Genomic DNA, 533,402 nt, shown 5'->3' with positions numbered 1-533,402 from the left:
CGGGCGTGGCGGCGCGCGCCTGTGGTCCCAGCTACTCCGGAGGCTGAGGCAGGAGGATCGCTTGAACCCGGGAGGTCAAGGCTGCAGTGAGCCTAGATCGCGCCACTGCCCTCCAGCCTCGGCGACAGAGCGAGGCTGAAAAAGATGCTGTCTAAAAAAAGATGCTGGAAGTGCGTGCTGCTGCCACGTTAAGCGCGACGTGGAGACCGCGAAGTTGGCCGGCAGCTCTCAGCGCTGGACAGGCATGGAACTCGCCCGCGCGGCCCCGTCAAGGGGGCGGGACCGTCGCAGGTCCGGGCGGAGACGCGAGTGGGCGGAGCCGGGGACACTCCGGGCTTGCGGCTGGTCGGCCCGCGGCGGGCGGGGCCTCGTGGCGCGGTGTAGGGGCGGGGCCCCCTTGGCTGCTTTCGGCGTCGGCCTAGGTGCGCTGCGAGCGCGCGCGGACCGCGCACAGGCGGCGGAGCCGGTATGGGCCCGCCTGACCCTGGGCGCCGCGCCGCACGAGCACCAGCCTAGAGCCAGGTAGGCGGCACTGGGCCGGGGCTGGGGGCGGAGACGGAAGCGGGGGTCTCCGGGCGGCCGTGCGAGCCAGGGCAGGTGCTGGGGCCGTCGAGCTGGCGTGGTCCCCCTCACCTGGCGGCTCTCCGCCGTTCGGGGCCGGGAGTGTCGCCGAGGGTCGGGGAGACGTCCTGGTCCTACGTTCCTACTTCCCGCTCTCCCGGCTGCGCCCCGGGCCTGCATTTTGGGGCGGGAACCCAGAGACTGCTCTTTCTCTCCGGGCCCCGGGTCTGGCCCGTCCGGCCGGGCGGGGAGGGCCGGGCATCCCAGCCCGCAGTCCTGAGGAGGCGACGGGCCCTTCTTGGTCACCGGATCTGTTTACACGTCACCCTCGATGCCCGGCCGTCCCTCCACGCCCAGTAACTTGGGCTCTCAGGTGCCTGCCCGGGGCCTTGGTGCTGGAGTGGGGGCTGTGGGGGCAGCACAGGTACTCTGATTTTGGGGCCACGAGGGCCAAATCCGCGCCTGCACGTAGGAGGTGCGCAGTGGACACGTGCGAGGTGGACGAGGGAAGGACCCTGGCTCCTACTGCATTCGAGCGATAGGTCTGGCACCCTAGCTTCCTTCGGAACCACTCCTGAGTGACCTTGGGCAGGCCACCTCGTCTCCCCGAGCCTTAGTTTTCCCCGGCGGAGGGGGGCGGACAGTCCCTGCTTTAGAGGTCATTGCCAGGGTTGTTGAGGCAACAGATGTTTCGAGGGCGGTGGATGAGGGTTGGGTTAAAGTCTCACAGTGGGCCGGGTGCGGTGGCTCACGCCTGTAATCCCAGTGCTTTGGGAGGCTGAGGCGGGCGGATCACGAGGTCAGGAGATCGAGATCATCTTGGCCAACATGGTGAAACCCTGTCTCTACTAAAAATGCAAAAATTAACTAGGCGTGGTGGTGCGCGCCTGTAGTCCCAGCTACTTGGGAGGCTGAAGCAAGAGAACCGCTTGAACGGGGGTGGATGTTGCAGTGAGCCAAGATGGTGCCACTGCACTCCAGCCTGGCAACAGTGCGCAGAGCGAGACGCCGTCTCAAAACAAAAGTCTCACAGTGGCCCAGCCTCCTTTCCTGCCATCCCTGGAGTTGTGGTCTGTTTGAGGTTTGGTTTTCAGGACTGAAGCTTCAAGATGGCTGACCAGGACCCTGCGGGCATCAGCCCCCTCCAGCAAATGGTGGCCTCAGGCACCGGGGCTGTGGTTACCTCTCTCTTCAGTAAGACCTAGGGGAGGTGGGGTGGGGGCGGGTGGGGATGGGGCAGACCGGAGATTGGAGGCTGTGTGGTCCTGGGGGAGGAGTCCTAGGGGTGGGGTCCTGAAAGGAGCCTTCAGACCCGCTTCCTCCCCCAGTGACACCCCTGGACGTGGTGAAGGTTCGCCTGCAGTCTCAGCGGCCCTCCATGGCCAGCGGTGAGTACCTGACCTGGAACTAGTGAGGGGTGGTGCCTGGGCAAAAGAAAGATCTCCCAGAGGCTGGCCGTGGTTTCTCATACCTGTAATCCCAGCGCTTTGGGAGGCTGAGGTGGGTGGATCACCTGAGATCAGGAGTTCAAGGCCAGCCTGGCCAACGTGGTGAAACTCTCTCACTACTAAAACTACAAAAATTAGCCGGGCTTGGTGGCATGCGCCTGTAGTCCCAGCTACCTGGGAGGCTGAGGCAGGAGAATCGCTTGAACCGGGAAGGTGGAGGTTGCAGTGAGCTGAGATTGTGCCACTATGCTCCAGGGTGGGCGACAGAGCAAGACTCCATCTCAAAAAATAAAATAAAAAGATCTCCCAGAGATGGGGTCCCTAGGGCGGGTGGGGGCTCTCCTGACTTGAGGGGCTGCCTTGTATTTTAGAGCTGATGCCTTCCTCCAGACTGTGGAGCCTCTCCTATACCAAATGTGAGTGCCCCAAGCCACAGGGAGCATGGGAGGGTGCAAGGGGGAGACAGTCCTTGTCCCTGTCCCCAGGGCACCAGTGGGCTCCACAGCCATGGACTAGCATATACTCCCAGGTCCTGCCAGCCAGTCCTGTGACCTGCACCAGAACATCCACACAGGGACCTGGCCTTTACTGGCCTTCCAGGGATAGGGGCCCACTGCCTCCCTGCAAGGTTCTAGGATCCTGTCATTATAATGCCCCCTGCCTTTCCCCAGTGCCCTCCTCTCTCCAATCCACAGGGAAGTGCCTCCTGTATTGCAATGGTGTCCTGGAGCCTCTGTACCTGTGCCCAAATGGTGCCCGCTGTGCCACCTGGTTTCAAGACCCTACCCGCTTCACTGGCACCATGGTGAGGAGCAGCTGGGTCCGTAGGGATTCGTCGGTGTCCGTGAGGAGTTCGGTCTGGCTGGGCAGCAGACCCAGGAGTAAAGGGATTGGGCAAGGCACGCAGAGGTAGCCGGTTCCGTCAGGAAGTGCTTCCGGAGAAGGCAGTACCTCCATGGGGTGTTTGTTTTCTTTTAGACAGAGTCTCGCTCTGTCACCCAGGCTGGAGTGCGGTGGTGTGATCTCAGCTCACTGCAACCTCTGTCTCCTGGGTTCAAGTGGTTCTCCTGTCTCAGCCTCCGAAGTAGCTGGGATTACAAGCGTGCACCACCACCTGCCGCTAATTTTTGTATTTTTAGTAGAGACAGGGTTTTGCCGTGTTGGCCAGGCTGGTCTCGAACTCCTGCCTCAAGTGATTTATCCGCCTTGGCCTCCCAAAGTGCTGGCTGGGATTACATATGTGAGCCACCGTGCCTGGCCTCCATAAGGTTTTTGAAGGGTGACCAGGTGTCCGCCTGGACCCAGCTGCTGGGGTACTGCATGTGTAGAGGCAGGGAGGCCTGAGGGCTGTGGGCAGAGGCTGAGGGCGTCAGGCAAAGGCCTAGCCTGGGCCAGCCCCATCACAGACATCACTTGTGTCCCTCCTCTTCCCCTGGGCTGGTGCCTGCTTGGCCAGGATGCCTTCGTGAAGATCGTGAGGCACGAGGGCACCAGGACCCTCTGGAGCGGCCTCCCCGCCACCCTGTGAGTAGCCGGGTCCTGCACCACTCTCCTCTGGTACTTCCTGACCCTTTGCTCCCTGTTGAATGGCTAGGTGGGGCAGGTGATGCTTTAAAAGTTTGGGTCCTTTTGGGAGTCCCAGCTAACCTCTCTCTGTATCCCCAGGGTGATGACTGTGCCAGCTACCGCCATCTACTTCACTGCCTATGACCAACTGAAGGCCTTCCTGTGTGGTCGAGCCCTGACCTCTGACCTCTACGCACCCATGGTGGCTGGCGCGCTGGCCCGCCGTGAGCATAGTCTTGGGCCTTTGACCTCCCTCTGTCCCCACCTCGGCCCAAACCCAGTCAGTCCCAGCTCCCAGCCCCAACCTCTGCCAGCCTAGGGATAGGGGGGTGTTCTAGGTCCCCAGACCTGGGACAGCAGGTAGGTGATGCCATGTAAGACCTGTGATCTCACTTCTCCCCATTGTCACCCCCAATCCCCACACAGTGGGCACCGTGACTGTGATCAGCCCCCTGGAGCTTATGCGGACAAAGCTGCAGGCTCAGCATGTGTCGTACCGGGAGCTGGGTGCCTGTGTTCGAACTGCAGTGGCTCAGGGTGGCTGGCGCTCACTGTGGCTGGGCTGGGGCCCCACTGCCCTTCGAGATGTGCCCTTCTCAGGTAGGCACCCAAGCTGCAGGGGGTGGGTGAGGGAACCCTGGGGTGATGCACAAAGGGTCTACAGCCAAGTCCCAGCTTTGTGACTAGTGACCATGAAGTTACTTAGCTTTTCTGAGCCATGGGTTTCTCATCTGTGAAGTGGGCCTAGCAGGTAGAGTATTTGCCCAGGCGGTCAGGAGATTAATTCCTACAGAGTGCCTGCTTCTGAGCCTGCATGTAGCAGACAAGACTCACAGCTGGGAGGGAGTGGTGGCAGTGAAAGGTGGACGGTCTGGGGCCACTTCCTTGCCCTTCCCGTCTCTAATCAGTGCATCCCCCACCCCAAGCCCTGTACTGGTTCAACTATGAGCTGGTGAAGAGCTGGCTCAATGGGTTCAGGCCGAAGGACCAGACTTCTGTGGGCATGAGCTTTGTGGCTGGTGGCATCTCAGGGACGGTGAGTGGACTGGGCTGGAGGTGAGGCCAGCGGAGGTCTCCCTGCGGGGGGCCTGAGGATTTTTGGAGATGCCCAGAAGCAGACCCCATGAGGCCTTTGTCCCTCCCAGCCGCAAGAGCCATCTGGGAGGTAGGGGTGGGGGTCCAGGAAGTGGAGCTGAGCCCTCTCCCCGCCCACCCCACCAGGTGGCTGCAGTGCTGACTCTACCCTTTGACGTGGTAAAGACCCAACGCCAGGTCGCTCTGGGAGCGATGGAGGCTGTGAGAGGTGAGGGCCCAGATTGCCGTGGCAGGGGACAGGTGGGGTCCTGAATGGGGTCTCACTGAGCCGGCCTCGCGTTTGCAGTGAACCCCCTGCATGTGGACTCCACCTGGCTGCTGCTGCGGAGGATCCGGGCCGAGTCGGGCACCAAGGGACTCTTTGCAGGTCAGTGTGTGGGTGTCGGGGGTGGGGGCATGGCGGACCTGCGACCTGACCCCTGACACGGGCCTCCTTTCCACTGCAGGCTTCCTTCCTCGGATCATCAAGGCTGCCCCCTCCTGTGCCATCATGATCAGCACCTATGAGTTCGGCAAAAGCTTCTTCCAGAGGCTGAACCAGGACCGGCTTCTGGGCGGCTGAAAGGGGCAAGGAGGCAAGGACCCCGTCTCTCCCACGGATGGGGAGAGGGCAGGAGGAGACCCAGCCAAGTGCCTTTTCCTCAGCACTGAGGGAGGGGGCTTGTTTCCCTTCCCTCCCGGCGACAAGCTCCAGGGCAGGGCTGTCCCTCTGGGCGGCCCAGCACTTCCTCAGACACAACTTCTTCCTGCTGCTCCAGTCGTGGGGATCATCACTTACCCACCCCCCAAGTTCAAGACCAAATCTTCCAGCTGCCCCCTTCGTGTTTCCCTGTGTTTGCTGTAGCTGGGCATGTCTCCAGGAACCAAGAAGCCCTCAGCCTGGTGTAGTCTCCCTGACCCTTGTTAATTCCTTAAGTCTAAAGATGATGAACTTCTGCCTGGTGCCTGTCCCTCTGGGGCCTGGGGTGGCTGGGAGGGAGGCTTGGGAGGGACCCTGGTGCTGGTTTGGCTGCCCAGAGTGGCACCTATGAAGAGGACCTCTCCAGTTTGGCGAGAGTCGGGGTGAGGACCTAGAGTGTAAGGGACCACAAGTAGACATTCTGGTGGTGAGGTCCCTTTGGGGACCTCCCCCCCATGTTAGGGTTAGAATTGGGGGTGGTAGGGGCTGGGCACGGTGGCTCACGCCTGTAATCCCAGCACTTTGGGAGGCCGAGGCAGGTGGATCACAAGGGCAGGAGATTGAGACCATCCTAGCCAACACGGTGAAACCTCGTCTCTACTAAGAATACAAAAATTAGCTGGGCATGCTGGTGGGCGCCTGTAGTCCCAGCTACTCGGGAGGCTGAGGCAGGAGAATCCCTTGAACCTGGGAAGCGGAGTTTGCAGTGAGCTGAAATAGTGCCACTGCCCTCCAGCCTGGCAACAGAGCGAGGCTCCATCTCAAAAAAAAAGAATGGGGGATGGTAACACCTCTCCTTAAGGGCACACTTAAGCGACAGCAGAGGAGTGAGGGTTGCTTAACTGCCAGGCTCTGGCCTAACAGAGGGGTCTGCAACTTTGGGCCAAAGCACCATTGCTGAGGCCAGCACAGGGCACTGGCCCTACAGGGTGTGCCTCCATCCTGCCCCTGGCGTGCTCGGCCGCCTCAGCCTGGTTTTGAGCAAGTTCTTAAAGGCTGTTGGGTTGGGGGGCAGTTGCATGTCTTGGGCCTGCCCTAGGCAGACCTAATATTTTGGACACAGAAGCTACCCCCTCCCTGAGTGCTGGCCTGCCTGTCCCCACAGGGCACATGCTAGTGCTGCCTGACCTTGGTCTTCGGTCAGGCACTGACTCCACTTCCTTCAGACCTCAGGACGGGGCCCTTCCCCAGCCCCCCACATACAAGGCTGCCCTCAGTCCTCTGGTTTTTATTTGAGCTCTCTTGCCCTGGGGGCTGAGGAAGGAGTGACTCCAGGCCATACACAGACAGATGGAGAGGCTAGAGACTGGGAGGTGGGGGTGTGGAAGCTGGGCCACCAGTTCCTGAGGGGGCAGGGGAGATGAGTGAAGGAGCGCCAAGGTCACCAGAAGAATGGAGCAGGCTTCCCCAGGGGCTCCCTGTGGCTTGGGCACCCCTGCCTCCTGGCCCAGCGTGCTTTCTTCCGCAGCCCGTGCTGCCAAGGCAGAAAGCTAAGGTGAGCAGACGAGATCTTCCCCGAGAGAACCCTGGCTGGGTGGGTAGCGTTCTCTGGAAGGGTAGCCTGGATTGGGGGACTCTTGTTGAAGAAAGGTGGCAGGTGTCCATGGCCCCTGGCAGGTGGGGCTGGCACTGCCCATGCTGTTCCTCAGCTGGGGCTCAGTGCTGGGCTGCCCTCGGGACTGTCGCTCACCAGGCACTCGTTGGATTTGAAGCTCGCCAGGGACTTGCAGCTGGGAATGGAGGCCAGGGAGCCGCAGAGGCCCAGCATGGAGGGCGTGGGGTCCTTCCCTGGGGAGAGAGGGCAGGTGAGGCCAAGCGACCAGTCTACATGTGTGGGAGTTGGTAGAGGGGTGGGCAGTGAAGGGGCAGCCCTCAAGTCACCCCCCAGGAGACCTTGGCATATTCCACAGCATTTGCCATTTTCAGTTAAACTTTGGTTAAGCACCTGCCTGTGCCAGGCACCGTGCTGGGGACACTGTATTGTAATCGTCAGTTGATGTCTCTGTCTCCCCGTGAGGGTCATCCTCTCTCTTTGTCCATTTATTAAATACACAGTGAGCACTCGCTCTGTTCCAAGCACTGGGGATACAGAGAACGGACAAGACACGGTCCCTGCCCTCATGGAGCTCACAGTCTGGTGGGGGAGACAGACACACAGACAATCACAAACACAGTGTGATGGGGCTACATGGCCACAGCCTGCCTTGTCTCAAAGAAGATCTAGGGTCATCCAATACAGTGTGGTTGCTTATAAAAAAGAAAAGACAGGATATTCAGGCATAGGGAGAACTAGGATGGGAAAAACCAAGGTGAAGCCAGGGATGAGGTCAACACAAAGTGCATGCGTTGAAGTCCTGGGCATTCGCTCGAAGGGAGCCACTAATTTGGCTCTGAGCTTCCTGGCAGCCAAAGAGAAGGGGGAAACAATGGTCAGGCAAGTAGTTCACAGTGTGCATGAGATAAGAGCAAATTAGTCTAAGGAGTTCCCCGAGAGTTTGTGAGCCCCCGAGGATGTCATGACACTAAAAAACCACTGAGCCCTCACCATGTGACAACATTGGTGATTATCAACATCCCCATTTACAAAGAATAGACTCATGGAGGTAAAGTGATTGACCAAGCTCACATGGTCAGAGGAGGCACAGCCAGATTTATGCTGGGTTCTGCATATGCTGTGTTCTGCCACCTCAAAGTAAGCTCTCGATTGCTGTGCTAAACCCTCAAGAAAGGCTGAGAGAGGCCGGGCACAGTGGCTCACACCTGTAATCCCAGCACTTTGGGAGGCCAAGGTGGGTGAATCACTTGAGGTCAGGAGTTCGAGACCAGCCTGGCGAAACTCCGTCTCTACTAAAAATACACAAATTAGCCGCGCGTCTCTACTAAAAATACACAAATTAGCTGCGCGTGGTGGCAGGCGCTTTTAATCCCAGCTACTCGGGAGGCTGAGGCAAGGGAATCCCTTGAACCCGGGAGGCAGAGGTTGCAATGAGCTGAGATTGCGCCACTGCACTCCAACTTGGATGACAGAGTGAGACTCCGTCTCAAAAAAAAAAAAAAAAAAAAGACTAAGAGAATGAATGAGGACATGCCTTGAGGCCTCAGGGCCTTGCCTCAGCCCTTTCTGGAGGGGTACTGGGTGTTGGGTTGGGGGAGCTCACCGATGGGACCCCAGGGCTCCTCGTCCCGCGTGCCCTCTCCCAGGCGCTGGGAGTCCGAGCTCAGACTGGCTTCAGCTGACAGCGGCTCCGTGCTCATGAAGCTGTGTCTGCGGCAGAGCGAGAGCTGGTGCGCCGGTAGAGGAAGCCCTTCTTCCCCAGGACGACCCGCTCTCAGGCCCAAGCCCCACCTGGCTGGGGCTTACCTCCGGTAGAGCTTGGAGTTGCTGGCGCCCTCGGCCCCATTAAGCGTTCCCAGTGAGGGCCATTGATTGACCAGGGGTGTAGTGAGCTCCTTGGAACCCTGGGCCAGAGGGGCGTGGTCACTGGGGATCAGACCTGTCCTGGGAGGGGGAGGAGGAGTCAGGCCTGGCTGGAAGTAGGAGAAGTGAGGAAGGGAGATTCAGCAAGGGGATGAGGGAGGGGTCAGGAATGAAATCTGAGCGGCAAAAATGGGGATACGGTGTTGGGGTCAGTGGGCCAGATCCCGGGAGGAAGTGGAGGTGGTACTGGGGTGGAGGGGTGACAGGGATTCGTGCACAAATATTGGGAGTTGGAGGGAATGGTGCAGTGTTGTTGGGGTCAGCTGGGGTGATGGGGACGTCAGTGGAGGATAGTGTGGGAATCCCTGAAGTGTAAGATCGTCTTGGGGATCTTGCCGCAAGATCAGGGTGGTGGAAAGGCGTAGAGAAGAAGTGTTACAGGGATCGGCAGGGGTGAGGTCGGGGGTCACGGCGGATGATGACGGTCAGTGAGCCTGTGGTGCAGGTGAGTGAGGCGATGAATGCAATCGTGTTGAAGGTTGCAGAGCAACACCGCAGGTCCTTGTGAGTGACGTGGGGTCCCTGCAGTAAGGTTGGATGGCCACTCTAGCGGAAGATAACTGAAGGTGAAGGGTGGGCTCTGGCTGTTGGAAGTCACTGGATCTTATGCTGGGGGCAATGTTAGAAGATCATTGTGGGCATCTCGGGGTGGGGCTGGCTGGATCAGAGGGTTGATGCTGGAGAGGTGGGTGCTCGTGTCGGGTGATGTTAGAGTCGATGGAAGTGAAGATGGGGTTCACCCGGTGATGTGGTCGGGGCGGCGGGGGTCAGGGGTTAGGGCAGGCCGTGCGCTCACAGCTGCTCCTGCAGCTCCAGGATCACGCCTTCCAGCTCCCGTTTCTCGCGCTGGTTCTGCGCCGCCGCCTCCTCCAGCTGCAGCTGAAGCCGCCGGTTCTCCGCCTCCAGGTCCTTCAGCTGCGACTCGCGCAGACGCACCAGCTCCTCCAGGTAGCCCTGCGGGGCGCCGGCTCAGCCCGGGCGGCTGGGAGGACGTCCCGGCCGCGGCCCCCATCCCCGCCCCGCCCCGGGATGCCCGGATCCCCCGCCCGGCCCGCCCGCCCCCCGGGCCCGCCGGCGTCGCGCACCTTCTGCGCGTAGACGATGCGGAACTTCTGCTCCATCTTGTGCCACTTGCTGTACCAGCTGTCCTCATCGGTGACGAGCGGGAGGTACGGGTGCTCGGGCGAGTTGTCCTCGCTCGTGCTGCTCTCGGCGCTGTGCCGCTCCTCCTCGTCCGTCAGGTAGTCGTAGCTTGGGAGAGGGAGCAGTGGGCACGGCCGGTCCCGCCCCTCCCCCCGCGCGTCTGCGCTGGCCGCTGAGGGCGGTGGGACCAGGACGTCCCCAGGATGTCCCGAGGCCCCGTCCCCCGCCCCGCCGCAGTCATGGAGCCGCTCACCTCTGCGTGAACTTTAGGTAGGGCGTGTAATCGATGACCACGGGGGTCTTCCCGTCCAGGACTTCCCCCTTTAGACAGAAGCTGAGGCAGAGGAGCCACAGGGTTGGAGGTGGGTGTGAGGGGTTGGGGTAGGACATTTATGGGGGAAACAGCCCCCTCCACCACTGCCGTCAGGCAGACCCCACCTGAAGTCGATGGCGCTCAGTCCGATCAGCATTCCGGTGAGGATGGTGGCTTCATCCCGCAGCATGATGGCTCCAGAGTCATAGAACCGTCTGTGGGGAGGCAGAGGGCCAGAGGATGCAGCAGGCCCCTGGAGCGCCCCCCCCCCCCCCAGAGCTGCTATTGTTGGCTTACTGCCACCCCATCCTGAAGGAAGGCCAATTCTCCTTCCTGATCTGCACGCAGGCCTGGAGCCTCTCTCCCCCTTCAGCCTGGGGCTCGCACCTGTGGCCCCATCACCTAGAATGGGTGTTCCCTGAGCCGACTCCTCCCTCTGAGCTACCCCTTCCTCATCAAGTACTGGGTTACCCAGATCCTTCATATCAGGAAGCAAGTCTTAATCATTAGTGCTTGGTATACAGTAGGTGCGCAAAAAACGTGTTAACTTGAAACGTGTAGACTGAGGAATGGAATTCAGTAAAAACATCAGGCTGGGTATGGCCAATTGGGATGGGGAGGTATATGCCCCCCGCCACACCCAGACAGCTTCAGATGCACCTGCCCACACAGGCACACTCCTCCTTGTAACCCCTTGCCTCAGGCACCCAACCTCCCTGTGAACCCACAGTGCAGGGATTGAACTCCCCATATAAGGACTCTGTGTCCGTGAATAGCAAGTACAGAACTGCTTTCGTTGTTTGGAGAGACAGAAGGGCTGTGTTGTAGATCATGGAGCAAGCCAACACTTGAGATGGTGCATGGCTGAGGCTCATCCAGAGGTGTGCAAGGGTGGAGCGTGCTGGGCATTGATGGCAAATAATGGGCATTAGATTTGACTTGCAAGTGGTGGTGGTGGTGGTGGTAAAAGTTTGTCCTGGGGCCAGGAGCGGTGGCTCATGCCTGTAATCCCAGCACTTTGGGAGGCCAAGGCGGGAGGATCACCTGAGGTTGGGAGTTTGAGACCAGCCTGACCAACATGGAGAAACTAAAAATACAAAATTAGCTGGGCATGGTGGCGTATGCCTGTAATCCCAGCTACTCAGGAGGCTGAGGCAGGAGAATCGCTTGAACCCAGGAGGCGGAGGTTGCAGTGAGCCGAGATCGCGCCATCGCACTCCAGCCTGGGCAACAAGAGCGAAACTCCTTCTCAAAAAAAAAAAAAAAAAAAAGAGTTCGTCCTGGGACTGCAGGCCAGGCTGGAAGAGGGAAATCAGCCATGTGTGCTGGTGCTGGGACTTGTAGTCCAGGAACTGAAGGATGCTGCAGGAACTTAAGGATCAGCTGTGTTTGGGCAATGCAGGTGCACTCTGAGACCTGTGGTCTGAGTTGCCTGGGAAGTCTGACCTGGTGGTCCGGGTGTCACGCAGAGCCGTGGTGATGTATTCTGACATGCGCTTCTCCATCAGTGCCACCCGGATCCATGCCCGGCCCTGGAAATCATGTTCACCTTTACTTGCTGCCCCAGAGGGACTCATGTGTCCAGCATCAGGTGTGGGCCCTTCTCCCCTGGGCTGTGCACAGGGGGCAAAAACCAAGAAACAGGCAGGCCCCCTGTGTCCAGAGCAGAGAGCAGTTGCTTGCTTCAGGCCCCTCACCTTGGCCCGGGCTGTGCTGATGTTCTCCATGTTCTCGATGCTGCTCACACAGTTGTTGGGCACTTTGCTGCAGGCCAGCCGGATATAGTCCCAAAAGCCCCGCTGCCCGTCTGAGCTGAACCAGCTCACTGGACCTGCTGGGGCACAGGCTGAGCCAGGGCAGGGAGGGGGCTCAGCAAGACCAGGGAGTTTGGAGAGGGTCCATGTAGTGAGGCACTCACATGCATAAGCATAAGCAGCCTCCTCCCACAAAGATCTGTGCACACACATGCACGTGTGCAGTGGGCACCCCAGCATATCGCTTGCCCATGATGGGGATTGTAGGCCAAAGGCCTCTCCCTCTTCCCAGATCTGTACACAAGCTTCTGTGCATGGCCCAGAATGGGGGCCAGGGTCAATGAGGGGGTTCAGAGTCCATGGAGTATATCAGAAAGAGGTGGCTGGGAGCTAAAGGTTGGGAGTTGGGGAGGGACCGCTGGGGGAGGGGCGCTGGGGGAGGGACCACTGGGGGAGGGGCGCTGGGGGAGGGACCGCTGGGGGAGGGGCGCTGGGCCCACCTTTGAAGCGGTGGCTGAGGATCTGCTCTAAAATGGCTGCAAAATTGACAAACTCCTCCGATGAGTCATCGATGGGCTCCGCTGTGTACTTCTCCAGCAGCGTTTTCACAGAGAACCTGGGCGGCGAGGTGGGGAGATGGGGCAGTGGGGTGTCAGGTGAGGAAACAGGTGATGGAGGGAGAGACAGGGAGCAACCGGCAGAGAAGAAAGGTCAGGAAGGGCATGGATGTGGTGGGGGGCAGAGCGAGTGGGGAGACAGGCAAGACTACAGTGACCATAGAGGTACCGTGTCATGTGGAGTGAGAGGGTGGCAGATGGGGAGGAAGGGTGACAGGTGGGAGACTGATTGACAAAGTGGGTGACAGGAGAGGTGACAGCCAGAGAAAGGAAGCTTCGGGAGCAAGGGGTGAGAGGGACTGAAAAAATAGGAAGATGAGGCACAAGCCGGGGGCGGTCCAGGAGCCCCTTCCCCATAGACCACCCTTCAGGGTCTGTGTGTGCGAGGCCTGGGTCAACTAGGTGTTAGAAGCCAGTGTGTGCCCCACCTGAGCTGTCTTCTGTGATTGCTGGAGCAACCTTCAGTCCCTTTTGGGGATGGGGGTCACCTGTACCAGGGCATGTGAGTTGGCACTGTGCACATGGAGTGTGGGCATGCGCAGGTGGCCAGGTGGGCTCCCAGTACACAGATACCCCCTTCCCCCCTTTCCTTCCCGGCTTGGCCTCCCACACACCAGCTGCCCAGAACCAGGCAGTGCAGAGCTGGGCGGGGGTGGGGTGGGGAGGTGCGGGGTATGGGCCTGACACAGACACTGGGCAGGAGGGGGCATTGGCAGCAGATCCCTGGAAGGGGCTTGGGGGCCTGGCTTCTTTGGGAGGAAGGGACTAAGGGAAGCCTGTGGGGCTGAAGGACTGAAGCCATGCAGTGCCCCCTCTCCAGTCCTGTCTAAGCCTCAGGCTCCCTCTGCAGTCACTACCCCTGCAATCTCCCCCTGCCATCCCTGCAATGGAGTAGGGCAGGGATGAGGACACAGTTCCTAACATCCCATGATTTCCCTGCTGTGGGTGGCAGAGCAGGGGCGGGGTGTCCAGGGAAATGGGAGCTGCTTGGAAATGTCCTTTTCTTCTTATATTTATCAAGCCCTATAATGTGGCAAGCACAGTACTTTGCATGCATTCCCTTACCCATGCTCAGCCCTGAAAGGTAGGTCCTCTTAGTATTACTCTCATCCCCATTTTACAGGTAAAGAAATTGATGGTCCAAGAGGTTGACTGATCTGTTCGGAGTCACATGGCTTATGAGTAGTCAAGCAGGTATGTCTGATTCTGATTCTGAAGCTTCTGCTCTTTCTGCTACATCTGTGGCCTCCTGGCAGCTGTTGTGATGACCAAGGCCTGGAGCAGCCCCTGCTCCACCGCCCTTTGTCCTCTACTCTGCAAGTCTCCAGCCTTGGACCACTGACCTCTGAGGCTCTCAGGCCAATTGCACAGCTGAGCCCTCGTCCCCCTTCCTTTTGAACTTGGAGTTGAACTGCCTTGAGATCAGAGCCAGGTCAGTCTTGGGGTTGCACTAGAGGGAGGCAGCCTGCTGGATTCAAATCCTGTTTCCCTGTGGCACTCACGTGGCCTTGGGCCCCTCTGTGAGTCCCTTCTTGTCAAATGCAAATGGGAACAATCGTACCTGCCTCATTACATTTTGGTTGAGAGCCCAGGCAGGGTTGGGAGAAGGTAGGTGCCTAGGGCCGCTGGGCAGGGATGGTGAGGAGCGGGGTCGTGGCTGGGAAGGCTGGCCCTGCTGAGAGCCAGCCTGTGTTTGGGGCATTATTCCAGCTTCACTATGCGCACCCTCCTGCCAGCTTGATTTCCCCTGGTCATCTGGGTCAGACCATGATGGGGCCTGGACTGGGTTCAGCATGGCAGCCATATGGTATCTGTCCTCAGGGGTGCCGCAGAGGTGGTCATTGCCCCCGGGAGCCCTGTGGTGTGCTCCCTGATAGGAGATGCAGTGGCTGCTGCAGGTTACCATGGAGACAGGGAGGCCAGGGCCCAGGGGAGCCCATGGCCTGCTAAAGGGAGCTGTTCTGGGAGCTGGAGGCAAACCATGTGACAGTGATGAGGCAGTAGGGGCCTGGGGGTTACTGAGCCTTTGTTATGTCCCTGACCCCCCAAAACTCTATCCTTCCCTCCCAGCTCTAAACCACCTTCAGCCCTTCAACTTCTCCTTCTCTGGCCTATGTCAAGGAGAGTTCCCTCATTCCCCCCATGTACTCAAGAGGCTCAGCTACCTTGGCAGGCAAGAGAAAAAGAGGAACCTAGCAGGTAGACAGCAGAGAGGGACAGGAAGAGCGTCATTAGGACAGGGCTCTTTCTGTGTGCCAGACACTGAGCTAGGCTCCTACATGGATGGTGCCATTTTCATTCTTTGGTGTGGCTGTGACATCTAAAATGGGGATGATGGGGCACCCAAGGCCCAGAGTGGTTAAGAGACCTCCCCAAGGTGGCGCAGCTAAAGCTGATGGAGTAAGAGCTTGAACCTAGGACCTTCTGGCCCCAAGGACAGAAATCTTTGTTTTATAACACACTGGCAGGGGTTGGGGGAAATGAGGGTAAAGGCAGTGCCCTGCACTGTGGGCTGGGCCATTGCTACACTCTCTCCTTCCTTAAAGTTCCAGGCATTTCTGCAGAGGTCTGATGTGCACAGCACTGTGCTGGGCACTAGTGCTGGGAGACAGATGCAGTGTGGTGGAGTGCGTGCCCAGGAACCGGGAAGGAGCTATGGGAGCCAGGAGCCAGGGCATCAGGTGGGCACTAGTGGGCCTCAGGGCATCAGGTGGGCTTCAGCAGAGCTGAGGCCTATGTGGCAGGCAGGTGGGGCTGGCGAGGGAAGAGTGAGCCCTGCCCCCAGGAGCACCCTGCACTGAGGGGGCAACACCTGATAGGCATGGGGGCCAGGGGAGGTTGCAGCTGACAGGGGATCCCAGCACCAGAGGAGAGTGCAGGTGTGGGCTGCAGGGGGAGTGGCTGAGCAGCTGGCCATGCCCTGGTTTTGGGACAGGGCAGGGCAGGGAGGGTGAGTCACTGCAGGTTGAAGTGAACAGGATCACTTCCTGGGCCCCGCAATCACGGAGAATCTTCCCAACCCTGCAACCGTTCCACCCTCAGAGACCAGTGGCCCTGTCCTCCCGATCTTCTCCCCTTGAACCTGGAACCCAGGCTCTTGGTCCTTCCCACGTCTTGGGTGGTGCCCCTCACCCTTCCCTGGAAGGATTCATGGGCTCTGACCCCATGCCCAATTGACCCTGCCCATCCCTGCTCCAGAATCTGAGCATTGGAGAACCCCACCCCAGAGAGGTCAGTTTGACATGGGTGTCAATGAGGGTATGCTTGGAGGGCATTCATCCCCCCACGGGGTCCCCTCTGTCCATCCTGCCCCATTCCCAGCAAGGGAGCCAGCCATCCCCACCCCCTTCCCCCTCACACAGTGTCACTTCCTGGTTCTCACAGGAAGCTACAGTACCAATTAAACACCCCTCACCCCCCAGGCCCAGGCCCGGGCATAGGCTTGGCTTGGCCTAGAAGGGTAGGGACCAGACTGCAGCCTCCCTCTGGGTTCTGGGCCTGGGAGGGACAGTGGACGCATTATTCTCGACCCTTTTCTCCCCTCCCTTTTCTCCGCGGCAGCGCTCAGTCCGGGTTTCCGCAGTCCACCCCAACCCCTCTCCCTCACCACCCCAGCCCCCGCCCACTAGCGGTGCCCACCTGCACACGGTGATCAGGTTCTTACGCTCCACAGCCACGTTGCGAGAGGACGCTTTCTTGGAGGACAGCCCCAGAGCCATGGTGGTCTGGACAAAGCTCGCTTCCATCCAGATGTGCGGCCACTGCTGCCGCCGCCCGCTGCCCCCCCACCCCTCCCGGAGCCCCAAACCCGTCGCTGGATCACGGCTGGGCCCTCTGTCCGACGGGGCCCCTCAACCCTTCCATGGCCATCCCCCTGCCTTTGCGCCCGGTGCCCGGCCCCCTCGCTCCCTCCCCCGGCGGCGATGCCAGAGCAAAACAAGGCCGGGGAGGGAGCTCTCCGAGGTGCTGAGCCGGGGCCCCGTCACCCCCTCCTCCAGCCGCCCGCCCCCCTCGGCCAGTGACGTCAGGGCCCTCGGGCCCCGCCCCCCAGCAGGCCGAGGACCAATCCGCAGAGGGTGCAGGGTCTGAGGGGAGGGGCAGAGCCCGGGCCCCACGGAGGGCGGAGGGGGTACCCGGGAGAAGCAGAGATTGGAAGGAGGAGCAGGGGGCCTGCCCTCCACCCCCACACTCTGGGCCCGAGACTCCTCGCTCCTCCTCGCCTCGCCTCGCCTCGAGTCTCTGGCTCCGACCTCTCTACTCCCTTGTTTCTGACCTGTGCTCCGTGGTGTCTCTGATCTCCCCCTGCCGCCAGGGGAAAGGAGGTCTTCACCTCCGGGACCCCCACCCCCCACCCCCGTCCCCTCCCTGCCCCCTATCCGTTCAGCCTCGGCTTTCTCGGCGAGAAAGCGCAGATGGCTCCCGGCTGCTAACCCAGGAGGCTAAGGAGCAGCCCTAGAGACTGCGCATCTGCATGTCTGTGCCTGGGCTGGACCCGCCTGCACCAGCCAGGCCGAGCCAACCTCTCCTGGGGTGGAGGATGGGAATCCAGACGAAGCCTAAGGGCTCAGCGCCTGGAACCACTTGGGACAGAGAGTGGGGAGCAGACTGGCAACGAAGGGCCTTGGGCTCTGCGGAGGTTCCCAGCAGCAGAGCAGGCGCCTACAATGGTGCCAAGGCAACCGGAGGGGGTGGCGGCCCACCCCCTCGCACCACCCCAGAGCCAGCTGGCCTAAGGTTAACCCCTTGGCTGCCGGCATTGCCGCGTTGTGCCATCAACCCTCTCTGAATGGGGTCATTGATCTCGGGCAAGGCCAGGAGTGTCCTGTAAAACTGGTTGCAGCTTCTCCCCGGGGGTGGGGGGAAATGAAGGCATAGTCTGGTTTCCCACCGCCCTTGGCCTCCTATTCCTCTCACGTCCCTGCTCCCACCTGCTCCGTTCCTCTATTCAACCTGTTCCAGGATTTTCGGGGCGGGGTGGGGGGAGGGTTCCCCTTCACCTGCTGGAATCCGCAACTCCTACATAAAGCCTTTCTGTGTTTATTAAAGGGCCTCTACCCAATTTCTCCATCTGCCCTTAGGAACATCCCTCCCAGGACTCACTCACACCTATTCTCCAACTCTGCCTACCTGCTCAATTCACCTGATGCTCTGCCAGTGGATTGCTGATGTCTCTACATTGATTCAGATTTGCACCCACATCTGAAAATGGTCAGCAGGCAGGGACCCTCTGTCACCACAGGTGGAGGAAGAGGAGATGAAAGAGCCTTGTCTGACACCCTGGAGACTGGTGAGAGATCCTGACTCCTAGCATGGGATCTTACATTTACGCAGCCTCAGCCTCAATTCTTGGCTTCTGGGACCTCAACCTTGGTCTTTTTATTTTTTACTTTTTTTTTTCAATTATTTTTTGTGTGTCATCCTTGCACAGTGGCCATGCTAATCTTCTCTGTATCTTTCCAATTTTTTAGCATATTAACACATTCCGATGTTAGTATAACCTTGGTCTTTTCAGTCCCTCCTCCATCATCTTGCTCTTGCCTCACGTGTAGAAGTCCCTCTTACCATTCTCCTGCCTCCAGTTTGCCAGGGGCAGTCATGATGGGTTTTTTTGCTCTTTCTCCAAATGAGGGCACATGATGTTCTTTTGGGGTTTATTTTGTTGTTGTTGTTGTTGTTGTTGTTGTTTTTGAGACAGAGTCTCACTCTGTCGTCCAGGCCAGAGTGATCTCGGCTCACTACAACCTCCACCTGTCGGGTTCAAGTGATTCTCCTGCCTCAGCCTCCCAAGTAGCTGGGATTACAGGCATGCACCACCACGCCTGGTTAATTTTTGTATTTTTACTAAAGACAGGGTTTCACCATGTCAGTCAGGCTGGTCTCAAACTCCCGACCTCAGGTGATCCACCTGCCTTGGCCTCCCAAAGTGCTGGGATTACAGGCGTGAGCCACCACGCCCGGCCTATCTTAACCATTCTTAAGTGTACAATGGAGTAGTACTAAGTACATTCATAGTTTTTTGCAGTCATCACCACCGTCCAACTTCTTAACTCTTCATCTTGAAAAACTGAAACTATCCATTAAACAATAATTCCCCATTCCCCACTCCCCTCACCCCTGGCAACTACTAGTCTACTTTCTGGTTCTATGATTTTGACTACTCTAAGTACTTCATATAAGTGGAATCATATAGTGCTTATTTTTTATGTGACTGGCTTATTTTGCTTAGCCTAAAGTCCTTAAAGTTCATCTATGTTGCTGGCCACAGTGGCTCACGCCTGTAATCCCAGCACTTTGGGAGGCTGAGGTGGGCGGATCACCCGAGGTCAGGAGTTCAAGACCAGCCTGGCCAAAGTGGTGAAACCCCGTCTCTACTAACAATACAAAAATTCGCCAGGCATGGTGGCACACGCTTGTAATCCCAGCTACTCAGGAGGCTGAGGCGGGAGAATCGCTTGAACCCAGGAGGCGGAGGTTGCAGTGAAGTGAGATTGTGCCATTGCACTGAAGCCTGGGCAAGAGTGAAACTCTGTCTCAAAAAAAAAAAAAAAATAGAAAGAAAAGAAAAAAGCTCATCCATATTGTAACACATTGCAGAATTTCTCTCCTTTTAAAGGCAGACTAATATTCTTTTGTAGGAATATGCAACATTTTGCTTATTGCTATGGCTTGAATGTGTCCCCCGAAGTTCATGTGTTGGAAACTTTTTTTCTTTTTTTTGGTGGGGGGGGACAAAGTCTTGCTCTGTTGCCCAGGCTGGAGTGCAGTGGCATGATCTTGGCTCACTGCAGCCTCTGCCTCCCAGGTTGAAGTGATTCTTGTGCCTCAGCATCACGAGTAGCTGGGATTAGAGGTGCACACCACCATGCATGGCTAAATTTTGTATTTTTAGTAGAGATGGAGTTTTGCTATGTTGGCCAGGCTGGTCTTGAACTCCTGGCCTCAAGCAGTCCACCTGCCTTGGCCTCCCAAAATGCTGCGATTACAGGCGTAAGTCTTCATGCCCAGCCTTCTTTCTTACTTTTTGAGACAAGATCTCACTCTCTTGCCCACGCTAGAGAGCAGTGGTGCAATCATAGCTCACTGCACCTTCAACCTCCTAGGCTCAAGTGATCCTCCCACCTCAACCTCCTAAGCAGCTGGAACTACAGGCACTTGCTACCATGTCTGGCTAATTTTTATTTTTATTAGTTTATTATTTATTAATTTATTTTGTAGAGATGAAGTCTCACTATGTTGCCCAGGCTGGCCTTGAATTCCTGGGCACAAGTGATCCTTCCTCCTCAGCCTCCCAAAGTGTTGGGATTACAGATATGAGCTACCACACGTGGCCATGTATAAGAAACTTAGTCCCCAATTCACTGGTGTTGAAAGGTGGGACCTTCAAGAAATGATTAGATCACAAGAGCTCTGCCCTCATGAATGGATTAATGCTGTTGTTTTGATAGTGGGTTCCTGATAAGAGGTTGAGGATCAGGCCCCTTTCTCTCTCCCTCATGCTCTCTTGCCTTTCCACCTACCACCATTGGATGATGCAGCAAGAAGGCCCTTGCCAGATGTGGGCCCCTCCATCTTGGACTTCCCAGCTAGCCTCCAGAACTGTAAGAGACAAATCTCTGTTCTTCATAAATTACCCAGTCTCACATATTCTGTTAGAGCAGCACAAAGCAACTAAGACACTTATCCATTCATCCATCCATGGACACTTGTATTGTTTACACATGTTACCAATTATGAGTAATGCTGCTATGCACATGGGTGTACAAATATCTCTTTGAGACCTTGTTTTCAATTCTTTGGGGTATATACCCAGAAGTGGAATTGCTGGATTACATGGCAATTTTGTTTTTAATTTTTTGAGAAGCTGCCATCCTGTTTTCCATATGGCTGCACCCTTTTACATTCCTGCCAACAGTGCACAAGGGTCCAATTTCTCTTTTTTTTTTTTTTTTTTTGAGACGGAGTCTCGCTGTCTCCCAGGCTGCAGTGCAGTGGCGCGATCTCAGCTCACTGCAAGCTCCGCCTCCCGGGTTCACACCATTCTCCTGCCTCAGCCTCCTGAGTAGCTGGGACTAGAGGCACCCGCCACCATGCCTGGCTATTTTCTTGTATTTTTAGTAGAGACAGGGTTTCACTGTGTTAGCCAGGATGGTCTCGATCTCCTGACCTCGTGATCTGCCCAGCTCGACCTCCCAAAGTGCTGGGATTACAGGCGTGAGCCACCACGCCCGGCCACAAGGGTGTAATTTCTCTACATCCTTGCCAACACTTGTTATTTCCTGTTTGCTTGTTTGATGGTAACCATCCCAACAAGTGTGAACAAGTGTGAGGTGGTATCTCATTGTAGTTTTCTTTTCTTTTTTCTTTTTTTCAGGGAAACTACCCAGACTGTGTCCTCTCCCTCTTACTCTCCTAAAGGAAGACAAGGAAGACAATGACAAATGGCGTTTGCAGCAAAGCAACACCAACAGCCAACTTGATGCTCAAGAGAGAACGCTATGCCTCTTCCTCATGGTTTCCAGTGCTCTACACATTCTGAGAAACTTTTCTGGTAATAAACTATAGAAACAATGAGACTGTGCCCATGGGAGAGACCCCATCTCTACAAAAAATACAAAAATTAGCCAGGCGTAGTGGTGTGCACCTGGATTCCCCAGCTACTTGGAAGGCTGAGATGGGAAGATCACTTGAGCCCCGGAGGTTGAGACTGCAGTGCGCCATGATCACGCCACTGTACTTCAGCCTCAGTGACAAAGCGAAAGCCTGTTTCAAAAAAAAAAAAAAGACAGAGAGAAACGGGCTGGGGACGGTGGTTCACACCTGTAATCCCCGCACTTTGGAAGGCCGAGGCAGGTGGATCACTTGAGATCAGGAGTTCGAGACCAGCCTGGCCAACATGGTGAAACCCCGTCTCTACTAAAAATACAAAAATGAGCAAGGCATGGTGGTGGATGCCTATAATCCCAGCTACTCAGAAGGCCGAGGTGGGAGAATCACTTGAATCCCAGGAGACAGAGGTTGCAGTGAGCCGAGATCGCGCCACTGCACTCCAGTTTGGGCAACAGAATGAGGCTCCATCTCAAGAAACAGAAAAAGGGAAATGATCCCTGAAAGTACACTCTTTTGTTGTAGTTTTTATTTGCATTTTGCTAACGATTAGTGATGTTGAGCACCTTTTCATGTGTTTACTGGCTATTTGTTTTCTTTTTTTTTTTTTTTTTTTGGAGCGATACCTATTCAAGTCCTTTGTTCATTTTTGGGTTGCTTGGTTTTTGTTGTTGGTGTTGAGTTTTTTAGGAGCTGCCTCTATATCCTGGATATCAATTCCTTATCAGATATATAACTTGCAAATATTTTCTCCCATTCTGCCAATTACCTTTTGAATTTGTTGATATTGGTTTTTTGATGCACAAAGTTCTTAAGTTTTCATCAAAGCTAATTTGTCTATTTTGTTGTTATTGTTGCCCCCATCTTTGGTGTCAGATCCAAAAAAATTATTGCCAAATCCAGTGTTGGGAAGCTTTTGCCATATGTTTTCTTCTAAGAGTTTTAAAAGTTTAGGTCTTACATTTAGGTATTTGATCCATTTTGAGTTAATTTTTGTCGATAGTGTTAGGTAAGAGTCCAACTTTATTCTCTTACATGTGGATATCCGTTTTTTCCAGCACTATTTGTTTAAAAAACAAAAATCAAACAAACAAAAACCTGTCCTTTCCCCATTAAATGGTCTTGGCATTCTTGTCAAAAATCAGGCTGGAGTGCAGTGGCATGATCTCGGCTCATTGCAACCTCCACCTTCCAGATTCTCTTGCCTCAGCCTCCCAAGTAGCTGAGATTACAGGTGTGCACCACCACGCCCGGCTAACTTTTTTATTTTTAACAGAGACGGGGTTTCACCATGTTGGCCAGGCTGGTCTCGAACTCCTGACCTCAGGTGATCCACCCGCCTCAGCCTCCCAATGTGCTGGGATTACAGGCATGAGCCACCGCACCTGGTCTGATCAAGTTTAAGACTGCATTGCACCACAGCACTGCAGCCTAGACAACAGAGCAAGACCCTATGTCAAAAAAAAAAAAAATCATTTGATCATAGGCCAGGTGTGATGGTACATACTTATAATCCGAGCTACTCAGGAGGGTGAGGTGGGAAGATCACTTGAGCCCAGGAATTCGAGTCCATCCTGGGTAACATAGCAAGACCATATCTCTAAAAAAATTAGATAAATAAAAAAAATAAGAAATCACTTGCAGACCAGGCACAGTGGTTCACGCCTGTAATCCAGCACTTTGAGAGGCCTAAGTGGGCGGATCACTTGAACTCAGGAGTTCGAGACCAGCCTGGGCAACGTGGTGAAACCCCATCTCTACCCAAAATACAAAAAAATTAGGCAGGCATGGTGGCTTACACCTGTGGTCCCAGCTACTCAGGAAGCTGAGGTGGGAGGATCGCTTGAGTCCAGGAGGCAGAGATTGGAGTGAGCTGAAATTGTATCACTTCACTCCAGCCTGGGTGACAGAGCGAGACCCCGTCTCAAAAAAAAAAAGAAAAGAAATCACTTGCTCATGTGTGTAAGAGTTTACATGAGGGCCTCTGTTCTATTTCATTGGTCTATACGTCTGTCTCTATGCCAATACCACTCTATTTTGATGAATGTAGCTTTGCAGTGAGTTTTAAAATCAGGAAGTATAAGTCCTCCAGCTTTATTCCTTGTTCATATTTCAACTTTTGTGATAATCATTTCCTTGCTTTTCTTTATATTTTTATCACCCATGTGTGCACCGCCTACAAGCAGAACCTAACAGGACAGTAATGGAGGCTAGGGAACTGGTTTGCAGAGTCCCAGCCCCCTTCCAACATCAGAGAGCAGAGAAAATAAGAATGAATTTGAAGCTGAAAGTCAATAAGCAAATAACTGGCATTATCTACCCCTTTTTTCTATGCAGTAGTTACACATCTATCCATCATATTTGAATAATAACAGCTTCATCCCTTTGCCTAATAGATGCAACTGTCCTTTGCTCAAATGAAGATGCTCTGGGGCCCTCCCCCAAAAGCAGAGACGCAAAGTCTCTACAGCAATGGGATCCCTTTCCGTGTGATGTGAATTCTCCTAGTTCAGCCACATGTCCTCTAGAGTATTCTGCAACCTAAATTATGAAGGTCATCACCAACAACAATCCTCATAAAAAATAAGAGAAAAGAAGGAGAGGAAAGTTAACCAATATTTAAAGAGTGTATATAACAAAACAAGCAAGAGAAAACATGCCCATGGCTTCTACAATCCTTGCTTCTATATCTGGTCAGAAGCTGATATTATAACTTTCCTCTTCCATTACCCTTGAAGGGTTCAAGGGATTCTCGTGCCTCAGCCTCCAGAGTAGCTGGGAATACGGGTGCCCACCAACCACCACACCTGGCTAATTTTTGTATTTTTTTTAGTAGAGACAGGGTTTCACCATTTTGGCCAGACTGGTCTCGAACTCCTGACCTCAAGTGATCCCCACCCACCTTGCCTCCCAAAGTGCTGGGATTACAGGCGTGAGCCACCGTGCCTGGCCCCAAATCTGTATTCTTTATTTTTATTATTGTTATTATTATTATTGTTGTTTTTTTTTTTGAGACGGAGTCTCGCTCTGTCACCCAGGCTGGAGTGCAGTGGCGCGATCTCAGCTCAATGCAACCTCCGTCTCCCGGGTTCAAGCAATTCTCCTGCCTCAGCCTCCTGAGTAGCTGGATTTACAGGCGCCCACGACCATGCCCGGCTAATTTTTGTATTTTTAGTAGAGAGAAGGTTGCACCATATTGGCCAGGCTGGTCTCTTGGCCAGGCTGGTCTCAAACCCCTGACCTGGTGATCCGCCCATCTTGGCCTCCCAAAATGCTGGGATTACAGGCATGAGCCACCACGCCCGGCCCCCAAACCTTTATTCTTAAAATAAAGGTTTCAAGAATAAACCTTTATTCTTGAAATTAGCATTCTACAAATTGGAATCCTCAGAACTGTATTGCTCTTTTTTTTTTAACTTTTACTATTGGACACGGAAATAGGACATGGCACACCAGGGAGTCCCCTGGGTTCCAGACATAGTCCTCCCTGCCTTTCTTTTGGAGTTAGAACCCAGCTTACCCTTGGCATTTGGGATCAGTCATCCCAGAAGGTAACCCCTTTTTTGCCCTGAGCTCAGGTGAGAGCCTTATCTTCCAGGTAGTGGAACCATTGCAGTATCTCCTCGTGAAAGGATTCCTCCCTTAGTGTGGCAGATGCTGGCAGTGCCCTCCCATGTTCCTGAAGCTCTTGGGTTCACTGGATGAACTTCCAGCTGCCAGAACCTGCAGCTCTTTATCTAAGGACTCTCTCTGGCCACTGGAGCCTGCTGAGCAGGCTGAAAGTTCTGGGGAATTATACTCCCAGCCACAGCAACCTTCAGCCAATCACCGATGGGGATCGGTGCGTAAATAGCCAGCTTCCTCATCCCTCAGGTCCTGCAGCAAACATTATGACTGGCTCCCTGAGTTCCTTCTTAGGATTAAGCTCTGGTTGTCCACGTGTTTTGTTTGTTTGTTTGTTTGTTTTGTTGTTGTTGTTTTGTTTGTTTTTGAGACAGAGTCTCACTCTTGTTGCCCAGGCTGGAGTGCAATGGTGCAATCTTGGCTCACTGCAACCTCCGCCTCCTGGGTTCAAGCAATTCCCCTGCCTCAGCCTCCCAAGTAGCTGGGATTATAGCCATGTGCCACCACGCTCGGCTAATTTTGTATTTTTAGTAGAAACGGGGTTTCTCTATGTCGGTTAGGCTGGTCTCGAACTCCCGACCTCAGGTGATCCACCTGCCTTGGCCTCCCAAAGTGCTGGGATTACAGGTGTGAGCCACCGCACCCGGCCGGTTGTCCATGTTTTTAACTTGCTTGATAACACACCCTTTATGAGCCTCCTTTCTTTCCAATGTCAGTCTCCCACTGGCTTGCTTGGTATTCCTAGCATCGCTTTTCAAATAAACACTTGTGTTTCTCAAATAAATACTTTCCTTTGAATCCTTGACTCAGGTTCTACTTCTGGAGGGAACCCAAACCAACACATTTGATATCCAAAGTTGTCCTAGGAAGTAGACCCCCAGGATAAGATTCTGGTTTTGGATCACTCATCATCCAGATGGCCCAAAGATTCCATTGCTGAGGTAAGTGGGGTACTAATACCCACTGGAGAACTGGACTGATCGTCAGACTGTCACCCTGGTGAAATGGGATGCAGACAGGGATGCACTGCCTATGCAATAGCTCTAGTATTTGAGGTGTAAGAGGAAAATGGTAATTATAAGGACTGTGGAGACTGGGCTCAGTGGTTCATGCCTGTAATCCCAGCAGTTTGGGAGGCCAAGGCGGGTGAATGACTTGAGGTCAGGAGTTCGTGACCAGCCTGGCCAACATGGCAAACCCTGTCTCTACTAAAAATACAAAAATTAGCTGGGTGTGGTGGCAGGCACCTGTAATCTCAGCTACTAGGGAAGCTGAGGCACGAGAATCACTTGAAGCCACAAGGCAGAGGCTGCAGTGAGCTGAGATTGCGCCACTGCACTCCTGCCTGGATGACAGAGTCTCACTCTGTCATCAAAAAAAAAAAAAAAAGGAGTTGTTTGGTTGCTGTTAATGCCATCAAAGGGTTAAAAGAATAAAAGACAGACTCACATCAGCCAGCTATCAATTTATGATATAGTTAAAAGCTAGAAGAAGCCGGGCTCACACCTGTAATCCCAGCACTTTGGGAGGATCACTTGAGCCCAGGAGTTCGAGACAAGCCCCAGCAACATAGGAATACCCTGTCTCTACAAAAAATAAATTATCTGGGTATGGTGGTGAGCACCTGTGTTCCCAGCTATTCAGAAGGCTGAGGTGGGAGGATCACTTGAGCCCAGGAGGTTGAGGCTGCAGTGAGCCATGATTGTGCCATTGCATTCCAGCCTGGGCGACAGAGCAAGACCCTATCTTAAAACAAAACAAAAACCAGAAGACCTCTATGGCAGCATGTAAGGAAACCCTCACCTCCTGTGCAGGGCAGACTGTGATGAAAATCAGTCCTATAATCTGATTGCAAGAGTAGCAGGGTTTTATATTTAAAGCCCCAGCAGGTCAGGGCCCTGGGAGGGAAGGAGTGGGATCCTGAGGCCTGGTATGGGAACATCTGTTCTAAAACCCCCTTATTATGCTGAGTTATTTGGGCTGGCAGAATTGGCCTCTCCCCCTGGGTGGAAGAGAGCAGCCTCCCCTTGCCTAGATAACATGCAGATTCCTCACCTGAGGCAGACGCCTCACAAGATGATACTTGCCCTCTTCAAAGCCTGATGTTGACTCCCCTCCATGACTCTAGACCAATAACAATGGTCAAGTCTCATCAGGGACCAAGTGGGGAAGCACTGTCCCATCTATGGAAAGAAAAGGATGATTCACCAAAAGACCTGCAGGAGCTGGTGAACATTTACCAGAAGAATTTGGCAGAACATGTTTGGGAACATATCTTGAGGGTGTTAGACTGGGGTCAGGGGGTGGAATATAAGGCTGAGTAAGGCCGGGTCGGGTGGCTCATTCCTGTAATCCCAGCACTTTGGGAGACTGAGGCGGGAGGATCACCTGAGGTCAGGAATTCGAGAACAGCATGGCCAACATGGTGAAACCCCATCTCTACTAAAAATACAAAAAAATTAGCTGGGCCTGGTGGCGTGTGCCTGTACTCCCAGCTACTCAGGAGGCTGAGGCACAAAAGTCCCTTGAACCCGGGCAGTGGAGGTTGGCAGTGAGTCTAGATCGCACCACTGCACTCCAGCCTGGGTAACAGAGTAAGACTCCGTCTCAGAAAAAAAAAAAAAATGCTGAATAAGGGTACGTTTATTGATATGGAATGCCCTACCTGGTAAGGATTTAACATTTTATTTTATTTTATTTATTATTTATTTATTTATTTATTTATTTATTTATTTATTATTTATTTTGAGATGAGTCTTGCTCTGTAACCCAGGCTGGAGTGCAATGGTGCGATCTAGGCTCACTGCAACCTCCGCCTCCTGAGTTCAAGCAATTCTCCTGCCTCAGCCTCCCGAGTAGCTGGGATTACAGGTGCACACCACCATACCGGGCTAATTTTTGTATTTTTAGTAGAGACGGGTTTTCACCATGTTGACCAGTCTGGTCTCAAACTCATGACCTCAAGTGATCCATCTGCCTTGGCCTCCCAAAGTGCTGAGATTACAGGAGTGAGCCATCACGCCTGGCCTGGGATTTAACATTTTAAAGCTTGGCAAGGACACCAGAAGCCTGTTGCAATATGCCCCCGGGATAGATCTTCAAAGTGTGGAAAAACTATGAGTTCCAGCAAATGAGGTAGAGATGTTGGAACTTCCTTGACAGAATACTTGGAAGAATAAAGGCTCAGAAAAGTGGGCATGCCAGAATAAAATGACTATTATATAAGACTATAGAACCCTCCAGCCTACTGTGTTCTTCATGAGGGCCCAGAAATACTCAATAAATAAAGTGATACAAAAGGTGCTAGTTGGAACAGGGCCACTGGCATTTGCAGGTCAGTGGTAGCTGTCCTCAGCAGGCCAGAGCAATGGTAGCGGGAGCTGCTATGGGACTAGCCTTTCTAGAGTCAGTGGGTATAACAGGAGTCCAGAACGAGGTCAGGCGACAGCACGTGGTCATGAGAGGCTAAGTGGACATAATTACCGTAATAGGCAGAAAGACCAGAAATGTAAGCAGGGATCTATTGTGATGACCAAGAGACCATGGTGTTCCCAGATAGGAGGATGGTGAAGGAGGGTATCTCTTGCTTATAAAAACAAGCAAGAATGAGACAGCAGAAGGCTGAAGTTAGCCACTGCAAAGGAAAATCCCCATCCCATACCCAGTTTCCAGGCCCAAACCAGTTTTCAGATATAGAGCCCTTTGTCTTTTTTTTTTTTTTTTTTTTTTTTGAGATGGAGTCTTGCTCTGTCACCCAGGCTGGAGTGCAGTGGTGCAATCTTGGCTCACTGTAACCTCCACCTCCCAGGTTCAAGCGGTTCTCCTGCCTCAGCCTCCCAAGTAGCTGGGATTACAGGTGCTCGCCACCACACCTAGCTAATTTTTTGTATTTTTAGTAGAGACGGGGTTTCACCATGTTGGCCAGGCTGGTCTCGAACTCCTCACCTCAAGTGATGTGCCACCTCGGCCTCCCAAAGTGCTGGGATTACACATGTGAGCCACCAAACGTGGCCAAATATAGAGCCCTTTCATTGAAGTGGGGGCCAGTTCCCTTCAGGAAGAATCCTACAATGCCATGGCAAGTTTATATCATGGTAATTATCCTATTCTTCCCCCAAAGGTACTTACAGCTGCTTATCAGAGCAACTGCATCCTGGGGAAAGGGAAATACTCAGATCTTTCAAGGCTTTTGGATACAGAGTTGGAACTGACACTAATATTAAGGAACCAAAATGCCATCATGGGCATGTATTAGTGTGGGGCATATGGAGGCCAGGTGATGAAAGGAGATCTGGCCCATCAGTCTGCTTGATGGTTATTTCCCTGGCCCCTGAATACATAGTGGAATAGAGGTACTTAGTAGATAGCAGATCTCTCGCGTTGGTTTCCTGAAATAAGAGCCATTACCACACCTGTAATCCCAAGTGTGGAGGCCAAGGTGGGAGGATCACTTGAGCCCAGGAGTTTGAGAGCAGCCTGGGCAAAATAGTGAAACCTCATCTCTACAAAAAAATTTTTTTAAATTAGCTGGGTATCGTGGCACACTCCTGTAGTCCCAGCTACTCAGGACACTGAGGTGGGAGGATTGGTTAAGCCAGGGAGGTCAAGATTGCAGTGAGCTGAGATTGTACCACTGCACTCCACCCTGTGTGACATAATGAAACCATCTCCAAAAAAAAAAAGAATGAAATAAGAGTCATTAGGGTAGGAAAGGCCAATTAGAAATTGCTTCCTCATCTCCCTCCCAAGAGAGTTAATCAGAAGCAATGCCCCAGCCCAGGTGGAATGGCAGTGGTTGGAGTCACTCACAAAGGATATAAAAGTGGTGGTTCCCAGGATATCCCCATTTAATTCATCAATCTGGCTCTTGCAAAAACCAGATGGATCATTGTAGATGAGGGTGCACATAACCAAGTGGCGCCCTGATTGAGTGCTGTGCCAGATGTGTTAGCTTTCTTAGAACAGATCAACAGAGTCCCTGCCATTTAGTCCATGACTGTTAATTTGTTGAAGGAAGTAAGATTAGAAGCAGATTCCTGCCAGGCTCGGTGGCTCACGCCTGTAATACCAGCACTTTGGGAGGCCAAGGCAGGCAGATCACTTGAAGTCAGGAGTTTGAGACCAGCCTGACCAAGATGGTGAAACCCTGTCTCTACTAAAAATACAGGAATTAGCCAGACGTGGTGGTGGGTACCTGTAATCCCAGCTACTCAGGAGACTGAGGCACGAGAATCACTTGAACCCGGGAGAGGGAGGTTGCAGTGAGCCGAGATCGAGCCACTGTACTCTAGCGGGGGCAACATAGCGAGACTCAGTCTCAAAAAAAAAAGCCGATTCCTTTCCCTGAGGACAGACAAAAGTCCACATCCACAGTCTTACCCCAGGGCTATGTTAACTGTCCTGCTTTCTGTCATAATAGAGCAGAAACCTTGATCATCTTGGCATTCCACACAACATCACACAATCCATTGTACCGACGACATTGAGCTAATGGAACCTGGTGAACAGAAAGTGGCAAGGCACGTGCTTGCCAGAGGTTGGAGGATAAATCCTACAAAGACTCAAGGATCTTTGCAAAATTTGTCAGAGTCCAGTGAACTGGCACCACCATGTGTCTCCTATCCCTAGGAAAGATGCACAAAGCCTGGCAAGCCCCTTCAGATATGGGAGATGGCACATGCCACACTTGGAAATACTGCTCCAACTAATTTTCAGGGAACTCCGAAGGCTGCTGGTTTTGAGTGGGGCCCACAACAAGAGAGGTTTTTTTCAGTCCAGGCCAAAATGCAAAGTTCCCTGCCACTTGGGCTCATATAGCCTAGCAGATGCCATCTATCTATGATTCATAGGATGCTTTGGGGAGTCTCTGGCAAGCCCAGAAGGTTCTGGAGCAAGGCCATGCCATCTACAGCAGAGGACTGTTCCGGTTTTAAAAAATAATCTTCTGGCCGGGTGCATCGGCTCACACCTGTAATGCCAGCACTTTGGGAGGTCAAGGGATCACCTGAGGTCAGGAGTTCGAGACCAGCCTGGCCAACATGGTGAAACCCTGTCTACTAAAAATACAAAAATTAGTCAGGTGTGGTGGTGCACGCTTGTAGTCCCAGCTACTCGGGAGGCTGAGGCACGAGAATGGCGTGAACCCAGGAAGTGGAGGTTGCAGTGAGCCGAGATTGTGCCACTGCACTCCAGCCTGGGTAAGAGAACAAGTCTCTGTCTCAAAAAAAGAAGTCTTCGGTTGTGCTGCAGAGACCTGACCATTGGACAGGTATGGTGATGTGATCAGAGCTGCCCATTGCGAAGCGGGAACTGTCAGATACACCAAGTGACACAGTTGAGCAGGTGCAGCAATAATCCATCCTACCATGGAAATGGTGCATTCCAGATGAGGACTACTCAGCCTAAAGCGCACAAGTAAGTTACATGAACAGGCAGCCAGACCCCCAGGGCACGTATCCCTGTTGCAGCTATGTCTCTCCCTCAACTCACACCTTTGGCCTCATGGGGAGTTCTTTATCACCAGTTGACAGAGGAGGAAAAAAAGCCCCAGATCTAATTTACAGATAAAATGGCTTCCTAGGTTGGTGTGGACTGAAAATGAACTTCAGCCACATCACAGCCACAGTCAAGGGTGGCCCTGAAAGGCAGTGGTGAGGGGAAACCCCCTTGATGACAGAGCTGCTGACATTAGCACCTGGTCAGCAACATAAGGTGGAAGGAAAAGGGCTTTGAGCTAAGGATATACACAGATTACTAGGTAGAGGCCAGAGTCTTGTCTGATAGGTCAGAGACCTAGAAGGAGCAAGGCTGGAAGATCTGAGACGGGTTTTTGTGAGGGGAGGACAAATGGATGGATTTGCTGGAGTGAGCACAAAGTTTGCACTATGTCTCTATTGGTACCCCACGGTGAGCATCCTTTGCAGAAGGGGTACTAAGCAACCGGGCGGACAAGATAGCCTGGTCAGTAGATGTCCTTCAGCTTCTTTTTATTTTTATTTATTTATTTATTTTTGAGACAGGACCTCGCTCTGTTGCCCAGGAGTGCAATGGAGTGATCATGGTTCACTGCAGCCTTGACCTCCCTGGGCTCAGATGATCCTCCCACCTCAGCCTCCCAACTAGCTGGGACAACAGGCACACACCACCGTGTCTGGCTAATTGTGTGTGTGTGTGTGTGTGTGTGTGTGTGTGTGTGTGTGTGCAGAGACAGGGTTTTGCTATGTTGCCCAGGCTGGTCTCGAACTCCTGGGCTCAAGCGAGCTTCCTGCCTTGGCCTCCCAAAGTGCTGGGATTATAGGTATGAGCCACCGCACCCGGGAGACAGAGCTTGCAGTGACCTGAGATTGCGCCATTGCACTCCAGCCTGGGTGGCAGAGCAAGATTCTGTCTCAAAAAAAAAAAGCTACAGTATCTACTTGGAACTAATGGTCATTATATGGTGCTGTGTCTGCTATAGCTAGAATACATGGTTCCAGGAACCTAGGAATAGAAGTTGGAGTGATCCCCCTCACCATCCTTCCCAGGAACCCACTGGGAAATATATGTTTCTCACCCACACTACTTTTTTTTTTTTTTTTTAATTTTGTAGAGACAAGGTCTCACTATGGTGCACAGGCTGGTTTTAAACTCCTGGTATCAAACAATCCTCCTCCCTTGGCCTCCCAAAGTGCTGGGATCATAGGCATGAGCCACTGAGCCCTGCCTTTTAAAAAAAAAAAAATAGAGAGGGACAGCTGCTTGCTGTGTTGCCCAGGCTGAACTGCAGTGGCTATTTACCAGCAGGATTATCACACAAAACAGTCTTGAACTCCTGGGCTCAAGTGATCCTCCTGTCTCAGCCTCCGGAGTAGCTGGGACTACAGGTGTGCACCACGGTGTCCAGCTTTACCTCCTGCCACTTTATACTTTGGTAGACTAGTGATCATGATTGGTGATCCTGATTCCCAAGGGTAGGTGAAGGGAATGCTTCTACCAGGCCACTCAGTAAGGATTCCACTAAAACTGAAGCTATGGCTGCCTTATGATCGTTTTGAGCTCCTCGGGCCAGTAGATCAGCAGACAAAATAAAAAGAAGCTACTCTCCTGGCAGGGTAATCAACCCTGATTATCATGAGGAGACAGGGTTGCTGCTATATAATGGGTGCAGAAAGAATAAATCTAGACCTCAGGGGATTGACTGGTCACCTCGTGTTGACTCCATGAGTGATGATAACTGAATGGGCAACTGCAGCAAAACCATGATCTGAATGGATATGGAAACCAGGGGCTCAGACCCATCAGGAATACCCCCTGAAGCAGCATCATTCACCATAGCCAAAAAGTGGAGACAACCCAAAAGTCCATCAGCTGATGAATGGACCAACAAAATGTATTATATGCATACAATGGAATATTATTCAGCAATAAAAAGGAATGAAATACTGATACATGCTACAACATGGATGACCTTGAAAATATCATGGTTAGTGAAAGAAGCCAGCCACCAAAAAACCTATATTGTATGATTTTTTTTTTTTTTTTTGAGATGGAGTTTTGTTCTTGTTGCCCAGGCTGGAGTGCAGTGGCACAGTCTCTGCTCACTGTAATGTCCGCCTCCCAGGTTCAAGCGATTCTCCTGCCTCAGCCTCCCAAGTAGCTGGAAGTACAGGCTCCTATCACTATGCCCAGCTAATTTTTGTATTTTTAGTAGAGACGGGTTTCACCATGTTGGCCAGCCTGGTCTCGAACTCCTGACCGCAGGTGATCTGCTCACCTCAGCCTCCCAAAGTGCTGGGATTACAGGCATGACCCACAGCGCCCAGCCTATATTGTATGATTTTATTTACATGAAATGTCTAGAATAGGCAAATCTATAGAGACAGAAACAATATTAATGGTTGCCTAGGGCTGGAGGGAGGAATGAGGAGTGATGGCTGATGGGCATGGAATTTCTTTTTGGAGTGATGGAAATACTCTAAACTTAGAATGTAGTGGTTGTAGAACTCGGGGAGTAATAAAAGCCACTGAATTGTGCACTTTAAATGGGTGAATTTTATGGCATGTGAATTATACTTCAATAAAGATGTTACAAAGGAAACTTATAACAGTATACTTCCATTTCTTCTGTCCCTGACTTTGAATATTGTTGTTAGACATTTTACTGTAGTTGGTATATTCATGCATATTAATGAGATTGGCTATTTTTTCAGATGCTTATTGAGCCAGGTGAGGTGATGTGAGCCTATAGTCCCAGCTACTTGGGAGGCTGAAGCAGGAGGATTGCTTGAGGCCCGTCCTGGACTGTAGTGCGCTATGCAGATCGGGTGTCCACACTAAGTTCAGCATCGATATAGTGACCTCCCAGGAGTGGGGGACCAACAGGTTGCCTAAGGTGGAGTGAACCAGCCCAGGGTGGAAAGGGAGGAGGTCAAACCTCCCATGCTGATCAGTAGTGGGATCACGCCTGTGAATAGCCACTGCACTCCAGCCTGGGCAACATAGAAAGACCCCGTCTCAGCCAGGTGCGGTGGCTCACGCCTGTAATCCCAGCACTTTGGAAGGCCAAGGCAGGCGGATCACGAGGTCAGGAGATTGAGACCATCCTGGCTAACACGGTGAAACCCCGTCTCTACTAAAAATACAAAAAATTAGCCAGGCGTGGTAGTGGTAGGTGCCTGTAGTCCCAGCTACTCGGGAGGCTGAGGCAGGAGAATGGCATGAACTTGGGAGGCAGAGTTTGCATCGAGCCGAGATCGTGCCACTGCACTCCAGCCTAGGCGACAGTGCGAGGCTCCGTCTCAAAAAAAAAAAAAAGAAAGACCCTGTCTCTAAAAAAATAATAAAATTAATCAAATTCTTATTGGTCAGTTGGATTTTCTCTACTGTGAAGTTCCTCTTCAAAGTATTTTCGTCATTTTCTATTGAACTGTTTTTTGTTTTGTTTTGTTTTTTAATTGTTTTGTAGTAGTTCTTTATATGCTCTTTGTATATTCCAGATATTAATTTTTTTCGAGACGATCTCCCTCTGTCACCCAGGCTGGAGTGCAGTGGCACCATCACAGCTCACCGCAGCCTTGATTTCCTGGGCTCAAGCGATTCTCCCACCTAACCCTCCCAAATAGCTGGGACTACAGGCAAGCACCACCACATCCTGCTAATTTTTAGATTTTTTTGTAGAGATGGAGTCTTGCTGTGTTGCCTAGGCTGGTCTCAAGGGATCCTCCTGCCTTGGCCTTCCAAAGTTGTTGGGATTACGGGTGTGAGCCACCACACTGGTCCAGATATTAATTTTTTGTCACTTATATGTGTTATAAGTATCTTCTAACATTCTGTGGCTTACCAACACTTTAGTTATTTTTCTTTCTCTTTCTTCCTCTTTCTTTCTTTCCTTTTCTTTTCTTTTCTTCTTTTCTTTAAGTGATAGAGTCTCATTCTATTGCCCAGGCTGGTCTTCAAGTTTTGGGCTCAAGCTGTCTTCCCACCTCATCCTCCTGAGTAGCTGGAATTACAGGCATAAGCCACCATGCCCAGCCCAATAAGATATTTTGAGAGAGAGAGACCACATTCATATAACTTTTAATACAGTGTAATTGTTCCAGCTTATTATTAGTTGTTGTAATCTCTTACTGTGCCTAATTTATAAATTAAACTTTATCATAGGTATGTGTACATATGAAAAAACAGTATAGGCCAGGCGCAGTGGCTCATGCCTGTAATCCCAGCACTTTGGAGGCCAAGGCAGAGTTCACCTGAGGTCAGGAGTTCAAGACCAGCCTGGCCAACATGATGAAACCCTGTCTTAGCCAGGCATGGTGTCATGTGCCTGTAATCCCAGCTACTGGGGATGGGGGACTGAAGCAGGAGGATCGCTTGAACCCGGGAGGCGGAGGTTGCAGTGAGCTGAGATCGTGCCACTGCACTCCAGCCTGGGCAACAAAGTGAGACTCTGTCTCAAAAAAAAAAAAAAAAAAAAAAACATAATATATATAGGGTTCCTTACTCTCCACATACAGGGTTCCATACTATCCACAGTTTCAGGCAACTACTGGGGGTCTTGGAACATATTCTCTGAAGATAAGGGGGAACTACTGTAGTGTTATTTTACTTTAAATTCTATAATTGTTCTACCTTTAGCCATTGTGAACTGCATCGTATATATTTTTGTCATCTTCTTACCATTACCTTTTAGCATACACATTCAACAAACATTTGAGGCTGGGCATGGTGGTTCACGCCCGTAATCCCAGCACTTTGGGAGGCCGAGACAGGTGGATCACCTGAGGCCAGGAGTTCGAGACGTGGCCAACATGTGAAACCCCAACTCTACTAAAAATACCAAATTTAGCCGGGCATGGTGGCGTGTGCCTGTAATCCCAGCTACTCTGGGGTCTGAGGCAGGAGAATTGCTTGAACCCAGGAGGTGGAGGTTGCAGTGAGCTGAGATCGCGCCACTGCACTCCAGCCTGGGTGACAAGAGTGAAACTCCGTCTCAAACAAAAAAAATATTTGAGAACCTACTGTGTGCCCTGGGCTAATAGTGGAACAGACTAAAGAAGAGGAATGAAACGGGAAGCTAGACAGAAGAATTTGAATATCAGCATATGAACGTTAGTAGGAAGTGGCAAGCTCCCGCTTGGGCTTGAGAAGGTCATCCAGTTACAGGGAAGCCAATGGTTGGCCCTTTGGTGATTGGCCAGATAAGGCGGAAGTTTTGCAGTCACTCCTTGGTTTCTGGCGTGAGCAATGGCTGGAAGGGGCATAACTGGCTGAGATAGGCCACCCTGGAGGAGGGCCAGGTTGTGACAGTGCACTATGAAAGTGCAGAGTGGAGGGAGAAGATAGCTCAGGAGGGATGGATTTGGGGGAGAACCGACGTGGGGGGAGGTGATAGGAGGAAGACTAGCTAGCCAGGAAGATAAAGAAGAAACCACCAAAGAGATAGGAGAGGACCTGGGGTGCAGATATTTCCAAGAAGGGACAGGCTCCGTGTGTCAAATGCTGCAGAGAAATCCAGCTGGGAGCCGGGCACAGTGGCTCATGCCCGTACTCCCAGCACTTTGGAAGGCAGAAGTGGGAGGATCATTTGAGCCCAGGAGTTCAAGACCAGCAACATAATGAGATCTCATCTCTACCAAAAATTTAAAAAAAAGAAAAAATGAGACAGGAGGATTGCTTGAGCCCAGGAGGTCGAGGCTGCAATGAGCTGTTGATTGTGCCACTGCACTCCCACCTGGATGACAGAGTGAGACCCTGTCTAAAAAAAAAAAAAAATCCAGCCAGGGATCTGGGGTCACCCATTAGACGTGGCCATTAATAGGTTCTTCATGGAAAGGGGAGATGGGGGAGAGGCTTGGCGGAGGAAGAGGAGAGTGTCACTCTGAGTTGAGCTGTGAAGGGGAGGAGAGCCATAGGGCCATGGCTCTAGGTAAAGGAGGATTGTCCGGTGGGTTTAACAGGACAGACTCGGGCTTTGGGGGAGGCATGAGTAGAGGGAGAGTGGGCTTCTTGGAGAGCGGTCGACTGAGGGAGGGAGACCAGAGGCCTGGGTATGTGTCGGTAGCTGACGGAGGACTCAGGGTGGCAGGGAGTGGTATTGAACAGCCTGAGCCCCCAGTGGATGGGTGGAGCTGGGGGAGGGAAGGTGATTTATTAAATTCTTCAAGATCCAAGGACGTTTACTGAATGGAGAGAAAACCTCACTCTTGCCAAAACTTGGTTTCATGTGCAGTTTATTAAGCTAATGGGTTTATCAAATAATCGATATCTCTTTAAACAATCAACATCTCTTTAATATTCACCTAAGCAAAAGTTAACACTTAGGAGTTCGACAAATTAAATTTTTCCTAACATATTAAACATGAATTACCTAGACCGGCCACAGTGCTTCACACCTGTAATCCTAGCACTTTGGGAGGCTGAGGCGGGCAGATCACTTGAGGTCAGGAGTTTGAGACCAGCCTGGCCAACATGGTGAAACCCTGTCTCTACTAAGAATACAAAAATTAACCAGGTGTGGTGGTGCACACCTGTAATCCCAGCTACTCAGGAGGCTGAGGCATGAGAATCACTTGAACCCGGGAGGTAGACGTTGCAGTGAGCTGAGATTGTGCCACTGCACTCCAGCTTGGGTGACAGACTGAGACTTTGTCTCAAAAAATAATAATAAATAAAAGTACTCATGTTTATATTTAAAAAACATGAATTACCTAAACAATGAAAATTAAAATACTATCGTGCATTTACTATGCATCAAGCACTGTTTGAAGTGCTTTGAACGTATTCTTCATTTAATTCTCACAACAGCCCCATGAAGGACATTCAATTATTATCATCTGGTTCCCACTTTGCAGCTGAGGAAACTGAAGCCCTGAGAGGTGAAGTGACTTGCCCAAGGTCACACAGCTGGTGAATGTTAGCATTGGGATTTTTAACTCGGTCCCATGGGCCCTGGAGACTCTGCTTCAATTACACACCGTAATGAAATTATGGATGATTTATCTGAACACTTTAAACGCCTTAAACAGTTTTTTTTTTTTTCTGAGACGGAGTCTCAATCTGTTGCCCAGGCTGGAGTGCAGTGGTATGATCTCGGCTCACTGCAACCTCTGCCTCCCAGGTTAAAGCGATTCTCCTGCCTCAGCCTCCCGAGCATCTGGGATTACCTGCATGTGCCACCATGCCCGGCTAATTTTTGTATTCTTAGTAGAGACGGGGGTTTCACCATGTTGGCCAGGCTGGTCTTGAACTCTTGACCTTGTAATGTGCCCACCTCAGCTTCCCAAAATGCTGAGATTACAGGCATGAGCCACCATGCCCGGTTTTTTGTTTGTTTGTTTGTTTGTTTGAGACAGGGTCTCACTCTATCGCCCAGGCCAGAGTGCAGTGGTGCGATCTCGGCTCACTGCAACCTCTGCCTCTAGGGTTCAAGCGATTCTTCTGCCTGTAATCTTGTAATCCCAGCTACTCAGGAGGCTGAGGCATGAGTAGCTGGGATTACAGGCACCTGCCACCACACCCAGCTAATTTTTGTATTTTTAGTAGAGATGGGGTTCCACCATGTTGGCCAGGTTGGTCTCGAACCCCTGACCTCAGGCGATCCACCCACCTCGGCCTCCCAAAGTGCTGGGATTACAGGCGTGAGCCACTGCACCCGCCCAACAATTTTTTTTTTTTTTTTTTTGGGGACAGGGCCTCACTCTGTCACCCAGGTGGGAGTGCAGTGGCACAATCATGGCTCACTGCAGCCTCGACCTCCCCAGGCTCAAGCAATTCTCCCACCTCAGCTTCCCTGGTAGCTGGGACCACAGGTGCATGCCACCATGCCAAGCTAATATTTTGTATTTTTTGTAGAGATGGGGTTTTGCCATGTTGGCCAGGCTGGTCTCAAATTCCTGGGCTCAAGTGATCCTCCCGTCTCGGCCTCCCAAAGTGTTGGGATTACAGGCATAAGCCACAGCACCTGGCCACCCTAAACAATTGACAAAGCATACACCAATCAAATTATTTGAAACATACTAAATCTGGTTATCTGGCAAACTGAGGGTTTCTTTGTGATGGTAAACTTCCAAACTCTCTTTATTTTTGATTTAATTTAATTTTATTTTGAGACAGGATCTCCCTCTGTCGCCAGGCTGGAGTGCAGTGGTGCGATCTAGACTCACTGCAATCTCCGCCTCCTGGGTTCAAGCGATTCTCCTGCCTCAGCCTCCCGAATATCTGGGACTACAGATACAAGCCACCACAGCCAGCTAATTTTTGTATTTCTAGTACAGACGCGGTTTCACTTGTTGGCCAGGATGGTCTCAATTGCTTGACCTCATGATCTGCCTGCCTCAGCCTCCCAAAGTGCTGGGATTACAGGCGTGAGCCACCATGCCGGGACACACCAGCTTATTTTTATATTTTTCAGAGATGGGTTTTCGCTGTGTTGGCCAGGCTGTTCTCGAACCCCTGACCTCAAGTGATTCGCCCACCTTGGCCTCTCAAAGTGCTGGGATTACAGGCGTGAGACACTGTACCTGGACCCAAACTCTCTTTAAAGTAGAGGTGTCTCTTCTGTCCTTGCTTGCTTTTTGCCTTCATCTCATGCCCCATCCCCCCATCCCGCTGATCCCGCAGAGGCCTGTCCATGATTACAAGCATGTTTTGACCCTCGAGCCCTCCTGTCTGTGTAGCCCTGATGCTTTCCTGGTTTATCTCAGGTTAGCCTAATTCTCTGTCTTGCTGATGCTCAGACTACCAGCAATGGGCTTCTCAGCACTGCCTCTGACATCCTTGAAAGTTTTCTTGCTTCCTGGGATCAACCAGATTTTCAAGTCACATGCTGATTTTCTGTTTTTTGTCTTGAGACAGGGTCTCACTCTGTTGCCCAGGCTGGAGTGCACTGGCGCAATCACGGCTCACTTCAGCCTCAACCTCCCAGGCTCAAGAGATCCTCTGCTCTCTGCCTTCCAAGTAGCTGAGACTACAGCCACACACCATCATGCCCAGCTAATTTTTTTTTTTTGGAGACAAAGTCTTGCTCTATCGCCAGGCTGGAGTGCAGTGGTGTGATCTCAGCTCACTGCAACCTCCACCTCCCAGGTTCAAGTGATTCTCCTGCCTCAGCCTCCCGAGTAGCTGGGACTACAGGTGCGTGCCACCACGCCCAGCTAATTTTTGTATTTTTAGTAGAGACGGGGTTTCACCACGTTGGCCAAGATGGTCTTGATCTCTTGACCTCGTGATCCCCCCACCTCGGCCTCCCAGAGTACTGAAATTATAGGCTTGAGCCACTGCGCCCGGCCAAGCCCAGCTGATTTTTAAATTTTTTGTAGAGACAGTGTCTCACTATGTTGCTCAGCTGGTCTCGACCTCCTAGGCTCAAGCAGTCCTCCCACCTCAGCCTCCCAAAGTGCTGGGATTATAGGCATGAGTCACTGCACCAGGACCTGACTTTCTTTTTCACACCCCAAGACAGAGAATCCATTATCATCCTAAGAATCTTATTTCCTTTGAGTGGAAAAGTATTAGAGATTAAAATCTGGATGTGGGGCCACATTTAGTGTGGTCAGTGGCCTCCAGTGGCGAAGAGTCCTGGTGTGAGCAAACACCCCCATGGTGAGGTCCTGCAAATCCAGGGCCTGCTGGGCAGATGAGGCAGAAGACAGAGGTATTTATACGTCACAGCTACTGGCAGTCCTTCATGGCATCTACCCTCCAGGCCTTCCTGACTGAGATGAAGAAGGAATGGCAGGAGCCACCAAACCGCCGGCTCATTTCATCATTGACACACCTGCTACAGGCTTCCAGCATGTTTACCTCTCTGCTAAATCACAGGAGGAAATCCATACTAATTCCTGGGGTTTGCTGGCCAAAATGATGTGTAACTTGGTGCATGAATGGCTCCTACAGGCTCTGGGCTGCTGCTTCTCTCTGCACAGACCCAGGATTAGGTGTGTTTACTCTCCCCTAGGCTTGGAGGCTTCCAGGTCCCTCAGCTTTGGTTTCAAACTTCTGTATCCCAGGTGCCTAGCACAGTGCCTGACACATGGGTGGTGCAGAGTGGGTTCAAAATAAATGTTTGTAGATTGACTACCTGAATGAATAAATGAACCAACTTCCCCCATCTTCTCAAAGTGGAGGCTAGGAAACTCCATTCTTCCTATTTCCAAAGAATAAACTGAGGCACAGACTGGAAACCGCGCCCCACCCCACGGCTGATATCGGAACCAGTATGTTTCCTCCAAAGCAAGATGGGTTAATGTTGGCCCCTCCCAAGTCTCTCAGCTGACAGCGCTGGGTTCTGAGATAGAAGCCTGGGCCCCATAGACACCAGTCTCTACTCCCCACCCAACCCCACCCAGGGCCCCTTCAACACCACGGGCCCAGAGCCAGTTGAAATTAACCAGTGCAGGGACAGGCCTGTGGCTCTGGGTCCTGACTGGCTGCTCCACAGTCTGTTCAAAAAGAAACAAGAGGTGGCAGGGCGCGGGGGCTCACACCTGTAATTCCAGCACTTTGGGAAGCCTAAGCAGGTGGATCACTTGAGGTCAGGAGTTCGAGACCAGCCGGGACAACATGGCAAAAACCCTTCTCTACCAAACATACAAAAAATTAGCCAGGCATCATGGCACATGCCTGTAATCCAAGCTACTTGGGAGGTTGAGGCAGGAGAATCACTTGAGCCCAGGAGGCAGAGGTTGCAGTGAGCGAGAACGTACCACTGCACTCCAGCCTGGGTGACAGAGTGAGACTCCGTCTCAAAAAAAAAAAAAAAAAACCTAAAAAAAACAAGAGGAGCTGGGGAGTGGTGGCTCACTCTTGTAATCCCAGCACTTTGGGAGGCCAAAGTGAGAGGATCACTTGAGTCCATGAGTTTCAGACCAGCTGATGCAATATTGGGAGACCCGGTCTCAACAACAACAATTAGCCCAGCATGGTGGTGTGTGGCTGTAGTCCCAGCTACTTGGCAGGCTGAGATGGGAGGATCGCTTGAGCCCAGGAGTTCGAGGCCGCAGTGAGCTGTGATCGCACCACTGCACTCCAGCCTGGGTGACAGAGCCAGACCCTGTCACTAAAAACAAAAAGAAAGAAACAAGGAGCCAGAGGAGGGGGAGCTTGGACTTGGGGGCTCCCTGTCCTTCTCCAGGCTCTCAGAGGGACAGCTGAGTCTGAGTGGAGTCATCTAGGGTCCGCTTGACTTCCCACCACACAGGGAGACTGAGGCACAGAGGAGGAATAGACATTTCTGGGGTTTTCCCTGTGAGGTCTCCCCAGAGCTCAACCTTCCTGCTGGGATTAGGGGTGGGCTTCTCAAGTCCCCTACTTGGGAAAGTCCACAAAGGAGGAGAAGCCAGGGCCAGGGGTTTGGGGCCCAGAGAGTTTTTGCTCCATCAGCCAGGCCTTTGGGCATCTAACGCCCTGCCTGGAGCATTCTGAAGGTGGCAGAGGCCCCTGGTCTCAGGGCCCAGCACAGGGAAGACTCCCACAGCAGCCCCCATGCCCACTGGGGTTTTCTCCTAAAAGTGATCGCTACTATTTATCAAACTCAACTGTGTGCATGGAGCTGTGCTAAGGGCTGCCTGTGCAACGTCTTCCTATCAGCACAACCTCTCTAGGAGGCTGGGTGTTAAAGATGAAGAACTGTTTTTTTTTTTTTTTGAGACGGAGTCTCTCTCTGTCGCCCAGGCTGGAGTGCAGTTGCGAGATCTCAGCTCATTGCAACCTCTGCCTCCCAGGTTCAAGCGATTCTCCTGCCTCAATCTCTCAAGTAGCTAGGTTTACAGGCAGCTGCCACCACACCCAGCTAATTTTTTGTATTTTTAGTAGAGATGGGGTTTCACCATGTTGGCCAGGCTGGTCTCGAACTCCTGACCTCAGGTGATCCACCCACCTTGGTCTCCCAAAGTGCTGGGATTACAGGCGTGAGCCACTATGCCTGGCCATAAGGATGAAGAACTTGACTTTAGAGACCTCTGGGAACTTATTCAAGGTCGCACAACTAGTAAGACACCAGACCCTCTCAAAGCCATTGGCTTAACTGCTCCCCTACCTGCCCTGCCAAACACACACAGTGGGGGACACACCCATAGCCCTGGCCCTGTGACAGACCCTGCCATCAGCTGTCAGGTGGAGGCCCCAAACATCTGGCTTAGCAGATAGGACAGACCAAGAAGGGCTGGAGCTGCTCCCCAAGGGAGGCTTGGCCCTTTTCTGGGGGAACTATCTGTTCCCTCCTCCAGGACTAACACAGACAGAGTTTTTCCAGCAAGGAAGGGGCCCTCATGGGCTTGGATGGGAGGCCAGGACTGAGAAGAGGAGCTACCTGCCCTGAGGAAGGTTGGGTCAGCCATCGAGAGGCACCAGGAACCAGGGGATTTGTAGGGGAAAAAAGACAGGGGCAAGCCAGAGGGAAGATGGGAGCTGATCGCCCACAATGCCATCCTCACCCCCTTGGGTACACCAGCCGCTGCCTTGTCATACAGACATACCCTAGGACACGCAGGCATATTGGGCACAGATGCAAGAGAGACTTTCCCTTTACCTCCACCCACCCCCCTGCTCCCCCTTCCATTGTCCAGCCCAGGCCTAGCCAGGAGTATGGGTGGTCCAGTTACTTGCTGCTGTTTTGGGTTAATGTGGATTCACAGCTGCAGTGATTCTTTTTATTTATTTATTTATTTATTTATTTATTTATTTTCAGACGGACTCTTGCTCTGCCGCCCAGGCTGGAGTGCAGTGGTGCCATCTCAGCTCACTGTAATTTCCGCCTCCTGGGTTTAAGCAATTCTCCTGCCTCAGCCTCCAGAGTAGCTGGGATTACAGGTGTGTGCCACCACGCCCGGCTAATTTTTTTGTATTTTTAGTAAAGACTGGGTTTCACCATGTTGGCCAGGCTGGTTTCGAACTCCCGACTTCAAGTGACCTGCCCACCTCAGCCTCCCAAAGTGCTAGGATTACAGGTGTGAGCCACTGCAACTGGCCCGTGATTCATATTTTAACAGTGTTTGGTTGGCTTTAAATAAAGTGCATAGCAGGGGTGGGGGAACCCCTCCTTAATGCTGGGGTTCCTTTCACACAGCCAGTGTTGTCCAGGGGAGCCCAAGTGCACCCTTCTAGACACAGCGCCTCCCTACCCTGGCTCCAAGCATCAGGGGCCCTCTGATGGCACCTGGGATGCTGCCTGGGGCTGACCCTCGACCTCTACCTTTACCCCACAGCAGAGGAGGTTGTTCTGTGGTTCCGGGTATTTCAAAGGGTCACGCCTTGGTCGGGGCTGGGGCAGTGCAGAGGCAGCTTCCCCAGCAGTGACCACAGGCAGTCAGCCTCCATCACCCTTTGTTCTGAGCCACTGTGTGCCTGCTGCCCTGAAAGCAGAGGGTGACTGAGTCACAGGTGGGTCCTCAGGACCTAGCAGAAGGGGAGGCATGCATGGCGGAGGTCCGACGGGCTTCAGGAGAGAGGAGAGGAAGGCCAGTCGTCCACGCCAGGTCCAAGTCGAAGAAGGAGTGGAAGCTGGACTGCAGAGAGGCCTGAGCTCAATTTTAAAGTGAATGAAGCTAAGGGAGTGCGCAGAGACAGGACCAGTAGGGCAGGCTGGGGACGGAGAGCAAGTTCACAGCAGGGGCCAGGTCAGAAGGAGGAACTTGAACTTTATCCTGAGGCCACATGGAACAGCTGGAAGGGTCAGAAGTGGGAGGGAGCCAGGAGTGCAGGGTCAGGGGAAGGAAGAGGGGGCCGCCGGCCATAGGTCCTCCTCCACAGGGCTCCCCAGCATAGATTCCCCCCAGACATAGGATAGGTACTCTCCCTACGCGGGTCTCACGCCCTGCAGGTTCTCTGCACCTGCATGCAGGCCCTTCCAGGCGCCCCCCTACGCCAGGCCTGCGTCCCGGCCACCTAAGCCTGAGTAGACAGAGCTGAGGTCTTCAGCCACCGACTTCAATGACGTAGTGAATCAGGGCTGGGAACCAAGGCCGTCCCCGCCCTACCCAGCCAGCCCTACAGGCCAAGGTCAGTCTTAGTCGGCTGTGGTTTCCGGTCTGCTGCTGCCCCGCCAGAGCCTGGCTCCCTCCAGCTGGTTTGACCTCAAAATCTCACCGACTGAGAAGAGCCATTTCCTGGAGAGTTTCCCCTCCCTACCCCCATCCCAAGTTTCAGTGTGTGAATCCCCAGTCCCAATCCAGCTCTGCTGCTTATGAGCTGTGTGACCTCGGGGAATTTACTTCACCTCTCTGTACCCTACTTTCTTCAAGTTTTAGGAAGATTGAGTACAGGCTGACAGTAAAGACAGCACCCCTTATTGAGGATGGTCTTTGTGATGTGTGATTAAGTCTTTTGTATGGATGAGGAAGTTGAGGGTCAGATGTTGCTAGTTGGGGAGAGCCCAGATTTCAGCCTCTCATCCTGGGCTGGGGCTTTTTCCAAGACTAAACTCTCCTTATTTATTTTTTATTTTATTTTTATTTTTTTGAGATGGAGTTTCACTCTCATCGCCCAGGCTGCAGTGCAATGGTGCAACCTTGGCTCACCGCAACCTCTGCCTCCCAGGTTTAAGCGATTCTCCTGCCTCAGTCTCCCGAGTAGCTGGGATTGCAGGTGCCTGCCACCGAGCCTAGCTAATTTTTGTATTTTAGTAGAGACAGGATTTTGCGATGTTAGCCATGCTGGTCTCAAGCTCCTGACCTCAGGTGATCCACTCGCCTTAGCCTCCAAAAATGCTGGGATTACAGGCATGAGTCACTGCGTCTAGCCTCCTTTTTTTTATTTTAATTTTTGTGGGTACATAGTAATTGTATATATTTATGGGGTACATGTAAGGGGTACATGAGGTGTTTTGACACAGGCATGCAATGTGAAATAAGCACATCATGGAGAATGGGGTATCCATCCCCTCAAGCATCTAAACACTCTTTGATGACCCTTGTGTGAGCTGGTGTTTTTGTTTTTGTTTTGAGACAAGGTCTTGCTCTGTCACCCAGGCCAGAGTGCAGTGGCATGATCATGGCTCACTGCACCCTAGACCTCCTGGGCCCAGGCGATCCTCCTGCCTCAGCCTCCTTAGTAGCTGGGACTACAGGCATGCACCACCCCACCTGGCTAATTTTTATATTTTTTTGTAGAAATGGGGTTTCACCATGTTGCCCAATCTGGTCTTAAACTCCTGGGCTCAAGCAATCCACCCGCCGGGGCCTCCCAAAGTGCTGGGCTGGGATTACAGGCATGAGCCACCATGCCCGACCGTGTGAGCAGGTGTTGAACGAATAAAGGAATAGTAACTGCTGGTTGACTTGGTCATTTTGAACCCCTGGGTCTCTGGAAACTTGTGAGCCATCTGAGGGCAGCTCTATCCACCCGTGGGCTGATTTTCACCCCTGGGGACAGAGACTAGACAGTGGGATTAGTAATGGTTAGAGGGTACCTAAAAGGATGGGAAGATGCAGGCCAGGATGGGAATTAGAGGTGACCTGGGAGGTCAGCACTACAGGGTACAGGAATGACGCTGTCAAATTTTCTCCATCAGAGGGTTCCACCCATCCTTCAAGGTGTCTCTTCCTTGAAGCCTTCCCTGACCACTTCATTCTCTTGTTTAATAATTCCTGGGACATGAGAAGCTACAGCTCAGCCCCTGTGAGCTGACTGTACCCTGTGACTGCATGTGACACAGTCTGACCATTATGCAGCATCAAATCATTTCTGGAGAGCTTGCCAATACATTAGCTCACTTAACCCTCTTAACAGCCCTGGGACGGAGGAGTTACGTGTTTATCACCTCGGTTCTAAGGTCCAGAGAAGTTTGAATGTCTTGCTCACAGGAGCATTGGCTGAGACTCAAGTTTAGGCTCCCTGGTTCCAAATCACATACATTCTGTTCATTACAGCACTTTACCTGAGGTTGAGGCTGCCTCTGCGTTCTGGGTGCTTACTTAAAACTCGAAGTTTCCTAGCAGCCAAGGTAAAAAGGGAAACCTGATGACTTAGATGGCCCTTCTCTGTCTGAAATAAAGAAACCTATCAGTTCATCTGGAGTTTCAGACAGTATCCGGTACTTACTTCCAGCAGGATTGATTTCATGGATTCTGTGTGACATCCTCACCCATTGATTTGCAGGAAGGTATTATGTTGATCCCATTAGAGGCTATAGGAATGATATTAGTGAGAACTTGGGGTGGAATTTCCCGGGGAAATTGCACTAAGAGATTCCAGGTGATTGCCTCCTGCCTTCTTTTCTTTTCTTTTTTTTTTTTTTTTAATAGAGATGGGGGTCTCCCTATGTTGTCCAGGTTGGTCTCGAACTCCTGAGCTCAAGGAATCCTGCTGCCTCAGCCTCCCAAAGTGCTGGGAATTACAGGCATGAGCCACCGCACCCAGCCATGTTTCCTGGCATCTAACTTGATCCAGGGTGCAGCTGAGACATCAGGGGAGCCAGCATGTGAAGTGGAAAGAGTTGAAAGAGTGCTGGAGCCACAGAGAGCAAGGTTCAAATCTTGGCCCTACTGCCAACTGTCCTTAGGCAAGTTATTTAATTTCTCTGAGTCTCATTTTCCCCACTTGTTAAGATGGGAACGAGAATGCATTCTCAAATCATTATTGTGGGGAGTCGTTCAATCATTCATTCAGTAAAAATGTAGAGCCCGCCTTTGCCAGGCTCTGTGCCTAGGCACTGGCGACATGACTACAGACAAGGATGGCAAAGGACCTGCCCCCATGAAGCTTATGTTCTAGAGGCAGCAATAGATCATAATAAACAAATAATTAAATAAGAAACTGTCAGCCGGGCACGGTGGCTCATGCCTGTAATCCTAGCACTTTGGGAGGCCGAGGCAGGTGGATCACAAGATCAGGAGTTCGAGACCAGCCTGGCTAATATGGTGAAACCCCGTCTCTACTAAAAATACAAAAATTAGCCAGGTGTGGTGGGGGCTGCCTGTAGTCCCAGCTACTCAGGAGGCTGAGGCAGGAGAATCACTTGAACCTGGGAGATGAAGGTTGCAGTGAGCCGAGATTGTGCCACTGCACTCCAGCCTGGGTGACAGAACAAGACTCTGTCTCAAAAAAAAAAAAGAAAGAAAGAAAGAAAGAAAGAAAGAAAGAAAGAAAGAAAGAAAGAAAGAAAGAAAGAAAGAAAGAAAGAAAGAAGGAAAGAAAGAAAAAGAAAAGAAAAGAAAGCATCAGCTGATAGGGAAAAGATAATTTAGTAGGTGATATGATGATATGATTCTGGCTGAGATTGCTAGGGGCCTTCTAATTTCCATTCTCCTCTTCTTCCAGTGTAATAGAACACAGGACTTCCCAGAATAAAAGCTACATTTCCTAGGCTCCCTTGAAGCTAAATGTAGCCATGGAACTGAGTCTGGGCCAATGGGATGTAAGCAGAAGCAACCTCTGGGAAATACCCTTAAAGAAAGGGGACACAGGCTGGGTGCAGTGGCTCACGCCTGTAATCCCAGCACTTTGGGAGGTCGAGGTGGGCAGAACACCTGAGGTCGGGAGTTCGAGACCAGCCTGACCAACATGGAGAAACCCCACCTCTACTAAAAATATAAAATTAGGCTGGGTGCAGTGGCTCACGCCTGTAATCCCAGCACTTTGGGAGGCCGAGGCAGGTGGATCATGGGGTCAGGAGTTGGAGACCAGCCTGGCCAACACGGTGAAACCCCGTCTCTACTAAAAATACAAAAATTAGCCAGGCACGGTGGTGTGTAGCCTGTGGTTCCAGCTACTTAGGAAGCTGAGGCAGGAGAATCGCTTGAACCCAGGAGGCAGAGGTTGCAGTGAGCTGATATCATGCCACTGCACTCCAGCCTGGGCAACAGAGCGAGACTCCGTCTCAAAAAAAAAAAAAAAAATACAAAATTAGCTGGGCATGGAGGCGCATGGCTGTAGTCCCAGCTACTTGGGAGGCTGAGGCAGGAGAATCGTTTGAATTGGGAGGCAGAGGTTGCAGTGAGCCAAGATGGCGCCATTGCACTCCAGCCTGGGCAACAAGAGCAAAACTCCATCTCAAAAAATAATAAAATAAAGAAAGGGGACACATTCCTCTTTACCCCTTCCTCCTACCTGCAGAGCAAGACTCTGTCTCAAAAAAAACAACAAAAAAAATAGAGACAGGGTCTTGCTATGTTGCCCAAGCTGGTCTCAAACTCCTGACCTCAAGTGATCCGCCTGCCTTGGCCTCCCAAAGTGCTGGGATTGCAGGTGTGAGCCACCGCGCCCAGCCAAGAAATAAACTTCTATCTTGCTTAAGCCACTAAAATTTTGAGTTTTCTCTCGCACACAGTCTGTCTTGATTTTCTTTGCCACAGCGAGAGTGGCTGGGGTTTTTGTCCAATTGGGTGATGAAAGAAGGCCTTAGAAGGCCTTTTGCAGGGGTAATATTTGACCTGAGACTTGCCTGGTGAGAAGGAGCCAGCCATGGGGAGATCAGGGAGGAGCATCCCGACAGGATGGCACTCGTGCTTTCGAGGAACAGAGGAGGTGAGCAGAGGGCAGGAGTTGCCCGGAGTAGGGAATGGGTGTGGGGAAGTCACAAAGGATTTTACACTCAGGATGATATCCTCTGATTTATGTTTCTAAAAGGTCACTCTGACTGCTGTGTGGCAACCGCATTGTAGGGGGCCTAAGTGAAGCCAGGAGGCCAGGTGAGAGACTCCTGGGGTGACGGAGGAGCATGATGAGGGGCCCGGCGGGTGGGCAGTGGAGATGGGGAGAAGAGGATAGAAGCATGAAGCTAGATCCAGTAGAATGAGCTGTTATTGGAAGTGGGGATTGGGAGTGAGGGAAAATTAAGAGTCAAGGAAGCAACTGGGTTTGGGGATTTGAGGAACCAAGTGGATGGAGAGGACTGGAGGAGGCTCAGGGTTTGTTTCTTTGCTTGCTTGTGTTTAGGGAAAGGATTCGAATAAAATAAGACTGTTAATGTATCACTTGTTTGACCTTTCTCAAATATTAGTTTTCTTTTCTTTTTGAGGCATGGTCTTGCCCTGTCACCCAGGCTGGAGGGCAGTGGCACTATCTTGGTTCACTGCAACCTCCACCGCTCAGGTTCAAGCAATTCTCGTGCCTCAGCTTCTCGAGTAGCTGGGATTACAGATGTGTGCCACCATGCCTGGCTAATTTTTGTATTTTTAGTGGAGATAGGGTTTCACCATGTTGACTATGCTGGTCTCGAACTCCTGACCTCAAGTGATCTGCCCGCCTTGACCTCCCAAAGTGCGGGGATTATAGGCATGAGCCACTGCATCCAGCCCAAATATTAGTTTTTTCACCTATACTTTTGGCAGTGGGGTAAGGGACAGAATTTTTTTTAATAGAGACAGGGTTTCACTGTGTTGCCCAGGTTGGTCTCAAACTCTCGGTCTCAAGTGATCCTCCTGCCTCAGCCTCCCAAAGTGCTGGAATTACAGGCATGTGCCACTGCACCCGGCAAAGGGACGGATTTTTGTATTGATTTCATTCAAGTCAACAAACTCATATAAACTATCAACTACCGGCAGAGCCCTGGTCAGGTTTAAGGACCTGAGTGAGGGTCCTTGTCCTTGGGAACATGATCTGTGGAGGAGACACACAGGACCATGGACCATCTCAGTAGGGAGCAGAGAGGCAATGACACAGGTAGGTGCTGGGCTGGGACCTGTCAATCTCCAGGGGTTGGAAGGTTGGCGGGAGAGAAGGAATTCACAGAGCTGGGAATGCAAACAATGAACCTTGAAGGTCAAAGCTTTGGTCCAGCAAGTTTGGAAAGGAAAGGCATCTCAGGACAAGGGAACAGTGCATGGAAAGATCCAGAAGCCAAGAGAACAGAGAACATTCAGAGAAAGGTGAGTGTCAAGACTCAGAGAGCTCACAGCCTGCCTTGAGCCCCTCAAGCAGATCCTCCTCCCAGGACACCCCCGCACACTGAACTCTCTGCAGAGCCAAGCTGACCCCACAGCTCTCCAAACCTGCCCTTGTTTTTGTTTTTTAAATTATTGAATTTATTTATTATTATTTTTTGAGATAGGGTCTTCCTCTGTTTTACAGGCTGGAGTGCGTGGTAGGATCTCAGCTCACTGCAACCTGGGCTCCGCCTCCTGGGCTCAAGTGATTGTCATGCCTCAGCCCTCTGAGGAGTTGGGATTACAGGCATGCGCCACCACACTCAGCAAATGTTTGTGTTTTTAGTAGAAACAGGGTTTCACCTTGTTGGCCAGGCTGCTCTCGATCTCCTGACCTCAAGTGATCTGCTTGCCTCAGCCTCCCAAAGTGCTGAGATTACAGGTGTGAGCCACCAAAATAGTTATTTATTTTCTTTATTAGAGACAGGGTCTCACTCACTCAGGCAGGAGTGCAGTGGTGCCATCATAGCTCACTGCAGTCTTGAACTCCTGGACTCAAGCGATCTTCCCATCTCAGCCTCCCAGGTAGCTAGGGCTACAGGCCTGTGTCACCACACTTGGCTAAAAAGGTAACTTTTTTTTTTTTTACTTTTTGTAGAGATGGTGTCTTGCTATGTTGCTCAGGCTGGTCTTGAGAACTCCTGGCTTCAAGGAATTCTCCCACCTTGGCCTCCCAAAGTGCCGATTACAGGCCTGAGCCATCACACTGGCCCAAACCTGCCCTTTGACCTCCCTCCTCCTCCCATTTGGAGAAACCGCCCCCATCCTTCAAAGTCCTGCTGGAACTCCCACTTCCCCTCTTCCTCCTCCTCAGCTCTCAGGGGACCCTGCAGAACTCCCAGCGTGTATCTCTGGAAGGATGCTCAGGGTGAGTTATTTTTGCACAGATCTGGCCTGGCTGCCCCTAGACAGTAGAAACCGCCTTCCTCCCAGGACTCCCCAGGGCCCAGCCGAGGGTGCTGGTGATGAGGGTCACGGGGCACAGGGTTCTGAGGGTAGGGGGACTGGACTGGCTCAGCTCTGAGAGCCTTTCCAGTTCCAGCCCCATCCCCCAGCTCTCCCGCCTGATTCCCCGCACCTCCCCACTCCCTCACCAGGTGATAATGATGACTGGTCCATTCCTAACGTGTGTGCACCCTGCCCCACTTCCATCCACCCCCAGACTGCTCAGGGCTGCACCTCACAACTCTGGGCCCTCCACCAGCATGGTCTCCCTGGGGACCTCACACTTCCCGCATTACTTGTCCCTCCGGGCCCATCCCTTGTTTACATCCCTTATCCTCCCTCTGAGGTTTGTATACACTCCCTGCTGGACATGAACTCCTATCGCTGCGTGGTCCCTGCCCTGCTGCCTTGGCTCAGGCTGCCTGATACACGAGCCCCGTGGCTCCTTCTCCCGTTCACTACTCAGCCCCTTGCCTGCATCTAGAGAAGACTATTTTCAAGCTCTTTCCCACCTGTCATCCCATGTGGTCACAACAGTCCAGAGAGGAAAAGGAAGTCCAGAGAGAGGGTGTGGTCAGCTCAAGATCACACAGGGCTTCCAACCCGAGGAGGTCCTCTACAGCCCACATGTCCCAGCCGTGGGACACTTCCCTTTAATGCAAAATCCCAGGGGTCTGAGTCCCTAGTCTATGAGGGCACAGAAAGCCGTATCTTCACCGAGCAATGTACATAGGTCCCTCCAGGCCACCTTGGCCAGACCACGTCCCCTCCTCCAGCCTCCTGGCTCCAGCCACCACACCTCCCTTCAGGTGCTCCCCCGTGCCATCTGGATGTCCACTCACCTTAGCTGCCACCGCAAACCATGGCCTGCTCTGCCCCAAACATGGTCTCAGACCCTCCCCTCCATCCGCATGGGGTAACAGAGGCAGGTGATCCAGTCCAGCAAGCTTTGCTGAGGACTTCAGGATAGCAGCTGAGAATTACCGGCTGAGCATGGAAGAAAAGATGTAAGGGTCTGCTCACATGGAATGGGTCTGCCCTCAGCAGTCACAGGCCAAGCTGACACCTCATTGCCAATCCCATTGCAAGAGACAGTTCCCTTAACCATCATCGAACCCCCGTCCTACCTAGTCTCAGCTTCTACTCCTTAGAGTAAGATAGAGAAAGCAGCTGGCCCTTCTAAGGCCACTACCCAGTCCTCACTTCTCACTTGAGGGCTGACTGCATCCAGGATGATTGAAAATGAGAAAGTAAGGCCAGGTGCAGTGGCTCACACCTGATATCCCAGCACTTTGGGAGGCCGAGGTGGGAAGATCACTTGAGGCCAGGAGTTTGAGACCAGCCTGGGCAACATAACAAGACCCTGTCTACAAAAAATACGAAACTCGCTGGGTGTAGTGGTGTGCGCCTGTAGTCCCCGCTACTCAGGAGGCTGAGGTAGGAGGATTACTTGAGCCGGGGAGGTGGAGGTTGCAGTGAGCCGAGATCACGCCACTGCACTTCAGCCTGGGTGACAGAGTGCGATTCTGTATCAAAAAAAAAAAAAAAAGAAAGAAAGAAAGAAAGAAAGAAAGAAAGAAAGAAAAAGGAAAAAGAAAATGAGAAAGTCTTGTCCTTTCAGAAGAACTCCACCCTCTGCCCACAGAGTCTCCCTCTGGGACAACCCATCCCAACCCGTGATCTGAGCTGTATGCTCTGAAATAACATCATACGGGGTTCGCCCTCAGCTCACTTCATTCCTGCTGACATCTGCCTGGGCTCCCGGCTTTCTCCCAAAGGAGTATAAATTTGAACGAGGACACATATGGACCTTGGGGAGGGGAATCTGAGGGCTCCTCCCTTAGTGCTCTAGGAAGTGGTAGAGCAGTAGTGACAAGAGGGACTCCAAGGAAAGAGCAGGATGGGCTGTGAGTGTGTGAAGGGCCACTCAGGGCACAGCTCAAGGCATCTTGGGGCTCTGCTCAAGCCCTCCAGGTGCCAATCTTTCTGACCACGACCATCTCTGTCCAGCCCGGGGCATAGTCAAAGGGAGGTAAGACTCCCTCGTGCCTTGCTTCCCCAGAGGGCAGCCTAGTGCCAGGCGCATGGAGGCCTTCAGATGAATCAAACTGACCCAAGTCCAAATTGGAATAAAATGAGTGAGGGTTGCCCTCACCTCTTCCTGGAAAAGCATAAACAAGAGTAAATGTGGGCCAGGCAAGGTGGCTCACACCTGTAATCCCAGCACTTTGGGAGGCCGAAGTGGGCAGATTACTTGAAGTCGGGAGTTTGAGACCAGCCTGGCCAACATGGTGAAACTCTACTAAAAATACAAAAATTAGCTGGGTGTGGTGTTGGGCGTCTGTAATCCCAGCTACTCAAGAGGCTAAGGCAGGAGAATCACTTGAACCCGGGCGGTGGAGGTTGCAGTGAGCTGAAATTGAGCCACTGCATTCCAGCCTGGGCGACAGAGTGAGACTCCATTTCAAAAAAAAACAAAAAACAAAAGAGGCCTGACACAGTGGCTTATACCTGTAATCCCAGCATTCTGGGAGGCAGACGAATCATCTGAGGTCAGGAGTTCAAGACCAGCCTGGCCAACATGGTGAAATCCCATCTCTACTAAAAATACAAAAAGTAGCCCGGCATGGTGGTGGGCGCCTATAATCCCAGCTACTTGGGAGGCTGAGGCAGGAGAATCGCTTAAACCCAGGAGGCGGAGGTTGCAGTGAGCCGAGATTGCGCCATTGCACTCTAGCCTGGTCAACAAGAGCGAAACACCGCCTCAAAAAAAAAAAAAAAAAAAAAAAAAAAAAGATTAAATGTGACATTGGGCAGAGTTAGAAAAGAAACATCTACATTCAGCCAGGGCAACAAGAATGATCTAGAACATGTGGTGTGAGTGGAAAGAACCAGCGTCCAAGCTGCTGTGCCTCTGCCTGGCTGTCTGGTGGGGCTGCCAGGGGGTGGTGCCTGCAGAACAGCCAAACAGCTGGCCAGATTTTCCCCCTAAGCCAGATGATGCCATTTGTTGTTCCACCCCCAGCCAGCTGTCAGTCCTTCCCGGGCCCCAGGAGAGGTGCCCCATTGCTGCCCCCTGCACTCAGCTGTCTCTGACTCCTAGGGCAGGCAGAGGGGCAAGGGGACTGGGCACACTGGCTGGGTCAAGGAGTCAAAGGTCTTCACTTGGCACTCACTGCCACAGGCCATAGGAAGCCAACCCAGTGTGGGCCCAGGGTTTGGGACAGATCCCACCAGCTGGAGCAGGAGAAGGCACCTCCAGCCCCCTTTAGCCAGGGCCTCTCTCTGTTCCTGACCGGCACCAAGGCCTGGGTGGTGGGAGGGGCTCAGATCTGGCAGAACACCAGCTGTCCAGGCAGATTAGCAGGTCGGAGTGCCCACGCTGGCTTCACCAGCCCAGAGGACTTGGGCAAGTCACTGCTCTCCTTTTGCTGCCCTTTCTCTGTGAGAGGTGAATAAACATCGTAAACAGTGTTGTCCTCAGATGGGCTTAGAGAGCTTGGCAAGCTAGAGCGTGTGAAGTCCAGGCATGGTGCACTGCACGGGGCAGGTGCTGGTCCGTTGGGCATTCTTTTTCCTGGGAAAGCCTCTCTGTGGCTTTGTTTCCTCCTCTGTGAAGTGGGGGGTTTGTAGGAATCCAGCGTGACCACAAGATGAAGGCCTCAGCATAATTCCTGGAACCGAGGTCCTCCATAAACAGGATTCTGCCTCAGGACCCGTGTCCCTCCCCTTTTCTCTCTCCACAGGACTCAGCCCCTGGCAGGCTTGTGGTGCAGATAGTGAATGGTCTTGCAGTGGCGGGATTTGTCCACCTGTGTGTCCCTGTGTTTGAGTTTCTTCTGCTTGAGTCTGAACTTCAGGCTGGTGGCCACATAACCCAACACTCTCACTTTACGGATGAGAAAACAGAAGCCCAGAGAGGGCCAGGGACTTGTCCAGGTTCCTTCAGCCAGTCCATGCCGGAGCTGTACTAGGACACCCTCCTCTCTGTGCCCAGAGCGATGGCCACAACACCCCTTTCTGTCTGCTTGAAAACCCCTCTTCATTCTTGCTGATCTGTACTCATCTTTCAGTCTCTGCCTCTTTAGCAACCAGAGCCTACGAAGAGGTGACCAGGCTCTGGTCACCCCCCAGAGCAGAGAAACTGGGGGTGTAGGGGTGGGAACTGAAGGGGAGGGGCATGGCAGGGGCTGAGAATGCGGCTGTTCTGGCCTGGGGGCCTGAGCCAGGCTGCCTACAGAGGAGCCAGTATGCCCAGACATTAGAGCTTTGTGAGTTGAAGAGCTTGGTGTGGGGATGGTTGTTTTGTTGAGCTGACATTGTTTCAGGTTGACTGAATGTCAGTGTCTTAGTGTCCAGGAGCCAGCTCTTTAGAACCAGCCAGGGTCTTGGGGAGAATGTGGCTGGGGCATCCTAGTCTGGATCAAGGAGGGGAGGGGGCTGTCCGTGCCCCGTGAGTGCTGAGCAGTTCCCTGTGGAGAAAACTGCAGAGGAGGAGTGAGTCCTAGCGTGGATACCAAGAGAGACGAGAGGAGCAGGCGCCCTTGCACCTTGGGGCCAGAGCAGAAGGGCCTGGCCAGAGTGGAGGATGGACAGAGGCAGGACAGGGACCTCTGGAGGCTGGTGCCTTCCTGCCAGGGCACTGGGAGCCCTGAGGACAGAGCGATCAAACCTTCATCCACAAAGGAAGAGTCAGGAGAACCATGGGGACCAGGAGGGCCCCGAGAGGCCTTGGGGGCTGGCCAGGCGGGTGGGGTGGGCCAGACTCACAGCTGTCCAGATGTGGGTAAGAGATAACTCTGTTTACTGGGCACCCAGTGGGAGCGGGGTGGGGGGTGTGGGAAGGGGCTCCCAGGGCCAGTGGGGCGGGCAGATTAGGAGGCGGGGGCATGAGTCAGGGGTTTGCGAGCTGCCCCTGGGGCGCTGGTGCTGTCAGAACGAGTGGGAACGTAGCTGGTCGCAGAGGGCACCAGCGGCTGCAGGACTTCACCAAGGGACCCTGAGGCTCGTGAGCAGGTGGGCAGGGCAGGGAGGGGCTGGGGATGGTCCTTCGGTGCCTGCCCTGAGGGCTTCTACAGGTGCCCAGCCTGAATCTATGCCCAGGTGGGCCAGGCTCCTGACCTCCAAGGGGGTGCAGGTGGGTGGGGTGAGAATGTTACCATGCATATGTTGCCCCTAAGGGAACAGGCCCATTGGCACCTGAAAAGAGGAGGGTGGCAGGTGGTCAATGGCAGCAGAGGTATGTGTGGCTCCGGTGCGTGTGTTGCGGGGGGTATCTGATCCCCTCCAGGTATGGGCCCTTGTCAGCTTGTTGGATCCCACAGGGTCAGGTCTTGTCCACCCCAGACTCCTTCCTTCCTAATGGGGTCCTCAGACCACCCCCTCTCCCACCTAGGAGGCAGGATGTCAGCTGACACAGTATCCCCTTTGGGACACTTCCAGGGGTCTACCTGGGGCACCTGGCTCCACGCCCAGCGTGGTCAGTATTGGAGGGAACTGCAGAGCCTCCTACCACATGAGAATCTCAAAACACTTAGCTCAGGCTAATTCCATGGGAACTGAGGGCAAATCAGAGGGGAAATGAAGATGGCAAGTCTGACTGTAACCCCAGCAGCAAGGGATAATGACAGCAAACATTTTCATAGCGCTCCTTATATGCTAGGCACTGTTCTAAGCCCCTTACAAATGTAAATTTCCTTAATGCTTACAACAGGTCTATGAGATGGGCATCATTATCATCACCCCCATTTTACAGATGAGAAAACTGAGGCACAGAGAGTTGAAGTCACACGCCGTTAGTAAATGGCAGGGCTGGGCTTTGAATCCAGGCAGTCCGACTGCAGAGTCCGTGATCTTAACAACTAACTCTAAACCAGCTAACAGTTGTTTTGTTGGAGGCAACTTAGCATAGTGCTTAGGGATGTGGCTGGAGTCAGGTAGTCCAGGCTGTAACCTGGCTCTGATACCTACCTGCTGGGTGGCTGAAGCAGGTAAATGTCTCTGAACCTCAGCTTTCGCATCTGTAGAATGGATTAATGACATTACTCTTCTTCCTCTTAGAATCCCCAAACCACTTCACAGAATGCTTTGGGGATTCTAAGAGTTAAGGCAGTACAGTTCTTTGTGCAGTTCGGGCTGATTACACAAAGGTGGTGCCATACCACTAGGAAGTTGTCCCTGTCATCTGGTCAATCCCCTCTCCCGCCGTGTCTTCCCAGCTGTGCTATACCTTCTAGGCTCAGATGTCCCGCTCACCCTTATCTGGCCTGGCCCTGGCCAGCTGGCTAGCTGGCCAGGTGTTTGGTGCACTTCCAAAACTTGGGGCAGCGATCTGGGTCCAGGCCCTTATCAGTGCTAGGCAGCACAAGGCCTGCAGCTGGGGGGCGGCCTGGCTGGCGGGTGGCAATCTGGGTCATGGGTGCGCCCTGTAAGTCTCCAACTGAGCTCAAGGCACCTCTGTTTTCCCCTCTTCTCTCTCACTGATGTCTCAGAACCCTGGCAGGAAGGCACTCCCATTGTACAGATGGGGTGACTGAGGCCTACAGGCTGGAAGCTGCCCAAGGCCCTTCAGCCAGTCAGTGGCAGAGAGGCAGCCTGGACCTCTGGATTCTGCAGCTCTGAGGGCCCCTCTGACCATTCCACTCCTCAGATAGGCAACCAAGGCCACAGTCCCAGCCCCATGGGTGGGACTTTTAGTACCTAAGGCTTAGACACCCTGGAGGCCTTAGCATCTGAGGCCTAAGAAAGTGCATGGGCAAGTCCAGAGAAGGAAGAAAGTGAATAAAGATGGAAGAGAAAGAGGAACTTTGGGAGAAGCAGAGAGGGAGGAGGAAAAAGAGAGAGAAGAGGTGGGTCATCAGGGTCCTCAGGAGCAAAGCCAAGCCCTGCAGTAGGGACTACCTCGTCCTCAGGTCCAGGACCCCTCCCCCGCACCCCATCACTTGCCCCACCTGCCAAGGCAGGGGTCTCTCCCATTCTCCAGTCTGGTGAGATCCAGTAATCCCCTCCCTACCCCCAGGACTGCAGGGTCACCCATTCCTCAGAAAGAAGGCTGTTTGCACATCCCTTTCTTTCTTTTTTTTTTTTTTTTGAGACGGAGTCTCGCTCTGTTGCCCAGGCTGGAGTGCAGTGGCGCAATCTCGGTTCACTGCAACCTCTGCCCCCTGGTTCAAGGGATTCTCCTGCCTCAGCTTCCTGAGTAGCTGGGATTACAGGCATGCGCCACCACGCCTGGCTAATTTTTGTATTTTCAGTAGAGATGGGGTTTCACCATGTTGGCCAGGCTCCCTGCCCCATGCCCTCACGTGGCATTTTCCCACCTTGCTCAGCCCACCTGTTCAGCTCCACCCAGGCATGCCTCACATCTGGACTCCCAGCCCTTCACATCTCACCAGTGCTTGGCTGGGCACGGTGGCTCACACCTGTAATCCCAGCACTTTGGGAGGCCGAGGTGGGTGGATCACGAGGTCAGGAGATTGAGACCATCCTGGCTAACACAGTGAAACCCCGTCTCTACTAAAAAAATACAAAAAATTAGCTGGGCGTGGTGGCGGGCGCCTGTAGTCCCAGCTACTCGGGAGGCTGAGGCAGGAGAATGGCGTGAACCCAGGAGGCGGAGCTTGCAGTGAGCCAAGATCGCGCCACTGCACTCCAGACTGGGAGAGAGAGCAAGACTGTGTCTCAAAAACAAGAAAAACTCACCTGTGTTTTTAGGCTAGCGCCAGTGACCCCTCCTCCGGTGACTCCACCCCCGAGTGCTGCAAACGCGTCCTGCTCTTCTTCCTGCCATACAGATCCTTGGCACTCAGCACTTTCGGCCCCTGGGGTCCATGTCACCTCGGAAGCACTGAGGCTGCCCTGTGTTCCCAGTTTGCCTCCCTGTCGCGGCTAGGAGCTTCCCCAGAGTAGAGACGGGCCTTGTTCAGCTCAGCACCCCCTCCCACCAGCCCCCAGTGCTCAGCACCCCCTCCCACCAGCCCCCAGTGATCAGCAGCCCCTCCCCACAGCCCCCAGTGCTCGGCACCCCCTCCCACAGCCCCCAGTGCTCAGCACCCCCTCCCCACAGCCCCCAGTGCTCGGCACCCCCTCCCCACAGCCTCCAGTGCTCAACACAATGCCAGGCACAGAGTGGGAACCTTTGTTGAACCGACCCAATTGCCTGTCACCTCAATGCCCTGTGCTGTAGTGGGCGAGGAGGGAAAAGAGGCACCTCCACACCCAGTCTGGGGCCACCTTAGGTGACCCCTGTCCTCCCCTTGGACCTGCCCTCACATTCCTGGGGAAGGCACACCTTCCTCTCTGCTAGGGACACAACTGAGAAAACTGAGACCCCGAGCTCAGAGGCCTCTTGGCTGGGGCCTAGTCATCCTGGCTCCCCAGTCTCAGAGCCCCAACCCCGCAATAGGGAGCCATTCTTACAATCATTCAGTAAATGTTTATTGAGCACCTACTACGTGACAGCCACTCTGCTAGGAGTAGTGAATTTCGTGGGGATGGGACATACAGGGTCTTCGCACTCAGGTAGTTTCCCTTCCAAAAGCATTGTCAGATAATATGAACACAAATCAATCAAGAAACCACGTATTGGTTTTTTTGTTTTGTTTTGTTTTCCTTCTAAAGAGTCTCACTCTGTCACCCAGGCTGGAGTGCAGTGGTGCCATCTTGGCTCACTGCAACCTCTGCCTCCCAGGCTTAGGCAATCCTCCCACCTCAGCCTCTCAAGTAGCTGGGACTACAGGTATACGTCACCACACCCAGCTAATTTTTGTATTTTTGTAGACATGTGGTTTCACTATGTTGCCCAGTTGGTCTCGGACTCCTGAGCTCAAGCAATCTGCCTGCCTCAGCCTCCCAAAATGTTAGGATTACAGGTGTGAGCCACCACGCCCAACCAAGAAACCATTTAAAAATTAGTCAGGCATGGTGGTGTGTGCTAGCTACTCTGGAGGCTGAGGTGGGAGGTTCACTTAAGTCTAGGAGTTTGAGACTGATGTGAGCTGTAATCATGCCACTGCATTCTAGCCTGGATAACAGAGGGAGACCCGCTCTCAAAAAAATAAAAAAGAAGAAAGAAATCAGCAGCCCACACTGAGATAGTGAGACCCTGTTTCTACACACAGATTTTTTTTTTTTTAATTACCTGGGCACTGTGGCATGCCTATAATTCCAGTTACTCAGGAGGCTGGGCCAGGAGGATCCCTGGGGCCCAGGAGTTCAAGGCTGCAGTGAACTATGATCATGCCACTGCACTCTAAGCCTGGGTGACAGAGTGAGACTCTGTCTCAAAAAGGAAGAGAGAGAGAGAGGAAGGAAGGAAGGAAGCAGGGATGGAGGAAGGAAGGAAGGAAGGAAGGAAGGAAGGAGGGAAGGGAGGGAAGGAGGGAGGGAAAAGAAACCAGAACATGACAGATTGGGTCAAGGTGGTGGCCAGGGAGGGCCTCTGAAGAGGAGACATTTGGGCCGAGATGTGAGAAGGTCTGAGGTATTGGGGGGAGGGTGTCCGGGATATGGACAGCTGGATGTGCAAAGGCCCTGGGACAGGAAAGGGCTTAGTGAGTTCTAGGAACCACAGGAGGCCAATAGGCTAGGTGGGGAGAGAGCGAGAGAGACGGAGTGCAAGATGGGGTCAGGGAGAGAAGTAGGACCACATCGTCCAGACCTGCGGACCACTCCCAAGGATGCTGCAGCCCATGCCCGGTGGGCAGCAGCTATTTCTGAGAGAAGAGCATGTGTTTAGAGCCCCTCAGGGGAGCTAAGCCCCCCTGAAGAAGAGACCAGCAGGTCCCCTGGTATTAGCTGAGTCCCAGGGATGGGCAAGAAAAGAAGCCAGGTGAAGACTAGAGAATGAAGGAGGGAGATGGACCTGAGGGTGACCTGCCCATCTTCCCCAAACATCCTTCGCTGGTGCCAGCCAGACTTACCTCTTCCCTGCACTGCCCCTCTCTCCCAGCCCCTGCTCACCTACCCTCACACCTGCAAATCCAGCTCGTTCTCCCTTTCCCTCCACACTTCCTTCCTCTGGCCCTACCACCTCCAACACGTGGATCCCCTCCACTGACATGTGGCCCCCTCTGGAGGAGGACCAGGAGACCCTGGGATGCCCTGTGCCCCACTCAGCCTGTGCCCTCTGCTGCAGGGACCCGCGGTGCGGGTTATGCTGGGGGCTCAGATCACCGTAGACAACTGGACACTCAGGACCACGCCATGGAGGAGCTGCAGGTGGGTGTTCCCTGGCATCAGCAGTGCTCCCACCTGGAGGCTCTGGGGACCTGGTCCTAGACTCCTATCTTCGTTGGGGGTGGAAGAGCCCCTCACAGCCCAGCCTCAGCGGCCACTTCCCACAGGATGATTATGAAGACATGATGGAGGAGAATCTGGAGCAGGAGGAATATGAAGACCCAGACATCCCCGAGTCCCAGATGGAGGAGCCGGCAGGTGAGCCCCTCTCCCTCCCTCAGCTGGGATGAGCTGCTGAGCCCTAGACAGGGACAGGAGGGGCACTTGTCCTCTCCCCTTCTCCACAGTCCTCCTCCCAAGCACCACGGGCCGTTCTCCCCTCAATTCTGGCTGATTGAAGGATAAACAGAGCTTTGTTTGAAATGATCACAGGAGGTGGCTGGGAGAGCAGGGGCAGTCACCCATCCAGTGCCCCTGCAATGTGAGAAGGGCGGGCAGCCAGTTTGGGACAAGGGCGTGAGCCCACATGCCATCTGTGCCCATCCAATGCCAGCTTCCAGGCCAGAAAATGGGCTTGTTCTTGGGGAAAGAGGTCCTGAGAAATGAGGGGCTTGTGGGGACCCTCCTAGATAGAAAGACACCAGGAACCACCCTGCCTTCCCTGGCCTGTCCAAGGTCTTAGGTGGGGAGCCCCAGGCAGGACCTGTTTACTGTCAACAGGACTTAAGTGCTGGAGATTGGGATTAAAGTTAAGAGGCCCCTCTTGGAAATGAGGGCTGGGGGTGGGAGGGGTGGGAATATAAGGGGCTGACCCACCCTGGTGCCTCAGCTCAGTGAGACACTGTGCTGACGGGCTCATTGAGGCAGGTGGGAGGAGAGAAGGGAGTCTGGTCTCAGAGGTGGCAGGGGAGGGAGGAGGTCCTAGGAGGATCCTGAAAATTGCCACTCAGGGCTCTGCCGTCACCTTGGAGAGGTCCCTTCACTTCATCACTGCGGAGGGGCTAGGCCTCCCTGGCTGAATCCCGGGTGTCCTCGACAAGGCTCAGATAGGGAGCCCAAGGCTAGGCCCAGCACACAAGTGTGGGGAGCCTCATTCTGCTGAGTGGCCAGTGTGGGATGCGGCACCAGAGACCCAGCCCAGGGCACTGGGAAGGAGGGGCATCTGCCCATGCCTGGGTCTCTGAGGCTCACAGTGGATGGTGAAGAGCCTCAGGTGGGGGACGGTCAGGTCAATACTAACCGACCTCTGGTTTTCAGCTCACGACACCGAGGCAACAGCCACAGACTACCACACCACATCACACCCGGGTACCCACAAGGTGAGGACCCCAGCCTCCTCCGTTCTTTCCCATGCTGCCTTTGGGACCCACCATTTGATCAGGGAAGAGAGGAGCAAGGGGATAGAGGCAGCTTCAGGCTGGGGGAGACCCTGCAGCAGATAGAGGAGTGAGGATCCCAGGAAACAGGTGGGAGGGACGCCCCACTGATGGGGAGGCCTGGGCCCCTTTCCAGGAGCACCCTGGGCAGAGATAACCTGATTGACAAGGGCTGAGTCCCCAGGCCCTCAGGCCCTGGCTGGGCTGTCGGGCGTCACTGGGGAAGCACAGAATTAAAGACTTGTTCTCCTCTGCCCAGGCCCCTCAGGTCCCCACTGGGCACTGAACTGTCTAAGTGGTTAGAAATTTGGGGTGGCCCTCAGCTATGGCCCTTGGAGCAACCACCTGGCCTCAGGGACATGCTAAAGCACATCCACGAACAATCTTAGAGGCTGGAGACTGACCCAATGACTCCAAAGTCCCCTTTAGCTTCGGCCCGCCAGGCCTCTGCTTCCCACTCCTTTCCCTCCCCAGTGGCCTCTCCAGCATCCCTTTGGGTCAGGGTTCTCCAAATGCCTTCTGCAATGGGGTAAAGGCCTGGCCAGGAAGTTGGGAGATAAGGGAGTGGTGTGAGCCGTATCTACGGACCCTTGAGCACAGGGATCCAAGCCTCACAAGCACAAGCCTCTCTCGAGAGTGGCTGAGCACCCACTATGCCCTGGACTATGCCTGATGAACTAACTCAGGCGCATGGGGCCACAGGTCTATGTGGAGCTGCAGGAGCTGGTGATGGACGAAAAGAACCAGGAGCTGAGATGGATGGAGGCGGCGCGCTGGGTGCAACTGGAGGAGAACCTGGGGGAGAATGGGGCCTGGGGCCGCCCGCACCTCTCTCACCTCACCTTCTGGAGCCTCCTAGAGCTGCGTAGAGTCTTCACCAAGGGTGAGCCTCCTGGGCCCTTCTGGACCCCCTGCAGATGAGGATTGTTGTGGGGTGCTGTGGCCCAGCCTACCAGCTCACTCCTCCACTGCCTGCAGGTACTGTCCTCCTAGACCTGCAAGAGACCTCCCTGGCTGGAGTGGCCAACCAACTGCTAGACAGGTTTATCTTTGAAGACCAGATCCGGCCTCAGGACCGAGAGGAGCTGCTCCGGGCCCTGCTGCTTAAACACAGGTGCCCCTGCCTGCCAGGGCCTGGATTCCATATCCAGTGGGCCCACTTCCCCAGCCCACTTGCCCCAAGTTCTCCCCCGGGATCCAGGTGGCCCTACCCTCACCAGGCAGGGGCCCACTTTCCTCCACTATGGCTCCCATCTCTGACACCTTGAAAGGGGTGGCCATGTCCTATGCTCAGAGTTGGGGGCTGTTGGTCCCCAGGAGGGCAGACCTGCAAGGCCCTTTTCTGTAGCCACTCTTGATCCCGCCTCGTCATTCCAGAGGCCACCCACTTACATCTACAACGTCCTTGGAGAGGAGGCTCTGATTCTCCTTCCATCCCAGGGTCTCTCTGGTCTGGTCTGGGAAGTCCCAGATGTCTACCCTTGATGTCTACCCCAGTCCCTTGATGTTCGCCCTTGATCCCTCCCACCACTGATAGCTCAGCCTGAACAGCTTACTCAGCCCATGTCCCCTGTACGTCCTGCAGCCACGCTGGAGAGCTGGAGGCCCTGGGGGGTGTGAAGCCTGCAGTCCTGACACGCTCTGGGGATCCTTCACAGCCTCTGCTCCCCCAACACTCCTCACTGGAGACACAGCTCTTCTGTGAGCAGGTGAGTCAGTTACAGGGTCAGGGTCAGGGTCAGGGTGGGGCAAGGAGAGAGCTTTCTCAAACGCCAGCAGGGGTCCTGAAAAACCGACCACAAGCAGGGGACCAGAAGCACTCCTGTGCCCGGGGGGTGCCAGGAGAGTTGGGAAGCGAGAATGGGAAGGGGAGGATGCTCAGGTCTCCCAGGTCAGACTGGCCCGAGGACTCCCGTCACCACCCTCCTTCCCACAGGGAGATGGGGGCACAGAAGGGCACTCACCATCTGGAATTCTGGAAAAGATTCCCCCGGATTCAGAGGCCACGTTGGTGCTAGTGGGTAAGAACAGGCATCTCTACCCTCAGCCCTCCACACCCCTCGTGTCTTGGCTCAGCCTGTCTTTCCCTCAGCCTGGACCCCCGCAGCCCCATCTCTTCAGCACACCCACCCTGGGCTCCTCGGCCTGGCCTGATCTTCTCATCCCCTAACAGGCCGCGCCGACTTCCTGGAGCAGCCGGTGCTGGGCTTCGTGAGGCTGCAGGAGGCAGCGGAGCTGGAGGCGGTGGAGCTGCCGGTGCCTATACGCTTCCTCTTTGTGTTGCTGGGACCTGAGGCCCCCCACATCGATTACACCCAGCTTGGCCGGGCTGCTGCCACCCTCATGTCAGAGAGGGTAAGGAAGGGCCGGAGAGGGCTGGGCTGGGGAAGCTTGGGACCTGCATGGTGGCTGAGGCCTGCTCTCCAACCTGGCCTGGGTTACTTTAGGTTCACTGGTTTGACCCATTCAGCCTAATCCAGCTGCTGCTATCCTACCTGGCGGGGGCAGTCGGGGCGTGCAGTCTGGCCCTGCTCTGGCCTGGTCTCGTCTGGTTGGCTTTGGCCTGGCTTAGTCTAGTCCAGCTCACTATGACCTGGTTCCACCTGGTCAGGTCAGGCTTGGTCGGGCCTAGTCAGCTCTAGTTTCATCTAGTCTGCTTAACCCACCAGGTTAGCTTTAGTTCCTTCTCCTTTCCCCACCCAGGGCCCCCGTCTGTCTCCCCAGAGCTCTTTCTTAGTGGGGAGAGTAGGGGTGGGAGCGGGCAGGAAAAGCAGTTCCTGGCAATGGGAGCTGCTGCCTGAGGGGGTTCTGGTTCCTGGAGGCCCTGGCTGTGGACTCCTGGGTCCTTTCCCTCCGCAGGTCCGGGCAGCTCTGACCCTGTCTCCTGCCCCTAGGTGTTCCGCATAGATGCCTACATGGCTCAGAGCCGAGGGGAGCTGCTGCACTCCCTAGAGGGCTTCCTGGACTGCAGCCTAGTGCTGCCTCCCACCGATGCCCCCTCCGAGCAGGCACTGCTCAGTCTGGTGCCTGTGCAGAGGGAGCTACTTCGAAGGCGCTATCAGTCCAGCCCTGCCAAGCCAGACTCCAGCTTCTACAAGGGCCTAGGTACCTGCCCTTCCCAGCTGAGGCTTTCTGAGCCCCCACCGACCCCCAGACACCTCAGCGTAGCCTCTGTCTCCCATCACATGTTCCCCTCTCATCGCTCCCTTTGCCCACATCTTCCAGACTTCTTCGCCGCCCCATTCCCATCAGACAATCTCCCCTACACCCTCCAGTCCCCTTTCCCCTCACCTCCTCCAGCTACTCCCTCTGACCATGCTCTTATCCTCCACCACAGACTTAAATGGGGGCCCAGATGACCCTCTGCAGCAGACAGGCCAGCTCTTCGGGGGCCTGGTGCGTGATATCCGGCGCCGCTACCCCTATTACCTGAGTGACATCACAGATGCATTCAGCCCCCAGGTCCTGGCTGCCGTCATCTTCATCTACTTTGCTGCACTGTCACCCGCCATCACCTTCGGCGGCCTCCTGGGTCAGTGCCAATACCTGTCTCCCTAACTCTTGCCTCTGACCCTCTGGCCTCTGTCTCAGCCCCAACTTCTGACTCTGTCTGACCCTCCAGACCCCTGCATCAGCCTGACCATGACTTGCTCTATGGGCTCCTGGAAATGATCTCCTGACCTTGATCCCACTGTGACCTCTACCCACAGGAGAAAAGACCCGGAACCAGATGGGAGTGTCGGAGCTGCTGATCTCCACTGCAGTGCAGGGCATTCTCTTCGCCCTGCTGGGGGCTCAGCCCCTGCTTGTGGTCGGCTTCTCAGGACCCCTGCTGGTGTTTGAGGAAGCCTTCTTCTCGGTAGTTCTGTCCTTGCCCCACTGACCCTGTCATGTCCCCCGCACCACCTGCCTGATGCATGGTGCCTTGCCCCAAGACCCTTTGACTGACCGGCTTCTTCTGACCACCCTGCAGTTCTGCGAGACCAACGGTCTAGAGTACATCGTGGGCCGCGTGTGGATCGGCTTCTGGCTCATCCTGCTGGTGGTGTTGGTGGTGGCCTTCGAGGGTAGCTTCCTGGTCCGCTTCATCTCCCGCTATACCCAGGAGATCTTCTCCTTCCTCATTTCCCTCATCTTCATCTATGAGACTTTCTCCAAGCTGATCAAGGTGGGGGCCTATGGGGATGTTAATGCACACGGGAGGTTGTGTATAAGACTGAGACAGTGGCCGGGTGCGAGGGCTCAGGCCTGTAATCTCAGAACTTTGGGAGGCCGAGGCAGGTGGATCACCCGAGATCAGGAGTTCAAGACCAGCCTGACCAACATTGTGAAACTCCATCTCTATTAAAAATACAAAAATCAGCCAGATGTGGTGGCATGCATCTGTAATCCCAGCTACTCAGGAGGCTGAGGCAGGAGAACTGCTTGAACCCGGGAGGTGGAGGTTGCAGTGAGCCGAGATTGTGCCACTACACTCCAGCCTGGGCAACAGAGCAAGAATCCGTCTCAAAAAAAAAAAAAAAAGACTGAGCCATTGTGTCCTCGCACATGTGTCTGTGCAGCATTTGTGTGTCTTTGCTTTCACCTGTGTACATAACCATGTGACTGTGCACATGACTGTGACAACATATGTGTCTGTGTCAACATATGTGTCTATGTCTGTGTAGTCACACATCTGCACACAGGACTGTGCAGCTGTGTTGACTGTGACCACATATGTGTTGGCACCTGCTGCCTGTGGCCAGCACTCTTGCTGAGGCATGAGAGGGTGCCTCTGTGTGCACATGTCCAGTTCATGACCACACATGACGTGAGCAATGGGTAGGTATGGGCATGACACTGAGCATGTGAAAGTACATGCACAGTGAGAGCTGGGGGGACTCTGGAGCCTCTGAAGTCCCCCACTCCCTCCCCTGTGCTTGTCCTCAAGAGCTGCAGGGCTTGTGGATGGAGTGCCCAGCCACCTTGGCTTGGCTCCCATCATCTTAAGCTCTGCTTGCCTTTGTACCTGCATTTTATATGGGAGAAGGGTGAGCCCTATGTGTTGTCCCCTGATTCTGTTGGATGGAGGGTCTTTCTGTGTCCAGGTCTTTTAACCCCTTGTTAGAAACTTCCCTGACCCTTGTTTCCTGACCTCCAGCCTTCTCATGTCTCCCAGGTCCTGGGTGTACATGTGTGCTCGCACACACACCCATTGCCTTCCATGGCCCTCCCTGCCTAAACCTAGGCTGTCTTCATTCCTGAAAACCAAGCTGTAGAATCCCATTTATCCTCTGTTTCCATGTCAATTGAGGAAGAAGATAGATGGATGGATGGATGAATAGATGGATAATGGATGGACGGATGGATGGATGGATGGATGGTTGGATGGATGGATGATTGATGAATGAGTGGGTGGATGATGGACGGATGAATGGATGGATAAATGGGTTGATAGATGATAGGTAGGTGGATGGATGGGTAGATGGATAATGAATGGATGGATGAATAATCAATGGATGATCAATGGATAATGGATAGATGAATGATGGATGGGTGGATAAATGGATGGATGATGAATTAATAGATGACTGGATGAATGGATAGTAGTGCTGGGTAGAGTTAGCTGGTGGTATTTTCCAGCCCAAGCCAAAGCTGGGAGAGAACAGAATGCCTTGGTTTTCTGCTGCAGATCTTCCAGGACCACCCACTACAGAAGACTTATAACTACAACGTGTTGATGGTGCCCAAACCTCAGGGCCCCCTGCCCAACACAGCCCTCCTCTCCCTTGTGCTCATGGCCGGTACCTTCTTCTTTGCCATGATGCTGCGCAAGTTCAAGAACAGCTCCTATTTCCCTGGCAAGGTCAGCATACCCTCCTCGCCTGTCCTTGCCAACACTGCCCTATCCCAGCCCAAAGCCCCCCCGCTCCAAATTCCTCAGTGCCCTTAGCTTCCCTTCTTTTTCAGATTCCCATTCCCAATTCCAACCTCCCCTGGCCCTATCCTTACCTAGGGTTTCACTCTATGGGCAAGCCCCTCCCACTTTCATGGCATGCCCAGCCTGAGAACTGCTGGGGGAAGAAGAAAGGAGGCAGACATAGCTGAGGTGCAGGACAGGGCATTAGATGCTGATGGATCCCCTGGAAGAGCAGGGCCCCGTGGGTGAATATAGGGCAGGAGGAAGGCAGGAGGTGGGGAGTGACTGGGCACTGACCACTGGTCCTTTCACCTGCCCCCAGCTGCGTCGGGTCATCGGGGACTTCGGGGTCCCCATCTCCATCCTGATCATGGTCCTGGTGGATTTCTTCATTCAGGATACCTACACCCAGGTGACCCCTCCTCCCAGCCCTCAGACCATGATACCCCCCAGGTCCTCATTTCCACCCCCCAGCATGCCCCTTCCCTAGAATAGCTTTCCCCAACCTGAAGCCAGCTGGGACTACCTCTACCCCATCCCTGCCTCCTCTGGGAGTCCCATGTGCTTCTCACAGCCCCAGAGGACCCCTGTGGCCAAAGCAAGGTGCTGGGCCAGGTTGCCACCTTCATTCCTTAACCCAGAGCAGTAGGAAGAAGTATTCTTTGGAGCCAGGCAGATCTAGGCATGAATCCCAGCTCTGCCATCAAATAGCTGTGTGATGTGGGGCAAGCTACATAACCTCTCTGATTCTCTTTCCTCATCTTTAAAGTGGGGAACGAGCAGATGGATGTAAAGGGATTAGTGTAATGATTAGGTACAGAGCAAGTGCTCAATATAAGTAAGTTCCCAAGTGCCTCCAACCTAACTGCCCGACCCCTAGGACCCTGGCTCCTCCTGCTCCCACCCTTCCCCATCCTCCTGCCCTTGGCATTCTTACCTGCTACCCCCTCCCACAGAAACTCTCGGTGCCTGATGGCTTCAAGGTGTCCAACTCCTCAGCCCGGGGCTGGGTCATCCACCCACTGGGCTTGCGTTCCGAGTTTCCCATCTGGATGATGTTTGCCTCCGCCCTGCCTGCTCTGCTGGTCTTCATCCTCATATTCCTGGAGTCTCAGATCACCACGTGAGAGACAGGGTGGGGGCTGGGCCTGGGAGGGTGGGAGGCAGGGACCTTTCCCTGGCATTCTCCCAGGCAGGCAAGAGACCCAGGACTGCAAGCTAGTCCCTGCGGGTGTGTGGCCCTCCCGACTAGCAGGAATAGTGAAAAGCCAGGGGCAGTTCCAGGTTTTGTGGGACCAGAAGTTGTATAATTTGGAGAGCTCTTTTTAAGAAAAAAAAAACGTGGCCGGGCGCGGTGGCTCACGCCCGTAATCCCAACAGTTTGAGAGGCCGAGGCGGGCAGATCACCTGAGGTCAGGAGTTCGAGACCAGCTTGGCTAACATGGTGAAGCCCTGTTTCTACTAAAAATACAAAAAATTAGGCGGGCATGGTGGCACGAGCCTGTAATCTCAGCTACTTGGGAGGCTGAGGCAGGAGAATCGCTTGAACCCGGGAGGCGGAGGTTGCAGTGAGCCGAGATCTCGCCATTGCACTCCAACTTGGGCAACGAGAGTGAAACTCCATCTCAAAAAAAAAAAAAAAAAAAAAGCGCCAGGTGAGGTGGCTCACATCTGTAATCCTAGCACTTTGGGAAGCCAAGACGGGGGGATCACGAGGTCAGTAGTTTGAGACCAGCCTGACTAATATGGTGAAACCCCGTTTCTACTAAAAATACAAAAATTAACCGAGTGTGGTGGCATGTGCCCGTAGTCCCAGCTACTTGGGAGGCTGAAGCAGGAAAATCACTTGAACCCGGGAGGCAGAGGTTGCAGTGAGCCAAAATCGCACCACTGCACTCCAGCCTGGGCGACAGAGCAAGACTCTAGGAAAAAAAAGAAAAAGAAAAAAAAATGCAAAATGACAACTATAAAATTAGGTGCTGGATCTTGGAGGGGCCTGTACAAGCAAAGCTCCCTGAAGCTGAAGCTTCGTTGCCTGCGAATCAGCCTTGAATGTTGTGAAGACATTTCTGCTCTTAAGAGTTTGGATTCTCAAGATGGGGCGGGAGGGAGGGGAGCAAGGAACTCAAAGAGCGAGGGGCACAGAAGACAAAACTGAGCTACAAGGACACCAAGTATGGAGAAGGAAGGAGGGGGTGGAGGAGGCAGGGGAGAACCCTGCTTACCCCTCACCTTCCCCTACCGTAGGCTGATTGTCAGCAAACCTGAGCGCAAGATGGTCAAGGGCTCCGGCTTCCACCTGGACCTGCTGCTGGTAGTAGGCATGGGTGGGGTGGCCGCCCTCTTTGGGATGCCCTGGCTCAGTGCCACCACCGTGCGTTCCGTCACCCATGCCAACGCCCTCACTGTCATGGGCAAAGCCAGCACCCCAGGGGCTGCAGCCCAGATCCAGGAGGTCAAAGAGCAGCGGATCAGTGGACTCCTGGTCGCTGTGCTTGTGGGTGAGTGAAAGCTGGGTCGCGTCTTCACCATCCTCCTGCCCCTCACCCCCGGCCCCTTCCCCTTCCCCTTTCTGTTCGGACCCAGCACCTCCTCCAGCCTCCCCCATCCTGCACCACTTCCCCACATCTCCCCAGCATCCCCTACTCACACGAGGGGATCCTGGAGGAAAGGCCAAGGCACTGGGCTGGGCGTCTGAGCAGGGAGGAAGGGGGCTCCACTCCGAGGCCTTCTCCAGACCAGACCCCACCTTCTGACTTACCCAACAGAAGTCCAGTGAACTGTGGGTTCTAGCCCTGCCCTGCTGCTAACCCAGTATCCCTCCTTGTCTCTGGGTCTCAGTTTCCCTGTCTGCACAGTTGGAGGGTTCAACAGATGTCCCCCAGTTCTCTTCCAGCTCAGCTGCTCCATGACTGATACAAGGGGCGGTGCTCTAGCCATAGTCCAGGGATGTGGGGGAGAAGAAAGAAGGGTCACTGGGGTTGATTTCAGTTCTGGAGCAGCCAAGAGTCGAGCTGGGTTCGGTGTGGGCAGTGCCATGGTTGCAGATGGAGAGGTCAGGGAAAATTCTTAAAGGAGGCAGTTGATGGCATTCTGGGCTGGGGTGAGGAGAAAGGTGTGTGTGTTTGACCTCTGTGACCCTCATTAGGTTAAGGGAGTGGGCTTAAGTCAGGCAGGCAGGGCTTTGACTCCTTGCCAGCTGTGTGGCCTTAGGCAGGTTGTTTACCTCTCTGAGCCTGTTTCCTCATCTGTAAAATTGGGGTAATACCTATAAAAAGGACCGATAGAGGCCGGGGGTTGTGGCTCACGCCTGTAATCCCAGCACTTTGGGAGACTGAGGCAGGTGGGTCACCCTGTCCAACATGGTGAAACCACGTCTCTACTAAAATTACAAAATCAGCTGGGCGTGGTGTCGCACGCCTATAATCCCAGCTACTTGGGAGGCTGAGGCAGGAGAATTGCTTGAACCCAGGAGGCGGAGGTTGAAGTGAGCTGAGATTGCACCACTGCACTCCAGCCTGGGCAACAGAGTGAGACTCCGCCTCAAAAAAAAAAAAAAAAAAAAAAAAAAGACCCATAGGAATAGCTCCAGGCCAGGCGTGGGATCTCAACACTTTGGGAGGCCAAGGCAGGAGAATCACTTGAGCCCAGGAGTTCAAGACTAGCCTGGGCAACATAGTGAGACCTTGTCTCTACTAAAAATTAAAAAAAAAAAAAATGATCCAGGTGTGGTTGTATGTGCCTGTAGTTCCAGCAACTAGGGACACTGAAGCGGGAGGATCACTTGGGATCAGGAGGTTAAGTCTGTTGTGAGCCGAGATCACACTACTGCACTCTGGCTTGGGTGACAGAGCGAGATCCTGTCTCAAAAAAAAAAACAAAAAAAAAAAAAAAAAAAGAAAAGAAAAGGAAAAAAGAAATGGCTCCATATGGTGCCTGTGTTTTATTCCCAGCCCCAGATAGGGGCCTGACCCCCCACTGGTGCCAGGCCTCGGGCAACCTGGGCTGAGAGTGTGCGGCTCCCCCACAGGCCTGTCCATCCTCATGGAGCCCATCCTGTCCCGCATCCCCCTGGCTGTACTGTTTGGCATCTTCCTCTACATGGGGGTCACGTCGCTCAGCGGCATCCAGCTCTTTGACCGCATCTTGCTTCTGTTCAAGCCACCCAAGTATCACCCAGATGTGCCCTACGTCAAGCGGGTACAGGACCCTTTTCTGGCTGCCCAGCCTGGGGTGGTAGAGGGTGCTGGGGTGTGATAGGCACTGACCCCAGCCTCCGCCTGCAGGTGAAGACCTGGCGCATGCACTTATTCACGGGCATCCAGATCATCTGCCTGGCAGTGCTGTGGGTGGTGAAGTCCACGCCGGCCTCCCTGGCCCTGCCCTTCGTCCTCATCCTCACTGTGCCGCTGCGGCGCGTCCTGCTGCCGCTCATCTTCAGGAACGTGGAGCTTCAGTGTGTGAGTGGCTGCCTGGGCCTGGGGCACAAGAGCTGGGAGCATGCGAGGGGCGCGTCTCAGAACTAGGGCAGGCAGGACAGAGTCATGGGTAAAGTCTGGGGCTAGGGCTGGTGTCCAGGTTCTGGCCTGCTGTGTCCTAGCATATGATCTGGAGCACGGGGCCTTGTTTCTCTGTGTCTTCATTTTGCTCACCTGTAAAGGGGGAAATGATGGCACGACTGGGGAGAGCGTCAAGAGGCAGACAGGGTGTGCTGTGAGTGAGCTGGACCCCTAAGCAGCAAGTCCTGCCGTCTTCCGAGTCATTTGGGACAGAGTCACTCCTCTAATAGGATTCTTCCACAGGGTGACTCAGGTCACTGTGGGGCCGCCTTGGTGAAAAGGTCCCCTGCTCACCCTCTGCAGGCCCTCCCCTGCCAGGGTCCACATCCCCGGGGTTGCCTCTCACTTTGACAACGACTCATTTAGGCCAGTCCTAGCTGCTGGGGAGATAAAACAGGACTGGTCCAAGGTTCAAGACAGCCAGACCCTCTCCTAACTCCAGAGGTGCCTTTCGTGCCCGGGGAGGGCTCTTCTGGCCCCAGGGTCTCTCACCCTGTCTCTCTCCTGTCCCTCCCCTCCAGCTGGATGCTGATGATGCCAAGGCAACCTTTGATGAGGAGGAAGGTCGGGATGAATACGACGAAGTGGCCATGCCTGTGTGAGGGGCGGGCCCAGGCCCTAGACCCTCCCCCACCATTCCACATCCCCACCTTCCAAGGAAAAGCAGAAGTTCATGGGCACCTCATGGACTCCAGGATCCTCCTGGAGCAGCAGCTGAGGCCCCAGGGCTGTGGGTGGGGAAGGAAGGCGTGTCCAGGAGACCTTCCACAAAGGGTAGCCTGGCTTTTCTGGCTGGGGATGGCCGATGGGGCCCACATTAGGGGGTTTGTTGCACAGTCCCTCCTGTTGCCACACTTTCACTGGGGATCCCGTGCTGGAAGACTTAGATCTGAGCCCTCCCTCTTCCCAGCACAGGCAGGGGTAGAAGCAAAGGCAGGAGGTGGGTGAGCGGGTGGGGTGCTTGCTGTGTGACCTTGGGCAAGTCCCTTGACCTTTCCAGCCTATATTTCCTCTTCTGTAAAATGGGTATATTGATGATAATACCCACATTACAGGATGGTTACTGAGGACCAAAGATACATGTAAAATAGGGCTTTGTAAACTCCACAGGGACTGTTCTATAGCAGTCATCATTTGTCTTTGAACGTACCCAAGGTCACATAGCTGGGATTTGAACTGAGCCGTGCAGCTGGGATTTGAACCAGGCCTTCTGATTTCAAGGTCCGAGCTCTGTCCTCTGTCAGTCATGCGTCCACTTTCCCTTCCCCTGTGACTCCTCCCTTCCCCACTCTGCTCCCAGCCCCTACCTTGAGACCCTCTTCTCTGGGCCCAGAGAGAGGCGTCCTGGTGAGGACAAGGTACAGGCAAGGATGATCCAGGGATTGGGCCTGGGACTCAGGCCTCCTAAGTGTTTGGTTCCTCCCTCCAAACACTCATTAGTTCACTCATTCATTCATTCCACAAACATTTACTGAGGGCCCCGGAATCAGTGGACTCCGAGGGGACTGAGACAAGCCCTGCCCTGGGGTGGGGGTGGGGGGCAAGGTACAGTTGATTCTACATTTGGATAGGGAGTGGGGGAGGGTGGGAAGGTAGGGGCGGGAGAGTGAGGGGGTTTGTAATTTATTAATTGCGTATTTTCTAAGAGTTTTCAACATAGTTTGGCTTCACACACAACTTCAGGCCCCTCATTTGAGAGCCATTATCCTCAACTCCATCTAAACTGAATCTTGGGGAGAACCCAGATCTGACCAATTGGGGTAGGAGACAGCAGGCTCTCCAAGAACATGGGCAAATTTATTTTTTTATAAAACAAAAAGATAAAAAGAGTTGAAAGACGTGAAAGTGGTGAGAGATGGAGGAAACAGAATCAGGAAGTGGTAGAAAAGAGAGGAGGTGGCTGGGCGCAGTGGCTCACGTTTGTAATCCCAGCACTTTGGGAGGCCAAGTTGGGCGGATCATTTGAGGTCAGGAGTTTGAGACCAGCCTGGCCAACATGGTGAAACCCCGTTACTACTAAAAATACAAAAATTAGCTGGGTGTCTCGTGGCAGGCACCTGTAATCCCAGCTACTTAGAAGGCTGAGGCAAGAGAATCACCTGAACCCAGGAGGTGGAGGTTGCAGTGAGCCAAGATTGCACCACTGCACTCCAGCCTGGGCAACAGAGCGAGACCCTGTCTCAAAAAAAAAAAAAAAAAAAAAAAAAAAACGGAAGGAAACATCAGCCTTGGGGGCCACAGACTCAACATGTGTGTGTGGTGGGGTTCCAGCCCAACATAGAGTAACATTATTTGTACCTCCCAGGCTAGCTCAGTCCATGGGAGGCTCTCCTGTCCCTGAAAGCTGACACCCACCTTTCACCACTTCGCCCATGCTACAGTTCAGTTTCCTCGTCTGTAAAATGGGGATGATAATGGTACCTACCTTGCAGTGTTGTTATAAGGATTAAAGGAGACAGTGCAAGAAAAGGCCTTGGTTGGTGAAGAGCCCAACCTCGGAGGGGAGCTGCTGGGATCCTCCTTATCTTGACTGGGATGTCCCTGTCTCCCCCTCCCCTTGCTCCTTGAACATGGCCAAGGAAAGTGAAAAACAAAAATTATTCACTCTGCTAGCACCCTTCCCCTTGATGCCTGGGAATAGGTTTTGCCAATAAACGTATCTGTGTTGGAGTGGCTGCCTTGCCTGAATTCCCGTTCCCAGAGTCGGGGGTCCCGGGGGTCTTGGCTGAACTAGGTGGGCATGGTGTGTGTGGCACGGGCCTGGCACAGGGCTGCATCTATGCAGCAAGGGGAGCCAGGCTGAGGTGTGACCCTGAGCCCTAGGGTGGGAGGCCAGCACCCAGAGAGTGGGTAGGGAGCAAGAGATGAGATTATGCTCTGAGACTCCTTCCTCTCCTGAATAAGCAAGACCTGTGGGGGTGGGAGGAGGGACTGTAAGGGGACCTTGCCCCCTGCTCCTTATACTTGTGAGCCCCCAATTCCCTTTAGATCAGTGGACCCCTTACCGGGAAGCTGGACAGCACCTTTGACAGAGATGACCAGAGAAGAAAACAGAGGCCCAGAGAGGGCACATGGCCACACAGGCACAGCGTCTCCTGGCCAGCTTTCTGCTTACCCTCATCCTGGTCCCCTTTGGAGGCTCTGTCCCCTACCCCCAACCACTTCCAGCAATTCTAGGGTGTTGCTGGGCTAGGTGTCCCCCACCCCGGGAGAGGAGGGTTCCAGGACTGGACATCTGCCCTCCCTAGACTTCCAACGAGAGGTCAGTGCAGGGCTGGGCCGCCTGGCTTCCTGCCCTAGATCTATATTTACTGCCTATCCCCAGCTGACCCCTCCCAGGCTAGCCAGGGCAGCTGCCAAAGGGTCAGAGAGCTAACTCTGCCAGGGGAGAGCCGTCCCAGCGTCCACCTCCCACACACAGCAGCTGCAGATCCCCACAGCCCTGGCCCTGTCCCCAGGGCTTGCCAGACCCTCCATTCCCCACGTCCATGTACCCAGAAGTCAGGCTATGAGACAAGCCTGAAGAGAGCTCAGGCCACCGGCATCCCCAGGCCTCTTCCACAGGCTGGCTGTGCAACCTGGGAAAAGCCAGTCCCCTCTCTGGGTCTCCGTTTTCTACTGGGCTAATTCTTCCTGGTAGATCCTTTCCATCGCCTGGAAAAGGATCCTTTCCATCCTTTTCCAGCTCATCATATCTGGACTTAGGGGAATAAATGCTGCCTCAATTTGGGGGACCACTTCCTGCCCCTGCCAAGGGTTAAGCCCCTCTCCATGTTTTTAATTGCAATTCTGAAACACTACCTGGAGCTTGGGCAGCAGGGGAGGCTGGGACCCTGGCCAGAATCCCTAGGGCATTGCTACACAGTGGGGCTCTGGGACCAGCAGCAGTGCCATTTCTAGGGAGCTTGCCAGTAATCTAGGAGCTCAGGCCCTGCCCCAGAGTTGAGAAATAAGAATCTGCATTTTAACCAGATCCCCAGGTGATGTCCAGCACGGGAAGCTGGGCCTTAAGAACAGAGAGCCAGGGAGCAGAGCGAGGGTGTGCAGACTTCAGGTTTCTGCTCATCCATCCCACTCCTCCCACCCTTAGAGAAGATTCGGAGGCCTTCTTGAGGGAGTAGAGGGGGCCTGGGGTAGGGGCGGGGTATCAGGGCAAAGAGAGAGTGGCTGGACCACAGCCTGCCTAATTCCCCTTGTTGCACCTCAGACCCCAAACAGCTTGGGCCAGGAAGGCATTAGGGAAATGTGGGGGACACAGGAATCCCCCCAGACTGACTTCCTGCCTGGCCGGAGGCCTCACACTACCCCAACTTCCTGTACCTCACATGATCCCCCATCCCCCAACACACAGACACACAGACACACACACACACACACACACACACACACACACACAGTCTCTGGGTTTTTTGGGGAGTTTTCTTTTTTTTTTTTTTTTTTTTGAGACGGTGTTTCACTCTTGTGGCCCAGGCTGGAGTGCAGCGGCACGATCTCAGCTCACTGCAACCTCCACCTCCTGGGTTCAAGAGATTCTCCTGCCTCAGCCTCCCGAGTAGCTGGGATTACAGGCTCAAGCCACCACCGTGGTTAATTTTTGTACTTTTATTAGAGACGGGGTTTCACCATGTTGGCCAGGCTGGTCCGGAACTCCTGACCTCACGTGATCCATCCGCCTGGGCCTCCCACGGTGCTGGGATTACAGGCGTGAGGCACCGCACCTGGCCAGTCTCTGGGTTTTAACTCCTGCTTGTCCATTCAACTCTTTTGTGAAAACCATGTCAACGAGAATGAACTACTGTAATGAGGTCAACATTTGTGTGTGAACACAAAGGAACCCCACCCTGATAAGGAAGTAATTCAACAGACTCAAAAAGCTCTGGGCCTGAAGATAATTTAGAGGACTATCTATGTGAGCAGAAAGCTAGAAAGAGCCCAAATACTCAGAAATAGGACAGCAGTTAGTAAATTACAGTAAATTACCCTCCATCAATAGAATGGACCACTAGGCAGACCTTAATAATTATGAGGAAGCTATTGGATCAACTTAATGGCATCACATGACCCTGGGCCTTTGAGGCCAAGGTGTTTGGAATACCAGCTTTGTGATTTGTTTTTTCATTTTGTTTTGTATAGATGAGGTCTCATTATGTTGCCTAGGCTGGTTTTGAATTCCTGGCCTCAAGCAATCATCCCACCTTGGCCTCCCAAAGTGCCAGCTTTGTGATTTATTAGTAGTAGGAGTTGGCTGAATAGCCTGATCTCTGAGGTTAAAGGCATCTGTAAAATAGAGATAATGATACTCACCTCACAATGTTGTTAAGAGGATAAAATGATATCATATATCCAGAAGTCCCGGCCCAGTGCTGCATTTTCGCAGGCAAAAATTCATAGTGATGTGTTCCTCATGGTGACAGCCACATAGAAACATACAGTAGGGTGCACAGGAGTGAGGGTTCGAGGCTTAGACAGAAAGTTAAAATGCCACCATGGTAGAGTTATAGGAGATATCATTTTATTTTTCTCCTTCTTGTGGACTTTAGGTGCAGAGGGTTAAATTAGTCATCCTCCTGAGGTCAGGGCAGGTTATCATCAACTGTTCTTGTTTCCGTTCCTTCTTTTCTCATTTCTTCTTTTCTTCATCCTTTTTTTTTTTTTTTTTTTGAGACGGAGTCTCGCTCTGCTGCCCAGGCTGGAGTGCAGTGGCACGGTCTCAGCTCACTGCAAGCTCCACTTCCCAGATTCATGCCATTCTCCTGCCTCAGCCTCCTGAGTAGCTGGGACTACAGGCACCCGCACCCACACCCGGCTAATTTTTTGTATTTTTAGTAGAGACGGGGTTTTACCGTGTTAGCCAGATGGTCTTGATCTCCTGACCTCGTGATCTGCCCACCTCGGCCTCCCAAAGTGCTGGGATTACAGGCATGAGCCACCGTGCCCAGCCCTCTTTCTTTTTTTTTTTTTTTTTTTTTTTTGAGACAGAGTCTTGCTCTATCACCCAGGCTGGAGTGCAGTGGCATGATCTTGGCTCACTGCAACCTCTGCCTCCTGGGTTTAAGTGATTCTCCTGCCTCAGCCTCCTGAGAAACTGGGATCACAGGCGCCTGCCACCATGCCGGGCTAATTTTTGCATTTTTTAGTACAGATGGGTTTTCACCATGTTGCCTAGGCTGGTCTCGAACTCCTGACTTACCTCAAGTGATCCTCCTGCCTCGTTCTCCCAAAGTGCCTGGATTACAGGAGTGAGCCACCACACCCGGCCTGCTCCTTCTCTTTTGTCTTCATTCCCTACTCCTATGTTCTTCCCCCTCCACAGCAACCATTCTAACTTGTTTAATTTGTTTCTTTTTATATGAATGGGTTCTTGAAAATATGTGTCACTGTTGTTGTTTTAAATTTTATTATGAAAATTTTTATACACAAAAGTAGAGAATGAATCCCAATATACTCATTTGTCAAATTCAGAAATTATCAGCTGGGCATGGTGGCTAATGTCTGTAATCCCAGCACTGTGGGAGGTTGAGGGGGGAGGATCGCTTGAGCCCAGGAGTTCAAGGCTAAGATCATGCCACTGCATGCCAGCCTGGACAACAGAGCCAAACTTATTCTCTTAAAAAATAATACTAAAATAGGTCGGGCGCGGTGGCTCACACTGTAATCCCAGCACTTTGGGAGGCTGAGGCGGGAGGATCACTTGAGGTCAGGAATTCAAGACCAGCCTGGCCAAACTGGCAAAACCCCGTCTCTACTAAAAAACACAAAAATTAGGCGGGGCACGGTGGCTCACGCCTGTAATCCCAGCACTTTGGGAGGCCGAGGCAGGCGGATCACAAGGTCAAGAGATCAAGACCATCTGGCCAGCATGGTGAAACCCCACCTCTACTAAAAATACAAAAATTAGCTGGGTGTGGTGGCACGTGCCTGTAGTCCCAGCTACTCGGGAGGCTGAGGCAGGAGAATCGCTTGAACCCGGGAGTCAGAGGTTGCAGTGAGCCGAGATCGTGCCATTGCACTCTGGCCTGGGCGACAGAGCAAGACTCTGTCTCAAAAAAAAAAAAAAAAAATTAGTTGGGTGTGGTTGCATGTGCCCGTAATCCCAGCTACTCGGGAGGCTGAGGCAGGAGAATCCCTTGAACCCAGGAGGCAAGTGAGCCAAGATGGCACCACTGCACTCCATCCTGGGCGACAGAGTGAGACTCTGTCAAAAATAATAATAATAATAATAATGATAAAATAAAAACAAAAATTATCAAAATTACGCCTTGAAATCTTGCTTAAATCTTTGCCGAAAATAATACATTTGCTTTATCTTCCTCTTTTTATCCTTTGCTGAAATACTTTAAATCCCATACTTGATGCCATTTCACCCCTATATTGTTTTTTTTTTTTTTTTTTTTTTTTTTTGGAGACAGTCTCGCTCTGTTGCCCAGGCTGGAGTACAGTGGCATGATCTTGGCTCACTGCAAGCTCTGCCTCCCAGGTTCACACCATTCTCCTGCCTCAGCCTCCCGAGTAGCTGGGACTACAGGCGCTCACCACCACGCCCAGCTAATTTTTTGTATTTTTAGTAGAGACAGGGTTTCACCGTGTTAGCCAGGATGGTCTCGATCTCCTGACCTTGTGATCCACCCACCTCGGCCTCCCGAAGGGCTGGATTACAGGCATTAGCCACCGCACCCGGCCTCACCCCTATATTCTTTAGCTATGCATGCCCCCATCATTGAACCTAACCACAATGCTATCACACCCAACAAAATTAGCAGTAATACCTTCATATCATCTCATATCTAATCCATAACCAACATATCTAAATTGTCTCAAAATGTACCTTTACACTTGGTTTGTCACGTGTGTGTATTTCTATACATAATCAGCATTATGTTCTAGATCTTGATCTGTTGGTTCCTCTTTTTTTTTTTCGTTTCTTTTTCTTTTCTTTTTTTTTTTTTTTTTTTTTTTTTTTTTTGAGATGGGATCTCACTCTCACCCAGGCTGGAGTACAGTGGCACAATCACAGCTCATCGCAGCCTTCACCTCCCAGGCTCAAGGGATCCTCCCGCCTCAGCCTCCCTGGTAGCTGGGACCACAGGCACGTGCCACCATGCCCAACTAAAATTTTTTTGTAAAGATAGGGTCTTGCCATGTTGCCCAGGCTGCTCTCCAACTCCTTGGCTCAAGCGATCCTCCCACCTTGGCCTCCCAAAGTGCTGGGGATTACAGGCATGAGCCACCACGCCTGGCCTTTCTTTTTTGACAAAGCCACCAGTTCCCCTCCCATGATAACTCACTAATCCATTAATCCATTAATTCATTAATCCATGAATGGATCAGTCCATTCATGAAGGCAGAGCCTTCATGACCCAATCATCTCTTAAGAGCCCTACCTCTTGGCTGGGGCAATGGCTCATGCCTGTAATCCAGAACTTTGGGAGGCCGAGGTGGGCAGATCACCTGAGGTCGGAAGTTCAAGACCAGCCTGACCGACATGGAGAAACCCCGTATCTACTAAAAATACAAAATTAGGCCAGGCGCAGTGGCTCACGCCTGTAATCCCAGCACTTTGGGAGGCCAAGGCAGGCGGATCACGACGTCAGGAGATTGAGACCATCCTGGCTAACACGGTGAAACCCCGTCTCTACTAAAAATACAAAAAATTAGCGGGGCGTGGTGGTAGGGGGCGTGGTGGCAGGCGCCTGTAGTCCCAGCTACTCGGGAGGCTGAGGCAAGAGAATGGCGTGAACCCAGGAGGCAGAGCTTTCAGTGAGCCGAGATCGTGCCACTGCACTACAGCCTGGGTGACAGAGCGAGACTCTGTCTCAAAACAAACAAACAAACAGACAAACAAAATATATATATATAATTAGCTGGGCGTGGTGGTGCATGCCTGTAATCCCAGTTATTCGGGAGGCTGAGGCAGGAGAATCGCTTGAACCGGGGAGGCGGAGGTTGCGGTGAGCCAAGATAGCGCCACTGCACTCCAGCCTGGGCAACAAGAGCGAAACTCCCTCCCCCACCAAAAAAAAAAAAAAAAAAAAAAAAGCCCTACATCTCTCCGGTCGCGGTGGCTCACGCCTGTAATTCCACCACTTTGGGAGGCCGAGGCGGGCGGATCACGAGGTCAGGAACTCGAGACCAGCCTGGTCAATATGGTGAAACCCCGTCTCTACTAAAAATACAAAAATTAGCTGGGTGTGATGGCGGGCACCTGTAGTCCCAGCTACTCAGGAGGCTGAGGCAGGAGAATCACTTGAACCCGGGAGGCAGAGGTTGCAGTGAGCCAAGATCACACCATTGCACTCCAGCCTGGGCAACAAGAGCAAAACTCCTTCTCAAAAAAAAAAAGATCTCATATATGGAGTCCTGTCTCTGTCTTCTCCATTGTGTTTCTTCAGACTATTTCACGGCTCTTTATTATTAAAGTTTTAGAGAATGCCTTAATATCTGGTAGACCAAGTCCTCCTTGTATTAGGATAGAGTAGATTATCTTGTGGCAATAACCCCAAATCTCAGTGGCTTAATCCATGAATCTTTATCTCCCACTTACACAAGATCCACTGCATTTCTCCGTGGCAGCTTCCTTCATGCGGGGTTCATGAATCCAAGCTGATTATATCTGTGGCGAAACTGAAATATATGACTTCCAGGTCACTTTGGCAGAAGAAGAAAGGGCTGGAGGATTCACACAAGCTCTTAAATGCCTGAGCTGGGCAATGACAAAGTCACTGTGCTTACAGCCCATTGACCAGAACTAGTCATGTGGCCCTGCCTAACTTCAAAGAGGCCCCAAAACGGGAAGAAGCCAGGGATATTCAAAGCAGACTAAAATGTCTCCAACCAAACGCCTCTCTTTTTCATAAAGATAATTTAGCTATAATGAGGGCCTTATTCTTACGCTTATTGTAGTCTTCCAAAAAATTCAATTGGAAATTTAATTGAGATTGCTTGAATGTTTTTAATGTTGTTGGCACATCTTTTTTTTTTTTTTTTTTTAACAGTTTCGCTCTGTCGCCCAGACTGGAGTGCAGAGGTGCGATCTCAGCTCACTGCAACCTCCATTTCCCAGGTTCAAGCAATTCTCATGCTTCAGCCTCCCAAGTAGCTGGGACTACAGGCGACCGCCACCATACCCGGCTAATTTTTGTATTTTTTTTTAGTAGAGACAGGCTTTCACCATGTTGGCCAGGCTGGTCACGAACACCTGACCTCAAGTGATCCACCCACCCTGGCCTCCCAAAGTGCTGGGATTACAGGCATGAGCCACCGTGCCTGGTCTTATTTTAATGAGAAAGACCATCTACCCTAACAAGTCCAAAGGCTGAGGCTGGAATGCTACCTCTTCCTTTATCCTTTATGTCCATGAGGGCTCCCACTACTGGTCTCCCAAGCCCTAGGTTTATATTTATTCTTTTTTTTTGAAAGTATCTCACTCTGTCGCTCTCTTGCCCAGGCCGGAATGCAATGGTGTGATCTCGGCTCATTGCAACCTCTACCTCCCACGCTAAAGGGATCCTCCCACTTCAGCCTCCTGAGTAGCTGGGACTATAGGCACACACCACCACGCCTGGCTAAATTTTGTATTTTTTATAGAGATGGAGTCTCACCATGTTGCCCAGGCAGATCTCAAACTCCTGAGCTCAAGCGATCCTCCTACCTCAGCCTCCCAAAGTTCTGGAACTACAGGAGTGAGCCACCAGGCAGGCCTATATTTATTCTTAAAGTTGTGCAGCACTGTCTATTTTCATTTTTGTTGCTTATGCACGTCTAATCTCTCCCAGCTGAGTGGAAGATCCCAGAAGCAGAGACTTTAGGTTGAGCATTTCTTTCCTCCTCCCACCTACACCCGACCCCCCTGTTCCTAGCAGTTTATGGGAAGACTGCACCCTAAGTCCAATGTTGAGGCCAGGGTGGGGTTGGAAACTTGGGAGAGGTCTTGAAGAGTAAGAACCAGGGATAGGAACCCCACTCCTCTTTGTTGGAGAGAGGCAGAGCCTGGAACTTGGAAACTCTCTGTGGTGCCCTGTGGCCATGCAGGGCATCACATCACATGGTCAGGGGACTGCGCTTGCTAACATGCTAATTCAGGTTTATCTTCTTATAAAGCTATCAGTTCCCCTCTAACCATTAATTATGAATGAATTAATCCATTCATGAGGGCGGCCCTCAAGATCCCTATCATCTCTCGCTCTGTCGCCCAGGCTGGAGTGCAGTGGCGCTATCTCAGCTCACTGCAATCTCCGCCTCCTGGGTTCAAGCAATTCTCCTGCTTCAGCCTCCTGAGTAGCTGGGACTACAGGTGCCCACCACCACGCCCAGCTAATTTTTGTATTTTTAGTAGAGACGGGGTTTCACCATATTGGCCAGGCTGGCCTGGAACTCCTGACCTTGTGATCCGCCTGCCTCGGCCTCCCAAAGTGCTGGGATTATAGCCGTGAGCCACCACACCCGGCTCCTATCATCTCTTTTTATTTATTTATTTATTTATTTATTTATTTATTTTTTATTGATCATTCTTGGGTGTTTCTCGCAGAGGGGGATTTGGCAGGGTCATAGGACAATAGTGGAGGGAAGGTCAGCAGATAAACAAGTGAACAAAGGTCTCTGGTTTTCCTAGGCAGAGTGTGTGTGTCCCTGGGTACTTGAGATTAGGGAGTGGTGATGACTCTTAACGAGCATGCTGCCTTCAAGCATCTGTTTAACAAAGCACATCTTGCACCGCCCTTAATCCATTTAACCCTGAGTGGACACAGCACATGTTTCAGAGAGCACAGGGTTGGGGGTAAGGTCATAGATCAACAGGATCCCAAGGCAGAAGAATTTTTCTTAGTACAGAACAAAATGAAAAGTCTCCCATGTCTACTTCTTTCTACACAGACACAGCAACTATCCGATTTCTCAATCTTTTCCCCACCTTTCCCCCTTTTCTATTCCACAAAACCGCCATTGTCATCATGGCCCGTTCTCAATGAGCTGTTGGGTACACCTCCCAGACGGGGTGGTGGCCGGGCAGAGGGGCTCCTCACTTCCCAGTAGGGGCGGCCGGGCAGAGGCGCCCCTCACCTCCCGGACGGGGCGGCTGGCCGGGCAGGGGGCTGACCCCCCACCTCCCTCCCGGACGAGGCGTCTCGCCTGGCGGGGGGCTGACCCCCCCACCTCCCTCCCAGACGGGGCGGCTGGCCGGGCGGGGGGCTGACCCCCCCACCTCCCTCCCGGACGGGGTGGCTGGCCGGGCGGGGGGCTGACCCCCCCACCTCCCTCCCGGACGGGGCGGCTGGCCAGGCGGGGGGGCTGACCCCCCCCCACCTCCCTCCCGGACGTGGCGGCTGGCCGGGCAGAGGGGCTCCTCACTTCCCAGTAGGGGCGGCCGGGCAGAGGCGCCCCTCACCTCCCAGACAGGGCGGCTGGCTGGGCGGGGGGCTGATCCCCTCACCTCCCTCCCGGACGGGGCGGCTGGCCGGGCAGAGGGGCTCCTCGCTTCCCAGTAGGGGCGGCCGGGCAGAGGCGCCCCTCACCTCCCGGACGGGGCGGCTGGCTGGGCGGGGGGCTGACCCCCCCACCTCCCTCCCGGACGGGGCGGCTGGCCGGGCGGGGGGCTGACCCCCCCACCTCCCTCCCGGACGGGGCGGCTGGCCGGGCGGGGGGCTGACTCCCCCACCTCCCTCCCGGATGGGGCGGCTGGCCGAGCAGAGGGGCTCCTCACTTCCCAGTAGGGGCGGCCGGGCAGAGGCGCCCTCACCTCCCGGACGGGGTGGCTGGCCGGGTGGGGGGCTGACCCCCCACCTCCCTCCCGGACGGGGCGGCTGGCCTGGCGGGGGCTGACCCCCACCTCCCTTCCGGACGGGGTGGCTGCCGGGCGGAGACGCTCCTCACTTCCCAGACGGGGTGGCAGCCGGGCGGAGGAGCTCCTCACTTCTCAGATGGGGCAGTTGCCAGGTGGAGGGTCTCCTCACTTCTCAGACGGGGTGGCCGGGCAGAGACGCTCCTCACCTCCCAGACGGGGTCGCGGCCGGGCCGAGGTGCTCCTCACATCCCAGACGGGGCGGCGGGGCAGAGGCGCTCCCCACATCTCAGAGGATGGGCGGCCGGGCAGAGACGCTCCTCACTTCCTAGATGGGATGGTGGCCGGGAAGAGACTCTCCTCACTTTCCAGACTGGGCAGCCAGGCAGAGGGGCTCCTCACATCCCAGACTATGCGCGGCCAGGCAGAGACGCTCCTCACTTCCCAGACGGGGTAGCGGCCGGGCAGAGGCTGCAATCTCGGCACTTTGGGGGGCCAAGGCAGGCGGCTGGGAGGTGGAGGTTGTAGCCGAGATCACGCCACTGCACTCCAGCCTGGGCACCGTTGAGCACTGAGTTAACGAGACTCCGTCTGCAATCCCGGCACCTCGGGAGGCCGAGGCTGGCGGATCACTCGCGGTTAGGAGCTGGAGACCAGCCCGGCCAACACAGCGAAACCCCGTCTCCACCAAAAAAATACGAAAACCCGTCAGGCGTGGCGGCGCGCGCCTGCGATCGCAGGCACTCGGCAGGCTGAGGCAGGAGAATCAGGCAGGGAGGTTGCAGTGAGCCGAGATGGCAGCAGCACAGTCCAGCTTCGGCTCGGCATGAGAGGGAGACCGTGGAAAGAGAGGGAGAGGGAGAGGAGGGAGAGGGAGAGGGAGAGGGAGAGGGGCTCCTATCATCTCTTAAAGGTCTCACCTTTCTCGTTTTTTTTGTTTTTTTTTTTGAGATGGAGTTTGGCTCTTGTCACCCAGGCTGGAGTGCAACAGCATGGTGGCAGGGTCTCGGCTCACCGCAACCTCCACCTTCCGGGTTCAAGCGATTCTCCTACCTCAGCCTCCCAAGTAGCTGGGAATACAGGCGCCCGCCACCATGCCAGTTTAATTCTCGTATTTTTAGTAGAGATACAGTTTCACCATGTTGGCCAGGCTGGCAAACTCCTGACCTCAGGTGATCTGCCCGCCTGGACCTCCCAAAGTGCTGGGATTACAGGCATGAGCCACTGTGCCTGGCCAGCCTCACCTTTCTCTTTTGCTCTCAGTCTTCTAGGCCCCTTCCCTCTTTGGGCCCTATCAAGTTGTTGAGAGTTGTTGGGTGGGGGATGGTGTCACTCCGGGACTGGGTAATAAACCCTTTTCTCCTCTGATCACTGCTAACAAGGTGTGTCATATTTGAGAGGTTTGTTTCTGTCTCTTTGTATATGAGGGGTCTGGGTTCTCAGTTTTGCTGACCATATGGAACAGTTCTAGGGCTGTGTGACAGGATGTGACCCAGGGCTGGCAGGCTGCAGGGACATGAGCTGTGGAAATTGAGAGGGCAGAGAGCAGAATGGGCTGAAGAAGTAGCTTTCAGTATTTATTGAGCACATACTATGTGCTAGGCACAGTTCCAGGTGCTTTCCGTGTTCTTACTCTTTTCCTCCTCACAATAACCCTGTGAGGTCGGCTTTAGCCCCATCTTACTGATAAGGAAACTGAAGCACAGAGAAGATAAGGAACTCACCCTAGCTCATACGGCTTCTAAGAGGCAGGGTAGGATTCAGATGCACGGCTGTTTGACCAAGAGCCTGGTGTCCTTCTACACCTCTATGCCATCAAGCTTATGAAGTCCAGAGACAGAATGCTTGTGGAGAAGAGGAACTAGACTTTGGACACTGGATAGAATTCAAGTTGGGGGCATGCACGGTGGCTCACATCTGTAATCCCAGCACTTTGGGAGGCTGAGGTGGGCGGATCACCTGAGGTCAGGAGTTTGAGACCAGTCTGGCCAACATGGTGAAACCCTGTCTCTACTAAATATACAAAAAATAGCCGGGTGTGGGGGCGTGCACCTGTAATCCCAGCTACTTGGGAGGCTGAGGCAGGACAATTGCTTGAACCCGGGAGGTGGAGGTTGCAGTGAGCCGAGATGAGATGGTGCCAGTGCGCTCCAGCCTGGGCGACAAGAGCAAAACTCCGTCTCAAAAAGAAAGGAATTCAATTTGTTCTCAAGGGTCAGGGAGAATGGAGGGTGGGGTACCTTCCAGGTAGGTAGGGGAGTGGTTTGGCCAAGGGCAGGGAGGTGGGAATGGTGTATCGACAGCACAGGGAAGTCTTGACTGCAGAGGTGAGTCCTTCTAGAAGAGGTTCATATAAGATGGAAAAAGCAAGGTCAAGTTTGAAGAACCCTAACTGCCCAGAAGGGTTTGGACTTGATTCAGGAGGCATTAGGGAGTCTTGCAGGTTCTTGGGCTGGGAAGTGACATGATTAAAGTGATTCACCTGGAAGTGAATTCATACAGGAGGAATTCGCTGTAAGGAGGCAAACTGGGAATCTGTGCATGTCAGTGAGTCAGTAGCAGAGGCGGGCTGACATAGCCCATGCTATCATAGGACCTGCAGTCAGCATGGGGCCCGACGTTCAGCAAGAGTGAGCACTGGCTGGCCATGGTGCTCACGCCTGTAATCCCAGCACCTTGGGAGGGGCTGAGGTGGGCAGATGCCTTGAGCCCAGGAGTTTGAGACCAGCCTGGGCAATGTGGCAAAACCCTGTCTCAAAAAAAAAAAAAAATTGTGGCCAGGCGTGGTGGCAAGCGCCTATAGTCTCAGTATTCCAGAGGCTGCAGTGGGAGGATCACTTGAGCCCAGGAGGTCAAGGCTTCAGTGAGCCGTGATCGCGCCACTGCACTCCAGCCTGGGTGACAGAGTGAGACCTTGTCTCAAAAACAAAACAAAAGAAAACACTAGTATTGTGCAGGGAGTGGCAGGAGCAGAGGGAGCTGGAGTAAGGCAGGGCTTCTTGGAGGGAGAGACATTTGATCTGACTCCTGAGGGACAAGCAGTAACTGTCCCAGTGATGAGAGAGGTGGAATATCTTGAAGGAATAGAGTCTATGAAATGGAATATATCTGAGAAGTAGCCTGAAGAGAAATGGGTGAAATTTGCTCAGCAAAGTGAAGTGACATCATGGAAAGCCTGCTGGGTTGGCAGACCACATGGTGACCTCAGAAGGTTTTCTTTCCCATGTACCTGGGCCCAGAGCCAGCTGACAGGAGGTAAGGAAGGAAGGGCTGGGTGAGGAAGCAGAAGCAGGAGGTGTGGGTTATGGCCTGAGGGCCCAGCAGGAGTGCTCAGCTGACTTTTTCCCAAGATGGACCAGAAAATGCTTTTCAGGCTGGGGGACACATGCACACTCACACACATCAAATCATCTCTCTACTTCCATTAAAACATATCTTTGTATTTTCAGATTTCAAAAATAATACATGTATAAAACACTTAAATTACAGAATGATTTAACATACAGAATAAAAATCTCCAGTAATTTGGCCAAGTGTGGTGGCGCATGCCTGTAATCCCAGCAGTTTGGGAGGCCGAGGCAGGAGGATCACTTGAGGTCAGGAGTTCAAGACCAGCCTGGGCAACATGGTGAGACTTTGTGTCTACTAAAAATTTAAAAATTAGCCAGGTGTGGTGGTGTTCACCTGTAGTCCCAGCTACTCGAGAGGCTAAGGTGGGAGGATCACTTGAGCCCAGGACTTTGAGGCTGCAGTGAGCTATGATGGTACCACTGCTCTCCAGCAGAGTAAGACAGAGTGGGAGGCTGTTTCTAAAAACACAAAACAAAAAACAAAAAAACCTCCAGTAATGACTGTTAATAATTTAGAGTATATTCCTCCAGATTTATTATATGTGAACACTAATTTACATATATATTTTTCCTTTTTTTTTTTTTTTTTTGAGACAGGGTCTCGCTCTGTCTCCCAGGCTGGAGTGCAGTGGCACGATCTTGGCTCACTGCAACCTCCACCTCCTGGGCTCAAGTGATTTTCCCACCTCAGCCTCCCTAGTAGCTGGGACTACAGGCATGTTTCAGTACATCCAGCTAATTTTTTGTATTTTTGGTAGAGGTAGGGTTTCATCATGTTGCCCAGGCTGGTCTCGAACTCTTGGACTCAAGTGATTTCACCCATCTCAGGCTCCCAAAGTGCTGGGATTACAGGCGTGAGCCACTGCGCCAAGCCTACCTTACATATATTTTAAAATAGAGCATGTCTATATATGTGTGTGCATTTTATTTTTTTTAAATTTTAGACAGCGTCCCGCTCTGTCGCCTAGGCTGGAGTACAGTGGCTCAATCATGGCTCACTGCAGCCTCAACCCCCCAGGCTCCAGTAATCCTCCTACCTCAGCCTCTGGAGTAGCTAGGACGACAGGCACCCACCACCACACCCAGCCAATTAAAAAATAAAATTTTGTAGAGACAAGGTCTTCCTATGTTGCGTAGGCTGGTCTCAAACTCCTGGGCCCAAGCGATCCTCCCACCTCGACCTCCCAGAGTGCTGGGATTATAGGCATGAGTCATTCCATCTGGCCCTTATATAATTTTTTAAACAAAACTTCAAAATACATGAAGTTAAAACTAATGGAACTGAAAGGAGAAACAGATAAATCTACCATTATGGCAGGAACTACCACTACTCTCTCAATAATTGATAGAACTAGTGGACAGAAAATCATGAAGGATATAGAACACCTAAATAGCACCAGCAACCAACTTGACCTAATTTATCTTTAGGGTACACTCCACCCAACTACAGCAGAATACATATTCTTTTCAAATGCCCATGGATCATTCACCTTAAAATAGACAACATTCTGGGCCACAAACACAAACCTTAACAAATTTAAAGGAATGGAAATCACAGAAAACATAGCCTATGTTCATAACATTATTAAATTATAAATCAATAACAGAAAGACATCTAGCAAATCCCTAAATATTTGTTTCTGTTTGTTTTGAGATAGAGTCTCTCTCTGTCGCCCAGGCTGGAGTACAGTGGCGCGATCTCGGCTCACTGCAACCTCCGCCTCCCGGGTTCAAGCAATTCTCCTGCCTCAGCCTCCCAAGTAGCTGGGATTACAGGTGTGTGCCACTATGACCAGCTAATTTTTGTATTTTTAATAGAGACAACGGGGTTTTACCATGTTGGCCAGGCTGCTCTCAAACTCCTGACCTCAAATGATCTGCTCGCCTTGGCCTCCCAAAGTGTTGGGATTACAGGCATGAGCCACAGCGCCAGGCCACAAATCCCTAAGTATTTGGAAAGTAAAACAATGCACTTCTAAATAACCCATAGACCAAAGCTAAAGTCATAAGTGAAATTGAGAAATATTTTGAACTAAAGGAGGATGAAAACATATCAAAATTTGTGAGATGCAATGAAGTAGTGCTTAGGGGGAAACAGAGCATTAAATACCTAGATTAAAAAATAAGAGGCCAGGCGAGCAGGCTCACGCCTGTAATCTCAGCACTTTGGGAGGCTAAGGCAGGCGGATCATTTGAGGTCAACAGAGTGAGACTCCATCTCAAAAAAAAAAAAAAAAAAAGAAAGAAAGAAAGAAAGAAAGAAAAAGAAAATAAGAAATATCTCAAATCAATAACCTAAACTCCTGCTATAAGAAACTAGAAAAAATGAGCAAATTAAACCCAAAGCAGACAAAAGGAAGGAAATAATAAAGATAGAATAGAAATCAATGAAATTGGCCAGGCTTGGTGGCTCAGGTCTGTAATCCCAGCACTTTGGGAGGCCAAGACAGGTGGGTCACTTGAGGTCAGGAGTTCGAGACCAGCCCGGCCAACATGGTGAAACCCCATCTCTAATAAAAATACAAAAATTAGCCGGGCATGGTGGTGCACACCTATCGTCCTGGCTACTCGGGAGGCTGAGATGGCACAGCCGCTTGAACCTGAGAGACAGAGTTTGCAGTGAGCCGAGATAGCACCACTGCACTCCAGCCTGGGTAACTGAGTGAGTCACTCAAAAAAAAAAAAAAAAATCAATGAAATTAAGAACAAACAGTAGAGGAAATCAATGAAACGAAAAGCTAGTTCTCTGAAAAAAAATGAGTAAAATTTATAAACCTTTGGTCAGACTGACCAAGAAAAACAGAGAAGAGACACAAATTATAAATAACAGAAATGGAAGACATCACTACAGACCCTAAAAACATTAAAAGAATAACAAAGGAATACTACAAACATAAATACCCATACATTTGACAACTTAAACGAAATGGTAAAATTCCTATTGGCAGGGCGCGGTGGCTCACTCCTGTAATCCCAGCACTTTGGGAGGCTGAGGCAGGCGGATCGCTTGAGGCCAGGAGTTTGAGACCAGCCTGGCCAACATGGTGAGACCCTGTTTCTACTAAAACTACAAAAATTAGCTGGCCGTGGTGGTGCGCCCAGCTACTTGGGAGGCTGAGGCAGGAGAATTGCTTGAGCCTGGGAGGCAGAGGTTGCAATGAGCTGAGATCGCGCTACTACACTCCAGCCTGGGCAACAAGAGCAAAACTCCACCTCAAAAAATAATAATAATAATTAATTAAATAAATTTAAAAGTAAAATAAAGTTCCTATACGTCAGGATAAAAAAAATCCTATCATCTGTGCTGTGTGGGAATTTTTTTTCTTTTTTCTTTTCTTTTGAGACAGGGTCTCACTCTGTCATCCACGCTGGAGTGCAGTGGAGCAATCATGGCTCACTGCAGCCTCAACCTCCTGGGTTCCAGTGATCCTCCTGCCTCAGCCTCCTGAGTAGCTGGGATCACAGGCATGAGGGCACTATACCCGGCTAATTTTTGTATTTTTTTGTAGAGAGAGGGTCTTGCTATGTTGCCCAGACTGGTCTCAAACTCCTGGGCTCAAGCAATCCCGTTGCTTTGGCCTTCCAAAGTGCTGGGATTATAGGCATGCGCTACCACACCCAACCCATATATAGTTTTTTAAACAGAGTGAAAGACACAAACAGCCAAATTCACTCAAAACGAAATAGAGGATTTCAACTGGGCAAGGTGGCTCACGCCTATAATCCCAACACTTTGGAGTTGGGATTATAAGCCCAGGGGTTCAAGATCAGCCTGGGCAACATAGCAAGACTTCATCTCTTAAAAAAAAAAAAAAAAAAAACAGGAAGAAGAGTTTCCAGTCTAACATGTAAAGAGCTTGGAAATCACCTCTACATTCAAACAAGTAAAAAGCTGAACAAACTGAAAAATCAACCCTTCTTAGATCCATCAGAGAAGTGGGGTCACACAGCAAATTGCTATGCCCTAAATTGGTGAGACAGTCAGATAAAATCACAATTTCTTTTTTTCTTCGACAGGCTCTTGCTCTGTCTGGCGTACAGTGGCAAAATGATAGCTCACTGCAGCCTCAAATACCTGGGCTCAAGCGATTCTTCCATCTCAGCCTCTCTAATAGTTGGGACTACAAGCACGAGCCACCACACCCAGCTAATTTTTCAATTTTTGGTAGAGATGGGGTCTCCCTATGTTGTCCAGGCTGGTCTTGAACTACTGGGCTCAAGCAATACTCCTGCCTCAGCCTCCCAAAGTGCTGGGATTACAGGCATAAGCCACCACGCCCAGCCTGAGAATCACAGTTGATGGGAGCAGAAACTCACAAGCAGTAACCTCCACAGGAACCAGTGCCAGGGTAGAAAAACCTGAAGTGTAATTGACAAATTGCTGTAGGCTCAATGTGAGCAACTCAGAAAGTTAAAAACTGCAGGGGGAGAGGGTCAGGGGTTAGTGAGGCGGGAAGTGAGCGTAATAAAGTTTCTCTAGGGAGGCAGAGCCAGGGGAGAAAGTTGGAGTGGTGACCTAAGCAGGCAGTGGTGTGATCTGGAATCAAATCGGCCTGTGGTGCGGTGCGGAGACTCCATGAGGCCCTGCTTTGCTCTTCCTCTTGGCCCTGCTCTATGTCCGCTGGGACCACTTCCTTCCTGTCCTCACTTTGCTAGCTCCAATCCACAGCTGTTGTAGCAGAGGATGCTAATGGCCCAGGCTCACTTCCATGGGCTATATGGAGGTCCTGCAATCAATGCGTGCCCTCGACTTCAACACCCAACTCAGGTCACGCAGGGAGGCAGGCCATCAGTCTGGTGTGTGATGCTGTGCTGGGTGTGAAGGGGGTGACAAGGAAGAGAAAGCCCTGTAGCTGCCTGCTCAGCTCTATCCTGGGAAGGAGTAACCTGAAATTTGCTGGAATGCCAATCACTCTCACCGTCTCCACCAGCAGCCTCAACCTCATGGCCGCAGACTGCAAACAGGACACAGCTGAGGATGTTGCCTACGTTGCCAAAGACCCTGTGAATCAGAGAGCCTGCCACATTCTGGAGTGTCCCAAAGGCCCTCCCAGGATGTCATTAGCACCATTGGCCAGGCCTTCGAGTTGTGCTTCAAACAATACCTCACGAACCCACCCCAACTGCTCACCCCCAAGACAGGATGGCTGGCTTTGATGGATCAGCTTGGGATGAGGAGGAGGAAGAGCCACCTGACCATTAGTACTATAATGACGTCCCTGGGAAGGAACCTTCTCTTGGGGAGTTGGTAGACATGAGGCTTCGGGAAGGAGCCACTTCAGAGGCTGCTTGACCCACTCCACCCAGTGTCTGGACCCCCAGCCACTTGGGAGCTACACTGCCTGTGGGATAGCCTGCTGGGGGAGATCCAGAAGTCCGCAAACAGATGCCACCTCCACCACCCTGTCCAGCAGGCAGAGAGCTCTTCAATGATCCCTATATCAACGTCCAGAACCTAGACAAGGCCCGGCAAGCAGAAGGTGGTGCTAGGCCCCCCCATCCTGCCATCAATCGCAGTGCACCCTGGGACCTCTTTGACATGAAGCCCTTTAAAGATGCTCTTTGGGTGCCTCCCCCTCCCCAGTGGTTTCCATGGCTGAGCAGCTCCAAGGGGAGCCCTGGTTCCACGGGAAGCTGAGCCAGCGAGAGGCTGAGGCATTGCTGCAGCTCCATGGCGACTTCCTGGTGCGGGAGAGCATGACCAAGGCCAGTATGTGCTTACTGGCTTGCAGAGTGGGCTGCCTAAGCACCTGCTATTGGTGGACCCTGAAGGACTGGTTTGGACAAAGGATCACTGCTTTGAGAGTGTCAATCCCAGCACTTTGGGAGACCAAGCCAGGCAGATCACAAGGTCAGGAGATCGAGACCATCCTGGCTAATACGGTGAAACCCGGTCTCTACTAAAAATACAAAAAATTAGCTGGGCGTGGTGGCAGGCGCCCGTAGTCCCTACTCAGGAGGCTGAGGCAGGAGAATAGTGTGAACCCAGGAGGCGGAGCTTGCAGTGAGCCGAGATCACGCCACTGTACTCCAGCCTGGGCAACAGAGCGAGACTCCGTCTCAAAAAAAAAAAGAGAGTGTCAGTCACCTCATCAGCTACCACATGGACAATCACTGGCCTATCATCTCTGTGGGCAGTGAACTGTATCTACAGCAACCTGTGAAGTGGAAACTGTGATCTGCCCCAGCGCCCTCTTCCAGAAGATTCCACCCTATTCCCTAACTCTCGGGACCTCATTTGGGAGTGTTCTGTGGGTTTGGCCTTGTGTCAGAGCTGAGGGTAGTGTGGACACTGGGTTTAGTATCCAGCTAAGTGAGAGAGTTTGAGTCAGAAGCCTGGGGGAGAATCTTGCTTCTCCCCAAACATTAATCACCCGAAGTATTAATGGACAGAGTGGCCCCTTACCTACGCCTTTCCTGTGCCAACCCGATGTCCCTTCCCCAAGAAGGTGAGTGCTTGTCATGGAAAATGTCCTGTGGTGATAGGCCCAGTGGAGCAGTCACCCTTCTGGGCAAGGGGGAACAAATCACACCTCTGAGCTTCAGGGTACCCCAGACACCTCTCCACAACCCCCACCCCATGTTTAAACTTTGTGCCTTTGACCACCTCCTAGGTCTGAAGATATTTTATGCAAAGAGTTCGTGCCAGATGTGGTGGCTCACACCTGTAATCCCAGCACTTTGGGAGGCCGAGGCGGATGGATCACTTGAGGTCAGGAGTTCAAGACCAGTCTGGCCAACATGGCGAAAACCCGTCTCTACTAAAAGTACAAAATTAGCTGGGTGTAGTGGCATGCACCTATAATCCTAGTTACTAAGGAGGCTGAGGCAGGAGAATCGCTTGAACCCGGGAGGTGGAGGTTGCAGTGAGCCAAGATTGTACCACTACACTCCCGCCTGGACGACAGAGTGAGATTCCATCTCAAAAAAAAAAAAAAAAAGAGTTCATGGGTCCCTGAATTCAATGACAGTGATGCCGACACCTTCTTGGCTTCTGAGACCCTGTTTTCTCCTTGCTCAGCACCCTCTCTGGTTTGGGTTGGGAGAATAGAGACAAGAATGGCATATATCCCCTCTCCCTGGGGATATGCAACCCTTAGAGATTGTCCCAGAGCCCCCCTCCCAGCCAGGGGGAAGATGGACCTGTCCCTTGCTCAGTGCCTCCTGGCCAGAGCCCCTCAATCCATTTCATAAACCCTGCCCTCCCATGATGCATGCCTATTGTACTCTATAGCCAAAATGTAGCCCTTCCTCCTGGAGCCTCTGCCCTGCCTCCCTTTCTGGGAGAGGAGGGGTGGGGGGTGACTGAATTTGGGCTTCGTGTACAGTAAACTCTCCCAGGTGGATTTTGTGGAGGTGGGAAAAGGGGCATTGAGACTCTAAAGCAGTAGACCATCCCTGAATACTATCTGCAGAGTTGGAACTGCATTCTTTTAAAATTTTATATGCATATATTTTAGGGATATAGACTTACTTTCCTAATTTTGTTTTCCATGGCTTATTCTTGAGCACAAAATGATAATCAATTATTAAATTTATACATCACCTTTTTGAATTTTCCAAGACCTTTTGCAGCTCTTGGCATTTTCGTTGCCCAGGCCTGTGAGGTAACTGGGATCAGCAGCATTATTATTTATACCAGAGACCTGAGGCAGATGAAACTGATTTCCACCTAGGACTAGAAAAACTTGGGCCTCTTACCACGAGACTGGGAGGCAGAAGTTTGCCCAAATGCATGTTAGTTTCACAAAGGGGAAATGCAAAACCTGCAGTTCCTGAGTACCTTTTACAGGCGCAGCCCTGCCTAGGCCCGGAGTGGACACACGACAGCAAGCCGGGCTTTCTCTTTAGGCCTTGTGGATAAGAGAGAGTGGGCTGTTTCCATCCTGGCCTCCTTTTGTCGTTGTTGGGATGTTTCCCCGGGTCTCACTTGTAGCAAAAGGAAAACTCTTCATTAAAGTCCGTATTTCTTCTAAACATAAAAAATAAATAAATAAAAAATAAAAATTGCAGGTGGACTAGGTCAGATGGGGCCCTATATTTTTGTGAGTTTTACCTCTAAGAGCTCTACTCAATTGCCCTTTCCTTCATATCCTGCCATCCCCTCACACCATGTACCCCAAATCACCACACTCTATTGTTTTCTTTTTTTTTTTTTTTTTTGAGAAGAGTCTTGCTCTGTCACCCAGGCTAGAGTACAGTGGTGGGATCTCCGCTCACTGCAAGCTCCGCCTCCCAGGTTCAAGTGATTCTCTTGCCTCAGCCTGCCGAGTAACTGAGATTACAGGTGCTTGCCACCACGCCAGGCTAATTTTTGTATTTTTAGTACAGATAGGGTTTCACCATGTTGGCCAGGCTGATCTCGAACTCCTGATCTCAGGTGATCCACCCACCTCGGCCTCCCAAAGTGCTGGGATTACAGGCGTGAACCACCGCGCCAGCCTAGGAAATGTTCTATATCTCTAGTATCCAATAATGTAGCCACTAGACACATAGGGCCATGGATATATGGTAAATGTGACTGAGGAACTGAATTTTCCATTTTATTTAATTTTAATTAATTTGAACTTATGGCCAGGTGCGGTGGCTCACACCTGTAATCCTAGCAGTTTGGGAGATGGAGGCAGCATTTTGGGAGGCCAAGGTAGGTAGATCATTTGAGGTCAGGAGTTCAAGACCAGCCTGGGCAACATGGTGAAACCCAGTCTCTACTAAAAATACAAAAAGGTGGCCAGGAGTAGTGGTGCAGGCCTGTAGTCCCAGCTACTTGGGAGGCTGAGGCACGAGAAGCGCTTGAGCCTGGGAGGCAGAGGTTGCAGTGAGCCGAGTTCACACCACTGTACTCCAGCTTGGGTGACAGAGCAAGACTCTGTCTCAAGAAAAAAACAAGACTGGGCACAGTGGCTCAAGCCTGTAATCCCAGCACTTTGAGAGGCTGAGGTGGGCGGATCACCTGAGGTCGGGAGTTCGAGACCAGCCTGACCAACATGGAGAAACCCCGTCTCTACTAAAAATACAAAATTAGCCAAGTGTGGTGGCTCATGCCTGTAATCCCAGCTACTCGGGAGGCTGAGGCGGAAATCACTTGAACCCGGGAGGCAGAGGTTGCAGTGAGCCGAGATCGTGCCATTACACTCCAGCCTGGGCAACAAGAGTGAAACTCCGTCTCAAAAAAACAAAACAAAAAACAAAAAAAAAAACAGGAGTTCAAGAGTTCAAGACCAGCTAGGGCAACATAGCAAGACTTCACCTTAAAATAAATAAATAAATGTAGAATGGATAAATTGTGGTATATTTATACAATGGAAATACTACAAGAACAGGTAAAACTTGTCTATGGTGATAGAGCTCAGAACCTCAGAACATTGATGATACTTGGAGGGGAATACTGAGTAAACCTGCTAAATGCGCCAGGTGCGGTGGTTCACGCCTGTAATCCCAGCACTTTGGGAGACTGAGGCAGGTGGATCACGAGGTCAGGAGATCGAGACCATCCTGGCTAACACGGTGAAACCCCGTCTCTACTAAAAATTAAAATTAAAAAAAAAATTAGCCGGGCATGGTGGCGGGCACCTGTAGTCCCAGCTACTCAGGAGGCTGAGGCAGGAGAATGACACGAACCCGGGAGGCAGAGCTGGCAGTGAGCCAAGACCGTGTCACTGCACTCCAGCCTAGGTGACAGAGTGAGACTCCACCTCAAAAAAAAAAAAAAAAAAAAAAAACTTGCTAAATGCTAGAAATATTTGATATTTTGATCTGGGTGCTGGTTACATGGTATACACATATGTAATATGATACTAAATATACATACCTAAAAGTTCATCAAGCTGTATACTTATGCTGGGTTGGGTGGCTCCTGCCTGTAATCAGCACTTTAGGAGGCTGACGCAGGCAGATCACCTGAGGTGAGGAGTTCGCGACCAGCCTGGCCAACATGGCGAAACCCCGTCTTTATTGAAAATACAAAAATTAGCTGGGCATTGTCGTGGGCGCTTGTAATCCCAGCTACTCAGGAGGCTGAGGCAGGAGAATCGCCTGAAACCTGGAGGCGGAGGTTGCAGTGAGCTGAAATCGTGCCACTGCACTCCAGCCTGGGCAACAGAGCTAGACTCAATCTCAAAAAATAAATAAATAAAAATACAAAAAAATTAGCTGGTCGTGGTGGCGCATGCCTGTAATCCCAGCTACTCGGGAGGCTGAGGCAGAATTGCTTGAACCAGGGAGGTGGAGGTTGCAGTGAGCCAAGATCGTGCCATTGCACTCCAGTCTGGGTGACAAGAGCAAAGCTCCGTCTCAAAAAAAAAAGTTGTATACTTAAAGTATGTGTACTTTACTATCTCTGACTTACACAGCAATAAAAAAATAACAAGGGACAGGCCGGGCGCAGTGGCTCACGCCTGTAATCTCAGCACTTTGGGAGGCCAAGGTGGGCGGATCACCTGAGGTTGGGAGTTCGAGACCAGCCTGACCAACGTGGAGAAACCCCATCTCTACTAAAATTACAAAATTAGCTGGGCGTGGTGGTGCATGCCTGTAATCCCAGCTACTTGGGAGGCTGAGGCAGGAGAATCGCTTGAACCCAGGAGGTGGAGGTTGCGGTGAGCCAAGATCGCGCCATTGCACTCCAGCCTGGTCAATAAGAGTGAAACTCCGTCCCAAGGAAAAAAAAAAAAAAAGTAACAAGGGACAATAACATTCTTGGCCCAAAAACGTGTGTCTTTATACCATCTTAAATAAAAATTTAAAAACAGAACATTTCCAATATGCATTAAAATACATAAATCTGAAAATATTGGTATACCATCTAAAATTACTCCCTGTAGACTGGTAATTTAAGTACCACACTTTGGTTAACGCATTCCAGGCACTCTGGGGGTTTTATATAAGCTGGTGCTTGGATGCTGGCAACCTGGGGAAATACTGAGGCCAAGTGGAAATTGTGTAGCTAGGATCCCGCTTTGTCACCAGCCTGGGCTGGGGTTATTGAATGCCAGCGCTCTGCTTCAAGGCACATGCCAGAAGGCTGGAGGGTGAGGAGGGAGATGAACTGGGAAATGGGGCAAAGAAAAAGGGCCAAGGGCAGATTCCTCATACTCTGGCCGTTAGCCCAAGTCTTGGACTCCTGACCTCACCACAGACGAAATAGATGTAAAACAAGCCAATTCGTTTCCAAGTGGGAAGGGTGCCAGCCATAGTTTTTGCTGCCCAAGGAATCAATAAATACTCATTCTTATGATTCATGTTCATCCTGTTTTATTCCAAAGCACTTTACCGAAAAGCCCCTTGGCCCAGCCAAAAAGTTCAGGGCCAGGAGCCAGGACACCTGGACTCCAGATCTGCATGTGGAAGATTTGGAACGTTATTGGTGGGGGGGGGTCTCAAGTTCTCTGTAATGTGGCAAGTGCCATCTGTGGAGGACTTTACAATTTTACATACATCATCTCATTTGGCCTTCTGATCCCTGGTGAGAGAAGCAAATTAAACAGGATTGCTATTCTAACTTTACAGATACGAAACTGGGACCAGGGAAGGTTAATAAGGCACTCAGATTCACACACTATTAAGAAGGTGGGGAAGTTGGGACTTTTGATTCCAAACCCTTTGCTCTTTCCTAGTCAAAACAATAAAGTCAGTTCTATGCCTCACTTTTCCTTTTTTTTTTTTTTTTTTTGACATATTATAATAGGGGGTGTGTGTGTTTGTAGAGGCAGCATCTTGCTATGTTGTCTAAGCTGATCTCGAACTCCTGGGCTTAATCACTTAAGACCTCCTGTCTTGGTCTCCCAAAGTGCTGGGATTACAGGTGTGAGCCAGTGCGCCTAGCCCACCATGCCTCACTTTTAGCGCAGTGTGATCCTACACAAATTGCCCTGTGTATATTCCAAGGGACGATCTGGGTTTGTAGGGCCAGAAACACGTGCAGTTCTGGGGTAGCGGGGAGGTGGTCGGTGGCTCTTTTAACAAAAAAATACCAAATGATGAAAACAAAATTAAGTTCAGGGCCTTGGGCAGGTCCTGCAAGTTAGGGGCCTAGAAGCTGAAATTTCATTAACATCTACTAGTGGTAAATCCGCTTCTCCTACATGCCAGTGCCCTCTGGGAAAAAAAAAAAAAAAAAACAGGACACACCAGATCTTGACAGGGCTTCCTCCCTGTTGGTGAAACCTGATAGAAGTGGGATGTGGAAGTCCTGGGAAAGCAATCTCATTTCTCCCAGGAGACAAGAGGAATTACAGCAGCAGCGAGGCAGGCCGAGTGAAGGAGAAGGCTGCGTGCCAGGGGAGAGTCGAAAGGGGCTGGGTGACCCAGCTGGCCGAGATGCGGGCAGTAGAGCGTCGGTGTGGGAGACTGGCAGCCTGAGAGCCAGGAGCAATGGCGCTGCCCCAGGAGCGGTGGCTGGAGGCTGGGCCCGTTGGAAGCAGGCTTCCTTCAGATGGTCTTCTGGCTCCCTGCGTCCTGTCCTGATAACCTTTCCTCTGAAAAGGGGAGGCAAAGACAGTCAACCACGGCCGTGGCAGTGGGAGAGTGGGTGGTGGACCCTGTCCAGGCCTTTCATCCCCGGCCTGCAGGACAGTGAACCAAGGGACGTCTTGTCGGAGGCTGCCCCGCTGCCACCCGGGGCAGCGAGAACCGGGTGCTGGGCTCCCCTCGCGGCTGCCCGCCGCCGCCGGGGGGCAGCGCCTGCGGCCTGCTTTCCTAGGGATGGCCGAGGCTTTTTGACAAGCTGATTGCGTGGCGGGGATTGGCTGGTCCGGGTGTGACGCCGGTAACAACAAAGGTGGAGTTGGAAGAAATTAGATTAAAGGAGAGGAAAAAAATTAAAGGGGGAGCTGGCATAGGACAGGAGGTAGAGACCGAGGGAGAGATGCGCCAAGCGGTGTCTCCCGGTTCCAACTCCCCCCACACCCGCCTCGACCCTAGAAGATCCCTCGCGCAAACCCACTGGGATTTTGCTCTTTCCCCTACCCCGGCCCAGTGACCGACGCCGGGGTAGCTGCTGCTTCTTGAAAAATCCCCGCAACTCCCACCCCGACACCCGTCACTACGACCCAGGGGGAGAACTTTTTGCTCGGACTCCTCGGATCCTAAACCCAGCGAAACGGGACATTGAGAAGCTTGTCCTAAAACCCGGAAGGCCCTTGCGGAGCATGGAGATCGGATAAGGCGGGGTGCTCCCCCGGTTTTCCGATGTGTTGCAAATCTAAGAGCTTCTTTCTCGCTTTTTTTTTCCCTGTAACTACCCCCCCCCCCTTTTGCTTCAGGGTTGCAAAAGCAAAGAGCAATTAAAAAAAAAAAACCGCGCACACACTCAGACACACACCAGTGGCGACAGGGGAGAGTTGGAAAGACGCAGGAGAGAAGCAGGAGGCAGGAGGCAGCGGGGATGGAGCAATGGGAGCGGGAAGCAGGCAGGTTTCCTTGCAAATCCCCCTCCGGCCTCACGCCGTCTCGCCGGCCCCGGCAGGGGAGCGAGGACCCCGGCGAACAGATGGAGGAGTGGAGCTCGCTCTAGGCAGCTGGGCTTGGCCGGAGAATGGAGGAGCCACCAAGCGACCGGCTGATTGGAAGAGAAACGCAGAGCGATGGAGGCGGGGTAGGAGGACGATTTCTCTGCGGGGACTGGCGGCGGCGTACACGCCCGGGTCGGGCGCTGCAGAGCTTGGCTGGCTTTCAACCCGCGCTCGCCGGCTCCAGCCCCGCGCGCCCCCACCCCTAGCCCTCCCGGCGGCTCCGCAGGTGAGTGCGAGCTGGGGGCAGAAATATCCAAAAGTCTCAACATGCCCGCCCTGCAAAAAGAAAAAAAAAAGACGAAAACCATTTTTCTTTAAAAAAAAAAAATTTTTTTTGTGCAACCCCTAGAGCAGTGGGAGGGAAGGGGTGAGGCTGAGCCGCCCGGAGGAGGCGGAGGGGCCAGGCGAGGCCGGGGTGGCCCGGGAGGCGGCGGCGCCGAGGCGGCTCTGACGGGCAAGCGCTCGGAGCGGCGCTGCGCTGCGCCGAGGCGGGCGGGCGGGCGGGCGGAGCGGGGCGGGCGGAGCGCGGCGCGTGGGGCTCGCCATTAGCCGTCGCTCCGCTTCGCCATCTCGGGCTTTGTCTGGCGACTCGCTGCCCCGGCGTCGGCTGCAGCGGAGCTGCGGCTCGACTGTTCGGCCCGCCGTGCTCCCAGGTGCCCCCGGCCTGCGCTCCCATCCACACGCTCGGTAAGTGAGCCCGGGAGCCGCGGATTTCGGGGGAGAGGGGTTGCTACGAGTGGCGGCGGCGCCGATCTTCATGCGCCCGGGCAGGCCTGGAGAACCATGCCGGGCTGGATTGAACCGGCTCCCACAGCGGCCCCTCCGCCGGAGCCCGTCGTTCCCTTGCCGTTTCCGGGGTGTAAAGAGCAACGGGGATTTTTTTTTTTTAATGCAGAGGTTTTAGTTTTCGGGTTTTTTTTTAAGTTTCGTATGTGCCGTTCGGCAAGGAGAGGACCGCGAGGTAGGCACCGAAGCTGGACGCCGCGATCGGCGTGCGTGCGCCCCAAACCAGCGGCCACGCTCCGGGGGATGAGGGTGGGCGCGGACCGCTCGCTCCGGGAGGCGGGAGAGAGCTGGCCTGGAAGCCCTAGTCTGAGCTGGGAGAACTTGGGGGAGAGCTCCGGAGCAGGGCTGTGGGCGCCCCCCGAGCCTCCCCGGACGCCGGGGGCACCTCCGGGCACCCTCTCCGCGGCCGCACCTCGGCCCTCCCTCGCCGGCGAAGCCTGCTAGTTCCCCCGCGGGTCTGGCGAGGTCGCTCTCGGCGCCCGCCCGCCCGCCTAGGCTCCGAGCCCCGCCGCCATCCGGGCGGCTGCGTGTCTCCCTGCCCCGGCCCCCCCCCCCTTCCCCGGCGGCGGCAGCAGCAGCAGCAGCAGCCGCCGCCGCCGCCAGCACCACCACCACCACCCCCCTCCCCTCCTTCCTTCCCTCCGCCTCGGCCGCCCGGGTCCCCCCAGCTCCCGCCCCTCCTCCCAGCTGCCCCCCGCGGAGCCCGCCCGGGCAGGCTGTGGGAGGGAGCGGAGCCGGCGAGGCGGGCGGGCTGGCGCTCGCTCCCCGGGGGTCGGTGTGCGCTCTACGGGGAAGGACGCGCTCGCTGCCCCGCTTCTCCCGCCCCCCCTCCCGCTCCTCCTCCTCCCTTCTCCCTCCTCCTCCCCGCTCCGGCGGCTGAGGCTGCGGCGGCGGCGGGGGGTGTGCGAGCTGAGGCCGGGGCCGGCGGCGGGCGGGCTGCCTGCAGGCGGAGGGCGCTGTGCTTTGTGCTTTTCGCCGCGAGGAGCAGCAGGCAGCAGCCACAGCCGCCGCCGCCGCCGCCGCCGCCACAGCAGCAGCAGCCGCCGCCCCAGCGCCGCCGCCTCGCCCGGAGGAGGAGCCGCTGCCGCCGCGGGAGGGAGCTGCGGCTGTGCCCGGCCGAGCGGGGGAGGGCGCCGCCACTCAGAGCCAGGGAGGGAGCCGCTGGAGCGGGAAGCCCGGAGGCCGCGCTGCGCCGGGTAACCGAGGCGGCTGAGGACGCGCGCTGGGGTCGGGGCCGGACGGCGGGAGCGAACCGCGGGGTGCGGTGGGCGCCCAGCGGGGACCCGAAGCGACCACCGAGCAGGCGACCGGGCGCGAGCAGACCAGGGCACTTGGGAGGACGCCGAGAGCCGGGGGAGGGGAAGGCAGGAAGCGAGGCCTGAGCCGAGCCCCGGCCGCTGGCGGAGGAGCCCGCGCTTCTCGGAGCCGGCAGGCGCAGTTCTCCCCGGCCGCCGGAGGGGGCGGCGGGGCCGGTGAGCGCTGCGCCCCCGCCTCCCGGCCGCCGTCCTCCCGCCCTCTCCTTGGCTCGGCTCCCCGGAGGCCGGGGCGGGGGCGCCGGCGGGGCTGGGCCGCAGGCTCGGGGGAGGAGGCGGCGGTTCCCGCCGCGGTCGCGCCTCTGTGCCGGGCTCCTCCGTGCGCGTCGGGGTGGCTGGGCGGTGGCGGCGCCTCTGGCCGGGGTGGGTGGCTCGGGGGCGGGGGGCAGGCTAGGCCGCTTCTCTCCGGCTGCTTGCCCGCCTGTGCGGGCGGGGACGGCGAAGGGAGCCCGGGAGGGGGGAGCGGCGGGAATCCGGATCCGGTCCCCGGGGGCGGTGCGGCCGCTCCGCTCCGGGGCTGGCGGCGGCTGCGCTGCGTCCGGGTCCCCGCCGGGTTGCGGAGGCGGGGGGAACCGGCCGGGGGGAGGCGGGAGGAGGAGACTGGGGCGCGTGCCCGCTTCCGTGGCCGCGCGCGCCCTTTACCCGCCCTTCCTCTTCCCCCGCCCTCCAGCCTGGGGCCTCCCCGGGGCGGGCGCTCCGAGGAGGAGGAGATTTTTTCTTTTTTTTTTTTTTTGGCTGGGGTTGGGAAGCGGGGCGGAGGGCGGGCGCTCGCTGCACGCGGGAGCTAGGAGCAGGCCCTCGCGTGGCCAGGGGAGGGCGCGCGCCGCGGAGCCGGGCTGCAGGGGCTGGGGGAGGGGGTCACGAGGAAGAGGAGGGGCGCACTCCCATTCCCATAGACCCCTTAAGTCTAATAAGGTCATGGCTGAGTCTCTCAGAGTGTGGACCTGCCCCCTTCTACTCTGGGCGGTTAGAAAGTCGTTAGTCGTTCACCTCTCAGCCTTCCTGAGTGGGAACTGGTATGTCTTCCAAAGGGTGAGGTGGCTTTGACCCCGGGTTGCCCGGCCAGCACGACCGAGGAGGTGGCTGGACAGCTGGAGGATGAACGGAGAAGCCGACTGCCCCACAGACCTGGAAATGGCCGCCCCCAAAGGCCAAGGTAGGGGCATCCACCCCCGGCCCTCTGAAACTTAAACCCTCTTTCCCTCGTGGCTGCGGGGCTCACTCCCTTCTTCAAGGGCTTTTTCAGTCTGCATACACTGAACTGGGGGAGAAAGTGCCTTGAGTATTTATGAATCAAGCATCTCCCACACTTGGGGTTTGGCTGAATCCAAATTATTTGGCCTGGAGTGGCTCACCTCCCCTCTCTCCCTGTCCCTCACCCTCTGTGTTAGAGGAGGCCTGCCTTCTGGGGTTCCCATTCAGCCTGAAGTGTGTCCCAGCCCAGTGTCCTGGAATGGGAGGAAGGATGAGTGTAGAGGAAGGGTCAGGAAGGGGTTGGGGAAGGCTTCTCAGGCTTTTTAGGAAGACCATGAGGCTTTTGTAGAGGCAGGTGGAGAAAAGGGCTGTTTTGGTGGTTTTAGGCCCCAAGCCATGGGATATATGTACTCAACTAGATCTCTGCCTCATTCAGCAGTGATCCAGTCTAGATGGGGATAGAGAGTAGGATGAAGCTGGACAGCTGGCCATGCTTGTGGGACATTGAGGGGAGAGGGGATTATGGGTCCACGTGGCCCATTCTGCAGAATCTCTGGCCCAGGTTACCAGATGCAAATGAAAATGGAGAGCCCTTTTGACTTCTGGCCTTGGGTGGCTATTCTCCCAGCCCATCCACAGTGGCCTAGAGCTCTCTGGGGCTGCATTTCAGTGGCTGAAAAATAACTGTTCCAGACCTGTTCTTGCTTCCCTGGGTAGTTGGGCTGACAAGACAGCTTGTAATTCTGGGGGTTCTCCCTGGAGCAGGGCCCTGAGAGTTTCTGTGCACCTGCCTACCTTGCCTCAGAGCTGCCCTGTATCCTGCTTCTGCTTCTGTTTCCTTTTTCTTATTTGCCAGAAATTCTCCCTTGATCTGCTTTAAGGGGCTAGGGGGTGGTGGGTGTCTCTAACATTGGTTTCCAGCTGTGCAGGAGAGACATCTGCATGGATTTTCCTTACTGTCCACACCCCATTCTCAGTCGTTGCACATTTAGAATATCCACTCAGAACTTGAACTTGGCAGCACATTTAGATATATTGCTTCCCTGCTTCCCTCCTTCTCTGACAAGCTACCTCGTTTCCCACAAAGCCCTGAATCACTGTACCTTCATTTCCACCCCTCTTCCCCTTACAGCAAATAGCTGCCCGTTGCAGCTTGGCACAGTATAAATGATAATAGCCTTGAAGCAAGCCAGACTTGAGTTCGAGCCTGGCTTTCTAGGTATAGCATGGTCTGGACTGGAGTCCCTGCCCTGATCCAATATGGCCACAGTTTCCTTAGGGCTGAGCCATATCTTGTCTGTGCCTTCAGATGGGAAGCAACCAGGGGCTGGGATGCCCTAGGGAGGAAGAGTTGAGCACTCAAGAACTGGGGAACAGATCGGGGGGATAGCATGAGCCAGGCATGATGGCCTCTGTTACTCTTTACCAGACCGTTGGTCCCAGGAAGACATGCTGACTTTGCTGGAATGCATGAAGAACAACCTTCCATCCAATGACAGCTCCAAGTTCAAAACCACCGAATCACACATGGACTGGGAAAAAGTAGCATTTAAAGACTTTTCTGGAGACATGTGCAAGCTCAAATGGGTGGAGATTTCTAATGAGGTAACTGATCCCCCTTTTCTGACATACACACATACCCCCCACTCAGCGTGGTGGGGGAAGTGAAACAGGCTGTAAACAGGAAGGAAAGAGACCAGGAGAGGCATTCATGTGGTCTCCCGTTAGCTCTCTACCTGCCCCTTTGCATTTTGGGAGGTGGCACGGTTGACAGCACTGGCTTAAAGTTATGCCACTTTCTATCTGAGTGGTCTTGAGCCAAACAGCCTGAGCTGTGCTGAGATTGACGGAGGTGCTAGCATGCTGAGATTGACGGAGGTGTTAGCATGGACAACCAGGTTGAGGTCAGTTAGTCCCCTTGTTGCTGGCCTTTGGTGTGTACTGACTGCCTGGGCCTCTGCGGTAGGCATGGGCCAGTGCCTGGGTGTCATGCTGCCTGCTTCATTTGGCTGTTGGCCTCTGCTCTTCTTTGGTAAATTTAGTCTAGTAAAGAGTAGAAGAGACCCGTTATAAGATGGGGGTATACTACTGTGTGGCATTTTCCTTTTCCCAACTTCCCCTTCCTCCCACCCCTCTTCCTCCAGGTGAGGAAGTTCCGTACATTGACAGAATTGATCCTCGATGCTCAGGAACATGTTAAAAATCCTTACAAAGGCAAAAAACTCAAGGTGAGTTACTAGGAGGAGGAGCATGAGGGGTATGGGAGGAAAGGTCCAAAGAAGGGATGTATTTGACCTCCATTGTGTCCTTGTCCCTTCTTCCAGAAACACCCAGACTTCCCAAAGAAGCCCCTGACCCCTTATTTCCGCTTCTTCATGGAGAAGCGGGCCAAGTATGCGAAACTCCACCCTGAGATGAGCAACCTGGACCTAACCAAGATTCTGTCCAAGAAATACAAGGAGCTTCCGGAGAAGAAGAAGGTGGGGGGAGGAGAGTTAAGGTGGGAGGAGGGGAGAGGCTGGGAGCAGCTGGTGTGGTGTGGGTCAGTTGGAGGTAGGCCTTGGAGAAACCTGGCATCAGGGATGAGGGTGAGTCAGCACAGCAGAATAGGTCCTGGGCAGCCACACCTGATTGCCCCTTCCTCGGCCCACACATGGTCAGGCACAGGCACCATCACAGATGTAAACCAGACAGCAGGTGCTCAGACCAACCTTTCCCCCTACAGAAAACCCACAGCATTCTGTTTCAAGCTCTCTCTCCCCCATACACCCATCCTCACTGTTAGGCTCCGCAGCACTTCTTCACCCTCTATGACGTTTCCCGTCATGGTCTCATTTGATACTTGCAATGTCTTTATAAAGGTAACCCTAGGAAAAGGTTATCCCAGTTTTGTGGGCAAGGAACTGAGGTGCAGGAGGGTTAAGTGTCCCGGGTGACACAACTATTGATGCTAGAGCAGGATTTAGTGCCCCAGAGTCCCAGTCCAGTGCTGTTACTGCCACGTCCACCTGTGAAGTGCACTTCTCCACGCACACGTGTTCACTCAAGGACACACATTGTCCCTCCTGGCCTCATACTGTTCCTTGCAGAGGTCGGGCACTGTCCCAGACCATCAAAGCATTAACTCTGGGTGGAGGGTTGCCTAAGCCTCCCAGGCAGGGCTCAGTCACAGAGCTCAGGAGGTCCCTCCCAGAGATAGGCAGCAAAACATTGGAGGAGCCTGCAGATGGGACACGAGGAAGATGGGATGGGGACAGAGGACACAAAGAAGAGACACGGGACAAGGAGACAGAGCCAGGGATAGATGGGGAAGGGCAGCAGGAAAGACAAGAAGCACATCTGCTTGGAGAGGAAACAAAGTCATACACAGCCAGTTCTCAAAAGGGGGCACTGGCCGCTGCCATGCTATGAGTAGCCCTTTTTCCTGGTTGGCATACCCTGGCTGCAGACTCACATGCCCTTGGTGCTGTACCCAAAAAAGCCAGCTGTCTGCAACCACTGCCCAAGCAGAGAGGGGTATGGATTGCTGGAACTGTTGACCCCTTTGATGAGGATGTTGGACAGTTGACTGCACACACCCAAACACTCTCATGGGATGGGAGGGAGAGGCCAAGCTCTAGAGTCAGAGCCAGGGAAGGCCAGAAGAAACTGGTAGAGTGGACAAGGTGCTGTCCTGGGGGACACAAGACTTGGGCCTGTTCTCCTGGCTCTGCCACTGAACCGCTGTGTATGGGGCCTTTGGTAAGTCATTTCACTTCTGTGGGCCTGGTCTTTATGTGAGGTGAGCCAGGTCTGTGTGGTCCCCTTCAGGTCTAAAACTGTTTTGTCTGAGGAGGACTGAGATGGGGGAAGAGGAGGCTGAGCTCTGCTTCTGGTTTTCTGTGGGAACTGTGGGAAAGGAGCACTGCCTTTCTATGCCTGGTGCTTCTATAAGAGGCAGGGGTTGGGCTCAGTTGCCATGAGCTCCTGGCACCTGCCAGTGCCACTCTTGTGAGCCCGCGAGGATGAAAGAAGAGATGGACATTGTGTGGGAGCCAAGAGAGAAGGTCGATGAGGAAGAGAAAGAGACACATTGGAAAGGAGGAACAAGAAGGAGACTATGGAGAAGTGGGGAAAGATGCAGGGAGGGAGTGAGGTGAGAGTGGGGAGGCTAAAAAGGGGGTGATGAAGGGAAGGGAAGCCAAGTGGTGGGAAAGAATGAGTGGGCTGAGGGAGGGAGGGCTGGAGGGGCCAGACAGCCAGGATCCTGGAGAAAGAGAAGAAGGTGATGGTGTGAGAACTGGGCAGGAAGATGCAGGGTAGCTGGCTGAGACTTGTATTGGAAGAACTCGCTCTGGGTTCCCCTCCACACAATCTCCCCTCATGCCTTGGAAACAGGACTCAGCCCAGCCCTGGCCATAGATGTAGAGGCTACGTACAAGGGGACAGACTAATGTCAGCTGCCACAGACAGTGAGAAGAGGGAGTGACAGGAGCAAGGCCTGCACCCGACGCCACTGTGAGAGTTCTATGGTGTTGGAGAAACGAGTGGGGGAGGCTCAGCGCTGCCACTGCGCACTGTGTGACCGTGGGTAATGCCATGGCCCCCTTCTGGGACTCTTGCTCAGAAGGAGAGAATAGGATGTAGGATTCAGTGTCTGGGCGACCCCTGCAGCTCCCACCATCTGTGGTAGAAGCCAGCAGGTCTGCTCTGTGGTGAGTCCCGCCAGGAGGCGGGCAGGGCGCCAGCCTCCACTCCCTGCATCACAGCGTGGGAGGCAGAAGAGCCAGCGAGGAGGGGTCTGGGTGGCCTTCATAGCTCAGGGTGAGATACCCTTGGGTCCTGAGTGACCCCATCCCCTCCTCCCCCCAGATGAAATATATTCAGGACTTCCAGAGAGAGAAACAGGAGTTCGAGCGAAACCTGGCCCGATTCAGGTAAGGCAGTGGAGCCCAGAGGAGGGCCACGGGGCACTGGGGGCAGCAGAATAGGCTAACCCTGGCCAGAGCCTTGAGTTTGCCATCTCTGAGGCATGGAAGAGGATGGGTCACATGTGAGCCCTAGTGTGTCATGCTCAGGGACAGAGACAGGCAGGCAGCCACCGTCCCACTGAGCCCCAGCTGAAAGGCCCAGGAGGCTTGGTGGGTGGGGCAGCTAGCTTGAGTCTGCCCTGGCAGCGTCCCCTGCTGATCCTTGCTCCCCGTGTCCTGGCTAGGGAGGATCACCCCGACCTAATCCAGAATGCCAAGAAATCGGACATCCCAGAGAAGCCCAAAACCCCCCAGCAGCTGTGGTACACCCACGAGAAGAAGGTGTATCTCAAAGTGCGGCCAGATGTGAGTGTCCGGCCAAGGGTTGGGGGTGGAGGATGCACGGCGGTGGCCAGGGGGGAGCCGCGCCAGGTCGGCCGGGCACGGTGCAGGGGAGCAGGAGAGGAGGCCCCTCCCCAGGGGTGGGCTGCATGGACAGGGCCCGGGCCAGCTGGCGTGCAAGCGTGTGCGTGTGTGCGTGCGTGTATGAGCCAGTCCCCTTGCACCCAGGCGGGATCCCCGCCTCTCCGCCTTCCCCTCCTGGCCTGTGGGGGACACTGATGTGACCTCCCATGGCCTGAGGGGGCGGGGGCCTCTGTGCCCCCTTCCCCCTTCCCCCCTCCCCCTGCCCCTGGCTGCCTGTGCGTGTCTGACGGCTTTTGGTTTGCAGGCCACTACGAAGGAGGTGAAGGACTCCCTGGGGAAGCAGTGGTCTCAGCTCTCGGACAAAAAGAGGCTGAAATGGATTCATAAGGCCCTGGAGCAGCGGAAGGAGTACGAGGTTAGGCTTCCGCTGCGCTCCTCCCCGTCCGGCTCTTCACGAGCCTCTGCCCTCCGACTCCGTGGCCACCGCACTCTGCGGGAGGTGTCACTCCCCATCCCTCTGTTGAGGGAGGGGCCTTCTGGGCCCCTCACCTCTGCCCCTACCTTCCCCACCCCCCACCCCCATGAGATCTCAGGCTAGGGCAGGGCAGGGCACCACGTCTCGTGTGACACCACTGACGCGCAGCCACCCCCAGCTTTGCTCCCTGCCTGCCCTCCCCAGCGGCTCTCCCCCTGCCCCTGCCCTAGCTAACTCCACACCCCATTGCCCTCCGTCCCCCCACCTGGCTCTGCAGGAGATCATGAGAGACTATATCCAGAAGCACCCAGAGCTGAACATCAGTGAGGAGGGTATCACCAAGTCCACCCTCACCAAGGCCGAACGCCAGCTCAAGGACAAGTTTGACGGGCGACCCACCAAGCCACCTCCGTGAGCGCTGCCCTGGGATGGGTGGGCGAGTGGGCAGCTGGGAAGTTGGGCTGGGCTCTGCAGGTGAGAAGGCCTGCTGCCCTGCTCGCTTACGGGCTGCACCTCTCTCCCCGCGGCTCTGATAGGAACAGCTACTCGCTGTACTGCGCAGAGCTCATGGCCAACATGAAGGACGTGCCCAGCACAGAGCGCATGGTGCTGTGCAGCCAGCAGTGGAAGCTGCTGTCCCAGAAGGAGAAGGACGCCTATCACAAGAAGTGTGATCAGGTGAGCTGTGGCAGGGGCCACCCTGCCTTGGGGTTTTGAAGCATGAGGTCTGATCCCATCTTGGGCCAGTCAGTCCCTGGTGGCGTGTGCCTTGGGTACCTGCCTCCAATACAGTGTGGGGCTGGGCTGGGCTTAGCAACTGAGCCCGTCCAGGCAGGGAGTCCAGCCCACACCCAGGCTCTGGAGGCCCGCTGAAGGTCACTGTCCTCCGAGTACTGCAGGGTCTGTGGTGACACTGTCTCCAGACTGATCCTGACTCCACTCACTTTCCCAGAAAAAGAAAGATTACGAGGTGGAGCTGCTCCGTTTCCTCGAGGTGAGTGTTCCTCCGGTGGGGCAGTGGGCAGAGAAGACTGGGACTTGGCAGGCAGAGCCCTGGTGAGCCCCTGGAGATAGGGCACCATGCAGTCTGGGTGCCAGGCATGCAGCCCCGTGCTCCTCTTTCCTGTCCAGAGCCTGCCTGAGGAGGAGCAGCAGCGGGTCTTGGGGGAAGAGAAGATGCTGAACATCAACAAGAAGCAGGCCACCAGCCCCGCCTCCAAGAAGCCAGCCCAGGAAGGGGGCAAGGTGGGCAGAGGGTGCGGCCGCGCAGGCGGGGGTGGGCAAGACTGGGCTCCCTGGCAGCACCCACGGACCCCGACCCTCTGCACCTGGACAGGGCGGCTCCGAGAAGCCCAAGCGGCCCGTGTCGGCCATGTTCATCTTCTCGGAGGAGAAACGGCGGCAGCTGCAGGAGGAGCGGCCTGAGCTCTCCGAGAGCGAGCTGACCCGCCTGCTGGCCCGAATGTGGAACGACCTGTCTGAGAAGAAGAAGGTCAGGCTGCCTGGCGGAGCGCTGTGCCCCCAGGGGGGCTGCCAGGGCCCCCTCTTCCCCTTGGCGGGCCGTGCCACCTCGCCCCTGGCCGCCTGAGCCACGCGGTGCCTGGGCTGGGACGTGGGGCCGGCGCCCAGCAGCCGGAAGGCGGGAAGCTGTCAGCTGAGCGCCGCAGACCAGGCGGGGGCGAGCCCCAGGCGGGAGACATCTGCACCAGCCCATGCTTCTGCCCGCCGGCGGGAGCGCCTGGGCTGCTGCGCGGGGAGCGCGCGCCCCCTGGGGGTGGGTGGAAGGCTGACGCCCGGGCCATCCCCGCAGGCCAAGTACAAGGCCCGAGAGGCGGCGCTCAAGGCTCAGTCGGAGAGGAAGCCCGGCGGGGAGCGCGAGGAACGGGGCAAGCTGCCCGAGTCCCCCAAAAGAGCTGAGGAGATCTGGCAACAGAGCGTTATCGGCGACTACCTGGCCCGCTTCAAGGTGACAGGGGTGGGAAAGGGTAGTACTGCAGCCTCTAGCCCCGGGTGACCCCTCCCACGGCTGATACCCTTATTGGTCCCCAGAATGACCGGGTGAAGGCCTTGAAAGCCATGGAAATGACCTGGAATAACATGGAAAAGAAGGAGAAACTGATGTGGATTAAGAAGGCAGCCGAAGACCAAAAGCGATATGAGGTAGGAATGGGGCTGGGGCCACCCCATTCATTGAAAGCTCGGGAACTCCCCTTTGGTTGGGCAGCTCTGAGCAAGAAGTCCCAGCCTTGGTCTGTGACTCTCAGCAAGTCTCAGCTTCCTTCTCTGAACCTCTGTCTCTCATCAGTAAGGTGGGGGTGACATTGCTAACCTCCAGGCTGACTCGGAGGATGCGAGCAGTTGTGAAAGCACTTGTAAACTGTGGTGCCTGCCTCAGACGTGAGCTGTTAGGAAGTTGCTCACTAGCTACCTGTTTCTCCTCCTCCCTGGCACAGAAAAAGACAGCCAGCTAAGGTGCTGATGGCATGAGGCAGAAGGCAGCAGTATTTTGGGGGTGGGACTGGGGGGTGAGCGTGACCTTTCTCCCTCCAGAGAGAGCTGAGTGAGATGCGGGCACCTCCAGCTGCTACAAATTCTTCCAAGAAGATGAAATTCCAGGGAGAACCCAAGAAGCCTCCCATGTGAGCCTGGGGGTTGGAGTCTGCCCTGGAGGTCGGGGAGGGTCAGGGCTGGATGGCTGCTTTGTTGGGGTCCTGACCCTCCTTCTACCAACCCACCTCCCAGGAACGGTTACCAGAAGTTCTCCCAGGAGCTGCTGTCCAATGGGGAGCTGAACCACCTGCCGCTGAAGGAGCGCATGGTGGAGATCGGCAGTCGCTGGCAGCGCATCTCCCAGAGCCAGAAGGAGCACTACAAAAAGCTGGCCGAGGAGCAGCAAAAGCAGTACAAGGTGCACCTGGACCTCTGGGTTAAGGTGAGAGGGCAAGGGACCCTTGGAAGGAACAGAGAGGCATCAGACTAAGCCAGCACCATCCTAGCCTGGCCCATCCACCCACTTGTGCTGGCTGGTCTCATTCATGATTTCATTCCATGCCCTCGCAATCCTTCAGGATAACGGTCACTATCACCCTTTTATTTTTATTTTTTTTTTTATTTTTTGAGACAGTCTTGCTCTCCTGCCCAGGCTGGAGTACAGTGGTGTAGTCTCGGCTCACTGCAACCTCCACCTCCCAGGTTCAAGCGATTCTCCTTCCACAGCCTCCAGAGTAGCTGGGGCTACAGACATGTACCACCACACCTGGCTAATTTTTGTATTTTTAGTAGAGATGGGCAGGCTGGTCTCGAACTCCTGACCTCATGTGATCCGCCCACCTCGGCCTCCCAAAGCACTGGGACTACAGGCTTGAGCCACCGTCCGCAGCCACTATCACCCTTTTAAAAATAAGGAAACCAAGGCTCAGAGAGGTTAAGTAACTTGCCCAAGGTCACACAGTAAGTAGAAGAATCCAAATCAGACTGCCTTTTCCTCCCCCATCTGGGACCACGGGACCTCTCCTAGACTCCTGGCCTTTGTGCTTCCCCTCTGTGCTTTGGTTGAGTAGTCAGATCTGTAAAGTGGAGAGAATCACCTGTGTCCTTCCCACTCACCAAGGCAGGTTGGCCAAGGACCCAGGAAGACTGTGGGGATTTGCTGTTTCAGGAGTTTGGTGAGCCCCACTGCCTCATCGATGGCTCAAGGGTTTGGTGTTGGGGTGTGGTTGATGATGCCAGGCTGACTCATCACGGGGGCACTTCTTTGGAGTGAGGAAGACTCTGATAGGAGCTTCCATTTGCGAAAAGCAACAGGGAAAATGTGAAAACCAATAGTCTTAGTGGTTTAGAGAAGGACTCTGGGTATCAGAAGCAGAAATACTAGGGTTTGGGCCAGCGCAGTGGCTCACGCCTGTAATCCTAGCACTTTGGGAGCCCAAGGTATGAAGGATCACTTGAGGCCAGGAGTTCAAGACCATCCTGGGCAACATAGTGAGATTGCTGTCTCTACAAAAAATTATAAGGTAGCATGGTGTGGTGGCACATGCCTGTAGTCCCAGCTACTCTGGAGGCTGAGTTGGAAGGATCACTTGAGCCTGGGAAGGTCAAGGCTGCAGTGAGCTGAGATTGTGCCACTGCACTCCAGCCTGGGTGACAGAGCAAGACCCTGTTTCAAAAAAAAAAAAAAAAAAAAAAAAAAAATTAGAGCTGTGTTCTCAGATCCCAGGGGCTCTCTGCAGAGACCCAAAATCTAGGGAGCCTGGGAGGGGTAAGATGGGGTGATGATATATAAATGCTCAGCCCACTGCCTAGCACTGGGCCAGCATGCTCAGTCAGCAGTAGTTGGCTATGTTCCAACCCTTGCCGCTTCTGTCTCCCCCAGAGCCTGTCTCCCCAGGACCGTGCAGCATATAAAGAGTACATCTCCAATGTGAGTCTGGGAGCAGAGCAGCAGTGGGGTAGGGGTGGGGGAATTCAGGGGTGTCGAACTCATGGCTGCCACCTTTGTGTCCCCATCCTGCAGAAACGTAAGAGCATGACCAAGCTGCGAGGCCCAAACCCCAAATCCAGCCGGACTACTCTGCAGTCCAAGTCGGTAAGGAGCCCCTCCCAGATGCAGGGGCGTGGGGCGGGGGGCACTGCCTGGAATGGTTGGGCAGAGACCAGAGACCACTGATGTGCCTCCATCCCTCCAAGGAGTCCGAGGAGGATGATGAAGAGGATGAGGATGACGAGGACGAGGATGAAGAAGAGGAAGATGATGAGAATGGGGACTCCTCTGAAGATGGCGGCGACTCCTCTGAGTCCAGCAGCGAGGACGAGAGCGAGGATGGGGATGAGGTGGGGCAGACAGGGCACAGTGGGAGGGGAGGGGAGTCCTGCCAGGAGGGCCACCTGGTGACTCCACATCCTTTCTCACCCCCCAGAATGAAGAGGATGACGAGGACGAAGACGACGACGAGGATGACGATGAGGATGAAGATAATGAGTCCGAGGGCAGCAGCTCCAGCTCCTCCTCCTCAGGGGACTCCTCAGACTCTGACTCCAACTGAGGCTCAGCCCCACCCCAGGGCAGCCAGGGAGAGCCCAGGAGCTCCCCTCCCCAACTGACCACCTTTGTTTCTCCCCCATGTTCTGTCCCTTGCCCCCCTGGCCTCCCCCACTTTCTTTCTTTCTTTAAAAAAAAAAAAAAATACGGTGGGGGTAGGGGGCTGGAGGAGCCCAGGCCAGGACTCTGCAGCCTCAGAGACATCAGCCCTTGGGGGTCCTCCTCCAGGGACAGCAACTATCAGACTAAGCCAGCACCGGACCAGCCTGGCCCACCCCACCCACTTCTGCACTTGCGGTTCCGGCATGGACAATGGACCGGAGAGTGGGGGTGGGGGGTCCCAAAGAGTTTGATGAGGCCCTCCACACCTGCGGCCCAATCCAAGGTGGGGTGGAAGCTTGGGGAAGACCCATTCCTTCCCAGAGGGGCCTGCCACCTGGACCCCTGCATTGGAACTGGAGGCAGGGAACATGGGGAGGAGGAGGGTCGGTGCCTTCAAGAAAACAGGCACTGCCCTGGTGGCCCTCTCCCCTGCCCCCTGCAGGAAGGAGCTGCCTGGACCCGTTCATGGGGGAGGGGGCAGAAGTGTTTTTTATATATGTGTATATATTTTTTTTTAAGCTCTGAGCTGTCAACGAGACGTTTCCTACCGATCTCGGCTGCCGTCTCTGTTGTCATTTCTGGGAGAGGGAGGGTTTAGGGGTAGATTTGGAACCTTTTAAAAATGGTCTTGATGTATGTGGAAGAGAGTATGTGTATGTGTGTTCCTGTACATAGCATGGGTGCAGCTGTGGATGTGTGCAAAAGAGTGTGAGTGTGTGTGTGTGTGTGTAAAGGGGTCTGTCCTAGAGCCCACATCAGTTTGTTGTGAATCTGGAAAAAGGGTCGGTGAGGGCCGGGAGATGTTGACCCTGGTGGGAGCAGGCTGAGGCTGCCCCGTTCTCCACATCCTCTGTTTTGCCCAGTCTCTGATTCCATTAGGGGGAGTGTGCTGAAGCCATTCTCGGATGCTTCCCAGACCAGGCTCCCTCTGCCAGAGTCACATGCATCCGAGCTGCTGGTCTCCATTGTCCAGCAGGAAGGCGGAAAGGCAGGCAAGATGGTGTGAAGCTTAAAGCTTGTATTTGATGGAAAAGGTCTCCCCTGTTCATCTGAGAGGCCAAGCCTGGCCACCCCAGGCTCAGAACCTGGGCTTCAAGAAATGTGCTGGGAGCTCCTAACTTACACATCCCTCCAGCCTTCCTTGAATCCTCCCACCACCCCCTATTTCCTTTAATTTCTCAGGTCTGCTCCCTCCTCCCCCAACCCCACAGCTGGGCAAGAAGTCTGCAAAAGCTGCATCTGCAGCTGTCTCTAACTCTTCCCAGCCATCTCCCGTATTTTTTGGTACCTTGATTCCTTGACTCTTAATAAGCCAAGCCACCTTATCTCTGTAGTTCTTATTTTTTTGTTGACTAAATTTGGGGGGTTCTTTTTTATGGTCATGTCACTGACCTATTAAATTGGGGCTTGGTGCTTTTCCACCTTCCCCCTCTGAATGAAAGCCAAGGAATGGGGGAAGAGCGGGAACTCTGCCGCGGAGGTGGAGCAAGAACGGTGAAGGGCCCTGGTCCCAGAGAGGCTGGTGGGTCCCTCTCCCAAAGGAAGGCAGACAGTCTCTGCTTTGCCTTGGACCTTGGTGCTGGGGGTGGGGAGGCCTGGGGGGGACACTCCCCACTCCCATTCCCCTTCCTTTGTCCTAATCCTGGAATTAAGTACAGGGGTTTATAGGTTCTATTTCTTCCCAAGAGCCCTGCAAAGAACCCCAGTTTCCTATTTGGATGCCCCTACACTGTTGTGTTTCAGTGGAATGTATTTTCATTTAAAAACAACTTTGAATGGGGCACTTTTTCTTTCCTGTTTTAAAAATTGAAAAATTCTTACAGTACAAACAGGACTGTCAGGGTGGGGGTGTTGGTGCTGTAAGAGGTCACTCTTGAGTGCATTTTGGCACTGGGATGGGATGGCTGGGGTGGGAAGACCCCCATCCCCACCCCCAACTTCTTTTCTAATATTTAAGGAGTGTTTTGTAGGATTCAACAACCACCACAACTTGAATTTGTATCATGGGAGGTGGGAGGGAGTGGCTTAGAGGTGTCTGCCTATGCTTAAAGCCAACTGTGGAAGTTTTGTTTTCCCTTTTTTGTATAATAAAGTGAAAAACAAAGGTTTGACTGCTGTCTGGTCACTGGAATCAATGAAGGTTCACAGGGGTGACCCAACAGGTTTGATCTATAAAAATGCTTGAAGCCAATTTGCCTTTTCTTCCTAGAACTATCTTCCTCTTCCCTAAAGATTCCATAGGCAACCTACCTTCACATTGTTCTGTGCTACTGTTCTTGCCCTTTTCTCAATTCCATTTGTTCACCTTGGGTTGTGAGACCACTAAAGATTCTGAGAAGTTGGAGAACAAATGCATTTTCACCCAAAGTACATGGTCTTGGGGAATTGGAGGTGATGAGCTACTAGGGTCAAGGGTTCGCCCTGGGCATGCAAGCCTTCCTAGTGTAGGGCTTATCGTGGGGAGTTGAGGGAGCACGCTCTCACTTTGAGCCTTCAGCTCCATCCCAGGTTAAAGGTTAAGGGTTAAGGATGACTTTCCTAGGACCATCTAGGCCTCTGATGGGAAGCAGGCTGGGCTGGGCTGAGATGACTCACTCTCTGAGATTAAGGGAAGACACCCTTTCCTGCGCAGGCCTTGGCTGGGTTCCTGGAACCTCAAAGGGCTGCAGACCCAGGTCCTGTCGGAGAACTCTCTCCCAGCCCTTGCCCCTATCCTATAGTGGCCAAACTGCTAAAAAGCTTGTTGTGCCTCTTGGCCTCCCACTTACCACCATCCTTTGAGGTTCCTTGCTAAGGTCACCAACATGTTCATTACATCTGGTGAACACTTGTCTTGTCTTTTGCCTTCTTGGTCTACTCTGTTGGTGTCAGCTCTTCCTCATTTTATCCCAGGTGTTCATGTCTCTCCCTTCAACCTCCCATTATCACGCATATGCAACCATTCCGAAAGGTGGTGCCGACAGAGACTGCTCTTCCAAGCTGCAGACCTGTGTAGACACCCTTGCATCCCCTGGGATATCTTGCAGACATCTCATACCTCAAGACCCGAAATGATTACCAAACACTTAGTCGTTCAACCTAGAAAGCAGAGTATTGGCCTTGACTCCTCTCTCCCTTTCACCTCGAGGTTCAATCACCTAGACCTCTCCATTCCACTTCCTAAAGCTGTCTCAAATCTGTCGACCCCTCCCACAGGGTGGCTCCCACAGCTGCCACTCCCATCCTATTTCAGGCCACCATCATTGCTCAACTTCTGCAAAGACCTCCTAAAGCTGGTCTTCCTGCTTCCACTCTCGCCCCCTACAGCCCATTCTTCACATGGCAGCCAAAATTATCTCAGAAATAAATCTGATTATTTCTGTACTGAAAATTTACCATGTCTTACCATGGCCCTACAAGGCTTGGCCCCCGCATTCCTTCTCTTATCTTCTCTCACCCTGCTCTTCCTAACCACTTACAACGATCCAACCAAGTGATCTCTTCTGTTCCTCAAACATGCCTACCTGCGGGGTCTTGGCACCTGTTCTCTCTGCCTAGAATGGCTATTCCTCCAACTCTACACATACCTGATTTTTTTTTTTCATTCTTTAAGCCTCAACTCACATGTCCTCTCACAGAGAAGCCTTTCCCAACCACCTGCTCTAGAGAGGCCTCCTCCATCTTCTTGTTTATGTATTTGTTTATTATCTATCTCCCCAAGTAGAAGACACCTTATCTGCTTGTTCATTACAGTAATCTCAGCACCTGAAACTGCCTGATATACATTTGACAATCAAGAAAGATTTGCTGAGTGGGTGAATAGGTCTGGCCCACAAGGCCCTTGGGGATCTGCTGCCCCCGTTAGCCCTCCCCCGACTCTAGCCACACTGACCATTCATGTCTCGAACATAACATGCTCTCTCCTAGGGCCTATACACATGGTGTTCTCTCTGCCTAGTTAATTCTGGTCTCCACTTAAAAGACCACTTCCTTCCCTGAACTCCTGAGAAAAAAGGTCTCCACACTATACGTTTCTTCAGCAGCCTGAATGCCTTCACACTCAGGCCTTATTTCCTTCACATCAGGCCTTGCTAGGCTGTAAGCTGCGCTAGGACAAGGTTTGTGTGTCTCTCTTGCTTGTTGCTGTAACCCCAGGGCCTCACCCAGAGTCAGGACCAGCTCAGGCCTTAGTGTTTATGAACTGGTGCTAACTGTGGAGACTGGGCACGTGCCCAAAGAGGTCACCACCACAGAGCAGCCCAGGCCAAGCACAGAATGAATAGTACAGTCTAGTTGTAAAGAAGTTTGGTATGAGGATGGCCATGGGTGGGGATATGAGGAAGGATTTAGGTAAACAGGGAGAAGCCAGGAGGATTTTCTGGCCATGGCGCAAATTCCTTAGGGCAGAATGTACTGGGCATATTTAGGTAAGAAACAGATCAGCATCACTGGAGTGAAGAATTCCTGAAAAGGAGGCGGGAGATAAGAGAAAACAAAGGTTGAGGCGATGTTGTTGAAGTTCCTGAAGACCTAGCTTACTTCTCTGTGCCAGACCTGAGTTCAACCACCTTTTGGGTCTCCATCAGCTGATCCCACAGTAACCTCAATATATCCCAGACTGAAGTCATCCTGTGTCCTCCCATGTCCTCCCCTGAGTTCCCCATCCTAGTAAAGGTGTTTTCAAGACCTCCCTCTCCTTTCCTCCACACACCTCAATCAGTAACAAAAACCTACTGCTTTTGCCAGGCCCAGTGGTTTATGCCTGTAATCCCAGCATTTGGGAGGCTGAGGCAGGCGGATCTCCTGAGGTCAGAAGTTCGAGACCAGCCTGGCCAACATGGTGCAACCCTGTCTGTACTAAAAATACAAAACTAAAATTAGCCGAGCGTGGTGGCGTGCGCCAGTAATCCCAGCTATTCAGGAGGCTGAGGCATGAGAATCACTTGAACCCGGGACGCAGAAGTTGCCGTGAGCTGAGATTGCACCTGAGTGACAGAGCAAAATGCTGTCTAAAAAAACAAAACAAAACAAAACAAAAAACCTACTGCTTCTAAATTATTCTCCAGACCATACTCCAGCATGATCCACTAAAAATATAAGTCTGGTGAATGATTCCCCTTGAGGACTCCTCACAGCTTACAGGCTAAAGCCCACAAACTTTTCAACACCTACTTTGCTTTGTCCTGTATTATCCAGCCTGCTCACCTCCTGCTGCTCTGCCACCCACTCCTCTGTTCCAGCTTGATCCATGCTTCTGAAGCTTCCAGTTGGGGATGTCCAATGCCTTCTTGGCCTACCTTCACCTGGTTCATCTCCCTCTATAAGAAGTTTTTCTTTTTCTTCTTTTTTGTTTTGTTTTGAGACGGAGTCTCGCTCAGTTGCCCAGGCTGGAGTGCAGTGGCGCAATCTCAGCTCACTGCAACCTCCGCCTCCCGGGTTCAAGCGATTCTCCTGCCCAAGCCTCCCGAGTAGCTGGATTACTACTATTGCCTAAGCCTCCCGAGTAGCTCCTGGGATTACAGGAGCCCGCCACCACGCCCAGCTAATTTTTGCATTTTTGCAGGCTGGTCTCGAACTCCTGGCCTCCCAAAGTGCTGGGATTACAGGCCTGGGCCACCGCACCCTGCCCAAGAAGCCTTTCTTGACCAACTCTCTTACATCATTTGATGTCTCCTTTTGTCTACCTCTGTTTTCTCTCTGTTGTTTTCCTCACACTGTTTTGCAATTATTATCCTACCTATCTATCCACAAGACAGTGAACTTCTTGAAGAAGCACAACTGTCTTATATCATCTTTTATCCCAGCACCTGGAGCACCGTGAGAATAACAGCTAAGATTTACCAAGCACTTACACAGAGCTAAGAGTTTCACATGCACTGACTTGTTAATCACTACAGCAACGCAAGGAGATAGGACTATCATTATGCCCACTGACAACAGAGGAAACTGAGGCACAGGAAACTCATTTGCTAGGCCCAACGATTTAAATTCAAATCAGACGCCTGATCTGAACTACTCTGGAATATCGCCTCAATAAATGTTTGCTGTTTCTCGGGAGAAATCGGTGAGAAAAAAATAAGTATTTGCTGAAAACTAAAAACCAAAGATGGCTCCAAGTATGTGATTACAGACTATCCTCCTTTTTAATCTTATCTCTTGAGGGGAGAGGGCTGTCACACAACCGTTCCAGGACACCACACACAGAGTAACCGAGATGAAAGCGCCAATCCAGCCATCCACCGCGGCTGGGAAAAGGCCTGTCCCTTCCTAAGGTAAAGAGGGACTGAGAGCGTGAGCACAGGGACACGCTGCACCCAGGGGAACAGCACTGGGTCGGGGGAAGGATCTGGCCAGTGACAAGGAGGCTGTCTGGAGGGGTGGGGGTCCAGCGTGGGTTCCGGAAGCAGGAAAGGCGAGCAGGTGTGGGATCTAAATTAGGACGAGGGGCGGGGAGGGCGCTCCGCGCAGAAGGGCGCAGCTCGGCCTCCGACCTCAGCAGCGGACCCTCATCTCGGCCGCTTGTTGGTCCGCAAGCCTGGAGTGGGCTGAGACCCGCCCAGAAACCGGGAGAACTGAGGCGCGGGCGAGCCCCTTAGGCTCCACAGGCTTTCCGCCCCGAGGTCCTAACTGCGCCCCACTTCAAGTCTGGCCTCTTCACAGAAGTGGCTGCACGCCTCGGGGTAAAGGGGGGAGCGGAGGGTGGCGGGGGAGAGAGCGGGGAGCCCCGAGGGAAGGGCGGGGGAGCCTGGGCCGGAAGGCGTCCCAGGCTCGGCTGGCAGCCGGCGCTCTCTTTCGACGCCACCCGCTGCCCCCGCCCCCGAGCCGGCCGGGACGGCAAAACGTCTCCGCCCCCAGCGCACCGCGCACCTCACCTTGAACGCCGCCCCACCCACCCCCATCTTATTGGTCCTCCCGGGCCGAGGCCTCCCTGCGATTGGTCGGGGAGGTCCGCGAAGGCCCCGCCCATCTCTCCGCCCCCGTCCCCGTCCGCCGGTACTTTGGACGGCGGCGTGGCGCCCCTCCTCCCCTCCCGGTCCCCGCCCCCTGGAGCAAATGCTGCCGAGCTGCGGCCGCGGGGCAGATGCACGCGCTCGGGCCCTTCTAGCAGGCGCGAGCAGTCGCTGGGCGCGCGAAAGCGAAAGAAGGAAGAGGAAGGGAGGGGGAGGGCGGGGTGTTGGGGAGGGGCGGGAGGAGGAAGAGGAGGAGGTTGGAGCGCGCTCGCGCTTGGCCTCGCGCCCGCGCAGAGGGAGGGGGAGAGGGGCGCGCGCGCGCACGCTCGCGTTCACGCTCGCTCCATCCATCCATCCTCCGGTCGCGGCACACGCGCGCGCGCTCCGGGCTCGCGCCGCACCCCCCGCCCGGGAGAGGCGGGCTGGAGTGGGGGGCGGGGGGAGGGGCGCGCGGACGGCGCGCGGACTGCGCGCGGGCGGGGTGAGGTGAGGAGGAGGAGGCGGCGACGGGACAAGAAGGGAGGGGAAGGGGCCATGGCCGCCCGGTGAGGCGGCCAGGCGGGGGGGCGGCCCGACCCCCCGGCCCCGGGCCCTGGGCCCCGGGGAGAGGCGAGGACGGACCGACGGACATGGGGCTCCGGAGCAGCCGCCGCCGTCGCCGCCGCCGGAGGACGCGGCCCTGAGAGGCTGCCGGGCCCCGGCGCGGCCCCCCGGGCGGGGTGAGTACGGGACGGAGACGGGGACGGGGACGGGGGAGGGGCCTGTGGGGGGCGGGGGGCGGGGCCCAAGGCGGGGCTTGGGCCCCCTCCCCCCAGGTCTGGGTCAGCGCCCCTTCCCCTCCCCCCGGGCCGACGCGGAAACGCCCGGCTTCCCCCAGCTTCCCGGCCGGGCCGGGGCCCCTGGCTCTCCCCCGTCTGGGTCCCCCTTGGGCGGGGCAGGGCCGGCCGGGGAGGGGGCGCGGGGCCTTTGTTAGGGAGCCAGGCCCCAGCCCCCGGGACAATAGAGACACCCTCCCGGACTCCTCTCCCCGGCCGGCCGGGGCTGCTGGCGGGCGGGGAAGGAGAGGGGCTGGGACGCGTCCCACTCTCTGGGGGTCGGTCTGTCCCGGCCCGGCGCCGGCCCCGGCGGCTCGGCTGTCCTCCCCCCAGTCGGTATGATGCAGCAGCAGTGCCGCAGGGACGGGGGAAGAGCCGAGGCCCGGCCTCCTACCCTTCCCAGTGCCCCCGGCTCATTCGTCAGTCCCCACCCCACTCTAGGCCGGCAGCTCCTGAAACTCGTACCCACCGTTCCGAGGGGCCCTGGGTTGTGGGTTCTGTGTCTGAATCCTTGGGTGGGGGTTCCTGGACTTTGGGGCTCTTGGAGAGACTTCCGGGCTGGTCCTGAGGGAGGGCGGGTGGTTATTTAAAGGAAGAACAGGTAAGGGGAGTGCCCGCTCCTGGCGTGCCACCCTACCAGGCTCTTCCCCCCCACCCCCCGCCGTTCCTGCTCATGGTGGCTAGAAATGTCCCTTAGCTCTAGGCTCCTGTGGGCTCTGCTCCCCTCGTGGAGTGGCAGGCTGATTTCAAGGGAAGACAGAGTGGGGTGAAGGTTGTAGGGTCCTAGGGCCATTTCTACTTCTGGTAGCAGTACCCCCCCAAGTGGACATCCTGGCTGAAAGCAGAGGTGACTCTGAGGAGAGTCTTTAGGGAAGGCGGGGGGTGTATTTAGGAGTCTGTGCAGTTCTTTGCCACACCCTGTGGGTTTGCTTTGAGGCCTTGGAGTTCCTTCTCCTCCCCCTGCTGCATTGCACCATGGGTATCAAAGAGGGGTTTGAGTTTTGGGGACCTAGGGTGAGCTGCTGCCTCCTATAGACCCAGACTCTGATTGGCAGTGGAGTCCAGGGCCTGAGCTCAGGCCTGGGAAAGACTAGGCCCCCTTTAGGTTTCAGGCCTTGAAGGACCATCCAGACTTAGGGAGCCTGGGCCTTGGGGAGGGAGAGACCCTGATGCCAGGACTGAGCTTTGGGCAGCGAGGTGGGGAGGGAAGGTGGCCGCATTCAGAGGTGCCTTGGACTCACAACAACACCCCCACCCCCGTGTGTGCAGCCGTGTTGCCGCCCGCTGTGCTATGAGCAGTCAGAGCGCCGTCTCCACAAGAGTTTACAAATGAAAATGGAGGAAATGTCTTTGTCTGGCCTGGATAACAGCAAACTAGAGGTGAGGGCTCCCCCACGTGTGCCTCCAGTTCTTTCTCTTGATGTCTCTACGTCGCTGTATCTGGCATCCACACCAAAGAGGAATTTGGGTAGTCAGCCTTGTTCCTTAAAGGGAATAGCCAGCTGAAAAAGCCAAGGATCCAGGAAGAAGAAAGAACACGAAGTCAAGATGGGGAAAATGGCAAAGAAAGCATGATTTTTGGCTGGGGCCAGTTGGCAGCAGATTTGGTTGGTGAGAGTCCAGGGGGCTGTGACTCTTGTGACCGTAGATGTTCTCCCCTGGGGCCCAGGCCATCGCTCAGGAGATATACGCGGACCTGGTCGAGGATTCTTGTTTGGGATTCTGCTTTGAGGTACACCGGGCTGTCAAGTGTGGCTACTTCTTCTTGGACGACACGGACCCTGATAGCATGAAGGATTTTGGTGAGCTTCAGGGTGAAGGAGCAGCAGTCCAGCCCTTCCCTGGGACTGCCTGGAGTTTCCTTCTCTGGAAACTGTGCTAGATGTAGCACCTGGAGCTCCTGTGAGCCGGGGGAGGGATTGAAGAGGCCGTGGGACCCCAGGTGGGAACAAGAGGAGAGGGTCCTGCCCACCCTGATCGCCAGCCTCTCCTGTCCCCAGAGATCGTGGACCAGCCGGGCTTGGACATCTTTGGACAGGTTTTCAACCAGTGGAAGAGCAAGGAGTGTGTTTGCCCCAATTGCAGTCGCAGCATTGCCGCCTCCCGCTTTGCTCCCCATCTGGAGAAGTGCCTGGGAATGGGTCGGAACAGCAGCCGAATCGCCAACCGCCGGTGAGGGAACCAGAGCTGCCCGTTCTCTGCAGCCTGTGCCATGGTGTAGTCCCCCGGGGGCATTGGGAAGGTACAGAGGGTGGGTTTTACTTGGCCCCAGATGCTCCACCTGCTTCTGAAGTTGGGGGCAGAGCGGGGTGACCACCTTGACCCCTTTCTCTTCCTTCCCCTTGGCCCCTTTCTCTTCCCTCCCCTTGGCAGGATTGCCAATAGCAACAATATGAATAAGTCTGAGAGTGACCAAGAAGATAATGATGACATCAATGACAACGACTGGTCCTATGGCTCGGAGAAGAAAGGTGCTTGGGGATCTGGGGAAACCCGGGGGGCATTGGGATGAGGTGGGAAGCAGGAATTGGGTATACAGTGGTCACAAATTGTTGCCTTGAATGATGAAGAGAGAGTGTAGTTACGCGATTTCCTTTTCCTTTTTTTTTTTTTTTTTTTTTTGAGATGGATTCTCGCTCTGTGGCCCAGGCTGGGGTGCAGTGGTGAGATCTCGGCTCACTGCAACCTCCGTCTCCCGGGTTCAAGCGATTCTCCTGTGTCAGCCTCCTGAGTAGCTGGGATTACAGTCGCGTGCTACCATGCCCAGCTAATTTTTGTATTTTTAGTAGAGATGGGGTTTCACCATATTGGCCAGGATGGTCTCGATCTTCTGACCTCGTGATCTGCCCGCCTGGGCCTCCCAAAGTGCTGGGATTACAGGCATGAGCCACCGTGCCCAGCCTGTTGTATGGTTTTCTTGAGATGCTTTTAGATTGAGAACTTAACGGAAACCCTGCTCTTTATGCTTTTGTTTCCCACAGCCAAGAAGAGAAAGTCAGACAAGGTGAGAGCCGGGCCAGGCATTGGGGAAATAATGGGTAAAGGACAGATACCCTCCCCTTTGGGCAGGGAGTCCTCGAGTGTCATGACTCAAGGCTGAGGTCATTGGGGGCTTGAGGGTGTCTTTGGTGGGTCCGGGGCGGGGGAGTGTGGGTGGGGAAGGGGGGTGGGGGAGGGCACATGGGTAGACAGGCCTCCTACTGGGGAGGAAGAGTAGGAATTTGAGGATGCTGCTTTGTCAAATCTTTTTTCCTTCCCTGGGTTCTCGGCTCCCCCTTTTCGTTACCCTTTCCCCAAAGCTATGGTATCTCCCATTCCAGAACCCCAATTCCCCTCGAAGATCCAAGTCATTAAAACACAAAAATGGTAAGTGGAGCCGGAGCAATGGGAATGCTTCTAGCTGTGTCTTCTGGGACTCATTGCCGGGGGGTGGAGGTGGGGCCCGGGGATAGGGGAATTGAGGGAGGGCCTGTGATCCTTCTGTCACCCCCACTTCCTCTCTGGTTATTTTCAGGGTTCTCTGTCTGTACCTCTGCATCAAACACCCTTCCCCTTCTTTTTTCTTCTTCAGGGGAACTTAGCAATTCGGATCCTTTTAAGGTGAGTATGGGCCGCCCCTCATGCTTGCTCTCATTGTCCTGGTTGTGAGGTGGTGGGGATTTGGACAAGTAGGGATCAGAATGCTGACAGCCAGAGGCACTGATGAGCTATTTGGATCTTACATATTTATGTTCTTTCTGAGTCCCACCCCTTATCCATTGGCAGATGGGATGAGAGAAATCACTTGGAAAACGGCAGGGTCGTTCTAAAGCCTCACTTAGAAAGGGACCAGAGGGACTGATTCTCACTTCCACCCCTGTCCTTCTCTTTTCTCTGCCCCATCTCTAACCTGTACCTCTGGTTGTCCTGCAGTATAACAATTCAACTGGGATCAGCTATGAGACCCTGGGGCCGGAGGAGCTTCGCAGCCTGCTAACCACGGTGAGGGAGGACCAGCAAGAGAGAAGGTCCCTGGGAGTGGGCTGGAGCCATAGGCAGTGGTCAAGGCCTGGGAGGAAGCTGGTGACCTAGCAGTCAGGGCCGTATCGTTCTCTCTGTCTGGAATTAGGTTTCCCGGCCCATAGTGTCCTGGGACCATCTGCTCTGGACACCTTTGGGCCATCTCTGCTTGTGCTATCTAGCATTTATACAGAAAGAAACATCTAACATCTAGAGTAGGTTCCTTCCATCCCTCCTTTCAGCTTATATTCCTCTTCCAGCAATGTGGGGTGATTTCTGAACACACCAAGAAGATGTGCACAAGGTGAGCACAGAACCTAGAAAGGGGGCCAGGCGCTTCCTGCACACTCACCATGGGCATGGGTTGGGAGTACCCCTGGACTTGAGCAATGGGGCTCCTGCCCTTCCCCTTCCCTCCTCTAATGATGAGGCCTTTGGCCACAATCTGGGGATGAATCTGCATTCACCCCTTCCCTGTCTGTGCCTGTGGCTCCTGCCTTGCCGAGGGGAGGGGCTTTACCTGAGTTCCTCAGAACCCTCCCTGCCTTGCCTCACCACCAGGTCCCTGCGCTGCCCACAGCACACAGATGAGCAGAGGCGAACCGTACGGATTTATTTTCTCGGGCCCTCGGCGTAAGTGGCCCTACAGGAAGGGTGGGGGGTTGTGACCAGTTAGGGCGATGATCACTATCTCTAAAGCCCTTCTTTGGCTCATCCCCTTTCCAGTGTCCTTCCAGAGGTCGAGAGCTCCCTGGATAATGACAGCTTTGACATGACTGACAGCCAGGCCCTGATCAGCCGGCTTCAGTGGGACGGCTCCTCTGACCTCTCACCCTCTGATTCAGGCTCCTCCAAGACGAGTGAAAATCAGGGATGGGGTCTAGGTACGTGATGCAGTTGGGCCCTAGGGGCTCTGTGCCCAAAGCCATGGGGGTGCCACCTCTCCTGCCATAACCATACTCTCATCCCTTGTGTCTCTTTCTCTACAGGTACCAACAGCTCTGAGTCACGGAAAACCAAGAAAAAGAAATCCCATCTGAGCCTGGTAGGGACTGCCTCCGGCCTAGGTTCCAACAAGAAGAAGAAGCCAAAGCCACCGGCACCCCCGACGCCCAGCATCTATGATGACATCAACTGACTTGGGTGCAAGGGATAGCCTTTGGCTGAGCAGAGCCCTCTCTCCTGACCCCCACCCAGGTGGCATAGCCTGGCAAATGGACGGCTGCTGGGGGTTGGGGCTTGGGAAGCTTGGTGGGCCAGGCAGGCAGAGGATCCGATTATGCGCCCCTGGGGGGTGTCAAAGTCCTCTGCAATGGAGCACGACTCCTCGGCGTGCAGGACTCAGACCTGGACATATTATGCCTTGGACATAAGTTTGGTGGGGAGGCGGTTTTCCTATTTATTCTGTGAGTTACTGGATGTCCAGCTAGGCCAGGGGCCTGACCTGGGCACTGTGCCAGGGCACTGCCTGCCCCCCACCCCAGGAACTGGACTAAGCCCTGCTGAGGGGCAATGTGGCGACCCGGGAGGCTGTGGGTTGGAAGCTGAGCCTGGAGGGGGCCTGCCTCGGCCGCCCTCAGCAATGTGAATGGGTCCGGTGCTTGGAGCTGAGGGGCAAGGCTGGGCATGTCCTGTCTGTGTGCAGAATCTTATCAAATGCCCCCAGTCCCAGGGGTAGGCAGGCACAGAGTGCTGTCTGCTGAGGTGGGCGTCCAGAACTGCCGCCACCTTCCCTGCCCCTCACAGGGGCAGCCCTTTCCCCTCAGTCCCCATGGGCCTCCTTGGCAGCAGGAGCTGTCCTTTTGTTGGGTGCCAGGAAAGGGCCTCCAGCCTCTACAGCTTCAAGGAATGGGAAAGGGAGGGTAGGAAGAGGGAGAAGTGTCAGAATTCCTCCCCCTGCCTCTCCTCCCTGACCCAGGGCTGGTGAGGAGTGGGGCCCCAAGGTGAGAGGGAACGGTGCTGCTTTATTTGAAATGTTTTCTTACCTCATTCCCTGCCCCAGGAAGGGACCCAGCCTCACCCTCCTGGGGTGGCCCCGTGTTCCTCCTGCCCACCCTGCCCCACTGCCCTACCGGGGCAGCCCAGGTTCCCAACTGCTGCTTCCACCCCCTTCACCTTGACTGGCTTCAGTTCCTCTCAGCGCTCCTGCCTCCAAAGCGTGCCCTGTTTCCCTTCCTTAGCGCTTTTAAGTTATTTATTCTGTACTTGTGGTTTGGGGCTCTGAGGAAAATCCTAATCTTGTGCCTCTCCCCCTTTGCTAGGAGTTGGGTGGGAAGAGAGGGTGGCCTCTGTGCCCCAGGTTGTCAGTGGAGGGGAAGGGGTGTCACTGCCCCTCTGTGGGACTGTCATGCCAGTGTGCCCACCTGCCTGGTCTACATCCTAAAGAGATGTACCGTCCCCCCTCCATGCGGGCACCACCACTCCCAGGAGCCAAGCTGGAGGACCGCGACCTGGGCTGGGAGCAGAGCTGACTGACATGGGTGGAGGTGACCCTGAGCCAAGTTCTCTGGCACTTGCTGGACATGTCCCCTACCCTCTTCCCAAGAGGAGCCATCCCACATTTGGGTAGTTAGTACCCAGGACTGGTTGGACTGATCGGGTTAGGGACCCTAGAGGGTTAAGGGAACAACAGAGATGGGGCTGCAATGCCCTGTCTGGAACTCCGCTCTCCCGCTGGGGTGGTTCTGATTGTGGCTCATGCCTGGTTGCAAATTGGTTTTTAACCCACAAATTGTGATTATTTTTTAAAAAGCCAAACAGATTTTGGCAGGAGTTAGAATAAATCCCGGGGCCTGGGCTTCTCTATTCTTGGCCCTCCGTAGTCTCCCTCCGAGAGGAGGCCAGAGGGAGAGGAGGATCTCAGCAGGCCTCTAGCCGCTTCCAGATGCAGTCTGGGGAGTGGGCTGAAGGTGAAGGGAGGAAGGCTGTGGGCCACTCTCCCTTCTGAGAGGCAGCTGCAGCTCAGGCCCTAATACACTCTTTGCCCTGTGGCCTCTCCCTTTTCCCCCCTTCTGGTTGGAGGAGGGAGAAGTGGGAAGTAGCTTGGGAACTGGTTTGTCCACATAAACTTCCCCATTGTTCCTTGGCCCGCCCTCAGGGCAGAGCCCCCTGCCCAGGCTGGGTAAGAGATGGGCTTGGTCCAGCAGGGACCCTGAGGGAACAAACCCTTTTCCTTCTGGGGAGAGAGTGCCCCCCCTACCATGTAGTTGAACAGGGGCTAGGAGCTCCCCACTCCCCTCCCTCTAACAGCAGGCTGTGTGGGTTTCAATTCCCATCCTTCCCACCCCGGCTAGGTGTCGTCCACCCTGTATCCTGTGTCTGAGTGTGTGTGGGGGGGTTCTGTACTAATTTCCATGGCCGGTGGCTTTTCCTTCCATGCATCACTCCCCCCCGCATGCCCAGGGGCCACCCGCCTGGCATTACCGCATGCTGGGGTCATTGGGGGAGGGGGGTGGGGCTCACGCTGTCCTGTGGTCTTGAGATTTTTATTTTTGCATATGTAATCCATTCTGTACAGGTAGCTAACTTTGTAAACGCTGTGTATTCCCTCTGCCCCCATGGCTGCTGGTGTAAATAAACTGCATCTCCCGTTGGTAGCCCCGGCCTACCTACTCTCATTACCATTTTCCTGGGGGCAGCGCAAAGCCATTCTCTGTCACAGAAAGAGGCTGCAGGACCACAAAATGGAACTTTATTCAGTCACAGACACTGACCCTCCAATAGCCCCAGAAGCAAGAGCCTAGGGCCCAGCAATCCATACCCAGTCCTTGGAGTTGGGCAGGGTAGGACGCTGGCCAAGGGCCAGTGCTGTCTCTTGCTTACAGCCTGAGGACTACGGGAGCAGCAGCTGTGGCCTGGCCGCTCCCAATGCTGGGGGCTTGGCTTGGTGCCCCATCCCCTTCCTGACTGAGCTCTATGAAGGACTCTTAAAAAAATAAAATAAAATGCAAGCAAAGTGCTTTGAAAGAAGGGAGGACACCCTATTCCTGCTAAGGGGTAGAGGAAGAAGGTGAAGGCGGCTAGGTGCCCATAAGAGAAGGCTGGCACAATCTTCATTCCCGCCAGTGTGATTTCAGTCTCAAAAGATGAGTATTTGGCTGAGAAATGGAAGGATACTCCAGGCTCCCTACGGAGTTGTGCTGGGGCCATGCTGAGCTGCCCTTGCAGGCAGCCCTGGGTGCTGGGGGCAGACATGCAGGACACTGGGAAGAGTCAGAACCACAGGTGGGAGGGAATCTCAGAGCCCAGGCTCCCCACTGAGCTTGGCCAGCAGCTTTGAACTCCTTCAGAGGACCCTAAAAGTGAAGGAAGATGACATCCTCATTTCTACCTGAGTTGTGCTCGCACGGGAGGGACATCTGTACTCCTGTGGATGAGAAGGGGAGGCCGCATACTTGCCTCCTGTGTCCTATGGAGGAGATTTCCATCACATCCTTTCCACCCCTCCCTCCCCGGCCCTTGGGCCCAGCTCTGGCCAGGAAAAGTGGGGAGGCCGTAAAGGAGAAAGACCATGCCTTTCATTTTCTTCCTATGTCCTTATCGTCCATACATCCCAAATACTAGGAAGCTGAAGAAGACGGTGACTCCCACCAGGGAGACAGTGGCAGGTGCTGTGAAGAATTGGCGGTAATTGATTCGGAAGTACCAGACCACACCCAACAGCACCACAAAGACAGGCACCATGAGGCTGCCCACATTGACACCAAGGCTGGGTGGCTCAGTGGCCGAGGGGGCCAAGGAGGCTGAGGGGCCTGGAACAGCTGACCCTGGGGGTGAGCGGTGGCAGTGAATCACACAGTTGTCGGTAATGTTCAGAGAACGCAGTGTGCGGGCTGGGTCTTGTAGCAGGCGGCCCTGGTAGATCAGTTTCATCTGGCTTTCTTGTCCAGGGAAGTATTTGCTGTAAGGATGAAAGACATGGAAGAAAAGATAGAGGGTGAGGAATGAGAAGGCAAACAGGCCTGGACCAACAAAGCAGGGGAGTGGGGAAAAACTGGAGGGTGGATTTTTTTTTCCCTCATCTTTATCCTTTTTTTTTTTTTTTTTTTTTTGAGACGGAGTCTCACTCTGTTGCCAGGCTGGAGTGCAGTGGCGCGATCTCGGCTCACTGCAACCTCTGCCTCCCGGGTTCAAGCAATTCTCCTGCCTCACCCTCCCGAGTAGCTGGGACTACAGGAGTGCGCCACCATGCCCAGCTAATTTTTGTATTTTTTTTTTTAGTAGAGACAGGGTTTCACCATGCTGGCCAGGATGGTCTTGATATCTTGACCTTGTGATCTGCCCGCCTTGGCCTCCCAAAGTGCTGGGATTACAGGCGTGAGCCACCGCGACAGGCCCCCCTCATCTTTATCCTTAACTAATGAGGGGTGTATTTGTTTGTTTTGTTTTTTTAGATGGAGTCTCACTCTGTCGCCCAGGCTGGAGTGCAGTGGCGCAATCTCGGCTCACTGCAACCTCCACCTCCTGGGTTCAAGCGATTCTCCTGCCTCAGCCTCCTGAGTAGCTGGGATTGCAGGCGTGCGCCACCACGCCCGGCTGATTTTTGTATGTTTAGTAGAGATGGGGTTTCACCATGTTGGTCAGGCTGGTCTCGAACTCCTAACCTCGTGATGCACCCGCCTCGGCCTCCCAAAGTCCCGGGAGCCACTGCACCCGGCCTGAAGGGTGTATTTCTAAGAAAGTATCTACCTGCCCTTGGTAGGGGCTGGATCTTACACTTTGCTGCAGCTCCCATGTCTGCACCAGCCTCCTTAGAGGCAACCAAGGGCTGGGGGATGAGCACAAGCAGCTTCCCACTTCCCAGGCCACTCACCTCTTCAGGGCACCCACGGTATCCTCTGGCCTAGCCACAGCCAGCTCCTCGGTATCATTGAGGAATTTGAGCCGCACAGTGATGAGGCCAGGGCTGGGAGGGAGGCAGGTGCTATCCTCAGATCTCAGGGGGGCCTCTGGACTGCTGCTGCCTGCACCTGCTTGTCTTTTGGGCAGGCCTTGGATGTCAAGGAGATGCTCAAGGCTGGGCTCAACACCACCCCCAGCTCCAGCCTCCCCAGTGGAGTCTCCCCGACCTTCACCCGCCTCTTCAGCCTTCTCATCATTACCCTCTGATGGATGGGGGAGTTCAGTTGGCTCGGGGTTGCCTTGGCCTGCCACCAGGTGGTCCACATGCCCCAGGTGGAGGACGGATGTGTCGCCTGCTGACACAATAGCGCCCAGGAGCTGGTTGCTACCGCTGTCTGCTACGTAGGTAGAGAGCCAAGCTAGGACCAAGGCTAGAATCAGCACCACCACACCTGCCACCACCATCACCTCATTACCCACACCCTCAATGAGGGTGACATCAGAGAGCTCCATGGCCTGGCTGCTGGCAGGGTCCACGCTGCAGGAACAAAGGGGGACAGCATCAGCAGAGCCTGAGGGGTTGCAACCAGGTCTCTAGTTTGTTTAGGTTCTAACTGACCCAGCCCTGAAAAAAAAAAAAAAGGAGTTCAGTGTTGTGTAGAAGGGGGCACAAACCTTCCTAATTCCGGCACCCCAACCTAAACCTAAAGACCTACCCTACCCTTTGCCTCTATTGTGAAACTCTTGCTTTCACGTTCTGTGACCTTCCTCTCTCAAACTCCAACTTCCCAATGAGTGTGGATCAGCAGGAAAAGCCCACAGCCTTGCTGCTGCTGCTACTGTTGTTGCTTTTTTGGTGAATGAGGAAAAATCTTTGCTGAGGCCTGAGTTTCTCTAGGATTTCTATCGCTTGGTCAAGCAAATATGCCTCCTAAGCAGCCTCCAAAGTGGCTTCAGAGAGACCCAAAAGCCTGGAATATTTTACTGTGGGGCCCCCCTGGAAGCACTGTTTAGCCATCCCTGCCAGATTGTCTCATTTGAGCCTATTTCATTCCTGGTCACAGATCCAGGCTGCCAGATGTCAAGAGCCAAAGAAAACTGACCTACCATCAAAAGCAGAGTCAGACAAATCTAAAACGATAACTCTGTAGGGACCGCGGGCAGATACTATGCAGCAGACATTATGTGCCGCCTCTGAAACTTCTGGCAAGCCCTGGGGAGCAACTTGGGACAGACACCAGAAGCACCACCTTCCTGGGTCACCATGGGCCCACTCCTGCAATGACCACTCCCCAAGTGGAGTGATTTGAAAAAGATTCCATAACAGCTCTCACAATCCATATCTCAGTCTCTCTTCTTTCACTGTGAAGGTTCTGCTGCTGCAGTTTCTTAGAAAGGCAGGAAGGGTCCCTGCTTGCTCCTTGGAGTACCTACTATTTCCCTTGGAGAATCTGCTGCTTTCACAGCTGTCCCTGGGCAAATCCAGTCTGGTGATTACCATTATCAGACTATTCTCACAGCACCTATAAAACTTCATTATACTTATGTACCTGTCCATCTTTCTATTAGACTCCTGGTAGACAAGGATCGTATGTATTTCTCTTGGTACTGAAGTGTCCAATATAATGCCCCAGTAGTTGCTCAAAGAATTATCTGTGGAACACATCAACATCCTTATTTAATATACCGGCCCTGGAGTTAGAAAAACAACTAATTATAACCCCAGTCTTGCGTCTTACTAGCTATAACACCTCAGACAACTTTCTCAGAGCCTCAGCTTTCTCATCAGTAAAATGGGGTTAAAAACAGTACCTACCTCATGAGGTTGTTTTGAAGATGACGTGAAATCATCGAAGCAAAATACTTGGCACAGTGCCTGGCACACTGCAAATTGCAATTGCTTAATAACGGTAGTAATTATTTATCACAACCACAACTAACCCCTGATGGTAAGAAGGTTAATGTTATTAACCATGATTTACAGGAAAAGAAACTGCGGCAAAGAAAGACGAAAACGATTGGCACAGACACAGGGAACTCTCGTGGGGAGGGGCCCGGCAGGACCCCAGGTGTCCGGCCTCAGGGGTCTTTGCTCTGTCCCTCAGCCTGTGATCTACCCTGTCCGTACCGTGACCGCACGGTGAGGAGGGGTCCCGCACCCTTTTTCTGAGGCGAAGGTTCCGCTTTTGGATGGTCCTATTCCCTCGGCGTTGGACTGGGGTCCATGGGCCCACCCGAACCGAAGGGCTGCCTGGCCCCAGCCTCCGTGATAAGACCAGTTGTCCCGGCCAGTGAGGAGTAGGGTCGGCTAAGGGGGTCACAAACCGTCCACACCCCTCAAACTTCGGGGCGGGGCTGGGGAACTGGGGGCGGGGCTTCAGGACGCGAGGAGTCATGGGAAATTAAAGGGGGATTGGACCGGCACTGTGCCTGGATGGGGAAGTCCTCACCTGAAAAGACCAGACTAAATGTTTTGACCTCGCCAGGACGGCCCCTGGACTCGTCTTTCCGTAGGGGTCGGGAAAAGGGCTGGCAATCTGCGATTCTGTTCAGGGTCCGGTCTCTTCCGGCTTCTCCCGGAAGCTGTTATACCAGGGACAGGAAGTCCCGCCTCCGCGCCTTGCACTGATGACGCGAAGCTGCGTAAGACGGGCTGACGTAAAAGGTATTCTTTAAATAAAAGGGACAGGTTTCTCAGCGGAAGGAGGGGTGGAGTCATTGTTGGCGGGATTGCGGCCCTCCCAGAGCGGGGCCACGCCTGGTGGGCGGGGCCTTAGGCAATCCAGGGTGAGAGGCGGGGCCAGGGGGGAGGAGTTAGCGCGGAGGTACTTGGGAAAGGGGCGTGGCTTCGCGACTGCGGAAGGTTGCCCGGGCTGGCGCCGCTGGGCAGAGCCGGTGCGACGTTTCCCTTTCCAGCTTTGTTCTTCCGGCCCTGCTGTCTGCCTCCCCGGCTGATTGGATTCGTTACTGCTTTGCAACGCGCACCTAACTCCAGGTTAGCGGGGATTAGTAAGAACTCAGCTCTGGGCCAGTCGGGAAGACAGATAAGGAGACCAGTTAGTCAGCATCCAGTGCTTGAAGAGTGCGGCCCCAGGTAGTGTGGGACCCGGAGAAAGAAGGCGGGAAAGCATTTCAAAGAAGGCACAGATTCGGCGCAGGCTTAGGACACAAAAAGGGGGAAAAGTCCAGCTTTCAAGAACTTATCCAGATTTTTGCAGTTAAAATTTTTTCTTTTTTGAGACGGGAGTTCCGCTCTTGTTGCCCAGGCTGGAGTGCAATGGCGCGATCTCGGCTCACTGCAACCTCCGCCCCCCCGGGTTCAAGCGATTCTTTTGCCTCAGCCTGCCGAGTAGCTGGGATTACAGGCATGCGCCACCACGCCCCGCTAATTTTGTATTTTAGTAGAGACAGGGTTTCTCCATGTTGGTCAGGCTGGTCTCGAACTCCCGACCTCAGGTGATCCGCCCCCGTCTCGGCCTCCCAAAGTGCTGGCATTACAGGCGTGAGCTACCGCGCTCGGCCGCAATTAAAATTTTTTCTAAAAACTTACTGTGGCCGGGGGGAGTGGCTTACTCTTGTAATCCCACCGCTTTGGGAGGCAGAGGTGGGAGGATCGCTTGAGCTCAGGAGTTCGAGGCTGCAGTGAGCTATGATCTGAGCCACTGCATTGCACCCGACAGGGAGGCCTTGTCTCCAAAAAAAAAAAAAAAAGCGCTGGAGTTTGGGGTTTTGGAGAACTACTGATTAAAGGATAAATAATCCAGACAGGGGCAAACATAAGCAAAAAGCTCGGTGGCTTCTACCAACTGAACACTGGCAGAAGTAGCACTTAGATCAAGAAATAGATAATTAGGACTGGCGCGGTGGCTCACGCCTGTAATCCCAACACGTTAGGAGGCTAAGGCAGGCGGATCACAAGGTCAGGAGTTCAAGACCAGCCTGGGTAACATGGTGAAATCCCGTCTCTACTAAAAATACAAAAATTAGCCGGGCGTGGTGGCGCACGCCTGTAATCCTGGCTACTCAGAAGGCTGAGGCAGGAGAATGGCTTGAACCTGGGAGGCGGAGGTTGCAGTGAGCTGAGATGGAGCCACTGCACGCCAGCTGGGGTGACAGAGCGAGACTCTGTCTCAGGAAAAAAAAAAAAAAGAAAGAATTACCCCAGAATCTCCCCCTTCATGTCTTCTTCTAGCCATTAACCTCCAAAGAGTAATCACTATTCTGACGTCTGTCACCATACATTAGTTTTTCCTGTTTTTGTACTTGCTATAAATGGAATCCAACTGTGTATCCTCTTCGGTGTCTAGCTTCTTTTTTGTAAGTCCTTTCATTGTGGTAAAATAAACATAGCTAGGCACAGTGGCATGCACCTGTAGTCCCAGCTACTCTGAAGGCTGACTCAGCAGTGTCACTTGAGCCCAGGAGTTAAAGGCCAGCCTGGGCAACACAGGGAGACCTCTATCTCTAAAGATAAATATATACATATACGTAACATAAAACTTAAAACCATTTTAACTATTTTTAAGTTTGCAATTCAGTGGCATTAAGTACATTCACAAAGCCGGGCACAGTGGCTCATACTTGTAATCCCAGCACTTTGGGAGGCTGAGGCAGGAGGATCCCTTGAGCCAGGAGTTCAAGACCAGCCTGGGCAATATGGTGAGACCCCCATCTCTAAAAAAAAATTAATTAGCTGGGCATGGTGGCGTGTGCCTGTGGTCCCAGCTACTCAGGAGGCTGAAGTGGGATGATTGACCCTAGGAGGTTAAGGCTGCAGTGAGCCATGAGCCAGCTACTCAGGAGGCTGAGGTGGGATGATTGCTTGACCCTAGGGTCAAGATTGCAGAGAGCTGTGATCGCGCCACTATGCTCCAACCTGGGAGACAGAGTGAGACTCCGTCTCAAAATAAAAAAAAATGTAAAGGAAAATAATTGTCTTCAGCTGAGCATGGTGGCTCTAGAGTGTAATTGCAGCACTTGGGGAGGCTAAGGTGGGAGGATCACTTGAGTCCAGGAGTTTGAAACCAGCATGGGCAACATTGCGAGACCCTGTCGCTACAAAAAATTTAAAAATTAGCCAGGCCTGGCGGTGTGTGCCTGTAGTCCCAGCTACTTGGGAGGCTGAGGTGGGAGAATCATTGGAGCCTAGGAGGTCAAGGCTACAGTGAGCTGTGATTGCGTCACTGCACTCCAGCCTGGCATACAGAAAGACCCCGTTTCAATCAATCAATAAAAACCACTCTGGGAGATCTTCCCAAGGCAGTACACATGCTGGTCACTTGGAATCCCTCCCTAGTTCTTTCCTGCCATGGGTAATATGGATTTGTCTAACCACTCCAACATGAGTTGTTGCAAGCAACGCTGAGAGGAATATTCCTGTATGTAGCCTGCCTTTTGTGTAACTGGGAACAGTGTTTAAGGAAGTGGCCAAATTGCCCCCAAAGAGGCGATTTGTCCACCAACAGGATTTGCACACCTGGCCTTGTATCCTGATTTTTTTTTTTTTTTTTTTGGAGACGAGTTTTGCTGTCACCCAGGCTGGAGTGCAGTGGGAGATCTCAGCTCACTGCAACTTCCGCCTCCCAGGTTCAAGTGATTCTCCTGCCTCAACCTACTGAATAGCTGGGAGTATATGTGTGTGCCACCACACCTGGCTAATTTTTGTATTTTTAGTAGGGAAGGGTTTCACCATGTTGGCCAGGCTGGTCTCGAACTCCTGGCCTCAGGTGATCTGCCTGCCTCGGCCTCCGAAAGTGCTGGGATTATAGGCGTGAGCTATCGCGCCTGGCCTACTTTTTGTATTTTTAGTAGAGAAAGGGTTTCACAATGTCAGCCAGGCTGGTCTTGAACTCCTGACCTCAGGCGATCCACCCGCCTCGGCCTCCCCAAGTGCTGGGATTACAGGCGTAAGCCACTGCACCCAGGTATTTTTCTTTTTTAACGGTATCTTTTGTAGTTGTAAATATATCAGAAAAGGCTGAGCTGGCTGTGGTCGGCGTGCTGTAAAGGGGTAGAAAGTTCAGCATTGCCCCTGAGAGTGAGGCTCCCAGCCTCCCTCTCTAGGGAGGAGTTCTTTTTCTTCTGTCAGGCCTTTTGGCTCTGTAAAACTAAAGCACAAATTTTCATCCAGAAAGGGGGTGTTGCATTCTGCATAACAAGGTGAAAAAACTGTCTTTGTGTTGATGAAATGGAATCCCAAAGATATAACTCTCCTGGAGGAGGGAAAGTTGGGCAGCTGCAGCAGGAGGCAGACCCCAGGACTTTGGATCCCTGTCTCCACTGTATAACTCCAACTGGTATTGGGACTGGAGACCCTAGGATCCCTCAGCAAAAAGACTGCTGACTCAGGAGAAGACTGCTGGGAGCTCCTCCCCAGTTCCCTCCTGTGATAGGTACTATAGGTTCTGGGTCTATGAGAGGCTTTGTGTTTCTGTTATTTTTATTCATTTTTTTATTTTTTTTTGAGACGGGGTCTCACTCTGTCGCCCAGGCTGGAGTGCAGTGGCACAATCTCAGCTTGCTGTGACCTCAGCTCTCTGCGACCTCTGCTTGCTGGACTCAAGCGATCCTCCCACCACCTCAGCCTCCTGAGTAGCTGGAACCATCATATGCACCAGCACGCCTGGCTAAGTATTTTGTGTTTTCTTTTTTTTTAATTTCTAGAGACAGGATCTTGTTATGTTGCCCAGGCTGGTCTCAAACTCTAGGACTCAAGTGATCTGCCCCCCTTGGCCTCCCAAAGTGCTGGGATTACAGGCATGAGCCACCGTGCCTGGCCTTTTTTTTTCCCCAGCCTCAGCAACATAGTGAGACCCGTTGTGGTGCATGCCTGTAGTACCACCTACTTGGGAGGAGTATTGCTTGAGTGTGGAAGGTTGAGGCTGCTATGAGCAGTGATCGCGCCACCACACTCCAACCTAGGCAACACAGAGAGCCCCTGTCTCAAAAAAAAATTGTTTTAGGGACAGTGTCTCACTCTTGCCCAGACTGGTCTCAAACTCCTGGGGTCCAGTGATCCTCCTGCCTCAGCCTCCCTTGTAGGTGGGACTACACGGCACCTGGCCCTTGTGTTGTTCTTGTAACAGTTGCTCAATGCAGAAAACTTGGAAACCACAGAACAGCACCAGGGGGTGGGGAATGAACATGGAATGATGGGGACCTCTGTCCCATTTAAGTCAAACAACATCCATACTTTGGTTCCATGGACTAATCATTTATTTGCACTCATAAAAACTGGCTTGCTTTGAAAAGCTTCCTCCAAAAGCTGTATTGTGGTACTTTTGACTCTGGGACAAGAGGAAGAAGTTGGGGAATTCGGGCAGTTGGTGGCTGGGCCCTCAGAGACTGTATGTGGTGACCACTGTTTAAGACACCATTCATCACTTGGGGACGGAGGGAGCACATAGATGGACCCCAGGCTCATGGATGTTCCTCCTTCCGCAGTCATTTACTAAAATACCTGTTCAAGGAATATAGTTCCAGTCTCAGCCTAGTTGAGACAACCACAGGCACTTAAATAAGTACCAAGGAAGCCTCTGCAGAGATAGTGCTATTGGAACTGAGTCCTGAGGGCCAGATCAGCCTTGACCAGGCCAAAAAATGTGGAAGAGTATTCCAAGCGGTAGGAATAACACATGCAAACACCTGAAAGCAAAGAGGAGCAGGTCACATCCAGCAACTGGTGACTTGTTTACTAAGGCTGGAGATGAACCTTGGAAGGAAGAAGGGAAGTCAAGAGGCCAGATAATTTGGCAGAGGCTAGAGGCTCTGTTCTACTGAGTTGTTTTCTCGTTTGTTTTGTTTTGTTTTTTGAGACAGAGTTTTGCTCTTGTCACCCAGGCTGGAATGCAATAGCGTGGTCTTGGCTCACTGCAACCTCCGCCTCCCGGGTTCAAGCAATTCTCCTGCCTCAGCCTCCTAAGTAGCTGGGACTACAGGTATGCGCCACCACGCTTGCTTGGCTTTTTTTTTTTTTTTTTTTTTTTTAACCCTGAGTGGACACAGCACATGTTTCAGAGAGCACAGGGTTGGGGGTAAGGTCACAGATCAACAGGATCCCAAGGCAGAGGAATTTTTCTTAGTGCAGAACAAAATGAAAAGTCTCCCATGTCTACTTCTTTCTACACAGACACGGCAACCATCCGATTTCTCAATCTTTTCCCCACCTTTCCCGCCTTTCTATTCCACAAAGCCGCCATTGTCATCCTGGCCCGTTCTCAATGAGCTGTTGGGCACACCTCCCAGACGGGGTGGTGGCCGGGCAGAGGGGCTCCTCACTTCCCAGTAGGGGCGGCCGGGCAGAGGCGCCCCTCACCTCCCGGACGGGGCGGCTGGCCAGGCAGGGGGGCCGACCCCCCCCCACCTCCCTCCCGGACAGGGCGGCTGGCCGGGCGGGGGGCTGACCCCCCACCTCCCTCCCGGACAGGGCGGCTGGCCGGGCGGGGGGCTGACCCCCCCACCTCCCTCCCGGACAGGGCGGCTGGCCGGGCGGGGGGCTGACCCCCCACCTCCCTCCCGGACAGGGCGGCTGGCCGGGCAGAGGGGCTCCTCACTTCCCAGTAGGGGCGGCTGGGCAGAGGCGCCCCTCACCTCCCAGACGGGGCGGCTGGCCGGGCGGAGGGCTGACCCCCCACACCTCCCTCCCGGACGGGGCGGCTGGCCAGGCGGGGGGCTGACCCCCCTACCTCCCTCCCGGACGGGGCGGCTGGCCGGGTGGGGGGGCTGACCCCCCCATCTCCCTCGCGGACGGGGTGGCTGGCCGGGCTGAGGGGCTCCTCACTTCCCAGTAGGGGCGGCCGGGCAGAGGCGCCCCTCACCTCCCGGACGGGGCGGCTGGCCGGGCGGGGGGCTGACCCCCCCACCTCCCTCCCGGACGGCACGGCTGGCCAGGCGGGGGGCTGACCCCCCCACCTCCCTCCCGGATGGCACGGCTGGCCGGGCGGGGGGGCTGACCCCCCACCTCCCTCCCGGATGGGGCGGCTGGCCGGGCGGGGGGCTGACCCCCCCCCCACCTCCCTCCCGGATGGGGTGGCTGCCCGGCGGAGACGCTCCTCACTTCCCAGATGGGGTGGCTGCCGGGCGGAGAGGCTCCTCACTTCTCAGACGGGGTGGTTGCCAGGCAGAGGGTCTCCTCACTTCTCAGACGGGGCGGCCGTGCAGAGACGCTCCTCACCTCCCAGACGGGGTCTCGGCCGGGCAGAGGCGCTCCTCACATCCCAGATGGGGCGGCGGGGCAGAGGCGCTCCCCACATCTCAGACGATGGGCGGCCGGGCAGAGACGCTCCTCACTTCCTAGATGTGATGGCGGCTGGGAAGAGGCGCTCCTCACTTCCTAGATGGGATGGCGGCCGGGCGGAGACGCTCCTCACTTTCCAGACTGGGCAGCCAGGCAGAGGGGCTCCTCACATCCCAGACGATGGGCGGCCAGGCAGAGACGCTCCTCACTTCCCAGACGGGGTGGCAGCCGGGCAGAGGCTGCAATCTCGGCACTTTGGGAGGCCAAGGCAGGCGGCTGCTCCTTGCCCTCGGGCCCCGCGGGGCCCGTCCGCTCCTCCAGCCGCTGCCTCCCGGGCGGCGCTCGCCGGCGCGGCGGCAAAGACTGAGACAGCTCCGCTGCCCGCTGAACTCCATCCTCCCGGCGGTCGGGCGGCGGCGGCTGCGGTCGGTCGCGGCAGCGGCTCCGCTTCATATCTGCAGCTGGGGCCCGCGGGCGTCAGCGCCGCGACTGTCCCAGTCCGCACTGCCCCGGGCCGCAGCGCAGCCGCGCCAACCACCACCCGCGGCCACCATGGCCAGACGGGCTCCCTAAGCCACCGACCCCAGCCCGCGGTGCCTTCGAGCCTTCTGGGGCCTCCGGCGCCGCGACCTCCTCTGCGCTCCTCACGGAAGACTTTTTTTTTTTTTTTTTTTTAAGACGGAGTCCCGCTCTGTTGCCCAGGCTGGAGTACAGCGGTGCGCGATCTTGGCTCATTGCAACCTCCACCTCCCAGGTTCAAGTGATTCTCCTGCTTCAACCTCCTGAGTAGCTGAGATTACAGGCATCCGCCACTATGCCCGGCTAATTTTTGTATTTTTAGTAGAGACAGGGTTTCACCATGTTGGCCAGGCTGGTCTAGAACTCCTGACCTCGTGATCCGCCCACCTCGGCCTCCCAAAGTGCTGGGATTACAGGCATGAACCACTGCGCCTGGCCTAATTTTTTGTATTTTTAGTAGAGACAGGGTTTTACCATGTTGGTCAGGTTGGTCTCAAACTCCTGACCTCAGGTGATCCTCCCGCCTCAGTCTCCCAAAGTGCTGGGATTACAGGTGTAAGCCACTGCACTCAGCTTGTTTTAAAGAGTTTTGATTTTAGTGTGAGAGGAGCCACTGGAGGGCATGATCAGAGTTTGACTCCCAAAGACCATTCCAGCACCAATTCAGGGCATGGGTCTCAAGATCTCCCTTGGAGTGACAAAGGCAGGGCAGGCAAGCCAGTGCACGCAGAGACAGAGTTTGTCCCTCTTTAGGAGGCTGAACAGGTATAAGGGTGGCAGGAGAGGGAGGTGGTGGGCCACTAGAATCACTGGTTCTTGGCATGGGACCTGGATGGATAGAGGGGCCATCCACTTAAACACAGGAGGAGAAGGGAGGTGAAGGCCGAGTCTGGGAACAGGCCGAGTCTGCAGCCCTTCCTGCTGGAGAGAGGGTCTGAAGCTCAGGTCCGGCTAGAGGTCAGCAGGTGTCTCAAGAAGCCCATGGAGGAGTGAGGTGGACCAGGACAGCACGTGGAGTACAGAAAAGAGGGGCAGGCAACCAGGCGCAGTGGCTCATGCCTGTAATCCCAACACTTTGGGAGGCCAAGGCGGGTGGATCACCTGAGGTCAGTGTGAGACCAGCCTGGCCAACATGGTGAGACCCTGTCTCTACTAAAAATACAAAATCAGCCAGGTGTGGTGACTCATGCCTGTAGTCCCAGCTACTCGGAAGTTTGGGGCACAAGAATCGCTTGAACCTAGGTGGTAGAAGTTGCAGTGAGCCGAGATAGCGCCACTGCACTCCAGCCTGGGCAACAGAGTGAGACTAGGTCTCAAAAAGAAAAGAAAAGAGGGCCAGGAACTGGTCCTCCGCAGTTGGAGGCGGGGACAGGTGGGAGGGGCAGAACACACCATGGGACAGCCTGACATGGGGTTCACTGGATGCACCCCTCCACACGCAGCAGCAGGTAGTCCCTGAGGAGCGGGGGCAGTGGCAGCCGGGTGGCACCCTGCCGGCAGCGGCTTCCCAACCGAGCGCGCACAGCTAGTCGGGCCAGGTGCTGCAGCTGCCTTGGCTGGTTCACCATGCACAGGGCCGAGCTGTAGAAGGCTTCGTGCTCCTAGGCCAGGAGTGAAAGAAGGTCAGATGACCCTTGCCCTACCATCTGGGGGCAACCCAGCGGTGGGGGTCCTGGGATTTTGCAGCATGCACCCACCTGGGTGTTTCATGTGTCTCAAAGGACTCAGATTCAGAACCATAGAGGCCCTGCAGTGATAATGCGGGCTGGGGCTCCACTTCAGGGAAGGGTCTCCACTATGTCTATACCACTCCCACCCCAGAGAGCCTAGCACAGTGCCCACCAAGTTAAGAGATGCCAGATAAATGTCTGTGCTGATGCAAGTGAGGGAGGCAGGAGAGGTGTGTGGAGTTAGGGGTCAGCCTGGGGTACCGGGGGAGGGGGTACCCTGAAACCCAGGGGTGCCACTCTACCCATCCTCTCTACCCAGGGGCCCTCCTGCTGCTCCCTCCATGAGGCTGGTCCTGAAGGAATAGGCCTGTGGCTCGTCCCTCCTCCCCATCTCGGCCCTGAGGCAAACATACCTTCCACAGCTCTGGGAGCACCGCCTCCACCCAGGTCTCACAGGATGGGACACAAGGATAGGCATTAAGCAGGACTTCCAGGGCCCGAGGGAAGTTGGCGCAGTGTTTCAGCATCTAGGGGTCAAAAGAGGGTCTTGGGCACATGCCTCCCCCACCCGAGGGCAGACCCAAGTCTTGCCTCACCCACATGGCCAATCCTAGCCTAATCTGGGGGGCTAAGGTCTGAGTCTCTCTTCCCTTTTTTGTGCCTCTGTCTACCCCACCCTCAAGTATGCTCCAACCTTTTGGCCCCAGTTTTCCTCTGGGGCTCTTCCCTCCCTTGGACTCTCTCTCCCAGAATCCTCTCTCCCCCTCCCAAGCTGGGGACAGCCCCCTGGCCACTGAGGGCAGGCTTTCAGTCTCTTGGACCCTCTGTCTTCCCCAGAAGCGGAGCAGTTCCAGCCGCGGGCTCCCCCACACAGGAGCCTCCTATGTCAGGGCCTCCCAGCGCACCTCAGGGCGCACTGGCTGCGCCCCGTAGTCCAGCAGTGCGGCGAAAAGGACTTCAGGCTCCCAGTTGGGGGAGTCCTGGACGGCCTGCAGCGCACAGTCCATGGGCGTGTGGCCCGCCCCATTGGGGACCTCAGCGCGGGCCCCGTAACGCAGCAGCAGCTCGGCCAGGCCCCCGCAGCCGTTGGCACAAGCGTTGTGCAGCGGCGTGTGGCGCTTGCGCCCGGCCGCCCGGGCATCAGCTCCAGCCTCCAGGAGCCGGCGCGCCGCAGCCTGGTGTCGCCTGCAGCTACCTGGGCCCTCGGCCCCAGCGCACGCCGTGTTCAGCGCAGTCTCGCCCTGGCTGGTGCGCAGGCCCACGTCGGCGCCATGCTCCAGGTACAGAGCCACATGTTGCTCCAGGCCGCGCGCCGCCGCCACGTGCAGGGGCGTCTCCTGGCTCTCGCCTGCTGCCAGGTTCACCGTCGCTCCTGCTTCCAGCAGCAACTTGGCGCACCTGGGGACAAGAGAGCAAGGTCCTGAGGAAAATCCTGAAGGCTTGGGACCCCTTCAGCTTGCTGTGACACTCCCTTGCCTTTCCACCCCTCTCAGCTTGAGGTCCTACCTGGTGTCCTCCATGAGAATCATACAAGCCCCGCTACAGACAACAGAATTGGAAGGTCCTGAGAGCTACCAGAAGCATCTTCAGTTTTCATATGAAAAACTTAAGCCCAGGAGTGATTTGTGCAGCCAAGGACACACAGCAAGTTAGTGGCTGCACCAGAAATAGTACTCACTGCCTCAGACAGTCCCTCCCACAGTCTACTCTGTCTCCACCCCAAGGTCTGGTTCTGAATCATTCAGTTGTCAGTTGTCTCCTTTTTTTTTTTTTTTTTTGGAGACAGGGTCTCTCTCTGTGGCCCAGGCTGAAGTGCAGTGGTGTGATTACAGCTCATGTAGCCTGGACCTCCCAAGCTCAAGCAATCCTCCTGCCTCTGCCTCCCAAGTAGCTGGGACCACAGGTGGGCAGCACCACACCTGGCTAATTTTTTAAATTTTTTTTTATAGAGACAGGGTCTTACCATTTGCCCCAGCTGGTCTCAAACCCCTGGGCTCAAGCAAGCCTCCTGCCTTGGCCTCCCAAAGTGCTGGGATTACAGGTGTGAGCCACCACACCCGGCCTTATCTCCTAACATTTTGATAGCACAAAATTTTGAAAACCCACTTCTGTGTACGTTATGAAGCATAGAAAATTAAACAGTATGCACCAAAAAAAAATAAATACAAGTTATAATATTTTCTTTCTGTCCCCACACTTAAAAGACCACTCTTCTAAACCAGGCCACAATCATTCAAGCAAAGGCAGGCACTTGGGGCCATCCTCCTCCACTTTCCCCTAGGGAAAACAAACAAAACCAAAGGAAAAACAAAAACAAAAACAGGTTTTAAAGAGTGCATGTTTCCCAGTTCCAGGGAAAATTATAGGCCAGAACACTGTTGTGGCAAACATGCATCCTTACATACTGCAGGGTAAACCAAACATGCAACAAACTAAATTAATAATGATGAAACCAAACTAACAGTAACTTATAATTAAAAAGCCAGAACGGCAGCTGCTGGAAACAGGAGCAGATCCACCATCCTCGATGAAACTCTGATAATCAAATACCCTTTCCCAAAATGGCCAAAATCCTTGCTCACATATTCCAGGTAGGTTCTTTGCTCTGTAGCCAAGATGTGAGTAGCAGCCAGTCTTCCATAAGCTACTGAATTATCTCCTTGGTAAATTCTAATTGTGGGGCTAATTTTTGTTTCCAAATACTAATTTTTTTTTTTTTTTTTTTTTTTTTTTTTAGATGGAGTCTCATTCTGTTGCCCAGGCTGGAGTGCAGTGGTGCGATCTCTGCTCACTGCAAGTTCCGCCTCCCGGGTTCCTGCCATTCTCCTGCCTCAGCCTCCCAAGTAGCTGGGACTACAGGCACCCATCACCATGCCCGGCTAATTTTTTTGTATTTTTTTAGTAGAGATGGGGTTTCACCGTGTTAGCCAGGATGGTCTCGATCTCCTGACCTCGTGATCCACCCACCTCGGCCTCCCAAAGTGCTGGGATTACAGGTGTGAGCCACCATGCCCAATCTTTTTTTTTTTTTTTTGAGGCAGAGTCTTGCTCTGTCGCCCAGGCTGGAGTGCAGTAGCTCCATCTTGGCTCACTGCAGTCTCTGCCTCCTGGGTTGAAGCAATTCTTCTGCCTCAGCCTCCTGAGTAGCTGGGACTGCAGGCATGCGCTGCCATGCCTGGCTAATTTTTGTATTTTTAGTAGAGACAGGGTTTCACCATGTTGGCCAGGATGGTCTTGATCTCCTGACCTCGTGATCTGCCTGCCTCAGCCTCCCAAAGTGCTGGGATTACAGGTGTTAGTCACCACGCCCGGCTTCCAAATACTAAATTTAACTAACACTCCAAAGCTCGCTCAGTAGGGTTCCAGTAAGTGGGGATTCTCATCTTACTTAGAAAGATGAAGTCTGTTGGAAGGCACACCACATGCCTGTAAGAACCCAAGAAAGGGCTGGCAAATGTGGACCACTTCTTGGACTTCATCTAGATCTAGTGGGGAGAGGTCCCCAGCTTGTGGGCAGTGGAGAGTCTTCCAGAAGCCCTTGAATCCTTACCTGCCACCCTGTCTGTTGACCTGATTGTGAAAGTGCAAATACCCTCATGCAGGGACTCCAAGAAACTGCCAACCTTAAAAAAAGTGGGAGGGTTGGTGTATTGGTTCATGCCTATAATCCCAACACTTTGGGAGGCTGGGGCAGGAGGATTGCCTGAGCTCAGGAGTCGGAGACCAGCCTGGGCCACATAGAGAGTCTATGTCTCTACTAAAAATAATACTTTTTAAAAAATAGCCAGTTGGGCCGGGCGCGGTGGCTCACGCCTGTAATCCCAGCACTTTGGGAGGCCGAGGCGGGTGGATCACGAGGTCAGGAGATCAAGACCATCCTGGCTAACACAGTGAAACCCCATCTCTACTAAAAATACAGAAAAAAAAAATTAGCCGGGCGTGTTGGCGGGAGCCTGTAGTCCCAGTTACTCGGGAGGCTCAGGCAGGAGAATGGCGGGAACCCGGGAGGCGGAGCTTGCAGTGAGCCGAGATCGGGCCACTACACTCCAGCCTGGGAGACAGAGCAAGACTCCGTCTCAAAAAAAAAAAAAAAAAAAATAGCCAGGTGTGGTAGCACTGGCCTGTGATTCCGGCTACCCTGGAAGCTGAGGCAGGAGGATCACTTGAGCCCAGGAGATCGAGGCTGCAAGTGAGTCATGATTGTGCCACTGCACTCCAGCCTGGGCAACAGAGTGAGACCCTGTCTCCAAAAAAAAAATCTAGCCCTGTGTTTCCTAACATCGGTGTGAGGCACCCCCATACCTCTCTTCCCACTTTTTTTTAAGACAGGGTCCCGCCCTGTTGTCCAGGTTGGAGTACAGTGGCAGCATGATCATAGCTCACTGAAGCCTAGACCTCTTGGGCTCAAATGCTTTTCCTGAGTAGCTGGGACTACAATGCACACCACCATGCCCGGCTAATTTTATTTTTTGTAGAGACAGGGTCTCACTATGTTTCCCAGTCTGGTCTTGAACTTCTGAGCTCAAAAGATCATCCTGCCTCAGCCTCCCGAGTAGCTAGGACTAGAGGCTCATGCCACCATACCCGGCTAGTTTTTATTTTTAGTAGAGACAAAAACCTCACTTACGTTGCCCAAACTATTCTCAAACTCCTGGACTCAAGCAATCCTCCTGCCTCCGCCTCCAAAAGTGTTGGGATTACAGGTGTGAGCCACTGAATCTGGCCCATAGGTCTTTTTTTTTTTGAGATGGAGTCTCAACTGTTGCAGGGGCTAGTGTGTAGTGGCACAATCTCGGTTCACTGCAACCTCTGCATCCCGGGTTCAAGCGATTCTCCTGCCTCAGCCTCCCGAGTAGCTAGGATTACAGGCGCCAGCCACCATGCCCAGCCTGGCTAATTTTTTGTATTTTTAATAGAGACGGGGTTTCACTATGTTGGCCAGGCTGGTCTTGAACTCCTGAACTCGTGATCCACCCGCCTCAGCCTCCCAAAGTGCTGGGATTACAGGCGTGAGCCATGGCGCCCGGCTTTTTTTTTTTTTTTTTTTTTTTTAAGACAGTCTCGCTGGAGTGCAGTGGCAGAATCTCGGCTCACTGCAACCTCTGCCTCCCGGGTTCAAGCGATTCTTGTGCCTCGACCTACTAGTAGCTGGAATTACAGGTGTGAGCCACCACACCTGGCCAGATCTTTCTTAATACCTCAAAACAACTAGGAATTTGGGCTGGGCATGGTGGCTCACGCCTGTAATCCCAGCACTTTGGGAGGCCAAGGTGGGTGGATCACTTGAGGACAGGAGTTCAAGACCAGCCTGGCCAACATGGCAAAACCCCATCTCCACTAGAAATGCAAAACCTAGCCAGGTGTGGTGGCACACACCTGTAATTCCAGCTACTTGGGAGGCTGAGGCATTTGAACCCAGGAGGCAGAGGTTGCAGTGAGCTGAGACCACGCCACTGCACTACAGCCTGGGCAACAGAGCAAGACTTCGTCTCAAAAAACAAAAAAAAACAGCTAGGTTTGGCTACAAAGGATTCACAGGGTATTGGAGACTGCAGTTGGAACAGAGTTTTCCCAAAAAGCAACAGGGCTTCTGCCTCCTGGGCTTAGCAGATGTGACCTTGGACAAGTTACTAAGCCTTTCTGAGCTTCATTTTTCTCATCTGTAGGATGAGGTGTCTCCAGGTTATTGTGAAGATGTGTATATGCGGTGCTTTATGAACCACAAAGCTGCATGTGGTTGTCAGGTTCCCTCTTCTGGCCTTGTGAGCTGGAGACACACACACACATTTCTCCCCAAACTGTCTCAGCCCCCAGGCACCTACTGCAAGGACTCGGGGATCGTGCAGAGGTGCAAAGGAGTCGTGCCCTCCTCAGTCAGCACATTAGCCTTGGCTCCGAAGGTCAGCAGCAGCCGCACACAGTCAAACTGGGCTCGGGCACAGGCCTCATGCAAGGCAGCGCGACCCCCGACACGGGCATCCAGCTCAGCTCCCTGCCGGATCAGGTGTCGAGCACAGTCTGTGTAGCCTCGGGCTGTAGCGATGGCGAGGGGTGCCGTCTGCTTGGTCTTGGGGGTCAGCACCCAGAACCCTAGGGAGAGCAAATAGTTTTGGGAGGTGGTGTATAAGACAGGGCAGGGCAGGGAGTGGGGATGCTGGTTCCAGCTGACAGCTGACACTGGCCTTCCCTCTGCATGGTTTGCTGAGCACAAACACTGCCAGGCTGTACCTGTGGAAGGGGGCTTATTCAAGTCCTGAAGTGGAAGAATAAATTGGAACAGCCTTTTAATACAGCTTATCAATCTGTAACAAAACATAGTATGTGTCATAAAAAAATTAATTGCTGTATAAAACCACAGGGGCCAACTAAGTAGAGTGACTCCCATTAAGGAAATCTCAGCGTCTTTGAATGGCTAATAGTGTCAAAGGCTTGTTCACCTTGGGGCCTGGGGTGGTGGCTCACACCTGTAATCCTAGCACTTTGGGAGGCCAAGGCGGGATGATCACTTGACCTCAGGAGTTCGAGATGAGCCTGGGCAACATAGTGAGACCTTGTCTCTTTTTTTTTTTTTTTTAGGCAGGGTCTCGCTCTGTCCCCCAGGCTGGAATGCAGTGGCGCTATCTTGGCTCACTGCAAGCTCCGCCTCCCGGGTTTAAGTGATTCTTCTGCCTCAGCTGCTGAGTAGCTGGGATTACAGGTGCGCACCACCATGCCCGGCTAATTTTTCTATTTTTAGTAGAGATGGGGTTTTACCATGTTGGTCAGGCTGGTCTCAAACTTCTGACTTCGTGATCCGCCTGCCTTGGCCTCCCAAAGTGCTGGGATTACAGGCGTGAGCCACTGTGCCCGGTCAACTTTTAATTCTTAAAAGACATACAGACTGCTAACCCTGCCTCATCTCTGTTTAGGAGGGAGCTAGGATAGGTGGTGGAAAGGGCTGCTATAGTCTGTGGTCTGCAGGGAAGGAGGGGCCTAGACTCTCCCCCTTCCCCACCCACTCCCCTTCTTTCTCCCTCCTCTTCTGCCCTCTTCTGGTGCCCCCTACCCTGTTCAGCCGACCAGGCCAGCTGGTTGCTCACAGTCTCCACAATCATGTTGGCGGCCTCTTCATCTTGGAACAGGGCTTGGACCTGCTGCAGGTTGCCGGAGAAGAGGGCTTGGTGGACAGCTGGGTCTCGGCAGGAACGGTGAGGCCTAGTGAGTCGGGCCCGGGGACTTGACGGGCACCTGCGGCTCCGGCACTGCTGGGCAGCCGCCCGCCGCCGGTCCTCCCATTCCAGCCACTCCTGCTGCAGGCGGAGAGAGCGCAGCATGGAGGAGGTGAAGGGGAAGGTCTCTCTTGCCATGGATGGGGCCCAGGGGTTTGGGCAGTGGCACCTGGGCAGAGCCAGGTTCCCTCGACCCGACTACCTCCCTTGCTCTGAGGAGCCACCCTGCCCCCGCCACCGTGAGCCAGAGAAAGCAGCAGCTGAGGCTATAAATAGGTCCTTTGCTGCTCTGGTAAACATGGTTTGCTCAGAGTCATGATCCTGGTGCTGAGAAGCTGCTGGCCCAACCCCCAGCCCAGGGTGAGGGCCAGCCCCTGCCCCTGCCGATACCCTTTGGTTGGTCAGCAGGCCCTCAGCTGAGGCCACCCCCGAACCCCAGCATCTGCATCCACCTTCATCTCTAGAGCGAGCATCTTGGGTTGGCAAGGTCCAGGGTGCGCAAAAAGGTCAGTCATGGAGATGGGCAGGGCTGGGAGGAAGACAAGGTGCCTCCAGCCTCTCTGATGTTGGCTGGAGGGCAGGAGCCACCATTGGCCCACGTGGAGGAGAGAGGGCTGACCTCAGCACAGGAGGTAAGGGGAGGTCAAGGCAGAGTTACTGAGAAGGTGAGCAGCTCTTCCCAGCATCTGCAGTAACAGCAATAACTCTGTACATATGCACAGAGTTTCACGGTGTTTAAATCACATTCATATCCACCTTCACCCAGGGGATCATACTTCCCAGCCCACCCAATAATTAGTAAACTTGGTTTGGACAATAAATGAAATTATCACAGTTGAATGCCCCTGAGATGGGTGGTCTTATCTCTGTTTTACAGATGAGGAATTTAAGGCTTAACAAAGTAATCTACTGGCTCAAGGTCACAGTTTGTGAGAGGCAGAGCCAGGACCCCACATAGATGGTGTGCTTTGGGCCAAGAATGGTGGCTCATGCCTGTAATCCTAGCACTTTGGGAGGCCAAGACAGGAGGATTGCTTGAGCCTAGGAGTTTGAGACAATCCTGGGCAACACAGTGAGACCTATATCTTTTTTTTTTTTTTTTTTTTTTTTGAGACAGAGTCTCACCCTGTCTCCCATGCTGGAGTGCAATGGCACGATCTTGGCTCACTGCAACCTCCGCCTCCCGGGCTCAAACGATTCTCTTGCCTCAGCCTCCTGAGTAGCTGGGATTATAGGCACCCGCCACCATGCCCAGCTAAATTTTGTATTTTTAGTAGAGATTTAATTTAGGGTTTCACCATGTTGGCCAGGCTGGTCTCGAACTCCTGACCTCGTGGTCTGCCCGCCTCGGCCTCCCAAAGTGCTAGGATTATAGGCGTGAGCCACCACCCCCTGCCTCTCCATCTCTTAAAAAAAGAAGAAAAAAAAAAAAAGATGGTACACTTTTTGCCTTCAGCTGCTGCAGCCACCTGGCAGCCTCCCCCATTCTCCAAGCAGGACAGACTAGTCTGTAGAAACTGCCTTCAATCATCCTTTTTTTTTTTTTCTCATGGTGTCACCCAGTCTGGAGTGCAGTGGGGTGATCTCGGCTCACTGAAACCTCCGTTTCCTGGGGTTCAAGTGATTCTCCTGCCTTAGCTGCCTGAGTAGCTGGGATTATAGGTGCATGCCACCATGCCCAGCTGATTTTTGTATTTTTATTTATTATTATTTTTTTTTTGAGATGGAGTCTCGCTCTGTCACCCAGGCTGGAGTGCAGTGGCGCGACCTCGGCTCACTGCAAGCTCCGCCTCCCGGGTTCACGCCATTCTCCTGCCTCAGCCTCCCGAGTAGCTGGGACCACAGGCGCCTGCCACCACACCTGGCTAATTTTTTGTATTTTTAGTAGAGACAAGGTTTCGCCGTATTAGCCAAGAATAGGATGGTTTCGATCTCCTGACCTCGTGATCCGCCCGCCTCGGCCTCCCAAAGTGCTGGGATCACAGGCGTGAGCCACCGCGCCCGGCCGATTTTTGTATTTTTAGTAGTCGGTTTCGCCATGTTGGCCAGGCTGGTCTGAAACTCCTGACTTCAGGCGATCTGCCCGCCTCGGCCCCCCAAAGTGTTGGTATTACAGGCGTGAGCCACAGCTCCCAGCACCTTCAATCATCCTTGATTTATTTTTTTAACCCAGCTGCTAAGGGGGCTCACATGGCCGGCCTGAGGAGAGCCAAGGGGTTGAGCTGGAAACTCTGGGAATGGACCTAAGATGTTTAAGCCACAGACCTGTTCACTCTTAGGAGAAAGCAGCTGTGCTTCCAGGAGCCTCTAGGGGGAGGAATGAAGCCGTGAAACCACACAAGCTGGTGTGCCTGCCAAGCTGGGGAAGGGGAGGGCTCAAAAGCTCTGCTCACCCTGAGCTCACTCAGTGCACAGCGGCCTGCAGGCAGGGCTGGTCTGTCCCCTCTGCATCTGGGGCTCCTCCTGGCCCTTCTCCCGCTGCCTGTCCTGCCTCCTGGCCCTGCAGCAGCACCTTGCCCAGTGATCTTTTATTTCTTCCTCTCCCTAGGCCCTTCCCATAAGCAAGTTCTAGCTCCTGTTCTTACATTTTCAGGGACTGTCTCAAGTTCAGCCCCTCGATGTAATGCCTTAAACCTGGATCAACTCAGTCTTTCACCTGGTGTTTCTTCCTCTGGCCATATCCCTTCTGCTCCGCTGCCGGAATGATCTGTCTAAAATGGTTAATTCCCTTGCTTAAAAACTTCTGCTGCCTTCCAATACCTGTCCTTTCATTTTTTTAAAATAGGGCTCCAAATCCTGGCCTCAAGCAGTCCTCCCAAGTCAGCCTCCTGAATTGCTGGGATTACAGGTGTGAGCCACTGCACCTGGCCTGCCCTTTTCAACTAAGCCCCCAATTCCTTGGTTTGGCCCCATGCCACTCACGTAGGGTAGGCATCCTCATCACGCACGGCTCCCCACAACCGTTCCCTGTCAGGCCATTCCCTTAGCTCAGAATTCCCTCAACACCTTCCTGAGGATCTACCCCTAAGGTCACCTGCTCTGAGAGGTCTCTTCAGCAACCCATTGCCTGACTCTTATAGTTCCAGCCACTGCCCAATCTGCACTCCTGAAGGACTCAGGGGCACGCTGTAAAGCACCTATCTATGCTGTTGATGTGGGTCTGCCATGCTGGATGTGGGCTCCAGAGCAGGCCCTGGCAGTCAGAGCACTTGGCTCATGGCAGGCGGGCCTCTTATGTGTAGTGCATTGAACGAAGGTCCCTGTTCTCTGCCAGAGCAAACATCCATCCACCCGCCCGCCCAAGTGGGTGGCAGCAGCCTGGGCTTTTTCCGGCATTGCCCCTACTCTACTGTTCACCTACTCTCTGCCTGGCTCCAGCCTCTTGGTGGCAGTCCAGGGTGGGGGATCCCAGAGGAGGAATTAGATCATACAAAGCAAAGCCTGGAGGTCCTCAGAGAAAGATGCCTCTATAAATGCAGCCTTGATGAACCCTGTTGGCACCCATTTGGTGTGTTAATTGCCACATCAACGGCCTGGCTGGGCACCCACAGCTGGGTTCCCAGGGTTGAGAATCTGGCAAGGCTGGGTGAGACCAAGAGAGGCCAAGGCAGGTGGGTGTCCCCTTCCTCCCTGAGGCACACAAGAGTCATAGCCTAGCCCCTCCCCTGCCTTCTTGCCACACAGACCTGAAGGAGCTAGGTACCCTAACAGCTTAGTCCCAAGATACCACTGTATTCAGTCCCCTTGTCTGTAGAGTTAGCTTCCTGAGGGCAGAGAAAGGAGGCCTTGACTTCAACCTGGAGGGAACAGGGCCAGGTGATCAGATGCCCAGCCTGCCTTCTGGGATCTCAGAGCCTGTGGGGTAGTGAAGCACACAAGAAGCCAGGATGTGAGCGTGGGATTGATCAGGACTGAGCAGGGGGACCGGGGCTCATGGGTGTCAAGAATGGGGAATAGGCCCAGGGCAGAGGGGAGCTTTTATTTTTTTAGAGACGAAATCTCCCTATGTTGCCCAGGCTGGTCTCAATCTTCTAGGCTCAAGTGATTCTCTCACCTCAGCCTCCCAAGTGGCTGGGACTACAGGTGCATGCTGCCACTCCCAGCTGTGGGGGTTTAGGTGCAGGAAGATCCCAGTGTAGATGGGGAGTTAGCAGGGAGTGGAAGGTGGGAGAGAAGGAAATGTATGGTAGGTTCAGGTAGAAAAACCCAATGGGAATGTGAAGGGACCAGGGTGCAGGGGAATTAGCCCCTTCTTGCCCTGGCCTTGTGGCACAAAAGCCTCTAGAACAGGGCCCTGCTGTAATCAGCAGGTAAGTGAACATGGAGTTCTCAAAGCACTTACTCACTTCAGCCTTAAGACTGGGATCCAGTGGGGCACTGTGGCTCACACCTGTAATCCCAGCACTTTGGGAGGCTGAGGTGGGAAGGATCACTTGAGCCCGGGAGTTCAAGACCAGTCTGGAGAACACAGCAAGACTCCATCTCTACAGAAAAATGTTGTTAATTAGCTAGGCGTGGTGGCACGCACCAGTAGTCTGTTACTTGGGAGGCTGAGATGGGAGGACTGCTTAAGCCTAGGAGATCGAGGCTGCAGTGAGCCATGATCACACCACTGCACTGCACTCCAGTTTGGTGACAGAGTGAGACCATGTCTCTAAAACGACGACAACAACAACAACAAAACTGGAATCCATGGGATCAGCCTCTTTGGGAAAAGGAGATTAACGCTTCCCCCCAGAGGAGTGCCAAGCCCATGCCCATGGAAGGCCTCTGTCTCCTAGCTGCTTAGTGCAGGCTGAGGCTAAGGCAGGAGGGGCTGGCTGTCAAACAGGGCTATTTATTATTTTATTTACTTATTCAAGAGATAGCATCTCACCACCTTGCTCAGGCTGGGCTTGAACTCCTGGGCCCAAGGGATCCTCCCACCTCGGCCTCCCAAAGTGCTGGGATTACAGGCATGAGCCTCCACACCTGGCCCAAACCGGGCTCTTTAACCTGCCTCCTCTTGCCCATGAGTTGGGAGAGTTTTCCCAACTCCTCCTTCCAGAAAGGAAAACAAGGTTGGCAACTTGGTATAATTAGACCTTTTACACCCCACCCATGCCTCTTGTCCACCTCTAGTCCGAAAATTGGTACAGAGAAGTCACAGCAATGAAGAGTTGCTTGGCAACAAAATTTTATTTTATTTTACTTTTTGAGATGGAGTCTCGCTCTGTCACCCAGGCTGGAGGCAGTGGCGCGATCTCGGCTCACTGCAAGCTCCGCCTCCGGGGTTCACACCATTCTCCTGCCTCAGCCTCCCAAGTAGCTGGGACTACAGGCGCCCGCCACCATGCCTGGCTAATTTTTTGTATTTTTAATAGAGACAAGGTTTCACTGTGTTAGCCAGGATGGTCTTGATCTCCTGACCTCGTGATCCGCCTGCCTCGGCCTCCCAAAGTGCTGGGACTACAGGTGTGAGCCACCACGCCTGGCCACACTTGGCAACAAAATTAAGTAGTTTGAGATCATATCCCAAAGTATAAAATAAATACCTGTAAGTCCATGCTGATATAAATGGATGAATGAATAAATAAGGGAGAATAGGCAAATCTCCCATGCAGAAGAATTCCAAATAAACTGCCGGGTGCGGTGGCTCACGCCTGTAATCCCAGCACTTTGAGAGGTCGAGGCGGGCGGATCACAAGGTCAGGAGTCCGAGACCATCCTGGCTAACAAGGTGAAACCCCGTCTCTACTAAAAATACAAAAATTAGCTGGACATGGTGGCGGGCGCCTGTAGTCCCAGCTACTCGGGAGGCTGAGGCAGGAGAATTGTGTGAACCCGGGAGGCAGAGCTTTCAGTGAGCCAAGATTGTGCCACTGCACTCCAGCCTGGGCAACAGAGCGAGACTCCATCTCAAAAAGAAAAAAAAAAAACAAAAACCTGTGTAGATATTCTGCCCTTAAGGAGGTAGAACATAATTCCCCAATTCTTAAATGTGGGCTGCACACAGTGACTTCCTTCCAAAGGGTCCAGTACAGAAAGAAGAAAAAAGAGTAACTTTACAATGGAGAAGTCTGGCAAAGTTTACCTCAGTCAGGTGATCAAAGTCAGCATGAACCCTTCATAAGATGTGGCAAGAATGGCACCTGACCTCTGGTCTTCCTCTCCAAAACCCAGAACCTCAGTCTAATCATGAGGAAACATCAGACAAATCCTGATAGAGGGGGATTCTACCATATGCCTACCCGGTACTCCCCAAAACTGTAAGGTCATCAAAAACAGGGAAGGTCTGAGAAACTATCACATCCAAGAGTCAGGATGATTGTGAAATGGGATTCTGAGGGGAAAAGGACATTAGGGGGAAACTGAGTAAATCTGAATAAAGTATGGAGTTTAGTTAATAATGATTCATTGTGACAAATGTACCATACTAAGGTGTTAATAATAGGGGAGACCACACCTGTAATCCCAGCCCTTTGGGAGGCTAAGGTAGGAGGATCACGTAAGTTTGAGACCAGCCTGGGCAACAATAGTGAGACCTTGTCTCTATGAAAAATTAAAAACTTAGGCCGGGCATAGTGGCTCACTCCTGTAATCCCAGCACTTTGGGAGGCCGAGGCGGGCGGATCGCGAGGTCAGGAGATCGAGACCATCCTGGCTAACATGGTGAAACCCCGTCTCTACTAAAAATACAAAAAGTTAGCTGGGCGTGATGGTGGGCGCCTGTAGTCCCAGCTACTCGGGAGGCTGAGGCAGGAGAATGGCGTGAACCCGGGAGGTGGAGCTGGCAGTGAGCCAAGATCGCACCACTGTACTTCAGCCTGGGTGACAGAGCGAGACTCCGTCTCAAAAAAAAAAAAAAAAAAAAAGAAAAGAAAAATGTAAAAATTAGCCAGCCATAGTGGTGCTGCCTGTAGTCCCAGCTACTTGGGAGGTTGAGGCAGGAGGATTGCTTGAGCCCTGAAGGTCGAGGCTGCAGTGAGCTATGACTGGGCCACTGCACTCCAGCCTGAGTGACAGAGAGAGACCCTGTCTCAAAAAAATTGCTGGGCATGGTGGCTCATGCCTGTAATCCCAGCACTTTGGGAGGCTGAGGTGGGGGGATCACCTGAAGTCAGGAGTTTCAGACCAGCCTGGCCAACATGGTAAAACCTCGTCTCTACTAAAAATAAAAAAATTAGGCTGGGCACGGTAGCTCATGTCTGTAATCCCGGCATTTTGGGAGGCCGAGGCGGGTGGATCACCTGAGGTCAGGAGTTCAAGCCCCGCCTGGCCAACATGGTGAAACCCTGTCTCTACAAAAAATACAAAAATTAGCTGGGCGTGGTGGCAGGCGCCTGTAATTCCAACTACTTGGGAGGCTGAGGCAGGAGAATCACTTGAACCCAGGAAGCAGAGGTTGCAGTGAGCCGAGATCACACCATTGCACTGCAGCCTGGGCGACAAGAGTGAAACTGCATGTCAAAAAAAAAAAAAAATGAGCTGGTGTGGTGGCGTGTGCCTGTAATCCCCAGCTTCCGGAGGCTGAGGCAGGAGAATCTTTTTTTTTTTGAGACGGAGTCTTGCTCTGTCGCCCAGCGCCCAGGCTGGAGTACAGTGGCGTGATCTCGGCTCACTGCAACCTCTGCCTCCTGGGTTCAAGCAATTATCCTGCCTCAGCCTCCTGAGTACCTGGGATTACAGGTGCGTGCCACTACGCCCCGCTAATTTTTGTATTTTTAATAGAGACGGGGTTTCACCATGTTGGCCAGGCTGGTCTCGAACTCCTGACCTCATGATCCGCCCACCTCGGCCTCCCAAAGTGCTGGGATTACAGGTGTGAGCCACCGCGCCCAGCCGGCAGGAAAATCTCTTGAACCTGGGAGGTGGAGGTTGCAGTGAGCGGAGATTGCGCCAGCCTGGGCGACAGCGAGACTCCAGCTCAAAAATAAATAAATAAAATAATATTAACTGGGAAACTGGGTGTGGGGTATGTGGGAACTCTCTGTACTATCTTTGCAATAAATAAATCTATAAATTTAGAAGTCTAAGGCCGGGCATGGTGGCTCACGCCTGTAATCCCAGCACTTTGGGAGGCCAAGCGGGGTGGATCATGAGGTCAGGAGATTGAGAATATCCTGGCTAACACGGTGAAACCCCGTCTCTACTAAAAAAAAAAAAAAAAAAAAAAAATCAGCCGGGCGTGGTGGCAGGAGCCTGTAGTCCCAGCTACTTGGGAGGCTGAGGCAGAAGAAAGGCATGAACCCGGGAGACGGAGCTTGCAGTGAGCCGAGATAGCGCCACTGTACTCCAGCCTGGGTGACAGAGCGAGACTCCGTCTCAAAAAAAAAATTTTAGAAGTCTAAAAGTATATAAAAAAGAAAAAAAAAGAGAAAAAGAGTTGCCTGAGCCCTTTTGTGGCCACACAGCACTGGCAGGGCAGTTAGGCAGGAGCAGCAGGGGGTGGAAAAGAAAGGGAGGCAGAAGAAGCAGGAGATGCTTTATTTCAGAACAAGGTACAATAGGCCACACCTCTGTCCTGCACCTGGGAACCTTGGGCATGGATGAGCAGAGCAACCACAGGTCTGAAGAGACAAAGCAGAGGAAGCCTGAGCGTGCTTCTCCCCTGTGTGGAGGGGCAGGCCGCCATTGTTGTGGTGTGGCTCCTTTCATCTCCTCAGCTGTCCAGGGACTAGGGTATGAAGGGACAAGAAAACCAGGCCCAATATCCTCTAAAATTAAGCTGAGGCAGGAGAGGGACACCCAAGGCGAGGGTGACAGGCCTTTCTTGTTGGCTGGAGAGCCAGTCTCCGGCCGGATTCTGGTGCCAACGGCAAAGGAAGGCCCAAAGTGAGGGCAGCGCAGAGATGAGGGGGCTCTCAGGGAAAACACCCAGGGTGGGAGCAACCACAGAAGCCCCCCGGCTGTGTCCACTCTCCAATCATGCTGGCCTTCTTCTCCCCCTTGGATGTGACCAGACACATGCCCAGAGCTGCCTGCTCATGGTGGGTTGTCCTGCGTTGGGGCAGTCTCAACTACTGGTCCCACAGAAGAAGTCTTCAGGAAGCTCACTCAGGAGTCCATCCAGGTCATCTACAGAGAGGGGAATGATGGGTAGCCTTAGTGACAACATCAGCATTCCATGTGACTCAGGTCCAAAGTTTCTGCCCTTCAGGAGGGCCTGGACCTGGCTGTATAGCTGGGCAGGCGGCTCCTCCAGGCAGTGGTACCCATGCCAATGGGCCTGAGGCTGGCCTGACTTCCATCTTCCCTCTGCTCCCCTTGTACCCGTACATGACAAAAGGCGGGGGCGTAATCCCTGGGCCATTCTGACGAGGAAGAGGATTCCCCTGAGCCTCACTGATTCCTCTCCTTCCATCCAGTCATAGTGCCAAACAAGAAGGCTTCAGAGGTCACCTAGTGCAACTCTCATTGGCTGAAGGAGAAAGAGGGCTGGGAAAAGCCATCAGATGTGTTCAGAGTTACACAGTTCCTTAATTGGCTTCTCATCTGACAGTGGAAAATATCACCCCCTTCCTCAAAGTGCCTGTGTAAGACTACAGTTCTCAGATGTGGTACTTATGTCCGAGAACTTGGACACAGCTGACCTCGATAATCCCTAGCAATATTATTTACTAGCAGCAGCTAATACTGACTGAGTGCTTGCTCTGTGCCTCAATAAACATTCATAGGTAGGGCATCTCCAGTTAGCTCCTGTTATCAACCCCACTTTACCTGAAACAAACTTTTTTTTTTTTTTTGAGACAGAGTCTCACTCTGTCGCCCAGGCTGGAGTGCAGTGGCGTGATCTCGGCTCACTGCAAGCTCCGCCTCCTGGGTTCACACCATTCTCCTGCCTCAGCCTCCTGAGTAGCTGGGACTTACAGGCGCCCACCACCACGCCTGGCTAATTTTTTATATTTTTAGTAGAGATGGGGTTTCACCGTGTTAGCCAAGATGGTCTTGATCTCTTGACCTCGTGATCCACCTGCCTTGGCCTCCCAAAGTGCTGGGATTAGAGGCATGAGCCACCATGCCCGGCCCACCAGCCCTAATATTCTATAATCAACTCTCTGTCACTACCAGCAACCTTCTGGTGATGCCTTGGCTTGTCTCACAAAGAAAGAGTGCAGGCTTCCAGGCAATGCAAGATTCCAGGATAAGAGACATATGCTTTTTCACAAGATATAATGGCCTTTGTGGTTTATCCATTGGTATACTGTGAATTAGGTAGTGTGAGAACACCTATCCATAATTGTGGGTGGAAACCTACCCAGGTGCCAGGGCAAGAGACTGAAGGCACAAACTGTTCCAGTATAATAAAGAAAACAGAATAAGAAAAGTTATACTAGAAATAGGATATAGAGATGATTATATATGGATTTTTTTTATTTTTGAGATGGAGTCTTACTCTGTCGCCCAGGCTGGAGTGCAGTGGCACGATCTCGGCTCACTGGAAGCTCCGCCTCCCAGGTTCATGCCATTCTTCTGCCTCAGCCTCCCGAGTAGCTGGACTACAGGCGCCCGCCACCACGCCTGGCTAATTTTTTGTGTATTTTTAGTAGAGACGGGGTTTCACCATGTTAGTCAGGATGGTCTCGATCTCCTGACCTCGTGATCCGCCCACCTTGGCCTCCCAAAGTGCTGGGATTACAGGAGTGAGCCACCGTGCCCAGCTATATATGAATATTACCAATCATTAGTTTTTAATACTAATCTCTGTATTATCATTATAACCGAGAAAAAAAACAGCCAGTACAGAGTCAGGAGCTGAAGGCACATTGTGAGAAGTGAGCAGAAGACAAGAGTGAAAGTCCTCTGTCACGCCCTGATAAGGGCTGCCTGATGACACCTTGGTCTAGCAGTAGCGCCAGTGCCTGGTAAGGCACCCGTTACTTAGCAGACCTCAGTCTTGCGGTAGCGCCAGTGCCTGGGAAGGCAACTGTTACTTAGCAGACTGGGAAAGGGAACTCTCCTTGGGGGAGTTCGAGAACACTGCTCCACCAGCTCTTGTGGGAGGCCTGACATTAGCCAGGCCTGCCCACAATCATCTGGAGGCTTCAACGTCTCCCTGTGATGCTGTGCTTCAGTGGTCACGCTCCTTGTCCACTTTCATGTTCCGCCTGTATACCTGGTTCTTCTTTTAAGTTCTTGGAAGATAGCAGTAGTGAATTAGTGAAAGTATTAAAGTCTTTGATTTCTCTGATAAGTGCACAGAAAAAACGCTGACATATGCTGTCCTCCCTCTCTGCTTCAGCTACCACAAAGGGAAAGGCCCCCATCACGTGGACACGTGACTTGCTTGACTTTATCAATCTTTTGAGATGACTCACACTCCTTACCCTGCCCCCTTGCCTTGTATACAATAAATAGCAGCGCATCCAGGCATTTGGGGCCACTACCGGACTCCACGCATTGGTGGTAGTGGCCCCTTGGGCCCAGCTGTCTTTCCTACTTTCTCTTAGTCTTGTGTCTTATTTTTCTATAATCTCTCGTCTCTGCATACGAAGAGAAAACCCACAAGGCCCAGTAGGGCTGGACCCTACATCTGGCACCCAACTCTTGTCTTCTGGTCACTTCTCACAATGTCCCTTCAGCTCTTGACTCTATATTGGCTGGTTTTTTTCTCAGTTATAATAATAATACAGAAATTAGTACTAAAAACTAATGATTGGTAATATCCATATATAATCATCTCTATATCCTATTTCTAGTATAACTTTTCTTATTCTAACTATTTTCTGTATTATACTGGAACAGTTTGTGCCTTCAGTCTCTTGCCTCGGCACCTGGGTAGGTTTCTGCCCACATATAATCCTGTGAACTTTGGGGCCAGACAGGATTGAATTTTTGGAATTGAAAAGCTAAAGACCAGGCTGGGCACGGTAGGTCATGCCTCTAATCCCAGTACTTTGGGAGGCAGAGACAGAAGGATCGCTTGAGCCCCAAGAGTTCGAGGCCAGCCTGGGCAACATGGCAAAACTGTCTCTACAAAAAATTTAAAAATTGCTGGGCATGGCCGGGCGCGGTGGCTCACGCCTGTAATCCCAGCACTTTGGGAGGCTGAGGCGGGCAGATCGCGAGGTCAGGAGATCGAGACCATCCTGGCTAACACAGTGAAACCCCGTCTCTACTAAAAATACACAAAAAATTAGCTGGGCATGGTGGCGGGCGCCTGTAGTCCCAGCTAATCAGGAGGCTGAGGCAGGAGAATGGCATGAACCCGGGAGGCGGAGCTTGCAGTGAGCTGAGATCGCACCACTGCACTTCACCCTGGGTGACAGAGCGAGACTCCGTCTCAAAAAAAAAAAAAAATTGCTGGGCATAGTGGCACATACCTATAGTCCCAGCTACTCGGGAGGCTGAGGTGGGAGGACTGCTTGAGCCTAGAGGCCGAGGATGCAGTGAGGCGTGTTCATAACACTGCACTCCAGCCTGGGCAACAGAATGAGACCCTGTCGCAAAAATAAAAATTAAAGTAAAAAAAGCTAAAACTAGATCCTGAATGGTGTTAGTTTCACCTGGGTGATGCTGCCTTCTGAGGAAGCAGCTGGCCCAACCACAAGGGGTCTGCATTTGGGCCTCTCTGGTTTGTAGCCTGGTTTTCCCAAAAACCAGTGGACGTCTTGACTCCTCAGCACTCCTCTAAGCTTACTCAGGATGGGAAATCTGCCTCTGTGGTCTGGTCATCAGCCCACAGAGGACTCAGAGTGTGGCACAAAGATAGCGCCTGTCCATCTGGACAGGGGATGGTGATGTTTCCTCCTTGTGGCTGATGGCACATAACCTGAAAATGGGGGAAACCTGTGGATGACACTTTGTTTTACATGGCCCCATCACACTGTTAACGAGTTTGTGGCCTGCAGCCTTGCCAAACAAGACACTGTATCTGATTTCTGTAAGATTATATAAGATCCAAAGATTCATGGAAAGAGGAACAAGATATAGCCAGGAAGATTCTGGTTCAGCTATTCAACAGGAAATAGAACCTCTCTTGCTCCCAGATGGGCTGACTGCTTTACCTGCTTCTGGGAGTTCTTCCTCAGGGGACGCCTCTGCCTCTAGGTTCTGTGCTGTTCTGAAGCCTTCCTCGGGCTTTGCAGCCACATCATGCTGGAAGCTCCCTGAATCCTGGGGACAGAGGATCTGGTTACCAATGCCTGTGTCCCTGAAATCCCTTCAGATGGCACCACCTCTACCCAGACAACCTCAAACGAACAGTGTGGGGCTCAGGAAAGAAACATGATGGGGCCAGGTGTGGTGGCTCACACCTGTAATCCCAGCCCTTTGGGAGGCCGAGGCGGGTGAATCATTTGAGGTCAGGAGTTCGAGACCAGCCTGGCCAACACGGTGAAACCACATCTCTACTAAAAATACAAAAACAGAGCCGGGCATGGTGGCACACGCCTGTAATCCTAGCTACTCGGGAGGCTGAGGCATGAGAATCGCTTGAACCCAGGAGGCAGAGGTTGCAGTGAGCCAATATCGTGCCACTGCACTCCAGCCTGGGGGACAGAGTGAGACCCTTGCTCCAAAAAAAAAAAAAAAAAAAAAAAAAGAAACATGATGGAAGAGTATGGCAGAGGCCAGCCACCCAGGCCCATGCTGAAGGGAGGCAGCTGAAACACCAAACACCCAAAGCAGCAGATAATAAACAAAACAAAAAACAAACCTCTTTTGGCTGATTTGCTTTCCTAGTTCTGTTGGTATCTAATATTTTAGAGATTCTCTATAACTAGAGCAGAGAGTGAAGAGGCCATTCAGAAATACATTGAAGAGTTAGCCTGAGATTTAAAATTAGTTGTTAACAATCCCCAAAGGAATATATAGCTAATATATGGGCAGGTAATTAAAACTGGTAATTAAGGCCAGGCACGGTGGCTGATACCTGTAATCCCAGCACTTTGGGAGGCCAAGGCAGGAGGATCACTTGAGGTCGGGAGTTTGAGACTAGCCTGGCCAATATGGTGAAACCCCATCTCTACTAAAAACACAAAAACTGGGCCTGGCACGCCTAGTTCATGCCTGTAATCCCAATACTTTGGGAGGCTGAGGCAGGTGGATCACAAGGTCAGGAGTTCGAGACCAGCCTGACCAACATGGTGAAATCCCGTCTCTACTAAAAATACAAAAAGTAGCCGAGTGTGGTGGCACACACCTGTAATCCCAGCTACTCAGGAGGCTGAGGCAGGAGAATCACTTGAACCCGGGAGGTGAAGTTGCAGTGAGCTGAGAACATGCCACTGCACTACAGCCTGGGTGACAGAGTGAGACTCCATTTCAAAAAAAAAAAATAAATAAATACCGGTAATTAAATGGTTAACCATGGTTAGTCCTAGGAAATAGGAGTGGGGAAGGGTAGGACCCATTTTTTGCTTATTCTGTGCTATTTTGATTTATTTCAATAAGTATAGATAATTTGAAATTTAAAAGAAAAATAGGCCGAGCACGGTGGCTCATGCCTATAATCCCAGCACTTTGGGAGGCCAAGGCAGGCCAATCACCTGAGGTCAGGAGTTCGGGACCAGCCTGGCCAATATGGCAAAACTCTGTCTCTACTAAAAAATACAAAAAGATTTAGTTGGGCATGGTCCCAGCTGTTCGGGAGGCTGAGGTGGGAGAATCGCTTGAATCTGGAAGGCAGAGGTTGCATTGAGCCAAGGTCACGCCACTGCACTCTGGCCTGGGTGACAGAGCAAAACTGTCTCAAAAAAAAAAGAAAAGAAAAGAAAGAAAAAGAAAGGGTTTAGAAGTGGGGTGATTTTGAGAGAATGTGGAGGGGCTAAGGGGAAAGATGAGGAAAATGGAAGTGGAAAGTTGGAGCTTAGATGAAAACCTCTGTCTAAGATGACTAGAGGTCATCAAGTCAAACGTACTATAGATGAAGCTGTTGCAAGGGAGGCAACAGGACTTGCCCAAGGTCACAGTACACGTTTTCAGTACACAAGATCCTAGGAAGGTGGTGGGGGCAGGGCAAGTCAAGCCCAGGCTCTACACTCTCAACCTGGAGTGGATCTGCCTGGAAGCCCATGCTTACCTCCCATAAATGCCAAATGCTCGTCTCGGTTCCTAAAGAGGATGTCCCCACCAGTGCTCTGTGCAGCTTCCCCCTAATTTAGCAGAGGCAGATGCCAAGAGGGAAGACACAGAGCAGGTGCTGGCTCACCTGACAGGCCATTTGTAGCTCACTGTTCTCCACACTGCCACCTGTAGCAGATCTGACCCTCGGTCATTTACTGCCACCACCCCCTGGTGGGCCCTCCACTTGGTTAGTTCTCAAGTGACTCCTATCCTCTCAGATGTTCAAGCCTGCCATCAGATGCTCAGGGATCACCAAGAAGCCAGCTGCTCCTCTAGGTACTGTTACTGAGCCATCTGCCAGGCGGCTGGATGAGGGATAGGAGATGGTCCTGTCCCCAAAGATACCTTTTCACCTCAGAGCACCTGCCCCCTTCAGACCTCTGCTCCCCAGGGTGGAAGAGAGGAAGAAATCAGAAGATCCAGGCAGAAGGAGGGCCTTACCAGTCTCCCGTTTCTTCCTGCTCCTCTTACCTTGGGGAAGGGCTGAGATGGCTTGAGGAAGCTCCCATCCCCAGAATCCGGGCTGTAAATATGGACCAGGTTGTTGGGTGTCACGTTGAGGTAGTGATTTCGAAGTGAAGGAGAAAACACTCCAATCTGGAGTCAAGGAAAGGGAAGGTCAGTGTCCTGATGGAGCACTGGGAGCTGCCAGATGGACACCTGGCTCCCACCTGCCTTTCACTTGGTGTCCTCTGCCTAGCCTTGGTGCCAGAAGAGAACCATTTGCCACAATCTCCCCTTAACACAACCCTCCATCCCTATCCACCCTGAAGAATGGGGGCCAGCTCAAGGGCCACAGGCCTTCCCTGAGCTCAAGCCAGGGCCTAGCAATGGTTCAGCCACTCCGTGCCTGGTGTTGTAGAGGAAGGCAGCCAAACAGGTAAGGAGACAGACACTGAGGGCTCTATCCGGGGGGCAGTGGTGTGGAGAGCTGCTCCCCATACCTGCTTCAGCAGCAGCACTGAGCCAGGCTTCAGCTCATTCTGGCACGTCTCCAGCAGCAACCTGTGCACCGTCCCCTGCATCTCTCCTGCAAATACCACATGGCCCATCAGTCTCGGGGTCAAGGGCAGCACAGCGACTGGTATGGGCCCTGGCTGGGAAGTGGGCTGCTCACTGCCTCAGTTTTCCTGTCTGCAAAGGGAGAGGGTGATTCCACCTCATTTCCTGGCCTCAATGGAGCCCACTCACCAGACAACCTAGGACCTAATTCCTTACCCGTGGGGTCCTTGAAAACCACACTGGCGTCCATTGTGCTCCGAGTCAGGGACTTGATCATCACCGCCATGTTGGGGACCTTGTTCCTAGGAAGCTGCTTCAGGGCTGCCTGCTTACAAGGAGAGGCATATGCTGAGCCTTCCACGGCCCACTTGTGACTTCCCAGGTCTCCAAGTGTGCCAGGGCAACCGGGGTTAGGAGGGGTCAGAGTATAGTTATAGTGATGATCTTCTTTGTGGAGGACAAGGAGGTACCCCATCTCTCTCTGACAGACCTAGAGCTGGGAGGTCCTTCATTTCTCTCCCCTGCCTCCGTTCTTTTTTATTTTTTGAGAGGGAGTTTCGCTCCCAGGCTGGGTGCAATGGCACAATCTTGGCTCACTGCAACCTCCACCTTCTGGTTTCAAGCGATTCTCCTGCCTCAGGCTCCCAAGTAGCTGGGATTACAGGCGCCCACCACCACGCCCGGCTAATTTTTGTATTTTTAGTAGAGACAGGGTTTCACCATGTTGGCCAGGCTTGTCTTGAACTCCTGACCTCGTGATCCACCCACCTCGGCCTCCCAAAGTGCTGGGATTACAGGCATGAGCCACCGCACCCGGCCTATTTTTTTATTTTTGAGATGGAGTCTCGCTCTGTCGCCCAGGCTGGAGTACCATGGCACGACCTTGGCTCATTGCAACCTCCGCCTCTGGGTTCAAGCGATGCTCCAGCCTCAGCTTCCTGAGTAGCTGGACTTACAGGCGTGTGCCACCAAGCCTGGCTAATTTTTGTATTTTCAATAGAGGGGGTTTCACCATGTTGGCCAGGCTGGTCTCGAACTCCTGACCTCAAGTGATCTGCCCGCCTCAGCCTCCCAAAGTGCTGGGATTACAGGCGTGACCCACCCCGCCTGACCTGTTTGGTTTTTGTTTTTTTCTTGAGTCGGAGTTTCACTCTTATTGCCCAGGCTAGAGTGCAATGGCACATCTTGGCTCACCGCAACTTCTGCCTTCCAGGTTCAAGCAATTCTCCTGCCTCAGCCTCCTGAGTAGCTAGAATTACAGGCATGTGCCAACACGTCCGGCTAATTTTGTATTTTTAGTAGAGACAGGGTTTCTCCAGGTTGGTCAGGCTGGTCTTGAACTCGCGACCTCAGGTGATCCGCCCGCCTTGACCTCTCAAGATTATAGGTGTGAGCCACCACGCCCGGCCTTGGGTTTTTTTTAAAGGAGACAAGCTCTCGCTCTATTGCCCCGGCTGGAGGGCAGTGGCACGATCATAGTTCACTGTAGCCTCAACCTCCTAAGATCAAGTGATCCTCTGGCCTCAGCCTCCCTAGTAGCTGGGACTATAAGACATGTGCCACCACATCCAGCTGATTTTTTTTTTTTGTATTTTTTTGTAGAGACAGGGTCTCGCTTTGTTGCCCAGGCTGGTCTCGAACTCCTGACCTTTGTGATCCTTCCACCTCAGCCTCCTAAAATGCTGGGATTACAGGTGTGAGCCACTGTGTCCAGCACTTTCTTTTGTTTATATGTGTTTACACAATGTTCCATCATAACAGTCACAGGCAGGGATATGTTGGCACATGTACTGGCATGTCTCTGCACACAACCCTTAACCACTAGGGAGATTTGAGGGTGGCAGTGTGCTCACCCCACCCCACCCAGGGCCTGGAAGTGCAGAGGCATACCATAACCCACTCTCTCCTTCCACCTGGGCCCAATCCTATGGATGACAGTGAAAAGGTAGGTAAGTGGAAGATACAACCAAAGGGGCTTCGTGCTGCTACTTGTATAGGGTACGAGGGAGCAAACAGCCCCTTCCTAAGGTGGAGTAGGGCAGTAGGTCAGAGAGAGGGAGAAAAATGGTCTTTCCTTTGGGTCTCAGCACCCAGAATCCTTACCTTGCGCAGCACCATGACAATGCTGTAGGTACAGAGGAAGCAGCTAGGGTCTCTCTCATCCAGGCCTAGCGTGGATTTCATGGTCAGCCAGGGCCCTCGCCCAAAATCCTCCTCCACAGATGCCTGGGAACTAGCAACAATCTGGTACCACAGAGCAGAGGGGGAGCCTGTATGAATAGGTCTACCTTGCTACAGACTCTTGATTGAAACAGGGTGGAAGGGTGAGAGAGGAAAGGCAAATCCCCTCGGAAAAACTGTAGTACAATGGCCACAGTCTCTCCTCTCATTTATCTCCAAGGCCAGAAAATGGTATGTGACATCTTTTTTTTCTCTTTTTCTTTTTTTTTTTTCTGATTGCTTTGGCATTTGAAGCACGTGAAAATCTTGTCGCGTATCACAGGTTTCATTCAGCAGATACTCTTTTTTTTTCTTTTTAAAATCAGGTCCTGTCTGCAGGACTAGGTATGAAAAACAAATTTTTAATAAAATCAGCTCCTGGGCCAGACGCGGTGGCTCACACCTGTTATCCCAGCACTTTGGAAGGCCGAGGCGGGTGGATCACCTGAAGACAAGAGTTCGAGACCAGCCTGGCCAACATGGTGAAACCTCGTCTCTACTAAAAATACAAAAATTGACTGGGCGCAGTGGCTCACACCTGTTACCCCAGCACTTTGGGAGGCCAAGGCGGGCAGATCATGAGGTCAGAAGATGGAGACCATCCTGGCTAACATGGTGAAACCCCGTCTCTACTAAAAATACAAAAATTAGCCAGGCATGGTGGCACACGCCTGCAGTCCCAGCTACTCAGGAGGCTGAGGCAGGAGAATAGCCTGAACCCAGGAGGCGGAGGTTGCAGTGAGCCGAGATCACGACACTGCACTCCAGCCTGGGCAACAGAGCGAGAATCCGTCTCAAAAATAAAATAAAATAAAATAAAATAACATAAAATAACATAATAAAATAAAATAAAATAAAATCAGCTCCTGACTTTAACTGCATTGAAGCAGAAGGCTATCTACGCTTATTTTTTGTAACAGACTCAAAAAGTCTTAGGGGTAGGGATCCACCACATATATTTATAGGCTTCCAGAGTGGCTTAGCCATTTTGAAACCAGTCATATTCTATTTGGCATGCTTCTAGCTTTAACAATTAACCTTCTTACATTAATACATGCTTTGAATCCAGAGAGTATCTGCTGCTTTGGATCTGAAATGGACTGGCAGATCTGCGGAGCTACAGCAGAGAAAAAATACTGGGGAGAATTAAAAGCAAAACTGGGTTTGAGGGCAGAGCAGGTCAACCAGAACCCCAAGGAGAAGGGAAGCAGGGTCTCACCCACCAAAGGGAACCCAGCAAAGGCAAGAGAAGGCAGATCCTTCCCAGCTCAGTTCTCAGAAACCTGAGAGGAAGGGCTCCTGAGACACAATCTCATAATACTTATCACAGTCTCCTCCCCCAGGGGAAGCTGGAGCTAGCTGGGCCTTTATTTCTTAGATGGGAAAGAAGGCTGGACCCATGGCATCAGATAATACCTACCTGGCACCAGGACAGGCCTCACTTAATGCCAGTAAAATTGCTGCCTCCCCCAACTACCTGCCTCAAATGCCTTTTAGTGTGTGACACCAGCAAACAGGCCTAGCAGCATCAGCTCTTGATTCTTAACTCCTGAAACACACAGGGACGCCCCTCACTCTCAAATCACACCCAGAAAGTTAACATTTGCATAAGTTACCTCTGTCTGGAATTTAGCCAGAGCACCATGGGTTGGAGTTTGGGGCGCGGAAACCATGATGTCCTCCAGACTTCTCCCACTCTGCTAAGAGGGGAGGGAAGGAGAAGATGAGAGCAAGCTTAGCAGCTGTTATTTACAAGTACAGCTTATTGTCTGGTTTACATAATGAGTTCAGGAAATGATCAGGGACTATTAACACATATTACATCTCTCCTAACAAAGTCTCAGGAGCCTCTTTGGCAGCTCAAAAAAGATACTTTGGGGATTGGTTTGAAAACGTGAGGAAGCCGGAGCTCGCCCAGGTGCAAAAACCAGGGCTGCCTGAAGGGGGCAGTGACCCAAATAGAGAGGCCTGGCTGGGCGTGGCGGCTCACACCTGTAATCCCAGCACTTTGGGAGGCTGAGGCGGGTGGATCACCTGAGGTCAGGAGTTCGAGACCAGCCTGGCCAACATGGAGAAACCCCCATCTCTACCAAAAATACAAAAATTAGCCAGGCGTGGTGGCCCATGCCTGTAATGCCAGCTACTTGGAAGGCTGAGGCAGGAGAATCACTTGAAGCTGGGAGGTGGAGGTTGCAGTGAGCCGAGATTGTGCCACTGCACTCCTGCCTGGACGAGAGAGCAAGACTCTGTCTTAAAAAAAAAAAAAAAGAAAGAAAGAAAGAAAAATTGAGAGGCCTGTGATGAGCAAAGGGGCAGCTTTCCCCAAGTCCTAACCCTTTCCTCCAGGGAGATCCAGCCCAGGAGGAACATAGACGGCCTCTTTGGATATCTGCTAACATGCTAGGGAAGAGCAAGTAACAGGCAGAAATTGTTTCAAACACCCTTAAAATGGGAGGAAGAGGGCACACCTATCACAACCAGTCCAGATCCTCAGAGTCCAATTATCTGGGATCTGATCCAAGACTAGTTTAATCCAAGTCTCACCAGGGCTGTCTCCTTTTCAGCCCCAGCTTCCCCACACCTGCCACAATGAACTGTTCTGTGGATCTGAGAGCACCTTGCTCTTCTGCCTCTGTGCCCTTACACATGCTCTTCCCTGCTTTCCCACTGCCAGAACATCCACAGAGCACAGCGCCCGCTCCGCCACACACCTGTTAACCTCCTACTCATCCATCCAAAGCCCACTCAGCAAGCCTAAGGCAGAGCCAGTGTCTTCCCAGCACCCAGGGAATGACCCCTGTTCACACTGTGTGCTTTGTGCATGTTTGTTTGTTTACATCTGTTTCTTCCATTTCACTGTAAGTTCTTTAGGACAGGAACTGTTTCTTTTAATCTCTGTATTCTCAGTTCCAAGCAAATTGTCCAACACATAAGACCTTAACAAATGCACAAGAATGACTTCCTGCCCTAGTGCACACCTGTAGTCCCAGCTATATGGGAGGCTAAGGCGGGAGAATGGCTTGAGCCTAGTTCATGACCAGCCTGAGCAACATAGCCAATCTCTAATTCTTAAAAAAAGGAAAAGAGGGTCTTCTTAAAAAAAGGAAAAGAGGGTCAGGCGTGGTGGCTCACGCCTATAATCCCAGCACTTTGGGAGGCCGAGGCGGGCAGATCACTTGAGGTCAGGAGTTCGAGACCAGCCTGGCCAATATGGTGAAACTCTGTCTCTACCAAAAACACAAAAATTAGCCAGGCATGGTGGCGGGGGCCTGTAGTCCCAGCTACTCAAGAGGCTGAGGCAGGAGAATCGCTTAAACCCAGGAGGCAGAGGTTTCAGTGAGCTGAGATTGCGCCACTGCACTCCAGCCTGGATGTTGCAGCAAGACTCCATCTCAAAAAAAAAAAAGGAGAAGAAAAAAGAAAATTATGATGTCCTCAGAGCCTTAAGCACTTCTTCACAGTGGATTTTCTAGCATTCAGTTCTTCCCTTTTATTTCTCCTGCAGCTTTGAAAAGCCTCTCTGCACTTCCTTCCTTCCTTCTCTGCAAGAGGGAAGATATGCTAGGGCTGGACAGTGCTGGAACCCTGCTTCTCTCCCTTGCCCACCAAATCCTAGAAAGCCAGCTCACTCACCTGGTGAGGCAGGATCCCAGCTGGGCCAGGGAAACGGCGAGTTTTGGCTCGGGTGGAGGGATGGGTGGGCTGCTGGGGTGTCCGGCTGGCAGCAGTGACTAGCTGCACCAGGTGGTTGGTGACTATGGGTGTCTGCAGAGCTCCCTGGGGACCTTTTGGGGTACCAACAGGAGACCCAATGGAAGACACTGGAGCTTGCGGTTGTAAGGGTATCCGAGGAAATAATCCAGAGCTAGTCCTTGAGGGAGTAGAACAGCTTGAGTTGGGAGTTCGAGGTCTGGGTAAATGAGCTTTGCCACTTAACCAGGAACTTGGAGACTGGAATGGCTGACAAGGGAAACGATTTTGAGGGCTGCTCTGAATGGTCCCTCTAGCAGCTTGGAGAGGCTGAAGTGCTTGAACAGGGGAGCGTTGCGGACAGACTTCCCAGTGGAGTTGCTGAGTGGGAACTGTTAAGGCAGTTGGAACAGGAAGGTGACCCACAGCACCAGGTCTCAAGGGGGGTCGTGGAGTCCTACATTGGATGACAGGATCTAGAGACTCATCCTGGGCGGACATGATACCCGCTTTGTGGATGGCAGGCACAGGCCCCTTCTGGCAAGATCCACTCAGATCAACTACCCGGGCTTTTTTAGCCAATACTGAACCCTCCCGCTGCTGGGCAGGCAGGATTGGTATGGCCTCACTGCTGACTCCACATTCCAGCTCCATGCCAGGCTCCTCCAACTCCATGCTTGCCAGGACTTTATCAAATTCGTCTTGTTCAGGCCCCTCAAAGCCACCAACTTGCTGCTGTTGGCTCTCAAAGGTGAGTAGGGGGTGTAAGGCTGAGGACTGAGGTCTTGCTGTCTCTCTGAGCACTTCTGTCACTGTCACTCTTCTCTGATTGCCAATCCAGCTGCTGGAAGTAGAGACAGGCCTTAGGGGAGCTGCTCCTATGCATGATGGACGGCTGTCAGCACTGGGCGTGCTGGAGGCAGGGAGGCAGAGGTCCAAGTCTGGCAGGCCCAAAGCCTCTGAGGGAGCAGTGGGGTGTAACAGCAGCAGCCTGGAGGACTGTGCCTGCACAGTCTCCTGTGGCCTAGAAGAGACAGGTCTCAGGCGCCCAGCATTCACAGGCAGTGAGCCAGTAAACCGGTTCTCTGCATCCTCCACAGCAGACAAGAAATCCTACAAGGAAGCAGAGATGGTAGGTCTTGGCATCTGGAAATCAAGAACCCCTCTGCTTTTACTGTTCAGGCACATGGCGTGTATGTTTGTGTGTAGATACTTGAAAGAAACCAAAGCATGAGGGTCGGGCATGGTGGCTCATGCCTGTAATCCCAGCACTTTGGGAGGCCAAGGTAGGAGGATCACTTGAGGTCAGGAGTTCGAGACCAGCCTGGCCAACGTGGCGAAACCGTCTCTACTAAAAATAAAAAAATTAGCTGGGCATGGGGGTGCACACCTGTAGTTCCAGCTACTCGGGAGGCTGAGGCAGGAGAATCACTTCAACCTGAGAGGCAGAGGTTGGCAGTGAGCTGAGATGGTGCCACTGTACTCCAGCCTGGGTGACAAAGTGAGACTCTGTCTCAAAAAAAAAAAAAAAAAAGAAAGAAAAGAAAAAGAAAAAGAAACCAAAGCATGAAAGCCAATAGTGGTGTCTCTTACCACCTCTGACCTCACCCATGGCCCTACACAAGGCTCTATCAAAAACACTCCAATCTAAGGCTAAGTCTTCAGGTAACCTCTTTCTTCAGTCTTCATGGGTGGGGAGAGGGGCAGTTAGAGGAGAACAGCAGGAGAAGCAAACGTTCCAGGGAACCAAGAAGTCAGACAAATCACCCTAGGTCACACAACAACCATCTCAAGGAGACCACTTTCTGGTGTCTGGCCTGTTATCTAAACAGGGATCTATCCAGCTGGTCATGCTGCCTGTCCTTAGCTCACTCCTCATCCCCAATACACACTCGTGTGCTCTCTTTCTCTCTCTCTCTCTCACACACACACACACACACACTACACAGAGATAGCTACCCTTCAGTAAGCCAGAGAGGACTTGGAGCCAGCAAAAAAGGCAGAAGTTAAATATAGCTTTTCAGGCAAGCTAAATAAAGTATGGATTCCAGTTGGGAAGCAAGGTGAGATTGACACCTTCAAGAGCAACAGACCTGTTCTGAGGGTGGTTTTGAGTCAGAACTGCTGATTTAACTGACAGGAGGGTCCCCACCACCCCCACCCTCTGCTACTGCACTGGATTGTCTGGGCTACAGAAAGGCTTTTTCCTGCTTTGTGTATTATTAAGTGAGTCCCATACTCAGGCAGGACAACCACAGGACTCAACAATAATAATAATAACCAGAACTATAGCAGTAATAAAATCCTGATGACTCTGGAGGTTGATGGTCTTTTTTCTCCCAAAGAGCTCACTCTCAGACATGACATCATCTGCTTTAGGAAGGGGGAAGGGACTGATCTGCCATTTTCAAGGAACAGAAACTTCAGCTGTCAGATTCCTTTACTCTAATTCCATTACTCACTTAGCAGTCCCATCATCACCTTGTAAGACCCAAGAGGGTCATTTTAACAGTCACTTTTTCAGCCTGTAATCACATATCTCCAAAGCTGAAAGACAAAGACAAGGACACATCTCCTTGACAAAACTGGCAGTTGTGAATTATTTGTAAAAGCAAAAATCAGGACGGGCCCACTGGCTCACACCTGTAATCCCAGCACTTTGGGAGGCCGAGGCAGAAGGATCATTTGAGCCCAGGAATTTGAGACCAGCCTGGGCAACTTAGTAAGACCCTGTCTCTACAAAAAAACGAAAAATTAGCTGGGCATGGTGGCACACACCTGTAGGCCCAGCTACTGAGGAGGCTGAGGTGGGAGGATCACTTATGCCTGGGAGGTTGAGGTTGCAGTGAGCCGTGATTGTGCCATTGCACTCCAGCCTGGGTGACAGAAAGAGATCCTGTCTCCAAAAAAAGAAAGAAGTTCACACAGTGGGGGCTGCCGGGGGCAGGGAGGTGGAGAGCATCAGGAAGAATAGCTAATGCATGCTGGGCTTATTACCTAGGTGATGGGATGATCTGTGCAGCAAACCACCATGGCACATGTTTACCTATGTAACAAACCTGCACGTGTACCCCTGAACTTAAAATAAATGTTGAAGAAAAGGAAAAAAAAGAAATATCCCTGGCTGGGCCATTCCCAGAAATTCTGATTTAATTGGTGTGTGGTAGAGCCTAGACAAGGGTAATTCTAACGTGCGAGCTTTGGATCTAGTCTCACCCCTCATCTTGTGATTAGACAGAGGGAAGGGAAGAACATCTGAGGCAGAAGAGCATCCCTCATATTGTAGAAGAGAAAACAGAAGACCAGAGAATAAAGTAACTTGCCCTGATTCACATAGCCAATTGCTGACCCCTGGCCTCCTGCCATCCAGTAACTATGCTATCTCTTACATGGTTCTGGCTCTACATACACAGCCCTTCCCACTGCAAGTATGTTATCATAGAGGTGAATTAAATCAGCTAGATGACACAGCTTCCAGGAAAGAGCCCTTATAATTTAAAGGTATGACAATTAGGCAATTCATTGCTCTGGTTTTTTGTTTCTAAGACAGTTAAGTAGGTTGTTTACACTTCTCATCACTTCTCAGCACCTCACAGGCAAAAACATACACATGTCAACTAAAAGGAGGCTGGTACAGGCTAATCCAAAATGTTCTGAACCTGAGTGTTTACATTTTAAGACCTCGTCTGCCACCTCTGATCATCAACACTTCCCTACCTCATCTTCAAACTCCTCTTCCACAGCAAACAGCTTCTGCAAACTGCACGCCTGAAAAGAAAAAAAACCAACTGGGGTTGAGAAATACCATTTGCAAGCACATTCTGTCCTCACTCTGCTTCTTCCCAGCACTAACAATACCATCAGGTATATTGTTTTTTGTTTGTTTTTGCTACGGCTGGGAAAGGACTAAGGAATGAGAAGAAATGGGATTTCGTTAAAGACTTAAACAATCTAGGGCCGGGCGTGGTGACTCATGCCTGTAATCCCAGCACTTTGGGAGGCCGAGGCAGGTGGATCTCCTGAGGTCAGGAGTTCGAGACCAACCTGGCCAACATGGAGAAACCTTGTCTCTACTAAAAATACAAAAGTTAGCTGGGCATGGTGGCTCATGCCTGTAATCCCAGCTACTCGGGAGGCTGAGGCAGGAGAATCGCTTGAACCCAGGAGGCAGAGGTTGCACTCCAGCCTGGGCGACAGAGTGAGTCTGTATCAAAAAAAAAAAAAAAAAAGACCCAAGTATTCTAAAAAACTTACTTAGCTGTGTGCAGTGGCTCATTCCTGCAGTCCCAGCTACTTGGGAGGCTGAGGTGGGTGGATCCCTAGAGCCCAGGAGTTTGAGGCTAGGCTGGGCAACATAGTGAGACCCGCCTCTTAGAAAAAGATTAAAACACTTTCTGCCAGGCACGGTGGCTCATGCCTATAATCCCAACACTTTGGGAGGCCAAAGCTGGTGAATCACCTGAGGTCAGGAGTTCAAGACCAGCCTGACCAACACAGTGAAACCCCATCTCTACTTAAAATACAAAATTTGGTCGGGCGTGGTGGCTCACACCTATAATCTCAGAACTTTGGGAGGTTGAGGTGGGGGCGGATCACAAGGTCAGGCGTTCGAGACCAGCCTGGCCAACATATTGAAACCCTGTCTCTACTAAAAATACAAAAAATTAGCTGGGCGTGGTGGTGGGCATCTGTAATCCCAGCTACTCAGGAGGCTGAGGCAGGAGAATCGCTTGAACTGGGAGGCAGAGGTTGCAGTGAGCCGAGATCGCACCACTGCACACCAGCCTGGGCGACAGGGCAAGACTCTGTCTTTAAAAAAAAAAAAATTAGCCGGGCCTAGTGGAGCATGCCTGTGATCTCAGCTACTTGGAAGGCTAAGGCAGGAGAATTGCTTGAACCCGGGAGGTAGAGGTTGCAGTGAGCCAAGATTGCACCACTGAACTCCAGCCTGGGCGACAGAGCAAGACTCTGTCTTAAAAAAAAAAAAGGAAAGAAAGATTAAAAAACTTTCTTGTAACATAATCCACTCAGAACCATCTGCACTAATCCTGGAAGGGAAGAAAGGGGGCAAAGGGAAGGCTGCCTAGGGGAGCAAGGGCAGTTCTCCAGGACTGTGCACATGGGCGTAAACATTTTGTTTTTGTCTTTTGTTTTGAGACAGGGTCTTGCCCTATTGCCCAGACTGGAGTGCAGTGGCAAGATCATAGCTCACTGCAGCCTCAATCTCCTAGGCTCAAGTGACCCTCCCACCTCAACCTCCTGAGTAACTGGGACTACAGGTGTGCACCACCGTGCTCAGCTAATTTTCTTTTTTTTTTTTTCTTCCTGAGACGGAGTCTTGCTCTGTTGCCCAGGCTGAAGTCCAGCGGCACGATTTTGGCTCACTGCAACCTCCACCTTCCAGGTTCAAGCAATTCTCCTGCCTTAGCCTCCCAAGTAGCTGGGATTACAGGCCAAGCCACAATGCCTGGCTATTTTTTTTTGTATTTTTAGTTGAGACAGGGTTTCACCATGTTAGCCAGGCTGGTCTTGAACTCCTGACCTTGTGATCTGCCCACCTCAGCCTCCCAAAGTGCTGGGATTACAGGCGTGAGCCACTGCGCCCAGGCTAATTTTTAAATTTTTATAGATACGGGGCCTCACTACATTGCCCAGGCCAGTCTTGAACTCCTGGGCTCAAGTGATCCTCCCACTGTGGCCTCCAAAGTGCTGGGATTATAGGTGTCAGCCACAGGCTGGGCATGGTGGCTCACTCCTGTAATCCCAGCACTTTGTGACGCCAAGGCGGGTGGACCACCTGAGGCCAGGAGTTCAAGAACAGCCTGGCCAACAAAGTGAAACCTCGTCTCTACTAAAAATAGAAATAAGTTAGCTGGGGTGGTGGTGCCCGCCTGTAATCCCAGCTTGTTGGGAGTCTAAGGCAGGAGAATTGCTTGAACCTGGGAAGTGGAGGTTGCAGTGAGCGGAGATCGCACCACTGCACTTCAGCCTGGGCCACAGAGTGAGACTCTGTCTCAAAAAAACAAACAAACAAAAACAGGTGTCAGCCACGGCCCCTGGCTTGGGCCTAAGGATTTTGCAATATCCCAAAGGTTTCGCCTGACCAATCTTATGTCAAACATAAGAGAAACTACCATAAATCCAAACATGTCTGCACAGTGGCATTGTTTCTGCAAATGAAGCCAGTAGTTTCCCTACCTAATCCAAGGCCCAAAAACTAGGGTCCCAGGAGAGTAGGATGCCCCAGTCCACGGTTCCTTCTTTCTAGCCAGCAGGGCTGCTGTAGCCAGTTCCTGATGAGTGTCAAACCCAGATCAGAGGTGGTGCCTAACCCCAGATGCCAGAGCCGCAGGAGCTACAGCTGGCGATACAGTTCCCAAGACTCTAAGGGTCAGAGTGAAAGGGGTGGGCGGGAGACGACGGTTGCAGTGAGCAGAGATCACGCCACTGCACTCCAGCCTGGGCGACAGAACGAGACTTCGTCCAAAAAAAAAAAAAAAAAAAGTAGAAAGTGTGGGGCGGGGAGGGGAAAGGGATGGACCCAAGCGGTAGTGACGTCTGAGCGCACTGGAAAGGGGGGTTTCCCAGGAGGGTAGGAAGGCAACAGGAGGGAAACTGAGGCCCGGGGGAGGAGAATGCTTTCTCAGGGTCTCCGGCGCGTCCATGACAAGCCCTGACGACAGCCCAGGTCTCCCGACTCCGCCGAACCCCCACCCAGACCCCGGTCCTGCAACTTGCGCGGGCGAGGGGCTGGAACCCCATGAGCAGTTCCGGAGGCCAGGGGGCCCTGCGGCCCGCCAGCCCCCAAGCTGGGCGCGGCATTACCATAGCGACGGCGGGTGGGCCTCGGCGGGGAGGTTGGCCCGGCACCCCGAGTCCGGGGAGTCGCCGGGGCCTTGGACACGACCCAGGTGGAAGTCTCGGACTCCGAGGGACAGTGCTTCCGGGCTGGGGTCAGAGGGATGAGTCTCTGCGATATAGGGAAAGTCGCCAGGAGACTGGCGGCAGGCGCCTTAGGCCGCATTCGAAGACGCCGCCACTGGGGCGTCTCCGCCTTCTTAAAGGGGCAGGCATATTTCTTTCCCGCCGACACAAAGGGCCTTCTCACTGTAGTCTTCCGCTCTGGTCTTAAAGGGGAAACGGATGGGCTCTCGGTCGCCCCCAAGCGGCTCCTCTTCCCAGTCGGCTGGTTCAGCACTGGTTCAGGTGAGATCAAGCATCTTGGCCCCACGATGCCTAATCCTGCCCCCGCCCCTTTCTTTTCCGTTCTTTTTTTTTTTTCTTTTTTAAACCGAATCTCGCTCTGTCGCCCAGGCTGGAGTGCAGTGGCGCGATCTCGGCTCACTGCAACCTCCGCCTCCCGGGTTCAAGCGATTCTCCTGCCTCAGCCTTCGAAGTAGCTGGGATTACAGGCGTAAGCCATGGCGCCCGGCCTCCCTGCTTGACTTAATACTGCTTCAGAGCAAGACTGTGGCTTTTCACCTTTGTGAACCAGCATGTGGCACATTGAAGACACTCAGAAAATGAGTTTGTTTTTGTTTTGAGACTTACTTTACTCCCTTACCCAGCCCGGAGTGCAGCGGCACAGTCATGGCTCACTGCATCCTCCACCTCTTGGGCCCAAGCAGTCCTCCCACCTCAGCCTCCTGAGTAGCTGGGATCACAGGCACACACCACCAAACCCAGTTAACTTTTTTTTTTTTTGACACGGAGTCTCACATTGTTGCCCAGGCTGGAGTGCAGTGGCACGATCTTGGCTCACTGCAACCTCTGCCTCTCAGGTTCAAGCGATTCTCCTGCTTCAGCCTACCAAGTAGCTGGGATTACAAGTGCCCGCCACCACGCCCGGCTAATTTTTTTTTTTTTTTTTTTTTTTTGAGACAGTCTCGCTCTGCAGGACAGGCTGCAGTGCAGTGGCATGATCTCGGCTCACTGCAACCTCTTCCTCCTAGGCTCAAGCAATTCTCCTGCCTCAGCCTCCCGAGTAGCTGGGATAACAGGCATGTGCCATCATGCCTGGCTAATTTTTGTATTTTTAGTAGAGACAGGGTTTCACCATGTTGGCCAGGCTGGTCTCGAACTCCTGACCTCAGGTAATCTGCCCGCCTCTGCCTCCCAAAGTGCTGGGATTACAGACGTGAGCCACTGCGCCCAGCCACGCCCAGCTAATTTTTTGTATTTTTAGTAGAGACAGGGTTTCACCATGTTGGCCAGGATGGTCTCGAACTCCTGACCTCAGGTAATCTGCCCGCCTCTGCCTCCCAAAGTGCTGGGATTACAGACGTGAACCACTGCGCCCAGCCACGCCCAGCTAACTTTTTGTATTTTTAGTAGAGACAGGGTTTCACTATGTTGCCCAGGCTGGTCTTGAACACCTGACCTCGTGATCCACCCGCATTGGCCTCCCGAAGTGCTGGGATTATAAACGTGAGCCACTGTGCCTGGCCTAAGCCCAGCTAATTTTTTTATGTTTATTTGTTGTAGAGATGAAGGCTCCCTATGTTGCCCAGGCTGAACAAGTGTTTGTTGAATGACTTGATGCCATTTGTCAGGAGGGAGTGCGAATGGCTGGGCAACTCAATGCTCACTTCCGCGGTGGCTCTTGCCTGTAATCTCAGCACTTTGGGAGGCAGAGGCGGGCGGATCACAAGGGCAGGAGATCGAGACCATCCTGGCTAACATGGTGAAACCCCGTCTCTACTAAAAATACAAAAAAATTAGCCGGGTGTGGTGGCGGGCGCCTGTAGTCCCAGCTACTTGGGAAGCTGAGGCAGGAGAATGGCATGAACCCGGAAGGCGGAGCTTGCAGTGAGCCGAGATCACGCCACTGCACTCCAGCCTGGGCAACAAAGCAAGACTCCGTCTAAAAAAAAAAAAAAAAGAAATTAGCCGGGCATGGTGGCGGGCGCCTGTAATCCCAGCTACTCAGGGGACTGAGGCAGGAGAATGGCTTAAACCTGGGAGGCGGAGGTTGCAGTGAGCTGGGATCATGCCACTGCATTCCAGCCTGGGCAACAAAGTGAGATTCTGTCGCAAAAAAAAAATTAAAAAATAAAGAATAATACATCTTCCAGCCGGGCGCGGTGGCTCACGCCTGTAATCCCAGCACTTTGGGGGACCAAGGCAGGCGGACCACGAGGTCAGGAGATCGAGACCATCCTGGCTAACACAGTGAAACCCTGTCTCTACTAAAAATACAAAAAATTAGCCAGGCGTGGTGGCAGGCGCCTGTAGTCCCAGCTACTTGGGAGGCTGAGGCAGGAGAATCGCTTGAACCCGGGAGGCGGAGCTTGCAGTGAGCCGAGATCGCGCCACCGCACTCCAGCCTGGGAGACAGAGCAAGACTCCGTCTCAAAAAAAAAAAAGAATAATACATCTTCCTCACAAGGTTGTTGTGAGATTAAATGAATTAATGCATTGAAATGGCTAACGCCATGCCTGGCCTATTAACAGGACCTCAACAAATGTGGATTCCCTTCCCCCTTACTTGAATTTGCAAACACGTGCTGGGAATTGTTATGGGAACCACATGGCTTGGGTTTGTATCTATTTCAGTATACTTGCAAATGCATTTCACCCTAATTTGTTTTTTTTGTTGTTGTTTTTTTGGAGACGGAGTCTCACTCTGTCGCCCACGCTGGAGTGCAGTGGTGGGATCCCAGCTCACTGCAACCTCCACCTCCCGGATTCAAGTGATTCTCCTGCCTCAGCCTCCCAAGTAGCTGGGATTACAGGTGTGGGCCACCACACCCAACTAATTTTGTATATTTAGTAGAAACGGGGTTTCACCATTGTTAGCAAGGCTGATCTCAACCTCTCAACCTCAGGTGATCTGCCTGCCTTGGTCTCCTAAAATGCTGGGATTACAGGCATGAGCCACCGCGGCTGGCCCCTAATTTGTATTTTTATCGAACAAACAGTTGTATTCGAGTCAGTGTGATGACATACTTTTTTTTATGTGTTTATCTTTACATTTGCCTTGGTATGGACGGTGGCATATTTGGATAGGAAGTGTGTGTACACGCTGAGAATCTTGTGTAGGTGATTGGGTATTGCCCGTTGAATACGTGTATGGAATTAAATGTGTGTTGTTTGCTGCCTATGGGGGCGGGGAGGACTGATCTGTTTGTGTAGCTTTGTGTGCGAAGGTTGTGGATTCTGAGTTGGTGTGTAGGCAGCTATGTAAACCAGAGCTGTCCGATAGAACTTTCTGTGTTGATGGAAATGTTTTCTATTCACACTGCCCAACAGAGTAGCCACTGACCATGTGTGTCTATTAAGCACTTGAAATGTGGCTACTGCAGCTAAGAAACTGAAGTTTTAATTGTGTTTAATTTTAATTAATTTAAATGTGAATAAACACTAGTACACCACAGACTGAAACTTCAAGGTTATTCACACACTAGATGGTGTGCATGCCCCTGCCTCTTACCACAGAAATCCCATCCCTCGTGTCCGACCCCAGTGGAGCCCCACCTGGGCGTGTGCGTACATGTGTATGTGCGCATGTGTGTGGGTGTGAGCCGTACCTAGGGGGCCGCCCCCCTACCCAAGTACCCAGCCGAGCAGTGAATCAGCCTGACAATGAGGTGAGTCATTCATGAACTGCTCCAGGCTGGCCCAGCGGGCGGGAAGCAAACGTCAGCCAGCCTGGAAGCCCTACCCACCCCAGCCCCACCAGTGGGATCGCTCAACCCCACGCACTGCAGATGTTGTTGAAGCAACTGACGCGGGCGAATCAAGGCACGGAAGCTCGGCCCCTCCCTCTAGTTTGCAATCCATTCATCCCTCAGCTTCTCTCTCCCCTCCAGTGGCATGTGAGTCATCTCAAGATCTCCCTGAGGACAGAGACATTCAGCTCCTCTATCCTTTACACCCCTGATCCGACACCCACCTCCCCAAGCCTATCCCAATTGCTTCTCCCTCAAGGCTGGGGGCTGGGGGAAGGGAAGCTGGACCCCCTGGGGAGGTGCCAGGGTCCTGCTTCATAAGCAAAGCTGACCCACTCAGGGCTGTGGGAGTTGGCTCAGGGTCAGTTGCAGCTGGCTGGATCCTGCGGAACTGGCACCTTGCTTGCTTGGGCAGCAGGAAAGGAGTTGCCCAGGGATGCTATGTGGAGCACTTGTGGCTTCCGGGGAGGACCAGGTAGGCAGGGGGCAAAAGTATTCCTCTGGTTTCCAGGAAAGACCCTCATAGTATCTCCCCAGTGGCTGACAATCTTCAGAGCCTGGTAACTTCTCTCCTCTGCATACCCCCTGGTAGAGAATGGGTTGTGTGGCCCATTCTTTCATTAATTAGCCTTATTCTCTTGGACTTAACATTACCTGATGCTTCTGACTTGGACAACTGGGTAGTGGTGTCCTTCACTGGATCAGAAAATACCCTCAAAAGCCTTGAAGTTATGTACACCCTTTGACAAAGCAGCTCCACTTCTGAGAACTCATCCTGAGAAAATAATACAGTCATTGACGCATGCCAAGATTTACCTATAAGAATGTGCATCACATGGGCCGGGCGCGGTGGCTCACGCCTGTAATCTCAGCACTTTGGGAGTTTAAGACCAGCCTGGCCAACATGGTGAAACCCCATCTCTACTAAAAATACAAAAATTAGCCAGGCGTGGTGGTGCACACCTGTAATCCCAGCTACTTGGGAGGCTGAGGCAGGAGAATTGCTTGAACCCAGGAGGCAGAGGTTGCAGTGAGCCAAGATGGAGTCACTGCACTCCAGCCTGGGCAACAGAGCAAGACACCATCCAAAAAAAAAAGAAAGAGAATGTGCATCACAATTTGCTTGCCCGCCCTTCCTTCCTTCCTTCCTTCCTTCCTTCCTTCCTTCCTTCCTTCCTTCCTTCCTTCCTTCCTTCCTTTTCTTTCTTTCTTTCCAGAGTTTCGCTCTTGTTGCCCAGGCTGGAGTGCAATGGCTTGATATCAGCTCACCACAACCTCCGCCTCCTGGATTCAAGCAATTCTCCTGCCTCAGCCTCCCGAGTAACTGGGATTACAGGTGTGTGCCACCACGCCTGGCTAATTTTTTTTTTTTTTTTTTTTTTTTTTTTGGAGAGACCGGGGTTTCTCTCCATGTTGGTCAGGCTGGTCTCAAACTCCTGACCTCAGGAGATCTGCCTGCCTCGGCCTCCCGAAGTGCTGGGATTACAGGTGTGAGCCACTGCACCTAGCCCACAGCATTATTTAAAATGGAAAAATTGGGCCGGGCACGGTGGCTCACGCCTGTAATCCTAGCACTTTGGGAGGCCGAGGCAGGCGGATCACAAGGTCAGGAGATCGAGACCATCCTGGCTAACACAGTGAAACCCCGTCTCTACTAAAAATATAAAAAATTAGCCGGGCGTGGTAGTGGGCGCCTGTAGTCCCAGCTACTCCAGAGGCTGAGGCAGGAGAATGACGTGAACCCGGGAGTCGGAGCTTGCGGTGAGCCGAGATCACGCCACTGCACTCCAGCCTGGGAGACAGAGCAAGACTCCATCTCAAAAAAAAAAAAAAAAAAAAAAAATTGGAAACAACTGACGCATCCGTCAAAAGAGCATCAAGTAAAGAAACTACGGCTGGGCGTGGTGGTGCACGCCTGTAATCACAGCACTTTGGGAGGCCAAGGCGGGTGGATCATGAGGTCAGGAGATCGAGACCATCCTGGCTAACACAGTGAAACCCCGTCTCTACTAAAAATACAAAAAATTACCCGGGCGTGGTGGCGGGCGCCTGTAGTCCCAGCTACTTGGGAGGCTGGGGCGGGAGAATGGCGTGAACCCGGGAGGCAGAGCTTGCAGTGAGCCGAGATCACGCCACTGCACTCCAGCCTGGGTGACAGAGCGAGACTCCGTCTCAAAAAAAAAAAAAAAAAGTAAAGAAACTACAATAAAACAATACAATGGAATACCATGCAGCCACATAAAATGATGTTGTGGAAGATTTAATGCCATGGGAGTATTTTCATGATATATTACATCAAAAATCAGACTGTGTGCTTGCTTCGGCAGCACGTATACTAAAATAGGACCCATATACAGAAGAATGCCATAGACCCTGCACAAGAATGACACGAAAATTTGTGACGTGTTCTGTATTTTTCCATTTTAAAAAGTTTGTAAAAACAGCCGGGTACGGTGGCTCATGCTTGTAATCCCAGCACTCTGGGAGGCCAAGGCAGGTGGATCCCTTGAGGTTAGGAGTTCGAGACCAGCCTGGCCAACATGGTGAAACCCCATCTCCACTAAATATATAAAAATTAGCCGGGCATGGTGGTGTACACCTGTAATCCCAGCTATTCAGGAGGCTGAGGCAGGAGAATCACTTAAAAACGGGAGGCAGAGGTTGCAGTGAGCCGAGATTGTGCCATTGCACTCCAGCCTGGGCTGATAGAGCGAGACTCCAGCTCAAAAAAAAAAAAGTGTGTAAAACAAAAAATAAGGAAATTGTAAAAATCAGGTATAACATCAGGCACAATGGCTCACGCCTGTAAACCCAGGACTTTGGGAGGCTGAGGTGGGCAGATCACATGAGGTCAGAGGTTTGAGACCAGCCTGGCCACCATGGTAAAACCTGGTCTCTATTGAAAATACAAAAATTAGCTGTGCGTGGTGGCGCACGCCTGTAATTCCAGCTTCTTGGGAGGCTGAGGCAGGAGAATTGCTTGAACCCTTGAGGCGGAGGTTGCAGTGAGCCAAGATCGTGCCATTGCACTCTAGCCTGGGCAGCAGAGTAAGACTCTGTCGCAAAAAAAAAAAAAAAAAAGTATAAAATGTAGCCAGGCAGGGAAGCATGTGCCTGTAGTTCCAGCTATTCAGGAGGCTGAGGCAGGGAGATCACTTGAGCCCAGAAGGTCAAGGCTACAGTGAGCTGTGATCACACCTCTGCACTCCAGCCTGGGCAACAGGAAACCCTGTCTTAACAACAACAAAACCAATAATAATAATAATAATAATGTCCACCCTGAGGAGTTTTGGGGAGGATTATATCTGCTTCTGTGTCTGCTGGGCAGAAGTGTGTCATCATGGATGGGCCAGAAATCCTGCTGTTGGAGGATGATGAAATGTGCCTTCCATACGCCATCAATGCAGGACTTCCTGCCAGGGTGTTCTGGGTCCTCAGGCTGTCTCTGCCTGTTTGGGGGAGACCCCATGTGGCTATGCACCCAGAGAGTCTGGGTCCTGTCACTTATTGACTGTAAGCTCCCTGAGCCTCCGTCTCCTTACCCATACAATGGAGTACATAATATCTACCTTGCAGAGTTGTTATGACAATGATAATATATGTGACAGTCTTTTGAAAAGAAGTCGTTCAATAAATGATTACAATAAAAGATGTGCAAAATGTACGTTAACCCAAAACTGCAGGCTGGAGGGAAGGCATTTGGGTGAGTTTTGGGGTGCCAGTAGTCCATACCTTTCCACATAGCCTGTAAGTTCACTGTGTATTGTTCACTATCGTTTCATGACCTTATGGCTCAGAAGGTCTTCCAGAATCACAGGGTCCACCTCTCTAATCACAGAAGGGAAACTGAGGCTCAGAGAGGGCAAGTGATTTGCCTAAATTTCCAGGCCCCCTCTCTCCTACTCTGCTCCACCCTGCTTCATGTGGCCATGTTGCTTCCACAGGATGGAAAGCTCCCCGAGGGCAGGTACATGGGCTCCCACTATCCCCTCCCGACATTCTCTGGGCACGCCCTGCCCAGAGAGGACACTCTGGAATGACCTGCAGACATGTGGGACATGATCGACCACCACTGCCACTTGCACTGTTGTGGCCATGTGGCCTTGACTCTTGAGCAGGCAGGCAGGAACTCTGTAGAGTCCAGGAAATCCTGGGCCTCAGCTCCACATCCCAGCAGGGAGGTAGGGGAGAGGATAGGCTTCCTTCTCAGCCATCTCCTTGGACTTCTGCTATTTTTGCTGCTGGGAGGGGTAAGAAGGCTTGTGGGACACTCTAGGAACCTGGAGGGAGCTGGGCTGAGAAGCCTGTCCTGGAGTCCCAACTGTGTGCCAGGCCTCCTGGTCATCTGCTGTCCTCTAGCAGTGGCTGGCTACTGATGGCAGCTCTTGGTGGATATGGGATCTACAGACCAGCAGACTGACAGCTTTGCTCTGCTCTCTCTACATATATAAAAAATCATTTATTTCTTTAGGCGCCATGACAAACGGTGGCAGCTGCACCCAGAATAGTCTTTATTTTTAAACAAATTCACAGCTTGTTCTAGGAGCCATGTTTCTGCTGGCTTTCCTCAGGGTTGGCCATTGCTGAGTGTAGAGACAGTGGCCTGCTCCTGATCTCTAGGCCAGGAAGGCAGGAGGTGGGAGGCCTGAAAAGGGACAGAAGGTGTCAAGGGTTAGGTAGGGCTCTCAGGTGAGGAATGACTGAGGCTCTCGCCTCTAGCCAGGTCCTCCTTTGTTTGTTTGTTTGTTTGTTTGTTTGTTTGTTTTGAGATCCAATTCTAGAGTTAGCTGCCAGAGCTGGAAAAATCCTCAGATGTCATCTATCCAACCATGCCCTTTTACAGACAGGGAAACTGAGGCTCAGATAGGTGGTGACTTAGCCAAGGTCCCTGCCTGTTGCTCTCCCCCTAAACATCTCAAACAGTCAGGCAAGACTGCACAGTGGATGCTGGCCTGAAACTGGTTTCTTCTCCCTCAAGCCCAGAGGAGTCAGGGGAAGGAGGGAAAGGAGAAGAAGTTGTTGTTCCACCCTTCCTTCTCAACTTCACCTTGTTGCACCACCCAGAAAAGTCTCCAGCTGGAAGGAAGGAAATTCAGTCCAACCCTCTAATCATAAAGAAACAGGGGCCCAGAAGCCAGGCGTGGTGGCTCATGCCTATAATCCCAGCACTTTGGGAGGCTGAGGTGGGTGGATCACCTGATGTCAGGAGTTCAAGATCAACCTGGCTGACATGGTGAAACCCCATCTCTACTAAAAATACAAAAACTTAGCCAGGTGTGGTGGCAGGTGCCTGTAATCCCAGCTACTCGGGAGGCTGAGGCAGGAGAATTGCTTAAACCCAGGAGGCAGAGGTTGCAGTGAGCTGAGGTCACACCATTGCACTCCAGCCTGGACAACAAGAGCGAGACTCCATCTCAAAAAAAAAAAAAAGAAAGAAAAGAAAAAGAAAAAGAAACATGGGCCCAGAGAGAAGGGACTTGCCCAGGGTCACACAGGGAGACCTGGGCCAAACCCAGGCATCCTAGGGGCAGTTTTCAGTTTTCATTGCACTCTGCATAAGTCATCCTCAATGACATTGCCTTTACTTTGTGCCTAGGGCACATGGCTTATTTGTCAGGAAATTAACTCTCTTCTGTCTTCAGAGCTCATTGTAAACAGCCCAAGGGCAGGACTGGACCTTGACTATCTTGGAGGAATGAAGGTCCAGCTTAAACTTTGCCACCCAGTTCCATGCTGGACATTGTCATATCTGCCATCATATCTAATTTAGGACTCATGAAGTGTCAGAACTGAAAGGGACCTCAGAGAACAGAAGTTCAAGTCCTATTTTCCAGATAAGACCAAGGCCCTATGGGCAAATGACTCATCCAACAGCACTCCAGCCCAGAGTTGTCTCTATCCCTAAGACCCAGATTTTGTTACCTCCTGTCCTGTTGTTTTTGTTTGTTTTTATTTTTTGCCTTCCCCACAGTACCTAGCATTGTGCTGGCCTCATAACTTTTCTTTCTTTCTTTTTTTATTGAGACAAGGTCTCACTCTGTTGCCAAAGTTGGAGTGCAGTGTCCTGATCTTGGCCCACTGCAACCTCCACCTCTTGGGCTCAAGCAATCCTCCCACCTCAGATTCCCGAGTAGCTGAGACCACAGGCCTGAACCATCACTCCCAGCTAATTTTTGTATTTTATTTATTTATTTATCTATTTTTTTGAGACTGAGTCTCACTCTGTTGCCCAGGCCGGAGTGCAGTGGTGTGATCTTGGCTCACTGCAACCTCTGCCTCCCGGGTTCAAGCGATTCTCCTGCCTCAGCCTCCCAAGTAGCTGGGGTTACAGGTGCCCATCACCACACCCAGCTAATTATTATTATTATTTTTTTTTAGAGACGATGTTTCACCATATTAGCCAGGATGGTCTCGATCTCCTGACCTCGTGATCAGCCTACCTTGGCCTCCCAAAGTGCTGGGACCACAGGCGTGAGCCACCGCACCCGGCCCCACATCCAGCTAATTTTTATATTTTTAGTAGAGATGGGGTTTCACCCTGTTGGCCAGGCTCGTCTTGAACTCCTGACCTCAAGTAATCCACCCACCTCGGCCTCCCACAGTGCTAGGATTACAGGCGTGAGCCACTGCGCCCGGCATAATTTTTGGGTTTTTTTTTTGTGTGTGTGTGTTTTGTTGTTGTTGTTGTTGTTGTTTTGTTTTTTTTTTGACAGAGTTTCGCTCTTGTCACCTAGGCTGGAATGGAATGGCGCGATCTCTACTCACAGCAACCTCTGCCTCCTGGGTTCAAGCGATTCTCCTGCCTCAGCCTCCCGAGTGGCTGGGATTACAGGTGTGCACTGCCATGCCCAGCCAATTTTTGTAATTTTATTAGAGATGGGGTTTCACCACGTTGGACAGGCTGGTCTCGAACTCCTGACCTCAGGTGATCAGCCTGCCTCGGCCTCCCAAAGTGCTGGGATTACAGGTGTGAGCCACCATGCTCAGCCAATTTTTGTATTTTTTAGTAGAGACGAGGTTTCACCATGTTGGCCAGGCTGGTCTCAAACTCCTGGCCTCTAGTGATCACCTCCCTTGGACTCCCAAAGTGCTGGGATTACAGGTGTGAGCCACTGCACTTGGCCTACGACTTTTTTCATGATTCCAGATAGGACTGGCAACTCCCGGATGGCCTAGCAGCATTGCTGAACACATTCATTCCTCTCCTTGCTGCCTTCCAAAGTCCAATCATGCTGCCATCTCTCAGGCTATCGGTTAAATATCTGGCTTTTCTCTGAGATTTATTTCCTTCTACCAAGAGGCCAAATTCACCACTGGTTCCCAGGGTCAGAAGCTCTCCAGCCAGCTTCTAGATCCCATCTGCAGGCTCACTCTACATTGAGAAACTGAGGTGGTGGTGAAGGAGACAGTCTCGTGACCCCTGTTTCCATGGTGAATGGTCCTGGCAAGGATATCTGTCTACCCTAGGAACTCACAACAAAAGACAATTATGTTTTCTGTAAGGAACTTGAGACTCCCTAAAGGCAGAATCATCTCTATATCCTCAGCATCTCTCACAGGTACTCCAGAAACATGACAAATGCATGCTGAATTATTTAGCCCCCACTTACCTGAGAAGACGAAATCTGAAGACTTATCAGGGCCCCATATGGTACATTTTTGTAACTTCTGGGACATTCGGCCACTGGGATATGGACACGATAATCTCAGAGACCTCCAGAGAAGAAGGCTAAAGCTCTGGGGTTGGGAGTCCAGCTTCATCAGCCCCTGTTCCTTGTGTTAGGGAACACAGAAACCTGGGCTTTTTTTTTTTTTTTTTGTGAGATGAGTCTCGCTCTGTCGCCCAAGCTGGAGAGCAGTGGCGTGATCTCGGCTCACTGAAAGCTCTGCCTCCCGGGTTCATGCCATTCTCCTACCTCAGCCTCCCGAGTAGCTAGGACTACAGGCGCCTGCCACCACGCCCGGCTATTTTTTTTGTATTTTTAGTAGAGACGGGGTTTCACCATGTTAGCCAGGATGGTCTCCATCTCCTGACCTCGTGATCTGCCTGCCTCGGCCTCCCAAAGTGCTGGGATTACAGGTGTGAGCCACCGCGCCCAGCCACTGAAACCTGGGTTTGAACCCCAGTTCTTGCTTGTAGAAACTCTGTAACTTTGGACAATTATTTATTTATTTATTTATTTATTTATTTATTTATTATTTTTAGACAGAGTCTCCGTCTGTTGCCCAGGCTGGATGCAGTGGTGTGATCTCAGCTCACTGCAACCTCTGCCTTCCAGGTTCAAGCAATTCTCCTGCCTCAGCCTCCTCAAATAGCTGGGACTACAGGTGTGTGCCACCATGCCCGGCTAATTTTTTTTTTTTTTTTTTTAGTAGAGATGGGGTTTTGCCATGTTGGCCAGGCTGGTCTCTAACTCCTGACCTCAGGTGATCCAGACTTTGGGCAAGCAATTATTAAGCTTCCCTGAGCCTCCGCTTCCTCATCTGTAAAATGGGAAGTGCCAAGCCAATGTGCTCCACGAGGCAGTTATTGACCATCATTTGTCATATTACAGGGGGAGATTCTTTTCCCATGTTCTGAGATCCCAAGAGAGAAGATTCTGGAATCTTCCAGTGTCCCCAAACTTTTAGTGAGCACCTACTATGTGCAAGGTGATATGCTAGGTGCTAGAAAGGCAAAAAGACATATGATTTTATCTCTTTTCTCAAGTGGCTCATAATCCGTTTGGGGAGACAAAGCACAAGCCTTGTGAAAGCAAACTCCCAACCCAACTCATCCTAACTGCCAGAAGATGGCGAAAGACTGTGCAAGTGCAATAACAAATAGGTGATGCCGGCCAGGCGCGGTGGCTCACGCCTGTAATCCCAGCACTTTGGGAAGCTGAGGTGGGTGGATCACCTGAAGTCAGGAGTTCAAGACCAGCCTGGCCAACATGGTGAAACCCAGTCTTTACTAAAAATACAAAAATTAGCTGGGCGTGGTGGTACATGCCTGTAATCCCAGCTATTCTGGTGGTGGAGGCACAAGGATCACTTAAACCTGGTATGTAGAGGTTGCAGTGAGCCGAGATTGCGCCACTGCACTCCAGCCTGGGTGACAGAGCAAGACTGTCTCAAAAAAAAAATAATAATAATAATAAAGAAGTTTGTAATTTAGAGGACAAGATGGACAATGAACCATAATGCCATAAATAGATATATATTTACACATTATTAGCAGGGTTGATGAAAGCATATATAACAAGGGGATCTATTCTAATGAAAGGACCAAGAAAGACCTCTTTCAGTGATATTTAAATGAGCTCTAATGGCCGGGTGCGGTGGCTCATGCCTGTAATATCAGCACTTTGGGAGGCTGAGGCAGGCGGATAACCTGAGGTTGGGAGTTTGAGACCAGCCTGACCAACATGGAAAAACCTCATCTCTACTAAAAACACAAAATTAGCCGGGCATGGTGGCAGATGCCTGTAATCCTAGCTACTTGGGAGGCTGAGGCAGGAGAATTGCTAAACCCGGGAGACGGAGGTGAGCCGCGATCACGGCATTGTACTCCATCCTGGGCAACAAGAGCAAAACCCTGGCTCAAAAAAGAAAAAAAAAAAAAAAAAAGAGCTCTGATGAATGAGCAGGAGTTAGCCAGGCAAAGAGAAGAAGGGAGGGAGGCATTCTAGAAAGATAAAAACGGCCTGTGCAAAGGCCCTGAAGAGCAGAGAGCACATTGTTTGAGAGAAAGTCACATGGCGGGAGTACAGAAAGCTAAGCAAAGAGAGATGACATGGGCAGGGATCAGATTACGTAGAAACTTTGGGTGTTTCTTTTTTTTTTTTTCCCCCAAATATGAGGAAAGGACCAGCTGCAGTAAAATCCCCTGAAGTGGCCAGGAGTGGTGGCTCACTCCTGTAATCCCAGCATTTTGAGAGGCTGAGATGGGCGGATCACTTGAGCCCAGGAGTATAAGACTAGCCTAGGCCGGGCACAGTGGCTCATGCCTGTAATCCCAGCACTTTGGGAGGCCGAGGCGGGTGGATCATGAGGTCAAGAGATCGAGACCATCCTGGCCAACATGGTGAAACCCCGTCTCTACCAAAGAAATACAAAAATTAGCTGGGTGTGGTGGCACGCTCCTGTAGTCCCAGCTACTCGGGAGGCTGAGGCAGGAGAATTGCTTGAACCCGGGAGGCAGAGGTTGCAATGAGCCGAGATCGCACCACTGCACTCCAGCCTGGGGAATAGAGCGAGACAAAAAAAAAAAAAAAAAGGCTGGGTGCGGTGGCTCACGCCTGTAATCCCAGCACTTTGGGAGGCTGAGGTGGGCAGATCATGGGGTCAGGAGATCAAGACCATCCTGGCTAAGATGGTGAAACCCCGTCTCTACTAAAAATACAAAAAAAATTAGCCGGGTGTGGGGGCGGGCGCCTGTAGTCCCAGCTACTCGGGAGACTGAGGCAGGAGAATGGCATGAACCCGGGAGGTGGAGCTTGCAGTGAGCTGCGATTACACCACTGCACTCCAGCCTAAGCGACAGAGCAACTCTGTCTCAAAAAAAAAAAAAAAAAAAAAAAAAAAGACTAGCCTTAGCGGCCGAGCACAGTGGCTCATGCCTGTAATCCCAGCACTTTGGGAGGCTGAGGCAGGTGGATCACGAGGTCAGGAGTTTGAGACCAAACTGAGCAACATGGTGAAACCCTGTCTCTACTGAAAATACAGAAATTAGCCGGGCGTGTTGGCCTGCACCTGTAATCCCAGCTACTCTGGAGGCTGAGGCAGGAGAATCGCTTGAACCCTGGAGGCAGAAGTTGCAGTGAGCCGCGGTCATGCCACTGCACTCCAGCCTGTGTGACAGAATGAGACTGCGTCTCAAAAAAAAAAAAAAAAAAAAAAAAGACTAGCCTGGGCAACACAGGGAAACCCCATCTCTACAAAAAATACAAAAATTAGCTGAGTGTGGTGACATGCACCTATGGTCCCAGCTACTTGGAGGCTGAGGCAGGACGATCGCTGGAGCCTGGGAAATCGAGGCTGCAGTGAGCTGTGATGGCGCCACTGCACTCCAGCCTTGGTGACATGGCGAGACCCTGCAAAAAAAAAAAAAAAATTAGCTGGATGTAGTGGCACGCACCTGTAGTGCTAGCTACTTGGTAGGCTGAGTTGGGAGGATCACTTGAGCCCAGGAGTTCAAGGTTATAGTGAGCTATGACTGTGCCACTGCACTGTAGCCTGGGAGATACAATGACTCTGTCTCAAAATAAATAAATAAGTAAGACAAAGTAAAGACAAACATTCTGGTATTTATTCTTCTAGGCTTTTTTTGTTTCAGTTTTCTTTTTTTTTTTTTTTAGACTGAGTCTCTCTCTGTCACCAGGCTGGAGTGCAGTGGTGTGATCTCAGCTCACTGCAACCTCCACCTCCTGGGTTCAAGCGATTCTCCTGCCTCAGCCTCCCGAGTAGCTGGGACTACAAGGCATGTGCCACCACGCCCAGCTAATTTTTTGTATTTTTAGTACAGATGGGGTTTCACCCTATTAGCCAGGGTGGTCTCGATCTCCTGACCTTGTGATCCGCCCGCCTCGGCCTCCCAAAGTGTTGGGATTACAGGCATGAGCCACCGCGCCCAGTCCTCCTTTTTTTTTTTTTTTTTAGAGATGGGGTCTCCATATGTAGCCCAGGCTGGGCTTGAACTCCTGAGGTCAATGAATCCTCCCTTTTCAGCCTCCCAAGTAGGTAGGACTACAGGTGTGTGCCACCATTCCACCATGTCTGGTTAGGCTTTTTTTTTTTTTGAGACAGGATCTCACTTTGTCACCCAGGCTGGGTGCAGTGGTGTGTTCTTAGTTAGCTCACCTCTCCGGCTCAAGCTATCCTCTCACCTCAGCCCCCCAGCGTGAGCACAGGTCTGGCCCTTGGCCAGGCTTTTTGATATACACATATACTCAGGCATATGAATCTAGTTTGTTGTTTTTATAATAATGGAACAATTCAGTAATACTTGTTTGAGTCCTGATTTTCAAGAAAACAATATATCACGGGCATCTTTTCAGGTCGGTATAGACCTATAAAATTTTTTTTCTTCTTTTTTATTTTTTATTTATTTATTTATTTTTTGAGACGGAGTCTGGCTCTGTCGCCCAGGCTGGAGTGCAGTGGTGCTATCGCAGCTCACTGCAACCTCTGCCTCCCAGGTTCACGCCATTCTCCTGCCTCAGCCTCCCGAGTAGCTGGGACTACAGGGGTCCGCCACCACGCCCGGCTAATTTTTTTTGTATTTTTAGTAGAGACGGGGTTTCACCATGTTAGCCAGGATGGTCTCGATCTCCTGACCTTGTGATCCGCCCACCTCGACCTCCCAAAGTGCTGGGATTACAGGCGTGAGCCACCGCGCCCAGCCTATTTTTATTTTTTTTTTTGAGACGGAATCTCGCTCTGTCACCCGCCCAGGCTGGAGTGCAATAGCCCGATCTCGGCTCGCTGCAACCTCCGCCTCTCGGTTTCAAGTGATTGTTTCGTCTCAGCCTCCTGAGAAGCTGGGATTACAGAAGTGCACCACCACGCCCGCCTAATTTTTGAATTTTTAGTAAAGACGGGGTTTCACCATTTTGGTCAGGCTCGTCTCGAACTCCAGACCTCGTGATCCGCCCGCCTCGGCCTCCCAAAGTGCTGGGATTACAGGCATGAGCCACTGCGCCCGGCTATTTTTTTATTTTTTTTGAGACGGAGTCTCACACTGTTGCCCAGGCTGGAGTGCAGTGGCGTGATCTCGGCTCACTGCAACCTCTGCCTCCAGGGTTCACGCCATTCTCCTGCCTCAGCCTCCCGAGTAGCTGGGACTACAGGCGCCCGCCACTACACCCGGCTAATTTTTTTTTGTATTTTTAGTAGAGAGGGTTTCGCCGTGTTAGCCTGGATGGTCTCGATCTCCTGACCTTGTGATCAGCCCGCCTCGCCCTCCCAAAGTGCTGGGATTACAGGCGTGAGCCACCGCGCCTGGCCTCTTCTTCTTCTTTTGTTTTTGTTTTTTGTTTTTTTGAGACGGAGTCTCGCTTTGTTCCCCAAGCTGGAGTGCAGTGGCGCGATCTCTGCTCACTGCAACCTCCGCCTCCCGGGTTCACTCCATTCTCCTGCCTCAGCCTCCCAAGTAGCTGGGACTACAGGCGCCCACCACCACGCCCGGCTAATTTTTTGTATTTTTAGTAGAGACGGGTTTCACTGTGTTAGCCAGGGTGGTCTCGACATCCTGACCTCGTGATCCACCAGCCTCGACCTCCCAAAGTGCTGGGATTACGGGCGTGAGCCACCATGCCCGGCCCACGCCCGGCCTCTTTTTTAAAATACAGACAGTGTCTCGCCATGTTACCCAGGCTGGTCTTGAACTGGGCTCAAGCAATCCTCCCGCCTCGGCCTCCAAAGTGCTAGGATTGATGACAGGCAAGAGCCAATGCACCTGGCCCCTTTAAAACTTTTTTTTTTGAGGCAGAGTTTCACTCTTGTTGCCCAGGCTGGAGTGCAATGGCACGATCTTGGCTCACTGCAACCTCCGCCTCTCAGGTTCAAGGGATTCTACTGCCTCAGCCTCCTGAGTAGGTGGGATTACAGGCGCCTGCCACCACGCCCGGCTAATTTTTTTGTATTTTTAGTAGAGACGGGGTTTTACCATAATGGCCAGGCTGGTCTCAAACTCTTGACCTCAGGTTATCCGCCTGCCTCCGCCTCCCAAAGTGCGGGGATTACAGGCGTGAGCCACCATGCCCGGTCCCCTATAAAACTTTTAATGTCTGGATAATATTTTACTGAATGAATGTCTCCTGCTTTGCTTGCCAATTCCCTATCGATGGATATTTAGGTTGTTTTCAACTTTTCACATCATTACAAACAATCTCATGTTCATTTTTTAACATAACAACGTTTATTTATTTGGAATACATTTTTGTTAGTGGAATTGCTGGGTCATTGACAAATTGTCTAGGTCTAATTAAACATGTTCATACTGTGTACCAAGAGGAGATGTAGCGTGGATGGCACCAAAGTCAGGGAAGTCTTTCCGGCTCCTGGTCTGCTGGTCTGCCCTTTTGAAGGCCTTGGAGTGTTACAGCCATACCCTGGCCTTTCCCAGGCTTTTCTTTCCCTGGCACGGATGCAGTGTGTGCGGTCAGAGCTGGCGAGTTCGAGACTTGTCCGAACCATCCACCCGCAGCCAGGCCCCGCTGCAGAGGCTGCGGTGGCCCTCCCAGCCCCTGGGAATCTATCCCCAGGTCCCCTCCCCGACCGCGGGAGGGCGTGTTAGGGGAGCAGCTTAGGCAAGCGACGATTGCACCATCCACGTTTTGAAAAGAAAGTCCGGGGAGCGCAAGGAGGAAACTTTTACAATCCAAAGGTTGAGCCCCAGCATCCATACTCGGCCCCTGCAGCGATCCTTCCACTCCTGCTCGCTGGGTTCCGATCCCTTCCCTTCCACCCCGTCTCGGCCGAACCCTGTGCTGGGCACTGGCCCTTTAAGGAGCTGTCACGATGGCGTCGCTGGCCCCGCCCGGCGGGGAGGGCCGAGAGGCAGGGGAGGGGTTGGTGGTGGCTGCGGGCAAGGGGAAGGCGGGGGGGGCTGGGGGGGGGGTCTGGGTCTATTTTTAGCTCCGGGTCGGGTCACGTGACGGGAGTGACGTCTCCGAATGTTGTTGTTGGTGGCGGCGGCGAGCGGAGCCGGAGGAGCCGCCGCAAAGATGGAGGAGCCGTCGAGGAGGTGCTGCCGCCGCTGCCGCCGCCGCTGCTGCCGCCGCCGCCCGCGAAGCCGGAGCTCGAGCCGCAGCGGGTGAGCGCGCCGCCCCGGCCCAGATCCCATCTTCCCCGGACCCCGGGACGCGAGGCGGCGCCCCCTCCTCCTGCTGTCTCTGTCCGCGGGCTCCCAGCGCGCGCGCCGCGCTCCGCGCCCCCCTTCCTTCCTCCCGGCCCTGGGAGCCAGCCGGCGCCCCCCGGGAGCATCGGCAGCCCGTGAGCGGGACATCGGGGTTGCTGCGCGCGCCCCTCCCTGCCCCTCCCAGACAGGGGCGCCTTCCCTACAGGTAAGGGAGGGGCCCGCCTTCTCGCGCCCTGCGCCCCCAAATGGCTCGGAGACCGGCCGGGGTTGTCTGATTTGCCCCTTCCCTGGCGGCGCATGTTGCGTTGCAGAGCCATTTGAGCCCTGCACCCGGATTCTGTGCAGACCCCTCTTCGCTGGACACCCCTTTCTTGGTACTCTGAGGTGAGGGGTGCTGTCCACCCAGAGCGCTTCTCCCCATAGCTACGAACGCATCCTTGATTTTATGTCCTTGACTTCCGTGCATGAGGAGGGGGACTGCGGAGTCCACCTTACTTCTCTCTCCCATTATTCTCACCCCGTCTCCTGTGAGGCGTTACTGCGTTTGTTGCCACCCTCTTCTCCTGTCTGACACCTTGGAGCCAGGATGCGAGAGCTAGGAGATGAAATGGAGCTCCCCCCCAACCCCTTCTTGTCTTGGGTGGATGCCCCCCATTTTTCATCCTGGATCTGTATCTCATGGAAGCGGGGGCACTACCAGTGCCTTATTAACTTGGGGGGAGTCAGCTTCTCCACCCCACCCTTCCCTGGGGCCCTGGGGAAGATGAGAACTGGCTGGGTGTAAGTAATTAATCTGGGAGCTTGGTGGGGGCTGTTGAAGTGGGGAGGTTGGGTGCTTCCTTTGGGAGAGGAGATGACCACTTGATACCCCTGGCTGATACCCCTTCTGAAATGAGGTGTGTCCCTAAAGAGGAAAGGTAACAGCTGCAGTTGCTTTTAGGAGGGTGCAAAAGGGACCCATCACTCAGTCAGTGACCACCATGCTTTTGGGATCTGGGATTAGATTTGGAGCTTGGGGAGGTGGTGGTGATTGGTTTCAGTGTCCAACTGGGAGGGGAGGATGGAGCCAGATTATGGGAACAAAAGGAGGTGGGGGGGAGGGTGAGATCCAGGAGTCTTGGTCAGAGGGACCCCTAGCCAGATTGCCTTGCAGGATTGCAGTCTGGGTCTGGGTCCTGCCTTTGGCTTCCTCTTAGTTTCAGAGGATGTAGGCAGGCAGGCATGGTCTTCAGTCTCCCCAGTCCTAGGCACCCTGAGCCTATGCTGGCTGTTGAGATGCTGGGCTGGGCTGGGCTGGGCTAGGCTGGCTGGGCTGGATGGTGGATGAGCCATGTTGGGGGCTGCCTGCTTCTTCATTCCAGTCTTCCCTCCTTCCTCTCCCTCCCTAAACACAAAGCTTGGGGAGATCTTGGTTTGTCTCCTTCCTCTTTTCTTGACTCCTCTCTTTGCCCTCTCTTCACTTGAACTTGGATCTGGGCTTTCTTGACAAAGCAGTAGGGGTCTCTCTGAGTTAGAGAAATGGGCCCCCAGTATCTCCACTCTGTCCTGGGAATGTGGGCATGCCAGAGACCAGAGAGACAGATCTCAAGTGTGGGTTACTTGGGGGCAAGGATGGAGGAAATGTTAGTTCTGTGCCAGCCTCCCCTTCTTTTCCAATATATCCTCCTACTTTGGCTGGATCATGTAATTTGGAGGGGGGCAGCAGTTTCACATGCCCCACCCACCCCAAGTAGCTGCAGAGACAAAGGTTTGCTTTGCCTTCCGTAGGGGTGGCATCTTAATTGTGTGTTTAGAAATGGGGCCTGGGAATGTTGGGCGGGGGTCATTTGTGTTCCCGCATAGTGGGGGAGGGGGCATCAGCTATAGGAGCTGGGGGTAGTGCAGTCGGTGCTGAAGTACCAGCTGCTCTTTAATAATTAATTCTTCCTACTCACATCCCTTTGAGGAGGGATGTCTGGAACACAGCATTAGGCTCAGCCAGCCTGCTAGAGGACGCACTCCTGTTGGTGGCAGTAGGGGGGGGAAGGGGGAGACAGCAAGGGGGGGTGGTTCTTGGCATTTTTGGAGCACTGTAGCTTGCTCATGAATGAAAACCTGATGTAGCCCGTGAGGGGGCCTATTGTAGCCGACTTTAGCTAATTAAACTTTCTCTGCCTTTCTTCTTCCCTATCCCACCTCACCCCAGGCCCAGCCGCAGCCCTTTCTTGAATGGGGACCCTGCCTGGTAGTGCTGGGAAGAGGGTATCATTCTGCCTGAGGTTTTAGGGCAAACAGACCCCGTCTTCTGCCCTCTGCCTCCGCCTCCTCCCTTCCTCCCCTCTCACCACCCCCCTCTCTTTTTTTTTTTTTTTTTTTTTCTAGAAATAGCAGCCTCCTCCATCTGGCTTGTGCAGATGCCTGGAGCTGCGTCTGAGCAGACAAACAGAAATGGGCCGATTGCAAAAATGAATTTGTCAGCCTGGTGCCTTTTTTCCTTCCCTGTCACCCTCCCCCTTTCCCTGGTTTGGGGCCTGGACATCCAAGTCAGCCACCCTTCATGGCTCTGATCCTTCTGGGCTTCTGTTGGCCTAGCTTGGGGGAGGCACTAGGCAACAGAAGCTCTCAGAGGCTGAGGAAAGTGGTAGGCTGTGGCCATGGTCAGGAGGGGTCAAGATAAATTCCTAGTGCCTTTGACCTTTGGGTGGGATGTCTTGGCTTGTAACTTTTTTTTTTTTTTTGAGATGGAGATTCACTCTTATTGCCCAGGCGGGAGTGCGATGACACAATCTTGGCTCACCGCACCTCTGTCTCCAGGGTTCGAGTGATTCTCCTGCCTCAGCCTCCCGAGTAGCTGTGATTACAGGCATGCGCCACCACACCTGGCCAATTTTGTATTTTTTTAGTAGAGAAAGGGTTTCTCCATGTTGATCAGGCTGGTCTGGAACTCCTGACCTCAGGTGATCCGCCTGCCTTGGCCTCGCAAAGTCCTGGGATTACAGGCGTGAGCCGCCGCGCCTGGCCGGTTTGTAATTTTTGATGAAACTGTCGGGGTAGAGTGAAACAATCTCAGACTCCCAAGACTTGATTCACACTGCTTGACCCTGTCACCTATGACCTAGGGGGTACCCTGGCCTGGGGCCAGAGCAGGTGTGTTGGGAGGGGGTTGCATGGTGGTACTGGACTCCAGGATCCAGAGAGGGTCTTCAAGGGACACCTGACTCCCCAGGAATTTTGAGGGAGTTGTTTGAGGAACAAGATCTCTACAGGGTAACATTGTGAACCTATGGCCTTTGGAGCATTGCTTTGTACCATGTGCCCCTCACTTGTCTGCCCTCCTCCACCCACCCTTTGCCAGAGTTTGGGGTTTCCACCCTACTTCCATAGGCTCAGCCCTGAGCTTGTAGGGTGAGATGTAGCCTGTTTCCTTCATCCTTGTCCGGCTGTCTTGGCTGGATGTGGGAGGTGGTTTTGGATCCCGGAGTGGGGTAGGGGTCTGTCTGGAAGAAAGAGTTGGTGTGAGGTAGTGGGGTGGGCAGGGGTCTGTCTGCTTATGATGTCCTGGAAGTTGGGCCACTCCCTGGTTTGGCATCCAAGTGTTAGGTCATCTGGGACACAGCTCCTGGTGTCCCTGACTTCCCACTGAGACCCAACAGATTTCTCTGGCAGATGTGGGAACAAACAGCTCAGGTTTTAAACATCAGGCTCCCCTTCTCCCCTTCATGTCCCACCCCAGACAGGAATCTGTGCTTGTCCCGATCAGACCATGAACACTGCTTTGTTTCTCAGGGAGGCTCAGCCTGTGGCTCTGGTTCACTTGGGAGACTTGATGGGGGTGTTGGCAGACACTCTTTACAGGTGGACAGGGCCCAGGGGCCCAGGGATCCTGCTGAATTTTATAGGACGGGGAGGAGTAGACGTAGATGAGTCCCGAGCCCACCATGAGTTCAAGGAGCTGCTCCCTTCCTCTTCTGCCTCAGGGGTGAGGATCAGCATCTTTAAGACCCACAGAGAGAGTAGGTGGGTTAGGATGATGGGGGCTAGGGGCTAACCTTAACCTGGTTTCTGTGCCACTGGGGCTGTGCCCCTTCTGAGCACCTTGCTGTGGAGGTGCCTCTCACTGTGGAGATGGACTGGGCTACTCAGGCTGCTGGGAATCGTGGGCATTTCTGAACCTGTGTTCCCCAGCCCACGGGAAAGGGTGTGAGCAGGACTGGGTGCCAGCCTTGGTGTGGGCACAGGCTGAACTGCCTGCCCACGTGGGCCCTGCCAGAGCACCAGCAGCCCTACCTGCCACATTCCTGAGCTTGGCCTCAGCCCTGCCTGCGCAGCCTTTTTTGTCTTAATCCCATACCTGTGCCCGTCAGGAGCAATTTAGCCCCTTCAACTCTGCCCCCCAATCTGAGTGCACCTTTCTCCAGCCATAGAGTCCAAGCCCTGTGGTCCCAGCAGCAAGCCTGGGACCTCAGGGTCTCGTGTGTGCATGTGTGCGTGCATGCGCATGTGTGTTCATGTTCTTGTGTTTCTGCCATAGCTGGCTTCTGGGCTTCTGGGCTCCAAATGGACCCCACCCTTGGGAATCTGATGAGAATGTAAGGCTTACTGAGAATTAATCCTGCCAGGAGGTGGGGCTGTCTAGGGGGGCAGAGCTGATTGCTGGTTCGAGGCTTGGGGAGCAGAGTTAGGGCTTAAACTCGCAGCAGCTCACAGCCTCCTCTGATGGCTTCCTGCTACCTTGCTTTCATTGGGTATTGGAGGGCCTGCCTTCATTTGGAAGCAAATGAATGAGATCATGTCTGGGGTGGATCGTGGGCCGTTTAGGGATGGGCCAGGTGTCTGTATGCATAGTGTCTGAGGCTTGAGGACTAACTGTGGGGGAGAACTGGAGGAGTGGGCATGGGTTGGCAAAGCCGTGGTCCTGTAATACCTCCTCCTTTACTATACTGGCCTCAGCAGGGCTACTGCTGGGCCTTTTGTTGCTTTCGTACAAACTGGGAAAAAATCGTCCCTTGTTTTGGGTGGACTCAGCATGTCAGGCCATGGCTTGGCAGGCAGGGCACAGGCTGGATTTCGTATCTCCCTGGGCCAGACCTCCTTACACAGAGCACAACCTGTACAATATACACAAAGTGCTGGGCTTGGGCCCTGCACCTGCCAGGCCAAGGGTACTAGATTTGGGATGGAGAGGTCTCTGACTTTCTCAATTCCTGGAAAGAGAAGCTCTTGTCCTGGTCTGTTGTTGAACTGTGGGAGACCAAAACAGAAGCACATCCATATTTCCAGAGCTGGGTGGCACAAGGATCAGAAAGTCGGGAGAAGACCCCTAGAAGTCCCAGCTTAGGCTATGGAGGCTGGGATACCAGTTTCTCCCTTCACTTCTGCCAGGGACTCTAGATCAGCCCTGCATCTCCCCACTGCTATGGATACAGATCAGAAGCCCCCCTGCACTTTCTCCTTTGGTGCACACCTAGTCCCATGGCAGGCACTGTTGGGAGTCTATAGGGTCTCCCCAGCTGGCAGTAGACACTCACCTGAAAAGGGGTCTGTTGGGTTTGGCCACCATAGCCATTTCCTATCCCTTGGGCTCTGGGAGCCTCATCAGTTAGTAAGATAAGAAACCAGGGTCTATCCAGTTCTGCAGATTTCTCCTGTGGCTGTGGGCAGGTATCCCTCCCTCTCATCCCTCATCCCCAGGTACAAACTGATGAGCTCCAAGGTCTCCTTCGACTCTCAGATTCCTGAGTTAGGGGCCTCTAACCCTGCTCCATCTCTCCCCAGGGATGCCGTTCTGAGTGCCTGACTGCCTCGCCCCGAAGGATGGCCTCGGATGGGCATTAGAGGCACGGCGGCCCCGGGCTCCCGTCCCGTCCGTCTGTCTGTTATCGTCTGTCTCTCTTGACATCACCGCAGCTCCACCCCCTCCCGTCCCAGCCCCCAACGCCAGCTTCCTGCAGGCCCAGAGCCGGCATGAACTCTCCCAACGAGTCGGGTAAGAGCTGGGAGGTTGGAGAAGAGCACCCTGGGGTAGCTTCGGATGCAATGGGCTGTGTGGGTTTCCCTTCCAGGCCAGCTGACCTTTACTGTCTGAGCTATAAGGGAATGAGGGGGTAAGGAGTGGAGAAGTGTTGCAAGAAAGGGCCCATGAGGTAGACCTGGGAATCGAGGGATCGATGGTCCGGTCTGGTCCTGGGAAGGCAATGGGTCCTACTCTGCCCCCCATGCTTGCCCTCTCAACTTAGGGGTGTTCAGCTCCAGCTTCGCCTTCCCCTGCTAGCCAAGACAGGTGGGCCTGAGGGGGCAGTGTGTATCCCTTAATCTCTCTGGGCAGTCTGGGATGATGTTGGAGGAATTTCTTTACTATAGCAGAATGCTCAGCTTCCTTTTCGTGATGGTGGCTTCTTTACTTAGTGGAATGTTTGTGTTCCATACTTTTTTCTTAGTGGAGGTTTACAAGGGCACTGGGCCTTAACCTCCGTGTGCAGGTGCGTGGCATTGGGTGGGAGTGGGGTGACGTGTGTAGAGGAGTCTCGGCTCTCCTCTGAGTCCAGGTAGACTGCCTCTCTTCCTCTTGGGCCCTTCATATGGTAGATTGCTAATCTGGGGTCTTTTACTCTGAGATTTCCTGTTCCTCTTTGTTCCTAGGACCCTGTCCAGTGCTGCCAGAAATAGTCTATTTGGGGGACTCTAGGCAGCTTGATGTGCAGCTGGGTCTGGATGTATGCCTGTGAGGCTGTGTTCTAGTGGCCTGAGCTGGACCCTCAGCAGTTTCCCAGGAGGGTCCTGGGGCAGTGTGGTCAGAGTAGTGGCTGTCGTCTCCTCCTCCTCGGGTGTCTCCTTCCACACAGTGTTAAAGGTCCATCTTGCTCAACTTTAGCTCTCCACGGCCCATCGTACTCCTCATCTTTTTTATGTAGGGGTAGGTGGATATTTCTCCTTTTAGAGATAGGGCAATTGGGGCCTAGGATGAATACCCATTTGCAGGATTGTACAGAAGCAGCATCAGGGAGGAATCCAGACCACCCCACATTTTCTTCCCCATCATCCTTTCTGTAGGGTTTGCTGTTCTCCTTCAGATATTCCTCCCTCTGCCCTTGCCCTCATTCAGCCCCTAGGGGCTGGGACAGGTGGGCTGCCCAGCTCTGCCCTCTTGCTTGCCCCTCTGAGGCTGGATGGCGAAGGGAAAGGAGAGGCCTGGGTCCTCATCTGTCCCTCGTGCATCTTGGCTGGACACTACCCCAGCAAGCTCAGCCATGTCGGGCAGTAGTGCCAGCTACTTCTTTCCTCTGAGTTGTGACGCTGACCTGTCCAGGAGCCATCTGCAGTCCCTGCTTCCCATGGGGCTGGGGTCTAACTCTTGGCCAAGGGAATTGAAGCTGCCTAGCGGCATCTGTTGGTGGCTTGGAAAGGATTTTTCCCAGCTTTGGGGTTTCTTTCCCTTGCAGGGAAATGTGATAATCAACCCAGGATAGATGAAGTTATTGGGTTACCTTTCCAGATGCTGGCGGTCCAAGTTTCCCTTGCAGCTACCTCTGTGGGAGCTGACAAGAGTGTTGGAGGAGCTGGACGTGTCCACCAACGCAGGAGGCTGGCAGCTTGAGAGCCACTGCTGAGCCCTGGCCAGGAGGGGCGTCCTGAGTGGGCCTGTGGAATGGGCCCCGCGTCCTGCCTGGCTTTCCAGCTCCCCCCAGCAGGGGGAGATGCTGTCTTCTCTGTGTTGGGGAAAGAAGGAAAAAAGGAGGGGGCCAGGGATTGGGAACCTCATTTTAGGATTGTTGAGAGGCTTTGGAACTGGGGCCACTGCTTGGGGATGTTTGCTTGAGGCCCTTCCTGCAGAGTGTTCCTGGGGTTCTGGACTGGCTTTCCCAGTTGTGGGGTTCCAGCTGCCCTGGGCCAGGGAGATAGTCAGCCTCCCCCCAGCTCTTCCTTTCTGAGGGGCCTAGCGTCTGCTATTCCCAGAGCTTGGGCTGGCATCTGGGCTAGGGCTGGGGTGCCCAGCGCCTGGCAGAAGCCTGGAAACCACATGCCTTGGAACTCGGCGGAAGTAAAGTGAGACCACCGATTGAAGCCAGAGCACGCGGGTGTCCACTTCCCTGTAGAGAGCCCCAAGAAGGAAAGGTATGGGCCATGGGGCAGGAGATAAGAGGTGGGAAGGAAGGAAATGGTTAGTCCCCAGGGTCTGCTGCAGCCCCTGAGCGCCTCCCACCTTTTCCTCACTTCCCTGAACACTTGCTCCTCTTTCCCCAGAGTAAAGGACAGTAGGCTTTGTAAGGGGCAGAGCTTCTGGTTCCCCTCAAGTCCTCTCAGCGTAGGAGCTTTTCAGTTTGGCAAGTCCTCACTGAGTATCACCAACAGGCTCAGCCTGTGGAAGACAGAAGAAAATATGAGATGGGCCATCCCTGGTCCTCACAGTGAACATGTTAGCAAGAGAGACTGTTTTGGTGAGGGGCAGCAGGTGGAGACTGTGAGTGATTTCCTTCTGGGGCCCACTGCCCAGGAAGGTGGGAGCTGATGACTTCCCTCTGGCTCGGGCTGCCTACCAGCCTTTGACTTTATTTACCTCTTTTGCAGTCTTGGAATCACAGGCGGAGGCTATTGATGGGGTTGCCTGCTTCCCTGAGACCATTCCCTGATCTCTGCCTTTTCTTCCGGCAAAAGGGGGTTTGAGGATTAAGGCTGTCTTTATTTTTCTGGAACTGTTTGCTTCTGCATGTTCTCCTCAGTGGGGCTGAAAGGCTGACAGAACTTTCCCTCAGCTCAGACTCGGCCCAACCAGGTTGGAGGAGCTGCCCAGGGGCCTGGGACCCAGGCCAGCTCTGGTTGTACCCTCTTTGTGCCATTGCCCAGAAGAGCAGGCAAGAGTGAGGCCCACTGTGCAAGCCAGTCTGGGTGGCAGCGGGGCCATGGAGGAGGCGGCCAGGATCCTTCTCCCCAGTGTGGGAGGGAGACAAGCTTCATGACAACACCTGCCTGCCCAGCGCCTCCCAGAACCTTCACACTTTCTCTCTTTCCCTTTTCCAGGATGGAGGGCAGCAGCCCCCCCCCCCCACGCCTGCTCTCTGGGTGACCAGAGAAACTGGGGCATGGGTGTGGGGTGGAGCCAGGAACCTCGGTGTCCTGCCTTCCAGCCTTGGGCTCTGCCTCCTTCAGAGCCCCCAGGGAAGGCAGGCAGTGAGAAAGTGGGTCAATCCTGGCATGGGGCTGGGGTCTGAGAAGTAGACTCCTGGCCTCCCTTCTCTACTGAGATGCCCCCTGGCACACCTCTGTGCTCACTGCAGAGCGGGACCTGCTTCTCCCCTCCTCTTCCCTGCTCTATCATTCCAAAGAGATTGAAGGCTTAGAATGGAATGGCCAGAGAAGGCAGGGTCAACCCTGAGGGGAAGTAGAAGATGCCAAAGTAGGTGTTCACATTTTTCCTGGACTTGGCTTCAAATGAGAGGGTTCAGCCAACACCTAGCATGGGGCCTGGCTGGCACATGGCAGCTCCCAGGCCATGCTGATGGGCTCCAGCATGACTGGGCTCGAAGGGCAGGAAAGAACAGGAGGGTGGGCAGGTCTGATATCTGGGTCTCAGGGAAGCTGGCATCTCACACTTCATCCAGGGTGCTCCTGGGCCAGCCATTGGCTTTTTCACTGCACACTAAGCAGACCTTGCTTTCTTCCCTTTGGTCAAGGTCCCCCCATCCCCACAGCCTTTGGGCTCAGGAAATGGAACCTGGAGCCAGGGTTAGGCTCTTTTCCTCCTTCAGATTCAGAGGGCTAGGAGGTCAGAGTGCAGCCTTTGAGGGAGGGGCAGAGTGAGTCTGGGGAAGACAGTCCTGGCTCTGGGTGAAGCTCATGTACCCCATGCTTGGTGGGTGCTCCATAAGGTTTGTGGGATGATACATGGGTGTGCTGGTTGGGAGAGAACGGAAAAGAGAAGTGAATTGCAAGGAGGGGGGCTAAAGCATGAAGGATTGAAGTTAGACATTAGGAGGACCTTGTATCACCTGAATCTCAGAAGAAAAAAAGACATTTGTCCCCATCCCAGATCTCCTCTCTTATTGCCTTGGAGGGTTCTGGGAATTGCACTGAGGATTTTCTGACTGTGTCTGATACTTTGCTTCCTACTTGTTGGAGGCTGTAATGGTGCTGGGAGCTGGCTCCCCAGCTCCCGGCTCCAGCCACCTCTGGGTGTCCCTGTCCTGGGTGCTACTATCTTCCCTAAGCAGGAAGTCCTGTTTCCTTCAATGTCTGGGTGCTCCAGGTTCTGGGGGCCCTGCTTTTGAGTCCTGGTAACTGACGCCTTCCTCTTCTTTAGAATAAGGCTCTCCTGCCACACTCTCCTATGCCTGGGGCAGGCAGAGAGAGCTGGGACAGGGCTAGCCAGCCCTTCTGGTTACTCCTAGCGTGGGTGGGAGGAGTCCTGGGCTGGGAGGGGTTGCTGCTCTTGGCTTTCTGGGCTCCCTTGAATCTGCTGCCCATCACCCCACTGATGGAGACCTTCCCTTCCCTTCCTCTTGAGAGGGCCTGGTTGGCCAGGATGAGGTTGGGGCAAGGGGTGGTGAACAAGATCCCCAGCCATACCCTGAATGTCCACCAGCACTAGGCCTCTGAGGGAGTACTGTTCCACTGCCCTTTTTCTAGAATCTGCCCTGGTTTAGAAGCTGCAGCTCCAGACCCCTGTTTCTTTGCTGGTCCACCACTGGGTACCCCCTGGCAACATATACATCTTGCTAGTCAAGGGCCTGGGAAAGCCTGCCTCTGCCTATAGGTGTGGTCCCCCTAATCCTCCCACTCCCAGCCTGAGGGCAGGAGACCCCTTTGCCATCCCTGACTGGCAGAAGCTGGCTGGGAAATTGGGCTCCAGGAGCCACAGCCACTGTGTCCTTGGTTGGCCAGCTTCTCCTGGGCTCCCAACAAGAGGGTGAGGTCATCCAGTCCAGAGAGAGGACAGGTGTCCCTGGCTCCATGCCTGGAGTGGGGGTCAAGGAGGGGGCTCCAAAATAGCAACTGTGACATCAGGAAGGGGGAGGGGGATATAGACACAGGAATAACCAGGCTATTAAAAGGCTCTAGTGAGGTCAGGGGGCCAAGTGGGATCTTTGTACCAGTGGGAGGCACAACCTGAGGAGCAGGGGCAGGCCAGCGGTGGGGAGGGCGGGGGAGTGCCACTGGTCCTCATGGTGCACCAGCCCCAGGACCCAGGGAGCAGGGGCTGTGCTGCCAGGCCTGAGGCTGGCTGGTGGGTAATGGCTGGATGCTGAAAAACTCTTGACTCTCCTTAGCGAGGTTCCAACCTCAAGTCTCTTCCTACTTGAGCACAGGGGTCATTGTACCTGTTAATAGAAACCCTGGGAAATGGGAGGCAGTGGAGTGTGGTGGTTAGAGCTCAGACTTGAGCCTCAGACATCCCAGCCCTGCCATGTAAGCAGCTTTATGACCTAGGGTGAGTGACTTCATCTCCCTGTGCCTCAGTTTTCCCATCTGTGCCTCTCCCAAGGTCACCACGCAGAATTAATGAGATGATGTATATGATGTTCGTAGCACTGCACCTGGCACATTGCCATGGAGGAGCTACCTGTGCTCTGAGAATTAGCAGATGTTCCCTGGTCCCTTTTCCTGGATTGGGGTGAGGAAAGGGGACCAGGGGACACCTGTCTGCCCAGGAGGAGTATCCCTACACCCTAGAAAGAAGCTGAGGCTGAGCAGCCTCTGGAGGCGACACTCCAGAATGAGCGGGAGGGAGCTGCCATTTAGCAGGTGTTTAGGGGTCTCTCTGCTGGTTGAAGGGGTGGGGAGGCACCTCTCAACTCTGTGGGAGGGCAGAAGTTAAGCAAACCTCCATGGGGCTATTAGAACTCCAGGGAAGGTGCCTGTGTGCCAGCCTCTCCTAGACCCTTCCAATTCCTTTACCTGTTCTGGAAGGCAAGAAGAAAGACGGAGGCTTGAGTCTGGCTTCTTGGTCTCCATCCCCTGGCTTGCTTGCCAAGAGTAGCAGCCAGAGCCGCTCCCAGATGCATGGGTACCCTGGCCGGCGCCCTTCCCCAGCCCAGCCTCTGGCCACCCAGCGCTGTGGCCTTGGCCCTGAGTGCAGGCCCTCCCCTGTTCCCATCCCCCTCGCCTGGCGCTTCCTCCTGGGGTAGAACCGCCTCCCCCCCCATGGGGCCTCCTGGCAGCCCGCCCGCAGCTCCCTGAGCATGCTCCACCTATTTATAGACAGGGCCCTCCCCCAACTGCTATTTCAGTCTCCTGCCAGCTGCCGGCGGCGGCTCATTCGGGAAGGAGGAGCAGGGAGCCGGGCCCAGAGCTGTCACCCAGGGTTGGGAGGGAACACAGAGCCCGCCTGCCCGCTGAGCTCCCCTTCCTGTCCCAAGTGCTCAGCCATACCCCAGCTCCCAGGAACCAGGGAGAGGCTGGTGGTCGGATGCCCCTCTAGAGCAGAGCTGGGCCTGCAGCTCTAGGGCCTCCCTGCCCCTCCTGCCGCCAGGAGTGCCCAGGCCGGATGAGGCACTTCCCTACAGTGTGGGTCCCGTCGGCAGTGGCCTGAGGGAACCTGTGCTGTGCGGGCTGCCCGACCACCTTCCCTTCGGTCTGCTCCCCGCCTCTGGCGGCCCCCTCCCTGGCATGCTGCTGGTGCCCAAGGCTCAGGGGCTCGTGGAGATGCTGCAGACCATCTATGAGACAGAATCCTGTTTCTCAGCAGATGGGATGTCAGGTCGGGAACCATCCTTGGAAATCCTGCCGCGGACTTCTCTGCACAGCATCCCTGTGACAGGTAAGTGCCTTGATGTCCCTGCCTGCCCTCTGTCATCTGGCATCCTTGTCCCTGGGCTGAGCATCTGGCCCTGAGCCTTGCACAGATAGGGTCCTGCATAGATCTGTCTTGAGAGTTTTGTTGAGAATACACAGGGCTGGGGGATCCCTGCTCAGAGAGGCCCCTGCCCTCCCTGCCCAGAGCCTGCTGCTCCCCGGTGCCCCTCCGCTGTACTCTGCTGCATCTCTTCCAGTCCCTTCAGTCTCTGGCAGGGTCGGCATCCACTGCTGGGGGCTGGGGGTTACTGGAGGATCCTGGCCTAGTTGGCACTGTGGTCAGAGGGGAGGAAGTGGGTCAGTGACCCGCCTCCATGCTGCCCGCTCCCCAAGTTTGGGCAAGGGAAGAAGGTGTAGCTGGGTGTCCACAAGAATAAAGGTTACTCCAGCTCCTCTGGCTTGGTTCTTGGGGCTACAGGATCGAGTACAGTGACTTCCGCAAGTCCCCAGCCAGGAGTCTCTTGAGAATCAGACACTTGGGGAGGCTTGGTGCAGTCATGATGGAGTTAGGCAGAGGCTGGCAGCTTGGATATTGAGGGGCTTGGCTGCCTTAGCCCCTAGCTGTCTCCCGATGGCGCTCCTCTCCCCAGGTCTGGGTTGATTCCCATCTCATGAGGATGAAGAGGTGTTACTCTGGCTCAGATGGGCTTCGGGACCCCCTAATCCTGCCACCTTCTCAGCAGGAACTTTTTTGGCTCTTGGCTAGGGGTGGGGTCCCCCAGAGCTGGGCCGCTCCTTCCCTCACTCCCAGGAACCTGTTGGCAGCATCAAGCCTTCCTGGCACAGCCTCCCCACCAGGCCGGCACCACAAGATGCTTCCTCCAGGGAGGGGCCTGCTGGACCCATGCCTGCTCAGCCCCTCCTGGCAGTGGCTTGGCACTCAAGTGTGGGTGTCTGTGTGTGTGCGTGTGAATGGGGAGTCCTTGCCTCTGGATATGTGGGTGTGCATCCCAAGCTTCAAATTGGAAAGTGGGAACTGTGTGCCTCTGCAGGTGCCTGTGATTTGGCTCTGAGCTGCCCAGGGATAAGGTTGCAGTGGGACTTGGATGTGTCAGAGCATGAATGTTTTGGGAAGATTCAAAAAATCTTTGGAACATGGCTTATCATCTGCCCAGGCAGGGATGCCCATGCAGTTTTCTCATGTAGGAGCATGACCCTGAAGACTAGCCCTGCAGGGTATCCATGCAGGCCCCGAGGATAGGGGCATTACCCTGGGGCCAGCCCTGTAGGCTGGGGTGGGGATGGGGGTGTAACCTTGGGAACCGGCTCTACAAGATACCCACGTAGTCCCCTGAGGTAGGGGCGTATGCCTGGGGGCCCCCTACACAGGTCCCTGGGATGAGGAATAAACCCAGAGGGCTGGTTCTTATCCTGGTCTGGAGTCCACAGGTCCAGCTAAAGACCCTGCCTGCTGGCCCCTAGCCCACAGCCTCTGGGACTCAAGGTGGTCTCTTGGAAGGCAGAATAATCCCAGAGCATCTGCTTGGGACAGCTCCACGCCATCTGGCTTATCAGGTCCACCCATCCTGCCCTGTCGCCTCTGTTCCTTGCTACCAGCAGCAGCCAGCAGTTGGCCGGAAGTTTCCTCCTCAGCTTGTTCATTCACCTGCTTCCAGATTGTACCCCAGAAACCTTGCAGGCTGGGACCCTGCTCTCTCATCTCCTCCCTAAGCCTGGCTGCCCCTGCATGGACTCCCAGGCAGCCCCTCTGTCCAGATCCCTGTCTCCCCACTCCACCCCCAACGCTGGCTGGCCTTCAGAGTGGTGGCTTGGTCCATGCTGGCAGGAGGGAGGCGTGAGTCACCTCAGCGGCTCGGGGAGAGGGCTAAGAATGTTCCCCCTGCGCAGCTCTGATGCTGTGTCTGTGACGCGGCTAGGGACAGATATAGGCCTGGAGCTCGGCAGCCTTGTTTTTTTTTTGTTTTTTTTTTGTTTTTTTTTTGGACTCTGGAATGTAAATAGATGTTTCAAATAGAAACACTTTAACCTTTGGGTTAAAAAAAATCCACCCCGGATAAACACGGCCATGAGGGCCCAGGCAGCCTGGTGTTTCCCTCCCCACCCCCTCTCCCCATCTCTTGATCGGTCTCCAGACAGGATGCAAGATCCTATGGCTGAAAAAGCAGGTGTCCAGGGAAGCTTCTTTGGATGGTGTGAGTTGCGCAGGTCTCCCAAGCCCAAGGGGTTGGGGCAAGGGTCTTTCGAGGGTGGTGCCTGCCTGCCACCTCCAGCAGCATCTTTAGAACCCTATTTTAGGGATAGCCTTTGCTCTCTGGGCTGTCTTGGTTGTTGCCATTGCCCAGCACCTAGCACAGTGCCTGGCACATGGATGAATGAATGTCGCATGGGGAGGGCTGGAGTCCAGAATTGCTGGCAGGATTCCTGGGCTCTATTCTGGGGCCTGGACCTCTGGGTGAATAGAGACAGCTTTAGTGAGTCACCCCAGCGGGTAAGACAGAGCCTTAGCCTACCGAAGGACAGGGGCAGTCTGCTGTTCTTGCTTAAAGAGTGGGGCGGATCTCAGCATCTGCTCTTAGCGATCAGAGGTCTTCCTTGATGGATGGGGTCTCTGCCTGGCCACCCTACCACAGCTCCCCAGTGCACAGTGGGCACCACCATCATCCCAGCTTAGTTCTGGCTTGGGGAGCCTGGGAGTTTGAACTCTAGTATGGGATTCTCAAGGACACAGAGGTGGGGAATTCTCTGCCTCCCTTATGTGGGCCCTGGATTCCCCTTTGTCTTGTACTGGGTGGAGCTGATGCCCAGACAATACGCAGGACTTTATGAGATGGCATGGAGGAGGAGTCTGCTTTTCCCATGGAGGGAGGGTGTGAATCCTGCTTGTGCCAGGAAGGAATGCTATGGACACTGGGAAGTGCCATGGGGTCCAGGTTTGGTCTTAGGGCTTTCCCTGGATATTCGTGTTCGTGCTCTTCAGTCTTTCTGGGTTTGGCTGTGTGTATAGGTATGTAGTGCCGGGAGGGTAAGAAGTGCAAGACTCAGGGGTGAGAGTGGAACTATTATAATGCACTGAGTGACAAGGCTATCAGGTACTTTCCCTGCCCTTTTTTTTTTTTTTTTTTTTTGATACGGAGTCTCCCTCTTTTGCCCAGGCTGGAGTACAGTGGCACGATCTTGGGTCACCACAGCCTCCACCTCCTGGGTTCAAGCGATTCTCCTGCCTCAGCCTCCCGAGTAGCTGGGACTACAGGCACACGCCACCGTGCCTGGCTAATTTTTGTATTTTTAGTAGAGATGGGTTTTCACTATGTTGGCCAAGCTGGTCTCGAACTCCTGACCTCGTGATCCGCCTGCCTCAGCCTCCCCACAGTGTTGGGATTGCAGGCGTGAGCCACCACGCCCGGCCCTTGCCATATCTGTTTTAGGACAGTGTTGATAGCTGTGGTGTATAATTGAGAAGGCTCAGAGAGGTTAAGGAACTTACTGGACATGGTAGCTCATACCTGTAATCCCAGCACTTTGGAAGCCTGAGGGAGGAAGATCACTTCAGGCCAGGAGTTTGAGACCAGCCTGCGCAGCATAGCCAGACCCTGTCTCTACAAAAAAATGTAAAAAAAAAAATTAATCAGGCACAGTAGCATGCACCTGTAGTTCTAGCTACTCAGGAGGCTGAGGCAGGAGGATTGCTTGAGCCCAGGAGTTTGAGGCTGCAATGAGCCATGATCACTGCATTCCAGCCTGGGCGCTATAACAAGACCCTATCTCTTAAAAAAAGGGAACCTGCCCAAGGTCACAGAGTAAGTGAGAGCTGGAATTTGAACTCAGGTGTCTGGGTAGGACCATTGCTAATCCACATAAAAGCTACTTTTGGCCGGGCTCGGTGGCTCACACCTGGAATCCCAGCACTTTGGGAGGTTGGGAGTTTGAGACCAGCCTGACCAACATGGAGAAACCCCGTCTCTACTAAAAATACAAAAAATTAGCCGACGTGGTGCATGCCTGTAATCCTAGCTACTTGGGAGGCTGAGGCAGGAGAATCGCTTGAACCTGGGAGGCAGAGGTTGCGGTGAGTCGAGATTGCGCCATTGCACTCCAGCCTGGGCAACAAGAGCAAGACTTTGCCTCAAAAAAAAAAAAAAGCTTCTTTTGTGCAGATTTTTAAAAGGTGGCCCTCTTCTGGGTAGATACGTCCTCATGCCAGTGTGCATGGCCTGGCGATTGGAGCTTGGGCTAGATGTCAGCCCCAACTCACCCCTTTAGACGAGAGCCCATGTGCAATATGCCACCTACACAGCCTTAAGTGCTGGGCCTGTCAGTGCGCGTCCACAGTTTGTGCTCCTAGAGCACAGGAACCATTCTAGCCTTGGGGGCCTCCTGGGGTTGTGAGAGGAGGCTTTGTTTTCTGTAAATACTGAGGACCACTTGGTCTGTGATCTTTCTCCCTGAGGGGATTTTAGCCCAAGGAGAGGAGGGGCTCAGGAATAAAGTTGAACACCAGCCCCCATACAACCTCCTGTGTCCCCCTCCCCCTGCCTCATCCCCTCTTCTTGTTTTTGAGACCCTCAGCTGTCCCTTCCCTGCCACACAGCTGCCAGACAGGAAATCAGATTAACTGTGTCCATGCACACAGCTGTAACAGCTGTCAGGTTGGCAGGAGGCAGCCTGGGGACGCTGTGAGGCAGTGGTTCTCAAACTTTTGGTCGCATCAGAATTAACCAAGGGAGCGTATTAAAATGCAGATTCTCAGGCCTTGACACCCTGCCCCCCCAACAAAGGTTTGGATTCTGTAGGGCAGCCCAGGAACCAGTGATTTAAACTCATGTCTCAGGTGATTCTGATGCGAGTAGACTGAGCCCATCCTTGGAGTAAGAGCTGTGTGGACATGGGTCACAGGGCCCAGCAGTCAGCCAGTAGATGTCATCAGCATCCCTGGAAGGCCTTAGTGGGTCTTGGGACTCCTGGGAGAAGGGCCTATACAGGAGGAGGGAGGCTGTCGCCCTAGAAAGAGGTGAATCCAACTCCCAGCCGCCTGTCAGTCAGGAGAGAGGATGTTTCCAGCCGCCAGGGAGCAGGTGTCTAAACCCCAGTGGAATGGGGGATTATGGCAAGCAGCCAGGTGGGCAGGGTGCCCTGCTGGACACCCAGGGCTGTGCTGTGCTTAGGGAGTGGAGGCAGATCTGCTCTGGAGCCCCTGCCATTCCACCCCAGGTGTGGAGCAAACAGTCCTAGCAATAGCTGCAGACTTTGAATGGTTAGTGTGCCTTTTACTTGCCTGTAGCTTTGTACCCAGGTATATGCTAGAAATGGCTGGACTGGGAAATGTGAGTCTATTTCTCCAGAGAGCATCCCAGGATCGACTACTAACTCTATTTGCACCAGTGAGAGATGTTTTATGCCTTCCATCAGGGCTCTGCATCCCGAGCTTAAGGTCCTTCAGAGTCACAGTCTGCCTCAAGGTTTCTGGGGGTTCCCTGCACTTGATCCCATTCTCCCCTGCACCCCTGGGCTCAGATGTTCTGGGGACCAACCAGGTGCCCTTGTCTAGACCTCTGGATCCTTAATACAGAGTTTGGCCCCTTGTTGCATCTCTCATTCAGTTTGAGACCGGGCCTTAATGTTTCCCCTTCTGTTTTTTAGTGGGGAGAAGACAGAGAGCCAGAAGAGCTGGGATTAAGCCCTGGGTCCTCCATCTCCTTTCCAGGTGACCTTGGACAAGTCTCTTCCTTCTCTGGCCTCACTTTCCTCCCTCTGAAAACAGGGGGAATTGAGTTGCTGGTCTTCAGGCCTTTCCTTCCCTGACACTCTAAGGGTCTCTGAGGTCAGTTTCACATTGTGTCTGCTTTGTGGGAAGAGGGGCTTAGGGCCTCCTATGTCCTCAGCCCGGGAGGATGTGGAATAGAACTGGGGAGAGAGGTGTCACCTGCAGTGGGGCTCAGTGAGGTTGGAGCCCAGGGAAGAATTTTGGACTGCTTGCAGCTGGGGGCCCCGAGAGCAAGGCCCAAAACTTGTGCTTATCTGTGCTAAGTAATGTTTTTGAGGGACAAAAGGGATCCCACAATTGTGGCCTGAGCCAAGAGCACAGAGTGGCCCTTCCTGGAGGTAGCGAGGCAGGTGAGATGGCCTGGAAGTGCGGGAGTGGGAAGGAAGCTGCTCTCAGAGATTCCTCCTCTGGCATCGACACCCAGCCGCTGGCTGCACGGGTTTGTGTTGTGTGGGACCCACAAGAAGGGCTTTGTTTGTGCCAGGACCGCAGAGTGACATTCAGACAGTCTGAAATGAGTGCTAAGACTTCCCTCTGGTGGGATTCTGAGGCTGGCACCCTTAGAATCCAGGTGGTCTGTGAAGTTGGCCCCACTTAAAAGATTTGGGAATTCTTAAGTATTTCATTTTATGCACTTTATTTTTTATTTATTTTTTTAATTTTTTTTTGAGACAGAGTCTCGCTCTGTTGCCCAGGCTGGAGTGCAGTAGTGCAATCTCAGCTCACTGCAACCTCCGCCTCTGGGTTCAAGCGATTCTCCTGCCTCAGTCTCCCGAGTATGTGAGACCATGCCTGGGTAATTTTTGTATTTTTAGTAGAGACGGGGTTTCACCACGTTGGCCAGGCTGGTCTTGAAATCCTGACCTCAAGTGATCTGCCCACCTCGGGGTCCCAAAGTGCTGGGATTACAGGTGTGAGCCACTGCACCCAGCCGATTTTATGCACTTCAGAAACATCCTGAGAAGGCCAGGCATGGTGGCTCACGCGTATAATTCCAGCACTTTGGGAGGCCGAGGCAGGCGGATCACCTGAGGTCAGGGCTTCGAAACCAGCCTGGCCAACATGGTGAAACCCCATCTCTACTAAAAATACAAAATTAGCCGGGCATGGTGGCGTATGCCTGTAATCCCAGCTACTTGGGAGGCTGAGGCAGGAGAATCGCTTGAACTTGGGAGGCAGGGATTGCAGTGAGCCGAGATCGTGCCATTGCACTCCAGCCTGGGCAACAAGAGCGAAACTACGTCTCAAAAAAAAAAAAAAGAAAAAACCATTCTGAGAAGTGGTCCACAGGCTTCACTAGATTGCCAAAAGAGTTCAGGACACAAAAAATATGAGGAGCCATTAATAATAGCCCTGCCTCGCACCTCTTGATCTTCCCAGGCCCTGTGCCAAGCTCCTCCGCGTACATTCTCCCGAGCCTAACTACCCTGGGTGTTGGGTGCTGTTCTGCCTGCCAGTTTACAGATGCCTGCATGGAGCGCAGGGTGGTGCCCTGTGTCTTGCCCTAGGAAGGGGAGAGCCTGAATTGAACCCCAGCGTCCTCTCACTCCAGAGCCCTTGCTCTCAACCACTACGTGATGTGTGTTCACTTGTGTTACTTAAGGAATTGTGAAAATTGCTAGGTGAGAGTCAGACCCAGCTTGCCTATGTGGAAATAGTATCTGAATTGTGGTAGAACCTGTTGAGCCTAAATTGGCCTCACTAGTCACACAAGAGCACAGAAATAGATCATGGGAAACTGTCCTTGGTGGGGAGGGGTCATCGGTGTCACAGCGTCATGGGCTCAGGGTGTGAAATGTTGTTCTCCGCCTCCTTCCAAACTCCCTCAGGCCAGGACAGGAACAAGAGCTTTTCCCCAATCTCCAAGAGACAGAACAAGGTAATTAGAAGCTGCTGTCTCCCCCACCTGGTGAGGGAGGTCCTGAGGGCCTGGGTGCTGGTGGGAGATTCTGCCCTCTAGGGTAGGCCAGTTACCTAGGGCTGTCTCTTAAATAAAGGGAACCTGGGCCGGGGGCGGTAGCTCAAGCCTGTAATCCCAACACTTTGGGAGGCGAGGCGGGTGGATCAGCTGAGGTCGGGGGATAGAGACCATCCTGGCTAACACGGTGAAACCCTGTCTCTACTAAGAATACAAATGATTAGCCAGGTGTGGTGGCATGTGCCTGTAGTCCCAGCTACTTGGGAGGCTGAGGCAGGAGAATCGCTTGAACCCAGGAGGCGGAGGTTGCAGTGACCCGAGATCACCCCACCCCACCGCACTCCAGCTGGGCAACAGAGAGACTGTCTCCAAAAAAAAAAAAAAAAGAGAGAACCTGGCCGGGCATATGGCTCATGCCTGTAATCCCAACACTTTGGGAGGCCGAGGCAGGCGGATCACGAGGTCAAGAGTTGGAGACCAGCCTGGCCAACATGGTGAAACTCCGTCTCTACTAAAAATACAAAAATTAGCTGGGTGTGGTGGCACATGCCTGCAGTCCCAGCTACTCAGGAGGCTGAGGCAGGAGAATCACTTGAAGCCGGGAGGTGGAGGTTGCAGTGAGCCAAGATTGCACCACTGCACTACTCCAGCCTAGCAACAGAGCGAGACTCTGTCAGAAAAAAAGAAAAAGGGAACCTGCCCAAGGTCATAGAGTAAGTGAGAGCTGGAATTTGAACTCAGGTCTCTGGGTAGGAACGTTGCTAATCCACATAAAAGCTTCTTTTGTGCAGATTTTAAAAAGGTGGCCCTTCTTCTGGGTAGATACGTCCTCATGCCAGTGTGCATGGCCTGGCGATTGGAGCTTGGGCTAGATGTCAGCCCCAACTCACCCCTTTAGACGAGAGCCCATGTGCAATATGCCACCTACACAGCCTTAAGTGCTGGGCCTGTCAGTGTGCGTCCACAGTTTGTGCTCCTAGAGCACAGGAACCATTCTAGCCTCGGGGGCCTCCTGGGGTTGTGAGAGGAGGCTTTGTTTTTTGTAAATACTGAGGACCACTTGGTCGGTGATCTTCCTCCCTGAGGGGATTTTAGCCCAAGGAGAGAAGGGGGCTCAGGAATAAAGTTGAACACCAGCCCTTGTACATCCTTCCCTGCCCCCCTCCCCCTACCTCATCTCCTCTTTATTGTTTTTGAGACCCTCACCTGTCCCAGGGCTGGCTTACACTGAGCACATAGGACATCCCACATGGGAGCCAGACTGCACACGTGTGTGTTCAGAGGGAACCTGCCTGTGCCAGGAGTCAGGACACCTGCGTTCAGATCTCTGTTTTGCTGCTACTTAGCTGGTAGGATCATCTGCAGAGCAGCCTCTCTAAGAGGCTTGGTTTCCTCACCTGTGTCTTGAGGGTATTGAAACAGATGACCTCCAAGGTCCCTTTCACTTTCTCCTCTTGTGAAGGCAGCTCCTCAGATCCAGGGAGTATCTGCACGGACCTCATTTATGTTATGTATAGACATTCCAAACAGCGTAATAATGTCCCATGCCTTGTACTCTACGCCCCTTGGGTCCCCTCCCCTCCTCCTAGCTTTCTGGGGCTGGTGGCTCCTGGAGCAGGGTCTTTTTTTTTTTTTTTTTTTTTGAGACGGAGTCTTGCTCTGTCGCCAAGGCTGGAGTGCAGTGGTGTGATCTTGGCTCACTGCAAGCTCCACCTCCCGGGTTCATGCCATTCTCCTGCCTCAGCCCCTCAGCCTCCCAAGTAGCTGAGAATACAGGCCTGCCACCACACCCAGCTAATTTTTTGTGTTTTTAGTAGAGACGGTGTTTCACCGTGTTAGCCAGGGTGGTCTTGATCTCCTGACCTCGTGATCTGCCTGTCTCAGCCTCCCAAAGTGCTGGGATTACAGGCATGAGCCACTGTGCCCGGCTGGAGCAGGGTCTTTTTAAAAATTAATTTTATTTTAGGCCAGGCGCAGTGGCTCACGCCTGTAATCCCAGCACTTTGGGAGGCTGAGGCGGGCGGATCATGAGGTCAAGAGATTGAGATCATCCTGACCAACATGGTGAAACCCCGTCTCTACCTAAAAATACAAAAAATTAGGTGGGTGTGGTGGCACATGCCTGTAGTCCCAGCTATTCAGGAGGCTGAGGCAGGAGAATCGCTTGAACCCAGAAGGCGGAGGTTGCAGTGAGCCGAGATCACGCCACTGCACTCCAGCCTGGCGACAGAGCGAGACTCCGTCTCCAAAAAAAAGAAAAAAAAATTACGTATGTATGTATGTATTTATTTATTTATTTTGAGACGGAGTCTCTCCCTGTTGTTGCCCAGGCTGGAGTGCAATGGCGCGATCTCAGCTCACTGCAACCTCCACCTCCTGGGTTCAAGTGATTCTCCTGCCTCAGCTGCCCGAGTAGCTGGGATTACAGGTGTGGGCCACCATGCCCAGCTAATTTTTTTTTTTTTTTTTTTTTTTGTATCTTTAGTAGAGACGGGGTTTCACCATGTTGGCCAGGCTGGTCTCAAACTCCTGACCTCGTGATCTGCCCGCCTTGGCCTCTCAAAGTGCTGGGATTACAGGCATGAACCACTGTGCCTGGCCTTATTTTTATATTTATTTTATGGAGCAGGGTCTTTTAGAGCTAGATGCTAAGCCTCTTGGGTCTGCCAGGCAGGTCCACACTGTGCCAGCTCCCTCCCCCCAGGGCTTCTCTAGGGGGAACTATAGTTCCCATTTCCTTGCTGGCCGGGGTTCTTGTCACAGGGATTCTTGAGTTGGAGATGTTGTCTCTGAGAGGGGGCTTGGACCTGGGGTGCAGCTCATGGTGTGTTCAGAGCAGGCGGAAGGCTTGGCCTTGCTCTTGGGAAGCTAGATCTGTTTTTTATTGTGAATTCTTGTTCCCAAGGCACTGCTAAAACCTGTGCCTCATGGCCCAGGGCCACTCGTCTATTTGGAGGCAGTGTCTCTTTGCCTGGACACCGTTTTTTTAGACTAAGGCTGTGCTGGCAGTAGTCTCAGGGGTTGCCCCACGAGCACCTACATCATCTCCCCCAGAGGACCAGGCTCTCCCTCATGCTGCCTGAAGAATCTACCACAGAAGTCCCCACTGGGCTGATGGGGTTCCTGAAGAGGAGGCAGACCCAGCGGGATGGGAAAGAAGTGTCACTCAGGTGGTGCACTGCCCATGGCCACTTGTGCTCGTGAGCTGGGCAGGGCAGCTCCTGAGCCAGAGCTTGCTATTTTTCCAGCCCCTCGCATGGCTAGAAACACACAGCCCCAAGGCCAGGCACGGTGGCTCACGCTGGTAATCCTGGCACTTTGGGAGGCTGAGGTGGGCAGATCACGAGGTCAGGAGATCGAGACCACCCTGGCTAACACGGTGAAACCCCGTCTCTACTAAAAATACAAAAAATTAGCTGGGCGTGGTGGCGGGTGCCTGTAGTCCCAGCTACTCAGGAGGCTGAGGCAGGAGAATGGCGTGAACCTGGAAGGCGGAGCTTGCAGTGAGCCGAGATCGCGCCACTGCACTCCAGCCTGGGCAACAGAGCGAGACTCCGTCTCAAAAAAAAAAAAAGAAAAAACGAAACACACACAGCCCCACCCACTCAGCAACCCAGGCTGGGACTTCCCATGGAGGCAGGGTGGTCAGCCCTGCAGAAAACCAGAGGTCAGGATGGTGCTGCTGCTTGTTACTGAGGCCACCACTCCCAGGAGAAGGAAGGTTCTCAGTGCTGGGAAAGAGGAAAGTATAGAGCTGGGTGCGGGGGGCCCAAGGCTTTCCCCCAGAGCCTTGCCTCTGACCTCTGCAGGAGGTGGCTCTACTGGCCTCTCGATTCCCATCAGAGTGAAGTCCTGGCAGGTGAGGGAAGGACCCAGGTCCTTGTCCTCCCCTGTGAACCTTTCCCTGGCTTTCTTTTCTTTTCATTTTTTTCTTTTTGAGACAGAGTTTCACTCTTGTTGCCCAGGCTGGAGTGCAATGTCGCGATCTTGGCTCACTGCAACCTCTGCCTCCCGGGTTCAAGTGATTTTCCTGCCTCAGCCTCCCGAGTAGCTGGGATTACAGGCATGCATCACCACACCCGGCTAATTTTGTAATTTTAGTAAAGATGGGGTTTTTCCATGTTGGCCAGGCTGGTCTTGAACTCCTGACCTCAAGTGATCCTCCCGCCTCGGACTCCCAAAATGCTGGGATTATAGCCACCAACGCTTGGCTCTCCCTGGCCTTTCAGTGGGGCTCTTTGCTAGCCAGAGCTCTTGGCCTGTCCTCTTAGGGAACAGTGCCCCTTCGTCTACCCTCTTTTTTTTTTTTTTTTTAGATAGGGTCTCGCTCTATCACCCAGGCTAGAGTGCAGTGGCATGATCTGGGCTCATTGCAACCTCTGCCTCCTGGGTTCAAACAACTCTCCCTGCCTCAGCCTCCTGAGTAGCTGGGATTACAAGTGCCCGCTACCGCACCCAACTAATCTTTGTATTTTTTAGTAGAGATGGGGTTTTGCCATGTTGGCCAGGCTGGTCTTGAACTCCTGACCTCAGGTGATCCGCCCGCCTCAGCCTCCCAAACTGCTGGGATTACAGGCATGAGCCACTGCGCCTGGCCCAGGTTCCCTTTTTTTTAAGAGACAGCCCTGGGTAACTGGCCACCACGCCCCGGGCCTGTCTATCCTCTTCTTTTCCCAGAGGTTCCCCAGCCTTCCTAGTCCACCAGGAGGCGGCCAAGAGCCTCTTCCTATCATGACACAACCACTTCCCCTTCCAGGTGCTTGGTGCTGATGGCAACTGCTGCCACCTGCTCTGCTCATGCCAGGCTGGCAGAGGGCACAGATCCTTGAGAGAGTGCAAGGCCCGCCAGGCTCCAGGGTCTGTGCCTGGGCAGACTCTATTCATGGGGCTCCATGCCCCTCCTTTCCCTGACTCAGGCAGAGTAGCCATGGCCCCTTCCACTTTGGGTGGAGCAGGTTGCTACCTGGCAAACCCCTGGGGTGCTGCATGTCACCCAGTCCCTGCAGGTCCTGCAAATTAATATTCTGGAGTCGCCTGTGCTTCCTGTTTGCATGGGAACGAGGCTGCATGGCAGAGCCCTCTGCCTGCCCTGCCACCTGCATACCAATAGGGCTGTGGTTCCCGCTGCAGCTCCGGGCCTAACATCTCTGCTGCTGCAGTGGCAGTGACAGGCTGGTGGGAGATTCCCCTTGCCTGAGCCCATGTGCTCTCTGCAGGGCTCCTGCAAGGGAAGCCAGTACTGCTGGCGACAGTTCCAGCCCTAGGCAGGGTTATCTGCTGGGAGCCAGGAGTGCTTGGACCTCTGCCCTTCCCTGGGCAGGCAGGCTGGAATCTGGCTCCTACAACCCCGGCATTGCCGGGAGCAGCAGGTTGACGGCTGTCCATTGCTTGGCTGAGTGATCAGAGTGCCACGGGCCAAGCCAAGCTTGACTAAGAACAGATAACCCTCCGGCCAGCTCAGGGCCTTGCTGAGCACTTCACGGGCTGGGGAGACCTGAGCTGGCTGCCATTTCCTTGCCACCATCGTGGGCTGTGGCTAGTTACCTCCAGGAAGGCCTTCTGCAGTTTCCAAGGACCCTTTCTCCTGGTGCTGGGGCAGGACATGGGTTGGGAATGAAGATGAGTATGTGTAACCCCACCCTCTGGCCACATCTGGCCACTTCTGCACATGTGGCTCTGGCCTTGTGGCCACAGAGTCGTCAGTATGGCTGGCGGGAAAACCACAGAGGAATGTTCCCAACCATGCCTGGGGGAGAAGAGGCTGGTGGGGACTGCTACATCATGCTGAGCTTTTACCTTCTCCCACCCCACCCTGCCTGCAGGGGGTTCCAGAGGCCATACTCCAGGCATGTGGGTGGCATGGCCTTGGCCTCGGCCTCCAGCAGGCCTTGCTCCTGCCTTGGTGACACCCATTCAGTGCTAGGTTCTCTGGAGAGATCCAGACCCATCTAAACAGGTGTGGGGGCCTCTCTTAGCCCACCCTTTGCCACCTCCTACCTCCCACCTCCCTCTCTTCTCTTTAAAAATTGTTCGGCTGGGTGTGGTCACTCATGCCTGTAATCCCAGCACTTTGGGAGGCCGAGGCGGGTGGATCACCTGAGGTCAGGAGTTCGAGACCAGCCTGACCTACATGGTGAAACCCCGTTTCTACTAAAAATACAAAAATTAGCTAGGCCTGGTGGTGGGCGCCTGTAATCCCAGCTGCTTGGGAGGCTGAGGCAGGAGAATTGCTTGAACCCAGGAGGCGGAGGTTGCAGTGAGACTCCATCTAAAAAAAAGGCCAGGGGCAGTGGCTCATGCCTGTAATCCCAGCCCTTTGGGAGGCCGAGGCGAGCGGATCACCTGAGGTCAAGAGTTTGAGACCAGCCTGGCCAACATGGTGAAACCTTGTGTCTACTAAAAATACAAAAAAATTAGCTGAGCGTGGTGGCGGGTGCCTGTAATCCCAGCTACTTGCGGGGCTGAGGCAGGAAAACTGCTTGAACCCAGGAGGCAGAGGTTGCAGTGAGCCGAGATTGTGCCACTGCACTCCAGCCTGGATGACAAGAGCAAAACTCCATCTCCAAAAAAAAAAAAAACAAAAAAAAACCAAAACTTGTTTTTTGTTTTTTTTTTCCCTCTCTCGCCTCTTAATGCTGGGGGGTGGTCTGGAGAGAGGCCAGCTCATGAAGGCAGAAGATACTGGTAGCCAGAAGGATTTCGGGGTCCTTTTTTCTCAGGCCTGGGCTGGAGTGGGCCACTTTGCCACAGGAGTCTTCCCAGCCCCTCGTGACCTCCCTGGGCTGTAGCGAGGAGAGTGAGGGCTTTCTTTGGAGAAAGAAGTAGAAGAGAAACAGGAATGGGTTGGCCTGCCTCTCTCACTTCCGCCTTCCCAGGCAGTGGTATCCTGCCTTCCCCTTCCTGGCTGGAGACTTTGTGGGGCTTGGGCTGGGCTTGGGGCTCCCTGCTGGTGTGGTGTTTGCCCAGTTGTCCTGGCAACCACAGGGCAGTGGTGAGGAGTGACATGCAGTGACCTGAGAACTGTGTGTAGGTACAAAGAAGTGGAGACCTAGCCCTCCCATAAGCCCATTGGAACTTCGTGCACTCCCTGAGCCACTCGGCCCATTGTCCATGTGGGGACTGGACCCAAGGTCTTGGAACCCAGCAGGCCCTCCACTGCCTTCCCCTCCCCAGCAGCCTTCCTCTCCCCAGCCGGTTCTCCGTAAGACCAGAGTTCTGAGATCTCTGCCGAAGCTCCTGCCCTCCCCCTGCTGTTACCCTTCTTCCTGTCTGATTCCCTTTCCTTTCCTGTCTCCTCCTCCCACCTCCTCCCTGCTGCCTGCCCGCCCATCCTCTTATTCCCCCTCCCCCCAGGCACAGCTGCTGTTTGGCTCACTCTATATATAGCGGCATTTTCAGGGTAATTACAATAAAACTGTTGAAAGGAGATAATCCAGCAAAGGAAGCGAGTCTTGACTCCCAGCCCCCTCCTGTCCCTGGCTTGGTGCAGCCCTGCACCCCCTTTCCCCGAGGCCTCCTGTTCCCACCCCACCCCCATTCCCACAGCCTCTCCCTCCTGCCCAGTCTGCCCCAGATAGGGATGAGGCCCCAGAAGGGGACAGAGGGTAGAGATATCCAGAAGGTCTCCACCAGCCTCTCCTGGGGTTACCAAGGGCACTGTCAGTCCTAGAACCAACCTCTGTGCCTCAGTTTCTCTTCTAGTATGAGGCTTTGCATGGGGCACGGTGTTGAGAAATGGGAGCGGGCACAGTGGTTAAAAGCTTAGGATTTGGACTCATATTCTAGTTATTGGATCACCTAGCTGTGTCTGGTTGCTACTTAAACTTCTCTAAACCTCAGTTTCCTCATCAGTAAAATGGGGTAATAATAGCATCTAAGTCATAGGGTAACTGTGATATTTAAATGAGTCATTGTAAAATGCCCAGAGATGTTGACTATCAATGATAATATTATGTGTTGAAGGCTGGGCAGTGGCTCACGCCTATAATCCCAGCACTTTGGGAGGCTGAGGTGGGAGGATCGCTTGAGCCTAGGAGTTTAATTCAGCCTGGGCAACATAGTGAGACCCTGTCTCTACTAAAAAATTAAAAATTAGCCTGGTGCATTGGCATGCTCCTGTAATCCCTGCTACTTGGGAAGCTGAGGTGGGAGGGTTGCTTGAGGTCGAGGCTGTCATGAGCCACGATCATGCCATTGCATTCCAGCCTGGGCGACAGAGCAAGACCTTGTCTCTGATATATATATAGGTAGAGAGATAAATACACACACATATGTATGTGTGTGTGTATATATATATATACACACACATACGTACACACATATATATACACACACACACACAGATACATAAAATGCGTCGAGTAGTCACAATCTGTCAGGTACAGCTTCATGCTTATGCACATTTTCTTTATTTTTTTGAGATGGAGGCTCGCTCTGTCGCCCAGGCTGGAGTGCAGTGGTGCGATCTTGGCTCACTGCAACCTCCACCTCCAGGGTTCAAGCGATTCTCCTGCCTCAGCCTCCTGAGTAGCTGGGACTACAGGCGTGTGCCACCACGCCCAGCTAATTTTTTTTGTTTTTAGTAGAGACAGGATTTCACCATGTTAGTCAGGATGGTCTTGATCTCCTGACCTCGTGATCTACCCGCCTCAGCCTCCCAAAGTGCTGGGATTACAGGCAAGAGCCACCGCGCCCGGCCTCCCCCTTTTTGTTTTTTGTTTTTTTTTTTTCTGGAGACAGTCTTGCTCTGTCACCCAGGCTAGAGTGCAGTTGCATGATCTTGGCTCACTGCAACCTCCGCCTCCCGGGGTTCAAGAGATTCCCATGCCTCAGCCATCTGAGTGGCTGGGATTACAGGTGTGCACCATCACGCCCAAATAATTTTTGTATTTTTAGTAGTGAGGGGGTTTCATCATGTTGACCAGGCTGGTCTCAAACTCCTGGCCTCAGGTGATCTGCCTGCCTCAGCCTCCCAAACTAACCTGAGATTACAGGTGTGAGCCACCGTGCTCAGCCTGTATTTTCCTATTGAAGTTCATGGCTTCAGCCTCATTTAATTAAGGTAAAATGTTGCATCCATGGAGCAGAGGGATTTGACTTCCTCTCTGTCTCTGTTCTCTTTGGGTCTCCTAGAATCCTGCGTGGTAGCCTTTGGGCCTCAGGCATGACTGGAGTCTGGGGCTGGGCCCACTAACTCCTTCCTGTCTCTTCTGCCCACAGTGGAGGTGAAGCCGGTGCTGCCAAGAGCCATGCCCAGTTCCATGGGGGGTGGGGGTGGAGGCAGCCCCAGCCCTGTGGAGCTACGGGGGGCTCTGGTGGGCTCTGTGGACCCCACACTGCGGGAGCAGCAACTGCAGCAGGAGCTCCTGGCGCTCAAGCAGCAGCAGCAGCTGCAGAAGCAGCTCCTGTTCGCTGAGTTCCAGAAACAGCATGACCACCTGACAAGGCAGCATGAGGTCCAGCTGCAGAAGCACCTCAAGGTGAGCGAGGGGGGTGCGGGGGGCCGCCCAGACCTCCGATCCCCGCCCGGGCCTGGCTCACTTGTGCCTCCGTTCCCATGCCCCTGCAGCAGCAGCAGGAGATGCTGGCAGCCAAGCAGCAGCAGGAGATGCTGGCAGCCAAGCGGCAGCAGGAGCTGGAGCAGCAGCGGCAGCGGGAGCAGCAGCGGCAGGAAGAGCTGGAGAAGCAGCGGCTGGAGCAGCAGCTGCTCATCCTGCGGAACAAGGAGAAGAGCAAAGAGAGTAAGGCAGGGCCTCCTGGGACCTCGTAGGGCCCCGCCCGTGATGCCTGCCCCTGCCATGGGGGGTCTGGCCCCAAGCAGCCAGGTCAGTTGTGCCCTGTCCTGCAGGTGCCATTGCCAGCACTGAGGTAAAGCTGAGGCTCCAGGAATTCCTCTTGTCGAAGTCAAAGGAGCCCACACCAGGCGGCCTCAACCATTCCCTCCCACAGCACCCCAAATGCTGGTAATGGCCCTGGGCAGGCATGGGTGGGCATAGGTGAGCCGCTCAGGGGCTGCCTGGCTATAGGATGGCAAGGGGCTTCTTCCCCGTGCCCATATACGGGCCCTGCAATCTCTCCTTAGAGACAGGACCCCCATCCCTGGTTTATTTCCTCATTCCTTCCCCAAGATCCACGTCCTCTTCCTATATACAAACGATTTTTCATAAATGTAGATTGCCAGGTGGCAGGTCCAGCAGACTGGGTGATAACCTAGATCTGCTTCCATCCCCACCCCCCCCCCACCCCAGGGGAGCCCACCATGCTTCTTTGGACCAGAGTTCCCCTCCCCAGAGCGGCCCCCCTGGGACGCCTCCCTCCTACAAACTGCCTTTGCCTGGGCCCTACGACAGTCGAGACGACTTCCCCCTCCGCAAAACAGGTGAGTGAGTCCCCCACCTGGCCTCCCAGAATATGGCTCCTGGGAGGCAGAGGTGGGCTTGTGGCAGTGTCAGCCCTGACCCCAGTGGGCTCAGCTGCAGATGTGTGCTGCTGTGCGCGTATCTGAACCTCGGTTACCTTCTCTCCAGCCTCTGAACCCAACTTGAAAGTGCGTTCAAGGCTAAAACAGAAGGTGGCTGAGCGGAGAAGCAGTCCCCTCCTGCGTCGCAAGGATGGGACTGTTATTAGCACCTTTAAGAAGAGAGCTGTTGAGATCACAGGTGCCGGGCCTGGGGGTAAGGGCTGCTCTCATGTACCTGTTCTGAGGGTCTGGGAATCAGGGGTCGGGGGTAGTTCACAGCAGGCCCAGGTGACAGCCACTTCTCCTATAGCGTCGTCCGTGTGTAACAGCGCACCCGGCTCCGGCCCCAGCTCTCCCAACAGCTCCCACAGCACCATCGCTGAGAATGGCTTTACTGGCTCAGTCCCCAACATCCCCACTGAGGTACAGGCCTGGCTGGGGGCTGGTGGGGCGGGGACAGAGTTGCTCCTTCCCATGGAAGAAAGAGTGCAGCTCCTTCCAGTCTGTCTGCCTGAGTGCCCAGCAGAGACCTCTCTGCCCACATGAATAGGCTGGAGGATCCTTGCTTGGACTTAATTGCATTGAAGGGGAATTTGTCCCACAGGACTATGAAGAGCCCTGATGGCTCAGTCTCCCTCAGTGGGAGCTCAGGGTAGAGGGAACTGGGCACCATTCAGAGACCTTGGCCTTGGCCCCAGGTTGCCCTCCCTTGTTGCCTCCCCTTTGTGCACTCTCATGCCTGTCTCTTCTGACTGCTCCCCAGATGCTCCCTCAGCACCGAGCCCTCCCTCTGGACAGCTCCCCCAACCAGTTCAGCCTCTACACGTCTCCTTCTCTGCCCAACATCTCCCTAGGGCTGCAGGCCACGGTCACTGTCACCAACTCACACCTCACTGTAAGTACAGGGCATATACCCCATCTTCCCTCTGGTGTTGAGGTCACAGGTCCTGCATGCCCCCAGCTGGGGTTTTCCCCTTCCAAGGCCCTAAGGGAGATCTGTTGGCCCTACCCAGAGCTTGGGGGGTAGATAGTGGGTAGATGGGGATGCTAGTCCAAAGTTGGCAGGACTGAGGCTGTATAAGCCCCTCCCTTCACCCCCCAGGCCTCCCCGAAGCTGTCGACACAGCAGGAGGCCGAGAGGCAGGCCCTCCAGTCCCTGCGGCAGGGTGGCACGCTGACCGGCAAGTTCATGAGCACATCCTCTATTCCTGGCTGCCTGCTGGGCGTGGCACTGGAGGGCGACGGGAGCCCCCACGGGCATGCCTCCCTGCTGCAGCATGTGCTGTTGCTGGAGCAGGCCCGGCAGCAGAGCACCCTCATTGCTGGTGAGTGGACAGGTAGCTGTGCAAGGGAGGGGGCTAAGGTCAGGACCAACTGTCAGGGATACTCTCCAACCCTGTCACAGTTCCCCTTAGCAGAATCAACAGCATCAGTGATTTCTTCCACATTCTGGAAACATGGGATACCTACAGGATGCCAGGCACTGTTCTTGACAAAATCTGCTGCCATCTTGGCGTTCACATCCCAGAGCAGTGTTGTTCAGTAGAAACATAACACAATCTACATACGTAATTTCTAGCATCCACATTAAAAAATGTAAAAAGAAGGCCGGGCGCGGTGGATCACGCCTGAAATCCCAGCACTTTGGGAGGCTGAGGCGGGTGGATCACGAGGTCAGGAGATTGAGACCATTCTGGCTAACATGGTGAAACCCCGTCTCTACTAAAAATACAAAAAATTAGCCGGGCGTGGTGGTGGGCACCTGTAGTCCCAGCTACTCAGGAGGCTGAGGCAGGAGAACAGTGTGAACCTGGGAGGCGGAGCTTGCAGTGAGCCGAGATCGTGCCACTGCACTCCAGCCTGGGGCACAGAGCGTGAGACTCCGTCTCAAAAAAATAAAAAAATTAAAAGAAGCAAGTGGAGCCACACATGGTGGCTCAAGCCTGTGAGCCCGGCACTTTGGAGGCCAAGGCAGGTGGATCACTTGAGGTCAGGAGCTTGAGACCAGCCTGGCCAACATGGTGAAATCCCATCTCTACTAAAAATACAAAAATTAGCTGGGCGTGGTGGCGGGCACCTGTAATCCCAGCTACTCGGGAGGCTGAGGCAGGAAAATTGCTTGAACCCAGGAGGCGGAGGTTGCAGTGAGCCGAGATCGCTCCATTGCACCCAAGCCTGGGCAACAGAGCGACACTCTGTCTCAAAAAAAAGAGAAGCAAGTGGAATTAATTTCACCACATATATTTAACTCATTATATCCAGAATATTACAATTTCGGTAATACATATGCAGTTATTCTTTCTATTTTTTAATTTTTGTAGAGACAGGATCTTGCTATGTTACCCAGGCTGGTCTTTTTTTCGAGACTGAGTCTCGCTCTGTTGCCCAAGCTAGAGTGCAGTGGCGTGATCTTGGCTCACTGCAACCTCTGCCTCCCGGGTTCAAGCAATTCTCCTGCCTCAGCCTCCCAAGTAGTTGGGATTATAGGCGCCTGCCACCGCGCCTGGCTAATTTTTGTATTTTTAATAGAGCTGGGGTTTCACCATCTTGGCCAGGCTGGTCTTGAACTCCTGACCTCAGGTGATCCGTTCGCCTCGGCCTCCCAAAGTGCTGGGATTACAGGTGTGAGCCGCCATGCTCATCCTTTTTTTTTTTTTTTTTTTGAGACAGAATCTCACTTTGTTGCCCAGGCTGGAGTGCAGTAAGCAGGATCTCTGCTCACTGCACCCTCCACCTCCTGGGTTCAAGCTTCAAGCGGTTCTTTTGCTTCAGCCTCCTGAGTAGTTAAGACTACAGGCGTGTGCCACCACACCCAGCTAATTTTTTTTTTTTTTTTTTTTTTTTTTTGAGACGAAGTTTCACTCTTGTTGCCCAGGCTGGAGTGCAGTGGCAAGATCTCGGCTCACTGCAACCTCTGCCTCTCGAGTTCAAGTGATTCTCCTGCCTAAGCCTCCCAAGTAGCTGGGATTACAGGCATGTGCCACCATGCCTGGCTTAATTTTTTGTATTTTTATTAGAGAAGAAGTTTCACCACGTTGGCCAGGCTGGTCTTGAACTCCTGACCTCAGATGGTCCACCCGCCTTGGCCTCCCAAAGTGTTGGAATTACAGGCGTGAGCCACTGCGCCTGGCCTAATTTTTGTATTTTTAGTAGAGACGGGGTTTCACCATGTTGGCCAAGTTGGTCTTGAACTCCTGACCTCAAGTGATCCACCTGCCTTGGCCTCCCAAAGCGCTGGGATTACGGGTGTGAGCCACCGCACCCAGCTGCCCAGGTTGGTCTTGAACTCCTGGGCTCAAGCCATCCCCCTGCCTTGGACTCCCAAAGTGCTGGGATTACAGGTGTGAGCCACTGTGCCTGGCCAATATGCAGTTACCAATGAGATATTTTGGTTTTTGTTTCATACTCTTTGAAATCTAGTGTATACTTCACACTTATATCACATTTCAGTTTAGACAGGTTGTGTGCAAGGGCTCAGCAGTCACATGTAACTAGTAGCTATGGGACTAGACAGCACAACTTTAGACAGCCCTTAAGTACCAGGGCTGTCTAAAGAGCCCTGGCACCAGAAGAGGTTCTGCTTGAAAGATACATGATCCTGGCCCTAGGGCTTCCTAGCCTGGCGGGATCCACGGGGAGGATCCATGATCAGGGAGGCCTTGTTGCACTTAGGGAGAAAAGTCATTGTTCGTTCAGAGGGCTCAAGACTAAATGTATACTCAGTTTATTCAGTTAAGGAAATCGAAGGGAAAAGATGGTGAATCCAGGAAGGCTTGCTGGAGGTGGTACCTTAGAGCTGTGAAACTCTTCATTCATGGGGAAGAGGAAGAATGGAGCTCAGGTTTGGGTGGGGGGTGCTTCAGGTCCCCCAGGGTTTTTCCTGAGTATATAGGTGGTGATATGCCAGAGGGGGTTGTGGGGGCAAGATGCAGGGTCGGTGGGAGGGCAGTCAGGTGCCCTGACAATGGTGCTTAGTCATCACCCCCAACTCCGTAGTGCCACTCCACGGGCAGTCCCCACTAGTGACGGGTGAACGTGTGGCCACCAGCATGCGGACGGTAGGCAAGCTCCCGCGGCATCGGCCCCTGAGCCGCACTCAGTCCTCACCGCTGCCGCAGAGTCCCCAGGCCCTGCAGCAGCTGGTCATGCAACAACAGCACCAGCAGTTCCTGGAGAAGCAGAAGCAGCAGCAGCTACAGCTGGGCAAGGTGAGCCTGGAAAGGTGAATGGCCTGGGGCTGTGGTGGGGGCAGGACACAGGAGAGTACCAGGCTGGCAGAAAAGTCCTCCTTTCAGGCCAGACACGGTGGCTCGCGCCTGATTGGGAGGCCGAGGTGGGCAGATCGCCTGAGGTCAGGAGTTCGAGACCAGCCTGGCCAACATGGTGAAACCCCCGTCTCTACTAAAAATACAAAAATTAGCCAGGCGTGGTGGTAGGCACCTATAATAATCCCAGCTACTCGGGAGGCTGAGGCAGGAGAATTGCTTGAACCTGGGAGATGGAGGTTGCACTGAGCCCAGATCGCACCATTGCACTGCAGCCTGGGTGAGAAGAGCGAGACCGTCTCAAAAAAACAAACAAAAATTAGCTGGGCGTGGTGGCGTGCGCCTGTAACCCCAGTCACTGGGGAGGCTGAGGCAGGAGAATCGCTTGAATTTGGAAGGCGGAGGTTGCAGTGAGCCGAGATCGTGCCACTGCATGCCAGGCTGGGCGACAGAGGGAGACTCTGTCTCAAAAAAAAAAAAAGTCCTCTCAGAGGAGCTACCTCACCTTTTTCTAATTCACATAGAAGCTCTACCTGGAAGAAGGGAGGGAGGGAAGGATAGACTGTTCTGGGTTTTAGGCTGCACAGCTGCTCCCCAACTCCCAGCTGATGTGCCCCCATATTCTGTTATCAGATCCTCACCAAGACAGGGGAGCTGCCCAGGCAGCCCACCACCCACCCTGAGGAGACAGAGGAGGAGCTGACGGAGCAGCAGGAGGTCTTGCTGGGGGAGGGAGCCCTGACCATGCCCCGGGAGGGCTCCACAGAGAGTGAGAGCACACAGGAAGACCTGGAGGAGGAGGACGAGGAAGACGATGGGGAGGAGGAGGAGGATTGCATCCAGGTTAAGGACGAGGAGGGCGAGAGTGGTGCTGAGGAGGGGCCCGACTTGGAGGAGCCTGGTGCTGGATACAAAAAAGTGAGCCCCGTCCCTGGTCCCAGTCCTTGGTCACCACCCCTCTGTCCTTCTCCACCCCTGCCTCTGCCCTTGTCTTTCCCTCTCCCCCATCTGCAGTTTCCAGGCTGTGCAGGAGCAGCTTTCTGTAGAGAGCAAAAGGGGAGTGGGAAGGAGGCCGGTGGGGAGAAGGGGGAGCTGTTTGTGTTGATCTCAGAGTTGTGTCTGTCCTAGGCTGCCAGTTCCCTCCCTGTGTCTGTGATACTGGCCTGCCTCTCTGCTTGTGTGTCTGTGTATGCATGCGTCGGTCCCTGTGCGTGCCTGTGCGTGTGTGTACACACACGCCCCCGCTGTTACTACTGTCTGCCTCGCGCCTAGCTGGCACTCCATTCATTGCGGACACAGCCGAGCCCTCCGGGCCTGACTCATCCCGCCCCCACCCCGCCCCCGCCCCCACCCCTCCCAGCCTCTTACCTCAATGCTACTCTTTGATGTGACTCATCACATCTCCCCCATCCCTCCCCATCTCAGAGGAGATGTGTCTCCTGTCCCTGGAGGGAGCAAGTGGGAGGAGGTGGGGGAAGGAGACTTGGAAGAAAAGGGCTGGATTGGGGCCCCACTGGAGGCCCTGACAGGGCCTGCCCTCACCCCTGTCCTGGCTGAGTCTGACCCAGGCCCCCTCCCATTCTCCCCTCCAGCTGTTCTCAGATGCCCAGCCGCTGCAGCCTTTGCAGGTGTACCAGGCGCCCCTCAGCCTGGCCACTGTGCCCCACCAGGCCCTGGGCCGTACCCAGTCCTCCCCTGCTGCCCCTGGGGGCATGAAGAGCCCCCCAGACCAGCCCGTCAAGCACCTCTTCACCACAGGTGAGCCCCCACCAACTGTTAGGTCCTTCTGCCAGGCACCAGAGGGCCTGTGTGTGGTGTCTGCCCCATGGCAGGGGGAAGAGGCTGCTGGGGCCCCTTAGGCACCCTGAAAGGAGGGGACACAGGCCTTCGTTCTCTCCCTGTACCCCAGAGCTGTTCATGGTAGCGGCAGGGCCTTCTGCCTCAGCCGGGAGAGTGGGTAGCGTCTTTCTCACCCCGCTGAAGGAAGGACTGCCCCACAGCCTGAAGTGCTGGGTAGAGAGAGCCTGCTGTCCCTGTTGGGCCCTGACCTTCTACCTTCCCTTCCTTCTCCCTGTGAGGTCTGGGATGAGACCAGAGTCCTCTTCCCTATGAAGCTGCCACAGGCTGGGCTCTGGGGGGACACAGACGTGCCTGAGGGTGGCCCTGTATCACCCGTGGAGAGTAAGACACGGGTTTGGCAGGAGGGGGAAAGCAGGAGGTGCCGTGAGAAGGGTGCAGCTGAGGAGGCACAGCTGGCAGAGATGAGACTCATGCGAGTGTCCAGGGCAGCCTTGCTGGGGCTTGAGGAGCAGGGAAGCTTCTGATAGGCAATAATGGAGCAAAGGAATTTCAGGAGGAGTCAAGAGGGGGCAAAGGCTGGAGAGGAAAGGCCAGGTGCAGTGGCTCACACCTGTAATCCCAGCATTTTGGGAGGCCAAGGTGGGAGGATCACTTGAGCCCAGGAGTTTGAGACCAACGTGAGCAACATAGTGAGACCCCGTCTCTTTAAAATAAAAAATAAAAAAATAGGTTGGGTGCAGTGGCTCACGCCTGTAATCCCAGCACTTTAGGAGGCTGAGGTGGGTGGATTACCTGAGGTCAGGAGTTCGAGACCAGCCTGGCCAACATGGTAAAACCCCGTCTCTACTAAAAATACAAAAATTAGCCAGGCGTGGTGGCACATGCCTGTAATCCCAGCTACTCGGGAGGCTGAGGCAGGAGAATTGCTTGAGCCCAGGAGGCAGAGGTTGCAGTGAGCCGAGATCGTGCCACTGGACCTGGCCGACAGAGCGAGACTCTGTCTCAAAAAAAAACAAAAGAAAAGCTAGGTGTGGTAGTGCCTATAGTCCCAGCTACTCAGAACGCTGAGGTGGGAGGATCGCTTGAGCCCAGGGTGGTGGGGGCAGTGGTTGAGGCTGCAGTGAGCCATGATAGCACCACTACACACTCCACTCCAGCCTGGGTGACAGAGTGAGACCCTGTTTCAAAGAAAAAAAAAAAAAAGCTGGAGAGGAGAGGGGGCAGGTTTGTGGCAGGGTGGCTGCAGTGGCCATGGGGAGGTGTTTGGACCTGGGGGTTGGAGACAGCTCCATGAGCCCTGCTGAGGATCATGGTAGCCAGGCTGGGATCCTGGGCCCAGAGCAGTGCTGGCTGACACATAGGTCTGTGGCCCAGGTGTGGTCTACGACACGTTCATGCTAAAGCACCAGTGCATGTGCGGGAACACACACGTGCACCCTGAGCATGCTGGCCGGATCCAGAGCATCTGGTCCCGGCTGCAGGAGACAGGCCTGCTTAGCAAGTGCGAGGTAAGGGAGCCCCTCCTTCTTCTGGCTCTCAACTTAAATCCAGCCTTTGTTTCCCTGTTAGATAAGCCTCTCTTCATGCTTCTTCCTCATCCTCTCTTCAGCCCCAGACTTCGGGGCCAGTTCTCCCACCACCCCGTTCCATCCCTTGCAGCCTGTTTTCCCCCATGGTCCCCAGCTGAGTGGGGGGGATCCGGGAGTAAGGTCATGACAGAGCCAGGATCTACTTTCTGAAAATATTTGGATCTCCTGAGGCCAGGAAGTGGCTCTGTGTGCCCTGGCTATGGGGCAGAGAGGCTCTGAGAGAGCTGTGCCTTTGTGTGACCCCTCTTACTGATCCTCCTGGCAGCGGATCCGAGGTCGCAAAGCCACGCTAGATGAGATCCAGACAGTGCACTCTGAATACCACACCCTGCTCTATGGGACCAGTCCCCTCAACCGGCAGAAGCTAGACAGCAAGAAGTTGCTCGGTGAGCTGGCACATGGGTGGGCGGGCAGGCATGTTCAGTGTCAGGGTGGGATGGGGGCTCTCAGGAAGACTGCCTGACCAGGCTAGGAGGGTTGTCCCCACGGGCATAGGGCATTGCTGCGGCAGAGGTGGCACAATTATCACGTCACACACCTCCAGAGGGCGCCACTAAAATAGAGCATGCTGTGGGGCGCGGTGCAGGAGGATGGAAGTGCTCGGTTGGGGGGACTGCTTTGTTCCCCTCCTCCACGGCTTATCATGCTCCTCTCTCCCTGCCACCTGCCCCCAGAGGTAAGACGTCCCCAAGGACAGAGGACTGACAGCTTCCAACTGGTGTGGGCTGCAGAGGCCTGTCTTGTACTTGGGTCTGAGCCCTCATTTTTGGTGGCTAAGCCTGTAGCCCTGTGGCAGTTGAGGTGCCTTTTTTTTTTTTGAGACAGTCTTGCTCTGTTGGCCAGGCTGGAGTACAGTGGTGCGATCTCAGCTCACTGCGACCTCTGTCTCCCCAGGCTCAAGCAACTCTCTTGCCTGAGCCTATTGAGTAGCTGGGTTTACAGGTGTGTGCCACCACGCCCAGCTAAGTTTTGTATTTTTAGTAGAGATGGGGTTTCATCATGTTGTCCAGGCTGGTCTCGAACTCCTGACCTCAGGTGATCCGCCCGAGGCCACTTCTAGAGTAGCTCTATTCCTCTTCCATGCAGGCCCCATCAGCCAGAAGATGTATGCTGTGCTGCCTTGTGGGGGCATCGGGGTGAGTAGGGCGTACAGCAGTGGGGGTGGGCGGGCGGCTCTCCTAGGTCTGTCTCTTCCCTGCCTACCACAGCCGCTGGCCCACTGTCCAGGTGCCCTCCCCTGTTCTTGCCCTGCAGGGGGCACACTGAAACCTGCTCTCCTGCCCTGCAGGTGGACAGTGACACCGTGTGGAATGAGATGCACTCCTCCAGTGCTGTGCGCATGGCAGTGGGCTGCCTGCTGGAGCTGGCCTTCAAGGTGGCTGCAGGAGAGCTCAAGGTGAGCGTGTGCTTGTGACCTCGGTGCCCCTTGGCATGGCCCTGCTCCTCAGAGGCAGAGGACAGGGGCAGCCTTGGGATCCTTTCAGTGAGGCACTGTCCTTTGCAAGCTCAACTCTCAGGCACCAGGGTGGGAAGGAGTTGCCAGCTGGGAATTCAGGTTATGAGGGACCAACAAAAAGACACTAATGCCCAGTGCTCTCGTGGGTGTCTCGAGGCAGAAATAGTGTCTGCCTGCTCAAGCCTCATGGTTGGCATTCAAAATGGTCCGTTGAGGCTGGGCACAGTGGCTCATACCTGTAATCTCAACACTTTGGGAGGCCGAGGTGGGCAGATAGCTTGAGCCCAGGAGTTCGAGACCAGCCTGGGCAACATAGTAAAACGCTGTCTCTACAAAAAATTAACCAGGTGTGGTGGCGTGTGCTTGTAGTCCTAGCTATTCAGGAGACTGAGGTGGAAGGATTGTCTGAGCCTGGGAGGCCAAGGTTGTAGTGAGCCATGATCGCGCCACTGCACTCCAGCCTGGGTGACAAAGCAAGACTCTGTCTCCAAAAAAACCCATAAAAAAACAAAGAAACCCCAACAAAATTGTGCATTAAACATATGGATCTGCTTTTCTGGTTTGTGTTCACTTCCCTGCCTGGCTTGTGCTTCTGTCCTGTGCTACCCCCTCCACGGCCTTCCTGCCTGGATCTTGCCCCTCACCTCTGCCTGCACCTCTTCAGAATGGATTTGCCATCATCCGGCCCCCAGGACACCACGCCGAGGAATCCACAGCCATGTGAGTGCCCTAGATTCTCTGCCCTCGCCCCTTCCTGTCTCTTGCAAACGTCATGCTGAGGCTGACCTCCTGCCCTTTTCTCCCCTCCTCAGGGGATTCTGCTTCTTCAACTCTGTAGCCATCACCGCAAAACTCCTACAGCAGAAGTTGAACGTGGGCAAGGTCCTCATCGTGGACTGGGTAGGCAGTGAGCTGGTGGGGCTGGGCAGGGGCGGGTAGAGCTAGGACCAGGGTCAGCCTTCAGGAAGTCTCCTCCCCCAGCCCCACCTTCAAGCACCCCAGTCGTCCTCATCCTCGGGTGCTGGGTGTGGGTGCAGAAGGAAGGGCGCTGGGGCTCCTGCCGGATGACTAACGTCACATTCCAACAGGGCTCCCTCCTCAACTATGAAAGACATTTAGCTCCTGTTCCATCTTGGCCCTCACGTTGCAGTTTCAAGCAACGAAGGGGATTTCCTACCTTGAACGGTAGTGACGCTGCCGCCATTGCTAGTAGCCGATATTTCCTCCCACCCCCTACAATTAGGAGCAGACTGTATACCAGGAACACAATGAGTACTTTATGGCCACCTCGAGTAGTAAGAACGAGGATGTCCATTTCTGTGAACAAAGGTGTTGTTGCGTGACTTACCCAAGGCCACTCAGCTGGGGATGTCGGCACTGGGTTTCAGACCAAGGCTTTTGGCCCCAGCACTCTGCTCTTGCTACCATGGGTGCTTCCCAAACCCTGCTCCTAATGGTGGAGGCAGAGGCACACACCACTCTCTGTGAGCTGGGGAAGTAGCCAGGACCAAGCCTCAGGAAGGACAAAATCTCTTGGAAGCCCAATTCTGGCTTAAAAATTCATGTAAATGTTGGATCCTCCTTCAGAATCTTACGTGCTTGTGGTTGGGCACAATGGCTCAAAGCCTGTAATCCCAGCATTTTGGGAGGCCAAGGTGGGTGAATCACTTGGGGTCAGGAGTTCGAGACCAGGATGGCCAACATGGTGAAACCCTGTCTCCACTGAAAATTCAAAAAAATTAGTTAGGTGTGGTGGCGGGAGCCTGTAATCCCACCTATTGGGGAGGCTGAGGCAGGAGAATTCCTTGAACCTGGGAAGTGGAGGTTGCAGTGAGTCAAGATCATGCCACTGCACTCCAGCCTCGATGACAGAGTGAGATTCTGTCTCAAAAAAAAAAAAAAAAGAAAGAAAAGAAAAAGGAAAACAAAAAAGGCCGGGTACAGTGACTCATGCCTGTAATCCCAGCACTTTGAGAGGCCGAGGTGGGTGGATCACCTGAGGTCAGGAGTTTGAGACCAGCCTGGCCAACATGGTGAAACCCCATCTCTACTAAAAATACAAAAAAAATTGGCCGGGCATAGTGGTGGGCGCCTGTAATCCCAGCTACTCGGGAGGCTGAGGCAGGAGAATCGCTTGAACCCGGGAGGTGGAGGTTGCAGTGAGCCCAGATCGTGCCACTGCACTCTAGCCTGGGCAACAAGAGTGAAACTTGGTCTCAAAAAAAAAAAAGAAAGAATCTCATCTGCCTGTTTTAAATTCCCTACTAGCCTTAATGTTTTCCCCAAAACTGTGAGGTGGAATGGGTTCTGTAGGGAGATATGCCACATTTATCCCATGGTTTTGAATATCACCTACACAGTGCCACCCCACAGAGGCTCAGACCTAGTTAGAGAAGTGTGGGGTGTGCAATACCATTGTGAACAGAATATGGATGCCCTGTGGCCAAGGGTGGAGTCCTGGGCTCAAGCGATCCTCCCAGCCCTCAGCCTCCCAAAATGCTAGGATTACAGGCATGAGCTACAGTGCTCAGCTGACAGGTGGAATTTGACCATTGGGTCAGAGCGCGGGCCATTTTCCCGATGCTTCTACCTCCCCTCATAGGACATTCACCATGGCAATGGCACCCAGCAGGCGTTCTACAATGACCCCTCTGTGCTCTACATCTCTCTGCATCGCTATGACAACGGGAACTTCTTTCCAGGCTCTGGGGCTCCTGAAGAGGTACAGCTCCTGGGCGTAAATGCAGACCCTCCTGGCCCCTCTGGGAGGTGGCACAATGGGACCTGGCGGGGAGCCACGGAGGCCCATGGTGGTGTTGGTACCTGGGGAGTCTGGGCTCCTAGTGGGAGGACCACACTGATCTGACTGCCCCTCCAGGCAGAGCAGAGGTCAGTGGAGTGAGATCTGGAGGCAGGGGTGAGGGCAGGGGCAATGTTTGGGACTCCCAGGTGGTGAGAATAGCCCTCTCCCCAACTCTGGTGCCAGGTTGGTGGAGGACCAGGCGTGGGGTACAATGTGAACGTGGCATGGACAGGAGGTGTGGACCCCCCCATTGGAGACGTGGAGTACCTTACAGCCTTCAGGTAGGGACTGAAAAGGGCCATGGTAGTCAGTGGGAGCCCCTCTGGGCCCTGCAGTGGGAGGGGCAGAAGGCACTCAGTTCAGTGTGGGTAGAGGGGGTTGTCTCTGGGAGGATAACAGTGGGGCGAGGCCTGGCCTGGTCATCTGCCGGGCTCAGCTTGAGCCATCCCTTTGCAGGACAGTGGTGATGCCCATTGCCCACGAGTTCTCACCTGATGTGGTCCTAGTCTCCGCCGGGTTTGATGCTGTTGAAGGACATCTGTCTCCTCTGGGTGGCTACTCTGTCACCGCCAGATGTAAGCCTGCTGGGGGATTGAGGGAGGAAGTGAAACAGTGAGGATATCGAGTCCAGTGAGGCATGGGGCAGGGAACAGACTGATATTGCAGCAGACGGGGAAAGCAGGGGGCAGGGCCTAGACTTGGAATCATCTTGGTAACTCCCCCAACTTGTCCTCTGCCAACCCCGGCCTTGAGGGGATAGGAGGTGGCAGTGGGGTAGCAGAGGATAGAGGATGTATCCTGCCGGAGCTGTAGAGATGGGCTTGTTGGTCCCTGGTGTTTCAGTGATGCTCCTTGTCATTGGATTGGAGTCTTCAGCCAGTCTGTTAATGTTTTGACTGTGATAGGGCATTTAGTTCACTGATGCTGTATTTTATTATGGATATATTTGGGTTTATATCTCCCATCACATTTTGTGCTATTTGTCCCACCTCTTGTGTTTCTTTTTCTCTCCTTTTCTTTCTTTTTTTTTTTTTTTTTTTTTGAGGTGGAGTCTCACTCTGTCACCCAGGCTGGAGTGCAATGGCGTGATCTCGGCTCACTGCAACCTCCGCCTCCTGGGTTCATGCCATCCTCCTGCCTCAGCCTCCCAAGTAGCTGGGATTACAGGCGCGTGCCACCATGGCCGGCTAATTATTGTATTTTTAGTAGAGACGGGGTTTCACCATGTTGGTCAGGCTGGTCTCGAACTCCTGACCTTGTGATCTGCCCGCCTTGGCCTCCCAAAGTGCTGGGATTACAGGCGTGAGCCACCGCGCCTGGCCTTTTTTCTCTCCTCTTACTGGCTCTTGAATTGATTGATTACCTTTCGCCATTTCTTCTTCCTCCCTTCACCCATCCTCAAAGGTTTTGGCCACTTGACCAGGCAGCTGATGACCCTGGCAGGGGGCCGGGTGGTGCTGGCCCTGGAGGGAGGCCATGACTTGACCGCCATCTGTGATGCCTCTGAGGCTTGTGTCTCGGCTCTGCTCAGTGTAGAGGTAAGGGGTGGGAAGGAGCTGGGAGGTGGCAGGCCAGAGGTCTGAGGGGCCAGCAAGGGGTCAGCCAGCACTGGGAGCCCCTTAGGAAGCTTTTCCTTGGTCCTAAGGAACAGCTAATGGCCAGGCTTTCTGAGTATGCGTTTGTCCAAAAAGGCCATGTTTGCCCCTGTTGTGAGGGATATCTGGGGCTGAGTGGGGCAGTTAGAGGGGTATGCATGGCAACCCTACTCCCCACCCTAAGCCTTCTCTTCTTTCCCCTGCCAGCTGCAGCCCTTGGATGAGGCAGTCTTGCAGCAAAAGCCCAACATCAACGCAGTGGCCACGCTAGAGAAAGTCATCGAGATCCAGAGTGCGTGAGGACACGTAGAGGGGCTCAGGCTGCCAAGGGGGCACGGAGCTTGTGGGAGCACCAGGACTGGGACTGTTCATGTGGGTGTCCTCTGCCCTCCCTGACCCCTTGCCTGTCTCTCGTCCACAGGCAAACACTGGAGCTGTGTGCAGAAGTTCGCCGCTGGTCTGGGCCGGTCCCTGCGAGAGGCCCAAGCAGGTGAGACCGAGGAGGCCGAGACTGTGAGCGCCATGGCCTTGCTGTCGGTGGGGGCCGAGCAGGCCCAGGCTGCGGCAGCCCGGGAACACAGCCCCAGGTAAGCAGCAACCCGCACCACCTCTCTGCCCTCACCCCTGCTGGTGCGCCCCACTCAATACCCTCCCCTGTGCTTGCCCCACAGGCCGGCAGAGGAGCCCATGGAGCAGGAGCCTGCCCTGTGACGCCCCGGCCCCCATCCCTCTGGGCTTCACCATTGTGATTTTGTTTATTTTTTCTATTAAAAACAAAAAGTCACACATTCAACAAGGTGTGCCGTGTGGGTCTCTCAGCCTTGCCCCTCCTGCTCCTCTACGCTGCCTCAGGCCCCCAGCCCTGTGGCTTCCACCTCAGCTCTAGAAGCCTGCTCCCTCTGCAGGGGGTGGTGGTGTCTTCCCAGCCCTGTCCCATGTGTCCCTCCCCCCATTTTCCTGCATTCTGTCTGTCCTTTTCCTCCTTGGAGCCTGGGCCAGCTCAAGGTGGGCACGGGGGCCCAGACAGTACTCTCCAGTTCTGGGGCCCCCCGAGTGAGGAGGGAACGGGAAGTCGGTGCCTTGGTTTCAGCTGATTTGGGGGGAAATGCCTTAATTTCACTCTCCTCCCTTCTCCAGCCTCAGGGGAGGATCTGGAGGATCCACTACTGTCTTTAAGATGCAGAGTGGAGGGGAGGTGGGCACCCACCCTGCGATTCTCCACCCTTTCCCCTTCTTTCGTCCTCACCATCTCTGCAGACCCCTCTCCTCCTCCTTCCTCTTGGTCTCAGCACTGATGGGAGGCTGGTGCCCAAGCTGTGGCCTGCAGTCTGTGAGGAGGGCTGTCTTGCCTCACACTCCTCACAGCCTACTTCCCCTTCCCCGGGGCTGAGAGGGTGAAAGTGTGTGGGGAAGGAGAGGACTGGTTTCCTGGGTTCTCAGGGGCCAGGAGGAGTAACAGAACCAGGTCTGCTCCCCACCTTACTCGGATGGCCTCCCTGCCCCTCTGCTGGCACAGCCTGGGCAAGGGGAGAAGGTGGTCCCTGCAGAGGGGCTCCAGGCTGGTGAGAGCCCCCCTGCTGTCAGGACCAGATTTTCCCAGCCATCCAGCATGCTGCGGGGAGAAGGGGCAGAGGCTCACCTCCCTCCTGGGGCCTTTTGTTTTGGATCCTGGGGATGGTGAGAATGGAGGTTCTAGAAGGGGTAAGGCCAGAACCCAGGGATCCAGGAGTCGGCTCTCAGCTGGAGCTTCCATACCTTCTGGGCTCCCTTTGCTGACCACCAGCCCAAGGGAGCTAAGACCAGGAGGGGGCTGGGCGCTGTCCCTTCTCTTTCCCAGGAGCCCTGCCAGGGGCTGTGGGCCTACAAGGCTTCCAGGGGATGCCATCCAGCCTGTAGGAAACCAAAGATGGGAAGTGGCTCCTAGGGGGCTGACTCTTCCTTCCTCCTCCTCCCCAGTACCACATATACTTTCTCTCCTTCTATCTCCAGGGCCCCACCAATCTGTTTACATATTTATTATCCTATGGGGGCCTGAGCAGGATTGAGGGAGCCAGGGGAGGGGCAGGAGTCCCAGCACCATCGGTTCATAGTGTGCTTGTGTGTTTGTTTTAGATCCTCCTGGGGGATGGGGATGGGGCCAGGCTCAGTGTACTAGGCCTCTCTGTGCTGAGCCCCAGGCTCCCGGCCCCTTACCCACTCTCTCCCTGTGGCTGGTCTGGTTCTCATGTAAACCCACTCCTTGCTTTGTCTCCCTGGATATGGATTTCAGTTAAGTATTTTGTAACCCGTTACACTGTGTGTCCTTGTGTAAATAAACTTGTTTCTGGCAGTGCCTTCTGGGGCCAATGTCTCTATTCTCTGGGCTCCCAAATGGAGTAGAGGTTCTCATCCTCCTTCCTAGCCAAACACACTACTCTTTTCTCCAGCCCCTGGACTAGAAGCCGATTTAGGAAACTGGAGGTTGGGGCGCAAGATCTGTCCTGTAAGTGAAAAGACAGGGTTATACCGAATATAGTCACAGCATCTCATGGGACCTCTCATGTGGCCTAGGCAGTGATGAGGCAGGGGACCCAGGGCTGAGAGGTCTCACCTGAGTTTACAGCCCTCTCCTTTCCTGCCTCTCTGCCCCTGGAAACAGGGCTGGAGATGGCACAGAGACTACTGGAGCAGCCTGGCAAAGGTTCCACTTGTGCACACACAGGCAAGGCCCATGGAGATGTGCGCATAGGCAAGAAAGGAATCTCAAAGTATTCAAGGGCTTTATTGGGGCCGCCCTGGCTGCCCCTCACAGTGTTGCAAGAACCCGCTGGTCTTGCTGTTGCCTTTGCTCTTTGGGGGCTTGAGAGGAAAGGCAGAGGGAGGACCAACTTATCTGGGAGAGAGAAGGCCCATCTTTGGGGCTAAGACCAGGTGGTGCGGAAGCAGATTTAGGGAGGGGAGGGCCTACTTAGGGGCTGGAAGGGGATGGGGCTGCCTCCTGGAGTGTGGTGGTCACAGAGTGTTGGCTTTGTGGGAGGGAAAGGAAAGGGAGGCACACAAGAAGTCAGGAAGAGTGGATGGGCGGTGCTTCCTGGGCACTGAACATGTGCACTGCCCAGGGCACGAGGGCCAGGACTAGGCATGGCCAGAGGGTGTACTTGAGGAAATTGAAAATGTAGAAGAGGCTGATCTGAGGGGGGTGGCCCAGCCAGTCCAGGGGGCCCAGCAGCCCCATGGCCAGCACAAGGCAGGCTATCTTCTGGCCATTTCCCAGCTGTGCCCGACGCACCTGGGCATAGCAGGGAGAGTGCAAGGCAATGCCCAGGCCCAGGGCAGCCCCTGAGTCACGGCTCAGGGAGGCAAAGGGCCGGCTATCCACGTGTATCCACTCAGGCCGCTCACACCACTTGAAGGCTAGGCTGATGGACCTGTGGGGAAGAAGAGTTCTTGCCAGGAGAGGCTGGAACATAGAAGGCCACTGGCTCTTGGCCATCTGCCCTTGGGGCCCACTCCCATGTTCTGTTTTGTGCCTGTGAGGGTCTATGTGAATAGGTAATGTGTCCTTTTTTAGCTATAATGAACCAGAGACACACCAGGCTAGGTGCAGGCGAGATAGGACAGGGCCCAGCCTGCCCAGGCTTCAAAGCGAGACTTACCAAGAAAGATCCAGGCCCAGTGTAAAGAGGGTCCAATAGATGAGGCTGGTGCCTAGCATGAGGGCCAGTGCAGTCAACCCATAGAAGCTTAGCTCCCGCTCCATAGGCACTCGGGGAGTCATCAGCCAGCCCAGGACAGCGCCTAGGAGAGTGGAGTGACAACAGCTTCAAGGAGTCTGGGGATATGACCCTCCCCACCCCGACCCCCAGCTGCAGTGCAGCTTGGCAAGAGAATAAACTGAGACATAACGGGGGGCCTCTGGGGTGGGCTCTACAGAAGCTGGGAGCGATGGGAAGATCCTAGACTGATCCTCCCACTGCCAAAGGCATCCTCTCAGTCCACCCCGTTGCCCCAGTTGCTCACCAGTTATTAGGCCAGCCAGCACCTGGTGAGGGAAATGTGCTAAGATGAAGATTCGCGACAAGCCAACCGCCAAAAGGAAGGTGCAATAAGCCAGGCTAGGCATCACCCTTACCCAGCGGCTAGAAAGAAGAGAGGCAAGGAGCTCAGAGCGTGTCCATACACAGCTTGGCCTCCTGCAGCACCCAGGTACTCCATGGTTGAACCACACAACCTAGGGTCCCCAAAACTCCAGCTCCCAGGCTGCCATGCTGCTGTGTCTATTAGGTACAGGGTGCCATCACCCCTGCTCCCAATGGTGGGCAATGCCAAGGGTATACCTGCGGGCCCGAGTGGCCACCTGCGAAGACAGGGCCGTCATTATGGGCCAGAGGGCTGCTCCTGTGATCATGCAGTGTCCAGAAGGGCTGCCTGCCAGCAAATCCAGAAGCTCGTGGTGAGAAGATGGAGGCAGAACCCCGGGGCCCCTGGTGATGCCTCAATAATACAGCTGCCTTTCCTGGCTGAGAAGAGCTTTTCCCCAGCACTGATTCATAACTCGCTCTGCTCTGAGGCCTTTTTACTGCCACTTGAGGTCACTGTGCTCAGGTTTCTGTCCTGATCTGTGTCTCTTGGCTGTCCTCTATACAAGGTGGGCAGCTGGTACATAGCATGAGTGCCCTCCTCCCATAACTCAGCTTGGTCTCCCTGGGGTTCTTTTGTTCTCTGCGCCAGTAATTGAGAGGCTGGTCCTTTGGTTGGGCCACCCAGGCTGAAAAGTACTCTGAAATGTTCACCCGAACCCTAACCACATTGGGAAAGGGAGAATGTTTGAGGCTTCCCACCTGGACCAGTCTCACAAGAAGAGGGGAACTGGTGAACCTGGGCTGGAGCCTGGCTGTAGTAACCAGACTCATGGACCCACCAAAAGGGCCTGTCTCCAAAAAGAAACCTGGAAGAGAACAGATGCAAGATGACTTTCCACATGCACACACAGCCAGGGGGGGTACAAGGCGGGCAGGACACAGAGTACTCTGGAGGGCCTGAGGGGTGAAGTCAAAAAGGGACTACGATTCTGTCCACTGCTCTCAAGGTATCCATGGATACCTTGCCATGGTTTTCTACCTTAGAACAGGAGAAAGAAAGCACACTATTTCTTTTCTTTTTTTTTTCCTAACCCTCAGCCTGTGGAAACACTATTTTTAAAAACTAGTCTGGGGCCAGGTACAGTGGCTCATGACTGTAATCCCAGTACTTTGGGAGGCCTTAGCTGGAGGATCACTTGAAGCCAGGAGTTCATGACCAGCCTGGGCAACATAGCAAGACCCAGATTCAACAAAAACAAAAAATTAGCTGGAAGTGGTGGTGCACACCTATAGTCTCAGCTACTTGGGAGGCTGGGCGGGCAGATCACTTGAGCCCAGGAGTTCGAGAATAGCCTGGGCAACATGACAAAACCCCATCTCTACAAAAAATACAAAAATTAGCCAGGCATCTTGGGGTGTGCCTGTAGTCCCTGCTACTCCAGAGGCTGAAGTGGGAAGGATCACTTGAGCCCAGGAGGTTGAGGCTGCAGTGAGCTGTGATTGTGCCATTGTACTCCAGCCTGGTGATGGAGTGAGATCCTGTCTCAAAAAAAGAAAAAGTGAATAAAATAAAAAATAAAACTGATACAGAGGCAAGAGATTGTGGTAAGCCGTGTGTGTGCTCTGAGATACTCAGCCGTCCCACTCTACCCCCTCTCACTGCAAGGCCAGCTCTTATCATCCACAGAGAGTCCAGGACCCAGCTCTCTCCTCCAGGCCCTCACTAACCCTCCTGCTACCCCTGCCTCCATGTCCCCAGTTACAGCCTGAATTATCCACACCTAAATTATTTAGGTGAGCCTCTCAGGTCTGAAAATGGGGGTGGGAAATGGACAGAGAAGGCTGAGAAAGAATAAGGAGGACAAAAAAATGTCAAAATCCTCTGGTCTAGCAAGTGCTTGGCTGGGCCCTGGGAACCACACAATGAAGAGGCTGCTGTGGCCAGAAAGAGAAAAGATGGGATAGCAAAAGAGATGCTGGCAGGAAGCCACGTGCTGGGGAGGGATATACAGAAGGCACTTGCCTCTCCCCTCTGAAAACTGAGCCTAGTATATATACAACAAGTGCTCACACAGAAAATGAACGGCGGTGCCAGGCGCGGTGGCTCACGCCTGTAATCCCAGCACTTTGGGAGGCAGAGGAGGGTGGATCACTTGAGGCCAGGAGTTTGAGACCAGCCTGACCAACAAGGTGAAACCCTGTCTCTACTAGAAATAAAAAATTAGCCGGGCGTGGTGGTGGGTGCCGATAATCACAGCTACTGGGGAGGCTGAGGCAGAAGAATCTCTTGAACCTGAGAGACAAAGAGGTTTCAGTGAGCCAAGATCATGCCATTGCACGCCAGCCTGGGCAACAGAGCAAGACTCCATCTCAAAAAGAATAAAAAAAAAAAAAAAAAGAATGCCAGGTTGCTCACGCCTATAATCCCAGCACTTTGGGAGGCTGAAGCGGGCGGATCACCTGAGGTCAGGAGTTTGAGACCAGCCTGGCCAACAAGGCGAAACCCCTTCTCTACTAAAAATACAAAAATTAGCCGAGTGTGGTGGCACACGCCTGTGATCCCAGCTACTTGGGAGGCTGAGGCAGGAGAATGGCATGAAGCCGGGAGACGGAGTTTGCAGTGAGCCAAGATTGCACCACTGCACTCCAGCCTGGGCAACTGAGCGAGACTCCGTCTCAAAAAAAAAAAAAAAAAAAAAAGAGAAAATGAAAATGAATAGGGACTTTGCCACTTGGGGGACATTAATAGTGTCTGAAGGAGATTGTGATCTTTGGGGGACAAGGAATAGAGGGGGAGGCTTATACAGACTTTGAGAGAGGAGAGCACAAAGCAAAGGGCAATTAGGCAAGAAAGAAGTGAACAGATCACTGTGGTTCCCTTTACATAAGGATGAGGCCCTCGTGGAAAAGAGTGGAAGGGAGGGGAACTCTATGTTGTTTTTCAGCAAGTCATTCCAGCTCATTGAAATACCTCCTATGAGCCTCCCTTCCTTCCCCCAGGCTGAGGATCTGGCAACAGAGGCTGAGGTGAAGGGAGGTGTGGCTGCATGCCCAGCCCCAGGGGCCACAGGGCCTCCACCCATGTCCCTGGGATTCCTGGCTTCTAAGTCTCAGTGTGAAGAGTCTACTGGTGAATGAAAGAGAAAGAAGAGAAAGTGTTCCCTGGAAAGCAGTGCTTTAGCCCAAACTTTACTGCATACGCACAGGGAATCACCTGGGAACCTTGTTAAAATGCAGATTTTGATTCAGTAGCTCTGGCCCGGGGCCTGAGAGTCTGCGTTTTTAGCCAGTTTTCAAGTGCTGCCTATGCCGTTGGGCATGGTCCAGGGACCACACCTTAATCTGCAAGGTGTCTCTGTCCTTAGCAGCTACCGTGATGCCCAGCACAAAGCATGCTTCTGAAAAATTATAGCAAATGAATGAATACATGAATGAAAAAGTGAGTTGAGAGGTAGGACTCTCCACTACTTAAATCACCATATTTGTTAAAATATGAATTCCCATAAACCAAAAATAAAAAATAAAAAATAAATTCCCAACCCCTTGGAGTTTCTAAATTAGTAAGTGTGAGATGAGGATGGGATATTTACATTTTAGACACGCCCCTTAGGTGATTTTTCCATCAGACCAGTTTGAAGAACACTGGTCTAATGAGTAGGATGGTTGGACTCTGAGGTTTGAGTCCAAGCTGCACAAAGATGCTCAAGGGGAAAAAAAATCAGGGACTACAGAGTAGGGGTGGGAAGGCCCTTGAGACAGTTGCTGAAAGAGACCAGGGCTTACACATGACTCAGGGCCCTCGGGGGTGGGGACCAGGATGCCGGAGGGCTTCTCTGTCTCACCACTTGAAGATGAGGTTGAGCCACTCGGTGATGAGGCTGATCCAGAGCACCGCGATGCCCACACGGCGGGAGGCGTAGTAGGCCGCGGGGAAGTAGAACAGAAAGAGGATCTTGGGATCGCCCAGAAAGGTGATCCAGAGCCACACGTTCTCCAGCCAGGCTAGCTGGTTCTGTAGCGCCTCGGCTATCACGATGCCCGCGCCCAGCGTGGACTCCATGGCGGCCCAGCTGCCGACCAGGCCCCGGCTTGCTCCAGGGCGGAAACCAGAGTCCAGGCAACGAAGCAGCGTCGACCCTCTGATCTCCAAAGCCCACCCCTCTGAGCCCCAGGCCCCGCCCCGCCAGCGGTCACCACCAAGCCCCGCCCCCAGCAGTCCCCCGCTCCTGCAAGACCGGCCTCCAGCCGGTACTGTTTCCTCCTGCGCTCTCCTCCGGTTTTCCTCCCTACTGGGCAGCGCAGGGGACAAACCTTTGTAAAGGCGTTTCCTCAGGGCCCCACGTGGCCACTGTTGCAGGCACGTGGGCAGCCGGCTAGCGGCGGCACCAGTGCGGTTCCGGGTCAGGGGACTGACTAGCCGGCGGGCCGCGCGCGCTCCCAGCGTCCCTGCTCCGCTGATGCGAAGGCGGATATATAATCTCCAGGGCCGGGATTCTTTCCCCACCGGACCTCTCTTCTCCAGCACCAATACCCACCAAAAAAAAAAAAAAAAAAACAAACAGCAAAAAAATAAATAAATCTGAGATCCTTTGGAGAAAAGGCTGCAGACAGCCCCTCCTCCTGGGAGCTGAAGCGGGATCCTAAATTTGCATACACCCCTAATCAGTTCACTCCTTCCTCCCCAGCCTCAAGACTCCCCCTTTCTAATTCGCCTGCTATTAATCTGGAGGCTGACAGATAAGTCTCTTGATTTTGAGGGGTCTTCCCTAAAAAGGCGAATTCTCACATATAGCGCAAAGTCACACTTCCTTCCAGTTCTTCCCTTGCTTCCCCCACCCCCATCCTCCTGCCATCCAAAACCCTGCTTAGGCAGATGAAACCAAGAGATAGTAACAGTGTTGGTATGGGAAGAGGATTGGCACACACCCGCGACAGAGTTTGAAACAGTCATCTGGGGGAACTCACATAGAAAATAGAAATCTCAGCTATTCTAGGCGAGGTCCTGCCTAGAATACTGTTGAACAGTGTCTCCTTAGTTTCTTCCTACCTCAATCAACTTTGTTCTTGAAAAGTTTTTTTTTTTTTTTTTTTTTTGCCGGGCGCGGCGACTCACACCTGTAATCCCAGCACTTTGGGAGGCCGAGGCGGTCGGATCACAAGGTCAGGAGTTCCAGACCAGCCTGGCCAACATAGTTAAACCCCATCTCTACTAAAAATACAAAAATTAGCTGGGCGTGGGGGCACGCGCCTGTAGTCTCAGCTACTAGGGAGGCTGAAGCAGGAGAATCGCTTGAACCCGGGAGGCGGAGGTTGCGGTGAGCCGAGATGGGACCACTGCACTCCAGCCTGGGCGACAGGGCGAGACTCTATCTCAAAAAATAAAAAAAAATAAAAAATAAAAAAGGTGCTGGGCACAGTGGCTCACCCCTGTAATCCCAGCACTTTGGAAGGCCAGGGTGGGTGGATCACCTGAGGTCAGGAGTTGGAGACTAGTCTGACCAACGTGGAGAAACCAAACCGTGTCTCTACTAAAAACACAAAATTAGCTGGGTGTGGTGGCACATGCCTGTAATCCCAGCTACTCAGGAGGCTGAGAGAGGTGAATCGCTTGAGCCCAGGACGTGGAGGCTGTGGTGAGCCAAGATTGTGCCATTGCATTCCAGCTTGGGCAACAAGACAGAAATTCCGTCTCCAAAAAAAAAAAAAGGTGTAAAGGAGGGAAGCTGGATATAAATCTTCGTTTATTGCCTTTGTAGTGAACAGAATTTTTATTCCTATTACAATGATTATACCAATACCTCCAACACCAGGAAGTTTTTTTTTTTTTGAGACGGAGTCTCGCTCTGTCCCCCAGGATGGAGTGCAGTGGCGCGATCTCAGCTCACTGCAACCTCTGCCTCCTGGGTTCACGCCATTCTCCTGCCTCAGCCTCCCAAGTAGCTGGCACTACAGGCACCCACCACCACACCTGGCTAATTTTTAGTATTTTTAGTAGAGACGGGGTTTCACCATGTTAGCCAGGATGGTCTTGATCTCATGACCTCGTGATCCGCCCGCCTCGGTCTCCCAAAGTGCTGGGATTACAGGCGTGAGCCACTGTGCCCGGACAATACCAGGAAGTTTTTAATTGCCGAAGAGAAAGCCTACATTGTTTACCGAGTCTTTGAGGTTTGCCCTCAACCTTAAGCAGCCTACTCCCACACTCCGCTTTGTAATATTTCTGACCTATACATTCCTTGAAATCACCAAGTTCTCTCCTCTTAGGGGTCCTGGCCCGTGCAGTTCCCTCTGCCTGGAACATGGCCACTCTTTTTCCTTGCCAATCCTTCAGGTCTCAGTAGAGATTTTTCACTTCCTCCAAGAAGGCCTTTCCTAATGGCTCCTAGAAGTCTTATATGAAAACCTATAATCACGATTCCATATAAAAAGTGGAAAACTGGAATGGCAATTATGTATGATTTATTATGGGGGCCAGAACAAGGATGAGAGGCATGAAAGTTCTCTGAGGCCGGCCACATGGCTCACGCCCGTAATCCCAGCACTTTGAGAGGCCAGCCGAGGCGGGAAGATTGCTTGAGCCCAGGAGTTTGAGACCAGCCTGGCCAACATGGTGAAACCCCATCTGTACTAAAAGTACAAAAATTAGCCGGGCATGGTGGCTCGTGCCTGTAATTCCAGCTACTCCGGAAGCTGAGGCAGGAGAATCGCTTGAACCTGGGAGGTGCGGGTTGCAGTGAGCCAAGATGGCGCCACTGCACTCCAGTCTGGGTGACAGAGCGAGGCTCTATCTCAAAAAAAAAAAAAAAAAAGTTCTCTGAAAAAGCACACTATGAAGGAGCAGAATTTTTATTCCTATTATAATGAGTGTATCAATACTTCCAACACCAGGAAGTTTATGTTTCTTGGAGGGCAAGGAAATACTTTTGAACTTTGTTCAGGTTAAGCCGCGCCAAGACTGGCCCTTTGCTTCCCTCTGGACTAGAGAAAGGTCAACCTGTTTCTTATACATGAAGCGAGGATCCAAAATTTCTATAGTGAGCGGTGGGTGGGTTAGCGACAGCCATTGGTGGTAGTAGGGCTTGAAAATGCACGCTCATAGTCCTTTGCATAAGATTAAGAAAACGACTGTTTTGTACATCAGACGGACATTCAAGGGCAGGGGCGCAAAACCCCTCCTCCAAGCCCCTTTTTGTCACTATCCGCTGCTCCTCATTCCTGCCTTTTGCCTGGCTTTCTGGGAGAGAGGGCAAAAAGGGAGAAGGGGAAGTGTCTTGACTTCTAAGAGTGATGGGTGACTAAGGGGGAACTACCATTTATTAAAGACCTAGTACATGCCATGCACTTATACCCGTTACCGCATTTAAACCTCCTAACTATGAGGTAGGTATTATTATGTAACAGAGTATAGCAGTAAATAGCACCGTCCTTGGAAATAGGCAGACTGTTTTTGCTAGTTGTGGAACCGTGGACAAGTTTAGTCTAAAACTTAGTTTATGTAAAAGGAGGACATTGATTCCTACCTCAAAGGGCTGTTAGATGCTCAAGAAGTGACAATACAAATGCCTATGAAGAAACAGGATCAGGTAATTTGCTTGCTCAAGGTCAGGTGATTTAGTAAGAGGCTGACCTCGGATTCTGGTTCCAGCTTATCTAACTCCACAGCCAATGTTCTTTCCACTATCACTCAGTAGTTATAATCATCTTTTTTTGTTTGTTTGTTTGTTTTGAGACAGAGTCTCGCTCTGTTGCCCAGGCTAGAGTGCAGTGGCACAATCTTGGCTCAGTGCAACCTCCGCCTTCCAGGTTCAAGAGATCCTCCAGCCTCAGTCCCCCTAGTAGCTGGGATTACAGGCACGCGCCACCGTACCCGGCTAATTTTTGTATTTTTAGTAGAGACGGGGTTTCACCATGTTGGCCAGGCTGGTCTCGAACCCCTGACCTCAGGTGATCCACCCGCCTCGGCCTCCCAAAGTGCTGGGATTACAGGCGTGAGCCACCGCTCCCAGCCTTATAATCATCTTGTCCAAGTATCGTTAAGTCCTCTGAGGCTCTGATTCCTCATATGCAAAATGGGGTTAACATATTTTATAAAATTCATTCATTAAACTCTTGTGTGGAAGGTGTGCATATAATGGAGACTGCAGCTCCCTCCTCTTTCCCCTTTTCATTCCACGTAGGTCATTTATCCTTAACTTCTAAAATGGACTCTACAAGCACTTAACCGAGCGGACGCAGCTATACAAATACTTTTCAGATTCCCCTTTATTTCCTCTTCTTTCCCACTCCACCTAGGATCCCGCCCCAACCAGCGCCAGGCCACGCCCCGGCGTGTGACGCAAGCACGCTCCGTGCGCGCCGTCGCGTCGCGGCGCTCACTGGGGGCCCGGCTTTCGCCCGCTGCTGCCGCCGCCGCCGCCGGCCGCGGCTGCACTCCCAAGATGGCGGCTCCTCCGGGCGAGTACTTCAGCGTTGGGAGCCAGGTGTCGTGCCGGACGTGCCAGGAGCAGCGGCTGCAGGGCGAGGTGGTAGCCTTTGACTACCAATCCAAAATGCTGGCTTTAAGTATCCTTCCCTGCGTGAAGCCCGAGTCCGGGCCGGCGTGTAGGTGCGGTGGTCGGGGGGTGGGGGACGACGGCGGCGGCTGGGGCTCTCTCCGGGCCTAGGGGCGACCGGCTACCGCGGCGCCCGGGGCGCATGCGCACGGCCCTGAGCTCCCCTCCCCCTCCCGCGGGCCCTTCGGTCAGCTTTGGGGATCCTGTCTCTCTCTCTTTGCGGGAGCTGGGGCTTTACCGAGGATCAGTGGGTGGAGGAGGGCTTGACACGGGGATGGCTTTTTGGGGGGAACGTTATGAGAGGGGACACAGTAATTAGGAGAGGGGGTGGTGGTGGGAGGGGGCTGATGGATTGGAGCCCGGATGGAAAGGAGGGGCGGGTGAAATATTATGGGGAGGGGTGTTTAGGGTAAGGAACTGCTGGTAGGGCAAAGGTATGGAATTTAGGAGGGCATGTGCACTGATGGGATTTCGTCCAAGGAAGGGCGGTGGGATGGTGACCAAATTGGTCCTTGCCTGTTTTGGGGGAGAGTAAGTTCAGGGCAGAGTTTGTATCTGAGCTAGGGATAGTGGCTTGTTTCGCTGATGCGTGTGTATGTGTGGTGGGGGGGCTGTGCTGATTTTTAGGCTTCTCGGTCATTTGGAAGTTGCTGTTTAGGGGATGTTTGCACTGGAAACCTGTTCCAGAGAGGGCTTGCCAGGGGCTTATGTGGTTTGGGGATGTGTGAGTTACAGGTGAAAGAGTGAAGTTCTCATGCTGCCTTGATCAGTCCAGCACATGGAGTCCTTTTACGTAGTAGCAGCCTCCCTTTTGAAAGTAGCAATGTTAAACTGATTGGAAAAGGTGGCCTGCTTCTTTGGGGTGGAAGTGACTTCTGAATTACTCCAGGAAACTCAGTCTTGGAAATGAAACACTTCCTTGTTGGGATAAATGTGCCACGGCTTCCCTTTTTATGTGAGCCACAGGTGGGTTTATTGGAATTTTTTTTTGGAGGAGTAATTTTTTATGGCATCTTTTTTTTTTTTTTTTTTTTAAGATGGAGTCTCGCTCTGTCGCTAGGATGGAGTGCGGTGGCGCAATCTCGGCTCACTGCAACCTCCGACTCCCTGGTTCGAGCGATTCTCCTGCCTCAGCCTCCGGAGTAGCTGGGATTACGGGCACGCGCCACCACGCCCAGCTAATTTTTGTATATGTTTTTTTTTAACAGAGATGGGGTATCACCATGTTGGCCAGGATGGTCTCGAACTTCTGACCTCGTGATCCGCTGGCTTCAGCCTCCCAAAGTGCTGGGATTACAGGCCTGAGCCACCGCCCGGCTTTTTTTTTTGTTGTGTTTTTTGAGACGGAGTTTCACTCTTATTGCCCAGGCTGGAGTGCAATGGCGTGATTTCGGCTTACTGCAACTTCCGTCTCCCGGATTCAAGCGATTCTTCTGCCTCAGCCTCCCGAGTAGCTGGGATTGCAGGCATACGCCACCGTGCCCGGCTAATTTTTTGTATTTTTAGTAGAGACGGGGTTTCACCGTGTTAGCCAAGATGGTCTCGATCTCCTGACCTCGTGATCCACCCGCCTCGGCCTCCCAGAGTGCTGGGATTACCAGCGTGAGCCACCGCGCGGCCTAAGAATAGTTGCTTTTTTAAAAAAATAAGAGGTTACACCTGGAAGAAATAAGACCTTTTACATTAGTGGTTTAGTTGGAAGGGTCTTGTAACTAGGAATTACTTTTTTTTTTTTTTTTTTGAGACGGAGTCTCGCTCTGTCACCTAGGCTGGAGTGCAGTGGCACCATCTCGGCTCACTGCAACCTCCGCCTCCCGTGTTCAAGTGATTCTCCTGCCTCAGGCTCCAGAGTAGCTGGGATTACAGGCATGTGCCACCACACCCGGCTAATTTTTTTTTTTTTGGTAGTGACGGGGTTTTGCCACTTTGGCCAGGCTGGTCTTGAACTCCTGACCTCAAGTAATCTGCCCGCCTCAGCCTCCCAAAGTGTTGAGATTACAGGCGTGAGCCATCACGTGAGCCTGGCTGAATTACTCAACTTTTACTTGACATACAGTAGGCTCTTAAATGGTTGGAGAATGAGTTTGTGAATGAATGAATGGATTAACTGGCTGGGTCACCTTGGGTGAATTTCCTTTCCAGTGTGTAGTTTTCTCCTCTGCAAAATGGGAAAGCTCACATCTGAAAGAGTAAAAAGAATACTGTGCAGACACAGAGAGTATTATACGAAGAACAGAAAGGTCTAGCTCTTTTGTCTGGCTCATAGGTTCAAGACAAACGCATTAAATCTGCATTATGCCTCTCCATAAAGCCAGTAGAGAGAAAGTGACAGAACTCCTTTGGAAGCTTCCAAGGATTTGGGCAGGAGGAAGGTGACAGGCAGAGATTTCCTGAGGAGAACCGTGATTCTTATAAGGCCCTCATGCTCCTGGCCTGCCTTTTACAAGCCTTGTGTGAATCGTGTTTTCTATGCCCCTTTTGGGATGTGTCAGTGCCTCTGCTTGTCCTATTTTTCCTTAACTTTTTTTTTTCTCACCAGAATGTCCCTCTTCCAGTGGAAAGCCCAACCATGCAGACATCTTGCTCATAAACTTACAGTATGTTTCAGAAGTGGAAATAATTAATGACCGAACAGAAACCCCTCCTCCCCTAGCTTCACTCAATGTTAGTAAGGTAAGGACTCAAGGGCAGATCTGGCTCTCTAAAATGGTGGGAAAGATGAGTCTCATTGAGTCTTAGTGATACATTGTTGTCTATTTTTTATTTTTTAAAATTGACTTAAAATTGTTTGTTCTGATATCTTTTTAAAAAATGTAGGTTTAGTTTTTCTCTTTATTCCTGGATGTTATCAGTAGATCTTAAGAAGTAGCTTAACTCCCAAATAAGTTGAGAGCTTGCTTCTGCCTTTATGAAAGAGGACTTTTTAAATCTTGGAGTTCATGATGAACTAATAGTGCTGCTGGGGTTTGGGTGGTGGCGTTACCTATGAATGTCTTCAAATTGTGTATATGTGGATGTGTGCATACGTGAATATATGCATTTTCTGCTTGAAGATCTAAAGTGTTTTTCAGATTCTCGGAGGGTTTCATGACTTAGAAAAGTTTGAAAGCCACTGTCTTAAAGGTTCTTTTTTGTCTTTATGTTTGAATTTTGAGTTCTAACAGTTACATGCTTAGCATATTTTAATCTTGCACATAAAAGTTGATCTCTGGGAACCCCCAAGTCACTTTTGTGTGTGTATGTGTGAGACAGGGTCTTGCTTTGTTGCCCAGGTTGAACTTGAACGCCTGGGCTCAAGTGACCCTCCTGCCTCGGCCTTCTGAGTAGCTGGGATTACATGCATGCGTCACCATGCCTGCCCAAGTCTTTCTTTTTATTGGAGCCACTGCGCCCGGCGTTTTTTTTGAGACAGAGTCTCTCTGTGTCGCCCAGGCTGGAGTGCAGTGACGCGATCTCGGCTCACTGTAACCTCCGCCTCCCAGGTTAAGTGATTCTCGTGCCTCAGCCTCTGGAGTAGTTGGGACTACAGGTGTGTGCCACGACGCCTGGCCAAATTTTTTTTTTTTTTGGAGACAGGCACACACTGTCACACCCGGCTAATTTGTTTTATTTTAGTAGAGACGGGGTTTCATTCTGTTGCCCAGGCTGGTCTTGAACTCCTGAGCTCAGGCAGTCTGCTTGCCTCGGCCTCCCAAAGTGGTAAGATTATAGGTGTGAGCCACTGCTCCTGGCTCAATTTTTGTATTATTAGTAGAGATGGGGTTTCACCATGCTGGCCAGGCTGATCTTGAACTTCTGACCTCAAGTGATCTGCCTGCCTCAGCCTCCCAAAGTGCTGGGATTACAGGTGTCAGCCACCATGCCCGGCCCTAAGTCACTTTTTTGACAATTCCGTTTATTTAGTCAAAATTGAAGTTGATCATAATAATGCCTCAAGCCCTGTCATAGCCTGTGCTGTCCCCTGTACTTGGAACATTTTTCCTTCCAGAATGACTGGAGCCTTACCACCCATCAGCACTCAGTTAAATGGCACGTCTTCCAAGAAGTCTTCTCTGATCACCCAGGCTGAAGTAATTTGCCTGCATTATTCTCTCTCATAGTACCTTGTCCTTCACAGTTAAGGTGACCATATCATTTGTAGTCCAACCTGGGACATTTTTGAGAGTAAAGGGGAATGCTTTTATTTTACACAGGGACAACAGGTATAGATTAGGTTACCCTATTCATAGCTTTTTTTTTTTTTTTTTTTTTTGAGACGGAGTCTCGCTTTGTCGCCCAGGCTGGAGTGCAGTGGCGCCATCTCAGCTCACTGCAAGCTCCGCCTCCCGGGTTCATGCCATTCTCCTGCCTCAGCCTTCCTAGTAGCTGGGACTACAGGCGCCCGACACCACGCCCGGCTAACTTTTTTGTATTTTTAGTAGAGACGGGGTTTCACTGTGTTAGCCAGGACGGTCTCGATCTCCTGACTTTGTGATCCGCCCGCCTCGGCCTCCCAAAGTGCTGGGATTACAGGCGTGAGCCACCGCTCCTGGCCATAGTTGTTTACTTGTCTAGTGTCTGTCTCACTAAACTTTATTCTGCAGGGATGGGGACCATACCTATTTTATTTACTATTGAATATACAGAGCCTTGCACAGAGTATTTAATAAATATTTGTTGGATGAATAAGATGCCTCCAATTTTAGTAGCAGGTGCTTTTCATTAAGTCTCTTGAATTAATGTGGTGGAAGTTTTTCCCTCTAGAGGAATCTTGCAATAATGTGTATTACTTTGCCTCTCTTGGGAATGTGGTGTGTTCTGTACAGTTCAGCAAAGCAAGGAAACACTTAGGCAACTAAAATAATAGAGGGTAACTGATGCTGAGGCTAGTGAATGTCGTTACCTCAGATCTGGAGTTCCTATCTTGTCAGATTCTAGGGAAATGCCACACATTTTTTAGTGATGGCCAGGGACAGATTTGGAAGGCTATTGAGTTCATATGGGTGTTGTCTTGTATGGGATGTCCCATTCTTTGAAGCTTATAGGTTTTTGAAACCTTGGCTTAGTAATATACCTTCTACCAGAGTATAGGAGCTCTTTGAGTGTCTTCTATAAGCTCATGAAATTTTAAGACTTGTTAAATAATTTATTCCTTGGTGTTTTTTTTTTTTTTTTTTGAGATGGAGTTTCGCTCTTGTTGCCCAGGCTGGAGTGCAATGGTGCAACCTCGGCTCACCGCAACCTCCGCCTCCCGGGTTCAAGTGATTCTCCTGCCTCAGCCTCCTGAGTAGCTGGGATTACAGGCATGCACAGCCACACCCAGCTAATTTTGTATTTTTAGTAGAGACGGGGTTTCTCCGTGTTGGTCAGGCTGGTCTCGAACTCCCGACCTCAGGTGATCCGCCCGCCTCAGCCTCCCAAAGTGCTGGAATTACAGGCGTGAGCCACTGTGCCCAGCATTATTCCTAGTGTATTAAAGAACCAAATAGGCTCTGAGTTATTTTTTGGTGTTTATAGGGTATGATAAGTCTGTCACTAGATCTTTAGTGAGTAGTAAAGATCTGAAAGAGAGGTGATTTTCTGAAGTTAGAAAGTTGGCTCTTGTGACCAATGAGTGCCACCATTTAGAGGGGGTGGGGTAGTGTGGATGGGACTGTTAAGCAGGAGCTGTTAAGAAGCAGTTCTCTTCTTATGTTTGACCTCAGGTAGATATAGCTCTTGGTTAGTTTGTGGATTATCTTTGCCTTTAGGGTTTTCCTTGTTTACTAGCATTGTTGTAAACTAGCTGATTACCCAGTTTTTGAGGAAAGCAGCAGGAAGTAATAGCTTGGGGAACACCAGAAATCTTTACTTTTCTTACTCTGTGGCCTGCTTGCCAAATCTTGAAAGAGGTTTGCTGGGAAGAGGAGTCAGAAACTAAAAACTAAAATTAGGTTGGAGGGTTATCTTTGGATTTCGTTTATTCATTCTTCCGTTTGCAGAGATGTTTATGAGTAAGCTATATTGGCTTTCCCTTGAAATCAACCTTTTAGGATGCTTTGCGATTCCTTTTTGGAGATTGACTTAGAATTAGAGAGAGCCTTTTGGGCTACTGCTGAAAACAGCTATTTCGGGCAGCTATTAACATGTTGCATGAATGACGTGAAAAGTTAGTCTCATTTTTAAGATCACGGACTTGAGTTTTTCTTAAGATGGAGGATCATTTAAGCATATGGAAGGGAACTAATGTACTCTGGGATGTCTGGAAGAAAACTGTTGAAGTTTCAGTTGCTTGCAGTCTGGAGAAGCACTAGCCTACTCTATTTATTTTATTTTATTTATTTATTTTTTGAGACGAAGTCTTGCTCTGTCGCCCAGGCTGGAGTGCAGTGGCGCCATCTCGGCTCACTGCAAGCTCCACCTCCCGGGTTCATGCCATTCTCCTGCCTCAGCCTCCCGAGTAGCTGGGACTACAGGCGCCCGCCACCATGTCCGGCTAATTTTTTTGTATTTTTAGTAGAGACGGGGTTTCACCATGTTGGCCAGGATGGTCTCGATCTCCTGACCTTGTGATCCGCCCGCCTCGGCCTCCCAAAGTGCTGGGATTACAGGCTTGAGCCACCACACCCGGCCTACTCTAACTTTAGTCAAAGGTATCATCACATATTGGCCCATCTTGCTGACATAGTAAGTGATCTGCTTAATTAAACCTGTTGATAAAAACCGGATATTTGTTGACTCTGACCTAGCAGGAAATGGAAGAGAAGGGCTTATACAGGAAATACTTAATAATAGCTCAACTAGGGAAGGTATAAACTAGCAACTTCTTGGAAATTGGCCTGTTTTGCTTTCGAATGATAGTTCACTTCAGGCTAAGAAGTCTTATTTCTATCTCCAGCAGTAGCATGTAAGAGGAAGCTTGAGAGAGGACAGTAGGGTTGCAGTAGGGGGAATTCTTTTTTTTGAGACAGGGTCTCAGTCCATTGCCCGGTGTGATCTCGGTTCAAGCGATTCTCCTGTCTCAGCCTCCTGAGTAGCTGGGATTACAGGCGCCTGCTGCCACCATGCCCGGCTAATTTTTCTATTTTTAGTAGAGATGGGGTTTTGCCGTGTTGACCAGGCTGGCCTTGAACTCCTGACCTCAGATAATCCACCTGCGTCGGCCTCCTAAAGTGTTAGGATTATAGGCGTGAGCCACTGCACCTGGCCAAGTCCCCTGTTTTTCTATTACTTTGTGTTTAGCCCAAGGAACTCATAGTTTGGCAACATGAAGTACCCTGAATAATGTACAATGCTAAGTTATGTTTCGTGTGTGTGTGTATGTGTGTGTGTGTGTTCTGTTTTTTAGAGATATAGTCTCATTCTGTTGACCAGGCTAGAGTGCAGTGGCATGATCATAACTCACTGCAGCTTCGAACTCCTGGCTCATAGCCTCAAGTGATCCGCCCAAGCTTCCTGAGTAGCTGGGACTACAATCTCCCATCACCACACCTGGGTGGTTGTTTTGTTTCTTTTTAGTTAGTCTCGCACTGTGCCCAGGCTGGAGTGCAAATGATGCAGTCACAGCTCACCGCAGCCTCGACCTCCAGGGTTCGCTCAAGTGATCTTTCCACCTCGCCTCCCAAGTAGCTGGGACTACCGGCACAAACCACCACACCTGGCTAATTTTTCTTTCTTTTTTGAGATGGAGTCTTGCCCTGTTGCCCAGGCTGGAGTGCGGTGGTGCCGTGATCTCGGCTCACTGCAACCTCTGCCTCCTAGGTTCAAGCAATTCTCCTGCCTCAGCCTCCTAAGTAGCTGGGATTACAGGCGTGCGCCACCATGCCTGGCTAATTTTTTGTATCTTTAGTAGAGATGGGGTTTCACCATGTTGACCAGGCTGATCTCGAACTCCTGACCTCATGATCCACCCGCCTTGGCCTCCCAAAGTGCTGGGTTTACAGGCGTGAGCCACCGCGCCCAGCCTAGTTTTTTTTTGTAGAGACAGGGTCTTACTGTGTGGCCCAGGATGGTCTGTAACTCCTGGGCTCAAGCAATCCTCCTTCCTCGGCTTCCCAAAGTATTCGAATTACAGGTATGAGCCACTGGCCCAGCCCCTAGGTAACGTTTCTAAGTAAAGAAAAACATCTATGTTCTGTGGTCAGGGGCAGGGTAGTCTAGTAGAAAAGACTTAGGAATGAACCAAGTAGATCAGTCTTTAAAGTCATTAGACTTGGCAGATGTTAGTTAATGTCTCCCAAATTATTATTATTATTATTATTATTTATTATTTTTTTTTTGAGACGGAGTCTTGCTCAGTCGCCCAGGCTGGAGTGCAGTGGCGCGATCTCGGCTCACTGCAAGCTCCGCCTCCTGGGTTCACGCCATTCTCCTGCCTCAGCCTCCCGAGTAGCTGGGACTACAGGCGCCCACCACCACGCCCAGCTAATTTTTTTGTATTTTTAGTAGAGACAGGGTTTCCCCGTGTTAGCTAGGATGGTCTCAATCTCCTGACCTCATGATCCCCCCATCTCAGCCTCCCAAAGTGCTGGGATTACAGGCGTGAGCCACTGTGCCCGGCCCAGATTTTTTTATTGTAGCTAACTAATGCTCATTGAATTATGGGATGAGATAAGGCAGGGGAAGGAGGGCATTGTGACAAAGGGCCCATAGAAGATTTATGCCATTACACTAGGCTCTCACTTAACGTCTTTGGTAGGTTCTTGGAAACTTTGACTTTATGTATTATTATTATTATTATTACTTTGTTTTTTTTTTGAGACAGAGTCTCCGTCTGTCTCCCAGGCTATAATGCAGTAGTGCTGTCTCAGCTCACTGCAACCTCTGCCTCCCAGGTTCAAGCAGTTCTCTACCTCAGCCTCCGGAGTAGCTGGGATTCCAGGCATCTGCCACCACAGCTGGCTAATTTTTGTATTTTTGGTAGAGACAGGGTTTCACCATCTTGGCCAGGGTGGTCTTGAACTCCTGACCTCATGATCCGCCCACCTCCGCCTCCCAAAGTGCTGGGATTACAGGCGTGAGCCACTGTACCTGGCACATTATTATTTATTTTTTTAAGATGAAGTCTCACCCAGGCACGGTGGCTCACGCCTGTAGTCCTAGCACTTTGAGAGGCCGAGGCGGGCGGATCACGAGGTCAGGAGATCAAGACCATCCTGGCTAACATGGTGAAACCCCGTCTCTACTAAAAACGCAAAAATTAGCTGGGCGTGGTGGCATGTGCCTGTAGTCCCAGCTACTTGGGAGGCTGAGGCAGGAGAATGGTGTGAACCCAGGAGGCGGAGCTTGCAGTGAGCTGAGATCGCGCCACTGCACTCCAGCCTGGGAGACAGAGCGAGACTCCGTCTCAAAAAAAAAAGAAAAAAAAAGTCTTACTCTGTTGCCCAGGCTGGAGTGCCATGGCTCTATCTCAGCTCACTGCAACCTCCGCCTCCTGTGCTAAAGCAGTTCTCCTGTCTCAGCCTCCCGAGTAGCTGGGAGTACAGGTGCGCCCCACCACGTCCGTCTTATTTTTTTATGTTTTTGAGACAGAGTTTCACTCTTGCTGCCCAAGCTGGAGTGCAATGGCACGATTACAGCTTACCACAACCTCTGCCTCCCGGGTTCAAGTGATTCTCCTGCCTCAGCCTCCCAAGTAGCTGGGATTACAGGCATGTGCCACCCCACCTGGCTAATTTTGTATTATTAGTAGAGAGGGTTTCTCCATGTTGGTCAGACTGTTCTTGAACTCCCGACCTCAGGTGATTTGCCTCGGCCTCCCAAAGTGCTGGGATTACAGGTGTGAGCCACTGTACCAGGCTGTATTTTTTTTTTTTCTTTTTTTGGAGAGGAGTTTTCCTTTGTCACCAAGGCTGGAGTGCAGTGGTGCAATCTCAGCTCACTGCAACCTCTGCCTCCTGGGTTCAAGCAGTTCTTCTGCCTCACCCTCCTGAGTAGCTGGGACCACAGGCACACGCCATCATGCCTCCCAATCTCAAGCAGTCCTTCTGCCTTACCCTCCTGAGTAGCTGGGACTACAGGTGTGTGCCACCACGTCCAGCTAATTAAAAAAAAACAATTTTTTGTCAGTTGGGGAGTAGAGACATGGTCTTACTATACTGCCAACGCTGGTCTCAAACTCCTGGCCTCAAGTGATCCTCCCACCTCAGCCTCCCAAAGTGGTGGATTTACAGGAGTGAGCTACTGTGCCCAGCCAGAGTTCACTTTTTTTTTTTTTTTTTGAGACAGAGTTTTACTCTTGTTCCCCAGGCTGGAGTGCAATGGCGCGATCTCGGCTCACCACAACCTCCGCCTCCCGGTTTCAAGCAATTCTCCTACCTCAGCCTCCCAATTCTCCTACCTCAGCCTCCCAAGTAGCTGGGATTACAGGCATGCACCAGCATGCCCGGCTAATTTTTTTTTTGTATTTTTAGCAGAGATGGGGTTTCTCTGTGTTGGTCAGGCTGGTCTTGAACTCCCGACCTCAGGTGATCCACCCACCTCGGCTTCCCAAAGTGCTGGGATTACAGGCATGAGCCACCACGCCCTACCCAGGGTACCTTTAGGTATCATGTCACATTGAGGGAAGAATTCGTTTTTATTCTGAATTCTACCAGTTTCACGGTTAAAATTCAGTATAACCCTATGGCTTTCTGGTGATTTGAGGGTTAAACCCAAGTATCAGTAAATTCCTGGAGTTGATATGATAATTATTGCATTGTGGCCTATGTTTGTGGACATAGCCTATTAGCAGGGCTCTTGGTTATATCTTTTTATTTATATATATACACATATATTATATATATAATATATTTTATATATATTTTATATATTATATATATATATTTTATATATATATATTTGAGACAGGGTCTCACTCTCACCCAGGCTAGAGTGCAGTGGTGTGATCTCTGCTCACTGCAACCTCTACCTCCTGTGCTAAAGTAATTCTCTTGCCTCAGCCTCCTGAGTAGCTGGGACTACAGGCATGCGCCACAATGCCCGGCTAATTTTTTTTTTTTTTTTTTTTGTATTTTTGGTAGAGACGGGGCTTCACCATGTTGCCTAGGCTGGTCTTGAACTCCTGAGCTCAGATGATCCACCCACCTCAGCCTCCGAAAGTGCTGGTATTACAGGTGTGAGCCACTGTGCCTGGCCCTTTGTCATATCTTGACCCTAATATGTTGAGGTATGGACGTGTCCAGTAAAGTCAGAGATGGCCTGGCCAGCCTATGTTTAGCTATGTATACTTTACTAGGAAGTAAGAAGGTATGTGAATGTGGGAAGGAAGAACCACTTGTCTAAGGCAAGCAAGTTTTTACTACAGATAGTTTTTCTGGCTTCTAGAGGCTGTAACCTCATGATTAACTTAGTTAAAAAATGTTTCTGGCTGGGTGCAGTGGCTCACACCTGTAATCCCAGCACTTTGGGAGGCCGAGGCGGGCAGATCACAAAGTCAGGAGTTTGAGACCAGTCTGGCCAATATGGTGAAAATACTAAAAATAGAAAAATACTCTACTAAAAATGAAAAATTAGCCGGGCGTGGTGGCACACGCCTGTAGTCCCAGCTGCTTGGGAGGCTGAGACAGGAGAATCACTTGAACCTGGGAGGCAGAGGTTGCAGTGAGCCGAGATTGCACCACTGCACTCCAGCCTGGGCGACAGATTGAGACTCTGTCTCAAAATTAAAAAAAAAAAAAGAAAAAGAAAACGTCGCCAAGGCCGCAGTCCCTGGTGAGAGTCCATGGGTAAAACTTGCACCTGGCTTTGAGCAGATAGCTGTTTCATCATAGAAGCATCAGGAAGATACAGGTGGGAGATGGAGAGGAAGATCCCATCACTGCTGAGTGGCAGGGGCATGTCAAGTAGTGAGTGGTGTCAAATGGGTCAGAAAGGTGGAATAATTTATTGCCATTTTAAAAATCACCGACTTGGTGGGTGTGGTGACTCACACCTGTAGTCCCAGCACTTTGGGAGGTTGAGGTGGGTAGATTGCTTGAGGCCAGGAGGTCAAGACCAGCATGGGCAACATAGACCCTGTCTGTACAAAAAATACAAAATTAGCCAGATGTGGTGGTGTGCCTGTGGTCCCAGCTACTTTGGAGACTGAGATGGGAGGATCACTTGAACCTGGGAAGGTCAAGGCTGCAGTGAGCTGTAGTCATGCCACTGTACTCCAGCCTGGGTGACAGAGTGAGACCCTGTCTAAAAACAACAACAACAAAACCCATTGGCTTTTTGAAGTGAGATTCAGTGGCATTCAATCTTTGGGGTCAACCTGACAGAATCATGATGGGGGTACAGTGCTGCAGGCTAGAACTCATGACTCAGTTCAGGTTATAGTGCATGGCAGTCTGCTGACAAAGTGGGGCTCTTTTTAAGCCAAGAGTTTAGTTCCCAAGGGGACCTTCTTGGCCTTATAGGACATGGAAGTGGGGAGTAGGAGAATTGTTGTCCTCCTGAAAAGATAAATTGCTGAGCCCAGGTGAGTCTGGCAGAGTTGTGCCATAGGTGTGTTGTTGCAGCCACCTCTGCACCCTACCCTTGACGTGGAGACAGTTCAAAACAAGGACATTAGGGTGGGTCAGTGGTGGTAATTCCTCCAGTATTAAGAGAACAGTATTCTAACTAAAACTTTTTCTGGCAGAGAACAGGCTTGGGGTGGGATAGGGGAACCAAACAAGTGGTAGAGTCAAATTCTGGCAATGGAATTTTAAGACTAGCTCAGGTAAATATCAGAAACTACCCTGGAGATTGAAGCAAATTCTACCTAAGCTGGAAAATTAAAGGATCTACACATTATGCTAAAAGTACTGTGGAGTAAGATATAGGGAGTTTGAAGAACAGCAGTGTTTTTCCAACTGTGCTGTTAATGAATGTGTGACCTCTGGGAACTGTTTTGTGATTGGTCCTCTGAATCTCTGATAGTCATTGTTTCTCCTTTTTTCTGTCTTCCCTCTTGCACTCTCTCCCTTCAAGGTGCTGGGAAATGCCAGGATGATTAAAACACCCCTCTTGCCCTCCAGAATCTCACATTTGTTGGGAGTGGTGAGGGACAGCAGCATTTAACTTAGTGATAACAATATGGTGAGACCCGCTCTGCACTAGTGGTCATATGTCCAAGGTACGTGACAGCATAGAGCAGGGAGGAGCAAACTTTTTCTATAAAGGGCCAGATAGTAAATCTTTTAGGCTGTATTGGCCATATGGTCTTGGTCACATCTACTCGACCTTGCTCTTGTAGCACAGCAGCCCTAGACAATGTGTAAACAAATGGGCATGGCTGTTTTCCAATGAAACTTATCTAAGACAAGTGGTTGGCTGAATTTGGCCCACAGGAGGCTGTTTGCCAACCCTTGGTATAGAGTAGTGAGCATTTTAGGGAAGACACTTCAGATGTGACAGTGGAGGAGGGGCTTGAAAAATAAATGGCAATTATTCAGAGAAAGGGAAGGAAGAGAAAAGGGATCAAGCTGATTTGGGAGTGCTCAGTTTGTCCACCTCTGCAATTTAGAACTTGATGCTTTTCTGTTGAGCTGAACTGGAGGTTGTTAGTTCTCAAAAAGGAGGGAAGATACTATTAAAGAACAGTATTTATTTTTCAGACAGCATGTAACACTTTATTTATTTATTTATATTTTTAAGACAGAGTTTTGCTCTTGTCATCCAGGCCAGAGTGGTGATTTATTTATTTATTAATTATGTAAATTTATATAAAAATATACGTTTATATAAAATATAAATAGATTATTTATTTATATAAATATATATTTTTTTTAAGACAGAGTTTCGCTCTTGTTGCCCAGCCTGGAGTTCAATGGCACGGTCTCAGCTCACTGCAACCTCCACCTCCCGGGTTCAAGCGATTCTCCTGCCTCAGCCTCCCAAGTAGCTGGGATTACAGGTACCCGCCACCATGCCCGGCTAATTTTTGTAATTTTAGTAGAGATGGGGTTTCACCATGTTGGGCAGGCTGGTTTCGAACTCCTGACCTCACATGATCCGCCTGCCTCAGCCTTCCAAAGTTCTGGGATTACAAGTGTGAGCCACCGCACCCGGCCTGTTTGTTTTTGTAAAGACAAGTTCTTGCTCTGTTGTCTTGCTCTGCTTGCAGCAGCCTTGACATCCTGGGCTCAAGCGATCCTCCCACTTCAGCCTTTCAGGTAGCTGAGACTACAGGTGCATGCCAACACACCTGGCTGATTTTTTTTAATTTTTTTTTTTGTAGAAACAGGGTCTCACTGTGTTGCCCAGGCTGGGCTCAGGGTTTTTTTTTTGTTGTTTGTTTTTTTTTTTAATTTAGAGATAGGGACTTGCTTTGTTGCCCAGACTGGGATGCAGTGACATGATCATAGCTCACTGCAGCCTCGACCTCCTTGGCTCAGGCGTGCACCACCGTGCCTGGCTAATTTAAACTTTTTAAATTTTTTCTAAGATGGAGTCTTGCTGTCACCCAGGCTGGAGTGCAGTAGCATGATCTTGGCTCATTGCTACCTCCGCCTCCCCGGTTCAAACAATTCTCCTGCCTCAGCCTCCCAGGTAGCTGGGATTACAGGCACATGCTACCACACCCAGCGGATGTTTGTATTTTTAGTAGAGATGGGGTTTCACCATGTTGGCCAGGCTGGTCTTGAACTCGTGACCTCAAGTGATCCACCCGCCTCGGCCTCTCAAAATGCTGGGATTATAAGCGTGAACCACTGTGCCTGCCCTAACATTTTTTTTGGTAGAGTCAGGGGCCTTGCTATGTTGCCCAGTCTGGTCTTGCACCCCTGGACTCAAGCCATCCTCCTGTCTTGGCCTCCTAAAGTGTTAGGGTTACAGGTATGAGCCACTAATCCTGGCCTGATTCAATATTTTGATTCATTGTTATTTATTTACTCTTAGGTATTCTAGAACAGAACTTCAAGTAGAGTACTGTATTTTTTTAGTTCCTAACTGTCCAATTTGTAGGGAACTATATATATATATATTTCCCCCTCCCCGAGATAGGGTCTTACTTTGTCACTTAGGTTGAAGTGCAGTGGTGCAATCTCACCTCACTGCCACCTCCTCCCCCCAGGCACAAGCTAGGCTCCCGAGAAGCTGGGACCACAGGAGTGCGCCACCACACCCAGCTAATTTTTTTTTTTTTTTTTTTTTTTTTTTGAGACGGAGTCTCGCTCTGTCGCCAGGCTAAAGAGCAGTGGCACGATCTTGGTTCACTGCAACCTCTGCCTCCCAGGTTCAAGCGATTCTCCTGCCTCAGCAGTAGCTGGGACTACAGGTGCCCGCCATCACGCCTGGCTAATTTTTAGTAGAGACGGGGTTTTACCATATTGGCCAGGCTGGTCTGGAACTCCTGATCTTGTGATCTGCCCTCCTCTGCCTCCCAAAGTGCTGGGATTACAGGTGTGAGCCACCACTCCCAGCCAATTTTTGTATTTTTAGTAGAGAGGGGGTTTCACTATGTTGGCCAAGATGGTCTCAATCTCTTGACCTCGTGATCCGCCCACCTCAGCCTCCCAAAGTGTTGGGATTACAGGCGTGAGCCACTACGTCCAGCCCCCCAGCTAATTTGTTAAAAAATTTTTTGTAGGGTTTTGCCATGTTGCCCAGGCTGGTCTCAAACCCCTGAGCTCAAAGTATCCACCCGCCTATCTCCCAAAGTGCTGGAGTTACAGTTGTGAGCTACCATGCCTGTCCAGGAACAGTATTTTATTAGAAATGTTCAGGCACACTGGGCGCGGTGGCTCATGCCTGTAATTCCAGCACTTTGGGAGGCTGAAGCGGGCAGATCACTTGCGGTCAGGGGTTCGAGACCAGCTTGGCCAACAGGGTGAAACCCCATCTCTTCTCAAAATACAAAAATTAGCTGGGTGTGGTGGCACGTGCCTGTAATACCAGCTACTCTGGAGGCTGAGGCAGTGAGGCAGGAGAATCACTTGAACCCAGGAGGTGGAGGTTATAGTGAGCCTACATCATGCCACTGCACTCCAGCCTGGGCAACAGAGCGAGACTCCATCTCAAAAAAAAAAAAAATGTTCAGGCACAAGCTTTCAGCTAGGGAACAGTTGCCCTGGGGATGCTGATATTCAGAAGATATATTTTTGAGAGCCTATTTGTTGCTAGCTAAGAATAAAGGCTTTGTCTGGGTGCGGTGGCGCATGCCTGTAACCCCAACACTTTGGGAGGCTGAGGCAGGTGGATTACCTGAGGTCAGGAGTTCGAGACCAGCCTGGTCAACATGGCAAAACCCCGTCTCTACTAAAAAAAAAAAAAATACAAAAATTAGCCGGGCATGGTGTCCACATGTCTGTAACCCCAGCTACTTGGGAGGCTGAGGCAGGAGAATCGCTTGAACCCAGGAGGTGGAGGTTGCATTGAGCTGAGATCGTGCCATTGCACTCCAGCCTGGGCAACAAGAGAGAAACTCCATCTCAAAAAAATAAAAATAAAAAGAATGAAGGCTTTCCAAGAGCCTACCCCAGATTCAAAACATAGGGAACATGCAAGGGCCCTTACGATGACAGTTCTTTGCCACTCTGGTCTGCCATCCCTTGACACCCACCAGGCTTGCAGGCGTCATAAGCAGTTCCGGGCAGCAGCTGCAGTGTTTCCTAAGCCCTCTGTGAGGGCAGCTGGTTGGAAGACCCAAATACACAGAGAAGGCAAACTGAGAGTGGCTCATTGGAGTCAGTAGGTCACACCCAGCAGGCTCCTCTCTGGCTTCTCTGTTTCCCTTGTTGTATCAGCTGTCTCAGCCTGTTAAATACTTGTAGTAGGAATCCCTCTGGATTCCCCACGGCACCTGTGCCTTCCTGGTCTGGGCATGTGGAAATAAGATGGCCCAGCTGGTGACTGAATAACAAGATGAAGTGCATATTGCTTGGATTTTGTTCTTTTGGCTCCTCCCTTTTCCTTCCATGTCACTGCGTGCAGACAAGATATGTGTCCTTGGTGTTCATTAAATCACTCACTTGTGGGACGCAGTGGCTCATGCATTTAATCCCAGCACTTTGGGAGGCTGAGGCGGGAGGATTGCTGGAGGCCAGAAGTTCAAGGCCAGCCTGGGCAATATAGCAAGACCCCATCTCTACAAAAATAAAAAAAAGTAGCTGGGTGTGGTGGCGCACACCTATAGTCTCAGCTACTCTGTAGGCTGAGGTGGGAAGATCGCTTGAGCCCAGGAGTTTGTGACTGCATTGTGTAGGATCATGGCACTGCACTCCAGCCTGGGCAGAAGAGTGAGACCCTGTCTCTTAAAAACAAAAACAAACAAACAAAAATAAGGGTTACCCAGCATCAGGCATGATTAGAAGCCGGTTTTTTTTGTTCGTTTTGTTTTTGTTGTTGTTGTTGTTGTTTTTTAAAGACAGAGTCTCTGTCACACAGGCTGGAGTGCAGTGGCACAAGCTCAGCTCACTGCAGCCTCCGTCTCCCGGGTTCAAGTGATTGTCCTGCCTCAGCCTCCCAAGTAGCTGGGACTACAGGTGCACACCACCATGCCCGGTGCTAATTTTTGTATTTTCAGTAGAGACAGGGTTTCACAATGTTGGCCAGGCTAGTCTGAACTCCTGGCCTCAAGTGATCTTCCTGCCTTGGCCTCCCAAAGTGCTGGGATTATAGGAATGAGCCACTGTGCCTGGCCTAGAAGCCTTTTAATATTGATGTGCTTTGATATCGAATGCATATACTTTTCTCCTTTGCCCACATCAAGGTGCTATATATAAAACGGGCACAGGAGGAAACACTGGTTAGTATACAAGGACTGTGTTTTCACTGGGAATCATGCAGAATGAAAGGAGAGCCAGGTAAGCACAGATTGTCATGTGCAGTGATTTCAAGTAAGCCATATGCACATTAATAACAAATATTTGTAAGTTTATGCTTCTTGGTTTGCCTGAACCCAGTGTGTTCTTAAACTTGGTGCTTTTTATTCTTTGAGATGCTAACCAGTTAGTGCTTCTAACTGATTGGTAGTGAGGCCAGCAGCTAGCATGTTTGCATTGAAAATGGGTGTAGTATGGGTGATAGTCATTGAATTTTTATGGTTACTTTTTTTTTTTTTTTTTTTGAGATGGAGTCTCTCTCTGTCACCCAGGCTAGAGTGCAGTGGTGCAAGCTCGGCTAACTGAAACCTCCGCCTCCCGGGTTCAAGCAATTCCTCTGCCTCAGCCTCCCAAGTAGATGGGACTACAGGTGCATGTTACTGTGCCCGGCTAATTTTTGTAATTTTTGTAGAGATGGGGTTTCGCTATGTTGACCAGGCTGGTTTCGAACTCCTGGGCTCAAGTGATCTGCCTGCCTTGGCCTCCCAAAGTGCTGGGATTACAAGCATGAGCCACTGCTCTTGGCCTGGAAAAAATTTTTCTATGTTTTGCTGCATAAAGAAAATGAAAAGACAAGCCATAGACTGGGAGAAATAATTTGCAAAACATACATCTTACAGAGCACTTGTGTCCAGAATGTATAAAGAACTCTTTTTATTTGCGTGTGTGTGTGTGTGTGTGTGTGTGTGTGTGTGTGTGTGTGTGTGTTTAATACGGACACTGTCTATGTTGTCCACACTGGTCTTGAACCCCTGGCTCAAGTGATCGGCCTTCCTCAGCCTCCCAAAGTGCTAGGATTACAGGTGTGAGTGACCACGCCCAGCCAAGAACTCTTAATAAGGCAGCCCGGGCTTGGTGGTTTATGCTTGTAATTCCAGCACTTTGGGAGGCTGAGGTGGGAGGATGATTTGAGATCAGGAGTTTGAGACTAGCCTAGGGAACACAGGGAGACCCCATCGCTACATAAAATTAAAAAAAAAAAAACAGAACAAACAAACCTGCCAGGCATAGTGGTCCTTGCTTGTGGTTCCAGATGCTTGGGAGGCTGAGGTGGGAGGATTGCTTTAGCCAAGGAGGTCAAGGCTGCAGTGAGCCATGATTATGCCAGTACACTCCAGCCTGGGCAACAGAGCAAGACCTATCTCAAAAAAGAAAATAATAATGATAATAAGACAATCCAGGCTGGGCATGGTGGCTCATGCCTGTAATCCCAGCACTTTGGGAGGCCGAGGCAGGTGAATCACCTGAGGTCAGGAGTTTGAGACCAGCCTGGCCAACGTGGTGAAACCCTGTCTTTACTAAAAATACAAAAATTAGCTGGGCGTGGTGGTGTGGGCCTGTAGTCCTAGCTACTCTGGAGGCTGAGGCAGGAGAATTGCTTGAACCTGGGAGGCAGAGGTTGTGGTGAGCTGAGATGGTGCCACTGCACTCCAGTCTGGGTGACAGAGCAAGACTCCATCTCAAAAAAAAGACAGTCCAATTAAAAATGGGCAAAAGCTTTGAATACTGTATCAGAGAAGATACAGTAATTACAAATAAGCACATAAGATGCTTGATATCATTAGACATAAAGGGAAGTACAAGTGAAAACCACAGTGTGAAACTGCTATACTTCTGCTAAAATGGCTGAGATCAGAAAGGCTAACAGTACCCAGTGTTGGTGAGTAGGTGGCAGATTTAGAACTATCAAACATTAGGGCCGGGCGCTGTGGCTTACGCCTGTAATCCCAGCACTTTGGGAGGTCGAGGCGGGTGGATCACGAGGTCAGGAGTTCGAGACCAGCCTGGCCAACATAGTGAAACCCCATCTCTACTAAAAATACAAAAAATTAGCCAGGCGTGGTGGCGGGCGCCTGTAATCCCAGCTACTCGGGAGACTGAGGCAGGAGAATCACTTGAACCCCAGAGGCGGAGGTTGCAGTGAGCCAAGATCGCGCCATTGCACTCCAGCAAAAAAAAAAAAAAAAGAAAAAAAAAAAGAAAACAGTTTGACAGTTCCTTTTTTTTTTTTTTTTTTGAGACGGAGTCTGGCTCTGTTGCCCAGGCTGGAGTGCAGTGGCGCATTAATCTCAGCTCACTGCAAGCTCCGCCTCCTGAGTTCACGCCTTTCTCCTGCCTCAGCCTCCCGAGTAGCTAGGACTACAGGCGCCCGCCACCATCCCCGGCTGATTTTTTGCATTTTTAGTAGAGACGGGGTTTCACCGTGTTAGCCAGGATGGTCTCGATCTCCTGACCCCGTGATCCATCCGCCTCGGCCTCCCAAAGTGCTGGGATTGCAGGCGTGAGCCACTGCACCCGGCCATTTTGTTTTGTTTTTAAGGAAACTTCACTAGCAGGAAAACAATTACTTTAAAAATTAAACATACACTTACCATATGACCCAGAAATTCTACTCTTAGTTATCTACCTAACAAAAGTAAAAACATGTCCACACACAGAGACTTTTTACTTTTAAAAAGCAAAATCTTTTTACTTTTAAAAAGTAAAACGTTGGCTGGGCATGGTGACTCACACCTGTAATCCCAGCACTTTGGGAGGCCGAGGCGGGCGGATCATGAGGTCAGGAGATCAAGACCATCCTGGCTAACAGGGTGAAACCCTGTCTCTACTAAAAATACAAAAATTATCCGGGCGTGGTGGCGGGCGCCTGTAGTCCCAGCTACTCGGGAGGCTGAGGCAGGAGAATGGCGTGAACCCAGGAGGCGGAGCTTGCAGTGAGCCAAGATCGCGCCACTGCACTCCAACCTGGGAGACAGAGCGAGACTCCGTCTCAAAAAAAAAAAAAAAAAAGTAAAATATTTTTACTTTTACATACACAAAGACTTGTGTGTGACTGCTGCCAAAAACTGGAAACAGCCGGGTAGGGTGGCTCATGCCTGTAATCCCAGCACCTTAGGAGGCCAAGGTGGGTGGATCGTTTGAGCTCAGGAGTTCAAGACTATCCTGGGCAATACGGTGAAACCCTGTCTCTACAAAAAAATACAACACCTTAGCTGGGCGTGGTGGTGTGCTTCTGTGGTCCCAGCTACTTGGGAAGCTGAAGTGGGAGGATTGCTTGAGCCCAGTGGGTGGAGGTTGCAGTGGGCTGAGATTGTGCCATTACATTCCAGCCTGGGTGATAGAGTGAGACTCTGTTTCAGAAAACACAAAAAACAAAACTGGAAACAATTCAGATTTTGATCAACTGTCCATCAACTAGTGAATGAATATATAAAAGGTAGAACTGTATCCTCATAGTGGAATGCTTCCTAGCAATTTAAAAAACTATTGGTACATGAAACAAAATGGATGAACCTCAGAAATGTGCTAAGTGGAAGAAGCCAGAGACGTAAGTCAACACATTGTATCATTCCATTTATATGAAATATCTAGTAAAGGAAAAACTATAGAAATAGATTTAAGGCCAGGCATGGTGGCTTACGCTTGTAATCCCAGCACTTTGGGAGGCTGAGGCGGGCAGATCACGAGGTCAGGAGTTCGAGACCAGCCTGACCAACATGGTGAACCCCTGTCTCTACTAAAAATACAAAAATTAGCCAGGCGTGGTGGTGGGCACCTGTAATCCCAGCTACTTGGGAGGCTGAGGCAGGAGAATCCCTTGAACCTGGGAGGCGGAGGTTGCAGTGAGCTGAGATCGCACCACTGCACTCCAGCCTGGGCGACAGAGCAAGACTTTGTCTCAAAAAAAAAGAAATAGATTTTAAAAAGTAATCTTGGTGGCCCTCCCAAGCCTAAAAGGCACATTCTACACTTTCTCTACTGAGGGCAGCTTTTATTGGTTCTCTCCAGTGGTTTGGCAAAAACCATAAACTTACTAACTTGGAATAATTGGGCCATTTATAGGTATATAGTCATTTGCAAAAATATGTGGGAAAATTTAGATTTGTACAGCAGCTAAATTGAGGGTAGAGTGATAATCGTTTGCTTTACAAAAGAAGGCATATTCATGTTCTGCATGAGTTTTCATGACAAAAAAGGGCAAGGTAATCTCCTTCTCCCCACCCTCAATTTTGAAAAAAGGAAACACTTCTAGTTTCTTTTATTGAGAGCGGTCTCCCCCATTGATGGGGACCCCTAATTGATGGGGTCCTCTCTAGGAGATTTTATCCCATTTGTACAGCTTCCTGGTAAAAGCAGATCTGTGTAGCTGAGTCCGGATCCCTAAAGCATTACTGTAGGTTGAGTATATTGGGGGCAAACTGAAAATATATACAGTCAGCTTACAGTCATTTCTGCTGACTTTTCTAAGTGCTCCCTTACATCATTTAGCATTTGGGATGTTTGCATTAGAATTGAAATAGAGAATTGTCTAGTCCATTCTCCTTTGCTTTTGGAGACTTTAGGGGAGATTGCACTTGCACAACTGGTATTTTGGCGGGGGTGGGGGGTGTATTTTGAAATCATTGTTCTATAACCAGTGTGTCATTGTTACTCAGCCTGTCTAAAGAATCACTTCTGGCTGAGATTTATATCCATTTTATTTTCTCTCTGGCAAAAATTCAAGTGGCTCTTCTTCCAGCTTTTTTTTCTCCCCTTCTCTAGCTTAATTTGTCAGTTCCATTCTTAAACATTCTGCATAGATGCCTGGTTTCCTGAGCCAACTCTTGTCTCTTACTAAATGGGGTGATGTTATGTTTTTAAGCTGCTATGTAGGTGACAACGACATTTTACTCTTTGAACGTTCAGACTATCTAGTCAACACAAGCTTTATAGAAGCAGCTTTCTCTGACCCAGCATTCGGAGATGATTTGGATTTTCAGGAATAAACGTTTTTAAAGGGGATTGAGGTTTCAAAGTGAGATCTTCCAGCCTGCTTATAAGGTAAATGCCCGCCTGTCCACTAGATGCTTCCCAGGAGCTCTGCCACCCTCCAGTTTTTCCTTCTTTCCTTAAAGACTTCAGATTTTTTTTTTTTTTTTTAATAGAGGCAGGGTCCCACTATGTTGCCCAGGCTGGTCTGTAACTACTGGGCTCAAGTGATCTTCCTCCCTCAGCCTCCCAAAATGCTGGGATTACAGGCGTGAGCCACAGCGCTGGCCGACTTCAGATTTTCTTAAGGCATTGTTTGGAAAGCAAGATTCAAGGAAACTCCTCCTTAGGTTGCAGTGAGCTGAGATTGCACCACTGCACCAGCCTGGGCCACAGAGCAAGACTCCATCTCAAAAAAAAAAAAAAAAAGGAAACTCCTCCTTGTTACCGGGGTTTTTTTGGTGCTTGAGTAAGCGTTGCTTGTTGCTGCTTAAAATACATCATCAGCAGCTCTTTCCATAGAAACTACAAGGCTTTCTTGTTACAGTTGGGATTGCCACTGCTTGGAATGCTGTCAGCCTGTGTGTTTATTTGTCTGTAAAGTTATAGCCTGGTAGGGCCAGAATGGCAGCCAGTCTTGAAAGATTATATATATATTGCTGCTGTATTTGTCTCTCTCCATGTCCTAGAGATCCTGTGAAAAAGGAGCTCTGGCTTCAGATCACTGCAGGGTTTTGCCATTCTTCCCTCTCTTACCCGGGGAGGCTGAAATGACAGCGTGAGCTGGCCTTCTGTGCTCACGCCTGCTCCTCCTTCCTAAGACAGTCTTTGAAACTTGCAAGGACAAGAATACCCATGGCAATTGAAGGCCTCCTTTTTTTTCATAGTCAAACCTAAGCCTTGAGAAAGTGCTTAATTTTATAAACAAAGAATTAGACACTTGGTTTACTTCCTCTGCTATAAAACTATGCTTGGAGCCAGGCGTGGTGGCTCACGCCTGTAATACCAGCACTTTGGGAGGCTGAGGTGGGTGGATCACCTGAGCTCAGGAGTTCAAGACCGGCCTGGCCAACATGGTGAAATCCTGTCTCTACTAAAAATACAAAAAAATGGCCAGGTGTGGTAGCTCACGCCTGTAATCCTAGCACTTTGGGAGGCCCAGGTGGGTGGATCACGAGGTCAGGAGATCGAGACCATCCTGGCTAACACAGTGAAACCCCATCTCTACTAAAAAACTACAAAAAAATTAGCTGGGCGTGGTGGCAGGCGCCTGTAGTCCCAGCTACTCGGGAGGCTGAGGCAGGAGAATGACGTGAACCTGGGAGGTGGAGCTTGCAGTGAGCAGAGCTTGCGCCACTGCACTCCAGCCTGGGCGACAGAGCGAGACTCCGTCTCAAAAAAAAAAAAAAAATTAGCTGGGGGTGGTGGCGGGCACCTGTAATCCCAGCTACTCTGGAGGCTGAGACAGGAGAATCGCTTGAACCCAGGAGGCGGAGGTTGCAGTGAGCTGAGATCGTGCCATTGTACTCCAGCCTGGGCAACAAGAGTGAAACTCAATCCCAAGAAAAAAAGCTATGCTTAGTTTATGGTTTGATGGATCACTGTAAAAGCAGAATATAAATGTTTGAAGATTCCAAGCATTAAGGTACTTTTGGAATATGCTGTAGGTATGGCTCCCCCATTTTTTTTTTGAGACGGAGTCTTGCTCTGTCGCCCAGGCTGGAGTGTAGTGGTACAATCTCGGCTCACTGCAGTCTCTGCCTCCCGTGTTCAAGCGATTCTCCTGTCTCAGCCTCCTGAGTAGGCGGGATTACAGGTGCACACCACCACACCCATCTAATTTTTGTATTTTTAGTAGAGACGGGGTTTCACCATGTTGGCCAGGTTGGTCTCAAACTCCTGACCTCAGGTGATCCGCCTGCCTCGGCCTCACAAAGTACTGGGATTATAGGCGTGAGCCACTGGGCCCAGCCAGTGCCTCTTTTTATTTAAGGAACTGATGTTTGGGGACAAATTGTGTGTTCTCGCGCGTGTTTGCACATGTGCTGCAGCATTGTTAGACTCAGCTGTTCATGTTCATGGGTCTGAAGAGTCTCCAGATTATTTGTTGGACTTTTAAGATGCATTGTTTGCCTTTAATTTGTTTTAACTACCTTGTCTAGCACATTTGTTTTGTCTTACACTCAAACAAATTTGTACCTCTGGAATCTCTAGCAACCAGTAGTGTGGGGTAGGGATCAGAAATGTGCTGGAGAGGTGATAGGGATTGACAGGGTAGAAGTTACGAGATTGTAGTAGACTACCAGATTTTACTAGATTTTCTTTTGATCAGTTTGTGGATGGTTCCACCAGAGGGCAGTGAAGGAACAGACATGACGTAGAATTCAGACTCTTCGTTTTTCTCAAAAGCAGGACAGGGTTGCCTTTAGCTAAAGTTAAAGGTGGACAGCGTTTATGGTTAGATTTACTTGAGTCCTGGCTCCCTATGTGAGCACAGATAATGTTCTGTAAGAGTTTTTAGAGTCTCAGATTGTGGTCTGTGAAGGTGTGGTATGTATTAATTTTTAAACTGGAGGCTCTAGCACAACAGCTGATAAATCTTAATTTTCGCCTTGAATGGAAATTCTGTGTGTGTGTGTGTGTTTGTGTGTGTGTGTGTGTGTGTGTGTGTGTGTGTGTGTGTGTGTTTGTTTTTTTTTTTTTTAAAGAGACAGAGTCTCACTTCTTTGCCCAGGCTGGAGTACAGTAGCATGATCTCGGCACACTGCAACATCTGCCTGCTGTGTTCAAGTGATTCTGCTGCCTCAGCCTTCTGAGTAGCTGGGATTACAGGCACGCACCACCATGCCCGGCTAATTTTTGTAATTTTAGTAGAGACGGGGTTTCACCATGTTGGCCAGGCTGGTCTCGAACTCCCTACCTCAGTGATGCACCCAGTTAGAAGTGTGTGTGTGTGTATGTGTATGTATTTTTTTTTGTTTGGTTTTGTTTTGTTTTGAGACGGAGTCTTGCTCTGTCACCCAGGCTAGAGTGCAGTGGCGCGATCTCAGCTCCCTGCAGCCTTCTCCTGGGTTCAAGCAATTCTCTGCCTCAGCCTCCCAAGTAGCTGGGATTACAGGAGCCCGCCACCACGCCTGGCTAATTTTTTTTTTTTTTTTGTATTTTTAGTAGAAACAGGGTTTTAACCATCTTGGCCAGGCTGGTCTTGACCTCCTGACCTCGTGATCCACCTGCCTCGGCCTCCCAAAGTGCTGGGATTACAGGCATGAGCCACCTCCCCTGGCCGGAAATGTATATATTTTTAAATCTCTGACCATCATTTGCCATCACATAGTCCCCCAGCCACACTCTATAATGTTAAAAGTGCTTTATTTTCTTCCTAGTGCTTATCACTGTCTGAAATCACCTTGATTTCAGTTACTTGTTTATAGTCTGTCTCCCCCACCCACTTCAGGCTATATTTAGCCTAGCATAGTGAATGTCTGGCACATGGTAGGTATGCAGTAAGTATTAGAAGGAAGGAAGGAACGTTTTCTTGGAATACCAGTAACTGTTCAGGTATGTCGTGGATTTTTAAAATTTGTTTCACTTTTCATTTCTGAGAAAACAGAATCTGTCCAAACAAGTCTTTCCTGGCCTCCTTTCTTCAGCTTAGGTCCTGACTGTTGGCAAGAATGAAGATGAATCCTATTCTGAGTCTCTTTCCTCTCTTCCACCCTAGCTTGCCAGCAAAGCACGGACAGAGAAGGAGGAGAAGCTGAGCCAGGCCTATGCAATCAGTGCTGGTGTCTCTCTAGAGGGCCAGCAGCTCTTCCAGACCATTCACAAGACGTGAGTTGGGATCGGAGAGGTCCTTTGTCCTGGGGTAATGCTACCTGGTTGTGCTGTCTGGTGGCAGGCTTTTGGGTGGTTGTCTTCCTAAAAGTCTACTGGGGAAGCTGGGTAGGGTATTGGCAATATGCCAGCATCCAGAGGTGCAGGTGCTGTAGCCCCCTTTCCACACAGAAGAATAGTGTAATCACGGACAAGTTGTCTTCTCTGGTCTTTAGTTGCTTGTCTGTAAAACTTAGTTTTGGATTAGATTATCCCTAAGGATCCCTTCTAGACCTAGTAGTCCATAACTTAGAACTAGTGATTTCTTCTCTTTGATTTTGTTGTTTTGTGCCTTTCTTTAAAAGCTGATGCAGTTTTTATTAAGGGAAAGTTATATCTATATCACTTTTCCCATTGTAGATTGGGATGAACACAGGGAGTTAGAGCAGGCCACCTTCTTACCACCTCTTAAAAGACATTTTGGGGCCGGGCGCGGTGGCTCACGCCTGTAATCCCAGCACTTTGGGAGGCCGAGGCAGGTGGATCATGAGGTCAGGAGATCGAGACCATCCTGGCTAACAAGGTGAAACCCCGTCTCTACTAAAAATACAAAAAATTAGCCGGGCGCGGTGGCGGGCGCCTGTAGTCCCAGCTACTCGGGAGGCTGAGGCAGGAGAATGGCGTGAACCCGGGAGGCGGAGCTTGCAGTGAGCCGAGATTGCGCCACTGCAGTCCGCAGTCCGGCCTGGGCGACAGAGCGAGACTCCGTCTCAAAAAAAAAAAAAAAAAAAAAAAAAAAGACATTTTGTTGGTCGGGCACGGTGGCTCACGCCTGTAATCCCAGCACTTTGGGAGGCCGAGGTGGGCGGTTCACCTGAGGTCGGGAGTTCCAGACCAGCCTGACCAACATGTTGAAACCCCCATCTCTACTAAAAATACAAAATTAGCCAGGCGTGGTGGTGCATACCTGTAATCCCAGCCACTTAGGAGGCTGAGGCAGGAGATTCGCTTGAACCCTGGAGGTGGAGGTTGTGGTGAGCCAAGATTGTGCATTGCATTCCAGCCTGGGCAACAAGAGCAAAACTCCGTCTCAAAAAAAAACATTTTGTCACAGCAGAAGTCATTTGACTCTCCACTAGCTTCCCTAGCTGCTGAAAAACTGGAACATTTGACACCCCTCTCCACCCCGCCTCCCCCCACCCCACACTGCCATCTGTTACTCTGTTTAACCACCCTGGATCTGGTGCACAGATGGCAGCTGGCATCAGAGCTGTTTGAGGCTGTGGTGTGAGTATCTGAACATTTACAGGTATGTGAAGGAACTCCCAGTCGCATCAGCTGCCCTGGGGCTTCCCAAGTGTGAACTGGAATGGGTTTTCCCAGTCTGGCAAGTGCCCAACTGTCTGATAATTGAGAAGAGCCAGTCTGAAGAGCAGCTCCCATTATGGGTGATAAGGGTCAGAGTACAGATCATAGGAAGATGGGGAGTTTGTTCTCTCTCTCTTTTTTTTGAGTCGGAGTCTCACTCTGTCACCAGGCTGGAGTCCAATGGTGCAATCTTGGCTCACTGCAATCTCTGCCTCCCAGGTTCAAGCGATTCTCCTGCTTCACCCTCCTGAGTAACTGGGACTACAGGCGCGCAGTCCCACGCCCAGCTAATTTTTGTATTTTTAGTAGAGACAGTTTCATCATGTTGACCAGGATGGTCTCGATCTCCTGACCTCATGATCCGCCCACTTCGGCCTCCAAAGTGCTGGGATTACAGGCGTGAGCCACTGTGCCTGGCCTTTCTTTTTTTTTTTTTTTTTTGAGACAGGGTCTCACTTTTATTGCCTAGGTTGGGAGTGCAGTGGTGCGATTTTAGCTTACTATAGCCTCAATCTCCCCGGCTCTGGTGATTCTCCCACCTCAGCCCCCGGAGTAACTGGGACTACAGACGCATGCCACCACTACCGGCTAATTTTTTGTATGTATTTTTAGTAGAGACGAGTTTTTGCCCTGTTGCCCAGTCTGGTCTCGAACTCCTGGACTCAAGCAATCTACCCACCTCGGCCTCCCAAAGCGCGGGGATTACAGGTGTGAGCCACCGCGCCCGACCTGTTCTCCTGTCTTTCTAAAGGTGGTATTTCTCCCTAGGCCAATGGTTGACAAACTATGCCAGCAGGCCACATCTGCTCATCTGTTTTACCTATTGTCCATGCTACTTTTGTACAACTATGGCAGAACTCAGTGCTAGTTGTAACAGATGATATGGACTGCAAAGCCTAAAATGTTTGTTACAAGACCCTTAAGAGAAAAAGTTTGCCAGCCTCTGCCCTAGGCTGCTATCTTAATTTGGATTCTTGAGGCCACTATCACATTTTTATGGCTCTCCAGATCTCTGATGCTTCAGAGTAACAATTTCTGGGCTCTCCCAAGAATAAATGTGCATGAGTTTCATTGCTTTTCTAGCCAGTGGCACCCAAGGAATGTTTCTTGGCTACTATATGGGCTGCTGGCATCTAGTTGTTGGCTGAGTGGTGAGCTGGGAACTTGGGATCAGCCTTCTGGAGTTATTTATTCATCAGACAGGAGATGTGGGATGCCCCCAAGAGGTTACATTTCGCCTGCTGTCTTCTCCTTCCAGCATTAAAGACTGTAAATGGCAAGAAAAAAACATCGTAGTCATGGAAGAAGTTGTTATTACACCCCCATATCAAGTGGAAAACTGTAAAGGCAAAGAGGGGAGTGCACTGAGCCATGTACGCAAAATAGTAAGTAAAGGAGCCTTCAGACTTTAGGGGAGAGAGGATGGTTCCTCAGGCCTTCAGTCTTTAGCACCAGACCAGGACATTGTGCTACAGTCTCTGCCTCCTCTAGCAGCAGAGGCCCTGTCTGGCCTCCCTGCCTTCCCTGTACTGTGGGGTTCTGCAGTCCTGTGGGAATGGAACCACTGGGTGGTGTGGAAAGAAGTGAGTGGGTGACCCTATGTCCTTTGCTGGCTTTTTGGAATTAGGAAGACTGTTCCATGGTATTGGGCCTGAGCAGTTTCTCTCATCCCATATTGAGTTTTTCTTTTTTAGAGACAGAGTCTCGCTCTGTCGCCCACGCTGGAGTGCAGTGGCGCGATCTCAGCTCACTGCAACCTCCGCCTCCCGGGTTCAAGCGATTCTCCTGCCTCAGCCTCCCGAGTACCTGGGACTACAGGCGTATGCCACCACACCCGGCTAGAGATGGGGTTTCACCATGTTGGCCAGGCTGGTCTCGAACTCCTGACCTGAAGTGATCTGCCCACCTTGGCCTCCCAAAGTGCTGGGATTGCAGGTATGAGCCACCACGCCTGGCCCCATATTGGGTTTTTCTTAGCTGCAGGTACCATTCTAGAAAGATCTGGTTGGTATAAATCAGTTGCCGTCGGTGTCTCTGACCCTACATATGTCACTGGACTTAGCATTTGTTAAAACAAACTTAAAAAACACTCCTGCTTTTTTTTTTTCCTCTGAGGAACATTGAGAGACCAACATTGTAGATGTAGGAGGTTTGATAAGACTGTAATTCCCCCAGCAGCTTTTCATTTTGTACTTGGGTATAGAAGAGAGGAGGAGTTTAGGTCATGATAATCTCCCCTTATTATATTTTATAGTTTAGTTTGTAGATTCACCTTCTTCTAGCCAATCTTAGTGGAAACTGCAAAAAAATGTGGCTGAAGCAGGAGGCCCTGGCCTACCTTGTGGTTGGGAAGGCCAATAGACAGCAAGGGCAAAGGTGCCTGGACACCAATGGGCTGGACAGCCAGGATGGGGCTGTGGAAACCTGGGTTGGATTGTTTGGGAGACCTTTCTTCCGCATCTCCTTTGTTGACCTGGGTTGCCTGGTCTTTTTCAGGTTGAAAAACATTTTAGAGACGTGGAAAGCCAAAAGATACTGCAACGTTCACAAGCCCAGCAACCACAGAAGGAGGCTGCCCTGTCATCCTGAGTCCGTACACATGGAGGACTCTTCCAGCATCCAGCCAAGGAGGCGCTGGTGGTGGCTTCAGCGGAGGCAGGCCGGGGGAGGGAAGGGATCCTATATGTCCTGTTGGCTCTTAACAAAGGGTCAGCATTTCCAAATCTTAGACTTGAACAAACAAAACACCCAACAAAAAAGAACAAGAGAATAATTTAAAAGTTGAATCATTACTTGACTAACAGACTTCGGTCCACCATGTCCTTTTCACAGCCCTCTTCTGGAACAGTCACCTTGTTAATTTTATTTTTGAAAATTATTTTCCCACTCTGCCCTTTACTTCTGACTTTCCTTTCCTAGTTTGTTCCTGCCATTCTGTTTTTATAAGTGGCTACACTTGCCTTCTGAATGATTGAAAGAAACTTTTACATCTTTTCTTCCAAAATAAAAGTAACAAGCTGACTGTGATTCTTAAATTGAGACCAGAGCAGCAAACGTCTCACTTTAAATTTTTGTTTTCTTTTCCTTTTTTTTTCTTTTTTCTTTTTTTTTTTTTTTTTGCACAGGGCATGGCTTGAATTAGTTTTATTTTTCTTAACTTTAAATATATATATGAAAATATATATTAAAATGTTCTCTAAATATTTTCTGCTTCTTGCAGGTCTCTTTTTACTAGATCATGGCTGTTCTTCCCACCTCATCCCTCTGAAAATAAAAATGTATTGCCCTCCCCACCATCCATCATAGCCAGGCCACTAACTTGACTTGGTGCAAGAGATTCTTGCTGCGAACTTTGTAGAGCCAGTGTGCAGATAGAATTTGGCTTTGAGGGTTCCTGATGGCTTTTTAGTCTTTAACTGTGTGTGTACCAGTCTCACATTTGGCCCAAACCTCAGGATTCTCCCTCTGCCTGTCTTACTTCATGGTACTAGAAGACCTTCCTCGCCACTCTCTCCACATGAGAGAGTCAGCTGCCCTTTCTCCTGTGCCTCTGCAGGAAGAACTCTCTTGCATGGCACATCTCAGCTCCTCATTGAGGGATAGTTTTCTTTGATAAGAAACCTGGAGTCCATTTACTCTGACCTCTCTTTAAATCTATATCCAGAGCCACTAGCCCAGGAAAAACTTGGGTGACCCGTAATTTCTCTTCTCCTGCTGTCCTTTTGCTCTTACGCCCCACCCCAACTCCCCTTAAATTTTACAGGCTTATGACAGTTTGTATGTGCTCAGCCAATGAGCAGAAAACCTGGAAAGAATTTCTGGACTTTAGCCCACCAGTTTGTCTGGTTGACTAACCTGCTGAGAGCTAAAATTGGCACCCATTGCCCCGTGCCTTCAGGCAGTCTCCTGGGGCAGAGTATGCCACCATCCGAATATCAGGCACTGAGTGGGATGTGGGTGATGCTCACATGACTGGCTAGAGCTTTGGGGGTGGGGTGGGGGTTAACTACTATTTTTTTGGCCATGATCTCTTTCCCCTTCCTTTTTTTTTTAATTAAATAAATGGATCAAATTAAATAATTCAAGCCCTGCCTTCAAAATGAAATTTTTTTTTTAGTATTATTTAGCAAAAACAATAAAACCCAAATTTTTTTAACCATCACTCATGTCTCAGGTTTGTGCGTCCTTCAGAGGCCCCAGGGGAGAGGATCCAAGGTATGTCTGTCTGATTTGACCTTTCTCTTTAGAGTCTCTTCTTCCTACTATTTACCCTCTCTTTTCACCCCCGAGGACTCATCCAGAAATATAATGCAGGGTATAATTTAAGATGGGGGTCCAGGGTTTGGAGTGGTGTGTAGGTGGAGTGTGGGGAAAAGGCTGTAGTCACATACATAGAACCATTTGTTACAGGACTGTTTGGAGGCACAAATGGTCGGCGAGCTGAGAAGTAAACTTTCAGATCCACCTGCCACTGGTCTGAACTTGATTTAAAGAACTGAGCCTTTGATTTAGCCTACATGGGAATGTAGACTTAGAGAAGGTGAGAGAGGGAGAAGGGAAGAGACCTTGTAAGATCTATAAAACCTAAGAGATACGATGAGTGGAGGTGATTAATTAATGGGAAACAGCAAGCCTGGGAGGAAGCTCTTCATCATGTGTCCCACATCTTCCTGTCCCCCCCCATTGGTCTTAATTCTGTAAATGGGGGGAAGTGAGTACCAACTGGGTTTGGCAGGAAGCACTTTTGACTCCTTAGTTTTAGTTGTTAAATGATGTGGAACTTTAAACAGTTCAGGAGGTGGAGTTAGTGTGGTTGGAAAGGCAGGCAGTGAGGTGTGGAATAAAGAACAAGGGCTTTGATAACTTCATTCCTCATGTTGTTCCTGGATAAGTCATTTCATCTTTCTTAGCCTTAAATTTCCCAACTGTAAATGTGGAAATAATGTCCATCTCCTAGGGTTGATATGAAGGGTTAATAAGATATTTTAAAAGCCTAATACTTAGAAAGTGCTCTGTAAATGTTAGTATAAATGTTAGCTTGATCCTTGGACAGTTAAATCTGGAGGTGAGATTGGAGTAGATGATTTCTAGAAGTTCCATGTTTGCTTTAGAAGCCTTAGTTTAGACCAGGTGCAGTGGCTTATGCCTGTAGTCCCAGCACTTTGCGAGGCCAAGGCAGGAGCTCAAGACCATTCTGGGTGGCATAGTGAGACCCCCCATCTCTACAGAAAATACGTTTAAAAAAAATTAGGCAGATGCGATGGTACATGCCTGTAGTCCCAACTACTTGGGAGACTGAGGTGGGAGGATCACTTGAGCCAGGGAGGTTGAGGCTGCAGTGAGTTGTGATCGTACCACTGCACTCCAGGATGCACTCCAACCTGGTGACAGCAAGATACTGTCTCTTTAAAAAAAAAAAAAAAAAAAAAAATTTGTTTAGATGGTATTTGAAGGGAGGCTAATATGTAAAGCACCTGGGCAGATCTGGTTCAGGCAGGGGTAGGGGTCTCAGAGCCCTGCCCTGGGTCTCACAGATCTCACCCCTTAACCCTTCCTTGGAGTGCCTAAGAATGCTTTTGATTATAATTTTTTTTTGAGATGAAGTTTTACTCTTGTCGCCCAGGCTGGAGTGCGATGGCACGATCCCGGCTCACTGCAACCTCCGCCTCCCGGGTTCAACTGATTCTCCTGCCTCAGCCCCGCGAGTAGCTGGGATTACAGGCACGTGCCACCATGCCTGGCTAATTTTGTATTTTTAGTGGAGACTGGGTTTCTCCATGTTGGTCAGGCTGGTCTCAAACTCCCAACCTCAGGTGATCCACCCGTCTCGGCCTGCCATAATGCTGGGATTACAGGCGCGAGCCACGGCACCTGGCCTTGATAATTTTCAAAACTATTTTTCAGAGTAGAGAGTGAGTTCCACTGAGGCCAAGTGACTTGTCTAGAGTGCCCCACCTGCCTGTGGTAGCGGAGCTGGAAGAAGGCCCGAGGCTTAACACTCACGGGTTCCTAATGCAGTGGGACTTTCCAAAGTGATGGCATGTGTACTGCTCACTTTTGTTTGCCAGAATGAGGCTGGAACACGGGAGACTAGTGAGAATGGCAGAAATTGCCACCTAGATTGAAAGCATATTGAACCATGGAAGAGCGTGGTGCAGAGAGCTTACATCTATGATGCAGTATGGGCAGTAGTTTTGCAGTGTCTCCTCGGCTTTGTTTTGGGGTGTTCTCCTTTCTCCCCAAATATACACACACACACACACCTCTATACCCAGCACCTGATTATCTCGCCACCACCACGCACACGCCTTTGGAGTTAATGCTATTTAGAGCATCCAATTATTGTATAAACAGCCTTACCACAGTGAGTTGATACTGAATCTGTGCCGTTCAAGTCTCAGCAGCTCATTACTGATTTCTGTTTGGTGTTTTGAAAATTTGAAAATTGCTCAAGCACTTCAGTATGAGTTCAGTAGCTGCAGCCTGTGAACTACTGATTGAGGAGGGTAAAGGCTCCCTGACATATTTGAAGCTAAGAATGTGTGTCTCAAAATCTGTTGTGTTGAAACATACTGGTAAAGGAAATAGAGGCATTTCATTCATACACAGATCGAGTGTGCTATCCCGCGTGGTGTGGCGGCTACAGCATGGAGGGTACTGTGGTGAGAATGTGTAGTGCTGGAAGCTGAAATGTACAGGATGAGTGGTAAGGACAGTGGTAGAAGTGGGAGTGTGGGAGGGAGCTGGTTGCCTGGTTGGAAGATGTTAGATTTACATGGTAGGTTTGCTTTCCTATCACTGCTGGAGGCCATCAGTGCCAGAGAATTCCTCTTTAAGAAACTTGGAATTGGCCGGGCGTGGTGGCTCACGCCTGTAATCCCAGCACTTTGGGAGGCTGAGGCGGGCGATCACGAGGTCAGGAGATCGAGACCATCCTGGCCAACATGGTGAAACCCTGTCTCTACTGAAAATACAAAAATATTAGCCGGGCATGGTGGCATATGCTTGTAGTCCCAGCTACTCGGGAGGCTGAGGCAGGAGAATCACTTGAACCCAGGAGGTGGAGCTTGCAGTGAGCCGAGATCGCGCCACTGCACTCCAGCCTGGGCGACAGAGTGCGACTCCGCCTCAAAAAAAAAAAAAAAAAAAAGAAACTTGGAATCATCTGCATATATTGCCTAAATTTTAGGTGTTTAACATAATCAGATAAACAGTATGAAGTATCTGAAAAAGATGCTCTTTGGCTGCCATCCACTGGTGATACATTGTGTGGCTGTAATAGTTTCAAAACAAATTTGTTTTTTTATGTTATAAAAACCTTACACAGCCAGGCGCTGTGGCTCACGCCTGTAATCTCAACACTTTGGGAGGCGGAGGCAAGTGGATCACTTGAGGTCAGGAGTTCAAGACCAGCCTGGCCAATGTGGTGAAACTCCATCTGTACTAAAAATACAAAAATTAGCTGGGCGTGGCGGTGTGCACCTGTGGTCCCAGCTACTTGGGAGGCTGAGGCAGGAGAATTGCTTGAACCCGGGAGGTGGAGGTTGCAGTGAGCTGAGATCGCACCACTGCACTCCGGCCTCGTGACAGAGCGAGGCTCTGTCTCAAAAACAAACGAAAAACAACCTTACGTGGCTCATTACAGAAAAACTAGAAAACAAGGCAGACATTTTCATCTACCACCCCCTAAAACATTGTTAACTTCTTTTTTTATCCTTTCACATTCGTTCCTATACAAATGTTGTTTTCTAGATTTTGAGACACCTTTCCTTGCCCGTTGTGTTTCTGAAAGTGCAGTTCATGATGTCAAAAGAAACTTGCCAACTGGTTCCAGTCCACAAAGTTAAGTCAACGGTATACTCCAATTTATTAGCATCTTAGAATTGATATATATATAAGGTAAGGGGCTAGATGATCTCTAAGATTACTTGCAACCTCAGTAATCTCTATCTTGCTCTACAATGCCCTGCTTCAGGGCTACCCGTGAAGCCATTCTTGACAATTGGAATGGAAACTGATACCTTCAGTAATTTGTTTCTGTCACTCATGTCATTTGGCATGTGTGAGTTGCCTTTTCGGTATTTGTTTAGATTTATCTTTAGTGGTCTATTGGGGTGTCTTGAGGCTCCAAGGCAGGGAAAGTTACTCACTCATTGTGTATTTGCTAGCACCCAGCTGTTGAGACAGAACGGAAAATAGAGTTTTTAAAGTCATCAGCATGATAACTGGATATGTTGCCTGAGTCAATATGAAAAGTGATCCAGGAGTAGGTTTTGAGGAAAGCTTAGAGTTCAAGTTTGGAAAGAGGACAACCAGTAAAGGATACAGGGGAAGAAAGAGAGATGCACCTGGTTCCAGACCGGAAAGCAGCAGGAATCTACCTCAGGTTTCTCTAGAGCAGACTCTGGCAGCTGGGACCAAGTCTGGTCAGATTGTAGTCCCCCTTCCTATCTGGCCTCTCCCATTTTTCTATAATTTCCAGTTTTGTTGAAAAGTCTAAATTGGAGCTAAGTTTCTTAATTGGCTGGGTAAGGTGAGGCTAAGGCATATTTCCAGTGACTAATCAACTAACCTCTCCTTTTTCTTTGGTCCTCTGGTGCGGACTTCTGCAGTGTTAGACAAGAACTTCTTATAGGTCTTTCGTGGAGGGACCAGCAAGTGGTGGATTCTTTTACTAATCTGGCCTCTTTTATTCTGGTCTGTCTCGTAGCTTAAAGTTGTTGCTTATGCTTACTGGAGGGAGGGGCGTGTATGTCTCTAGAGAGAATATTTATAGATGGCCACTGAGATGTGATTTCAGCTGAAATCTGAAGAACAAAGTGCTAGCCAAGAGTGTTCGGATAGAGGGAACAGCAGGTGCTAAAGTCAGGTTGACAAGAGCTTGGGATGTTCAGGAACTGACAGAAGACAGGCAGCTGAAGCCTGCTGAGCAGCACGATAGAGAAGTAGGTGGAGCCAGGTGGTGCAGGACCTTACAGTTATCCTAGAGACTGGGTTCTTTGGCACCATGGGCAGCCATGGGACTTGGTCCAGTATCAGACAGTGGCAGCGGAAGCAAGGAGGCTGCTGGGTTAGGGGTCGGTGCAGCAGTCTGGGTGGGAGACAGTGGTGGCAGAGAATTGGTTTCAGAGCTGACAGGACTTGATGCACTGAATGTGAGGGCAAGGTGGTGAGGGACAGAGAGGAACGATGGATGCCTTCTAGGTAGGTGGCAAACAATAGGAGAGGAAGAAGTTTGTGGAAGAATCTGGAATTTTTGAATTGCCATTTTATCTTGCCCAGGAAACACTGAAGAGCAGATGGCAAATGGGCAGCTGGATAACAAGCCTGGGCTTAGAGAAGCGTGGGATGGAGTTAGACATCCAGTGACTGTCACGTCACCTGTGAACTCTGAGAAGACGAGGTTGGGATCTCTGGCCACAGTGGGTAGATTTGCCTCAGATAGGAGGGGCCCTTCTTCCCTGACAGGGCAGTGCTAGGAGCTGAGTCTAGATTTGTCAGGGAGGTGAGGGTAAGTGACTTCCTATCTGGTGGCCCAGTTAACCTGAAAGGGGAATAGGGTAAGACTATTGAGTGTCCGTTTAGAGATGCATGCTCATGAATTTTGGGGGTAAACAGGCACCCATTGTGTGCCTCTGCCAATCATATCGAGTGTCCTTAGTGCAGACACAGAGAAGGTGAATAGTTGGGTACAGCCAGGTTGAGAGACGTGTCCAGTCTGCACTGTGGAGGGAGAGGGGTTGAGCTGAGGATATTTATGAAAGGGAGTGAGTATAATATGGGATCCTTCACTCTTGTAAATGTGTGCTGTCATCATGTACGCTTCAGTTTGTTCAGATGAGACTTTTCTGAAAGTGTCCTGCTGTTGCCCTTATGTACTGGCTCCAGGCAGGACATGTAGCCATGTAACTCAGCATTCAGTGTCGACGGTGCAAACAGGATGTGTCCCATGCTGGAGCTGGTATCAGAAGTTTAGAACAGATTTTCTAGCACTTAATGATGCCAGGCTCTTAGAGTTTATACAGTATAGTCCCGCCTCCCACTTTACATATCCCCTCTATAGCATCCTCAGCAGACTGCCTCTACTTGAACTTTCATTGATGGGGCACCCATTACTCAAGGAGGCAACATGTGGCAGCTGTCCGTGCCCTTCTTGACCTCCAGTGGCGGCTCACCATTAGAACTAAGGTTAATGCTCAGGTGTCCTGCATGGTAGTCCCTCTTTCAGGGGTTTTTCTTTTGCTGACAGCCCCTGGGTGAGGGGCATGGACATTGCTAAATCGGCAAATGTGACTCAGAGCTATCTTCTCCAGTCAGATGGCTTTTGAAGGATGCTTTCCTAGTTCTTGAGTGTGGTCCCAGCACTGGACATGGTCTGTTAGCACACTGGGACCTTTCCTGCAACCATTTACTGCAATGTTGGACGCTATAGCAACTAGCTTCTTTTGGCAGATACATCACACTGTTGATTCAGTTTGATGTGATCAGCAAAATCTGCCCAGACTTCTTTACAGAAGTAGCTATTATGCCAAGTCTTCTCCAGCTTGTGTAAGTAGATTTTAGATTCCTAAATACTGAATTTTATATTTATCGCTGCTAAAAAAAATTTTTTTTTTTTTTGAGATGGAGTATCACTCTGTCACCCAAGCTGGAGTGTACTGGTGCGATCTTGGCTCACTACAACCTCCGCCTCCTGGGTTCAAGCGATTCTCCTACCTCAGCCTCCCGAGTAGCTGGGATTACAGGCATGCGCCACCACACCTGGCTAATTTTTGTATTTTTCAGTAAAGACAGGGCTTTGCCATGTTGGCCAGGCTGGTTTCAAACCCCTGACCTCAAGTGATCCGCCCACCTCGGCCTCCCAAAGTGCTGGGATTGCAGGTGTGAGCCACCGCGCCCAGCCCGTTATTAAATATTTTTAACCAACAATTTTAACCTATTAAGAGCTTTAAAAAAATCTTGATTCTGTATCGCAGTCTACTAGTTGTCCATCCCAATGTTGTGTTATTCTTAATTTTGATAAACTGTCTTCTGTGTTTTCATCTTATCCAAAGGGATATCCTGAGAGATTTTAATAACATCCAGATGTTTATGATAGACATCTGGTAGCCCTATCAAAAAAGGAAATAAAGTCGTTTGAGTAAAATTTATTTATTTATTTATTTTGAGACGGAGTCTCACTCTGTCACCAGGCTGGAGTGCAGTGGCACGATTATGGCTCACTGCAACCTCTGCCTCCCGGGTTCAAGCAATTCTGCCTCAGCCTCCCGAGTAGCTGGGACTACAGGTGCACGCCGCCATGCCTGGCTAATTTTTTTTTTGTATTTTAGTAGAGACAGGGTTTCACCATGTTGCCCAGGCTGGTCTTGAACTCCTGAGCTCAGGCAATCCACCCACCTTGACCTCCCAAAGTGCTAGGATTACAGGTGTGAGCCACTGCGCCTGGTTGTAAAACTTATTTTTAGTGAACTCGTGGGCACTAGTGGTCCTCATGTTTTAGGAAATTGCTCAGACATAATATGTTAAATGAGCCCGTTTTGAGTTTTGTGAACTGCTATGTGACTTGAAAATTGGAAATTTTGCGGAGCTCAAGGCTCTAGCAACCTTCTGTTGGTAATGTTTTCTAAAGATTATTGACAATGATTCCTGAAGTTTTTTCCAGTATAATCTGCTTGTACCAGATCACTTGAACTAATTCTGAGGGGCTTGAGATTAACCAGAGGCTCAGATTCATGCCCTAGGTTGATAATAGTTCTGCTTCTCTTCCCATTCTAGGGATAATCTATGTTATTCACCCCTTCGCTCTTGTCTAGTAGACCTTGACTTTTTTTTTTTTTTTAAGACAAGGTCTCCCTCTGTCACCCAGGCTGGAGTGCTGTGGTGTGATCACAGCTTACTACAGCCTCAACCTCCTGGGCTCAAGCAATCTTTCCACCCCAGCTTCCCGAGTAGCCAGGACTACAGGCATGTGCCACTATGCCCAGCTAATTTTTTTTTTTTTTTTAAGACAGAGTCTTGCTCTGTCGCCCAGGCTAGAGTGCAGTGGCACAATCTCAGCTCACTGCAGCCTCCACCTCCTGGGTTGAAGTGATTCTTCTGCCTCAGCCTCCCCAGTAGCTGGGACTACAGGCGCACACCACCACGCCTAGCTAATTTTTTTGTGTTTTTGGAGACAGCATTTCACCATGTTAGCCAGGCTAGTCTTGAACTCCTGACCTCAGGTGGTCTGCCCACCTTGGCTTCCCAAGGTGCTTAGATTGCAGGCATGAGCCACCATGCTCTGCCAAGCATGACTAGATTCTGTCAGGCCTGAGTTATGTCAGATTTTACTTTTGCCCCTAACTAGCAGTATGACTTGGAAACTTAACTAGCTTTGTCAAACGTTGGTTTCCTCATCTGTAAAATCAGAGTCCCTGGCTGGGCACAGTGGCTTACGCCTGTAAATCCCAGCACTTTGGGAGGTTGAGGTGGGAGGATCGCTTGAGTCCAGGAGTTGGAGACCAGCCTGGGCAACACAGCGAAACCCCATCTCTACAAAAAATACAAAAATTAGCTGGGCTTGGTGGCACATACCTGTAGTCCCAGCTACTCAGGAGGCTGAGGTGGGAGGATCACCTGAGCCTGGGAGGTCAAGGCTGTGGTGGCCCATGATCACACCACTGCACTTCAGTCTAGGTGACAGAGTGAGATCTTGTCTCAAAAAAAAAAAAAAAAAAAAAAAAGAGTTCTTTTCCTCAGTTGAGGATTAAATGAAGCCTTTAACGAGATGCCTGGCCCTTCTGTGTGGCCGTTACTATTCTCTTAAGAGTTCACTGGGCAGGGCTAGTGAGCACTCTGGGAAACCTGGACAGGACGTTTGGGCTCCTAGAGCAAGGCAGAGGTACTAGGCACAAATACTGTGTTCCAGGAGATGCTGGGCACCCCTCAAGTGCCAGGATGAAGTGTTTTGACTTTTGGCCTAGTGAGAAGAAAAAGCATTCCCTTCCTTTGTGCCTAAGACAAGACCTGGGTGAATTATAGATGATGGCAGATTTCTCAGGCAGGCAGTATAGAATGAAGGAGGAGACACCTGACTCCTATCCGAACTGAGGGAGGGCCCCAAGGGGCCTCAAGCTGCCATTCTGATGATACAGAGCAGGTTGTGGGTCTCCAGAAGGAAGTGAGGAAAGAGGCTGGGGGTGAGCTCTGCTCCCCTGGATGCAAGGCCTTAAGGCTGGGGATTTCCTAAGCCTGTCCCACATGCTCACCCTTGGGGCTGCGGCTTCCCTGAGAGCTGGGCTCTGGGAGGAGGCCAGATAGGCAGGAAACTAGAGCCCAGATTCTTTCCACTGCCATTCCTGGGCTGGGGCTGCACTCAGGTGCAGGTGTTGCCAGGAACACAGGTGAGTGCATTGGACTTTCACAGCCTGAGGCCCTATCCTCAGTGGCCAGACAGGGCCAGGATCTAGTTGATGCTCTGACCTCTGGCAGAACGGGAGCTCCACAAATGTTGGCTGCATGAGAGCAATTGAGTGCATGTTTGGGGGCCGGGGAAGGCAGAGTTTCTCCTGGGTCCCTCTAGAAAGTCAGTGAGAAGCTTGTACTCTCAGTGATCATTGCTGTAGTTACGAGATAAGCTTCTCTGAACATGCAGAGCAGTGGTAACTATGAGGAGGCACAGTCTCTCCTGAGCATGACTCTGGCTGTTGGTGTGGCTTTGCTGCAGCTGCCGTGTGCCATTGATGATCCTGCTCCTCTTCCTTCGGGAAAGTAAGAGGGAGAGAACAGTCTGAGTGGGGGTGAAAGTCAGTGAGCTGCAGTGTGGGGTGGGAGGAAGGAGGTGCAGAGGATTACAGGCCATCTTCCCTGATTGCTCCTCATCCAGCAGGAAGAAGGAATGAGAGGTGGTTAAGGGAGGGGGATCCGAATGCTGGGGTCTCAGGCCAAGAGGGTTCTTGCCAGAAGCTTAGGTAACATTTAAAATCATGGGAGGTGGAGACAGGGTGTCTTTGAGTTGATGTTTGGGCACCCAGCAAATGGTGAGACCCCGAATGGCATCTACTTGTGTTTTTCTCCCCTAGCATCACTGTGCTTGCCAGGGTCCCAGGCGGAGGAGTGAGGCCTGAAGGTCTCAGCAGCCATGAGTGCTTGATGCCATCCTCACCCCAGCCCTTCATGCAGCAAGGACGGGGTGGGTGTGGCCACACCTCCCTCACAATGGCTATAGTCATGGTGGCATCAGTCTTTCTCAGGAGTCTGGTGGCAGCATGCCCAATACCATGCACCTGCCCTACCTCAGGCAGCGTGGTGGACTGTGGGGGCCTCCACCTGCTCTGTCTCCCTTCCAGGCTGCCTGATGGAGTCTGGCTCCTGGAGCTGAGCCACAATAATCTCAGCCATCTGCCGGCTGGCGCCTCCAGGGCTTTTGGGGACTGCGGGTGTTGCTGCTTTCTCTCAATATCCTGCGGGATCTGTCTGATGGGGCCCTAGGGGGCCTCAGTTTCCTGGAGCAGCTGAACCTCAGCCATAACCAGCTGGCCCATCTGCCCACAGACTTCTCGGCTACCCTGGGCTCTCTGCTCTGCCTGGACCTCTCTCACAACCTACTCACTTCCCTGGACCCCACCAGCCTGTGGCGCCTGGGGGGCCTGGAGCAGCTCAACCTGAGCCACAACCAGCTGGCTGAACTGGCCGCAGGGGTCTTTGGGGGCCTCTTCCACCTACACTGGCTCTCGCTGGCTGGGAACCAGCTGCAGCGGGTGAAGGGTGCTGCCCTGACCACTGTGCCGGGCTTGGAAGTCCTCTCTGTAGCTGGGAATGACATCAGTGAGCTGGAGGCCGAGGCGTTTGCAACCTTAGGAGCACTGGGCCTTCTCTCTCCTGGGTAACCGACTGCAGCACCTGGAGGTCAAGGCAGTGGCAGGCATCCGGACAGCAGGCATGCGGCTGCTGTTGTTGGATAACCCCTGGACACGTGACTGACCTGCAGTGAGCCTTCGGAAAGTTGGGTCACCTGCGGCACTTGAGTGTCGTAGACCTGGGCATCCTGACTTGCGCTGGGCCCGAAAGGCTGTCAGGGGCAGTGCTGAGTGGTGTGGAGGCCCAGCTTTGCCTGGCTGAGACTGCCACTGTGCTGGGCATCACAGGCACCGTGCTGCTCACAGTGGCTGTGGCTGTGCTGATGGCTGAGCGCAAGCGAAGACAGGGCCCGCAAGAAGCCGGGGAGCTGGGGAGCTTTCTGGAGAGGTAAGGGGTGCTGCAGAGCAAGGTCAAGGCAGCTGGAGGAGGGAGAGCAGAGGAAGGTGTGAGAGAGGAAAAGGGAAGTTCCTCAGAAGTCTGTGGAGCTCAGTTGTCTGCGGAAAAGTTGAGGAAACACTTTTCCTCAGTTGTCTGAGGAAAAGTTAAATATTAAATTTGAACTCAGTTGAACATGGACACAAACAATGGTCACCAAGTCCTGGAACAGGTTGTGTGAGCCCTTGAGGCATTCATCCAGCACTGTTTCGGAGAAATCTCTATTTCAATCTATTCCTATACGTTAGTTATTGAAAAACAATAGACACTCGCAAAAACAAGTTGACCTTTTTGTGTTCCTTGAGCCCAGTCACGAAGGGCCCTTGTGACTGGAGCTCATGCCAAACAACTCGTTACAAAAGAGCTAGGGTCCCAGACTGCGCCGAAGCTTCATGAGACCTCTCCTCGTCTGTGCACGGACGAGTGGCCGACTCTGGAGCCCAGGCTGTTGCTTCCCAGACTGGTGGTGAATCCTCCATAGTCTGGTGAGTGTAAATATATATATCTCTTTTCCCTTCTCCCCTTCCTATTGCAATTTGCTTATTGTATCATTTGCTTATTATATTAATTTGCTTATATCATTCGCTTATTATATCTGCATTGCCATTTACATGGGATAAAGCTAGTTTACCCTTAAAGGTATTTTGTGTGTGCACCTTTTCTTCTCCCCTCATGCGTCTCTCACACAGAACATTTTTGGTGTCACAAACAGAATCCGAAAGAAAAAGCATGCCATTTTTCGGCTGCAAGGACCAGGCTGGGAGCTTGGAGACTTCCCATATCCAAGGATGGGAACTCCCCCAGTTCTTCCCCGTGGCCATTGAGTGGTCCAAGGGAATTGGCCTTTGTGAAAATTGGGAATCTAAATTAGTGCAATTTGAACCTTTGTGCGTGAAGTGCTGCAGGGAATCCCAGTTGGTAAAGGGGATGCTGAGGGAATTTCCCTGCGTGGATGGTGCTTGCTTACTGCTTATAAGTTAATGTGTCAAGATAGGGACTGGTTGCTACAGGAGAAATGTAAGCTGGAAAAGGAAAATGCTAATCTGACTTCCAGACTGGTCCTGGCCCAATGCCAGGCCTATGTCTTGACTGATCAGGCTCAAAGCTATCAGCCTATTGATGAAAAAAGCATCTGTTTGAGTGGCCCAGTCAGTGTACTGGAAGTAGAAGTACTGAAGAAGTAGTCAGCCAGGGTTTGGAGCAGGTACAAACCCAGCTCCTATCTCAAAGATGGGAAATTAACCCTAGTAAAATTCAAGGACCTGCACAAACAAATTCCTTGGCATCCTATGGAATAAGGGAAATAATCCGTTTTACCAAAGGCTAAGGCTAAAATACTAGAATTTGCAACCCCTACCAATAAAAAGGAAGCCCAGAAATTGGCTTGTTTGGATTCTGGAAACGTCATATTCCCCATTTGGGTAACATTTTACAACCTCTGCATGCAGTCATTAGAAAACGCTATGACTTTCACTGGGGAGAGAAAGAGACCATGGCTTTTGAACAAGCTAAACAAGCAGTGCAACTGACCCTAGATCTGTGGTCCCTATGGTGATGGCCCAGTAGAACTGCAAGTAACTGTCCTAAATCAACATGCTAATTGGAGCCTTAGGCAGAAACAAGATGGGAAGAGGGTATCTTTGGAGTTTTGGACCTGGAAGCTGCCAGAGGCCGGCAAAGCTTATACCCCTTTCAAGAAATTGTTAGCTTGCTGTTGGGCTTTGCTGGAAACGGAGCACCTCTGCTTCAACCATGATGTCTTTATGATTATGACTTGGGTCATGAGTTCTCCCAAAACTCACCGGTTCTGATGAAGGAAGTGGTGGGAGCAGCCAGCTGGCTGAATTGGTAGCCGTCCTCGAAGCTCTTCAGGAGGAGGCCAGAGGGATTTGTCACTTGTAGAAAAACTTGGTCAGTAGCAAACGGTCTCACTACTAGGATGCCCCAGTGGCAACGAAACAAATGGTTAATTGGGAATAAAGAGGTTTGGGGAAAACAATACTGGGAAGATATCTGAATCCTTGCGCACACTACCATTATCTCTGTTTGCCATGTTGGTGCTCATGCGTCTCTGCTTTTTCTTGACAGACTATTTAATCAGCAGGCAGATCAACAGGCCAAAATTTCCACCATAACTGCAAACTTGAATGCGGATGAATGGATTACAACATGGTCAAACCTTGCAATGAGAGGCATTATAATGTATGGTGCTATAATTGATAGTGATTACCGGGGAGAGTTAAAGGTCATTTTATACAATACCACTCCAGATTCTTTTGCTATAAAACCGCAGATGCAGGTTGCTCAATTGTTAGTGGTATCTTGTCAACAACCCCCGAGGAAATTTCCACCCCAATAGAAACAACATATAGAACGGAACATTCAGGTCCACCAGAGTGGGCAACTTAAATCCTGGAGCTAAAATATGGGTACAGTGTCCATCAGATCCTGCCCCTAAGACTGCTGACCTTGTAGCTATTGGAGCAGAATATGAAGGCACAGTACAATTTCCTAAAGATGAAAAACAGTATCATGTTCCCCTCCATTTTTGTTACTACAGAGAATAACCTGTCTGCTAGTAATCAGCACCTGGATCACCATGTCTGAGGCTGAGAATGAGTTCATCAACTGGGTAGCCACTGCTGCAATAGAAGCCAACTGCAGTCAGTGCTGGCTCTGTGTTGAGTTGCCAGAGGCCGCTGGGAATGGGCTACCTTGGAGAATTGTCCCTGCTAACATTTCTGAATGGATATGCCAATACCAATGGGAGTGGGATAACACTTGGTTTTGTTTTGATTTTTTGAGCCAGAGTGTCTCTCTGTCGCCCAGGCTGGAGTGCAGTGGCACGATCTTGGCTCAGTGCAACCTCTGCCTCCTGGGTTCAAGCGACTCTCCTGCCTCAGCCTCCCAAGTAGCTGGGATTATAGGTGCATGTCGCCACGCCTGGCTAATTTTTTGTATTTTTAGTAGAGACGGGGTTTCACCATATTGCCCAGGCTGATGTCAAACTCCTGAGTTCAGGTGATCTGCCCTCCTCGGCCTCCCAAAGTGCTGGGATTGCAGGTGTGAGCCACCGCGCCTGGCCCGGGATAACACTTGAAATCCAACCTGGACTTCTTTTAACCAAACAGTCTATTTTTGCCCTTGCCCAAACAAAACACAGCACCTTTGTTACTTCAATTACACATTACAGCGATACAATTATAGGAGAACTCTTCCTGTTCCCTGGGGGGCCCTCTAGGTATGCGAATCCTACAGGTGGCAATACCTGCTTGGACGGGGAGACACACTTGGGGGTGGCCATTAATTCCATTCACCATCTGGGATAATATTTCTCTCCCCAGTAATCTAGATGCTTACAAACATTGCTGGTTATGAATGCGCCGGACTCCCTGGTGACGGTACCCTATCACAGTATTCTCCCCTGCCACCGGTACAATCCTGCTTCAGCAACAAATTCAAACATTCAGCTTACATGTAGAAAAAGCTCTTAATGATAGTAGCATGGAACTTATGTTGTAATCAGATAAATTTGCTCAGCTGTGTACTGTCATGTTGCAAAGTCAAATGGCATTAGGTTTGCTTACTGCAGCCCAAGGAAAGGTTTGCCCCTTACTGCATCCTGAATGTTATGTGTATATCCCTGACAATTCTCACAATATGAATCTCCTTGCAAAGCCATGAGGGGTGTGGTTTTTATTAATTATGCTTTTAGTTCTCCTGTGCTTACCCTGTATCTGTAATCTATATCAATTGTGGCTTCCCTGTGTATCCGTAAGAGTATTTTCCTACAGTTGAGTATCAGATTGAGGCCAAATGTGGAGGAAAAGTTAAATATTAAATTTGAACTCAATTGAACATGGACACAAACAATGGTCACCAAGTCCCGGAACAGGTTGTGTGAGCCCCTTGAGGCATTCATCCAGCGCTGTTTCAGATAAATCTCTATTTCAATCTATTCCTATATGTTAGTTATTGAAAAACAACAGACAATCGCAAAAACAAGTTGACCTTTTTATGTTCCTTGAGCCTGGTCATGAAGGGCCCTCGTGCCTGGAGCTCATGCCAAACAACTCATTACAAAAGAGCTAGGGTCCTAGATTGTGCCGAAGCTTCATGAGACCTCTCCTCGTCTGTGCACGGACGAGTGGCCGACTCTGGAGCCCAGGCTGTTGTTTCCTAGTCTGGTGGTGAATCCGCCATAGTCTGGTGAGTGCAGTGTCCGACTCTCGAGCCCAGGCTGTTGCTGTTGCTTCCCAGTCTGGTGGTGAATCCTCCATAGTCTGGTGAGTATAAATACATATATCTCTTTTCCTTTCTCCCCTTCCCATTGCAACTTGCTTACTATATCATTTGCTTATTATATCTGCATTGCCATTTATGTGGGATAAAGCTTGTTTACCCTTAAAGGTATTGTATGTGTGCCTTTTCTTCTCCCCTCACTCGTCTCTCGCACAGAACACTAGGCAGGGGTAGGAGGAACTGGGAGTGGGGGGACCACAGGGACAAATGGCTGTGTTCATTTCTCAGGGGCCAGGCCACCCACCCATCCCCCTCTTCTGGCCTGATAGCATGCCAGCATCTGTCCCAACCCTAGAAATGAGGATTTGGCCCCAGGTCCTTCCCTTCTCAGTATCCCTCTGGGAAAGAGGAAAGAGCAGGAAAAGGTAGAGAGGGACTTCAGCCCTGAGAAGGGGCGCAGTGGGTACCAAGGCAAGCTTCCTCAATCCAATCTTCCCCTCCCCCTGACACAAGTCCCTGGCCACTGCTGCTGGAGACTTGATTGGAAACTGCTTGCTAAGGTTATGATGGGAGGGTGGGGCATTGTGCCTATAGGGACAACCCAGGCAGACTCCTAGGACTATTTTATGGACATGTTGTACACAATCCTGGTTCTGGTCCTCGTCAACACTTTAGGGCTGTACACCTCAGCCATTTGAAACGGAGAGGTGAGGAGACTGGAAAAATAAAACCAACTGGAAAGTTGATTCTGTACTATGTGCCTATATTGTGGTAAAGGAAATTTGTTTTGTGTGGTTGTCACTGGTGGGTAGAGATAGACAAAATTACCTTTAACCCAGACTTTTTCTCATTCTCCTTGCCTAGAGACCTCCCCACCCTCCAACATACACGTATACAATCTCATTCCCTAGTTCTTTGCATCTATATGTTCCTCTCTCGTGTTTTTTTACTTTTTAGAGATGGGGGTCTTGCTTTGTCACCCAGGGTGGAGTGCAGTAGTGCAATCATAGCTCAATGCAGCCTCAAACTCCTCGAGGAATCCTCTTGCCTCAACCTCCTGAGTAGCTGGATTACAGATGTGGGCCACCATGCCTGGCTTCTCATGGTCTTTCTGATTTACCCAGACCTTATCCTAGTGACTGTGTTTGTTTATTTATGAGATAGAGTCTTGCTCTGTCATCCAGCCTGGAGTGCAGTGGTGCGATCTCGACTCACTGCAACTACCTCCTCCCAGGTTCAAGCGATCCTTCTGCCTCAGCCTCCTGAATAGTTGGGATCACAGGCTCCCGCCACCATGCCCAGCTAATTTTTAGTAGAGATGGGGTTTTGCCATGTTGGCCAGGCTGGTCTCGAACTTCTGGCCTCAAGTGATCCACCCGTGCCTCTGCCTTCCAAAGTTCTGGGATTACAGGTGTGAGCCACCATGCCCGACCCTAGTGGCCGGTTTAAAATGAAATGTGAAAAGGGGTTTTATTGCCCACCTTTCACTGGCTGGTTGGGAATTTTTTTTTTTTTTTGAGACAAGAGTTTCGCTCTTGTCGCCCAGGCTGGAGTGCAATGGCGCGAACTTGGCTCACTCCAACCTCCGTCTCCCAGATTCAAGCAATTCTCCTGCCTCAGCCTCCCAAGTAGCTGGAATTACAGGTGCCTCCCACCATGCCTGGCTTTTTTTTTTTTTTTTTTTTTTTGAGATGTTGTCTCACCTTGTCACCCAGGCTGGAGTGCAGTGGCGCGATCTCGGCTCACTGTAAGCTCTGCCTCCTGTGTTCACGCTATTCACCTGCCTCAGCCTCCCGAGTAGCTGGGACTGCAGGCGCCTGCCACCACTCCTGGCTAATTTTTTTTGTATTTTTAGTAGAGACGGGGTTTCACTGTGTTAGTCAGGATGGTCTCGATCTCCTGACCTCGTGATCCTTGGCCTCCCAAAGTGCTGGGATTACAGGCATGAGCCACCGTGCCCAGCCTAATTTTTTGTATCTTTAGTAGAGATGGGTTTTCACCATGTTGGCCACGCTGGTCTCGAACCCCTAACCTCAGGTGATCCAACCCCCCACTTGGCCTCCCAAACTGCTGGGATAATAGGCGTGAGCCACCACACCCGGCCTGGTGGGAATTTTTTTTTTTTTTTTGAGACAGAGTCTCTCAATCTGTCGCCCAGGCTGGAGTGCAGTGGCGTGATCTCGGCTCACTGCAAGGTCCGCCGCCCAGGTTCAAGCGATTCTCCTGCCTCAGCCTCCCAAGTAGCTGGGACTACAGGCGCCCGGAGTAGCTGGGATTACAGCCATCACGTCTGGCTAATTTTTGTATTTTTAGTAGAGACGGGGTTTCACCATCTTGGCCAGGCTGGTCTTGAACTCCTGACCTCGTGATCCACCCGACTCGGCCTCCTAAAGTGCTGGGATCACAGGCGTTAGCCACCGCGCCCAGCCCAACACCTTTTCATTTATCTGTACAGCACATATTTCCTGAGGGCATCCTGTATACTAGGTCCTGAGGGCATCCTGTATACTACAGATGGTTCCCAGCATTGGAGTTTTCAACTTTACATTGGTGCGAAAGCAGATCTGCATTCAGTGGAAACTGTATTTCTCTTACAATGCTGGGCAGTGTCAGCAAGCCACAGCTTCCAGTCAGCCACACATTTTCAACTTACAGTATTTTCAACCTATGATGGGTTTATCAGGATATAACTCCATCACAAGTCAAGGAGCATCTGTAAACAGTAAACAGAAACCCAGGCACCGTGTTTGTGCTTAGGGAGCTTGCGATCTAGTAGGGGAAGATTGTCAATAAAACAATCACAAATATATTGGCTGGGTGCGGTGTCTCACGCCTGTAATCCTAGCGCTTTGGGAGGCCAAGGCGGTTGGATCGCTTGAGGTTAGGAGTTCGAGAGCAGCCTGGCCAACATGGTGAAACCCTGTCTCCACTAAAAATAAAAATTAGCCGGGTGTGGTGGCAAGCGCCAGTAATCCCAGCTACTTGGGAAGCTGAGGCAGGAGAATCGCTTGAACCTGGGAGGTGTAGGCTGTAGTGAGCCAAGATCGCACCACTGCACTCCAGCCTGGGTGACACAGTGAGACCCTGTCTCAAAAATAAAAAAAAAGCATATATATGTAAAGCAGATATATATATATGTGTGTGTGTGTGTGTGTGCGTGTGTATCTATATCTATCTATCTATCTAATTGCCACCGTGCCAAGTGATTCAAAGGAAGGTAGCTGATGTTATGAGAACATATAAACGGGTGGGGCGTGGGAGAAGGGGCTGAGAACACACTGGAGGGGAATGCAGAGACCACCTGGATGTCTGCTGCAATTAAACTGACAAAGTATGACAATTTGGGTTACAGCGGGAGCATGGCAGCTGGAGAAATGGACTGACTTGAGATGTCCCAGATGTTCAGATCTCCTTTTTCTCTCAGGGCACAGGCAAAAGGCAAACCCAAAGAGGTGACTTTGAGCCAGGAGGACCCCTTACTTTGATCTTAACAGAAACGGGGGTTTCCTCTGGTGCGTTATGTGTATCATTTATTGAACCACTACTATGTACTAGGACCGACCTTGTCACATTTAAAGTTCACAACTCTGGCCTGGCGCGGTGGCTCATGCCTGTAATCCCAGCACTTTGGGAGGCCGAGGCGGGCGGATCACGAAGTCAGGAGATCGAGACCATCCTGGCTAAGACGGTGAAACTCCGTCTCTACTAAAAATACAAAAAATTAGCCGGGCGTGGTGGCGAGAGCCTGTAGTCTCAGCTACTCAGGAGGCTGAGGCAGGAGAATCGCTTGAACCCAGGTTGCGGAGGTTACAGTGAGCCAAGATCGTGCCATTGCACTCCAGCCTAGGCGACAGAGTGAGACTCCGTCTCAAAAACAAAACAAAACAAAAAAAAAAGAAAAAAAAAGTTCACAACTCTGAGGTAGGTGTAATTATCCCCATTTCATGATGAGTCTCATAAAGTTTAGGTGATGTGCCCAGAATCACACAGGGTTGGAATCAGGATTAGGGCCCTGATCGGGCTGCATTCAAAGACCAGTTTGCTTCAATACATCATACTACGGTCCAAGACTTCTGCTATCCTGAACCCACTGTTCCTTCCTCTAGTCTAGTTTTCAAATTCGCAGGGACAAATATGGCCCTGAAGGCTCCATGAGCAGACGAGAAGGCTGGACTTCGCAACTGGGTCACCTTAGATCCGGAACTAGAGAATGACACCGTTGTTTCCGGGAGGAAAAAGAAAAAGCGCTTGACCCGGAAGCTGCGTGTCCCATCCCCGCGCCTGCTTCTCTGACTGGGGTGAGGCCGCAGCGGACTGCCCTTTCCCAAGATGGCGTCGAAGATAGGTTCGAGACGGTGGATGTTGCAGCTGATCATGCAGTTGGGTTCGGTGCTGCTCACACGCTGCCCCTTTTGGGGCTGCTTCAGCCAGCTCATGCTGTACGCTGAGAGGGCTGAGGCACGCCGGTGAGCAGGCCTACGCAGCCGCTAAACGCGGCAGGGGGCGGTGATGTGGGCAAGAAATTGGGGGCTAGAAGTCGGGACCCTTGAACTGGGAGGAATTGGGACCTCCCTGGGAGGGGTTCTGGTCTGGGTGTCGGACCAAATCTGGTAGGGCGGTCCTGCCCATGGGAGGGGAGTCTGGTTTGGGGGAGCAGTGGAGCCTGTGGGAACTCAAGGGGTCTCAAGCTTCTTCCCCCACCGCTTCATTCTGTCCTCGTTGCTTCCCCACTCCCGGCTCGCAGGAAGCCCGACATCCCAGTGCCTTACCTGTATTTCGACATGGGGGCAGCCGTGCTGTGCGCTAGTTTCATGTCCTTTGGCGTGAAGCGGCGCTGGTTCGCGCTGGGGGCCGCACTCCAATTGGCCATTAGCACCTACGCCGCCTACATCGGGGGCTACGTCCACTACGGGGACTGGCTGAAGGTGAGCGCCTCGGCCCCAAAAGGGTCTTCCCTCTGGGTGACGGGGAATCAGAGGCCAATGCCCAGGGCTGTTGGTGGGCGATGAATGGTGCTGGCCAGCTGCACAGTGTGAAGCCTGGGAGGTTCGAACCCCTTGGCTTATGGAGATTACAGAGCGCAGAAATGGATCTTAGAGACCACACAAACTTCCTCTTCAAAGTGTGGAAACTGAGGTCTAGAGATGGGAAACAGACTTTCCCAAAGCCACAATACAGGATACTGGTGGGACCAGAACCCCGGTCACCTGGTTCCCAGAATCTTTTAAACTGTTAGTTTAGTAATCTCAGACTCATGGGGTACAAAGGACCTTGGAGAGTACCTAGTTTTCATAAAATAAATTTTATGAAAATGTAATTACTGTTAGTATAGCATTTAAGCCAGAACCTGTGCCAGGCCCTGCAGGCTGGAGATAAGGTTGGACAAAGGCACTGTCCTTGAGGAAGAGACTGTCAGACCCTTAGGGGAGGAAGATGTGTGAACAGCTACAGGGCAGCAAGATCAATGTTTTTGTGGCATAGATCCCATGCCATGTAGAATAAAGAACACCAAGATTAGAGTCTACAGATCTGAGAGTGGGGAAGGGAGAAACACATTGTGTCTGGGTTCTGCCACTTACTGGCAGGTAGGACCTGCCAGTTTTCTTTTTTGTTGTTGTTTTTTGAAACAGAGTCTCTCTCCGTCGCCCAGGCTGGAGTGCAGTGACGCTGTCTCAACTCACTGCAACCTCCGCCTTCCAGGTTCAAACGATTCTCCTGCCTCAGTCTCCCAAGTAGTTGGGATTACAGGCGCCCTTCCCCACGCCCGACTAATTTTTGTATTTTCAGTAGACAGGGTTTCCTCATGTTGGCCAGGCTAGTCTCAAACTCCTGACCTCAGGGTGATCCACCTGCCTCGGCCTCCCAAAGTGCTGGGATTACAGGCGTGAGCCACTGCGCCTGGCCAGACCTGACAGTTTTCTTAACCCTCTGGGCCTCAGTTTCTACTTCTATATATATATAAAAAGAATGATCTGTCTCTGTTGCACCTGCCCACCAAGCTTGGAAATGTAAGAGGGTTCATCAGATGGAATGGGATGTGTAGAGAGGGGTGGTTCTACACTCTGGGAAGCCAGGAGAGATGTGGCGGCTGCAGTTCTTGACTGGGGTCCCCTTACCCCGGCCTAGGTCCGTATGTACTCGCGCACAGTTGCCATCATCGGCGGCTTTCTTGTGTTGGCCAGCGGTGCTGGGGAGCTGTACCGCCGGAAACCTCGCAGCCGCTCCCTGCAGTCCACCGGCCAGGTGTTCCTGGGTATCTACCTCATCTGTGTGGTATGTTGGGGGACTGTTGGTTGGAGGTGCCTGGCTGGGAGTGAACTGTGAGTCTAGGCATGGCAGAACCCCAGGAAGGTAGACACAGAACGAGGCCCTGAGTGCAGTTCCTGATGGCCCAGTTCCCTGGGAATTGCCCTGGCCAGCTTCTAGGCCTCAGGGGCCCTCCAAATGCCTGTTGAGAGGCCCTTCCTCCAACAGTGTTGCCACGAGGTAGACTGGCCATTAAATTTCAACCCTGAGAGCCAGGAGAACAAGATGGGGTGATTCTCTCATGGCTCCAGCCCCCAAAGGACTAGAAGGGGATAAAGGAGAGGTTTGGTGGGGGTCAGGCCCCAGCTGGGACTCTGCCCCCTAGAGCTGATGAGAGCTCTAGGGTAGCCACTTATGGTTCTCCCTGGTGCTAGGGGAGGCCAGGGTGACTGGAGACATGGACAGGCGCCAGGCCATTAGGTCTTATCTTAATTACCGAGTATATCTCTGTACAGCTCTCTGTGTGGGCTCCCATATTCAGAGGTGGGAGCTCTAGTCTGACTGTGGAAATACACTTCCTTCATAGCCCCTAGGGTGAGGGGAGACATGGGCCCTAATCTCCTGGGGCTCCATAGTCCGAGGGGGAGACAAAGGCCCTACTTTCAGAGGTTCCCCAGTCCAAGAGGGGAGTCAGAAGCCCATCTGCAGGGACTCATTTGCAGGTGCCATCTCAGGGGTGGTTTACCCCAGACAGGCTTCTGAGCCTGTTGGAGAGTCTTAGAGGATGTTATGTCTCCAGGCCTACTCACTGCAGCACAGCAAGGAGGACCGGCTGGCGTATCTGAACCATCTCCCAGGAGGGGAGCTGATGATCCAGCTGTTCTTCGTGCTGTATGGCATCCTGGCCCTGGCCTTTCTGTCAGGCTACTACGTGACCCTCGCTGCCCAGATCCTGGCTGTACTGCTGCCCCCTGTCATGCTGCTCATTGATGGCAATGTTGCTTACTGGCACAACACGCGGCGTGTTGAGTTCTGGAACCAGATGAAGCTCCTTGGAGAGAGTGTGGGCATCTTCGGAACTGCTGTCATCCTGGCCACTGATGGCTGAGTTTTATGGCAAGAGGCTGAGATGGGCACAGGGAGCCACTGAGGGTCACCCTGCCTTCCTCCTTGCTGGCCCAGCTGCTGTTTATTTATGCTTTTTGGTCTGTTTGTTTGATCTTTTGCTTTTTTAAAATTGTTTTTTGCAGTTAAGAGGCAGCTCATTTGTCCAAATTTCTGGGCTCAGCGCTTGGGAGGGCAGGAGCCCTGGCACTAATGCTGTACAGGTTTTTTTCCTGTTAGGAGAGCTGAGGCCAGCTGCCCACTGAGTCTCCTGTCCCTGAGAAGGGAGTATGGCAGGGCTGGGATGCGGCTACTGAGAGTGGGAGAGTGGGAGACAGAGGAAGGAAGATGGAGATTGGAAGTGAGCAAATGTGAAAAATTCCTCTTTGAACCTGGCAGATGCAGCTAGGCTCTGCAGTGCTGTTTGGAGACTGTGAGAGGGAGTGCGTGTGTTGACACATGTGGATCAGGCCCAGGAAGGGCACAGGGGCTGAGCACTACAGAAGTCACATGGGTTCTCAGGGTATGCCAGGGGCAGAAACAGTACCGGCTCTCTGTCACTCACCTTGAGAGTAGAGCAGACCCTGTTCTGCTCTGGGCTGTGAAGGGGTGGAGCAGGCAGTGGCCAGCTTTGCCCTTCCTGCTGTCTCTGTTTCTAGCTCCATGGTTGGCCTGGTGGGGGTGGAGTTCCCTCCCAAACACCAGACCACACAGTCCTCCAAAAATAAACATTTTATATAGACATTTGGTTTTGCTTTTCTGTTCTCCCCAACAGGGAACTCTGCCATTGGCTGGGATTGATCTTGGGTTTCTTGAAACACTAGATCTGGTCAAGCCCCACCTTGGGCCTCCCGTGATCTTTCCCCTGTTCCAAGATTTCCCACAGTTCTTTGGCTCTCTCTCTTTCTTTTTTTTTTTAATTTTTCACTTCTTTATTTTTTAGAGACAAGGTCTCACTTTGTTGTCCAGGCTGGTTTCAGACTCCTTGGCTCAAGTGATTCTCCAGCCTCAGCCTCAGCCTCCCAAAGTGCTGGGACTACAGGCATAAGCCACTGTGCCCAGTGGCTCTCTTTTTCAAGAATCTCAAAATCCTCATTGTACTATATGCTTTCAATCCCTCACCTCAGTCCCTCTTGTTGTAGGTTGTCTTTTTCTCCCCATTTGGAGCTGGTTCTTATGAAGACATCTTTGGTGAGAGCAGCTAGAGGGAGAGAACTGTGAAGTGTCCACTGTGAAGTGGAATATTTTACACTTTATACATGAAGGAAATGGAGGCTCAGAGAGGATAAGCAGTTTCGGTCAAGCCACAGAGCAAATCCAGCCCACAGAGCTGGATTCCAGGTCAGGTCTGTCTAATGGTGAAGTCCAGATATGTACTCACTGTGACCCATCTCCTGAGGGGAGACAGAGGCTGCTCTATTCCAGCCCCTACTGTGCCATGATGGTCTCCCTGTTGACCTTCTCCCTTTTTTTTTGAGACGGAGTCTTGCTCTGTCACCTAGGCTGGAGTGCTGTGGCGTGATCTCTGCTCACTGCAAGCTCCGCTTCCCGGGTTCATGCCATTCTCCTGCCTCAGCCTCCCGAGTAGCTGGGACTACGGTTTTGTTTGTTTGTTTGTTTTTTGTTTTTTTTGAGACAGAGTCTCACTGTCACCCAGGCTGGAGTGCTGTGGTGTGATCTCGGCTCACTGCAACCTCTGCCTCCCGGGTTCAAGTGATTCTCCTGCCTCAGCCTCCTGAGTAGCTGGGATTACAGGTGCCCGCCACCATGCCTGGCTAATTTTTTTTTTTTTTGAGACGGAGTCTCGCTCTGTCGCCCAGGCTGGAGTGCAGTGGTGCGGTCTTGGCTCACTGCAAGCTCCGCCTCCCAGGTTCACGCCATTCTCCTGCCTCAGCCTCCTGAGTAGCTGGGACTACAGGCGCCCGCCACCACGCCCAGCTAATTTTTTGTATTTTTAGTAGAGATGGGGTTTCACTGTGTTAGCCAAGATGGTCTCGATCTCCTCACCTCGTGATCCACCCGCCTCGGCCTCCTAAAGTGCTGGGATTACAGGCGTGAGTCATCGCATCCGGCGACCTTCTCCCTTCTTGTCTATGTGTCTGCCAGAAAGTCACCCCAGCAGCAGCCGGTATGGTGCCTGCTACATTATGGAGCTTCAAAAAATGTCAAATGAAACCCCTGGGCTTTGGATTTCTGCCCATCGAGTCCTGTAGAGACTGGACACAACCACTAGTAGGGCCTAGGGGAAAACGTCCAAGTTTGAGCTTTTAAGCCAAAGCCATCTTTTAACTTCTCTGGGCTCTTGCAGGTAAACGGTCCGCCACTGATGCCTGGGTCTGGCTGTGAGCCCAGCCTAGAAAGGGAGCTGTGGGTGGAGGCACTCACAGGCAAGGGGAGCTGGGGCTGCTGTGGCCTGGTCTGTGGAAGGGAGGATGCTTCCTAATCTCTGGGAGGGAGATGGTGGCAGCATTCATCATAGAAGTCTTCTACTCCCTCCAGGAGTCCCCTGATTCCCCAGCCCTCAAGATCTTGCTCCCAGCCTGTAATCCTAGCATTTTGGGAGGCCAAGCAGGGAGGATTGCTTGAGCCCAGGAGTTTGAGAGCAGCCTTGGCAACATAGTGAGACCTCGTCTCTACCAAAAAAAAAAGATCCAGGTGTGGCGGTGCATGCCTGTGGTACCAGCTTATTTAGGAGGCTGACATGGGAGGATTGCTTGAGCCTGGGAGGTCAAGGCTGCAGTGAGCTGTGATTGCACCACTGTACTCTAGCCTTGGTAACAGAGCAAGATCCTGTCTTTAAAAAAAAAAAAAAAATCTTGCTCCCACGGGGTCACTTCTAATTTTCTTTCAAGTGTAAGCTGACTCTCAGACAAGTATTTGCATTTTAATCAAGGCCTCCTGAAAAACTGCAAGACCCAAAGGAATTAAAATGAATGGTAGAATATCACGCAGGCAGGGGTATTATTTTGGGTAAGGGAGCCTCAAAACATAGCACAGAGGCACAGAAACTAGCTCACCCTTAGGGTTAGTCCTGAGTAGAGCCCTGGAAGGCACCCTCCCCTCCCCTAATCCCCAGGTTGAAAATCGAAGGCCATTTGGTTGTAGCTTTAGAGTGAGTCGAGTTGGGGTCCTAGACTGGTCCCCTTCTTTCCTGTGCTTGTCCCACTTCAGCGCCTCCTCTGGGCAGAGCTGGGGCTGCTTTCTCCTCTGCAGATCACTCAGCCAACAAGCCCCCTTCAGCCTGTGGCTGGCTGCCTGGGGTCATGCCCAGCTGGCATGGCTTTTGGTCCACCCTGGCCATTCCAGGGCCTGTAGTGTCCATGGTGAGGGTCAGCTGCCTGGGTCAGAAGCTGGCTTGTGAAAGGAGTCTGGCAGTCCCTTGGCGTGGTTGACCAACTCATAGGAGTCCCGGATATCAGCCAGGCCAAACCAGAAGAAGATCCACTGCTTGTTGGAGAAGCTGCCATCACTGTGTTTGAAGTACCTGGGTGTGGGGAGGTGATGTAGGAAACAGTTTTTAGGGCAAGGCCAGTGTTCATTACTCACTGGTTCTGTCTTTAAAAAACATTGATTGAGGACCTACTGCATGCTGGGCACCCAGCTTGGTCCTGCTGTGTGTTATCTCATTTTATCCTCACAGCAGAGGCCTGAGCCTGGCATTGTGATGCTCAGCTCACAGAGAAGCAGCTAAGGCTCAGAGAAGTTAGGTACCTTGCCAGGCGCACACAGGAAGGGAGCGGGTGCTTTGCTCTCCACACTGCCTTGGCTGTGCAGCAAAGAGGAGGGTTCTTGCTCACTTCCTAGTGCTCACAGAGCAGGGTGTAGGGGTGAGGGGGTAGTTACTGAAGGAGAGAGGAGGGATGTTCCACTGGAGGCGCCGCAGGCCTCCAATAGACCCTGAAGGGTTAGGATTCCTCAGGCCCCTGTGAGAGGTGGGCTGCGTGGGGCTTAGGAGGTGTCACTTGCTGCCAGAAAAGGAGTGTTAAGCATGCTTTAACTCGGGAAATCTCAGGCTTTCTGTGTGTTCTGCCCCTGGGAGGTAGTGAAAGGGAGACCAGTGGAAGAAGAGGAAGCCCAGCCTTCTTGGCATGGTTGGCAAGGGTGGGAGAGGGGAGGGAAGTCAGGGCCCAGCCCAGAGCTGGGAGTGGCAGGACCTACCAGGGATTGATGGGGTTGGTGACCCGGGAGCGCCAGAAAAGTGTCTGAAGGTCCCGCCGCAGGCACTCCCACAGCATCTGGCCGGAGCCTTGGCCCTGGCGGCTGGAGCTCACCACAAATTTGTCCAGGTACGGGGTGCCCCCCAGGACGGGCTCCATGGTCAGAATGGCGGCGGCGTTGTACCTGGCGCAGCGGGAGAGCGGCAGGCTGGGACCTCTCCTTGGTCCGAAGCTGCCCGACTGCCCCCCAGACCCCGCCCTCTGGGGTCCGCAGGCTTACCCCTCGGAGACGTAGATGGAGTGCAGCCGCGGGCGCAGCGAGGCCAGGTAGTCGTCCCTGAGCTTCTTGCCGAAGCTGGCGTTGACCAGGTCCACTAGACGGCCCTGGTCCAGCTTGTCCAGGCTGCGCACCCGTAGCATTCGCTCGGCGTTCTTGAACAGGGTCCCGGACCCTGGAGGAGGATGGGGAGGGGCTAGTCTGGCTGGAGGGCCGTTTGCGCAGCCTGGTGGGGACTGCAGGTAGGACAGGCGCTGGTGGGACAATTTCCGTCTTTGGGAGACCTCCACAGTGAAATGATTTCAGTGGTCTGCATAGATTTGTCTGTGATTTTCATTCAAGGAGATGCTTTCCCCAGGCAGAGATTGTGCCCCAAGTTCCTCCTGTCGCCTGGAGCCCCACCCACTTCCGTTAGTCTTGCCTCGCTCCTTGAAGTCTGTCTCCCGCCGCTGACCCGGCCCACCCACCTAAGCCCCGCCCATCTCTCCCGGTCGAACACCTCCCTTATGGTCCCGCCCCTGGCCCCGCCCACCGGGGGGCCCCTCCTTCTCCCCCCTAGTCCCGCCCATTCCTTTAATTCCTTCGGAGTTCCCTTCCAGTACACTGGGTCTCCTCCTCTCTCACCTCCCCCGGGTTTCGGCAGCAGCAGGAGCCATTGCTGTGACACCCCCCGCCTCCCCCTACGGCTCCTGGACAGGAGGAGAAGCCGCTCCTCCTGACCGCAGACACCCAGCCCCGGCCAGTACTCACTCCCGGGACCCAGTCCCCGGCCCGCCCACCGCCCTCACCCTTGTTGCTAAAGAGCTCAGTGAGCAGCGTGCTAGCGGCGGTGATGACGGCCGAGGAGTGGTGGGGCAGGCGGCTGAGCACGTCCACGATGAGCCGCATCTGCTGCCGTTCTTTTGTGCTCACCCACTCGGCGTTGCACACCAGGTCCAGGTCGGCGGGCAGGTTCACGTTACTCAGGACCTGTGTCCGGAGTCAGCGGGTGAGCCTGGCCCACAGCCGGCACGGACTGCCCCCCTACCCCCACGGACCTCTCTTTTCTCTGACCCCTTTATCCTTACTTCCGCCCGGAGTCCTTAGCCAGGGAGGGCGCAGATCTGGGCACCCAGGGCTGAACTCCTCCCCTATACTCCCTTAGGCTTTTCTACCCACCCGGCTTGCTAGTGAGTCTGCGGCCCGTCGGGGAGAAGTGCGAGGGGCGCAAGAGAAGGCCCGGATCGCCGGCGTGGGGGAAGGTGAAAGAAAGGGCCGCACCTTATGACTGCTGTCGCGCAGGCCGCCTGTGTTATTGAGGAAGATGATTTTGGTGGGCCGCAGCGCCTTGGCCAGCGACGCGGTCACCTCCAGGGAGTCGAGAAGCACGGAGCGGCGCGCGGCCGTCTCCCCGATGGGGCACAGGATGGGGATGCTGCCCGACTCCAGGCACCACTGCAGCAGGTCTGTCTCCACCGAGACGATGCCGCCGTAGCTGTGGGCCAGACGTGGTGCTCGAGAGGGCCCCCTCCAGGCCTGCCGGACGGGGCAGGGCGGGCAGAGTAGCACGCTCTGAGGACGCCTGGGCGGGCAGGGCGGGCACTCACCTGGCATGGGGAGCCGGCTCGGCAGCGCGTAGCACAGACCCGCCGCCAAAAAATGGCACAGCAGCGGCGGCGTTGTGTCGAAGCGCGTCTACCAGCACCTTGCAGCTCTTGGCCAGCTGCGCCTTGGCCTCCCAGAAGGAAAGACAGCCCGAGGGAGCCGTAGGGGCCGGCAGCCCCAGGACCACCAGCGGCTTCATGTCCATGCGCTGCAAGAAGGCCAGGGCAAAGGCCAGACTGGATACGCCCTGCTGGCACTTGAGCACCTCCTCGTCCACCTGCGGAGGAGTGGGCTTTCAAGGAGCGTGACACGGACCTGAGCCGCTGGCTCCCACAGCCTGGCCTGCAGGGCCGTCTCGGTGACCCTACCCTTCCAGAAGCTGTCAGGACCCAGTTCTGGCCACCAGTGCCCACCTGCTCCGCCCTTTGCCCCGTTGGGTCTTGCCACTCCCTTGTCTCACGCTGGGGTACCTCCCGCCCTCCTCCCTCCGACCTTGGACTCCGGGACATCTTTGGGGGAGGGGCAGTGCAAGCGGCTCCTGTCCAGGTCCTTCTGAACCCCTAACTGCGCCCATGTTGGGGGCCTTCTTCAGAGCATCACACCTGGCGGGTGGGGTCCCCCAGGATCCTCACTCGGGCTGGGCGGGAGGCTTCCGGAGGAGCTTACGGCCTCTCCCATTCCCGGCGGCGCTGGTCTGGGCCCTGCCGGGCTCCTTCCCGCTTCCGCTGCGCAGAGCCCGCAGCGTATCCTGCCATGCCTGAGGACAGGTGGCCGCACAACCCCATCCCCTCGCTGCGTCACGGCCCACGCCGGGCTCCGCTCACCTCGATGACGGCGAAGGGCTTGTCCGCGGAGTGATGGCAGGTCTGGAACTGCGTGAGCCAGTGGCGCGCCTCCCCAGGGCTGGCCCCGCACTGGTTCAGGAAGGCCTGGATGTCCCGCTGCACCAGCGAGCGGCCCGAAGGAGGCTCTGGGGACTCGTGGGGCACCGGGGGCCTGGGACTCGGCACCCACGACGGCTCCTCGGCGACGGGCGACTGGGAGACGTCGTCCGCGCCCGCGTACTCCTCGGGCGGGGGCTGGGGCTGCGACCAGGCGGTGCTGAGCCGGCGCCCCGGGCTGGTGCCCCTCGCCGCCCGCCGCCGCGCGCCACAGCTCAGCCTTCGGGCGCCCCCAGTGCCTCCCCGGCCTCTCAGCCTCGGGGCTACAGCAGCTGCCCGCAGAACCACAGCCATCAGCGCCGTCGCCATGACGACAACCAACTCTTGCCCCCCAAGAGTGGCAGTCTGTCTGGAGCGTCTGGCACTGGGGGGCTCTTAACTTGCCGTTGGGCGGGGCTGGACCTGGTCGGGGCGGGGTCCGGACAGGGGACCAGGAGTCTCCTCTGGGTGCGTTTGAGGAGGGTCAGGCCATGAGTCAGGGGGCGGGGCCACTAGGCTCCCCCGCCCCTGGAGGAACTGAACCCACTATCGGTCATGGGGCCGAGACTAAATGTGGCGGGTTGTCTTTAATCTGCTGCCAAGGTAGGTTCCAGGGGCGGCTTTGGGAGTCTGCAGGGCCTTGGATGATTGGCATTCTGACCAGAGAAGAAGGGACTGTAGGTGGCTTTGAGCACAGGGCTGGGCAGGGGGCTGGAAGGAGGGCGCTGGAAAGAGTAGAAGAAGGGGGGCAGTGGGAGGGCGGGGGCGGGTGGTGCTGGCCTTGTCTGTCCTGTTGCCTGAGCTCAAAAAAGATCCTAATGAATGACCATGAGGTTACCAGGGTTTGCCAAACTCCAGTCACTGGGTACCAGCTTGAGGAATTCTGTGATATCCTCAAAACACCCCTCAAAACTTATAATACTTTAGTGTTAATGCTTTTCTTTATCGAATATCACATCTGGTAAAAATAAAATAAAATAGAGTTTTTTATTTTGGTTTTTGAGATAGGGTCTCACTCTGTTGTTGCCCAGGCTGCAGTACAGTGGTGCAATCATAGCTCACTGCAGCCTCCACCTCCCAGGTTCAAATGATCCTCCTGCCTCAGTCTCCCTAGTAGCTGGGACCACAAATGCACACCACCATGCCCAGCTGATTTAAAAAAAAATTATTTTTTTTGAAGACGGGTGTTCACCATGTTGCCCAGACTGTTCGTGAACTCCTGAGCTCAAGCAGTCCTCCCACTTCTGCCTCCCAAGGTGCTGGGATTACAGGTGTGAGCTACTTCACTCGACCTCTGTAACCCTTTTTTTTTTTTTTTTTTTTGTTTGTTTGTTTGTTTGAGATGGAGTCCCACCCTATTGCCCAGGCTGGAGTGCAGTGTTGCGATCTCGGCTCACTGTAATCCCCGCCTTCTGGGTTCAAGCGATTCTCCTGCCTCAGCCTCCTGAGTAGCAGGGATTACAGGCAGACACCATCACACCCGGCTAATCTTTGTATTTTTAGTAGAGACAGGGTTTCACCATGTTGGCCAGGATTGTCTCAAACTCCTGACCTCGTGATCCACCTGCCTCAGCCTCCCAAAGTGCTGGGATTACAGGCGTGAGCCACCACGCCCGGCCCTCTTTAACCTTTTTAAACTTAAAGTTTATCCATGTTAGGTCTGTAACTAGGCCAGTATCACTTGCCATAAGCCTTAAGAATCAAGTGAGGAGGCGGGTGGGTCATTTGAGGTCAGAAGTTCAAGACCAGCCTGGCCAACATGGTGAAACCCCATCTCTACTAAAAATACAAAAATTAGCCAGGCAGTAGTGGCATGTTTCTGTAATCCCAGCTACTCAGGAGGCCAGAGAATCACTTGAGCCTGGGAGGAGGAGATTGCGGTGAACTGAGACTGTGCCACTGCACTCCCGTCTGGGCGACAGAATGAGACCCTGTCTCAAAAAAATTAAAATTAAAATTAAAATCAAAATTAAAAAAGAATCAAGTGAGAGGAAAACAATGTTATTACATTCCATTATATTCCATCTGCATAGCTTGCCTGCTTTCTTGGTAACATGGAAGGTTAGCAGGTGCCATGTGTTAAAGATACCCTAGCACCAAGCAAAGCCTTCTGTGTGGTAGAGGAATAGCTAACACATGTCGAATGCTAGGCACTATGCAAAGGACTTCACAAATAGTCATTCATTTAATCCTCTCAGTGACTCCAGGATAGCTATTATCATTATTCCCATTTTACAGATGAGAAAATGGAGGTACAGAAATATGTGAGGATCAGGGTCACTCAGCTCACAAGCCGTGGAGCTGGTCTAGGAAGCAGTTCTGCTCCAGATCCATGCTGTTAAGCAAGTTTTGGAAAGGAGTTGAAAGGCTTGAAAACATTCACAGGATATGATTCAATGTTACTTCATACTGTGTCCATGTGCTGGGCACTGTCAGCTGCACACATCCTGCCCTTGGGTACACTCTGATCCAGTCAGACCCTCTGTTGTTGTAGAGGGGGAAAGAGGACCCTCTGTTGTTGTAGAGGGGAGGTGACCTGGCCAAGGTCACACAGCTCGTCAGTGGCATGGCCAGACCCTAAGCACCCTCAGTTCCTACCCCTGCTCCTCCCTGCTTTCTTGCACGTGGTTTTGTCTCCCCATGCTGGAGTCCTGACACCTGGGGCTCTGCCTTTTTGGGGAGCAGGGCTTGGGCTACTTCCCTCCTGAGGAGTCTCCAGGGGAGGCCGAGTGAGTGCGCTTACCCGTTTCTGGGATCTTCCCCGCAGTCCCCCACCCCTCGGACACACTGTCCCGGGGGGGAGACTCTGTAGTGGAAGGAGGGGCTGACATAGGACCTCCTCATTGAGTTTTTTTGTTTTCCCACTTAGAAATCTTGGGTTCCAAGGCAAAGCATGAAGCAATGGCGTGGAGGGGCTGCACCCCCTACCTGGTGGGGCCACCTCCAGGGCCTTCTTTCTCTTCCCTCTTTACTCTCAGGCCCGGCCACACACACACTTCTCAGAATCCACTGGAGGAGGAGGTCTTAGCCTCCAGGGGCATAATAGTTTTCCTCTCCAAACTCCTTCAACCCAAATGTGCTTCTCTTTCCCTAGGCTGCAAGGCCAGCTCTTCATCACAGCAGGCCACCCCTGCTGACCCCTCTCCACTCAGAATTCCTTCTTGTCTCTGTCCTCTTTGACTCAGACTGGGGCTCCCTGAGGGCAGGACTGGTATCTCCCTCAGATGGGGGCTTCCTAGGGATCCACCCAATTCAGTCCCTGCTGACTGAATCAGCTCCATTGCCCCTGAGCCTATGAGGTGGAAATGGGCTGGGAAGCGGCTTCTGACTCCTTTGGGCTTCATCCCAGAGGGCCGTGTCCCCAGGCAGCCAATGGGGCCCAGAGATACCAGAGTAGATGATTAACTCCAGGCCCATTGACCCTGGGGCCACTGTGTCCCCTCCACCTCTCCTCTGGTTGGGGACTGGCCCTGCTTTCTGGAGGAGAAGAGTGTGAGTGTCTGGGGTCAGCACTCCTACCCAGCCCCACCCCTCTGAGTTGAAGGCCTACAGGATCATTGTTGATGTATGGGTCCAGCTCACATTTTTCTTCCTTTAAAGGTGGGTGTTATTTTGTTAGAGCAGAGCCTGTTGTCATTGTGCCCAGGTTCAGGGGCCCAGCTTCTCACCAGGCTTGGGTCTTGGAGATCCTGGGAGCAGAGACATAACTTCCACCCAGAAGGGTCCTGGGCCCCGAGCACAGTAGCCAGGTTTAAGCCCAAGGCTTTCCCTCCCAATACAGCCCTTCTTGGCCGCATCTCAGCCCAGCAGGGCATGAATGTGACAGGAATTGGCCAGGGTGAGGGGCTGGGGTTGACATTTGACAGTACCACATCACAGCTCCTGAGGGGAGACACACACACAAACATGCACAGTACACAAATACAGAGCCCCATAGCATTGAGATGCAAACAGATAAACGATGTGTAGACACACGGGTGTACAAAGAGACACAGTAGACAAACTTGGAGACCCACACCAGCCACAGTCACACAGACACTCATCTGTACGTAGAGGAATGCCCCTGTACACCATACAGGTGTACAGAGGTACACAGATCCACTCATACACGTTTGGATACAGAATTGTGCACTCACATAGGCCAGGTGTGGTGGCTCATGCCTATAATCCCAGCACTTTGGGAGGCTGAGGCGGGCGGATCACTTGAGGTCAGGAGTTTGAGACCAGCCTGGCCAACGTAGCGAAGACCTGTCCCTGCTAAAAAAAAAAATACAAAAATTAGCCAGGTGTGGTGGCTGACACCTGTAATCCCAGCTACTCGGGAGGCTGAACCTGGGAGGTGGAGGTCGCGGTGAGCCAAGATCACACCACTGCACTCCAGCCTGTGTGACAGAGCAAGACTCAGTCTCAAAAAAAAAAAAAAAAAGTGCACACTTAGGCATTCTCAGGCATTCTCAGCGACTGTGTCATATAGGAACACATGGACATAGACGTGAAAAGACACCAAGAACACAAAAACACACCCAGCTGTGGCCATTGACAGCTACAGGACACTTTGACACACCCAGAGTAGCACAGACCTCTTGACAGTGCCATCTGCCCTTATCTACAAAGGCACACAGATACACCCAGGCCCAACCAAAGGCAGACACAGGGCAGTCCTCCGGCTTTGTCATGCTCATGTGACAGAAACCCTGATCAAATCCACCTTCCATCTATCCTGTGCCTGCACTACACAGCTGAGCATGCATGATGGCTAGAGAAAGACATACAACCTCGACGCCTGGTCTCACTTTAAATTTACAACTACAAGCTGGGCATAATGGTGTGCATGTGTAGTTCCAGCTACTCAGGACGCGGAGGTGGGAGGATTGCTTGAGCCTGGGAGGTTGAGGCTGCATGCAATAAGCTATGACCACGCCACTGCACTCCAACGTGGGCAACAGAGTGAGGCTTTTCTCAAAAATAAAAAAAGAAAAGAAAAAGGAAGCTCTCGGAAAACATAGGCACCCATGTCTCTGCTCTCCACCTGTTAGTGTAGATGGACAGCACAGGTGTCATCTAAAGCCAGTTCCTGTCGTGGTGCACAGGCCCCATCCCTTCCTTCCTCCTGAGCATTGCTCCAGGAAGTCTTCCCTCTGCTGCTCCATCATCAAAATTCCCACCAGCATATAAACACAGTTATTTTCCATCTTAACAAAACTTCTTTTCTTTTTTTTTTTTTTGAGACGGAGTTTCACTCTTGTTGCCCAAGCTGGAGTGCAATGGCGTGATCTCAGCTCACTGCAACCTCTGCCTCCTGGGTTCAAGCAATTCTTCTGCCTCATCCTCCCGAGTAGCTGGGATTACAGGCACGCGCCACCACGCCTGGCTGATTTTTTGTATTTTTAGTAGAAACAGGGTTTCACCATTTTAGCCAGACTGGTCTTGAACTCCTGAACTTAGGTGATCTGCCCTCCTCACCTTAGGTGATCTGCCCTCCTCAGCCTCCCAAAGTGCTGGGATTACAGGCGTGAGCGACCGTGCCCGGCCTCTAACAAAACTTCTAACTTCACCTCCCCCGCCACCCCTCAACCCCACTCTGGGATCAACTAAATGTTGCCCCAATTCTTTGCTCCTTTTACCTTCAAAATTCCTGGAAAAAGCGAACAAAATTGCTGCCTCCAGGTCCTCCCTCTCGTTCTCCCTTAGGCGCAATCCACTTAGGCCATCTCCCCCACCCCTACCAGAGTCACTGTCAAGGTCACCAGTGACCACTGCATTGCTAAATCTAAGGGTCAATTCTCAGCCCTCCTCCCCCTAAGCCTATTGGCCACCTTTGCCTCCCTCCCTCCTCCTCGATACCCCCTTCACCTGGCCTCAGGCTGCTCTTCCTCACACTCCCTTCCTGGTCCTCCTCTTTCTCCTGCTGTCTTCCTGATGGAGAACCACAGAGCTCAGGCCTTGGTCCTTTTCTCTACTTTCTCTCTCTCGGGATCCTGTGTAGTTTTATGACTTAAATACCATCTCTAAGCTGATGACTGTCATGTTTTTAATTTCAGCCCAGACCATTCTTCTGAACTGCAGATCTGTGTCTCTAACTACCTACTCGACCCCTTGGACCTAATATAATAGACATGTAGTAGGCATCTCACATTCCAGGCATCTAAATCAGAGCGCCATTCCCCCATGCTGTGGCCAAATCTACTTTACTCACATCTTCCCATCTCAGTTGATGGCAGCTCAGTTTCCTCTTTTCTCAGAGCCAAAAATCTATGATCAGCTGGGCGTAGTGACTCATGCCTGTAATCCTGGCTACTTGGGAGGCTGAGTGAGGCAGGAGGATCTCTTGAGCCAGGGAGGTTGAGGCTGCAGTGAGCTATGAATGCACCACTGTACTGCAGCCTGGACAACACAGTGAAACCCTGTTTCTTTTTTTTCCTTTTCTTTTCTTTTTGAGACAGAGTCTCACTCTGTCACCCAGATTGAAGTGCAGTGGCTTGATCTCAGCTCACTGCAACCTCCACCTCCCAGGTTCAAGCAATTTTCCTGCCTCAACCTCCCAAGTAGCTGGGACTGCAGGTGCATGCTGCCATGCCCGGCTAATTTTTTGCATTTTAGTAGAGACACGGTTTCATCGTATTGCCCAGGCTGGTCTCGAACTCTTGAGCCCATGAAATCCGCCTGTCTTGGCCTCCCAAAGTGCTAGGATTACAAGTGTGAGCCACTGTGTCTGGCTGAAAAGCTGTTTCTTAAAAAAAAAAAAAAATCTGTGGGTTCAGGCATGGTGCCTCATGCCTGTAATCCCAATACTTTGGGAGGCCAAAGTGGGCAGATGACCTGAAGTCAGGAGTTCGAGACCAGCCTGGCCAACATGGTGAAACTCCGTCTCTACTAAAAATACAAAAATTAGCCAGATGTGGTGGTGGGCATCTGTAATCCCAGCTTCTCAGGAGGCTAAGGCAGGAGAATGACTTGAACCTGGGAGGTGGAGGTTCCAGTGAGACGAGATCTTGCCACTGCACTCCAGCCTGGGCGACAGAGTGAGACTCTGTCTCAAAAAACAAAAACAAAAAAACCAATCTATGGTCATTCTTGATTTTTTTTTTCATACCCTATGTCCAATTAGTCAGTATATATTCTACCCATAAAATATATCCAATATCCAATGTTTTCCCACCTCCTCCAGGATACCACCCTGAGTTGAAGAAATAGCTTCCTAAATGGCCTTAAAGGAACGCGGGCGGGGGATATAGGGTCGAAGCCGCATTCGTAAGGGGTGGATTTTTCTATGTAGCCTTCTTGCTTCCATTTTTGCCCACTAGAGTCTATTCTCAACACAGCTGCCTCAGTGATTTTTGAAAGGTGAGTCCCATGGTGTCATTCCTCTGTTCTGAACTCTCATGGCTTCCATCTCACTGAGAGTAAAAGTCGAAGTCCTTGTGATTGCCAGGCACTTGTTTGACCTTATTTCCTACTGCCCCTGCCCCTCCAGCCAGCTCACTCCTCACCAGCCATGAGGACCTCTTCACATAGCTTAAGCATGTCAGGTACAATTACTTTTGCCTTGGCACTGGCTGTGTCCTCTACTTGGGACATTTTCTGCAGGTATCCCCATGGTAACCTCCATCAGGGTTTGCTCAAGTGTTACCACCCTGTTTAAAATTGGAACACCCGGCCAGGCGCAGTGGCTCATGCCTGTAATCTCAGCACTTCGGGAGGCCAAGGCGGGTGGATCACAAGGTCAGGAGTTCTAGACCAGCCTGGCCAGTATGGTGAAATCCTGTCTCTACTAAAAATACAAAAAAGTTAGCCAGGCGTGGTGGTGCATGCCTGTAATCCCAGCTACTCAGGAGGCTGAGGCCGGGGAATCACTTGAACCTGGGAGGCAGAGGTTGCAGTGAGTCGAGATCATGCCACTGCACTCCAGCCTGGTGACAGAGACAGACTCTGTCTCAAAACAAAACAAAAAACAACCAAACAACAACAACAACATCACCCCAAAAAAAGAAACTGTAAAAAATTAGGCCACGTGCAGTGGCTCATACCTGTAATCCCAGCACTTTGGGAGGCTGAGGCAGGTACATTGCTTGAGCTCAGGAATTTGAGACCAGCCTGGGCAACATGGCAAAACCTTGTCTCTATAAAAAAATACAAAAATTAGCTGGGCGTGGTGGTGTGCGCCTGTAGTTCCAGCTACTCGGGTGGCTGAGGTGGGAGGATGGCCTAAGCCCAGGAGGTGGGGGTTGCAGTGAGCTGAGATTGCGCCACTGCACTCCAGCTTGGGCAACAGAGCAAGACCCTGTCTCAAAACAAATGAACAAATAAACAAACCAACAAAAACAAAAAAACCCAGCATAAAGTAAAAATAAAAAACAAGAAATTAGCCAGGTCTGGTGGTGGACATATGTGGTCCCAGCTGCTTGGGAGGCTGAGGTAGGAGGATCACCTGAACCCAGGAGGTGGAGGTTGCAGTGGGCTGAGATTACACCACTGCACTCCAGCCTGGGTGACAGAGTGAGACACTGTCTCAAAAAATGAAAATTACCCCAAAACCCCATGGCTTGAAAGAACCATTTTATTTGCTCATGGATGCTCTCCATGAGGAATTCAGGAAGGGCTTACCTGGTGGTTCTAGTTCAGAGTTTCTCATGTGGTTGCAGTCAGATGATGGCTGGAGCTGGGACAGCAAGGGTGGGGCCTGGGTCCAGCTGGGGGCTGGACAAGCATCTCTCTCTCTCTCTCCACGTAGTCTCAGAGTGGTCTCTCTGGGCAGGCTGATTTGGAGCAGCTTCAGGGCAGTTGGGCTGCTTACAGGGCAGCTGGAGGCTTCAAGCCCACCTGGTCCAGCAGAAAAGGTGGCTGCTGCATTGTCTTTTAAAGTTCAACCTTAGCAGTCCTGTAGCATTACTTCTGACCCATCCTATTGGTTATAAGTGTGTCACAAGCCCACCAGACTCAAGGGAAGGGGTCATGGGCTGCATTTCTTTCATATATATATATAATTTTTTTCTTTCTTTTTTTGTAGAGACAGAGTTTTGCTATGTTGCCCAGCTAGTCTTAAACTCCTGAGCTCAAGCGATCCAACTGCCTTGGCCTCCCAAAGTGTTGGGATTACAGGCGTGAGCCACTGTCGCCGCCTGCATGCCTGCATTTCTCTTCTTTTCGTTTTTTTTTTTTTTTTTCATTGAGATGGAGTGTCACCCAGGCTGGAGTGCAGTGGCTGGATCTCAGCTCACCGCAACCTCTGCCTCCTGGGTTCAAGCAATCCTCTTGCCTCAGCCTCCCAAGTAGCTGGGACTACAGGCGCCTGCCACCACACCCGGCTAATTTTTGTATTTTTAGTAGAGACGGGGTTTCACCATGTTGGTCAGGCTGGTCTTGAACTCCTGACCTCAAGTGATCCACCCACCTGGGCCTCCCAAAGCACTGGGATTACAGGCGTGAGCCACCGTGCCCGGCCCGTCTGCATTTCTTGATGGGAGATGTCAGGGCCTCCTTGTGGAAGGGCATGTGGGATGGGAGGTATTGTTATAACCATCTGTGGTCCCAGCTACTCGGGAGGCTGAGGCAGGAGAATCACTTGAACCCGGGAGGCGGAGGTTGCAGTGAGCTGAGATCGCCTCCAGCGTGGGTGACAGAGCGAGACTCTGTCTCAAACATAACCAAACCAAACCAAACCAAACAAAAACGGTTAACTAATGTAAATTTCATAGGGTTCTACTTAATATTTGCATATCCCAAGGTAAAGTTAATGTGCGGATAGGAGATTGTGGGGTATCGGGGTTCAGGAAAATATCCTAAGGGTGAATATCGAGCCTCCTGGACTCAGGGCGCAGGTCCAGCCGCCAAAATACCCCAGGGGTCCTCGGTGGATAGAGGACAGGGATTCCACTTTGCGCCCCAGGTTGTAATGACAAACAATTGCCACCAAGGGGCGATGCCGGCCCGGCCACGCGATGCAAAGTCTCGGGTAGTCCCGGGTAGTCCCGGACTGGCCGCGTGGGGTCCGCCTGCCCTGCGGGGACCGGCGGAGTGAAGGGATCCTCCCGAGGTGCTAGTGGGAACCGCCCCGGGGCGGCGAGGCTGGGGCGACTCCTGATACCCTCTTGCTCATGCTTACCGCCTTTCCCCCGGGGCCCTGGCCACCCCCGGCCCCAGCCAGCGCCCTCCCGTTCGTTGGGCCCAGGCAGGGCTCTGTCTCGGATCCCGAGACCCCAACCCTTCCGGGAAAACGCAGCTCGTGGGTGGGGGAGTGAGGGTGCAGCCTAACGGGGGAATCAGGGGCAAAGGCGTTGAGAGGAGCAGGAGGTTTTATTTGGGACGAAGGTGGGGAGTTCTCCCCTCAGGCTGAGCCACGGAGGAGGGGGCTCAGGCATCCTCGGGCGGGACACGTTAATGGGGCGCCCTTGCCGCACCCTGGATCAAAACGCGAGGTTCGAGTCCTAGCCTCAATCACTGGATTCGGGCTGACTTTGTGCAGGACTTTTGCTCCCACTCTGGGGATCCTTCCATCTTCTCAGTAGGGAGAAAGCTTCTCTCCCTACCTTACACGGTGGCTGCGGCTCAAACAGAGAAACCAAGAAAGTGGCAATGTTCGCTGACTTGACTGTTACTGTGAGTGGGGCAGGGGAAGGGTAAAGCCGACGGTAGCTTGAGGCCAGGGGTGGGGTGTAGGTTAAGGAGACCTGGGGAGCCGCTGCAGGGTTTTGAGGAAGGGAGTGCCTTGATTTGTGTTGAGCACTTGGGAGATAAGAACAGTTCCCAGGCAGAGAGAGGGGGGCCTGGCAGTGGGAACAGACAGAGGGGGCTGATGGTTACAGCACAGTATACTTATAATTTTTTTAAAATTTTTTTTTCAGGCTGGGTGTAGTGGCCCATGCCTGTAATCCCAGCACTTTGGGAGGCTGAGGCAGGAGGATCACTTGAGCCCAGGAGTCTGAGACAAGCCCAGGTAATGTAGAGAGACCTCATCTCTACAAATAATTTGAAAATTAGCCAGGCCTGGTAACGCATGCCTGTAGTCCCAGCTACTGGGCAGGCTGAGGTGGGAGGATCACTTGAATCCAGGTGGTGGAGGCTGCAGTGACCAGAGATTGTGCCACTGCACCCCAGCCTGGGCAACAGAGCAGGACCCTGTCTCAAAATAATAATAATAATAATTAATAAATAATTTCAAAAAATAAAAGTAACTTAGAGAAGTTACCAAAAATGTTGAAAATTGGATAAACAAAACCTACCTGGCCCACAAATACAGCTGCAGTTTGCTTTTGGTCTATTTCTTTTCAAGCTCTTTTTACACTTAAAAACATGGCTGTATTATTGTGTATATAGAATTAATTTTTCTGATTTTTCACTTATCAGTATGTCACAGCATTTTTTTTTTTTTAAGACAGAGTCTCACTCTGTTGCCCAGGCTGGAGTGCAGTGGCACGATATCAGCTCATTGCAGCCTCTGCCTCCCAGGCTCAAATGATCCTTCTGCCTCAGCCACCTGAGTAGCTGGGATGACAGATGTGCCCCACCATGCCTGGCTAATTTTTTTTTTTTTTTTTGGAGATGGAGTTGCGCTCTGTCTCCCAAGCTGGAGTGCAGTGGTGCAATCTCGGCTCACTGCAGGCTCTGCCTCGCGGGTTCACGCCATTCTTCTGCCTCAGCCTCCCGAGTACCTGGGACTACAGACACCACCACCACGCCCGGCTAATTTTTTGTATTTTTAGTAGAGACGGGGTTTCACCGTGTTAGCCAGGTTGGTCTCGATCTCCTGACCTCGTGATCCACCCGCCTTGGCCTCCCAAAGTGCTGGGATTACAGGCGTGAGCCACAGCACCCAGCCCATGCCTGGCTAATTTTTGTATTTTTTTGTAGAGATAGGGTTTTGCCATGTTGACTAGGCTGGTCTCAAATTCCTGGGCTCAAGCATTCCACCCTCCTTGGCCTCCTGAAGTGCTGGGATTACAGGTGTGCGTCGCAGCGCCCGGCGCAGCATTTTTCATATTACTTTCTGTATTCATTTCCTAAGGCTACCATAACAAAGCACCACAAATTGGTGGCTTAAACAACAGAAGTGTGTCCTCTCACTGTCTGGAGGCCGGAAGGCAGACACGCTTCCTCTGACAATCCTCCCCCTGTTCCAGCCTGTGTGGTTGCGGGCAGCCCTTGACTTGTGGCTACATCACTCCAATCTGCTTCTGTGGTCACATGGCCATCAAGTGATTCGCGTGCCTCAGCCTCCCGAATAGATGGGATTACAGGCGCCTGCCACCATACCCGACTAATTTTGTATTTTTAATTATTATTATTTTTTTTGATGGAGTTTCGCTCTTGTTGCCCAGGCTGGAGTGCAATGGCGTGATCTCAGCTCACGGCAACCTCCGCCTCCCAGGTTCAAGCAGTTCTCCTGCCTCAGCCTCCCGAGTAGCTGGAATTACAGGCATGCACCACCACACCCGGCTAATTTTGTATTTTTAGTAGTGACGGGGTTTCTCCATGCTGAGGCTGGTCTCAAACTCCTGCCCTCAGGTGATCCGCCCACCTCGGCCTCCCAAAGTGCTGGGATTACAGGCATGAGCCACTGCGCCTGGCCTTGTATTTTTAGTAGAGACGGGGTTTCACCGTGTTGGCCAAGCTGGTCTCGAGCTCCTGACCTTAAGTGATCCATCTGCCTCGGCCTCCCAAAGTTCTGAGATTACAGGCATGATCCACCGTGCCTGGCCTCAGTTTCCTATTATTAAGCACTTGATTATCATCCAATTTATATATGGTTATAAATGATGCTGTAATGAGCACTTTTGTGCATAAAACGTTCCCTTATATTGTTGAAATATTTTTTTGAAGGATAAATATTCAGAAGAGGGAATATCTGGTAAAGGTTTTTTTTTTTTTTTTTTTCTTTGAGACAGAGTCTTGCACTGTTGCCCAGGCTGGAGTGCAGTGCACAGTCTTGGCTCACTGCAAGCTCCGCCTCCCAGGTTCACGCCATTCTCCTGCCTCAGCCTCCTGAGTAGCTGGGCTACAGGCGCCCGCCACCACGCCCAGCTAATTTTTTGTACTTTTTTAGTACAGACGGGGTTTCACCGTGTTAGTCAGGGTAGTCTCCATCTCCTGACCTCGTGATCCGTCTGCCTCGGCCTCCCAGAGTGTTGGGATTACAGGCGTGAGCCACCGCGCCCGGCCTTTTTTTTTTTTCTTTTGAGACAAGGCCTCACTGTGTTGCCCAGGCTAGAGTGCAGTAGCACAATCACAGCTCGCTGCAGCCTCGACCACCAGGCTTAGTGATCCTCCAGCCTCAGCCTCCCAGGTAGCTGGGACTATGGGCATGGGCCACCACGCCCAGCCAATTTTTTGTAGAGATGGAGTTTCACCATGTTGCCCAGGCTACACAAGATATTTTAATGACATTACTGGTTCAGGAAGACGTATGTTGTGGGGAGAGGAAGCATGGAGAAGCAAAAGGAAGAAAAAAAGCATTTGCTACAGCCCATCTGCCAGAGGCAGCATCCACCAGCCTGACCATATAGTTTTACATAGACTTACTACCCTTATTTCTTTTCCCAGTTGAGATCTTATTTATTTATTTATTTGAGATGGAATTTCACTCTTTTTGCCCAGGCTGGAGTGCAATGACAAGATCTCAGCTCACTGCAACCTCTCCCTCCTGGGTTCAAGTGTTTCTCCTGCCTCAGCTTCCCAAATAGGTGGGATTACAGGTGCCTGCCACAATGCCTGGCTAATTTTTTGTATTATTAGCAGAGACAGGGTTTCACCATGTTGGCCAGGGTAGTCTCGAACTCCTGACCTCAGGTGATCTACCTGCCTCAGCCTCCCAAAGTGCTGGAATTACAGGCATGAGCCACTGTGCCTGGCCCCAGTTGAGATCTTATTGCAGGTGACATTTTGTATCCTGTCTTTCCCGCATAACATTAAATCCTAGGCCGGGCGCGGTGGCTCACGCTTGTAATCCCAGCACTTTGGGAGGCCGAGGCGGGCGGATCATGAGGTGAGGAGTTCGAGACCATGGTGAAACCCTGTCTCTACTAAAAAATACAAAAAATTAGCCGGGCGTGGTGGCGGGCGCCTGTAGTCCCAGCTACTCGGAGATACTGAGGCAGGAGAATGGCGTGAACCCGGGAGGCGAAGCTTGCAGTGAGCCGAGATCGAGTCATTGCATCCAGCCTGGGTGACAGAGCAAGACTCTGTCTCAAAAAAAAAAAAAAAAAACAACATTAAATCCTAGTTTCTCATATCATAAATTTCGTAATCATCTTTTAGGTGACTGCATAGTGTTACATTGTAGGAATGTTTCATAATTTTATATCAAATATGCTGTTATTAGAGATTTATGATGCTTCCAAGTTTTTGCTATTATAAATGAACTGTGGTGTACATTTTGTGCCTTGTATCTCCCGATTGCATGTATTAGGTTGGTGCAAAAGTAATTGCGGTTTTTGCCATTAGAAGTAATATTTCAGCAAGTGCCCAGAAGCTGAATTTCTGGGTTAGAGTGCATGAATATTTTTAATGCTCTTGAGTCTTGAGAAGTTGCTTTTCTTTCTTTCTTTTTTTTTTTTTTTTTTGAGATGGAGTCTCGCTCTGTCACCCAGGCTGGAGTGCAATGGTGCGATCTCGGCTCACTACAACCTCCACCTCCTGGCTTCAAGCAATTCTCATGCCTTAGCCTCCCGAGTAGCTGAGATTACAGGTGTGTGCCACTGTGCCTGGCTAATTTTTTGTATTTTTAGTAGAGACAGGGTTTCACCATGTTGGCCAGGCTGGTCTCGAACTCCTGACCTCAAGTGATCTGCCCGCCTCAGCCTCCCAAAGTGCTGGGATTACAGGTGTGAGCCACCTCGCCCCGTCGAGAAGCTGCTTTTCAAAGAGTTGTGCCAGTGTACACTCTCACCAGCCACGAGCCAGCCAGTGTGCCCGTTTTCCTGTATTCTTGCCATCTGTGAGCTTGATTAATTTATTTTGGAAATCTTACCAGGTAAAACATGGCATCCCATTTTGCCTTTTTTAGTTGCCAATGTTGGTATGGTTCCTTGCTAGTGGACTTGTCTGTTCATGTCCATTTACCTTTGGGGGAGCCTAATGTCTTACTTATAGATTTGTGTGTATATATATATATATATATATATATATATATATATATATATATATATATATATATATTTTTTTTTTTTTTTTTTTTTTTTTTTTTTTTTTTAAAGAGACAGCCTCTTGGTCTGTCTCCCAGGCTGGAGTGCGGTGGTGTGATCATAGCTCACTGCAGCCTCAAACTCCTGAGCTCAAAGGATCCTCTCACCTCAGCCTCCCAAAGTGCTGGGATTATAGGTGTGGAGCCACCATGCTGGCCTTGTATTAACCCTTTGTCATATTTGCCATCTGAATTTTTCTTAGTCTATTGATTCCTTCATTTAAAAAACAGTTATTGAGAAATGCAAATCAAAACTGCTTCACACACATCAGGATGGCTAACAACAAGTGTTGTGAGGATGTGGAGAAACTGGAATCCTAGTGTACTCTGGGTGGGAATGTGAAATGGTGTGGCTGCTATGGAAGCAGTATGGCAGTTCCTCCAAAAATTAAGATGGCAAATTTTATGTTATGTGTGTTTTTTGTTTGTTTGTTTGTTTGTTTTTGAGACGGAGTCTTGCTCTGTCACCCAGGCTGGAGTGCAGTGGCATGATCTCAGCTCACTGCAAGCTCTGCCTCCTGGGTTCACACCATTCTCCTGCCTCAGCCTCCCGAGTAGCTGGGACTACAGGCGCCCGCCACCACGCCCGGCTAATTTTTTGTATTTTTAGCAGAGACGGGGTTTCACCGTGTTAGCCAGGATGGTCTTGATCTCCTGACCTCGTGATCCGCCCGCCTTGGCCTCCCGAAGTCTTGGGATTACAGGCGTGAGCCACCGCGCCCAGCCTGTTATGTGTTTTTTACAATTAAAATGCTAGGGCCGGGTGCGGTGGCTCACACTTGTAATCTCAGCACTTTGGGAGGCTGAGGCGGGCAGATCACTTGAGGTCAGGAGTTCAAGACCAGCCTGGCCAACATGGCGAAACCCTGTCTCTACTGAAAATACAAACATTAGCCGGTGTGTTGGTGCATGCCTGTAATCCCAGCTATTCCGGAGGCTGAGGTGGGAGAATCACTTGAACCCAGGAGGTGGAGGTTGCAATGAGCCGAGATTTTGCCATTGCACTCCAGCCTGGGTGACAGAGTGATACTCCGTCTCAAAAAAAAAAAGACAGAAAGAAAGAAGAAAAAGAAAAAAAAAAGCTAGAGAACCAGAAAATATCCACTAAAAAGAAAAAAAGATGTTATTGAGTTCTACTTTGTGTTAAATATCTCTGTGTGCTGGCCATGGAGATTATCAAAACAATAAAATGTCAAGGTGCCCATGGTCCATGGGGATGGAAATATACAGAAATCATCACAACATGGTTTCAACTCCGCTCTGAGAGAGGATTGAGTGCCCTGGAGTGCTCAGGGTGGCAGTCAACCCAGGGCAGGTGAAGTGGTCAGGGAAGCTTCCCCGGGGAGCTGAATTGAGGATAAATTAAAGTTAGCCTGGCAAAGCGAGGTGGTCTGATCTGTGATTTCAGTTACGCTTTTATGACATGCACACCATTTAACGCTTGTGCGGGCAAGGCTGTTGACCTTTCTTTTTGTGATTTCTTCCAGAGCTTTTACGCTCGTAAAGCTCCCTTTCCGCAAGAGGTCTGATGATTCCATTTCGTCCTGTTTTCCACAGTTCAATTTATTTTTATATTTAACTCTTTAATCTACCTGGAAATTATTTTGATGATTGGCAGTGGGATGAGACCCTGGTGGAAGGATGAAGAGGCAGAAACAGGAGGAAATGTCTTCATTCTGCTGCCCTTCCTCCTGACTTGGTGGCTCTGGGGCTCCCACGGGTCACCTTCTCCTCTCCCTGTGGTCATTTCAGTGATGGATGAGTGGGATGGCGTGTGGCTGTGGCCCTGGGTGATTGGAGGTGATGGTCCAGTAGACCATGTTGGTCTGAATTAGGAGGGATGCAGAGCAGACTGCTGTGAGGACTTCCGGCGTGGGGACTGGACAGGACAGATGGAGGCATATGTCCCACCGCTCTCTGCCCCTCCCTGCTACCGAAGCACTCGTTCTCCATCCTTGCCCCCTTCCTCCCTCCCTATTGCTAATTTTAGTTCTCTGTTCATCTGTTTGTTTTGGGCTGTGTTCCCTGCTGGACTGTAAGCTCTTAGAGGGCACATGCCATGTCTGTTTTGCTCAGAACAACAGGCACTGGCCTCCTCTCAGTGCCTGGAGCAAGGACTGGCACAGACGAGGGGCCCAGTGAATGTTGGTTGGATGAACAAAGGGAAGAAATGGCCTCTTCATGCCAGCCCCACAGGGGTGTGGCATGTGGGAAGCTGGGAAGAGTGGTCATTCTGAGCTGTCTGCTCCAAGACCTGGAGACAGATTGCTGGATGGGGGACTGAGGATTCAGAACCCCCAGTATGGGTCGACCTCTCAAGGTCTGATCTTCGAGCTGAATTCCATCAGTAGCAGGGAGGCTGAGAGGCTGGGAGTCTCCCCTGCCCAGATGCCTTTTGTAGCTGAAGTCCCAGGGTAGAGGCGATGGGCTGGGCCCAGAGGAATAGGGCTGGGGAGACAGGGCTAGAGTCCTGGAGGCAGCTGCTTCTGATGAAGCTCAGTCTCAGGGGCTCAGAAACATTCATTACAGCCAGGAGGAGAAGTAATTAAGTCAGAGAGCAGCGGCGGGGAGGGAGGGAAGCCCCATTTTCTCAGGAGTCTCCAGGTGCAATTAATAAGGGCAAGGGAGGGGAGAGCTCTGCCCAGTCTGATGATATTGGTAATAGAGACATGGTTTCAGGGCCACGGTCACCATGTCTGTGCTGACCACCAGAGGAGGGGTGGACACAGGGGCCCGAGGAATGTGTTAGCATCTGGCTTCATGAGGCCAGGGCCAGACCGGCCTGAGCTGAGCCCTGGTGTTGCCGTTGACTTGCTGTAGGAACTTGGGCAGGTCGCATAATCTCTCTGAGCCTCAGTTTCCCTATGAGTAATGTGGAGCTAATAATGTGAACCTCATAGGATTGCTGTGGGATTAAATGTAAAATGCTTAGCAGTGTGCTTATCATGCAACAAAACTGGGATGATAGTTAGAGTTGGGATCCCAAAAATAGTTTGTGACAGCTGGTGTTGAGAATCCACGTGTCAGCAGGTATGTGGGCAGAGGGCAGGAACACGCAGGCTGCGCTGACGGTGGCTCCTGGTTTCTGAGTCCTGAGGCAGACAGCAGCCCTGGGAAGGGTATAATGAACCCCTGCTCTGTGTTTTTTTCCCCAATATCTGTGGTCCTTACATGACCTTGCAAGGCTATTATTGTTCTTTCCATTTACAGATGAGGAAACCAGGGCTTGGGAAGGCAAAGTGGCTTGCTGAAAATCAGTGGGCTGTAGAGCTGGAATTTCAGTTCAGGCTTGTCTGGTGCCACAATATTCAAACTCCTTTCCTTTAAGCTGCAAGGCTACAGAACCTTGGGGTGCACAGGAAGCCACATGACCCAGTCTTGGGGTGCACAGGAAGCCACATGACCCAGTCTTGGGGTGAACCATGGAGAGCAACAGGCATTGACCTCTCAGGCACACTCCATGCCATCTGTCTTGAACAGGCATATGGGCACGACGTGTTCAGGAAAGAAAGACCTAGACGCTCACCCTCTCTCTCTTTTCTTTTCTTTTTTTTTGAGACAGAGTTTTGCTCTTGTTGCCCAGGCTGGAGTGCAATGAATGGCATGATCTCGGCTCACTGCAACCCCCGCCTCCCGGGTTTAAGCAATTCTCCTGCCTCAGCCTCCCAGGTAGCTGGGATTACAGGCATGCACCACTACATCCGACTAATTTGGTATTTATAGTAGAGACGGGGTTTCACCATGTTGGTCAGGCTAGTAGTCTTAAAATCCTGACCTCAGGTGATCCGCCCACTTCAGCCTCCCAAAGTGCTGGGATTACAGGCGTGAGCCACCGCGCCTGGCCAACATTTTCATATATAGAATACCTCTACAGACTTTTCTTCCTGTGTATAGACATATATTTTACGAAATTGGAATTATTATATATAGGTATTTTTTTGTATTCTGCTTTCCCCCATAAAATCATATTTCATAAATATTTCCATGTCATTTAACATTTTTCCAAAACATGATTTTTAATGATTCCATTGGAATATTACACCTCATTTATACTATAATTTGTTCATGGAACAAATTTGGAAATTTGTGCTGTTTCCTATTTTGTGTGTGTGCTACTGTTCATCACATTGATGAATAGCCTTGTGCTATCTCTGGATATATCCATTGGTTACATTCACAAACATGGAAGCCTTGGATTGAAGGATAGGTACATTTACCCTAACCCAGCCTCCTGTGAGGCCTGTTACAGTCTCACCAGTGAGGGTGTTACTGTGTTGTGAGGGAACTTGCCATGGCCCAGGCAGCCTTGGACATTGTCATTTAAAAACATCTCTGTGGCTACACTTTGGGAGGCTGAGGCCGAGGATCTCTTGAGGACAAGAGTTCCAGACCAGCCTGGTCTATGAGTATAGTGAGACCCCGTATCTACAAAAATTAAAAAATAGCTGGGTGGGGTGGTATGCACCTGTAGTCCCAGCTACTCAGGAGGCTGAGGTGGGAGGATTGCTTGAGCCTAGGAAATTGAGGTTGCAATGAGCTATGATCACGCCACTGCACTTCAGCTTGGGTGACAGAGCAAGATCTTGTTTCATGTATTTATAAATAAAAAAATAAAAAATGAAAACAAGTGGGAGTCTCTGTCATTTTCTCATTACTTGTAGGTACTCTTCATGTATTCCAGATCTTAGTGCTTCTTTGGTTGTATACGTTGTGAATATGTTTTCTTAATTTTGAGAGTTGCCTTTTAATTTAGTTTTTTATTATACAGAGAACTATTACATTTTAATGTCGTCAAATTTATAAACCTTTCCTTTATATTTCTTTTGTTTGTATATTTAGAAGAGCCTTTCCTTTTTCATTATAAAAGTTATATAACAACTTTTCTACAACTTTAGAAGAGAAACAGACAAAGTCATGCCCAGTTCCACCATCTCATACAACCAGGCAGGATTTAATTAAGAGCAAAATCGAGATTTAATCAGCCGCTCAAGCCCTGGTGTAGATTTAGATGATCAATTTCAATAACCTCAGAGCTGACTGGTGCCTGACACCCAGATGCATTGGGCAGGGCATAGATGTGGCAGTGCAGAGGACTGCCTGGTATGGGCCTTCCAGGCTGCGTCCCTTTATTCGCCTGTAAAGGAGGAGGTGGGGCTAACACGCTGGTGTCTTAGGAGGCAAGTGCAGACTCTGGGTTCAGACAGACCCAGTTTCAAATCCCTACCCGGCCACTGGCCAGCTGCAAGCCCTAAGGTTTCCAGCCTCTCTAAGTAAGCGGTTTCCACCTCTGCGAAATGGGGGAAACAGTGCGTCCCTCACGGAATAGTTGGGAAAATGAAAGCAGATGGCAGTCATGCTTCTCAGGCAGGCCCGCGCCCCAGTTCAGTTAGATATTATTATAATTATTGGTTATTATGGGTGGTGTCGATGGTAGCTGTGTTTAGGAATTCCCGAGGAGCCTCCTGCTCCCACCTGCTGTGAATCCAGGTCAAGAGGTGGGGCCCTGGCTGTGTAGAGGGCCACAAGGAAAAGGAGGCCAGGACCGACAGGGCACCGGGTTCGGCCAGGCCGAGGCCACATCCCGGCCGCGCAGAGGGGAAAGGAGCAGGGCTGACCCGGAGGCTGCGAAGGCTCCCCGCATCCCCGGGGCTGGCGCCCCCCCTAACAGCGACCCCATCGCTTCTTGGATCCAAGGAGAGGGGCCGCCCCGCCGCCCCCTCGGTTTCTTATCAGCGATGGCCCGATAAACGCGGGCGATAAGGGCCTCCGGCGGCCGGGGCGTGCAAATGGGGCGGCGCGGCCGTGGTTCCGGCGGATCCGGGCGCGGTGTTTGCGGGAGATAAGCGCGCGACCGCTGCGCCCCGCTGGGTACACAGACGCCACTTAGCTGCGCAAACAGCAGCCGCTCGCCTCGGAACACTCAGCCCGGCCGGCACCGGACACGCGGCCCCTGCGCGCGCCTGGGGAGGACCCGGGGAGGCCGGTGGGGTGCGACAGCGACGTCATCAAGCAGACTCGCGCGGGGTCGGGGTCGGGGCATGGGACTGTGACAGCCCCGGATATGTCAAGGGCACGAGCCTACAGGAGAGTGGACGTGCACCGCGAGCCAATGTGCGCCTAAGACCCGGCCCCGGGGAGCGTTGGGTGTCTGAGCTTGTTGAATGAGGGCAGTGGGTGAGCTAGTGGTATCTGAGGGGCTATGCCTATGACACGTGTGCTTGGGGTCCTTGAGGGAGCCCCCAGGGCATGGTCCTCATCCCTGCAGTGCCCCCTGTAGCCAGGCTGCTGCCTAACAGTTCTCATTCTCCCCTTGGGAACAGGCACCCAGATCCCTGAGTTCCCAGAAGAGGCTCCAGCTTCCCGTTCTCAGCAGGACTGGGTCTTTGGGGCACTGAGCAGGCCCCAGAGCTGGGGCTCCATCAGGTAGGGCCCGCGGTAGGAGAGCCACTGGAGGGCCACCCAGCACCCCTTTACTGCTTCCCTTATCTCAGGGCATCAGCTCCACCCCCAAAACCCTCCTTGTCCCTGTCTCCTACTCCAGCTGCGTTTTTGTTGTTGTTGTTGTTGTTGTTTTTTGTTTGTTTGTTTTAAGACAGCATCTCGCTGTCACCCAGGCTGGAGTGCAATGGCGTGACCTTGGCCCACTGCAACCTCTGCCTCCTGGGTTCAAGCAATTCTCCTGCCTCAGCCACCCAAGTAGCTGGGATTACAAGCGTGCACCACCACACCCGGCTCATTTTTATATTTTTAGTAGAGACGGGGTTTCACCATGTTGGCCAGGCTGGTCTTGAACTCCCAATCTCAGGTGATTCGCCCACCTTGGCCTCCCAAAGTGTTGGGATTACAAGCATGAACCACCACGCCCGGCCTCCAGCTGCCTTTGGCACCCCAATTGGCTGCTGGAGGCTACAGACTTGGGGCCACCACTTTCCTCCTTCTCCTTAGAACACCCCTTACCAAAGGTCATCTGAAGAAGAAACCCTCTTATCCAGGACAAAATGAGCAGCTGTCCCCAGCCTGGAGCAGCCCGTTGAACACAGACTGAACACAGGCATCAGGCTCAGGCAGCCAGTTGAGCACAGAATCCAGCCTGACCCATCTTCAGGCACAAGTCTTGATGACATTTCATGAGCTTGAAAGATTTTGTCCAGTCCTGTTGGGTTCTGTCCAGTCACGACTGTTCCTTCCACGTGCCTTAACCTGCTTTCCCCCCAGCCCCTGCTAGTCCCCCTGCTTCTACCACAACCTTAGCTAAACCCTTCTCTGGCTTTTGCCTGACTCTGCCTGTAAGCAAGCCTACCAAGTACAAGTGTTCAGTTTGTGCACTGCACAAGAGCATCACATCTAGGGGCATGGTTCACACTGTAGTTAAGTGGCGTACATGAGTGTGTACTGTCCTTCCTCAATCAGTAGAGGAGACTCCTCTTACAAAAATGCACACAGGCATTCAGGGCCATGCATGAGGAAGCACACTCACTGACTCACACATATACAAGTGTTTTTGCCCCATCCTAGCCTCACTCCAGACTTCTGAGGTGGCTTCTCCTGCCGGCCTGACACTCTCAGAGATGGGATTCCCAATCCATCCACTCTGAAATGGGGGTGCTTACTAGCTGGTACTGACCTGTCATTCAGAGTTGGGGGGTGATGTGTATGGGTGAGAGTGTGGGTCTAATATGCAGGTAGGCAGGGCTCTGGAGAGCTCCCCTGGGCAGAGCTGCGCAGAGCTAAGAAGTTGTCCATGAAGAGGCAATTTGATCTAATTGCTAGGAGGATGCATATATTCTGGCTACTGATTTAAAATGTTTATGGAAAGTGATACATTGGACTATATTGATCATACCATTAAGAGAATGGAAAGGCACGCTACAGGATGGGAGAAGATATTTGTAAGGGACTTATTTCCAAAAAATAAATAGAATGTTTACAAATTAAAAAGAAAAGGTGGACAATTCAAAAGAAAAATGGGCAAAAGGCTTGGTCAGACAATTCACAACAGAGGATAACCAAATGGTTAATAAACATGAAAAGGGCCCAGCATGGTGGCTCATGCCTGTAATGCCAGCACTTTCGGAGGCCGAGGTGGGCGGATCACGAGGTCAGGAGTTCGAGACCAACCTGGCCAACATGGTGAAACCCCGTCTCTACTAAAAATACAAAAATTAGCTGGGCATGGTGGCGTGCACCTGTAATCCCAGCTACTTGGAAGGCTGAGGTAGGAGAATTGCTTGAACCTGGGAGGCAGAGGTTGCAGTGAGCTGAGATCACGCCATTACACTCCAGCCTGGGCGACAGAGTGAGACTGTCAAAAAAAAAACAAACAAACAAAACCATGAAAAGATGCTCTTTTAATCAATCATCAGGAAAATGCAAATTAAAGCCACAGTGAGATACCACCACCCATCCACCAGAATGACTAAAATGAAAAGACAAACATGATGCCAAGTATTGGTGAGGATATGGTATAACCAGGTCTCATACTGTGTTGATGGGAGTGTACATTGGTACAACCACTTCAGGAAATTGGCCATATCTGCTAAAGTGCAACACATACACACCCTATAACCCAGCAATTCAACTCCTAGGTGTATATACTCAACAGACGTGTGTATATATGTTCACCAAAAGACACTTCCAAGAATGTTCTGCTCGGCCAGGCATGGTCTCATGCTTGTAATCTCAGCACTTTTGGAGGCTGAGGCAGGAGGATTGCTTGAGGCAAGGAGTCTGAGACCAGCCTGGGCAACATAGCAATAGCAAGACCTTATCTGTACTAAAAAAAAAAAGAAAAAAAAAAGTTCTGCTGTCTCAGATGGGCAAGCTTAAAAAAGAAATGCTCGTAGCCACAGTAATCATAATAGTTCCAAACCTGAAACTATCCAAATGCCTGTAAATACTACAACAAATAAATAAATAATGATATGTTCACACCACAGAATATTACATAGAGATAAGAATGAACAAACTGTACACACAACAACACGGATGAATTTATTTCACAAACATAATATTGAGCAGAAGAAACTGAACCTAAAAGAATACTATGTGGCCAGGTGCGGTGGCTCACACCTGTAATCCCAGCACTTTGGGAGGCAGAGGAGGGTGGATCAAGAGGTCAGGAGTTCAAGAACAGCCTGGCCAACATGGTGAAACCCTGTTTCTATTAAAAATACAAAAATTAGCTGAGTGTGGTGGTGGGCACCTGTAATCCCAGCTACTCCGGAGGCTAAGGCAGAGAATTGCTTGAACGCAGGAGGCAGAGGTTGCAGTGAGCCGAGATTGCGCTACTACGCTCCAGCCTGGGTGACAGAGTGAGACCCTGTCTCAAAAAAAACAAAACAAAACAAAACAAAAAGTCCAGGCATGGTGGCTCACTCCTGTAATCCCAGCACTTTGGGAGGCCGAGGCGGGCGTATCACCTGAGGTCAGGAGTTTGAGACCAGCCTGGCCAACATGGTGAAACCCCATCTCTACTAAAAATACAAAAATTAGCCGGGCATGGTGGCGCATGCCTGTAATCCCAGCTACTCGGGAGGCAGAGGCAAGAGAATTGCTTAAACTCCGGAGGTGGAGATTGCAGTGAGCTGAGATTGTGCCATTGCACTCCAGCCTGGGCAACAGAGTGAGACTCTGTCTCAGAAAAAAAAAAAAAAAAAAAAAAAGGTGGAGGGGAAAGAAAGAAAAAAGAATACTATCTGATTCCACATAACTTATGTGTTAGAAATGAGGAAAAATGGTTATCCTCAGCAGGGAAGGGATAGAAAGGTAGGGGACACTGGGAGGACTTCCTAGGGGCTTGTAATGTTCTGTTTCTTAAGCTGGGTGCTGGTTGCATTGATGCGCTTTGTTTGTGAAAATCCATTGAGCTGAACATTTACAATCTGTGCACTTTAGGTGTGCTAGTCTTCAATAAAAAGTTGAAAATGTGTTTTGACATTTATGGAGCTAGCGTTTGGGTAAATTGAAGCTGTGTGTCACTGATTAAACTCTCTTGGCCCTGTTGTTCCCTCCCCTACTCTTCCCCCTCTTCTATTCCTGGGCCTCACCTAGCTACCCCCACACCCATTTCTCCCCCCACCGCTGGTCTGCTTCTGATTGCGCAGGATATGCAATTATATATATAAATTTTTTTTTCTGTTGTTTGAGACAGAGTCTTGCTGTCACCCAGGCTGGAGTGCAGCGGTGCCATCATAGCTCACCATAGCCTTCATCTCCCAGCATTAAGTGACCCTCCTGTCTCAGTCTCCTGAGTAGCTGGGACTACAGCTTTTTTTTTTTTCATCTTTATTAGAGAAGAGGTCTCACTATGTCATCCATAAGCATGTTTTTGTTAAAGAAGTCCTTTAAATTTTTTTCCCACAAAACTGCTGTATAGGCAGGTGCAGCCATTGTCTAGAAGCCCTGCCTTCCCTGATGTTTTATCGGTTTGAGATTAGGCTCAGCTGTGAGTGAAGAGAAATTTCAAAATAACAAGGACTTAAATCAGGGATTCTCAAATTTAAGTGTGCAGCAGAATCACTTGGAGGGCTTAATAAGACTCCAACTGCTGGGGCCCATGCCCAGGGCTTCTGACTCAGTAGGTTCGGGATGGGGCCTGAAAATGCGTGTTTCTAATTAGCCGCCAAGTGATGCTGCTGCTGCTGCTGCCAATCTGGAAATCACCCTTTGAGAACAACTGCTGGAAACACATCAAGTTTTTTTCCCTCGTGTAAAAAGCCTAGAGGCCTTTTGGTGGTTCAGAGATCCTTCCAGCTTTTCACTTTGGCTCCCTAAGGTGCGACACTCATCGCATGGCCCAAAATGACTGCTTCAGCTCCAGCCATTAGAGATTTATTCCAGCAGACAGGAAAGAGGAAGGGGCAGAAGAAAAACAGACCTTTATGGATAAGGGCACTTTACAGGGGGTGCCCACAGTTTAAGGGTTAGACCGACCAATGCCTTGGCCCTTCTGATGCAGAGTATGGAGGGCTATGCTGCTGGGAGCACAGGGAGGGGCCCCAACCCAGCCAAGGGGTGGGAGTGGGAGGTGACCTCTACAAATAGCAATTCCTGTCTACCTTTAGTGTTGGTGCAAAGATTACATTTTAAAAATGGATGTGACTGTGATTTACAAGTGGCAAGTCCTATAGAGAAGTTCCTTGCTTTTCTGTCTGAGGTACAGACCCAAACTGGGGTGGGGGTGTAATAGCCTGTTTTGGGAATTACACTGAGCCTTGCCTGCAGGAGATATGATCTGGGAGAGAGGCTGGCAAGGGGGGTCTTTAAATACTGATGGAAGCCATGAAAGATGCTTTTCCCCAGAAAGATACACTTTCTTTTCTTTTCTTAGAGAACAGAGTCTCGCTACATTGTCCAGACTGGTCTTTAACTCCTGGGCTCAAACGATCCTCCTGTCTTAGCCTCCCAAAGTGCTGGGGTTACAGGTGTGAGCTATCATACCCAGCCAAAATACAGTTCACTTCTCTCTCTTTTCCTTCCTTTCCTTTTCTTCCCTTCCCTTCCTTCCTTCCTTCCTTCCATCCTTCTTCCTTCCTTCCTTCTCTCTCTCTCTCTTTCTTTCTCTTTCTTTCCTTCTTTCCTTTCTTCTTTCTTTCTCTCTCTTTCTTTCCTTCTTTCCTTTCTTCTTTCTTTCAGGGTCTTGCTCTGTCACCCTTATGTCTGGTGGCATAATCATGGCTCACTGCAGCCTTGACCTCCTGGGCTCAAGTGATCCTCCCACCTCAGCCTCCCAAGTAGTGTAGATTACAGGTGCGTGCCACCATGCCTGGCTAATTTGTTTTTTTGTAGAAACGGGCCTCCCCCTGTTGCCCAGGCTGGTCTTGAACTCCTGGGCTCAAGCAATCCGCCTGCCTCAGCCTCCCAAGATGCTGGGATTACAGGTGTGAGCCACCGTGCCCGGCCAAGATTCACTTTGATACATGTTTTACTATGCAACCTCAAGGGGTTCACAGGCCCCTGAGGCTCACTGAGGAACCCCGTTTAAGAATCCTTGTTCTAGAGGAAATCTCCATCTCAGCAGTGGTTTTAGGAGCCCCAGGCTCTGGGACAGCAGTTTCAGGAGGTTTTCCTGAATGGCCCCAACTCCAAAGTGGGGACTCTAAGTGGGAAGACCCCTGTGGCAGTGGCATAGGTGGCTCTGAGATGGTGCTGCAGTTTCAAGGGACCCCAGAACTGGGCTGAGGACACAGAGTAGGGTGAAGGTAAGCAGGAGAAAGTGGACAGAGGGACAAAGGGGCATGGAGCAGGGAGAGTCGGGGGTGCACCTGCCAAGGAACTGCAGGTCAGCAGTGCCAGTGTTGGGCGGGCAGGTGCCGGAACACCTGCAGCGTGTTCCCAGCTGGGGCAGGACTCCTTGCATGAGTCCTGGTGCAAGGGGCGTCCAGGAGTGGCCCCTGGAACTCTAGTTTCCAGGTCACTGACTTGGGCCTTGTTCTCCCTGGGAGGTGGCGGAAAGGTGGGAGTGGGTCAATTCTTGTTTTCTTCTCTCTCTGCTGTCACCTTCCACCCTCCTCTCTGATAGATGGCACAGACTAAGTCGCAGCTAATGGCTTTCTGCAGAGCCCTTGGAACTAATGAAGCTGCTAACAAGTGCCTGGGTAAATGAATTGCCATCCCTGCCTCCCTCTCCCCCTCCCTCTCCCTGCCCCGCTGAAGGCCATGGGCTGCACAGCAGCTCAAGGCCACTGGAGACACAGAATGGGGGATGAAGGATGGGGCCTGTCACTCTAGGCCAGGAAGGCAGGGTGGGGGGACATGAGAGGGTGGAGGTAAACACTGGGGAGAAGCATATATGGAGAGGGAGTTGGTGAGAATTGTGGAGAAATGTGGGTAGAGGCCGGTGGCAGAGACATGAGCAAGAAGAAGGGATGTGTATCGGGTAGGGTGGGGTGAGGTGGAGTGATGGTCCCCTTCTGTGCCAGGCACTGGTGCACAAAGATCAGAAGCCCCTGCCTTGTCCTTGAGGAAACCACATTTTGGTAGGGGGTAGAGAAACATATAGAGATAGTCACTGGTTGGTTTTTGTTTTTGTTTTTATGTTTTTGGTTTGAGACAGAGTCTCGCTGTGTCACTGAGGCTGGAGTGCAGTGGCGTGATCTTGGCTCACTGCAAACTTGACCTCCCGGGTTCAAGTGATTCTCCTGCCTCAGCCTCCTGAGTAGCTGGGACTACAGGCATGCGCCACCACGCCCAGCTAATTTTTGTATTTTTAGTAGAGATGGGGTTTCACCATGTTGGCCAGGCTGGTCTTGAACTCCTGACCTCAGGTGATCCACCCGCCTCAGCCTCCCAAAGTGCTGGGATTACAGACGTGAGCCACCACACGTGGCTGGCATATATATATATGTGTGTGTGTGTATATATATGTATATGTATACATGTATATGTGTATATATGTATATGTATACATGAATATGTATATACGTATATGTATACATGTATGTGTATATACGTATATGTATACATGTATATGTGTATATACGTATATGTATACATGTATATGTGTATATACGTATATGTATACATGTATACATATGCGTATATATACGTACATGTATACATGTATACATATGTGTATATATACGCATATGTATATATGTATACATATACGTATATGTATATATGTATACATATACGTATATATACATATATGCATGCATGTATACATATGTATATATACATATATGTATACATATATACGTATACATGTATACACGTATATATGCATATTCATGTATACATGTACATACGCGTATACATGTATACGTATTATACATATACATGTATACGCTTATACACGTATACACGTGTATGTACACGTACGTAGACACGTGTATGTACACGTACGTAGACACGTGTATGTACACGTACGTAGACACGTGTATGTACACGTACGTAGACACGTGTATGTACACGTACGTAGACACGTGTATGTACACGTACGTAGACACGTGTATGTACACGTACGTAGACACGTGTATGTACACGTACGTAGACACGTGTATGTACACGTACGTAGACACGTGTATGTACACGTGTATATATGTGTGTATATATATATGTGTGTGTGTGTGTATATATATATATATATATATTTTTTTTTTTCAGGGTCTTACTCCTGTCACCCAGGCTGGAGTGCAGTGGTATGATCTCGGCTCACTGCAGCCTTGACTTTCTGGGCTCAGGTGATTGTCCCGCCTCAGCCTCCTAAGTAGCTGGGACAACAGGCACGTGCTACAATACTCAGCTATTTTATTTTATTTTATTTTTATTTTTAGTAGGACAAGATTTCGCTATGTTGCCCAGGCTGCTCTTGAACTCCTGGGCTCAAGCAATCCGCCCAACTTGGCCTCTCAAAGTGCTAGGATTACAGGTAAGAGCCACTGTGCTCAGCCTACCCACTGTTTAATTGCCAAAAGAAGCCTGTGACACGAGCTTTACTATTCTCTTTTTACAGTGAGGCTCAGAGAGGCCAAGCAAACTCTCTCAAAGTCACACAGCTAAGAAATGCGAGTGGGATTCAAACCCAGAACATCTGACTCCGGAATCCATACCCTTTCCACCACCCCTAGGTTTGTAAGTATGTGGAAAGGAAAGACATGTTCAGAAACCATTAAGAACAGATGGTTCTGGGTTGATCTGATTTTCCCCGTTGATGGAATTATTTGGTCGGGGATAGGAGTGCCGCAACTCCTCATGTCTGGACTTCAGCAAGGCACACAGCACAATCTCTCCTGACATCCTGCAGACATGGGGTGATGTGTGGGCGAAATGGCTCAACGGCTGGAAGAATTTCTAATTAAATGAGAGGCTGCTTCTAAAGGCAATCCATGACTGAAAGCGGGAGATGGCGGCTTTGCACCACAGGGCTCTGTCCTTTGTCCTACTCTGTTGAACTTTTTTTTCCCTATCCTCCCCCCCATATTTATTTCTAATTATCGAAATAATATATGTCTGCTGTAGAAAAATATAAACTATAGCTAAGCCAAAAGAAAGAAAAAGCATCCTAATCCTCACCAGCACCACTTGCTGAACAGCCTTTTTCAATTTGCTGTAACTCTGAACATTTTTAGAATACAATGTTAGGACCCGAATTCCCGCAACAAAAGATAACTCCACTGTTCACACTGAGGGCGCATCCTGCCAGTCTCTTTATTGCAAACAATAGCAAGAAAATGTAGCACGTTATGGGGTGCTTACATTGAGCTGGCAACAGTCCTGAGCTTCTGACAGCCATTATTTCATTCAATCCTCCTAACCCTTTACGGGCACTTTTATGACCTATTTTTCACAGATGACAAAACCAAAGCTCAGAGATGAAATGATTTGCTCACACCACAGAGACTGGGTGAACAATTGACACAGGGTTTGAAGCAGGTTTTGTCGGATTCTGGAGTGGGGCTTTGAGCAACCATGGGACACCTCCCTCCAAAGGTGCCTGCGTGTTCACCTAGAACCATCCCCCACTGCCTGCCCTTCCACCCCACCCTCTACTAGTAAAGGGGGCAGTTTGTGCAGGACGGTCTGAATCTGCCTGTTGCTTCTCTTCTGCTTGCACAGTAGCATCCGGGGACACAAATGTTATGTGCGGGAAATGCGCGAGGGAAGAAAAGACACACCCACGATACCTTTAAGGGTAAACAACCTTTATCCCATGTAAATGGCAATGTAGATATAATAAGCAAATGATATAATAATAAGCAGATTGATATAATAAGCAAATTGCAATGGGAAGGGGAGAAGGGAAAAGATATTCATACTCACCAGACTATGGAGGATTCACCACCAGACTGGGAAGCAACAGCCTGGGTCGGCTCCAGAGTCGGCCACTTGTCCGTGCACAGACAAGGAAGAGGTCTCATGAAGCTTTGGCACAATCTAGGACCCTAGCTCTTTTGTAACGAGTTGTTTGGCATGAGGTCCAGGCACGAAGGCCCTTCGTGACCAGGCTCAAGGAACACAAAAAGGTCAACTTGTTTTTGCGATTGTCTGTTGTTTTTCTTATATACTTATTTATTTATTTTTTGAGACGGAGTCGTGCTTTGTCACCCAGGCTGGAGTGCAGAGGCACGATCTTGGCTCACTGCAATCTCTGCCTTCCCGGTTCAAGTGATTCTCCTGCCTCAGCCTCCCAAACAGCTGGGATTACAGGTGGCCGCCACCATGCCTGGCTAATTTTTGTATTTTTAGTAGAGACGGGGTTTCACCAAGTTGGCCAGGCTGATCTCGAACTCCTGGACTTCAGGTGATCCACCCACCTTGGCCTCCCAAAGTGCTGGGATTACAGACGTGAGCAACCACGCCCAGCTTTGTTTTTCAGTAACGTATAGGAATAGATTGAAATAGAGATTTCTCCAAAACAGCGCTGGATGAATGCCTCAAGGGGCTCACACAGCCCCTTCTGGTACTTGGTGACCATTGTTTGTGTCCATGTTCAATTGAGTTCAGATTTAATATTTAACTTTTCCTCCACAACGACCTAGGATGTGATCCCACACCAGGCACAAACCCCAGAGACTCTCCTGATCTGTCAGTAGCCACCCATGGGTGCTTACAGTAGGAGGGTGGCTTGCCTAGGAAGCCAGGAATTTATCTTTAAGTGACAAACACTTTTTAAAAACTTACTTTCAGGTTCTGTTCTAAGCACTTTAGAAATAACTTTTTTTTTTTAAATGACTTTTTTGGCAGAGTGCTGTGGCCCACATCTGTAATCCAGCACTTTGGGAGGCTGAAGCAGGAGGATCACTTGAGGCCAGGAGTTTGAGACCAGCCTGGGCAACATAGTGAGATCGTGTCTCAACAAAAATAGGCTGGGTGCGGTGGCTCACGCCTGTAATCCCGGCACTTTGGGAGGCTGAGGCGGGCGGATCACGAGGTCAAGAGGTCAAGACCATCCTGGCCAACATGGTGAAACACCGTCTCTACTAAAAATACAAAAATTAGGTGGGCTTGGTGGCACGCCTGTAGTCCCAGCTACCTGGGAGGCTGAGGCAGGAGAATCGCTTGAACTCAGGAGGCGGAGGTTGCGGTGAACCGAGATCACGCCACTGCACCCCAGCCTAGCGACAGAGTGAGACTCTGTCTCAAAAAAACAAAACAAAACCAAAAATAAATACTAATACAAATTAGCCGGGTATAGTGGTGCATGCCTGTTTGCCTAGCAACTAGGAAGGCTGAGGTGGGAAGATCGTTTGAGCTCACGAGTTCAAGGTTACAGTGAGCTATGACTGTGCCACTGCATTCCAGCCTCGGTGATTGAGATCCTGTCTCAAAAAAAAAAATGTTTTTTAAAGTAACATAAAGTTGGCCGGGTGTGGCGGCTCACGCCTGTAATCCCAGTGCTTTGGGAGGCTGAGGCAGGCAGATCACCTGAGGTCAGGAGTTTGAGACCAGCCTGGCCCAACATGGTGAAATCCCATCTCTACTAAAAAAAATACAAAATTAGCCCGGCGTGGTGACACACAGCTGTAGTCCTAGCTATTCAGGAGGCTAAGACAGGAGATTACTTGAACCTGGGAGGTGGAGGTTGCAGCAGGCCAAGATCACGCCACTGCACTCCAGCCTGGGTGACAAAATGAGACTCCCTCTCTCAATAAATAAATAAATAAATAAATAAATAAATAAATAAAATAAAATAAAATAAATAAATAACTAAAGTAACATAAAATAAAATTGACCATTTTGTTGGTGTACAGCTTTATGAGCTTTAACACATGTATAGATTCCTAGACCCAATAATGGTGTCTGAACAATAAACATTCATACACAAAAAAGAGAATTTCAACCGAAACCTCATACCTTATACAAAAATTAGCTCAAAAGGGAAAGCAATGTAAAATAATAAAACTTTAGAGAAAAGTAGGGGAAAATCTTCATGACCTCAGTTTAGGCAAATAGTTCTTAGACTGGACACCCAAAAGAATGAGTCACAAAAGAGAACAATTGATAAATTGGACTTCATCATAAATAAAAACTTTTGTTCTATGAAAGACAGGGTTAAGAAAACGAAAAAACCAGCTACGGACTGAAAGAAAATAGTTGCAAATCACATATTCAGCAAAAGACTTGTATCCAGAATATATAAAGAACCCTTCAAACTCAACAATAAGAAAACCAACAACCCACTTAAAAAAAAAAAAACCACATGAACAGACACTGCACCAAGGAGGATATAAAGATGGCAGATAAGCACATGAATAGATGTTTGACATCATTAGACAACAGAAAGATGCAATTTTTTTTTTTTTTTTTGAGACAGAGCCTTGCTCTGTCACCCAGGCTGGAGTGTGGTGGCATGATCTTGGCTCACTGCAACCTACACCTCCCAGGTTCAAGTGATTCTCTTGCCTCAGCCTACTGAGTAGCTGGGATTACAGACTTGTGTCACCATGCCCGGCCAATTTTTATATTTTTAGTAGAGATGGGGTTTCACCATACTGGCCAGGCTGGTCTTGAACTCAGGATCTCACGTGATCTGCCCACCTTGGCCTCCCAAAGTGCTGGGATTACAGGTGTGAGCCACCACGCTTGGCCGGAAAATGCAAGTTAAAACCATGATGAGCTGCACTATCCACACATTAGAATGGGTAATATAAAAAATATTGACAATCCGAAGTGCCGAGAGGGTGCAGAGCAATTAGAACTCTTGTCCATTGATGGTGGGAATGCAAAATGGTACAGCCATCCTGGAAAACATTTTGCACTTTTTCTAAAATTAAGCACACAATTACATATGACCCAGAAAACTCTCTTCAGGGTATTTATCCTAGAGAGATGAATATGCCCACATGAATGTTTATAGCCGCTTTATTCATAGTTGATCCAAAATGGAAACAGCCCTAATGTCTTTCAATGGGTAACTGAGTAAACAAACCACATTAATATATTGGCATATTTACTATTCAGCAAGAAAAAGGAATGGACTATTGATACACAGAACAAATTGGAGTCATCTCAAGGGCATTAGGAGTGGACAAAGCCTGTCTCAATAAGTCACATACTGTATTATTCCAGTTGTGTGATATTCCCTAAAAGATAGAACTATAGTGATGGTAGTGGGTGCAAACATTAGGGCTGAGAGGCCTGACCACACAGGGATAGTACTAGGGGGTCCTTCGGAGTGATACAGTCCTTCTGTGTCCTGACTATGCTGGCGGTTCTAGGAGTCCTTTCTCCATTCAGTTGTCTTTGCACTTTGGTCAAAAATCAATTTGCCATATTTGCATGGGTCTATTTCTGTACTGTCTATTCTGTTCCATTGACCTAGCTATCTGTCATTTCACCTGTACTACACTCACTGTCTTTTTTTTTTTTTTAGACAGGGTCTCCTTCTGTCGTTTAGGCTGGAGTGCAATGGTGCAATCTCAGCTCACTGCAACCTCTGCCTCCTGGATTCAAGCAATTCCCATGCCTCAGCCTCTTGAGTAGCTGGGATTACAGGCATGTGCCACCACGCCCAGGAATTTTTGTATTTTTAGTAGAGATGGGGTTTTTTCATGTTGCCCAGGCTGATCTTGAACTCCTGGCCTCAAATGATCCTCCAGCCTCAGCCACTCAAAGTGCTGGGATTACAGGCATGAGCCACCTTCCCCAGCTTTTTTTTTTTTTTTTTTTTTTTTTAAGAGACAGGGTCTTGTTTTTTTATCCAGGCAGAGTACAGTGGTGTGATCATGGCTCACGGTAACCTCACACTCCTGGGTTTAAGCGATTCCCCCACTTCAGCCTCCCCAGTAGCTGAGACTACAGGCACCACCATGCCCAACAAATTAAAAAAACTTTTGGCTGGGCGTGGTGGCTCATGTCTGTATTCCCAGCACTTTGGGAGGCCGTGGCAGATGTATCATGAGGTCAGGAGTTCAAGACCATCCTGGACAATATGGTGAAATCCCATCTCTACTAAAAATACAAAAAATTAGCCGGGTGCGGTGGCGGGCACCTATAATCCCAGCTACTCGGGAGGCTGAGGCAGAGAATTGCTTGAACCCAGGAGGCAGAGGTTGCAGTGAGCTGAGATGGCGCCACTGCACTCCAGTCTGGGTGACAGAGCGAGACTCCATCTCAAAAAAAAAAAAGTTTTTTTTGTAGAGACAGGGTCTTACTATGTTGCCCAGGCTGGTCTTGAACTCCTGGCTTCAAGCAATACCTACCTCTTGACTTAGCCTCCCAAGGCATTGGAATTATAGGCGTGAGATACCCAGCCTGGCCTAAGAGTATTGTTTTTTAATTGTGAGTGGATTTTGAATTTTTGTCAAATGGTTTTTCTTTATCAATCAATATGAGCATTTGCTTTTTTTTTTTTTTTTTTTGAGACAGAGTCTTGCTCTATCACCCAGGCTGGAGTGCAGTAGTGAGATCTTGGCTTACTGCAACCTCTGCTCCTGGGTTCAAGCGATTCTTCTGCCTCAGCCTCTGGAGTAGCTGGGATTACAGGTGCCCGCCACCACGGCCCAGCTAATTTTTGTATTTTTAGTAGAGACAGGGTTTCACCATGTTGATTAGGCTGGTCTAGAACTCCTGACCTCAAGTGATCCACCCGCCTCGGCCTCCCAAAGTGCTGGGATTACAGGTGTGAGCCACTGCACCTGGCCAAGTGATTGATTTTTGAATATTGAACCAGCCTTGCATTGTCAGGATAAATCCCACCTGATTGTAACATATACATTTTTTTTTGTTATATATTCCTGAGTTCAGTTGTCTAATATTTTTTTCTTTTTGAGATGCAGTCACACCCTATCGCCCAGACTGGAGTGCAGTGGCACGATCTTGGCTCACTGCAGCCTCTGCCTCCCAGGTTCAAGGCATTTTCCTGTCTCAGCCACCTGAGTAGCTGGGACTACAGGCGCATGCCCCCATGCCTGGCTAATTTTTATATTTTTAGTAGAGACAGGGTTTCACCATATTGGTCAAGCTGATCTCAAACTCCTGACCTCAGGCGATCCACCCGCCTTGGCCTCCCAAAGTGCTGGGATTACAGGCTTGAGCCACTGAGCTCGGCTTATTTATTTATTTAGAGATGGAGTCACACTCTGCTGCCCAGGCTGGAGTGCAGTGGCACAATCTTGGCTCACTGCAACGTCTGCCTCCTGGGTTCAAGCAATTCTCCTGCCTCAGCCTCCCGAGTAGCTGGGACCACAGGTGCACACTACCACACCTGGCTAATTTTTGTATTTTTAGTAGAGACAGAGTTTCACCACATTGGCCAGGCTGCTCTCGAACTCCTGACCTCAAGTGATCCATCTGCCTCAGTCTCCCAAAATGCTGGGATTGTAGGCATGAGCCACCGCGCCTGGCCAGCTAATATTTTGTTGAAGATTTTTACATATATGTCCATGAGAGATATTGATCTGTAGTTTTTTTTTCTTACAATATCTTTGTTTCATTTTGGTCTCAGGGTAATGTTGCCCTCATAAAATGAACGAAGGAGTATTTTCTCTTGTTCTATTTTCTGGAAGAGATTGTGTAAAATCAGTGTTATTTCTTCTTTAGTTATCCCGCTCTACTGCACACTTCCTATGATTGTGTCCGTGTTCAGGGCCAGGTGGCAGGAGGACACAGAGAGAAGAAAGCTATAGGGGTTCTCCTTCTTGGGACTACAACTGTTTTTAAAAATAAACACACACACATACACGCCCAGGCTGGTGTCTTACTCCTGCCCGCAAGTGATCCACCTCGGCCTCCCATAGTGCTGGGATTACAGACATGATCCACAGCCCCTGGCCCACAACTCTTGATCGGAGAGGGAAAGATTTGGTTGTCTGTGGACCCTGCAGCCACTGATACTACTGTCACCACTGCTACTCCCATGGAATTGTCTCGGGGCTGGGGCACGGGAGAATGAAGAAGAGAAAAATGGAGTTCCTTTTCTCTCTCTCAGTGCTAGACCTTCCCTTTCCACTCCTCGAGGCAGAACGAGCATTTCTCCTGTTGATCCCTCTCGTAGCCCCAGTGCCCATTCTGGATTTGGCGCTGTCTTGTATCGAGGCTGGGGAATATCAGAGGAAAAATGAGAAACTCATTTCAGCTCAGTGGAACGTTGAATTCTGGCTTTCTTCCCCCGTTTCCCCGCTGTGTTTACTTTCACACTCTTCAGAGAGCTGCCCCGTGCGTGTCTGTCCATGTTTCACAGCAGCATTCAGCAGGAGAGACAGGGTGGAGGCTGCTTACTCCATCTCATCTGGAACCTAATAGCTTTTTAAACCATCACAACCATATGAAGTAGATGCTATTGTTATATACATGTGGCCGATGACAAAACTGAGGCCCTTAGAGGTTAAGTAATTTTCCTAAGATCACACAGCTAGTCAGTGGCCAACCCAGTCATCCTAGCCCCAGAGTTTGTGGTCTGAGCTGCAAGTTCCACAGCTTCAGAGGGAGTTGAATGTGACAGCTCTGTGGGGTGAGGTATGGGGCTCGCCTGCTGTGGACAGGCCCTGATATCTCACTCCCTCTAACCTGCACAGTGTGTGAAGGGAGAGTGCATAGTGTTTAGGGAATTGCTTTCTTCTTCTTCTTCTTTTTTTAGACAGAGTCTCACTCTGTCATCCAGGCTGGAGTGCAGTGGTGTGATCTCAGCTCATTGCAGCCTCCGCCTCCCAGGTTCTGGTGATTCTCCTGCCTCAGCCTCCCGAGTAGCTGGGATTATAGGCACGTGCCACCACGCCCAGCTAATTTTTGTATTTTTAGTAGAGACAGATTTTCACCATGTTGGCCAGGCTGGTCTCGAACTCCAGACCTCAGGTGATCCACCCACCTTGGCCTCCCAAAGTGCTAGGATTAGAGGTGTGAGCCACCGCGTCTGGCCTTTTGCTTTCTTCTTTGATGAAGATCTGGACTGTGGTGGGATAGGAATAGCCTTCTGTCTTCAAGACATATGCATGTATGTGCATGTGTGTGTATGTGTGTATACATGCTTATGTATGTGCCTGTGTGTAAACCATGCAGCCATGGACAGTGAGGATGTGGATCCATTCATTCAGCAAGTGTACTTGAGCCACCACCATGTATCACACATTATTCTAGTCACTGGGGATATATCAGTGAAGAAACAGACAAAAACCTCTGCTCTCATGGAGCCTCCATTCTAGTAGTCAGACAACAAGCATACAAATAAGTCAATTACATAGAATGCTAGAAAGTGCTAAGTGCTGGGGAATAAACAGGGCAGATAAGGAGGATTGGGAGTGTTGGGGTAAAGGGCAGGATATAGTTATTAACACGAAACGATGTCTGCCATGTACTCTTGAATGCACTGCCTAAACTGCGATTTCATATGACTTCCTTGTATTCCAGAGGAAACTCATTCAGGCAAGTTCAGCCCTTTATGAGGAATTCCCCTGTGGTCACATTCCAATTCCTGGACCTGCTGCCACCCTCAGAACTGCATGCTCCTTCTTCAGACTTTCTAAGAATGACTCAGGTCATTGGTGGAGTGAAGTCAAGATTTCCAACTCAGTCACCTGAAGAGATGGAGATACCATTCATGGAGCTGGAGGTCCCTGGAGATTTGGGAATTCAGATAACAAGCTAAGATAAGGGTGAGCTACTGACTTGACCTCTCTCTGTGTCAGTTTCATATTCTGTAAAACCAGGCTAATGATGGTACATTATGTGTTGTGAAGACTAAAATAATATGTGAGACGTACCTGGCATAGTACTTGGCACAGTGTAGGCACTTAAGAAAGATTGATTTATTATTTTTGCTATTTAGGCTACATTGACTTTAAGCTGACTGAGAGATATCCATGGGGATATGTCTAGAAACAGTGGACTATGTGGATAGGGAACTCGGCAGAGGAGCAAATTACAGGGATTTTGGGGGTGATTAAAATCTTGGGGGTAGATGACAACCCTACAGTGAAGAAGAAAAAAGAAAAGAGAGCCAAGCATCTCATCTTGGGGAGCACCAATGTAAATAGGCAGAAACAGGAAATGCCAGGAAAAAATCATTTTTTGTTTTGTACTTACAATGGCTAGAAAAAAATATAATTTTACTTGTTTCTCTCTCTTTTTTTTTTTTTTTTTTTTTTTTTTTTGTGAGATGGATTCTCACTCTGTTGCCCAGGCTGGAGTGTGGTGGCATGATCTCGGCTCACTGAAACCTCCGCCTCCCGGGTTCAAGGAATTTTCCTGTCTCAACCTTCCAAGTAGCTGGGATTACAGGCACACACCACCATGCCTGGCAACTTTGTATTTTGGGTACAGACGGGGTTTCACCATGTTGGCCAGGCTGGTCTCGAACTCCTGACCTCAAGTGATCCGCCTGCCTTGGCCTCCCAAAGTGCTGAGATTACAGGTGTGAGTCACCATGCCTGGCCAAATATATACAATTTTTTTTTTTTTTTGATACGGAGTCTCACTCCGTCGCCCAGGCTGGAGTGCAATGGCATGATCTCGGCTCACTGCAACCTCTGCTTCCTGGGTTCAAATGATTCTGCTGTCTCCGCCTCCTGAGTAGCTGGGATTATAGGCACCTGCCACCATGCTCAGCTAATTTTTGTATTTTTAGTAGAGATGGGGTTTCACCATGTTGGCCATGCTGGTCTTGAACTCCTGACCTCAAGTGATCCACCCTCCTCGGCTTCCCAAAGTGCTGGGATTACAGGTGTGAGCCACTATGCCTGGCCATATATACAATTTTTATTTGTCCATTATTCCAGAATAAACCTGGAAGAAAAAAAAAGAGAAAAGAAAAGGAAAGAAAAAAAAGACTAGTCTGGATGCTAAGGATGTTCATTGCTATTGGTTTCAACATTGTTTCTAGCCCTTTTCTGTAAACAGAGATTTCCAAATCAAAGTCAGGACTGACGGGTGTTTATTTAACCTCTTCTATATGACATCTGTGTCCTCTTTCTTCCACATTGTAAATTCTTGTTCTCAAGGACACAGGAGATGGTAGCATTAAAAATCCCATTTATTTTAGAATAGCATTTGTTTGATCTATATTACACAGACGTCTCAGAATAAATACGGACTGGCACCACCAGTTATTACGGAAAACAGTTGATTTTTTTTTTCTTTTGAGACGGACTTTCACTCTTGTTGCCCAGACTGGAGTGCAATGGCACAATCTCGGCCCACCGTAAACTCCGCCTCCCGGGTTCAAGCGATTCTCCTGCCTCAGCCTCCTGAGTAGCTGGGATTACAGCTAATTTTCAAGCGATTCTCCTGCCTCATCCTCTCAAGTAGCTGGGATTACAGGCATGCGCCACCATGCCTGGCTAATTTTGTATTTTTAGTAGAGACGGGGTTTCTCCATGTTGGTCAGGCTGGTCTCAAACTCCCGACCTCAGGTGATCCGCCTGCCTTGGCCTCCCAAAGTGCTGGGGTTACAGGCGTCAGCCACCGCATCCAGCCAGCATTAGTTCTACATAACTGAACTTAATGCTCATCACCAGGCCTTATGTCAATGTTTTTCTAGTCATTTTGGTTGTCTGAAGTTTATTCTCTAGTAGATTCCTCAGGAAAAGCTTATGGGCATAATATTCCCTGAGATCTTGCATGCTGATAATAGTTTGATTATGCATTTGAAGGACAGAATAGCTGGGAGGTAGAGGTGAGAGGATTGCTTTAGCCCAAGAAATTTAGACCAGCCTGGGCAACATATTGAGACTCTATTTCTACAAAAATAAAAGAATAAAACACTATTAAAATTAGCTAGATGTGGTGGTATGCACCTGTAGTCCCAGCTGCTCAGGAGGCTGATTGCACCATTGCACTCCAGCCCGGATGGCAGAGCAAGACCCTGTCCCCTCACACTGCCCCAAAAAAAAGAAAGAAAGAAAAATGATGGTAATATAACATAACTTTCTTTATAGAGACAGGGTCTCTCTCTGTCACCAGGCTGGAGTGCAGTGGCACGTTCACAGCTCACTGCAGCCTTGATCTCGGCTCAAGCAATCCTCCCACCACAGCCTTCTAAGTAGTGGGACTAAAAGTGCATGCCATCATATTCAGCTATTTTTTGTATTTTTTTCCTATTTTGACCATCCATATCAGAATTTTTTTTTTTGTATTTTTGGTAGAAATAGGGTCTCTTTATGTTGCCCAGTCTAGTCTCGAACTCCTGGGCTCAAGCGATCCACCCACCTCGGCTTCCCAAAGTGTTGGGGGATTACAGGCGTGAGCCACTGCACCTGGTCAGGGTTATTTTTCTCTTTTTCTTTCTTTTCTCTCTGTTCTCTCTTTTCTTTCTTTCTCTTTCTTTCTTTCTTTCTTTCTTTCTTTCTTTCTTTCTTTCTTTCTTTCTTTCTTTTCCTTCCTTCCTTCCTTCCTTCCCTTCCTTCTCTTCCTTCTTTCTTTCTTTTTTTTTTTTTTTGAGATGGAGTTTCACTCTGCTGCCCAGGCTGGAGTGCAATGGCATGATCTCAGCTCGCTGTAACCTCCGCCTCCTGGGTTCAAGTGATTCTCCTGTCTCAGCCTCCTGAGTAGCTGGGATTACAGGTGTGTGCTACCACGCCTGGATAATTTTTGTATTTTTAGTAGAGACGAGGTTTCACCATGTTGGCCAGAGTAGTCTAGAACTCCTGACTTCAAGTGATCCGCCTGCCTCAGCCTCCCAAAGTGCTGGGATTACAGGGATGAGCCACCGTGCCCAGCTCAGGGCTATTTTTCTCATAATAGTTTTGTATGGGATTTGAGCTTAATACTTTTACATTGCTAATTTTTATGTGAAACTAATTTTCCTGAATTTTCAGAAGGAGGCTTCACCAGAGAGTTTTTCTAACTTCACAAATCTCTTCCTTTTATTGTTTTCACGTAATGTGAAAATGACGGTGGCTTTGGTCTGAGCTTTTTCTGGCTCTGTTCCTCTCTCCCCTTTTTATCTGGATCTCTTTCTCCCCCTTTTCTTGTCTCTGTGCTGCTTAATTTTGATCCTGCTCTTAGTGGCTTATCTGTGGGTTCAGTACCATAAGGGAGCCCTGGCGGGTCAGTGCTGAGAGCTCAGGGGACAAGAACTTCTCCAGGCCCTTTAGACTTGAACGAGGGCATTGGTGCCCTTGCCCTCGCCTGCTACTGTGATGGCTGTTTCAGCAGCTGTGTGCCGCCCCCCAAAAAATGCCCATTGCACTTTCCAGGTAACACCTGTTGACTACATCTCAAGTCATACAAATCAGAGGCAAACTGAAGTGTTTATGCCCCTAAATTCATCAGTCATTGGTTAAACCCGCCCCTGGGGAATGGGGAAGCCCCAGGCACTTCCAACGTGATGCAGGCAAATTGGTCCCGGCAGTCTGAGGGCACCCCTGTGACTAAAAGATTCCTTCATTCACGTGGTCAAGAATGCTCATTTTTTGTACAGCATGGTGACTATAGTTAATAGTTAATAATACTGTACTATAGAGTGTAGATCTTAAGCATTCTCACATAAGAAAAAGTAACAATGTGAGGTGATGGATGTGTTAATTTGGTTGCAGTAATCATTTTACAATGTATACATATATCAAATCATCACATTGTACACTTTAAGTATATACAATTTTATTGGTTAATGATACCTCAATAAAGCTGGAAAATGGCTCATTTTTACATTTCCATTTGGCATTGCATTAAGGGTCATGGAAGGGGGGAAATAGAGGAGTGAGAGGGTACCCCCATTCCTTCTAATAGCACATTTTGAGAGTGGCACACATCACTCTTGCTCACATCCATTGGCCGGAACTTAGTCACAAGAAGTCACTTGGCTGCAAGGGAGACTGGGAAATGTAGTGATTAGCTGGGAAGCCATATACTCAGCTAAACTCTATTGTAAGAGAAGAAGGGGAAAATAGGTACTGGGGAACAATTTATGGTCTCTTTCCTAAGACTGATGGGAAAGAGTGAAAGGAAAAGATGCGTGAGGTAGGGTGACAGGCTCCCACTTCCAGGCAGGGGATTGAGGGAGGAGGAGGATGCATGCTGAGGTGAAGGCCACTTTCAATGTGGTAAGAGATAGCTGAGTTTGGAGGCAGAGAAGACAGAAATTGGGCTGGCATGAGGGTTGGGGAAAATGGAATAAAACAGGCCGGGCACGGTGGCTCACGCCTATAATCTCAGCACTTTGGGAGGCTGAGGTCAGGAGTTCAAGACCAGCCTGGCCAACATGGGGGAAACCCTGTCTCTACTAAAAATACAAAACTTAGCCGGGTGTGGTGGCGCACTCCTGTAATCCCAGCTACTCGGGAGGCTGAGGCACAAGAATCACTTGAACCCAGGAGGCGGAGGTTGCAGTGAGCTGAGATTGCGCCACTGCACTCCAGCTTGGGTGACAGAGCGAGACTCCATCTCAAAAAAAGTAAAAAGAAAAAGAAAATGGAGCAAAACAGAGCCAAGGGCCTTCTAGCTAGGCATGGCCACGTGACTAAGTTCTGGCCAATGGGACAGGAGCACAGGAAGCAATGCAGCTTCCTCATCATACTCTTTATTTCCAACTTTTAAATTGAGGGGTACATGTACAGGATGTGCAGGTTTGTTACATAGGTAAATATGTGCCATGGTGGTTTGCTGCACAAATCATCCCATCACCTAGGTATTAAGCCCAGCAGCCATTAGCTATTCTTCCTGATACTTTCCCTCCTCCCCGACTTTGCTTTTTTGGTTTGCTTGTTTGTTTTTTTTTTTGAGATGGGGTTTTGCTCTGTTGCCCAGGCTGGAGTGCAGTGGAGCAATCACAACTCACTGCAGCTCTGACTCCTCAGGCTCAAGCGATCCTCCCACCTCAGCCTCCCAAGTAGCTGTGACTACAGGCATGCACCACCATACCAGGCTAATTTATTTTTTATTGTTTGGGTAGAGACAGGATCCTGTTATGTTGCCCAGGCTGGTCTCAAATTCCTGGGCTCAAGTGTCCTCCTGCCTCAGCCTCCCAAAGTGCTGAGATTACAGGTGTGGGCCAGGAACCTGACCTCTACCATACCAAACTCTTAACTTCCTTGTTTCTCATCCCGGTGGCCTGGAATGTGAATGTGGGGTAATGAACACCGTTTTTTTTTTTTTTGCGACGGAGTCTTACTCTATCACCCAGGTTGGAGTGCAGTGGCATGATCTCAGCTCACTGCAATCCCCGCCTCCTGGGTTCAAGCAATTCTGCTGCCTCAGTCTCCTGAGTAGCTGGGATTACAGGCACCCGCCACCATGCCTGACTAATTTTTTTGTATTTTTGGTAGAGACGGGGTTTCACCATGTTGGCCAGGCTGGTCTCCAACTCCTGACCTCGGTGATCCACCACCTTGGCCTCCCAAAGTGCTGGGATTACAGGCGTGAGCCACTGCGTCTGGCCTAATGAATATTGTTTTTTTTTTTTTTTTTTTTTTTGAGACAAAGTCTCACTCTCGTCCCTCGGGCTGGAGTGCCTCAGTTCATTGCAACCTCCGCCTCCCAGTTCAAGTGATTCTCCTGCCTCGGCCCACCTGAGTAGCTGGGATTACAGGCACCTGCCACCATGCCTGGCTAATTTTTGCATTTTTAGTAGAGATGGGGTTTCACCATGTTGGCCAGGCTGGTCTAGAACTCCTGATCTCAGGTGACCCACCCGCCTTGGCCTCCCAAAGTGCTGGGATTACAGGTGTGAGCTACCGCGCCCGGCCAAACATTCTTAAACCATGTAGATGGGTGCATAACTTGGAGTAACAAGATAGATGGTGTTTGGGCTCCTTGTAGATCAGAGGCACCCTATCCCCTGGCTACCAGCTTGGTTTCTTATACAAGAGAGAAATAAACATCTATGATATTTAAGCTACCGCTATTTGGTATCTATTAAGGGGGGGTGCATGAATATCTTAGCTAATATGTTCACATGTTGACTGACTGATTCAATAACCTAGGAGCACACACATGCCAGTATCACATCAGATGCCAGGAGCCACAAAGACACAAGTCCATAAGGGCCTGGTGAATCAGGGAGCTGACTGTGTCTGACCTAGGTCAGAACTGTTTCTCCCTGAATCCATACCTCTTTCAGGACTTGAGTTTCTGCACCTGCAGCACAGGCCTCTTGAGACTGTTGGGCCCTTAAAAAAGTTTTGGATTCAAACAGGAGCATTCATGTGGAGGGGATGTGCGCAGAACTCACAGGGGCTGGCGCCCAGGGACCCTCACAGTATCTAATTTCAGGCTTCGCAACACACACCAGCATTTTATTTTTATTTTTATTTTTTTTCTTTTTTGAGACGTAGTCTCGCTCTGTCACCCAGGCTGGAGCGCTGTGGAGCGATCTTGGCTCATTACAATCTCCGCCTCCCAGGTTCAAGTGATTCTCCTGCCTCAGTCTCGCAAGTAGCTGGGATTATAGGCATGCATCACCATACCCAGCTAATTTTTGTATTTTTAGTACAGACAGGGTTTCGACATGGCCAGGCTGGTCTCAAACTCCTGGCTTCAGGTGATCCGCCCGCCTTGGTCTCCCAAAGTGTGGGGATTACAGGCATGAGCCACTGCACCCAGCCTATTTTTATTGGTTTTTAAAAATTCTTTGGTTGTTATTTAAGCCATTAAATAGAAATACCCTTTAAACATTCAAACTATATTGGAAATATATAAAGTACTAGAGAAGCCCTTGTTTTGATATAAACAGGTCTGAGTCATTGACCAGTGTTTTGAAAAAGTCAGCTTAAATGGGCAATCATAAAGACACATACAGGTCTTAGTCACTTTGTTTTGATTTCAAACACAAAATTCACATTGAGGCACGAATTTTTCTTTGGGTGTCTTGACTCAAATTACCCTTTGACTTTCTTGCATAAATCACACCCACAATCCTATAATTTGTCACCTGTTATTTCCAGTTTCTTTAAACTTAAAGACACTTGTGAAGCAATCTGATGTAGCACACTTCTAGATTTTTAGGATTTTCCCTTAATGGTTTATCTTTCACATCTAATTCAACATGTCAGCAAATCTCTTTGTGTATTACTTCCAAAGCATTTAACGTAGTTTGCAAGGAAACAATTCTTTATGCACTCATATTTCATCAGTTTATATAATATTTAATTCAATTATATGATTACAATGACAAATACACCTGGCATAAACAGGCTAGGGACACATCCAACCAAAAGGCAACTCAACCCAGAGGTAGCTGAATTCTTGCTTTTCTAGACCAGGGGTCAGCAAACTACGGCCCTGTGGGCCTGTTTTTGTACATTCTATGGGTTAAAATGCCTTTTAGGGGCCGGGTGTGGTGGCTCACACTCGTAATCCCAGCACTTTGGGAGGCCAAGGCAGGCGGATCACTTGAGGCTGGGAGTTCGAGACCAGCCTGGCCAACATGGTGAAACCCCATCTCTACTAAAAATACAAAAATTAGCCAGGCGTGGTGGCATGTGCCTGTAATTCCAGCTACTTGGGAGGTTGAGGCAGGAGAATCTCTTGAAGGAAGGCAGAGGTTGCAGTGAGCTGAGATCATGCTGCTGCACTCCAGCCTGGGTGACACAGTAAGACTCCGTCTCAAAAAAAAAAAAAATGCCTTTTAGGTCAGGCACAGTGACTCACACCTATAATCTCAGCATTTTGGGTGGCTGAGGCCGAAGGATCCCTTGAGCTCAATAATAATAAAAAGAATGGCTTTTAAAGTGGTTGAATCTGTAAACAGTTGAAATAAACTAAAAAAATTTTATGACATGAAAATTATATAAAATTCAAACTTTAATGTCTGTAAGTAAAGATTTACTGAAGCACTACCATGCCCATTCTTTTTTTTTTTTTTTTTTTTTTGGTGTATTCAGTGGCTGCTTTCAAGCTACGGTGGATGAACCTAACGGTGTCAACAGAAACTCTATGGACCACAAAGCCTAAAATATTTACTATCTGCTCCTTTACAGAGTTTGCCTACCTCTGTCCTAGAGCGAAGCCTGAGCCTTGGGCGCGCAGCACACCACAAGTATCTGTTACTGTGTTTTGCAGAAGCTTCAGGTAAGAGGGAGAGCTCCTAGGAGAGCTCCTACCATAAAAAGTGAAAATCCCTTACTTCTTGGCATCGCTGTTTCCTAAACCCACCCCCTGCTCTTCTCAAGGTAGCTTCATGGTTTGCTTCCTCACTTCCTTCCTGGGCTCAAGTGAGCGATCCTCCAACGTGGTCTCCCAGCGCACTGGGAAAGACATGAGCCACTACACCCGGCTCTGATTTTTCTCTATAGCACTTATCAGACATATTCCATGCTTATTTATTTATTTATGTATTTATTCATTTATTTGAGACAGATTCTCACTCTGTCACCAAGGCTGGAGTGCAGTGGCACCATCTCGGCTCACTGCAACCTCTGCCTCCTGGATTCAAGTGATTCTCATGCCATAGCCTCCTAAGTAGCTGGATTACAGGCGCCCGCCACTGCGCTTGGCTAATTTTTGTAGTTTTAGTAGAGACGGGGTTTCACCATGTTGACCAGGCTGGTCTTGAACTCCTGGCCTCAGATGATCCACCTGCCTTGGCCTCCCAAAGTGCTGGGATTACAGGCGTGAGCCACCGCACCCAGCCTCCATGCTTATTTATTTATTTTCTATTTCCTGTCACTAGAATGTGAGCTCTATAAGGGCAAGGATTTTGCCTGTTTGTTCACTACTCTATCCCAGTGCCTAGATCAGTGCCTGGCACACAGCAGGGACTTAAGTGCTTGTTGAATGAGGATTGAATTACTTTTTTTTTTTTTTTTTTTTGGAGACAGTTTCACTCTGTCGCTCAGGCTGGAGTACAGTGGCGCGATCTTGGCTCACTGCAACCTCTGCCTCCTGGATTCAAGCAATTTTCCTGCTTCAGCCTCCAGAGTAGCTGGGACTACAGGCATGCGCCACGACGCTTGGCTAATTTTTGTATTTGTAGTACAGATGGGGTTTCACCATGTTGGCCAGGCTGGTCTTGAACTCCTGACCTCGTGATCCACTCACCTTGGCCTCCCAAAGTGCTGGGATTACAGGCGTGAGCACCACGCCTGGCCTGAATTACACTTGCTGTATGACAACCTGCTATCTCTAGGACCCTGGGCATGAGGAAATGCCTGAGGGTGGAAAGCAGTGGAGCAGTGCCACACAGTGCATGGTGATCAAAGTGAGGCCTTGTGTGTGGGGAGTGGGTACAGGCAGGTGGGTGATGGGGTACAGAATTCTAAGCCTCTGGGGATGAATGGCAGAGGCCACACCATCTTGATGAGTGGCCCTTGAGCCCACTGGACAAGGAGAATTGTTGGCTGGGGTCCAGGTCCATGGTCTCCCTGACTTGGGGTGGCCTTGCCAGGTGCTCTCAGAATGGGGACCATTCTGATTCTGTCCCCTCCCCTTTGATTCTGTCCCCCACCCTTCAAGGACAAACCGGAGGCAGGTCCTGGTCTCACTTCTACAAAAACAATTGTTTCTGAAGTTTCCCCCCTCACACCCTAGACATGTCTCATGGCCACTGAGTCATGCAGCAATGATGGGTGTGGGTGTGTGGATCGGGGGGTGGCTGAGCCCATTGATCGAGGGCTGAGACATTTTCCCCGCTAATCAACAAGTTAATAAGCTCTTCGATGAGGAGGCGGTGATTAATGAACCAATCAGCTTGCCCTGTAATTGGGGAGTGAGATTGGAGGGTGGGGGTATGAGGGATAGAGAGGGTTTGCGGGGATGTGCGGCTGGCTCCTGGTCCACACTGAGACCACCTAGGGGCCCATTTACTTTGGCTATAAATGAGGAAGTGACTTCTTCAGAGGTTGTAGCCCGAATTCAGGCCACCCCATGCCCTCTAGCTTCTACAGTGTCTCTCCTCTCTTCCCATCTGTCCTTGGACTCCACATTCCCCAAGACATGACAGGGTTCCAGGGATGTCAGATTCCCCATGGCCATCTCACAGTTTCCTTCGTCTCTGTCCAGAATCGGTGCACTAGAAATCCCCTACCAGCACCATGGTTAGTGCCGCCGCAGGGTCAGAAGAGCAAATAGCCCCCTACTCTCTGGTATCCTTGCCCCCGTTAGCCTGCAGGGTCCTTCTCTAGGCCCTGATCCCTGGGATCACAGATGTCCTAACCAGCCCCCACTGCTCCCTCCATCCTAGGGTGAGCACCTGTCTTTTGTCTTTCCATGGAGGAATGGAATTATTTGATTTCTGCTGTCTCCCCTCCAAACAGGACAAAGGCTGTCTCTGTCTCTCTGTATCTGTTCTGGGAACCGCTCATACTGGGGCTCCCCTATGACATGGCCATATCTCTCCTTTGAGACTGGGGTTCTTGAAGGGCAGGGGTGTGTCTTGCCCCCTGGATGAGGGCTCCCTAAGAAGAATGATTTTTCTCCTCCCTCCAAGGGCAGGATCTATGTCCCCTTGTCCTGGTGTCCTCTTCCACCCCCATGCTCAGCAGGGCACCCTGGTGTTTCCTGGGATGTGGAGTCCCATGGGGCCTGACTGGCTGATAAGGAGCCATTTCCGGAGAATGCAGGTGATTGAACCCATAAAATGGTGACAGAGAGCCCTGAACTCCCCATCTCAGGAGAGCTCTAAAAATAGCGCCCACAGCCATCTGTCCTGGGGCTGGAGGGGCTGGCTCAGAACCAAGGGCCTGGACAAGTTGGCCCCATCAGTCCCTATGGGCCGATGGGACATCTGGAAGTACTGGAGGTCTGGCGAGGCCAGGGAGAGGAAGCTGGAAGGGCTTTATGGGGAGACCTTCCCACAGCCCTTTCTCCTCCTGGGCAGGTGGGTTTGAGGGGGTTGGCAGTCTGAAGGTCCTTCCCCTACTCCGCCTCTCAGAGTGGGTGTGGGCCCTAGACTTAGTCTTCGGGTCCCTGCTCCCAGGCCTGCCTCTGGCGCCCCAATGGCTACTCCAGGTGCTGAGCCTTTCTGCCCCTCACAATTGAGAGGTCCTCTTCCTGGGTTCTGCCTCACCCTGCTTTTCCTGTTTGAATTGTGGGTGAGCTTGGCTGCTCCATCACCTCCCAGGGCTTCAGTTTCCTCATCTGGAAAATGGAGATAAACTCAGCTCATCGTCTTGTGATGCCCGAAATTATGCACTACCTAGTGCATAGTAGGTGCTTAATAAACACGAGTCCTTTCCTTCAAAGGATCTGGGCTTAGAGCCCAGTGGAGACTGCCATGGGCTGGGGACAGTGGCATGTGCCTGGGAAGCCTTGGCATCACTCAGGCCCAGAAGACACCAGTGCTCTGAATGACACCTGCATAGGGGTGGAGACACTCTGCCTTGGGAGGGGGCTCTATACCACACATGGCTGGACTGGGGTCTGTGTGTGCCAGTCTGGATACACAGGTGGCCGACTCAGCTGCTTCTGGCGGGGAGATTGGTTTCTGCCTCCTCCTGCCTCTTTTCCAACTCTTTAATAGAGAGAGGACATAATGGAGTGTTCAGAGAGGCCTCTCCCCAAGACACCATAAACTGCAGGTCAGGAGCCAAGGTCAGGTGCTCCCACCCTGCCTCCAGGAGAAAGACTTTCCCCAAAAGGTCCTGTCATTCCTCAGCCCTTCTCCAAGGTATTACTGAACAGAGGCTGAAAAGGGTTGTCTTTTGGAAAGAGTGGTCACACATCCCACGGACTGGAGGGAATGTGTCCACCCTCCCACCCCCAACTCCCATCCACGGACAGGCTAGGGAAGACAGAATCTCAACCCTGGTCCTAGGGGCTGCCCCAGGAGTCTAGATCCAACCGCTTCACTTCCTCAGGAGGCTAGACCTGCCACTGGGGGGCTGTGGGGTGAACATGGGGTTCAGGCTGGGTACCCCATCCAGTGAGACCACGAATCTGAGCATGGCAACTGCCCCCTCAGCTCCTGCGAGGTGGAGACATCACGCACTGGCTGGGTATAAGCTCAGCGATCTGGCGAGGGTGGAAGGAGGGAGGAAGAAGGGCCCACCCCCTGCTGGCTCCCCCTCCCCCTGGGACTCCCCCTCCCTTTCCAGGCGGGGATATAAGCCCCACAAGGAAAGCGCTGAGCAGAGGAGGCCTCAGCTTGACCTGCGGCAGTGCAGCCCTTGGGACTTCCCTCGCCTTCCACCTCCTGCTCGTCTGCTTCACAAGCTATCGCTGTGAGTGGCTGGGGGCTCAAGCCTGGGGAAACCCAGGCTGTTTTGTGGGGAAACTGAGGCTGGGATGGTGGAAGCTGGGGGTGAGTGGTAGGAAACTGGATTGGAGGGGGCCATCGGAGGTGGGAAGGAGGCCAGCAGCGGGGGTGGGGGTGGGGAGGCAGGCAGGGCTTATGCTCCTCTGACATGAGGAAACTGAGTCAGGAGACGGTGCAGTGCCCAAGAACACACAGCAAGCCCGGTGGCTGAGCCTTGGTCCGGTACCAGCCCCAGGGAGAGCGTCGGAGCGCGGCCCCGACGGCAGCCGCAGCCTCCCGCCGTGTAGGGTCGAGGCTTGGAATGACCCACGTCCCAATGTCGCCTTCCCAGATGGTGTTCGTGCGCAGGCCGTGGCCCGCCTTGACCACAGTGCTTCTGGCCCTGCTCGTCTGCCTAGGGGCGCTGGTCGACGCCTACCCCATCAAACCCGAGGCTCCCCGCGAAGACGCCTCGCCGGAGGAGCTGAACCGCTACTACGCCTCCCTGCGCCACTACCTCAACCTGGTCACCCGGCAGCGGTGAGCGCAGGCGCGGAGCGGGACCCCTGGGGCTCTCACCCTGCGGCCCCGCTCCACCTGGGGGCGTGGCCAGATCTGACCACGCTCTTCCCTTCCCCGCCCCCAGGTATGGGAAAAGAGACGGCCCGGACACGCTTCTTTCCAAAACGTTCTTCCCCGACGGCGAGGACCGCCCCGTCAGGTCGCGGTAAAAGCGCCCGTTACCACACATCCTGCATCCGAGAGCGCGGCCTGGCCCTACCCTGGCAACATCACTTAACGACGTCTCCCAGGCTCGCCTCCCCAGATCCAATTCCTTCCCCTTCGCTTCCGCAGGTCGGAGGGCCCAGACCTGTGGTGAGGACCCCTGAGGCCTCCTGGGAGATCTGCCAACCACGCCCACGTCATTTGCATACGCACTCCCGACCCCAGAAACCCGGATTCTGCCTCCCGACGGCGGCGTCTGGGCAGGGTTCGGGTGCGGCCCTCCGCCCGCGTCTCGGTGCCCCCGCCCCCTGGGCTGGAGGGCTGTGTGTGGTCCTTCCCTGGTCCCAAAATAAAGAGCAAATTCCACAGAAACGGAATGTATGCCTTTGTATTTCCTTTCCTTTCTCCTTCGTGGAGGTGGCATCCCGTAGAAGTGGAGGGTGGAGGCGTGGGGGCCAGGGAAGAGAAAACCGACTTGGACAGAGGCGCCCCAGGACAAGGCTGGGGCGGGCTGCGGAGTTCCCTCTGCTCGGAGCCCAGGGAAGACTCGACCACCCAGCCTGGAGCTGGACAGCGCCCAGGCCAGGAACTGCTGTGGAAGGAACTCTGGTCGAGTGGGGGCAGGAGTGGATGGAACTCTGGAAGAAGGGGCGGGGAGCGGCGACAGGAGCCTGCTAGGCAGCCTAGGAGAGCAGATGGGGTCAGGGCTGTCCCTCCCCCACCCCGTGAAGCCGAAGACGGCTGGGGGACGAGTCGGGCACCAACACCCCGGGGCGTTTCCCCAGGAGCTGTAGTACTAGCGCCCAGGGCTGGAGTGGCTGGAGGTGAAGTGTAATCCAAAATGGGGCTGTGGAGGAAGAGCCGTGTGGGGGTGAGATGGCTGTACGTGTGCTGGCCGGAGAGGCAGGCCATTTCTACCGTCCCCCTTTCCCTGAGTAGAGGAGCAATGGGAGTGTGGAGGCTGCCCTATCCCTAAGAAACCTCCCTCCCCAATCTCGCTGAATTCACACGCAGTGGATAAGTCACGAACTGTTCTTTCTTAGTGACAAGGCCATAGGGACACCCTCCATGTACCCCCCTCCCCTGGACTAGCTACTGAAGCCTAAAGGCTCTGTGGATGTTTAAACTGGAATCCAACTCGAATCCCTCACCACTCTGTACCTATTCCAGAGCCTGCCTGCAGACTGATCTCCCCTGACATCCACCCTTCCCTGCCCCTTTCCTCCAAGAAGCTTGCCTTGATTGCCCAATTGCACTCTTCCTGCCCTCTCTAACTGCCCAGCTCTCAGGGCCTCTGCTCTGTTCACTGAGAGTTCTATGTCTCTGTGTCCTGTCTCCCTCCTGGGGCCTCAAGAAGGAAGGGCCTATGTCTCCTTCCTGGGACACAGCCTCCTGTATCTGTGGGCTCTCTTCTGGGACTCCAGTTCAGCAAGACCTGCCCAAATCTGAAGCAGGGCACTAGGAGATGAGGGGGGAAATCAGGTTGACTTCAAAACCTGTGACCCAGAGAGGGGAAAAACGACAGGAAGGCTGGGGGCATCCTTGCAGCGGATCAGGGGTTTTTTTGTTTTGTTTTTTGTTTTAGAGATGGAGTTTTTGCTTTTGTCGCCCAGGCTGGAGTGCAGTGGTGCGATCTTGACTCACTCCAACCTCCACCTCCTGGGTCCAAGTGATTCTCCTGCCTCAGCCTCCCGAGTAGCTGGGACTACAGGTTCTCACCACCACACCTAGCTAATTGTTGTATTTTTGGTAGAGACGGGGTTTCACCGTGTTGGCCAGGATGGTCTCAATCTCCTGACCTCGTGATCTGCCTGCTTCGGCCTCCCAAAGTGCTGGGATTACAGGCGTGAGCCACCGCGCCTGGGCTGGATCAGGGTTTTTAAGGAGTATTTGCAGTTCAATGGTTCTGGAAGGAGAGAAGACTCTAAAGCTGACTCTGCCATAGCTGCAGAGAAGTTCCCTGCTTGGACACAGGTCCCTTGGGGGCCACAGGGCTCTGACACCCACCCTCCCCTGTGCTGCCCTCCAGCCTCCCTGGAGGTAGAGCTGAAAGGATGAGGCAGAGGAGGCAGGTGGAGGTCACTGGCTATGTGGATTCTGATGCTCTGCGCCTTTGCCCAGGCCACTTTACCTCCTTGCAGAGCCCTTTCCCTCTCTTAAGCCTGGAAGATACTCTCAGGATAGTGGTCACCTCCTCCTGGAAGCCTTGCCTGATTTCTTGGGGATGGAGTTAGTTTCTTTGACTCCCTCTCCCCACTCATTATCTTAGACCCACTTTCCATCCTATTTTGCCTCCTGTCTTCTCTCCTGCAACAGGACAGGTGGGACGAGAGCACACAGTGGCTGCCCTGAGCTTTGGTTCATTGTGTGGGTGGGGAGTGGGAGGATGTGTCTGTGTGTTGGTGTCCATGATCCCCTGTCTATTGGTCTGCCTGGGAGAGCTATAGTCAGTTTAAGGCGGATGGAAGAGAGACCTGGTATGAGTTAGGCATGACCACAGACAATTTCTGCCCAGCTTGACATGTCTCATTGACCATCAGTGACATGGGTCCACCTCATGTTCATTTTGAGGAGTGTTGAGCAGTTTAGGGTAATAACATTATTAATAATTATTATTAGTATAATAATAATGACAATAGCAATAATTATTTTTTCCAAAAAGCACTTATTTATGTGCGAGACACTGAGCTGTTTGTTTTACATATATCATATTACTAGGATATTGATTTGGCTTAAAAAAAAAACAGGTGGAATTAACAGTGGCTTAAACAAGATGGAAATTTATTTCTCTTGCATGAAATGTGAGTGGCACGTGGGGAGTTGGCAGTTGTGCTCCATGAGGGCATCCAAGAGCCCAGGCTCCTCGTTTGTGGCTTCCCCATGCCCTCATCTATGTCATTTACAGGACTGAAGACAGCCCACCATGGCCTCATCTGTGTTCCGGCCAGTGGCAAGGGAGGGAAGGGGAAGGTAAGCACTCTGGTTACTATGTTGTATAATAAGTTACCCTAAAACTTGGCAGCTTCAAGCAACCATTGTACATCACTCAGGATTTTGTGGGTCAGGATCAGGAAGTGCTCCCCCTGGCAGTTCTTGCTTTGAGTCTCACATGCGGATACTATCAGAGGTTGGCAGGGTTGTGGTTAAGGATCCACTGGGCTGATGCCTGAGAAGGCTCATTCGCATGCTAGTGCTGGCTGTTGAGTTCAGCCGGGGCTGTTGACCATTGTACCTACATGTGGCCTCCCCAGTCTGATATTCTTGGGGTAGTTGGACTTAAATGGTAACTGGTCTCCTGCTTGGAGTATTTAAAGAGAATCAGATGAAGATGGCATTGCTGGTTAGTTTGCTAGGGCTGCCATAACAAAGAATCACAGACTGGGTGGTTTAAACAACAGTTCCTGTGGCTAGCAGTCTGAAATGAAGGAGTTGGCAGGTTGATTCCTTCTGATCTGTTCCAGGCCTCTCTCCTTGCCTTGAAGATGGGTGTCTGAGCTGTGCCTCTTCACATCATCTTCCCTCTTTGCATGGCTGTTTCTGTGTCTAAATTTCCCCTTTTCAAAGGCGAACAGTCCTATAGGATTAGGGGTTCACACACTGTAGTATGACCTCATCATTTTTTTTTTTTTTTTGAGATGGAGTCTCGCTCTGTCGCCCAGGCTGGAGTGCAGTGGCATGATCTAGGCTCACGACAACCTCCGCCTCGCGGGTTCAAGCGATTCTCCTGCCTCAGGCTCTGGAGTAGCTGAGACTACAGGCACGCGCCACCACACCCGGCTAATTTTTGTATTTTTAGTACAGATGGGGTTTCACTATGTTGGCCAGGGTGATCTCAAACTCCTGACCTTGTGATCCACCCGCCTTGGCCTCCCAAAGTGCTGGGATTTCAGGCGTGAGCCACCGCGCCTGGCAACCTCATTTTAACTAATTACATCTGCAAAGACCCCATTTCTAAATAAGGTCACACTCTGAAGTACTGGGAGTTAGGACTTATGAATTAGAACATATGAATTTCAGGGGGGGCACAATTTAACTCATGACAATCATTTTTGTGACCCAGCCTCAGGAGATAAGGCATCATATCCCATATTCTGTTGGTCAAAGCAGTCACAAGTGCATTCACATTCAAGAAGAGGGGACACAGACCCCACTGTAGAATTACACATGAGATAGGAGATTTTTTTTGTCATCTTTGAAAAATATAATCTGCCATAGGCAGGCACATCCATTCCTAAAAACGGAATGGCAAAAATCACTTTAACTCTCAGCCCATTGGCTAAAGCCTGGTCTCATGGCCCCACTTAGTTGCAAAGACAACCTATGAGATGTGTTTAGCTGAGTGGCTGTGTGCTCATCTTAAGCTCTTTGTTTTTAAAATTTTTTTAAATTTATAAATGGATTTTTTTTTTTTTTGAGACAGAGTTTTGCTCTTGTTGCCCAGGCTGGAGTGTAATGGCACAATCTCGGCTCACTGCAACCTCCCCCTCCTGGGTTCAAGTGATTCTCCTGCCTCAGCCTCCCGAGGAGGCTGGATTACAGGCGCACACCACCACGGCCCAGCTAATTTTGTATTTTTAGTAGAGACAGGATTTCACCGTGTTGGGCAGGCTGGTCTTGAACTCCTGACCTCAGGTGATCCACCCGCTTCGGCCTCCCAAAGTGCTGGAATTACAGGTGTGAGCCACCGCTCCCAGCCAGATTATCTTTTTATTATATAACAAACCTACATATGTACCATCTCAAAGTCTTTGATGATGAAAGGAGAATGTGGATATTTGGGCACCTAACGTTATCTGCTAGGAACGTGATGTCCTTTGAATATCATCTAGAAATCATCTGGGCCTATCTCTTCATTGAAGCAATGAGAATCCCAAGGCGGACAGGGAGAGAGGCTTGCAGGAGGCCATAGAGTGAGGGGCAGAGGTAAGATATCTCACCCTGAAGCAGTTCTGATTCTACTAAACGTGAAATCTAAACTCTCTGCCAGAAACTCAGGCTTTTCATAACACCCCTTCCTCCTTTGGTGGCATTTCCTGCAGTTTCTCAGTGTGCGCCCCTAAAGTGCTCAGTCCCACTGCCACAGAGCCCTGCTTCTGTGAAACAGCATTTCCCCTGCCCCCAGCCTTCAATGCCACTTCAGGCCTCATTTCCTCCAGGAATCTTCCTGCCCTGCCCTCTCTGTTTACCTCCCCAACACTGTTTTTTTTTTTTGACACGGAGTCTTGCTCTTGTCACCCAGGCTGGAGTGCAATGGTGCCATCTCGGCTCACTGCAACATCTGCCTCCCAGGTTCAAGCAATTCTCCTGCCTCAGTCTCCCAAGTAGCTGGGATTACAGGCACCTACCACCATGCCCGGCTAATTTTTTGTATTTTCAGTACAGATGGGGTTTCATCACGTTGGCCAGGCTGTTCTCAAACTGTATTATGTAGCTTGGTTTAGTTTCTATTTCAGCAAGAAAGAAGGCTTCCTCTTTGAGAAAAATTTGGAGCGGCAATGATAGGATTTGCTGTTGCAGACACTGGAGACAGGAAGGGAGAAATACTGAACTCTCCCCTGCGTGTCTTCAGGAGGCCCTGGAGGCAGATGGAGTTCCCAGGGCAGAGAGAAGTGGAGGCAGAGCCCAGGCTCCAAATTAGTGGAGTGAGCCCCCACTGGGTCCTGAGTTGGCTCAGAGTGGGTGAGACAAGGGGCCCAAGGTATGTGTGTACATGTCACAGCTATCCCCAGCCCAAGGGTTTCTCCAGGGCATAGGTCCTGGCATCTGGGGGCAGCTACCCCCCAATCTATCCCTTCCTCTGCTGCTGCCATTTAATTTTGGAATAAGACATTGGCCTAAGAGCTGGGCCAGGCTCTGGCCAGTGGCGGGTTGGGATTGGGGGGTCTGCAAACAGGGATGAAGCCAGGCTGGAACCACGTGGACCTGGGTTTAGTCTTGACCCTTCCTGACTCCCATGTAACCTTAGACAGCCTCAGCTACCTCACTGGGCCTTGGTTTTCTCATCTGATAAGGGTGAAGAGTAATTCCTGCCTCCCTCACAAAGTAGCAAAGAGGCATTTGTAAGATGATCTGTGAGTAAGGTTCTGAAGCGCAGGGCTAGGTGAGGGACGGCTGCCAGCTTGCTGCAGGACCACAGCCAGTTTCTTCCCCTTTCTGAACTTTCGTGTCCTCACTTTCAAAAAAAGCCATCCTGGCCAGGTGCAACGGCTCACAGCTATAATCCCAGCACTTTAGGAGGCTGAGGTGTGTAGATGCTTGAGCCCATCTCTCCAAGAAATAAAAAAAAAAAATAGCAGGCCATGGTGGCACACACTTTTGGTCCCAGCTCCTTGGGAAGCTGAGATGGCAGGATCCCTTGAGCCCATGAAACATCGCTGTAGTGAGCAATGATCATGCCACTGCACTCCAGCCTGGGTGACAGAGTGAGAGCCCGTCTAAAAAAAAAAAAAAAAAAAAAAAAAAGCAAGCCATTCCCCGGCTCCTCACGTAGCTTTGACCTCTTTGTAGAACCCTTGCTTCTTCATCACCTCCCGCTGCCCCCATGAGGCCCAGAACAGATGTGCAATGAATGACCACTCATTGGTTGATTAACTGAAGGCAGCAGGGATTGTGGTTAGACAGCCAGGATGCGGGGGTGGGGCGGGGGAGTGTGTGTGATGGAGGACTTGGTGCAGGCCAAGCTGCTGCCCTGGGGTCACGTATGTGGGGGCCCCCATTCCCTTTGCTCCTTTACCTGCCTTCATTCACTCTGTGACCTCAGGTGTTCCTGGGGTGTTCCTCTCCTAGTCTCATAGCACTTACTCCATCCCCATCACTGCCAGTGGCCATCCACCTTGTGCCAGAGGGCGTGGTGTTGGGCAGGGGAAGAGGTACCACTATCATCTTCATTTAGTGGGTCTGCAGGCCAGGAACTGGTGCTTTCTTTAAGCAGGGCTCTGTGGCAAGCACTGTGGGAATGTTACTGAAAACAGGTCCTGACCCAGACCCCAAAAGAGGGTTCTTGGGGCTCATGCAAGAAAGAATTCAGGGTGATTCCGCAGAGTAGAGTGAAAGTAAGTTTATTAGATAAGTAAGGAAACAAGGGCCAGGTGCGGTAGCTCATGCCTGTAATCTCAGCATTTTGGGAGGCCAAGGCAGGAGGATTGTTTGAGCTTGGGCAAAAAAGTGAGCCTCCATCGCTACAAAATCAATCAATAAATAAAAGCCTATGGCTACTCCATAGGCAGAGCAGCCCCCAGGGCTGCCGTTTGGCTATTTTTATGGTTATGTCTTGATCATATACTAATAAACAAGGGGTGGATTATTCATGAGTTTTCCAGAAAAGGGGTGGGGATTTCCCAGAACTGAGGGTTCCTCCTCCTTTTAGACCATGGAGGGTAACTTCCAGATGTTGCCATGGCATTTGTAAACTGTCTGATGCTGGTGGGAGCATCTCTTAGCATGCTAATGCATTATAATTAGTGTATAATGATCAGCGAGGCCAGGCACGGTGACTCATGCCTGTAATCCCAGCACTTTGGGAAGCCGATGGGGGCAGATCATTTGAGGTCAGGAGTTTGAGACCAGCCTTGCCAACATGGTGAAACCTCATCTCTGCTGAAAAAGAAAAAAAGAAAAATCAGTGAGGGCAATCAGCGGTCATGCTCATCACCCTCTTGGTTTTTGCGTGTTCTTACCAGCTTCTTTATCTCATTCTATCAGCAGGGTCTTGTGACCCGTATCTTGTGCCGGCCTCCTATCTTGTCCTGTGACTAAAAATGTCTAACCTCCTGGGAATGCAGCCCAGCAGGTTGCAGCCTCATTTTACCCAGCCCTTGTTCAAGATGGAGTCGCTGTGGTTCAAACGCCTCTGACAGGAACACATCAAGATGAGTGAGAACCATTGCTGTGTTCTAGACATAGTGATGTAGTTAGGCTTTGCATCCCCACCAAATCTCATCTTGAATTGTAATCCCCGTAGTCCTCATGCGAAGGGAGAGACCAGGTGGAGGTCATTGAATCATGGGGGCAGTTTTCCCCATGCTGTTCTCGTGATAGTGAGTGAGTCATCACGAGAGCTGATGATTTTATAAGTTGCTCTTCTCCCCTTTGATCAGCACTTCTCCTTCCTGCCGCCTTGTGAGAAAGGTGCCTTGTTTCCCCTACGCCTTCCACCATGATTTTAAGTTTCCTGAGGCCTCCCCAGCCATGCTGAACTGTGAGTCAATTAAACCTCTTTCCTTTATAAATGACCCAATTTCAGGTAGTTCTTTTTGTTTTTTGTGTGTTTTTTGAGATGGTGTCTCACTCTGTTACAGCCCAGGCTGGAGTGTAGCGGCACGATCTCGGTTCACTGCAACCTCTGCCTCCCTGGTTCAAGTGATTCTCCTGCCTCAGCCTCCCAAGTAGCTGGGATTACAGGCATGCGCTACCACGCCCGGCTAATTTTTGTATTTTTAGTAGTGATGGGGTTTCACCATGTTGGCCAGGCTGGTCTTGAACTCCTGACCTCAGGTGATCCGCCTGCCTCAGCCTCCCAAAGTGCTGGGATTACAGGCGTGAGCCACTGCGCCTGGCCTCGGGCAGTTCTTTTCAAAGCAGTATGAGAAGGAACTAATACACATGGCCATGCAGTGTAGAAAGCACATCTACTACCACTTCCTCCTGGATTGTCACCACATCCCTGAGAGGACCCAGAAGAGGAATCTGTTGTTTGCAAAGGAGAAAAATGAAAGCTACGGTTTGGTTGACATTTGTGGAGTGCCTGTTATTTCTTAGGCACTTAGGTTTACCTCTGCGACAGGATAGAACTGTAAGTGGCCCTGGCATCTGAGTCAATCCCTAGATCCATTGTCTGTTGGGTGGGGCTGGGTCCCCACATGAGTAGCAGCCAGAACAGGTCCCTCCAAGGCCATGGTCCTGTGGGAGCTCAGATCCTTTTAACTAGGGTTGGAGCCTGGCGCCCTCTGGCGGCGAGCTGCAACCTCTACCCGCCAAACCCAAGGCCAGGCTGAGACCAGCCACCAATTCACACCCTTGTTTTGCAAGTGGAAAACCTCAGTCCAGAGAAAGGCCCGGGCTTGCTGAGACAGAATGACTTTCGTATTTGCTTTGTGGAATGTAAGTTGTCTGGTGAAGCATTATTGCTCTTCTTGTTAACCAAAATCAAAATTGAGAGGGTCAAGGCAGAACACTGATGTTTGCTGAGCCTTCCTTTATTCTCCCTATCTTCAGATGGGTGTGATGAGCCTATTTTACTGAGAGGAAAAGTGAAGCTCAGAGAGGCTAAAGAAATTACTTTCCCAGGCTCACAGAGCCAGCCAATGCAGAGCCAGGATTTGGACCCAGGTCTGTCTGACTCTAAGCCCACCCTGCCAGATCCCTGGAGTTTCACCTCCAGTCCCCTCTTCCCCAACAGTCCCCCCCATCTCCCAACTTCTTGGTATACTGATCTGGGACAGCAGAACGTCAGCAGTCATAAGTCCTTAGCTCCGTACTTGGTGTCACCGTGTCATTCAGACACAGCCAGTTACCACTCCTTGGCCTAAGCAGGGGAGGGAGACTGGGGGTTGGGAAGAGACGCTGGGCAGGGGAGACTCAGGGGCTTCTGGTGGGGATGGATTAGTGGGGTTGAGAATCTAAGCCAGAATTCGGAACCTCGGTAGCTATGAGATCTTGAGCAAGCGTCTTTACCTCTGTGAGCCTCAGGTTTCTCAGCCAAAAAGTGGGAAATTATAACAATACTTTGACGGCCCCACTTAGGAAAAAAAACAGTCCAGGTTTGGAGTTAAATTTTGGGGTCTGACTGGCTGTGGGGTTTGGGGCCAGTGATTTGACATCTCTGAGCAGATTTCAGATCCTGAATCTGTAAAATGGGTTGTTGTGGGGATTTAGTGAGGTGACTGAGCTGGCAGCACTTTGGAAAATGTGAGGCTTTACAAATGAAGCTGGTTTTTAGCACTTCCCTGGAATGGGGGCTCTGAGATGGGGAGGGAAATGGATACTGGAAACCGGCACCCCCCTCAACATTTCCCCTGAACCCAGGCACATGAGTTCTCATTCTGCATCCTATGCACCCACCAAATGGGTTTCTCCAAGCCTGGCACCCCACTCCTTTCCACCTTGCCTGAGGACCTGAGGCCCCTTCCCTCTTCCCACCTTGTTCTAGTTGCAAGCTGCAGAGGATGGCCTGAGTTTCCATTCTTCAGCCTGGAGGCTCTGGCTGTAGCCTCAGTCTTCCAGCTGCAGCCTCAATCTTCTGCCCCAAGAGAATCCGTTGGATGATTTGGGTTGATCTTTGGGAGGCAGGAGAGCTAGTTCCAAGGCCTGTGACCAAAACCTTTCAGTCACTCTCGAGTCCCAGAACCCCATCTTTCTTGAACCAAGCCTGCTCTGGTGCCCAAAGGGAAGGGGTGTCAGTGATGGGGGCCCACAGGAGACTTTTACTGTGGTCCAGTTTTATCTGTTATGCTGCTGGTCTGGCACCCACAGAACTGCCCTGTCCCCCTCCCGTCTCTGGCCTCAGTACTGGCGTTGCCAGTATGAGGAGACAGTGAGAGGAGGGGTGAGGGCTTCGGAGTGAGAGAGGCTGACAGGAGGCGGGGACTCTGGGGGGCTGAGGACTATAAAGCGGCCCAGCCGAGGGCAGGGGCCCATCCGGCCTGAGGCAGGTGCTCGCTTGGTCTAGTGCCCATTTACTCTGGACTCCGGGTAAGTGGGCTCAGCCTGCCTGGGGCTCTGGGGGCCTCCCCCAGGCTGGGGCCTGGGATGGAGAGGAGGTGGTGCTTTGCAGGGCCAGGGGCCTTGGGAGGCCTAAGGTCCTGCTTGGGTCTTGCTTTCTGCATCTGGACAGACCTGTCACGCTAGAAGAGCCGTCTGCTGACTGCACGTGTGTGTGCACACTCGTGTGCATGGCTGTGAACTGGAATGTGTGACTGTGACCTTGTGAGTGACTGGGGTCCCTGTGTGAGTGCCTTTGCTGGTCTGTGCAGGACGACATGGACAGTAGCGTCTTCTCCAGGACCGATATCTGTGTCTCTATCGCAGGGTGGAGGGCCAGACCCACAAGGCCATGGATTTCTGTCCTTGGCTTCCCGAGTTCATTCTGTGTCCCCCACCCTGTGGGTGACCTGGCATGCCCTTATTCCCACTAGCTGCTGCCTCCTGGGAGCCATGAGGCCCTGGATGTCATGAGTCCCGTGTCTCCAGGACTCACATCCCCATTTTCTCTGCTATACTTTTCTAACTTGCGAGGCCCTGGCTTGCTGGGCTGCTCACAGGACAGGCTGTCCGTGCCTTCAGAGCAGTGTCTAGGAGGTGGAGTGGCCAGCTTGGAGTGGCCCTTTGCTCTGCCCCCTTGTCCCCAGGCTTGGAGAAATGGATGATGGGCTAAGGGGCTGGATAGTTGGGCCCTGCTTCCTGGGCACGGGAAAATCTGCAGCCCGGGCTCTCCACCTCCCCTCTGCTTGCTCCTCAGATGGCTGCCGCACGCCTCTGCCTCTCCCTGCTGCTCCTGTCCACCTGCGTGGCTCTGTTACTACAGCCACTGCTGGGTGCCCAGGGAGCCCCACTGGAGCCAGTGTACCCAGGGGACAATGCCACACCAGAGCAGATGGCCCAGTATGCAGCTGATCTCCGTAGATACATCAACATGCTGACCAGGCCTAGGTGTGTGCCACAGTTGGGGAGAGAGATCCCAGCCCCTGGGACCCTGGGCCCACTCCACATTCCTGGCCACACCCTATCCCCAGCCCCAGCCCCAGCCCCTTCCAGGCCTGCTCTTGGGAAAACAGGGCATCTGTGCTCAACAGGCCTAGACCAATGTGCCCTGGGCAAGATGGTGCCTACAGGCAGATATGAAACAGGTGGGCTGGCACCTGGGCACAGTGCTTGCCCCTGCTGCCTCTTCCCTCCCAGGTATGGGAAAAGACACAAAGAGGACACGCTGGCCTTCTCGGAGTGGGGGTCCCCGCATGCTGCTGTCCCCAGGTGAGTTTGACTCCCTGCCCTGTCTGTCCAGCTCCCTGGAGCTGAAATGGGGGTGGTGGGACTGAATCAGGGCTTGGAAAGGTGTAGTGGGGGGTGGAAGAGGGAGAACAGGAGCCCAGGGCCAGCCTGAGGCCTCCTGAGGGCACGAGGCCTACCCCCTACACTGCCATGTTCTGCCCTGTCCTCACAGGGAGCTCAGCCCGCTGGACTTATAATGCCACCTTCTGTCTCCTACGACTCCATGAGCAGCGCCAGCCCAGCTCTCCCCTCTGCACCCTTGGCTCTGGCCAAAGCTTGCTCCCTGCTCCCACACAGGCTCAATAAAGCAAGTCAAAGCCACAGCCTGTCCTGTGTCTCTGTGGACCCCTGGTGGGGGCAGCAGGAAGTGCCAAATGCATGGGAGAGAAAGGGGAGGGCAGGGCAGGGCAGAGGAAAAGGGGATCATCCAGAACGTTGGCGGGGGTCATCAGAGTCACTCAACTCATCCTCTCCCCTTCGCAGAGGGAAAAGTGGTGGCCAGAGGAAGGCAGGGACTCCTCTGAGCAGATGGTCCTTCAGCAAGTCTGTGAAGTGGCAGTCTTGAATCTTCCCAGTTCAGTACCCATAGACCTTCCCGACACAGCCTGATGACAACCCTTCCCCAAGTGCACCCCTCACCAGTGCCTTACTGCAGCCTAGGCAGCAGAAGCACCAAAATTTATACGAAAGCACCCTTGGCATGGGGGCAGGGGCACAGCCCAGCCTGGAAGAACGATTCTGGTGCTATGGCAGTCATGGCTGCATCCAGGGGCCTGAGCTGCCGTCCAGAAATTTGGAGAGAATGGGCTGCCCTGAGAGGTAGTGAAGTCCTGGGCACAGGAGGTATTCAAGCTGCTGTGGAAGGGGAGGAGGCTAGATTAGCTGAGAGTTCCAGCCACCATGAGTTGAATCTGTAGATTGTACACTCCAGCCCTGGGAGGACAAGGACCTGGATCCTGCCCCAGGGAGGACTTCCCAGATTCCCAGAGAACCCATCTTTTCCTGGCCCTTCTCAGGCACCCTGAATAGGTGGGGACAGTGCGCGTGTGCATGCGTGTGTACGCGCATGTGTAAAGGGGAGAAGTGAGGGAACTAGAATGTTTCTGGTTCCTAGAAAGGCTTCTCCTGCCTCCCCCACATGCTTGGTCTCAAGGGATGGGGTTATGGGTTTGGAGGATGAGGGGTCCACTTTCCTGGGCTCAGCACCTTGCACAGAAATGGAAATGACACACAATTGTGTTTCCCCTCAAGTCCTACTCCATCTGGTGTGTGCAAATGACCTGGAAGTAGAAACAGGTCCTAAAAGGCAAAGAGCTTCTAGAGGATGCAGCTGCTTGGCTCAGATTGATTTTTTGTTTGTTTTTGGAGACAGGATCTTGCTCTGTCACCCAGGCTGGAGTACAGTGGCATGATCACAGCTCACCATAGCTTTGACCTCCTGGGCTCAAGCGATCCTCCTGCCTCAGCCTCCCAAACAGCTGGAACTACAGGCACATGCCACCACACCCAGCAAATTTTTTTATTTTTTAGAGACAGGGTCTTGCTATGTTGCCCAGCATGGTCTTAAACTCCTGGGCTCCAGCGATCTGCTCACCTCGGCCTCCCAAAATGCTGGGATTACAGGTGTGAGCCACTGTGCCCAGCCTCAGGTTGATTCTTAAATCCAAAGATGTCTGGATAGAGAGATGGTTTCGCAAAAGAACGGTTTGAGTCTGGGAGAGGGAGCCTGAAGTCCCAGCATTTTCTCTGGCAGCTTAAGGGGATGCGCGGTGAATGGGGAGAGGAGTCTGGGCTGTTTGGTAGAAACTTGAGCCAGGTGGGAGTTGGGGTGTGTCTAGCTGAAGCCCCTTCTTTGAGGTTTCTTCTCTCACCTCTGCTCTCCCTCTGGGTTAGAGCCCCCCACACTGGTGCTGTCTGTGCAGGACTACAGGGGCAATAAGTGTCTTCTCCAGGACCCGTATCTGTGTCTCTACCACGGGGTGGAGGGCCAGACCCACAAGGCCATGTGTGGGTGGAGTGGGGGAAGGTGGATGGGTTGCCAGGGGAGGCAGGGGAGGACCCCCAACAGCTGAGGTCTTTTTCTCTCACAGCAGAAACTACAGGGTCCCACTTCCCGTTCCATGGACTGGTCCCTCCCTGCCCGCAGGCCCACAGAAGTCACTGAAGCAACAAAAATTTGTCTTTATTGTTTTCACTGAGGGGATGAGGAGGGGTCGAGGCCCCTCTCAATACAAAGGGGTTGGTGGGCAGAGAGGCGTCTGGAGGCCAAGGCCCAGCCTGGAGAAAGAAGCCCCCCCCACAGGGGTGCTGTGTCTCCCCGCATGCCCGCCCCCAGGAACTTCCTCTCGCTAGCACCCAAGCTGCCCCCAGCCCCGAGGCCCCTGGCTCGGTGCCCAGCATCCAGGCTGTCCTACCTGGGGCCCCGGGAGGAGGTCGGTGGTCGGGGTTCCGAGGTGTTCAGCCACTGGGGGTTCGTGGTGGTCCATGGTGGGGGTTTCGTGGCTTTTGATGGGGAGGTGTCCGTGGCGTTCGCAGTTTTCTTGTGGTTTTTAGATTTCTTCGGGCTGGGAACAAGTCTTTGCAGTCATGAGGCCGCTCCCCGAGCCCAGCTCAGGCCGCGATGTGCGTGGGGGTGCCTGGTGGCGTCCGTGTCCCCCCCCCGCGCCCCCCCCACCCCCCGCTTTCCTCCCTCCCTCCCTCCCTTCCTCACACCCTCCGCCGGCCCACCTGCTGTTGAAGAGCTTCCCCAAGTACTTCTTGATGGAGCCTAAGTTCAGCCAACTGGCGGCCCTGGGCTGCGGCACTTGCAGCTCCTCGCCGAGGGCGCCCTCGGGCTGCATCAGCAGCGACACGAGGCCCGCTATGGCCAGAGCGAATGCGCAGCGCAGAGCAGGCGTCTGGAGGGGGCGGGGCAGACAGAGCCGCGGGAGGTCACGTGATGCCGGGGCTGTGGTCAGCGCGGCACCCGGACCGGAGCTTGCAGGTGTTCCGCGCGGTGGGCAGGCTGGGGTGCAGGGGCGCTCAGACCGAGGGTCGTGTCTATTTCTGGGACACACACCAGAGCACGGACGCCTTAAGGGACATCCTGGTGCTCGGAGGAATGGTACACACCTGGACATGCCCGGTGATGCAGGCAGAGCATCGAGGCGCGGTGGCTCACGCCTGTAATCCCAGCACTTTGGGAAGCCGAGGCGGGCGGATAACCTGAGGTCAGGCGTTCAAGATCAGCCTGGCCAACATGGCGAAACCCCGTCTCTACTAAAAATACAAAAATTAGCCGGGCGTGGTGGTGGGCGCCTGTAATCCCAGCTACTCTGGGGGCTGAGGCAGGATAATTGCTGGAACCCGGGAGGTGGAGGTTTTAGTGAGCCGAGATTGCGCCACTGTACTCCACCCTGCCCAACAGAGCCAGACTTCGTCTCAAAAAAAGAAAAAAAAAAAAAAGAAAAAGAAAAAAAAAAAAAAAAAAACGAACGAGGAGACACACCCTAAGGTGGACGCATGAGGACGGCATAAAGCCATTGGTCAGCTCCCTAACCTCACTGCCCTCTCTCCCGCAAACTCCTTGCTTATCCCCCTCCTTTCTCCCTGCTGTTCCCGCAAAATGACGGTCACTCTGTTCTCTGCCTGGAAGACTCTTCCTCCAGACATCCTCATGGCCAGCTCTGTCTCCCCTTGTAAGCATTAGCTCAAAATCCACCTTTTAAATGGATCCTACCCTGACACCCCTATTTATAATTGCAACCTGGCCGGGCGCGGTGGCTCACGCCTGTAATCCCAGCACTTTGGGAGGCCGAGGTGGGAGGACTGCTTGAGCCCATGAGTTCAAGACTAGCTTGGGCAAAAGACAGAGAGCCCCGTCTCTACGATTTAAAAAAATAAATAAATAAAATAATATTGCAACCAAACCCCTCATCTTGCTCTTTTTCTTGCTCTATTTTTGCCCTATTTTTTCTTTTCTTTCTTTTTATTTTATTTTATTGTTTTAAGGCAAGGCCTTCTTTTGCCTTCCAGGCTGGAATGTAGTGTCGGGATCATAGCTCACTACAGCCTCAAACTCCTGGGCTCAGGCCATCCTTTTGCTTCAGCCTCCCAAGTAGCTAGGTCTACAGGTGCATACAATCATGCCCAACTAAATTTTAATTTTTTGTAGAGATGGAGTCTTGCTATGTAGCCCAGGCTGGTCTCAAACTCCTGGCCTCATGAGATCCTCCCGCCTCACCTCCCAAAGTTCTGAGATTACAGGTATGAGCCGCCACACCTGGCCTGCACTTTCTAACTTACTATATTCTATACTTATATTTGTTGTCTGAGTCCCTTCCCAGCGGCATATCCTCCCTCAATGTAAGCATCATTAATTACAGCTGGGCTCTTCGCCTATTTTGTCTATTGATGGATCACAAGCACCTAGAATGGTGCCTGGCACTTAGCAGATACTCAGTAATACATATTAAATGAATGACTAACAGTTACACACAGGAAAGCCAGCCTGAGGATTCACACACCCAATGCACAGAGAATTTTGTGCCTGCAACACACAATGATTCACAGACTATGATGCCCGTAAACATGATGCACACTCCCAGAGCTCCTAGGCCCCTCAACCCTCTTTTAACCAGGAACTCTCCTCATCCCCACCACCCCAAGCAGGAATAAGAAGCCCTAGTAGCTATCCTGGCCATCAGAATGGCAGACGAGGCTGCCCTGGCCTAACTCCTTCATGCCCTTAGTGGGCCTGAGGAGGGGCCCTTGGTGCCAGCCCCCATCCCCAAGCTCTTAGAGAATACAGCTGATGGGGGCCCAGACTTGGCCACCAGACATCACCATGGTGCTGGGCAGGTGCAGAGGAGCTCAGCAGAGTGTCTCTGGCCAGGACCTGAGGCCCTTTATATTCCTAAGCATCCCTGCCCCCTTTCCCTCTGAGGCTCCACTCCCAGCATAGCCTTCTTTTCCTCCCTGTGTCGTGACCTGAAAGTCCGGAACGGAGAGAAGGTGGGGGTGGAAGCACATGGGCTACCAGCTGTTCTGACCAGGTCACAGTCCCTGCCGGGGGCCCAGAAGTGTGGGTAGCAGAGGCAGGGAGGCGTGGGGTGTCGGGTAACTTTTTGCTCCAAGTACACAGATCCTAGGGAGAAACTGGCTCTGGGCTTGAGAGGGGGCTGTGCTTTTCCCAGGGGTTACTGTCAGGGTTTGGAAGGGGGTTATGCTGAGACCAGATGCCCCTCCCCATCTGGCTAGATCCAAGGTGCCTCTGCCTCCTTCTCCTGCAGGGTTACTTTGGGATCCCAGCACCCCTATTCCCTCCCCCTAGGCCCGCTGCCATGGGGAGGGGGTGGAGTTGCAGTTTCTGGTTTCAGGATTGCAGGCCCCGCTGCACAACCTGGAGATTTTCTCAGCCTGCCTGGCCATTTTGGAGCCCCTGAGGCATGACCTGCTGAGCCTTCTGGAGGGTGGTGGGTCTTGGCTGCTTGGATGATGGACTTAGGCCTTGGCTGCCTCAGGCCACAGAGCCTCAGCTGTGTGGCCTGTCAGGTCCCCTCTACCTCCTCAATATTGCTGCTTTTATGGGGCAAGGTTGTAAAATGTGCACCAATTCTTCATGCCCACACCAACCCCAGAAGGGGCACAGTAGGAAGAGCAGGGGCTTCTGGGTAGGAATCCTGACTTCACTCCCTCCTGGCTGTGTGACCTTGATTAGGGGACATTATCTCCCCTGAGCCTCCACATCCTCATCTGTGAAATGGAGCTGGTTAAATCCTGGCATAGGACTGTCGTGAAGATGGAGTTGGGTGATGTAACTCAGCCTCTGGGCAGCTCCTGGCACATGCTAGGTGATTAACAGGCGTGAGAGCCCCTCCACTCATAGAAGAACCCCCCCCAACCTTTTTTTTTTTGAGATGGAGTCTCACCCTATCGCTCATACTGGAGTGCAGTGGCATGATCTCGGCTCACTGCAGCCTCTGCCACCCAGGTTCAAGCGATTCTCCTGCCTCGGCCTCCTGAGTAGCTGGGATTACAAGTGCTTGCCACCGTGCCGTACTAATTTTTGTATTTTTAGTAGAGATGGGGTTTCACCATCTTGGCCAGGCTGGTCTTGAACTCCTGACCTCGTGATCCACCCACCTTGGCCTCCCAAAGTGCTGGGATTACAGGCGTGAGCCACCACACCCGGCCTTAAAAGAACCCCTTTCTCCCATCTCCACTTCTCCCGAAAGTGTCTCATCTTCTGGCCTCTTCTCCTTATTAAAACTTGCCCTCGGCCAGGCATGGTGGCTCATGCCTGTAATCCCAGCACTCTGGGAGGCTGAGGTGAGAGGATCACTTGAACCCAAGAGTTTGAGAGTAGACTGGGCAACATACTGAGACCTTGTCTCTACAAAAAAAATTTTAAAAGCCAGGTGTGGTGGCATGTGCCTGTGGTCCCAGGTACTGGGGAGGCTGAGGTGGGAGGATTGCATGAGCCTGGGAAATTGAGGCTGCAGTGAGCCAGGATCACACCACTGCACTCCAGCCTGGGTGACAGAGCAAGACCCTGTCTCAAAACAACAACAAACAAACATACAAACCAACCCTGCTCTCAGTGGGGGTGAGAAATTCAATGTCAATGTCAATATCACTGAAGTTTATGGGATGGCTCAGTAGCCAAGTGAGACCAGGACCGCATTTCTACGCAGCCAAGAATCTCTAGAAAAAGAAATGAAATTCCCATGATAAATTTCCATAGTACAGGTGGGAGGAGATATCTGGGGACCAGTGTACCCTAAATACCAGCAAACAGGCTATTCCTTATCCCCATTTGTCACAGCCCAGTGTTGAAGAGCTCAAGAGCTCAAACCATGTGTCCCTTTGCAGCCTTGGCTGCCCTTACAAACCCAGGCTTTTCTGCAGGCACTGAAGGCTCTCAGCCCCTTGCTCTTCCAGACTCTCTTACTCATTCCAGGAACTGTAGAAGGGTATGGGGAGGGAGGAAAGGGGGAAGAGAGGAAAGGAAGAAGCTCAGACGCTGCCTGCTGCTCTCTGAGGGCAGGAGGCGGTAGTGGTAGCCCTGCAATGGGCAGGATGAGGGAATGTGGCTTGAGGACACAACTCCGGGTGGGTCTCCCTGTCAACTGCCCCTTAAACTCTGACTGCGAGTTCCCACTTAAATGGAACTTCCAAATTCACTGTGGAGGACATGCCCAAATTCCCAGAGGGCAGCAGGCCAGGGGCTATGGCCTCCACTTCTCAGAGAAGAACACTGAGATGCAAAGAGAAGCTACGCAGATACCTGGTGCCACCACAGCTGGGGCTAAACCCGCCATTTTGACTCCAAGTCAGTGTGTGACCATTTGGATCGGCCTATTTCTGAGGCCGCTGAGATAAGCGCCGGGGGCTTCCTGTGATGCATGATGGTTCTCAAATATCATTCTCTGCTACCCACTGTGGAATAGACCCAATGATAGAGTGACCTTGAGTCTCCTGGCTGACTTGCCCCAGACTGACCATCCCACCCACTCCGGGACCACCGCTACTCCTTTCTGCTGGGTGTGGCCCAAAGCTGTCCTCCCACCGGCTCACTACTTCCTACCTGCCCTCAGTGCATCTGGGTGCTAGTGATGTCCTGAGAGAGGCCATCAGCTTGACTGCTGACAGTGGAGAGCAGCTGGCCTAGGAGAGGCCTGGCTGCCCTGTACAGCATCACTGCATTTTTTAAAAAAATGTCCCATCAAAGCCCTTTCCCCTTGGTGAGGGAGTCACATGGTGACCTGTGTTCTCCCTTCTAGACTGCATGCTTCCCAAGGGCAGCTGGGGTCTTGTTCAGCTCTGAACCTCCAGCATCTAGCACAGTGCCTGGCTTACTGTGGGCCTCCATGGATGCTTAGTGGGTGGGTGGAGGTGGGAGGGAGGCAGGAAGAAGGGAGGGAGGTAGAATGGGAGTGGAAGGGAGGGAGGGACTGATGGATCAATGGATGTGATGAACAAAGGGACAGCTAAAGGAGTGAACAAATGCATGGCCTGGCTCATGTCATGGGTCCTGGAACCCGCTGCTGCCTGTCCTCATGTCTTCATGTGCCTTGTTTCGCATGTGTGTGTGAAGAGGCAGAGGAAGGTAACTAGGGGACCCCCCTCTCATCTGTGGGCTCCTCCAGGACCGGACTTGTGTCTCCTCTTCTCTTGGATCTTCCTTGCTCCTCTGCTCCCCGAAACCTGAGGCTGGGCCACACCTGGTCTTCAACTGCCCCTCATTAATCCCGGGACTCTTCTCATATGGAACCGTGCTAGGGTAGCAAGGGCAGTGTGTTCTGGGCACAGGGTCCAGGGGAGAGGAAAAGGCAGCCTCTCCCAGCCTCCTCCTCCTCCCAGAAGCCTTCTTCCCCCGCGCCCCCAGCCCTCCTCCTCCCATAGCCCTCCTCCCCACCTCACTTGAGCAGGCCCCTCCTACCCTCCAAGCTGTAGTTCCAGCGCTCATGCCGGAACTGGAACTGGCACTCCAGGCCGAGGTGCATGGCGTCCCACAGGGTCTCAGCCAGGCTGGGCTCCCTCCCGCAGAGCTGCTTCTGCTGCCGGGACAACTTCAGCAGGTCACACTGCTTCAGGTGGGCCCTGCCCTGTGCTGGGGCCACCGCAGTGCCCAGTCCTGGGAAGGGCATCAGGACCTCCCACCTGGTCAGGCTGGAGACGGCGAGAGGACAGAGACGGGTGAGCCTTGGGGATGGTGGTGAGGGGCAGGTGAAGGGAAGGGAGCCTCCTTGGGTGCCCCCAGTGTGGGTGGAATATACATCATTTCAGGGCTCACCCCAAAAGAAGTAACCCCGTTCTGGGACATCCTGGGCTCCTAGCCAGGGTAAAAGAGCAAAGGTGGGCGAGGTGCGGTGGCTCACACCTGTAATCCCACCACTTTGGGAGGCCAAGGCAGGCGGATTGCTTGAGTCCAGGAGTTTGAGACCAGCCTAGATGACATAGCGAAACCCCATCTCTACTAAAAGTATGAAAATTAGCCAGGCATGGTGGCACAAGCCTGTAGTCCCAGCTACTTGGGAGGCTGAGGCAGGAGGATAGTTTGAGCTCAGGAGGTGGAGGCTGCAGTGAGAAGAGATCACGTCACTGAACTCCAACCTAAGCAACCGAGTGAGACCCTGTCTCAAAAAAGAAAAAGAAAAAAAAGAAAAAAAGAAAAGAAAAGCAAAAGTAGAACCAGGCAATGGCTCCTTTTTTGTTTGTTTGCTTGTTTATTTGTTTGTTTGTTTGAAACGTAGTCTTGCTCTGTCGCCAGGCTGCAACCTCCGCCTCCCGGGTTCAAGCGATTCTCCTCCCTCAGCCTCCCAAGTAGCTGGGACTACAGGCATGCACCACCACCACGCCTGGCTAATTTTTGTATTTTTAGTAGAGATGGGGTTTCACCATGTTGGCCAGGATGGTCTCAATCTCCTGACCTTGTGATCTGCCTGCCTTGGCCTCCCAAATTGCTGGGATTACAGGTGTGAGCTACCGCGCCCGGCTGCAGTAGCTCTTAAAGTGCCACATCCTGCTTAGATGTGGCACTTATCATGTTGCTCATGTGCCACTGGCCAGGGTAAGTCCTGTGGTCAAGCCAGGAGTAGTCAGAGAAGCCCACATTCCTCTGAGCCAAGGGACAGCTCTCCTGTTTGGAGCCACTTGCCTTAACCAGGGCTTCTGACTGGATGCCACATCCTCTCTGTATGCCCCAGAAGTTGGAAGCCTCACCAGAGGGTATGCGGCCTGGCCAGGCCCCAGGTGGCCTCAGAAATCACCCGTAGATTCCACACCCATCAGGTGCAGTCAAACCATCATGGAGCATATCTCTGAAACCTCTGAGCAGAGACAGATGCTATCGGGCTCCCCTTGGCCTAGCCTGACCCTGGGCTCCTCTCCCAGACAGGGTGAGGGCAGGGACCCGTTAATCATTAATCTGGGGCAAATGGGTAATTTTACAGTCCACCAGGTCTACACCCAAACCCCTCCCTGCAGCCTGGCAGGAAGCCCTCAGAGACTTTGCAGGTCCAGAGCAGAACTGGATGTCAACTCCAGCTGAGGAGGCCACGCCTTGACTGGCTTCCAGTGTGGAGGGCAGCTTGGGGGCTGCAGCTACCTTGCCCTCAAATGTCCTCCTCCTCACACCAAGGGCTGGTGTGAGTGGCGACTTCTGCTCACACGATTCCAGTGTTTCAGAAACTGGACCTCCCTGGTAGCAGCTGATTGACAGAGGAGAGAGCAAGCAGGGAGTGATGGAAATTTTGGCCAATGAAGCTGCATATCCTTCAAGACCTGCCTCATATGCCATTTTAAGAATAACGGCTATTATTATTGTATCATCATAGCTACATTATATGTCATATGATATGATATATAACACATTATTATTTTTACTACTTTTTTTTGAGACAGAGCCTCACTGTGTTGCCCAGGCTAGAGTGCAGTGGCATGATCTCTGCTCACTGTAACCTCCGCCTCTCAGGTTCAAGCAATTCTCCTGCCTCAGCCTCCTGAGTAGCTGGGACTACAGGCACGGGCCACCACGCCTGGCTAATATTTGTATTTTTAGTAGACACGGGGTTTCACCATGTTGGCCAGACTGGTCTCGAACTCCTGACCTCAAGTGTCCACCCACCTCAGCTTCCCAGAGTGTTGGGATTACAGGAGTGAGCCACCACGCCCAGCCCAAGCTGTGTTCTTGTCTGGGACTCCCCTATGGTATGGAGTGGAGGCTCTAAGTTGGTTTGCCTAACTAAAGGCGTCATCCTTGATTATGACCTCTGACATCTGGAGAGTGCCAGAATTCCCTAGGCTGCACTTGGGCCCAGGGAACCTCACCTCTACAAAAAAATATAAAAATTAGCTGGGCGTGGTGGCATGCACCTGTGATCTTCTTCCTTTGTGGTGCAAAATCTTATTTCTGCCTACTGGCCAATTGATCAGGAATATGCACCCTGGTGTTTCAATCTCCAAACAATAACATTTTGCCTAACAAACTATTCAGGTTCAGGTTCCTTTAGTAATGCCTGTTTCCTCTCCCCACCCCACACACCAAGCGGGCTGTACATTTCATTCCCGTTAGCAGGACTAAATATCTCTGCTACACTCGGCACCGGGATAGCCAGTTGGAGGACCCCTAATTTTCTGCCTCCTAATACTAACAATTGGCCCATGTGTACTCACCTTCATATCCTGCTTTATCTCCCAAAGGCTGAACTCCCTTGTTCAGGCAACCACCCAGAAACACATGAATACCGTCATTCTCCTCCGCCAAGGCCGGTATCAGCGCCTCAAGGAAAACAACTCTGAAGTCGAACGCCCACTGCTTCAAAACCCACACGCCGAGTACAGCACCCCTATTCGGAAGGAAGTAGCCAGACAATCAACAACACAACACCCCTCTTCCTTTTATATTAAAGTAAAAGGCAAGAATGTTAGCCAAACTGCACCATGTTACAAGTTCCTTGCTATTTTGCAGACCTTGGTCAAAGCGAAACATTTCACAGGGGTTCAGGCCATGAGAAACATCCTACCTAACCACCTGACCACAGGGCGGACAAAGGCCCAACGAAAGAAACATCCCTGGCCTGGTGCAATGGCTCACACCTGTAATCCCAGCATTGTGGGAAGCTGAGGCGGGCAGATCACTTGAGGTCAGGAGTTCGAGATCAGCAGCCTGGCTAACATGGTGAAAACCTGTCTCTACTGAAAACACAAAAATTAGCTGGGTATGGTGGTGCACACCTGTAATCCCAGCTACTCAGGAGGCTGAGGTAGGAGAATTGCTTGAACCCAGGAGGCAGAGGTTGCAGTGAGCCGAGATCACGCCACTGCACTCCAGCCTGGGCAAGAGAGTGAGACTCCATCTAAAAAAAAAAAAAAAAGAAAAAAGAAAAAGAAAACAAAAAAGAAAGAAAAGAAAAAGAAACATCCTTGTCATATCTTGCTGGACAAAGGTCCAAGGAACACCATGATGACATCCCGCTGGAACAAGGGCCAGAAGCACCTCATCATGGGAACATCTCATCAATATCCTGCCAGGCAGCAAGCCCTACTGCCCAGACCCCTCCCCACCATACCTATAAATTGCCCTAGCCTGTAAGCAGTGGTGGGCTCTGGCATGAGGCTGGTCTCCCACTTCTGTAGGGTTTATGCTGGACATAAAACCTGCATTTGCTGTTGAGCTGCCCTCTTTCTGTGTGTCTTTCTTTAACCCTTGCTTTTTCTTCAAAACCTAACAACAGTAACATGCAGTACAGGTTTATAGCCTAGGAGTCATAGGCCATACCATAGCCTAGGTGTGCTATAGGCTATACCACCTAGGTTTGTGTAAATATATGCTATGATGTTAGCACAATGGTGAAATCACTTAATGACACCTTTCTCAGACTCCTCACGTGACAAGCAATGCATGACTGTATATGAAAGCCTTAAATAGGGATTAACTTTCTAAATTAATCTCTAAAAGAAAACAGTCATTATTTACTACATATGAATTTTTTTTTTTTAAAAAAGGAGCAGAAGTGTTTCATTTCAGTGGGAACTTAATTTGGAGCTAGAGTGTTTTATTTAACTTTCACCACAAAGTTGCAAAGTGTTTTGTTTTGAAGTTTTTCCCTGTAAAATAAATATTTTAATTCAATTTAAATAAAACCCACCAAGGAAACCTTAAGCTTTAAGAAGTCTAGCTTCCTGTGAAATGTGAGAGGAAGTCAGCAATGATTTCAGAAAACTGATTATAACAATAGCTCCATCCCTAAATGAGGCGAACCTTGGAATCCCTTCCACTTTAAAGCCATCACTATGCACCCTATGCCTATGCTAGGCACTGGAAGAAGATGAAGCACCTTCTTGGAGTTTACATGCTGGTAATTATGCCAGACAGTAATAAAATAGGTAAGAATGGCTGTGGGGGAAGTCAGCTGGGTTCTAGTTACAGTCGCATTTCAGGAAATGATTTAACATGCTGACTCTAACAACCTAAGCCTCTTCTCTATGTGTGCACACGGGGTAGATCTCTGAAGGGTGACACTGTAACTTCTAGGGGAATGGCTGTGTTGAGTCAAGGCAGGATGACAGTTCAGCCTCCTCCCAGGCTAGTGCAAAGGGCTCTTCACTCGGATTAAAACCTTCTCTCCCAGACCGACTTGCCTACCCCCAACACCCCTCCTACAGAAAATCTGGAGTCCTCGCTCATTCCCTGGCAGCCCCTACCTAACAGGGTGGTGAATTAATTATCAAACATGCAACAAAAGATACCGAAAGTTTAGCGAAAATGGCAACATTTTGGAATAAATGATTGTAATGTGCGTCCTCCCTGCCACCCTAACTGGCACCCATTTTGCAGGTCAGTCGCTCTCCCTGGAAGGAAGAGTATTCTCGGATTTCACCTTGGAGGAGGAAGAGTTCAGGCTGCCAGAACTGGACTAGCACTTCTGAATATCCCGAGGCGAGGTCCTGTGACTTCCTTGGGAAGCTGTGCCGCGCCCCGACCCCACCCCACTTCACCCCAACAGGCCGCTGGAGTCCTGAGACCACCCAGGTCTGCGGCCCAAATCCTTCCTCACTAAGGGGAGGGGAGGGGTGTTCCAGCGGGGCGGGGCGGGAAGGGGACCTTGGGCGGGATTGTGACTTAAGATCGCCCTGGTGACATGGAGCAGATCTGGACCCCAACCTAATAAAGGTGGCGTAAATAAAGGTGTCATTAACGACGGGGCGGGGCGCGTGTTTGTCAGGGGCACGAGCGTCTGGAGGCTGCCAGAATGGCTCCCGCTCAGTGCACGGCGCCAGCGCATGTCATGTCCCAGCAGCGTCCCTGGGGCCCACGGCCCCTCCTCACGTGGCAACTATTGTGGCTACTAGTCCAGTAGGCTCAGCCTCTGGAGTGGATCAAAGACCCGCTCCAGCTGACCTCTAATCCCCTGCGGCCGACTGAGCCCTGGTCTTCCCGCTCCTCGCTCCTCCCATCTCCCGTGGGAATCTCCCCATGCGCTTACTCCCCCGGCAGACCCGAGGGGCTTTGATTACCTGGGGTCCTCTGCTACCTCGCAGATGTCAGCCCCGCCCCATTTGGTTCCATTCCTGGACACGGATTCAGCTGGAGAGCTGCTCCCGGGGCCAAAGCAGTTCTCTGCTGCACACCAGGATCTAAATGACAGGCTGATTCGACAAGAAAGGCTCCCAAAGGCGGTTCCAATGCTGGACTGGGATCAGAACCAGACCCTAGTTCAGCCTCCTCGCCTCAAAAGTAAGGTTCAAACTGCAGGTCTAGATCAGGCTGCAGATCATCAGGCAGATGAAATACTTGTTCCACCTCTAGACAGTAAGGATTCAAAAGCAACCAAGTTTATTGTTTCGCCCAAGAACAGGAAGAAAGATCTAGCTCAGCATCGGAAGCTTGCTAAGGCTGTTGGAACTCCACACCGATTTATATCAAAACCTTAGCAGAATGGGCCGGGCGCGGTGACTCACACCTGTAATCCCAGCACTTTGGGAGGCCGAGGTGGGCGGATCACAAGGTCAGGAGATCGAGACCATCCTGGCTAACACGGAGAAACCCCGTCTCCACTAAAAATACAAAAAATTAGCCGGGTGTGGTGGCGGGAGCATGTAGTCCCAGCTACTTGGGAGGCTGAGGCAGGAGAATGGCGTGAACCTGGGAAGCAGAGGTTGCAATGAACCGAGATCGCGCCACTGCACTCCAGCCTGGGCGACAGAGCGAGACTCTGTCTTAAAAAAAAAAAAAAAAAAAAAAAACCTCAGCAGAATGAATATCCAATTATGGATATACTGTATCCCGGCAGCCTGCCTCCAGAACTCTGGGTGAACTCAGATGAGCCTCCAGGACTGCCTGAGCAAGCTGGACTTTGTCAATTCCATCTAGAGCCCGAAACTCAAAATCCAGAGACCCTTGAAGACATCCAGTCCTCTTCGCTTCAGCAACAAGCCCCAGTGCAGCTTCCACAGCTCTCTGAGGAGGAACCTTCTCTAACCCATCAGGAGGCCCCAGCTCTGCCTTCACAGTCTCTTCAGGGGGTCTACTCTTCTTCAACAGAGCAGGAGGCCCCAGGACAGCAGCGACCTGCCTCTGAAGAGTTTGTAGCTCCGCCATTGATACACCACGAGGTAAATGTTCCATTGAAAAGTTGGAGTGAAGCTCAGCACTCATGCCCGCCCAATGTCACAGTCAAATCTGTGGATATGGAGCTTGCAGTAACTCTAGAGCCAGGTAAGGAACTTACGTCAAGCCAGGAACAGGCTGCAGCTCAGCCTCCAGGGCACCCCGAGGAGGTGGACTCTTCCTTAACCCAATTAGAGGCCCCAGCTCAGACACCAGAGTGCCCTGAGGAGACAAAACCTCCTGCAACCCAGCAAGAGACCCCAGCTGAGCCTCTAGGTTCTCCTGTGGAGGCTGAACCTTCCCCCAGTGAGCAGGAGCAGCCGGCTCAGCCTTCTGAGTTTCCTGGGGGGGTTGAACCTTCTCAGATCCAGCAGGAGGCCCCAGCTCAGACTCCAGAGTCCTCTATGGAGAGTCTAGCTCAAACTCTACTGAATCATGAGGTGACAGTTCAACCTCCAGGTGAGGATCAAGCTCATTATAACTTACCCAACATTAGAGTTAAACCTGCGGATGTGGAGGTTACCATAACTTCAGAGCCTACCAATGGGACAGAATCTTCCCAAGCCCAGCAGGAGGCCCCAGTTCAGCCTCCAGAGGAGGTGGAAACTTCTGTAACCCAACAGGAGGCTGCAACTGAGCCTCCAGGTCCTCCTATGGAGCTTGAACTTTCCCTCAGTGAGCAGCAGCAGCCAGCTCAGCCTTCTGAGTCTTCTGGAAAGGTTGAATCTTCTCCAGCCCAGCAGGAGACCCCAGCTCAGCCTCCAGAACATCATGAAGTCACAGTTTTACCTCCAGGTCACCATCAAGCTCAGCATTCAGATTTGCCCAATGTCACTGTTAGGCCTCCAGACATGCAGCTCACCATAGCAACAGAGCCTAGTGCAGAGGTGGGAACTTCTCCAGTCCACCAGGAGGCTACAGCTCAGCTCTCAGGGCCAATTAATGATGTAGAAATTTCTGCCACCCAGCATGGGGGCCCACCTCTGCCTCCAGAGTCATTGGAAGAGGCTGAGCCTTTAACAGTTCAACAGGAGACTTCAGTTCAATCTCCAGAACCTATTAATAATGAGAACCCCTCTCCAACCCAGCAGGAGGCTGCAGCTGAGCGTCCATAGACCCCTAAGGAGGTTGAGTCTTCTCTAATCCAGTAGGAGGCCCCAGCTCAGACTCCAGAGCTCCCTAATGAAGTTGTAGCTCAACCTCCAGAGCATCATGAGGTAACAGTTTCCCCTCTAAGTCATGATCAAGTTTAGCCTCCAACATTGCACAATGCCACTGTTAAACCTGTGGATCACGTGGTTACCATGACTCCAGATATCACTAATCAGGTTGAAATTTTAACCCAACAAGGGGCCCCAGCTCAGCCCTTAATGTCTCCTGAGCAGTTTCAACATTTGAAATACCAGCAAGAGATTATAATTCAGCAGCTAAATACCCCTGAAAATGATGAACTTACTCCAGTCCATCAAGAGCCCACAACTCAGTCTCCAACTCAGCTCTCCTCAGACTTTGAAAGTTCATTGAATGATGAGATGATATTTTCACTTCTAGATCTGTCTTCAGTATTCAGAAGTAATTCAACTTTGCCTAATACCACAGTTAAAAATGTGGATATGGAGCTTACCATACCTGCAGCGTCACTATGGAAGTTGAACCTTCTCCAGTCCAGCAGGACAACCCTTCTATTCCCACTGAGCAGGCTGACTTTTCTCTAGCCCAGCCTGATCTCCCTTCCCCACCTCTGCATTCTCCTGAAAAGGTTAAATCTCCAGTCCAGCAGGAGGCCACAGCTCAGACTTCAGATTCCCCTAAGGAGGTAGAACCTTTTCCAGTCCAGCAAGAGTTTCCAGCTGAGCCACCAGAGCCCCCTAAGGAGGTTGAACCATCTGCAACCCAGCAGGAAGCCTCAGGTCATCCTCCAAAGTCCACTGAAGAGGTCAGTCCTCCACTGCAGCAGGAGATACCAGCTCAGCCATCAGAGCCACCTGAGAAGGTCGAACCATCTCCAGTCCTATAGCAGGCCCCAACTCAGCTTTTAGAGCCCCTTAAAGAGGTAGAATCCTCTCCAGTCCAGCAGGCAGTCCCTGCTCAGTCTTCAGAACCCCCCTATGGTGATAGAACCCTCTCTGACCCAGCAGATGGCCCCATCTTTGCCTCCAGAGTTCCCTCAGGAGGTAGAACCATCTCTAACTCAGCAGGAGATTCCAGCTCAGATTCCAGAGCCCCCTATGGAGGCAGAACCTTCTCCAACCCAGCAAGAGGCCACAGTTCAGACTCCAGAGCCCCCTAAGGAGGTAGAACCTTCAAGCCAGCAGATGGTCCCATCTCAGCCTCCAGAGCCACCTAAGGAGGTTGCAGCTCAACCTCCAGCTCATTATGAGGTGACAGTTCCAACACAAGGTCAGGATCAAGCTCAGCATTCAATATTGCCCAGTATCACAGTTCAACCTTTGGACCTGGGACTTACCATCACTCCAGAATCCACTACGGAGGTTGAACTTTCTCCAGTCGTCCAGGAGACCCCAACTCAGCCTCCTAAGAAAGTTGTAGCACAACTTCCAGTATATCAAGAGGTAACAGTTCCAACACCAGGTCAGGATCAAGCTCAGCATCCAATGTCACCCAGCATTACAGTTCAACCTTTGGACTGGGACTTACCATCACTCCAGAACCCACTACGGAGGTTGGACATTCTATACCCCTGAAGAAGACTTTAGTTCCTCCAAAGCACCCTAAGGTGACACTTCCACATCCAGACCAGGTTCAGACCCAGCATTCAAACCTGACTCAAGTCACAGTTGAACCTCTGGACCTGGAGCTTACCATAACTACAGAACCTACTACAGAGGTTAAACTGTCTCCAACCACAGAGGAGACCTCAACTCAGCCTCCAGACCCAGGGCTTGCCATAACTCCAGAACCCACTACAGAGATTGGACATTCTACAGCCCTGGGGAAGACTACAGCTCCTCATCCAGATCAGCTTCAGACTCTGCATCGAAAACTGACTGAAGTCACAGGTCCACCTACTGAGCTAGAACCTACTCAGGATTCATTGGTGCAGTCTGAAAGTTACATCCAAGATAAGGCTTTAACTGCACCAGAGGAACAGAAGGCCTCCACAAGCACCAACATATGTGAGCTCTGTACCTGCGGAGATGAGATGTTGTCATGTATTGATCTCAACCCAGAGCAGAGGCTCCGCCAAGTGCCTGTGCCAGAGCCCAACACCCACAATGGCACCTTCACCATCTTGTAAGAATCACCTTTCCTCAATTGTCCTCTGTGTCCTGCCTGACATGGCAGCCTTTTCCTGGAGGCCTTCCTGGGCCACCTTTATCTCCCCAAGCCATAGGGACAACTGACTTTCTGCTTTCACCTTTGCTTGTCAACTCTTCCTTCTCCTCATTCTCTTTTACTGTTAGGCCCCTTCTCCACTCTTTTACTTGTGATTGCTCAGCAACATACATCTTAAATGTACAAATTATTGAGTGAAAGAAGTGATACAGAAAATAATATGTATAACACGATTTCATTTATATAATGTTATATAATGTTCAAGGTGGCAAAACTAAACTATATTGTTTATGACTGACATATAATAGGTAAAACTACATTTTATTTTATTTATTTTTGAGAAAGGGTCTGCGGTGGTGCAAACATGGCTCACTGCAGCCTGGACCTCCCATGCTCAAGCAATCCTCCCATCTCAGCCTCTCCAGTAGCTGGGACTACAGGTGCATACCAACATGCCCAGCTAATTTTTAAATTTTTTCTAGAGACAAGGTCCTGCTGTATTGCTCAGACTGGTCTTGAACTCCTGGGCTCAAGCAATCCTCCTGCCTTGGCCTCCCAAAGTGCTGTGATTACAAGTGTGAGCCACCGTGCCCAGCCGGAACTATTTATTTATCTTATTTTTTTATTTATTTTTATTTATTTATTTTGAGACAGAGTCTCACTCTGTCACCCAGGCTGGAGTGCGATGGTGCTATCTTAGCTCACTGCAACCTCTGTCTCCAAGGTTTAACCGATTCTCCTGCCTCAGCCTCCTCTGAGTAGCTGGGATTACAGGCACACGCCACTACCACCTGGGTAATTTTTGTATTTTTAGTAGAGACAGGTTTTCGCCATGTTGGCCAGGCTGGCCTCAAACTCCTGACCTCAGGTGATCCACCCGCCCCGGCCTCCCAAAGTGCTGGGATTACAGGCGTGAGCCACCGTGCCCGGCCAGAGCTACATTTTAAAAGCAAGAATATTATTACAAAAGTCAGGATAGTGGTTACCTATAACGGTTAGAGAGAGGGATATGATTGGAAAGGGGCACACTGGGGGCTTCTGGGATCATTAATTTATTTCCTTGTTGCTGAAATGAAGACAACCCTCACGGAGTTGTCATCACCCTGGAGAGGAAGGAGACAGCCAAAAGAGAGAAGTATTGTCTTGTAGACTTATTAGATTCACATAGTATATCGTCCTTCTCCAGCATGTAAGGCGTTGTCTAAATAGGTCCAGTTAAAGCACTACAGGGTAGCCATTTTTAAAAAAAATTGTTGGCCACATTTTTAAGTTCACAGGGGAGGGGGAATGTCTCACACTCCAGCCCTCCTGAGCCTAGGCCTTCTGTGAGATGTGTCACCCTTTCTTGGACACCATATTGAAATGAGAAAAGTTCCTTTGGGCCCCTCGCAGGGCGTGGGACAGGGAGAGTGACTTGGTTCTTCAGTGCCCTGCTGCTCAAACCTTGAGGGGAGCATACAGACAGGCAGGCTTTGGGGCTCCAACCCCATGGCAGTGTCTAGGGGTGAATGCTTACAGCTCCTGAAGCCCCAGTGGGCATGTGTTACCGTGTGCTCTTTTAGTTTTGCCGTCTATAGGCGGCTTATGTTAACTAGCTCAACTAGACCCTCTACCTTGTCGCCAGGACAGAGGGCTGTCTGTATCCCAGGTTCTTGCCTTGGTGTACCAGAAGAATTGGATCACACCTGGGCTTGGAGAATGAGTGCAAGATTTTATTGAGTGAAGGTAGCTCTCAGCAGATGGGGAAAGCCAGAAGGGGGTGGAGTGGGAAGGTTTTCCCCTGGAGCCGGGCTGCTGAGCAGCCCAGGCTGTCCTCCCACTGCCTCAGCCAAACTCTGCCTCGTTCTGCTGTTCTGCCGGTTGGTGGCCTGCCTGGCGTGCTCCCCTCCACGCCCTCTTGATGTCCAGCTGCTTGTGTCTTCTTCTGCCGATCTGCTCCTGTCCATGTCCTTGTATGTGTGCCTGCAAGTGTCTCAGGGTTTTTATAGGCACAGGATGGGGGCGTGGCAGGCCAGGGGAGGTCTTGGGAAATGCAACATTTGGGCAGGAAAACAAAAATGCCTGTCCTCACTTAGGTCCGTGGGCACAGGCCTGGGGGTAGAGCCCTAGCCAGGGACTACACACCCCCACCCAGCACTCTCCTTCCCCCCTTCCGTGTCATTTAAAGGGACCACATCCTTCTGTATCATTTCCCACCTCTGAACAGGTATATCTAACTGTTGTTAGAATACGGACAATGACTGGTCTTTTGCAGGAACATGGATGGAGCTGGAGGCCATTATCCTCAGCAGAAAACCACATACAGCATGTTCTCACGTAAGTGGGAGCTAAATGATGAGAACTAATGATCACAAAGAAGGGAATAACAGACACTGGGGCCTACCTAAGGATGGAGGGTGGGAGGAGAGAGAGGAGCAGAAAAAACTACTGGGTACTAGGCTTAGTACCTGGGTGACGAAATAATCTGTACAACAAACCCCTGTGACACAAGTGTACCTATATAACAAATGTGCACATGTATCCCCTAAGTTTTAAAAAAGTGCACATGTATCCCCTAAGTTAAAAAAAAAAAAAAAAAGCCAGGCGCAGTGGCTCATGCCTGTAATCCCAGCACTTTGGGAGGCCGAGGCGGGTGGATCATGAGGTCGGGAGATCGAGACCATCCTGACTAACATGGTGAAACTCCATCTCTACTAAAAAAATACAAAAAAAATTTGCCGGGTGTGGTGGCGGGCGCCTGTAATCCCAGCTACTTGGGAGGCTGAGGCAGGAGAATGGTGTGAACCCGGGAGGTGGAGCTTGCAATGAGCCGAGATTGTGCCACTGCACTCCAGCCTGGACAACAGAGCGAGACTCCGTCTCAAAAAAAAAAAAAAAAAAAGTTAAATGTGCACATGTATACCCTAAGTTTAAAAAAAAAAAAAGGAAAAAACATCTGGAAAAAAAGAAAAATGATAAATTAGAAAAAAAAGAAGACAATGCTCCTAGCATCCCCATCATTCAGGAATTTCCAAGGGTTTTAGGAGCTTTGTGTTAGGAACTGGGGGCAGAGACCAATATATATTTATATTTCTTTTTATGTTACACTACCCCAGATAGGAAAACAGAAATTACTCTAGATATTTCAAACAAATAGGGGTTGTATATAGGCAATTAGTGCTTATCACTGGAGGGGCTAGAGATGGTGAAGGTTGGGGGGAGGGGGTTGCACCACTGGCTTTCAGGCTACTTTACCACAGCTGATTTCCAGAGGATGGAAGAAGTCAGAAAACTTGGGAAACCGCTGCTGAGGTCCTTGCAGCCCCACAGTCCCCAGGCTGGTGACTGGTGGGGGAGTATGGAGTCCAGCTGATCACCAGAGGCCTGCACGCCTGCTGCTACGGGGGAAGAAAGGATGACTTCTACCTCCTTTCCACATTCCAAATTCCATGTGACTACATTTTATTGGCAGCACCCTGCTGGCAAGCGAGCCTTGATGTGTGCTTCCTGGGCTCCGGCACCTGCACAGAAAGGGCTGAAATTGGTAGGTGTTTGGGTGTCCGAGGGTTTGCAAAAGAAGAAGGCATGGAGTCTATGGTGGAGTCACATGGTGGAGATCTAGCTAAGTCAGAGGCCTGGAGAGGTGTCATTCTAGCTGGGCGGCAGGTGACACACAATCATCCCGAGTTGATTGGAAAAACACCTGGGATTGACCCGGAGTTTGTTCTGGAATGTTTTCACTGGAATGAAAGCTGAGCGGTCCGCAGGCCATATAGTATTGGAGAAAACATAGCCCTCATTCAAAAAGGCTGCCAGAGAAAAGGTGTCCACAAGGAAATTCAGGGGTTTTGTTTGTTTGTTTTGGGATTTTTTCTGGAGACAGTCTCACTCTGTCACCCAGGCTGGAGTGCAGTAGTGTGATCTCAACCTCCACCTTCCAGGTTCAAGTGATTCTCCTGCCGTAGCCTCCCAAGTAGCTTGGATTACAGGCACCCACCACCACACCCAGCTGATTTTTATTTTTATTTTTTGTAGAAACAAGATTTCACCATGTTGGCCAGGCTGGTCTTGAACTCCTGACCTCAAGTGATCCTCCTGCCTTGGCCTCCCAAAGTGCTGGGATTACAGGTGTGAGCCACCACGCCCAGCCAGGAAATTCAGTTTCTGAAAATACACCTGTGGATCTCTAGCCTTGAACATCCTTGTGTGCTGCTTTAAATGGCTGATCCTCAATGCCTCCCTTCCAACTCACACACGCTCGCTCCCCTACATCAATCTCCCAGAAAAAGGAACCTATTTTATTCTTTTCTTTTCTTTTTTTTTTTTTTTTTTTTTTTTAGAGACAGGCCTCACCTTGTTGCCCAGGCTGGTTTTGAACTCCTGGCCTCAAGTGATCCTCCGGCCTTGGCCTCCCAAGTTACTGAGTTCACAGGCGCGAGCCACCACGACCAGTGAAGCCTATATTAAGCCCTTTTATGCTCACTCTGCGATACTGCAGAGAGGGCAGGGAGGAAGCAGAGGTGCCCTGGCATCTTCAGCTGGCGGTGAGCAGGGCGCTGAGGGTGGGAGAGGCCGGGCGCCTGGGGATGGGAGGCAGGACCGCACCTTCACAGGGATGCTGCCACCCTACCCCGGAGGTCAGGGCCTCTCGCCCAGCTCTGGCTCTGAGGTCCTGGAGGGAGGGAGATGCTGTTGCGACTCAGAAGATCAGGGGAGGGCCACCCCCATTCGAGAAAAGTGAAAATCCTGAGCCTGAAGCAGAAGTGGAGACGGTTGGAGCGGAGGCTTCAGAGGGTGGCGTTGGGAAGAGGGTCTGGCGCCGCCGTGTGGACTGTTCGGGCTCACGGGGCTGAAGGCTCCGAAGACCGAGACCTGTGAACCGTGGGGAGGCTCCATGCGGATGGGGGCCACAGCCCCCGCCGGAGCCCCCACACTAGCCCTGGACTTCTCCACCGGCTTACGACATGATAGCTCAATAAGCTCCTTATTTAACGCACTGTTGTATCAGGTCCCTGTCGCAGCCACTGGCCCTATAGCCTAATAAAGGAGCGGGTGCACGCATTGGATTGGTGAGCTACCGCCACAGCAACAAGTCCTAATCAACCATCCCAAACGGTGGCTGGAACAAGGTTCTCGCAGGCCTGTGCTTGGGCTTGAACGCTGGGCCGGCCGCTGCGCTCTGTGGCTCCCTGCAGACCTGCGGATCGGCCAGGGGGCTCCGATCCTTTTGGGCCGTGGCTGAAGAAGCAGCGGCTGCACCAGAGAAGTCCTTCTGGGTGAAGGTGGAAGCGCACAGGGACCGCGGAACCGCCCAAGGCGTCTTCCGGCGTAGGCTCAGAACTGGCAGGCTTTCGTTTCTGCTTCATTCCATGGCCAGAGCAAGCCACGTGGGCAAGCCCGAAACCAGGGGGCGGGAAAGTACCCTCCACCCACAAGGAAACCATGGCAAGCGGTGGTTGCAGGTAGGGCTGAGGAATTGGGGCCGATAGTTCTATCTATCCCGGTGAGTGAGGAGACCTGCTTTGGGGGTTGCACAGTCTGGGTCTGCCCTTGCAGTGGTATCTGTCTCTGTGAAGACTCCACCACGGGTCGCCATCAGGTCAGAGACCCTGACAAGGTAAGAATTTGCATTTTCCTCTGCACACAACCCTGTTCCCTTCCCCTCCGCATGCCTAACACAACACTCCCTTCCCCCCCATGCCTAACAGAGAGAAAGGAGAGAGACAGTTCTTGAGCCCGGTTCTTCCTGCTTGAGCTTGGTGTGTCAACCAAAAGAGTCAAACTCTGTAAAATATTTGAAGGGATTTATTTTGAGCCTACTATGCATGACCAATGGCCCATGACAGCCTTCAGCAGATCCTGAGAACATGTGCCCAAGGTGATCAGGCCACAACTTGGTTTTATGTGTTTCAGGGAGACATCGGACATCAATAATATATGCGACATGTACAGTGGTTTGATCTGGAAAGGCTGGACAACTGGAATGGGGTTGGGGAAGTGGACGACTTCCAGGTTATAAGTAGATCGAAAGATTTTCTGATTGGCAATTGGTGGAAAGAGTTAAATTACTGTCTAAAGACTTAAAATCAACAGAAAGGAATGTTTGGGTTAAGATAAGAGATTGTGGAGACCAAGGTTTTATCACGCAGGTGAAGCCTCCAGGTGGCAGGCTTCAGAGAGAATAGACTGTAAATGTTTCCTTTCAGACTTAAAGAGTCTGTTCTATCAGTAAGTCCAAAAGGAGGGATCGTATAATTAGGCATGACTGGGCTCCCCTTCCCATCATGGCCTGAACTAGTTTTCAGGTTAACTTTGGAATGCCCTTTGCTGAGTGGAGAGGAGGAGTCCATTCAGATGGTTGGGTGAGCTTAGAATTTTATGTTTGGGTTTCAGTTGGCATCCAGTATCCCTTCCCCCAAGTTTGGGGCCCCTCCCAAAGGAGATAGGCCTGGGTCTCTCCTCACATCCTTGGGGGTCTCAGAACTGCAGACTCAAACCTTTTGCCTCAAGGAATCCCTTTGATGATTTGCATAAACCCTTGGGAGGCTGCAGGGGGGCTGCTCTGGAGCTGAGACACAGCGAGTCAATCTCCCTCCATCCCCCTTTTGTCTTGTTCTCACCCTGAGGCTGCAGGCCTCAAGTTTTTTGGCTGGATTCTTCCCAAAGCAGGTTGGGGGTGCAGGTACTGTAATCACCTGATGGGTTCTTCCTGCCTACTGCACAGACAAAACCAATCCACTGAGACCATGGCATTGCAGTAAAGAAAGAGTAATTGACACAAGGCCGGGCACACAGGAAATAGTTATTACTCAAATCGGTCTCCCCCAAAACTTGAAGATTAGTTTTTCAAAGATAGTTTGGTGGGCAGGGTCTAGGGTAGGGTAGAGGTGCTGCTGATTGGTTGGGCATGCAGATATAGGGGTATGGAAAATGGTCCTTGAATGCTGAGTCTGCTTCTGGTTGGCAGCCACAGGACTGGTTGAGTCACGAGTCTCGATGGAGCCAGAAATGCATAAAGAAACATCTTTCCTTATGCAGATGTTGATCAGCTGTGCTTACACATTCCTTTGTAAGGACAGGACAGTCTCCCCTAAGTTAGGGGACAAAAGTGACTCCTACTGATGGCATTAGCTCTGCCCCTACTCTCAGATGCAATGCCAGGGACTGTGAGGACTAGAGACCCTGGAGCTGCTGGCTGGGTGTGGTCGGGGGCCAGTTATCAGCCTCTCTGAACTCCATGTCCTTAGTACTAAACAGAAGCCCCTTTTGCAGGGTGGGCACTGGGAAGCACTGTTGGGGCCATCCTTTGTTGGTGGCCTCTTCTCTTCCATCTCCTCTGGGTTTTCACGGCTTTTTCAGGAGCAGGCCTTGCCACCCTGAGTGCCCTCCATGACCACAGCTACCTTCTGAGGAAAGAGGCCTCGGGGGTCCTCTCTGCATGTAGTTGCCGGGCAGGCCTCGCCTGGCTGTATATGGGAATCACCTGGGGAACGTTACAAACCACTATTGTGTTGCCCTGCCTCCCAGAGATTCTGCACCTTGTATTAACTGAGCACCTAGAGCCAGGTGTGGTGATGCACACCTGTAGTCCCAGCTACTCAGGAAGCTGAGGTGGGAGGATTCCCTGAGACCAGGAGTTCAAGATTAAGCCTGGGGAAACTACTGAGACCCCCATCTCAAAATTAATTAATTAAAAAATACTGAGCACCTACTCAATGGCCAGCACTGAACTAGGTGCTGGAGTTACAGTGATCACTAAGATATAATTGTTGTCCTCGAAGAACTTCAGTCAGGTGGGAATAGATATTTATTGAATGGAATAATATTTCAAGAAATATCTACCAAGAGGCCACTTCTTGGAAATCCCTGTTGGAAAGATTTTTATCTTTTTTATGAGCAGAGTGCAAAGTTGTCTCTTTAGATGGATGAATTTTGAAGGGAAGTTAGTAATCTAGTTCCTATCCCCCAACCTCCCATTTTACAGACGCAAAAACCAAGGCCAAACAGCTGAGTTTTCTGCCCTGGAGGAGGAAAGTGGTCTCTGAAAGCCAGAAGACTCTCACATTACATAATTCCTGCCAGCTGCTGTCAAGAGCTGCTAAGCTGTCCTCAAGTCCTGTGTCTGATGTCAAGCTAATAACAGATTTAGGGTGCATTAGTAAAGGTATCTTAATCAAGTCTAGATGCCTTCGAGATTAGACTCAGCCATGATGAGCAGCTAAGGATTAGCAAGAAAGATTACAAATTGTTTCCAGGAATTTATTTCTTTCAACACTGATTATATGTATAGTCTTAAGTCAAATTAAAATGTTGTTTATGTTCAGCTGTTTTTGTGAGTTATCACAGTTTTGTCAATTGAAAAATAATTGATGGAAAACTAAGTCAATCTCTTTACTAAGCTTTTTACTAAGCTTACCCGCTAAGCGTGGCTTCCACCACTCGCTTTCTGTGTGATCCTGGGCAAGTCATTGAACTCTTCTGACCTTCAGCTGCTTCATCTATAAAATGAAGGTAATGATAGTACCTGCAAAGCGAGGTGCAGCATCTGCAGTGGAGCCTGAGGCCAACTGCCTGGGGTCAAGCCCCAGCTCTACACTGACCCATGTGATGCCTTTGGACAAATTACTTGACCTCTTTGCTTGTTTCTTTATCTGAGGTCTGCTGCCAAGAACCTGCAGATTCCCAGTCTGCCTTGGGTGATGGCGGGTGCTCCTACAGTCTGTACTGGTGAGGGTGGGGACAGCCCCCCACATGGCTCTGGCCTGGAAAAAGGCCATTTTTGGGGAGGGGTGGATGGCAGCTTCTCCCCTTCCCAGGGCTCCACATCTCCCCATACCAGTACCTCAGGGAAGCGAGCTGGAAGTAGAGGTGTCAGAGGGCTTGAAGCCCCTATGGGGTGGCAGGGAATGGGCAGGAGGTTCCCCGCTCTGTCCTCAGGCACCTCAGAGAGGAGAGGTGCACAGGGTGAGCCCAGGGTAGGTGAACCCCAATGAGGAGGGCAACGAGAAGATCCCTGTGGGGCGTGGGGGAGGCTGGACCTGGGCAGTTGGTGCCAAGCAGGGCTGGGGACAGAGTCGCTGGGTGGTCAAGGCAGGGGAGGGGCAGAGAATAGCTCTGGGATGGACTGTCCTGCATTCCTAGGAAGGGATATGGCCAGGGCACGGCCTGGGTGCCCAGGGCTCCCCCATCATGGCTCACAGCGCATTTTTATCAGGCCACGCAGTGGTCGCAGAGCCTGCGAGGTGGATATTATCCTGCCCGTTTAACAGCAGGGAAAGCCCAGGACAAATGGCTTGCCTGAGGCCACCCAGTGTTCTCCACAGCCCTGGCCCCCTCTTCTGTCTGGGCTCCAATCTACTCTGTAAGCACTGCGTTGGTCCAGGACAAGCGGGGAGGGAAGCAGCATAGGATGTGTGCATACATGAGTGTATGTGTGAGTATGTGTATGTGAGAGTGTGTCTATGAGTGTGTGTATGAGGGTGTGTGTATGAGTGTCTGTGTTTGAGTGTATGTGTATGTGTGTGTCCAAGAGTGTGTATCCAAGAGTGTCTGTGAGTGTATGTGTATGTGTATGTCAGTGTATGCATGTATGTATGTGTGTACATATAAGTGTGTATGTATCTGTGTGTGAGTGTGTGTACTCAAATGGGTAAATGTGTGTATGAGTGTTATATATGTGTGTATTTGAGTGTGTGTGTCTGAGTGTGTCTGTGTGTATGTGAGTGTGTAGGTGTATGTGTGTGTTTATGTGTGTATGTGAGTGTATATGTATGTGTGTCTGAGTGTGTGTGTAGTGTATGTATATGTGAGTGTGTGAGTGTGTGTATGTGTGTATTTGAGTGCCTGTGTCTGTGCGTGTATGTGAGTGTGTGTAGGGATATGTGTGTGTGTATATGTGAGTGTGTGAGAGTGGTGTATGTGTATGAGTGTGTCTGAGTGTGTGTGTGTAGGGTGAGTGTGTATATGTGAGTGTGTGTGTGTCTGTATATGTGAGTGTGTGCACGCATGCATGGTGTATGTATATGTACAGCTCTCCTCCAGGTCACTAGTTCAAGCGGGGACACTCCTCTGATCTGTCTCCAAAGAGCAACTCAAGTGCCTCATGCGGTCCCCAGGGCATCTAACTGCGTCTACTTTCTGCTTTGATCCCCTCTTCAACTCCTACTGTTCAGAAGCTTCCTGCACTCCCTCACCCACTCCCTCATCAATCTCTGCCCTGTCCAGGGTCTACAGGGACACTTCAAATTATGGTTGGCTTGTAGGGGGGCTCCAGCAATAGACACTGGGTCATTGGGGTGGTTAGCAGGACTCCCCCCACTCCCAGGGTTTGCACTGACTTTTAAAAATTATTATTATTACTACTATTACTATTATGAGAGATTGGGGTATCACTATGTTGCCCAGGCTGGTCTTGAACTCCTGAGCTTAAGGGGTCCTCCTGCCTCAGCCTCCTGAGTAGCTGGGACTACAGGCATGCACCCCACACCCCGATGCACCGACTTTTGCAAGCTCTTCCCCACTTTGGCGATGGGCCACCTGTTACTGGCCCCTCACGTGATGCCCATATCAAAGCCCTTGGCACTTCAGTGGAGGTGCTGGAGGGAGAGGAGGAAAAGAGAAGTGGGTGGCACAGATGGATGTGGGCAAGGTGCCAGTAAAGAGTGTGTGGGCAGCGAGAAGAGGACATGCTATCTGTAACAGATACCTGGGGCTCCAGAAGCCCTGGGGTGGATCCTGCCTTCCGCAGGAGAACCTGAAGTCAGCCAGGACACAGCAGACAGCCAGAGATAAGGACTAACCACCCACGGCCCGCTGGCACCTAGCTAGAACCTGCCTAGACCTACTCCCAGAAGGGAACTGCGTTTATAGAACACCTTCTGTGTGCCTGGCACATGGCAGCCACTCTACCTCTGTCCTCTCCCAAAGTTGTTATCCCTATTGTACAGATGAGGAAATTGAGGCTTGGCAAGGTTATTTAACTGGCCTAAGACACACACATGAAGTGGCTGAGCCAGGATTTCAACACAAAATTGTCTGGTTCCAGAACTTCCCACCCCAATAGGGAGGTGGGCAGACTAAAATCAGGAGGCAAGGGAAAGTGCAATTGTTGGGCCAGGTGGAGGAACAGATGCTGCTTACAAGAGAGGTTTTGGGGCTCTGCCCTCTAGAAAGGCAATCTGACATGAACGCAGGCCAGGCTGGTGGTAATGGTAGTGGTAGTGGCGGAGGAGGCTTCAATTTCTGTCTTGAGGTTGTGGGATGAGCAAGAGGCCAGGAAACTTGGTCCTTCACGGAGGCCTTGGTTTAGTCCTGGTGGGAAGGCAAAGCTGTCTGGATCCATTCCTGTCTGGATGCCCTGTTGAGGCGGGGACTAGGGAGGACGGCATAGCTTTTCCTTTAGAACAGTGGTTTCCAAAGTGGGTGTGCACCTAGGGGTGTGCAAGATGATCCTTTTGGGTATGGGAAGACAAAATTGGAATTTCTATTTATAGTTAAAAAATTAATCCTGGCCTGGTGCAGTGACTCACACCTGTAATCTCAGCACGTTAGGAGGCTGAGGCAAGTGGATCACTTGAGCCCAGGAGTTTAAGGCCAGCCTGGGCAACATGGCAAGACTCTATCTCTACAAAAAATTAAAAAAAAAATTCTCCAGGTGTGGTGGCATGCAGCTGTGGTCCCAGCTACTCTGGAGGCTGAGGCAGGAGGATGGCTTGAGCCTGGGAGGTCCAGCCTGCAGTGAGCTATGATCATGCTACTGCATTCCAGCCTGGGCAACAGAGTAAGACCCTGTCTCAAAATATGTTTATTTATTTATAAATAAAATGAAAATAAAAATTCATCCCTATGTGTGTGATTTCTAATATGCATACTAATTAGTTGAATAACACAAATATAGTTTATAGGCAAATATTTATATAATTTTATATAGTCCATTGAAGGCTCTAATTTTTTTTTTTTTAAATACGGAGTCTCACTCTGTCGCCCAGGCTGGAGTGCAGTGGCGCAATCATGGCTCACTGCAACCTCTGCCTCCCGGCTTCAAGCGATTCTCCTGCCTCAGCCTCCCAAGTAGCTGGGATTACAGGCGCCCGGAACCACTCCCAGCTAATTTTTGTATTTTTAGTAGAGACAGGGTTTCATCATATTGGCCAGGCTGGTCTTGAACTCCCGACCTCACATGATCTGCCCACCTCGGCCTTCCAAAGTGTTGGGATTACAGGTGTGAGCCATGGCACCTCGCCCAAGTTTTTTTTTTTTTTTTTTTTTTTTTTTTTAAGTATAGTCCATAAATAAGGTTTCCAGAACTAGGCACTGGCCAGTCGCAGGTGTGGAGGCGAAGCACCTCAGAGGCTGGGTGTAGATAAACTGGGAATAGCTGTTGGTGGCCCCTGCTGGTCATTATAGGAAGTGCACCATCACTCAGTGCAAAGCCTTACCTGCTGGAAATTTGTAACACTTTTGAGTTTTATTTTTCTCTGTGCCTTGACTCCCAAAACTCTGGGCTGAACACCACCATAGGAATACCTTGATTTTGGGGGAAGGAGATATACTACCTGCACCTTTATGACCTCTGAGGCTGAGGCAGGGAGGAAGGCAGAGCTAATTACAAACCTCAGAGAAGGAGGACTCATTCCCCTCTTGAGGTAGGGGGCAGCCCTTAACTACTAGGGGATGCATTGCCGACCTTCAAACCTGCTTCCCTTCCCAGCTACTCCATTGCCAACCATTAGCAGCTCTATTCCTTTGGGGAACAGCTTAGGACACACTGCACCTTTATTATGGCATTCAGCTGTGCTACCAAGAAGCGCTTTTTGTATCTATGTAACACACTCCTTTCCGACTTCAACCCCAGACTGTGAACTCTAGGAGGTTAGGGCCCTTATCTCAGTATCACAGTAAGTGGTACCTTGCCTGGCACAGAAGAGGAGCATCCTATTCTGCATCAATAAATGTTTCTTCTCATTCTGTAACTGCACAAGGCTGTTGTGAGAATGAAACAATTTGTCAATTGTAAGGTCCTGAACAGATGTGAGAGGCTGGCATTCTGCAAGGCCTTTATTAGAGAGATACTTGTTGACCGACGAATGCAGTGGGGCAGCCGCTAAGAATAATGAGTTGGGCTCCACCTCCCCAGGTGGGCCAGAATCTGAGATCCCAGACTGTCCTGAGGATCCTAAATGGAATGGAAGATTTGATGTGGGTCGCTATGGAGGTAATAATTGCTTGATTAAGAAGTAATTAATATCTTGTAGAGATTCAAGATCCTTCCTCTTCCAAAATACAAATAGCTGAGTGATTTCCAGCCCAGAGGTGGACAGGTGACAGTGGAGGGTAGCCTTTATAATGGAAAGGGGAACTCTTCCTGAATTCAATTATAAGGATTTTCTAGGCCGGGTGCAGTGGCTCATGCCTGCAATCCCAGCACTTTGGGAGGCTGAGGTGGGCAGATCACCTGAGGTCAGGAGTTCGAGACCAGCCTGACCAACATGGAGAAACCCTGTCTCTACTAAAAATACAAAATTAGCCAGGCATGGTGGCGCATACCTGTAATCCCAGCTACTCGGGAAGCTGAGGCAGGAGAATTGCTTGAACCCGGGAGGCAGAGGTTGCGACGAGCCGAGATCATGCCATTGCACCCCAGCCTGGGCAACAAGAGCGAAACTCCGTCTCAAAAAATAAAAATAAAAAAGAAGAAGAAGAAGAAGGATTTTCTAGCTTGCAGATAGAGGAAAGAGCTGCAAGCAATGCGCTCCAAGAACCCTCTTTGTTTAGAGACCAAAGCCTGCAATTCCTGTCAAAGCTATCTGGGTTCGATGGCTTTCTTCTCTCAGTAAAAGCCTGGGTCACCTAAACAATGTGGTTTTCAGCAGTTCGGCCGCCTCTGTGGCTTTTTCCTATATCCAAACTTATACCCTTGGAACTCAGGGGAGAGCTGAGTCTTGGAACCCAGGGACCAGTCCCCTGCTTTCGGGATAGATTCCCATTTCTGAGATTTCCAAGCAAGTTTCCAGAATGTAATCCATTTCTTTTCTTTTTGTTTCTTTTGAGACAGGGTCTCACTCTGTTGCCCAGGCTGGAGTGCGGTGTTGCAATCTCGGCTCACTGCAGCCTCAGCTTCCCAAGTAGCTGGGACTACAGGCGCGCGCTACCACGCCCAGCTAATTTTGTTTATTTTATTTTTTGTAGCGATGGGGTTTCACTATGTTGCTTGGGCTAGTCTCGAACTCCTAGGCTCAACCGATGCTCCCGCCTCCGACTCCCAAAGTGTTGGGATTATGGGAGTGAGCCACCGCGCCCGGCCAAAGATGCAGTCCATTTATGATCTTAGGAATCCAGTTAGCAAGGAAAAGGGATGACTCTCACATTTTGTTCAGGGCAACTGGACGGGGTGGCTGAACGCCGAGGTCGGAGAAGTAGCGTAGCTGGCCCCAAATGCTAGTCGCACTGCACAGAGCCTCCCGTATTTGGAGGCCCAGCATCTTTTACTAGCAGATGTGGGGTGGAGCCGGAGGCTGGGCGAAGGCGGGCCAGTGGGTTTAACCCTTTATTTACTTTTTGGGCTGGGACTCTGAGGAAGGCTAGCCAGTTACTTCTTTATTCCATAGGCAGGAAAATGGACCAGGCCTCCCTCACCTAGACCTAAAAGAGGCTCTCGAATCCTTTCAGGAAGACATTTCCTCTTTTTTGCAAAATTTCTGGAAAGTCTGGAATCCGGATATCCACCCTCTGAGTCCTTAAAAAGCTGCCCCTGATCCCGAGGCCTTCTGGGGCTGGTATCCTGCTTCCTGGGAGTCTCTCTGAAGTCCTCCTATTCTTTTTCTCAATATGGAAGCAGGATAACGAGGAAAAGTGAGGCACGCCTGGAACTAGAACGCCGGTCTAAGCCAAGATGGGTGGGCGGAGTAATCAAGCCGGTCTCATTAGGCACTTTTACCATCGCCCCTTTAAGGGATCCTTGGGAGCCGAGGGGCACCAGCGGGTACTGGTACCAGTCCTGCCTCCCTAACCCTTCCCAGTGGGACTCCAGCAGGGCGTCGTGGTCTGTGCGGTGTCTCCCAAACCACTACCTGGCTGCCCCCGTACCAGCTGCTGGGAAAGACTACTTCCTCCGAGTTGTGCCGGCCTCCGCGTTCTCCTCACCTCCCCTCTCCTCCGGACCTCCGCCCCCTCGCGGAGAGGCCTTGCCGCTTTAAGAGCCGGGCTAGCGATTGACAAGCAATAAACGCTGAGCGCCCGGCTGCGCTGGAGCCGCCCGGAGCTAGGGGCTTCCCGGGGCGCAGGTAGGCGTCCCCCGGCCCCCGGGCCAGCTCCTATCCCAAGACCTCCGCCTTCTTTTCGTCCTGACACGGCACTTAGGACCCTATTCACTGGGTTTAAACTCCACAGGCCCCTTTCACCCAGGCCCGTTCCCTCCCTGTCCACCCGCCCCCGCCCCTGGGCCCTCTTTCTGGGGTGCTGGTTGGGAGAACCAAGCCCCGCTGCCCATTGACACTGGTCCCCGCCCCTGCGGTAGGGGCTCCAAAGTGGCTTCAGGCACCAAGGTGGTGAGCTGTGAGGGGCCCCGGTATCTGCGCGGCCTCCCCGGGGGCTGTGCGGGTTGGGGGTACTTAGAAGCCCGGCATTACGTAAGAACCGTGCTGTTAGCGCTTCCGGGGGTTGGGGAGCGAGACAGAGGTTGCGCTGGGTCCCGGTGGCCCCCTGGTCCCCCTAGGCAGCTAACACCACAATCTTCCCTGGGAGGGGGTCCGCAGAAGGGCGCGCGCTGCTTCTCCCGCTTCCCAAGCTGTAGCGGGGCGGGTCGGGAGCCAGGGTTAGGGTCTGGAGACTTGGGAGGGGACCGGTGCCAGAAGCGAAGAGCTAGGGTTAGAAAGTTAGGTCAATTAAGGGGGGGGCGGTGCGGATAAAGACGGGGTGGGGGTTGGCCGGGGCAGTCATTTAGTGACCTCATCCCTGGTCTCCGGCGGGCGCGCACGTAGAGAGCCTTCTTTGATGGCTCACAACACGCCCCCCTCCCCCAGGTCCTAGCGCCCAGGGTGTTAGGGCTGGGTCCGTTGGGGCAGGGGTGATCTGATGGTCCAAGCATGCACGTCCGCCTGGCCTTTCGACCCCATCCTCTGGCCCTCAGTTCTGTCCAGACCTCCCCGCGACCTCTCGCTCTCCAAAGCGCCTTTGTCAGACCTTTCTTCTCCGCACCTCTTTGTATGTGTATGGATGGAGGGATGGGTGGGAGGTTGGAAGAAACCTCTCCCTTTCACTGCTGGTCCGCTCGCCTGCGGACACTATGGGTGATGTGGATATCTCGGAGGCAGAGCTGAGAGGGCATCTGGGCCCAGGCTTTTGGAAGCCGAGGTGCAGGTTCCCAGATGTCTGGGTGCAGGACCTTGGCACGGAGCCAGGCTAGCTTGCCTGGCACTGCCGTTCTCCTGTGGACACAGCCAGGCCCCGCCCTCTCAGAGGCTTGGACGGGCGTGGGGGAGCAAAGCCAGCCGATGCTCTGGGAACCGATTCCCCGGGAGAAAACCCAGGCAGGCTGGGCAAGACTTCCGAGCGCAGGGATTTCATACAGGATCCTCCCTGCCTTTTCCCGCCCTCCACGCTCTAGGGAAGGAGGACTTCTGGAGTCCCTTCTCTGACCCTGTGAGGGAGAGCAGCGCCAGCCAGGAGAAGGCTCCAGGTCATCAAGGCCTGGGAGGGGGAGGGAAGGGATCCCTCCTCCCTGCTCTCTAGGAGTAGAGATTGGCACCAGGGGCACGGGCCAGCACAGTGGATCCTGGGCATTTCTTCCAGCCTGGGTGTAGCCTGAATAGGGGTGCCCTTCCTCTCCCTGAAAGCACCTTTATTCCATGTCCTCAGCGGCAGAGCTGGGAGGAAAGGGAACCATCCCCCTCACTTTTGTAATTTCTGTCACCTGAGCTCAGGTGACCAGCTCAGGCCTGAGAAGGGAATGGGAGCAGAGAGGGTTTTATTGAAATCAGGTACTAGTCCTCTGGGAAGAATCCTCTTTTGGGGGGAGGTGGAGTTGCCGTGGTTCCCCCACCCCCAGGACTCAGCAGGCATTCAGTCCTAAAGTGGGCACTGCCAGATGCTTCCCCCCACTCCCCACCCCTGCTGTGAGCCACTGCCTCCTGTTGTCATGGCAACTGGGAATTAGGGTTTTATCCAGCAGCACATGCCCAGGAAGGCAAAGGGAAGAAGGGTGGGGGGTAACCCCCTGCCCTCTCCTGGGAGAACGAGGGAGCCACTCCTAGCCTGGGGAGGCCCTGGAATGGAAACTGGGGCTGTAGACTCCATGCTTGGTTCTGCCCAGAGCACTTGGTCTCCTTGTGCCAGCTCTGAGCTAAGAAAGGGAGAGAGGAGAGAGAGCCAGCCAGAGGGGCCGTGGAGAGGTAGATATCACTCTGTCAGCCCCCCAGATAAATGTGGAACATCGGCGCTTTGGTAGGCCTAGGTTCCAGAAGCAAATAAAATCAATGTGGTTCTGACTCTCAGGGAACCTGCAGTCTAGGAGTACTCATGTTTTCTACTTTGGCTCAAATTCTGGACTCTTTTATTATTTTTTAAATGACTTTTTTTTTTTAAGACAGGTTCTTGCTCTGTTGCCCAGGCTGGAGTGCAGTGGCGCAATCATGGCTTACCGTAGCCTCGACCTCCTGGGCTCAAGAGATCCCCCTGCCTCAGCCCCACAAGTAGCTGGGATCATAGGCATGCACCACCACACCTGGATAATTTTTAATTTTTTTGTAGAGATGGGGGTCTCGCCATGTTGCCCAGGTGGGTCTCAAACTCCTGGGCTCAGGTGATTCTCCTGCCTCAGCCTCCTAAAGTGCTGGGATTATAGGCGTGAGCCACCTTGCTCAGCCAAATTATAGTCTTACCCTCTAAAAATTCTACTTGTTTCCTCTTCAAAAAACAAACAAACAAAAAATACAACAGGAAGAAACACTTTATTTATATACTTATTTTTGAGTCATAAAACCTGGATTTTCATTTTAGCTCTCCTTATTAGCTTTGTGAACTTGGGCAAATCAGTTAACCTCCCTTATCCTCCCTGGTCTCCTCCTCCTCAGAGAAATAGGCGAGTAATACCTGCTCTTCCTGCTTCCCAGGACCGTTGGAATCATTGTTGTTCTCCAACCCCCACTTTCTGGGCAGCACCTTCTCCCCTACCTTTCTGGCTCGTCCTGAAGGGGAGGCTCTTCCTATTCCCTTCCCCATTGCTTTGCCCTTGTATCTGCTCATCCTCCTCTCTCCCCTCTCCAGGAGAGACGTTTCAGAGCCCTTGCCTCCTTCACCATGCCGGTTGCCGCCACCAACTCTGAAACTGGTAAGAAGGGGGTGAGGATGTTAGCTTATTTCAGTGGTTCAGAGGGTGCCAGGCGAGGACTTAGGGGTGGGCACTTGCACAGCTCCAGATAAGAACCAACTGGCTCCACTGCTGTCCACCCTACCACTCAGCCATTCCTTCTGGCAGCTGCTGTGGCCATCTCCTCTGTGTGGGTTCCTGTGCTGGAACGGAGAAGAGAAAGAATAAGACCCATACCTGCTCCAGTGTAGGGCTGGAGCACAACTCACCTCCGTGGAGGGCAGGGGATGCATGCTCCAGAGGTGACCCGTACTATTGCTGGAGGGCAGTGGCATAGGACCAGGCCTTCAGGAGGTGGCCCCGGAGCTGGGCCTTGGAGAATGGCTTGGGGGTGGAGGGATTACAGCAGCACAGCCTGGGGCTGAGAAGTCCATAATCGCTGCCCACTAGGCCAGCATGTGCCAGAGGTGGACAGGGGGTACTGGGGACCAGGAAGCTGTGAGTGAAGGAACAAGAATACCAGGTTAGGATACCTGGACGTGGCTCTGTAGGAGGCATTAGGACAAGGGAGTGGGCCACTCAGACAAACTAGCAAAGCCTCAGTGGCAAACTGCTTAACCTCTTGGAGCTCGCATTTCTTCTTCTGTAAAGAGGCTGCTGTGAGACGCAAAGGCTGTAATGGGAGAGCACATTACTTTTAGGAATAGTCATAATTATTATGCTGCTGTTGCTGCCGCTGCCACCAAGTTGTTGTTGTTGTTTTTGAGACAAGTTCTGGCTCTTTAGCCTAGGCTGGAGTGCAGTGGCGCAAGCTTGGCTCACTGCAACCTCTGCCTACCAGCCTCAAGTCATTCTCCCACCTCAGCCTCCCAAGTAGCTGGGACTACAGGTGTGCACCACCATGCCCAGCTAATTTTTGTATTTTTCGTAAAGACAAAAATGTTGCCCATGCTGGTCTCAAACTCCTGAGCTCAAGTACTCCACCCGCCTCGACCTCCCAAACTACTGGGATTACAGGTGTGAACCACTGTGCCTGGCCTGAGTTGTTATTTTGGCATTAACCCTGTGTCCTTGAAACAGTCACCTCCTTTTGAAGACCTGAGATTTCCCTAAGATGAGATGATGGGACAAGATCAGTGTTCTTAACTTTTTTCTTTTTCTTTTTTTTTTTTTTTGAGATGGAGTCTCCCTCTGTTGCCCAGGCTGGAGGGCAGTGGTGGGATCTCGGCTCACTGCAACCTTCACCTCCCAGGTTCAAGTGATTCTCCTGCCTCAGCCTCCCAAGTAGCTGGGATTACAGGCACCTGCTATCATGCCCAGCTAATTTTTGTATTTTTGTAGAGACTGGGTTTCACCATGTTGGCCAGGCTGTCCTGACCTCAGGTGATCCACCTGCCTTGGCCTCCCAAAGTGCTGGGATTACAGGCATGAGCCACCACACCTGGCCTGTTCTTAATTTTATTGGTCCTGAGTCACTTAGAATCTGGTGACAGCAGTGAGCCCTCATCGTAGACATATACATCCATGCACAAAAGGTATATTCTACTCTAGGGGATCATGGATTCCCGTAGTGCACGCAGGACCCCAGAAGGTTAAGTTCCCTGTGCTAGAGGCCCTCTGAGGCCCGGGCAGCTGGGAACTGCTATGGTTCTGCTCTGAGTTGTCTGAACTTCCCCCTGCCTGGATGCCTCCCTCCCATGCAGCTCCTTCCCTTGCTCTAGGCCCCACTACTGCCTCTGCCAGAGGTTCCAGGGCTGCCACTTTGGGTAGAATGATTCCTCTGTGCCTCCTCTCCGAGAAAGTGAAGGGAGTGAGCCAGGGCCTAAACTGTGGTACACTTGTCCAGGAAAGGCCTCTTCTCCTTGCAGTGGAGGGATGGCACCAATGTCCCCAGCTTCTGCAGCATCAGAGGGCTCAGTCCCCCATCTCCTGTCCAGCCTGCTGGGCTCCCTGGGGTCTCCCTGCCTCTTTCAGCCTGCCTAGGCCCCACTGTAAGCTGCTTAGGCATTAATTAAACCCACCCCTGAGCCTGTGCTTAATGGCCTCTCCAGCCGGGACTGCCCAGTAAACCCACCAATAGTGCCTGACTGGGGCGTAGGAGGAGGAGCAAGCCCAGCAATTTGGCTTCGTTGTTGCAGACCACTTGATGGGGGCGTGGTGGGGGAGGATGGGGGACAGGGAGTGGAGCCTTGGGGTGTGGCGGTGGGTTCTGCTTCCTCAAAGGACTCCTGGGGCTCCTGCTCCCCTTCATGTTGTTCGAGGGGCTGCTCCTGGCTTCTCATATTCAAAGGAAGAAGTACAAAGTGTTTTTCTTCCTTCAGGCAGCCTCTGTCCTATCCTGAGCTACATTAGCTCCCAGCTTCAAAAATCTAATGGTGGATTCTGCCCCTTATTATCTGGTGGTCATTATACTTCCCACAGGATAGAGAGACAGCTGTGTCCCTGCCTCTGAGTTCAGGCTCCCCTTCCCTCCTCCTCCCCTGGGAGATCCCTGCCTTGGACTCTGCAAAGGGCAAAGCTAATAAGATCCTTTTTCCGCCCTTCCCCATGGGTCAGTATGGTTGAAGGGAGGGAAAGGGTATGGGTGTATTCCTCTTGCAGGGAGACCCCATATCTACTTTGGGTAGAGTCAGGGGCCCTTTTCCTGAGACTTGGGAGATAAATGGACAGTGGCACTGGGCTGAGAACTTAGAGATCCTGAACCTGGCATCTCCTGACCTGCAGCCTTGCTCCCTCTTCCCCTGTCACCAGATTCCCTCCCTTTTTTGGATCAAGGCTGGGATATGTGGCTGCTTTCAGGTGGAGCTGTCCCTTTAAATCTCTCCTCCATCCCTGGGTTACTGTCCTGGTGTGTAATTCTACTGTCATGGCAACCAGGGGTGCAATGCGACCTGGTGCCACTCCTCAGGGAATGTCTGAGTGGAGGCTGCAGTACCCTGATGGTGGCCTCTTGGGCACAAGATCTCAGAGGAATGGGGTCACCGGAGCGGAGCTGAGTCCTTCCCTTCTGCCCACACTTTTCCCTGTGTGCAAATGTGCCCTCATTTTTCCTTTCTGGGGAACTGAGTTCCAAGATGCCTGACTTGCTTCCTGGGCATCATCCCCTTCATTAAGAGGAAGAACTCATGGGAGATGGGGGAGGGGAAGAAGCTGCTGTGAGGCGAGGGGTAAGCAGGGCTGGGGCACCATCCCTACCCACAGCGATGCCACCTCCCCCACGTACCCTGCCTCCCAGTGGCTGACCAAGGGTGGGTAGGGGGAGGCGTCTGAGGCTTGAGGTATTTGCCCCATGCCCAAGTGAGGCTGCCTCCCGGTGGAGGGCTGAGTCGTTCTTGGGGACTTCCTTAGACTGAGGGACTATTGTAAAGGAAACAGGGCCTGGAGAGGGGACTGAGAGCAGAGGTCAGAGGGCATAGGGAGGAGGTGGCATGGGGTGTATTAGAGGAGGGGCTTCTAGAAAAGAGGGTACAGGGACAAGATGGGCCAAGACTTTTCTCCCTCGGGTCTCCTGAAGCTGGCTGTGAGGGGAGGGTCTCGGAGTACCGCGCCAGTCTTGAAGGGGCAGCATGCCTACCCCCTCCTCAAAACTTCCTGTTAGCCGCCTCCTCCCCATCCCCACCGACACTGACATGCTGGGGATCGGGCAATCTGTGGGACTAGGGCTCCCTCCCACCACTCTTCTCCCACCCGGGTTACCGCCTGCTCTGCACCGCGCAGCGCCAGTCAGGGCTTTAGCCAATCAGCAAGGCGGTCACGGCGGCTGAGCCTTCCCATTGGCTGGTTCCTCAGAGGGCGCTCCTCGACTCCCGCCTTCCCCAGCCCGGCCAGGCTTTGGCTGGGGAGGCGGTAGACGGCGGCGTGTAGGACGCTCCGGGAGTCCCCGGGTCTGGGGGCCGCCATGGCAGGCAGCCCAGGCAGCGGGGTCTCCTTGGAGGGTATATCCCTGGAGTCTTCTGAGGAAGCGGAGCTCCAGAGGGAAGGTAGGGAAGGGCGGGCCAGATGGGGGCGGGGCAGCTGGCCCCTTAGCCTACCTTCCTCCAGCAGAGTCGGGGCATCTGGGGAGGGTGGCCTGGGAGAGGTCATCTGAGGGCACCTTCAGGAGAGCTGTCCTGGGCAGAGGGCACCAACTCCCTTGGCTCAGTCCTCCCCTAGATAACGGAGGGAATCTGGCATACCCTGGCAGGAAGGGAAGGGTCCCTGCCCTGGCCTCTTTCAGAGCCCACTGAGGGCCTCGCAGGTCTCTGACCAATGCCAAGCCCCGGCCTGGGCAAGAGGGGTCTGAAGGGCAAGCTTGCACTTTTTTTTCTGGAGAAGGCAGGGAGCAGGAGGAGGAAGGAGATGGGAGTCCAGGAGTCCCTGAACCATCTCTGCCAGCTCCAGTTCCAGTGCCCCCTCCTCCCCACTCCTGTTCCTTCCTGGAGGAGGGGGGCACTGACAAGAGCATTGAGAGGCGCCAGGGGTGCATCCTCCGCCGTCCTCCGTGGCTTGGGTACTGTTATGCAGATGTAGGCATGGGCGGCATGGTGGCAGAGTAATGATACCCTTCGCCCATCTCTGCCCCCAGCTGGGCACATTCTGCTTCTCGCTTCCTTTCCCCGGAACTTGCCACAGCCTGGAACTCCCACCTCTGTCAGTGAGTGAAGGCAGCCCTCACCTCAGGTCTCGGGGGCATTGTTGCGGCCCAGCTGCAGGTGTTATCGTGTCCTCCATTATGTCCCATTTCGGGCTGAGAGTTTGCTTATCCCTGTGATGACTTGGTGTGACCTCAGCCTTTGGGTCACACCAAGGCCTCCAGTGCCTGTTTCCCTAGCTCCTGCCAGCGTTCCAGGCCTCAGCTTTGACTTCCTATCATCCATGTTAATTTCTCAGTGATTATAGATCATTGTCACTCAGAGCTGAAGGCCTGTAAACATCATCTAGCCCAATCCATCCATTTTACAGGCAGGAAAGACTGAGGCCAGTGAGGGACAGTGACTTGTACAATGTCACACTGAATTAGTGGTGCTTAGACTGGAGGCTGCAGGCCCTGGCTCCTGTGTGGCTGCCTGCTTGACTCTGGGCCTGTACTCACGGACTTGCTCCGAGTACTGTCTGTCTCATCCTTGAGCCTGCCAGGTACAGGTGGCTGAGCCCTGGGCTTCAGCCCATCTAGAGGTTGAGTGAGGAGCTTGTGGTTTTCTTTTCTTTTTCTTTTTTTTTTTTTTGAGACGGAGTCTTGCTCTGTCGCCCAGGATGGAGGGCAATGGCAGGATCTCAGCTTACTGCAACCTCCGCCTCCTGGGTTCAAGCGATTTTCCTGCCTCAGCCTCCCGAGTAGCTGGGATTACAGGCGCCTGCCACTACGCCCAGCTAATTTTTTGTATTTTTAGTAGAGACAGGGTTTCCCTGTGTTGGCCAGGCTGGTCTTGAACTCTTGACCTCAGGCAATCCACCCGCTTCGGCCTCCCAAAGTGCTGGGATTACAGGCGTGAGCCACCGCGCCCGGCCAGAGACAGTCTTGCTCTGCCACCCAGGCTGGAGTGCAGTGGCGTGATCTCAGCTCACTGCAATCTCTGCCTCACAGGTTCAAGCAGTTCTCCTGCCTCAGCCTCCTGAGTAGCTAGAATTACAGACCTACACCACTATGCCTGGCTAATTTTGGTATTTTTAGTAGAGATGGGGTTTTGCCTTGTTGCCCAGGCTGGTCTTGAACTCCTGGCCTCAAGTGATCCACCCAACAGCTTGTGGTTTTCTGGTGCAGGGCAGGATCTGCAACCTGACACCTGCTTCCCTTTCTCCCTTCTCTCCACCTCAGAGTCTCTTCCAGCTGCCTGGAGCCTCCCACCTGCTCAGGCTGGCATTACCTAGGGTGGAGAGAACAGGCCAAGGAAATTGTCCCCTTCCTCCAGGATCCCTGTCCCAGGCATTCAAGGGCCTGGGGTGCCTGTGCTGGGCAGGGAGGGGAATGTTGCCGGGGAGGGGCTGCCTTCTGTGGGACATGGGGGTGGGGAAGTGGCAAGTATTGTGGTGTGTTTTGGTCTTCTGTACCCAGCTGGTACCTGTGTATCTCACTGCCCGTACCTTCCCCCAGCCATGCAGCAAGTCCTGGACAACTTGGGATCCCTCCCCAGTGCCACGGGGGCTGCAGAGCTGGACCTGATCTTCCTTCGAGGCATTATGGAAAGTCCCATAGTAAGATCCCTGGCCAAGGTACAGTGCTCCAGGGAGGTGGGCACAAGGGCACTGTGCTTGGGGAGGCACAGTAGGGGATGGGGTATTAGCTACAGAGGGCTTTGGGAATGGGACATGTGGCACAAGAGGCCCCCCTGAAGGGGATTGTAGAAGAAAATCATGCCCAGGTGATGACCTGAGTGGCTGCAGGTAGAGGGGGCTGCCCCCACACCTGTCTGGTGAGTGCGTGGGTGGATGTTTGTTGACTGCCAGCTTGTGGAGTGTGTGATTGGTGCGGGCTAGCATGCACATGTTGGAGAATCTCTAGAATTCATCTTGCCTGTCCTTCTGCCTTTGGGCGTTTTGTGTGTATGTCTTTCTAAGGTCACCTGCCATGTATCAGGTTGGGGAGAGATTGACTAAAAGAGAAAATTATAGGACAATTTGGTAATGACAGTGATAGAGGTGGATACACTATGCATTTTGGGAGCATAAAGGACAGGTGTCTAACCCAGCCTGGGGTGGGTGAGGAGGGCTTCCTGGAGGAAGGACCACTTGAGCTGAGTGGAAGAATGAGGAAGAGGGGGAGGGCATTCTGGGCCACAGAAGAGCTTGAGCAGAAGCACAGAGGTAAGAAAGAGTCAGGAGTGTGCAGGGGATTGGAAGGGCTGGTGTGAGGCTGAGCCTCAAGTGTAAGACAATGCGAGCTGTGCAAAGGTTGGCAGGTCTGGAGGGCACTGGGGGCTGTATGTGGGTGCTTGGGCATCCTTCTGTGAGTATCAGGGAGGCTTTATGGTTTTTTTTGTTTTGTTTTGTTTTGAGAAGGAGTTTTGCTCTTGTTGCCCAGGCTGGAGTGCAATGGCGTGATCTTGGCTCACTGCAACCTCCACCTCCTGAGTTCAAGTGATTCTTCTGCCTCAGTCTCCCGAGTAGCTGGGATTACAGGCATGTGCCACCACGCCCAGCTAATTTTGTAGTTTTAGTAGAGATGGGGTTTCTCCATGTTGGTCAGGCTGGTCTCCAATTCCTGACCTCAGGTGATCTGCCTGCCTCAGCCTTCCAAAGTGCTGGGATTACAGGCATGAGCCACTGTGCCTGGCAGGCTTTACATTATTTAAGCAGGGATATGATGGCCAAATGTGGGTGTTTTGGCAGCCATGTGGAGGACTGTTGGGGGGTTATATCTGAAGTTGGAGAGGCCAGTTAGTGGCTCTTCAGTGGATTGAGTATAAGATGCTGAGAGCCTGAAATGGAGCTGTGGTCCCAGACCTTAGGGTAAACTGGTGGAACTTGGTGTTTGGCAGTAAGGGCTAGGGTACAGTAAGGCACCTGGGATCCTGCCCCAGGGAGTGTGGAAGGATGCCCCCTCTCCTGAGGGGGGGAGGTGGGGATGGTGCCCATGGCTGCGTTGGAGGCAAGGCTGGGAGCTGTGGGAAATCAGACCTAATTGCTCAGATTTCTTGGTGAAGGTGGAGCAGTCCTCTCCTGGGAATTAGGGATCAGAGATGGAGCAGGAAGATTCAGAAGGGAAGGTTTGACTGGTCACTGAAAGGGAGAAGGAATTAAATGGATGGGGACCTCGACTGTCCATGTCAGGTGCCCGATTTCCCAGGGTGGGGGTGACTCCATCCAGAGAGGAAGAGAAAGGAGCGGGGGCTTTGGTCCAGGGCACGTGCTGGCCTGGGGCTGTGGAAGTCGGATGCAGGGAATTGTGAAGGGAGCTGGTGAGAGAGGCTCAGAGAAAAGAGGCCCAGGCTGGAAAGAGGCAGAACAGGGAGAAAATGGAGGTGAAGGCTCGGTGGCTCTCTGAGGTCACAGAGTATTTGAGGGGTGATGGTAGGGATATAGATGGAAGAGAAAAAGACCAAGGTCAGAGGAAGGGAGGTAGGAGGTGAAAGTTTTCCAAGGAGGACAGTTCTAGGGATGCCATGATAATGTAGGGTGGGGCTGCAGTGGACAGGTAGGTCATCAGTGTTGAAGACACCCAGAAATGGAAGGCTCAGGAGTGGGATGGGCTTGTCCACACACCTATTGGCATGTAGGGCTATGGCAGGCGTCAGGGTGGGGAGAAGACTGAGGCAGTCCCCAGGGTTTTCAGTGCATGGTGGTGGAGGTGACCAGGAAGTCGGCAATGACAGCAAGGGTAGGGAGAAAGAAGGTATAGCCAGGTGGTGGGTTTTCTGTAGAGCGGGGACTCTGTCACAGGCTGGCTATGGCTGGCCCTGGCATGGGATGTGGAGGACCACGTCCCACTGGAGTGGGGATTGCTGCTGCAGGGGACACCATGTCCTTGGATTGTAGCCTATTCACATTATCTGTGGAATGGTTGAAGACTTGGGAAGATTGTTAACAGCGAAAGATGAAAAGTTGCAGAGGTTTAATAGTGGGAAGTTCTGGGGAAGAGAAAACTGAGCAGATTGGAGGAGATTGGAGAAAGGCAGGGTGCTTTTCATTCAGCAATCGAAGATCCTACTCATTTACTAAAGATAAAGACAAGAAGCTGGGAGTAGGGGCATGCACCTGTAGTCCCAGCTACTCTGGAGGCTGAGGTGAGAGCATTGCTTGAGGCCAAGAAGCTCAAGTGCAGTTCATGTAACATAGTGAGAGCTCGTCTTCAATAAATAAGTAAATAAATAATAACAATTATACACATTTCAAACATAGAGACTTCCATGAAGGCAGGAATGTTTGTCTTTTTGATTCACTGCAGTATCCCCAGAGCCTACAAAATGCCTGACACATAGTAGGTGCTCACTGAATATTTGTTGAATGAATAAATACAAAAGAGCATAAAAAAATAACAAACTCCTGAGTACCCATCTCCAAAATGTTAATAATGTTTGTTTTGACTCTTGCCATTTCTTCTTAAGAAATAAAAAGTATGAGGCACACGGCACGGTGTGGCTTACAGCTTTAGTCCCAGCACTTTGGGAGACCAAGGTGGGTGGATCATTTGAGCTCAGGATTTCAAGACCAGCCTGATCAACATGGTGAAATCCTGTCTCTATAAAAAAATAGAATTAGCTAAGCATGGTGGCATTCACCTGTAGTCCCAACTACTCAAGAGGCTGAGGCAGGAGAGTTGCTTGAGCTGGGTAGGTCGAGGCTACAATGAGCCATGATCATGCCACTACAGTCCAGCCTGGGTGACCGAGTGAGACACTGTCTCAAAAAAAAAAATAAATAAATAAATAAAAAGTTTGGCACAGTTAATGCCTCTCCCCTTCCTCATTTTCACTGCATTCCCTTCCCACAGGTAACCACTGCCTAGAGATTGATGTCATTTCATTGAATGTTGGCTTATCTTGCCTACATATGTGTTTAGCTGTAAACAATATACCTTTGTGGGATTTTTTTTTAGACAGGGTCTTATTCCATCTCCCAGGTTGGAGTACAGTGGAACAATTATAGCTCACTGCAGCCTGGAACTCCTGGGCTCAAATGATCCTCCTGCCCTCCTGCCTTAGCCTCCTGAGTAACTGGGGCTACAAATATGTACCACCATGCCTGGCTAATCTTTAAATTTTTTTGTAGAGGCAGGGTCTTGCTACATTGTCCAGGCTAGTCTCAAACTCCTGGCCTCAAGTAATCCTCTCAGCCTCCCAAAGCACTGGGATTATAGGCATGAGCCACCATGACTGGCTCTACCTTTGTTATGTGTGCTTTTTTTTTTTTTTTTTTTTTCCTCTGGAGTCTCACTCTGTTGCCCAGGCTAGAGTGCAGTGGCGCAATCTCGGCTCACTGCAACCTCCACCTCCCAAGTTGAAGCGATTCTTCTGCCTCAGCCTCCCGAGTAGCTGGGACTACAGGCATGCACCACCATGCCCGGCTAATTTTTGTGTGTGTGTGTGTGTGTATATATATATATATATATATATATATTTTGAGATGGAATCTCACTCTGTCACTGGGCTGGAGTGCAGTGGCACAATCTCAGCTCACTGCAACCTCCGCCTCCTGGGTTCAAGCGATTCTCCTGCCTTAGCCTCCCAAGTAGCTAGGACTACAGGCATGCGCTACCATGCCCAGCTAATTTTTGTATTTTTAGTAGAGATGGGGTTTCACCATGTTGGCCAGGATGGTCTCGATCTCTTGACCTCGCAATCCGCCTGCCTTGGCCTCCCAAAGTGATGGGATTATAGGTGTGAGCCACCGCACCTGGCCATTTTTGTATTTTTTTTTTTTTTTTTAGTAGAGACAGGGTTTCACCATATTGGCCAGGCTGGTCTCGAACTCCTGACCTCATGATTCGCCTGCCTCAGCCTCCCAAAGTGCTGGGATTACAGGCGTGAGCCACCATGCCTGGCCATTACGTGTGCTTTTAAATTTTATATAAATGAAATGATAGTGTAAGGTGCTTCTGTTTTTGAGATTTCTATTTCATACAAGTAGTACAGCTATCGACCTAAGTATAGATATAGATAGAGATAGGGAGATTCATTTGAACTGCGGTGTGGTGTTCTGATACAGCAGTCCCCAACCTTTTTGGCACCAGGGACCAGTTTTGTGGAAGACAATTTTTCCACGGATCAGGGTGAGGGGGGTGGTTTTGGTATGCAACTGTTCCACTCAGATCATCAGGCATTTGTTAGACTTCTCATAAGGAGCACACAACCTAGATCCCTGGCACGTGCAGTTCACGGTAGGGTTGGTGCCCCTGTGAGAATCTAATGCCACCACTGATCTGACAGGAGGTGGAGCTCAGGCAGTAATGCTTGCTCACCTCCTGCTGTTCACCTACTTCCTAACAGGCCACGGATCAGTACTGGTCCATGGCTTGGGGGTTGGGGACCCCTGTTCTAATATATGAATAGAGCTGTTTGTTTATTGGTTCCCTTCCTGAGAGATGTGTATGTCACTGCTGATTTTGCTGTCTTAAAAACAGTGCTGCAGTGAACATCCTCATATCCATCTGCTTCTGCATGCATATGAGGGTTTCTCTAGAATGGACACTTGGCAATGAAATTGATGAATATGTGCAGTTTTGAACCTCAACATCTGTAACTTTCCAAAATTGATTTCAGAGTTGGGTTTATGAGCCCACATCACCTCTGGGTACTTTAGCTATTGTCTCCACAGTGAGACAGTGAGACTCTGCTTTGTGATGGCAGAGTCTCAGAATGAGACAGCCCTCTTGCCAATACCCTTCAAAGCAGGGTCCCCCTTGATAGCATTCCTCTCTGGTCCAGTCCACTCGACAGTCCACTCGACAGCTCTCTAATGATGGGTTTGCTGGCTGGCTGGCTATGTCATTCACTCATTTGTCCATCCATCCATCCATCCATCCATCCATCCATCCATCCATCCATCCATCCATCAAATACCTATTTTGCACTCGCCACATACCAGGCACAGTGCTGGGGTTATGGCAGTGAACTGCCAGATAGTTTGTTTTCCTGATGAAGCCCAAGTCTGTCTTCCTTTCACTGGACACCACAATGCCCCAGTCCTGGGACCTCACAGTAAAGCCTAATTGAAAATGAACCAATGTGCTGTGTCACATTGTAAGTAAACTCCCTTCTCTGGAAACGTTTTTGGCGAGAAGCTGGTCAGGATTTTTTCCAAGAAATTCCTGGTATGGTTCCGGATTTGTAGAGCACAATAGAAGAGAGTATGGACGTTTCTTCCCCTCTGAGACCCCCAGTATGAGGCTAATGGGCTAAGGCAATCCAGTAACTTCTTTCTCCCTGTGGTTGTGAAACAAACAGGAAGTGAATCTCCATAAAGGAGCCTACCTGAGCCCACTGGAAAAAAAAAAGCCATTCATTTCTTCTGTCCTTGTATGGGTGAGCCTTTGCAATGTAAATTTGCCACTCCTCTCATCAAAGACAGTGTCTCTCAGAGCTCCCTGCATTGGACAATGGGACCTACTTCCTCCTTCTCACCAATTTTAATCATTATGTGTACACAGACAAATTTCTAACCTAATAGACAAAGCACTGTGATCAAAGATCCAGCTGCAAAAACTTCGTGAAGTGGCCCAGAAACCCACAGGAATGAAATCAGATTGGAGCCACATGTGGTAGCTGTTGGCCTCCCTCCCTTACGCTGTGGAGCTGGGCTTGACTCTGTCTGGGGATGTGGCAGACAGTGTAGGAGGGGCCAGGCTGGGTAGATCTGGGACCAGGGAGGGACAGGGCCTGAGGATACAAACCCAGAGGGTTAAAGGCCCTAAGGGAAGTCAAGTCTGGCAGAGAGATCAGAAGTCCAGGCGGTTGGCTGCACACAGCAAGTGGCGGCCCTGGCAGGTGGCTGGCATCTGGGACGGCTGACATGGATCCAGTAGCAGGTGTTCCAGCTACAGACAAGGCCAAGGTGAGGAATCCAAGGCAGGGGACATTCAGAAATTCAGAAAAATTGTTACTAATGGGGACAGCTGAGAGGCATGTGAAGGCTGTTGTGAACTAATTCACATGAGATGAAGAAGAAAGAACACAGGGCTTGGAGTCAGAAGATTCCACTGACCAGCTTTGTGAGTTTGGTATATCTGTCAACCTCTCTGAACTTCAGTTATTTCTTATGGAGGAATTTTTAAAAAATTAATATTTCTTTATGTATTTATTTTAAAAGAAAGGTGAGGTCTCACCGTGTTGCCCAGGCTGGTCTTGAACTCCTGAGCTCAAGTGATCCTCCCACCTTGGCTTCCTAAAGTGCTAGGATTACAGGTGTGAGCCACCATGCCCAGCCCAGTTATTTCTTTTGAGAAGTGGGGAGAATGATACCTATCCCTCAGAGTCGTGGTGGGGCTAGGTGGAGGTTATGGAAGTGTAAGTTTTTTTTTTTTTTGAGACGGAGTCTTGCTTTGTTGCCCAGGCTGGAGTGTAATGGTGCAATCTCGGCTCACTGCAACCTCTGCCTCCCAGGTTCAAGCGATTCTCCTGCCTCAGCCTCCCGAGTAGCTGGGATTACAGGCCCACCATCCCCGGCTAATTTGTGTATTTTTAGTAGAGATGGGGTTTCACCATGTTGGCCAGGCTGGCCTTGAACTCCTGACCTCAGGTGATCCACCCACCTCGGCCTCCTCCCAAAGTGCAGGAATTACAGGCATGAGCCACCCCGGCCAGAAGTGATTTTTGAATCAGGAAGAGTTGTTATAATCTTAGCTTCAGACTAGAGTTCACAGGGAGGCCTCTTGTTCTGTGGGGAGGCTAGGGTGGAAGACCTGGGAAAGCAAGACAGGGCCCTAGAAGAATAAAGGTCTAGGGAGGTCACTAAGATAGGGGCTCTGACAAGGGGACATGACAAGCAGAGGGTGTAGTGGTGAGGCCAGTGTATCAGTTCACTTTTGCTGTGTAACAAACCATCGTGCTGTGTCGTGGCTTAAAACAACTGTGATTTAATTCCCCTGATTTTGTGGGTTGGTTGGGTGGTTCTTCTGGCCTGGGCTTGCTTAGCTGGGGCTGGGTGGTCCGGGATGGCCTCACTCACATGTCTGGTGTCTTAGCTGGGAAAACTGCAATGTCTGGGATGGCCAGACCCCTTTCCATGTGGTCTCTCATCCTCTAGGAGGGTCTCTCATCCTCAGCCACCTTCACATGGTAGTCTCACAAGCAAGGAAGGACAAGCCTCCAGTCACAAGCACTTTCTAAGCCTCTGCTCACATTTGATAATGGCCCATTGGCTAAAGCAAGTCACATCTGTCAAACCCAGATTAAAGAGTTCCTTTACTTTCTGACACACTACTCTCTGGGACATCTTTTAATTTAACTATTTAATTATGAACCAGGGCTTCAAATAGGAATTCCCTGTCTTTTGCCATGATCGGGGGGTTGGAGTGGAGGGCAGAGGGAAAACTTTTCAGTGAAATGACTGTGTAGTGTTTGCATTTGCAGCCTGCTACAGCTCTGGATTGGGAGCAAACAGAACAGAGTGCAGGCTGGTGCCACTATAAACTAGCTGTGTCTCCCACTTAAGCTTCTGGTCTACCATGAGCTTGAGCCCCTGCTTTGCTGAGGATAATTTTCAGAGCAGAATGAAATGAATGGCTACCACAGAAATTCAAATCACTCTTCTAGTTCTGGGCCATGTGTCACTTAACATGAAAAAGAAGAATAAGTCTTAGCAAAATAATAGTGAGTAAAAAAGCAGTAAGGGAAATAATTGTTCACTTAATGTTAAGTGAAAAAAAATCAGACCCCAGGGATGGATAAAATCATGATTCCCCCCTTTTTTTATGTCATAGAAAATACGGCCGGGTGCGGTGGCTCACGCCTGTAATCCCAGCACTTTGGGAGGCCGAGGTGGGTGGATCACCAGTTCAGGAGATCGAGACCATCCTGGCTAACATGGTGAAACCCCGTCTCTACTAAAATTACAAAAAATTAGCCAGGCGTGGTGGTGCATGCCTGTAGTCCCAGCTACTCGGGAGGCTGAGGCAGGAGAATGGTGTGAACCCGGGAGACGGAGGTTGCAGTGAGCCGAGATTGCGCCACTGCACTCCAGCCTGGGCAACAGAGTGAGACTCTGTCTCAAAAAAAAAAAAACAAAAAAAAAAACGCATTTGGACAGACACAATTCCCTTTTTATTAACTATATTCATTTCAGAATTTCAGAAGTATGTAGAATACATACAGACACATTACAACTCTTTAACTGGGAAGCCAGGGAATGACAAACACACTAAATCAAGATGGTGCTTTCAGCTGGGCATGGTGGCTCATGCCTGTAATCCCAGCACTTTGGGAGGCTGAGCCGGGCGGATCACCTGAGGTCTGGAGTTCAAGGCCAGCCTCACCAACATGGAGAAACCCCGTCTCTACTAAAAATACAAAATTAGCCGGGTGTGTTGGTGCATGCTGTAATCCCAGCTACTCGAGAGGCTAAGGCAGGAGAATCACTTGAACCCGGGAGGTGTAGGTTGCAGTGAGCCGAGATTGTGCCATTGCACTCCAGGCTGGGCGATAGAGCGAGACTCTGTCTCAAAAAAAAAAAAAAAAAAAAGATGGTGATTTCTGCAAGTGGGAAGGGTGAGTGGGGCATGTGGTTAGATGTAGGATATTGACAAGAGCTTTGTTTTTTAGTTTGGGTGGTGGGTTCTCTTAGATCCTTGTTATATCATTTAAAAAATCTAATTTAGGCCAGGTGTGGTGGCTCACGCCTGTAATTCCAGCACTTTGGGAGGCCGAGGCAGGCAGATCACCTGAGCTCAGGAGTTTGTGACTAGCCTGGGCAACATGGTGAAACCTCATCTCAACTGAAATATAAAAAATTAGCCAGGGGTGGTGGCGCGTGCCTGTAGTCCCAGCTGTTCGGGAGGTTGAAGCACAAGAATTTTTGAGCCCAGGAAGTGGAGGTTGCAGTGAGCCAAGATTGTGCCACTGCACTCCAATTTGGACTACAGAGTGAGACTCCGTCTAAAAAAAAAAAAAATTATTTGTTCAGCCTACTGAATTGTTGGTTTTGTATTTGAATGATTAAATGTTTAAAGTTTCCTCTGGGCTATGAGGTTGAGCTTGGAGAGCTGTGCTTTCATATCTGTGGGTATAAAACGTCCAGGGGTGGCCACAGGAGGAGGAATGGATTAGCCCATGGTGGGAATGTCATTAAGTCAAAGATAGGAGGTAAGCAGCTTAGGAGGCACCCTGGCTTCCCCCTTGATCACACACGTCTCCTCGGAAAACTTGTCCTCCATCCGTGGACCAGATAGTGCTAAAGTCAAAATGAGTGACTTCTCTAATGCTCACATCAGGACACCTGTGCCAGAGCTGGCTCCTGTTAACCCAAAAGAGCCATGCAAGGGTTGCCATGGTGAGATTGTTGCTGCCTGAGTGCCATTGTTTATTCTTGACACTCAGTTATTTGGGCTTTGATTCCAACATTGTCCTAGGCACAGGGTAACAGAGCCAGAGCTGGGACGCCTCCCTCACTCTGGGGCTCCATAGGCTGGGCCAAGCTAAATGACTGAAAGTCACATAGGGGTCTGTGGAAGACCAGCCCTCTGGGGCTTGTTCCTTTCCCCAAATGCTACTCCTCTGCCCCATCAGTTGTCTGTTTCCCCAGTAGGTTGTGGATGTCAGTCTAAAATGCTGCCCACCCGGCAGAGGATGGTATGGGAGGCTGTGGGGCCATGTGGGGTGCTGTTCCCTGGCCTGTTTGGGAAAAGAGAAGGCAGAAAGCATCTAACCTTTATTGAGCACCTGCTGTCTGCCAGGCACTATGTCCATCTCACCAAATCCTCACAGCAGTCTTATGAAGTATTACTCAAATCTCACCATCTCATGGCTAAACAAATTTTCTATTATGAAAAAATTTAAGAATATATCCTGAACCTCCATCACCTAGCACCCCACTTCAACATTCAACAAGTCATGCATAATCTTGTTTCATCCACACCTTTACCAGCTTCCCTCTCTCCTCCATTGTTTTGGAGTACATCTCAGCCATAATAGATTGTATCTGCAAGTGTTTCATTGTGTATATAAACTCCTGGGCTCAACTGAAAAGGATTCTTTAAAGCTACACTACTATTGTCACACCTAAAAAAAAAATCAAACAATAGTTTTCTTTTGAATTTTTTTAATTAAAAAAATTTTAAAAAATAGAGATGGGGTCTTGCTGTCTTGAACTCCTGGGCTCAAGTGATCCTCCTGCCTTGGCCTCCCAAAGTGCTGGGATTACAGGTGTGAGCCATTGTGCCCTGCCATGAATTTTTAATAAATGGTATTGGAACATCTGGATAGTCATTTTGAAAGATATCAAAGTGTATTTATTCCTCACATCATATATCAGAATAAACTCCAAGCGGATCAGAGATCTCTATGTGAAAATATAAATCATACACGTCCTAGAAGAAAACAAGGCTCTGTATATGGGAAAAGCCCTCCCTTAAAAAAAAAACAAAAAAACAAAAAACTATGCCTCAAAATTCAGATGCATGAAAGATTATTAAATTCACCCACATTAAAAAATTTGTTTTTTGAGCCAGGGTCTTGCTCTGTCACTCAGGCTGGAGTGCAGTAGTGCAAACAGTGCTCACTGCAGCCTCAATCTCCTGGGTTCAAGTGATCCTTCCACCTCAGCCTCCCAAGTAAGAGTAGCAGGGACATCAGGTGCATGCCACCATGCATTAAAATGAGGATTAAAAATGCTCAGGTGAATTTTTAAAATATTTTGTAGCAACAGGGGCTTCCCATCTTACCCAGGCTGGTCTTGAGCTCCTGGGCTCAAGCAGTCCTTCCTCCTTGACCTCCCAAAGTGTTGGGATTGCAGGTGTGAACCACTGCACCTGACCTAAATTTTTTTTTTTTTTTTGCATGCAAAAACACCACAAGCAGAGTCAAAAGACAAGTGACAAACTGGGGGAAATCATTTACAAGAAATATCACAAAGGGCTAATTTTCCCAATAGAGAGAAAACATTTTTTAAAATAGGGAAAAGAATAAAAACCAAGACCTGACAGAAAAATTGGGAAAGACATGAGTAGACAGTTCACAGAAAAAGATATACAGATGGTCCTTAATCATATGGAGAGATGTTTGACTTTACTCATAATAAGCAAAATGCAAAGTAAGCCCCAATGAGAGATCATTTCTCCTCCATGTGATTGGCAGACATGCAAATGTTTGATCAACACTCTGGTGGTGAGCTTCAAGAAAATCCCTCATACAGTGCTAGCAGGAGAGCAAACTGGCCAAAGTCCCATGGAGGGGAATTTGTCAATATCTAAGAAAATTACGTATGTATTTGCTGCTTGACCCAGCAAGACTTCTAGGAATTTACATGGAAGATCTTCTCCACAGATATAGAATACTATGCCGGAGTCATTTACTGCAACATTATTTGCAATAGCAAAGTATTAGAAACAACCTAAATACCCATGGAGACTGGTTGAATAAATTACAGGAATCCAGTCATGCAATGGAGTCAAATGCAGTAATTAAAATAATAAGATGGGCATGGTGGTTCATGCCTGTAATCCCAACCTGGGAGGCAGAGGTTGCAGTGAGCTGAGATCGCGCCACTGCACTCCATCCTGGGTGACAGAGCAAGACTCTGTCTCAAACAAACTAACAATAATAATTAATAAAGGAAGATCTCCATGCAGTTTCATGGAGTGATTTCTATGACATATTTTTAAATAAAAAGCCAGAAAACCAAACCAGTTAAATAAAAGCCCTAGGGTATCAAAGGGTATATACAGTGTTCTGTGTTTTATGTAAGAAAGGGCAATATATTTATTTAATTTTTTTTTTTGGAAACAGAGTCTTGCTCTGTTGCCCAGGCTGGAGGGCAGTGGCGCGATCTCAGCTCCTTGCAACCTCTGCCTCCCGGGTCCAAGTGATTCTCATGACTCAGCCTCCTGAGTAGCTGGGATTACAGGCATGTGCCACATGCCCGGCTAATTTTGTATTTTTGGTAGAGATGGTGTTTCACCATGTTGGTCAGGCTCGTCTCAAACTCCTGACCTCAGGTGATCCTCCTGCCTTGGCTTCCCAAAGTGCGGGATTACAGGCATGAGCCACTGCGCCTGGCCTTTAGTGGTGATTTCTGAGATTTTGATGCACCCATCACCCAAGCAGTATACACTGTACCCAGTGTGTAGTCTTTTATCCCTTACGCCCCTACTACCCTTCCCGGCTGATTTTTACTAATAGATTTGTGATAGGTAGTAGCAGTTGTATAGCAATTTTGAAACTGCTTTGAATATTGAAGGACAGAACAAATAAGTAAATATACTGATGTTATTGGGAAATAAGTTCTCACTGAAGGAGAAGGGAGACACAAATATGGAATGGGGGAAGATGAGAAAAATCCTTTAATTTTATTTGGAGCCATTAGTATCTACTAATGACTGCCAAAGAAATGATGCCCAGAAACAATGGGTATTGAGTGTCCACATCTTGGTTTCTAAATACTATCTCCTGCTAAAAGGAATCAGGGTTCCTTGGAGAAATTGCTGATTCCAGACCTGGGGTAGGGAATGCATCAGATGAGCCTGTGCCAGAAGGGAAGAAGATGCTCAAGGACTGATGGGAACATGTCAACAGGACAGAGGTGTGAATGGGGCTCCCACTGGACAAATTTGGGATAAACTGGGTCAACGAAGATAGTGATCGTAATGGATTAGAACACATGGAATAAAAAAAATTCATAGTGATATCATGAGAGAGAGAAGGAGAGAAAGAGGAGTAAGGTGGTAGGGAGAAAAGAAGAGCTCATTCTTTTTTTTTTTTTTTTTTGAGCTGGAGTTTTGCTCTTGTTGCCCAGGCTGGAGTGCAATGGCATGATCTCGGCTCATTGCAACCTCCACCTCCCAGGTTCAAGCGGTTCTCCTGCCTCAGCCTCCTGAGTAGCTGGGATTACAGGCGCCCACCACTATGCTAGGCTAATTTTTTATATCTGTAGTAGAAACGGGGTTTCACCATGTTGGCCAGGCTGTTTTGCAAACTCCTGACCTCAGGTAATCCACCTGCCTTGGCCTCCCAAAGTGCAGGGATTACAGGCGTGAGCCACTGTGCCTGGCTGAAAAGCTCATTCTTATAGCAGAATGCCAATAATGTAGAAGGAATGATGGGAATTAGGTAATCACTATTTTGCAACCTCCAGTATAATAACTCATTTAGGCAAGGGTCATAAATTGACACTAAATCCATTGGTGAAGGATTTTGGGGGAACAGAATAGTCACATAGTCTCAAAGTATGGGAAAGACACAAAGACACAAGATCACCTACGTAGAACTCTTGTCAAAAGGATTAACGTAAGTCTAATCATGAGGAAACAATCAACTAAATCTAGTGGTAGAGCATCCTAAAAACTACTGGCCTGGAGTCTAAAAATGTCTAGGCTGGGTGCAGTGGCTCATGCCTGTAATCTCAGGCTTTGGGAGCCTGAAGCAGGAGGATCACTTGAAGCCAAGAGTTTGAGACTAGCCTAGGCAACGTAGTGAGACCCTGTCCCTACAAAACAAAAACAGAAACAAAAAAAACAAAACAACAAATGTTCTGAAAGTCTAAAAGTTATTGGGATCTGTTCTAGATTAGAGGAGAATAAAAAGATATGTCAACCAACTACAACATATGATCATCAATTAGATCCTGAATCAGAAAAAATAAAATTATAAAGGATACTTTTGGGACAAGAGTGAACATTTGAATGTGGACTGTCTTACATAATGTATTAATGAATCGATGTTAAATTTCTTGCAGGTGATAATGGTATTGTGGTTTATGCAGCAGAATGTCTTTGTTCCTATGAAATACATGCTGAAATACTTTGGGGTAAAGTGGCTTGTGTTGTCTGCAATGATCTTTCAAAGATTCAGAGGGGAAAAATGGTCTTCATATATATTATTGAAATGGAATTCTTTTCTTCCTGACCCATCTAACCTAACACTCCCCACTGGGCTGGTCACTGGCGAAGGATTCCTTTTCTGTTTTCAGCGCTCCTTGGTATGGAGCCCGGAGCCAGCAGAGCAACAAATAGGTGCAGGGCCTGCTCCTGGCACCGTGTTCTGATTTCCTGTCCCCTCATTCGCTGGGAACACTGAGTTGAGGGCCTGGAGACGCAAGTTCAAGTCCCATTGACCCTGGGAAAGTTATTCTACCTCCCTAATTTCCTCATCCTGGGCTTCAGGGTCTTCAAGGCCCCACCCAACCATGATGTCTGGTGGAAGAAGCCATCTTTGAACGCCAATGCATATAGGGTCCTGGGAGCTGGGGACAATTTGGTAACTTCTAATGACCCTCTGTGGCAAGGGGATGGAAAGGAAGGTTTGTCCTTTGGTTTCTTCCTTCCCTAAACTAGGTCCTAGTAATTTTGGGGAAGAAAGGAGACAGCAAGGAATGCATGTGCACGTGTGGGTATGATTGTCAGTGAGTGAGGAGCTGAAGCTGGGGGCTGGGGGGTGGGATGGGGAAAATGCCTGGGGGCTGAGGGAGGACCCTGCTTGGTGTCCCAGGGCTCCTGGGGAAGCTCCTAGCCCCACCTGTTCTGCTTCCACCCCCAGGCCCATGAGAGGCTGGAGGAGACGAAGCTGGAGGCCGTGAGAGACAACAACCTGGAGCTGGTGCAGGAGATCCTGCGGGACCTGGCGCAGCTGGCTGAGCAGAGCAGCACAGCCGCCGAGCTGGCCCACATCCTCCAGGAGCCCCACTTCCAGGTTCCTGGCTGCTAGGGCTGGGGTGAGGGAGCAGGAGGTGGGTGGACTGGGGCATGCTGCTGTTGGATGGGCCAGCAGGAAGTTGGATCTGGGATGGGAAGAGACCCGGGACACTGCCCCATTGTCCCTTCTCTTCCCACCACCCCCCAGTCCCTCCTGGAGACGCACGACTCTGTGGCCTCAAAGACCTATGAGACACCACCCCCCAGCCCTGGCCTGGACCCTACATTCAGCAACCAGCCTGTACCTCCCGATGCTGTGCGCATGGTGGGCATCCGCAAGACAGCCGGAGAACATCTGGTGAGGACTGGGCAGGGCCAGAGGTGGTGCTGGTGAGGGTGGGGGGATTGAGAATAACCAATGAACGGACAAAAAAGGCCAAGTGTGGTCTGAAGATGAAGATGGGGCCAGCTTTGTGCAGGGAAGGATTGATGCAGCAAAGGGTCGGGGGAAGACCCAGGAGACCATAGACACTGCACACACACCTGTGTCCGCACCTCTCCAGTCTGCCCACCTCTCCCCTCATTAGTACCTGCTGTAAGTGAAGAATTTAGGCAGAAGGATGGAGGAGGACTTTGTGAGGGTGGGGGTGGGTGGGTAGGGACAGGAATGGAGGAGCTATTAGGAGACTATTTGAAGATTCTGACTTGGAGCAATTGGGGCCTCATCTTACACTCCCTCTGACCTCCAGGGTGTAACGTTCCGCGTGGAGGGCGGCGAGCTGGTGATCGCGCGCATTCTGCATGGGGGCATGGTGGCTCAACAAGGCCTGCTGCATGTGGGTGACATCATCAAGGAGGTGAACGGGCAGCCAGTGGGCAGTGACCCCCGCGCACTGCAGGAGCTCCTGCGCAATGCCAGTGGCAGTGTCATCCTCAAGATCCTGCCCAGCTACCAGGAGCCCCATCTGCCCCGCCAGGTGGGCCCCTCACCCAGCACAAGGCCCAAGGGATGGCTGAGCCTCCTGGCTGTCAAGGTTGCAGGTCTCACGGAGGCCCTCCTCTCCTACTGGTTTCCTCCAGGGAAGATGGGGGTGGGACCTGCAGCCCAGGGGCAGCTGACCGCAGCCGCCGACAGGCCTCTGCCGCTGCTGCACCTGCACATGCTCCCACATTGGCTGGTATTATGCACGCAGCCACAGCCTGGGGTACAAGTGTATGAGAGAGCGCCTGCATTATGGTCAGCGTTCTTCACGTTTGTGCGCGTGCGCAGGGTGGGGTTGTCATATGTCCTGGATAGCTGTCTCCTGGTTGGTCAATTCTGGGGGTGTGGCTGCTCTGTCTCCCTATCCTATTGGGTCTCTCGCCCTCCACCAGAGCCCTTCTCCAAGGGGAGAGGGTGAGTGGAGGGAGGGATCCAGGATTAGGTGCCAGGGTCCTGTGCCCTACTTGGTGGTCCCGCATCCTTGGTCCTGAGATCTGAATCCTGTAGTACTAGATGCAAAGGGAGGTTGGCACCAGGGAGGAGCATGGGCAGGCCTGGAGGCATCACTCCTGCAGGGGGACAGTTCCATTGCCCCTTAGTCTCTGTGAAAAGAGGGGGCATGGGGTAGACCTCCACCTGCAGCCTTCTGCTGACCCTTCCCCCGACCCTTTGCTGATTCCTGGGCCCAGGTATTTGTGAAATGTCACTTTGACTATGACCCGGCCCGAGACAGCCTCATCCCCTGCAAGGAAGCAGGCCTGCGCTTCAACGCCGGGGACTTGCTCCAGATCGTAAACCAGGATGATGCCAACTGGTGGCAGGTGAGCTGCGGGCACCCCCGCATCTCTCCAGGTATGGTGCATGGGAGGGCGAGGGCACAGGGAGGGGTCCTCTTGCTCAGGCAGATCTTGGTCTCATGTCCGTTTTAGGCATGCCATGTCGAAGGGGGCAGTGCTGGGCTCATTCCCAGCCAGCTGCTGGAGGAGAAGCGGAAAGCATTTGTCAAGAGGGACCTGGAGCTGACACCAAACTCAGGTAGGAGGTCCCCCCTACCCCACACCTCCAATCTGGGATCCAACAGGGCCCTGTCTGCCTCACTCACCCATCTCCCTATGGCCAGGGACCCTATGCGGCAGCCTTTCAGGAAAGAAAAAGAAGCGAATGATGTATTTGACCACCAAGAATGCAGGTGGGTATCAGAGCGCCCCCTCCCTTACCCTCCTCTAACATGGCATGCCTTTCCCTGTCCCCACCCATCACCTGTGACGACGTGTGCCTGGCTCAGATGCTGCCAGCCGTGTCCCTAGGCCCTGCCCGACTCCCCCCTGCTCCCCTGTTCCAAGCCCTCTTGCCCTCAGCCTCCCTGAGAGCTCCGCCCCTCCCTCACCGTGCAGCCTGGTGAGCAGCGCCATCTCCCTGTGTCCAGAGTTTGACCGTCATGAGCTGCTCATTTATGAGGAGGTGGCCCGCATGCCCCCGTTCCGCCGGAAAACCCTGGTACTGATTGGGGCTCAGGGCGTGGGACGGCGCAGCCTGAAGAACAAGCTCATCATGTGGGATCCAGATCGCTATGGCACCACGGTGCCCTGTGAGTGGGAGCTGGGCCCTGCTGAGTTGGGGACAAGGAGCAGGGCTCCCCTGGGGCCAGGGCTGGGCCCACCGAATGGGCATCTTCATGGGCACCAGGCCAGGTGGTACCTTTGGGTACACGGGTTGGGGTGCACGCCCTCTGTGGGTGGTTAGGGGAACTTCAGGCTCAGGAAGGGTGAGGGAGGTGTCCAGCCAACAGGTGGCCTAGCGGGCTGGGCTGGCGTCCACTTTCCTTCTCTTGTTTCACTTGCTAAAAGCCATGAAGAAAGTGAGTGCCCAGCTGTGCACCCGGGTGAAACAGGCTACGAGCTGCATGTGTGTAGCCTTGTGGAAGACAGGGCTTCTTAGTGGCAGAAACAGCGGGGGTGGTGGAAGCTCCTGGCTGCCAGAGGCAGGACTAAGAGCACTGCCCTGGTCTGCTTGGCTCTTGCTGTGTGGCTTTGGGCTGTACATTGCCCTTTCTGGACCTCAGCCTCTCTTCTGTGGGCTCTGGGCTGGACCATGATTACCAGCTCATGTCTCTGTGTGTGCCAATGGGGAGAGTGGGGGGCAGGTGTGTGCAAAGGCAGCAGTGCTGGCAAGATGGGGAGCAGACTGCACCTCCAAGGCTGGGAAACGGGGGCCTGGGTAGGGGTGCATATATGTGTCTGAGGCACTGTAACCTGCCCCTGCCCATTTGGTCCAACCTACCCCCATCCCCCTAGACACCTCCCGGCGGCCGAAAGACTCAGAGCGGGAAGGTCAGGGTTACAGCTTTGTGTCCCGTGGGGAGATGGAGGCTGACGTCCGTGCTGGGCGCTACCTGGAGCATGGCGAATACGAGGGCAACCTGTATGGCACACGTATTGACTCCATCCGGGGCGTGGTCGCTGCTGGGAAGGTGTGCGTGCTGGATGTCAACCCCCAGGTACCGCCACTCTGCTCCTTCCCAGCCTGCCCAATGTCCTCTCTGCTGCCTCATTGCTCCCCCATATAGTTCCAGACACCTGTCACCTGAACACGCCCATGTACCCCCTTTGCCCTCAACTACTGCTAGAAACCCAGCCCACCTGGAACCTTTCTCAGCCTTCCAGAGTCCCCACTCCTCCTCTAGTCTCCTCCAGTCACCCCAGCCACCTGCCAGCTGTTTGTCATTTGTCCCAGGACTCATGTCCCAGACCCCCGGGCACCCTTTTCTCATCCACTCCCAAGTGCTCACCCCAACCCCAGTTACCCTCACAGCCTTTCTCTGGTTCCTAGGACAGACATGGGGATATACTCCCTACCTTGCCTTCTCCTTCTGCAGGCGGTGAAGGTGCTACGAACGGCCGAGTTTGTCCCTTACGTGGTGTTCATCGAGGCCCCAGACTTCGAGACCCTGCGGGCCATGAACAGGGCTGCGCTGGAGAGTGGAATATCCACCAAGCAGCTCACGGTGAGGGCTCTGAGGTGTGGGGGAGGGGTCTGATAGCTGCCTAGGGTGGTGGGGGACAGGCCTGAGCTGACAGAGAGAAGGAGGTGGTGTTGGGGAGGGACAGGGGCCTGCTCCAGTTATCAGTGAGGCAGGACGTGGTCCCCCCTGCATAGATGTGGAAGGGGAGGTCTGAGAGAGGAAGTCCAAAGTCTCAGAGTGAGCCAGGCACACACCTAGCCTGGGATACATGTGCTTCTGACTCAAGGCCCCCGGCTCAGCCCACTCTGCAGAGACAGAGTGCTGGCCAGAGAGAGTTCCCGAGGGCAACTGGGAGAGGTGGGCTGGAGGTGGGCCAGGTGAGCTTGGGTTGCTTACAGCTGGGGGAAAGCTGAAGGGTAGGAGAAAGCCAGAGGCGGGAAGGCTGGCTGGAGGGCTGAGTCAGCGTCAGGGAGCAGGCAGCGCCTGGAGGAGAGGCTTCAAGGCCTCATTGCAGAACTCCAGCCCCATCCTCCTTCCTATGTCTTGCTGCGCCTTCCCAGGAGGTGGAGGGTTTGCGGCGCTCTGAGCGCAGGGGTCCCTCTGCTGGCCATGCCTGGTGCTGCAGCATTCCGGCCCCAGGTCAGAGCGTGCCTGGGGCCCAGGAGAGGCTGTCTAGGCTGGCACCCTTCTGCCAATGACCCCCTTAAGGAGCTCTGGACCTTTGCCTGATCCCCATTCTGGGCACCTCCTCCTTGGCAACAGGTGTGGCCAACTGGAGCTGTTGGGATGCAGCTAGCTTCAGCTTATTTAAGTCAGTTGTCAAGTACCCTTCCTCACCCCTGCCCATCCAGCTTCCACTGGGTCGAGGGTGGGGTTGCCCTGGGTACTTGTGGATTGCCCTGGTACCAGCCTGTCTAGCTGCATAGGTAAGGCAGCCTAGTCAGACTTGAGGGAGCACTGGCTTGAGAGTCAGGCAGACCCTGTTTAGCCACTGACTGGCTATGTGACCTTTTTATACCTTCATTTTCTCTGCTATAAATGGGAAAGAATTAATCCTATCTTGCAGAGCTGTAGTGAAGATTATGTGGCATGCAAAGCATTTAGGGGTGTGATTGGCAGTTATTAAAGCTTATTTCCTCCCTTTCACTCACCATCTGTGGTTGATGGTGAGCCACTTTGAGGCACGCAGAGAGGGGCCCCTGCCTCCCTAGCCAGGGAGTCCACACCAGGGTTGGGCTTTGGGGAGGGGGAGTGGGGGCAGCTGTAGCTCCTTCTGACAGTGGGGGTGAGTTGTGGGCACTGACTGTAGGGAGGTCCCCTTGTGCCTGGGCAGGAGGCGGACCTGAGACGGACAGTGGAGGAGAGCAGCCGCATCCAGCGGGGCTACGGGCACTACTTTGACCTCTGCCTGGTCAATAGCAACCTGGAGAGGACCTTCCGCGAGCTCCAGACAGCCATGGAGAAGCTACGGACAGAGCCCCAGTGGGTGCCTGTCAGCTGGGTGTACTGAGCCTGTTCACCTGGTCTTTGGCTCACTCTGTGTTGAAACCCAGAACCTGAATCCATCCCCCTCCTGACCTGTGACCCCCTGCCACAATCCTTAGCCCCCATATCTGGCTGTCCTTGGGTAACAGCTCCCAGCAGGCCCTAAGTCTGGCTTCAGCACAGAGGCGTGCACTGCCAGGGAGGTGGGCATTCATGGGGTACCTTGTGCCCAGGTGCTGCCCACTCCTGATGCCCATTGGTCACCAGATATCTCTGAGGGCCAAGCTATGCCCAGGAATGTGTCAGAGTCACCTCCATAATGGTCAGTACAGAGAAGAGAAAAGCTGCTTTGGGACCACATGGTCAGTAGGCACACTGCCCCCTGCCACCCCTCCCCAGTCACCAGTTCTCCTCTGGACTGGCCACACCCACCCCATTCCTGGACTCCTCCCACCTCTCACCCCTGTGTCGGAGGAACAGGCCTTGGGCTGTTTCCGTGTGACCAGGGGAATGTGTGGCCCGCTGGCAGCCAGGCAGGCCCGGGTGGTGGTGCCAGCCTGGTGCCATCTTGAAGGCTGGAGGAGTCAGAGTGAGAGCTAGTGGCCACAGCTGCAGAGCACTGCAGCTCCCAGCTCCTTTGGAAAGGGACAGGGTCGCAGGGCAGATGCTGCTCGGTCCTTCCCTCATCCACAGCTTCTCACTGCCGAAGTTTCTCCAGATTTCTCCAATGTGTCCTGACAGGTCAGCCCTGCTCCCCACAGGGCCAGGCTGGCAGGGGCCAGTGGGCTCAGCCCAGGTAGGGGCAGGATGGAGGGCTGAGCCCTGTGACAACCTGCTGTTACCAACTGAAGAGCCCCAAGCTCTCCATGGCCCACAGCAGGCACAGGTCTGAGCTCTATGTCCTTGACCTTGGTCCATTTGGTTTTCTGTCTAGCCAGGTCCAGGTAGCCCACTTGCATCAGGGCTGCTGGGTTGGAGGGGCTAAGGAGGAGTGCAGAGGGGACCTTGGGAGCCTGGGCTTGAAGGACAGTTGCCCTCCAGGAGGTTCCTCACACACAACTCCAGAGGCGCCATTTACACTGTAGTCTGTACAACCTGTGGTTCCACGTGCATGTTCGGCACCTGTCTGTGCCTCTGGCACCAGGTTGTGTGTATGTGTGTGCGTGTGCACGTGCGTGTGTGTGTGTGTGTGTCAGGTTTAATTTGGGGAGGAAGCAAAGGGTTTTGTTTTGGAGGTCACTCTTTGGGGCCCCTTTCTGGGGGTTCCCCATCAGCCCTCATTTCTTATAATACCCTGATCCCAGACTCCAAAGCCCTGGTCCTTTCCTGATGTCTCCTCCCTTGTCTTATTGTCCCCCTACCCTAAATGCCCCCCTGCCATAACTTGGGGAGGGCAGTTTTGTAAAATAGGAGACTCCCTTTAAGAAAGAATGCTGTCCTAGATGTACTTGGGCATCTCATCCTTCATTATTCTCTGCATTCCTTCCGGGGGGAGCCTGTCCTCAGAGGGGACAACCTGTGACACCCTGAGTCCAAACCCTTGTGCCTCCCAGTTCTTCCAAGTGTCTAACTAGTCTTCGCTGCAGCGTCAGCCAAAGCTGGCCCCTGAACCACTGTGTGCCCATTTCCTAGGGAAGGGGAAGGAGAATAAACAGAATATTTATTACAAATGTTAGAATATATTTCTTATACTAGGAATCTCATTTGCATTTGCATAGACTATACACATGGGGTGGAAAGGCCAGGCCTGCCCCCATCTCGTTGGTGTGGCTCTGCGTATACTACACACTCATTCTCCTGCTCCTCTTTTCCCTTAGTCAGTGTCCTTTCATCCTGATTCAGCTCTGCCTTGCATCACCCTCAGCCTAAGGGAGTGGGAAGGAAATGGGGTGTTTTCTTGCTGACCTGAGGCTATAGGGTCACTTGCCATTTCCTACCTTCTCTGGGGGATTTGAGGGTAGAGGCAGGGGAAGATCTGTTGTTGCAGCTGCTTCTGCCCCCTTGATCCAAATGACCATCATCTCTGATGGAGATGGGTTGGGTACCTGGCCTTCATGGCACCTTCACTGCTAGGGATGCTCAAGGGGCAGGCCTGGGGCCCTTCCCTCCTGTCTCTTCTCGGTCTTTCCTCTCTGAGCAGCCTCCTACCTCCCCTGCCTGAGCCCTCACTCCACAGCCCTCCCAGGTACCTAGCAGAGGCTGTCAGTCCTTGGCTCACCTGGAACAGGGCTGGGGCTGGGTTGGAACAGGTGTGTGCCCCCACCACAGCTCTATGACTCTGTTCTCCCTCCCTGCCATTGTGGACTCTTGTATTTGAGGGACCTCAAGAGAGTGAGGACCCTACCATCCACTGTCCATATTCAGTCCCAGCCCCAGTGCGCTTCCTCTGTTCCCTCCCTCAGCCATCCAATTCTTGAGTTTTCTCACTGATTGGTTTTCTTTCTTTTTCCTTGGATTAAATGTGAAAGCAAAGGCTTCTGGCTCTGCTTTTCTTTGGTTGGGGTTGGATGGATGGCTTTGGGAGAGAGTGAGAGCTGGGGAGCACAGCACAGATGACTACTAGAATGGAAGTCAGAGCAACATGTCTTGTTTTCTGCGATGTCTTCCTTTCCTCTGTCTTGCCCCTGCACACTCCCCCATCCCCAGAAGATGCTCCTTCTAAGTGCTTGTACCCAAGGACATGAACAGACATTTCTCAAAAGAAGACATACAAGTGACAATGTATGAAAAAGTGCTTTACGTCACTAATCATCAGAGAAATGCAAACCAAAACTACCATGAGTTACCATCTCACACCAGTCAGAATGGCTATTAAAAGGTCAAAAAATAAGAGATGCTGGTGAAGTTGCAGACAAGAGGGAGTGCTTATACACTATTGGTGGGAACGTACATTAGTTCAGCCCCCGTGGAAAGCTGTTTGGGGAGTTCTCATAGAACTACCATTCATTCCAGCAATCCCATCACTGGGCATCTACCCAAAGGAGAAGAAATCGTTCCACCAAAAAGATACCTGCACTTGTGTGACTGTCACTATGGGACTGAATGAAGGAGGATGTACGCCACTTGTGACAGTTACTACAGGACCGAACAAAAGAGGACAAATGCAGAAATGAAAACAAGACAAAAGAATCTGCTTTAAAGAAGGGGTCCTTGCTTTTGCTTCTAGTGAGCAAGGGCCCTGAGCTTCCACAGCCCTCCATATTTATTGGGTAGAAAGAGCAGGGAGGAGCAGGTAACCTTTGGTCAGCTGCTTGATTTATCACAGGTTCACATAATTGCTGACAGGCTTCATGTGTGCCTGTAGATAATCACAAACACTGCGCCTGAGGTGTGACTGCCCTCAGCATTCCTTCTGGGTGGCAGACGCAGTTTGTCAGTTTGCCAGCATTCTGCATTATGAGAACAGTTTGCTCATACAGCCTCCAGTGGTATACTGAGTTGATCATGACCCTCATTCTTTCGGCCTCCAACATCTCCCCCTTTTTGTTTTTACATTAATTGAACAAAATCTGTCCTCATGTTATGGGGGTTGATGTCAGTGTGACTCTGGTCAGTCCTCACTCTGTCTTTGCACTCAGATTCAACTGGCTCATGGCTCATACCAGGGGAACCAGGCCCATGGTTGGGATCCATGGGTCCCTCCAGTCTCCTGTTCCATGGTTGCACACACCTTGAGGGCACCCACATGGTTTGTCCATCTCCTATAAAAACATAAGCATACCCTCGTCCCCACGTTAGTAAATCTATAGGCAGTGGGAAACATATTCTGAGGTTCCTTAATGCTTTTCCTACAAAATGCTGACATGACGTAGGACTGCTGAGCATGCCTTGGGGTAAAACTTTCCATTGATAATGAGAAACAGGCTTTCTCCAATCAACAGAAGGCACAGAAAACAAATCGAGGCTTATCCTTCTCGTGTAAAGGTATAGTAAAAAAAAAAAATCTCCAAGATCCATTACTGCCAGAGGCCAGTCTCTTGCTCCCGTATCCATAAGCCCACAAAACTTTTAATTTGCACTGCACAAGTGGGTCTACTAGATGCTATTGGTTGTGATAGATAAATGTCCCTCCGAGTTGTACTTCCAAATCCTTGATTCCCTTGTTTCTTCTTTCGTGGAGAAGGGTGTAATTTGCAGGAGATAAGCAACAGTTGAGCAATATATTCTCCCAGTTCAAAACCCAAAGATCTTGTAACATTACCACTACTTGAATTTCTCCTTCATAATCCAAATTAACAACTCCTGGGACTACAGTAATGCCCTGTAAGTTAAGACAGCTTTTGCCTAAAATTAATCCCATGTATCCTGTTGGCAAAGGTCCACAAATCCCAGTGGGAATCTTCGTGGATTTGTCTCCTCCAACTAAAGTAACACATTCTTTGACTGGGAGACCCAATCCTGTGCTTCCAGGTGTTCCTGGGGAGAGGGAATCAATGTGCCTCCGGAAACCCACCCTTGAAACGGAGTTGTGGGCTGGACTGGGGATGCCCTCATTGTTTGAGGTGCCCACATCCAGGCCCCCTTCTCATTTCCCCACAGGGGGGTGCTGTTTTGATGAAATTTTGAATGGCATTGATTAGCCCAATCATTTCCTTTATTGCAAAGGAGGGCAAAGTCCTGGTGTTTTTTTCTATTGTGCGGGAGGGAACTGTATTATAAGATCCCTTCTTTCCAGAGATCTGACGGCATTCTTTTTTGAAATGTCCAATTTTTCCACAATTATAACACTTTCCCACTTTAGGGTTTGACCCTTGGCTCCTTTTAGGTTTATCAACTACTAAACTAGCCATTGCTTGAGCCAACATTGTAGAGCGATGAAGCTCAATTCCCACATCTTGACAAGCTCTGAGAAAATTTCCTAAGCTTCTTGTACATCTCACAGGTGCCAGTGCATGCTTACAATCCACGTTTGCATTCTCAAAGCCAAAGTTAAAGTTAGTATTTCTGCAGCCACAAAAGAAGACGGTACAGGCCAATCTTCACCCTCCCTCTCCTATTCACCGCCCTTGATAGGTGCTGTGGGTGGGGCAAAAAATTCTTTCAAATTTTGAAATAATGACAAAAGGACAGTACAGACCAAACCCCAAACAGAAAAAACAGAAAGAATGGACAAATTCTGCCCCATGTTACCCTGATTCAGAAACTTCCCGCTCCCAGTACCTCTTTAGGGACCTGACCTTATATCCCAGTACTTTTTTAGGGCACTGACCTTATATCCACTGCCAGCAGACTCGTTCTGGGGTTTCTCGTTCGTCTGGCCAGTTTCACTTTCTCTGCTCCAGCGGACCCTCCTCGTTCGTGTCCCTGTCTGTCCCTGTCTGTCTCTGCTAGTCTCTACGAGTCCCTGCAAGTCCCTGCTTGTCTCTATCTGTCCCTGTCTGTCCCTATCCCTGTTCATCCCTGTTTGGGCACCACTTGTGACAGTTACTATGGGACTGAACAAAAGAGGATGAACGCAGAAATGAAAACTTAAGACAAAAGAATCTGTTTTAAAGAAGGGGTTGGGGGCTTCTTGCTTCTAGTGAGCAAGGGCCCTAAGCTTCCACAGCCCTCCATATTTATTGGGTAGAAAGAGTAGGGAAGAGCAGGTAACCATTGGTCAGCTGCTTGATTTATCACAGGTTCACATAATTGCTAACAGGCTTCAGGTGTGCCTGTAGATAATCACAAACACTGCGCCTGGGGCGTGACTGCCCTCAGCATTCCTTCTGGGTGGCAGACGCAGTTTGTCAGTTTGCCAACATTCTGCATTATGAGAACAGTTTGCTGTTTGCTCATATAGCCTCCAGTGGTATACTGGGTTGATCACGACCCTCATTCTTTTGGCCTCCAACACACTTGTATGCTTATCGTAGCACTATTCACCATAGCAAAGACATGGAATCAACTTAGGTGTCCATCAGTGGTGGGTTGGATAAAGAAAATATGGTACATATACACCATGGGATATAATGCAGCCATAAAAATAGTGAAATTGCTCCTGTACTCCCAGCACTTTGGGAGGCAAAGGCGGGTGGATCACCTGAGGTCAGGAGTTGGAGACCAGGCTGGCCAACATAGTGAAACCCTGTGTCTAGCAAAAATACAAAAATTAGCCAGGCATGGTGGTGCGTGCCTGTAGTCCCAGCTACTCAGGAGGCTGAGGCAGGAGAATTGCTTGTATTGCAACCTGGGAGGCAGAGGTTACAGTGAGCCAAGATCACGCCACTGCACTCCAGCCTGGGCGACAGAGTGAGACTCTGTCTCAAAAAAACAAAACAAAAAAAAAAAACATGTCCTTTGCAGTAACATGAATACAGCTGGAGGCCATTATCTTAAGCAAATTAACATAGAAACAGAAAATTGAATACCATATGTACTCACTTATAAGCGGGAGCCAAACATTGGGTACACATGGACATAAAGATGGCAACAATAGACACTGAGGATGATAAGAGGAGGGAGGGAGGGAAGGAAGGAGGGAGATAAGGGTTGAAAAATGACATATTGGCCGGGCACAGTGGCTCATGCCTATAATCCCAGCACTTTGTGAGGCCGAGGCGGGCAGATCACCTGAGGTCAGGAGTTCAAGACCAGCCTGGCCAACATGGTGAAACCCCGTCTCTACTAAAAATACAAAAATTAGCCAGGTGTGGTGGCATGCACCTGTAATCCCAGCTACTTGGGAGGCTGAGGCAGGACAATCACTTGAACCCGGGAGGTGGAGATTGCAGTGAGCCAAGATCGTGCCATTACACTCCAGCCTGGGGGACAGAGCAAGACTCCATCTCAAAAGAAAAGAAAAGAAAAGATAAACTACATATTGATGACATATTGGGTTCTCTGTACACTATTTGGGTGACAGGTTCAATAGAAACCCAAACCTCAGCATCACACAATATGCCTATGTAACAAACCTGCATGTGTACCCCCTAAAAATCTAAAATTAAAAAAAAAATGCCTGCACCCAGGTGTCTGCGAGCATTCATGGGGCTCGAGGACTCAGACATGCTGTGGCTAATTCACTCAGCTCCACCTGGAACTTGTGTGGCCCCCAACAGGTCCCTCTACCTCTCTGGGCTTCAGATTTATCTTCTGTAAAAGTGTCATGGACCCTCCCAGTGGTAACACTAGGATTGCTTCCAGGTACTCAGAAACAGGGGCCATAGGTGACATCAAAAGAGCACCCAAGGGCGATGTTTGGCAAATCCTTCAGGGTTAAGGGATCAGCTTTCTTCCTAAATGAGTTATTCAGCGGAGCTGCGTGCCACTCCTTCGGGATCACTGAGGATTCTCAGGAGCTTTGGCGGTTCCCTTCTCCCTGCAATGGCCAGATGAGCAACCACCCTTATTTTGATTTCCCCAAAGCATCCATGGGGGTTCATATCACCTCATAGTTCTGATGGGAATTTGGCATTGATTATTAAACACCTCTATTCCAAAGAGCCTCTGACCATTCCTAGCACAAAGAATGTCTTTCTGGTCAACTTCTCTTTTGGTCCCTTGCCTCCACCATGTTGCTGGGTCCTCTCTGTCCTCTCTTTTTTTCCTCTCATTTCTGGACAACTTTCTTCCCATTTCCTGGGGCATTCCTGGAAACTCAGTATTTCTCTACTAAGCAACTCTGCACTTGTATTTCTGTCCCAATCCAGTGGTTCTCAATTCTGGCTGCCCGTTAGGATCACCTGGGGGGTTAAAAAAACAATTGCCTAGGCCCTTCTCCAGATCAATTAGATCAGAAGGTCAGGAGGGGCCAACCCTTGTAACAACCACCACATCTCAGCAACTTAATAACTTTGTTACTCATTTCTTGTTCACATGACATCTCATGTATGTTGAGTGGTGCTACTAGCATTGATTCAGGGATCTAGCCTCTTTCCATCTTACGACTTCATCTTCTTTTTTTTTTTTTTTTTTTTTGAGATGGAGTCTCGCTCTGTTGCCCAGGCTGGAGTGCAGTGGCACAATCTTAGCTCACTGCAACCTCCACCTGCCGGGTTCAAGCAATTCTGCTGCCTCAGCCTCCCTAGTAGCTGGGACTATAGGCGTGCACCACCATGCCTGACTAATTTTTTGTATTTTTAGTAGAGATGGGGTTTCACTATGCCGGCCAGGCTGGTCTCAAACTCCTGACCTCGTGATCTGCCCGCCTCAGCCTCCCAAAGTACTCAAAGTGCTGAGATTGCAAGCGTGAGCCACCGTGCCCAGCCAACACTTTATCTTTAATGAGTGGACTCCATAGGTGTCATTGAAGAGGAAGATAGTTGTTTTTTTTTTTTTTTTTTGAGATAGAGTCTTTGCTCTGTCACCCAGGCTGGAGTGCAGTGGTGCAATCATGGCTCACTGCAGCCTCAACCTCCCTGGCTCAAGCAAACCTCCTGGCTCAGCCACTTGAGTAGTTGGGACTACAGGTACATGCCACCGTGCCTGGCTAATTTTTTTATTTTTTGCAGAGATGGGGTCTTCTTTGCTTCCCAGGCTAGTTTCAAACTCCTGAGCTCAAACAGTTCTCCCGCCTTGGCCTCCCAAAGCTCTGGGATTACAGGCATCAGCCATCATGCCTGGCCCATGGTTTCTTTTAATCTGGTCTTAAGGTCTCTCTTGACAGTGGCCATAAGCTGAGACAGCAATTTTCTTTCTTTATCTTTTTTTTTTTTTTTTTTGAGACTGGGTCTTGCTCTGTCACCCAGGCTAGAGTGCAGTGGCGCGATCTCGACTCACTGCAGCCTCCACCTCTTGGGTTCAAGTGATTCTCCTGCCTCAGCCTCCTGAGTAGCTGGGATTACAGGCATGTACCACCATGCCCGGCTAATTTTATATTTTTAGTGGAGACAGGGTTTCACCATATTGGCCAGGCTAGTCTCAAACCCCTGGCCTCAAGTGATCCACTGGACTCAGCCTCCCAAAGTGCTGGCATTACAAGTGTGAGCTACTGCGCCCGGTCTGACATAGCAATTTTCTAGGAGAGCCCCAATCAGGGGAAAGTTAAGTTACAGTGTGTAGGTCAGGTGAGACACGATGAGAGAGTGAAACCCAAATGCATGAAACAGAAGAAATTTATTACTTACAGGTCCCAGAGACATTAGGGGCGTCTACTGGTTGCCAATGGGAAGTCTGGAGGTGGCAAGGAGCTCAACCAGTGAGTGAGAGCAGGAGAGAGATGGTGACAGACCTTGGGCCAAAGCCTTTATTGGAGTCCAGGGGTTTACCCAAGCAAGTTTCCCGTAGAGAGTTCTAATTGACGGGTTTAGAGCAAGCAGGCATGAGTTCCATGGAGTCATGCTGTGACTGCGAGGTAGTCACTGTGGCATATTTGCACAGTCCCTGTGTAAGAGGGTCAGTAGGGCAAGTCAGGTAGGTCGCATCTAGCTGTCTCATAGAGAGGTGGTCACCAGGAAGTGGTTGTATGAAGCAGGAACTGGGATCGACCATATTGAGGAACTGCGAGAGGGCAGAGAACTGGAAACTGTGGCTGGAAGGGTGACTAAGCCCTGCTTCTGATATGAGAAAGTCCAGCTTATATGTAAAATGGATGCCAAGGCAAAATAAAATTATAAGAATTCACTACATCAAAAGAGGGCTTTCACCAAAACCTGATCATGCTGGCACCCTGATCTTGGACCTCTAGCCTATAGAACTGTGAGAAATCGATTTCTGTTGTTGAGAAGCCACCAACACTATGGCACTTTGTTATAGCAGCCCAAATTAAGATAAAGACCTAAATAAATAGAGTTATTCATGGGTTGGAATCAATGTTGTTCAGAGGTCAGTTCTCCCCAAACTGATCTATGTAATCAATGTAATCCCAATCAAAATCCTAGCAAGTTTTTTTGGTATAAATTGATAAGCTGATGCTAAAATCCACACGGAAATACTAGAAATCTAAAAGAGCAAAAACAACTTTGATAAAGAACAAAGTTGGAGGATTTATACTACTTGATTTTGAGACATATTATAAAGCTACAGCAATCAAGACAGTGTGGTATTGGCATAAAGATAGATAAATAGGTCAATAGAACAGAAAAGGCCAGAAACAGACTCACACAAATATGTTTAACTGATTTCAAAGTAGTGCAATGTCAATTCAGTAGAGGAAGGACAAGGTAGACTTTTCAACAAATGGTGCTGGAATAGTTGGATATATCCATACCCAAAAAAAGGAAGAAGATGAAGGAAGAAAGGAGGAGGAGGAGAGAAGAAGAAGGAGAAGGAGAAGAAGAAGAAGAAGAAGAAGAAGAAGAAGAAGAAGAAGAAGAAGAAGAAGAAGAAGAAGAAGTTGTTTTACTCACACGTATATGAAAATTAACTCAAGTTCATTCATAAGTCTAAATGTAAAGCCTAAAACTACAACACTTATAGGAGAAAACATAGGAGAAAATCCTTGTGACCCTGGATTAGGCAAAGATTTTTTAAATACAACATCAAAAAGCATGATCCATAAAAGAAAAAATTGACACACTGAACTTCATCAAAATGTCAAACTTCTGCTCTGTGAAAGACTTCTTTTTTTCCCTTTTTCAGTGCAGCAAGCTAAGAAGACCTTTTTAAGAGAATGAAAAGACAAGTCACGCATTGGGAGAAGATAACTGTAAATCACATATTTGATGAAGGATTTATTTCTAGAATATATGAAGAGCTCTCTAAACTCAATAAAAATAGATGAAATATTTGAACAGAAATTTCACCAAAGAAGATAAATGGATGGCAAATTAGCACACAAAAAGATGCTCAAAGTCATTAGTTATCAGGGAGGTATAAATTAAAGCTACAATCTTGGTGCAGTTTATACATTTATTAGAATGGTTAAAATGAAAAAGGCTGATAGTAGTGAGTGTCAGTGGAGGAACTGGAATTCTACATGGCTGGTGGGAATGCAAAATGTTATGACCACTTTGGAAAACATGAGCATATACCTACCATATGGCCCAGATGTTCCACTCCAAGGTATTTACCCAAGAGAAGTGATAGCATGCAAAGACTTGTACATAAATCTTCATAGCAGCTCAATTTGTAATAGCCCCAGACTGGAAAGAACCCAAATACCCATCGACTGGTGAATGAGGATGGGAGTGAGGCAGGATTACAAAGGGGCAGAAGAAAACTTTTGGGGGTAATGGATATATTCATTATCTTGATTGTGGTGACTGTTTCACAGGTATATACATAATACAAAACTTATCCAATAGTATACTCTAAACACGTGCAATTTATTGAATGCGAACTATACTTTTTTTTTTTTTTTTTGAGACAGAGTTTTACTCTTGTTGCCCAGGCTGGAGTGCAATGGTGCGAGCTTGGCTCACTGCAACATCCACCTCCCGGTTTCAAGCAATTCTCCTGCCTCAGCCTCCTGAGTAGCTGGGATTACAGGTATGAGCCACCACGCCCGGCTAATTTTGTATTTTTAGTGGAGACGGGGTTTCACCATATTGGCCAGGCTGGTCTCGAACTCCTGACCTCAGGTGATCTGCCAGCCTCGGCCTCCCAAAGTGCTGGGATTACAGGCGTGACCCAATGTGCCCGTCCCCAGTTATACCTTAATAAAGCTGTTAAAAATAGTAATTAACAATGATGTCCAGTTTGTTGGAAAAAAAAAAAAAGAGAGGGAAAGGACAGAATTAAAAACTGGAAGAAAATGGTCTGCAAGATAGGAGCAAGTGATGGGAGTTAAAGGGTTTGGGGATCCTATATTATTCAAGGAAAAATTAAGGATTGTGAGGATATTAACTGTAGTCTTTGTTGAAAACCTATGTATAATACAAAGTTCAAGATTCAAAATAGAGGATATAACCTCCATACTGTAGAAGGAAAAAGAATGGCATAAGAAAACAAAAATAGAACTTAGTCAATCCAAAAAAAGGCAAGAAAGACAGTAAGGAAAGGGCCACTGGTTTTGTCTCTTCTGTCCCAGCCCATGTGTGATTGCAGATGGGTAGATCTGCTGCTTTGCATCAGACTCAGGGCCTTGGCACTCACATCCAGCCCCATGGTGCCGTCCCAGCTGTCAGACCCAGGTGCTTGCTTGCCACACCTTGAAGTGATACTGGCGGGGAGCTCTTCCCTGCTCCTGGGAAGACTCCCCCAAAGCACATCACAGCCCCTTGCATGTCTTAGGCGCTTTCCACCTTCTCTGTGTCTGTTTTCTTTCCCCCTATATGCCCCTCCCTTACCCACTTCCTGGATGAATTTACAAATTTCTCCTTAATAGACCTCAATGGATTAGAATCATAATCTCCAATTCTTTGTCAAGAGTAAGGTGGGGAAGAGAGGCCTTAAATAATCCATTTTGGTGTTAAAATGTTTCTTTTTGGCTGCCCGCGTGGTGGCTCACACCTGTAATCCCAGCACTCTGGGAGACCGTAGGGGGTGGATCACCTGACGTCAAGAGTTTGAGACCAGCCTGGTCAACATGGTGAAACCTCGTCTCTACTAAAAATATAAAAATTAGCCAGGTGTGGTGGTGCACACCTGTAGTTCCAGCTACTTAGGAGGCAGGAGAATCGCTTGAACCTGGGAGGTGGAGGTTGCAGTGAGCAAGATTGTGCCATTGTACCCCAGCCTGGGCGACAGAGCAAAAACTCCATCTCAAAAAAAAAAAAAAAAGTTTCTTTTAAAGAAATAGCTGGACTGGTAAGTGACAGTTTGTTATTTTTGTTATATTTACTGTCCTAATTTGGCAAAACTAAATGTTTGCAATTCTTTGATGTTCCTCCAATTTTTTCTGAAGTTTTACCTCCCAGCAAAAGTCCCTCATTCTCAGGATAGGTGAGCAGTGACTTGTTGCTTCTTTTTGTTTAAGGGGATTGAATAAAATCTCACGTAAATACCAAAGACTGCAGATCTGAGTATTCAAGTACAAACATCAAACCAAGGTGTATCAAAATGGGGGATTGCAAAGTGTCAACTGGTAAGGGAGTGGTCTTTCTCCCCTACCTGTCAGGAGGGAGCTGGGCCCTCTTGGTGGTACTGTGGGAATAAGAGAGTGTCTCTGAGTAATATTTATGTGTCTCATAAATCCACTGAAACTTGGAATTCCATGGATGCCAATCCTAGGTTGCCTGGGAGAGAGCTCTGCCTCTCAGAATATGTCAATTTATTCAGCCCAGTCTGCAAATGGGTGAGGGATGGGAGTGGGATGGCCAAGCTGACCACCTCCTGGTTCCCAGGAAGCCCCGGCTCCAGTAGGTGAGGAGAGATTCAGAGGACAGGAGGGTTCTTTCCTTCCAGGGAAACCCCAGCCAAGGGATTTTTCAGGGGGGAAGCCTGCTTTTGATGCACTTCTAGGGTGCATTCTGACAGTGTGTGTGCCCAGGTCCCAGCAGAAGATTTGGGACCATGTGAAACTTGCTGCTCCCTATGTCCCAAACACCTTGGCACACACAGTGCCTGGAGCCTGGGTGCAGCACACAGAGTTCGGGCCTGGGAGCTCACTGTCCACCCAGAGAAGGTACTTGGTGCAACCCCAACCCAGAGGCCTCGGGCACAGGCTGGCACCTTCTGGTGAGCTGCTCTAGCTTCATCAGACCAGTTCCACCTCCACCCAGTCCCCCAGGCCCTCGAGGTTCTGATCACAGGGCCATTATTGAACTGTTTCTCCTGCCTTTCCAGCAGGGACAGGTGCAGAGGACTTCAAGAAACACTGATTGCAAGGGTCTGGTGGGGGTGAAATTGGTGCTGCCACTCCAGAAAGCTGTTTAGCAAGAGGCATCAGTAACTTCAAAAATGTTCACTCCCTATGACCTGGCACTTCCATGCACGCAAATCCTTCTTTAAGAAATCTCCCGGCCAGGTGCAGTGGCTCATGCCTGTAATCCCAGCACTTTGGGAGGCTGAGGCAGGCGGATCACTTGAGGTCAGGAGTTCAAGACCTGGCCAACATGGTGAAATCCCGTCTCTACTAAAAATTCGAAAATTAGCGGAGCGTGGCGGCAGATGCCTGCAGTCCCAGCTACTTGGGAGGTTGAGGCAGGAGAATGGCTTGAGTCAGGGAGGTGGAGGTTGCAGTGAGCTGAGATTGCATCACTCAACTCCAACCTGGGCGACAGAGCAAGACTCTGTCTCCAAGAAAAAAAAAAAAGAAAAAGGAAAAGAAATCTCCCAATGCAGATAAACCCCCAGGCAAATTTCACCCACACTTATCTACAATAGCAAAAATGGAAGCAAATTAAATATCGAGTGATAGACTATTGGTTAAATAAATTGAGACACACTGATAGGATGGAATATGCAGCTGATGAACATTTTATTTATAAAAAGGTCTGTAAAACACAGAGAAGTGCTGGAATAAAGTGATGGAACGATAAGGTGGAAAAGGCAGGATACAAAGTTGTATATACAAGATAATTGCTCTGTAAAAAGAACACCGGCAAATTATGTGAAGAAGAAAAGAGTGGAAGGAAGTACAACAAAACGAAATAATGATAGTCTCTGGTGAGACTATGGGTGACATTTTTTTCTTCCTTTTCTTTTTCTCCTCCATCTTTCCAAGTTTTGCATACTGAACAACTCTTAATTTCACTTTTTAAAGGAAATAGGGCCAGACACAGTGGCTCATGCCTGTAATCCCGGCAATTTGGGAGACTGAAGCAGGAGGCTCATTTGAGGTCAGGAGTTCAAGACCAGCCTGGCCAACATGGTGAAACCCCATCTCTACTAAAAGTACAAAAATTAGCCAGGTGTGGTGGTGCGTGCCTGTAATCCCAGCTACTCGGGAGGCTGAGGCAGAAGAATCACTTGAACCCAGGAGGCGGAGTTTGCAGATCGTGCCACTGCACTCCAGCCTGGGCAGCAGCACGAGATTCTGTCTTAAAAAACAATAATAATGGAAAAAGAAAAAAAATAGTAGTTGTGCTACTTTACCCCCACCCCCGACCCCTTCTCCAGGGGGCTGGACTCGGAGTCACCTTCAGGTATCCGCCCTGTTCCTACTCTCCTCTGTGTTAGACACCTACGTGCACTCTGGTTTTCTACTTTTCTCTCTAGCCACCAGAACCCATAGGCAAGTAACCCTTTCCAGACAAGGAAGGAGCCAAGGTTTTCTTCATCATTTTTCCAAAGGCAAGAAGGCATGGCCAGGGAGGGCAAATGGAAAGGCAACCACTCTCTGCCGGTCCTGGGCTTATCCCTGCAATGTGCACCTGACCTGACCAAGGCCTGGACTTAGGCAGGCCTCAGGGGAGTCCCCAGCTGGATCTTGGTGTCGCAGACAGAGCAGATCTTATTGGGGCAGGTGGGAGACGTCACAGCCCAAATGCAGACTCTAAGCTGGAGGGGTCTGAGCGTTCATCAGGCCCACTGGCCCTCAAACTCAAGTGCGACAGTCACTGGGCATTGTTAGAAATTCAGAGTCCTGCACCAAGCCCCAGAGATGGTTTTGGTGGGTCTTGGTGGGGCCCAGGAATCACGTTTTTCACAGGCTTCCTGAAGGGCTGGGATGCAGGTGGTTCAAAGAGAAGCCAGAATCCCAGTCTCACCCCAGCATGCTCCTCTTCATCACCAGCTGATGCAGGAGACCGTGGGACTAAGTCTGAGGACGCCAGGGAGGGAAGACAAGGTGGGGTCTGGAGTGGGAGGAAGGCAGGGTCCGACACTGGGCATGAGGCCCAGGAGTTCCTGGCAGATTGAAACTCAGACCAGATCCACTGAGCCTTGTCTGGCCCTGCTGAGGGTCAGCAGCCTGGTACTCTGCCCAGGGATGTGAACCTATCAGGGATGTCCCAGTCTCCAGCCGGAAGAGCAAGGCCACCGCTCTGGGCTCCAGGGCTGACAAACGCTTCTAGGTCAGGCTGGAACATGCAAGAGGAGAGCCTGGGGAGGGTGGGGAGAGCCCTGGAGTCCGGGCAGCTGGACTCTGAGGCTGAGGTGGAAAGCTTTCGGGAATCGGTGCTGATCCAGCCAGCCATACTGCTTCACTGCTGGCCTGGCCAGGAGGGCCTCCTGCCCTACGCTGAGACAAACTTCGAGAAGCCCAGCTCCTCCTCAGATGTGTGGAGGGGAGGCATCGAGATCACGTCCCCCTCAGGGGCCTGGGAAGGGGCTTCCTTTTCCTCCGCAGTCTGTAAAGACAACAGTGGGGTTTGGAGAGCAGAACCCAGATGAAGGGGTGGGAGGTGTGAGGGGTGGTCCCCAGGTAGCTGCTGCGTCCACCCAGCCTTTTCCACAAGTTCCAGCCCTCCGTCCATCTGCAGAGGCACAGGACCTAACAACTCCCCAGAACTCCCAGGCTTTGATTCATGGCCTCTCATGACCCCAATCCATCCCTCCCCCGGGGTGCCCTCAAGGCCCCAGGCTGGGTTCTGGCGCAGTTGTGGCCTTGAGGGCAGTGCAGCCCACAGCACTGTCAGCTGTGACTCCCAACAAGCTATTCAGGAATTTTCTGGACCGGAAAAAAAGAGGATGTGAGGTCAAAAGCTCTGGCTTCCCAGGTGAAATGGGCTAGGCCTATGGCTGTGAATGGGGAAGGTGGGTAGATGCGGGGGTGTGGGGTTTGGGGAGCAGATGCTGAGGAAAAGGCCTCCTTCCACTTCCTCTAATTGTCAGAGTGGAGGCAGGCAAGGTGGCTCCTCAGCCCCTCCCTTCCCAGGGCCCTTCTGTCCATACTTGGCTTAGATACTGGATCTCTGTGTAGAGGCTGGGAGAGGGCTCGGGGATGGTGAGAGACCCCATGGGCCCTGCAAGGTTGATCACAGCGTCCTCTGGGTCCCGGCCATTCCCCAGTGGCTGTAACAGAGACTTGGTCAGAACAGCCTGTTCTTGGCAGCAGGGATGGTCTGCTAGCCCAGCCAAGCCCAAGCAAGATGAGGGAAACGTGGGAGGGGTGGGCAAGGCAGGGAGGTGCCGGGAGGGGAGAATACTAAGCTCCTGGATGCCTCTGCCACTTCCTTCCTTCCTGTCTTGTCCAAGGAAGGACAAGCTGTCTCACCTCTCTGAAGCTCAGTTTCCTCAGCTGTAAAACTAGGTAAGAATTTGTCCTTTGGGATTATAATATTCATAATAGCATCCTACCACTCAACCAATGAGAAATTCTGGAATGACTTATTTGTTTTCATTATTTTCTATCCTTTAAAGCAGAAAGATCATGCAGGCTGCAGGTTCTTTGTAACAGGCCAAGAGACAGCAAAGTTGGACACGCCAAAGATTCGTCGAATAACAAGGGACACATGAAACATTCTTGAGATGATGGGTCTGAGCAATCCATTATCCATCAGATGAGGAGACCACGGCCCAGGGAAGACAGCAGGTAGTCCAGGGTCAGTGGGGAAGCCCATATTCTGACCCGGGCCTGGCTGCTCCCATGGGTCCTCAGATCAGGAACGCCAGGCCCGTCCATCTCAGGCCTTGCCCTAGCAGGTGGGCGGAGCAGAGGCTGGAGCCGGCCAAGCTCCCCAGCCAAGACTCCCAAGGCCACAGGCTGCCCTGGGGTTTCCTGGACAGTGAATCCCATGGCCAAATGGGCACTGATGCCAGAGAAAGAAGCTCCCATTTTCTGGGCATGTATAGGGTATATCATCTCACTCTTTCCTATTTACAACTATGTGAGCTATGGCAACAGGGGCTCAGAGAGGTGATGCAACCTGCTTGACATCACACAGCTGGCACATGGCTGAGCTGGGACTCATACTGGAGACTGTCTGACTGCAGACCCAAGCTCTTTCCCTATACCCTGCTGCCATCCGGGCAGGGTGTGTGACACATTCCTCTTGGGCTCGGTGTCCATGGTCTACTAACCGGGGCCCAGCTTCTCTCAATACCTAGCTGCTGTGGATGGGGGCAGAGGCAGATGTTTGAGCCAAATCTTGTTAGAAATGCTAAGATGAAGCCTGGGTGTGGTGGCTCTTGCCTGTAATCCCAACACTTTGGGAGGCTGAGGCTAGAGGACCACTTGAGCCCAGCAATTTGAGACCAACCTGGGCAACATAGTGAGACCCCATTTCTCTAAAACCTTAAATTAAAAAGATAAAATATATACCAAAGAAAAGAAACACAGGGATGACATCTTCAGCCTTCTGGGGACAAGGTAGGAATTAGAGCAGAATTCCTTGGGGGAAGTGTGGGTGGTGGATGAGGGCACTGGGAGGGGTAAGGCAATTCCCAAATGCTGCCACTTAGGGCCCTTGTCCCTCCTAGCCCTGCCCATGGTGAGGACAGAGGGGGCCTTGGTGCAGGGCAGACCTGGGGCTACACCAGAGGACTCCTGACATCAGACCCATGAGTCCATATTTACAGCTTTGCAATCTGGTTTTAACCCAGCCACTGCTGACCCTGGACCACCAGCAGCTGCAGAAGTGTCACCTGTTCCAGGGTGACTGAGTTTGAGGAAAGAGCCTCGCAGTGCAGAGGCCAAACGGCACACCTAGGCAGCAGCCAGGCCCACTATCGCAAGTCTGGTGTGATTTGCAACCTCTCCCCTGCCCCTCTGCCTCCACTGTGGACGATCGGCCCTGTTCCAGCAAGCATGGAGGCATTTTCTGGGTTGCTAAATATGCAAGATATATATCAGAGCTCTGCTTCTAGGTACTAGTAATAAACCTAATAAAGAAAGAGGGAAGTCTTGGGAAGCCAGGGCTGAGTTCTGATCGGAGCTTAGCAGGCTATTCATTTCCAGGAGTGAGGGTCTGCAGCTGTCCCAGGGTCTTTCTCCTGAGTCTGGGGGAGGAGTCTTGGGCTGCGAACTTGGCTCCATTCCTCAAACCCCTTGTACTTCAGTGCAGCGGGGTGGAGGACGCAGAGGGCTCTGCAGCCAGCCCCATAGACCTGTCAGCCTCCCCAGTTCTGCCTCTTTCAGGCTGGGTCACTGGGCAATTTCCCTTTTCTCTCTGAGCCTGTATTTCTTCATCTGCAAAATGAAGGGGATACTAAACTCTACCTCGTATGGGAATGATGAGGATTCGTTGGCATATATAAAGCCCCTGACACGTAGTAGGTGTTCAATAAAAGATGAGGCAGACGAATGGATGGATGGCAGTCCTTCTAGCAAGATCTCTTAGGGAAAGAAAATGCTGGTCTGACCCCTAAGACTTCCCTCAGGGTTTTCACACCCCTGTGAGGCCTCTCAAAGTATAAGTAATGCATCCCCCTCCCTCTTTGACCCGAATGTGGACAAAGAAAGCCCCAAACCCCTTCAATTCCATCTCCAGACTCTGCTAAATCCTATGGAGAAGCCACAAGGGAAATAATCAAGAAAAAGCAGAAGCACCCACCTGATCGTGTTTACAGGGTTCTTGCCTCTGACCCTCTTGGGAGGCCCTGTTCCATCTTTCCCTCAACAAGGGGCCGCCCCCTAGAGCCCCTCTGCCTGCTGGCCCTGTGCCCCTTCCTGTCCCCTCCCTCTTCAGCAGAGCCAGGGTCAGGAGCCTCAGGCAGGAAAAAGCCCAAAGCAGCCCTTCTCAGGGTTGCCAGAAGGCAGTAGCATGGGAGCTGTGGCTGGTTCCGGCGCTCTCAGCCTCCTTGGACCCCAGCCCCTCTTCTGGAGCTAGGTGGGGTGAGACCCAGGCCCTAGCCCGCAGAGCCAGGAGGCCGGGCTTGGAGGTGGCCAGTGGCACCCACCGTCCATCCATCCGTGTGTCTCCATGACTTTTCCCTTACTCTCCTCTGCTACCTTTGGCCCTGTTGAGCTTCCTGAGACAACAACAGCTGCTTCCTAAGCCACAGCCCAAAGTCCCATTTCCACCCCAGACCCTCCTTGGGGTGACCAGGCCTGAGTCTTTTGTCCTCACTGGCGCCAGGAAAGAAGGCAATGGTAGCTCCGCTTTCCTGCCCTTGTGTTTAAAGGAATGGAGTGGAGGCATCTCAGTAAACAGCAGAGGGAGGAGGGGCCAGGAGGGGCTTCTGTTGCCTGAAGTGCGATGCTGCAGCCCCCTCCGTTGGAGTGCTGGCCTCGGAGGGCACAGTCTCTTCTTGCAGCAGTAGCCTTGGGGCAGGTTCCCAGCTCCAGACAATGGGCACAGGGACCCTTATTCTCTTGCCCCTGGTCCCCAGAGCACCACCCTCAGCCTGGGTCCCAGAGCAGCCACACCACCTTGGTCTCAGAGCCAAGGCAGGCTCAGAGAAAACATCAGGGAGTTCTGGAAAGAGAAGAGCAGGAGTCAAGAAATCTGGGTCCTGTTCTCTGTTTGGGCCACCACCTGCTGTGTGACCATGGGCAAGACCTTTACCCTCTCTGGGCCTCAGTCTCATCTTTTGTAAAAGCACACTAGAGTTTGTAGCACTGCCAGAGTCCCTGGACCCCACCCCTGGAGGGTTCAGCTGGGTCTGGGGCCCTGGAGAGTGCATCTCTAACAGCTCCCTGACCCCTGGGCGTTCTGAAAGGCGATTTGCTTCAAACTGAGAGAAAAGTCAGGCTAGAGATCTCAAAGGCTTCATCTGGATCCAGCTCTGATGTTCTGTGATTCTAAAAGGGGGGATGGAAAGAAGGCGCCTGGAGAAGATGCTCACATGGCTCCTGGAGCCCACCCTGCCTGGCACCTGGCGGGAAATCAGGTTCCCACCTGTGAGTCCCCCATGGGCACTGTGTCCGGCTCACACCCTGAAGGGCTGATCTTGGGGCTCACACACATTCCTCCAAGGTGGGGAGCAAGCGCTGCCTCTAGGTCAGGCAAGGAGGACCAGGTAGGAAGTCACAGAGGCAAAGCCCAGGAATCTTGACTTCCAGCCCCAAGGGGATCTGAGCTTGGGCTTCCATATGCCTCTGTCCTTACCAAGCGTGAGAGGCAGAACTTCTCGTTCCTCTGTGTCTCCGTGGCCTGTTGAGCTGAAAGAGATGTAGAAGGAGGAGCCCCTTGAAGCCAGGAGTAGCCGGGAGTGGCCTGTAGCTGCTCCCAGAAAGGTGGACTGGCCCCCTTGCACACGGGAGCAGGGGCTTCCCAGAGGGAGGAGGCAGCCAGATGGGCAGAGGAGCCCCTTCCAGCTTAGCCCCTTGGGAATGACCCAGTCTTCTGAGATCAGTGCATGGAGATTATCTCATGAGGGTCAGAAACTGGCTGGGAAAATAAATCTGTGTGCTAAGGTCACTGCTACTTAAGCCTTAGTGTGCACATAGGACCCCCTGGATGTTTTTGTACAGTGCAGAGTCTAATTCAGTAGGCTGGGGTGAGGGTCTGAGGGTCTGCATTTCTAACAGGCTACCAAGGGTTGCCACCGCTGCTAGCTGGCAATCAAAGTTTGAGATGCAAGGTGCTAAGTGGCTCTGAGGTTGTGACCAGGAATGCTCCCACCCTGGCTTCTTCAGAGGGGACCTGGACAAAGCCCACATTTCCTCCTAGGAGCCACACATGGAAGGGACAGAAAGCAGGCCCAGGATTCCCCTGTGGCCGCCTCCATGGGTATGACATTGTGATTATCTTCCCGGCTCCACCACTTCTTAGCTATGCAAACAAAGGGCAAGCTGCTTAACCACTCTGTGCCTCAGTTTCTCCCCCTGGAAAATGGGTGTACTCCACAGTGTGGAGATTAAAGGGGATAAGCAAGATAAGCTGGGGATAGTGGCTGGCACATGGTAGCTCTTATTACTGAGATTTTGGTTAATCCTTTTAGTCTTTGCCATCCAGCACGGGAGCCGGGAGCTGCACATGGCCATCAGGCACTGAAATGTGACTACTTCATGTTAGACTGGGTTTTGATGGCTCAGTATGAAAAACATGGAAGTAGAATATGTATCATTGATATTTTCATATTGATTCCATATCAAAATGATAATGTTTGGGATATATTGGGTTAAATAAAGTACATTATTAAAATTAACTTCACTAGATTGGGCGTAGTGGCTCATGCCTGTAGTCCTAGTTACTCGGGAGGCTGAGGCAGGAGGATCGCTTGAGCCATGGAGTTCAAGGCTGCAGTGAGCCATGATCACACCACTGCACTCCAGCCTGGGCAACAGAGTTAGACCCTATGTCTAAAAAATAAGTAATTAAAATAAAATAAAATACACTTAAGTGCACTCATTTCTTTTTACTTTTTTTCATGTGGCTATTCAAAAGTTTTAAATTACATTTGTGGCTTGTATTCTATTTCTGTTTGATGTATATCTGTGATTTGAGGTAAATGAGGCTTAGGGCAGTTAGGTGACTTGCCTGACGTCACACAGCTAAAAAGTGGCAGAGCTGGGATTTGAGCCCCAGCCTATGGAAGGGGCTGAGCAGCTCTAGAGACCCAGTGGCAGGAGTGGGGTTACAATGTCTGTCCTGCTCAAATTCAAGTGCTTGGTCCTGCACTGCCCCTGGCAGTTGGTTCCCACACAAGGAGCTGGCAATGAATTCCCTGGGATCAATAGGTAGAGAAGTGCTTGATCAGTTTAGACAGGCAGGAAGAAGCTGAGAACCCTTCATTCTCCCATTTCCCCTTGTGAATTACTTTCCTAATGTTGACTACCTCGTGGCTCCTTCAGAAGGGAGGCCACAGCTCCTGATGCTCATATCTCAGACAGACACGCTGAGACCCACAGGGTCTTTCCAGGGCTGGATGGGGAGCTGCAGGTCTCAGTGAGGTCCCTGGCCCAGTGAGCCTCCCGCCTTCCTGCCGCCCACCTTTGCTCACCTTCCTTTCTCCACAGGAGCAGGTGGCTGCAGAAGGCGATCAGGCCTGCGGCTGACAGAAGGCTCAGCAGCACCAGGACTGGGGCCAGTATGCGGACCATCGGGATGGACACCCTGGAGACGAGACGCAAGGAGCCTAGTGGCTGTTACCAGATAAGCCAGAGTCTATGTCCTTTGGGGGTCCCAGGCACAGGCTGAGAAAGCCAATCCCTAGTGTGGAATCCAATTCAATGCAGCAGAGACTTGTGGGGGGTGGTGGTGCGGGGGGGTGGTATTTAGTGCTACTGGCTCTTGACAAACATTATGTAATTAGCGCAGACCCCGGAGCCAGGCTGTCTAGGTTCAAACTCTAGCTCCACCACCTTTCTATACCTTGGATAAGTGACTAAACCTCCCAGGGTGTCAATTTCCTCCTCTGTAAAATGGCTGTGGTGAGGATCAAATGGGTGAGGATGTGTAAAGCGCATAGTTCAGTGCCACACACATGCCAGGCACCACGTCAATGTTAGCTGTTAAATTCCACAACCCCTGTATAACTAGGTAGGAGTGGATCAATTTCACACTGGAGAAACTGACACCTGAAGCAATGAGCGACTCGTTAGGTCATGCAGTGGTGTGTGGGGAAGTTCCCGGTGGCCTGTATCTGGGCTGGTGTCACTGGCATGTGGGGCATCCTGGCATTCTTACTGTGAGTCAAGCCATGTCCTTTCTCTCTCCCAAGGAGATCAGAGGGCACTAGGGACCACGATGTCCCATCAGCCCTGTCAGGTGTGGAACGGATCCCCGCCCCCATTGCCAACCCAGGATTCACTTTCAGCAGGGCCTGAACCTGCCAGCAGCTGCCTGGATGTCGGTAGCCAAGTGCATTTACAACCCCCAAGAACCAATCCTTCAGGCTGGGACTCCAGTTGTAAGGCAAAAAATTGTTTTCTTTTGGACTCTGAGTTTTCATGTTTGGCACAGGGCTTAGTGCAAAGTATACAGGCAAAAGCCCCAGAACTGGGGTGGCCGTCCCTGAGGCTGGGGCAGGGAGAGAGGTCAGGACTGGGATCCTGGTGGACCCTTCACACTGGACAGGCAGCAGAGCTGCTGGCTCCTATAGTACAAGCTGTCCACTGCTCAAGGGCCCCTGTGAGGGACTCTCTGTGCTGCAGGCTGTGGCCATGACAAGAGGATGCGTCCGCTTAGAGGAAAGAGTGTTGAGTTCCTATTTTCTCAAAGGCACCTTATGGTTTAGTGATGGCTTGAAAGGGGATGTTGGTCACCTGGGGCTCACCTGGGCTTAGAGCTGCCACTGCTGAGAGCTGGACTGGTGTCCTCTGCTGAGGTGGAGTCCAGCTGCATGGGGGGGCGGGAGCTCCCTGCAGGAGGAGAGGTCGCTGGGTGAGGAGAGGTTCCTGTGTACTGAGAAGTCCTTTCGTGCCCGTACTGGGAAGTCCCTGGCAATGGAGGGGCCTCAGCCCCTGTCTTCCCCTGCTTGGCTGTGGTGGCTGCCGGGTAGAGCCCAGGAGAAGCTACAAGTCCAAAAGCAATGCCTCAGCATCCTTCCTGACCCTTGCATCCCAGCATCCCTGACTTCTGACCCTGGACCCCTGAACCCTAGCCTCCCTGGGACCCGTTTCTCGGAACATCCCCAGCTAAAGGATACCCCAGTAAGCAAACAGATCTAGATGAAGCCACTTTGAGGAAGGAGACCGTAGATCAGGCACACCCCACAGCTGTGCATGATGTTCAGTCTCTTTCTGTGCCCACAGCTTGTTGCCTCTGTGAGGAGGTATAAGCACTCCCCTTCCCCGCTTCCATGACCCTTTCCAGTGACCATTCAGTGGACACCTTCCTGCCCTCCCCCTACAGTCCCAGTCAATTGTCACCTCCTTCCTCACCAGAAGGGCAGGTCCTCCCCTCACCACCATGTGCCCCCTCCCCAACCACCCGTGCCTCAGTAAGGCCTTGACTTCCTTCTGCAGCCATGAGACCAGGAAGGGCAGGGTGGCAGGATGAGTCCAGAGGTCAGGGCCCAAGGCCTGGCCTTTCTGGCTTGCCCCCGAGACTCTGGATGGCGCAGACAGAATATGAGCTTTGGGGTCAGGCTGTGACCACTTCTGGGATCTGGCACTTCTTGTGTGACCCTGAGCAAGTGACCTAACCCTGCTGAGCCTCCACTTCCACAGCTGGACAACCCAGCTCCCAGGCTTGTGGGGACACCTAGGTGGCCATAAACTATTGTGTCTGGTACCAGGCAGGCACTCACTGGCTGCTTCTGTAAGAAGGGTGGCAAGGGAAGGGGCGGAATTGCCATTCACTCACTCAATCCTGGGGGCTGGGTTTGCTGAGCTTTTGCCTTGGGCTGCAGGCGTGTTGTAGCCAGAGGCTGGAAGGTGGGAGAAGGGGAGGGAGGACAGCAGGGTCCTAGAGGAAAGGGAAAGGCTGCTCTCAGGGGTGGCACCGCTCTGAACCCCTTTTCCTTCCTTGGGAGCAGCTGGCAGTTTTCCTACCCCCCACCTCAGCACAGAGCACTGCCATCTTTCGCCTCGGCCAACCAGGAGCCACGTGGCGGGTTCCAGCAGATCCCTGGTCTTCTACTCCTGCAGCCCCCTGGCCTCGCGCCTAGCTCAGAGCCTCAAACCCACCTGCCTCTCAGCCTGCTTCTTCCCTGCCACCCTTCACACTACTCCAGTTTTGTCTCAAAAGTCTGTGTTGGATCCCATCCCTCTCTGCCTTAGAACAGTCACTGGCTCTCCATTGCCTAAAAGCCAAAGTTCAAACTTTTTAGTATGCCTTTCGAGGCCTCTTAAACTCAGGCTTCAGGCCGGGTGTGGTGGCTCACACTTGTAATCTCAGCATTTTGGGAGGCCAAGGCTGGTGGATCACGTGAGGTCAGGAGTTCGAGACCAGCCTGGCCAACACGGTGAAACCCCCTCTCTACTAAAAATACAAAATTAGCTGGGTATGGTGGAGCATGCCTGTAATCCCAGCTACTTGGGAGGCTGAGGCAGGAGAATTGCTTGAACCCGGGAGGGAGAGGTTGCGGTGATTGCAGTGAGCCAAGATTGCGCCACTGCACTCCAGCCTGGGCAACAACAGCAAAACTTCGTCTCTAAAAAAAAAAAAAAGCAAAGAACAAAACTCAGGCTTTGAGGCTTTGAACCACCTTGTCAGCTTCGCCTCTTTCTCTGTTCGGTGCTCCAGCCATAGAGTCATCCTCTATTCCCGACTAAACCAGCCTCCTGCCCACCTCCGTGCCTTGGACATGCTGTTCCTCTGTGTGCGATGCCTTTCCTTTCCATCTCTGCCTAAAGCACTTCTTTCTGTCCTTCAGCACAAGCTCAAGGTCAACTCCTCTGTAATGTCTTCCCTGGAAGCAGCGAATCTCTTTTTCCTCTGTGCACTCACAGTCCCCTGTGCGTGCCTCCAGTGGCGCTAATGCTCACTTACACTGCAATTTCTTGTGTACTGGGTCTCCCTGCTAGGCTGAGACTCCTTAAAGGCAAGATGCCTATCCTCTTGGGAGGCCAAGGCAGGCAGCTCACAAGGTCAGGAGATCGAGACCATCCTGGCTAACACGTGAAACCCTGTCTCTACTAAAAATACAAAAAATTAGCCGAGATCGCGCCACTGCACTCCAGCCTGGGCGACAGAGCGAGACTCCGTCTCAAAAAAAAAAAAAAAAAAAAAAAAAATTCCTGTCCTCTGTGCCCAGCACAGTGGGCAGAAGCCTGATGCAACCAACTCCCCAGGAGCTACTCCGGTCCCCACTTCCCCAAGTCCATCTGTCACTTCCCCAGTCCTTGCTGACTGTGTGCCATCCTGGACTCTCCCTCTTTCTCCACCACTTTCTCTTCTACAGATTGAGTATCCCCTATCCAAAAATGCTTGGGAACAGAAGTGTTTCAGATTTCAGAATATTTGCATTATATCTGCCGATTCAGCATCCCTAATCCAGGAATCTGAAATCCAAAATGCCCCAGTGAGCATTTCCTTTGTGTGTGTGATGCTGGCACACAAAAAGTTTCGGACTTTGGAGTATTTTGCATTTTTGGATTAGGGATACTCAATCTGTAACACTAGGTCAGTTTATTCTTGGATTTTTCTAAGTAGATGATCAAATCTTTTGCAAATACAGAGTATTTATCTTTTCCTTTCCAACATTTATACTTCTTCTTCTTTTTTTTTTTTTTTTTTTTTTTGAGACTGAGTCTGGCTCTGTTGACCAGGCTGGAGTGCAGTGGCACGATCTTGGCTCACTGCAACCTCCGCCTCCCGGGTTGAAGCAATTCTCTGCCTCAGCCTCCTGAGTAGCTGGGATTACAGGCACCTGCCACTATGCCCGGCTAATTTTTATATTTTTAGTAGAGACGGGGTTTCACCATTTTGGCCAGGCTGGTCTTGAACTCCTGACCTCGTGATCCACCCGCCTTGACCTCCCAAAGTGCTGGGATTACAGGCGTGAGCCACCATGCCGGGACTTATACTTCTTAATCTTGCATATTTCATTGCCTAGGGCCTTCAGGCAAAGATGAATAAAAGAAAATGATAGTAGGCTGGCTGGGCACAGTGGCTTCTGCCAGTAATCTCAGCACTTTGAGAGGCTGAGGCAGGCAGATGGCTTGAGTCCAGAAGTTTGAGACCAGACAGGCCAATATGGCGAAACCACATCTTAAAAAAAAAACAAAAAACCAAAATGTAGCCAGGCATAGTGACTTGTGCCTGTGGTCCCAGCTACTCTGGAGGCTGAGGTAGGAGGATTACTTGAGCCTGGGAGGCAGAGGTTGTAATGAGCCAAGATTGTGTCACTGCACTCCCGTCTGGATGACAGAGTGAGACCCCATCTCAGAAAAATGAATGAATGAATGAATGAATGAATGAATAAAAATAAATAAATAAAAAGAAAAGAAATGATAGTGGCTACATTTGTCTTTTTCTGACTTTCTTAGAAATTCTTCTCATGGTTCACCATACTCAATGGTGTGCTGGAGATGGCTCGCACTGACTCACAAGAGCTCACTGTTAACTTTTCAGGAGTTGGTGAGATCGTGTTAAACTGTCGATGGCTGGAAATTGGCCATGGGAATTGGACCACAGAAATGGACACCACAGAAATTGGAAAACACCACAAAATGACAGCATCCCCAGCCTGTTAAACATTTACCAGCACATCACTGTCGTCAGTCTTCTTCATTTTCAACATCCCAACTGCCATCAGAGAGAGGCCAATAGAGTCCGATATAGGACGATAATATAGCAATACACATGTCATACACAAATAAAGAATTACAAATGAGGGTAAACCTAAAACACAAGCGAACTTGATCATAACTGGTAGAAATGACATGTGAACACTGATAAGAATTGGAAGAGATAAGAGAATCTTGTAAATAATGAAGAACAGATTCAATGTGGTTCGATGCTGCTGCTATTTGGCAAGTTTAACTTTATTTCCTCAAATTAAAGATCCATGGATAAAGGAATAAAAAAAAAATAGGGGCTATGGTGGTAGGGATGGGCCTGGGATTGGGATAGGTCCCAGCTATGGGGCTAGGAGAGGAATAAAGCAGACATCAAAGCTGGAAACGACTTGTGTTTGAATCCCAGTTCCATCACTTCCTGCTGTGAGATCTTGGGCAAATCACTTAGTCTCTTGGAGCCTCAGTCCCTCATCCGTGAAATGGGGATACAAAGATGTACCTCGCCCACACTGGCCAGCAGACCAAGGCTCCCACTCCCCTGGGCCCTCTCTGGCTTCTTTCTCCTTAGCTCAGCAGGTCCACTTGGGGTTCTGGGCTCCCAGAGAGGTGCTTTATCCCCTACCCAGGCCCCATAGCTCCAGCCCCGGCCCCCTAGTGTCCCTGCATTTAACGATCCCTCCTTCAGGCATCCTACCCAGAGGCTGGTTCCCAGGCACTCTAGCACCTGTGGCTGGACTTCAATATCTGGGGAGGTGGAGGCCAGGAGGGGAGAGTTGAGGGCACAAGCAGGGCGAGGCCAGCATGTCCAGGGTGATGCTGTGGGCTGGGTCTGGAATGCAGCAATGGTTGGCCCAGCCTCGGGAGGCCTCAGGAATATCTCTGACACCAGGCGAGGAGTCTTCTTTATCCCCTGATATGTCTATCTTGTACCCAGCCTATGGAAATCTCCCTCCAGCACACCTGGGCAGAAAGGAAAGGCGCCGAGCCCAGCCCTGGACAGATCTGGGTCCGGTCCTGCTCTGACATCTACTACTGGTGTGACCTCGGGCAGCAAGAGTGAGACAATGGCCAAGACTCAGGCGGCTCCTTCTGTGCCCCAAGCCTTGCTCGGTGCTTGACCTGCATGATCTCCCTGAGGACTCAGTGCCCATAATGTTGGTACCAGGATTATGCCCCACCACCCCTCCCTCTTCCCTCTGCAGCTCCTGTCCCCAGCCTGGGGAAGGAGAGATATCTGTTACCTGGAAAGACGAACAGAGAGATCAGTAAAGACTCATCGGGGCCCCGTTTTTCGACCCCACACCAGTACTCCCCAGCGTCTTGCAGGGTGAGGTTCCACAGGGTCACAATGAGCGAGAGCTCCTGGCGGCTGTCACGGATGGACACCCTGCCCTTCATTGTCTCCTGGCCTTCTTCTTCTGCATAGATGGTGCCAGAGCAGCGAGAGAAGAGGATCCCACCCTTCCTGCACCAGTACTTCCGGTGGTCCCTCAGCTCTTCCCTGTAGGTGCACTGCAGGGACACAGTGTCCCCTTCGAACCCGCTGATTTCCTCTGGGCCCTCCAGGGCTTCATAACCTAAAATCAGAGCAGGAGTGGAGGTTGGAAAAACCAGGCTCCATGTACCAAGGTCAAGGCCAGAGCTTCCATTTTAGGAGGAAGAAGGAAGGCTTTTCTCAGTCATCCCTTCTGGGGACAGCCTTGGAAGAGCCATTACTAACCTCCCACGCTGGGGGAACTTGGGGCAGGGCTGTTGCTGTTTCCCTAACCCTGGCCCATTGAGGAATTGGGGTGCAGGGGTGGCGTTCTAGATTCAGATAGAATCTGACAGCCAGATAGCCAGCAGGGTTTCTGAGTGTTTTGTTTTGTTTTGTTTGTTTGTTTGTTTGTTTTTGAGATGGAGTCTCACTTTGCCGCCCAGGCTGGAGTGCAGTGGCCCGATGTCTGCTCACTGAAACTTCTGCCTCCCGGGTTCAGGTGATTCTCCTGCCTCAGCCTCCTGAGTACCTGGGACTACAGCCACGTGCTGCCATGCCCGGCTAATTTTTTGTATTTTTAGTAGAGACGGGGTTTCACCGTGTTAGCCAGGATGGTCTTGATCTCCTGACCTTGTGATCCGTCCGCCTCAGCCTCCCAAAGAGCTTGGATTACAGGCGTGAGCCACCGTGCCTGGTTTTGTTTTGTTTTTAGACAGGATCTCACTCTGTTGCCCAGGCTGGAGGGCAATGGTGCTCATGGCTCACTGTAGCCTTGACCTCTGGGGCTCAAGCGATCCTCCCACCTTAGCCTCCCACTAGCTAGGACTACAAGTGTGCACCACCATGCCTGGCTAATTTTGTTTGTTTGTTTGTTTGTTTGTTTGTAGAGATGGGGTCTCACTATTGCCAACTGAACAACTGACATCAGTTGTAGGATTTATCCTGATTTTAAGTGTTAGAAGGTAAAGAAAAAGAAAGCAAAAGAATTGATGAAACGTGATAATTCTTCATCTTTCAGGGTTGTGGGGAGAGGCATAGCCGAAATTCAACAAATATTTGCTGAGTTTAACAGGGCAACCAGATGGGGTGTCTTGTCCGCCTCCAGGCTTGGCACAGGGTAGAAAAATTAAGATTAGAGAGGCAAAGCAACTCTCACAGCCACATTGCCATGAGGGGAAACCCACAGGTCTGGAGAAAACCTGGCTCTAGGTTCCAGAAACAGCAAGTGCGGCCCCGGCGCCACCCCCACCTCCCCCCACCCCCAGCCCGCCCCGCTCCCCTAGGGCTGAGGAGGCTGAGGATAGGTGGGGTGGGGCTATCAGTCAGTCAAGAGGTCCTTTCCCTGCAGACCACAAGGGTGAGCCCCACATCCCTCCCGAGACCCTCTCCCCATCTCACCTGGGAGCAGCAGGCAACCCCATAGCAGGACCAGAAGCCGCATTCTGGGCGCTGGACACCGTGGGAGCAGACGCTGGGAACTGTGAGCTCCTCTTCAGTCACACGGGTCTTTAACTTTCTCTAGTCGCGTGAAACCAGGCCAAGGAAGCGAGGGGAGGGGCGTGTGGGTCATCCCTCCGCAGGCCCAGCCGGGGAGGCGCCTCTGCCTTCCCTTTTCTGAGCGCCCACGCGTGCCTACCCCAGGGCTCACCTTCCAGGACTGAAAACCCACACCAGAGTTTCTCCTAAACTCGTGCCCCTTCAAGGGGGCCTTAACCTGTGGTCCGTGCGCCCTAAGGGGTCTGTAAGTCGAATTCGCATGGGAAAAAGTTACATATTGACTTTCATCAACTTCTAATATTTAGCTTTTCCTCTTATTCAGAGTGTACTGTTAGCAGTACCTGCAACTTTGTTACCAATTACAATCACAGACACTGGCACATCAAGTTGTGGATATCTCGAAACGTCGTGTATACCCCTCACTGCTTGGAAAACAATGAGTTCCTAGACCTGCCCCTAGAGCTGGTTATTTACAATAATGAAACGGCTATTATTATATTACACATTTATAAAGAGTTTTAAGAATCATCTCACCAGTATTAGTTTTCTTTCCAGCATATATATTTTATTTATATATTTACCCGCCATTATACTGAGAGAGGGGTCCATAAACTTCACCAGACTGCCATGTGGTCAGTGGGACAGAAAGAAGCTTGCCCCTGGGGCAAGGCCCCTGGCCCCTCCTCCGCCCTTGCCTTTTGGAGGACGCAGTACTGCCCTTGGCCACGGGGCGGCGGTGCAGACGGGGCTGAGCAAAGCTGTAGGGCTGAGCTGGACCGGATTCCCTGGTGCCTTGGGCCTACAGCGCTGCAAGATAGGTCTCCTCCACGCCTGCGGAGTTGTTTTGGCATTTGAAAAAGTGAATTGGTGGTTTCTCCATCGCAGACTTGAATCCTCCTTGAAAGGACCAAAACAAACATGTACACTACTGGGAGCTCTGACACACTGGCTTCAAAAATGACTTTTTTTTTGGTTTGGTTGCAAAGTTCATACAGGTTGTAAGCAAAATTTTACACAATACAGAACGTAAAAAGGAAAGAAAGAAAAAAGGGAGTGCTTCTTGTAATTCCCCTTCTGCTTTAGAAAAGCACCATTAATATTTTGGCATATATCCTTCCAAATGTTCAGTTGGAATTTTACTGACTTGTCAGGTTAATATCTGAAGCATTAACTCAGTGGTTCTGGGAGGGAAGATTGTGTGTGTGTGAGTCTAGTAACGTGGGGAGAAGTGTTTTAATTTCACAATGACTGCGAAGCACTGCTGCCATTTAGTGGGCAGGGCCAGCTGTTCACGGTGGGGAAAACTGTTACCATGATCTCAGCCCCTGACTCTCTTTTACATGTACAGACTACAAAAGGTGATCTGTTTTTGCAGTTTTAAAAAAACACAGATTAAAAAATATTTATGGCCCAGCATGGTGGCTCACGCCTGTCATCCCAGCACTTTGGGAGGCTGAGGCGGGTGGATCACCTGAAGTCGGGAGTTTGAGACCAGCCTGACCAACATGGAGAAACCCAGTCTCTACTAAAAATATAAAATTAGCCAGGCATGGTGGTGTATGCCTGTAATCCCAGCTACTCAGGGAGGCTGAGGCAGGAGAATCGCTTGAACCCAGAAGGTGGAGGTTGTGGTGAGCTGAGATCACACCATTGCACTCCAGCCTAGGCAACAAGAGTGAAATTCTATCTAAAAAAAGAAAAAAAAGTATTTGTTTATTTACTTATTTTTGAGACAGGTCTCACTCTTGTTGCCCAAACTGGAGTGCAGTGGCGCCATCACAGCTCACTGCAGCCTCAAACTCCCAGGCTGAAGTGATCCTCCCACCTCAGCCTCCCAAGTAGCTGGCACTACAGGCGTGCACCACTGTTGCCTGGCTAATTTTTTATTTTTAGTAGAGACAGGGTCTTGTTATGTTGTCAGGCTTTTCTCAAACTCCTGGCTTCATGCGATCCTCCCACGTCGGCCTCCCAAAGTGCTGGGATTACAGGCACGAGCCACCATGCCCGGCCTTAAAGTAATACTTATTCTAGCATTTGATAGCATATCTTTGCTCTTCTATTTATTTATTTTTGTCCTTACACAGAATAATTTCTGATCCTCTACATTTCTTAAATTCAGACTTATTTATTATATGCAAGGACGAGCATCTGACACTTCATTATGCTTTCTAGTGTCATGGGACCTGAGCACTGACAGATTGAAATATGTGTTATTTGGTTATAAATTGCTTTCCTTTTATTTTTTCTCCCTAGTATAGCTCAGGCACTATAGTGTGATTTTAAAGAAGTAAGTGCTTGTGAAGGCATATTATTTATGATTGTCATTTTAGGAGAGTAAGCGAGGTGTTATTAAATGTTTATTTATATAAAGAGCATGTTGAGTGGATCCCTACCCTCTTCCTGCATATTTGAAGGTCCTTCCCCTCCATTTCCCAGCCCCACACCTAGCCCAGGAGGCTGGCTCAAGAACTCCATTAGAAACAGATTCACCAGACTGGGAAGTGGAGCAAGGGCTGGGGAGAAGGGTGAAAGTGAGGTGCTGGCATGAGCCTCGCACCTAGTTCCACCTTAGGCCACACTCTGGGGTAGATGGGGCCAACAGACAGACCTCCGTGGTGGGCTGGGGATCTGAGAAGAGAGGATATTTTTGTCCTGCTTCCCACCAGAAGCATGGGGAGGTGCCCCACCATCACTGCACCTGGGAGAGGCAATGAGGCACAAGGGCTCCTGGACAGGTCACTGGGCTCGTGACAGCCTCATCACATCCTCAGGAAGGCCTCTGTGTGCCCAAGAGGTACAGTGGCAGGGATGAGGGGACTGAGCTGCTTGGTCTTCGATGGCCACCCTGGTCCAATTCCTCTCGGTTTGGACTTGGACTAAATCACTTCAGCTGCTCCAAGAGGGTCACTTGCTCCTCTTAGATCAAGGTTTCCCCAACCTCAGTACTGTTGACATTTTAAGTTAGATAATTCTTTGTTGTGGGAGACTGTCCTGTGAATTATAGGATGTTTAGCAGCATCTCCAGCTGTACCCCCTAGATGCCAGTAGTCCCTTCCCAGTTGTGATAATCAAAAATGTCTCCAGGCTGGGTGAGGTGGCTCATGCTTATAATCCCAGCACTTTGGGAGGCCAAGGTGAGTGGATCACTTGAGCCCAGGAGTTTGAGACCAGCCTGGGCAACATGACAAAACCCCGTCTCTGCAAAAAATACAGAAAATTAGCCAAGCATGGCAGTGTGCACCTGTGGTCCCAGCTACACACAGGCTGAGGTGACAGAATCACCTGAGCATGGGAGGTCGAGGCTGTAGTGAGTCGAGATCCCATCACTGCACGCCAGCCTGGGTGATGGGAGTGAGACCTTGTCTCAAAAAAAAAAAAAAAAAAAAAAAGGCCGGGCGCAGTGGCTCACGCCTGTAATCCCAGCACTTTGGGAGGCCGGGGTGGGCGGATCACAAGGTCAGGAGATCGAGACCATCCTGGCTAACACGGTGAAACCCCGTCTCTAAAAAAATAAAATACAAAAAAATTAGCTGGGCATGGTGGCGGGCACCTGTAGTCCCAGCTACTCGGGAGGCTGAGGCAGGAGAATGGCGTGAACCCGGGAGGTGGAGCTTGCAGTCAGCTGAGATCACGCCACTGCACTCCAGCCTGGGTGACAGAGCAAGACTCTGTCTCAAAAAAAAAAAAAAAAAAAAAGCCTCCAGGCATTGTCAAACATCCCACTGAGAGGCAAAAATACCCTGGGTTGAGAACTGCTGTCTTAGATGATGAATAACTGTGGAACAAATAAGTGCACTTTTGTGTAAGTTATGTTTATTGTTTATGTAGGTCAGGGTGTTCCATCTTTTGGCTTCCCTGGGCCAAGAAGAAGAATTGTCTTGGACCACACATAAAATACAGTAACACCAGTGATAGCTGATGAGTTAAAAAAATAATCTCATAATGTTTTAAGAAAGCTTACGAGTTTGTTTGGGGCTTCATTTAAAGCCATCCTGGCTGCATGCAGCCCGTGGGCCGCGGGTGGATAAGCTTGATGCAGGCATAGTAACACGGTTTTGGAAACAGGACAGTGGGCAGAACCTAATGCTGAACCCCAGAATCAGGTAAAACTGCGTCCTTCTTTCCTCAGTGGAGCTGGGCCATCCTCGTAATACTCAGGGTGAGGTGTGGTGTATCAGTTTAGAACACACACTTTTTGCAGGTGGGCCAGCTCACCAGAGAAAAGGAAGAAGAGAGCCGGGTTACACACGCCTTGTTCCTCCTTCAACATTCATCAATCAAATCAGCAGAGGCATGGAGAAAGGCGTGGAGAGGTGTAGAGAGAGGCGTGGAGAGGCGTGGAGAGAGGCGTGGAGAGGCGTGGAGAGAGGCGTGGAGAGGCGTGGAGAGAGGCGTGGAGAGGCGTGGAGAGAGGCGTGGAGAGGCGTGGAGAGAGGCGTGGAGAGAGGCGTGGAGAGGCGTGGAGAGAGGCGTGGAGAGGCGTGGAGAGAGGCGGGGAGAGGCGTGGAGAGAGGCGTGGAGAGGCGTGGAGAGAGGCGTGGAGAGGCGTGGAGAGGCGTGGAGAGAGGCGTGGAGAGGCGTGGAGAGAGGCGTGGAGAGGCGTGGAGAGAGGCGTGGAGAGGCGTGGAGAGAGGGGTGGAGAGGCGTAGAGAGAGGCGTGGAGAGGCGTGGAGAGAGGCGGGGAGAGGCGTGGAGAGGCGTGGAGAGGCGTGGAGAGAGGCGTGGAGAGGCGTGGAGAGGCGTAGAGAGAGGCGTGGAGAGGCGTGGAGAGAGGCGTGGAGAGGCGTGGAGAGAGGCGTGGAGAGGCATGGAGAGGCGTAGAGAGAGGTGTGGAGAGGCGTAGAGAGAGGCGTGGAGAGAGACTAAGAGTTTTGTGCCAGTGGGGTTCTCTGCTCATGGAAGGAAACATCAGGAGTGGGGAAGACGTGTCCCCGGCAAAGACAAATGAGCCACAAGACAGGAAGATTTGGATTCCTGAGCTACCACTTGGAAGACAGCTGCCCTGGACAGCCACCAAGCGTGCGGCGGACTTGGAATGAGCAAGAGATAGACTTTTCTGTGTTTAGCCACGGAGATCTTGCAGTTTGCTAGTTGCTGTAGCACAGTGTAGACCACCACCATGCTTTTTGTTTTCCGTCATACATTCATCCTCTAGTCTCCTCGCAGCTTCCCTACCCTAGCTGGTTGCAAACTCGATTTTTCAACTTTCTCCATCAAACAAATCTGAAAACTCCCTTTCAATTTTTTTTTTTTTTTTTTTTTTTTTTTGAGACAGCAGGCGCGATCTCGGCTCACTGCAACCTCCACCTCCTGGGTCCAAGCGATTCTCGTGCCTCAGCCTCCTGAGTAGCTGGAATTACAGGCACGTGCCACCATGCCCAGCTCATTTTCTGGTATTTTTAGTAGAGACAGGGTTTCACCATGTTGGCCAAGCTGGTCTCAAACTCCTGACCTCAAATGATCTGCCTGCTTCGGTCTCCCAAAGTGCTGGGATTACAGGTGTGAGCCACCGCACCCGGCCCCTTTCAAATTTTTTATGTTAACCAATTACTTCGGGGAATGACAGGGAAAATGATGGAGGAGGGCAGTAATGGGAGACTGGTAATGCCTCAGGAGCTCAATCAGTAAATGCCCACGTTTACTGATAGGTAAATTTCAAATCTTCTCAGAAACTTTGAAGGCTAACTGCAATGTGTTATCTTGGACTGGATCCCAGAACAGAGAAAGGATATTAGTGGAAAAACTAGTGAAAGATTAATAAAGTCTGGAATTTCCTTAATAATAACATTCCAATGTTCATGTCTTAGTTTTGACAAATGTATCATGATTATGTAAGATGCTAACATTAGAGAAAACAGGGGAAAGGGTGTTCAGGAACTCTCTGTACTATCTTTGCAACTTTTCTGTAAATCTAAAATTATTCCAAAATATAAAGTTTATTAAGAAAAAAGAAAGTATACTGGGGAGGCTGAGGTGGGAGGATCACTTGAGCCTGAGGGGTCGAGGCTGCAGTCAGCCGTGAGCATGTCACTGCACTCCAGCCTGGGTGACAGAGCGAGACTGTCTTAAAAAAAAAAAAAAAGCAGTGAAAAGCTAAAAAGAGCATGGGGGTTCCCAGGCATAAGTCTGCATGCAAGTAGACAGGAAGCCAGAAAGATAAGCTCAGTGTATGTGCTTGTTTTCCCTGTGGGCATTTACTGATTCCAAAGCAGCAGCGAAGAGGATGAACTAGGAGTCTAGGGCCCTCTGGGGGCAGGGAATGGAATCTGGCATATTTTTGGTCACATTAGGCTGGGACCCCAAAAGGCTGTACAAACCAGGCCACCATGGACTTCCACCCAGCTTTCTGTCATTTAGGTGTCCCAGGAAACTTCAAGCTTTGAACTTGAATTAAAAGTGGCTCTTGTCTGGCAGCACCTTCCCCATCCCTACCCTCGGGTACCTTAAAGATATTAGTGAAAAATCCTTTCTGGAGGAAAATAGCATCAGCCTAAGCTGATCATTTTTACAAGTAGTTTTTTCAAATACCATCTAATATATAATCAAAGATAACCAAATCTATGAGAAGACTCAATAAGCAAGAATATGCAGAAACAACAAAACAGACCCGTGGGGACTCCATATACTGTAAATAGCAGGATCAGCCTTAACACAACTATTCTTACTGTGCTCAAGGAGGTAAAAGTCAAGCTTGACATTTTTGGCAGGGAACTGGAAAGAACAAAAAGTGACAGCAGATTTGAAAAAAGCACAACATAAGAATTCTAGGACTGGCTGGGAATGGTGGCGCATGCCTGTAGTCCCAGCAACTTGGGAGGCTGAGGCTGGAGGATCGCTTGAACCCGGGAGGCGGAGGTTGTAATGAGCTGAGATCGTGCCATTGCATTCCAGCCTGGGTGACAGAGCAATACTCTGTCTCAAAAAAATAAAACAAAAATAAAAATAAGAGAAATAGGTAACAAAAGCCACAAACAATAGGAAAAGTTATCAGAAATCTCAAAAAACAAAACAAAACAAAAAAACCCCAAAACCCCAGTACAGTAATTTCCCTTCTCATTGAGAAGTAAATGGAGCTGAGCCTGCCCTTTCTCCACCCGCTTCTGACTTGCCCTCTTGCTGCATGCCTGGGCACTAGCCCATTGCTCCTCTTGGAATTATTTCTGGTTCCCTATGGTGTCTGGGCTGAATGCCAAATGCAATGACAATGCACACCTGTAGCCTGAAGCAGATTCTCTCTGTCACCTCTTCAAGGATCGTTGGCATTCTCTTTTTTTCCAGAGCATGCTTGGTAAAGTCTCTTCTCCCTGTCCAGATGGACCCAAAGTCATTCATTCCTCTGGCATTGAGCTCATCTTCCTGTTCCCTGTGCAGCTGCTCTAAACGAGCACCTTGACCGAGCCCTGGCTGGGTGAGGCGACTCCTGCCCTGAGCTTCCGGCCATCTGGGCCAACTCCGCCCTGGCTGCACCTGCCCTGTCCTATGATGCAGCCTCTCCCAGCACTCCTGCTCCAAGCTCTCATCCACCTAAACATCTCTCTCTGCTTCTCTTTTCTTCCATTCTGCTTGCCCAAATATCCTCTGGACTAAAGGACATGTACATATAATATTTTAACAAATATTACCAGATCGTGTCCCAGAAAGTTTGCACCAAATAATATTCCTTCCAAATGTGTAAATGTGTCTTTTCCCCACATCCTTGATAGCACTGGATGTCAACAGACTTAAACATTTTTGTCTTAACAAGGGACATTGCCTCCTATTTTGGCTAAGAATTCTTCGATTATGAGTGAGGTTGTGCATCTTTTGGATTTTTTTTCCTTTTTTTTTTTTTTTAAACAGGAGATCTAGCATCAGTTTTCTGTGTTTATTGGCTATGTATTTTTTGTATTAGACTATTTTCTTTGACCGTTTAAAATTTTTTCATCTTTTCTCATTTATGTAAACTCTTTTAAATTGAGGAATTTAACTTTATCATATTGCATATGATATCATATGTTGCAAATAATATTTTTACCTATAAAAATGTTTACCCTTTTTTAAATCACACATATCCACCTTTTCCTTTATAGATTTGGATTTGGAATTTACTTAGAAATGTTTCCCTCACTGCAGCCGGGCGCGGTGGCTCATGCTTGTAATCCCAGCACTTTGGGAGGCCAAAGCGGGCGGATCACGAGGTCAAGAGATCGAGACCATCCTGGCTAACACGGTGAAATCCCGTCTCTACTAAAAATACAAAAAATTAGCCTGGCGTGGTGGCAGGCACCTGTAGTCCCAGCTACTCGGGAGGCTGAGGCAGGAGAATGGCGTGAACCCGGGAGGCGGAGCTTGCAGTGAGCCGAGATCGCACCACTGCACTCCAGCCTGGGTGACAGAGCGAGACTCCGTCTCAAACAACAACAACAACAACAACAACAACAACAACAACATTAGCTGGGTGTGGTGGCGGGTGCCTGTAATCCTAGCTACTCAGGAGGCTGAGGCAGGAGAATCACTTGAACCCGGGAGGCGGAGCTTGCAGTGAGACGAGATCTCGCCACTGCACTCCCGCCTGGCCGCAGAGCAAGACCCCGTCTCAAAACAAAAGCGAAAGAAAGCTGTATCCCTACCTCACTTCTCACATCAAAATATTTTCTCAGTAAATTTATTTTTATAATCTTGCAGAGGAGGGCAGGTGATCTGCCCGCCTCCACCTACCGAAGTGCTGGGATTACAGGCATGAACCACTGCGCCCAGCCTTTTTTCCTCTCTCTTTTTTTTTCCCATAAAGAGTAGCTATTGTAATTGTCGCCATACCTTATTTTATTTTGAGACAGGGTCTTGCTCTGATGCCCGAGCTGGAGTGCAGTGGCATGATCACGGCTCACTGCAACCTCTATCTGCTGAGCTCAAGCAATCCTCCCACCTCAGCCTCCTGAGTAGCTGGGTCTACTTGCACATGCATCAATTTTTTTTAATTTTTTTATTTTTAGTAGAGACAGGTCTTGCTATGTTGCCCAAGCTGGTCTTGAATTCCTGGGCTCAAGAGATCCTCCCGCCTCAGCCTCCCAAACTGCTGCGATTACAGGTGTGAGCCACTGCACCTGGCCTGTCCCCACATTAAAAAAAAAAAAAAATTCCTCTCCTTCCACTTAAATGTCACCTTTCTCAAATATTAAAAGACAGTATACATGAGGACTATTTCTGTTCTTTCAATTCTGTTCTATTTGTCTAGCTGTTGATTGCCTCTTTAGTACTAAACTTTATTAATTCATTTTTTTTGAGACAGGGTCTTGCTGTGTCACCCAGACTTGAGTGCAGTGGTGTGGTCATGGCTCACTGCAGCCTCGAACTCCTGGGTTCAGGCAATTCTGCTTCAGCCTCCTGAGCATCTGGGACTACAGGTGAGCACCACTACACCCAGATAATTTTTGCATTTTTTGTAGAGATGGGGTTTTGCCATGTTGCCCAGGCTGTTCTTGAACTCCTGGGCTCAAGTGATCTACCTGCTTCGGCCTCCCAGAGTCCTGGGACTATAGCCTCAGTACTAAACTTTAAAAATTGTTTTCATATTTTTAAATCCCACCTCCCTTGGTCCCATAACTCTTTTTTTCCCAGAACTTTCCTATTATTCACCAATGTTTATTTTTCCTGATGAATTGTGGTAGCATTTAATAAATTCTCTGTGAAAAATACTTCTTATATTTTAATTGGAATTGCATTGGGTATAAAGATTATTTCAGAATGAATTAATATAATTGCACTATTGAACTGTTCTTTCCCTAGCCATTTGAGGTACATTTTATCTTTTATGTCCTTCACTAGAATTTTAAAGTTTTTTTCTCCCAAATATCAATAGGTCTTTCATTTTTCCTATTAAGTTTATAAATTGGTATTTAATCTTTCTTGATATCTTAGTTTGGATTTTTTCTTTCATTATACTTAATAATTATTTTTGTCCACAGGAAAGTCATAATGTTTTTTTTGTTTGTTTGTTTGTTTTTAAGACAGAGTCTCGCTCTGTCACCAGGCTGGAGTGCAGTGGTGCGATCTCGGCTCACTGCAACCTCTGACTCCCTGGTTCAAGCTATTCTCCTGCCTCAGCCTCCTGAGTAGCTGGGATTACAGGCACGTGCCACCAAGCCCAGCTAATTTTTGTATTTTTAGTAGAGACGGAGTTTCACTATGTTGGCCAGGATGGTCTCGATCTCCTGACCTTGTGATCTGCCCGCCTCGGCCTCCCAAAGTGCTGGGATTACAGGCGTGAGCCACCGTGCCTGGCCGGAAAGTCATAAATTTTTAATATCAATTGTATACTCTGCCATCTTAAATTTTTTCATCATTTCTTTCTTGTAATTTGTTTCTTTTTATTGGTGAGTAAATATGCCATTGTATGGATATACCACAAGTGAATGAATATTTATCCATTCACTTCTTGATGGACACTTGAATGGGATTAATGCCCTTATAAGAGAACTTGAAGGGAGCACCCTAGTCCCTTTGGCCCCTACTGCCACATGAGGACACAGCGTTCATCCCTTTATGCCCGTCTTTCTTTCTTTCTTTTTTTTTTTTTGAGATGGAGTCTCGCTCTGTCGCCCAGGCTGGAGTGCAGTGGCGCGATCTCAGCTCACTGCAAGCTCTGCCTTCCGGGTTCACGCCATTCTCCTGCCTCAGCCTCCCAAGTAGCTGGGACTACAGGTGCCTGCCACCACGCCTGGCTATTTTTTTGTATTTTTAGTAGAGACGGGGTTTTGCCATGCTGGCCAGGATGGTCTTGATCTCTTGACCTTGTGATCCACCTGCCTCAGCCTCCCAAGGTGCTGGGATTACAGGCGTGAGCCACCGCGCCTGGCCTATGCCTGTCTTTCTCTTCCACCATGTGAGGATACCTATCCAGTGCCATCAGTGAGGAACAGGCCCTCACCAGACACTGAACCAGCTGGCCCCTTGATCTTGGACTTTCCGGCCTCTAGAACTGTAAGCAATAAATTACTATTACTTCTTATAAATTACTGTGGTATTTTGTTATAGCAGCAGGAACTGACTATGACAGGTTTTAATTTGCATTTCCCTGATGACAAATGATGTTGGATGAGTGCTTTCTCATATGCTTATTGGTTATTTGTATATCTTCTTTTGTGAAGTGCATGTTCATATCTTTTGCCTGTTTTTTGATTGGGTGGTTTGTCTTTTTATTGAGTTACAGGAGTTCTTTATTCTGAATACAATCTCTTTGTCAGATATATTTCTTCCTAGTCTCCCAGTCTGTGGCTTGCCTCTTTTCTTTTCCTTTCCTTTTCTTTCTTTTTTCTTTTCTTTTCTTTTTTTTTTTTTGAGACAGGGTCTTACTCTGTCACCCAGCCTGGAGTGCAGTGTCACAATCATGGCTCACTGTAACCTCTGCTTCCCAGGCTCAAGTGATCCTCCTGCCTCAGTCTCCTGAGCAGCTGGGACTACTGGCACAAGCCAACATGCCTGGCTAGTTTTTGTAATTTTAGTAGATACCGACTGGGTTTTGCCGTGTTGCCCAGGCTGGTCTCGAACTCCTGGGCTCAAGCCATTCACCCGCCTTGAACTCTTAAAGTGCTTGAAGGGATTACAGGTGTGGGCCACTGCACCTGGTCCCTGGTCCTATTTTCTTAATAGTGTTTTGTTTTGTTTTGTTTTGTTTTGTTTTGTTTTGTTTTGTTTTGAGACGGAGCCTCACCCTGTGGCCCAGGCTGGAGTGCAGTGGCGCGATCTCCACTCCCTGCAACCTCCGCCACCACACCCGGCTAATTTTTGGTATTTTTAGTAGAGACGGGGTTTAACCATGTTAGCCAGAATGGTCTCCATCTCCTGACCTCGTGATCTGCCCGCCTTGACCTCCCAAAGTGCTAGGATTACAGACGTGAGCCACTGCGCCCGGTCTTTTTTTTTTTTTTTTTTGAGATGGAGTCTCACTCTGTCACCCAGGCTGGAGTGCAGTGGCCTGATCTTGGCTCACTGCAACCTCTGCCTCCCGGGTTCAAGCAATTCTCCTGCCTCAGCCTCCTGAGTAGCTGGAACGGACACAGGTGTGTGCCACCATGCCTGGCTAATTTTTTGTATTTTTAGTAGAGATGGGGTTTCACTGTGTTAGCCAGGATGGTCTCAATATCCTGACCTCAGATGATCCACCCACCTTGGCTTCCCAAAGTGCTGGGATTACAGGCATGAGCCACTGCACCTGGCCAATAGTGTTTTTTGATGAGCAGGAGTTTTAAATTTTGATGAGGTCCATTTATCAATTGTTTTCAGGGTCCATGCTTTTTTTAAAAATTTTTTCTTTTTTTAGAAACGGTGTCTCTTTGTCACCCAAGCTGAAGCGCAGTGGACTGATCATAGTTCACTGCAGCCTTGAACTCTTGGGCTCAAGCAATTTGCCTGCCTCAGCCTCCTGAGTATGTGGGATACAGGCTCATGCCACCATGCCTGGCTTTTTTGTATCCTTTCTAGGAAATCTTTGCATACCCCAAGATTTAAAAGATACCCTCCTGTTTTATTCTAGTAGCTTTATCGATTTGCTTTATGTTTAGGCCAATGATCTCTCTTAAATTGCGTTTTGAATATGGTGTGAGGTAGGGATTGGGTCCCTTCAGGCACATAAATATCTACTTGTTCCAACACCACTTCCTGGTGTTCTTGTCCAAAATCATTTGACCCATATCAGATGGATCAGATGGTTCTCATTATTTTTCCAACAGTAAACATTGCAGCTAAGAATGTGTCTCATGCAGTCTCTCTCCACTCAAAAAGTGTGGTCTGCAGACCAGTGGCGTCACATCACCTGGGAGCTTGTCAGAAATTCAGAATCTGGCACCACTCCAGCATTACACAACCCCCTAGTGAGTCTCAGGCACGTTACATTTTGAGGAGCAATAGTGTAGATATTTCTTGAGGAATGAGGATAATTTTTGAGGAATGAGGGGAAACATCATCATGACATTTGCTGCCTCTCACAGCCTCCCCATGCACTACAGCCTGTGGGGCCTGCCAACCCATTTTCCCTGGTTACTGTGCAGGGCTAGATTTACTTCCAGACTTAACCTCTGGGTCCACCTCTCCTGACATGTGCTGTGCCGTTCTTTGCTGCTGGGATTGAGGGAAGGGGGCCCACTCACTCACCCACTCCTCACCTTTTAATACCCACAACCACCTGCTCACTCACCCAGCAGTTCCTATGCTCTCCCCTATACACATTCTTTCACCAGGAACCTCAGTTTCCTCAATTGCAGAACCAAAATAAGAATGGTCTTGATATCAGGAACTACTGTGAAGGGAAGTGATCTGAGGAGTACCTGGGCATGGAGACAGCACAATATAAGTCAGTTATCGTCATGGCCATTTCAGAGCTCTTTTTCCAGTAAAGCCCCTGGATGCTGCTCGCCTCTGCTATGTAGCCTCACTCCCCTGCAGCCGGGCAGAATGGAGTCCCCCTCCTCTCCAGCCTGACTTCTCCTCCCCTGCTCCGCGTCCCCAGGGCAGCGTGCACCGATAAATCTTTCCCAGCGCGTTGCATTGTTACAGCGAGTTGCCCTCGCATCCGACCGGCCCCCCGCCCCACCTCTGGAGATCTTCAAACCCAGGATCTGTGCCTTGGTCGTCTTTGAAGCCCCGGCCCCTGGCACAGCGCCTGGCACCTGGAGGGCGCTCAATAAATGTTTGCAAAATCGAATTCTCTGTTGAGCAGGTGTCCACCCCTCCACTCGCGGAGGGTGGGTTGCGCGGGCGGAAGGGAAGTCTGGCTGTGTGCCAGGGTGCGGGGGGACACAGGCAGGGGACTCAGGGAGCGGGAGAGCGGGAGCGGGTACGACGCCGGCTAGCGGAGCCCGGCCCGGAGGGTGCGGCGGTGCCAGACGCGGAGGGCGGCCTCCGCTCCTCCCCCGCCTCCTCCCCGCGCCGCGCCTCCTCCCCGCGCCGCGCCTCCTCAGGCTCCGCCACCCCCGCCCGGCGCGGCAGCCGCAGGGAGGGGTCCGGGAAGGCGGAGCCAGCGGCGGCCCAGGCTCTGGGCACTCGCGCGGCTCCCGTTCGCGGAGCACACATCCCGGCGCGACGAGGTAGGAGGCCGCGAGGGGAACGGACGAGGGAGCTGGGCGCCGCGGCGGGAGGGGCGGGAGGCCGGGCCGAGACCCTCCTCCCGTGCTCCCGGACAGCCTCGCGGCCCACCGAGCCCACCGCGGGAGTCTCAACCCCGCCCCTCGGCCCCCGCCTCCCTCTTCCCGCGCCCGCCCCGCCGCGCGCCCCCCGCTCCCTGCTGCTCCGCGTCCTCCGGGACCGCCCTCCGAGGTCCCCCGGGGTCGCTGCTCCTGCGCCCAGTGCGCTCCTTGTTCTCCCACAGGTTCCTTCGGAGAGCGAGCGGGAGTCGGTGCTCGGCCTCCTGCGGGGAGCAGCCCGAGGGTGAGTCCGGCGTGGCGTGGCGGGGCGGGGCGGGGCGGAGGCTGGAGGGCCCGGGGCCGCTCTTACGCCTCTTAGTGGCACCGGGGCTCGGCGCTGCGGGCTGGCTCCATGTTTGCGGAATGAATCAGTCATGACTCTCCTTCTCCTCTTCCTAAGGAGGACTTTTTGAGGTCCACGTGCTGCAGAGCACCTTTGGAGGGCCTCATGAGATAGGGGTCCCCCCTCCTGCATAGTGGAAGCCCGACTCCCATTTCCCCCCCTCCTCTCTGCACTCCAGTCTGGAGGCTCCCTTTGGGTTGGGTCTTGGGGGGTCGGGGACAGGGGGCTTGTAGGCCCAGCCAGGTAGTTGTGGAAGGTGTGTCCCAGCAGGAGACTTGAGCCAGGGCTCTTAGAAGGTTGCAGTGGAGGGGGCGCGCTGCGGAGGACAGCTGACACTGTCAGGCAGGGTCACTTGGCACCTCCAAGGCCAGCCTGGAAGAGCCTGCTTGAATATGGATTTTGACCCACAGCTTACTGAAAGCTTCCACGCCGCTGTTTCTTCATCAATAAAATGGGAACATTCGCAGTCATTTCTCAGGACTTTGTGCAGACAAAAAGTTTATCATAGAAATCACCCCACACAATGCTTGGCACATCGAGGACACTCAGCACATCTTAGCTTTATTTCCTTCCTCTCTGAAAAAAGTAAGCAGAGTTATTTGTTCCCATCCTCTCTGTCCACAGCCTGGTCTCAGAGAACACAGTAGATGTGTAGTCAGTTTGTTCAATAAATATGCTTGATGGAGCTTCAATACCCACCTCCACCCCCTTCTCCCAGAATCTGCAGGGAGAGGTCGGGAGGTGACAACGCCAGCATGCCAGTGCTATCGGAGGACTCTGGTAAGTACCTCCCCCCGGCTGGACCTGCCACAGTCCTGAAGACAAGAGCCTGCCTGGCAGCCTCCAGGCCCTGGCAGTGAGAGCCTGGGGAGAGAATGTCCTCACGGCAGGACTGAAGTGCTGTTTGAGGCCCCACTCGGGCTCCTCGGGGGCAGGGAGCACCCACTGCGTTTGCTATCCTTTGTTTTTCTCACCTCTCCCCAGGTTTGCATGAAACCCTGGCCCTGCTGACCTCCCAGCTCAGACCTGACTCCAACCACAAGGAGGAGATGGGCTTCCTGAGGGATGTTTTCAGTGAAAAAAGCCTCAGTTACTTAATGAAGGTGAAGTCCCACGTCATCCTGCGTGGAAGGGTGTCTAGAGGTCTTTCTAGCTGTCTGTGGCCGTCTGAGGTCATCCTAGTCATCTCCCTGCCCCAGGAAGGCCTTCACTTGCCCACTACACAGGACTTTCTCTTATGGTGCCCTGTCAGTGGCCCAGTCTGCTGCCCCAAATGTCCCCACAGCCGTGGGTGGGATGTGTGGTGTCCAGGGTGCATCTGAAATACTCTGTCTTTGCAGATTCATGAGAAGCTTCGCTATTATGAAAGGCAAAGTCCAACCCCAGTTCTGCACAGCGCTGTGGCCCTCGCTGAGGACGTAAGCCCCAGGTTTCTCCTTACAGTGTCTGCCCCACTCCCCACCCTGTAGGGCTCCTTCATCTTGCCTCGCTTGCTTAGTGTGGGGACACCGGGAATCAGGAGCCCAAAGGTGAAGAGGTGTTTTCTTCCCTTGTCCTCCTCCTTCTCTTCCTCTCTCTGGGTTCCCCGAAAGGTAGGGAGGAACCCGTGAGCCTTGGACTGGGCTGGGAGACACTGTGACATGGAGCTGCCCACTTACTGTGTGTTCTTTAGCAAGTCTGCTTCCTCTGCTGTAAATGAGAGCATTGGATTGGCTCAGCAGTTCCCAAACTGCCCTGAGGACTGGTGATTTGAATAGGTCAATAAGACATTATGTCTGTGCTTTCCTGAAGTCAAGGGACCTACAGTGTGTCCCCGCATACTGGCTCAGGCTTCTCATTTTTTAAAGGAACGCTTCTTAATTTCTTGTGGACCTAGTCGTCTATGTTGCGTGGTTGGGGAAAACCCATTCTGGTTGATTACTAAGATCAGTTCCTGAATAAACTCACCTAACCCCAGGAGATGGCCTGGGGAGGGATGAGTGCAGCTTGTGGGTGCAGAGCCCTGGGCCCTTCTCCACTGTGGAATGTGATTAGGGGCACATTAGATTGCCTGGCTCCCAGGCTCAGCGCTGCCTGTCCCACCAGCTCTGTGATGTTAAGTAGGCCACTCAACCTCTCTGAGCTCCCATTTCCTCATTCATAAAATAGCATCTGAGAGCCAGATAAGCCCAGGTTCAAATCCTAGCTGTGCTGTATATGAGCTCTGTGACTTCGGGCAAAATGTTTAATCTCTTTGAGTCTCAGGATTCTCATCTGTAAAATGGCAAAGTAACAAGACCCTCTGCATCAAGTTGGTTGCGAGGGTTCAGTGAGAAGATCCACATAAAGCAGAAAGCACGTAGGGCTTAAAACGGTGGCTCCTTGGAGGATGGCCCCATAGAGCTGCTCCTGACCCCTGGTGTGATGTTCCCAGGATCATCGTCGTCGGGTGGTTGAGGGTCTGGTGTGCCCCTGGGGGCTGCAGCTGGGTGGGCCCTTCCAAAGAGGAAGGACCCAGCAGATATGGGGCAGGGGCACCTCTAGCCATCAGTGGCGCCTGTCTCATTCTCTGCAGGTGATGGAGGAGTTGCAGGCCGCCTCCGTGCACAGTGATGAGAGGGAGCTGCTCCAGCTGCTGTCCACCCCGCACCTGAGGGTAGTCACACAGAGCCCCTGCCCAGCCATGCCTCTGGGTCTCCTGGGATGGGGGCGGAGGGAGCTCTCCTAATGAGGCTGAGGAGTGGAGACTGAGGGAGCGATCCTCAGCACTAGTGTCTGGGCAGTTGTCTCTCTGGCATGGCGTCTGCCACCCTCCATACCACCGGCCAGCTGCGGCCTGCTGACCCTGTGAGCGGCGGGCCAGCCTTCCTTTTCTCTGGCTTTCCCGGCAGGCTGTGCTCATGGTACATGACACGGTTGCCCAGAAGAATTTTGACCCCGTTCTCCCGCCTCTGCCTGACAATATCGATGAGGATTTTGATGAGGAATCGGTGAAGATCGTCCGCTTGGTGAAGAACAAGGAACCCCTGGTAGGTGCTGCTGCCTGCCCCTCTCTAACCCACTCTTCCCCTGCCTCTCACCCCCACCCAGAACACTGGACAAGATCCTCCCCGAAGTCTTCAGAGTGAGTGACGGCAGCTTTGCCTGCGCTGCTGCTCATCCCTGTGGTGCCTCTGTGTGCAGGGCACCCCTTTCTCTAGGTGGATACAGCCCCTCTCAACTGTGGCCAACACCCTTTGTGTAGTTAATAACCTGCACAATTGTACAGGGTGACCCTGATCATGCTTTAAGCCAGAAATGGACAAACTACAGCCCAAGGGCCAAAACCAGCCCACAGCTTATTTTTTAAAATAAAGCTTTTTTGGAGCACAACCAGGCCCATTCACTTACAGATTGGCTGTGGCTGCCTTTATAGTGCGATGGCAGAGTTGAGTCGTTGTGACAGAGACTGTGTGGCTGGCCTCAAATATTTACATGTGGCCCCTTATAGAAAACGTGTGACAATGCCTGCTCTGAATGTTGAGGAAGCACAGGGCATTCCTCTCCCCAGCAGACAGACTGCTATCACTTTGGTCCTGGTTCAGCATTGATTTACCGAGCAAAGGGACAGCGTTGTTTATGAGATGCTCAGAAGTGGTGGAAGCCCAGAGAATTGAGATTGGCTCCAGAGGATCCCACAGCTGGCATTCTCTATTTCCAACTTTCCCCAAATGACCTCCGACGAGCCTCTTCTGCAAACAGACGAGGATCTCTCCTCTGCCTCTGTTTCCTCACTTGTAAAATGGAGTGGCCATCCATTGATTTAGCAAACACATTGTGAGCCCTCCTATCCAGGCTCTGTATTGGGTGCTGGCGGTTCAGAGCTGAATAAATGATGGATAGCGATGCTGGAAAGTTCTCAGTTCTGGGGGGCTAGAAGTCCTGAGGTTCTTAGCTGATGGCCTCTCTTTCTAGCAATAATTATCTTACGTACTTCAAATAGATGGCACAGATGATGTTAACAATAAGTGTGCAAATGTGTTTGCAGTTACAGCCACTAATAAGTGGTTAACATATGTTGAGTGCTTACTGTGTACTAAGTGCCTTGAGTGGAATCCTTGCAACAACACTGTGAGTTAAATGCTGTCCCACATCTCACAGGAAACAGGCTTGGAGAGGATAAGAGATTTCCTTGTTAAGTCCACATGCTTTTTGTAAACGGCAGAACTGTGTTCACACCCAAGGCTGTCCAGCCCTAGAGCTTAGCTCTTAAGCTTTCTGCCGTCCTGCTGCAGTCCGGCCTGTGTGGTGCAGGAAATCGAGGGCTCGTTAGTGCCTTTCTCATCCTAAGTGTCATCTCTGCTGTGCTTCATGGGCCAAGTCCTGGTCCCGAAGCCCTGGCTGGGGTGCATAATTGGTTTCCCTCAGCAGCAGCAGAAGGCCCGGTAACCCTGTGATTGGGTAGAGGCAGGGTGAGAATTAGCTGGCACGTGTCATCCTCATTATTAAATGTCTTTGCAAGTGGTAGGAACTGTGATATGAGAGAGATGTGATGGAGAACTTACTGGATTTGGCATCACAAAAAGCTTTCCCCTTTACCAGCTGGGTGACCTTGAGGATATTTAACTTCTCTGAGCCCCAGTCCCTCATCTAAAATGTTGCAGCATTATTGTGCCTTGTAAACTGTACAGTGCAGGGCTATATTAATGGGGGATGTTGGTTTTGTTTTGTCTTCAGCATTGGGAAGGTCCCCACTGATCTCTCTGGACTGTCAGAGGGAGGGACTGGGGAGGCTGTGTTGGGTCCAGAGAGTAGGGGTCTGAGGTTTGGAGCTGCTGCTTAAGAACCTGTCTCTTCTGTCTCGGGTTCAGGGTGCCACCATCCGGCGGGACGAGCACTCAGGGGCTGTTGTGGTGGCCAGGATCATGCGAGGAGGCGCAGCAGACAGGAGCGGTGAGTGGCGGCAGTGCAAAGCTGGCCCAGCCCCGATCATGGCCATTGTTCCAGAGCCCTCCACCTTTGCTAATAGGTCCCCTTACCTCCCTCCTATCAGGTCACCTGTTTGGGATTTGCTTTGCTTTCTGGGGTTGTGGCTGGAATTCTCATCTCCTTCCCAAGTCAGTAGAAATTTTAATAGAAAATATAGGCCAGCTGGGCATGGTGGTGCACACCTGTAATCCCAGCACTTTAAGAGGCCGAGGCAGGCGGATCACTTGAAGCCAGGAGTTCCAGACCAGCCTAGCCAACATGGCGAAACCCCATTTCTACTAAACACACAAACCTGGGAGGCGGAGGTTGCAGTGAGCCAAGATCATGCTGCTGCACTCCAGTCTGGGCAACAGAGTGAGACTCTGTCTCAAAAAAAAAAAAAAAAGAAAAAAAAAAAAAAGCCAGGCACAGTGGCTCACGCCTGTAATCCCAGCATTTTGGGAGGCCGAGGTGGGCGGATCACCTGAGGTCGGGAGTTCGAGACCAGCCTGACCCACACAGAGAAACCCCATCTCTACTAAAAATACAAAATTAGCCAGGCTTGGTGGCACATGCCTATAATCACAGCTACTTGGGAAGGCTGAGGCAAGAGAATCGCTTGAATCTGGGAGGTGGAGGTTGCAGTGAGCCGAGATCGCGCCATTGCGCTCCCGCCTGGGCAACAAGAGTGAAATTCCGTCTCAAAAAAAAGAAAAAAAGAAAAAGAAAATATAGGCCATGCACGGGTGGCCCACACCTGTAGTCCTAGCTGTTCGGGAGGCCCAGGCAGGAAGATTGTTTGAGCCCAGGAGTTTGAGGTTGCAGTGAGCCGTGATTACACCACTACACTCTAGAGTGGGCGACGCAGTGAGACCGTCTCAAAAAAAAAAGAAAAAAAAAAAAAATATATATATATATAAATAGTCATGGAGTACTTTGGGGTGATTGAGAAAAAGCTCATGCGTTGGTTTAGTCCAAGGACTGTGACAGTTAAGAATATAGCATGGGCTTGCGGGATTACTAACTGTGGGACAGGGTTGACACCCTTCCCCACCATCCCAGGTCTTGTCAAGCTACTATTACAAAGAGAGTGTTTGTGCCCCAGATTCGTTTGGGTAGAAAGGTTGAGAATCACCGGTGTGTGGAAGAGCTACTAAGCTGGGAGACAAACCTCCTGGTATAGGGCGATGTTACCCCCAAAGTCTGGGGGGTCATCGTTGCAGAGAATCCTAGACCAGCACTTTGCAAACATTAACGAGTCCACGAATTCCCTGAGCATCTTGTTAAAATGCAGACTGATTCAGCAGGTCTGAGCTAGGCCGAAGATTCTGCACTTTTAACCTGCCTCCAGGTGATGCTGATGCAGCCGGGCCAGTGCCCACTTTGAGTAGCATATAGGGCCCTAATATGCAGAGACATTAGTCATTCAGGCAGAGGCTCATAGTGTGTTTACACTCTTAATGATGTCTTCATTGGTGCCTTTGTCTTTCCTTGTTAAGACTTAAGAATGCCATTCTAAGAGTTAATGATAATTTTAAAGAAGCAGAGATTATAGCAAAAAGAACACAGGCTTTCTACATCATAATAACTGTGTTTGAATACTGGCTTCATTATTTCTCAGCAATGTGGCCTTAGGCAAGCTGCTTAATCTTCCTGGGTCTCAGGTGCCAACTTGTAAATTGGAGATTTTACTGGGTGATTTGAGCCCTGCATGCCGAGTGAGGTGCCCAGCACTTAGCAGGGCTTAGTTCGCCCCAGTCCCACCCATCAACTTTAAACCTCGAGTTGGCCCTGCAGTGGGCTTCTCAGGCCGGCCCCTGTGGTGCTTGGAGCTCTGAGCGAGGGGTGCTCAGGTCCTCCTCCTGTGCTGATGGTCAGTCCCTGTGTCTCCTAGGCCTGGTCCACGTTGGAGATGAGCTCCGAGAAGTGAACGGGATCGCAGTCCTGCACAAGCGGCCCGACGAGATCAGCCAGATTCTGGTCCGTGCTACAAGCCTGCTAGGGATGTGCTGGGTCTTCAGACACCCAGAGCAAGGCACTTCCTGGAGCCAGGACAGATTCTGGCTTAGCCTTGCTGTTGTCCTGAGGAGGTGGCAGGCAAAGTGGCCTTATGGTGTGCCCCTAACAGTGTGCCCGGGGTATGGGGTGGCAGCAGGAGGAGGGGAACTTCCCTTCCATCTGCCTCTCTTAGACCTTCTCCTCAGCACAGCCTTCCTTCCTTCCCCTGGTTCCCTTTCACAAGGCCCCTCCTGGGTCCTGGGTCCTGGGTGTGAATCCTGGCTCTGCCTCCTTCCAGCTGTGCAACCTTGGACAAGCCATCAGATCATCTGAGTTTCCATTTCCTTTCCTTTAACGTTGGGATAGAGTTTCTTTCTCAACCAATGTGTGGTTATCATTGGCATGCTAACATCTGGAAAAGGGTAAAGCCCTTCAGAAGTGTAAGGGGATTTTAAGGTATAAAATGCTTGGCTGAAAACCTCCATGGTCCATTCTGGGGAGTTGAAGTCAAAACTGAAATTGTGAAAAGCCCCAATCATAGCTTGGTCCCCTTTATCCTCAGGATTCCTCCCCTGACCTGACACTCTGCTAACTTCTGATGGTTTTGGGGGCAGAAACAGGATGAGATCTGAAAAGAGGAGGCCCACTGTTTAAAGCCCTCTCTGGGCTGGGCTCAGTAGTTCACACCTGTAATCCCAGCACTTTGGAAGGCCGAGGCAGGTGGGTCACCTGAGGTCAGGTCGAGACCAGCCTGGGCAACATGGTGAAACCCCGTCTCTACTAAAAATACAAAAAATTAGCTGAGTGTGGTTGTGGGCCCCTGTAATCCCAGCTGCTTGGGAGGCTGAGGCAGGAGAATTGCTTGAACCCAGGAGGTGGAGGTTGCAGGGAGTCGAGATCGTGCCACTGCACTCCAGCCTGGGCAATGAGAGCAAAACTCCATCTCAAAAAACAAAAAAACAACAACAAAATAAAGCCCTCTCTGTAGAGGATGCGGATTGCAGGCAGGCCCTTCAGTCCTTTTGCCCAAGCTTGCTTTTTTGTGGCTTTGGGTGCCAACCTTCTTGTGCTCCAGAGCAAGGGTCTGGGCTTTCTGGGTAGTGGAGAGGCCAGGAGGTGATCTTTTGGGCCCTGCTGTCCTGGTCCGACTGCATTCTTCCTTTGTTGGGCCCCTGGCATTGGGCTACAGGGTCTCTGTAGATGAGGGTGAAGGGAGCTCCTAGAAAGCTGGGCATGGCCTGAGACTGGGGAGATGGAAGCAAAGAGGGAAGTATTAATCAGAGACCAGCCCCAAATCAGGCAGGAAAGAGGCAAAGGAAACCGAAATGGGTTGTTCAGATGACCCAGGAGAAAAGCAAGGAAGGGAGCCCTCTGGGGCCGTAGCGGTCAGGAGGGATGGAGAATTGGAATTCAACACGTAGTGTCCTTGGGTTCTCATGGAAAGTCTTCCGTCCCTTTGACTTTTGAAAATACAGTTACCAACCCGCCACTGCTAAATTTGAACTGGCTTAAAAATAATAAAAATACTAAAAAATACAAAAATGTACAGTTACTTGGTTACTGAGTTTTGTTTTAGTTCATTCAACCAGGGCACCATCCTAGAAGAGTGGGCCTCAGGGGAGGCTGCAAGTCTGACTTTCTGAACATCAGTTTTTAGGCCTGAGAAGTAGGAGTTGAACTCTTGGAGGGTTAGACCTGGTAGGCGAGAAGCTTCTGTTCTCTTTCGTTTCAGGCCCAGTCCCAGGGATCCATCACCCTAAAAATCATCCCAGCCACCCAGGAGGAAGATCGCTTAAAGGAGAGCAAGGTATGGGGAGGTGGGTCCGCGGTGCCCTCTCTCAGCTTGAGAGATGCAGCTCGCTGGCTGGGGGCTGGATCCAGTCCAGTCTCTTGTAACAGTCATTTGCGAACAGATCATAGATCTGATCCTAGTAATCTGTGCCCAGTGGAGGACTTTAATTCCGTCACAAAGTGATGCATTTGTTTGTATCCTGCCTCTTTCTAAACAGGATTTGACGTGGCTTACTAATAAAAGACAAGGTTATTTTAATTGAAATAGAAACTCAGGGCCATGAAGAGGAGGAGAAGGTACCAAGTGTGCTGAATTCTGAACCAATTAAGCAACTGCCATTTGTTTAATTGTTGCTGAGCCTGCCTTATTTGGTCACCTACTCTGTGCCAGGCACTCTGCCAGATGCTGGAGACAGGGACTCTTGGTAGCTGCAAGGCTTCCTGGTGCAGAAGGGCAGCAAGTCTTTCATTGCTATGTGATAAGTGCTTTGCCAAGATTCTGTACAAAGAGTTACAGTCACCCTAGAGGGTGTCACAGAATGGGGGTGTTGGAACTGAGGCCTGAAGAAGGTAAAGACGAGTAGGACCTTGGTGGGGTCTGCCCATACAGAGGCTCCCTGGCACTCTGGAGAGGAGCACGTTAAGGGCTATGTGGTGGGGCTTTGAGGGGAGGATGGTGGTGGGTTTTGCTGGGGAGGTGGGTTAAGCCTATGTTCTGAATGGCCTCGAATGCCTTGTTAAGGGTTTTGGCATAATCCTTGCTTAGTGTGGGGCCTCTTAGAAGCTGACCCTGAGACAAGGATTGAATGCAAATGGTTTATTTGGGAAGTGGCCCCAGGAAATACCAGTACAGGACTGGGAAAGGGAAGACAGCCAATCTGACTAAGGGTGTGTTATCAAGCAGGTTACCACTATGGGCAGCTGGAGCTTAGTCCTGCTGGGAACTTGGGGAACTACTTCTTCCCCTGTAGAACACACGCCTCCATCATCCCACCCAGGGGCCCTGGGAGCTGGGCGATCTATATACCAACTCCTGCCAGGCTGCACCCGGGGGATTAATTCCTAGCAACTTCTGCCTGCTGGACTAGAGATGAGTAGGTTCCAGTGGCCAGAGAAAGTAAGTCCTTAGGCAAAGAGATGCAGGTGCTGGCAGCTGGAAGTCAGCCCAGGCTGCACTGAATGGTCCAGCCCTGGGGCATATGGGAGGGCATCCCACAGCCCAAGAGATAATCCCATAGGTTCTAATAAGCTCTTTTTTTTTTTTTTTTAGGATGGGAGTGGTGCAGTTATATTTGTGTTTTAGAAAGCTCCGTGAGGCAGCCACGGGGAGGAGGGTGGAGTGGGTAGAGGTTGGAGGCAGGGAGGCCTGGTAGAAGGCTCTTGTAAAAGCCCAGGTGAGACGTTAAGACCTGAACTGTGAGATGGTGGTTGATGAGATAGAGAGGAGGGCATCACTTTGATTTCATAGTAGAGTTTCCTGGCAGCCAAGGCAAAAAGGAGAGCATAATGAATTACATACTGTTGAGCAGAGAATGGAAGGAAGCATGCCAGTTTTTCAAGACATTCCCATACCTGCCTCTCAGTACTTAATGCATGAAAGAAGAAACATTACAGCATCTAGCACAGAGGAGATGTCAGTCGATACTTTGAAGAATGTGGATTTGTAATGGACTACGTCTTCAATGACAGTTTTTTACAGCAAGTGAAGAAATAATCTTTATATAGCTGTTTCTTATTTGTGCTCTTTGGTTAAATCCCAGGGCATAATATTTCCTCTTACCTGGTGGAAAGTGATTCTTCCTAGGACAAGCGAATGTGGTCCGCACATGCAACTTTGAGGGTTCTGACTTGAGGAAACCTCTTTGAGGAAGAGAACTTGGTTTTCCTAAAGGACAAAATGAGTAGCCTGTCCCCCAGCCTGTCCTTCTTGAATATTTCTTCTTGATCCAGATGCTTGATTTGGGCTGGCCACTTAAGATTACATTCTTCTGAGTGCTTAGGACCCTGGTAACATCTGTGGCTGGTTAAGGGCATCTGTCCCCACAACATATGCCAGAAAGTTCTTACTGTTGTCCAGTGGAATCTTTTCTGGTTGGCATACAAAGGAATAGAGTTTGTATCTGTCTGAGGAAGACCCCTGATTGCTTTTTTTTTCCTGTTTGCCACTGAAGTGATTGGGCCCTAATGGTCTGAAAATAGAAATAAATAAAGTTAATCCATGCCACTAAATTATCGAAGAGAACAAGGAAGTGTGAAAAATGCTGTGTCCTCACACCATCTTCTCCAGAGAGGGTGACTCTAGAGCAGAGGGGGGAATTAGGGCTTGGCCGAGTCTATGGCAGACGAGGCAGGATTGAGCCGTAAGAGCTGTGGGTGTCAATTACCCACTGAAAAGTGATGGTGAGGAGTCAGTAACAGTAGTTTTGTTGATATTTGTGTTCTTACCCAAACATCTAGATTACTTATATAACAGATGGCTGCTGCCTTCCGTCAGCGCAGTTGGCGTATCAAAAATAACACTTGAGTTAGAAATTGTGCTTGCCTTTACTTTTTGTTCCCAGGATTAGTTGTTGCTGTGTGTATGCTAAGAGGCTGTTATGAGGACAGCTGGTCAAGTAAATAAGGAAATATTTAGGTAGGAAAGAGACATTCAGTCATGGGGCTTATTAATTTTCTGATTCTTGATGGACTTCCTGACTATAGTATCCCAAATGGTTGAAGAACAGTTAAGAACATACGTGCAGTGTATTTCCAAGTAGCTTTCTATTTGAAAGGCCACTTGGTCCTCCTAAGTGTGGATGGTCGTTGTCATGTGGCCTTTGATGTGACAATGACCTGTCTGTGCTCACTTGGGGAAGGGCCGCCTCACCAGAGCCCTCCTTGTGCAGGTGTTCATGCGCGCCCTCTTCCACTACAACCCTCGGGAGGACCGGGCCATCCCTTGCCAGGAGGCGGGCCTGCCCTTCCAGCGCAGGCAGGTCCTGGAGGTGGTGAGCCAGGACGACCCCACGTGGTGGCAGGCCAAGCGAGTCGGGGACACCAACCTTCGAGCCGGCCTCATCCCCTCCAAGGGGTTCCAGGAGAGGTGGGTCTGGGGTATGTTGTGAAGGGCTGGTTCCAGAGTGGCAGAGGCACAGGTACATGGCAGACCCCCAAGTCTCTGCCCTCACAGCCAGAGGGGCCTGCTGAGCATTGTTCCCCCAAGGTAAGTACCAGTTGCACTTGTGTTTGGTCTTTTCCCATAACTAGTGATGATGGTTATTTGAGATTTAAAGGAATCTATGGAAATTTATGTTATTAAGTTAATGTGTGTGTGTGTGTGTGTGTGTGTGTGTGTGTGTATTTTTTTTTTTTTTGAGACAGAGTCTCCCTCTGTCACCCAGGCTGGAGTGCAGTGGCGAATCTTAGCTCACTGCAACCTCCACCTCCCGGGTTCAAGCAATTCTCCCGCCTCAGCCTCCTGAGTAGCTGAGATTACAGGCGTGCACCACCATGCCTGGCTAATTTTTGTATTTTTAGTAGAGACAGGGTTTGGCCAGGCTGGTCTCAAACTCCTGGCCTCAAGTGATCCACCTGCCTTGACCTCCCAAAGTGCTAGGATTACAGGCATGAGCCACTGGATCCAGCCTAAGTTAATGTATATTTTATAATGCATGCTCAGAGAATGCTGATAAACAAAATATAAAAATACAGAAGAGAGGCTGGGCATGGTGATGACTCACGCCTGTAATCCCAGCACTTTGGGAAGCCGAGGCAGAAGGTTCCCTTGGGCCCAGGAGTTCAAGACCAGCCTAGGCAACATAGTAAGACCTTGTCTCTACAAAAAATAAAAAATTAGCTGGGCATGGTTGCACACACCTGTAGTCCCAGCTACTCGGGAGGCTGGGGTGGGAGGATCAGTTGAGCCCAAAAAGGTCAAGGCTTCAGTGAGCTGTTATCACACCACTGCACTCCAGCCTGAGTAAGAGTGAGACCCTGACTCAAAAAACAAAACAAAACAAAACAAAAAAACAGAAAAAAACTGAAGAGGAGGACTATGAAAGGAAATTCCCCACGTCTCACCCTTATCTAAACTGCATAGTTTGTTTCCTTACTGTGCTTTTTATGTGAGTGTTGCATACAGAATTTGGGGTCTTGCTTTTTTTTTTTTTAAACATTTTTGGCGTGAGTATTTTCCATATTATAGCATCGTTTTTGTAGTGTGATTTTAGTGGCTGTATACTAACTCATCAGGAGCTGTGCCATTCATTCCTAGGCGGCAGGTATTTAGGATGAATTGAGCTGGCCTTGTGCTGGCATCTTGCGGGCTGCTGTGAATCCAGGGTTTCTGCCCTGGAGGAGCTTATAGTTCAGTGGAAAAGCCAGACGCTCTTCAAACACACAGTTTATATAAACGTGATGGGTGCAAGGGAGGAGGACATGGTGCTGTGTGAGTTCATATTAGGAGGCTGCGCCCTCATCCAGGAATGCAGGGAAGGCTTCTCAGAGGAACTAGCTAAGTGATTTCACTGCTTTCCTGTGGCTGCACTTCGATTAGGTTGTTCCCAATTCTTCACTTTTATAAGGCTGCAGTACTTACTTACTTTGCACATAGACTGTTCCTCATGTTTCAAATTATTTCTTTAGACTTCCAGGAAGGTCAGTCTTGGGTCAGAGGGTGGCAGTTGTGACTTCCACTGTGGGTTGTAGCCCTCACATCTTTTGGTGTGTGGACTGTGGTAAGGACAGGACCTTGGGGTTCACCCATTTCAGTGGCCCTCAAGGTGTGGCCCCCTGGCTGGGGGCTTCAGCGTCACCTGGGGACTTGTTAGAAATGCAGATCCATGGGTCCTGCCCAGAAACTCACATTCTAACAAATGTTCCAGGCGATTCTGAGATGCCGAAGTCTGAGAACGAAGCTCTGTCTCCTCGGGAACCCCAGACCCATCTCCATTTTAGGGTTCACAGGTCTTGGCAACATCTTACCAGAGGATGTGGGGGACAGCTCTTCAGCTGCATTTTTTTTTTTTTTTTGAGACATGGTTTCACTCTTGCCCAGGCTGGAGTGTAGTGGTGCTATCTCAGCTCACTGCAACCTCCACCTCCCGGGTTCAAGTGATTCTCCTGGATTCTCCTGCCTCAGCCTCCCGAGTAGCTGGGATTACAGACGTGCACCACCATGCCCAGCTACTTTTTGTATTTTTTAGTAGAGACGGGGTTTCACCGTGTTGGCCAGGCTGGTCTCGAACTCCTGACCTCAAGTGATCCTCCCGCCTCGGCCTCCTAAAGTACTGGGATTACAGGTGTGAGCCACCACGCCCGGCCCTTCAGCTGCATTTAAATGTGGAAATCTAGTGACCTCTGAGAGCCCCACCTCTCCACTCATGGCCACATTGGACAGTCTGCCCGGGCTGAGCCTTCCGCTGAGGGGAGGGTGTTAAATTAGGGTCACTTCTGTCCTCGGCCTCTCCTGGGAGTCATTCTGCTATTTCTCAGCTCCCTCAGAGATGGGGAGGCTGGGGAGTAGAGAAGGGGCTGCCTCTCCTTAGAAATTGGCCATAGGAGAGTAATGACCAGCTGAGGATTGTACACCGGGCTGGATCCTGTGTGGCCATCTTGAGCTGGATGAGCTATTTCTGGAGCAAGAGACTCAGTTTCTTCCTCCTGGTGAGCCAGTGAGCCCTGTGAAAGTGTTCCCTTCGTTGGAACTTAGTGCTAAGCAGGAGGCCCTCAGAGTGTCCAGTGTGTGCCCACCTGTGGGATCCAGGCCTTGGCTTCCCAAGTTTTCCAGAAGGTTCCTTTCAAGTGGTTATCTGGCCCAGCTCACGGGCCCGCCCATCCCCTTGTGTCCCTGCAGACGACTAAGCTACCGGAGAGCCGCGGGCACCCTGCCGAGCCCCCAGAGCCTCAGGAAGCCCCCCTGTGAGTAGATTGTCAGGGATGGCACTCCAGGGAGGGCCCGGGGTTAGGGCGAGGGAGGATTCAGGCTGGGAAGAAGTAGGCAGTGGGCTGGAGGGGGCATCAGGGGTCTTGTCTGAGCTCATGGACTCCAGAGGAAGGAGGGGGTGGGAAGTAGGAGGTGGGGGGCAGCTAGTCCCTGGAGAGGAGCTTGTATATTTGGAGTCCATAGATGATGCTGGGGGGTATGTTAACAGCTTTCCCAAAATGTGCAGATGTGTGTGTGTTCACACGCGTGTGCATGTGCGTGTGAGGATCCACAGCTTTCGTTAGATTCCCAAGGGCTCTCTGACCTTGAAAATGGAAGAAGCACTGGCGTTGGAAGGGAATGGAGAAGGCCATGTGTGACCTGGTGCCTCTGGTAGGGCTGCCAGATTGCCAGACTGGGCAAATACAAATAAAGGATGCCCAGTTGAAGCTTGAATTTCAGATAGATGACAGATTGGTTTCTAGTATAAGTATGTTTTTATGTAGTTTTTATTATAGTATAAGTATGTCCTGTGCAATATTTGAGGCATACTTATACTAAGAAGTTACTTGTTGTTTATTTGAAATTCAAGTTTAAGTGGGTGTCCTGCATTTTATCTGGCAACTCTACACCGTGTAGCACTTTACACTTTAGAAAACATGTCCACCTACTTCTTGGAACCCTGTGAAGTCGGTAGAGTCAGCTATCTTTTCTAAGCTGGGAATATGTAGGGTCACAAGGTTAAGTGAGCAGAGTTGGGGTCACATTTTCTGAAGGCCTGTGATCAGAGCCCCAGGGTAGGGCCCCGTGCAGAGAGGAAGCTTTTCCAGAGCATGGTCTCTCTGGTACTAGAGGGCAGACTTGTAACCGAGTGAGCGGCCTGAGCAGGTGCCAGGTGACCAGAACACAGATGGCCTGCAGCTCTGCTCCACCCCGCTCCATCCTCAGGCATCTGCGTTTTCCAGGGCCAGACTCCAACCCCAGAAAAGAGAGAGTGGGTCCTATTCCCACCGCAGGATCCTAGAGTAAGCTGCTCCCTGGGCCCCTGACAATGGCCACTTTTCCAGACTTGCTGTCAGGTTAGAAGGGCAGTGGCCTTGAGGCTGCTGTGCCACTGATGAGCTGGCTTTCTCTGGTGCTAATGAGACACATACAAGAAGACTAATTAGAGCAGGTCTTGGGGTTTAATAACGTACCACAGCTCAGATCACAGGTTCGTTGGAGGAAAGGGAAAGAGGCCAGATGGCGGGCTCCTCAGGCACTCGGGCCGTGGCTGCCCTCAGCCGCAGGGTCCCCGCTTCCCTCCACTAATGCTGTTCCATCTGTCTTTTGTGCAAACCGCAGATGATCAGCCTTGTGACAAAGGTAGGCCCAGTATCTATCCGCTGTCCACAGGCGTGGCCCCTTTTCCGTGGAACGTCTGGGGCCTGAGGGGCTCGTGTTCTTTCCCTATCTGGGCAGCTGTGCCCCTCCCACTGTCTGCGCACCTCTTCCTGCTCTGCCAGCTGGACTGGGCTGTTCCTTGAGGCAGGCAAAGCTGGTGGGGACAGGGTTCAAGGCCTTAGGGGCACCTCCCTGCCCTCCTGACACGTGCGGCCCAGCCTTTCCAGGACTCGGCTACGCTGTGATGGGGCTGGATAGGAGACAAGGGGTGGGAGGGCAGGGCAGGCTGGAGTGAATCCCTCCCTATTCACACTGCTCACACTCAGGGACTGGGGAGGCCTGCTGGCCTAGAATCCCCCTCAGGGCCTGGAAAGGCTGTTAGGGGCCTAAGCATGGAGAACTGAGCAAAACAGAGGACCTTGCTTTCTTGGGGTGTCCAGGACATGGGATTTCCCCTGAGCTCCCCACGAGACACCATCCCAGGGGGCTCTTCCTGCCTGGCCATCCAGGGGCTGGGTGCCCTGGGCCGGATGTGTCTGGTGGGACTCACTGGCTTCCCTCCCTCTGTTTGCTTCCCAGAGACCTGTGACTGTGAGGGCTACCTCAAAGGGCACTATGTGGGTAAGTAGCTCCCCCTGACACCCACATGCACGACCTGCCCCACCCAAGGCCCCAGAGTTAGGGAGAGGTCAAAGCAGGGTGATCTGAGCCCCAGGAGTCCTTCTGGAGCAGTGGAGCCTATGGGACCCCCATCTCTCCTCAGTTCTCTCAACCCAAGCAGGAGCTGAGCCTGCCCAGGCATTGGGCCCCCACCCAGCTTTTACCCAGCTGTGGGGCACACTGCCCTGGCGGGAAAGGCACACACACCCCTACATTAATACCAATTCTATTATCACCATCATTGCAATTGGAGTTTATTCAATATTAACACCACTACCACGCAGTGAGGGGTGTTTGCGGCTCTCCAGAGCCCCTTTTCACTTGTTTTGGTCAGTTTTTTCAAAGGTCTTAGAGATAGGCAAAAAGTTTTTTTTGTTTTTTGGTTATTTTTTAGAGACAGGGTTTTGCCCTGTCTCTCACGCTGGAGTGCAGTAGTGTGTGACATTGCAGCTTGCAGCAGCCTCAATGTCCTAGGCTCAAACAATCCTCCCACCTCAGCCTCCTGAGTAGCTGGGACTGCAGGCATCTGACACCATGCCCAGCTGATTAAAAAAATTTTTTTTGTAGAGATGGGGTCTCGCTATGTTGCCCAGCTGGTTTCAAGCTCCTGGCTTCAAGCAATCCTCCTTTCTAAAAAGTTTTTAAACTTTTTTTAAACTTATTTTTTGAGATATGGTCTTGCTCTGTTACCCACACTGGAGTGCAGTGGTGTGATCACAAATCGCTGCAGCCTCAGCCTCCCAGGCTCAAGCGATTCTTCCCTCTCAGCCTCCCTAGTAGCTGGGACTACAGGTGCATGCCACTATACCTGGCTAATTTTTGTATTTTTTGTAGAGACAGGGTTTCACCATGTTGCCCAGCTGGTCTTGAACTCCTGAGATCAAGTGATCTGCCTGCCTTGGCCTACCAAAGTGCTGGGATACAGGCATGAGCCACTGCACCCAGCCCCTTAACTTTTGTCCTGAAGTAATTTCAAACTTACTGAAAAGGTGTAAGAATTATACAAAGAACTCTCATATACTCCACACCCAGATTCACCAGTTGCTCCTTTGCCATGTTTGCTCAATTTCCTTTCCCACATCTCTGAATTTTTTTTTCCTGAGTCATATGAGACTTAGTTGTAGACATCGTGTCCCTTTAACCCTAAATCTCTCAGCATGTATTTCCTAAGGCCAAGGACTTTCTCAGGGCAGTGATCAAATTCTGAGAATTTAAAATGTATCCAAATCTGTTATATGCTGTTATTTAAATGTTAACAATTGTCCCCATCATGTCCTTTATGACATTTTCCCTTGGTCCAGGATCTAATCTAGGACCACACATAGTAGTTGTAGATTCATATCTTCATTTCACAGGTAAGGAAATTGAGGCTCAGAGAGATGAAGGGACTTGTCCAAGGTCAGTCACATGCCAAGTAAAACAGTGACCTTAAGCCCTAGTTTGTGAATGCAGGGGTCACCCTTTCATCTTATTATTGTATTTCCTGAACAACCTCTTCCAGTAGCAGGAGGAGGTTGGGAGAAGTCAGTGGGACTCAGTCCCATCTCCAGGTCTGGCCAGGTGGGAAAAGTCTCTACTGGGAGATCCTGGGACAACTGGGACAAATGCCATGGTGTCCCTCTGCCCCTCCTCCCAAGCTGGTCTTCGGAGGAGCTTCCGGCTGGGCTGTAGGGAGAGACTGGGTGGCTCGCAGGAAGGAAAGATGTCCTCCGGAGCTGAGTCTCCGGAGCTGCTGACTTACGAAGAGGTGGCCAGGTACCAACACCAGCCCGGAGAGCGGCCCCGCCTGGTGGTTCTGATCGGTAGGTGCCATCCTGGGTTTCCAGGAAGTGATCTGGTTTCCTCCCTGGAGCAGGTGGGGAGGGAGCTCAGCAGGGACCCTGGTCAGCCTTCTTCTTGTTTCCCAGGGTCTCTGGGAGCCCGACTGCACGAGCTGAAGCAAAAGGTGGTGGCTGAGAACCCACAGCACTTTGGCGTCGCTGTTCCACGTAAGAGGGCCCATGTGGGAGTGTGTGTTTGTCTGCACACACACAAATATTCCATGGAGACTTAACTCCCCAGATCCATCCAAATCCTTACTTTGGGTTTAAAGGATCACCAGGCACTGCCTGCTATTGGCAAATTGTGGGACAAAGGCATGATGGGAAGAAATCCACTCCCAGTGGTCCTCTGAGACCCTCTGAGGCAGAAGTTGGAGGACCACTTGCTTGGTTCCTGCCTGGGGTGGGAGATGAGTCCAGAGCACATTGTAGGCAAAGTGGCAGCCTCAACCTGACACCACGGGGCCCCCACAGTAGGGGGCATTCCTCCTCATCACAGTGAATTTTGACTCCTGTGGCCGCTGCCCTCTGCTTGGATGAGAGGGCAGGTCAGAGAAGCCACAGAGCCCTGTGAGTGGTATTTCTCGGCACTCCCTTATAGCCAGATTCCAGTTTGTCAGGGTAGCTGGGTACATTCCTGGGTGATGCCTCCCCTGCCAATTCCTGGGGCTTACTGCTGCCAGGGGCACCCTGGGATGTCAAGCTCCAGTGGGCAGAGGATCCTGGTTCTGAATGTGATAAGGAGGATGAGGAGGAGGAGAATGAAGGTGCCAGGTAATGCACCAAGAGCTTTTATGTGTAGTGCCCTGCGTCAGCCCTCCCAGTACCCCTGAGAAGAGAGATTGTTATCATCTTGTGTGGCAGAGGAAGACAGTGAGGGTCAGAGAGGTTAAGTAACTTGTCCAATGTCACACAGTTGGTAAGTGGTGGAGCCAGGATTCATACCCAGGCAGCCTGCCCCAGTCATGTTCTTAACGAGGATGCACAATGGCCTCTCACCTGCCGCCTCCCACTTCGTGCCCTTGGCTGCCCCTTTTCTTTCTGGGACTCACTCTCAGTCCCCCTGGCCTCAGAGGGATGCAGTGTGAATGCCTGGTGGCTACTGAGAGGGGTGCTGTGGGGGCCCTAATGGGGCCTCCTCAGAGTGTTCTGGGGCAGAGCAACCATGAAGCCTTGCTTTGATCACACCGCTCTCCCTGGGCCCCTGGGCCCAGCGTCTAGTCTGTGGGTTGTCAGAGCTGTCTTCCACAGCCCAATCTGAAGTGGCAGGGATGTGGGGGAGGTGGTGGCCCTGGGGAGGCCATCCTGGCAGCACACCTGTGATGGACCTGGAGGGCTTCAGGGAGCCACGGCCTTCCAAGTTTCAGGTGGACTGAAACAGGACATGCAGAGGTTGCTCACACACTGATCGTTCAGAACCCCTTGGATCCACCCCCTGGAGAAGAGGTACCTGGATGGTCAGGCCCACCTGCTTCTAGGCACTCCACAGATAGGAGACTTTCCTCCTTTGTTTTAGAAACTGGGGGAGTCAGGGAAGCCTTCCCAGAGGCAGTGACTTTTATGCTGGGTTCTGAAGAGTAAATAGGAGTTTTCCAGGCAGAAGAGAAAGGAATAGTTCTCTTTACAGAGGAAACAACATGTGCAAAGGGACGGAGCAGTGTTGGGGACCGGGGAGATTAGTGTGGATGGTGTGCTGGAAAATGGAGCTGAGAGGTTGGGCAGATCACGCAGGTCTCAGATACTCAGCTAGGGTGTTTAGAATGTAACCCATAGATAAATACAAGTTTTTAAGCAGGGGGATGACATGGTTGGAAAAGTGACCCTAGCACCTCTACCGGAGGTTGGACTAAGATGCCACAGAAAGAACACAGGGCATACCCTGGGTGGTTCCCATGGGCCAGAAGACACAGTGCCTCAAGATCCCATTTTATCTTTTGGAAAATACTGTGTGTGTGGCTTTGTGTGTGCCCTTGTTCTGCAGAAGACCTGATTTTCCTCAGAAGTGTGCATCCCAATTCTGTTATGGAAATCAATGAGAAAACACCATGTGTTTCAACATTTTTGTTTGAGAGCCAGCCTTGCTGAAACACATCCGATCTATATAGGGACGGTCTGTCTTCCTGTCTCCTTTTTCTGGAGATGAGAACTAATTGACTAAAGAATTAAAAGCATACATCAGGGTCAAGTGTATGTGTGGCTCCTTTGCTCTCAAAAAATAAAAAACAATGAAGAATTAAAAGTTAGGACTAGGGGTCCCTTAAGTGATTCTTTAAAAGCCACAGCATATGCTGGGCGCGGTGGCTCATGTCTGTAATCCCAGCACTTTGGGAGGCTGAGGCGGGTGGATCACCTGAGGTCGGGAGTTCGAGACCAGCCTGACCAACATGGAGAAACCCCATCTCTACTAAAAATACAAAATTAGCCGGGTGTGGTGGTACATGCCTGTAATTCCAGCTACTCGGGAGGCTGAGGCAGGAGAATCGCTTGAACCGAGAAGGCAGAGGTTGCAGTGAGCCGAAATCATGCCATTGCGCTGTAGCCTGGGGAACGAGCAAAACTCCGTCTCAAAACAAAAAACAAAACAAAACAAACAAAAAAAAAACACAGCATCAGGGAGTCAGTTAGCAGAGTGGTTAAGGGTATAAGCTGGGCATTTGGCAGAGAGACCGATTCTGGCTGTGCTCTCTACTGGTTGTGGGTCACTGTGCACAGTGCTGAACCTCTCCGTGCCTCAGTTTTCTCAGCTGCAAAAGGAAAAGCCTCCTTTTGCCTACATCAAAGAGTTGTTGTGTGAATCAGTGATACGCCTGCCTGGAAAGGCACAGTGCCTGATACAGGGACATGCAATGAGGTGGAAGTGCCTGGTTTAGACACAGCAGCAGTGAACTCCCAAATGAGTGCCTAAGCCTGCTGCTGTCCCTGCGTGCTGTGATGTGACATCTCTTTGCCCAGCTTTCCTTCTTTCTTTAAAAGATACCACCAGGCCCCGAAAGAGCCATGAGAAGGAAGGAGTGGAATATCACTTTGTGTCTAAGCAAGCATTTGAGGCCGACTTACATCACAACAAGTACGTTGCTTGATGGGCCAGTTGGCCCTCCAGGCAGTTGTGTGTTTTTGTATCTGTATTCCACTAGAGCTCCTGGGAGGACTCCCGGAAAGGATGGGGGAAGCGGGAGAGAAGTCATGTTGGGAGGTCCCCTTTGCTTTGCTAATTTAGGAAAGCTGAGGAACTAAAGGCCTTTTCCCCTTTGGTGGTGTTTTAGGTTCCTGGAACATGGTGAATATAAGGAAAATCTGTATGGAACCAGCCTGGAGGCCATTCAGGCTGTTATGGCCAAAAACAAAGTTTGTTTGGTGGATGTGGAGCCAGAAGTGAGTTGCTGGGCCTGCTGGCCATTTCTGGTTAACGGAATTTATAACTAGGGGATTGTACATTTTACACAACACTTAACCTCAGTCTAAGGAATTTTTAGTCTAGAACACTGGCTGTTCAATTTCTTTGGGTCTTCCTTTGAGAATCAAATGAAAGCCTTGTACCCCAAAACATGCCCCTCTATCCACAAATGCTGCATTAATTGTAGGGAGCTTGTGGACACTCTGGTGGCCCACAGACCCAGGCTAGTAACTCCTGCGTGGAACAGATCATGCAATAGTTGGTGGCGCTGACTGGCCATTGCAATGTGCCAGAGAATTAGATGTCAGTACCCAGGTGAAACTGGGGCTGAGCTCTCGGTGCCAGGCCTCCCCCTCCCCAACCAGGGCAGGTGGAGTCAGTGGCTTAGAGAACCACTCAGGGAGGCAGTGAGGAGAGCAGTTTAAAGGGGAAAAAGAGGGAGGGAGACACGGCCCTGGGAAGTGCTTCAAAAACATTTCCACTCCTGCACACCCAGCATGCTGTGGACTCAGCAGGGGCTTAACCATCTTTTTAACCTTGTCTTTTAGAAAAACTTCCAAGCTTTGAACTCAATCTGGGGATTTTTTTTCCCCTCTATAGAAACAGATCTCTGATTTTATGCTATAAACTGTAGGCTTTATTTTAAAGAAGTTTGCTTGAAATATATTCCAAAAAGCACGTTATGCCTATAAAGGAAAACACTCATTTGGACTTACAGGGAGTTAGTGATCAAAATTAAAAGTCTGAGTTTCAAAATTTTCTTTGAAAAGTGATTTTATTGATCACTTTATTGATCAAGGGTGCAGATAATGCATATAGCAGTTTAATACTAGTGTTTCCAAGTGGAGCCCTTACTTCTAGATAAAATGCATTAATCAAGAGTACAATTTCTTTTTCTTTTTTTTTGAGACAGATTCTTGCTCTGTCACCCAGGCTGGAGTGCAGTGGTGCGATCTTGGTTCACCGCAAGCTCCGCCTCCCGGGTTCACGCCATTCTCTTGCCTCAGCCTCCCGAGTAGCTGGGACTACAGGTGCCCGCCACCACGCCTGGCTAATTTTTTGTATTTTTAGTAGAGACGGGGTTTCACCATGTTAGCCAGGATGGTCTTGATCTCCTGACCTCGTGATCCACCCGGCTCGGCCTCCCAAAGTGCTGGGATTACAGGTGTGAGCCACCGCACCTGGCCCAAGAGTGCAGTTTCTACAGTCTACAGTTTTAAATGATCTGTTCAGTAATCTCATTTGCTTTGCAAACCTTTTCTTCTTTGAATACCAAGAGGAGATGTAATAGCACAAAGTTTGTAATAATGTAGTCCGATTGATGACATTTGACTAAATAGATACACACTGACTCCTGCTTCCTCACCCATCAGAAATGGAAGGTGGAGAGGAGCCTGAGAAGGTTAATTATAGCCGGAGGAGTCAGAGCTAAGAGAGACAGCAACTGTCTCTGAGCTGAGGCTTAGGAACCTTCTGTTGGCAGTGAGTGTGACTTCAGGGCCCCGCTGAGTTCAACGTCAAAGTGAAGGATGAGAAAAGGAGCAGTTGGTCTGCCCAGTTGAAGTCCATTGTCATGGGACCCATGTAACCAGGACCTTTGCTGTTGAGGTTATGGTATTGAAGCACACGATTATTGAGCTTTCAAAAGTCTATTTCACAACAAAACACTTCAAAAGTATATAATATTCCTGAACTTTCTTTCTCAGGCACTGAAACAACTGAGGACCTCAGAATTTAAACCCTATATTATATTTGTAAAGCCTGCAATTCAGGAAAAAAGAAAAACGCCACCTATGTCCCCAGCTTGTGAGGACACAGCAGCCCCATTTGTAAGTTTAAAGTTGATTGTTTCTTTTCTGAAGGCCTAAGGGAGGCTGTTACAGGAACGCTTCTAGCTGCATAAGGGTGCTTGCAGCTGAAGAGGGATGCGGGACACACCTTCTACATGTGATTGTCTTTCCATTTTGCCTATTGAAAAACTTAAGAGAAGATGATTACATGGCCAGAAGGCTCAAGGTGAACAGCTGGAAGTGCCTCCCAAACCAGGCAGGTGGCTTTGCCTGGGCTCACGCCCCTCCACTCCCTCACATAAGCGCCCTCCCGCAAAATGTGACACCTGTCAGGGACCTCATCTGAGTGTGACAGACTGTACTCATCAAACTATACTCCTAGGCCAAATCCAAGTATTTTAAATTGAAACCCCAACTAACAAGGTCATTATCACTGCTATCAAACCAGTTTGAATCATCAGTGAATGAAGGGATTTCTAAAACTAGTGGATGAGATCGTCTGATGTGTCCTAAATGAACTTCTGTTTCACTGTCATAGATTCTTTGTTCAGCCCAGTCTATGTCAGGATGGCGAGACCCTCACCCAAAACCTAAATATTTGACAGAGTTCTTCCAGGAGGTGTGGGCTTGGTGACTCATCTTTTTTGGTTCTTAACAGGGTCAGTTAGCAGAATGAGTTGGAAGTTGTTGTGGGTGGTGGGGGCAGTCAGAAGCAACTCAGTCCCAGAATAGACTTTACTTGCTGTCCTATATAGCTGGTTTCATCTGAAGGAGGCCTTCTCGGATCCTTCCCCTTGGTCAGGAAGCTCCCGCTGAGTCAAGATTTTGATGCAATCCTAGTTCATACTAATTCTCAGTTTTAACTGTCCACGTTGATACACTTTTTATTTTATTATTATTTTTTTAAAGACAGGGACTCACTATGTTGTCCAGGCTGGTCTTGAACTCCTGGGCTCAAGTGATTCTCCCACCTTGGCCTCCCAAAGTGCTGGGATTACAGGTGTAAGCCACTGTGCCCAGCCTTTTATTTTTTTGGGGACAGGATCTTGCTGTATTGCCCAGACTGGAGTGCAGTGGTACAATCATGGCTCACTGCAGCCTTGAACTCCTGGGCTCAAGCAGTCTTCCTTCCTCAGCTTCCTAGGTAGCTGAGACTACAGGCATGTACCATCAATGCCCAGCCAATTAAAAAAAATTTTTTTATAGAGACAGGGTGTCTCTGTGTTGGCCAGGCCGGTCTCAAACTCCTGGCCTCAAATGATCCTCCTGCCTCAGCTTCCCAAAGTGTTGGGATTACAGGTGTGAGCCACCGTATCTGGTCTCAGTAAATTATTTAGAATGGCATACATACAAGGAACATTAGAAATTCTCTCCTTGGCCAGGTACGGTGGCTCACACCTGTGTCTCAGCACTTTGGGAGGCTGAGGCGGGCAGATTGCTTGAGCCCAGGAATTCAAGACCAGCCTGGGCAACTTGGTGAAACCCCATCTCTACAAAAAAATTACAAAAATTAGCCAGGTGTGGTGGCACAAACCTATAGTCCTAGCTACTCGGGAGACTGAGGTGGGAGTGGGAGGATCACTTGAGCCTAATAGGTCAAGGCTGCAGTGAGCCATGACCATGCCACTGCATTCCAGCCTGCATGACACAGTGAGACTCTGTCTCAAAAAAAAAAAAATGTAGAAAAAAGAAAAATTTTCTCCTTTAGAAACTCTAAGGGGGAGGCTGGCATGGTGGCTCACGCCTATAATCCCAGCACTTTGGGAGGCTGAGGCAGGCAGATCACCTGACGTCAGGAATTCGAGACCAGCCAGGCCAACATGGTGAAACCCCGTCTCATACTAAAAATACAAAAATTAGCCAGGTGTGGTGGTGCATGCCTGTAATCCCAGCTACTCGGGAGGCTGAGACAGGAGAAACACTTGAACCCAGGAGGCAGAGCCTGCAGTGAGCCAAAATCACGCCACTGCACTCTAGCCTGGGTGACAGAGCAAGACTCCATCTAAAAAAAAAAAGACACAAGAAACTCTAAGGGGAATAGGGGAATATCAACTTAAGTCTAGAATCATTTAGAAACATACAATATTGGCTGGGTGCAGTGGCTCACACCTGTAATCCCAACACTTTGGAGGGCCAAGGCGGGTGGATCACCTGAGGTCAGGAGTTCAAGACCAACCTGACCAACATGGTGAAACCCCATCTCTACTAAATACAAAAAATTAGCTGGGTGTGGTGGCACGCGCCTGTAATCCCAGCTATTTGGGAGGCTGAGGCAGGAGAATTGCTTGAACTTGGAGGCAGAGGTTGCAATGAGCCGAGATTGCGCCATCGCACTATAGCCTGGGCAGCAAGAGCAAAACTCCATCTCAAAAACAAAAAAAAGAAACATACAGTATGCCCATCATATAACAAAAAAATCAGAGACAACCTAAATAATGTTCACTGTCAGGACTCAGTTCAATATACTCCATTATGTGACACTTACAGGATGTATTGAAGTATTATAGCCAGTTAAAAGCCATATGTTGGGGCCGGGAGTGGTGGCTCACGCCTGTAATCCCAGCACTTTGGGAGGCTGAGGTGGGTGGATCATCAGAGGTCAGGAGTTCGAGATCAGCCTGGCCAACATGGTGAAACCCCGTCTCTACTAAAAATACAAAAATTAGCTGGGCGTGGTGGCAGGCATCTGTAATCCCAGCTACTCGGGAGGCTGAGGCAGGAAAATCACTTGAACCTGGGAGGCAGAGTTTTCAGTGAGCTGAGATTGCACCACTGTACTTCAGCCTGGGCGACAGAGCAAGACTCTGTCTCAAAAAAATAAATTAATTAAATAAATAAATAAAAGCCATGTGTTGGAGGAATATTTGATGACATAGCTAAATACAAGAAAAAATAAATCAAAATAAAAAATCAGGATTCTAATTTTGTGTTACACACAAAATACACTAAAACGCTAAAGGCAATTCTCCCTGAATAGTGGGCTCATGACTAAATTTTGTTTTGTTTTCTGTGTGTTTTTTGGAGGGGGAGTTAACAGCTTTACTGAGATAAAATTTACATACTGTACAATTCACACATTTAAAGCATACAATTCAATGATGTATTCACAGAGTTGTTGCAACTACCACAGTCAATTTAAGAGTATTTTCATCACTTCAAAAAGAAACCTTGAGCCCATTAGAATTTCCCATTATCTGTTTTCCTCCAGCCCCTTCCTAGCCACAGGCAACTGCTAATCTACTGTCACTATAAATTTGTCTATTCTAAACATTTCATATAAATGGATTCATGCAATGTAAGACCTTTTGTATCTGGCTTTTTTCACTTAATATAATGTTTTTAAAGTTCATTCATGTATCAATACTTCATTCTTTTTTTATGGCTGAATAACATTCCATTGTATAGAGTACCACATTTTGTTTACCCATTTATCGATTAATGGACATTTAGATTGTTTCTACCTTTTCAGCTATTATGAATCATGTTATGAATGTTCATATACAAGTTTTTGTGTGAACATATGTTTTCATTTCTCTTGGGTGTATACCTTGGTATGGAATTGCTGGGTCATAGGGTAGTTCTATGTTTAACTCTACCATGGCAGCTGTACCATTTTACATTCCCAGCAGCAGTGTTCAAGAGTTCCCATTTCTCCACATCCTCACCAGCCCTTGTTATTGTCTGTCTTTTTAATCATAGCACTACTAGTAGGTGTGAAGTGGTATCTCATTGTGGTTTTAATTTGCATTTCTCTAATCATCAGTGAAGTTGAGCATCTTTTCATGTGTTTATTGGCCATTTTTATATCTTTCTTGGAGAAATGTCTGTTCAAATACTTTGTCCATTTTTAAATGTCCATTTTTTGTTATTGAGTTGTAAGAATTCTTTATCTATTTGGATACAAGTCCCTTGTCAGATGCATGATTTGCAAATATTTTTTCCCATTCTGAGTTGTCTTTTCACTTTCTTTTTTTTTGAGACAGAGTTTCGTTCTTGTTGCCCAGGCTGGAGCGCAATGGTGCGGTGTTGGCTCACTGCAACCTCCAGCTCCCAGGTTCGAGTGATTCTCCTGCCTCAACCTCCAAGTAGCTGGGATTACAGGCGCATGCCATCATGCTCGGCTAATTTCCTTCGTATTTTTAGTAGAGATGGGGTTTTACCACGTTGGCCAGGCTGGTCTCGAACTCCTGACCTGGGTGATCCACCTGCCTCGGCCTCCCAAAGTGCTGGGAGGCACCACGCCTGGTCCTTACTTTCTTGATAGCATCCTTTGAGGCATAACATTTTAAAATGTGATAAAGTCCAATGTATCTATTTTTTCTTTTGTCATTTATATTTTTGGTGTCATATCTAAGAAATCATTGTCGAATCCAAGGCCATAAAGATTTACTCCTTTGTTTTCTTTTAAGATATTTATAGTTGTAGCAGTTACATTTGGATCTGTCATCTATTTTGTGTTATTTTCTGTGGATTGTCTGAAGTAGGGGTCCAACTTCATTCTTTGCATGTGGATAGCCAGTTACCCCAGCATCACTGGTTGAAAAGACTATTTTCTCATTTAATTATTTTAACACCCTTGTCTAGAATCAATTGGCAAGAAAAGTAAGGGTTTCTTTCTGGAGTCTCAGTCCCATTCCATTGGTCTACATGTCTATTCTTAGGCCAGCACCACACTGTCTTACTTTGATTACTAGCTTTGTAGTAAGTTTTGAAGTCAGGTTTTTCAAGCTTGTTTTGGCTATTCTGGGTCCTTTACATTTCCATATGAATTTTAGGATCAATCTGCCCATTTGTTTTACTATATTGGCTTTGTTTTGTTTTGCAAATATTTCAGGATTGAATAAGCAGGGGGAAATGGCTCATTTTTCAAAGAGTCAAGAAGTCACTGGGAGAATAAGAGGCAGCTTCCTAGGACTCAAGGCCAAATCATCAGGTCCACAGGCAGTGCCAGCTTTCTAGGATTCAGAACCCTCCCTGGCCCATGGTTGTTATTTCAAGAGAAGCAGCTGCATTCTATTCCCAGTGTCCTTCCAGCCTGGCCGGTTTTGTCATCTATCCCATCTCCTTTATTGCCCACCAGAATGCTGCATTCCAAGCAGGTGGGCTGATGATGAAATGCAGCTGGCCCGTTCATGCTCCACCACACTGCAGCTGTGAGTAGGCAGCAGGGTCACAGTGAGGCTGTTCAACACAGAGTCCCCGGTTCTACTCCCAGAGATTCCGACCTAGGGGGTTTGGAGTGGGGCCCAGGCACTCCATTTTTAACACACAGCCTTTCATGTGGTTTTGATGTATGTTGGCAGACCCCAGATGACATTTGGAGAAATTCCTCACAAAGGCATGGGTTTTGTGTAACTTTAAATATCTGTCCATTGTCTGGCACCTGAGTTCCTGGTAGGGGACCCAAAACATCCTCTGTTTCCTTGCTGACCACAAGTTAATGGGGCTTCTGGCTTCTGACCCGGCAAAGCTGATCCAACCTGGGGGTGACGGACAGCACAGGGGAATCTTTCCTATGTGATCTTCGGGACTGTGACTCTTGCTGAAGACACAGGTGGGCGAGTTCCATCGTTACAGGCCAGGAAAGGAGTTCAGGGGATTTATGACTGCTAAGCAAATGTCACACGTTTTTACTCCATTAGAGATTTACTTAAGTTCTTTCCAGATGCAGATATTTATTAGGTAGATTGTGGTTCTTTGTGGCAAAAATTTTCCTTCTGTAATTTCTCAAATAGCCAAATGCTTCCAGGATGAACCGTGTGGGTGCCTGGAGGAGGGGAAACTGGAAGCAGCAGACAGGTCTATAGGATGGGTGTGTGTCAGGGAGTGGGGAAGGTGGGGTTGAAGATCCGGGGGCAGTTACGGGATAGGGCTTCTGAGTATGAAAGTAGCCCTGCAAGAATATTCTATATAGAATATAGAATTGAGAAGTGTCTCCCAATTTAATCGAATTTTTTCCCTCCTGGAGGAGAAAAGGAGAAGAAATTATCTCAGCCTTCTCTTACATTTCTACTATCTTTGAAGTAGCATGCCAAACCCTTTTCCTGGATCTTGAGGACTCGAATCCTGAAATTTCAGATGCTCTCACTAATGTAGGAATTGGGTTTTGACTGGTGACAGAGAAGAGGGGGGAATATTTGGAATGTAGGTCTCTTTGGGAGAGAACAGAACTCACCCTTTCCCTGTGGCAGCATGAAAACACTGAGCCCCTAGAAGCAGAGGGGAGACAGCAACAGAGAACTAAAAAGGGCAGTGAGTGAATGCCAGCGACAAATTTTATTTTGTAATTTTACTTAGAATGGGCCTGCCACTTTCCTGTTTTCCAAAACCAGGCTAATTGTCAGACAACTACTCACTTGAAATAATACTTATTAGAGGTTCTTTTGAATGAAGATGCAAACAGTGCCCACATTGTGTAAGATGGAGTTGTTGCCTATACCTTAATGTTAAGTGTCAGAAAAGCAATCTGATTAAAGAGATCAGCTGCCCTAAGGAAATGGGGAATTTGATTAGAATTGTCCAGTGCTTTCTTAAATAACTCCACTTTGCTGTGCTAGTGTTTGGCTCTGGTGTGAGGAAGTGAATTGAGTTCTGCACTGTGAATTTAGGAGTCTTCAGGAGGGCATTAGAATGATTTCTTCTCCTTCTTCCACCAGTTGATTGCAGAAATGTTTGCTCTGTTTTTATATAGTTATTATTTATAGTTCTTTCTTATAATTATTTAACCTGTGTACTGAATGTCATGCGGCACAATACTACTACTTCTTTGGAAGTACTTCTGAGGCAGGAAGTGTGATATTAGCATATATACACAGTTATAGAATCAGCATCCCCAATGCACTTCCTATCGTGGCTTTGAGTTCATAGGTCCTCAGGAGGTATTCTGTGAGTGAATGACTGAACAGTGATTGTGTCTACTGCCCATTAACTTTCTTTGAAGTTTGACATGATGTTGTCCCTATGCTCTGTTCTTGTGTACACAGTTGGTTATCAGTGGGACCTAGTCATCCACTCATCACTTAAAAGTTAAAGGTTGGAACATTGCTCAAGACAAAGGTTATAGGTTTGTTATAGGAGAACAACCCAGTTGCTCCTTTTACCACCCCTTTCCTTGCAGGATGAGCAGCAGCAAGAGATGGCCGCTTCTGCCGCCTTCATAGACCGGCATTACGGGCACCTGGTAGACGCCGTGCTGGTGAAGGAGGATCTCCAGGGTGCCTACAGCCAGCTCAAAGTGGTCTTAGAGAAGCTGAGCAAGGACACTCACTGGGTACCTGTTAGTTGGGTCAGGTAACTTTATCCCAGAACATCCAAGCTGGACGGGACCTTGAAGATCATCTAGTCCAGACTCCCTCATTTTACCATCAAGGAATCTCAAGCGCAGAGAGGGAGAGAATTCTCCACAAATTCCATCATCGAGAAGAGTATAAGTGGGAAGTCTTGTTTGTTGTTGGTTTTTGTCTGTTGTTTTTCACTGCACCTCTTTGGATCATGATTTGAAAGGGGCATATCAGAAAACAACACATTTCATTTATTAAAGTATCACAGGCAAGCTGACCCTGATTCTTTGTACCAAAGTTAAGTAGCCACTGTCTTTTGTGGGTGGTAGTGGTTAATTTATACAGTACTGATTCGCAGAATGTTTAAGCTTTTTAAACATAGTGACGCTTAGTAGTTTTTTTGGAAGCTAACTTGTTTTATCCAAGGGGATTTTACATGTAACTGAAGTTCCCCTGTCTTCAAGCACTAAAACGTTGATCTTAACCTTTTTTTTGAAGTGCTTGCCTGGTAATAGAAAACGGGTTCTCTGCCTATTTTAAAATAGTGAATATACGTAAATTTTCTCTGGAAGGCTGAGGCACACTTCACCATCAACATGAATTACTGTACTATCCTGTACTGCAGTGGTGCCTTCAGGGACTCGAGGAATGTAAGGTTGCCTTTCCCCTTTCTAAATACCCTCAGATTCCTAACATCGAGCCCATGCTTTGTTTGATTTGTTCTATTCCATCCATTGTCCCTTTTGTTACTGACAGTTGCCTTGGTCCTAGCCAGTCCCTGCCATGAGATCATAGGGGTTCCCATTGTGCTAGATCTTGGGAAACCAGATGACTCTCCCTGTCAAAACTATGGCTACGTCACTGTAAACCATTTCTGTCAAGAATAAAAGTATGTAGACCCAGAGTGTGGGCCTAATGGGTTGTCTCTGAGCAAAAATGATTATCACCCAGGATTCATGATATATCTTAGGTGCTCAGAGAATTTTTTTTTATTATTAATAGCCAGCAACAGTCTTTATTCTGTGCTGGATGCTATGCTAAGGCCTTTACATACATTACCCTGATAAATACACCAAGCCAATAAGGTAGGATTCTTATCATCTCATTGTACAAACGAGAAAAAAAATAAAGCTTAGACAGTTTAAATAATGTGCCCAAGCTTGCACAGATTTAAAAAAAAAATTGCAGGCCAGGCACTGTAGTGCATGCCTATAATCCTAGCACTTTGGGAGGCCAAGGTGGGTGGATTGCTTGAGTTCAGGAGTTCGAGACCAGTCTGGGCAATGTGTCAAAACCCCATTTCTACAAAAAATACAAAAACTAGCCGGGCATGGTGGTGTGTTCTTGTAGTCCCAGCTACTCAGGAGGCTGAGGTGGGATGAACGAGGAGGTTGAGGCTGCAGTGAGCCATGATTACACCACTGCACTCCAGCCTGGGTGACAGAGTGAGACCCTGCCTCAAAAAATTTTAAAAATTAAAAAATGCAGAGCTATGGTATTTGAGCCTAAATCGCCCAAATACCAGAGATGATCGTTAACCACTATACTATACTGCCTCATTCTTTTGTGGTCCCATAATCGAGGCTACTCACTAATATAATTCACTTATAAATGATGAATGTGTTTACAGCTAGAATTTATAATATGAAGTGTGACCATAACTTCTAAGACTGAAAAGAGGCTACATACACGTGTACATTTTCAACTTCTTTTACTCATGAAAGGAAAAGGAGGCCAAGTTGAAGGTGAAGCACCAGGGAGAAGGTTTGCCACCCATTTAGAAATTTCCATTTTACCTTCTACACAAGGATACCTTTGCAACGCTCTAGCTCATGAACTGGTAGGTCCACGTAACAGGATCACATTCTTCAGAACTTTCTAGTAAAAAGATGGGGACTTCTTTACACTTAGAGAGTATTGGATTCTTATCAAGTGAAATTGGTCTTGAGCTGATCTACAGAGAGCCAGGCCAGGGAGGGCAGCTGCCCCTGAAGTGTGACCAGCACATGCAAAGTTGTTATGCAGGATAATGCCTGTAATCCTAGCACTTTGGGAGGCTGAGGCAGTGGATCACTTGAGGTCAGGAGTTTGAGACCAGCCTGGCCAAAATGGTGAAACCCCGTCTCTACTAAAAAAAAAAAAAAAAAAAAAAAAAAAATTAGCTGGGCATGGTGGCGGGTGCCTGTAATCCCAGCTACTTGGGAGGCTGAGGCAGGAGAATCACTTAAACCTGGGAGGCAGAGGTTGCAGTGAGCCGAGACCGTGCCACTGCACTCCAGCCTGGGTGACAAATGAGACTCTGTCTCAAAAAAAAAGTTGTTATGCAGGAGAGCTGGGATCTGAAGTCTGCTCACAGGCAAAAGCAAAACAAACCCACATACGTTAAAAATTACTTTTGAAGATCCCCTCAGGAGGCATCATGGTGGACATCCTAATCAAGTCTCAAAGCCCCATGTAGGTGGTTTTCCCTCCAGTGTGGGAACACAGTGGTTGGGCACCCAATGATGTTCTTTCTGCATTTTATACCACTCCACAGGCATTTTCTGCTGCTTACATAATATTTTTACACAATTGTCAGATTAAATGATGGTAATTCTCTTTACATGTATTATGAAGCAGAGTATTAAAAAGTGATCCTTAGCCAAGTGTGGTGACTCACGCCTGTAATCCCAGCACTTTGGGAGGCCGAGGCAGGAGGATCACTTGGGCTCAGGAGTTCAAGACCAGCCTGGGCAACATAGCAAGACCTTGTCTCTATTAAACATAAAATTAGAGCCAGCAGCATTGGCTCACGCTTGTAATCCCAGCACTTTGGGAGGCTGAAGTAGGCAGATCACTTGAGGCCAGGAGTTTGAGACCAGTCTGGCCAATATGGTGAAACCCTGTCTCTACTAAAAATACAAAAATTAGCCAGGCATGGTGGCACACGCCTATAATCCCAGCTACTCGAGAGGCTGAGGCACAAGAATTGCTTGAACCTGGGAGGCAGAGGTTGCAGTGAACCAAGATCATGCCACTGCACTCCAGCCTGGGCAACAGAGCAAGACTGTGTCTTAAATAAATAAAAACAATAAAATAAAAATTTAAAAATTAGTTGGGGGGGTAGGTTCCAAGATGGCCAAATAGGAATAGCTCCAGTCTGCAGCTGCCAGCATGAGCGATGCAGAAGATGGGTGATTTCTGCATTTCCAGCTGAGCTACCAGGTTCATCTCACTGGGGCTTGTCAGACAGTGGCTGCAGCCCATGGAGCAGGGCAGGGCGTCACCTCACCCTGGAAGTGCAAGAGGTCAGGGAATTCCCTTTCCTAGCAAAGGGAAGCCGTGACAGACGGTACCTGGAAAATCGGGACACTCCCACCCTAATACTGCACTTTTCCAACAGCCTTAGCAAACGGCACACCAGGAGTTTATATCCCGTGCCTGGCTCAGAGGGTCCCATGCCCATTGAGCCTCGCTCACTGCTAGCACAGCAGTCTGAGATAGAACTGCAAGGCAGCAGCGAGGCTGGGGGAGGGGCGTCCACAATTGCTGAGGCTTGAGTAGGTAAACAAAGCAGCCTGGAAGCTGGAACTGGGTGGAGCCCACTGCAGCTCAAGGAGGCCTGCCTGCCTCTGTAGACTCCACCTCCAGGGGCAGGGCATAGCTGAACAAAAGGCAGCAGAAACTTCTGCAGACTTAAACGTCCCTGTCTGACAGCTTTGAAGAGAGTAGTGCTTCTCCCAGCATGGAGTTTGAGATCTGAGAACGGACAGACTGCCTCCTCAAGTGGGTCCCTGACCCCCGAGTAGCCTAACTGGGAGACACCTCCCAGTAGGGGCCGACTGACACCTCATACAGCTGGGTGCCCCTCTGAGACAAAGCTTCCAGAAGAAGGATCAGATGGCATCATTTGCTGTTCTGCAATATTTGCTGTTCTGCAGCCTCCGCTGGTGATACCCAGGCAAACAGGGTCTGGAGTGGACCTCCAGCAAACTCCAACAGACCTGCAGCTGAGGGTCCTGACTGTTAGAAGGAAAACTAAGAAACAGAAAGGACATCCACACCAAAACCCCACCTGTACGTCACCATCATCAAAGACCAAAGGTAGATAAAACCACAAAGATGGGGAGAAACCAGAGCAGAAAAGCTGAAAATTCTAAAAATCAGAGCGCCTCTTCTCCTCCAAAGGAATGCAGCTCCTCGCCAGCAATGGAACAAAGCTGGACAGAGAATGACTTCGATGAGTTGAGAGAAGAAGGCTTCAGATGATCGGTAATAACAGACTTCTCCGAGCTAAAGGAGGATGTTCAAACCCATCGCAAAGCAGCTAAAAACCTTGAAAAAAGATTAGACGAATGGGTAACTAGAATAAACAGTGTAGAGAAGTCCTTAAATGACCTGATGGAGCTGAAAACCATGGCATGAGAACTACATGACGCATGCACAAGCTTCAGTAGCTGATTTGATCAAGTGGGAGAAAGGGTATCAGTGATTGAAGATCAAATGAAGGAAATGAAGCGAGAAAAGAAGTTTAGAGAAAAAAGAGTAAAAAGAAATGAACAAAGCCTCCAAGAAATATGGGACTATGTGAAAAGACCAAACCTACGTCTGATTGGTGTACCCGAAAGTGATGGGGAGAATGGAACCAAGTTGGAAAACACTCTTCAGGATATTATGCGGGAGAACTTCCCCAATCGAGCAAGGCAGGCCAACATTCAAATTCAGGAAATACAGAGAATGCCACAAAGATACTCCTCGAGAAGAGCAACCCCAAGACACATAATTATCAGATTCACCAAAGTTGAAATGAAGGAGAAAATGTTAAGGGCAGCCAGAGAGAAAGGTTGGGTTACCCACAAAGGGAAGCCCATCAGACTAACAGCGGATCTCTTGGCAGAAACTCTACAAGCCAGAAGAGAGTGGGAGCCAATATTCAACATTCTTAAAGGAAAGAATTTTCAACCCAGAATTTCATATCCAGCCAAACTAAACTTCATAAGTGAAGGAGAAATAAAATCCTTTACAGACAAACAAATGCTAAGAGATTTTGTCATCACCAGGCCTGCCTTACAAGAGCTCCTGAAGGAAGCACTAAACCTGGAAAGGAACAACTGGTACCAGCCACTGCAAAAACATGCCAAATTGTAAAGACCATCAATGCTAGGAAGAAACTGCATCAACTAACGAGCAAAATAACCAGCTAACATCATGATGACAGGATCAAATTCACACATAACAATATTAACCTTAAAAGTAAATGGGCTAAATGCTCCAATTAAAAGACACAGACTGGCAAATTGGATAGAGTCAAAACCCATCAGTGTGCTGTATTCAGGAGACCCATCTCACGTGCAGAGACACACATAGGCTCAAAATAAAGGGATGGAGGAAGATCTACCAAGCAAATGGAAAACAAAAAAAAAGCGGGGGTTGCAATTCTAGTCTCTGATAAAATAGACTTTAAACCAACAAAGATCAAAAGAGACAAAAAAGGCCATTACGTAATGGTAAAGTGATCAACAAGAAGAGCTAACTATCCTAAATATATATGCTCCCAGTACAGGAGCACCCAGATTCATAAAGCAAGTCCTTAGAGACCTACAAAGAGACTTAGACTCCCACACAATAATAATGGGAGACTTTAACCCCCCACTGTCAACATTAGACAGATCAATGAGACAAAAAAGTTAACAAGGATATCCAGGAATTGAACTCAGCTCTGCACCAAGCGGACCTAATAGACATCTACAGAACTCTGCACCCTAAATCAACAGAATATACATTCTTCTCAGCAGCACATCACACCTATTCCAAAATTGACCACATAGTTGGAAGTAAAGCACTCCTCAGCAAATGTAAAAGAACAGAAATTATAACAAACTGTCTCTCAGACCACAGTGCAATCAAACTAGAACTCAGGATTAAGAAACTCTCTCAAAACTGCTCAACTACATGGAAACTGAACAACCTGATCCTGAATGACTACTGGGTACATAACGAAATGAAGGCAGAAATAAAGATGTTCTTTGAAACCAATGAGAACAAAGACACAACATACCAGAATCTCTGGGACACATTTAAAGCAGTGTGTAGAGGGAAATTTATAGCACTAAATGCCCACAAGAGAAAGCAGGAAAGATCTAAAATTGACACCCTAACATCACAATTAAAAGAACTAGAGAAGCAAGAGCAAACACATTCAAAAGCTAGCAGAAGGCAAGAGATAACTAAGATCAGAGCAGAATTGAAGGAGATAGAGACACAAAAAACCCTTCAAAAAATCAATGAATCCAGGAGCTGGTTTTTTGAAAAGATCAACAAAATTGATAGACCGCTAGCAAGACTAATGAAGAAAAGAGAGAAGAATCAAATAGACGCAATAAAAAATGATAAAGGGGATATCACCACTGATCCCACAGAAATACAAACTACCATCAGAGAATACTATAAACACCTCTATGCAAATAAACTAGAAGACCTAGAAGAAATGGATAAATTCCTGGACACATACACCCTCCCAAGACTAAAACAGGAAGAAGTTGAATCCCTGAATAGACCAATAACAAGTTCTGAAATTGAGGCAATAATTAATAGCCTACCAACCAAAAAAAGTCCAGGACCAGACAGATTCACAGCCGAATTCTACCAGAGGTACAAAGAGGAGCTGGTACCGTTCCTTCTGAAACTATTCCAATCAATAGAAAAAGAGAGAATCCTCCCTAATTCATTTTATGAGGCCAACATCCTGATATCAAAGCCTGACAGAGACACGACAAAAAAAGAGAATTTTAGACCAATATCCCTGATGAACATTGATGCAAAAATCCTCAATAAAATACCGGCAAACCAAATCCAGCAGCACATCAAAAAGCTTACCTATCATGATCAAGTTGGCTTCATCTCTGGGATGCAAGGCTGGTTCAACCTATGCAAATCAATAAACGTAATCCATCATATAAACAGAACCAAAGACAAAAACCACATGATTATCTCAATAGATGCAGAAAAGGCCTTCGACAAAATTCAACAGCCCTTCATGCTAAAAACTCTCAATAAACTAGGTATTGATGGGACGTATCTCAAAATAATAAGAGCTATATATGATAAACCCACAGCCAGTATCATACTGAATGGGCAAAAACTGGAAGCATTCCCTTTGAAAACTGGCACAAGACAGGGATGCTCTCTCTCACTATTCCTATTCAACGTAGTGTTGGAAGTTCTGGCCAGGGCAGTCAGGCAAGAGAAAGAAATAGAGGGTATTCAATTAGGAAAAGACGAAGTCAAATTGTCCCTGTTTGCAGATAACATGATTGTATATGTAGAAAACCCCATCATCTCAGCCCAAAATCTCCTTAAGCTGATAAGCAACTTCAGCAAAGTCTCAGGATACAAAATCAATGTGCAAAAATCGCAAGCATTCCTATACACCAATAACAGACAAACAAAGAGCCAAATCATGAGTGAACTCCCATTCACAATTGCTTCAAAGAGAATAAAATACCTAGGAATCCAACTTACAAGGGATGTGAAGGACCTCTTCAAGGAGAACTACAAACCACTGCTCAACGAAATAAAAGAGGACACAAACAAATGGAAGAACATTCCATGCTCATGGATAGGAAGAATCAATATTGTGAAAATGGCCATACTGCCCAAGGTAATTTATAGATTCAATGCCATCCCCATCAAGCTACCAATGACTTTCTTCACAGAATTGGAAAAAACTACTTTAAAGTTCATATGGAACCAAAAAAGAGCCCGCATTGCCAAGACAATCCTAAGCCAAAAGAACAAAACTGGAGGCATCATGCTACCTGACTTCAAACTATACTACAAGCCTACAGTAACCAAAACAAAATGGTACTGGTACCAAAACAGAGATATAGACCAATGGAACAGAATAGAGCCCCCGGAAATAATATCACACACCTAAAACCATCTGATCTTTGAGAAACCTGACAAAAACAAGAAATGGGGAAATGATTCCCTATTTAATAAATGGTGCTGGGAAAACTGGCTAGCCATATGTAGAAAGCTGAAACTGGATCCCTTCCTTATATCTTACACAAAAATTAATTGAAGATGGATTAAAGACTTAAATGTTAGACTTAAAACGATAAAAACCCCAGAAGAAAACCTAGGCAATACCATTCAGGCCATAGGCACGGGCGAGGACTTCATGACTAAAACACCAAAAGCAATGGCAACAAAAGCCAAAATTGACAAATGGGATCTAATTAAACTAAAGAGCTTCTGCACAGCAAAAGAAACTACCGTCAGAGTGAACAGGCAACCTACAGAATGGGAGAAAATTTTTGCAATCTACTCATCTGACAATGGGCTAATATCCAAAATCTACAAAGAACTTAAATTTACAAGCAAAAATCAAACAGCCCCATCAAAAAGTGGGCAAAGGATATAAACAGACACTTCTCAGAAGAAGACATTTATGCAGCCAACAGACACATGAAAAAATGCTCACCATCACTGGCCATCAGAGAAATGCACATCAAAACCACTATGAGATACCATCTCACACCAGTTAGAATGGCGATCATTAAAAAGTCAGAAAACAACAGGTGCTGGAGAGGATGTGGAGAAATAGGAACACTTTTACACTGTTGGTGGGACTGTAAACTAGTTCCACCATTGTGGAAGACAGTGTGGCGATTCCTCAAGGATCTAGAACTAGAAATACCATTTTACCCAGCCATCCCATCACTGGGCATGTACCCAAAGGATTATAAATCATGCTGGTATAAAGACACATGCACACATATGTTTATTGCGGCACTATTCACAGTAGCAAAGACTTGGAACAACCCAAATGTCCATCAATGATAGACTGGATTAAGAAAATGTGACACATTTACACCATGGAATACTATGCAGCCGTAAAAAAGGATGAGTTCATATCCTTTGTAGGGAAATGGATGAAGCTGGAAACCATCATTCTGAGCAAACTATCGCAAGGACAGAAAACCAAACACTGCATGTTCTCACTCATAGGTGGGAATTGAACAATGAGAACACTTGGACACAGGGTGGGGAACATCACACACCAGGGCCTGTCGTGGGGTGGGGGGAGGGAGGAGGGATAGCATTAGGAGATATACCTAATGTAAATGACGAGTTAACGGGTGCAGCACACCAACATGACACATGTATACCTTTGTAACAAACCTCCACGTTGTGCACATGTACCCTAGAACTTAAAGTATAAAAAAAAAAATTAGCTGGTCATGGTGGTGTGCCCCTGTGGTCCCAGCTACTCGGGAAGCTGAGGTGGGAGAATTGCTTGAGCCCAGGTAGATGGAGGCTGCAGTGATCTCTGATTGCACCACTGCACTCCAGCCTGAGCAACAAAGTGAGACCCTGTCTCAAAAAAAAAAAAAAAGTGATCCTTGCTTTATTTCCTGTCAAGGCAGCCCCTAATCCCCAAGACAAGCTGTGTCTACAGCTGTTTGTTGGCTACCAGATTTATGGGAGTAGGAAGGGTAGGACCCCAGAGACAGAGGTCATTTGGAAGGCATTTTTGCAGTTCATGCAGAAAACTATTGTTAAAAAATGCACCTGTGTTCAAATATTTATTGGTGGAATGTGTGTAAATGTAATTCCAAGCCCCATCTCAACTAGCAGTCCATATGTTCTGAGCCCCTGGGCAAAATGTTGGAAAAACTCCATCCATTACTCTGGGCCCAACACTAATAAATCTCCTTATTACAAACCCCTCAAGATGGACCTTTTTTAATCCTTGGGTCTTCAAACAGATAAGTTGGCTGCCTGTATCTACAGCCAGAGAGGATGTGCTCTCTAGAGGAATTTTCTAGGTCGGAAGTGTTAAATAGGTGGCATATGTGCAGCCAACGCCCATTCCTGAACCGGTGGAAGACATTACTAAT

The 533,402-nt window shown here is 51.4% G+C and overlaps 18 protein-coding genes, 11 long non-coding RNA genes, 2 other non-coding genes and 7 pseudogenes across 232 annotated transcripts, besides 83 other annotated features; 22 read left to right on the top strand and 16 right to left on the bottom strand.

Annotated features, from left to right (window-relative positions):
• Positions 1–97: part of an enhancer, noted in NCBI's record as "active region_12255", that runs on past the window's edge. NCBI's record gives its function as "activates an Ori minimal core promoter by ATAC-STARR-seq in GM12878 lymphoblastoid cells {active_cell/tissue: GM12878}" and the evidence as "EXISTENCE:reporter gene assay evidence [ECO:0000049][PMID:35858748]".
• Positions 198–627: a silencer, noted in NCBI's record as "silent region_8589". NCBI's record gives its function as "represses an Ori minimal core promoter by ATAC-STARR-seq in GM12878 lymphoblastoid cells {active_cell/tissue: GM12878}" and the evidence as "EXISTENCE:reporter gene assay evidence [ECO:0000049][PMID:35858748]".
• On the top strand, positions 410–5,605 carry SLC25A39 (solute carrier family 25 member 39). 21 transcript variants are annotated; one of them, NM_016016.4, is made up of 12 exons: positions 410–522; positions 1,656–1,755; positions 1,890–1,949; positions 2,381–2,425; positions 2,705–2,814; positions 3,466–3,533; positions 3,675–3,799; positions 4,002–4,175; positions 4,502–4,611; positions 4,797–4,878; positions 4,957–5,037; positions 5,117–5,605. In NM_016016.4, exons 2-12 carry the CDS (start codon positions 1,671–1,673, stop codon positions 5,230–5,232), a joined length of 1,056 nt encoding a protein of 351 aa, NP_057100.1. In that variant the 5' UTR covers positions 410–522; positions 1,656–1,670; the 3' UTR covers positions 5,233–5,605. The 21 variants fall into 21 exon arrangements, 16 of the variants coding, with proteins under 16 accessions (NP_057100.1, NP_001308170.1, NP_001137252.1 ...); NM_001321241.2 differs by having other exon boundaries at positions 4,484–4,611; NM_001143780.3 differs by having other exon boundaries at positions 2,681–2,814.
• Positions 648–867: a silencer, noted in NCBI's record as "silent region_8588". NCBI's record gives its function as "represses an Ori minimal core promoter by ATAC-STARR-seq in GM12878 lymphoblastoid cells {active_cell/tissue: GM12878}" and the evidence as "EXISTENCE:reporter gene assay evidence [ECO:0000049][PMID:35858748]".
• A 957-nt stretch (positions 5,606–6,562) lies between the features above and the next one.
• RUNDC3A (RUN domain containing 3A) lies at positions 6,563–16,632 on the bottom strand. Of its 11 annotated transcripts, none has more exons than XM_017024035.2 (12): positions 16,294–16,632; positions 12,538–12,653; positions 11,981–12,129; positions 11,730–11,815; positions 10,409–10,498; positions 10,224–10,304; positions 9,913–10,078; positions 9,624–9,781; positions 8,711–8,848; positions 8,508–8,614; positions 8,110–8,193; positions 6,563–7,137 (listed from the first exon to the last, which is right to left on the bottom strand). In XM_017024035.2, the coding sequence occupies exons 1-12, from the start codon at positions 16,398–16,400 to the stop codon at positions 6,995–6,997; spliced, it is 1,425 nt and encodes a 474-aa protein (XP_016879524.1). In that variant the 5' UTR covers positions 16,401–16,632; the 3' UTR covers positions 6,563–6,994. The 11 variants fall into 11 exon arrangements, with proteins under 11 accessions (XP_016879524.1, XP_016879525.1, XP_016879526.1 ...); XM_017024036.3 differs by having other exon boundaries at positions 11,981–12,117; XM_017024037.2 differs by having other exon boundaries at positions 11,981–12,114.
• Positions 16,574–16,833: a silencer, noted in NCBI's record as "silent region_8587". NCBI's record gives its function as "represses an Ori minimal core promoter by ATAC-STARR-seq in GM12878 lymphoblastoid cells {active_cell/tissue: GM12878}" and the evidence as "EXISTENCE:reporter gene assay evidence [ECO:0000049][PMID:35858748]".
• On the top strand, positions 16,802–25,659 carry RUNDC3A-AS1 (RUNDC3A antisense RNA 1). The gene is made up of 4 exons (NR_110802.1): positions 16,802–16,976; positions 17,733–17,941; positions 20,190–20,252; positions 21,026–25,659. It is a non-coding gene; the product is annotated as an RUNDC3A antisense RNA 1 (long non-coding RNA).
• On the bottom strand, positions 18,061–18,145 carry RNU6-453P (RNA, U6 small nuclear 453, pseudogene; annotated as a pseudogene).
• LOC124904153 (uncharacterized) lies at positions 21,030–21,235 on the bottom strand (annotated as a pseudogene).
• On the top strand, positions 34,082–34,376 carry RN7SL507P (RNA, 7SL, cytoplasmic 507, pseudogene; annotated as a pseudogene).
• Positions 36,336–36,955: a transcriptional cis regulatory region, noted in NCBI's record as "candidate enhancer chr17.2868 targeted for multiplex CRISPR interference". NCBI's record gives its function as "positively regulates SLC25A39 gene expression with high confidence in K562 cells {active_cell/tissue: K562}" and the evidence as "EXISTENCE:mutant phenotype evidence [ECO:0000015][PMID:30612741]".
• Positions 43,346–43,639: a transcriptional cis regulatory region, noted in NCBI's record as "candidate enhancer chr17.2867 targeted for multiplex CRISPR interference". NCBI's record gives its function as "positively regulates SLC25A39 and SLC4A1 gene expression in K562 cells {active_cell/tissue: K562}" and the evidence as "EXISTENCE:mutant phenotype evidence [ECO:0000015][PMID:30612741]".
• Positions 44,379–45,049: an enhancer, noted in NCBI's record as "H3K4me1 hESC enhancer chr17:42357552-42358222 (GRCh37/hg19 assembly coordinates)". NCBI's record gives its function as "activates a minimal SCP1, AML or CMV promoter by ChIP-STARR-seq in primed H9 embryonic stem cells {active_cell/tissue: H9 hESC(primed)}" and the evidence as "EXISTENCE:reporter gene assay evidence [ECO:0000049][PMID:30033119]".
• Positions 49,552–51,198, top strand: LOC105371790 (uncharacterized). Its single transcript, XR_934778.4, has 4 exons — positions 49,552–49,818; positions 49,921–49,982; positions 50,838–50,955; positions 51,055–51,198. It is a non-coding gene; the product is annotated as an uncharacterized LOC105371790 (long non-coding RNA).
• On the top strand, positions 57,098–76,843 carry SLC4A1 (solute carrier family 4 member 1 (Diego blood group)). Of its 4 annotated transcripts, NM_000342.4 has the most exons (20): positions 57,098–57,179; positions 62,299–62,381; positions 62,507–62,597; positions 63,597–63,658; positions 64,418–64,598; positions 64,694–64,829; positions 65,301–65,424; positions 65,652–65,736; positions 65,889–66,070; positions 66,610–66,820; positions 67,053–67,247; positions 67,426–67,574; positions 67,689–67,883; positions 69,387–69,560; positions 69,937–70,026; positions 70,571–70,737; positions 71,862–72,115; positions 73,645–73,814; positions 73,901–74,074; positions 74,695–76,843. In NM_000342.4, exons 2-20 carry the CDS (start codon positions 62,367–62,369, stop codon positions 74,773–74,775), a joined length of 2,736 nt encoding a protein of 911 aa, NP_000333.1. In that variant the 5' UTR covers positions 57,098–57,179; positions 62,299–62,366; the 3' UTR covers positions 74,776–76,843. The 4 variants fall into 4 exon arrangements, with proteins under 4 accessions (NP_000333.1, XP_011523431.1, XP_011523432.1 ...); XM_011525129.3 differs by lacking the exon at positions 69,937–70,026; XM_011525130.2 differs by lacking the exons at positions 73,901–74,074; positions 74,695–76,843 and having other exon boundaries at positions 73,568–73,656.
• Positions 67,203–68,159: an enhancer, noted in NCBI's record as "H3K4me1 hESC enhancer chr17:42334442-42335398 (GRCh37/hg19 assembly coordinates)". NCBI's record gives its function as "activates a minimal SCP1, AML or CMV promoter by ChIP-STARR-seq in primed H9 embryonic stem cells {active_cell/tissue: H9 hESC(primed)}" and the evidence as "EXISTENCE:reporter gene assay evidence [ECO:0000049][PMID:30033119]".
• Positions 86,851–87,482: an enhancer, noted in NCBI's record as "H3K27ac-H3K4me1 hESC enhancer chr17:42315119-42315750 (GRCh37/hg19 assembly coordinates)". NCBI's record gives its function as "activates a minimal SCP1, AML or CMV promoter by ChIP-STARR-seq in primed H9 embryonic stem cells {active_cell/tissue: H9 hESC(primed)}" and the evidence as "EXISTENCE:reporter gene assay evidence [ECO:0000049][PMID:30033119]".
• Positions 89,386–89,586: a silencer, noted in NCBI's record as "peak2858 fragment used in MPRA reporter construct". NCBI's record gives its function as "represses an SCP1 promoter by STARR-seq MPRAs in K562 erythroleukemia cells {active_cell/tissue: K562}" and the evidence as "EXISTENCE:reporter gene assay evidence [ECO:0000049][PMID:32103011]".
• Positions 89,886–90,086: a silencer, noted in NCBI's record as "peak2857 fragment used in MPRA reporter construct". NCBI's record gives its function as "represses an SCP1 promoter by STARR-seq MPRAs in K562 erythroleukemia cells {active_cell/tissue: K562}" and the evidence as "EXISTENCE:reporter gene assay evidence [ECO:0000049][PMID:32103011]".
• Positions 95,161–98,270, top strand: SHC1P2 (SHC adaptor protein 1 pseudogene 2; annotated as a pseudogene).
• Positions 101,526–126,393, bottom strand: ATXN7L3-AS1 (ATXN7L3 antisense RNA 1). 2 transcript variants are annotated; one of them, NR_184071.1, is made up of 2 exons: positions 126,303–126,393; positions 101,526–102,771 (listed from the first exon to the last, which is right to left on the bottom strand). It is a non-coding gene; the product is annotated as an ATXN7L3 antisense RNA 1 (long non-coding RNA). The 2 variants fall into 2 exon arrangements; NR_184072.1 differs by lacking the exon at positions 126,303–126,393 and adding an exon at positions 103,617–103,831.
• Positions 102,803–103,407: an enhancer, noted in NCBI's record as "H3K4me1 hESC enhancer chr17:42299194-42299798 (GRCh37/hg19 assembly coordinates)". NCBI's record gives its function as "activates a minimal SCP1, AML or CMV promoter by ChIP-STARR-seq in primed H9 embryonic stem cells {active_cell/tissue: H9 hESC(primed)}" and the evidence as "EXISTENCE:reporter gene assay evidence [ECO:0000049][PMID:30033119]".
• Positions 102,892–103,051: a silencer, noted in NCBI's record as "silent region_8586". NCBI's record gives its function as "represses an Ori minimal core promoter by ATAC-STARR-seq in GM12878 lymphoblastoid cells {active_cell/tissue: GM12878}" and the evidence as "EXISTENCE:reporter gene assay evidence [ECO:0000049][PMID:35858748]".
• Positions 103,929–120,193, top strand: UBTF (upstream binding transcription factor). Of its 4 annotated transcripts, none has more exons than NR_045058.2 (21): positions 103,929–104,032; positions 106,937–107,061; positions 108,529–108,704; positions 109,244–109,327; positions 109,424–109,579; positions 111,951–112,015; positions 112,294–112,414; positions 112,779–112,889; positions 113,227–113,360; positions 113,486–113,627; positions 113,902–113,943; positions 114,081–114,194; positions 114,286–114,441; positions 114,760–114,915; positions 114,999–115,109; positions 115,500–115,588; positions 115,692–115,881; positions 117,322–117,369; positions 117,463–117,534; positions 117,636–117,779; positions 117,866–120,193. NR_045058.2 is itself a non-coding variant. In NM_014233.4 (21 exons), exons 2-21 carry the CDS (start codon positions 107,004–107,006, stop codon positions 117,989–117,991), a joined length of 2,295 nt encoding a protein of 764 aa, NP_055048.1. In that variant the 5' UTR covers positions 105,558–105,788; positions 106,937–107,003; the 3' UTR covers positions 117,992–120,193. The 4 variants fall into 4 exon arrangements, 3 of the variants coding, with proteins under 3 accessions (NP_001070151.1, NP_055048.1, NP_001070152.1); NM_014233.4 differs by lacking the exon at positions 103,929–104,032 and adding an exon at positions 105,558–105,788; NM_001076683.2 differs by lacking the exons at positions 103,929–104,032; positions 112,779–112,889 and adding an exon at positions 104,351–104,493.
• Positions 104,122–104,341: a silencer, noted in NCBI's record as "silent region_8585". NCBI's record gives its function as "represses an Ori minimal core promoter by ATAC-STARR-seq in GM12878 lymphoblastoid cells {active_cell/tissue: GM12878}" and the evidence as "EXISTENCE:reporter gene assay evidence [ECO:0000049][PMID:35858748]".
• Positions 104,852–105,541: a silencer, noted in NCBI's record as "silent region_8584". NCBI's record gives its function as "represses an Ori minimal core promoter by ATAC-STARR-seq in GM12878 lymphoblastoid cells {active_cell/tissue: GM12878}" and the evidence as "EXISTENCE:reporter gene assay evidence [ECO:0000049][PMID:35858748]".
• Positions 105,592–106,611: a silencer, noted in NCBI's record as "silent region_8583". NCBI's record gives its function as "represses an Ori minimal core promoter by ATAC-STARR-seq in GM12878 lymphoblastoid cells {active_cell/tissue: GM12878}" and the evidence as "EXISTENCE:reporter gene assay evidence [ECO:0000049][PMID:35858748]".
• Positions 105,668–105,832: a silencer, noted in NCBI's record as "fragment chr17:42296769-42296933 (GRCh37/hg19 assembly coordinates)". NCBI's record gives its function as "represses an EF-1alpha promoter that drives an FKBP-Casp9 reporter gene in an ReSE screen in K562 erythroleukemia cells {active_cell/tissue: K562}" and the evidence as "EXISTENCE:reporter gene assay evidence [ECO:0000049][PMID:32094911]".
• Positions 106,662–106,831: a silencer, noted in NCBI's record as "silent region_8582". NCBI's record gives its function as "represses an Ori minimal core promoter by ATAC-STARR-seq in GM12878 lymphoblastoid cells {active_cell/tissue: GM12878}" and the evidence as "EXISTENCE:reporter gene assay evidence [ECO:0000049][PMID:35858748]".
• Positions 112,450–112,519: a silencer, noted in NCBI's record as "silent region_8581". NCBI's record gives its function as "represses an Ori minimal core promoter by ATAC-STARR-seq in GM12878 lymphoblastoid cells {active_cell/tissue: GM12878}" and the evidence as "EXISTENCE:reporter gene assay evidence [ECO:0000049][PMID:35858748]".
• Positions 114,107–114,828: an enhancer, noted in NCBI's record as "H3K27ac-H3K4me1 hESC enhancer chr17:42287773-42288494 (GRCh37/hg19 assembly coordinates)". NCBI's record gives its function as "activates a minimal SCP1, AML or CMV promoter by ChIP-STARR-seq in naive H9 embryonic stem cells {active_cell/tissue: H9 hESC(naive)}" and the evidence as "EXISTENCE:reporter gene assay evidence [ECO:0000049][PMID:30033119]".
• Positions 114,107–114,865: a biological region, named in NCBI's record as "Sharpr-MPRA regulatory region 7848".
• Positions 114,396–114,865: a silencer, noted in NCBI's record as "silent region_8580". NCBI's record gives its function as "represses an Ori minimal core promoter by ATAC-STARR-seq in GM12878 lymphoblastoid cells {active_cell/tissue: GM12878}" and the evidence as "EXISTENCE:reporter gene assay evidence [ECO:0000049][PMID:35858748]".
• Positions 114,538–114,832: an enhancer, noted in NCBI's record as "tiled region #7848; K562 Activating DNase unmatched - State 5:Enh". NCBI's record gives its function as "activates a minimal TATA promoter and a strong SV40 promoter by Sharpr-MPRA in K562 cells {active_cell/tissue: K562}" and the evidence as "EXISTENCE:reporter gene assay evidence [ECO:0000049][PMID:27701403]".
• Positions 114,538–114,832: a silencer, noted in NCBI's record as "tiled region #7848; HepG2 Repressive DNase unmatched - State 12:CtcfO". NCBI's record gives its function as "represses a minimal TATA promoter and a strong SV40 promoter by Sharpr-MPRA in HepG2 cells {active_cell/tissue: HepG2}" and the evidence as "EXISTENCE:reporter gene assay evidence [ECO:0000049][PMID:27701403]".
• Positions 115,286–115,335: a silencer, noted in NCBI's record as "silent region_8579". NCBI's record gives its function as "represses an Ori minimal core promoter by ATAC-STARR-seq in GM12878 lymphoblastoid cells {active_cell/tissue: GM12878}" and the evidence as "EXISTENCE:reporter gene assay evidence [ECO:0000049][PMID:35858748]".
• Positions 115,929–117,128: an enhancer, noted in NCBI's record as "P300/CBP strongly-dependent group 1 enhancer chr17:42285473-42286672 (GRCh37/hg19 assembly coordinates)". NCBI's record gives its function as "activates an origin of replication core promoter dependent on BRD2, BRD4, P300/CBP, MED14 and CDK7 cofactors, with strong dependence on P300/CBP, by STARR-seq in HCT116 cells {active_cell/tissue: HCT116}" and the evidence as "EXISTENCE:reporter gene assay evidence [ECO:0000049][PMID:35650434]".
• Positions 117,394–117,462, top strand: MIR6782 (microRNA 6782). Its single transcript, NR_106840.1, has one exon. It is a non-coding gene; the product is annotated as a microRNA 6782 (primary transcript).
• Positions 117,770–118,270: an enhancer, noted in NCBI's record as "H3K4me1 hESC enhancer chr17:42284331-42284831 (GRCh37/hg19 assembly coordinates)". NCBI's record gives its function as "activates a minimal SCP1, AML or CMV promoter by ChIP-STARR-seq in naive H9 embryonic stem cells {active_cell/tissue: H9 hESC(naive)}" and the evidence as "EXISTENCE:reporter gene assay evidence [ECO:0000049][PMID:30033119]".
• Positions 123,970–124,507: an enhancer, noted in NCBI's record as "H3K27ac hESC enhancer chr17:42278094-42278631 (GRCh37/hg19 assembly coordinates)". NCBI's record gives its function as "activates a minimal SCP1, AML or CMV promoter by ChIP-STARR-seq in primed H9 embryonic stem cells {active_cell/tissue: H9 hESC(primed)}" and the evidence as "EXISTENCE:reporter gene assay evidence [ECO:0000049][PMID:30033119]".
• Positions 124,508–125,046: an enhancer, noted in NCBI's record as "H3K27ac hESC enhancer chr17:42277555-42278093 (GRCh37/hg19 assembly coordinates)". NCBI's record gives its function as "activates a minimal SCP1, AML or CMV promoter by ChIP-STARR-seq in naive and primed H9 embryonic stem cells {active_cell/tissue: H9 hESC(naive and primed)}" and the evidence as "EXISTENCE:reporter gene assay evidence [ECO:0000049][PMID:30033119]".
• Positions 124,508–125,500: a biological region, named in NCBI's record as "H3K27ac hESC enhancer GRCh37_chr17:42277555-42278093".
• Positions 124,701–125,500: a silencer, noted in NCBI's record as "silent region_8578". NCBI's record gives its function as "represses an Ori minimal core promoter by ATAC-STARR-seq in GM12878 lymphoblastoid cells {active_cell/tissue: GM12878}" and the evidence as "EXISTENCE:reporter gene assay evidence [ECO:0000049][PMID:35858748]".
• ATXN7L3 (ataxin 7 like 3) lies at positions 125,349–133,428 on the top strand. Of its 9 annotated transcripts, none has more exons than NM_001382309.1 (13): positions 125,349–125,737; positions 127,103–127,213; positions 127,503–127,635; positions 127,834–128,005; positions 128,207–128,304; positions 128,815–128,837; positions 129,154–129,199; positions 129,405–129,433; positions 129,746–129,814; positions 130,093–130,136; positions 130,394–130,465; positions 130,559–130,716; positions 130,822–133,428. In NM_001382309.1, exons 2-13 carry the CDS (start codon positions 127,163–127,165, stop codon positions 130,968–130,970), a joined length of 1,044 nt encoding a protein of 347 aa, NP_001369238.1. In that variant the 5' UTR covers positions 125,349–125,737; positions 127,103–127,162; the 3' UTR covers positions 130,971–133,428. The 9 variants fall into 9 exon arrangements, with proteins under 9 accessions (NP_001369238.1, NP_001369245.1, NP_001369237.1 ...); NM_001382316.1 differs by having other exon boundaries at positions 129,348–129,433; NM_001382308.1 differs by having other exon boundaries at positions 129,133–129,199.
• Positions 125,601–126,210: a silencer, noted in NCBI's record as "silent region_8577". NCBI's record gives its function as "represses an Ori minimal core promoter by ATAC-STARR-seq in GM12878 lymphoblastoid cells {active_cell/tissue: GM12878}" and the evidence as "EXISTENCE:reporter gene assay evidence [ECO:0000049][PMID:35858748]".
• Positions 125,601–126,327: a biological region, named in NCBI's record as "H3K27ac hESC enhancer GRCh37_chr17:42276274-42276829".
• Positions 125,772–126,327: an enhancer, noted in NCBI's record as "H3K27ac hESC enhancer chr17:42276274-42276829 (GRCh37/hg19 assembly coordinates)". NCBI's record gives its function as "activates a minimal SCP1, AML or CMV promoter by ChIP-STARR-seq in primed H9 embryonic stem cells {active_cell/tissue: H9 hESC(primed)}" and the evidence as "EXISTENCE:reporter gene assay evidence [ECO:0000049][PMID:30033119]".
• Positions 126,532–127,454: an enhancer, noted in NCBI's record as "H3K4me1 hESC enhancer chr17:42275147-42276069 (GRCh37/hg19 assembly coordinates)". NCBI's record gives its function as "activates a minimal SCP1, AML or CMV promoter by ChIP-STARR-seq in primed H9 embryonic stem cells {active_cell/tissue: H9 hESC(primed)}" and the evidence as "EXISTENCE:reporter gene assay evidence [ECO:0000049][PMID:30033119]".
• Positions 126,678–126,972: an enhancer, noted in NCBI's record as "tiled region #8559; K562 Activating non-DNase unmatched - State 1:Tss". NCBI's record gives its function as "activates a minimal TATA promoter and a strong SV40 promoter by Sharpr-MPRA in K562 cells {active_cell/tissue: K562}" and the evidence as "EXISTENCE:reporter gene assay evidence [ECO:0000049][PMID:27701403]".
• Positions 127,455–128,378: an enhancer, noted in NCBI's record as "H3K4me1 hESC enhancer chr17:42274223-42275146 (GRCh37/hg19 assembly coordinates)". NCBI's record gives its function as "activates a minimal SCP1, AML or CMV promoter by ChIP-STARR-seq in primed H9 embryonic stem cells {active_cell/tissue: H9 hESC(primed)}" and the evidence as "EXISTENCE:reporter gene assay evidence [ECO:0000049][PMID:30033119]".
• TMUB2 (transmembrane and ubiquitin like domain containing 2) lies at positions 133,304–138,261 on the bottom strand. Of its 47 annotated transcripts, none has more exons than NM_001353185.2 (7): positions 138,124–138,261; positions 137,490–137,557; positions 137,224–137,326; positions 135,934–136,211; positions 135,645–135,822; positions 134,347–134,732; positions 133,304–134,127 (listed from the first exon to the last, which is right to left on the bottom strand). In NM_001353185.2, the coding sequence occupies exons 3-6, from the start codon at positions 137,229–137,231 to the stop codon at positions 134,369–134,371; spliced, it is 828 nt and encodes a 275-aa protein (NP_001340114.1). In that variant the 5' UTR covers positions 137,232–137,326; positions 137,490–137,557; positions 138,124–138,261; the 3' UTR covers positions 133,304–134,127; positions 134,347–134,368. The 47 variants fall into 47 exon arrangements, 42 of the variants coding, with proteins under 42 accessions (NP_001340114.1, XP_047292666.1, NP_001317164.1 ...); XM_047436710.1 differs by lacking the exon at positions 138,124–138,261 and adding an exon at positions 137,802–138,030 and having other exon boundaries at positions 135,934–136,298; NR_148387.2 differs by having other exon boundaries at positions 133,304–134,732; positions 135,645–135,809.
• Positions 138,403–138,937: an enhancer, noted in NCBI's record as "H3K27ac hESC enhancer chr17:42263664-42264198 (GRCh37/hg19 assembly coordinates)". NCBI's record gives its function as "activates a minimal SCP1, AML or CMV promoter by ChIP-STARR-seq in primed H9 embryonic stem cells {active_cell/tissue: H9 hESC(primed)}" and the evidence as "EXISTENCE:reporter gene assay evidence [ECO:0000049][PMID:30033119]".
• Positions 138,516–149,260, top strand: ASB16-AS1 (ASB16 antisense RNA 1). Of its 2 annotated transcripts, NR_049729.1 has the most exons (4): positions 138,516–138,668; positions 142,140–142,303; positions 143,513–143,610; positions 147,417–149,260. It is a non-coding gene; the product is annotated as an ASB16 antisense RNA 1 (long non-coding RNA). The 2 variants fall into 2 exon arrangements; NR_049730.1 differs by lacking the exon at positions 142,140–142,303 and having other exon boundaries at positions 148,591–149,260.
• On the bottom strand, positions 146,149–154,529 carry ASB16 (ankyrin repeat and SOCS box containing 16). The gene is made up of 5 exons (NM_080863.5): positions 154,143–154,529; positions 152,920–153,187; positions 148,003–148,495; positions 147,511–147,624; positions 146,149–147,028 (listed from the first exon to the last, which is right to left on the bottom strand). Exons 1-5 carry the CDS (start codon positions 154,441–154,443, stop codon positions 146,843–146,845), a joined length of 1,362 nt encoding a protein of 453 aa, NP_543139.4. The 5' UTR covers positions 154,444–154,529; the 3' UTR covers positions 146,149–146,842.
• Positions 154,530–162,756: 8,227 nt separating this feature from the next.
• On the bottom strand, positions 162,757–183,303 carry HROB (homologous recombination factor with OB-fold). 33 transcript variants are annotated; one of them, NM_024032.5, is made up of 10 exons: positions 183,088–183,303; positions 179,980–180,030; positions 176,206–177,375; positions 174,189–174,272; positions 172,456–172,596; positions 170,569–170,680; positions 170,295–170,380; positions 169,822–169,947; positions 167,292–167,400; positions 162,757–163,362 (listed from the first exon to the last, which is right to left on the bottom strand). In NM_024032.5, the coding sequence occupies exons 1-10, from the start codon at positions 183,088–183,090 to the stop codon at positions 163,301–163,303; spliced, it is 1,944 nt and encodes a 647-aa protein (NP_076937.2). In that variant the 5' UTR covers positions 183,091–183,303; the 3' UTR covers positions 162,757–163,300. The 33 variants fall into 33 exon arrangements, with proteins under 33 accessions (NP_076937.2, NP_001164722.1, XP_011523489.1 ...); NM_001171251.3 differs by having other exon boundaries at positions 170,569–170,677; XM_011525187.3 differs by having other exon boundaries at positions 174,189–174,269.
• Positions 165,344–165,503: an enhancer, noted in NCBI's record as "active region_12254". NCBI's record gives its function as "activates an Ori minimal core promoter by ATAC-STARR-seq in GM12878 lymphoblastoid cells {active_cell/tissue: GM12878}" and the evidence as "EXISTENCE:reporter gene assay evidence [ECO:0000049][PMID:35858748]".
• Positions 182,478–182,772: a silencer, noted in NCBI's record as "tiled region #5; HepG2 Repressive non-DNase unmatched - State 1:Tss, and K562 Repressive DNase unmatched - State 1:Tss". NCBI's record gives its function as "represses a minimal TATA promoter and a strong SV40 promoter by Sharpr-MPRA in HepG2 and K562 cells {active_cell/tissue: HepG2 | K562}" and the evidence as "EXISTENCE:reporter gene assay evidence [ECO:0000049][PMID:27701403]".
• Positions 183,019–183,078: a silencer, noted in NCBI's record as "silent region_8576". NCBI's record gives its function as "represses an Ori minimal core promoter by ATAC-STARR-seq in GM12878 lymphoblastoid cells {active_cell/tissue: GM12878}" and the evidence as "EXISTENCE:reporter gene assay evidence [ECO:0000049][PMID:35858748]".
• Positions 183,379–183,548: an enhancer, noted in NCBI's record as "active region_12253". NCBI's record gives its function as "activates an Ori minimal core promoter by ATAC-STARR-seq in GM12878 lymphoblastoid cells {active_cell/tissue: GM12878}" and the evidence as "EXISTENCE:reporter gene assay evidence [ECO:0000049][PMID:35858748]".
• Positions 186,751–187,274: an enhancer, noted in NCBI's record as "H3K27ac-H3K4me1 hESC enhancer chr17:42215327-42215850 (GRCh37/hg19 assembly coordinates)". NCBI's record gives its function as "activates a minimal SCP1, AML or CMV promoter by ChIP-STARR-seq in naive and primed H9 embryonic stem cells {active_cell/tissue: H9 hESC(naive and primed)}" and the evidence as "EXISTENCE:reporter gene assay evidence [ECO:0000049][PMID:30033119]".
• On the top strand, positions 189,244–189,350 carry RNU6-131P (RNA, U6 small nuclear 131, pseudogene; annotated as a pseudogene).
• Positions 199,585–200,084: an enhancer, noted in NCBI's record as "H3K4me1 hESC enhancer chr17:42202517-42203016 (GRCh37/hg19 assembly coordinates)". NCBI's record gives its function as "activates a minimal SCP1, AML or CMV promoter by ChIP-STARR-seq in naive H9 embryonic stem cells {active_cell/tissue: H9 hESC(naive)}" and the evidence as "EXISTENCE:reporter gene assay evidence [ECO:0000049][PMID:30033119]".
• Positions 201,231–201,390: an enhancer, noted in NCBI's record as "active region_12252". NCBI's record gives its function as "activates an Ori minimal core promoter by ATAC-STARR-seq in GM12878 lymphoblastoid cells {active_cell/tissue: GM12878}" and the evidence as "EXISTENCE:reporter gene assay evidence [ECO:0000049][PMID:35858748]".
• Positions 201,481–201,540: a silencer, noted in NCBI's record as "silent region_8575". NCBI's record gives its function as "represses an Ori minimal core promoter by ATAC-STARR-seq in GM12878 lymphoblastoid cells {active_cell/tissue: GM12878}" and the evidence as "EXISTENCE:reporter gene assay evidence [ECO:0000049][PMID:35858748]".
• On the top strand, positions 201,592–248,480 carry HDAC5 (histone deacetylase 5). Of its 15 annotated transcripts, none has more exons than XM_047435054.1 (27): positions 201,592–201,729; positions 207,529–207,739; positions 214,433–214,504; positions 231,399–231,658; positions 231,775–231,919; positions 232,027–232,141; positions 232,427–232,557; positions 232,706–232,837; positions 232,949–233,061; positions 233,402–233,533; positions 233,741–233,963; positions 236,635–236,846; positions 237,537–237,821; positions 238,496–238,661; positions 240,078–240,211; positions 240,558–240,678; positions 241,379–241,428; positions 241,581–241,688; positions 242,413–242,468; positions 242,561–242,648; positions 244,351–244,470; positions 244,735–244,832; positions 245,008–245,126; positions 245,956–246,089; positions 246,354–246,438; positions 246,568–246,733; positions 246,818–248,480. In XM_047435054.1, the coding sequence occupies exons 2-27, from the start codon at positions 207,718–207,720 to the stop codon at positions 246,855–246,857; spliced, it is 3,327 nt and encodes a 1,108-aa protein (XP_047291010.1). In that variant the 5' UTR covers positions 201,592–201,729; positions 207,529–207,717; the 3' UTR covers positions 246,858–248,480. The 15 variants fall into 15 exon arrangements, with proteins under 15 accessions (XP_047291010.1, XP_047291008.1, XP_047291006.1 ...); XM_047435052.1 differs by having other exon boundaries at positions 232,706–232,852; XM_047435050.1 differs by having other exon boundaries at positions 231,748–231,919.
• Positions 201,611–201,710: a silencer, noted in NCBI's record as "silent region_8574". NCBI's record gives its function as "represses an Ori minimal core promoter by ATAC-STARR-seq in GM12878 lymphoblastoid cells {active_cell/tissue: GM12878}" and the evidence as "EXISTENCE:reporter gene assay evidence [ECO:0000049][PMID:35858748]".
• Positions 201,761–201,900: a silencer, noted in NCBI's record as "silent region_8573". NCBI's record gives its function as "represses an Ori minimal core promoter by ATAC-STARR-seq in GM12878 lymphoblastoid cells {active_cell/tissue: GM12878}" and the evidence as "EXISTENCE:reporter gene assay evidence [ECO:0000049][PMID:35858748]".
• LOC105371789 (uncharacterized) lies at positions 204,638–209,321 on the bottom strand. The gene is made up of 3 exons (NR_136415.1): positions 209,238–209,321; positions 205,130–205,246; positions 204,638–204,795 (listed from the first exon to the last, which is right to left on the bottom strand). It is a non-coding gene; the product is annotated as an uncharacterized LOC105371789 (long non-coding RNA).
• Positions 212,719–213,219: an enhancer, noted in NCBI's record as "H3K4me1 hESC enhancer chr17:42189382-42189882 (GRCh37/hg19 assembly coordinates)". NCBI's record gives its function as "activates a minimal SCP1, AML or CMV promoter by ChIP-STARR-seq in primed H9 embryonic stem cells {active_cell/tissue: H9 hESC(primed)}" and the evidence as "EXISTENCE:reporter gene assay evidence [ECO:0000049][PMID:30033119]".
• Positions 219,299–219,950: an enhancer, noted in NCBI's record as "H3K4me1 hESC enhancer chr17:42182651-42183302 (GRCh37/hg19 assembly coordinates)". NCBI's record gives its function as "activates a minimal SCP1, AML or CMV promoter by ChIP-STARR-seq in naive and primed H9 embryonic stem cells {active_cell/tissue: H9 hESC(naive and primed)}" and the evidence as "EXISTENCE:reporter gene assay evidence [ECO:0000049][PMID:30033119]".
• Positions 226,159–226,370: a silencer, noted in NCBI's record as "fragment chr17:42176231-42176442 (GRCh37/hg19 assembly coordinates)". NCBI's record gives its function as "represses an EF-1alpha promoter that drives an FKBP-Casp9 reporter gene in an ReSE screen in HepG2 liver carcinoma cells {active_cell/tissue: HepG2}" and the evidence as "EXISTENCE:reporter gene assay evidence [ECO:0000049][PMID:32094911]".
• Positions 226,718–227,012: an enhancer, noted in NCBI's record as "tiled region #9416; HepG2 Activating DNase unmatched - State 25:Art, and K562 Activating DNase unmatched - State 8:EnhW". NCBI's record gives its function as "activates a minimal TATA promoter and a strong SV40 promoter by Sharpr-MPRA in HepG2 and K562 cells {active_cell/tissue: HepG2 | K562}" and the evidence as "EXISTENCE:reporter gene assay evidence [ECO:0000049][PMID:27701403]".
• Positions 229,113–229,873: an enhancer, noted in NCBI's record as "H3K27ac-H3K4me1 hESC enhancer chr17:42172728-42173488 (GRCh37/hg19 assembly coordinates)". NCBI's record gives its function as "activates a minimal SCP1, AML or CMV promoter by ChIP-STARR-seq in primed H9 embryonic stem cells {active_cell/tissue: H9 hESC(primed)}" and the evidence as "EXISTENCE:reporter gene assay evidence [ECO:0000049][PMID:30033119]".
• Positions 232,347–232,852: an enhancer, noted in NCBI's record as "H3K4me1 hESC enhancer chr17:42169749-42170254 (GRCh37/hg19 assembly coordinates)". NCBI's record gives its function as "activates a minimal SCP1, AML or CMV promoter by ChIP-STARR-seq in primed H9 embryonic stem cells {active_cell/tissue: H9 hESC(primed)}" and the evidence as "EXISTENCE:reporter gene assay evidence [ECO:0000049][PMID:30033119]".
• Positions 241,906–243,105: an enhancer, noted in NCBI's record as "BRD4-independent group 4 enhancer chr17:42159496-42160695 (GRCh37/hg19 assembly coordinates)". NCBI's record gives its function as "activates an origin of replication core promoter dependent on BRD2, P300/CBP, MED14 and CDK7 cofactors, and independent of BRD4, by STARR-seq in HCT116 cells {active_cell/tissue: HCT116}" and the evidence as "EXISTENCE:reporter gene assay evidence [ECO:0000049][PMID:35650434]".
• Positions 247,668–248,207: an enhancer, noted in NCBI's record as "H3K4me1 hESC enhancer chr17:42154394-42154933 (GRCh37/hg19 assembly coordinates)". NCBI's record gives its function as "activates a minimal SCP1, AML or CMV promoter by ChIP-STARR-seq in naive H9 embryonic stem cells {active_cell/tissue: H9 hESC(naive)}" and the evidence as "EXISTENCE:reporter gene assay evidence [ECO:0000049][PMID:30033119]".
• On the bottom strand, positions 248,889–254,560 carry G6PC3 (glucose-6-phosphatase catalytic subunit 3). Of its 7 annotated transcripts, none has more exons than NM_001384168.1 (7): positions 254,519–254,560; positions 253,422–253,605; positions 250,967–251,073; positions 250,463–250,553; positions 250,146–250,264; positions 249,782–249,923; positions 248,889–249,553 (listed from the first exon to the last, which is right to left on the bottom strand). In NM_001384168.1, the coding sequence occupies exons 4-7, from the start codon at positions 250,531–250,533 to the stop codon at positions 249,190–249,192; spliced, it is 696 nt and encodes a 231-aa protein (NP_001371097.1). In that variant the 5' UTR covers positions 250,534–250,553; positions 250,967–251,073; positions 253,422–253,605; positions 254,519–254,560; the 3' UTR covers positions 248,889–249,189. The 7 variants fall into 7 exon arrangements, with proteins under 7 accessions (NP_001371097.1, XP_011523776.1, NP_001371095.1 ...); XM_011525474.4 differs by lacking the exon at positions 254,519–254,560 and adding an exon at positions 253,991–254,498; NM_001384166.1 differs by lacking the exon at positions 254,519–254,560 and adding an exon at positions 254,050–254,498 and having other exon boundaries at positions 253,412–253,605.
• Positions 249,225–249,959: an enhancer, noted in NCBI's record as "H3K4me1 hESC enhancer chr17:42152642-42153376 (GRCh37/hg19 assembly coordinates)". NCBI's record gives its function as "activates a minimal SCP1, AML or CMV promoter by ChIP-STARR-seq in naive H9 embryonic stem cells {active_cell/tissue: H9 hESC(naive)}" and the evidence as "EXISTENCE:reporter gene assay evidence [ECO:0000049][PMID:30033119]".
• Positions 252,376–253,301: an enhancer, noted in NCBI's record as "H3K27ac hESC enhancer chr17:42149300-42150225 (GRCh37/hg19 assembly coordinates)". NCBI's record gives its function as "activates a minimal SCP1, AML or CMV promoter by ChIP-STARR-seq in naive H9 embryonic stem cells {active_cell/tissue: H9 hESC(naive)}" and the evidence as "EXISTENCE:reporter gene assay evidence [ECO:0000049][PMID:30033119]".
• Positions 253,802–253,851: an enhancer, noted in NCBI's record as "active region_12251". NCBI's record gives its function as "activates an Ori minimal core promoter by ATAC-STARR-seq in GM12878 lymphoblastoid cells {active_cell/tissue: GM12878}" and the evidence as "EXISTENCE:reporter gene assay evidence [ECO:0000049][PMID:35858748]".
• Positions 253,972–254,211: an enhancer, noted in NCBI's record as "active region_12250". NCBI's record gives its function as "activates an Ori minimal core promoter by ATAC-STARR-seq in GM12878 lymphoblastoid cells {active_cell/tissue: GM12878}" and the evidence as "EXISTENCE:reporter gene assay evidence [ECO:0000049][PMID:35858748]".
• Positions 254,229–255,155: an enhancer, noted in NCBI's record as "H3K27ac-H3K4me1 hESC enhancer chr17:42147446-42148372 (GRCh37/hg19 assembly coordinates)". NCBI's record gives its function as "activates a minimal SCP1, AML or CMV promoter by ChIP-STARR-seq in primed H9 embryonic stem cells {active_cell/tissue: H9 hESC(primed)}" and the evidence as "EXISTENCE:reporter gene assay evidence [ECO:0000049][PMID:30033119]".
• Positions 255,156–256,083: an enhancer, noted in NCBI's record as "H3K27ac-H3K4me1 hESC enhancer chr17:42146518-42147445 (GRCh37/hg19 assembly coordinates)". NCBI's record gives its function as "activates a minimal SCP1, AML or CMV promoter by ChIP-STARR-seq in naive H9 embryonic stem cells {active_cell/tissue: H9 hESC(naive)}" and the evidence as "EXISTENCE:reporter gene assay evidence [ECO:0000049][PMID:30033119]".
• LSM12 (LSM12 homolog) lies at positions 257,646–290,905 on the top strand. 5 transcript variants are annotated; one of them, NM_152344.4, is made up of 6 exons: positions 257,646–257,790; positions 258,500–258,769; positions 261,299–261,432; positions 284,977–285,086; positions 287,695–287,821; positions 288,933–290,598. In NM_152344.4, exons 2-6 carry the CDS (start codon positions 258,646–258,648, stop codon positions 289,023–289,025), a joined length of 588 nt encoding a protein of 195 aa, NP_689557.1. In that variant the 5' UTR covers positions 257,646–257,790; positions 258,500–258,645; the 3' UTR covers positions 289,026–290,598. The 5 variants fall into 5 exon arrangements, with proteins under 5 accessions (NP_689557.1, NP_001356413.1, NP_001356414.1 ...); NM_001369484.1 differs by lacking the exon at positions 257,646–257,790 and adding an exon at positions 288,131–288,371 and having other exon boundaries at positions 258,562–258,769; NM_001369485.1 differs by lacking the exon at positions 257,646–257,790 and adding an exon at positions 287,049–287,144 and having other exon boundaries at positions 258,562–258,769.
• Positions 258,480–258,599: a silencer, noted in NCBI's record as "silent region_8572". NCBI's record gives its function as "represses an Ori minimal core promoter by ATAC-STARR-seq in GM12878 lymphoblastoid cells {active_cell/tissue: GM12878}" and the evidence as "EXISTENCE:reporter gene assay evidence [ECO:0000049][PMID:35858748]".
• Positions 258,890–259,029: a silencer, noted in NCBI's record as "silent region_8571". NCBI's record gives its function as "represses an Ori minimal core promoter by ATAC-STARR-seq in GM12878 lymphoblastoid cells {active_cell/tissue: GM12878}" and the evidence as "EXISTENCE:reporter gene assay evidence [ECO:0000049][PMID:35858748]".
• Positions 299,677–300,178: an enhancer, noted in NCBI's record as "H3K27ac hESC enhancer chr17:42102423-42102924 (GRCh37/hg19 assembly coordinates)". NCBI's record gives its function as "activates a minimal SCP1, AML or CMV promoter by ChIP-STARR-seq in naive H9 embryonic stem cells {active_cell/tissue: H9 hESC(naive)}" and the evidence as "EXISTENCE:reporter gene assay evidence [ECO:0000049][PMID:30033119]".
• Positions 300,010–300,213, top strand: LOC124904152 (uncharacterized; annotated as a pseudogene).
• Positions 302,018–314,045, top strand: TMEM101 (transmembrane protein 101). 3 transcript variants are annotated; one of them, NM_001304813.2, is made up of 5 exons: positions 302,018–302,194; positions 310,078–310,249; positions 310,696–310,876; positions 312,078–312,224; positions 312,997–314,045. In NM_001304813.2, exons 3-5 carry the CDS (start codon positions 310,733–310,735, stop codon positions 313,303–313,305), a joined length of 600 nt encoding a protein of 199 aa, NP_001291742.1. In that variant the 5' UTR covers positions 302,018–302,194; positions 310,078–310,249; positions 310,696–310,732; the 3' UTR covers positions 313,306–314,045. The 3 variants fall into 3 exon arrangements, with proteins under 3 accessions (NP_001291742.1, NP_001291743.1, NP_115752.1); NM_001304814.2 differs by lacking the exon at positions 302,018–302,194 and adding an exon at positions 305,786–305,995; NM_032376.4 differs by lacking the exons at positions 302,018–302,194; positions 310,078–310,249 and adding an exon at positions 310,270–310,417.
• Positions 308,298–308,592: a silencer, noted in NCBI's record as "tiled region #15580; HepG2 Repressive non-DNase unmatched - State 18:Pol2". NCBI's record gives its function as "represses a minimal TATA promoter and a strong SV40 promoter by Sharpr-MPRA in HepG2 cells {active_cell/tissue: HepG2}" and the evidence as "EXISTENCE:reporter gene assay evidence [ECO:0000049][PMID:27701403]".
• Positions 309,928–311,127: an enhancer, noted in NCBI's record as "BRD4-independent group 4 enhancer chr17:42091474-42092673 (GRCh37/hg19 assembly coordinates)". NCBI's record gives its function as "activates an origin of replication core promoter dependent on BRD2, P300/CBP, MED14 and CDK7 cofactors, and independent of BRD4, by STARR-seq in HCT116 cells {active_cell/tissue: HCT116}" and the evidence as "EXISTENCE:reporter gene assay evidence [ECO:0000049][PMID:35650434]".
• Positions 313,678–313,972: a silencer, noted in NCBI's record as "tiled region #11566; K562 Repressive non-DNase unmatched - State 17:Gen3'". NCBI's record gives its function as "represses a minimal TATA promoter and a strong SV40 promoter by Sharpr-MPRA in K562 cells {active_cell/tissue: K562}" and the evidence as "EXISTENCE:reporter gene assay evidence [ECO:0000049][PMID:27701403]".
• Positions 316,165–320,611, bottom strand: NAGS (N-acetylglutamate synthase). Of its 3 annotated transcripts, none has more exons than NM_153006.3 (7): positions 320,144–320,611; positions 319,322–319,596; positions 318,996–319,209; positions 318,524–318,704; positions 317,739–317,910; positions 317,460–317,642; positions 316,165–316,785 (listed from the first exon to the last, which is right to left on the bottom strand). In NM_153006.3, the coding sequence occupies exons 1-7, from the start codon at positions 320,567–320,569 to the stop codon at positions 316,632–316,634; spliced, it is 1,605 nt and encodes a 534-aa protein (NP_694551.1). In that variant the 5' UTR covers positions 320,570–320,611; the 3' UTR covers positions 316,165–316,631. The 3 variants fall into 3 exon arrangements, with proteins under 3 accessions (NP_694551.1, XP_011522741.1, XP_011522740.1); XM_011524439.2 differs by having other exon boundaries at positions 319,922–320,237; XM_011524438.2 differs by lacking the exon at positions 317,460–317,642.
• Positions 318,933–319,688: an enhancer, noted in NCBI's record as "H3K4me1 hESC enhancer chr17:42082913-42083668 (GRCh37/hg19 assembly coordinates)". NCBI's record gives its function as "activates a minimal SCP1, AML or CMV promoter by ChIP-STARR-seq in naive H9 embryonic stem cells {active_cell/tissue: H9 hESC(naive)}" and the evidence as "EXISTENCE:reporter gene assay evidence [ECO:0000049][PMID:30033119]".
• On the top strand, positions 320,788–372,500 carry PYY (peptide YY). 3 transcript variants are annotated; one of them, NM_004160.6, is made up of 7 exons: positions 320,788–320,842; positions 358,701–358,945; positions 367,205–367,295; positions 371,258–371,383; positions 371,750–371,937; positions 372,044–372,124; positions 372,253–372,500. In NM_004160.6, exons 5-7 carry the CDS (start codon positions 371,750–371,752, stop codon positions 372,275–372,277), a joined length of 294 nt encoding a protein of 97 aa, NP_004151.4. In that variant the 5' UTR covers positions 320,788–320,842; positions 358,701–358,945; positions 367,205–367,295; positions 371,258–371,383; the 3' UTR covers positions 372,278–372,500. The 3 variants fall into 3 exon arrangements, with proteins under 3 accessions (NP_004151.4, NP_001380957.1, NP_001380958.1); NM_001394028.1 differs by lacking the exons at positions 320,788–320,842; positions 358,701–358,945; positions 367,205–367,295 and having other exon boundaries at positions 371,293–371,383; NM_001394029.1 differs by lacking the exons at positions 320,788–320,842; positions 358,701–358,945; positions 367,205–367,295 and having other exon boundaries at positions 371,293–371,383; positions 372,044–372,500.
• Positions 371,755–372,258: an enhancer, noted in NCBI's record as "H3K4me1 hESC enhancer chr17:42030343-42030846 (GRCh37/hg19 assembly coordinates)". NCBI's record gives its function as "activates a minimal SCP1, AML or CMV promoter by ChIP-STARR-seq in naive H9 embryonic stem cells {active_cell/tissue: H9 hESC(naive)}" and the evidence as "EXISTENCE:reporter gene assay evidence [ECO:0000049][PMID:30033119]".
• On the top strand, positions 381,018–384,429 carry PPY (pancreatic polypeptide). Of its 3 annotated transcripts, none has more exons than XM_011524978.4 (4): positions 381,018–381,222; positions 383,579–383,769; positions 384,019–384,090; positions 384,281–384,429. In XM_011524978.4, exons 1-4 carry the CDS (start codon positions 381,196–381,198, stop codon positions 384,303–384,305), a joined length of 315 nt encoding a protein of 104 aa, XP_011523280.1. In that variant the 5' UTR covers positions 381,018–381,195; the 3' UTR covers positions 384,306–384,429. The 3 variants fall into 3 exon arrangements, with proteins under 3 accessions (XP_011523280.1, NP_002713.1, NP_001306138.1); NM_002722.5 differs by lacking the exon at positions 381,018–381,222 and adding an exon at positions 382,757–382,812; NM_001319209.2 differs by lacking the exon at positions 381,018–381,222 and adding an exon at positions 382,959–383,046.
• A 1,841-nt stretch (positions 384,430–386,270) lies between these two features.
• On the bottom strand, positions 386,271–386,972 carry LINC01976 (long intergenic non-protein coding RNA 1976). The gene is made up of 2 exons (NR_136406.1): positions 386,836–386,972; positions 386,271–386,672 (listed from the first exon to the last, which is right to left on the bottom strand). It is a non-coding gene; the product is annotated as a long intergenic non-protein coding RNA 1976 (long non-coding RNA).
• Positions 386,686–387,186: an enhancer, noted in NCBI's record as "H3K4me1 hESC enhancer chr17:42015415-42015915 (GRCh37/hg19 assembly coordinates)". NCBI's record gives its function as "activates a minimal SCP1, AML or CMV promoter by ChIP-STARR-seq in naive H9 embryonic stem cells {active_cell/tissue: H9 hESC(naive)}" and the evidence as "EXISTENCE:reporter gene assay evidence [ECO:0000049][PMID:30033119]".
• On the bottom strand, positions 390,716–397,638 carry LOC102724183 (Wnt family member 9-like). Of its 3 annotated transcripts, none has more exons than XR_001752901.1 (6): positions 397,473–397,638; positions 395,266–395,438; positions 394,199–394,301; positions 392,531–392,760; positions 391,376–392,366; positions 390,716–391,051 (listed from the first exon to the last, which is right to left on the bottom strand). It is a non-coding gene; the product is annotated as a Wnt family member 9-like (transcript). The 3 variants fall into 3 exon arrangements; XR_001752902.1 differs by lacking the exon at positions 394,199–394,301 and having other exon boundaries at positions 391,376–391,527; positions 392,241–392,366; XR_001752900.1 differs by lacking the exon at positions 394,199–394,301.
• Positions 398,833–402,457, top strand: LRRC37A10P (leucine rich repeat containing 37 member A10, pseudogene; annotated as a pseudogene).
• LOC107985086 (uncharacterized) lies at positions 404,191–406,386 on the bottom strand. Its single transcript, XR_001752899.2, has 2 exons — positions 405,734–406,386; positions 404,191–404,461 (listed from the first exon to the last, which is right to left on the bottom strand). It is a non-coding gene; the product is annotated as an uncharacterized LOC107985086 (long non-coding RNA).
• Positions 404,423–404,923: an enhancer, noted in NCBI's record as "H3K4me1 hESC enhancer chr17:41997678-41998178 (GRCh37/hg19 assembly coordinates)". NCBI's record gives its function as "activates a minimal SCP1, AML or CMV promoter by ChIP-STARR-seq in naive H9 embryonic stem cells {active_cell/tissue: H9 hESC(naive)}" and the evidence as "EXISTENCE:reporter gene assay evidence [ECO:0000049][PMID:30033119]".
• Positions 406,561–407,381: an enhancer, noted in NCBI's record as "H3K4me1 hESC enhancer chr17:41995220-41996040 (GRCh37/hg19 assembly coordinates)". NCBI's record gives its function as "activates a minimal SCP1, AML or CMV promoter by ChIP-STARR-seq in naive and primed H9 embryonic stem cells {active_cell/tissue: H9 hESC(naive and primed)}" and the evidence as "EXISTENCE:reporter gene assay evidence [ECO:0000049][PMID:30033119]".
• FAM215A (family with sequence similarity 215 member A) lies at positions 407,246–408,025 on the bottom strand. Its single transcript, NR_026770.1, has one exon. It is a non-coding gene; the product is annotated as a family with sequence similarity 215 member A (long non-coding RNA).
• Positions 407,382–408,203: an enhancer, noted in NCBI's record as "H3K4me1 hESC enhancer chr17:41994398-41995219 (GRCh37/hg19 assembly coordinates)". NCBI's record gives its function as "activates a minimal SCP1, AML or CMV promoter by ChIP-STARR-seq in naive and primed H9 embryonic stem cells {active_cell/tissue: H9 hESC(naive and primed)}" and the evidence as "EXISTENCE:reporter gene assay evidence [ECO:0000049][PMID:30033119]".
• On the top strand, positions 408,009–410,801 carry LOC105371787 (uncharacterized). 2 transcript variants are annotated; one of them, XR_001752898.2, is made up of 2 exons: positions 408,009–408,095; positions 410,463–410,801. It is a non-coding gene; the product is annotated as an uncharacterized LOC105371787 (long non-coding RNA). The 2 variants fall into 2 exon arrangements; XR_007065766.1 differs by lacking the exon at positions 408,009–408,095 and adding an exon at positions 408,404–408,490.
• Positions 411,060–411,560: an enhancer, noted in NCBI's record as "H3K4me1 hESC enhancer chr17:41991041-41991541 (GRCh37/hg19 assembly coordinates)". NCBI's record gives its function as "activates a minimal SCP1, AML or CMV promoter by ChIP-STARR-seq in primed H9 embryonic stem cells {active_cell/tissue: H9 hESC(primed)}" and the evidence as "EXISTENCE:reporter gene assay evidence [ECO:0000049][PMID:30033119]".
• On the top strand, positions 415,522–449,873 carry MPP2 (MAGUK p55 scaffold protein 2). Of its 15 annotated transcripts, none has more exons than NM_001278372.2 (14): positions 417,697–417,759; positions 420,740–420,803; positions 426,853–426,971; positions 441,078–441,149; positions 441,878–442,030; positions 442,181–442,330; positions 442,722–442,949; positions 443,644–443,775; positions 443,884–443,989; positions 444,075–444,143; positions 444,381–444,542; positions 445,249–445,451; positions 445,830–445,958; positions 447,250–449,873. In NM_001278372.2, the coding sequence occupies exons 2-14, from the start codon at positions 420,773–420,775 to the stop codon at positions 447,424–447,426; spliced, it is 1,731 nt and encodes a 576-aa protein (NP_001265301.1). In that variant the 5' UTR covers positions 417,697–417,759; positions 420,740–420,772; the 3' UTR covers positions 447,427–449,873. The 15 variants fall into 15 exon arrangements, with proteins under 15 accessions (NP_001265299.1, NP_001265300.1, NP_001265301.1 ...); NM_001278381.2 differs by lacking the exon at positions 441,078–441,149 and adding an exon at positions 419,082–419,153 and having other exon boundaries at positions 417,697–418,020; XM_011524827.3 differs by lacking the exon at positions 417,697–417,759 and adding an exon at positions 418,484–418,678.
• Positions 417,538–417,687: an enhancer, noted in NCBI's record as "active region_12249". NCBI's record gives its function as "activates an Ori minimal core promoter by ATAC-STARR-seq in GM12878 lymphoblastoid cells {active_cell/tissue: GM12878}" and the evidence as "EXISTENCE:reporter gene assay evidence [ECO:0000049][PMID:35858748]".
• Positions 424,610–424,689: a silencer, noted in NCBI's record as "silent region_8570". NCBI's record gives its function as "represses an Ori minimal core promoter by ATAC-STARR-seq in GM12878 lymphoblastoid cells {active_cell/tissue: GM12878}" and the evidence as "EXISTENCE:reporter gene assay evidence [ECO:0000049][PMID:35858748]".
• Positions 442,485–442,984: an enhancer, noted in NCBI's record as "H3K4me1 hESC enhancer chr17:41959617-41960116 (GRCh37/hg19 assembly coordinates)". NCBI's record gives its function as "activates a minimal SCP1, AML or CMV promoter by ChIP-STARR-seq in naive H9 embryonic stem cells {active_cell/tissue: H9 hESC(naive)}" and the evidence as "EXISTENCE:reporter gene assay evidence [ECO:0000049][PMID:30033119]".
• Positions 442,985–443,486: an enhancer, noted in NCBI's record as "H3K4me1 hESC enhancer chr17:41959115-41959616 (GRCh37/hg19 assembly coordinates)". NCBI's record gives its function as "activates a minimal SCP1, AML or CMV promoter by ChIP-STARR-seq in naive H9 embryonic stem cells {active_cell/tissue: H9 hESC(naive)}" and the evidence as "EXISTENCE:reporter gene assay evidence [ECO:0000049][PMID:30033119]".
• Positions 446,358–446,652: an enhancer, noted in NCBI's record as "tiled region #5434; K562 Activating DNase matched - State 12:CtcfO". NCBI's record gives its function as "activates a minimal TATA promoter and a strong SV40 promoter by Sharpr-MPRA in K562 cells {active_cell/tissue: K562}" and the evidence as "EXISTENCE:reporter gene assay evidence [ECO:0000049][PMID:27701403]".
• Positions 458,743–458,915: a silencer, noted in NCBI's record as "fragment chr17:41943686-41943858 (GRCh37/hg19 assembly coordinates)". NCBI's record gives its function as "represses an EF-1alpha promoter that drives an FKBP-Casp9 reporter gene in an ReSE screen in phorbol 12-myristate 13-acetate-treated (for megakaryocytic differentiation) K562 erythroleukemia cells {active_cell/tissue: K562(+PMA)}" and the evidence as "EXISTENCE:reporter gene assay evidence [ECO:0000049][PMID:32094911]".
• On the bottom strand, positions 461,594–478,057 carry CD300LG (CD300 molecule like family member g). Of its 10 annotated transcripts, none has more exons than XM_006721721.4 (8): positions 477,974–478,057; positions 476,340–476,675; positions 472,220–472,321; positions 471,189–471,426; positions 469,914–470,026; positions 468,077–468,129; positions 463,980–464,099; positions 461,594–463,435 (listed from the first exon to the last, which is right to left on the bottom strand). In XM_006721721.4, the coding sequence occupies exons 1-8, from the start codon at positions 478,014–478,016 to the stop codon at positions 463,322–463,324; spliced, it is 1,119 nt and encodes a 372-aa protein (XP_006721784.1). In that variant the 5' UTR covers positions 478,017–478,057; the 3' UTR covers positions 461,594–463,321. The 10 variants fall into 10 exon arrangements, with proteins under 10 accessions (XP_006721784.1, XP_005257132.1, NP_660316.2 ...); XM_005257075.4 differs by having other exon boundaries at positions 471,189–471,273; NM_145273.4 differs by lacking the exon at positions 463,980–464,099.
• LOC107985077 (uncharacterized) lies at positions 470,643–475,483 on the top strand. The gene is made up of 2 exons (XR_001752896.2): positions 470,643–470,822; positions 474,932–475,483. It is a non-coding gene; the product is annotated as an uncharacterized LOC107985077 (long non-coding RNA).
• Positions 478,058–478,615: 558 nt separating the features above from the next.
• LOC107984979 (uncharacterized) lies at positions 478,616–491,528 on the bottom strand. Of its 2 annotated transcripts, XR_001753057.2 has the most exons (3): positions 491,244–491,528; positions 485,285–485,376; positions 478,758–478,969 (listed from the first exon to the last, which is right to left on the bottom strand). It is a non-coding gene; the product is annotated as an uncharacterized LOC107984979 (long non-coding RNA). The 2 variants fall into 2 exon arrangements; XR_007065765.1 differs by lacking the exon at positions 491,244–491,528 and having other exon boundaries at positions 478,616–478,969; positions 485,285–485,511.
• Positions 491,958–492,057: a silencer, noted in NCBI's record as "silent region_8569". NCBI's record gives its function as "represses an Ori minimal core promoter by ATAC-STARR-seq in GM12878 lymphoblastoid cells {active_cell/tissue: GM12878}" and the evidence as "EXISTENCE:reporter gene assay evidence [ECO:0000049][PMID:35858748]".
• Positions 492,078–492,127: a silencer, noted in NCBI's record as "silent region_8568". NCBI's record gives its function as "represses an Ori minimal core promoter by ATAC-STARR-seq in GM12878 lymphoblastoid cells {active_cell/tissue: GM12878}" and the evidence as "EXISTENCE:reporter gene assay evidence [ECO:0000049][PMID:35858748]".
• MPP3 (MAGUK p55 scaffold protein 3) lies at positions 492,087–524,422 on the top strand. 19 transcript variants are annotated; one of them, XM_006721915.3, is made up of 21 exons: positions 492,087–492,132; positions 492,414–492,472; positions 492,982–493,156; positions 493,290–493,351; positions 493,556–493,674; positions 493,912–493,989; positions 495,126–495,206; positions 495,442–495,579; positions 497,401–497,482; positions 499,392–499,477; positions 501,228–501,302; positions 504,175–504,371; positions 507,123–507,187; positions 508,536–508,556; positions 509,154–509,195; positions 510,872–511,036; positions 511,142–511,222; positions 514,028–514,121; positions 514,318–514,426; positions 516,155–516,277; positions 523,356–524,422. In XM_006721915.3, the coding sequence occupies exons 4-21, from the start codon at positions 493,327–493,329 to the stop codon at positions 523,530–523,532; spliced, it is 1,758 nt and encodes a 585-aa protein (XP_006721978.1). In that variant the 5' UTR covers positions 492,087–492,132; positions 492,414–492,472; positions 492,982–493,156; positions 493,290–493,326; the 3' UTR covers positions 523,533–524,422. The 19 variants fall into 19 exon arrangements, 13 of the variants coding, with proteins under 13 accessions (XP_006721978.1, NP_001340009.1, NP_001923.2 ...); NM_001353080.2 differs by having other exon boundaries at positions 495,102–495,206; NR_148342.2 differs by lacking the exon at positions 492,982–493,156 and having other exon boundaries at positions 510,590–511,036.
• The last annotated feature ends 8,980 nt before the right edge of the window (positions 524,423–533,402 follow it).

This window comes from Homo sapiens, chromosome 17, assembly GCF_000001405.40.
Source record: "Homo sapiens chromosome 17, GRCh38.p14 Primary Assembly".
In the NCBI taxonomy this organism is placed as follows: domain Eukaryota; kingdom Metazoa; phylum Chordata; class Mammalia; order Primates; family Hominidae; genus Homo; species Homo sapiens.
Note: the sequence above shows the minus strand (reverse complement) of the source record. Positions and strands in the feature narration are given on the sequence as shown.

Excerpts from the sequence above, each read along its gene's own strand:
- CD300LG (XM_006721721.4), bottom strand. The coding sequence starts at position 478,016 with ATGCGGCTTCTGGTCCTGCTATGGGGTTGCCTGCTGCTCCCAG. Across the intron at positions 471,427-472,219 it reads AACCCAGCCCCCAGGATTGA|CTTCTCCTGGGCTCTACCCG; the intron begins GTGAGTGAATGG and ends TTGGACTTGTAG. Across the intron at positions 463,436-463,979 it reads AGATCCAGTATCTAAGCCAA|ACTGCGGAGGAAAAGGAAGC; the intron begins GTATGGACAGAA and ends TTGTCTTTACAG.
- PPY (XM_011524978.4), top strand. The coding sequence starts at position 381,196 with ATGACTTTCGTATTTGCTTTGTGGAAT. Across the intron at positions 383,770-384,018 it reads AACATGCTGACCAGGCCTAG|GTATGGGAAAAGACACAAAG; the intron begins GTGTGTGCCACA and ends CTTCCCTCCCAG. Across the intron at positions 384,091-384,280 it reads CCGCATGCTGCTGTCCCCAG|GGAGCTCAGCCCGCTGGACT; the intron begins GTGAGTTTGACT and ends CTGTCCTCACAG.
- TMUB2 (NM_001353177.2), bottom strand. The coding sequence starts at position 137,524 with ATGATTTCACGTCATCTTCAAAACAACCTCATGAG. Across the intron at positions 136,212-137,489 it reads CTTCAAAACAACCTCATGAG|CGTGGACCCTGCCAGCAGCC; the intron begins GTAGGTACTGTT and ends TTGTTCCTGCAG. Across the intron at positions 134,733-135,644 it reads ACCGTGGGTGCCCTGAAGAG|CAAATACTTCCCTGGACAAG; the intron begins GTGAGTGGCCTG and ends TCATCCTTACAG.
- RUNDC3A (XM_017024035.2), bottom strand. The coding sequence starts at position 16,400 with ATGGAAGCGAGCTTTGTCCAGACCACCATGGCTCTGGGGCTGTCCTCC. Across the intron at positions 11,816-11,980 it reads TCAGCACAGCCCGGGCCAAG|GGCCGGGCATGGATCCGGGT; the intron begins GTGAGGGGCCTG and ends CATGATTTCCAG. Across the intron at positions 8,615-8,710 it reads AACTCCAAGCTCTACCGGAG|ACACAGCTTCATGAGCACGG; the intron begins GTAAGCCCCAGC and ends GCTCTGCCGCAG.
- ASB16 (NM_080863.5), bottom strand. The coding sequence starts at position 154,443 with ATGGCAAGAGAGACCTTCCCCTTCACCTCCTCCATGCTGCGCTCTCTC. Across the intron at positions 153,188-154,142 it reads GGCCTGGTCGGCTGAACAGG|GGTTCTGGGTGCTGACCCCC; the intron begins GTAGGGGGCACC and ends TGCTCTCCCTAG. Across the intron at positions 148,496-152,919 it reads ACGATCCCCGAGTCCTTGCA|GTGCGCCAAGTTGCTGCTGG; the intron begins GTAGGTGCCTGG and ends TCTTGTCCCCAG.
- LSM12 (NM_001369484.1), top strand. The coding sequence starts at position 258,646 with ATGGCGGCTCCTCCGGGCGAGTACTTCAGCGTTGGGAGCCAGGTGTCG. Across the intron at positions 258,770-261,298 it reads ATCCAAAATGCTGGCTTTAA|AATGTCCCTCTTCCAGTGGA; the intron begins GTATCCTTCCCT and ends TTTTCTCACCAG. Across the intron at positions 261,433-284,976 it reads CTTCACTCAATGTTAGTAAG|CTTGCCAGCAAAGCACGGAC; the intron begins GTAAGGACTCAA and ends CTTCCACCCTAG.
- UBTF (NM_014233.4), top strand. The coding sequence starts at position 107,004 with ATGAACGGAGAAGCCGACTGCCCCACAGACCTGGAAATGGCCGCCCCC. Across the intron at positions 109,580-111,950 it reads AGCTTCCGGAGAAGAAGAAG|ATGAAATATATTCAGGACTT; the intron begins GTGGGGGGAGGA and ends TCCTCCCCCCAG. Across the intron at positions 114,195-114,285 it reads CAGCCCAGGAAGGGGGCAAG|GGCGGCTCCGAGAAGCCCAA; the intron begins GTGGGCAGAGGG and ends GCACCTGGACAG.
- SLC25A39 (XM_011524880.4), top strand. The coding sequence starts at position 1,671 with ATGGCTGACCAGGACCCTGCGGGCATCAGCCCCCTCCAGCAAATGGTG. Across the intron at positions 1,756-1,889 it reads TGTGGTTACCTCTCTCTTCA|TGACACCCCTGGACGTGGTG; the intron begins GTAAGACCTAGG and ends TTCCTCCCCCAG. Across the intron at positions 2,815-3,465 it reads CCCGCTTCACTGGCACCATG|GATGCCTTCGTGAAGATCGT; the intron begins GTGAGGAGCAGC and ends CTGCTTGGCCAG.
- G6PC3 (NM_138387.4), bottom strand. The coding sequence starts at position 254,267 with ATGGAGTCCACGCTGGGCGCGGGCATCGTGATAGCCGAGGCGCTACAG. Across the intron at positions 250,554-250,966 it reads TTCTTGTGAGACTGGTCCAG|GCAGCCCTTCTGGACACTGC; the intron begins GTGGGAAGCCTC and ends ATTTGCTGGCAG. Across the intron at positions 250,265-250,462 it reads GTGGCCACTCGGGCCCGCAG|CCGCTGGGTAAGGGTGATGC; the intron begins GTATACCCTTGG and ends TCTTCTTTCTAG.
- TMEM101 (NM_032376.4), top strand. The coding sequence starts at position 310,281 with ATGGCGTCGAAGATAGGTTCGAGACGGTGGATGTTGCAGCTGATCATG. Across the intron at positions 310,877-312,077 it reads ACTACGGGGACTGGCTGAAG|GTCCGTATGTACTCGCGCAC; the intron begins GTGAGCGCCTCG and ends ACCCCGGCCTAG. Across the intron at positions 312,225-312,996 it reads GTATCTACCTCATCTGTGTG|GCCTACTCACTGCAGCACAG; the intron begins GTATGTTGGGGG and ends TTATGTCTCCAG.
- MPP3 (NM_001330233.2), top strand. The coding sequence starts at position 493,252 with ATGGAGCTTCAATACCCACCTCCACCCCCTTCTCCCAGAATCTGCAGG. Across the intron at positions 508,557-509,153 it reads TGATCAGCCTTGTGACAAAG|AGACCTGTGACTGTGAGGGC; the intron begins GTAGGCCCAGTA and ends TTTGCTTCCCAG. Across the intron at positions 514,427-516,154 it reads TGGTGGATGTGGAGCCAGAA|GCACTGAAACAACTGAGGAC; the intron begins GTGAGTTGCTGG and ends TTTCTTTCTCAG.
- ATXN7L3 (NM_001382316.1), top strand. The coding sequence starts at position 127,163 with ATGAAAATGGAGGAAATGTCTTTGTCTGGCCTGGATAACAGCAAACTA. Across the intron at positions 127,636-127,833 it reads TGATAGCATGAAGGATTTTG|AGATCGTGGACCAGCCGGGC; the intron begins GTGAGCTTCAGG and ends TCCTGTCCCCAG. Across the intron at positions 129,200-129,347 it reads GTCATTAAAACACAAAAATG|GGTTCTCTGTCTGTACCTCT; the intron begins GTAAGTGGAGCC and ends GGTTATTTTCAG.
- HROB (NM_024032.5), bottom strand. Across the intron at positions 172,597-174,188 it reads TGGCTAAATTCCAGACAGAG|ATTGTTGCTAGTTCCCAGGC; the intron begins GTAACTTATGCA and ends CTGTGGTACCAG. Across the intron at positions 170,381-170,568 it reads GGTTTTCAAGGACCCCACGG|GAGAGATGCAGGGGACGGTG; the intron begins GTAAGGAATTAG and ends TGGTATTTGCAG.
- HDAC5 (NM_001015053.2), top strand. The coding sequence starts at position 207,718 with ATGAACTCTCCCAACGAGTCGG. Across the intron at positions 214,505-231,398 it reads GCACAGCATCCCTGTGACAG|TGGAGGTGAAGCCGGTGCTG; the intron begins GTAAGTGCCTTG and ends TTCTGCCCACAG. Across the intron at positions 240,679-241,378 it reads AGACAGCAAGAAGTTGCTCG|GCCCCATCAGCCAGAAGATG; the intron begins GTGAGCTGGCAC and ends TCTTCCATGCAG.
- PYY (NM_004160.6), top strand. The coding sequence starts at position 371,750 with ATGGTGTTCGTGCGCAGGCCGTGGCCCGCCTTGACCACAGTGCTTCTG. Across the intron at positions 371,938-372,043 it reads AACCTGGTCACCCGGCAGCG|GTATGGGAAAAGAGACGGCC; the intron begins GTGAGCGCAGGC and ends CCCCGCCCCCAG. Across the intron at positions 372,125-372,252 it reads GACCGCCCCGTCAGGTCGCG|GTCGGAGGGCCCAGACCTGT; the intron begins GTAAAAGCGCCC and ends TCGCTTCCGCAG.
- NAGS (NM_153006.3), bottom strand. The coding sequence starts at position 320,569 with ATGGCGACGGCGCTGATGGCTGTGGTTCTGCGGGCAGCTGCTGTAGCC. Across the intron at positions 318,705-318,995 it reads TGCGCGACAGCAGTCATAAG|GTCCTGAGTAACGTGAACCT; the intron begins GTGCGGCCCTTT and ends CTCCGGACACAG. Across the intron at positions 317,911-318,523 it reads TGAGCTCTTTAGCAACAAGG|GGTCCGGGACCCTGTTCAAG; the intron begins GTGAGGGCGGTG and ends ATCCTCCTCCAG.
- SLC4A1 (NM_000342.4), top strand. Across the intron at positions 66,071-66,609 it reads CCACCCTCATGTCAGAGAGG|GTGTTCCGCATAGATGCCTA; the intron begins GTAAGGAAGGGC and ends TCCTGCCCCTAG. Across the intron at positions 70,027-70,570 it reads TTCAGGATACCTACACCCAG|AAACTCTCGGTGCCTGATGG; the intron begins GTGACCCCTCCT and ends CCCCTCCCACAG.
- MPP2 (XM_011524827.3), top strand. The coding sequence starts at position 418,550 with ATGGTCCAAGCATGCACGTCCGCCTGGCCTTTCGACCCCATCCTCTGG. Across the intron at positions 442,331-442,721 it reads AGACAGCCGGAGAACATCTG|GGTGTAACGTTCCGCGTGGA; the intron begins GTGAGGACTGGG and ends TCTGACCTCCAG. Across the intron at positions 445,452-445,829 it reads TGCTGGATGTCAACCCCCAG|GCGGTGAAGGTGCTACGAAC; the intron begins GTACCGCCACTC and ends CTCCTTCTGCAG.